Source organism: Pristis pectinata, chromosome 8, assembly GCF_009764475.1.
Source record: "Pristis pectinata isolate sPriPec2 chromosome 8, sPriPec2.1.pri, whole genome shotgun sequence".
In the NCBI taxonomy this organism is placed as follows: Eukaryota; Metazoa; Chordata; class Chondrichthyes; order Rhinopristiformes; family Pristidae; genus Pristis; species Pristis pectinata.
This window is the reverse complement of record NC_067412.1, coordinates 84,463,887-84,929,564: the sequence shown is the minus strand read 5'-3', so window position 1 is coordinate 84,929,564 and position 465,678 is coordinate 84,463,887. Positions and strand designations below refer to the sequence as shown.

The 465,678-nt window shown below is 40.1% G+C and overlaps 3 protein-coding genes across 8 annotated transcripts; 1 reads left to right on the top strand and 2 right to left on the bottom strand.

The window, feature by feature from the left end:
• Positions 1–26,304: 26,304 nt before the first annotated feature.
• LOC127573092 (neuronal migration protein doublecortin-like) lies at positions 26,305–273,919 on the bottom strand. 4 transcript variants are annotated; one of them, XM_052020949.1, is made up of 10 exons: positions 273,842–273,919; positions 255,503–255,594; positions 172,176–172,314; positions 168,051–168,461; positions 162,010–162,353; positions 61,313–61,415; positions 54,294–54,332; positions 49,770–49,880; positions 38,031–38,137; positions 26,305–33,800 (listed from the first exon to the last, which is right to left on the bottom strand). In XM_052020949.1, the coding sequence occupies exons 4-10, from the start codon at positions 168,421–168,423 to the stop codon at positions 33,744–33,746; spliced, it is 1,134 nt and encodes a 377-aa protein (XP_051876909.1). In that variant the 5' UTR covers positions 168,424–168,461; positions 172,176–172,314; positions 255,503–255,594; positions 273,842–273,919; the 3' UTR covers positions 26,305–33,743. The 4 variants fall into 4 exon arrangements, with proteins under 4 accessions (XP_051876909.1, XP_051876912.1, XP_051876911.1 ...); XM_052020952.1 differs by lacking the exon at positions 54,294–54,332; XM_052020951.1 differs by lacking the exons at positions 172,176–172,314; positions 255,503–255,594; positions 273,842–273,919 and adding an exon at positions 171,965–172,162.
• Positions 273,770–344,501, top strand: alg13 (ALG13 UDP-N-acetylglucosaminyltransferase subunit). Its single transcript, XM_052022324.1, has 28 exons — positions 273,770–274,147; positions 276,284–276,446; positions 278,896–279,034; positions 280,827–280,935; positions 288,034–288,207; positions 288,443–288,526; positions 289,246–289,296; positions 300,283–300,329; positions 304,862–304,934; positions 307,932–308,013; positions 308,982–309,141; positions 313,135–313,213; positions 320,456–320,564; positions 321,178–321,242; positions 322,092–322,192; positions 325,201–325,328; positions 325,825–326,059; positions 326,566–326,682; positions 329,110–329,263; positions 330,025–330,151; positions 332,330–332,365; positions 334,438–334,493; positions 335,531–335,608; positions 335,965–336,139; positions 341,061–341,156; positions 341,242–341,282; positions 341,883–342,060; positions 343,511–344,501. Exons 1-28 carry the CDS (start codon positions 273,926–273,928, stop codon positions 343,771–343,773), a joined length of 3,342 nt encoding a protein of 1,113 aa, XP_051878284.1. The 5' UTR covers positions 273,770–273,925; the 3' UTR covers positions 343,774–344,501.
• An 11,236-nt stretch (positions 344,502–355,737) lies between these two features.
• Positions 355,738–430,178, bottom strand: LOC127573181 (short transient receptor potential channel 5-like). 3 transcript variants are annotated; one of them, XM_052021163.1, is made up of 12 exons: positions 429,515–430,178; positions 414,004–414,121; positions 410,420–410,819; positions 394,892–395,413; positions 390,905–391,241; positions 388,269–388,408; positions 380,759–381,081; positions 371,945–372,140; positions 369,578–369,781; positions 367,247–367,288; positions 363,267–363,356; positions 355,738–356,921 (listed from the first exon to the last, which is right to left on the bottom strand). In XM_052021163.1, exons 3-12 carry the CDS (start codon positions 410,795–410,797, stop codon positions 356,175–356,177), a joined length of 2,979 nt encoding a protein of 992 aa, XP_051877123.1. In that variant the 5' UTR covers positions 410,798–410,819; positions 414,004–414,121; positions 429,515–430,178; the 3' UTR covers positions 355,738–356,174. The 3 variants fall into 3 exon arrangements, with proteins under 3 accessions (XP_051877123.1, XP_051877126.1, XP_051877124.1); XM_052021166.1 differs by lacking the exon at positions 414,004–414,121 and adding an exon at positions 411,106–411,193; XM_052021164.1 differs by lacking the exon at positions 414,004–414,121.
• Positions 430,179–465,678: the final 35,500 nt, after the last annotated feature.

The window sequence follows — 465,678 nt, the reverse complement described above, 5'->3', positions numbered from 1 at the left end:
CTACCATCTCTGAAAGCTGAATAGGGAGTTCTCAAAGTCATCAGTAATCCCCCCATTAGCTAGAATTATTTGGTTGAACCTTGTGTTTCATAAAGAAATCAAATATAAGCAAACTTAAAAATGCAACATATTTTATTTCCTTTCTTACTCCCTAGAAAATCTTCAGCAAAAATATTAATAATAAAATATTTCTTATTGTAGTTACATCCCATTGCTCTGGCAGATTATCTTCACCATGAATTAAAAATAAAATACAACAAGAAGGATAACTGGAAAGGAATAGTTTTTGCTAAATGCCCTTCCTTTTAACATTCTTTACTTCAGTGCAATCGTTTCACTTTACTCTGGAATTTCAATCATGAAGTCCTGAATGTTAACCATTAGTAGCACTGGAGGAAATTGGAAAGGTGATCTTAAAAGGGCACTGTTTTCTTGCTGAACAATTTCTTTTTTTGACATGTTTTCTTCTGAACATGGGTTCCAATCTTTTTGGAATGGCATCAAGACATTACCCATTGTTTTGAAGAGTAGACAGTTATTGTCATAAACAAACCAATGACTCAATTAGATCTCCATACATGAGAACAGATCAGGACAGGTAGATGGAAAGCACCTGTTGTGCAGACAGGTAAACATTTTCAGGACTCTGTCTGAGAAATAGTTGAGGAAATACCTTTTGATAATATCATCTAAGTAGAAGTGTGGATCTATCCATGGATATGTTCGTATCTGCAAATTAATATTTTACTTCTACCTAATAAAACTATTTTTAAAAATTCACAAACATATAGTCTCAAACAATGGGGAACCAAGTTGCTTTCAGGCTTTTACCAATGGTAGCAATCAATGCAACAGATTATTCCAAAAAAATCTTCTATTTATACTTCACCCTTCACATCCCTTTGAAAGCACTTTACATCCCATGAAGTACTTTTGCAAGTGTACTCATTACTGTATTGTAGGGAAAATGGCAGATGGATGAATTGGTGCCTCATTAGCTGTCTCCTCCCAGTGAGAAGAAATTCTCTTCTATAATGGCCACTAATACAACTAATCCCAAAAATTTATTACAAGGCAAAGCCTTTATACTACTGTTTAAGCAGTAATTTCCATCCCCAAAAAGTAACAAATATGTGTGAATTTGAATATGGGTTGGAATAACATAAATTCAGCTGAAATCATAAAGTATAAATGATGATTTTGTCCCTGAATACAAGAATAGTTTTCCAAACATTTTTGAACACTGTACTCCCTCCAAACATGATACAAATTGGACACACATGTTAAAGATGATTTTTAGTATAATTGCCAATAGTTACTACCTCAATTATTGCAGGCACATAACATACAAAAAAATTTTTTACAGTAACAATGGGGTAGGAAATCCCATCATAAAAATAGTTAGATCATATTTGGAACCTAATCTGAAAATTATACAAGATCATTCTTCACATCTGATAGGCGAGGCAGTCAGTCACTATTTATAGCAGACTTGTCTTCTTCCATTCTATCAATGGTTATTGCCCTTTCAATTATTCCTTACTCACTTATCTTTAATTGAAATTGAGGTTGTTAAATCCTACAGTAACTTTCTGTGCTAAAATCAAGTTTAATTACTCAAGTTGTTATTCAAAGTCATGTGACTCTTCTTTAGTCTTTCTTGCCTTATCAAGCTGTTAACTCCAACACCAGCATCACATAATCACATTTTGATTTATCTCATTTCTCGAACACTTTTTCATGATGGTCATTCCTTGATTATTGTCCAAGTTTGTCATTAAATAGGAAAGAAATAGGGTACTAAATAAAATATAGGATACTAAATTCAAATTCATTAAAGTGTCCAGCTTTCTACACTCAACCTTATCATCAAAAGACACATTAAAAACTCAACCTTTGTCAATAATCTCCCAATTACTGGAAACTTGCATAGGAGTAATCTTTTGCATTTAAATGCTATCAATCTGTGGCTTTATAAAAAGCCATGATCCATTATGTCTGCCAGGTGTTATGCATTAACCAATTGTACTGAGGTTTTTCCCTGACCTAAAGTTAACTGACATAATTATCAACTGGGTCATTTGCTGTTGTGGTTAAAATTAATCAAAGAACTTCAAATTAATCCATGGAAAGAGTTTGTTCACATTTATATATAAAGTGAAGCTATTAAAAATAACTACATATTGCTTGCTTGTCACTCAGATTCATTGAGATTTTGTGATTACACTGATATTTACCATTTTCCTTCCAGTATTGCACAAAACAATTAAGATTTCAAGTGAAGGAATTTATTATCTTAAATAACTTATGTTGCATTTACTTTCATTGAAAACAGTTCAAATCTTCCTCATGTTCCATTAAACTCAACCATTCAGGAGATTTGATGTGTGTTGCTGAAGTACAAACAAGGCACTGATCCAATATGAGATAAATGGATAAAAGATTTGGATGCACCTGACTTAGTACACTTATTACTTGACAAAGTTGGTGCTGTAGACATGGTCTATTTTTTCAACTAATTATGCTCACCAGTTTAGCACATCATTTTAGTTACATTTCCACTCTTCCTTTAAAGTTAGGTTTAGGGTTAAGACATGCCACTATTTAATAGCATTCTATATAAATTGGCTGGGATTTATGTGCTGAACTAATTCTCTCCATTGCTAAATAAGTAGCATAACCAGTATGGCATTGGAACTGAAGTGTGCTAATTTGGCTATAATGCAGTAAACATGTTCAACTAAATATAAATTAGTCAGGGTAAGCACAAAGCCTATCACTGAATGCAATGCTTCAACGGAGAATTTGCAAAAATTGGAAATAACATCCATTAGAATTATACTATTTAGAATCAGTGTCAAGAGATAATTGGAAGATGAATTAATAAACACATCATTGAATGAACTATTGAACTATAGAGCAGATTAAGTTCAATTCCTGATTCATATTGGCCTTAGGGTGGAGGTAGGGTTGGTAAAATTAGCATCAGCTTTCATGGGTTAAGATCTATGGAAAAATATCATTAAAGTATTTATTTATTTTTAAACTATTCATGTATTTATCTAATACTAGAGGTCATGCATTTAAGGTGAGAGGAGGTAAGTTCAAAGGAGGTATGTGAGGCAAGTTTTTTTTACACAGAGAGGGGTGGGTGCCTAGAGGTGGTAGTGGAGGCAAATATGACAGGAGCATTTAAGAGTCTTTTAAATAGGTACATGAATATACAGAGAATGGAGGGATATGGACCTTGTGTAGGCAGAAGGGACTAGTTTAGTTAGGTGTTTAATTACGAGTTTAATTAGCTTAGCACAACGTCATGGGCTGAAGGCCCTGTTCTATGTTCTTTTTTTTTGTTTCTAGTGACTTTTGAGTGATCTTTGCTGAGAAGACCATCAGGCAAGGACTGGATTTGTCCTGGCTAAGCAGGTTGTATTTTTTTAACCTCTTCTCACAGATCTAAACTTGCCCTTTACTGAAATTTGTACTCAATCATTGTTTGGCAGAGACCAACAGAAAGAAGTTAAGCATGGACCCCTTCCCAGGAAGACCCAACGTCAGTTTTTACTTGTGCATAGATATCAGCTATCTCAGATCAGAGATTGATCCAGAGTCTTTCAAAGTCATTATAACTCAATAATACAAGACGCTTTCATAAAGAGGGTCATACAGCATAGAAGCAGTCTATTCAACCCAGCATGTCCATGCTGACCACCCAGTGACCACTCAGTGTAACTGCACTGTGTAATGAATCGACCTGTACAATCGGTATGCAAGACAAGTTTTTCACTGTACCTTGGTACAAGTGACAATAATAAACCAATACCCATTCATATTAATCCCATTATATCATCAGGAAATGAATGGCTTTCCGCTGATAGGCCATGAATGTTGACGTTATATAGCCTATTAACCTCACAATAGTTAGAATCTCTAAAGTTTCTGATTAGTATTTGATTCTCATTGTTTGAGAAATGAGAAAACATTCCAGTTGCAGACAGGCACATGAACATGCAGGGAATGAAGGGATATGGATCATTTGCAGGCAGATAGGTTTAGTTTAATTTGGCATCATGGTTGGCACAGACATCAGGGGCCGAAGGGCCTGTTCCTGTGCTGTGTGTTCTATGTTCTAACTGGGATCTGCGGTTGGACACCTTGGGCAGGCCGAGGAACAGACTCAATAAGAAGACCCTCTGTTTTTGTCGGACCCACCTTATGACCACACCCCACCGCAGCAGGAGGCCAAAAATTGGCACTTATGGGACTGGAGTCCAGCCAAACACTGAAGAGCAGCTGCCTGCTGATTGTACTAATTCACTGATTCTTAATTCTAAGCTTGTTACAGGTTTTATCTTAAAAAGGATTATTGTGTTAACGGTTGGAGCTTGTGAGCTTTGTTCAGTCACACAGAGGATCCAAACTGAAGGTTTCACTGTTATGCAATTGTCTTGGCCACTGATGAATATTCACATTATAGCAGATGTTTCACTTTTACATGTAATCTTTCCAGCACATTTATGTATTGTTACATAATTCAGAGAAAGAAGTAATTTTTTATCAGATAAAACTGAAAAAATGGTGCCCAATTTTGCAAGATGCGCAGATGAATCTATGAAAGCAGCCAACCAAAGGTGAACATATTGTGCCTCTATTTTGCAGAGCATTTTTTAAGGAATAAAATTGCCACAGTTGCATACAGCAGACCTCAACCTGTGCTTAATTTTATCAGATAAGAATACTCTACACTGAAGCCTATGAGCCAGTAAATAAGAGTCATAGTGATGTACACACAAAGCAGGCCCTTCAGCCCACCAAATCCATGCCAACCATCAACCATCCATTTACACTAATCCTAAATTAATTCCATTTTATTCTCTCTGGATTCCCAGCAACTCCTCCCAGATTCAACCACTCACTTTCACACTAGAGGCAACTTACAGTGGCCAATTAACCATCCAACCCTCTCATCTTTGCAATGTGGGAGGAAACCTGAGCTCCCAGAAGAAACCCACATGGTCACAGGGAGAATGTACAAACTCCACTCACCACTTGCAGGCAGCACTCAAAGTTAGGATTGAACCCAGGTCTCTGGTGCTGTAAGGCAGGGGCTCCATTAGTTGTGCCACTTAAATCTTGCGCAGTCCAAGCACGTTCAATAATTCAGCAAATATTCACATTTTCTGAATATGTCTCAGTAGTCTTTTCCAAACTGTCATTGGCTTTTGAAGAGTAGGTACACAGTGTAGTCCATATTCATTGTTAAAGAAAAGACCAATACCATTGGCTCCACCTTGATAATTAATTGAACAAATTCAGAGCTGAATCAAGTAAAATCCTGAAATATTTTTCTGACATCCTTGCTTATGTCCCAAAAACAGAACCAATCACTGTTTCACTACTAATCAGAGTTGTTATTAATACCATTTTGAGATGCTGTGAGGTGGCAGATTTACATATGAAAGCTTGACAATAAAAGCTGAAGAAAATAGCTTAGTCAAAGTATTTGCTTCATTATAAATCATCATACACTAGTTTTATGCCACAAGGTCAAGTTGAGGACTTCTGTAATTGTATCAGTAACCTTCTGTTATCGCCCAGAGTGCTGATTATCTACTAGAAATTATCCTGGGGCATGAAGGAACACGGCATGTGTCCTTAAACCGAACAAATTAAAAACTGTAAAGGATATAAAAAAGGATGCTGACTCTGTTTCACAATATTAGCACAGAGCCATGATTAATCCCTCTTTCTCCATTTACTGCATGTAAAATAAAGCAGCTCAATGCTTGTATCTGGCTCTGCCTCCCTCAGAAATGTATGTCAGTCTATTTTGAAGCACATAAGGATAGATTCAAATGATTCAATATCCAGATTTTATATGGACAGGATTCAACAACCCCATTACACCCTGGTGCAATTAGTAATTGTGCAGGATAGAGAATTAATTACCATTAGGAACACTTCCAGTAAGTGAGTGCCCATGTTGCATCAGTTAACATTACCTTTGTCCTTGCTAAGTTGCTCAAATATATTGCCTATATTTTATCTCCAATTAATTTTCTGATGCATTTATTGATTAAATGGCAAAACTCTTTTAGAGGTCAGCATAGAAAGACATAAAGCTACATCTAGTGGCTCACGTATGAAAAGCAGGCTATGAGTTCTGCAAGGCTCAAAGTGGTTTGAAAGCCAAATAATATTTCAAATAAGCACAGACCTCTGAATATTATATCTCATTAAAGATGCATTCAACTAAATTGAGATTTATACCTAAATTATGTAGCTATTGTGGGTTGGTCTGTGTTTCATTGCCATCATACTGGGAAGTGCAAGGAGTTTATCTTTCTCATTAAGAATGAGAATGAATGAATTAAGAATGAACATATTGCATTCAACTATTGATATTGCTACATTCACTATTAATGTCAGTCATATCATCATGATGTTTATTGACAGAGGAAAGTGTGGGCACTTATTTATCTACTGTTGGTCTTAATCTCTTACGTGACCTTAAGAGGAATTTGCACAGTTCATCTCAAGCTCAAGCTGCTTAAAACAATATTGGTGTTTATTAAGTGGTCCTCAACTCTCAAGGAAGTTCAATTCTGTGCAAGTCTTCAATAATCCTCCCAGGTCTGCACACTTTGAACCCTTCCTCATTCTGGACCATATATGAAGGAGTTAGTCTTTTGATAGACAATGTTTTTGATGTCTAGGTTCAACCTCCTCTTACTCTTCCCTTCCCTGATTATTATTGTTGTGGTCACTAGAACAAAAGAAAGAGAAGCCAGTGTGGGTGTAAACCCCCTAATTCATGCTCCATTATTAAATTGGTTCATTCTCCAGCTGGAGTCCACATTATCATTGATAATTCCCATTCAACGCTATAAACAGTCACAAGGACATAAATAATAGTGCTTTAACATCACTGAACTAGTAATAACAGAGTAGAAATGTAATGACCCATAAGAGTTAGAGGGGAAGTAAGAGAAAAAGTTACAAAGAGCAGTTATACTGTGAAATTATTGACCACCAACTAATAATAAGTTCAACAAATTTTGATCAAAGAAAATGAGATAGCTGCTTAAAAGCAGCACATGAGAAGTGAGCAGAAGAGGGAGAACAAACTATATTGTCAGAGAGGAAATCCTGCCACAGATTTCATTGCACTAATTACATTACACTAATTACCTTCTGTGACTCTATGTTCTTCTGAAGTCCCTCTTAAAAAAGTAAAATATACTAGGAAATAAGCTTCTCCCTCTGCTGGCCAGCCTATTGTGTGATTACAATAGTTGTTTCCACACAGGCTCCTAACATTACTCCTCCTTTCTCAGAAGAGCAAAAATTATGACTTGAACTTAAGCAGCACTTTTAAAGGAAGAAAATTCCCTTCACTATTTTATTTTGCATTGCTAGGTTAAAGTTAACACTGAGCAGCTTAAGGCAATATTCAGACGAGTGACCAACAGCTTGGTCAAAGAGGTAATTCTTTAGAAGTGCCTCGAAGCAGTTAGAGAGGTAGAGATGCAAAAGGTTTAAGGAAGAACTGTTAAAGGAAGACTTCCCAATGGTGTGGAGAAGTACAAGCAGCCAGGATTGAAAGTGTGCAGAGACCTTGGAGATTTGTGGGGTTAGAGGAGGTTACAGAGGAAGGAAGAGGAATGTCCATAGAATGAGTTTCCTAATTTAACGCATTGTTGATTTCTTCTGTACTGTGTATTCATGCAAGTCAAAGTATTTAATTTGCTGTTCAATAAGTGGATGCTGCTATGACTGCAAAGTGTCATGATTCTCCTCAGGACTTATTGATGTAACTGAAAAACTAACATTGTCCTAGTAGCATCAGGTCAAGTCGAGGTTATTGTCATATACACAAATACAATGAGGTGCAGGTACAATGAAAAGCTTGCTTGCAGCAGCATCACAGACAAGAACACACAGAACATGAGTTATTCATAAATTATACATAAATTATACAAGTCAGTGAAGAAAAGATAGTGTGCAAAACAAGACATTAATGCAAAATAAGAGACAAGTCCATGGTGGTGCAAGAGGTGGTCCATAGTGTTCTACTCAGCACCCTGCTTCAATTGTATCTCATAATTTTTGCCTCAAACTCTGCTCAACATTGAAGGACCATGAAACATCCAACTCTGTCAAAAGTGATGCATGAGCACAAATTGTTCTTTTCATAAACAAAATATCAGAAATCTGTTTAATATAAAGAGACTAATATTTAAAACAAATGAAGTGTTAAAATGTTTCACTAAAGTGGCCAGGAACGTTACTTCTACCAAGCATAATCATTGTGTGTTAATTTTGGGTGGTGTTATTTCAGGGCTGTTTTAGTCAATAAGTAAGTGCAGTTAATAATATTGATTCAGTATATAAATTACTTTAATTTTATTACTTATGATTTAAAATTATTCATTTTAAAGCTTTAATTTGCATCGGGCTTGTGTTCCTGTGAAAGGCTTGTCTGTGAGGAGTTAGCAGATTCTGTTCAAACAAGCAGATTTACTAAAGTGAGCCAAGCATGTGATTTATACAAGGAAGATGAAAATGAAAGGATTCTTTACAAAACTATGCACTAACAGAATTATTTCACAAATCAGTGATCAAATGAAGTGGTCTTGACTGTACTGTAACTGACCAATAAATCCATCAGATGCTGTCACTGTCTGAATAATCAGTGTCAGAGGGCATGCTATCATTTTGTTCAGTTACCAAGAAACCAACCATCAAGCCTTTCAGAATATGCAAACGCTCAACAGAAGCCTTGGACCCGGAGTCGAGCAAAAAAAAAGTCAGATCATTACATCAACACTATGGATAGACGTGGAACATAATTAGCGCACAATTTACCATGGAAACAGCCTCAGTAATTAAAAAAGTGAAGTCTTAACAGAATTGCATGAATGCAGCAAGATAGTGTTGGTAGGTCTGAAGATAAAGGTTGCCATGGACAGATTGTGCGGCAGAAATAAAACTCTATTATCTACCGAGTACAAAATAACCTCTCGTTACAGCATTGCATGAATTCATATTTGCCATTTGAAATGTCCCACAATGACATCTCTCATTTTAACATTAGCCACATTTAATTCTTCATGTGGTTGCATAGACTTATAGACCAAGGTATTCTTTTTAGGATTATTTTCAACAGTGATGATCCTTTCAAACTAAAATAATGGGCTACTGGTAGGATTCAACAAATACTAAACAGAGAATTAAGGATTAGGTTTGGGGAGGCTAGTCAAATGTGGGAAATAAATCTGACAATTCTAATTGATCAAACAATATATGATGTAAATTACTTCTCAATGCAAGTCACTTTCCTTGGAACAAGAAGGAAACATTGGCTGACCTCCTACCACCCACCCAATGCCAGTAATCCTCACCCACCCTCTGAAACCAAAAGAACCATGGCCAGTCGTAGAACCTTATTTTGTAACCAGTTTGGTATGTTAACATTGTGGTGTCTAGGTCCACTATTTGCCAGGACTGCAGCCAATACCAGTACCACTGAGCTGCTCTCTCTCCATAGATAAGGGTCTGCTTTCAGGGTACAAAAGCACAATGGTTACATGAACTAGCAAACTAGAGGCTTGGACTGTGAGGAATTTGGCAACTTAAATGAAAACATGGAATAAAAATTAGAGGCAGCAATGATGACCATAAAACTGCCAGGTAGCCATAAAAACCCAGCTAGTTCATCTGCGTGCCTCAGCAAATGCAATATCTCCCCTTACCGAGATTGGCCTACATGTGACTCCAAATCCACAACAAAGTGGCTGACTCTTAATCGCTCTGTGAGATGACCATTCAGTTCAAGGGCAATTAGAAAAGGGCAAAAAATATTGGCCTTGTTAATGTCGTCAACTATGAATAAATATAATAAATTGATTTAGCAAGACTGAAGTCGAAGACAAGGGTCTACTTTTTCCACAGAACACAGTTCCATACCATGCAATGCAGTCTCCAAACAGCTTGATGCAGTCTATTGATAAAATTACGTTAGTTTCATTATTTTCTCAAAACCATTAACTCTACTTTTAAAATCCAACATCAAAACAAGTGCACAAAGGTTTAGAATTCTGATATATTTTTCTCTTGCAAATATATTTGACAACTATCTTGATGGTTTATTTTATTTCACATAATGCATGGACAGGTAACTTCCTACTCCAGGTTATTTCAATTTATCTTTTCAAAAGAATTCATGTGCTAGTGACATCTAAAAGAGAGTCGCTACTAAACCATTAAAATTTTGGTGGAAATGCAGTAGAAAACACAGCCCATTCCTGTAAAAACATTGAGATAGACTGAGCAACCCATCCCCTAGAAATACCACTACACCCCACTAGATGGCAGGAATGCTCCGCTCTTTGGGGATGACTCACAATTCCTTTGTTCTTTTTGGTACCAAGAAAAATCAAATATATGAAATGAGAAATAAATTCCAGGCCATTGAAGTGAAGGTTTTGTTTCCCTTAACCAATGCTGATTTTAATAAGTGCTGGATTTGATTATCTCTGTTCCATTAACCATTTCAAGCTTTTTGTCAATGAAATTGGTTTGTTTAAAATCGTAAAGAGATACAGCACAGAAACAGTCCCCTCGGCCCACCGAGACTGCACTGACCATCAAGCACCCACATCAGTCTCCAACCTGATGGCATGAATATTGAAATCTCAGACTTCCGATAATCACTCTCCCTCTGTCCCTTCTCCCCTATTAAAGAAAAATAATTTTTCTCTCTCCTCCTGATCCAGCTGGCCCCCAATACCCTATCTCTTTCCTCTCTCCCACCCTCCAACTGCCCATCACCCACAAACTCCTCCCACCGGTTCCCTTCCCTACCTCTCTCCCTTTATTCCATATTTCACCATCCTATCCAATCAGATTCCATCATCTTCAGCCCTTTGTCACTTCCACCTATCACCTCCCAGCTTCTGACATCATTTCCATCCTCATCTGCCCATGACCCTCCTCATCTGGATCCACCTATCACCCACGAGCTCTTGCTCCACCCCTTCACCCGCGCCCCCCCCCCTCTTTTTATACTGGCAATCTCCCCTCTTACCTTTCCAGTCCAGATGAAGGGTCTCGACCCAAAACATTGACCGTCCATTTCCTTCCATAGATGCTGTTTGACCCGTTGAGTTCCTCCAGTCTTTTGCGTGTTGTGACATATTGTTTTTTCCTGCCCATCCAATCACAACCCAACAAAACTGCGATCATTGGAGGTTCAGGGCAGATTTCAAAAAAAAGTCCACAGGCTTGGATAGAATCAGGCTGGACTGGCTCTTTAAAGCATTTGTGTTGGCTTCAGGCCAGGGTGGAGAAAAAAACTCTTAAGTTCTCAAATTCAGATTGGACATGGTCAGGTTCAGGTCCAGTACTAGGTTTCCACCCGAGCACATCACTAGCCCCATTAACAAAATACAACCTTCATGCTTTTGCAATCTACTGTGGTTTCACACATGCTGAATTTAAAAGATCAATGAACAGCTGAGGACTGATAATGAAAAAATCTGGGCTCCACCACACAGATTTATTTTCAGCAACATGTGGAGATTCTGAGACAAATTACAGTCATCTCTCTGCACCAGTTAGGGTGGCTGGTCTGTCACCACTGAATCAGAAACAGATTTATTATCACTGTCTTATGACATGAAATTTGTTGTTTTGCAGCAGCAGCACAGTGCAAGACATAAAATTACCGTAAATTACAAAATAAACAAATAATGTGTAAAAAAAAGGAATAATGAGTTCGTCTTTATGGGTTCATGGGCCATTCAGAAATCTGATGGCAGATGGGAAGAAGCTGTTTTTGTATCGTTGACCATTTCCAACTCCATTTCTAACATTACAACACATTCTATCTTGATGAAGCTCCCTTTCCATATTATGCAAACTCTTTATTGTCTATACTCTATACTCTTTATTCATACATGCAAAATTTCTCTTCTTGTGAAGCTATTACCAGTTCCTGAGTTTGTACTCCAGAGGTTCCCTTGCCTGTGGGTGAGTTTCGACAATGCTTGATGACTTACATTGGCTTACAGTTCAGCAGTGCTTCAATTCTGAAGTTTTCACCTTTGTTTTTGAATTCCTTCATAGCTTAGCTTCTCTCTATTTCTCTTCCAACCTTCCAGGATCTCTTCCCAACCTTCCAGGATCTCCTCCTACTGTGAGTTATCCATTGATTTGATTATGCCTATAGGTGTCCATGCCTCCAGTTGCCAAGGCCCTAAGCTCTGGAATTCCCTTTCAAAACCTTTCTGCATCTCTACCTCACTTTTCTTGGTTCAAGCATTCATGAAACCTCTGTGATTTGGCATTTGGTTCTCTAACTTAATAGTTCCTTATAAGAATCAGCATCAAGTTTTGCTTGATAATGCTCCTGTGAAGTTTCTTGCAACGTTTGCCATGTTATGGACACCGTATGGATACACGTTGTGTAGTTGATGGTGGTAACTCACTAGACTCAAGTGCTCCACCATTATCAAGCCCAGCTCTGAACTCACAAGCTGCACAATGATGAAGACTTTTTGTATGTCTATAGACTATCAGATACCACAATGGAACCTAATTACATTATCAGCTGATGTCCATGCTTGTACTTTACAATGGGGAGAGATCAGTGAATAATCAAGAACATTAGGAAGTCTTCCTATTTTCCAAAGAGGCCTTTGTCAATTGTAAAGCCCTACCATTGTTACCTGAAATCAACTATCTAATAGTAAGTGGGGATTAGACCTGGGACTCTTCTTTCAGGAGTGTATGAATTAACTTTGCTAGAAATAAGAACAGCGGGAGCTGGTCTTGGCCAACCAATGCTTGCCTTATGTTGGTCATTACCAGCACTGTGTCATTGTTGAGCAACATGAAGATATGACAGGTAGAAGGCATAAACAAGGAGTGGATAGAACATAGAACATAGGACATAGAACAGTACAGCACAGGAACAGGCCCTTTGGCCCACGATGTTGTGCTAAACTAATTAAACTCATAATTAAATGCCTAATTAAACTAATCCCTTCTGCCTACACAATGTCCACATCCCTCCATTCTCTGCACATTCATGTGCCTATCTATAAGAGCCTCTTAAACGCCTCTATCATATTTGCCTCCACTATCACCCCTGGCAGCACATTCCAGGCAACCACCACTCTCTGTGTAAACAAAAACTTGCCCCACACATCTCCTTTGAACTTACCCCCCTCACCTTAAATGCATGCCCTCTGGTATTAGGCATCTCGACCCTGGGAGAAAGATACTGGCTGTCTACTCGGTCTATGCCTCTCATAATCTTATAAACTTCTATAAGTGAAACTTCAAACATCATCAAAAATACATTCAGATGTGCATCTTTTAAGTGTTACAAAGGTTCCATATCATACATTTACTCCTCCTTCCCTTAATGGTCCCTTTCTCTCTTTGAACCAGCCTGGGCCGTAATCATTCTCCTGCCTCAGGGATATAGAACAAAGAGAGAGGAAAGGGAATAACCCACTGCTCATCACTTCCTGACAATGACCAGCTGAATCCAAGGGAAAGAAAAACATCCTCTTGTCAAAGAAAAGATTTATAATGATTTGCATTTATAAATACAGACACAAGAAGGCAGTTGTGAGTACAGTCCCCAATGAATGATCTGCAGCTGAATTGAAAAAGACTCACAAATGTTCATCTTCTAACACATCACAGCCATATCATTTAGCATCTTTAGTTAGACAAGGTTTATAATTAACATCCAACTGTGTGTAAAAGGATCAAGAAGGAATTGAGATTCTTCTCCTGAAAGATTAAAGCTGTAACTGTGGGTTTCGAATAAAAAAAACCTGCATATGTTGAAAATCTAACATAAAAATGGAGACTGTTAGAAATGCACAGCATCTGCTGGTAAATCTGTAGAGTGAAAAGACAGGTGACTGTTTCAGCTAGACATGCCTGATGAACAGCCCCCACCATTAGCCTGTCGTTTGTCACTTTCCAGCATTTTCATTTATCATCTGCTGTGACACATGTAAATAGAAACACTCTCTAAGCTATCAGAGCTAAATCAAGTGTTAGTAAAGGCAATAAGAAATGAAACCAAATTTCATAGACCTTGCCTTGCTTTTCACATATCATTGTTCACCTTTCACAAGGCTATTCAGCTTATCGTAAAAGCTTAATTCGGTAAGCATTGATCGATAAGACAAGTGTTTAAATATGGCATTTTATTTTGGTGTTTGATTTTAGTTAGACAAACATTGGTTACTAACTATTACAAAATCATACCTTTCACACTGAAACAGAGTTACAAGCAATGGGAAGAACATGATTTATTTATTCATGCAGTGTCTTATATAGTCACTTCATCAAAGACCTTCCTCCCTTCACAAGGTCAGAAGTGAGAATATTCACTGATGATTGCACATTCTGCTATAATGCCATCTACAAGTTGGCAGATGATACCACTGTAGTCGGCCGTGTCTCAAATAATGACGAGTCAAAGTACAGGAAGGAGATAGAGAGCTTAGTGTCATGGTGTCATGACAACAACCTTTCACTCAATGTCAGTAAAATAAAAGAGCTGGTCATTGACTTCAGGAAAGGGGCCGGCGCACATACACCTGTCTACATCAATGGTGCTGAGGTCGAGAGGGTTGAGAGCTTCAAGTTCCTAGGAGTGAACATCACCAGTAGCCTGTCCTGGTCCAACCACGTAGATGCCACGGCCAAGAAAGCTCACCAGCGCCTCTACTTCCTCAGGAGGCTAAAGAGATTTGGCATGTCCCCCTTGACACACACCAGCTTTTACCAGTGCACCATAGAAAGCACCCTATCCAGGTTCATCACGGCTTGGTACGACGATTGCTCTGCCTGTGACTGCAAGGAACTGCAGAGAGTTCTGGACACAGCTCAGCACATCACGGAAACCAGACTCCCCTCCATGGACTCTGTCTACAATTCTTGCTGCCTCAGTAAAGCAGTCAGCATAAACAAAGACCCCACCCCCCGGACATTCCCTCTTCTCCCCCCTCCCATCAGGCAGAAGTTACAAAAGCCTGAAAGCATATACCACCAAGCTCAAGGACAGCTTCTGCTGTTATAAGACTCTTGAACGGTTCCCTAGTACGATAAGATGGGCTCTTGACCTTACAATCTACCTTGTTATGACCTTGCACCTTATTGTTTACCTGCATTTTCTTTGTAGCTGTGACATGTTACTCGGCATTCGGTATTGTTTTACCTTGTACTACCTCAATGAATTGATCTGTATGAACGGTTTGCAAGACAAGTTTTTCACTGTACCTTGGTACAAGTGACAATAATAAACCAATACCAATTCCATTTCCAGCAGTGTTCAATTCCATTCACAACTCCTCAGAAGATTAAGCACTCCACTTCAGTGAGTGACTCAGCACCTAGAAGGCTTTCCACTATCCCCAAGGCTCAAGTCAGCAGCGCAAGTCTCCACTTGCCAACCCCAGCAACAGTCGAGAAGCTTGACCTATCCAGGATAAATCATCCTACTTAACTGGAACTCCATCTAGCACCTTCAACATTCATTTCCTCCACCAGTGGTACACAGTGGCAGAGATGTAACATCCACAAAATGCTCTCCATACATTCACCTGGGCTACTCCGAAAGCACCTCCCAAACTTGCAGACCGCACCACCAAGACAGGATTTCTGCAGGAACACAAAAAGCACTCGAAGAACTCAGCAGGTCATCTATCATCTATCGGAGGGAAATGGACAGTAAATACTTAGGGTTGAAACCCTTCAAATGGACTGAAAGGAACAGGGGAGATAGCCAGTATAAAAAGGTAGAGAGAAGGGGTGGATCAAGAGCATGGCAGGTGATAGGTGAATCCAGATGAGGGGTGGTGACAGCCAGATGAGGGAGGGGGGAGAGTGGGAATGATGTCAGAATCTGGAAGGTGATAGGTAGAAGTGACAAAGCTTGATGGAATCAGGTTCCAGTCCAACTCTGATCTGCAAATGTCTTGCTGTTTCATCAATGTCACTGGATCTGAGTCCTGGATCCCTATAGATAGTAAGAGATTCTAAAGGAAAGAGTTAACAGAGGGAAGATTGGTGCTCTGAAAGGGGGTCTAGGGAATTTATAATGGAAGACAAGAAGATGACAGGTAAATTAATGGTTGGTTTGCATCTGTCTCACTATAAAGAAGAGTGGGTTGTTAGGTTAATTGGTCTATAAGACCATTAGACATAGGAACAGAATTAGGCCATTCAGCCCATCGAATCTGCCCCGCCGTTCAATCACGGCTGATTTATTTTTCCCTCTCAACCCCATTCTCCTGCCTTCTCCCTGTAACCTTTGACACCATTACTATTTACACCTATAGGTCACTGTAAATTACCCCTGGAATCTGGAAAGGTGGGGGGAGTTGATGGGAATGGGTTCGGCTAGGATTAACGTAAAAATGGGCACCTGATAGTTGGCTTAGACTCAGTGGGCTGAAGAACCTGTTTCTGTGCCAAATCTCCCAATGGATTAATGACTCTTTACATCTCAAGATCCAACTCCGTGGAGCTATAGTTTTTCCCATTCTTTATTCACTCTCTACTCCAGCAATGCTATTTTAAATCTACAAAGCCCAATACCGTGCACATTATTTTGAAATTTACACTTGCTAATGAGGCAGACAGATTTTATGTTTATAAAGCACCTTATCATATCTTCAGGATGTCAAAGTGAAAGTAATTGCTAGCTGAAATGCAATAGCTGCTTTGTTAGAAAATGTGGAAACTAATTACACAGAATAAGGTCCCAATTGCCTTCTGAAATTCTCAGTAAATTATAAAGGTCTCAAACTTATCTGTTAACTTTGTTACCCTCTCAAAGATTTTCACTGCAATTATTACTGTGATTACTTTTTTCAAATGAAATCTGAATTGACTCATACAATATTGAACAGATTTGTGATTCTAATACTGGAAGTTTCACCATTATTAGGGCTGATTATAAAATAGATTAACAGGAATAAACTGGTGTAGAGGAAAAAAAGAATTTGCATTTGTGTTGGACCTTTCACATCCTCAATACATCCCAAAATACTTCCTGGCCAAAGATGTGATTCTGAAGTGAAGCTTTTGTTACAACATAGAAAACATTTCAACCAGTTTGTTATCAGCCAAGTTCGAAAAGCAGCATTCAGATAAATAACAATGTTAATTGTTCCAGTGAGATTGGTTGAGGAATAAACATTGGCCAGGATCCTAAAGATGTATCCATGTGAATATTTGTGCATTGTACCCACTTCTAAAATCCTTCCATTGAAATCAATGCAGTCAAATTTCTGAAGCAGCATGCAATATACAGTATATCCTTGTTAAACAAAAGCAATGGAGGATAAATATCTGCTGCTTTACTCTCAGGTCAAGCCATTCCCCCAGTTCAAGTTGGATGCAGAAAACAACTTGGTAAGTGTAACTAGTTAGCTGTACTAGTTCTGTAATTGACATTATAATCAGAAAACCTCATGGAAGCAATTATTTTAAACACAGGCTGTGCAGGGAGTATCTGGGCATCCATGAACTATAGGTTCAAGGATTATAATTACGTGTTCAGCTGCTTGCAAGGTGAAATGATTTATTAAAGTTGCTTGATTGTGAAGTTTATATTTCCTATTTCTGTTGAGCCCACATTCCTGGCATGAGGAAATGATATATTTATATATTTTTCCTTAGTAAGTTACACAATATCCGAACCATAAATTTCCCCAACTATGTCAGTCTGTAAGAGGATGGTATCAGTAGAGCATGCGGCTTAGTGTAGGGATGGGGGGTGGGGAAGCAGGATAGGGGCAGCCTGGGTTGGAGCAAGTGGAATGCTATTGAGAGTGTATCCTCTGAAGAAGCGTATTAGAAATATGCCTCACTATCTAAGCTCCTCTTTCTACTACAGTCATCACTGTAGGTAGCACAGTGGCACAGCAGGGAGTACTGTTGTGGCCTCACAGCTCCAGCACCCTGAGGGTGACTTTGACTTTGGACGTTGTCTGTGTGCTCTGGTTTCCTCCTGCATCCTAAAGAAGTGCTGGTACATTAATTAGATGAGATTTCTTTATCAGTCCCATATACATCGAAACACACAGTGAAATGCATCTTTTGCATAGAGTGTTCTGGGGGCAGCCCGCAAGTGTCACCACACTTCCAGCACCACCAACATAGCACGCTCACAACTTCCTAACCCGTACGTCTTTGGAATGTGGGAGGAAACTGGAGCACCCGGAGAAAGTGTGGATGGCAGGAGAATCAGGGAGGAGCTGATGGGCAGTCAAGAAAAAATAGGTTGCTGGCAAATAAATTGGGGGATGGAAATGATCTGAAAGCTAAGATAGACTTGGATGGCTTCCTTTTGTATTGTAAGGAAATATGAAACATGAAAACATTCAAATGGTTTCCTCTTGGTCACAGTGAGCTGAGAAAGTGCAAAAGTTAAGTTCCTTTACGCAGGAAAATGCGATTCTCACACAAAAAAATTAGGTACTTTTTTAAGTAATAAGGAAATCAAATTTAACTACAACTGTCTGGAAGAAAGATATGGAGAATTGTTGAAGATAACAACTGCTACTTGGGTGTCACCAAGGAATAGTAACAGAGAAGAATAAATTGAGAAGAGAAAATATTGGGCATCCACCTCTTACAAAGAAAATCCATATGTCTTTTATGGCATTATTAATGTAAAAACATGAAAATATATTTCTCCCCTTGGGAAAACACACGTGACAAATAATAGACTGAAGCTGAGGGCTGCCAAACGGACTTGGTTAATTCTCCTCAGTTTGAATAGGAGGGCCTGTTAATTTGTTTCCTCAGCAAGGTTTTCATTTTGTATTTTTTCATGTAACCCATTCAAGCAGAGTGTAAATATTACCTTGGTTCAGGCAATGACAATTCATTGTCTGAATATACAATCACAGAAAGACCAACATGGTTTGGGACAGGGAATTTAAAATATTTCGTACCTCATCTAGTTAATCTTTGAACAAGGATTTAGCAATGGTGTTATTCTTTTGAATTTTTTTAACAATTAATTACTACCTCTTCCTGTATGAAGTGATTTTCAGGAGCTGCAGAGCCATTGTTTGGTTGTGTTCCCTTGTGTGATGAGCTCATTGCTGAGGTCTGAGCCTGACAGACACAATTTTGCCTTTCTGAAGCATTATGGATTTTCAGGAGAAATAAATCTTCCAGATTCACTGGAAGGATAAGTGAGCTTTCATCATTGTCCTCTCTCAGCCCAATCACCCCCAGCATGAGGACCTACTTACTCTTAGTCAGTTATGTTGGGCTGGCCACCGTGTTAGTATGCCCCACACCAGGCTCCAGAAAGAGCTACTTTAAACTGAACTCCGTCATAGAAAGCGATCAATAGTCAGACAAAGAAAAAGATTCAAGAATGTTCTCAGAGCTTCTCTGAAGACATGCAACATCTCCATTGACTGCTGGGAAACTCTGACCCATCACCGCTCAAAGTGGAGGAGCATTTGAGATGGCAGAGACCCAATCTTGAGACCACACATCAGGAGAACACCGAAGCCCAGCACAAGCAGTGGAAGGAGGACACCATCTCACACACTACCGCCAGCTCGTCCCGTAACCAGCACTCACCCTGTAGGGTCATACAGTCATACAGCACAGAAACAGACCTTTCAGCCCATCAAGTCCATGCTGACCTTTTTGCCCACCTACACTAATCCCATGTGCCTGCATTAGGTCCGTATCCTTCTGTGCCTTGTCTATTTTAGTGCCTGTCTAAATGTGATTGTGTTTGACTCCACCATCACCTCCTCAGCCAGCAAGTTCCAGATATCAACCATTCTCTGTGTAAAATAACATCTACCCGCCAATCCCCTTTAAAAACTCCTTCCTCTCACTTTAAGCCTATGCATCTTGTTTTTGAAAGATTCTGACTCTCTACCCTATCGATGCCTCTAATAATTTTATATGCCTCTTATATACTCCTTATATATTTAATATATTCCTTATCTTCCTTTGTTCCAGGGAAAACAAACTCGGCCAATCCAACATGGGAAAATGTTGAAATGTCGCAAGAGTTTAGTTAGGCAACAGCTTTATATTAGAACTGATTGTTTATCTTGCAATATGGAGGATGATTCATCAAAGGTGTATCACAGAAAGTGACCACCAGGCAACTTATCACTTCCCATCCAGTAATTTTAACAGATGGAAAGTCACAGGCTGTGTACTTGCAATATACCCCTCAATGTCTAGGACAACATGTAGAATTAGTCCTACTGAGTTCAGTTTGGGACACAAACTTCCAGGAAGTATTTCAAAGGAATGGAAGAAGTGCAATTTAGATTCCCAAGCAGCAATGATGGACTGGAATTTGTAAAGGAGACAGCTGAAGTGATTAAGGGATAATCTGATTGGGATCTGTATGATTAAAGCAACAATCTACAATTAATTATGTTAAAATTAAGTTTCACTAACACTCTTTGAGGAAAGATAGGTGCCAGTCTTAACTAGTTTGGCCTATATGTAACTCCAGACCACAAAGCAATGTGGCTGAATCTTAATTGTCCTCTAAATGGCTTGGTAAGCCATTCAGTGTATCAAACACCACAGTGGAAAAGTCACTCCTGGATCAGTCAATTTTACAAAGTCCTCCTCCTGATTTCTGTCTAAATGGGGAGAGCCGTCCCATGGATTAATCAAGCCCCAATCTGACAGTCAATCTCACTAAGTCAAACCTCACGGATTCTGTATCAGACACCCCCAGCACAAACCCCGAGCATTTTCTGTCCTGTCCCATCAGCAGTGCAGATGCACCAGAGGTGGTGCGACAGTGGTAAACAGATGAAAGGTGTAGCCTTGGAACACGGACTCCAGACCTCATGATATCTCATGGCATTAAGCCAAACAATGGCAGGGAAATTTGCTGCTGATCACTACCTACTGTCCTGCCACAGCTGAACACAAGCACAGCAGGTGGCAAGGGTACGGAACTCTAGGTAGGAGACAGCAAGCTGACCAGGTCCTGAAGGATAAATCCATCAGACTAGTTGTATGGTGGGTAGTGAGTAAACCAACATAAGGATAAATTGACTTGACCTCATCCTCACCAATTTACCTGTTGCAGACATGCCTCTCCATGACAGTATTGGTGGGAGTGACCACCATGCCATCCTTGTGGAAAGTAAGTCCTATCATCACACTGAGAAGATCCTCCATAATATTATGTGGCATTCCCTTTGTGCTAAATGGGATAAACTCAGAACAGATCTGGCATTTAAAACTGGGCATCCATGAGCTGTTGTAACTCATTAGCAGCAGCATAAAAGTACATCACCACAACTGTAACCCCCTGACATTGTATCTGCTCTGCCAGTAACATGTTGCTGACTGATAGAGTTTATATTATGTACAAAACAGAATGGGCCATAAATGCGTTCTTTTAAAAAAAATACACACCATTATGCTTGATCAATTGCCCTCTGCACACTTGTTTTGCAAATCAATTTATGTGAAAAATTTGTAGCTAACTTATGCTACTTAGGCAAGAAGAGAAGATTGTGAATTATTGATTCTATTCTAAATCCACAGGGGAAGGGAAGATTTCCAGAACTTACTTTGTAATTCAGATTTATTGCTGATGGGTGTCATAAAGGTGGCATAAACTGTCGCCACTAATTTGAATCTGTGAAGTTGTAGCTTTGGTCTTTCAATATACCTTGGGGTTTATCTTAATGTGAAGATAAATCAGCTTGAGGTAGGGTGTTATATCCCTTAACTGTTTCATTCAAGCTTGCTCTCAACACTAATCGTGCTCTTTTGTAAGAGGCCACTATCATGAACAGGCCTCATGAAAAATTGAACATTAAAGATGCAGTGAATGGAACATAGTGCGCCTGAGGGTTAACAGTCTACCCTTTTACCATGGGGTTATAGTAGATGCACTCATTGCCCATTGTATCCTCACTGCCTCCTAAGGGAAAGAGACATCATGTTGCAAGACCATATCCATTTCAGCCTAGACTACAAATTGCTTTTTCCTGGAAAGAAATAAAAATATATTAAATCAATTCGTTGAAATATGGTACTCATATGTTATTTGAAAATATTTAATGTGTTTTTTACCCCTACATTTCAGGCAATCTGGTTCCATGAATTACCTACTTGTAGCAGTGACTAAGATATGTGGTTTTTAGTGAACCAAAGATGAATAATAATTTCAACACCTCAACCTCAAAGTTTTAAAAGAAAACCCAAAAAGGAAAAGTTGTTGGAAAAGCTATCATGGTCACTGGCACCGTCACCATCATAGCCGAGTAAATTGTGAAGTGAAAGCTCAAACAGCAGGTAAGGGAGTGTTTTAGAAAGGGAAAGGGATGTAGAGGCAGTGAGAGAAGGAATCCCAGACCACAGGATGTGGATACCTCATTAGACAGCTGCATAATGGAGGGGTGAAGCTGTGGCAATGAAGACGACACATGGAGAAGTATTGATTACAGGTATTGAAGTGGACAAGGCCATGAAAGGAATTGAACAATATGTACCAGTGCAAGAAACGTGCCAAAATAAACTGAGTGAAGAAGCGATATATGTGTGACAACCACACATAAACTATTTAATGCTCAGCTTTAAAAAGTTCCAACAATACTGATGTATATCCACAAATGAGGAAAATACCTGCACTGTTTACCACAACCTTCCATGGCATGTGGTGTCATTTTGCATACACATCCTCTTCAGAAAGCCTGCACCAAATGGTTCTGGGTCATGTTTTTAATTACAATCTTGTATGAAACTGTTGGACAGTTTTGGCTTGTTTCCCAAACTGCCATGCATAATCAGGATATGTCCAATCTACCCCTCATGGGTTTAATCCCATCCTTTCAACTTCAGACTAAGTGCTCCCTTAGTCCCAAAAATGATGAAACACAACTCCAGCATGTCCAATCATCCACAATATAGTGCACACTTTTCTGACAATGAAAGGTTCTGATTGTGGTGGATTAGCACTGCAGCAGGCAATTATAATATGGTTTTTGCCAGACTTAAATTTGAAACTTAACTTCTCAAAGGAGGATGCCATCTGACACATTTAGACTCATGCTTTGACCTGCGGCTTATCACTTCAGTCATTGAAAGCAATACTTGTAACCAAATGTGCAAATATTTTTCAGTATTAAACAGGGTACTATTAATAAAGTTTTCTGTCTAACAGTGCTTCAATGTTTGATTGGGAAATGCACAATCCCCACTTCAAATGAATGGCTTTAGCCTCTCCAACCAGCCCAGAGACATCCCAAAAGGACACATCCTTTAATAAAATCCTTTGTCAGCTTGAAATGCATCTCCTGTAAAATTAACCTCCAGATCTCAACCACCCACATTCTTTCCGCTGAGAGCCCTGGTTTGATGCCACCCATTTCCTCTGGGTTAGGACAACCCATATTACTTGCTTAATAGGGGAGATCACCATGAAATCCTAGTTTCTCCTGGTAAATATAAACCAAGGTAGCAGTGCTTTCTTTTAAATCAATTTGGCCACTTCCAAATTTTAATGATTAAATGTCTCCTAATTCTTTGTAGAGATATAATTTTGCCCAAAGTAGTGGCTTTCTTTCTCATCAAGGTAAAGATCGCTTGTACCCAAAAGGATTTCAGAACAATCATGGGTCTCCCATTCTTCATTGAGTTCAAGCTTTCTTTCTACCAAATGAATTGCCCTGATTTTGAAATTTTACCTTCTCCCTATGAATAGCTGAATTGTGGCTCTTTAGTTCCATGTCACAATCTGCAACAACTCTAGTTGCTCTTAAGGTTGACTCAACGTTTACAAAGAATATGCAGCGCATGGTTGAGGAAGTTTATGTGCTGTATGTTTGGACTGTATGCTTTGCATGTGCTGTGGATCTAATGCCACGTTTGCATGAAATGAACCTAGTCAACTATTATGTATATTTACATTGAGACATTTTCATTGGTCCGAGCTGAATTCAATTATAAAGTCCTAGAGTTAAAAAATGGAACCGACTGTATCAGCCTCTTCTTTGCTTCCATTCATGTCAACAAGTATTGATGTTCTTCCTCCCCAGTTGGTCTGTTGTTTGCTTTTATAATTGATTCTAAAATATCATGGTTGGTGACTCAGAAATGTTAAAGTTGATTGTGCTGCTCTTTCCCTTCTTCAGCTGAAGTACTAATTTTTTTATAATTTGTTACATATATTTTCTTCTTAATTACCAGTTGAGGATCTGTGATAGGCTGGGGGTCCACACTCACACATTAAGTGTGAGAGATGCATTGCTTGTTTTCACTCTATGGTAAATAAACCGGTAATAGTATGATGGATTTTACAGTACATGGAAACTCTCCTCAAAGATTCATGCACTGTTCTCACCATCTTCACCGAAATCTCACTATTGTATTCAACCCAGTCACTTTTTAACAGTTAACTGAGTCTTTTTTCCTGGGTTGCTAAAAGATCCATAATAACTTCCCAATTAACTAGCTGGAGCTTTTCTTCAACTCTACATATGAGTAACACAATGAGAGAGAGCAAGCTAGATTTACTGGAATGGGACACCATTGCCTACAAGTTGGATATGTTTAACATGATTGTACTGACTTGTGATGGCCTAGCCCTTGGAAAATTGAAAGGGTACTTACAGTCACAATTCACCTTTATACTAGTGTCAGCTTGTGGCATCATTCACTCAGGTGTTGTGACCAATCTCATTCCTATTAACGATGGTGCAAAAATATATAACCAACATAATTCATTCACTGTCAAACAGGAAGCAAATCCTGCACCATGTCACCGTAGGCAGTGGATCAGTTCTGTGTTATTTAGTCCCACTAGGTGTGTTCACAGCATAGATCATTGTTCTGATATGTGCCTGCGTTCTGACGCCACGGGGCCACTTAGTGAACAAGAATGGACGCAGAAACACCACCTCGTTGGGGTGGATGATTGGGCTGGGTGGCATTTGGCCGGCTATTGTGAAGGTGCTTCTCCCCCACCCACCACGTTTTCCCTTCTCTCTATGGCAGCCTTTTGTACAGTCACTGCAGTTGCCTGAGAGTTCACATGAAGCCACTGACTCACTTCTCAGTAGTCAGTGAGGGAATGGCATGCAGCTGCCACCTCTGCACAATGATGCCTCCAAGGTCCAGGCAGGCAATGTTGCTATGTCTTTGCAGGTCACCTGATCAGGCATTAGGCTAGATGCACCAAAAATGGTGAAATCCAATCTCTGCATACTAGAAAGATTACAGGAACTAGAGTTGTGTACCCTGGAATTTAGAATGTCAAGGATTAATTTGATCCAAGATTTTAAGAAGTTAGAGAGTGCTAATAGAGAGAGAATCTGCTACTTTTTAAAAATCATACAATATATATGGGGGAATCTTCTGAAGCACTTTATACTATTGTTAACTTATTTGTAAATAAATTACTTATGTGAAAATGGTGGCTTTTATGGTTATGGGAATGAAGCATGATTTGGTTAGCAATTTCACGTTAATTCTCAGTTTTAAAAGTGGATATATTTTCTCTTTAGCAGAGTGCATATAGAAGAAAATCTAAATATCACTCAACGTCAAACTGATTAATGTTTTTGGCTAACTTTTCCATTCATTTTTTCTAAAAGCACACTAAAAACCATAATTTTGTCACTTCTGAGTGATAGCACCATGTTGAGAGTGAACCAGAACTCTCACTGTACACCGAGATGTATACAACAAACTTTCATAAGGGGAATGTTTCTTTTAGGTAGTACATGAGATTCAATTAATTCACCTTCCCAGTCTCTGTTTTACTCTTTTTAGTGCTGTTTCCGTGGCAGATGCTTGGGTTTTAATACAATTGGTCAGTCATACTGAGTGGTAAATTACTTGGGCTGCAAACTAGCTTTGTCCACCTGAGCTTTCTATCCCTGTGTAGTGGGATATGGTTTCACATCAGCAAGCCTCCAACTGTTGACCTTCTGATCTCAATCTGTCAATGAGGGAAGAACAATGTATTTCCCTACCAGAAGAGTAGGAAGACTGCAATGGCAGTCAAAAGCTATGCACAGAGGAAGGTTATTCAATACATCTCAATCTGCCCAGAAAGACTCCAAAGTAACTTCTACCCCTTCTCACTTAGCCCTGTATGACTGCGTAAGAATGGTACAAACTTTGGGGACAGGCTACTCAGCTAATCAAATCATGATGGAGAAAACTGACAGCATTAAGTTTAAATATTGTACTTCAGTCCTATCTCTTTATAGATTGAATAAAACACAAACACGGCAATAAGATTTCCATCAAATGTATTTTTTTAAATTACACACATCTTGCAAATGTACATTTAAATGAATACAACTCCAAACTACAAGTGTTAGAAAAGGAGTCACAAAACAAATTTATCATTTCTCTTTTGTAGCAATCTGATAGAAATGGAATGATTTGACCTCATGTTTCTTAAAAAAAAAGCCATAAACCCATCCCCAGTGCTACTAAAGAATAAACTGCTTTCTTTAAAACTGAACAGCAATCTGGAGTGGTGAAATTTTCCACAGCTGTATCTGAACATTTAAAGCAGAGCCTTAAAAAAGGCAAATCCTCCAGCAGTTGCTACACTATCAACTTTTTAAATTCTACCTTTGAAGGATGAGTGGAATCAAATTCACATTAGAGGTCAATGTCAAACTTACCACAACAGAGAAACTGAAATCACTGCATAGTAACCTCAAAGCTGAATGGAAATGAATCCTCTACACCTCACCTAACAAGCAAACACTTCTATCATTAAATCTCTACTAGTGTGCACTTTTGTAAAACTACATTACAGAATTCCAACTACACCTATTCACTATTAGTTTAAAAAGTCAATAATAATAAACATTTTATGTACATTTAGAATTTCACAAAAAAGGCAGCAAAAAGGAGCAAACTGACTTTTCACCACAGAAAGCAGAAAACATGCAAGTTTCAAGCATGATAGCACTGATTTTATAGAAAAAAAACAAGCAAGCAAACTATTCAGAAATTAATGCTTTATAAAGGAACATCTTTCCCTTAGTTCCATTACATATTCAACTTGATGGCAGGCTTTATTTTTTCAAAACCAAATTTTGGTGCATTTGAACTTTTATATTATTTCTACAGATTGCATTGATGTTCTGGTTAATTTTCTGATAATGGATTTACAGAGAGATGTATTGCTGTGCTACGTACCACTGCTCACCAACAACTGACTGGATCCCAATATGAATGTGTCAGCAACTAGCAAAAGGAGCAGTGGAATAAGAATAACGTAGACATTATATTGAGGGTAGGTGGCACTTGGGAATGATTATATAGAGAAAGCCAGGTACTTGGGAGTGCTTCCAGAGAGTTGTTTGCATTAGGGAGTGACTATGAAGAGAATCGTGGTTAACTGGGACTAATTATATGGAAAACAGGAGGTTCTTGGAGACCTATTATGCAAAATGCTCTTCAAAGGATACAGAAAACATTGCTATTTGTATATCGAGTTGCAGTTCTTAAACTGTTTCTCGTCATTTCTTACGGCATCAAGTCACTCCATTCATTTTCTGACTAATTTAAAAGGATTAACCATTTTTAACACCACAGTATATTTGTTGAATGCCAGCAAGTTCCAGTTTAGAGCACAAGATTTTTAAACATGCTTTTAGATTTCCCGTTCATGGTGTATGCACCGGGAGTGGTATTGGAGTAAGGGTAAGTGAGATATTCTGTTAAAGGTGCACAGGGAGGAAATCTGATTCCTGCCTTCTGCTCTTGAAGGCACCAAATGGTCTGTGATGATAGCAAATGACCTCTTCAATTTTTTTTCTGGATTTGCCTTGCCAACTTCATCTTAAGTCAGCATTAAGATCAGGAATAAACCTTGACCATCTCAAAAATGTCCAAGGATCATAAATATTCTCTTTCCCAGGAGATTTTCAAATCTGTTGCATTTCTATTAACATTCTGTGATAGGTAAAGAGCCAAAGTGATTAGATTTTCCCAAGTATTAAAGGTGAACTTAGAAACTTCCAAGGAAAAAAAGTCACTTGGCCTATTGAATCCAATTATGTATGAGAATATTACAGATTTGTTCATAACATGCACTTTAAACAAAGGTCTGGGACATTACAGGAAGGAGCTATTTTATATACAACATATCACAAATGTCATAAATTTCCTAAATAAAAGCAGTAAATGCTGGGGATACTTAGCAGGTCAGGCAGCAGCTGTGGGGAGAAAAAATGTGTTGATGTTTAGGTCTAAGACCTTCATCAGAGCTGGAAAAATGAGAGAGCAAGGAAGTTTTAAATTGCAGCAAAAGGCAGTGGTGGAGAGGGAGTGTTTATAATAGATTGGAGACAGGTTGTCTGGGCAACACATTGCTTTTGGTGCTGTATGAGAGAGAGGAAATGAATGCTGCTTAATCATAGCTGATCTGTTTGGAGGACAGTAAATATAGGAAGATGAATAAGGGCAGGAGAGGGAAAAAATACATGACATTCAGCAACCGTGAGATGCTGAACACAGCAGTTGAAATAAAGGAGAAGAAATTGTACACATTGTGATGACTGTACTAATTGAGGTGAGGTTATGCTGGGAAGCATCTTCACTTCTAGCCTCCACTGCCTGCACTGGGTACTCTTAGGTGAGGTCCAACACAGTCAGAGGCAAAGAATGTCAATCCCATTGCCTGAGCAAGCTGCATTACAGCAAATCTCAGAGGTGAGTTTATAACCACACTAATGTGTATCTGGCTCAACAGCCAGCCTTCCACTCCTCTGATTACATTGGAAATTTTATATCAATTTCCACCAAATTGGGCTATGCTTTTGTGACGCAGAAATGGACCGAAAGCATCAAAATCATTTCACATAGAGGACATTTAAAAATAAAGCGCAGAGAGAAGATTTTCATCACATTAGCCTCGTTGCACTTAAACCTAGCTTCTAGGACTGAAGCACATTCTCATTGCGTACACCACAGTATTATATTTTAATTCACTTGGAGAGGATGTAAACATACCACAAGGAATGCCAGAATCAGCTTTTACCCTCTATTCTGATAAAGTAATTAGAGAGGACAGTGGAGTTGTTCAGCAATACATTTCTCTGGATGTCAAAATGCTCTAAATGTAATCCTGTAATCAGTATTAACCAAGTTCAGTGCTGATCCATTGCATGCTCTATGTCAGCATTCTAACCAATCTCCATCTTGCCAATTTATTTCAAATTGTGCCCAGGCCTCTGCTGATGACTTGTATCCTGAACTAACTTTGCTTCACCTTCCTGCTTCTTTACATTCATGTCAGTTGCCTCACACGGCAACAGCCAATTATGGGAACAGTGCCACTTATTCCTGCACGTCTCTTGTTGCATGGCGACGGAAACAGCCCATCTGTTTCCATGGGAATGACAACAGTCCCAGGTTGCACTGCCCATGATGTCCATGGCTCAAAGCAAAATGAATGCAGAACATAGCAGGCAACGCTTCAGTCTATTATAAAGGTTTCTTTTTATCTTTTGTAATTTGGTCTCTATTTGTAACATTTGGAGCGTTTACGCCAGTTTTTATTTTCAGCTGGCCTTTTACCAGATATGCAAATCAGAGGCTGGCTTTAGTCTCTGTGAGCCTTTGTCTAGTTTAAAAGGACACACACAAATCAACTGCCACTTTGGTTAAAATATTCAATGAAAAATAAAAGATACCACTGTAATACACTCACAGCCATAGGTAATGGTACTTTGTTAAATAAATACTGCTTATTAGCATTACTATCAACCTGAATTCTTTTCATTTATCAGCGGTTCACCTACGCTCTGTTCACAGGAGCAGTGCTGCAACATAAACAGTGAACTTGCCTCGAGGGACAGGCTGCACCTCACAAGGTCATTTCATTTTCTGAAGCCTAGACCTCATGAAGTAGTCTCACTCCCTTTCCCTGAAGGCACAGAACACGACCTCACAGCAAGGTCCCACTATCTGCCTCGAATGGCCAAGAGCCACCAGAGCAACTCATCATATCTATTATGAGCTACTTTCTTGTGGCTGGAACTCGATCAGCTATCCAGGCCAGTAACGCAGCTTACTTCTCAGAGAAGCCCCAGGAGTAGAGACTATTGAATAACAGCTTGTGCACGGGCTTTCATATGCTCAGTTATCTCAGCATGTTCCTGATCCACCCTGCAATGTAGGCAGGACAAATCCGGAACAGCCGTGGAGTGCCACAATATAAAGTCCAATGATGTTCTTCAAACACACAAGCTAATGTTCAGTTTAAAGTAAGCACTCAGGTCAACCTTACTTAATTAAAGGCTAGAGCCTTTTCTCCAATTGTTGTGAACGTTGAGCACTGATACTAATTCAACTATTAGTAGGCCAACTGGGTTTTCCCAAGCACCATTGTTATACCTTACAGTTTGCCTGTGCATGAGAGATATTATGCACACTGCTGCTTTAACTTGTAATCCTGCACTGTATTTGCTGTTAATGGAGTGACACTTAGCTTGTCTGAACCTGACTTGATCTGATGTGGCTTCAGTTCATGAACTGTATTGGTTATAATCCATATTCCCTATTCCCGCTCCAGATCTTATTCCCAACTATTCCCTGTGAGTACGTTTTTGTCCTGCTAGAAAAGTGGAATTATGTTAGCTCCTGCCCTCTTTCCTACTGACACTGTTGCTGCTCTGTGGAGAACAAAAGGAAGCAGGCTGGAAATGGTTTCTCTGCTGACTTTTCCTCCTCCTCTGTCACACTTCATCTTAAACTTTATATTTACTCAAAAGGTTGAGATTCAGGATCACGGAAACTAAAAATGGAAGCAATACAGCTAGAATCATTCGATAACATTCAGAATAAGGTGCAACGTCTAACAAAAGTTGGGCCAGAAGGGCCTATTACCACGCTGTAAATAAAATTTTAAAAAAAAATTCTGTGAAATTTGTTAATCTTTATTGTTAACCCTTTGAGGACTGCATATTATCCTGGGTATAACAAGGTGTGTGTGGGATACAATGGTTCTTTCCTCTGAGATCTCCAACCAATGTGGGGTATGAGGATCACGTAGGAAGTGAGCTGGAGTGAGGATTGTGTAGCATGGGTGGAAAGCAGTGAGGAGGGTGATGGAGTTGGGATCAGAAGATTGCCATGATGAGAGGGAGTGTTGTAGAGAAGATTGTGGGTGCTGCTCAGGATTGGACACCTAACAGATAATTGGGATCTTATAGATGATGAACAGGAGGTGGACTGATGGGGGGGGGGGGGGGGGGGGGGGGGGGTGTGGGGCGGCGTGTGGAGAGGAATGGGCGGTTGGAGGTGTGGGTGTGGTAGATAATAGATGTGGTCCAGGAAGATGAGAAGAAAATTGGGGAAGATGATTTTGGAAGGGGGGCATGGTGGGGTTTCTGAGGTATTTGGTAACAAGGAATGGTTGACGAGAGGGGTTTGGGTAATTATGAGGAGAGAAAATCGATGCCTCAGATTTTGGTAGTGGTCCAGGCACAGCAGAGCTTTTTAAAAAACTGAAGCAGGCCTCAATCCTCTGGTTGGTTCAGTGTTCTCAAGGGCATCAATTATACAATAGAACTTCATCATCAACAAGTGTTGTACTAAAACTTGGCATCACTGTGTGTGCCCTGCAACATCTAAAGGTTAGCATATCTCTCATTTGGAAGTTCCGGCAACAATTTGTCCCATAGTCTTCTAGTCTACTCTGAAAATAGCCCGCCAAGCCCAAAACCTTGGGCATCCTGGTACAGAAATTGTGCTGAGTGCCTTCCTATTCTTCTCAAAATTGCTGATCATTTTAGTGGAAACTTGTTTAATTCTTGGACATGGTTTGAAGTGTATTGAACTGGTATTAACTTTAATTAGATCAAGATCAAGAATGGCTGGCATTAGAAAATGGCCTCAAGATTACAAAAGAATCCAAGTAATCAAAGTACTTTGGAAGGCAAAGGTTACCATCACGTTCTGCAACTGTTCCTATGGACAAACATTTTCTTCAATACCCCTCCTTATTTCCCCATTTTTATGGCTATTGAACAATGGATGCTTTAAAATATAAGCTATCAATAAGTTTTGCACTATGGCACATTGTTTTTCTTTACCATGGACTTCAATTATGGTAATCTATCAGCAATGTACAAATTGCAATACATCAAGGTGTTGAAATTCGTCCATTGTTGTATGTGCTAAATTGAAAACCACTTCTCAGATTCAGGTCTGGAACTGAATTTTCAGAAGCAGAATTTATCACACACAACTTACTATAGGATGAATTTTCACCCTGAAGGCTTCTATCAACCAATCCCTTTCAAGTAATACTTTTCTTGGCTGATAGTTGGCAGGAGCTTGTGGCCTATAAATAAAGTTGCTAGCCACAATATTCAATCAAATGGAGCTCACAAAGCTGCTTAGCTGTTTCTAAAGGATATAACTTGCAATGTTGAAAAGGGATGGACTTCATGGTACTGAGAGCATCAGGGTATTACAGGGTCATTTCTTTCTTGAACATGGCCATAACAATGGAGGCAGCATCTTAAGAAATTCTGCAGGTATAGAACATTACAGAGAAAAACTGACCATGAATCTTTCAACAATTGCTTGTGGAATGTAAGAGGCCTCACTGTGCCCTGACATTTGAATTCCACATCAAGCAACATCAGCCTACAAGCTAAATGTCACACCAAATCAAGCAAAGCAGTAAATATCCCTTCTAAATCAAGAATGAAGATTAGTCCTACACATGGAAAACTTATTCCATGTTAATCCTAGTCCAGTAGCAAGTCAACATTCCCTTTTCCTAGTCAAATCTGTCTTCAAAGAAAAACCTTCATCACCATATTTTACAAGTATCCTATTAATGCTATTCAGTAAGTTTAGTTATAAACTGGTTTTAATAATTGCACAGTGAACACATTCACAAATTAAAAAAGCTTAAGAACACCATGTTCTTATTAGTAAATTGTAGATTTGCTGTCTTAATCTAATCCTAAATAGTTCTACCATTCAAAATGTCATAAAAAGCAAGAATCAGAATCATTTTGTTGCTAAAAAAAGTATTAAACAAACATGATCAAATTTAATTTTAGAAAATCAATATGCTCAGTCTTATTAAGTTGTTTTTTATTCTCAAATTCATTCCCATTTTCAGATCAATGTATTATGTTAAACTAATGAGTCTTAATGATTTTTTTGGGTTTTTTCTCTTTTCTTTTTTAAACAAATTGGATGTTAAAACATTTCTGCTCAGCAGAGTATTTTCTTGTACAAAGAAAAAACTGGCAGAGGTTTTCAATAACTAAAACAGATCTTTAAATGAAGCATATAATAATAGCACATTAATATCAAAGAGGAATGGAAAATCACGCAGCACAATGAAATTAAAAATCAGGGACCACAAGTTTCACAGAACGTGTGATGTACAAGAGACCTGCTTGTGTTATGAAATATTCTCACAGTGCTTTATATCTGATGTTTAGAAAAAGGCAGTGATATTCCAAGATACTAGGTTTCTCATGTGATGGACAAACTGTTTAAAAAAAAAAGGGCAACTTTTTGGCTTTTTTTAGGTTTTTTTTTATATTGGTGTCACTTGGCGATTTGTGAGCACCAACAGTAATACCTCTGCACTAGGCAGATTTCCTTTTCCAAGTCTCACTATCTCAGGTGGCGAATTCCAGACTTTGCTTGCTCGCTCATTCGCTCACTCTGGTGGCTTACATCGAGTCACCCAGTGAGTCCGAATCATCCAGGGAGAGTGGCAGATACAGGTCCTGCAGAAGACGAGAGAGGAAACTTCAGAAAGATTAAAACAGTTTATAATAGTTCCACTTTAAGTGATTTTCACTGTGCAATTGTGTGAAATTAGTAACAGCAAATTGGTATTTGCCTTCTGCACCTCTCTTCATTCTTGTTGCTGTTGGCTTCATTGCCTAAAATAGGCATCTGGAACTCACACATAAACAAAATTACAGGTCCAATGTCAGGACATGCTCTGGGAAATTCAACAGCACTGAGCAAAGATAAAACCAGAGCAACAAACAATCTGCTGGAGGAACTCAGCGGGTCGAGCAGCATCTGTGGGAGGAAAGGAATTGTTGACGTTTTGGGTCAAAACCCTGCATCAGGAGGGATGAACGAACCAGGGAATCATGGAGAGTCTGGTCACTGCGGAAGGCAGCAAGGGATGTGGAGGGGAAGATGTGACTGGTGGTGGGTTTGCATTGTTGAAGGTGGAAATGGCGAAGAATGATGTGCTGGACGCAGAGGCTGGTGGGGTGAAATGCAAGAACGAGGGGAACTCTATCCACGTTCCGACTGGGGGGAGGCGGGGTGAGATTCGAGGTAATCTGCTCCCCCTTCCTCTCTCCTTCTGATCTACCCAGGCCCCCTCACACACACATCCCTCTTTCCAAAATACACCTTCCACTCACTCCCTCCCCCAAGCCTCCTATCACCTGTTTCTTTCCTTTCCTCCCCACCTACACTCCATCTGCACACTCCGCCCAATGGGTCCCCTCCCCTAACTGTTCCTATCTGCCCACCATCCCTCCCTTATTTGGTTCCACTCTTCCCCTTCATTTCTACTCAGATTCCACAATCTTCAGCCCTTTTTTGTCTCCACTTATCACCTGTGACACAAGAGATTCTGCAGATGCTGGAATCTGGAGCAACACACACACAATGCTGGAGGAACTCAGCAGGTCAGGCAGCATCTATGGAGGGAAATAAACAGTCGACGTTTCGGGTCGAGAGCCTTCATCAGGACTTTACTTCCCTCCATAGATGCTGCCTGACCTGCTGAGTTCCTCCACTTATCACCTCCCAGCCTCTGTCGCTATCTCCACCCCTCTCTCCTCCACCTGACTCCATCTGCCAATCAACCCCGTCCTCACCTGGATCCACCTATCACTTGCCAGCTCTTGCCTCACTCCTTACCGTCTCCCCTCTGCTTCTCCAGTCCCATTGAAGGGTTCCGAGCTGAAACGTTGACTGTTTATTTCCCTCCAGCAGCTCATTTGTTGCATCAAATAAAATAAATTTGGTGTGTAAATCTTTGAAATCTCCAATCTAGCTGATTGTAGATGGTTATTTGCTGTGTTTATTCCAGGGTGAGTACAACAGAATGACTCATCATGTTCTAAATGAATGGAGTTGAGCGGCGTAGACCCACGTTTACTTTTGTTCTTAGAGTCATAGAGTGATACAGAAAGGAAACAGGCCCTTCAGCCCAACTCGTCCATGCTGACCATGGTGCCCAGCAAGCTAGTCCCATTTGCTCACGTTTGGCCCATATTCCAATAAAACTCTCCTATCCATGTACATCCAAATGTCTTTTAAATATTGCTATTGTACCTGCCTCAACCGCTTCTTCTGGCAGCTCATTCCATATACGCACCACCCTCTGCGTGAAGAAGTTGCCTCTCAGGTCCCTTTTAAATCTTTCCCCTCTCACCTTAAACCTATGCCCTCTAGTTCTTAGTTCCCCTTCCCTGGGACAAAGACTATGTGCACTCACCTCTTCTCTATCCGTCATGATTTGATACACCTCTGTAAGCTCAACCCTCAATCTCCTATGTTCCAAGAATTAAGTCCTGGCCTGTTCAACCTCTCCCGATAACTTAGGTCCTCAAGTCCTGGCAGCATCCCCGTAAATCTTCTCTGCACTCTTTCCAGTTTAATGATGTCTTTCCTATAACAGGGCAACCAAAACTGTAAATAGTACTCCAAGTACAGTCTCACCAATGACTTGTTCAACTGCAACATAACATCCCAACTCCCATACTCAATGCCCTGACTGATGAAGGCCAGCGTGCCAAATGCCTTCTTCACCACCCTGTCTACATGTGACACTGCTTTCAGCGAACTATGTACTTGTGCTCCTAGGTATCTCTGTTCCACAACACTCCCCAGGGCCTGACCATTAACTGTATAAGTCCTGGTTTGACTTCGCAAAATGCATCACTTTGCACTTATCTGAATTGAAAGCCATTTGCCAATCTTTGGCCCACTTCCCTAGCTGATCAAGATCCCCCTGTAATATTTGATAATCTTCCTCACTGTCTATGATACCACCTATTTCAGTATCATCCACAAACTTACAAACCATGTCTTGTACATTTACATCTAAATCATATATATAAATAATGAACAGCAAAGGTTCCAGCATCGACCCCTGTGGTACACCACTAGTCACAGGCCTCCAGTCTGGGAAACAACCTTCAACCATCACTCTCTGCTTCTTACCATAGAGCCAATTACAAATCCAATTAACTATTACTCTAGGGTACACAGCTCAACATTCATCTTTCTGATGTGTACGAGGTTCCAGTAAAGCCATAACAAATACGGAGAGCTCACTCAATATGGTTAATGAGACCCACCTCTACTGTTGGACCTTACTGATTGGGGTGTGCCTTGCATCTATAATAACTACTTCGGCTACAAAAGCAGGCATACATAAATCTCCACCCTAATGCGTGTACTTCAAAAAATCATTCATTGCTTGAAAACAGATTATGGAAATTCCGAGGATGCCGCACAGTGACATTTTCGTTCTTTTTCAAATGTAAACTAGTCAGAGCAAACCTTAATTACAGATAAATGCTCATTGCCCTTTACTAACCTGTAAATAGCTCAGGTAAACTAATCCTTCAAAACTGCTGAAAAATCATTCAGCAATTAGTTTCTTCATTTCAGTTCCAAATGGCATATATACTTATCTCACTAACTTGAAATTATTTAAACTTTTTTTTGCTTTAATTACTTCCTTATTTTCTCATTTCAGTACCTCTTCAGAGTTTTTTTCCGGAAATAGATTTCATGTTTCTATGATTAAAACATTTCATAATCTGTAGCTTTTCTCTTCAAAGAAATAATGTTTTCCACAAATTTTAACAAAAATATTATCATCCTCATGATGTGGGAGGACGTATGGATATGATCTCTTGAAATAGACACCCTGCTATGCTAATGGCTACATTTCTGCTGATGCGAATCCAACATTTGCGCATGGACTGGCTCAATAATTCATTCCAGAGACCACTCAGTGATAATCACCATTTCTACCTGTGTGAAGTCAGCTCCTTTCAAATTTTACGCTCTCAAAGTCAGCTCTGTAATATCAGTGGGATTTAAAATTATACTTAAAATTACAAATGCACGAGTCAAAGAGAAAGACTGTTGTAACATCTTTAAAATAATGATGTAATTCCAGATGAATTGACCATTTTGAAAGGATAAGAACATTATACAATGTAACATGTGATGTATTGTTCCATTGTTAAGACTGTGTGCAGTATGGTCTGTTCCCTTTGTACTACAAGATCTTGCTGCTGATATCCATTAGTTTCTTTCTTGTTACAAGCACACTGAGTATACAGCATAAATGTTACTCTATAGATTGGCAGAGAGTTAAAAATATTGACTTTTTCAAAGTCAGATAAATCATCAGGAAATTATCACCTTTGATTTTCCTTTGTAAAAACATGGCTTTCTTAGATTGCTTTAACCCTCTGACAATGTGATATTGTGGGTGAATGATTGCAGTTGATAATTCTGGCCTCTAAGTTTGTTTTCCAAAAGTCCCAATCCTTAATGAACTTAGAGGATTTGTAAATTTGTAGTTTTCATCAAAGACATCTTTGAAATAGTTCCTCCCTGCTCACTGCTGTACCTTCTGAGGACTGAGTACATTTAGTTCGATGTTCTGACATTGGGGTAACTTAATAAACTTACATTTATTGCGACAAGGATAAAATATTTTTAAAATGGTCACTGGGTGTTAAATGTCTCATTAAGTGCCTCTGTTAAAGACAATTTTGAGATAGAAGTTTGGTCAGTTCTTGTTGTGCTTATGACAGATTAACAGTGAAGGATGCCAAATATCTATTTCCCAAAAATCTACATATTTCAAAACTAAAATAAAAAAGATGCCTCACATTGAAGCAGCATTGTTTTGATGGCTCAAAATAGAGAAAATGAGTGAAATCTTGACGACTAACCTTGTGCTTGCGAAGGCATCCTGGACTGGTTGGTGTCGAAATAGGTGTGGAGACTGGAGACTTGTTCGACCTTGGGGTGGAGAGCTGACTGCTGGAAGTTCCATTAGCTGAAAGAACATACATCAAACAACTAGCAGAGTGCTAATAATGTGATCTTGGTAAAGTCATATAAACCCATTTCAGAATATTAAAGGCATTTCCCTTGGAACAGAAACCAAAGCCATCTCCTAATCATTGATGTCTTCTCGGACAGGATGATCACAGAGAGTGGTGGGTGCATGGGAATGCACTGCCAGGGGTGGTAGTGGAGGCAAATATGATAGAGATGTTTAAGAGGCTCTTAGACAGGCACACAAGAGACTAGTTTAGTTAGGTATTTAACAACTAGTTAAATTAGTTAGGCACAACATCGTGCTCCAAAGGGCCTGTTCCTGTGCTGCACAGTTCTATGTTCTATCTCTGTTGTGTTTTTCAAGAGAACAAGTGACTTACCAGGTGGAATTTGTCAGTAGAAATTGTTGATATGAAATAATAACACTTTTTCTCTCCACAGATGCTGCCTTTCCCACATTCCCTGTTTTTATTCCTAATTTCAGCACCTGCAACTATTTGCTTTCTCTCACATTTCTCACAAAGTAGAAGAAATCAGTTTGTCCCATCAAATCTATGCCACTCTCAGAGCATTCCCATTGGTCCCAATTCCCTTGATTTTCCTTGTAACTGATTCTCTCCCACATGCCCATCAGCTCTGCCTGTTCCCCTGCCACCCACCTATACCAGCGGTCATATATAGTAGCAAATTAATCTACTGACCATCACGTCCTTGGCATGCAGGAGAAAAGTTGAACAACTGGGGGGAGTCCCGGGAAAATTTGCAAATTCCACACACACACCACCAGAGGTCAGGGTTGAACTCAGGTCACTGGAGCTGGGCAGCATTTTGATTATCCTGGAATTATGGTCGCCTCATTATAAGAAGGATGTGGAAGCGTTGGAAAGTGTGTAGAGGAGATTTACCAGGATGCTGCCTGGCTTGGAGAGTATGGATTATGAGGAGAGACTAAGGGAGCTAGGGCTTTACTCTTTGGAGGAAAGGAGGATGAGGGGAGACATGACAGAGGTGTACAAAATATTAAGGTGAATAGATAGAGTAGACAGCCAGTGCCTCTTTCCCAGGGCACCAATGCTCAATACAGGAAAGCATGGCTTTAAAGTAATGGGTGGGAAGTTCAAGGGAGATATCAGAGGAAGGTTTTTTACCCAGAGAGTGGTTGGGGCATGGAATGCACTGCCTGGGGTGGTGGTGGTGGAGGCAGGTACATTGGTCAAATTCAAGAGATTGCTAGATAAGCATATGGACGAATTTAAAATAGAGGGATATGGGGAAGGTAGAGGTTAGATAGTCTTAGGCGAGGTTTAAAGGTCAGCACAACGTTGTGGGCTGAAGGACCTGTATTATGCTGTACTGTTCTATGATTCTATGATTTCCTACCTAATGTTTCTCTCCCCAAAATGCTTCTCTTCAAAAGAATGGGATGCTTAGGTACAAAACCTTCTGCTAATAGGCTGGAAAATAATGCTTGTATTCTCAACATATTATATGACAAGAGAAGCCTCTGAAATGGAAATCCATAAAGTGAGCTCAATTTTCAACATAATGTAAGTACCAAACATTACAGAATAACAAACATAATTACAAGCATTGCCTTAGACATACAAATAAACCTAAAATTTTTCCATAAATATATAAAGTCTCGTAACACAAACTTGGGACTTTAGTTTATGATATAAACCTAGCTGGACACATCAGAAGCCCATGATAATTTTACACCCATGTAATTCATTTTCAGGCTGCTCTTCTTTACTAAACTGTTTTACATCCTAATTTGGTGACATTTGACGAGGACAGCTGAAATCCCTTCCACGTTTTAGACAAACCCAGGACAGCACATGGAAATTGAGCGAAGTACGTAAAGTTCGGAATGCTACTGAAAATGCACCTCAGCATGAAAAAGAGCTTTCCAGAGAAGGGAGGAAATCAAAGCAAACAGACATTTGAGAAATACAGCAGCATTTCTGCAAACTAATCAAGTTCTGAAATTCTTCATTTCCTCCACTGTGCATTATTAACAGCATGATATTTCGTTTGAAACACCAACAAGTTACATTTATAATGTCCATTGTAAAAATTGAACAGAGTATAATTAAGTAGCACTTAATGAAAACCATCTTTTACTTGGCAAAACTATCAAAAGGTCATTGTACTCTGAAAGAAGAACAATGCTGGGGATGGAATTACATTCAGTGCATGGAGTTTATATATGATTGGAACTGAATTTTTAAATTAGTAACAGCTCCAGGATTGGCATCCATGGCAAAGCACGCAGTGTGTTCACACACCTACAATCGGGACAAAATCACCTCACAATCCAGGCTTGAAGGCCAACATTCAGCCCTCCAGGGGGCTCAGAAGAGGGGAATCAGGAAGAAAATGCACATTGCTGGAGGCTGGGATTAATTTGCCCCAGACCGCTGTGGAAATATTCCATATCTATTGGCACATAGGAACCTAGGTAAAATGGCTTTGGCCATTTCGTCCAAGTTTCTATCACATAGCTGTGCTTAACTCCCACAGTGATGTTCGTTAAATTGGCAACGTCAGACAGAGAGGCCACACGATGGTTGCAGTGAGTGTGGAAAAACCAAGTTTCAGGAGTAGTGAATCCCATACAAGCTGAAATTAAGACACTACATGGGGTCAATGAGGTGACACTTCACCCTGCGTTCACTCTCTACCTGATCAGAAAGTGCTTGATGCACCCATTGGCAGAAGCAATGGAAGAATTGTACAAATGACCAGTTCATCTACCTAATAAGCACCTTCCATTCAAATTACCCAAATGGTGCAATAATAGTGTTGCCCAGAGATTCATCTGCACACTTTTTTTTCTAGATAAAAATGTCACTGCATTTTTCCCTGAAGCTGTTTAAAATGCTCTGAAAAGATCGCAAAATTTGAGAAAGAGACAATAGGTATTATTGAAAAGCTCTGGTTGAATTTCTTGCAGCTGCCAGCACTCACAAACAGCAAAAAGTATGTCACCCAGCCCTTAAAGGTGCCAGTACACAACATCACCAGCACTATTCCATCCACTAGAGATGGATGTTTCCTTCACGTTAGCTATCCCAGTGATTCCTCAGTGCAGGAAGAGTGCTCCCAGGTTTATTGAGAGGGATCTTGACAAGCTGGTGGATCATATCACCTTAAGAGTTCTAGGAGGCCACAAAGATCCTCCAGGGTTGCAGTCAGCTGTTCCTTCTAAGAGATTGCCAGGGAGGTCTCTTTCGGAACATGAGTGTGTCTATGGGTGCATGCAGTCTGGGGAACCTTGCCAAGCAGGCAGATCCAGTTCTTGTCTGCTGCAGCAGGTTGGTGGACAAGTAGACGCAGTCTGGTTTTGTGAAGCAGAGAGCTCAAATGGCCTCCCTAACTGCATGGTAATCTGCAAACTGAGATGCTGTATACATCAGCGAATGCAGTCAAGAATGATCCCAAGGTTTGGAGGCAGAGAGTGCGAGTGGCTTTGAATTCCACTCTGACAGTAGTACAGGAGATGTATGAGCTGGTACTTGATGGTTTATGAGGTCACAGGTGCAAGTGAGGACATCCACGGAAGCATATCTTGTGTGGACCTTGCCCTCCAAGAAATGTGGACAAGACAGTGGCTCCCACTGAAGCCTGAGAGGAGGATAAGGCTTTGGGTTATGAGCCCATATATGTCGTTCTAACGTGGTCCCTGGGGGTGACTGGAGCTGTGAATTGTACATCCAGGACATCAATTCAGAGGAGTGTCAAGACCAGGCAAAAGGGTGTTGGAAAGCAGTTTTGATTTCTGCGAAGTGTTTGAGGATGGGGAGGGATCAGTGTTCAAGTAAGCAGAATAAGCTATAATAAGCTGTGAGAATGTAGCATGGAGTGTGGCAGTCCATGAATTCAGGCTTAGTATTCTGATGAAGGGTCCCTGACCTGAAACTTTAACTGTTTCTCTTTCCACAGATGGTGCCTGAGAGCTGACTGTTTCCAGCATTTTTTATTTCAAGTTTAGTGTGACTAGCAAGAACACAGGAAGCTTTAATGCAAACTACCTACCAATGCAAGGACTGAATGCAAAACAGGAATGAAAAGAGTATCAAGTGAGAGTGAAAAGCATGCTATTCTTTCCTACCTCACACCAAATCTGTTTGAAGAACTGCTATTGATACCATAATTAATTCCTTCAAATGTAACCGAATAAATAACTGGCTGAGTTCTTCCCGCATTTCTGTTTTTGTTTCAGATTCCAGTGTCTGCAGATTTGTTTGTTTTCACATACTATGTGCAGTAATCACAACAATATGTCATCAAGGCTTCCTTGGGCTCACCTTCCAAAAACATAAGCTAGAAAGGCAAGGGAAGAACTTGCATGGAACACCATCAAGTTCCCCTTCCAAGTCATATGATGTCCTAACTTGGGCATTTGTGCAGAGATTATAATCACTACCCACCAGTACAGCTTTACCATGTGGAATACACAGATACAAAGCAAAGACACTCTACGCTATCATAAGTCATGTAGGAAAGGACAATACCTGGTGACCTTTCTAGTGGTACCCCATGCCATTTATTTTATAAAATGACAGGCATAATTAAATACCTCATAGATCTCAACTGGTGGGACTTCAGAAATGAGATTTGCAATGAGTAACACTTTTATTCATTTTTCAGGCATAGTGGGTATGCATTTAAGGCCAGCATGTATTGCTGTTCCCAATTGCGCTTGAAGTGGTGATGTATCACCTTCCTGAACTACCAGTCCTTCTACTGAAGGTACAGATCCTCCCCGGCTTTCGAACGTCCAATTTACGGACACCTGTACATATGAATGAGCTCCCATAAATATTATTAAATTCAAACAAGGACCAGTCTTGAAAATATGAACCTGTTTACATGTAGCCTGCCCACAGTAATCAGACACCATTGTCTCTGAAAAACACAGGTTGCCAGTTTCATTGCAGGAGGCCACTTAAAAAGAGTTGCTTTGGAAATTGACAAGCAATTGCTTCGATTGTTTAATATAGTCTAGTTGCAAAAGTATCAATGTCACATCCAAAGGTACTTCAAGCCCATCAAAACCAGCAATTCAGTGTGGGACATCCTATAACTAGGCAAGGGAAGACAATAAATAAAGGTTCATGTTAATTGGCCTTCATCAACACCATTCATTGCAATACTTGGAAGAAGGGTTACCGAATCGAGTGATGTACATTTTCTGACTTATGGACAAAATCGACTTATGTACATGTGTAAAAATGGATCCCGCTCATAACCTGGGGACGGCCTATACTCCAAAAGTCCTGTTGGGGTGGGAGTTCTAGAATTTAGACTTAGCAACAATGAAGGAACAGCAATATATTTCCAAGTAAGGATGGTATGTGATTGGAGGGGAACAGGGAGGTTGTCAGGTGCCTGCTGTCCTTGACTTCCTTGGTGATAGATGTCATGGGTTTGGGAAGGACTGTCTGAGTAGTGCAGACAAGTTACTGCTGTTTATTTTGTAGATGGTACACACTGCAGCCACTGTGCACCTGTGATGGACGAAGTGAATATTTAGGGTGATGGATGGGGTGACAGTGAACTGGGCTGCTTTGTCCTAGATGATGTGGAGCTTCCTTCATCTTGATTTGCTTGCATAATAGAGGTACATACAGTATGTGTAGATCTTTGTTTCATCACTTTAGAGAGAGAGGAAGCATTTATGTTGAACGTTCTCTGAAGAGATTTAATAAATAGGGTCCATGATAAACTGACCCAGATTGAGCTACTTTTAGCTGACAATTCCATCTCAGACATCTGGACATACGTACCTTTCTGGACTTCTGCTCTGCTGCTGAATTCACCACTGGGTCCAGGAGAGGGGCTAGGTGCACTACTTCTACCCATAGCCAAGGGGAGCTAATATATACACCACAACCCCACTCATGTGACTGCACACACCAACCTTGTGGAAAAACATGTGGTTTACTTCTGTTACTTAATTTATTTTAATAGTTTTAATTATTTGCTAGCATTTACAGTGTTTAAATTTAAATTAATTAATTATTTCTTAGTTCTCATTTCTTTATTATATTAATCTACTTGAAGAGTCTTTAAATATCCTTGACAATCAGAGATAAGTAAAAGCGGTTCCAGATGCCTTAGAAGGAGAGAGCTGTCAATCATCAAAGTGCTCACTTGACAGGGCCTCAGAATCTGACATCTGAGGCCTGCTCAGAGTCAGGACCTGCTCCACGTTGTGGGACAGCTCCCACTTCCAGAGTCAGCTTGGTCAGCCATCCAGAACAGATGAGGATAGGCAGGCACTGTGAGAAGCAGGCCGAATCCAGAATGGTTCTGTCCACTAGATGGTACATTGATAGTGGGAGGATTCTGGCTGTTATATGTTCTTGTTGACTTAGAATTTGTGATCCGAAGCATCATGAGTCCCATTAGTTTGACTTGTTTCCTCAGTTTTTATCTCAAAGCTATTTGGTGCTTTAAATTGGCGAATATCATTCTAATTGGGTGTTAGCCCAGGCTAAAGTTCACTATAAAACCCACATACAGCTTCCTGTGGTTGTTTTTTAGATCTTACTAATACAGGACAGCTGCACTAAATGGCATGCCTTATAGTCTTTGCACAAATGATAACCATATTAGATGGTAAATTACTTCCAGGAGATTTATCACTCAGATTAGATAGTAATTTGAATTTTTTAAATGTGCAATGGCCTTGGATTAAAACTTCAACTGTGAAAATGTCAACTTGGATACTAAGTTCTAACCTGTACAATATCAACAGAAAAGTACTAGGCCATCCCTGGGTAATGAATGGGTTCAATTTTTACAGATGTCCATAAGTCAATTTTGTCTATGTTGGAAAATGCACGAAAAACACTCGATATGGTAACCATTCCTCCACAGTAATGAATGGCAACAAACATCACATAAGACTGATAAGAAAGAACAATTACTAAAAGTGGAGAGAGAGAAGAAACTAGTTCTGCTGTTTGTACTTTTCAATTTAATAATACGGAAGCTCGTTCATATGTAAAGGTTTCCATAAATTGAACATTCGTAACCCAGGGCCAGCCTGTAATTCTAACAATAACTTTGGAATCAGAATACGGTGCCAACTTCAGTTGATTTCTCTTGAAGAAAACAGAGGTGAAAAGGCCTTATTTATCTTGGTACTTTCAGATAATGACCTCTGTTTTGGCAAAAGTGTGCAAGATGCACGTTTCTGTGATAATATACCATGAACAAGGAACCATCTTGATTTTGTGTAGATTATAAAAATGTAATCAGTGTCTGTTTAAGATGAAAGAGTGCAGTGTACTGATCCAGCCAATTTTCTTGATCATAATCATTTATGGATTCCTAAACTATAGCCAGCTGAGTTTTTAAGACAGATGTTCTTCATGCCTATCAACATGCCTGCCTCTGAAAAAAAGAAAGTTATTTTCAAATAAAACATTCCAACCTGGAAAATTGACTGCAGTCAATTGAGTGCACTAAATAGGAGATATAGCGGGTTTGGGCTCACTGCTGATACCAGCGATGTACCTGGATAGAGGGCACATGAAGGAGAATGGGTTGCAGGGAAATAAGTGGAGGTATGAGGCTGATGGGATTGCTCTGAGAGCTGGCACAGACTCAATGGGATGAATGGCCTTCTTCTAGATTGTGAGAAAATGTGAGAATATGAGAAATATGAGACCCAGGGCCATTGGGGAGAGGTCAGATGGGGAAAGCAGGCCAGCAGCGAAGAAGGAAACAGATAAGTTGCCGAGATGGAGATGGTGGTTGTGTTGGGGTGTTGTCTTAATCAAGGTTGGGCAGAGAAAACAAGGACAGTGATCAGGTGAGTGACCACTGGCGATCACATTCTCCACTGAGGGATTGTTGGGTGGGGAGGATCAGAAGAATCACAAAGATGTTGGGTGGGGGTGATTCAATGTAAATTTGCCCCCCCCCCCCCAAACACCTGCTCCAAGTGGAGCCCTGTACAGGGAATGAAATCATTGTATGCACAACTAATGATTTGGTGTTGTGAGGGTGATTCATGTCAGGAAGTGCCTGGTTAAATTTCCAGGGTGATGTGAGACAACCTGGTAAAAAGGTTGCGTTGTGCTTCACTTGGGAAAAGTCAAATTTCAATCATATAACATTGAAACAAAGTAAGCAATTTGCAATTGAATTTCTAGCCATCCCTGTTCTTTGAGACAAAATGTAATTAAAAATCAGTTGTAAACCCCACTTTACAGTAAGAAGCTGTAGTAAGCCTGAAAATTGGAACAGACACAACTGAAGAACATCTGCTGGCATTGAACATTTCCTCTGCTAATGACTCTTGGGAACAGCTTCTGCTTCTGAGAGGAGACTGACAACCTCTTATCAGCTCTGAAATTGCTGCTGGTTCATGCATAAGGCAATTTCTTTGTCTTTGAATCTGTCAGTGTCAGAGCATAAAATTATAGTTCAGCGTCTGTCATTCACGAATCAGAATCATGGGCTTCTGAGGTCAAATCCAATTTAAAAATGGTTAGAGCCAGGACATCTCCTGCGGCCACATCCAGGTTTCCTCTGCAAAGCCTATGATTTGATTTAACAGGCGGTGCTGAGTGTTTATTCTCGGGCCAGCAGTTATGTTGCTGCAAAGGATCAAATGCTAACTGATTAGGAAATGCAATAACAGTGGAGGCTAAGCACACGTGTTATTTTAAACCTTTGGAAACCCTCAATCCTTAATTACACATTTCTATTGACTTTTAGTACCCAGATGTGCATTTATATTCAAGGAAAGTTGGACAAAAATTACCAATATTTAATTAAATCCATGAAGCTTGAAAATACTTCTGTGACTTTACTCCAGCAGTCTCCACCACACTCCATATGAAACTCATGGAATAACCTGACTGCCTCCATTATGAATCCACATTCCATTATAATTGTACTGTTCATTAGTTCGGTTGGGTCTCAGTCAACAGGGGAACAGCAGCCACCATCTGTTTGGCTTGTAAATGTTTATAGCTAATAATGCATGCTTTACAGTATAACCTGAAACCACTTTCTTGAAAAAGTCTTCAGAGTAAGAGGAAGTCCAAACCATACAATCAAATAAAAGTACAGTCCAGTTAGGGTTAGGATGATGTTCGCTGTGACATTAATGCAAATTGTTGAGGGGTAGATATTTTTTCCCCACTTCGATCCCTGGGAAGGTAAGTGTCAAGTAAGGAGCTGGGATACTGTTCCAACAAGGAGCTGAAGGCAGCAACCTTTAGGAATGTCTATGGTTAACTCTTGAGCGGCCAACATTGACCAAAAATTTACTCAGCATATTTTGAGAGACCATGGTGTCTTTTTTACAGCATCATTTTACAAAACAAGAAGAAAATTCCTTTCTGTTCACAAATAATATTAATCCAAGGACACAAATTAACTGTTTCCTCCAGAGTATGACTATCCGTGGAATTTCAGTACAATGGAGCCTTTTCAAGGTGAAGATATACTCTACTCTCTCCCATCAAGACAATTTTCTGTGAAATTGATGTTACGGGTTTAATTTGGCCAATTGGGTTAAGAAGATTGGACATAAGGAATAAACTGGGCATGGAAGGGATGATCACAGAGGGAGGGGTTTGCTTAAGATACTTATTTTGCAGGGTGGGAGCTATTTGTTGGCAGTAAAGTTAAGGTAACCAGGATGATGAAAAGGATGAAATTGAGCCATTAGACTGGACCCCAATTTATTAAAGTTTGTAATGAAATTTCTTATTTATTTAATGGTTTAATGGATGGGTTTGTGTGAGATGGAAGGAAAATGCTCATCAGGAGGCTTGACGACTGTGCATTCCACCCATTAGAAATGGGGCTTTATCATCAACATTGACAGTAGAACTTACTGGATGCCATCAGAACAGTTTCCACTGTGGGCCTTAAGCCCAGAGGACCATTCTTGTTTCAGAGACTTAAGCATATTGTCAAGTGTGACAGTTCATTGCTGAGAGAGCACAGCACTGTTGGGGTTATGCATTCTAGATGAGATATTAAAGTCCTGTCTGCTAACTCATTTGGATGTTAGAAACAAATCACTCATCACCATCCTCCTGACCTCAACCACAGATTATCTGTGATGAAGTATATTATTCTTCACAGGACCTTACTGTCTGCATATTATCTACTGTGTTTCATATTACAACAGTGACCACACATCAAGAAGTATTTCATTACTGAACAGTGCTACATCCTGAGGTCATGAAAGGCTACATTGCCTCAAAATTCAATTGTTCAATACTAATTTTCTCAGCACTATGTAATTGATGATAATTTTTTTCTGGAGTAAAGTGTGACCCATTTCTGGGTCATTTTATATCAATCAGAAAATTTGACTAGGCACCTTGTGTTCTGAATCATCCGTGACTCAACGCAATTCCTCTGTCCTTTTGGAAGACTGCAGGGGAACATGAGTCACTTTGTCCTGGGGCACCTATTCTTGGGTAGAACTGGGACCATGTGGTCTATCACTGCACTGATATACTGGGAGGCATGAAAGGTAAGATACTTCCCTACATTCCCACCACATTGCAATGGAACCCCCAATACCCCCTTGACCAAGCTCATCTCTGATCCCAAGATCTGAGCACCTCTCACCGCCCCCCCATACCATAAACTTAGTGTTTCTGATCTCTCACTTAACCCCACTGACCCTCCAAATTCCCTCAAACAATCCCCACCCCCATGAACCACAAGATCGAGAAGACAGGTCCCACCTTCTAACCCCAGACTTGAAAAGCCAGTTATTCCAGCTCCAACTTGCCATACCCACTCCCTCCAACCTGACCTCAGGAAAGGGGTAAACACTGCATTTTGGTTATTGGCTGTATGTGTGTAGCCCTGCCTGTGTAGCATTCTAGTGCACCTTTTGGAATGGATTGGACACAGAAACTTGCAAGTCTTTCAAGTACTTTTTTTCCTTTTCACTTACATTTTTTTTTGAACAAAGACTCCAAGCCAGGTAAGTCTGCCGATTGTACAGAAGAGTTAAACCCACACTGAAAACTGGATATTCTTAGTTTGATAGCACTTAAGTAGATTTTGCCAACACCAGGCAGATTACCGAGGCAAAAACAACTGTTAAATTTTCCCAGACTCCAGCCAACATGACAGAGAGTCCTCTTGTAATTGTTTTGGCCAGGTAGTTTTTTTAAATGGTCCTGGCATGTGTTTTTAGTCATTAAAACATACATTCTCTTTTAAAGACTGTAAGTTATTTAAATTTTTAAACCTATTGTCGATGGACACTCCAAAGCAGAGGAACTCAGCTCCATCTATAGAGAATTGAGGTGGTCAATTCTCCACCAATGTTATGCCCACTTCAGGGTGAAGCTTGTTTTTCACCCATACATTGCACAGCTTGTCTATAGAAGCCATGTTAAAACATACAAGTAACTATAGCATAGACTTTTCAATTACATATAATAATATTTACAAAGAATATCTTTTCCTGAATTATATTTGAATAATTATGACATTTTTCACACTGTAATTGGCCCCTGTGGTGGGAATTGTGATCCACAAATTTGAAATTAGAATAAAAAGTCAATTAGTAGTCAGTTTTTTTGTATGCTGTGGCCTTTGAAATACCAGCGAGTTCCACTTACCAGAGTCAGCAGGAGACTTACTACGACGTGAAGCTCCAGAGCTCTTGCCTGTAGACCTTTGTGTGGCATTAACTGGTTTACCACCGGGATTTGTCTTCACCACACGGCATTCTGGTTCAAAATAGAAAAGAATAACAGTTAGCAATAAATGGGCACAAATAATGATAAATGTACCGTGCCATTACAAATGACCATTTACAAATGACCATGACTTTCTGCCTAGCTCCTCACTTAATGGGGGGGTTATGTACTTTTGTATTACACCAATAATGAAAGCAATCCACTGGAAACAGGTCCATGTGGTGACCTTCCCATAGCTCACTATGAAGGTATCAGTGTTGAGACTTGACCACTGGGGCATTTATCAACTGGACATTTACAAAACTATAATTTGTTTTTGTATGCTAGAAATTTTGCAAAACATGATGTAGTCACAGGCAACTGTCAGAAGGCCATTTGATCAGCCTGAGTAGTAGCCAAGAACACAGAAATGGATGGGTGAATAATCTTCCAAGTCCACACCTTGCCATTGCCGTATGTTCCATGATCTGTAGTTCAGTAAGCAATTGTTAATTCTGAGTCCCTGCAAATGAAGGACTTATCCTGACTTCTGCGATTGGAAGAAAGGTTTAGAGGCTTAAGTTTTTACAGTCCGTGTTGGTGTATAGAAGTCCAAACAAGACTTCAAACAGTTCATAAGTACTATCTTCTGACATGAGGATTTTCAATCTAATTGTGTTGTTCCGTATTGCTTAATGGCCAACATATATCAGACAAAATAATTTGCTTAGTTGGGAAACTAAAGGAAAACTACTAATCCTCATAAAATAGCATGATACAAATATTTTGTTTCATATTTTTTAAACGTATTACTGAAAACTAGGAGCAAAACAACAACATTAGGATGAAAATACCTTTCACATTCGGATAATAAATGATTCTGGACATAATTAATCTTACTTTCAAAATTAACCTTTGTTTCTTATATTCAGCCAAGCAAACAACGATCATTTCTTCTACATTTATGTCCTAGTCAATCTGTTACTTTTCTAGTCTGAGGTGCCAGCCCACTTAGGTCATTGATACAATGCTATTCACTTTGCTTACCTTGCATTGGGCTGTCCCAGCAAGCTCAAAGAAGACCCTTTCGGTGACGATATTGAAGAGCAGCATGTTCAGCCCAACTGGTCCATGCTACCCTTTATGCTCTATTTGAGTTTCTGCCTGCCCCACTTCACCTAACCCTATCACCATCTGTATCAGTTCCTGTTTTCCTTAAAGGCTCTGCTGTTCTCCTCAACTGCTACATCAATCTTACCACCCTATGGTAAATATGTTTCTCCTAAATTTGCTATTAGAATTTCAGCAGCTACCTTACATGATCACTCTTAGATTTGGTCTCTCTCCAACTGGAAACACCCTCTCTACATCCCTTTTGTCATAATTGAATTCAAGCCTTGTTCTATCACTCCCTGGTGCATCAGGCAGTGAACTTAAGAGTGGGTTTGAAGTGAACAACATTACTTGAGGTGGTAAACAAATCAACAATAAGTGAATCATCGCTTAAGTGATTTTCTTCTATTCATTCCCAGGATGCTAACATCATCAACAATGTCAGCATTTATTGTCCATCCCTAACTGGCCCTGGTGTGATGAGGCAATTAAAGATCAACCACTTGCTGCAGGTCTGGGGTCCAGTTTATTCACTGACAGACATTAAAAAACCTATCTGGTTTTCACAACAATTCACTGGTTTCATGGTCAACTCACCATTACCGAGATTGGCTATTTTTTAAAACAACTTAATTTCTTAAGTGTAAATTCTTCCTTCCACTGCCATGGTGGGATTTGAACTTTTATCATGGACTGAGAGTCGAGAACTCTGGCTTCTCCTCCAGTAACTTAACTCTGTGCCACAGTACCCAACTGTATTCTTACAACCTGCTTTCTATTTCCTGGCTTGTATCATTCTATATCCATGTCCATTTTCTTCTCTAATCTTAATCACCTTTCCTCCATTCCTACAATTTCTTTATCGGACTTTCCCTGACACAATAGGCATCCATTTGGCAGACACTGCAATAAAATGCAGAGAAGTTCACATTTCACTGATGATTGCTTTATGCTGAAGGAAAGGGACAAGGTATCTAGATACATACATGAATAATGGCCATTTTGGTAAAGTATTAAGCAGCCACATGTAGTGGAGTTACAGTCCAACAAGGAGGAAACACCTTCACAAAATGAATATAGTTCCTTGTGTAGGCTATTCTGACAACACTTTCCAAACATGTGACTCTGACAAGAAGAATAGGGGAGGCAGGTGCATAGGAACACCACCTACTGCAGTTCCTCTCAAGCACCCTCATATGGGATTATTTAATTGTTTCTGTGTCTAAAACTAGGATGGCACAGTGGTGCAGCTGGTAGAGCCACTGCCTCACAGCACCAGAGACCCAGGTTCAATCCTGACCTCGGGTGCTGTATGTGTGGAATTTGCTCGTTGTACCTGGGTTTCCTCTGGAAGCCCTGGTTTCCTCCCAGATCCAAAAGACATGCGAGTTGGTGGGTTAATTAGCCACTGGAAAATAGCCATAATGTGTAAGTGAGAGGTAGAATCTCGGGACAATTGATAAGAATGTGGGGAAAAAAATGGAAATGATGTAGGATTACTGTAACTATGTAGTTGATGGTTGACATGGACTCAGTGGGCCTTAAGGCCCGTTTCCCTGATGCATCTCTCTGTGACTCTAATCCTAGAATTTCCTCCCAACCAGCACTGTGTGGGTATCTTCACAAGCACTGCAATGTTTCAAGAAGGCAGCTCATCACCACCTCTCAAAGGCAAATGGGGATGGTTAATAAATTCTGACACTTCCAACAATGCTCTTAACCAATAAATAAAGGAGCAATTGGATAGGTAAACAGAAAACTAAAGAAAATAGGTAAGATAATTTAATGAGCCTTTCTCTACTAAATGCATGCAATTATTGTTAATTGTTACCATCAAATATTAACTTTGATAATGCCTTACCTGTTAAAACTCCCCACAATCCATAATCCAAAGCACATTACATTTGAGAAAAGGTTGGCTCAGCTGCTTTTCATTAGATTAAACCAGAGCCTCTCTGTGAGGGCATTTTTCAAAGCAGTAAAATGGGCACTTCACTGAGGGACATATTAAAGTAAGGGTACTTTATGTGATTTCTCTATTAAAGGGGCAGCCAGAAACAATATATATAGCACCAGAATATGTACCACAATCAGAGGTTGCTATAACGAGGGGCTGCTGCATGCCTCAGTGTTCCTTACAAAATGGATTAGTACAGAGGAGCTGTAGTAACAGAGGAACTAAATGACTGCTAGACTGAAATAAAACTGTCTGACCTTGATATGAACTAGATTTTGTAACGGTGGAATATTACTGGCAAATCATCAGAAAGCAGCATTTTGAAGTATTTGGTCGCTGGTGCATGAAGCTCAGACAATCTGCTTGAGAGGTTATGCCTGAGGCTGATAAGATTAAACTGCATTGAAGTTTGGGTCTAATTATTTTATAGGTAAAAATTTATAAAGTAGCCATAGAATATATTGAATCCAAATGTCCCTTTCAGATTGATGACATGTTTCATGTCCAGAAGAAGGGAAGGTACATTCAAAGATCTGATGACTAAATTAGCTTTGAGTGCTCAACTATTGTGTTAATATTGCAGAAACATAACTGTTCCATACATAATAACATGCAATTTGTAATTTTGACTAATGTTTACCAGATTTTTCTGCTTTACTAGAAAGAGGTGTTATCAAATATTTAATCTTCAAGCTAAAAATTATTCATTCTTGTCTGCTTCTTAACACATTCCAAATATGGCACAGTAAGTCAGGCAATGCATTCTGAGTCCATAAGCCAAGTCAAGAAATAAGAGTCTGGGCATAATCTTACAGACCTAGTACCCTGGTCCAAGAGGCATGAGTTGTGTCTGGACTTGGCACATAATTAAACAAGACCTGAAGAGAAAGTGAAGTGTTGCATTTCCAATTTAAGATGTTAATACAAATAGAAAGGGAAAGCAAACAATAAAAGACAAGGAAGGGCAGCAGCCAAATTCAAATTTAGACCAGAAGTGACAGCAGCAATTGACAGATCGGCAGTTTGAAGAACCACTGATAAAAGAAACGTAAGTAATTGAATTTTAAAAGGGAGCTTGCTCAACAGTAACGCTACAAGATAAAATGCAACTGGGACTTTGAAAAGATATAGTAACAATTAATAAATGAGACTGGGCAGCAACTGAACATCGAGAGAAAGAATAAAACTCAAATTATCTAGTCCTTTGAAAATGTTCACTATAATGTCATTTCAGAAAGAAGTTGGAAACTGTACAGAAGGTTGTTGGCTAAATCACTGAAGTCAACTTTATTAGAATGGCTATCTTGTTACCAACTTTTCTTCACAAGTCCATCCCCAAATACTGCAAACATTTCTGCTGCTGAAAATCTGTCACCAGTGAATCCTTTACTTACCAACATCAAAACCTCCCAGCGTCCGACTTCTGTGCACCTCTTGGAGAGTACAAAAGTTTTAATCAGAGAGTTAACAGATCATAACACCTGGCAAACTCTGAGCCATTTCCTCAAGTTAGCTTTATTATTTTCTCCCGGGGATATTTCTGTTTCAACTATATTCTGATAATCTTGGTTTCAATCTTCTAACACCCCTTGAGTAAAATATTATTTTACCTCACATATTTACCACTTTTTTGAAACATTCTGTCACTTTTACCCCAGTTCATGCTAAAGACCTCTCCACACACAATTTTCTGAATAAAAATTTTTTACTAGGACTTTACAATCTTGAAACTTAATGACACATTCAGAGACATGGAAATCAGTTTATTAAATGGCATTATCCCTATAAAGTGAGCTTGTACAACCCTCAATTTCCAAAATAGAGATATCCAGATTCTGGTCACCTCACTATAGGAAGGATGTTGAGGCTTTAGAGAGGGTGCAGAGGTGGTTTACTGGGATGCTGCCTGGATTAGAGGGCATGTGCTATCAGAAGAGACTGGACAAACTTGGGCTCTTTTCTCTGGACTGGCGGAAGCTGAGGGGTGATCTGTTGGAGGTGTATAAAATTATGAGGGGCATAGATAGGGTGGATAAGCAATATCTTTTTTCCCATTATTGAGAGATCCAATACCAGAGGTCATGCATTTAAGGTGAGGGGAGTAGGTTCAGAACAGATGTGAGGGGTACTTTTTTTTACTGAGAAACTGGTGGATGCCTGGAATGCGTTGCCTGATAGGGTGGTGGAGGCAAGTTCATTGGGGGCTTTTAAGAGGGACTTGGATGAGCACATGAATGAGAGGAAAATAGAGGGATATGGGCTTTCTGTAGGTCAGAGGGAATAGCTACGTTGGCACAACATTGTGGGCCAAAGGGCCTGTTCTATGCTGTTCTGTTCTATATGCCTATGTCCTGAGCAACATGTAACTATTAGACAGAATTGTACTTTTAGTAATCACTAATGCAATTGAAAAGCAGCACACCAGAGTGTCTGGTCACTTAGGTGGTTGAGATTCTGCTACTTTTTCAATGACTGAAGTATTAAGTGCTCTTTGAGCAGATTTGAGAGCAGATCTTTGCATCTAATCAAGTCACTAAGCTAGAATTGACTTCAATTCCCTGGATTAATTTTTGGTGTAGAAATGGCTGAGCTGATTTTCTACACAGTTTAATTTTTATCTTTTAAAATCAGAAAACAAAAGTACACAGACAGACATTTAGAGAAAACATTCATCAGCATTAAAATGCTGGCTGGTCTAGAAATAAATGTTCAGTAATTAGTAGCCTTTAATTTGCAGCATGTTGGTCCATCAGTCTCTTCATCGGTCTGCTTCATCCATCCTAATTTCCTTTTGTACACATTGATGTTCTAAGTTAACAAGAATATTTTGGCCAAGTGCTGAGCCTATAAATCACTTCCCCCATGTAATCATTCATTGTGCTGTGTGCAGCAAAAAAATTAATATTTATGGTCATGTACTTAATCTACATTGGATGCAAGTGGGATTTGTAAACTAAATCCAACCTTGGAAAACTGGCCCATCAACTAAAGATGCTCCACTACTCAAAACAATTTATAACAAGTCCTTGGAAACTTTTGTCTGGCCTATGCTATGCTTTGCCTTAAGATAAGCACCAAATCCAATTAAGTAATTTCTAACTCCACTTAATTATCAAGTTCTCTTTTGATCTATATCCTAATACCATGAACATTGGGCACTGTGGGTGCAAATCAACATCACAGATGGCAATGATCATTATCTCTCCCCAAGGATTGTGGATAAATGCTGTCAGAATAGGCTTGTGCTTTCTGTGTAAAGTTGGGCTATGTTCTATTATCTTTAAATGATAAAACTAACGTTATGGACATGCATTCTATAATATTTGGCATTGCACTCTGCATCACCTTTCTGTATTCTTAACAAGAAAACCTGATGCAGTTATTCAATCTGCTTAAGTATGTGAGCTCAGACAATGTAATTAAATGGTGTGAAGGGTGAGTAATAGAAGAAGATTTTGTTTACCTACAATTTGTATCCACATTCCTAAACATCGCTAAATGATTGTATAAACAATACACCGTCATATCCTGGGAAAAGTGATTGTCTGATTGCTATTAGTCAGAAAGAATGTCTCTATTTGTTTAGATTCATTAAAATTCTGAAAATTAAATACTCTATTTCAAAGCAAGGTGTTTGAACAAACCAAGAATATGAACACATTGTAGAGATACTGTAAAACAAAGTAGTAAATTAACAATGTTAAACTACATCTACTTGCAAAATAAAGACAAAAAAAAGACTATTTTTAAAATACATTTTAAATCCAAACTTATAGCCTAACCACATTGTTCAGAAGTAGTGAGAAATTAATTAGAGGTTAATCAGAAACATGAAATGTAATAGCAATCATTTAAAAACTGCAGGAGATTCATGAAATGTTTGCCTGAAGATGTCATACAACAGAATCTCATATAGTTTTTTCACATGAAAGTCCTCGGCTGATTAGAATTGCCAAGCCAGAAGCTTAAAAACACTCTGCATCATATGTTGGAGTAAAGCGCCATGATTTGTGCTTTCAGTGATTTTGAAACCAGAGTCCAAAGAACACACTGAAATATTTGATTGAATAACATTTATTTAAGATGAGCTATTAATAGGCAACTGAAAAGTTAAAAGTGTTCATAAAAGTGAGGGAATTCTCCACTGGAGTTCCAAATTAAAGATAAAAATTGGAAAAATGAGCTGTTGTGGGTTGCAGGAAGAGGTAGATGGATGGAAGGCTCACTTGTTCTGGACATGGCCTCTGTTGTCCCTTTCCTTACTCATGGAACCCTGCTTGTGTGCACGGTGGAATGGCTTTCTTCCTAAATGAAACAGGAGGAGAAGGATTTCAGGGAGCAATGAGCTCTCGAGAAACGAAGATGTTAACTGTTAAAGAAAACAATAGGGTGTCAATGAACAAAACACATTCTGAAAACAAAATACGCTGGACCACATATGAACATGATGTGGAGAGAACATTGAGCAGGTGGGAAGATTTCAGCCTAGTCTTCTGAAAGACCTTGACTTCATTACCTGCTGATCAGAACCTACCTACCTTCCACTTAACCTGTGAAAAAAATGCAGCTGAGCTTGACCTGGCTTGACCCTCATAGTTGCCCTGCCCTCCATCAGCTGTACTAATCCGTTGAACCTGTACGGCTCCTAGGGTCTTGCTGGTGTTACTGTGTTGGATGTTCCATGAGGTTTAGAAGGCTATGACTGGTGACTTGGTCACAAGCAGTGGAAAGTAAGTCCTTGCCCATGGACCACCCTGATGGTCTTCTGAGAACTTATGCTGTCATAGGTTTCTTTTCATTGTTTCTCAGTGTCTCTGGTGATCAGAGGCATTGAGGAAAAGTGTAGATACATTAAACTTTAAAAATTATTCAGGATTTTTTAAAACAAGTAAATTAATTAAAACATTAATATTAATTAAATTTAAGGTTTAAGTTTTGTTAATGGGGCTACACCAGGCTTACCAGCTCTAAGCTAGTAATGGGTTGACAAGCCAATTTTGAAGAATACCAGGCCCCTCCATGTTAAGTCCAGGAAAAAAGCAAGAGGTCAGGATATACCTTCTGCATTACCACACTGCACTCCATAGGCACAGTATCCTAGACCACGATGATGTCCGCCATAAAACTAGTTGACTGTTGTTTATGGATCCGCCCACTCGCCATCAGTGGGATCTGGCCCACTGCATCATTGCCATTTGAGTTGCCTCCACTAATGCAGTAATACAATTCATGGAAGTCAAATGCCTGAATAGGTATAAGCTTGGGCAGCATGCATTAGCAGTTAAGTACTCTTAATAATGTGTACATTAAAGGAAGAGATGTCAATATGTATAAAAATAGCTCAGACAGTTTTCAATAAATAGTACAGATACTAAGAGCAAAAAGTAGTCAGATTTTGAATGAAACTTTACTAATGTAGTTTCACTGTTGAATGTGTTGCTGTAGTAGCTCATGTAGCTAAGTCAGCCTTATGTTGAAGTAAGATCTAAATAAATGAGGAATTTTCATAGGAAATCCTTGAAAATGACTTTAGTAAGCATCTTCCCCTTTGACTAGTGAAGAAGGTGTTGATACTTCTGAGGAAATGTAATAAGGCCACTTCTCCATCCAGCATTTGGCTTCAGTATCTTTGGCCTGTGTTTGTATTGGCACTTAAGTTTGAGCTTAATTAAGTTTTAGTTCTAAGCAGTGCTAAAAGGTAAATTGACCAAACTGTAGATGTGGAAACTCTTGGCCACCAAATTAGGACTAACACTGGGGAATTCCAGATATCTATCCTGACTATTTGGCTAATTATGGCCAACATTAGAAGACCAAAAACCACAACTCTTTCCTAAAATAACATCTGTGTTAATGTTTCAGGTGAATGGCAAATGAAGGAAATAAACCATGAATAACAGCCTTAAATCCTGCTTAGGATGTAAAATATCAAATGCATATGCCAAGAAAACCTGAAATGATAAAATTATAGTAAAACTAATGGACTATGCAGGATTTCATGGTAATCCAAGAAAGAAAATGGCAGCAAGGAGGAATGGGGAGAAGACAGAGCCAACTGACCTTGCTCAGAATTTCAAAGAACTGCAACCAAAGATTGACATTAAATCCACAGAAATTATCAATCACTTAAGAAATTATACTTACTGGATCGGATGTGGACTCGACGCTGAAAGACTCAGTGTTGAGGCAGGCATCCATTTTCCAGGCTTCAAGCAAGTTGGTCTGTATTACCTTGGTCATCAAAACGTTGACCAAATAATCAAACAAGGACTTGAGGCACTTTAACGTGTGAAGGCAGAAATGACTGCGGATATCAGTGAAAGCACAGTATTCCCATCAGGAGATATGACAGCATGAATTTTTAAGCTTCTGACTGGCTTATCCTAGTTACTTGATGAATTTTCATTGAAAGAAGGGATAAAGAGTCAAGTTTTCATTAATGATCATAGACAAAATGGTCTAGAAAGAGAAATAAAAAGCGGAAAATGTTGGAAATACTCATCAGGTCAGGCAGCATCTGTGGGAAGGAAAACTGACTTAACATTTCAAGTTCACGACCTTTCATCAATACCTAGAACCATTAAAGATCTAACATGTTTACAGCCCTAGAGAAAGGGGAGGGAGAGAGAGAACAACAGGATGTCAGTGATAGGTAGCAACTTTGAGAAACTGAGTGACACAAATGGTGCCAGCATAGGGTGTGTGGTGAAAGTTTAATCACTATTGTTGGGAGATGTAAATGGGGGATGAATGAGGATAAAAGAGACAGAAAAAATGTACAATAGTGCAAGCGTGAGATAAAAGATACTGACACACCAGTGTTTCTGAGATGTCTTCCTTCTCGCTCTTGCTTCCCTTCCACCAGAGTTGGTAGCACTCTCAATTGTGACCCTTCCATTTCCCACACCTCTGCTTTCACCCTCCTACCCATGAGAAGGTTAGGGTTCCCCTTGTCCTTGCCTTCCTCTCCACCAGCTTTCACATTCAGCAGATCATCCCCGGTAATTTCTGCCACCTTCAGCATGATGCCACACCAGACTCATCTTCCTCTCCCCTTCCCTTTTCTGCATGCTGAAGGGACCTTTTCCTCCATGACTCTTTGGTTCACTTTTCCCCCTCCTCAGGCGCCTGCTTCCCTTCTCACAGCACCTTCCCATAAAACTGCAACCTCTTCCCTTCCAACCATCCAACCACCAAATACTGCTTCCAGGCAAAGCAGTGATCCACCTGCATTCTTTCCAACTTGTGTACTGCATTTAATGCTCATGATGTGGCCTTGCCAACAATGGAGAAACCATGTGCTGATTGAGTGACTGCTTTACAGAATTCTTCCATCAGTCCACCAAGGATAACCCTGATTTTCCAATTACCTGTCACTTTAATTCTCCATCCCAATTCCTCCCTGACCTCTCTGAACTTGGTTTCCTATGGTGTTCCAACAAAAGCTCGAGAAATAACAGCATCTCATCCCCGGACCAGGCACCTCATCTCTCGTGTTCTGCTCCAGCACTCAACATCAGATTCAATAATTTCATACATGCAGCCTTTTGCTGTTGTGTCAGAACTGGCTACTTCTGGTGAAAGTTCATCAACTTATAATGTTAACTGAAAGTTTCTTTCTCCACAGATGCTGAGTATTTCCAGCATTCTCTTTTATTTCAGATTTCCAGCAATTATATTTCACAGTTTCAGCACAAGTTTTTTCTCTCTCCTTCATTCTCCATTGAACGTTTGCATCAGTCTCTCTTGCTCGACACAGATAAATCCCTTTGTTCTCTCCATCATTTGTCCTTCTCTGCAACAAAACGTGTTTGATTTCTAACTTGCCTTAGTTCTGACTAAACATTAGTTCTACCTAAAACATTAGCTCTGTTTCTCTCTCTTCAAGTGCTGCCTGACCCACTGAGGACTTTTAGCAATTTCTGTTTTATTTCTGATTTCCAGCAACAGCAGTTTTTTTGCTTTTTTGCACGAGAGAGAGAGAGAGAATTGCTTGGGGAGGGATACCATTCTCCAACTCACATTGTATGTGTTTAATTCATGACCATCTGATAAATAAGAGGATGTTTCCAACCAATTTAAAAGTCCTTTCAAAGTTAGAAAACATTTATTTTCTTACAAATTATGACATGGTTGAGAATGACACATCTACTGTCTGCTCTCCCTGAGTGTATGTCTTTGTACATGCAATGTCTTACAGCCAAAATACCCAACTAATGCAAGGCTTAATAAACTCTTCCATAGAATGTTGAAATCCAATACCTGTAGGAATTCATTTCATTTTTGGTTTTACCTGATGAAACATTTCACTTAAATGATCTGGTGGGGATGGTTCCAAACATAAAGTCTTGGGGCCAAAAGGATCAGTATTGGTTTGTAAATTACTCACAGTCTTAATCCTTATAGCGCTTACCATTTTCATCCAGTGAAAAGTCATCCTGGGCATATCGAAACTTTTCTGGACCGCAAGCAATGAACACATCATCATCACCAAAAAAGTCCTGCAGACATGACACCTGTAAAAAGCAAACAACGATCTATTAGTGTACTATCGCAGAAGAGCAAGGAGAGGAAATATCAATCATCCCATCGTCCTCAGTCCTTCCATAAAACTTGTCCAATATGCTCATGATGCAAGACCACATCATGAACATCAAGGTGCTACTAAAAAAAAGGCAGAACCAGATAGAATGAATTTCTAAATATTCACTCATCTCCATTATGTTTTGGATTATGAAGAAAAACAGACGTGACTTTCTCCTGCACTATACTATTAGCAGAGTTCTAGAAAGCACTAGAATCAGATTTATTATCACTGACATATGTCATGAAATTTGTTGTTTTGTGGCAGCAGTACAGTGCAAGACATAAAAATTATGATAAGTTATAAAAAATAAGTAAATAGTGCAAGAGAGGAATAATGAGGTAGTGTTCATGGGTTCATGGACAATTCAAAAATCTGATGGTGGAGGGGAAGAAGCTGTTCCTGAAACATTGAGTATGGGTCTTCAGGCTCCTGTACCTTCTCCCCAGTGGTAGTAACGAGAAGAGGGCATGTCCCAGATGGTAAGGATCCTTAATGATGTATGCCCTTCTTGAGGCACCGTCTCTTGAAGATGTCCTCAATAGTGGGGAGGGTTGTGCCCGTGATGGAGCTGGCTGAGTCTACAACCCTCTGCAGCGTCTTTCAATCCTGAGCATTGGAGCCTCCATACTAGACAGTGATGCAACCAGTCAGAATGCTCTCCACTGTACATCTACAGAAATTTGCAAGTCTTTGATGACATATCAAATCTCCTCAAACTCCTAATGAAGTAGAGCCACTGGCATGCCTTCTTCATGATTGCATTAAAGTGTTGGGTCCAATATAGATCCTCGGAGATGTTGACGCCCAGGAACTTGAAGCTGCTCACCCTTTCCACCACTGATCCCTCAATGAGGACTGGTGTGTATTCTCCCGACTTCCCTTTCCTGAAGTCCACAACTAATTCCTTGGTCTTGGTGGTGTTAAGTGTGAGGTTTATTGTTGCAACACCACTCAACCAGCCAATCTATCTCACTCCTGTGCACCTCGTCATCGCCATCTGAGATTCTGCCAACAACAGTGGGGTCATCGGTATATTTGTAGATGGTGTTTGAGCTGTGCCTAGCCACACAGTCATGAGTGTAGAGAGAGTAGAGCAGTGGGCTAAGCACATATCCTTGGGGTGCATCTGTGTTGACTGTCAGCAAGGAGGAGAGGTTACTACTGAGCCGCACTGACTGTGGTCTCCCAGTAAGGAAGGCGAGGATCTAGTTGCAGAGGGAGGTACAGAAACCCAGGTTTTGAAGCTTGTTGATTAGTATTGAGGGCATTAGGGGAAAAATGAGAATTGTGTTGAGCAAAGAAACAGGCTGTGGTCTCAATACAATCTGCCTTCCTGTCAATCAAATATTTCCATTTAATTGTTCCATTCAATGGAAAAAAAATTAGATGTGGCAGATCAACCATGATCATATTGAATGGTGGAGCAGGCTAGAGGGGCCAAGTAGCCTACTCCACTCCTACATCCTTACGTTCTTATATTCTTATAAAGATTGGATGCATGAATTTGGATAATTATTTCTCAACAGTGTTCAGCCTGTATGTCAGTAACAGAAACTAAAATAAGACTGATTGTATGCCATTATTTCATTGACTAAATCTGGAGGAATATAAAGAAATATAATCCAGACAAAACAAAAATGAACCACAAGTCACACTGACTGCAGAAAGCTACAGAGATCCTCAATATATGTAAATTAATTAAAAGTTGCCTGTCAAATTATACCCTAAACAAAAATCTACATTAATTTTATGCAAATAAGAAGAATGTGGCACAAAGATGGAGCCAAATTAATGCAATTAAATTCTGCAGTGCAGCACTACATAAATGAAAACCTTTAGCAGGGAGTTAATTTGCATTTCAAATTATCCAGCAGATGAGGTAACTGCAGGAGAATGAACTGGTGACTTTATTCACTACGAAAATCTCAGTATGTGCAACTGGAAACACAAAGGGACAAGTCATCATGGTATAAATGTGGTTGTACAAACACTTGTGGGTGCTGGAGTAAATGACACTACACGTCAAAATGTGGATCATGAATATTCAGCCCAATAAGTAGGACTCTCTATGCACACTACCCTCGTGGTAGCTGCGATGAGGATGAGATGACCGTCCACGTCCTTGTGGGCTGCGGATTTGCAAAGAAGGTCTGGAAAAGGATGTAAGGGCCTGCGTTGAGGTTCATTTCGTGCAGCAGCATAACGGAATACTCCCTGATTTGTGGGCTGTTCCCAGGGATGCAGACAAGACAAACATCATGCTGGAAGATCATCAACTCGGTAAAAGGTGCACTTTGGTCAACCCAAAACTTGTTCATCTTCCAGTGCAATGATGAGGCATTTGTACTTCAAAAATAAACTTTATTCATAAAAATGTGAGAGAACGCTGCTGACTGACACATTCCAGGCTACAGGATTACGTGCTGAGGGATGCACTGAAGCTTGGTGCAGCCAATGCAAAAGCTTTGTGGGCAAGGACTGCAGTATTGGATCCTTCTGCCACTAAACATTGAGGGGCTAAGCCATGGTAAAATCCTCTCAAAGCACTTTAAGTTTGTATCATCCAAAGGTGGCCACGAGTGGCATTGGTGTCTTGTGCATAGCATGTGTTAATACTACAAATGTATAGCCCTAATAATAAACAAATATATAGACTGAACAACACTGAATGTAGAAAAAGCCATGCACTATTTTTGTATTTCTTGTAAATACTTTCTATGAATAAAGTTTATTTCTGAAATACCAAAAAATGTGGATGATTTCCCAAGCAGACTTAACAGAATGCCCCATCACCAGGAGTCACCAATAAGTACCAAGACCTCTCTTGGCTGGTGATGAGAGGGGCCAGTCAGATCCTTCCCGTACAGTTGGCGTCTCACCCACAACACATGTTGCCCTCGAGGCAGCTGCGATGAGGATGAGATGATCGTTCACCTTTTTGTGGACTGTGAATTTGCGAGGATCTGAAAAAGGATGCAAGGGTCCTTGTCAAGGTTCATCCTGAGCAGCTGCATAACACAGGACTCACTGGCTATTCCCAGGGACACATACTGAGACAAATATCAAGTGCTGCTGGAAGATCATCAACTTCATGAAAGATGCACTCAGTCTATCCGAAATGTGTTGGTCTTCCAGTACAATGAGACACCCATAAGGTCATGCTGCCTTCTGGCATATTCCAGGCTGCAGGAGTATGCGATGCACTAAAGCTTGATGTAGCCAACGCAAAGGCCGTGTGCGATCTAATGTACTGCCACTACAAGACATTGAGGGGCTGGGTCCTGTGTAACATGAGTTATGTTACCAATTGAAATGGAGAAGTGAGCAAACATTTTCATTTGCAGAAATAGGAAGGGCTACAAAGAACACAGGAATGTCTGTGATAGGATGGAGAGCAAGGTTGTCTAAGTGACACAATCTCTTTCAGTGTCATTAAGAGAGGAAAATAAATGCTTGCTAATCATAGCTGATCTGTAAGAAGCATCGATGGAGGAAAATGAATCGATGGAGAAAATGGAGGGAGAGAAAATAAAACATGTGGGAGCCGAGAGATACAGAACACAGCAGTTGTTGGAAATCAGAAGAGAGTGCTGGAGGCAGATCAGGCAGCATCTGTGGAGAGCAAGAGAGAGAGCGAGAGTGAGAAGCTGTGTTGCAGGTTAATGATCTCACATCATAGATAGTGAAGAAGGATGTGAAAGGATACAGAGGTAATATAGACCAGTTGGAAATTTGGGTGGAGAGGTGGCTGATGGAACTTAATCCAGACAAGTGTGAGGTAATATATTTTGGGACTTCAAATACTAACAGGATCTATACAGTAAATGGCAGGGATCTCAGGAGCATTGATGTGCAGAGGGACCTTGGGATGCAAGTTCATAGCTCCCTGGTGGATAGAGTAGTGAAGAAGGCATTTGGCATGCTTGCCTTCGTTGGTCATGGCATTGAAGTACAAGAGTTGGAATGTCATGTTGCATCTGTACAAATCTTTGGTCGGGCCACACTTGGAGTATTGTGTACAGTTCTGGTCGCCACACTACAGGAAGGATGTGGTAGCACTGGAACAAGTGCAGGAGAGATTCACCAGGATGTTGGCAGGAATGAAAGACTTTACTGCTAAGAAGAGAATGGATACTAGACACTGAGGGGCTGGGTCACTGGAATGGAGGAGGCGGAGAGGTGATCTTATTGAGGTTTATAAAATTATGAGGTAGATAATCAGAGCTTTTATCCTAGGGTAGTTGCAGATTCTAAAACTAGAGAGCATAGGTTTAAGGTGAGAGGGGAGATCTGAGGGGTAAGTTTTTCCACAGAGAGGGTGGTGGGTATATGGAACGAGTTGCCAGAGGAAGTAGTAGAGGCAAGTACAATTTAAAAGGTACTTGGATAGAAAAGGAGTAGAGGATACAGGTCTAATGAAGGCAAATGGGATTAGTGTGGATAGGCATCATGGATGAGTTGGGCTGAAGGGCCCGTTTCTGTGCAGTACTGCTCTATGACTCTGAGAACTGATCAGTTCTGAACAAACAGGAGGGACTGGTTATCTGAATTTGTGAGATTCAATATTGAGTACAGAAGGCTACAACGTGCCTAGAAGACAAGACACTGTTCCTCAAGGACAGTCCCTGATTTCTACCCCACAGAAGCTGAATGTCATCTCTCAGAGGTTTTTGACTACTTTATTTGATATAATTCTCGAAATCAGTTCACTGTTGGTTTAGAATTTGATACAATGTTATACCTCTTAAATGAAGGCATTAAATTTGTTTTAAATCACAAATTATTACTGCATTCCTAACTAGTAATATAACAGAGTGCTGCACTTACTGTATCTCCCTAACACTTTATATGTTGGTTCTACAGAAACTCAATTTCCTGGGAATTTTCGTATGCAACGCAATTATTTCCAATGATAAATCAATCATGAGTCAAGAAATTCATTCTCAGTGAAGAGTGAGAGAAGCATTATATAGTAGTGAGGGAACATTTTATTTCACTGGCAAATTGGCTGCACTGCAACATTGATATGCATAATGTTGATAGAACCAAAGTCCAATTACCCTCTAAGTAATATGTGATAGCTGTTTCCCAAAACTTCACACAGCTCTGTCTAAGAAGGTGCCATTCAATTCTTAGGCCCTGTATCTTGGGTCATAATCCTGTCCAAATAGTCTCCAGCAAAACCTGCAGCAAATTCTAATACTAAAAGGTTAAATGGAAAGAGTTTACAGCCATACTTTGATATAGGCCCAAGTAATATGGTTCTTATTGTAATTCTGTGGATCCCAATGCACTATCCAGGTGGTTGCAGTGCATCCATCTTACTTGTCAAGGTGTTTTCAACAGCAGAACAGCTGTCAAATTGTGCTTCATCAAGTAACATTGATTAGAAAACACACATGCCAAATTTGTGCCACTGGAGAATAATCCAGCCATACAATGGTTTTCCAAAACTCTGCTGAAAATATGCTACAGTGGTGACAATGAGAAGAATATATCTTTTCTTCTAAAAGTAAGTTGCAAATTCATTCCATCAAAGTCCAATTGCAAGAAACATTTCCAATGTATTAACAATCTACATAATTGCTTCCTTTCCCTCATTCAAGGCAATGTTTATACAAAAAGAAACAGTTTGTACTCAGCGATGCAGAATATGAAAACACTAGGGATTTACAAGAGGACAATAAAGGTGAGAAAGAGAGACAGAACATTTAAAGAATGTTTCACTATACTCATAGGACTTTAAAAAGAGTTTGAGTCTTTTTTTTAAGCATAGGCAGGTGCTGATTGCACACAGCAACATCCTAACAAATGCAAATGCAATGAAGATGACAGGTTAACCTGCTTTAAAGAGGATTTTGGTGCAGTGCTGATTGTTGGCTGCAAGAACATCCTGCTGTTCCTCCACTGTGAATCTTAGGATCTTTTCTATCCACCTGAACTGACTGCAGCTTAATGGCTCCTTCCAAACCGTACCATCAACAGTGCAGCACACCTACTTGTGCCTGGAATGCACTGCCGGGGTGGTGGTAAAGGCTGATACAATAGGGACATTTAAAAAACTCTTGGAAAGGCACAAGGAAGTAAGCAAAATGGAGGGTTATGGGCTGTGTAGGAGGAAAGGGTTAGATTGATCAGGGAGTAGGTGTTTATGTAGGTCAGTGCAACATCGTGGGCCAAAGGGCCCATACTGTGCTGTAGAACCTGTGTACAGTAGAACCTGTGTTTACATTGAATAAGGATATTACATAGTACTTTACCAGAAAATGGATTACATTTGGAGTGTTCTTACTGCTGAAATATAAGCCTTATTCTATCATGACTTGGGTTAGCTGGAATTCACAATATTCTGTTCTACAAGAAAGACCACTGTCAACTAAGTCACACTAACACTGAAAAAAAAATTTCAACTTTTAAACTTTCATCAACATGCTATTAAACACAAGATTATCTCTATTTCCCTTTGAGACTTGCCAATTTTGTGGTACTACACTCCATGTTTCTTCTTGCATCTCATATATTTGGTCAACGTCCACCTAGTTGTGGAGTAGCAGCAGAAGTAGTATTCAGTATTTTCTTTCCTCTTTCTGATAGACATTGAAAGAGTGTTGGTAGATGTAGGGCTTCATCATTATTGAAATGGTGAACAGATTAAGTGCTAAAGCACCATTCATCTTCAAATAAGACATTGCCTATTTCTGTGGCAAAATATTGGTGAATAAAGTAAAAGATCTAAAAGATTGCAGATGCTGGAAACCTGAAATAAAAACAAAACTGCTAGAAACACTCAGCAGATCAGGCAGCATCTATGGAAAGGGAAACAGAATTAACATTTCAGGTCAAAGTCTAACAAAGTGCTTCTGTGAGTGGAAGTGTTTTGACTCACTTGCTTTCCGTCCTGGCCAACAGCACTTTAAAATACATCTATTGCACTTGACCATGACAGTGACTCAGAAACAAAAAGTAAATCTCAAAAGATTACGGAGACCATTCAAATGACTGTCCTTGGGCTCACCTTCACTCTTCTGCAGTACAAAACACATATGAATCAGACACTCGTTTCTGCTGGCAACAATGTAGTTGCCGATATGGGAATAGCAAAGCATCCATTAATGTATGCCCAATTACAAAGTGCTGTTTGCCAATTCAAAATCTACTGGGACCACAATTAGCAAACTGACCTTCAGTGAAAATGAAAATTACTTGACACATTAATGGAGATTTCAATCTTGGCTGCAATTACCTTTTCACTAAAACCTAACACAATTGAAAGTTCTTAGTTCTTAGCTTCCTCAAAGAACAATGAAATGCAAAAGCTATGTAAACATTTACCTAATTCAGTATCAGTAGTTTATGAACTAATATTTTAAGATTTTTAAAAGGACTTAATGTGTGATCTTCAAAAGGTACTTATGCCTAATAAATGAATTTCACTCTTATTTGGTGTACTAAATGGGCGCTTTGTTCAGCACCAATACCCAATCAGGGGGCCTCCAAAAGAAAATCACATTTTGCTTTAGAAATTTGTTAGGGTAGCTTTCACGCTGATTCCTGTTTTAACAAGGAATCCGTACAGTTGCTGATAGCAGCTGTCTTCTGAGCTTGCAGCTCTGTATCTTAGCCACTGTGATGCATGGGGAGGCTGTCAGAGCCTCAAAGACCTCTCTCCAGCACAGCCACAGTAAAGCAGCAAAGAATGTCGTGGGTTCTAAGAAAGCACAGGAGAGGAGGCACATATGACACTTGTGTATATGGCCACACCCACTCCACTCCTCACGCCACGTGACCGTCATCATCAAATGAATGCCATGTCATGAGTGGCCCCACATCACTGCAAGGCATGGACTTGTAGTTCAGCCAGAGATTGCAGCATATCTCTGCTGTGCATAATTTTGAAATTCTGTAATAAGCACTGTAATGAATAACATATCATGCAATGAATAAGTGCAGCAATGAAAAATCCTAGCTGACCTGCTGCAGGGTTCACTTCTTATTTAACTGTTAGTTTACAATGAAGGTTGTGGATTGCACATTATTTCTCCAATTTCTGTGAGTCAGGCAGGGATGAGTGCTGTGACATCATCACATGTGGAAAGCTAATAATTCCCAGAAGTGCCTCGTCCAATTCTCCATTTGTGGGACTCCCATCTAAAAACATGCTAAAATGGTTTTGTTTTTACGCACGATTTGCATGTGGAAATTGGGTTCTGTGTGCTCCATTTTCTAGAATATTACCTTCTAAAGTTACTCAACTTAGATCCCAAGTGTTGGTCTTTTGGGAGTTCAAATTCGCACCTCCTCAGCTGGGAAATTTAAATACATGTGTATTATTTTTTATTAGATTATTCAGTTATGGCCACTCAAGTTACGAAAATTCTCCCTTACAGAATTCACAGATCACTACCCAAAAATCTGAGGTATGGAATAAAATTTGTGTGAATCAACATAAAATTTATTTTCGTTCAACTCACGTTTCTTGATGCATGCGCCTTCATGTTACGGAAAATCACAATATGGCCCGTTTTCTAGGAAGGCAACCACCACCCCCCCCCCCCCCCCACAAATAAAGTGAGTTTGCCTACATTAGTAATGGTGACCATGAAATTACAAAAATTCAATTGGATCAAGGAAATCTGCCTTCTCAGCAGATCTGGAGCAACAGACACAAAATGCTGGAGGAACTCAGCAGGTCAGGCAGCATCCATGCAGGGAAATAAACAGTCAACGGCTCAGGCCGAGACCCTTCATGAGGACTTGAAAGAAAAAGGGCAGAAGCCAGAATAAAAGGGTAGGAGCAGTGAGGGAGAGAGATGAAAGGCGAGTCCAAGTGAGAGGAGGAAGGCAGATCTGGTCCGGTTGGGACCCCAGACCCATTGCAGTTTGGTTGACTCTTAACTGCCCTGCAAAATGGCCCAGCAAGACATAGTACAAGGGACAATTAGAGATGGGCAATAAAGGCCGGCCTAGCTAGCAATGCTCACATCATGCGAATGAATAAAGAAAACATCCCTTTCAATCAATATAGAACAGTGATGCAATGACATCACTTCAGCTGCATCTTTGTATCCTCTGTCTGTATCAGTCATCCATCTGTGATAAACATACAAAGGCACTGAAGGAACTCAGCAGGTCAGGCAGCATCTATGGGGGGAAATTGACAGTCAATGATTCGGGTCAAGACCCTTCATTTGGACTTCATCAGTCCAGATTTCCAGCATCTGTAGTTTCTTGTGTGTCCATCAGTGATATTAGCTCAGCTTGTTTGTGTTTTTTTAAATCTTTTTTTCTTCTTTATTTTCTTTGGGAGTGGAGGACATGCTCAGCCTGATCTGCTGGGCATATCTTCCTGCTCTGGATTTTGCAACTACTGCATTCTTTTGTCAATGTTCTCACTCTATAATGGCTCCCTTTCACTCATTGACCAGACACCTTGTTCTACAGTTTATCCCTACAGTCCCCTGAGTTTTAACCTGTCAGAGACCCCTCTTGTCCACCCTCACTGCAGCATAACAAGCTTCTTTTGTCTCCTTTCCAGTTCTGATGAAGGGTCTTCGAATTGAAATATTTACTGTTTCTGTTCTCACAGCTGTGGTCTACCTGCTGAGTATATAACATTTTTTCTTATCTTTGTGTCTTCTGACTGAGTTGTAATTTTTTTTGAACATCCTAATCAGTTTCAAAGTAAGAGTTTAATCATCAGGCCCTCTTCTAAAAGTAAACTGTTATTAAAATAAAAACTTCAGTGTATTTTTCATATTGGGTTCCTTTGAGAACAAGGAACAGCTTGCATTTATGTAGCACATTACATGGCTTCAGGGCATCCTATGTGTTTCACAGCCAGTGAAGCAGCTATTTCTGTTAACTTCGAAAGCTGCTTCAAACAGGAAAACATAATTACATCATGGGACTGAAATTCAAAGTAAAATTCTTACTTCAGAAATGAAGAGTATCAGATCTTACAGATTTTGACCTTTTAGTTAAATTAGGGAGTAAAAAATGCTTCTGGATCTCCAAATACTGCATCACCAGAAATGTGTACGTGAAGATTTCAGCTGTTCAGTATTTGTAATAAAATGATAATACTTAGCACACATCTACAGTTTCATCTAACTGGTATCTTTCTCTTTCAGAACTAAAATACATTCATTCCAGCTCTTTACCAAAGGGGTTGAGGACTGAAGCTAGAAAATTAATGTCTTTTGAAATGCTTTTCCATTATCTACAAAAGCCATAGGTTGTGCGTGTTCTACAATGAGAAATGCTGAAAGTCTAATGACTGACGTTTGTGCTGTGGATATGATCCCAAACCTTGTGTTCAAAGCATCTCCAACTATATCTCAATTTGGTTGTGGAGTCAAGCATTTCTGCTTAGTCAGGCACAACGGAAATCTTGGACATTATGTTTGCATAGAAGTTAATCAATATTCTGTAAACCCAGTTCAATCCTGTTCATTCCAGTTCAGTTTTGTTCACTGGATTAAACAAAGTTGTGACAGTAATGAAAAGCAGATGCTATAAAAATATCTGCCAATATTTTGATATCCAAATTTTGAATTGTGGTTAGAGAACAGCAGAAACAAGACAGTAAGTATAAACCAATCTGAATGCATAGCTCTTTCTTTCCTGTGAAAACCTTTATATCTGTCTTAAGCAGACATTAGCTGAAGCATTCAAGGAATTTTTAAACAAAATATGGATAGGTACATTAAATTTCCAATCTCTTTCAAACAGCACTGCTTGAAACTGGTACTTGGTCCTTATTAAATACTCTGTCGTGAAAAAGAATATGTTATTTATCAATAGAGAACTAACGACATTATCAACCCTTCAACCTTCAATAATCATTCCTGACCAGCCATTATGCTTTTGATTGCTTTAATCTATAATATATGTAGATATATATAGATATATATTTATATCTATATATATCTACATATATTATAGATTAAAGGAGTTTTAGGAGTTACACTGTTAGAGGTTGTAATTCCATCTAAAGGTTACTGACATTTAGAAACACTTCAGCTCTGGATCTAACTCCATTCATTATCCTACACCTCCTGCATCCACCCTGAGCATGGAAAAGGGAAACTGATTTTCTTGACCAGCTACCCCACAGCACTCCAGTTCCAGTCATTGGCTGTAATCACCAAACATCTGTTTCCCATTGTCTTTCTTTCTCTCTCTCTTCACCCCCCCACCCCACCATCACCACATATATACACACAAACACCATGAACTGCAGTTGGTCATTTATTCCTAAGATTATTCTGCTGTACTCAAAGTGAATTATAAATCCTTGTTTTAAATGTTTTTCTACAAGGCAGATCATGCACTGACCACTGGATCACTATCCATTTGCTCTTGGTTCTTCCAGAGTGGTCCTGGGTATAGTCTTTCCCTGAAAGCCTGGCTCCCCGCATATCTGTGCTGCCAGCTACACTTACAACATGGCTTTGACAGTGGACCAGGCTCTGTTCCCCAGTCTCACCAGCTGTCACTTAAATTGAATGTTCTTGAATTTCTCTGTCATCCAAGACTTCAAAAAGCCTGGTAAGTATTAAAAAACATGTAATATTAAAAAAATTAAATACACTCACATGCACTTAAAACAATTAAATACATTTAAACCAGCTGACAAATCAAATAAAAAAGTCTTCCAGCCGCTATTTCTTCCCATTGATTTCAATGGGGCCACTGCACTTACATGAGAGTTACCTATTTCAGGTTCAATAGGAAGATTCCCTGGCACACACACAGGCACATGCACTAACACACACACTTGTTTGGGTGGGAACTTCTGTGCGTCTTGAAAGTCAAGCCTACTAAATATTCTGTTTTTCTCTCTTTCTCATCATTCAGTCCGAGGGCACAACCTCAAAATAAAGGAACATATCTTTAAAACTGAGATGAGGAGGAATTTCTTCAGCCAGAGGGTGATGAATCTGTGGAATTCATTGCCACAGGGGACGGTGGAGGCCAAGTCATTGGGTGTATTTAAGGCAGAAATTGATAGGTTCTTGACTGGTAAATGGGTTCAGGGTTACAGGGAGAAGGCAGAAGAATGGGGTTGAAAAATTGGCCATGATTGATGGCACAGCAAGCTTGATGGGCATGAATGTGCCCATCAATGAATGGGCATTGATGTGCACAGCAAGCACATGAATGGCACAGCAAGCTTGATGGGCCGAATGGCCTAATTCTACTCCTATATTTTATGGTCTTATGATCAATCCCTTCAAAATCATCTCACATAGGCTCTGTTACCAGGGCATTAACACTTCTCATCTTAACGTTATCAGTCTAGAGAGGAAATTCTGGCTCACTGCTATCAGAAACATGACCCCCGACCTATATGTCATCCTTAACTCATGAATGCTTAGGCTGACAACAGTGTCCCACTCCATACATTTTAGAAAATTCAACGGTCACTCTTTAGGGACCAAGCAACTTACCCAGCATTCAGTAAGGCAAGCAGAATGCTGCAACCCCTTCTGGTAATGTTCATGACCCCAGTTAGGAAACTGTATACAACTACAGATATATGTGCAACAGTCTAACTCTGCCACAAGAATATGGTCAAGGAAACAACTAGGACCTGCTGCATTCACGCAACTCCTGGATTTTTCCAAGATACTTGGCTGTATTCATCTAAGGAATTATTCATTGTGCTCCCACATTGGAGGAACTGGGTGAACTGCCATAACAGCCTAATGAGCTTCTATGACAGCATGGAAATGCTTCACCTTTCAGTTGTGTACCAGTCATCTGTAGCAGAACAATCAGAGGAAAGAGTAGCACAACACCACTGTACATTAGTTCAGCAAACACATTCAGTCATACTGTTTAATACAACATATCAGGGTCATGAAAATCAAAAAATTGCAGATGGTGGAAATTTGAAATAAAAACTCATCAATCCATCAGTTCTGATGTAAAGTCTTCGACCTGAAATGTTAAATCTGTTTCTCTTTCCACACATGCTGCCTGACCTAATGAGTGTTCCCAGCACTTTTTAATGTAGTCATTTCAATGCATGGCCTACTGTAATGCAGGCACGGTAGTGTAGCGGTTAGTGTAACGCTTTACAGTGCCAGTGACCCGGGTTCAATTCTGGCTGCTGTCTGTAAGGAGTTTGTACATTCTCCCCACGTCTGTGTGGGTTTCCTCCAGATGCTCCGGTTTCCTCCCACATTCCAAAGACGTACGGGTTATGAAGTTGTGGGTGTGCTATATTGGCGCTGGAAGTGTGGCGACACTTGCGGACTGCCCCCAGAACACTCTACGCAAAAGATGCATTTCACTGTGTTTCGATTACATGTGACTAATAGAGAAATCTTATCTTATTTAAAATGTGGTTGTAAAACTTTGAAAGGTGCATTATTTTAGGTTTTAGAGTTCTTACAGAAATGAAATTTTCAATTCTTAACACTGCAAGTTTCCAACATATTTTACTGTATAAGCTGCATTGTACTGTAGAAATTTCTTTTTGCTAGAGACAGTTTAATCTTTATTGCATAGGGTTTAAAGGTAATCCAAACTTCAAGCTCCGCATGGTGAACGAGGCTGTGTTTCCAGCTCTGAAGACTTATGCACTCTGCTGGCACCTACAAAGCCTGCAAAGGCCCCAAAGGCAATTTGGCAGCAGCAGAAGAGGCCATCCATTTTACTTGGAAAGTGCCAGTCTGTACAAACAGGGTTGTAGGTTTTGTCTAGCTGGCATAGATCTTCTCCAGCAACTGGGAAATGACTACAGCCAAAAATAAAATGGAGAACTACAATTTGAATAGTACACAAGTACTAATGTGGATATGAGCAGCTGGTTGGTGAATTAGTGCTCGGTTTCAGAGGAATCCGCTCTGCGGTACAAACGGTACTCTCTACAGCCTGACCCTCTCAACCAAATGAAACAGTATTGTATTTAACAGTATTAAATATATTAACTCATCCCCTTTTACCTGCTGATTAAAGCAGAGTCTGTGATTGCAGATAGTTTGGCGGAAGAGGTTTAGGTTTGCTGTATAATGTAAATAAGAGCTTCGTTGACAGCCTCATTGTCAATATGCAAATGACCACCTCTGCAGCTTCCTTTTCACATTGCAACAAATGCAAATATTTCAAAACAATGATATTGCCAATGCATTTCACTTAAAAGTGAACTGCAGGATTCTTTAGACTTCCCAATCTTCAAAATGTCTTTGCTTACAATGAGTTCCCATTCACTGCACTTTCTTGAAGTGCAGATTATCTGAGGTGGCTTTTTACTTAGTTTATGTTTAGAGCACCACCAAAATGGGCAAGAATTGTTGAAACATTTGCTCTGCATTTCACAGTGAATTGATCCAGAATGGTGCCACATTGCAGTTTATCATCAGTTTGGAGCCTGCAGGGGAAATTCTAAAATATAAATTTTGCTGGAAATTTGTGTGCTCCCTAAATGATACACTGGATGCATGTGACATGGGGCACAAATGGACAGTTCAGTTGCTGACCACCCCACTAACACACCCCATAGATCTCAGTTGTGTTTGAGGTCCAAGGTCATAGGCAAAATTGATCAGGTGTTGCACTTTGTCAAGATAGGAAATATGCCACCTAGTAGTTCATTTGAAGGCTAATTTTAGGATGTCTAGCAGCCTTAGCCTCGACATGCATACCCCATGATCAGGAATTGGGGGAGGCGCATTGGTGCTCCTCACCAATGATCATGATGGGGATTGGGATACTGGTAGGGTTTTGGAAAATAGTGGCAAATTGGAGCAAGGGCATCGAGGGGTCAGGGTGGAGAAATATCAATATGTCTTAAAAGCTGTTACCCAGAAAGGAGTTGTTGTGGAAGGCAGACTGTGATGCCCACATTGTTTGACTGGGAAAACACTTGTAAAATGGTCTTCGTTGAGCAGAGCCAGCTTTTGCATCCTTGGCTGATTGCCCCAATGCAGCAATCGCAACACTAGATGAGCAAGGAAGCTTTCCCTGTAATACTAAGAGGTGATGATTCTAAAATCAAATATGGAAGCAATTCTTAAAGGGAATCAACTTGCCCTAAAATGGGTATCACAAAGAAACAGCAAAAATTTGGGAGCTATCCATCTTTAGCAGCAGGACCTCCAGTGCTGTAGCAGAAAAAGGATATGTGTTGCCCATATATCCTTTGTAAACTTTTCCATCAAGAGACAGATCTTCAAATTTTGCATATATCTGCATTCCATACAGCCCCAATGATATTTCCCAGTTGTGGAACCACATACGGTCAAAAGGAATTATTTCCCAACAGCTATTATGGTAAAAACGTGCACTATATTTCCAAGTAATCCTTGCCACAGAGGCAATTAAGTATTACAGTTGACTTAGAAACTAAATACCTCAATCAAACTAAAACTGATTGCAAGTGAAAAATCACATTAGCAGAACTAGGTCGCCTTCATTGCCAGTAAAAAAGATGTTATAAAATGCTAATTAATGAACCAATTGTAATGCCTGCTGACATTCATCCATCCTCTCCTCAGTAGTTAAAGGAGGGGTAAAAAAGGTCTGAGATACTCGTACAAGTTGAGTGCATAACCAATGCGGTCAATAAATTGTGGGTCACAACCACGCCAGAGATTAAAATCAGCAAGGAGACTGTGAGCAGAAAATCATTGGCTCTATTTCATTCTGCAGTGGTGAGTGGACCAACCTTGCTGATCACTCTCTCATTTCTCTCAATCACTTTAGCTTTTAATTTGCCCTGATGGGCTTACACCAAGAACTCCAAGATCTTATTATTAATGCTGCTAATGTAATGGGTTTTTCTCTTTTAAATCAAAGTGCATCTCATTTTGTTATACCACCAATCATGAAAATTGATACGATATTGATTTGGAAGGAGATGTCATTTTCAGAACCACTTTATCTCAGCTACTACAACGCCAGGGAAATGAGAACACCTCATTAGAAATACTCGCCCCACATGTGAATGTTAAGGTCCAAAGAGTCCCAGATATTGAGCCTTGGATCTATTTTCCAAATGAACAGTGCCATAGGAGGGGAATAAAAAAATGAAGTTGAAGACACTTCGGCTAGAATGACTGAGACAGCCACCCACATGTAGGTGATTGCAGGACTCATGATGCAGGACAAGTACAATTGCTGACTGGAAGTAATGGACTGTTTCTTAGCAGCAACCTAGAGGATTGGTGCCTGAATACAGGATCACAAGGCTAGGAGATATGGGGATCAGTCCTAATAATTCAGATAGATGGGAATTCTGCCATCAGCATTTAACTAAGGTCCAGGAGATAAAAAGCCTTTGGATTCTGTCATTAATATTCTTTATCAACATTGTGCAATTGTATAACATGGATACTAGAGAGTCTTACCCACTGTTTTACTCACCAAAATTAATGGAAATAAAACTCGGTGATTGATAACTGTCAGCGCCTTTATAGAATATCAATACCATCCTCACTTATAGGGATCTACCCCATTTCTAACACTAGGGTCCCAATTTTCCCAAAACTCCTCCCATCTCCATGATGGGGGCTTGGAGAAAATAGAACAAATAGGTAAAACTCATCTTAAAAGGTTTAAAAAGCTGTTAAAAGGAGTATTTCTCTATTGAGTATGGAAGGGAATGAGGGGCTGGGGCAATTGCTAACTATTCAAGTTAACCTTGCATTCAAAGAATTCCTGGCTTGATGTACACTAATGTATGTAAACAACTTCAATTTCATTCTTGCCTAATCTTCACTCACTGTTTTTCATGACTGAATGGAACCATTTTACCAATGACATTGAAGACACAAGGCTTTAAAAAAATCTGCAACACTCAGTTGAGCATTATCCTGAAACTGCCACGTGATTTACAAACCTCATTATGAAGCTGAAATTAAACGTGGGTTTGCATGAGTGCAACATTCCACACAATTAAATTTTTTATGACTTTGCTGCAACTCACAAGCCTAATTGTAAAATTAGATGTGTCTATTTGTCAGTTCCTGCATATCTTAACTGAATCTTGGTATTATCTAATTTCATTTGGGCTACGAGTCAGATCACACAACTGGAACTGCCTTGATAAATGAAATGAATGGCTTCCTCTTCCACACTAACCAATCTCCACATCATCAACTCTGTAGTGGATTAACAGACAGATATGCAGAATGCATTTGTACAAAGAAAAACATTTTCAATCAGTGCTAATTGTAAGGATTAGTATTTTAAACATAAAATATACTTGGCACAGATTTGGATTTAGCCTGTTTTCTAAAGATAAAATGAAAAGATAGACTGACAATCAGCAGGAGCCAAAATGACACACTGTATGGAGTCCTAGAGTCATACAACATGAAACCAAGCCTTTTGGCCCACCAAAACAATGCAAACCAAGCACTAATTCCATTTCATTGTCCCCAACACCCCCCCCATCACCCCGCCCGCAACCCACCCCCGGCTTCCAATACTACCATTCACCTACACGCAAGGGTCAATTGTCAATTAGCCTACCAAGGCACACATCTCTGGAATATGGAGGGAACCCACTGGGTGACAGGGAGAATGTGTTCTACTCGCTGTATTACTGTGCTGTGTTTTCGAAGGGCCTGTTTCTGTGCTGTATGACTCTACGACTTTAATACAGTATAGACTTAGAATTCTTTCCAAAAGTTAAAGATGGCAAGTGCTTAAAGTAGCAATGTGTTCAGTGAATTTTTCTTTCTCCTTTCAATTGTCAGTCTTAATCAAATTTGATTGGAAACGTCAAACATTTCCACACAAATTTGATTAAGGCTTTGTATCCAGTTTATACTTGCACTTTTGGGATATCTCCTGCTATCAGAAACTGCAAAATAGGCCACAAACGCAAATTCTCCCCTGCATCAAGCGTTCAAATGATGGAAATAGCTATCAAGTCAATGTATTCCATTAGAGAGGTGGAAAAAGACACCACACAGTGAAAGAAAGCAAATACATTTTTTCAAGAAATTAGAGCTATCTATAATAAATCAGCAACTGGCCAAATAACAGAAGCAATCATTGGGAACAGTGAACAAAAAATTAAATTTGTAAGAAGGGTTCAACAAGGCTTCAGAAGAGGCAGACAATGCCTAACTAATCTAGAAGAGACACTGGAATGCCCTGTGATATGCTCAAGTGCCCATCTAGAAACAGTCTGCCTGACAGCTTCAAGAGAAATTGACATTGTCCAAAAATATGACATACCTTTCTCTACGATTAATACTGTAATGTAATAAACTGACACACATTTTCCAGTGGCCAGAGAGAGTCAACAATCTCTCCTTGAACGTGGACAAAACAAAGGAGATGATTGTGGATTTTACAAAGGCCCAGGCTGACCACTCACCCCTGTGCATCAATGGTACCATTGTACAGACAGTCAGCTGCTATAAGTTCTTGGAAATACACATAGCAGACGACCTGTCCTGGTCAACCAACATCTCCTCCCTCGCCAAGAAGGCACAGCAGCGTCTCCACTTCCTATGGCGGCTGAAGAGAGCAAACCTGCCCTCCCCCACCCTCACCACATTCTATAGGGGTACCATTGAGAGTGTCCTGACCAGCTGCATCTCTGTCTGGTACGGTAACTGTAACACCTCAGACCGCAAGACTCTGCAGAGAATTGCAAGCACAGCTGGAAAGATCATTGGAGTACCTCCTCCCTCCATCCTGGACATCTACAACACACGATGCACCCGCAAGGCCTGCAGAATCATAGATGACCCCTCTCATCCTTCCCATGACTATTTGTCCCACTGCCGTCTGGCAAGCGGTACTGGAGCATCCGGGCCAGAACTACTAGAATGTACAACAGATTTTTCCCCCAGGCTGTCAGGCTCCTGAATACCCTGGGGGCAGTTTCAGACAAATGCCGCGTCAAAATTCCTGGTTTGCACAACAGCGCATAAGAACTTTGGCAGCTGCTGAACATGGTTATACACTTAGTGCAATACACTGAGCTCTGTATTTTCTTTGTCCACTTCGGGTTTGCACTAACCCTGGACTAATTTTGCATCCTGTATATACCATTTTTTGCACTATTTGTGCTTGCATAGTTTTTCTGTCTGCATTTATTGTATGTTCTCTGTTCTATGTATGTCCTCTGTTGGGAGAGTCTGGAGGAAACGACATTTCGTTCTCCCATGTGTTTTACAGCATATGGGTGAATGACAATAAAGTATAACTTGAATTTATTCAATCTCTTTCTCACATCCAACACCCCCATCTCTTGTTCACAAAGGACACTAATCCACCCAACCCTTCACCCGGTCACAGAATCACTTCTCCAAGGCTACCAGTTCATACTGGCACTATGTGTCCCTTCCTACTTATTAAATAACAGTTTATTCCCATCTGGCTAAATGTAGGTGTTGTGCTTCCTGCTGCTACCCTGTTCTCTACCCTCACCCCAAGGTCATGTTGCCTTCCTCTCTGTCCCACCATCTCACATTTTTTTTTCCTACCCCATTGCTAAGGATCATCCACATCCTCACCCCCTCCCACATGGTGCCCTTTTCTCCTCTTCCCCATTCAAAGTACCACAACAAGGTTCTTCTGCTTTATTCCTATTTTACTGCAAACACCTTTTTGTAGAATCATAGAAAATGTCAGCACTGATGAAGGCCATTTGGCTCACCACGTCCATGCCTGTTCAGAAAGAGCTCCCCAACACAATCCCACAATACAGCACTAGGTCCACATCCCCACAGGTACAGCTCTGCAGGTACACAGTCACTAGCCCTCTCGCCATCCAATCTCTCCCCTTTCATGCCACCCACCATCACACTTATTTTATCTTTCCTTCTCTTCCCATCCAATCTACATCAATTGCATTTCACCCCCACGGTCTCTACTTGAATCTGGAGACTAATGCATCAGATTAGGCTCCTCTCCTCCTCAAGGCATTCTTCCTGCACTGGTCAGGACTGCCACTTTTCTAAAGGAGTGGAAGTTTCTGCCTAAGGTATATAGGTGCAATTATATTGGCTATCAGCTTCAGGAACATACTGAGAGGTGAGTGCTCTCTGCCATGCCATGTTAGCCACAGATCTAAAGCTGGAGGAAGACATGGGGGCCGATTCCATCATGATTTGATTTTTAAAAAATGGAATCAATATTAAACTCCAGTTGGAATATACATGGACGCCTGGAAAACAAACTCAACACTAAACTTGGTAATTGTACATCAGTAAGCTATCTGAAATAATAAATGCAGATTGATAAACGAATCAGCTAAAATTGATAAGATATCTGTATTAGTCACATGTACATCAAAACACACAGTGAAATATATCTTTTGCATAGAGTGTTCTGGGGGCAGCCTGCATGAGTCACCACGCTTCCAGCGCCAACATAGCATGCCCACAACTTCCCAACCCGTACGTATTTGGAATGTGGGAGGAAACCAGAGCACCTGGAGGAAACCCATGCAGACACGGGGAGAATGTACAAAATCCTTACAGATAGTGGCCGGAATGGAACCCGGGTCAATGGCGCTGTAATAATGTTATGCTAACTGCTACACTACCATGAGAAGCAGTATCACAGCTCGGTACGGCAATTGCTCTGCCTGGGACCGCAAGAAACTGCAGAGAGTTGTGGACACAGCTTAGCACATAACGTAAACCAGCCTCCCCTCCATGGACTCTGTCTATACCTCACTGCGTCAGTGAAGCAGCCAGCATAATCAAAGACCCCAACCACCTGGGACATTCTCTCTTCTCCCCTCTCCCATCAGGCAGAAGATACAGGAGCCTGAGGGCACATACCACCAAGCTCAAGGATAGCTTCTATCCCGCTGTTACAAGACTATTGAACGGTTCCCTTACACGACAAGATGGACTCTTGACCTCACAATCTACCTTGTTATGACCTTGCACCTTATTGTCTATCTGCACTGCACTTTCTCTGTAGCTGTGACAATTTACTATGTACTCTGTTATTGTTTTTACCCTGTACTACCTCAATGCACTGTGTAATGAATTGATCTGTACGAGACAAGTTTTTCACTGTACCTCAGTACAAGTGACAATAATAAACCAATACCAGTTAAGAAAGTGATGTCAACCTAGGGAAATACTCTGAGTGGAGTTGCCCAGGAATTTGTATTGGATGTGACTATTCCACATAAAATACCAGATAGAGCAGGTGAATTTATAAGTTTGAAGAATAAAGGAGCAGGTTGATCTCAAACTCTGGTTTGCTCACGTCACCTAAAGCCCTTGTACAATGCTTTACTTCCACTGCTGTTCATTTACCAAGTTTAAAGAAACAGTGAAAGAATTCTCCTGTTCCAGGAAGAAAAAGAGAAAGATGAATAGGACTGTAGTCACCGACAAATGTTCAACTCAACTCAAACTGAGAACCATTATCAGCAAATGAAATGAGGTCATAGCGAATGCAATAACATCACTTACATAATCACTAGAAACTGTGCAAAATAGCTATTTTTACAAATTTTTTTAAAAATCACAAAATGCATGCTGTGCTGCTAATCACAGTGGCTGAACAGTGGAAGTTTCAGACAAGCAACATGACAGTTCCAAAATCTTTCCCCAGCAGGCGACTCCACAATTCGGCAGTCCCCAGCAGTGAAACTAAATGTCACTGCAAATCTCAACTGTCAGGTGAATAGCTGGAGCCTTTTGTGACCCATTACAAGAATCAGCTCAGCCCATTTGGGAACATTCTCATTTTGAAACCAGAAGATTGTAGCTCCAAGCCCAATCACAATTGCAAGGGAACATTTTAAAGCAGCACCAGTATCTCGTTATTCACTTGTTATTTGTGGTCTGCCGATTTACAGATTGTCTGCAATGTTTATCTATATAACAATGGTAATGTGTCAAGAGTACTCCAAATATTTGAAATTGTCTTGAGTCAGGATGAGGCACAAGATAAATGCAATTTCTTTTCTACATGACACGACTTTTAAATCCTCAACATTACCAAAAGCCTAAACATTGTGACTTTAGTCTACATCTTTCTATAGAGAAAGCACTAAGCCTGTTATTGCTCTACAGTCACTTGAAAGCAGGTCACAGACAGATCATCATGTTGAATGAATAATTGCATTTGCTGTATCTCTCATGGCACTGACTCATGAAATTCCAGGTCCTGGAGGGACAGATGCACTTGCTGGCTGGCTTTTTCACCTCAAGCAGCAGATAAACTAGTCATACATGAAGGTTAAACATGGCCTTTTAACTCTTTCAGGGACCCTTATCAAGGAATTTTTATCACTCTGGAGAGACAGGTGAAGGAAGCAAACCAGGCAGGAGGGAAAAGACCGGGTCTAGGGTGTAACCAAGTTCTAATGTACAGATTGTACACCATCTGCAAGGGGAGTAGAGGTCTGGTTGGGTATAAAGTTGTGGATTAATAGTTTTTTTTTCTGATCTCTCCAACACACACACAAAAAAAAACACACACACACACTGCCTGCCAGCATCTCTTTCTCTCACACACACACTGTCTGCCAGCAAGTTTCTCTCTCTCCCACACACAGTCTGCCAGCATCTTTCTCTCTCTCTTTCTCTCTCTCTCTCTCTCTCTCCCTCACACACAAACACACACACAGTCTTCCAGCATTTCTCTCTCTCTCTCCCCCACCAGCTTCCCCCACCCCCCAACCCACCCCACATCCACATTGTCTGTCAGCAATTCTGACTGGACCCAGTGCAGCAACACACAAAATGCTGGAGGAATTCAGTGGGTCGGGCAACATCTATGGAGGGAAATGGACAGTCGACGTTTCGGGCCGAGACCATTCAGCAGGTCTGGAAAGAAAGAGGGGAGATAGCCGGTATAAAAAGGTGCGGGGAAGGGGTGGAGCAAGAGCTCATGGGTGATAGGTGGATCCAGATGAGGGGGGTGATGGGCAGGTGGGGGAGGGAGGAGAGTGGGAATGAAGTGAGAAGCTAGGAGGTGATAGGTGGAAGTGACAAAGAGCTGAAGAAGATGTAATCTGTTGGGAGAGGATAGTAGCCCATGGGATAAAGGGAAGGAGGTGAGGAGGGAAATAGGAGGGAGGAATGTGTAGGTGATGGGCAGATCGAGAGGGCGGGGGAGGGGAAAAGAGATGGGGTGATGGGGCCGGAGGGATAAGGGAAAGATGGGAACAAAGATGAGCGGTTACCCTAAGTTAGAGAAATCGATGTTCACGCCGTCAGGTTGGAGACGACCGAGGCAGAATATGTGGTGCTGTTTCTTTAATCTGCATCGAGCCTCAATTTGGCCGTTGAGGAGGCCTTGGACAGACACGTTGGTGGGGGAATGGGAAGTTGCATATCGGAGTCAGGTAACCAGGACAAATGTCAGCTGGCAGTTTGGCAATGTTGTTAATTTTACTCAAACTATGTGGTCTAAATGCAACTACACTATTTTGATCCATGGATCCCGCCATTCTGGTTTCAGTTATTTTCCTGGAGATCTTCAGCATAGCTATGGTATAAGGGTGGTTTTACACCATTTTCTCCCCCGAGGAAATTTGCAAGTAATTAACTTATGCTGAAACCTTGCGACGTGCATATTTGCGCAATCATCTACAGACTGTCCAGGACACCACCAGTATTCATTCCAGTTTCTCCAGGCAAAGGGACAATTAATAGGAGTTTCCTGTGCTTAATTTCATAAACCGACATGGATTCACAGCTCAAAGTTACAAACCTCAATGTAAATGTGTCTTCAAGTTTCTTTGTTACTTTCTTTTCAATAAGAAAAAAATCTTAACTAAACCCCGCATAATACTTAATAAAGTGTGACCATTGTCACTGTATGAGAGATCTTTTCATCTCTTTCCACAGGTTGTTGGAAGGACAATGAAGCAATAATAACCTTCTATGGACATACTCCTGTTCCAGTGTAATAAATCAGGGGAGCAAGCAGAATTGCAGAGGCAAGAGGCTCCAAGATTGGGGAGCTGGGGGAAGATAGAAACACACTAGAACAACCACAGGCGTTACTGGGTTTGGACTTACTTTGTTCCACTTTTATGTCTTGTACAGCCACATAATCACCAAAGGTTATTTTGATGCAAGTTTATGAATTCGCAATCCAGGAATTTTAGGGTAACAAAATATGATTTTATTTTGTTGAAAAAGCCTATCTGGAATTACTGTCAGACAACAGCCCGGTAGATATAGCAGAAATTAAGCTAAAGTATCAATTTCACTTCTATAAACAAGCCACATTTGCAGGCACGTGGACAGGCACGGAAGTGTAGCGGTCAGCATAACGCTATTACAGCGCCAGCGACCCGGGTTCAATTCCAGCCGCTGTCTGTAAGGAGTTTGTACGTTCTCCCTGTGCCTGCGTGGGTTTCCTCCGGGTGCTCAGATTTCCTCTCATTGCAAAAGATGTATGAACTCAGTTCTGATGAAGGGTCTTTAACCTGAAACATTAACTCTGTTTCTCTTCCCACAGATGCGGCCTGACCTGCTGAGTATTCCCAGCATTTTCTGATTTTATTTTAGATTTCCAACATCTGCAGTCTTATTTTTTGATTTCCACATTTAATTGTGATACGACTGCTACAATTAACAGTTGGCAAGCTTTTGTCCTATTCAGTCCTGACTATTCATTGTTAACTATCACAAATCACATGCTGTTTCAGCATCCTACCATCTGGTTACTCTTCTATAATGTGTAATACTTGATCAAGCCAAGTAACAAGCACCTTTTAAATGCATATAAAGCAAACCACACTCAGGCAGTACATCTTCTTGCCCTTCAACTCCAAGCTCCTGTCAACCCTAGCTGTGGAATATTTTCACTTTCCAGGTGTTCCCAAGGAAAGTTCTTAAACAGTTATACTCCAGCTCAGGGACTAGAGCCTGCAGAAGCTCGGGACAGAAATAGCAGCCCTCTGTCAACCTGCTGTTGCACCTAATGATCTCATTAATATTTTGCACTTTTGCACAAGTGCATTTGATCAAAGCCATTCTAATGAAACAGGATCTCAAGTTCTGTTGCAAGCCAGACAAAAAACTGGCAGCTCCTATGATTAGATAAATGAATTCAAGCTTTCAAAACACAATCTACAATGCAAGTTTGTAATTTTGGCATTTAAGCAAATGTTTGGTTATCAAAATACAAAATGACTTTGGCATTTCAGCCAAATCGTTACTTTCTGTCATGTTTTTTTAGACACAAATAGCAATGTGTATTAGGTAGGCAGTTGAAGCAAGTCAAAAGGCAAAGAAATCTCTAACTTTATCCTTCAGCCAGAAGGACAAATTTTACACCAGCACATTGTTGCATGAAAAAGTTAGAGATTCCTCAATCAAGAGATGGTAAAGGTTTTAAGAGTCCAAGCAAGTTAGAAATAGAAATGGGTGCCTTTTGTGTAGTAGAGACATTCTATTTCCTGTTATCTGAAAGATAGAGTCAGTTATAGCAGGGCATCCAACATTAGTAGCTGACTGTGAGATAACCCAATTCTATTTCATGAGCTTGCCCATTTTGAACTTTGTGGGCCTAGAATTTTGGAAGGTGCGTCATATTAAAGCCACGAAAGCCCTTGAGTTTGTTGTTCCATTCAGGACTTACATTTACCCATCTTTAGACCATTGACTAACTAAATCTAGTAACCTTTAACTTGGAAATTTCAATTGACCCAGCAGCCTCTTTGAGAGATGAAAGTTTCAGATTTTCACTATTCTTTCTATGAAAATGGATTGGATTTTCTCTCCTAAATGGCTTGGTTTTGATTTTAAGTCTATGTCTCCTTGTTATGGGAATTATCCAATTAGAGGCAATAAGTTCTTTCCATCTACACTACTAAATCCACTGCACAACCATCAAAGTTTAAGAGAATAGATGCCAATTTTACACAACCTATTTTCATTCTGGTGATCCTCTGCTGTACCTACTTCAAAATCGGTTCATCGTTCTTGAGCACTGCAGCTCAAAACTGAATGGAATATGCCTGCCAAAAGTCTGACCAAAACCCTGCACAACCTTACCTTTTAATTTCAACATTTGAACATATAGTTTCCAGTTTTGTTATTGCATTCTTGACACTTTCAATGAAAATCATCATAATCATCTCAAAATGGCGATGGATTAGGGGGTCATTCACCTTGTTTTAATTTGCCCTTTTCATGTGATTTGACATTCTTTGATATTTTTCCAACTCAATGGATGAAGTTAGACAATACCAGCATCTGCTATTTGCATGTAATATCATGACAAGAGACGGAGCCAGACGTGCAGTGAAAAATAAAGAAATCTAACACCATATTTGCTTCATTGCTCAAAATCTTCTTTGGTTTCACTTACTACGACAAGAGATTATTATTGAACTTTACAGTGATGCTACAGTGTCAAACTTTATCTGAGTATCTTATGCTCAAGTAATAATATAGAATATCCAAGCTAAATAATTATTGCCCAAAGTGTTTACAAGTGAAGATATTCATAATTTCCCAATATCAGGGCTTAACTACAAAACAACAATTTTGATCGAAATTTTCTCCTCACTTCCCTGTCGTAAACATTTGCATGTATTACTTTAATGGACATCATAGGAGACGCCAGTTCAATCATCCTCCAATAATGTGCAGGCTACAGAAAGGGCAGCGACCTTCAGGGAAGATACTTTGACATGGGTTGGGGATAGCAGGGAACCGCCAAGATAATACTCATCATCCTGAGTAATTTCTCCACCCAAGTGTGGAACCATGACTGCTGCCCCATCAGAAATCAGTGAACTCAGAGACTCAAGGCTCAAGTTTAGATTGGGCAGTACATTTATCCAAAAGCCCAATCAAATGGATGTTGATTGAGAATTCTGATAATAAATTCCTGAGATTTTGCAACATAAAATATTTGTTGGAATAATGTAGCTGCTTTAAATCCAGACACTATACTTTACTATTGGTTCAAAGCATTAGCTTTTAAGGTTTTCGTATTTACAGCGCGGTAACAGGCCCTTCTGGCCCAACGAGTCCGCGGGGTTGGGATGCAGAGTGCATTGGAGAGCCCAGGAATATCAGGAATCTGAGATAGAGATCACTAACTAATATTCCCTGACCGGAATGAAATTACTGCAATGAATTTTATTTTTGCTTTGAACTTTAATGTTTTCAAGTCATCTGGAACAGCTATTAATGGCCATTGGCATTTATGATGGAAGAACTGTGATTGTGGAAACATTTTAATGAAGGCCTTATTTAAGTGGTTCAACAGTTAAATTACTGGACAGGTAATCCAGTAGCCTGGATTAACAATCTCGGAAATCAAATTCAAGTCCCACAGTGGCAGTTGTGGAATTTAAAATTCACATAAGTGATCTAAGAATTTAAGTATTAATAAGTTAGCAATGGCACAAGCTATCAGATTGCTGTGAAAACCTGACTGGTTCAGTAATATCCTTCAGGCGAAAAAAATGTGCCACCTTTATCCAGTCCGGTCTACATGTGCAACACCAGGCCCATCAATGAGCTGAACTCTAAAGTGCCCTCTGAAATGGCCTCACAAGCCCTGACTTCACGGGAAATTAGTGATACCCAATTAATGTGAAACCCTACCATATAAAATGAATATATTATAAAAATTAAATCACCAAGCCTTGCAAACACATTTGCATAGTCAACCCCTCATGACCCTTTATTTAATTATACCATTTCAGAATTGTGAATGCCATCAGACAAGTTTGCACATACAGATGTTTGCACACAGATTCCACGGACGACAGAGTACGATATCTGCCCCTGTTATTTCCTGCACTATGAATCGCAACAATCTTCAGTAAAACCATTTCTTGTCCTTGGAAAACCCTCCGCTTAATTTAACATGCCAGTTTGTGACTTTGGTATGAAACGACTGTTCAAAAGTCCCAGACGATGTTCAGGAAGACACAGATTGAAAATATGACAGATTCATGGCAGATGTAATTTAATAATGAGCACAGGAAAGTCATGCATTTTAGGTTAGTAGTGGCTCAGTGGTGTCTCCCTCATCTCTGAAGAAAGTTCCAGTCCCACTATAGATACTTGAGCATAAAATAGTAAGTTAACATTGCACAAGAGTACTGAGGAACTGCTGCATTATAGAAGGTGCTATCTTTTGAATGGGATGATAAACCAGGATCTCGTTTGTTCCTTCAAGTGGATATTATTAAAAAAAACAGCATCATTTTGCAGAAGAGCACCGGAATCAATGTTGGCGTACCAGCCAATATTTATACTTCATTCTACATTGCTAAAACAGATCTGATCATTTTTGCAATGTCCTTTGTAGGAGCTTGCTGTGCACAAAATAGTTGCCACGTTCTTTACTATAAGAGTAACAACATTTTAAAATACATTATTGGCTTTAAGACATGCATATATGTAGTGCCTTTCTCATCCCCTTTTAGGATATACCAAAAGGGATGAGAAAGGCACTACATATATGTGTGCTTTTTTTTGTTCCTTTGTAAGGAAAAATTGAAGAGACAATATAAATGAAATGATTTTAATAGAAAGATATGGGAATGCAGATTCACAAATCTTTGAAGAAGCACAACAAGTTAATGAGCCTGTTAAAGAAACAGACATTAACTTATAACTCCAGGTATTGATTATAGAAGTAAGGATTATAGAAGTAGGAAGAAAGTCACAGTAAACCTTCACAGAACACTGGTTAAGTTGCAGCTGCAATACCAGGTCCAGTTTTGTCCACTACACTTTAGAAAAGCCGTCACTGTTTCAATAAGGTCAAGATTTACCAGAATGATGCCCAGTGATAAAGGATATCAATTAAGTGTAGAGACTGCAGATGACAGCCTGCTGTTCCCGGAGCAGAGATTTAAAGAGGTAATACAGTTAATCGCAATCATGAAAAGGTTTCTATTGTATTCTCTGGACACAGATAATTGACAAAAAGGAGAGCTGAGAGAAATTACTTTTTGTTGCATTTTATCTTAACTGGAAGGAAATCCCTGAGTGTAGTGGAATCAGATTCAAAACTTTCCAAAGAGAAATGGAAATATTTCAATGTTATATTTTCAACTAAGGGGAAATTTACAGGGCTGAGTAACAGGAGCAGAAGGAGTTCAATGAAACTGGATTTGTTGCATCGATGTTTGAGAGCAACAGAGCAGTTGGTAAAACATATGGGATCCTGGGATTCATAAATTGAAATAGTGTAGAAAAGCAGGACAGTAAGAACACCGTAAGCATCACATGTATTACAAGTTTATGAATAATAATCCCATCTTTAAAGTTACTACCCTTTAAGGGTTGCTTATTGTGATTTATAGCTGACTGGTGTTGCAACAGGAAAAATCCAGAAGGAGGATGTTTGAAAGAAAATAATTGTAAGATGCATAAAACAGGATGCTGTAAGAACTTAGTGCGTCAAGCGGCATCTGTGGAGGCAAAAGGCGCAAGTCGACATTTTGGGTCAAGACACTGCATCAAGACTGAGAATAAAGAGAAAAGATTGCCAGTCTAAGCAGAACAGGGAGGGGGGGAGGTAGTGGGATAGAGGCTGGGAGGTGGTAGGTGGAACCGGATGGGGAGAGAATAACGGGAAGATGGAACCAAGTGGGGAGTTGGGGGGTGGGGGGGGGGGAGTGCGGGTCAGAGGCTGGTAGGTGATAGGCAGAGCCCGATGGGGAGCAAATGACGGGCAGGTGGGGGAGGGGATGGGAAAGGTGAACAAAAGGGAGAAGAAAACTAGTTGGCAGGTGAGAGTGTGCGGGAGGGGAACACTGGCGGTGTGGGTCACCTGAAATTGGAAAATTCAATTTTCATACCATTGGATTGGTAAGCTATCTAAATGGGATATAAGATGCAGTTGACTCTATAAACATTTTCATGAGTTACATGCCTTTGTAGATAGTTTAAAGTATCAATCATTTCCAGTATTTTAGAGACCCTGAGATGTGTTATCAGAAGTGCAAGACGATAAAATTCTGGAATTCAAAAGTTGTCCCTGAATACCATTCATTAGGCATGATCCCTCCCAGTTGAGATAACATGTCTGCACAGAGACAGCAAACAATGGGATTCAATTGAGAGATTACACCATGCGACAAATAAACCTGCCACTTGCTGCATATTCAGACAAGTAACCTGTATAAATAATGGAGGTGGAAAAATGAGTTTACACTGCTTACTCAACTGGCTTTGGCAGATAAAACAGAGCAGACAAAAATAACATTATTGTATCTTATTGGTCACAAAGGGAGAGAATTGTACCATGCCATTAAGCTATCAAACAAAACCCTGAAAAATGCATTAGATGCATTACAAACCCATTGCAATCCATCTAAAAATGAAACGATCAACTGTTAGCAGTTTTTCACATCAGATAATTCTTGTTAGGAGATAATTGCAATTTTGCAGATTTTAAGGACTCGTTCATCAGATATTGGATCACTTGTGGAATTCACGAGTCCAGCCTGAGGGAATGGCTATCATCCGAGACAGAGTTAAGTTTAGATGAATATGTGGATGTCTTTCACGGGACAAGAATACTAGGAAGTTATTATTATCCATTACGAGATGAGAGGAAGCAGCTAGTAGTTTACTTGGCACAGTCAGTCAGTGGCTCTCAAGGTGAAACTTTAAACCAGGTTGGAGAGACTAAAACAGGATAGTACACCTACTAGGTATACCTACTATTTGGGTCTTTAACTTGATGTGCATTGAGAAAAGGCAAGCTGAGAATCTTCCTGGATCCAAAAGACCTTAATGAATCACTACCCTATGAAGATGCTAGAAAATGCTTTGCTATGTCTGAATCTTTATAAAACATTGGTTAGGCCACTATTGGGGTATTGCATCCAATTCTAGTAACTTTGCTTTAGGAACAATGAGAAAGCCTTCAACAAGGTATAGAAAAGATTTAATAGAATGGTTCTAGGGATAATGAATTTCAACAACAAGATTGCAATGGAAAAAACTGTAGTTGTTCTCCTTGAAATTTGAGAGGAGATTTGAAAGAAATGTGTAAGTTCCTGAATTATTTAGATTGGGCAAGTATAAAGTAATTTTAATTAGCAGGCAGTTCAAAGACCAGGCACCCAGACTTAAAGATTTTGAACAAAAGATACAAAGGTGATACAAGGTAAAACTATTTTACACTCAGTAGTTATGCTTTGGAACTCACTGCCTACAGAGGTAATAGAAAGGGAGTCAAATAAGGCTTTTAAAAGGGAATTGAACAGAAACTTGAGGGAGAACAATGTGCACACCCATGAGGAAACAGCAGGGAAACGTGACTGACAGGATGGATCTTCTCGGAGGCAGCATTATCAATGAGACAAATGGCTTCTTTCTACGGTATAGCATTCATTCAACATTAACAACCAAAGTCAAATTTTCTGCCTTCATCTTTTAAATTCATAAATTTCACAGCATTTTTTGGAAGTAACAAAAGAACTGCAGAATCAGAATAAAAAAAAGTCCATTTTCACCTGTGATCCCTGGAAAATATGGGTACTGTAGGCAGATCTCTGCACTGCATGAAAATTAATACAATTATGTTTTGGGTCACCTTTGCCATTCCTGCCTGCCTCTTTTTCATCACTATTCATTAGAGAGAGGCAATCGATTACACAGTCTGCAGAGTACAAAGCTAATTTATAAAGGGTATCAATACAATTAATATAATGAGTGAGCTAATATATTTGCTAAAATTATATTACCTTAAGTATGACAAAAGAGAAATTAAAAGAAAACCTTGTACTTCTTCCCTACGAGGCTAGGTTTTCTCAGTTTTTCAAAGGGTGAATTTATTCTGTTGAGCATAATGACAGTGATTAAAGCTAGTGATATTATAATATCTTAGGCTGGTATATTTACCTAATGAAAAAAAAACTCAAAGAAATATTATATATAATCAACACCTGCAGATGAAGCTAAATTATTACCAGAAAATTATTGAAAATTAAGTGGATTGTCTACAACAATACTTCGCTTCCTGGTTTTGTATCCAACATGGATGTTTTGTCAATATAAGGACGTTATTTGAAATATGTTGTAGTCTTTATCAAACAAAGAAGGTCCACAGTGCAGAAGCCAATAATTCTGTTTTCAGTGACTGCAGTGTGGGAAATGGAGACATCAGCCCAGTGCAGTAGGGGACGAATCCCTGAGATGTCCTGTAGTAATGTTCAATGGTGTAACATGGTGCACACAGGCACAACTGTAATCAGAACAAGCATTTCTCAAAGTTGTACTTATTAGTAGACAGCACACAAAAGAAAAGCTTCATAAAACTGATTGTGGGAATAGCAAAACCTACAATTTATCAAGTGATGGTTAGTTCTACCCCAAATGATTTCCAGCTTCATTAAAGAAAATCGTTAACCCAATACCAACCCAGGCTATCCCTGACTTGAGGCACAAGAGACTATATATGCTAGAACTTGCTCTGGAGGAAACACACAAAGCACTAGAGGAACTCAGCAAGTCAGGCAGCATCTATGGAGGAAAATGGACAGTCAACATTTCAGGCCAAGACCCTTCATTTCGACTGAAAGAGGGGAGATAGCCAGTAATAAAATGGTGGAGGGAAGGGGTGGAGCAAGAGCTGGCAGGCGAAAGGTGGATCCAGGTGAGGGGGTTGATAGGTAGTTGAGGGAGGGGGGAGAGTGTGAATGATGTCAGAAGCTGGGAGGTGACAGGTGGAGGTGACAAATGGCTGAAGGTGATGGAATCTTATAGGAGAGGACGATGGAGCATGGAATAAAGGGAGGGAGGCGAGGATGGTAACTAGTGGGAGGAGTGTGTTGGGTGATGGGCAGATAGAGAGGGTGGGGGAGGGGAAAGGTGATAGAGGCCAAATGGATCAGGAGAGAAAAGAAAAAAGGGAAAACGAACAGAGGGGGAGTGGTTCACAGACTTAATACTGCCAATGGACTGAAGAAGATGAAAATTGGTCACTAACATCTCACAGTTTTGTGATAACCGACTCAACAATGACCCTTTTCAAAGCATTGACAAATAGGATACTTGACTTTGTCAGCTCCAAAGCACGTTGGGTAATGGCTTTTACATTCTAAAACAGTTACGATGACTGGTTTTGGGTAAACATGTTGGCTGAACATTTTTCAGCTGTGACTTCAAGTCTGGATAAACTTATGTACCAACCACAATCTCCAGACGTACATTCCAGTCCCATTTAGCGAAGGGAAGCCCAAAGCAGAAACATAACAGAGGACATCAACACTGAAGCTCTAAATGCAGTGTCTACTACAAGGTGAAAACTATGCACCATCTGTCATCACTTTTCATCATGAACTATTCCCTATCTACCGAATGAAAATTGAGAAGAGGAGCAGTTTTATCCTACTAAAACACTGAAATTATTCTTGCAATTAGTGAAGAAGCTGGCAGTTGAGAGATATGTCAGCAGTAACCTCCATTCCAAAATGCCCCATTGCCTAGCAGGTAATTGCATATCTTTGGTATGATATCAAAATCACACAGCAAAAGGAAAAAACATCAGCCACTGGGATTTACCACCTGACCACAGCAACCCTGGGGTTAGAACGAGAGAGCTCTACCACGTTCCTGCTCCGGATTATTACCTAACCACCCCCATTGGCAAATGCTTGTATTTAGAAACCAGATAAGGCTGAGATCAGGTTAGAACCATGGATCAATAATCTCTGAAAGATATTATAATGTGAAGAAGTCATTCAGGTCCTGGTAAGAGCTCATGGAACCAGAAAGAATTAAATAAATGAAAGAAAATGGGTAAAAACATAACAACATTACACAGAAACATGACCAGTCATCCTGCAAAGAAATAATTTTTTTATTTCAACCTTATTTAGCATCAGTTCTCAAACAATCCTCATCAGCATCAATCCAATTTAGTTCCGGGCAAATGAAAATTATTGATTGCAGCAAAAAAGTATAAATCTTTTATTTAAAAGATCTGCAGTAAGTACGTGATCTGAATTTTAAAATTAAATATCCGTCTTCCTGGCAGAAAACACTTTGAAGTTTATATTCGAGCGTGTTTCTCCTGACAAGCTGACAGTAAGCTTATTCATTCAGAAAAATGGATATCACAGCTTTCAGAGTTTAAGTAAACACTCACGGCTAGACAGAGGTTGAATATTGATAATTTTCATGTTCCTGTAATCAATTATTTGCAATCAGCTGCAAGTCTTCAAGCAGCAATGCCTTTATGCATAATACACAGGGAATGAGGGAGGGACTTCAGGACAAAGACGGTGCTTTGATTGAGTACTGCAACAGAAATTGGCGTAGTGCTGAGCACACAGCCAGAAGTGGGATTACGTCAAGAGAGAGAGAGAGTCTGTGTGTGTGTGTGTGTGTGTGTGTGTGTGTGTGTGTGTGTGTGTGTGTGTGTGTGTGTGTGTGTGTGTGTGTGTGTGTGGATGCAGTCTCCACATTCACAACATTAGTCAGTAATGAATGCACTATGAGGTCTCAACAAAGCATATGGTAAAACTCCAAAGTTTTTCCCCGAATAATGTGTTTCAGTATGTCCCTGCCCCCAGCCCTAACTCTAGCACATACAGCAGCATTTCCACACCAGCAGCTGCATCAAGGCCACAAAGACCGAATGCCTTTGTCAGTAATCTTTAGGAGGGCTCAACATTAAGCACTGGGACAGTTATCTGCTCCCAAATTCTGCTGACGAATCAGTCAGTCAAGTCCAATCCTGGCTTGAATGAATCAAGTTGTTTGTGCTGCATTTTCAGTGAAATGAAGAGGGGAGGCTTTTCTCAGATCGGCCTAGAGCCTGTGCTCCTGGCTGCTTCAAAATAACCGCAGAATTTTGGTACCATTCCTCAGAGATCCAAAGGATTGTTGCACTCTGTCCAAACCCCAGATTTATTGAAATTTTCATTTTGTTGCCCTGCACATTGTGATCAGCAAAAGTGTTTCAAATGTGATTGGGTGACTCCACAAAAAGAGTTATTTCTTAATTGACCTCATAGTGCTGGGGGGAGGGGGCGGTGGGGGCAGAAATTTAACCCTTGAAATGCTGTAAATCCATCACATATGAGCCTGTGACGAAGGGATGAACTTGCTATGCTTCATAGGACAAGTATCATCGAATTAAAATGGGTAACATTCGTGGTCAAACGCAAGTTGCTGAAAAATGCTCTTGGATGTGCTGTGGCTCCTAGACATGCAAAAGATAGTAGACAGCAGAGATACACGAGTTGAATTTTTGCTGAGATTTCTGCAATAAATCAGTATACAAAGCTGATAAATACAGCATTTCTAGTGCAAAAAATGTAATTTCAAAACAAACACCTATCCACTTTAGGAAAAATAAAGTGAATACTTGAATGCCCACAGCTGCTTTGAATGCCCGGAGAGGACAGTGCAGACTCTGGGGGAGCTACAGACCATCCTGGTCAGGAGCACAAAACCCGCAGCAATGGAATGGCTTCACATTTAGCACCTCCCCTGATATTCAATTCTATCAACAGCAATGTAACCAGGAGGGAAAGAGGAAACTGGCTGAAGAAATACCATGACATTAATCCTGCAAAGAAATAATATTTAGACAACCCTCCCCCACAATGCCATTATGAGGCATTATTTACCAAAGAGCTCTGAGCTATAAAAATTATCAGTGCTACCCCTCCTGTATCCAGGTCCAAAATCATCATATAAACGGAAAACCAAGCTGAGGTCCCTGGGGTGCATCATTAACTGCTATGAAAAGTGTAATACTACAGGGGTAAAGTTGTAGTTTTGGCGATGATACAAGACCATTTTACAGTTGCTGTGCCAATTGAATATACAAAGGGATGTGATAACATGTTTACATAAGAAGCAACCAGTAGTCCTATGCTGTCTTGTGGCATTCATAATTACCATCCTGGTACTCCTTGTCCTGCAAATCTTTTCTGGAACACCACAAAATTATGGAGATGTGCTGACCTTGCATTATCCAGTAGGGTCAGCCTACTTGCACATAAGCACACACTGCAGAGAACACTCTGCTGGCCCCGACCGCCAGGCTTTCAATCAAGAAACTGCCTCGGCTGAAAGCAATAAAGAAACCATTTTGAAAATGTTAGCAGCTAGCAGCTGTGGAAGAGGCAGAGTTTATTTGATGCCATAAAAATGATCGAAACCCACTATGTAACCATCCAGTTACAGCAATGAGAACAGCCAAAACTTGAATCTGGTCCATGAATCTGGAAGTAATTTCACTTCCATGCCCTCATTGCTCAATTCCAATCCTCATTCCCAAGAAATGTTACGTGCCAATGTTATGAATACATGCTACATTGAACATTTTTCTTTATTCGGCAGTTTTCTGCATCCCTCTTCTGACACCCCATTGGCTTTATGGAAGCCCATTTGCACCTGGATAGATTTCATAGTCTGACTGGTGATCATCATTACATTACACACAAAGGAACAGGCCAACTTTTAATGCAAAGAAAACCAATCACTGACCCCAACATGGCTGCTATATGCCTTTTAGGTCTGTTGTAACGCAAAGTTACCAATACCAATTAAAGATCATGAACTTATGAGAAAATTAGTTAACGACACTAAAGGGCAGAGCAGCATTAGGATCGGAAATTAATTATAAGTGGGAAAAAACTAGGGAAAGACAGACCTCTATTCAAAATTTGCTTTGATTTGATGGGGAATGTTATTTCAAAAAATTGCTGATAATATAAAGATAAATGACTGGGTTTGAAATAAGGGGAAAAAAATAAGAATATTTAGATCTGTTACACAGATGGAATAAGAAATGGGATTTGAGTTTTATGTTGATAATAGGAAAGCAATATAGAAAGAGAAATAACAAACACAATGAAATGAAAACGATGGTCACTGGCAAAAACAGTAAGGAAATAGTGACTGGATGAGACAAGTAATTATACAAAAAGTGCAAGTTAATAATCAAACTAATCAAAAATACTCAAAAAATTCAATTTTAGCTTAATTAAAATAGAGTGATCTTGCATCCGTCAGTGCTGGGACCAAATTTAAATTGGATCTCTGGGGCCCTTAAAGAAATGATTTACTGAAAAGTTTCAAAAAGCAACAACACAGTTAATGCTCAGAATGTTTTATGAGAGAAGATTGACAGAACTAAGCTTTCCATTCAAGGGATAGTGGGAGGATGTGAACCAGGGTCTTTGAAGTGTGGAAAGGTCAACGGAGCTGCTGTAGAGAAGGTCGTCAGCTTCAAGTTCCAGACATCCATACCACCAGACACCTCACCTGGTCCCTTCATACCGATGGGCTGATCAAGAAAGCACATCAGTGTATGTACTTTCTCAGATGTCTGAGAAGATTCGCCTTATCCATGAGGATTCTCTCAAACTTCTGCAGATGCATTATAGAAAGTATCCTGAGGGTTTGCATCTCAGTCTTTTATAGCGACTTCTCTGCTGTGGACCGGAAACTGCAGAGAGTGGTAATCACTGCCCAGTCCATCACATGCTTGTCACTTCCTTCCATCCTGTCAATCTTCACGGCGCGATGCATCAGAAAGGCTAATAGTATCGTCAAGGATGCCTGCCACCCTGGCCATTCCCTTTTCTCTCTTCCATCTTCTAGGAGAACATTCAGGGACTTGAAATCCCACAAAACCAGACTCAAGAACAGCTTCTTCCCCACTGTTATCAGACTTCTGAACCGATCACCTCTTTAATATCTCCTTCTCAGTAGTGCTGCCACATTCTTGGACTCTTAATTCTACCTCTCTCAGTTATTCTGTTATTGTCACTTTAGCATTTCTTTTTGCACTACTTCAGATTGCATTATTGTCTTTGAACCATTCTGTTGTATTGCCATCATCACTGTATTTATTGTTGTATTTATTATTCTCATCATGTATACTGTTTATTCTGTGAGCTTCACACAAGCAAGGAATTTCATTATACTCTGGTGCATATGACAAGAAACTAAACTTTAAAGGCCGTAAACTCAAAGACAAAAAAAAAATAAGCTAAAGACTTTCTTACAACGGTTTTATGCACATGGATAAATATGAAATGGATAAATATTCATTTGGGAATGGAATTAGATACAAAGTTATATATGGATTTCAGAGAGAGAAAGAGATGGAGGCAGAGACAGAAAAAGAGAGAGATTACCACACGTGTGGCCCCAGGGTTACTCAGGATGCTTGAGGTAGTTGAGTAGTTTGGTCAATTGTCTGTAGAGGAAATATAATATGAAGAGACTTGTAGATACTGAGATTATGCGAATATTCTACTTCATGGCCATTAGAAGCTGGAGTGTAAATTGTACACAGAACTTTTGTTTTGCAGTTCAATAGAACCACAGCAGTCTGTGATAGACTAGAGGAAGGATGCTGATAGGATTTTCTCACTTTTTCTTTATAACAAGCTAGATTTCGACTTCATGTAATATTTTTTCAATGATTTGCAGTACACAACACCTTCAGATGTATATAGAACATAATAAAAAGGCAACCAGGTACCATAAATTGCTAAGATCAAACACGGTTGCCCAGGCAACAAATACAAATCATTGTTAAGTCTCTAGGCTTTATTACACTTTGCCAAAAAGGTGTAGAAAGACTAATTCACAACTATCATCTTTCACACACCTAGTCTGTGATGAGAGAGTTTGTGTTTTAATCAAACTCCTCGAGTGCTACAATACATTGGTCTCCCTACAAACCATATGAGTGTTCGCATGGCTAAACACTTTGAATTATTGATAAGCTTACATCAGATAACTCTTTAATTTATCTCACTGCTCAATCCTCTGGTCAGATCTAATAAAAAGCAGTAAGCTGAGATTGAACAGTGTTAAAATCTAATGGTCCATGTATTGTTTTTTTCCCCTCCAGTAAAGAGCAGCATTCATCATTCTGTTTTGTATTGCTCAAATCACAACAGTGCATTCTTCTGATGAACACTTATTTGTTAAGAAAATATTAATAATTTATTTCTCTTAAATTAACAAAATCATTTGCCATTGTGCCCGATAACAACAAGGAGAATCTCCTAATGAAAATGTTTTCAGGGCTAAAAACCAGAAAGAAACAAATAAAGCTAACTGCTGATCAGTCAGTAATAATATTAGAGACAATCAAAAGTTGTATGGGTCACAATATAGCTAACTTAAGGCATTTTGCCTGATCTGACTTCTGTTACATTAAACCTGGTTATAATTTTCTCTTGACTGAAATTCTAATCAGTCCATTTCCAACTCATTCCATTGTACACATTAACTCATTGTATTGTGTGACTGTTACAACCCTTCCCATCTAGCACCACAGTTGAAAATGTACTGCCATCACCTCAGGAATGACCCTGGTTGATTTATTACTCTTGCTATTTCCAAGTCAAAAAAAAGCGTTTTAGGTACTTACACATTCCAAGTAATCTGAGAAATCATTTTTGTTTTAAATCACTCATATCTTTCTTCTTGCAGGAGTGTGATAATATATTCCCTGCCCATATTGTACTGTACTGTAATTTGCATTGTAAGAAATGCAACAATAAGAGGATTTATTTTAAACTATTACACAGTTTAAAGCTGATTATGGCACCTAATTAATTACATATTTTGTCATTTTCCCCACAATTATCTGCAAGCCCATGGGTTTTTTGCCGATTATCCATCTGGCCCCATTAGTGGTTCATAAATACTGGACAAATTTTTCACAGGTCTTTGATCCAGCCCAACTGCCCATCTCATACCACCCACTGTGTCTCCTCTGGCTGCATGCCAGCCTGGTTCTACCCCTGTCTTTATGACCAATTTCACACCTTCACGTCACCATCTGTCATTGGCACACGCTCACAACCTGGCCTTCTGCCGGTTTACTGCAGGCACACAGACGTGTTCCAAAACAAGGCAATTCACCAGCCTAGATTGACAAAATGCAGAACCAGTGCCCTGTTCTTCAAACAACAAAATTCTTTGGATAGATTTATCTAGGTTCTGAAAAACATTAATTTTAAAGGTGTTCTCTAGAGCACTTGCGGATCATAATAATTCTTTAAAGCATCCTACATCTTTCTAGCTCAAAGCTATTTATTGCACTGCTTCTTTTACCCTATGGTTCCTCCCAGTCCACAACCTCAACTAAGACCCAGAATAGCAGGAGAAAGTCTATATTACTGATCTGGTCTCAGAAACTGTCCTTTAAGTGTTGTTTTTTGCTCCATCATAAAATGGGTGCGTTCTAATGACATCTTCTGGCACCTCAAACAAACAGCCATTGAACAGGTTGGAGCCTGGCAACTGAATGGCTAATCACTCATAAGGTACAGTAGTGCTGAGCACAAAACGATTCACTACTGATATCTTTTTGAGTTGGAGTCATTGGATTAGTTCTCTTTCCATAACCCAAAGCGTTGTGGATCCCTGTACCATTTTAACCATCCACAGTAAATCAATTCACATAACCCACACCGAGGTTTTCTTGGTCAGAGTAGTGGCAGTGGCTTCAAGACATTTTCATCCCAGTTCTGACATGGAATAAAGTGAATGGGTGAGGCAGTTTCCCTTCACCCTAGTTGGAGTGAAGGAAGCCATCATAAGGAAAGAGACCAAAAAACTGAAAAAAAAACTTAAGTTGCTGCTTATTTGGAACTGTGCCACAATGTAAACTCAACCTCTTGACAATAAATCTAGATGTGCTGAAAAGTTCTGATGCTCTGAGAACCATCTCCTCTTTCCAGCTTTTGCTGTCTGTTCACCGGGCAAATCTAATATGTTAAAGCTACCATTAGGATCACAGTCAGGAGTTAAGGTTAGAGAGCTACATTGTTGAAACTACTGAAATAAAAAATTCTTGTCACTGAATCAATGGTATTAGAGAAATTTCTAGAAGTGAATAGATATTAATCCTCTTGAGGATGATGAGAACCACTTCAGTGATAACACTTTGAAAATAAAAAGAAAATTAATGTGATGGAATCCTCTTACTTGCAATAGACTGGAACAACCAGAGAGCACATAACAGGACTGATGGGACAATCACAGAGCTGAAAGAGGAATAAAGAGAACTTGACAACACCATATTCTTGTCAGAACATTGCCAAGAACAGAGACCCAGTATTGCCTGTGTGCGTGTGATGTTTCAGCAGATGGATACAAGAAATTATGATGCAGTTATCAATTATGTTTCAATGCATCAATTATAATCTGGGGGCCCTGCATTTTGATATGCATGGAAATATGGCTTGATAGTCCTCAGGTACTTCCTTCACAGAGGTTTATGAGGAAGCTGTAAATATCTCATTTCAAGTAAAGTTGCAAGTAATTATACAAAACTAATAATAGGAAGGTATTACAGGCCCATTAGACATATTTATGTATGTAAAACCCAGAATCTTCTGTTAATGCATTTTAACATTTTAAGATCACAACTACTTCAATTACTTTCCATGGGGAATAGACAACCACTTGTAGAGATGATGTAAGAATACTTCTAATATCAAAACAGTGATTGCCCTGGCTACAAAGTGCTTTGAAATGTGGACCAAAGTGTTGGTTGCTGCATCAGCTCATGTCACTGAAGAATGAGAGCCTAGAAACTGGATCAATTAGCAGTCTGTGCCAATGAAACAAAAATCAATTTAACCCAGAGCAGGTAGCACTAGCGATCATTTCCAGGTGAAATCATGAAACTGGTGTGGGCACTTGTGTTTCCTATTCACATTGTCACACCTGATGTTTATCCAGCATCAGATGTGTACCTAATGATGTTACCGTCAGTGCAATGCCATTTCTGCCCAAGCTGACATAAACTGAAGTTCAAGGTTGGAACCCATGACCTCCACAGAACAGTCTCGGTATAACCAGGAGCATACTGCACCCCTATACTGCTTTTCTCACTATTTATGGGGCATTGCTGACATCAGGAGACCTGGTTTTGTAGCTTCAAAAGTCATTCACACTGCTCCGCAGCTTCCAAATATCACAGTGAGTATTAAAATAGGATTGATTTCTCATTACACATGTACATCAGTGCCAACACTCCAATCCTGAATAGGCATACAGGGTTTGCAGCAATGGTGTGTTTTCCCCTTGGTTGCCCACTGACTTTACTTTTACCAGGATGCCTCAATGTCCTGTGTAAAGGGCAGTCACTCTCATCTCACCTCTGAAATTCAGCTCTTTGGTCCATGTTTGGATCAAGACTGTGATGAGGTCTGGCAAAGTACTCCTGGCAAAACCCAAGCTGGGATTTATTGGGCACATGTCACTTGAAAGCATTGTCAACAACAGCTTCCATCACTTTGCTGATAATTGTCAGAATACTAGATTTTAAGAAAAAGGGCAGAGATGTTTGGCCCAGTATAAAGCACATTATCCAGCTGGCAAGTTTTGGCAGCAGCATTGGTCCGAGTTGACTAAAATGAGTTGAACATACAAGGAGTTAGTCAGACTCTCAGAGGAACATTTGATCACAGATTGAAAGTTCCCAAATAAAATTGGCTGTTTGCTCCGTCTACCATTTATTTTTTATGTACATTGATTTTATGAAAACTTCATGTTTTCATGCTCAGTTAATTTTACATTCTGCTCTAACTCCATCTACAAGTTTGCAGGTGGCACCATCATAGAGGGCCGAATCTCAAATAACGATGAGTCAGAGTATAGTAAGGAGATAGAGAGCCTAGTGGCATGGCATCATGACAACAACCTTTCCCACAATGTCAGCAAAAGAGCTGGTCATTGACTTCAGGAAGGGGAGTGGTGCACACGCTCCTGCTTACATCAACAGTGCTGAGGTCGAGAGGTTTGAGAGCTTCAAGTTCCTAGGAGTAAACATCACCAATAGCCTGTCCTGGTCCAACCGCAAAGATGCCATGGCCAAAAAAGCACACATACTTCCTCAGGGGGCTAAAGAAATTTGGCATGTCCCTTTTGACCCTCACCAATTTTTATAGATGCACCACCTAAGCATCCTATTTAGATGTATCATGGCTTGGTATGACAATCTCTGCCTGAGACTGCAAGAAACTGCAGAAAGTTGTGGACACAGTTCAGCACATCATGGAAACCAGCCTCCCCCCATGAACTCTGTCTACACTTCTTGCTGCCTCAGTAAAAGCAGCCAACATAATCAAAGACCCCACCCCCGGACATTCTCTCTTCTCCCCCTTCCCATCAGGCAGAAGATACAAAAGCCTGAAACCACGTACCACCAAGCTGAAGGACAGCTTCTATCCCACTGTTATGACTATTAAACAGTCCCATAGTATGATAAGATGGACTCTTGACCTCACAATCTACCTCTTTATGGCCTTGCACCTTATTGTCTGTCTGCACTACACTTTCTCTGTAACTATAACACTTTATTCTGCATTCTGTTATTGCTTTTCCCTTGTACTAACTCAATGCACTGATGTGATGAAATCTGTATGGATGGCCCGCAAAACAAAATTTTTCACTGTACCTAGGTACATGTGACAATAATAACCCAATAAGCCAAATATAGCCAAAACAAAAATAACTTTCATTCTTGGTCACTTGAACTCAGGTTGGCAGAGTTAATGGACCATTCCAGTTTCTGAAACTTTGTTCAATTAAAGTCAATATAGTCAAGTTTCAGAAGCAGAGTACAACGAACAGCCAGTACTCTGTATCCTAGCTTCACTACAAGCAGCAAAGGGGAACTTTCTCTGCCATGTGGCATCTTTGATACTGAGAAAAAACATCATTATGCATTTCAGAGGAACATCACTGAAAATGGGCATAGCAAGTGAAATTAGAAAAGGCAAATAGTAAAGCTGGTGGATGGCAGGCTCTGAGCTGAACAGCTTATGGAAGCAAAAGCTCAGCTGGGGGTTGTACAGGGCACTTTTGTTGAGAACTGTCTGCTTCATACTGAGACTAAAGTGGACCAGGTTGTTAATGGTGAGGGTACAGAATATTGGTGCAGGTACTGTCTTGGTCTTCCCAACGTTAAATTGAAGGTGACAGTAGTGAACGCTGCAGTTTCTCTGGCTGGGAGTGAAGAGAATAGAATAGCACCAAGCTAAAGTAACACAGGTATACAAGTACACTTTTAGTCCAAACAGTAGAAGCCTGTGCAACTCTGCAATTTAGATATGATATTAATGCAAGTGTCATAAAATTTTAACATTTAAATTTCCTGCAAAAATCAGTAAGATCAGTGTTGATTTTGCAAATTACAGTAACATAACAGGGCAGCAGCTTCACTAAAAAAATAGCATTACCCACTGCAGCAAAAACTGCCTTACACTCCGGGTCCCAAACACTCGTCAAGAACATTTCAATGTGTCCTACCAAAATCAGCATCAAGTATTTTTAAATGCACCCCTACAAAATCACTTTATCAGGCACTTCAAATTATCTCCTTTTATGGTTCAACCAATGGAGCATTAGTTAGATATTCAGTTTAAGTCATGTCTAATTCAGGGTCCAAAATATTTTCACCATAATTATTTCTTTCCCCATGTTGAGAAAGCCAAAATGGATTGTGGAATGCAATCCCTAAACACACAGAAAATTCCTAAGTTTTGTTACAATATAATTCTGTTCATGAAATCTATTTTTTATTGCACCTTGTTCTTCTGAAAGTGTTTCAGTTTTTCCAAATTTGGTAAATAGCAGTATTGACCCAGGCATACATACTATACAATTCATATTGTGTGCCCTTTACACTCTACCTTATATATTATGCAACTTTACATCGTGCATTCTGGAGGCCTCAACCATCTTTATTTCTTCTGTTATGCACTACAGATGGCCTAAGCAACAAAGCATACATGATTACTGCAGCAAAGAGTGGAAAAATATGGGCAAAATTTGCTGTTGTTGCCACATTAGACCATTACTGATTTATTTGACACAGCTGCTGCTGTTTATTAGATTAAGCAATACTTAGTTAACAGAAATAAGTTCAGCAATTTTTGTCCACTATTAGCTTACTCTCTGCTTAATTTAGGAGCCCCCAGAAAATGGGCTAGAGGAGTGTAATTTTACCAAAAAGATTATGCTTGGAATACACAGCATCTATGGAGAGAGAAACAGAGTTAATGTTTCAGGTCAATGACCTTTCATCAGAGCTCTTCTGATGAAAGGTGATCAACATAAAATGTTAACTGTGTTCCTCTCTACAGATACCACCTGACCTGCTGAGTATCCCCAACATTTTCTCTTGTTATGTTAGGTTTCCAGCATCTGGTATTTGATGCTTTTCAAGTGAAATTTTGCCAAGTGTGTGTGGCAATGAAAAATAGCAAAGTGTAAAAGCCAACAGCATAAGATGAACAATGCCTCGTTGGTCGTGCTAATGCATGGACGTGTTTAAATAGGCGGTACTGTGTGCTGGTGAATCCTTCAAATTAAATCCCTGGATGTTAGGTCTGTAGTAACCTCTGAGGGGTGGGGAAAGTATACTGAACAATGGAGGCTAAGTAAGGCTGGGGGGAGTTGGTGACGAGTGGTGGGCAGTGGGAGGTAAAGAGACAAAAAGCCTTGGTATGCCACAAAGTGGGGAATAACTGGTGGGGCAATGCACTTGGAAGTCTTTCCAAATGGCCCTGCAGTGTCTGTAGAGGTAATGCTTTTGAACTCACATTGAGAAAATGTTTTGTTTTTAAAAAAGGAAAAAACATAAGATTTGCCCCACAGACATAACTATTGGCAAGTCCACATCCCATAGCTGGTGATTTCACTTCAGTCACACTTACTGAATACTTTTTAGAATATAATGTTACAACAGTGAGGTATGACTTCAATGATTCCTCCTCAACGTGCTAATTTATGTTCTAATAGTTGCATGTAACTGATTCTCCCACGTCTATGTTAAGTTCATAAGTCAAAGGATAAAATTCTTGCTGCTTACTCAGCTGCCTGGCTATCACATAAAAGATCTCAAATTACCATGTTAGTACAACATGTTTAGACTTCTATTGTACTTGCTTGTTATAAATCAATTGTGTAGTTAGGTTAGCATTTCCCCCATTTGACATCACAATCATTGTACTCCTCACTAATCCAAGCCATCACAGGAAACTATTGGATAATGATTCAGCAGGCCACTCAACGTCTTCCTTCCACACTGCACGCCATTCACATTAACGGAATTCCCTGAGGTTCCTTTAACGTGGTTTCAGCACAAAACCCCTCACCTGGAAGGCTGCAAAGCAGTGTATGTGAATGCAGATGTTTAAAATGAAGGAAGAACGTGCAGCCAGTCTCAAGTAACCTGGTCACATCCAGAGTGCCAATGTTTCATTGAGTCATACAGCACAGAAACAGGTTCTTTGGCCCATTCAGTTCATGCCAACTATCAAGCAGCCATTTACACTAATCTTGTTTTATACTCCTCACATTCACATCAAATCCACCCCCTTCCCCCTCACTCCCCCCCCCCCCCCAGATTCTACCACTCACCTACTAATCCACTGTAGCCCATAATCCTACCAACCCACACATCTTAGGCTTGTAGGAGGAAACCTGAGCAGGGTGGGGTGGGGGGTGTGGGGGGTGGAGAGGGGGGAGGTGTAAATGCCTGCAATCACAGGGACAACATGCAAACTCCGTACAGACAGCAACAGAGGGTCAGGAATGAACCTGGATCACTGTAGCTGCAAGGCAGCAGCTCTGCTAGCTACGCTACTGTGTATAATCGAGTAATAGTGCAGGCAACCCTGCATTATGGAAGGGTTGCGTTTCTAGAAAACTGTCTGTTTCATGATTTTTGGTAACATGAAACTTTATTTCCCATTGAATCTCGTGTTGTAAGTGGAGATGTGTTCCCACATGATGTTTTTCTCTCAACAGTAACGATGAGTTCCGCAGTGCTGGTTCATGGCGGGGGGCCACTTAAGAGATTGCCTTGTCTGTTTCCAAAACAAATCTCTTGAGTGGCCAGCAGCTATGTTTGGAGACACAAGTGATTGCAGACGCTTATCACCTTCCAGCCTTCAGTGTGAATGGAGCCATACACTTTTAACCACATATCAATATAAGTAAAGATACAACTCACAACAAATAACAGTGGTTGTTTCAGTTTACAACTTGCAATTAAACTTGCTGGCCTACCTCAGAAATCTTGAGGATAAATACTATGGAAAGCAGTTAAAAAAAAGCTGCAAGACAGCAAAATGAACCCAGAGCGCTAAAACAAATAACAACTATCTGTGCATGCATCAAGAGATGTGAGTTGAAAAAATAAAAATAGACAAAGTTTCTTTTGCATTTTATTTACTTAATACTTTTCCCCACATAAATACTGTGGGAGCGAATTTTATTCCGTATCTCAGATTTTTGGGTAGTGATCTGCGAATTCCATAAGGGTGAATTTCTGTAACCCGAACGGCCATAAAGCAGGGGTCACCTGTAGTAGATTTCAACTTCTCACCCAAGAGGGTGGTTGAAACCTGAAGGGGTGGTGGAGACAGGTTCTCTCACAACATTTAATAATTACTTACGATGAGCACCTGAAAGTCCATGGCATAGAAGGCCAAGTTCTAGAAAATGGGATTAGTATAGATCAGAACCAGATAGGCAGCAGAGACAAGGTAGATCAAAAGGCCTGTTTCCATGCTCTATAACTCTATAAATATTAATAATTTCACTATAACATCTGAACAGATTATCAGCTATGGTCCAGTGACATACCTCCTACTATAAAGTATTCTGGACATAAAAACTAAATACATCTCTCTACGGGCTGATCTATGAACAGGTTCAATGGACCAAGGGAGGGAAAGGACAGAAATAGTTTGTTAAGCAAAGCAGTACATAGATTTGCAAACCCAAAATGAAAACTAAGACTATCTTTATAATCATCTCTGATAAGTCACAGATAGTCACATGGCCATTTCCAGCAAAGGCTAACAAAACTTGTTACATTCATGAGTCACTGTGGACTTAACCCAAATTAATCTTAAGGATAAGCCATACACAGTTTCTCCCTGTTCCCTACGAAGGCACATCCAGATATACACAAGAATCTTTTGTCTGATAACAACCAGTTGTTTTCCTTAGCTGGCCACTTCCAGGTCCCCTGTGGTTATGGAACCATCATGTTCCGACCACAATGTTATTATCGTGGATAGAGAGGCTTAAGTCTTTATACATTTCCACCAAGATAAGATTCTGAATGCAGATCAACTGATGAAAGTAAAAGACCCACTGCATGGATGCTTTTGCTGCCAGCTTTGTTCCACATATAGGTCAGTATAATCAGAAACCAGTGGATTTCTTTCAGCATCCAATGTCAGCCATGTCACTCTGGTTCCACACATCACACCCAATCTTCAAACTTCCTTTTGCTCCCATCCATCCAGCCTACTTAATTTCATCAACATCAATCATGAGCCCATCACGTATCAAAATGGTTGCAAGAGAAAATGGTTACAAGGAGAGAAGATTCCAACCATTGCCTCCCCATAACTGAAGGCTGTGAAGAGGAACTGAACCATATGATATACATCCTTTTTATGGAAAATCATGGATTTAGCAAGAAATTGCGAAGAGTTGTGGACACAGCTCAACCCATCACGGAAACCAGCCTCTCTTCCATGGACTCTGTCTACACTTCTCACTGCCTCCATAAACCAGCCAACATAATCAAAGACCCCACCCACCCCAGACATTCTCTCTTCTCCTCCCTTCCATCAGGTAGAAGATACAAAAGCTTGAAAACGTGCACCACCAGGCTCAAGGACACCTTCTATCCCACTGCTGTGGAACTCTCGAACGGACCTCTTGTTCATTAAAGATGAACTCTTGACCTCACAATCTACCTTGTCAAGGCCCTTGCACCTTATAGTCTATCTATACTGCACTTTCTCTGTAACTGTAACCAAAACACTGTATGTTACATTCTGCTATAGCTTTTCCCTAGTACTACCTTGAAGTACTTATACTTTGAAACGATCTGTATGGATGGCTTTCAAAAGTTTTTCATTGTATCTTGGTACATGTGACAATAATAAGCAAATACCAATAGCAGTTTGAGCTTGATAGGCAGGACTGGATGTGAATGTCTCATTTTATTACCACTGAAGCAGACATCATATTTGTAGCAAATGTGTGCTTTCGCATCAGTGGAGCACACTATCTTGAGCCATGCTTTTGCAAAGGAATTCCATGGGAGTAGCATTTGGAGAAGAATTGTGCACCTTTGGAGGCTTTTGTGCATGTTAGGCACCTCAATCCATTTCTGCATCAGAACCAAAAGCAAAGTGACAAACTTCATAATAACCCCATTCAGTGAAAGGAACACTGTAACCTGGTCTGACACTCCAGTGTAATGCTGAGGGAATCCTACACCCGCAGAGGAGCTTTTTTTTGATGGGATGTTAAAGTCTTTCAGATGGACATAAAATATGCCACATCTCTGAAGAACAGCACAGGAATTATCGCTGGTGTCCTGGCCAAATTTACTTCTCTATCCATATTACCTCAGCAGAATATCTTGTCATTATCATTTTGCTAGTCAGGGGAGCTGGCTGCCACATTTGTCACTGCACTTCAATTGTCAGTAAAGTGCTTCGGAATGCCCTGAAGAAGGGACGAAAGGCACTACATAAATGTACATTCCTCTTTCTTGGATTTCTCGGTGAATTGGTTGTTAGATTTGAACAAAGTTGCTGAGTTTCCATGCAAAGCAACACTGTTTAACAAAACCGAAGAGTAAGCAGCAGGCAATGTGTCATTAATAAAGCCCAGGCATTGGAAACGTCCGCAGCAACAACACCACAAATGTGCTTCAATTAAAAGTTCAATAACAGTTCACACTTGGCAACCTGTTACAATCTTCAGTCCAGAAAACAAATGAGTGGGAACAATAGTGGATCCTGTCCACGTTCATTCAGCCAGGGAAGAGACCTGGAAGGTAGATTTTCCTCACATGTGGCACTTATCCTGGTGCCCTGCATGGGAGAATTTTTGCTTTTACTTTATTAAAAAGATTTTTCTCATTATCAGGAAGTCCAGAACATGATCTTAAAATTTGATTGTGCTGGAAAAAATGTCAGAAGGCCCTTCTCCATCTACGTAACAACAGTGATGTTTCATGTGGTCTTCTATAGGCAGTGAATTATAAAGTTACAGCACAGGGAGTCTATAAACACACAGTAAAAGTGTAAAAATGAAGAAAATCTCCACCTAACGAGGATCTGCAGTATTTCCTGTTCCTGGCCAGAACTTAGTGTGCCCAGAGTCAGTGGTTGTTTCCAGTTCAGGCCCCGATTAAACTTAAAACCCTTGTGAGAGCTATAGTCTTTACGCTCCATTTCAACTAAATACACTAACAGTTACAGTATAGTGCTCAGTGAAAGTGACCTTTCCTTCATGACTGTGGAAAATGTGCACAGCTAATGGAGCATCCATATCCCACAATGGCAGCTGTTGAGCCTTTTCCTGTTGCAGATTGCTCGTTTACATCTCCAGTCCAATTGGTCCCTCAGGGTGAAGAATGTTCTTTAGCCAGGCCTTTGATTGAGCTGCTGAAGCTCCAAGCCATGTGCAATACAAAACCATTCCTATATAAATGTTGTGTCTATTCTTGCTTAGGAAGGGAAACTAAAGGGTGAATCCAATTCCATCATTATTTCTTATGCTCTGATAGTTACTATTTCAAAGTCAGGAGTTTTAGGTGCCTCTTGATGGACATCAGCACAGCTTTGCAAACCAGTAGCAATTGAGTAGTGATGTCTGATTGATCATTTTCTGAATCAGCACGGGTCAGCAGTTTTGCAACAAATAAATAAAGCTCAGCCTCTTTCTTTGTCCAGGCGCATAGGGACTCTATCGTTCTTGAAGTTGAACATTTACACTAAAACAACGGCAGCAGAGTTAAATCCAGAATCAATCCACTGCAGAAAGAATAACGTAATCTCATACAGTCAATAAGTCAGAATTCAGAAAAGAAAGACTCTCCATCGTGTCTGTCAGCTGTGGTTTACATTACTTTACCTGCCAGCTTACACCTATTCAGTAATTCCTTCTCCTTGGCAGCCAACTAACAAAAAAGAAATTATTCCCACTTGAATGATGGGAAAGGTCCATGTTTCAAAGTTCCTATTACTGCAGTTTTGAACTTTGAAGATGATTCCATCATGACTGTGACAAACATGTTACAGAATGACTTTGTTCAGTATTTTCACAAACGTGATCAAAAATGCAGGCAAATTCTGGACATGAATCTGGATCTAAGGTTTGCTAGGCCAAATCACTAGTACCCTGCACCATCAATGCACTGGGAGAGATCCAGAACCACTGAATGTTACCACAAGATAATGCACTTTACACACATTAACTTAAAAAATGATGGGCTCTTCAACTGATCCTGTGGTATCTGGAGGACAGCTGATTCACTTAAGTTCCACTGAATTTGGTTCCTTCTGATTATAAAACTGAAGCCATACTAAATTCATTTCTCCTAGAAAACACAATAGCAGTGTGCAACAAATTCCAAAGCTGCACACTGTCCTCAACCACCCAACCCCCTGCCAACACCAGGGAGTTCTGATGACAGTCAATTCACTGGCATCCCCTGTGTTAGATCTGACAGGTGCCAACTATGCATGGCTGCTGAGTCTTACTGCCAGACAACATCAGTCCCTGAAGCAGTAAGTATTCTTGACAATGGCTAAACATGAGATGTGCAAGCAACCAATGACCCATGGAATAAGAAAGGAGGTATGTTAAAATTAAGCTGTATTTTTTTTCCATTACAAATTTAATTGGGCTGCAGCAGGCAACATGTTCAAACAAAATCACGTAACCCATCACAGCAAGATGACAGTAAGTGGTTACATCACATCAGAAATAAAATACAGACTAGTACAATGAGGCTGTTCAAGGAGATGGGAAACACCTTAGAACACATCATACTGCTATCCCGCAAGGGGCAGGGATGGCGCTAATGACTGCTGCTGCCCCCAGAAATCTCAAGTCATTGAACTTTCTTGTTGTCTACCAGAAAATTCTACAGCCAACTTTAACCACGATAATGGCGTTAGTCAAATTTTGAAGAGTAAAATGCTCATGCAATACCATCTCGTACAATTAACACGTGAATAAAGGTGAATTTCCAGCACACATACCTCCCTCCACCATGCTACACATGGCTTACTGTCTTCTGCTGTACCAATGGCCTTAAACATGGTGGGCATAAAGAAAACATATAGAAATCTCTCTGATTCTGCTTTTCAAGTTGCCACTAATGCAATCTTTGGCTCTCAGAACACCACATCCAGCTAAAACTTCACACGTGCCTTGAAAAGGCACCATTAAGTGTGAAAGGGAGAGAAGTTTGATTAGGTCTTTCAGGGTGGCCAGATGGAGGGGTAGATTGTGAGCCATAATGTGTCAAAAGTCTGAGATCACTCCACCCCCCCCCCCCCCCCCCCACTTCTTCCCACCAAGTCTGCTGCATTACTAATAGAGTCAGGAGGTAACTTGTAAAGAAAAATTGTTTGAGAAAACAATTACATCTCTGTGCCATTGCCACTGGAAAAAATTAGTCTAATAAATCACGTTTTCAGCACCATAAACAGCTCCTTACAGAGGGGTTTAAATACACTGGGTAGAAACATAGAAACCCGTGCTAAAAGGCACTATACAGGGACTAGTGCCAGGACTCTTCTGCATTTGCAAGGAAGGCCACACATGCACCTAAGCCTTGTGATTCTGGGCCCTTTGGACAGAACAACCACACATAATTTCAGTACCGCCTGAGAAGCCAAATTTACCTGCAGAATTTCCCAGGAGAGCTCACGGCTGTCATTCTCAATGGGAAGCACTGCAACAAATAATGGTTTGTATTTCGCTGGCCTTACACATGGAATGGTGAGACCAACATGGGAGTGACACCCCACTACTCGATTATTTTGCATGTTTTTGTTTAACTTATTCATTTTTCAAGCTGGTGCTGGCAAGGTGAGCACTTATTGCCATCCCAAATTGCCTTTGAGGAGGTCGTGGTGAGCTGCCACCTTGAATCACTGCAGCCCTTCTGCTGGGAGCACACTCACAATGATGTTGGGTAGGAGTTCCAGGATTTAAATCCAGCAACGACGAAGGAACTACAATGCATTTCCAAGGTAGGATGGTGTATAGCAAAGGTAGACACCTGGTCAAGGATCAAAGTGGTTCGGTATACCACCACCTTCCCCACTTTCAAACAATGTAGATGCCTTCAAATGCATAATGCAGACACATCTGATGCAACAGAGAAATATTTATTTATTGTTTCACGAACAGACATTCCAACACCAGCTTAGGAAAGGGATGTCCCTTAAAGTAGTACCCAAGCAGGTCTTCTTCCAACTGTTATGGCCGACCTTCCTGGTCAAAGCTCACACTGTTTCCCAATCATGTACATGCACTCAAATGCAACAGAAACACGGTCACATATGTGTCATGCATTCAATGTTGCCACTGCTACATATTCAGCACCCTCTACATGCAGGCTCATCATAAGCACAAAGTTGCACAACTAAATTTCTTTAATGCTCTATATCTACTCAGAAGTAATCATTATGTTTAGCAAGTGAATCCCACTGTAAAATCAATTGCATTGTTAGATAAATGTGTGCCAGATGATTGAATTTTTGGGCCACAGAGCCCAAAATAGGAATTCTGCAATCAGGAATCAGCACTTAACACACTCAATATAATGTTGACAGTTCTTTCCACTTGACCCAAAATACAAGTCTATAACGTTCCATTTCACTGAATGCATTTTCACACAGAAGCAGACAGGCTGAGATTTTACTTCTATCCCAAAAACATCTGTACACTTGCCCAAACCAAGTGTACAAACATTTCCTTTTAAGATTTGCACCTAAAGGTAACTTTTTACTTCGTACTATTAAAAGGTTGAGAGACTATTCTTGAACATTGCGTGAAAAATAGACTCTCTCTCGTCTTCTGTAATGATAGTTGGTCACTACTGTTCATTACCGGAGGTTAGGGAGACGTGGGATGGAGGCATGGAATGGCTTGTAATAGTTAAAATTGCAGCCAACTACACTGACAATCAACCAAACGTCTTATTTCAGTAAGGAAATATCAGCTAGGTAAGATAATTATTTAATAAGGTTATCAGCACCAACATGGTACCTAAGCCTTCAAAGTGGTTTGATGGAAGAAGTGAGAAAAATTGAATAAGAATTATAACAAGGATCCTTCAGCTGGCCAATAGATTTGCCCAATACTCAGTTGTTTATCTCAATTATGTAATACTGGCAGGTTACTGATCATATAAGATCCTGAGGCATCTTGTCACAATGGGTAAAGAAAGGATATTTCCTCTTGTGGGAGATTCTAGATCTAAAGAGCTCACCCATTAAGACAGAGATAAGACAAACTTTTTTTCCCTAACGGTTGTGTACCCTTGGAGCTCCCTTTCTCTCAGGGCAGTGGAAGCAAAGTCTATGAATATTTTTAAGGCATAGATCGATTTTTGATAAGCAAGGGGGTGAAAGGTTACCAGGGCAGGAGGGAAGGCAGCGTTGAGTGGCTTACTCTGATTCCTACTCCGAAATAGTATATTTATATGTAGATGTGGAATTGGTGCCCCAATGCTGAAGAACGTAGAGGGGCAACAGTAAAGTTTCATCCAACGGTGCTCTGTCCCTGGATAATGAAGGGCAAGAACAACTTTGGCTCTCTATCCCATGATCCATGCTAGGAATGGATGGAGACAGCGGATACAATGGACTACAATGTCTTCCTGGGTCAATAACCTGCTGATTCCATGGTGATCATCTGAAGCACCAGGTGACGACCATGGAACCAAGTAAGCTGGAAGGAAAGAAAATTAATGATAAAAAATGTAAACACAGTGTTCTCCACAAAACTGAAAACTTGACAGCAGTCTGTAAAGAGAAATTATACAAACATGTCAATAAAGCTTAAAAGGGAGCTGATGTGCTACAAATAAACCTAAAGCCCAAGGATACCTTTCTATCTTTTAGCGATACTCCCATATAATTCAACATGGCTTCTAGATGCTGATTTTCCAAGCACATGGACATCACTATTTTGTGAGTTTGTATGTGACCCTTAATGTCTCTTTCCTTGGCAAATTGGTCCTTCTTTTTCATTATGATTTTTTTTTATGTTGGCTGTGACTAAGCAGGCTCAACACACCTTCAGATTTTTGTCGAAGTGGTCATTATTTATCAATGCCTCCAAGCAAGAACTGTGACACCAACAATTGTGTTAATCAGTCCAACAGACCAAGAAGATAAAGCAGAAGATATTGGAAATACCCATCAGGTGCACAAGGTCATTAAATGGAAGTACATGTCAATTACATGTGGTGTAGAACTCAGGAAAGTCTCTGTGGGAAAGAATTACGATCTGGTCGCCAACATGTACAAATAGTCGTTGGTTACACTCACCTCCACACACTTGGTTTCACTGAAATCAAAGGAATGAAATGTCCGCAATGTGAGTGCGAGTGGCAGCCTGTACTCAAGCACGCATTTAGTCCTGGTAACCAAGAAATAACTTTCTCCCCTATGATCAGCCACGCATGGGGTTAATGCCCAAACAATTGGCTTGATCCTCTTCCTATAACATGATGACACTCCTTCCATTTCTTTTTCCTTTTTTTCCAAGCTCAGAGCATAGTCAACAGTGGGCCAAGTGCTGGTAAATGGGATTAGTATAATCAAGTATTTGATGGTCAGCAGAGGGCCTGTTTCTGTGCTGTACGATTCTATGACTGCCAGTGACTCATGGGTTACAGGGTACAGAGACAGCAAAGGGCATAATCATGAACCAATTTGCAAACCTGAATGAGAATATTAAAATTAAAGTATTGGGTTAACTAGGAGACAGTTTAGGATGATAAGCAAAAGGCTGGTAGCTAAAGCAGTTTAGGACATGGGCGGCAAAATTTAAGGTGACATCAATTACCACAGAGGATAATGAACAGCAATTTATAAATTTTACTACTTCGCTAACCTAAGCTCCTGATGGGCAGGGATCATTCTTTTAGCATTCTTCAAACAGATATTGCCTGACCTGTAGAAAAATTCCAGCAATTTTAATTTTATTTTGGATTTCCAGCAACTGCAGTTTTTTGATTTTCAACTATTTATACACTGAGTTACAGGGGCCCTTCTTCAAAAGCCTTAATGAATAATAAAACAAAATAACTGTGGGTTATCAGTCTGTTCATTACAAAAAATTAACAAAGCTTCCCATGCAAAAGCTGATGAAGAATGCCAAGCATGGATATTCACAAAGGTTGAAAATTGACTTAATAGAAGACAGTTTTATAAATAAAACAAAAATGAAAACTGCTTTGCTTTGCAAAATGAAACTGACCCTGTTTCATAAGCAAGTGTTCTGGCTTCTTGTCATTCATGCCATTTCTGAATGTTATGAAACCACAATGCTTTCACTAGATTTGCTGACAAAAACTTATGTGGTTTTGCATTGAGTAGTTGGAAGCTTGTCCAGCTTTCAGACAGAAACTATTGTGTAGATAGACTGAAAACTGGCAGATAGATTCTAACTGGGTTAAATGTACCTTAATACACAGGCAATAGAAAACATGTTTATGATTTGAAAGGGTCTCCACTGGCAAAGCATGATGGAGATGTGGGACTGTTTATTGTGCATTGAAAGCATCTGGTTAATGTGAAGTTATTTAAGTCAATTCAGTAGTGTGGCTGTAATTAAGGAGGATTGGATTATATCAAAACAGTTTTCATTGATACTATAAACCAATAAATACCGTCAGTTGTAAACTGTACTATGCAGTTAAAAGTTGCCTAAAAAGTTTAGCGATGGAACTTCAGGAGGCCCAAGGATATTTCTAGATTGTAAGAAATAACATATGAAGGAATGCTCAGTGAAAATCTTACTTTCACTGGAGAAAATGCCACAAAGAGGCTTGATATATCACTTTAACATAGTGATGGTACAGTTAAGATTTAAGTGAAAAAGTTAAGAAATTTGAAAAATGAGCCGTCAGCTGTAGGATACGGGTAAAAAAAACCATATGCCTTAAATAGACTTAGAAATTTGAAAAAGTTGTTGGGCTCTGTATTCATCTTACTCCATCAAAACAGGAAGGTACAACTTAAACCAACAAATACTACAAAAAAAAGACACCAGTCAGTTCCTTAATTGCAAAATACATAGCCAGAATATCAATCTACCTTGGCAGCTCATGCTTTTCAAACCTGTCCAATTTCACCTTGTGGGTGACTTCCATATTCCTGAGAATCACAGGCTTTCTGAATATTTTAGCAACAACATTTTACTATTACATTCCAATCTACATTTTGCATCAAAATATCTCTATTCAGTTGGCTTTGAAAATGCCAGAGATTGCACAGTATTGATCCATAGGCCAAAATCCTGACAAAGGAAGATTTATAATTTTACCACTGAGTCGTTTTTCAAATGATTTAGAAGTTTGCTGAAGACTATAAAAATGCACAATTCTAACAACATATGGTAATACTTCTTAGCTGGTTTTGGAATGGATCTTCTCTTCTTCGATAGGATGCCTGGAATTTTGTATAAAGCAAACATCTGGTTCTTTTAAAATAAAAGTAATTTGTCCAGAATTCCATCCCCAGTTGGTAGTGCTAAATGTGCTGTAATCTGGCTCCAAATTGTATTTCGAAGGCAAAGGGTAATGCACTGTTATTGCTATGTAGCACATTTAGCACTGTCATCCAGGGAAGAATTTCAAGATGATTTTATTTCAATCTGATTTTGAGATGCATTGGATTACTATCAACACTTTGGTCAATTTTCATCATTATTAAATTAAATCTTCAACAAGAGAAAACTACCCTTTAACATGCAATGGCATTGTCCTCATCAAGTCTCCCTGCATTAACATCACTGGAGGGGACTCCACTGACCAGAAACTCAACTGGACGAGCTTCCTAAAAAATCATAGCTACAAAAGTATGTCAGAGACTGGATATCCAGTGGCAAATCACACAGCTTCTAACATCCCCTAGGCCCTTTAACCCTCTATTAGATACAAGTCAGTGGCATAAAGGAATACTCTCCACTTGCCTGGAGGACTGTAGCTCCAATAATTCTCAAGGAACTGAAGACCATCCTGGACATAGCAACCTGCTCGATCGGTGCCGCATCAACCATCCTAAACATTCATTCCCTCCACCACCAGCACACAGTGCCTACAGTGTATGCCATATACAAAATGGACTGCCGTAACTCACCTCGGCTACTCTAAGAGTGCTTCACAAACTTGCAACCTCTATCACCAAGAAGGATAAGGTAGCAGGTGCATGGGAACACTGCCACATACAGGCTCCCCTACAAGCCACACACAATCCTGATTTGGAAACATATCTACCAGTTCTTCACTAACAATGGGTCTAAATGCTGAAACCTCCAACACAACAGCAGTGCGTAAGTACCTTCACGGGAGGGCCGGCAGTGGTTTGGCATGCCACCACCTTCTCAAGGGCAATTAGGTTTGGGCAATAAATGCTGGTCTTGCCAACAGGTCTTGTATCCTGGAAAATGAATAAATTTTACAAAATATAACAAGTCTGGACAGAGGAATGCTTCCAGCTGTTACTTTGTGCACTCCTACCCTGTGCGGTTTTAGTCTTTACAAAATGTGGCAGCCTTATGACAGTTCTGTATTCGTTCAATCAGTGTGGATGGTTGATATCAACTGGGAGTGGAGGGGCGTAGGTGGAGGGAAGGGGAAGATTATGGGCCGAAATATTGGCTGAAGGGGTTGGCTGGGAGGGAGTTGATAGCTCCTCACTCTGTTTCATGAAATACCCAAATTCTGACGATCAAGTCCCAAAATCAAACCTGACCAGGTTACCGTAGAAACAGTTACAACTGGGTGAGAAATTTGCTGATTACTGATTAGTCAATATTCTGTATTCAGACTGCCTTGATGTCAACTTACTGTATTCAGCTGCAGTGAATTCAGCTGGCTTGCTATCTGCATTTTCACAAAGGTCACCCAGTGTGCTTGTTAAGGATAAATTATTCCTTTTTTTAGTTGAAGTCCGACAAAAGGTGATGATTCATAATCTGTCTGAACTGCCTCACACTGTTTAATTGCTGCCCTGCAATCAAACATGTCCTTAATTACAGAAGGGTTGATTCCTGGTTTGAGGCAGCACATGTCAGCATGTATTTACAATGCTGGACCGTACCAGACAAGAAGCACAACTTATTCACCAAGTTTTGAGTTGGAGGCAGGTGAAGATAGCAAGAGGGAAATCAAACAGAACCAGAAAAAAAGCTCTTTGACAAATATGACTTTTTTTTTAAAAAATCAAATACTGGATTTCCTTTGAAATGAACAGAATCATCTTAAACTGCTACAAAAGCATTATATTTTTGTGAGAACAGGCCAGCACATTGTATTGTGCTGGCAGTACTGCAAACATCTACAATTACTCTTTTTACAACCTTTCTGGGGGCTTATGGTTGCCTAGCCAAGCTGAAGAGAAATGATTTAGACACAGTCCCTGAAGGCAATTCTAGTGTGAAGCCCTGCTCAGTGCCAGACTTTTAGTGTAATGGAATTAAGAAGATTTTGATTTCAAACACATTTTTATCTATTCTTAGGACTTTTTTTTAAATCAGCAGAAAAGATGGGGGAGAACTTTATTCAACATTACACACTCAGTCCTGTACTTTGATAGGTCACATTTCATCGACTTTCAAAAGGAACAGAATGAACCACTCAGCCCCATAAACCAGCTTTTTAATTAGATCAGGCCGATCTGTATCTTGTTGTTATTCTACCTTTTAGGACACTATTATCTCCAAAAACAACACTAATCTTAGTCTTGAATATTTCGACTGACCCAGTCTCTTGAGAAAGTAAAGTCTAGATTTTTATACCTTGTTGTGTTTCTTGATCCCACTACTGAACAGTCTACCTCTAATATTAAACTTGTATCTTCTTTTTCAGGGTTCCCCAGTGCAGAAGAAATTTTTTTGTACCAGCCTTGTTGAATCTCCTTATATCTTTTTATAGTTCACCAGATCATTCCTCGATCTTCTCCGATCAAGTGTGCTCGAGCCTAATATGTGCAGACCGTCCATAATATAATCCTTTAAATCCTGGTAGCATTCTAATGACCTTGCACTGTACCCCATAAAATGCAGTACACAAACCTGAATGTTCTATTCCAGATGGGATCTAAGAACCTGCGCAACATTTAGATTTAATCTCTGAGGTAAAGCCAGCCATTACCTGGTCTCTCATTTAACATCCATTTGGATACCTAAATGTCCTTATGCCTCCACACATTGGTTTTTCATCATTATAAAATATACCATTTACAATTTCTCAGGTCAAAAATGAGTAACTTCACATTTCCAACACTGGATTCGAAACTTTTAACCTATTCACTTAACCTTTAATATGTTCTCTTGTAACTGTTTCTCTCTGTCCACACTACTTACAGTGTTCCCTAACTAAAGTCATCTGCAAACCTTGGATAAAAAAAACCCTCTCTAATCTTTCATCCAAGTCATTAATATGCATGATGAAAAGCTGTGGCTTTTCCAAAGAGTTGAAAGGTATTCAGTCTCAAGAGAGAGATTTCAATCAAGCAGTAAATGAAACAGATGAACTCTTGTTGAGATCATGATGATTAAGTGTTCACTTAAATTAATACCGCAACCTATACTATGCTTACAGTGCAAGTGTAGACTAAAACCTCACTGTAGTAAAGTGAGATTCCTTGGAAAGGAAGGAGGGGGTGGCAGTGTGGAAGTTCCACTCTACTCCAAAATCTTCTGACTTTCCCATCAGACTTGTATGTTACAAGTGCGGAACTGGAGCAAGAACGAAACCATTTCGTATCAGAGCCAAACTTGTCCCTAACTTTGACATCTTCTGTCCAATCCTGTCAGGATGGCAGCAAACAGCGAAAATGAATTGGAACTGGTTTATTATTGTCACTTGTACCGAGGTACAGTGAAAAACTTGTCTTGCATACTGTTCATACAGATCAATTCATTACACAGTGCATTGAGGCAGTACGAGGTAAAACCACAGAATGCAGAGTAAAGTGTCACAACTACAGAGAAAGTGCAGTGCAGGCAGGCAATAAGGTGCAAGGTCATAATGAGATAGATTGTGAGATCAGAAGTCCATCTTGTCATACTAGGGAACCATTCAATAGTCATAACAGCAGGATAGAAGCTGTCCTTGAGCCTGGTGTTATGTGCTTTCAGGCTTTTGTATCTTCTGCCTGATGGGAGAGGGAAGAAGACAGAATGTCCTGGGTGGGTGGGGTCTTTGATTATGCTGGCTGCTTTAATGAGGGAGCGAGAAGTATAGACAGAATCCATGAGGGGAGGCTGGTTTCCATGATGTGCTGAGCTGTGTCCACAACTTTCTACAGTTTCTTGTGGTCATGGGCAGAGCAGTTGCCATACAAAGCCGTGATGCATCCAGATAGGATGCTTTCTATGGTGCATCGATAAAAATTGGTGAGGGTCAAAGAGGACATACCAAATTCCTTTAGCCTCCTGATGAAGTAGAGGCTGGTGAGCTTTCTTAGCCGTGTTTGACCAGGACAGGTTATTAGTGATGTTCACTCCTAGGAACTTGAAGCTCTCAACCCTCTCGACCTCAGCACCATTAATGTAGACAGGTGCATGTACACCGCCACCCTTCCTGAAGCCAAATGACCAGCTCTTTTGTTTTGCTGACACTAAGGGAAAGGTTGTTGTCATGATACCATGTCACTAGGCCTCTATCTCCGTCCTGTACTCCGACTCATCGTTATTTGAGATACGGCCCACTATGGTGGTATCATCTACAAACTTGTAGATGGGAGTTCGAGCAGAATCTGGCCATGCAGTCATGAGTGTACAGGGAGTAGAGTAGGGCGCTGAGGACGCAGCCTTGTGGGGCACCAGTGTTGAGAATAATCATGCCAGAGGTGTTGCTGCCTATCCTTACTCATCAAAATCTGGCGCTAGCTTTGAAAAACCAACAATTTGCTGATCATTGTTTATTTACTGAAAATTGTTTTTCTATTTAAAAATGTTACCTCTTTGCAAAAGAGAATACAGAAATGCTTGTGCAAGGGATGGGGACTATAAAGAAAAATTTCACGTTTAAGACCCTGCACTACTAGTGGAAATACAGTTGGCTGGGACATCCTGCAGCCAGACTGCTGTAGCACTGATGCCATTCCAAGCCCAGAGAGTGGCATCGGGGTGAATTGTTGGGGATTGGACAGGAACATATCATGAGGAATAACAGAGCAGGCTTGAATAGCCACATGATCAACTCCTATTCCTTTTGTTCTCATGTTCAGAAATATCGACAGTGTAAGCCAAATGACAAAATCCAAAGGTCACTGGATATAGGGAGAGGCAGGGTAGCCACACAGATGGGGTAAGATTCCAATCGGAGCCCCAAATTTTTAGCAAATGTGAGTGGTAAGGAGGTTCCCTCCCCTTCGTGTGGAGATTGGTGGAATGGATTTCATCTGCCAAACACTTTACCAGTTCAATCTTATTTGCAATGAAGTCTTTTTGCTCTAGTTCTTGCATAATTGGTGGGGAAGGTAGCAGGGGGACAGTGGAGATCATGAGTTTCCAAGTCACACTTAACTGCCATGTTTAATGGTCAACCCTTTCAGGCAGAAAACACTTTCAAATTTAATAATTCTAGCCTAAATTTAAAGCTGCCAATTTCTGAACAGCAATCAACTGCTGTTGGAAACTGACACTTCGAGGTACTCTGGGTTCCATCTGCTGTGAGCTAATCCTGCCATTAAAATATTTTAAAAAGACTTCATCACAAATAAGGTTGAACTGGTGAAGCATCTGGCAGAAGTGATCTGTTCCACCAAACTCTGCCGATAAATCTCAGAAATGAAAAGGAGGAGAATACATAACCAGTTAAAAATCGTCAAAAATCCAGAACTCAGAGTAAACCCTACTCCAACTGTGTGTGGCTGCCCTGCCCTGGTTTCAGTAACTTTTTGGGGTTTTGTCATTTGGTTTACACTACTGAAATCTCTGGACGTAAGTACCAAATAAATAATAGGAACAGGCGATGCAGCTATTCAAGCCATTCATCAAAATAACAGCTGATCTTTCACCTTAGCACCATTTTCCAGCACTGTCTCAAACCCTTTGATTCGCTTCATGACCAGGATGTTTGAAATGAACACAATGACTGAGTATCCACAGCAATGCAGACAAGAGAATTCAAAAGGTTCACTGCAGTTTGAGTGAAGAAATTTTTCCTCATCTTGGTCCTGAGCAACTTACCCCCTATTCTTAAACTGTGCCTCCTGATGTGAAGTTCATTAATCAGGGGACTCATCCTCCCCCACCTAGCCTATCAAGGCCTGGACAGACCGTTCAAAACTGGATCATAATAAAGAAGCTATTTAAGAAGAAGATCCATCAGTCAACTTCATTATGGCATTTAGTTAGTAGAAATACTGACAGCTATTATTCAAAATAGTCTGACTGGGGCCTTGAATTTGAAAGTACAAGCAGTTGTGGTCACAAGGTAGGAGAGAAAATCCATTATTAGTCTGAGAATTAAGAGTTGGGACTGTGGCAAAATCCATCCCTTCAGACCCGGCATGACATTGATTAATGTGAATGTGAGACGGTAGTATTGTGGATAATGAGACTGCAACCCTCACAGGCTCTGCACTCCATCAGCAACCTACTATGAAAACCACTTGAATCCAATGGACACCGCTTCCGCTTGTGGTTTTACCTTGAGGGAAAAAAGATTCAAAACAAACTTCTGATTGTTAATGATTTCTTCTGATATTTTAGGAAATGTTTAATGTTTTTTCTTTGTTCCATATTTTATATTTCCAAAGTCTAGTCAGTAAACTAATTAATCAAACAAAGCAGAAGTGTTTGAAAAACCAATATTTACAGCACATTCATGACTGATATTTTAAGCAGAAATTTTAACAATGTCCATTCTTTTTCTTTTCCATTTATCTCTCTCTCAAGGTGTATTAATGATAATAGACTTCCTGATAATCAGGAATGAGATGACAGCTCAATTTAATGGCAATAATTAAAACTTCCAATGACCTCCATTAGACTCAGTTCATGCATGCACAAGCATTTACAAGAATTATTTATTATTTTAATCAGCTCATGAGTTGAACTCAACACAAATTTGAAAGGACATTGTCACCAGCGTTTAGAGAGAGTTCAGACAGACAATAGACCGGGATAGTTTAGAAAGAAAATCTAAATCTCTACTACGTTGGCTGTAGGCATAAAATCACACTGCAATCTCCAATATAATTGCTGTAATGAGCACTTTTAAAGTGAATAGAAAAGAAAGCATGGTCAGGAATGCTGATAATCACAAAGGCAATAAAGTGAGTAATCAACCAGTATTTGGTAAAATCTTGAAAGCCTTATAATTGGTTTACCCAAAGTATCAGTGCTTTTAAATGGAGAACAATGGACACTTGGAAATAATTACAAAGCAGTAATTTAAATCATGGGATCAAGATGACAACATAAACCATAGAGCAAAGCTCAAACTGCTGATTAACCTGAGAAGATACAGTTAGATTACAGCCTTGAAATCACTTCCCAGCATGGATTCCCATCTTATGAGGGATATTAGCCCCTTTATCTGGCGTACATGTCCAAGGTATTCAAATGATCCTCACCCAACAACCTTTGGTATCTTCCTCATCTAATATCCAATACCATTTAAAGCAAAGAACTAATGATTGAGTCATGATGAATGATTGACTCAGGAATATCACTGAGGCTATACTGGGGAGAAATTTTCTTTGATCACCAGCAATAAACCCAGTTGAGAGTATTGGCAGCCAATTGCACTGAAGTTAGTGAAACATATCTCAGGATTCAGTGTTAACAACCAAAGACAAAGTTCTCCCTATATAATACAGTAATGCTTTAAAAATGAATATCTTACAGAGTGTGGTAAATTATCAGAGTGTGGTAAATTACATAAAAAGGCAGAGGGATATGATCAACTAGGAGCTATTGGTAAATGTCTAAAGGAAAATGTATTCACATACTAATAGCTCCAACAGCTAACAGCTGCTACTATTCTAAATATTACCCTCCATTAGAGATAATTTTAGAATCTAATTTTGCTTTATATCCGTCTGGCTACCAGGATGGGTCATGGTTTAGTTCCTATTTTCTGAGGGAATACCTCACCCTCTTGTCTCTCTGCCCTGACAGATTCCAATATGGGAGCTGATGTAAGCCACACCCCAGACTCCACACATGCCCCTCCAACCAATGACTAGTGGCAATGGTGAATGTTTAGATGCAGGTTGTCTGCCTTCAGCCTATGCCAGGAATATATGTGACACCGTACATTGATAGCTCCGTTTTAGTTGGACTGATAAAGTGGCATCAACTTCCAGCAATGCCATTTTATTGCAAGCACAATTCCTACAATGTAGCCACTGTTAATAAATTAGATTCAAAAGCAACCAAAAATGTGTGCATTTCTGTTACGCAGCTGGCCACTGATGCCACAAACCTCAATAATGCATGCGCTCCATCTAGTCCTGTCAATTTAAAACATTGATTAGATTTAACCTTGCTCAAAGGCAGCAGATTGAGGATTATCAAATCAACTTCCTCTTGGAGAGCAATGACCACACTGCTATTCAGACTTCAAATAGCATCCAATATTATTTGGCTGTATGTAGCTCCAAAGGAGAGGTAATCAGTAAGGAAATGAAGAATAATTTTCCATTAAAAAAGCACTGCAAAACCAAATAAAGGCATCATTATGCATCTTCGATCCGTTCTTTTTAGAGTAATAGTTCCTCTGCATAATAGCTTCCTTGCCATTCACAGCAGAGAGGTAGAATGCCAAACTCCTCTGACACACTTGTCAGCTACAATGCTTCTGCTTCTTAAGAGCCCTGCAAGTGTAGCCCCTGCTAATTTCCTCTGACTTCCCCTTCTTGTGATAGCATCTGGCCTCCATTCAATACTTCTGCAAACTGACATGGCTGAGAGAAAAGACACAACACAATTCCACGTGCCAGCTTGCATCCTACAGCATTATGTCCTGCTCACTAAAGTTCCAACATGCAATGCCAGTAGGGCCCTCATTTAAAATTTCTCAGCAGTACTAAATCAACTGTTGGCAACATCTGCCACTACCAAACAGACATCCGTAATACTAATACATTCAACTGGAAAGATCTAGAGTTAAAACTGGCATAAATCTGAGCTTGGTAGCCACCCTGTAGTTTGTTCCTGCAACACTCCAGCCTCTGACCCATGAAAAGACATTTTGCATATTGATTTACCACATAGGAAAAGGCCATTTCAGTCCAGTCCATCCATGCTGGCTCACAGAGCAATCCCATTTCCCACTAATTATCTTATTCTCCCCATATTCCCATCAACGTCCCAAGATTCTACCACTCACCTACACACTAAGGGCAATTTACAGTGTACAATTAACCTATCAACCCATATGTCTTCAGGATGTGGGAGAAAACCCAGAAAACCACAGAGAGGACAGGCACACAGCACTAGAGGTTAGGATTGAACCCAGGTCACTGGAACTGTGAGGCAGTAGCTCTGCTAGCTGCGGTATTGTGCCACCCTAAGATGATGAGTGAAACATGGAGAGGAGCAAAAGTCAGAGAGTCACTAAGTCAAGGTTTAGCTAGCAAAAAGGTAGCACTTCCTATAAAGCTCATTTCCTCAGCTGCTAGAGATTCCAGTGAACCACACCACCCGCCCCCCCCCCCCCCCCCCATCCAAGCTCCATGAATCAGAAGGGTTCTTCTACAATCAGTACAGGATGCGGCCGGAATAACGTCAGTGTAATGTTATCTAAACATTGGAAGTTCAAGCCACCAAAGCCCCATCTTCAAATTTACTGCTAAATTTAAACTCAACAGATCATAAATAAGCCCAGTGCACTTTTGAAGTTTCAAGTATTTGAATAGCTACGAATGAGGATTTTTTTTCTGAAATTTCAATTAAATGTTTTATAGTGAACTTCAGCTGTTTTAAAGGAAGTTTAACCAAATGATGACTCAAATCCCAAATGAGCCATCATTTAGTCAAGCTGTCATCATTGAGAGGAAAGACAAACACAGTATCCAGTGTAACTTCAAACAGAAAAGCTACTGATTTTTTTTTTGGCTATTTTGTTTCCACACACTTCGAGGGAGAGCTGCAAAGGAACCGTACATTGTTCGATCAGAAAATTGTTGAGAAAGAAGGTCATATAACCCAGGTCCGGTCACAAATCCCCCATCATTGAAGTCACTATGTGAAGAACCTCCAGAAATTTGCCTAAACGTGTTTTTTGCACTGATGTTCTCCCATGTCTCATTAAGGAGCATGACAGGGTAGATGTCGAGATGATTCTATTGCTGACAGAATCTCAAACAAGGGACATAATAGCAAGATTAGGGGATTGTCATTTAAAAGTGAGGTATGTAGGAACTTCTTCTCACAGATGGCAGTGAATCTCTGGAATTCTCTCACCCAGAGGCTAGATCAATGGGGCTCTTTAAAGAGGAAGCAGATACACTTTTGAAAGATTAGAGCTATGGAGCTACTGGTAAAGAGGGGATAAGCCAAGATCGTATTGAATAGCAGCACTGGCTTGAGGGGCTAAGTAACCTCCTCATGCTCCTATTATGTTTTTTATGTTCTTATCAGGGTTTAATTTCAAATTATCATCTGGACCTGCCTGCTTTGGGCAAATATTCTCTTCAGTGCCTCTTTCAAAATCTCAAAATAAATGGATAAAGCAATCAAACAATCCTTTTCCAGCAAATGTTACACATGGCAGCAACAATTAGTCACTTTCCAATATGGTGAAAATAAAACTGCTGATCATTGTGGGGGAGGGTCACAGGGCTGATGCCCATGTCCCTCTTTAGCTTTTAGTGCTGAACTACTTAGCAAATTCACTTAATAAACTGACAAACAACTGATCCCTGCAAAGGCAAACAAACATCCTTAAAATGCTGGAAATGCGCAAAAATATCAGGTAATTTTTCAGATGTAGAAAATTCAAATTAGTTCTGAGAAAAAAATTATGCCCAAAATGCTAATCTATCTTCTTTCCTTGCTGATGGACCTTTGTATATCAGTTTTAGTCTAATCCCTGGGATGAGAGGGTTGTCCCATCACCAGCAGCTAAACAAAATAGATCTATATTCAGAAGGATAAGCATCATATTCTTGAAACCTCTAAGATCTGTGGGGACATAACAGGGTAGGTGTTGAGGTGTTTCCACTCGTGCAAGAATCTCCAATGAGTGGATATAGTTATAAGATCAGAGTACAGTCATTTACAAGTAAGGTGCGTAGGAGTTTCTCGCAGAGGGTGATCAATTTCTGGAAATCTCTACCCCACTGGGTTATGGAGGCTAGATCTTTAAGGGTACTTAAAGAGAAATTTTTGAAATATCAGGGAATTGGGAACTATGGGCAGGAGAAGAAGAGATGAGGCCTGAGTCAGATCAGCCATGATCAGATTCACTTAAAAAACGAGACCCAATCACATTCCCAATACTTCCATAAGACATAGGAGCAGAATTAGGCCATTTGGCCCATCGAGTCTGCTCCACCATTCAATCATGGCCGATTTATTTTTCCCTCTCAACCCCATTCTCCTGCCTTCTCCCCATAACCTTTGATGCCCTTACTAATCAAGAACCTATCAACCTCCACTTTAAACATACCCAATGACTTGGACTCCACAGCCATCTGTGGCAATGAGTTCCACAGATTCACCACCCTCTGGTTAAAGAAATTCCTCCACATCTCTGTTCTAAAGGGATGTCCTTCTATTCTGAGGCTGTGCCCTCTGGTCCTCGACTCTCCCACTACTGAAAACATCCTCTCCATGTCCACTCTATCCAGGCCTTTCAATATTCGGTAGGTTTCAATGAGATCCCACCCGCGTGCCCCCCCCCCCCCCATCCTTCTAAACTCCAGCAAGTACAGGCCCAGAGCCATCAAATTCTGCTCATGTGTTAACCCTTTCATTCCCAGGACCATTCTTGTAAATCTCCTCTGGACCCTCTCCAAAGCCAGCACATCCTCTCTTAGATATGGAGCCTAAAACTGCTCACAACACTCCAAATGTAGTCTGTCCAATGCCTTATAAAGCCTCAGCATTACACCCTTGCTTTTATATTCTAGTCCTCTCAAAATGAATGCTAACATTGCATTTGCCTTCTTTACTATTGACTTAACCTGCAAGTTAGCCTTTAGAAAATCCTGCACTAGGACTCCCAAGTCCCTTTGCACCTCTGATTTCTGAATTCACTCCCCATTTAGAAAATGGTCTGTGCCTTTATTCCTTCTACCAGCGTGCATGACTGTACACTTCCCTACGCTGTATTCCATCTGCTACTTCTTTGCCCATTCTCCCAACCTGTCCAAGTCCTTCTGCAGACTCCCTGCTTCCTCAACACTACCTGCCCCCCCCCCCCACCTACCTTTATATAATCCGCAAACCTGGCCACAAAGCCATCAATTCTGTCATCCGGATCATTAGCATATAATGTGAAAAGTAGCAGACCCAACACCACCTGAGGCAGATCAGCCATGACCATATTAGACCATAAGACTATAAGACCATAAGACATAAGAACAGAATTAGGCGATTTGGCCCACTGAGTTTGCCCCACCATTCAATCATGGTTGATTTATTTTTCCCTATCAACCCCTGCCTTCTCCCTGTAACCTTTGATGCCTTGAGGAACACCACTAGTCACCGGCAGCCAACCTGAAAAGGCCCCCTTTATTCCCACTCTTTGCCTCTTGCCAGTCAGCCAATCTTCTATCCATGCTAGTACCTTCCCTGTAATACCACAGGCTCCTATCTTGTTCAGCAGCCTCATGTGCGGCACCTTGGCCTTCTGAAAATCCAAGTAAACAACATCCACTGACTCTCCTTTGTTTATCCTGCCTGTTACTTCCTCAAAGAATTCCAACAGATTTGTCAGTCAAGATTTCCCCTTAAGGAAGCCATGCTGACTTCAGCCTATTTTATCATGCGTTTCCAAGTACCCCAAAACCTCATCCTTAATAATGGACTCTAACATCTTACCAACCACTGAAGTCAGGCTAACTGGCTTATAATTTCCTGTCTTTTTAAGAAGGGAGGGAGGCAAGAGGGGAGTAACATTTGCAATTTTCTAGTCCTCCAAAACCATTCCTGAATCTTGTGATTCTTGAAAGATCACTATTAATGCCTCCACAATCTCTTCAGCTACCTCTTTCGGAACTCTGGGGTGCAGTCCATCCGGTCCAGGTGACTAATCTACCTACAGACCTTTCAGCCTCCCAACCACCTCCTCCTTAGTGATAACGACTACACTCACTTCTTCACCCTGACTCTCTCGAATTTCTGGCATGTTGCTGATGTCTTCCACAGTGAAGACTGATGCAAAATACTTATTCTGTTGGTTTTTAAAAGCTTCCCAATCCTCTAGCTTCCCACTAATATTTACAATATTGTATGCCCTCACTTTTGCTTTTATGCTGTCTTTGACCTCCCTCGTCAGCCACGGTTGCCTCATCCTCCCTTTAGAATGCTTCTTCTTCTTCGGGATGAACTGATCCTGTATCTTCTGAATCTTCAGAAACTCCTGCCATTGCTGTTCTATCATCATCCCTGCTGGGGTCCCCTTCCAAACAACTTTGGCCAGCTCGTCTCTCATGCCTCTGTGATTACCTTTACTCAACTGTAATACCGATACATCCGATTTTATTTTCTCCTTCTCAAACTACAGGGTGAATGCTATCATATTATGATCACTGCCTCCTAAGGGTTCCTTTACCTTAAGCTCCCCAATCAAATCTGGTTCATTGCACAACACCAAATCTAGAATTGCCTTTTCCCTCGTGGGCTCGACCACAAGCTGCTCTAAAAAGCCATCTCGTAGGCATTCTACAAATACCTTCTCTTGGGATCCAGTACCAACCTGATTTTCCCAATCTACCTGCATATTGAAATCCCCCATGACCACTGCAACATTGCCCTTTTTACATGCCTTTTCTATTTCCTGCTGTAATTTGTACCCCACATCCTGGCTGCTATTCGGAGCCCTGTATATACTGTAACTTCCATCACAGGGTCTTTTTACCCTTGCAGTTTCTTAACTCTACCCACAAGGATTCTCCATCTTCTGATCCTATGTCACTTCTTGCTAAGGATTTTATTTCATTTTTTTTTACCAATGCAGCCATCTCATCCCTTCTACCCACCTGCTTGTCTTTTCAATAGGATATGTATCCTTAGATGTTTAGTTCCCAGCTGTGATCTTCTTTCAACCACGACTTTGTGTTGCCCACGTCATACCTGCCAATTTCTAACTGCGCTATAAGCTCATCTACCTCATTTCATAAACTGGATGGCAGGGCAGGCTCGAGGGGCCAAATGGCCTGCTCCTGCTCACTTATGCATGTTCTGCTTTTATTATTGATACACTAAGCCCATTTCAAATCAACTCACAATCTGAAGATGTTTTAGAAAGAATTCTTTTTTTTGAATAATAGTGGCTGACTTGAAAAATACATCCATTTCTCTAAAATGATTTCTGCATTGGCACAAATATCGTATTAATAGTGGGAAAACGTGTTTCCAGATATTATTAAATGCTGCTGCAATGCATCATATTTCATGGCAGGGTAATCAATTTTGTTTTCAATATATGTAACAGGAGAAGCACTCTCCTCTTCATTCAGGGTCACAGGGGCAAGCGAGCAAATCCACACCGTCCTTGGGGACCATTTCACCAAAGTTTAGTGCTCTACAAGATTATGAAGCACAATTCTTGGCTTTATGCCATTTGGATTTTAAACATGTACATAAAATAAACATTAGGTAAGTATTGTAACTGATGGAAAGGGTTATTGGGCTCTCATGACAAACTCTGCTGGTCTGTATTTGAAACTACATGAAAAAAATGCCTAATTTTTGAAGGAATAATAAAGACAGGAAATGTTGGAGGAAAGATTATATACTCTTACTTCACTTCAATTTGGTTTGAAGTACATTGCATTATATGAAGCTGACAAAAATTCTGTGCCTTCATAGTCGTACACATGCCATATAATGCAATATCCCCACTGACTCTTGGGAATCTTAGCCCATGATCTCTATGAACCCTTATTGCCAAAAGTTGGTGTTCTGCAGCAGGGGCAGGTTGGTAAAGGTTGTTAAGTGTAAGGCCCATTCTCTTAAGGTGTTTTAGTGAACCTAAAGATGCCAAGGAGCTCTCCCTCCGAATGTACACAAGCACAAGTATCATCCTGTTTTCCAGCTGAGGCTGAATATTTCCCATTAGCCTTACAGATTTGTTCTAATCCAGCAGGAAGCCTGTTGGACATGAGGTGAAACTTTGCAGTGACAAAGACCGAAAGACACATCAGGTCAATGACGCAACCTTGCTTGACACAGATCTGTGGTTGGCTCTATAATGGATCCATTCGTTAGGATCATAGCTTACATCATGAAGCAGATGTAAAATGGAGAGGAATATGTGCAGGCTGCCAAATTTGGTGTGAATGTTCCATCAACAGTTGGAAAAGACTGAGTCAAAGATTCCACACTGTAATCCAGGGAGCAATGGGGGCAGGTGGTTGAGGAGGACCTTGACAATGACTTTATCTGCAGTAGAATGCGGGAATACATGTCTGTAGTTACCATAGTCAGACAAATTCAAGGATAGGAGGCAGGTGAGGGGTTTACCCTGATGGAGTCCCAGTCCAGCACAACATTATGAAAACTTCTCACCCCACAGCTGCTGAGTGCAACCAGCATATCCTGTTTTTGCTGTGAAAATGAAGTTGCACAAGTACAACTTATTCTAGTGTCCACATGAATTTCTGGAGTGACACAAAACAACTTGGAGGCTGAAGGGAGGGGGGGTGGCAGTAGAGGCTGGCACAGTGGTGGAACTAATAAAGCTGCTGCCTCACAGCTCCAGAAACCCAGGTTCAATCCTGACCTCAAGTGCTGTGGGGAGTTTGCATATTTTCCCTATCCTCCAACATCCCAAAGGCATGCAGGTTGGTAAGCTAATTGGACATTGTAAATTGCTCTTAATGTGTAGGTGAGTGGTAGGATCTGGAGGGAGCTGATGGAAGTGTGGGGAGAATAATGTAGGATTAGTATAAATAGGTGCCTGAAGGTTGGGGAGACGCAACGGACTAATGTGTTGTATGACTCTTTTACTCGAACTTGAAAGTGATCACTATTTCAATGTCCAGTGTCCATTTTCAAATTGCATAACTTGGAAATAAATAGCACTAGATGATCAAAGATCTCGGCTGACATTTATTATCACCGATAGCTGCATATGTGGAAACTTTGGTCAAGGGGACTGTCAAGTGAACAGGACAGCCTGTTAGTTTTGAATTTCTCTGACAAAATGCTAGCACAAGCATGATGGGCCAAATTACCTTGTTTTGCTCTGTAAACATTTATGATTCAATTGTCAATAGGACCTGCCTCAGCATAATAAAACATAAACGCTACGTAACTGAATTTGAAAAACTAATGTGATATTTAGCCCTATGCCCCTCCAACTCAAATCAGTACAATTCAAATTTAAATGAATTATCACCTATTTCAATCTGTCAGTATGAAGCATTATTCATTATTTCAGTCATGCAACTGGATTCAATTACTTTACATTTCAGCCGTAAAAACAAACAATCAGTCTTTACATTCCTCACCAATAACCTTGTTCAGGGCAACATGAGAAGTGGGTGGCAGAAGACAGGGTGCTGAAAAACATTTTTTACTTCACATAATTATTCCCCAGTGTGGCCAGGCTGCAAAGTGAATCTTCCCAACTTTTAATTAAAAATATATTTAATTATGTGGCTATACAGAGGGTGATGCCAGATACACACACACACTACTGACCTCCCTCAGTTTGAGAGCTTTGTTCTGCAGACGCTCTCCTAACAACAAGCTCTACCAGCAGGCAGGCTGCACTCAGTTCAAAAAAAAATCAGCGCAGGAGACTGAAGTGGAGATTGCAAGGAGGGGGTGATATTAACACAGTGAGCGAGACAGGAGAGAGGGAGGGGCAGCTGCCTTGTCTGCTTCAATCCTTCAGTGCATAAAAACATCCCTCTTGTGAGCAGACAGCTAGGCTAAGAATTACTGAGCACTCCCACTTGGAACCAAGCTCCCGGAGGTAGAAGCTGGGAAAACCTTCAAGAAACAATTGCAACGTTACATGAAACGATTTGTTTTAATTGTGCTTTTCCCCTCCTCCGCTCATGCTGCTTTTAACTGGCAAATTGCAACGCTCTTCTTCAATAAGGTGGCTTCCAACATCTTATGGGTGACATTCAGCGACAAAAGTCAATGTAGCTGATTGCATAAGCAAAGCCCAAGGACAGGAATCAGAATGACAAAGAACTGTAAGTGACTGGAGCCCAGGAAAGGCATCCTGTTAATGACTGGAATAAGTAATTATGATATATCGAGCACAGCTGTGCTTCAGAATATGGCAGCAGGTGTCAGATATTTAAATTTTACATCTCATTTCCATCCCCTCACCTAGTGACAAATGCAAAATCTGTAATAGGACATTTCCCGGTCTAACCAGGTCCCCTTCCTGGGTTTACTAGTCAGCTGTTTTCTATGTTGCAACAATGCACTCATCCAAATCTACCAGCTGCAGCTTTCAGATGGGAAAACTTAAAAGAAAATTGACAACTTTTCCTATCCCAGAATATCTTTGATCATTTCTCCACTGTCTTCTGTCACAAGGTTGCTTATGCTGTATACACTCCAACTTTTAGCCAGGAAGGTGATTCAACATTCTTTAACATTACAAAAGCTTTCAAACAAATTCCATGAACACTGGGTAAGGAAGTGTATTGTGTGATGTCCTTGTGAGTGAAGCTCAATCATTATTTTGAGCAGGGGCAGGGAGAGGTCACACTTCAACCACAATAAATAAGAAATGCAAGAGAGATAAGTTAAGATCAGCCTGAGTGTTATTGAGCAACCCATGTTAAACCATGCTTATGAATGAATGCATGGAGCAAGAAAGGAATGGGGCCAAGTCAGACACAACACACCAGTTACCCTCCCGCAGTGATGCCCAGGGCAAATCATGCTTTCGGGGGAGGTGGGGTGGCGGGGAAGGAGTGTCATTTTCCTCCTCTCCACCACCAGATCAAAGTGCCACCATCCTGCAATCTGTTGGCCTGGTTGAGATGACAAAGCTCAACAAGGGACAACACGGACAGGCACTGTAGTGTTGCGGTTAGCATAACATTATTACAGCGCCAGTGACCTGGGTTCAATTTCCGCCACTGTCTGTAAGGAGCTTGTACATTCTCCCCGTGACTGCATGGGTTTGTTCTGGTTTCCTCCCACATTCCAAAGGCGTACGGGTTAGGAAGTTGTGGGCATACTATGTTGGCGCCAGAAGCGGGCTGCCCCCAGAACACTCGACGCAAAATATGCATTTCACTGTGTTTCGATGTACATGCGACTAATAAAGATATCTTATGTGCAGCTAACTTATGCTATGTGTTTCAATGCACTAGCATTTGAAAATTCCACTCTATCCAATGCTAGACTATCAGCAGTTAGTGCTGCTGCTGCTCACCAATAACCAAAGTTTGATCCCAACCTCAGGTGCCCTCTGCGTGGAGTTAACACATTCTCCCTGTGACCATCGGCCGGGTGCTCTGGTTTCCTCCCACATCCCAAGGACATGCTGGTGAGTTAACTGTGTGCTATAAATTACCCCTAGTATAGCTGGGAGTGGGGTTGATGGGCATGAGAGTGAGAATAGATTACAAGGAAATAAAATGGGAATATTCTGAGACCTGACATGGACTTAATGGGCTGAATAACTTACTTCCATGTTGTAAGAAAATTTGAGAAATAAATGAGCGTGAATCTGAAAACACAGATTTGCTGAGCTTCAGAGACTGAAGTTGCATGCAAGCTAAAACCAGAGTAGGTAAACTGGACTACTGCGCTGAGGGAGACGTGCTGGGGTGATGTTAAATATCGAAGTTGTCTTTCCTCTCCAGGGAATACGCCATGGCACTAAGAGTTCATGCTGTTTCCCTGGTATATCTGTCAATATTTAACCCAGAACCAACAATGCAGTGTAGCGGTTAGCATAACGCTTTATAGCACTAGTGACCCAGGTTCAATTCCAGCTGCTGTCTGTCAGGAGTTTGTATGTTCTCCCCGTGTCTGCGTGGGTTTCCTCCGGGTGCTCCGGTTTCCTCCCACATTCCGAAGATGTACAGGTTAGGAAGTTGTGGGCATGTTACGTTGGCGCCGGAAGAGTGGCGACACTTGCGGGCTGACCCCAGAACACTCTACACAAAAGATGCACTTCACTGTGCGTTTCGATGTACATGGGACTAATAAATCTTATCAATACCAAGTCACTTTAATTCCCCATAGATACTGCCCGAGTGTTTCCTGCATTTTCCATTTTCATTTGGTGCAAATTTACTTGATAATTGGTATCAACTGCTTGTGGGAATTGGGTGCCCACAATCATCAGTGAACACCTACCCTTCAAAAATACATTATTAATGGCTCACTGCTCTAAAATATTCTACTTAAGTGTATAAAGAAGAAGGGAAAGATTCCTGGCCTCAGATCGAGAAATCTACACTAAATAATCATCAATTCAAAGAGATTGCATACATCAGAAACAAAAACAAAAAGCTGGAAGTATGAATCGTGTCAGGCACCAATCTGTTGAGGGAGAAAGAGTGGAATTTTTGAGCCAAGGATCCTTCATCAGAACTAGAAAAATGAGAGAACAAAGGGAATGTAGGGTACAGACCAAAGTTTCCAGGAAAGAAATACTTCAAAAATAAACAGTAGTTCGTGACAAAACAAAAAAAAGTTGAAACCAAGTTAAGCCACACACATAGAGAAAAAATAATCACTGAAATTGTTAATTCAACATTCCATCGCAAAGGCTGCAATGTACCAGAGAGAAGATGAGGGTTTGAGGGTTATGGGGAACTGAGACAGGAGTTGAGGCCAGCATAGATCAGCCATGATCGTATTGAATGGCAGGGCAGTCTTGAGGGGTCAGGTGGCCTACCCCTGCTTCTATTTGCTTGTGTTCTTATGTTCCTGAGAGGAGCTGATCCTCAAGGTTATGTTAGACATCACTGGTGCAATGTGAGAGGCCAAAGACAGAGAGATCAGAGTGGGGAAAGAGAAATAAAAGGACTGCAGATGCTAGAATCTAGATGAAAAACATGATGATGCTGGAGGAACAGAGTGGGAGTGGGTGGAGGTTTGAAATGACAGTGGCATCATTGGAACAATGTAGGGTACAATAGTTATGGACGTTCTATTTATCACCATTGTTCTAATGCCACTATCCTTGAGCCATTAAACAACATGGGTGCCTTTTCCAAACCACTCATAATATAAGCCATTCACATCTTTGGAAAAAAAGACAGCAGCTTCAATATCATATTAGGTGGCATAGTTGCCATGAGCACTTAACCCTGTTCTAGACTGAACTAAGATGTTTGAAGAACAATAATTTGACCCTTCTAACTTCTGTCAATGATTTAAACTTTTCTCCATCAGTTTGCAGTTTATCCACTTTAGAAGGAATCCTCTTTCATCTCCCTTTCAATCTGTAAAGTTTGTTCTTCAGTCATGCTGGTGTGCAGGTTGGTTTGCCAACACCAGGGAAGAGACTTTCTCTTCTCTGACTTGCACCCTTATGTTTTGGCAATATGGAATTTTCATCCTCAACAGCCTTCCGCCTCCCACCCTCCACTTTCAAGGACAAGAGCATTTAAATGTTTGACTCCACCAACAGAAAAGTTTGGGAGCATTTTTTTTTAAATACAGGGAATACCATACCAGAAACAGTGCAATAAGCATAACATTATTTATCAAATGAATATTGCAAAAAGGGCAAGTAGACAAGCAGTGTAATGTGTTTATGTGGAAAGCTGCTGCAGAGGTGATGGGCAAAAGGCCTCCTCCTGAATTTATATGCCCACTGAGCAATAAATGTCATTGGTCACTGGCACTATAACAGGTGTTAAGGCTACTGCAAACCAGATGCACTCACTTCACGACCACTAAAGTTGCTTAAAGATTACTGATGGCCATTAGTCAACTAATTCTGCCCGAAACTTGTTGGTCTTCCAGCACTGTGAGATATCCGTAGGGGAATGCTGCTGACTGGCACATTCCAGGCTGCAGGAATACCTGCTGAGGGACGCACTGAAGCTGGGTGCGGCCAACACAAAGGCTCAGTGGGGAAGGAGTACAGTTTAGGGTTCTTCTGCCACTGGAGAGGGAGGGGTGGGGGGGGGGGGGGTCAGGCAAGGAAACCCCTAAATATTGTAAATACGAGACTGGGTAGCCCCCAGGGAGCTACACGTGTGGCATCGGTGCTTTTTTTTTAATAATAGAGGTAACACTAATGAATGATGTATACAAGAATGTAAAGGCTTGCACAGTTTTATAATTGTATAGTTTGTCTTTTATTATGAATAAAGTTTATTTTGGAATTTAAGAAAACTAATAAACATGGAATTTAGTCAGTAGATCCCAGGGGGTCCTCCAGAAGAGCACAGTGAGTAGTGCATCAAACATTGAGTGAATGCACCATCACTGCTCTCCAAACCACAAGTGAGTAACATACTCTACATTACTGACCTCCACCAGCCAAGTGCAGACTACAGAAGTAGTAACTTACATTGAAGACATAAGAGACTCTAGATTCTGAAATCTGGAGAAAAATGTGCTGCTGGAGGAACTCAGCTGTCCTCCTGATGCTACCTGACACATTGAGTGCTTCCAGTGACTTATTTTTTAGTTCCATACATTACTGCAAATGAAAGGTGAATAAAGCAGAGCTCTGGATTTTGGAATGTGTGTTCTCTACTTTACCCCAATTACCATTTGCTCAAGTGTTCGCTCATCAATTGGAATGGACACCTGCTTTCAGCATAGTGGGAGCTCTTAATAGACAGACCTTCAATGTGCTAATCACCCTATTATTCAAGACAACCAAGTTCAATGATCTGCTTTAGTGAGAACCTGCTTGTTCCAGGTTGTTGCGTAGAAGTGATGCTTTGCCATCAGGAAGATTTCTCCACAGTATTCAGTGACAAGTCAATGCTCACTGCAGCACCTGCTCCCTTCCACCAAATGCTCTCACTTTTGGCATAATTCATCACACTTTAGAGAGATACAGCATGGGAACAGGCCCTTCAACCCAGAGTCCATGCTCACCATCAACCACCCATTTACACTAATCCTATTTTTATTCTCCCCACATTCTCACCAACTCCCTCCTGATGCTACTACTCACCTACAAATTAGCAGCAATTTACTGTGGTCAATTATGCTCCCAACTTGCACTCTTTGGGATCTGGAGGAAACCCACATGATCACAGAAAGAACTTGCATACTCTGCACAGACAGTACCCGAGGTCAGGATTGAACCCATGTCTCTGGAGCTATGAGGCAGTGACTCTACTAGCTGCACCACTGTACTGCCCATCTGATATTGGTCCTCAACGAAGGCCAGTGGAAAGACCTTCCTTTTCATCTTCCATGCAACAAAAGCCAGGCCACGTTAATATGATGCATAACTTTTTCCAAACAAGTTGTTTTTGTGTGTCTTGGATTGCTATGGAGGCTGCTCAGTTAAAGTGAAAGGTAGATTTCACATCACCACCACATGCTGTTTGAAAGGATGGATAGCACATGAATCCCAGGGGGACCAATATCCTGGCGGGGATGTTTGCTAAGGCTACTGGGGGGGGGGGGGTGCAGTTTAAACTAGAATTGTTGGGGGGGGGGGAAGAAAGGGTGGGATCTGAACTGGAGAGACTGGGGAAGAGGGAGGATAGGCAGATGATAGAGAAGGGACGTGCTCAGACTGGTTTGAGATGTGTCTATTTTAATGCAAGGAGTATTGTGAACAAGGTGGATGAGTTTAGAGCTTGGATAAATACTTGGAGCTACAACGTGGTGGCCATTACAGAGACTTGGATGGCTCAGGGATTGGAAGGGTTACTTCAAGTACCGGGTTTTAGATGTTTCCAAAAGGGCAGGGAGGGAGGTAAAAGAGGTGGAGGAGTGGCACTGTTGATCAGAGATAGTGTCAGGGCTGCAGAAAAGGTGGATGTCATGGAGGGACTGTCTACAGAGTCTCTGTGGGTGGAGGTTAGGAACAGGAAAGGGTCAATATCTTTACTGGGTGTTTTTTTTAATATATAGGCTGCCCAGTAGTAACAGGGATATTGAGGAGCAGATAGGGAAGCAGATCCTAGAAAGGTGTGAGAATTACAGTTGTTGTGATGGGAGATTTTAATCTCCTAAACATCGACTGGCATCTCCAGACAGTGAGGGGTTCAGATGGGGTGGAGTTTGTTAAGTGTGTTCAGGAAGGATTCTTGACACATGTAGATAGGCCTACAAGCGAAGAGGCTATGCTTGATTTGGTATTGGGAAATGAACCTGGTCAGATCTCTCAGTGGGAGAGCATTTTGGAGGTAGTGATCATAATGCTATCTCCTTTACAATAGTACTGGAGAGAGATAGGAACAGACAGACTAGAAAGGCATTTACTTGGAGTAAAGGGAATTATGAGGCTCTCAGGGAGGAAATTGGAAGCTTAAATTGGAAACAGAAAAGTACGGAAGAAATGTGGCAAATATTCAGGATATTTGTGTGGAGTTCTGCATTGGCATGTTCCAATGAGACATGAGAGTCACAAGAGGATACAGGGACCATGGTGTACAAAGGCTATAATAAATCTAGTCAAAAGGAAAAGAAAAACTTACAAAAGGTACAGAGAGCTAGTTAATGTTAGAGACCTGGAAGAGTATAAGGCTAACAGGAAGGAGCTTAAGCAGGAAATTAGGAGAGACAGGAGGGGACATGAGGCGGCCTTGGCAGGCAGGATTAAGGAAAACCCCAAGGCATTCTACAAGTATGTGAAGAACGAGAGGATAAGATGCGAGAGAATAGGACCTATCAAGTGCAGCAGTGGGAAAGTATGTATGGATCCGGAAGAAATAGCAGAGGTACTTAATGAATACTTTACATCAGTATTCACTACGGAAAAAGATCTGGGGGATTGTAGTGAGGACTTGCAGGAGGCTGAAAAACTTGAGCATGTAGATATTAGGAAAGAGGAGGTGCTGAAACTTTTAGAAAGCATCAAGTTGGATAAGTTGCCGGGACCAGATGAGATGTACCCCAGGCTGCTGTGGGAGGCGAGGGAAGAGATTGCGGAGCCTCTGACGATGATCTTTGCATCATTGATGGAGACAGGAGAGGTTCCAGAAGATTGGAGGGTTGCGGATGTTGTTCCCTTATTCAAGAAAGGGAGCAGAGATAGCCCAGGAAATTATAGACCAGTGAGTCTTACCTCAGTGGTTGGTAAGCTGATGGAGAAGATCCTGAGAGGCAGGATTTATGAACATTTGGAGAGGTATAATATGATTAGGAACAGTCAGCATGGCTTTGTCAAGGGCAGGTCCTGCCTTACGAGCCTGATTGAATTTATTATTTTTTTTAGGATGTGACTAAACACATCGATGAAGGGAGAGCAGTAGATGTAGTGTATATGGATTTCAGCAAGGCATTTGACAAGGTACCCCATGCAAAGCTTATTGAGAAAGTAAGGAGGCATGGGATCCAAGGGGACTTTGCAATGTGGATCCAGAACTGGCTGGCCCACAGAAGGCAAAAAGTGGTTGTTGAAGGGTCGTATTCTGCATGGAGGTCGGTGACCAGTGGTGTACCTCAGGGATCTGTTCTGGGACCCTTACTCTTTGTGATTTTTATGAACGACCTGGATGAGGAAGTGGAGGGATGGGTTAGTAAGTTTGCGGATGACATGAAGGTTGGGGGTGTTGTGGATAGTGTGGAGGGCTGTCAGAGGTTACAGCAGGACATAGATAGGATGCAAAGTTGGGCTGAGAAGTGGCAGATGCAGTTCAACTCGGATAAGTGTGAAGTGGTTCATTTTGGTAGGTCAAATATGATGGCAGAATATAGTATTAATGGTAGGACTCTTGGCAGTGTGGAGGATCAGAGAGATCTTGGGGGTCAGAGTCCATAGGATGCTCAAAGCAGCTGCACATGTTGACTCTGTGGTTAAGGCGGCATATTGTCCTTCACAATCGTGGAATTGAATTTAGGAGCCAAGAGGTATTGTTGTAGTCCCTGGTCAGACCCCACTTGGAGTACTGTGCTCAGTTCTGGTCACCTCACTACAGGAAGGATGTGGAAGCCATAGAAAGGATGCAAAGGAGATTTACAAGGATGCTGCCTGGATTGCAGAGCATGCCTTATGAAAGCAGGTTGAGGGAACTCGGCCTTTTCTCCTTGGAACAACGAAGGATGAGGGGGGACCTGACAGAGGTATGTAAGATGAGAGGCATTGATCAGGTGGATAGTCAGAGGCTTTTCCCCAGGGCTGAAATGGTGGCCACAAGAGGACATAGGTTTAAAGATGCTGGGGAGTAGGTATAGAGGAGATGTCAGGGGTAAGTTTTTTTTTACTCAGAGAGCGGTGAGTGCGTGGAATGGGCTGCCAGCAATGGTGGTGGAGGCGGATATGGTAGGGTCTTTTAAGAGACTGTTGGATAGGTACTTGGAGCTGAGAAAAAGAGGGCTATGGGTAAGCCTGAGTAATTTCTGGAGTAGGGACACGTTTGGCACAGCTTTGTGGGTCGAAGGGCCTGAATTGTGATGTAGGTTTTTCTGTTTCTTCTGTTTCATGGATCTTCCGCAGTCACTGCTGGGGGATATGGGGGGGGGGGGGGGGGGGGGGGGGGGGGGTGGATGGAAGGACTGGAGGGAAAAGTCTAGCACTACAATGGTGCACTGCTACCTGCTGTAAGTGATTAATGAGTCTGCTGCAGACTAATTTAGATTGCTACCAGGTTTATTGCCTTTGCAGCAAGAAAGTAAGAACACCTCACCAGGCCACATTCTATTTAACCAGAGACAGCAACATTGTCCCAAGTTCTACTCAATAGTATGGACTTAAAACACAAGTGGCACTTGCACTAGAATGTGTCTTTCAGAAGAGATGTTATACTAAGTTCTTGTCTGCTCCCTCAGGTGAACACAAAAAGATTCAATTTCACTATTCTGAAGAGCAAGAGAATTATCTAGAGATTCCAGCCAACATTTCTCTCTCATCTGTCACCAATGCAACACATTAGCTGCTCTTCATTACACTGCTATTTGTAGGATCCGGCAGTGTGGAAATTGGCTGCTGCACTTCCTCTGCTACAACTGTGGCTACATTTCATTAGCTTTTTGTAACACGCTGAGGTTGTGAAAAGTCTTAAAATCCAAGGCTTTTTTTAGTATTAGGGTGATCACTCATGAATCATGCAGCAGTATTGTAGGGTCATAAGCAAATTGTCTCAGTGAATTAGTTAACATTCACTGGGGTATTTACAAAAAAAGGTACACCTCAATACTGTCTCAGGAGAGAAAATGAAATCTACTGAAAAAATTAGACACTAGATATGACTGATTAGATGAGAAAAGACAGCGATTTAACCTCTGACTACCTTTTCCTTCAATGTTCAGCTGCCAATTGTGTGAAATATGTCTTTCATAAATGTACTCATTGGTCATACTGTGCACCCAGGAATGAGGTACTGATACAACTAAAGGAATCCCATATAATGAATGCCGCCATCTCCAGGTGATCTCAGTAGGATCCTTGCTCAAACACAAGCTACTTTGACAAAATCTTTGTCCTGGTCATTGTCAACAGGATCCACAATATGTGAATAGCAAAACAAATGAGCAGGCAAACATAATCCAGCAACAACACCAACATTGTTTATCTGCGAGGGAAACGCCAAGTCTCCTTTTAACTCACTTAAATCAGCTCGATGTGTGCTTCAATGAAAACCATCGGAGGAAAGGAGACAAAACATAGAAGTGCAGTAAACAGGAAGGAAGAGATTGATAGACTTTAAGAGGACACTCAGTGGCTGGTGAATGGGCAGACATGTGGTAAATGGAAGTTAACTTTGAGAAGTACAGTGATAACATTGGGGTGGGAAGAATTCAAAGGAATGATATGACAGGGACAATTATAAAAGGAATGCAGGAAAAAGCAGACCTATTCTACAGAACAAGAGTGGGAGAGTATAAAAGAGGTGGGTCTCGGGGCTTGCTTGTGAGTTTCACCTTACAGAAGTTATGTTGTTGACGGTGAAGAAGGTTATTGTAGATTACAGGGGGACCTTGATCAGTTAGGAAAGTGGGCCGAGGGGTGGCAAATAGATTTCAATACAGGTAAGTGTGAGGTGATGCATTTTGGAAAGTCAAACCACAGTAGGACTTATACTATGAATGGTAGGGCACTAGGGAGTGTAACAGAGTGCAGAGCACAAGGGAGTGTAACAGAACAGAGGTACCCAGGAGTACAAGTGCATAGTTCATTGAAAGTGGTGTCACAAGTAGACGGTGGTGAAAAAGGCATTTAGCACGCTGGCCTTCATTAGTCAGGGCACTGAGTACAGGAGTTGGGACATTATGTTGCAGTTGTATACGTCATTGGTGAGACTGCACTTGGAGTACTGTGTACAGTTTTGGTCACCCTGTTATAGGAAAGACATGGTTGAACTGGAAAGAGTGCAGAAAAGATTTACGAGCATGTTGCCAGGACTAGAGGGCCTGAGTTACAGGGAGAGGTTGGCCAGGCTAGGTCTTTATTCCTTGGTGTGTAGGAGAATGAGGGGTGATCTTATAGAGATTTATAAGATCATGAGGGGCATAAATAAGGTGGACGGTGGCAGTCTTTTCTCCAGGGTAGGAGAGTCCAAAACTAGGGGGTATAGATTTAGGTTGGGGTGGGGGGATGAAAAAAAGAGAAAAGATTTAGAAGGGACTTGAAGGGCAACTTTTCCCCACGCAGAGGGTGGTGAGTATATGGAACGAGCTGCCAGAGGAAATGGTTGAGGCAGGTACAACAGTATCATTTAAGAAGCATTTGGAGAGGTACGAGGGGTAGAGCTTAGAGGAATATGGGCCAAACGCAGGAAATTGAGACTAAATGGCTGGGCATCTTGGTCAGCATGGCCTTGTTGGGCCGAAGGGCCTGTATCCGTGCCGTATCGCTCTGTAACTGCAGTGCATTTTGTAGATGTCACAAACTGCAGCCAACATGTATGAAAATGATAGTGAAGGGAATTAATGTACAAGTTGGTGGATGGATACCAGTACAGCAGATTGCTTTGTCCTCACTGCATTCATCCAGGCAAATGGAGAGTATTCCATCTCACTACTGCCTGATAAACTGTGGAAAGGCTTTGAGTGTTAAAGTGACTCACTTGCCATAGGCTGCCCAGCCATTGACCTAATCCATTAGCCTTGGTATTTATGTGCCTTGTCTAGCTGAGTTTCTGTTCAATAGTGAGCCACAGGATGTTGATGGTGGGATTATCAGTAATGGAAAAGCACTGAAAGTTGAGAGTAGATGATTAGACTCCAGTCACCACATTAAGAAAGATGGAAAGGCCTTATACAGGCTGTAGAAAAAAAGTTTTATTAGAAATGGCCCCAGCAACCAGGGGCGTCAGTTACGTTGACAAATAGAGGAGTTGGGGGTTCCAAAGGAAAAATACTGCAGATGCTGCACATCTGAAACAAAAATAGAAAATGTTATAAATACACAGTGAGTTAGGAAACATCTGTGGAAAGAAAAACAAAGCTAATATTTCAGATGAATGATCTTCCATCAGATGGAGTTGTCTGCTTTGCAGCCGAGAAGCTTACTATGTGATCTGATAGAAATTTTTTGTGCCCATGACAAAATGAAACAAAAAGCGTAAAGAAAAATGTTCTACTGCCAGAGGGCTTTGCATTGGCGGATGCACATTTAGAAGGATTGGCAAAAGAATTTAAGGTAGCTTGTGGAGAAACTCAAAACGGCAAGTAATGCTGATCCGGAAAGAGTGGATGCAGAGTTAAAAACATAGACTACAAGAAACACTCAGCAGGTCTGGCAGCATCTGTAGAGAAGGAAACAGAGGTAATATTTCTGGTCAATGACCCTTGATTAGAATTGTGTTTGACCTGAAACAGTGACTGTGTTTCTCTCCACAGATGCTGCCAGATCTGCTGAACATTTCCAATACTGTTTTAGATTAAGATTTACAACATCTGGGGATTGTTGCTTCATACAATGCAGAATCAATCCTGGCTTTCAGAAAGTGTTGGATAAGAATGTACAGAGGAATTAGCTGACAGATTGGACAAATTAAATTAGTTGTACATCAAGCTGGTATGGGCTTAATGGACCAAATGGTCTATCCTATGCTGGTATGTTTCTAGTACCTAAAAATTCCAGTGCACCCGAGTCTGGAGGTTGCATGGAAGCTGAGAGTTCAGAAAGAAGTTTCAGGGGGAGGGGGTTAGTTGAAGGAGCACATAAATAAATAAATTTCAAAAGGGATTTACCCAACTTGGATTGCTCACACAGAGTAGGCTCCTGCTCTCAGGGAGGTCTCCTTCAACTCACGTGGATGGAAACCTCACAAGTGCTGTCAAAGTCTGCTTCTGTAAGTAGGTCTGTAAGTAGTCAAAACCACTCCATCACGAACAATAATCAGAGGTAGAATCTGGATGTGTATTGTAGGCTGCTAAACTCTAACCTCAGAGCATGACACAGCGGAATTACAGAGCACTCACCATCCAGACCATAATTCCACAATTGTGCATACACTTAATTCTCATTGTCCACTGCTTTGCTATCTATAGACCCATTTACTCGCAAGGTCAGCCCCAGAAGCCATCTCAATTTCCCCCCCCCCCCCCCCAAGTATATCCATGTTAAGGAACCAATAATTGTCTCTATAAATACTGTAATCAGTTTCAACACCACTTGTGTTAAGTGGCTCCTTCTGTAAGCTGTTGTAATATAGTGCAGTCTTGCTTACACAGCTGTACCTTGAGAGTTCAAAAACCAATCACTGCTTGAAAATATCAATACTTTCAAAATAATTAGTTTGCTAGTTAATATCATTTCCTTTTAGGGTGTTTAATAATCTACTATGTTTATTAATGTGTGTTAAAGCTTTTAGAACATTGTGAGACGTTTTTATGATTATTTGGGGGTGCATTAGATACAAAGAGGGGACCTTAATGGTATGCATTTTTTTTAATCTGTGGGAAGTCCAACCCACTAACTCTTGCAGTTAAATGATGACTCAGTGCATTCATTTTTTGGGTATGCTACTAAAACTGGTGTTCCTTAATAGACAATAGATTATGAGGGTCCACAAGCACAAAAATCAAGGACCTTAAGAGTGAAATAATGAGGTTTCATTCTCCAGAATCTTCTCATAATGTCAAGTTTTCATTGACTTTTCAGTATTTTCTTGCCTGTTGTCTATTAAATCCACACATTCAGGTTTATGGTCTAAATGCTGTTTATGTGCTACTTGGGGATTAACTGTAGGTCACAAAAAGCCTGGGGGAGAATTCACATTTCCTTATTACCCCCAGATTGCAGAGCAATATAGTATGTTAAAACCACTTACAAGGAGCAGCTACTTCTTGGCATGGCTACAAAAACCACTGCTATTCTGCACTACTTTGTAAAACATGGGATTTAAGAATATGGCTAAACAATCAAAATGCTTATTCACAATACAGAGAGAAAAGATGTGTTGTAAATGACACTCCACCCAAAAATCATTACTGCAGTTGCTGTGAGAATAATTACCATGTCAATCACGTAATGCATTTAGATACAAGCCATCAACCTAGGCTGACCTGAAGAAAGCAGCTAAGGTCAGGTTAAAGCACACTTTCAAGATCAAGAATTCACTCCAAATAGGCAGAAGTGCAACCTTATAACCTATAAGGCAATCTGTGATTAATAAATGCCTTTATGAGACAGATCTGCATAACAGAATTCAATGTCAAGATGTTGCTGTCAAAGTTGACATTTCCTACCTATCCCTAGGTGATATTGAGAAGATGGCAACAGGCTTGGTTCTTGAACTGCGCAGTCTGTGGGGATTCCCCCATGATGCTGTTACATAAGGAATTCCAAGATATTGGTCCAGAGACATGGAGCTGGCCAACTTGCAACCATGGTGAGCACAGAAGACATGAAGTTAGCAACTTACTGCAAACTATAGCAAAATAGAAATTGTAAAGCCAACCTTGTACTTTGTGTTTACTAAATATCAGACAGGATAGCCATCTGCACATCACTGGGAATGTCACTTAAACTAGCAAAATCTTGACTATTTAAGTTTTTTGCAGTATAAAATAGTAGATTGCAAAAATATAGCAACCAAAAAGAGAAAGAAACTACTATTTCTCAATATGTTTTGGATATAGAATATTGATAGTCACACACTTATCTCAAAAACAGAAATATACAGAATGTACCCACAGTGGAATGCCACCCCCAACCCCACTACTACTACCACCACCACCACACAACTCTTCCTCATTTAAAAAGCTCCATAAATCTACATCTTTGACCAATTTTTTTTGGACACTTGTCTTGATATAGCAGAGAATCTTAGAAGGTTTGGTTTTTGATAAAGCTCTTGTGAAGTGTCTTGGAACATATTACCAGGCTAAACAAATGCATTGTATTGTAATGCAAGGAGCAGTTGAAGAGATCTCAGAAACACATTGCTCCTAACAATGAAACATTGGAACAGGAGTGGTCATTCAGCTCTTCAAACCTGCCCTACCATTCAACTGGATGATGGTTAATCTGTGCAGCCTGTTTACCTGCCCTTGTTATAATTCCTTTGCCATCTAGAATCCACAATCTTTTCAGGGAGCAAGTTGCAGATTCCCATTATCAGAGGAATGGTTTAAATACATCTACCATATTAAATCCCCTGAACATTTTGAGTCTCTCGATTAGATTGTCTCTCAACCTTCCTAATTCACGGCAATTTTTCTCTCAATTAACTGCACTGAAACTGATTTTTAAAATATATCTTCCCCACCTTTTGTTTCTACATCTCAGAGTGTGGAGCAAAATGTACTAATGTTAGGATTTCCAATGTATTTTCAGCAAACTGAACTCACTGAAATGATCCCGTATTTCCCCCTGTAAATGGAAAGGGGGCATCTCTGGGGTAAACTTGCAATCCTAACTGTTGGTTTAGGAGTTAGTATCATCCTTTCTCTATTTTAAGTGGCAAGTAACATTCATGCCACAAAGGTACCAGACAAATACCATCTCCAACAACAGTGTTTAATGATTTATCCTTGACATTTAGTGGCATGACCATTGCCAAGTCCTCACGAATAATGCCATGGACAACAGCATTGATCAGGAACTCAATCAAAACCAGCTGCATAAATTGGGTGGCTACAAAGTCAGAGGCTGGCTATCCAGTGGCAAATGATTCACTTGACACCAAAAAGACTTTCCATTTACAAAGCACAACTCAGTAGTGTGATAGAATACTATACCCATGCCTAGTGAGTGCATCTCCAACAATCAAACAGCTCGACACCATCCAGGACAAAGCAGGCAGCTTGATTATTACTCTATGCACCACCAGAACTATTCATTCTCTGCACCATTGATATACAGCAGCTGCAGTTACAACCATCCACAAAATGCAAATGTTGCTGCTCACCTAGGCTATTCAGACAGCACCTTCCAGACCTGAGACCTTTGCCACGAGGGACAAGAGTTTCAGACACATGGGATCACAACTACCTGTTAATGGTACATTGAATTTTTTGCTGAATGTTTTTGAATGTTGTGAATGTCAGAGACATCCAATCAGTTTTGATAGCCTGGAGCATTGCTTAGCTAGTTATCAAACCATTTCTGTGATTGGGGCTGCACTAAATTATGCTAGTTAGGCACAAAAGGGCCCCAAATTGTGCCAAGCAACTCTCAGTGACTTACCTGTTCATCTGTGGAAGGCTGTGCTAAGTGACATGCTCCAGATAACAGTGCATGTGGCTGGCAGGCAACCATTCAGCTCAAGACATTCACCAGGTCTGGGCTGATATCTACTCCTTTACCCTAACTATGCAGAAAATTAGTGAAGGTGCATATACAGACACACAGACTGCATTAAGTGACTACTCTTTATTGGCATCTCTCATGTTAATTAGGTTTCTGGCTATGCTTTTACACACAGTGAATGACTCTTTAGATTTAAAGATATATGTGACTGTACCACAATCCTGAAAAGTAAGAAGGGGATGATGCCGAGGACTGAAGATGCTCGATTGCCACCAGCACCTTAAATAGACAAGATTTCCAGCACCGAAGTTCCTATCTTATGTTACGTGTTAAGAGATGACATATTGCATTGTTGAATTTAAATTGAGTAATACTTTCGAGGTCTACATAACTGAAACTGCCTGATAAAGATTATGCAATAGAATGAATTTGGAATTCCCAGAGGTATATTTTCTTGAAATAATCTCAAAGCCACACACTTACTACTGATTCCCTGTCACCCCTCTTTACTGACTTACACACAACCTGGCAGAAAGCACTGCGTGTACACACCCTGATTTCTTCCTTGCCTCCACTAGCGTGCTTTACATAAAAATGGCTACTGTAATAAGATAACAAGGTACAACCTAGCCACATCAAGGGGAATAATGCTGCCTCTCAGAATTCTCCATTCAGTAGTTCAAACTATTAGATGTGGCAGCAGAGACCTCAGTAATTACAGATCCCTCCCTTTAGTTTTTAGAAATTACTGGGCAGTTCAATAAAACATTCTTTTCTACAGCTTTATGTGGAAGAATGTATTGTACCATGGATAGATTGCCCAGCTCTAGTTGTGATCAAACCAAAAGGATTGCTTATAAATCTCCCTGACATCACACACAATCTGCTGAATAAAATGTTATGACGTTCAAACTCTTGACTAGAATTTTAATTATCCCTTTTGCCTGAGATGTACCACAAAACTGACTGAAATTTTCACTGCAACCAGATTAATTGCTACTTATCCAAGCTCCTGTTTGTTCTCATTCAAGCTGCAATTTTTCTGTTCATGGATTTCTGCAAGACACTAAATTGTACTTAAAATATTCCTTAATTCTGTGCCTAATGGAGATTTAAAAGTCATCTTTTAAAAATACGCAGTGGTGAACATTTCAAAGAAAATCAACGAGTAGAGGCATCATCAGATGCAAGAGTGCATTATGACACCAAGTATGGTCTTCATATCAATCACTGGTCAGTATTGGACTGATCACAATCACTTCAGCAGACAGAATTGTTTAATGTAACCACTGACTAAGGAGAGACAATAGCAAGGATCTTAGTATGTAATTCTCTCAAAAAATAAATGTGCCTGGAAGCTCTCTTTGGGAAACAAGATCAAACTGGAATATGATACCCCAGAACTTCTATTTATATAGCACCTTTAAAGTACCAAAATATCCCATGCAGGTCCAGTTATTAAAAAATTTCCATCAGTTCACATAAGAAAAACTGAGATGACAAAACATGAATATTTTATAGATTTAAAAAGGATAAAGGAATGGTAGAAAGGTGTAGGGAAGACATTCCAAAGCTTAGCACCATTGTAACTATTGGCATGGCCACCAGTGGTGCACAATTAAACTCACATGATCAAGAAGCCAGAACTAGGGGAGTACAGATACCCCAGACAATCAGAGGCTGTATGGGGTTACCATGTCACTCTGAAACTAAGGGTGAAAATTTTAAAATTGAGTTTTAGCTTAACCAGGAGACAATGTAGGTCAGCAAGCACAGGGTTAAGAGTGAACAGAACAGTTGAGGTTAGGAAATGAACAGCTGGCTTTGAATGACCTCAAGTTAACAAAGGGAAGCATACCAATTCTATGGTAGCAAAGACACTGATAAAGACTATAGTGGCAGGTGAGATGAGGAAGGGATAGAATCAGGTGGACAATGAACTTAAATTAGTGAGGCAACAACATGTTCCATGGCTGCTGTTGAAGTAGTGGTAGGGACTGTATTTGAATTTGCAGTGCCAGAGTTGTTCTTTTAAGTGTTGTTCTTTTGAGGGAGGGAGTAGTGATATATAGCAGATTTGAAGGAGAGGGAGTCAGTACTCAAGGCAGAACATTCCACATATCAATTACTAAGCAAGCCTGATAAGGCATTTGACTGGGGACAATGTCGAGAGTAGTGGAATTGGATCTCATAGACAAGACGAGATTGAGGAGGGCAAGAGGCAAATTAGGAAAAAGAGATGAGATGCAGCGCATGGTCTCAGGGGACCTCAGCCTTGACCTGGTGGTCTTGGGGAAAGGTAGGAAAGTGGGATGGTCATCAGAAGCAACGGCCAATCAGATAGCCTCAATCTGAGTGACAAATAAATCTATGAACTCATATTTGTCATTAAGGGAGAGGAGATGGGACTGGCTGAGCCTGATTATCTGACATTATTGTACCAAGTCCACTTTATTTGGATTTACAGGAGTGGAAATGTATTGAGGGGCCAGCCAGGATTTTAGTTTGGCCAGTGCATGGTCAGTAAGCTCAGGCATAAAGAATAGGCATAAAAGGTGGTTTTAAACAATCACTGAGGGGATAAGAAGAGATAAAACAGAGGAGAACAAAGGCATCACCATCATCTACCTAGGTTTGCTTCCCTTGGACATCCAGGATTGCTGTGCCTGGTTCCATTTCCTCAGCTTTCCTGTCTTTCATGTTTTACCTCACTATTTTTTTTGAAAGCATGTGTGTGCCCTTCCCAAGACCACTTAAATAAATGGTTTCATAAAGTGATCCCAGTTGGCAGAGAATAACCTGAAGGTATAAAACATGTTTATTCCACATATGGACATTACAGAATTTGTATTCATTGACTAGGTTCATGACTGTCATTTTTACCCTTATTCTATGAAATGTTGGGAATATATTTCCCTCCAAAGACTTAATTCACAAAAACAGAGGAACTGTCAGCACAGGCAGTTCCTACATTCATCTCTACTTATGCCTTCTGAAATGAGCAACTGGAAAGAAATGAATCCTATAATGTTGATTTATTGCTGAGGTGGACCAGAGAAGTTAACCAAGAGCTCGTTTTCGTCTTTGTGCAATGATGTATCAGAAGCACAGCAATAAATCTTTCTCCTATTAATCAACTGCTTATATATTTCATATTAATAATCATCATTTAAAAGAAATTAGGGGAGGACGATTGTAGGAATATTAGAGAATTAGGAGTATAAAACATCACTGGGGGATCTATCAGCTTTATTATCAGTAGCAATGTTCATAATTTTCTGTATCAAAGCAAAATAGAAAACTATCCACTTGTGACTTTTCACAGCTCATGTTACTTTAAAAGTACAGTATGCCCATTTTTCCTACCTGATATCAAAGTTGAAAGTATCATTGATAGCAGTGTGATAAAGTGAACAGGGACATCAAGTGATTTCACAAATCATGAGAATTCAACTTAACCCTGATGTGCAAAGAAACAAGATTCTGCACTTAAATACATCTTCCCATTACTTGTGACTGAGAGAAAGTTAAATAAAAGTCCTCAGCTATTCTTTCACCCAAAAATGGTTTCAAAGATTTTCATTAGGTGCAGCAGTCCATTATAAAATCCACTTGTTATTTCATAAACATTGGAGCCCTCTTATTATTCCTCATAGGGTTGATGTCTGTTGAAAAATGTTGGGGAGTTATTGAACTCCAGGATCTTTCAGTTATTGGTTTGGGATGGCATTGCTTGAGCAGTAAATGTCAGCCATGGTGCCATAGGAATTCCCTACTTTTTGTTTTGCAAATAGTGTCATTGGACCTCATGTGCAACTGAATGGACAGGCAAAGCTTCACCTTGCTTCCACATCCAAAAAGAGATGAAACTATCAACACTCTCAAACATCCTCTGAGGTGCTCAAGTCCTAAAGGGGACTTTCAAATCCCAATCTTTTCAGTCAGAGGTTTATCAACGAGTAAAACTGATGAAGGTTAGTTGGCCAAGGTACATGGTGATATCTAGTGACACAACATTCCAAATCTCTTTCATTGTATGTTCTGTGACTCTAATTCCATGAGATGAGCCAGTCACAGAGTAATGCTATGAACTTCCTACATTTTGTTTTTTTTATGGTTCTCCTGAGTGTATGTGATTTTAGGAAAGTGTCCTACATCACTGTCCATTTCACACAGTTACTCAATTATCTATTTAGAACAGAAATCCAAGTTCTTTAATGAAAATCAAAAATTATATTTCCCACCAAGAGGAATCACAAGGGGCTTATCAGTAGCATAAATCACTACGGATATATAGCTAAACTTGTCTCATTGTCATAAACCCAACAGTAATAGAAAGAAGAAGAACCGTCTCTCACTTTAAAGATTAGACTAAATGAGAAACTGGGTCCTCTCTTAAATGAGGGAGAAGGAAAATACTACAATATGTATTTGTATCCTCACTATGCATCATGGAACACTATTTTATAAGAATAGTTTTAGTTTATTACCACCCTCCATGCACCAAATGCAACATCATTTACCCTTCTGCTATCCAATAATATGAGAGAGGCCCCAGCAGAAACAGAATTTGCTCCACTTCATCACTATATGAGAAATGAATATGAAACAAAAAAAAAACAGGGGTGCAGCATTCCCATTGTGCCACCTAAACTTTGTTTATTCCCTTTAGCATGGCAACAGTCAAAGTAATAATACAGATTCTCCCCAGTTTACAAATACCTGATTTAGGTACAGCCTGTACATAGGAACGAGAATTTGGGAGACCATCGGTGTGGATTTGCCAGATGCTGCAGGCATCTTCTGCCACCTCCATTTGTGGCCACATTCCGACTTGTGAATTGTTCAGGTTACAAACAGTTGACAGGAATGCAACCTTGCCATAATCTGGGGATGACCTTTACCTACAACCTGAAACACAGATTACCAATTCTCATCGACCCCAGTCACAAACCGATATTAATGACTTTGTATTGTATTTACCATAAAATCTGGTGAATAACTAAGTTTTGCCTTATGTCCTCTAAATACATGAAATAACTCACACACAAGTACAGAACTAACTTGGCAGGGGTATAAGTGTGAATGGCTAACAGTGAGAAAGCATGCGAACTGTCCCATGCAGAGATCGCAAGTGGATTTGTACAACTTCTGCAATTCAAACCACTGAAAGGTACTCATGGAAACTGGTGAATATGAGTGACTTAAACAGCCCTGTTGTAAGGTATGTGAAAATTTCTGGAAGTGTTTACAGGGACCCCTCCCCCCACCAGCCCATTGCTAACAAGGACCTTTATATGCACAAGTATGCAAAAAAACTAATTAGCATCAAATTTAAATTATAAATGCAGCAGAAGATCATCAGTCCACATATTTTGGCATTGATCAGTATTCAAGTTCTATATACTTGCTTTAGGAATACCCATCATTCTTTAACAGTGTGTGTTTTTGTATACCAGAAGTAACTTATCTTATTTGTAAACACTATTCGTATGCATTACTCTGCTTTATATGCTAACATATTCTACATAAAACATTTATTGCATTTACCCAAATACATGGGATCCAGCAGCGTACAGAAATTCATGATCAGTTTTGTTGGGAATCCGGAATACCAATTCAAAATCTAGTGCTTAAAACTGGCCCTATTTGTTATGTGCAAATAGAGTGTAAATGAGATTTTCTAGGTCAAATTGAGTTAATGATTATTTCTAGGTGAAAACTGCACCCATTGGGGAACTGGAACAGGTACTTCCAAGTCCAATTCACCTCAGCAAGTCTAAGGTTATTGCTCCACCTAACGACATGAGTCGTCACAAGCCACGCATTTCCTTCTTGACTGGGATAAAATGGAGCTTTTTGTGTGTGTTCTGTTTCCTTCACTGATCATGGCAACACAATTGGAAGGACATCACACTGCTTTGTTGCATTTGTGCTTACTTAAAGGGAGCCTATGCTAACATCAAGAGACTTGTTTGGGCAGTTTCAGAACTCACCCCTAACTGCTCATACACCACCTAATTTCCAGAGAGTGTGCTTAAGCCAACAGGAGGCATCTTTACTGTAATGACTAGCCAGGCAGGATAGGTCAGGACCCTCAGGACAAGAGGCAAACATGTCTATCAGACAGAGGCCCACTCCAGAGTCTTCAGCGAATTCACATCTTACCTAGACCTCTCCGAAGAGCAACGCGTTTGCCGGCTCAGGTTTTCTAAGGGTCTCTGGACCGCAATATGCAACATATTGCTGAAGGATATCAGCTATGGTCTTGTGTCTGGACTGCTCTCTCCCTAGGGGAGGTCACCTTGACTCAACTTCCTCACCAAAGTTTCTTCATAACTGGCTGCTGCAAATCTTTGCCATGTCTCACCAGAGAACCAGAGAGGTCGCCCAGGCACTGAAGTTGCAGAGAGATTTCATCTACTTTGATTTCAGTGAGAAATAAATGACATCACAGGCACTGGGATTTACAAGCAATGAATCACAGAAATCATTGAAAATTTACAACACTGGTGGTCATTTGTTGTTGTTCAATAAAGTGCAACCCAGTCCAGTCATATTCCAGCACCAGATCTATCGCCCTGTGGTGAATGCCTCTTCACCTATAGACCCAAGTAGTTTTATTTTAAATTGCTTGCTTTCTACAAGTGCAGGTAGCCACTAACTGCACTCATGTATCCATCAGAACTCCCGATAATACCCCAGACTTCTTTAGTGAGAAAGTTTCCACTCCCTTAGTGTTCAGGTGGTTGTGGATCAATGCGAAGATTATCCTGATGGTGAACACTATCTTTCTGGGAAGCCCACTGGGAACTTTCATCGTCAGGGAGACTGACCTGTCAGACATTTTTCACAGCCAGTACTGACCCAAGCCGTGGGTCCTGGGGGACAAAAGAGCTACTCTTTACTTCCCCGACTCCTCAATACCTCCCCTCCCCCAAACCCAAGCAGCCTGAATTCTAGTGCTGATTCTGGCACTGACTGTTCTGCCCCAGTGACAAAGCTGCAGTGTGTTGCTACAGCAAGAACCAAACATGCTCCAGTATCATTGTGGAAGTGCCACTGGTCTTCTAAAAACGTGATGTATCGTCACTGCCTACATCAGTCCAGGGGTGCCTTCTCATACCTGCCAGTAGGTGCGGGGACTTCACCACTGCATGCTGTTCGCCACACAATTCAGCCAAATGAAGGCAGCAGCTGATGTCAGAAGAATGGCACCAGGCCCACCCAGAGCCTGAGAGACATGAGGACCAGGGTGAAGAAAAGTGGAAGTAGGAGAGGAAGGAGGATTGGGAAGGGGGAAGTCCCAACTAAACATCACCAGCCTCTGCTCTCAGTAAAACAGAGGAGGGTGGCATGGGCAATAAAGGGACACCTTGACAGTGAGAGGCTTTTCCTTAGGAGCATGCTAAGCTCTATACCCCAGTTCAGACAAAGTGATCATCTCAACCCTCAATGTTTAAGACCAATACCAGTTGTCAACTAAGAGAGCTCAGTTGGAAGATAATGACCTGTCACATCCTTCTTGGCAACACCACATGCACTGATCATAATACATCCATGAATGAATCCCCAATCTATTTACTGAAATGGCTTGAAACAACTATTTTCAGGGTGCAGAGCTTGTGAGGACATGAAATCTATCCCTGTATTGCTCAATTGAATGGATTCCTGTTATGTCCCAGGGGTTCTTCTTATGGTGACCTTAGCAGATGTCCCAGAGCACAGGACCACCCTCCCTGGAATTTACCTCAATGAGGAGAGTGGCAGGTCTCTTTCACTAAATCTAGGGGCTCCCTACCCAGCTTGTGTGGCCTCTATCTCCGCCATGTCAGCCATAATGTACACTGCTGATGTTTGGTTGTCAAGAAAAACTATCCTTAAGTACCGAGGCCCTTCTCAGACAGGAGAGCACCGAAGTGCTCTAAGAGGGTGTGGTCCCAGCAGGAATCATGCATGTCCTGTTCTAATGCATGCTTCTGAGTACAAACCACCATGGTGCTGTTTCTAACATATTTTTGGCCAATGTTACAGTTTTCTGCATTGATCTAACTATGTTAGCACCATACAGAGCACATGACAAAGAATGAAATCCAATATCTAAGCATTGGCACTTTGGATTATGGCAATTTGGACTGCAGCTCTTTGACCTTACACGCAATGGTGATGCTGCATTTCTGCCAAAGGATCCACAAACATCCCACGTACAAGTGAGAAATCAGGCATGATAAACAGTGACACCTACCACCTCCCCTAAACTCAAGCAGCCTGAATTCTGGTGCTGATTCTGGCACTGACTGCTCTTCCTCAAGAAGGAGACTTGATGGGCCGAACGGCCTACTTCTGCTCCCTTTTCTTGTGATCAATGACAAAGGGATCAATTGTACAAGACTTCCACAGGTGACCCCACCCCCTCCCCCCCCCCAGTTGTGACTCTATTGAATTCCTAAGTAGGTTGATTGAAATTAAGTGCAAAACACATGGCATAATCCCCCCCCAAGTATCAGTGCACCCTATTGTCTGCCTGCACTGCCCTCTCTGTAATTGTTACACTTTATTCTGCATTGTTATTGTTTTCCTTGTACTATCTCAATGCACTGATGTGGCGAAATGAACTGTATTGATGGCATGCAGAACAAAGTTTTTCACTGTACTTCAGTACATGTGACCATAATAAACCAATTAACCATACAATTCTGTGAAATAGAATAAGTTGCAGTAACAATGGTCTATTCTTTAACCATCATTTCATAGTAGGTATGGGTGTTACAAAATTTGTCTTCCAATGTTCATTTGTTTTCACAAAAATGTCACAATGTTCATACTCCAGCATCTCTGACAGATTTTACTCATTATCCAAAGACATGTTTCTAAGAAATGGCCAACATTAATGCTATAGGGCAAGTGCATGTGTTAATTCAGGACGTATCATTAAAACATGGAAGAGAAAATGACATACCTGCTTCCTTTTGATGAACTTCTCAGTTTCTTTGTTGCTCATAATCACACGATCATACTATTTCTCAGGAAATGGTACAGTGAGGTTAATTAACTATTTTTAATATTAGATGACAACTGTTGAGTGGACCACATGTGACAGATAAGACTTTGATTTCTCCATGATGCTGAACTCCCATTGCAGTCATGTTATTGTAAGAGATGTCTATTTCATGCAGGTGAAAGGAAATCACTGAAGATTCAAACTTGGGCCAAGTCTTCAAACTAGATTGTAAGGTCAGAACAGTTCCAGTCAAGACCAGAAAGCAGGCCCATGACTACTGTTGGGAAGTGACCCAGTATGAAAAATATGGAGAATGCTTACCTTCAAGGTGATGAGTGATTTTTGTACCAAACAGATTTTTGAACCAAACAGATGTCCACTTGCTATAGAGAGGCCTTGGTTATCAGTCAACAACAACATGAGATGATCCACTCCACTGTAAAACTCATGATCCTTCTTATTGCACTTGTTATCTTGAAACTGCCTCAAGTGCTGTCAATCCTCCCATGCATCCAAATATAAAGTCAAGGACAAAGCTGCACAGCCTCTAGAGTCATTCTATATCGGGAAATGTGGTAATGAGCAGTACATCTTTACTAAAGTCGGTTAGTAGTTTCACTTGATACTAAGATGGATCAACCTGGTTTTAAATGGATGTCTGCAGTTTAATTGCTACTCCAAATACGATCTCTAAATATATGTGAACAATAGTTGGAAGATTTGCAAAATGAATGAGTATGTGTAATAGTGTATCAGAGGAGACTGCATAGTCACCACCTTTCTCACATGTCTCCTAGTGGCTGGTAGCCTTGGAAATAACTGGAAAAAGGCACACCACAAGTGCATAACCCCGGGCAAAGTTTCAGAAATGAAAATAAGGGCTCATATCCTTTCCAAATAAAATCTGTCAAAATTAAAAAGCAAAACGAAGAACATGTGGCAAAATTAAGAAGTCATCAGAGATGGTCCTCACCTGTGATGTTATCTTCTCCATTGGAAGTCAATTTCTTTGTTGTTGTATCTGATCATTCCTGTGGGCAATCCTCGATAAACTCTTAAATACTAGATACCATGTGCAGTTATTGACCTGTCTCTTTCTCCCAATATTCTTGACCAGTTGTTTCACATTATATCAACACAATCTTCTTACAAAAAGTGGTGCACATTTTTACTATCTGTTCCTCTTTATACCTTTAAAAGGCTGAGGTATATTCATGCATTCAGATGATCTATCACTATTCCAAATTCTTCTGATCTTGTACTACTTTCAAGTGCATTACTATGTGTTCTTACACCTTGATGCTAATAATCATTATGATACTTCAAACATATGAAGCTCTAAACTCATTTTATTACCCAAGCACAACATTGGATAACTTTAATTATGACTTGTTGATGACTTGTAATAAAAGACATCAGTTTTAGTAAGGTCCTGATTTATATGACCAGTGTTACATGTTTTTTTTTCAAAAACATGAATTTGTCTTACAGGACATCGATAACATAGGAGTTACATTGGAAAATTGAGACCATCGGACATTTAAACAACACAGATTTCAATTAACAAACCTCTCCTCAGTTGTACAGGATGGCATGCACAAATTAAGGCTCACCTTGCAGATGATGAAACAGCAAGACTCACCTGTTTGCCATCCAAAGTGTATAACTTCTTCACTACCCCCGTCTCCAGCTTAATGGCCTCAGTGATGTCAGTAAGGACTTGCTCAAAGGAGTGTGCGGTTTTCTTGTTGAGCAGAACTCTCACAGCTTTACGCGGCTTGACTCCACTCCGTATAACAGTCACCAGCTTAGGACGGACAAAGTCCTTGGTTTCTTTGACCTCAGTCATGTGCTTGGCACTGGCCAGGGACTGGGGCACTTTCTGGGTACCAGAGGCTTTGACATTCACAGACCAATTGGGATTCACATTCTTAGTGTAATCCACCTTTTTAAAGATGTCATGTGATGAGCAAACATAGCTCTCCCCTAAACAGAAGAGAAAGAAAATGCAAAGTATAATTTGATACTGAAATAAACACAGAAACAAATGCTCTGACCTTTTTTGTATTGACGCTCATTTTAGTTATCTGATATGACCATTTTGGGTGTTAATTAAGGCTGAACAATCAATATAGCTGTATATAAATGACCACTGCAGTTGGCAATACATTGAATGAATTAGGTGAATTCTAAGAGGTCGAAAAGTGAAATTCACAATTGCCTTAAATATCAGTGATAGAAATAGTTTTGTAGTGGATATAGAGGATGGGACTTTCTTGCAGGAGCAACACAGATTCAGGACATTACGTGTAAATGATTATTGGCAGCAGGGAAGACTAGCAGGCAAGTAACTGGGAATACTTCAAATCCACAAGAGAAATAAGTACTAGTTGTTTGATTTGTAAATGTTAACAGAAATTGAAATTTCTTGATTAAACTTTCCACTATCAAATCACAAAATCAGGTCAACCCAAAGTAATGGGTTAACTTTGCTTTATATATAATGAAAAAGAATTTGGCATCCTTTGAGGAAGGAATCTACAACTAGTCAGAAGTTACTTATATTTATTTTGGAATACATTTAATCAGGATCCCTGGAACACATAGGAAGGAATGTGTGCCTCTCACTTCAATTTGCTGGGATATTTGCAATACTAGAGAAGCCCTCCACATAATCTAATCAGCATCTTGTACATGGGAATCAATGTAAACTCCAAGAGCTAGAAGTTTTCAAGCACACAGTAGGGCAGTATTTATTTTCAGGGTAGGAGAGATTAAAAAAAGCACAGTTTTAGGAATGGCCTCAGTGTGCACATCACTGTGTCAGATTCTTAATTACTTCTCATTTTGCTTTTGATTCCAGTTGAGACTTTGAATAAAAAGTCTTACATAAGTTTATATTTAAGAGCTAAACTGAAACTCCATGTGTGTCCATTTTCATTCAATTAATAACATTTGACTTAAGGTTCTCTCTTGCCTTTTGGGGGTGGTAACAGCAGAATAATATTACATTCCCAAAATACAGAAAAAAAAGCAGAATAATTTAATTCACAAATACAAGGCAATCCATGACTATTGGGCTAATTATTAGCAAAATGAGGTACTTTTTTTTAAATAACCAACAAATAAATGGTCACTTAGTTACAGTCTCTCAGCCCAAAGTTCACATATAACTCATTATTAGCCTTGACTGGCCATTAAGATGGTGAATATATAAAAAGGGAACATATTCTGGGGGTGTGACAGTGAACCAGTCTGGCAATGTATTCCATTGCCCCTGGGGCTATTTAATTTCTTCCTCTCTATTTTCATGCACCATCTTGGGGCTAGCCACCTAATTTCTCAGTCAAGGCCACGTCTGAGCCTATGTAGAGATTATCCAGTTTCTATTCGATTTTAAAAAGTATCACAGCCAAATCCCATTGTGTTCTTATCTAGGCCCATACCAAAACAATTTTCAATAATTAACAGCCAGCAAGAGTTTCAGCTTTTTCCTCACCCCTCTTCCTTGCCTGACTGGATCAAGGCCAGTTTAAGGATCCTTACCACCACCCCTGCTCAGATCAGTTGATATTGAAAACTGGATAGAATATGGAACTTCCCTAGTCAATGGACATATCTGCTGAGCCATCAAAGAGGTGGGGGAGACTGTTGTTATTTACTCCTGTTGAAAACCCTAATCACTGCAGTTTAGCAACACTATGACCACTTTGCACTAAAATGGACTGGCTTTTTCTTTTCTAATTGTGTTCTCTTTTTAAAATTGTGTACAACTTATGTTTAATTTATGTTTTTCTTGTGAATGCTGCTTATATGATGCCACTTACAGTATGATGCTATTTACCTGTGGTGCAAGTAAGTTTTTCCATTGCTCCTGTGCATATGACAATAAACTTGACTTTGGAAATCACCGTTAAAATGTAACCCTATCTGCACATTCAAGTTAATAGTCGAGCTGAAGAATCAGAGCCCTGCCTGATCTGTCCTCCCTCCCAGGCCACAGGCGGTAAGACCAACTATAATGGACCCACACTACCTCAGAGGCTGAGCACAGCTAATTCAATGTGGAGGGATCAAACTTGGGAATCACCTGCTATTTGCATTAACACACACCAGCTGGGGGTACTTGTCCAGTGAGAATTGGGAGTGAAAAACCAAAGCTATTTTAAATGTACCAACTCAAGTACTGCATTTCCTCATCTTAACTGATGCCTGACAGCAAATCATTCTAATGCCTGTATGAACTGTGCATCAATCTTGTTCAGCAAAACCAAAGTGATATAAAGAGACTCTGCCAGCAAGGGAAGTTCCCTAATGAAAAGGCAAGTCTTTTCAGGCAGTGAATCCAGGCACTTTACAGCTTCCAGTATTAAATGTTGAACAAAGCTTATAAAAATTAATCCTGTCTCCAAAGGAAATAAATTCATAATGAGATAACTAACAAAGTGAATTGCTGTCACATAAATAAGCAAATACCAAATGAAAGCCAAACAAATAAATGTAGAGTGTAGGCCAGATAGCTTTACACAGATGGCATTAAATGAATGCTCACAAAGCTATCAGCTCTATCCACATTGTGCTCTCAGTTTTGCTTTAAATTAGATAAACAGAAACAGATAGGAGAGGTTCACTAATTTCTCCTTGAAGTCACAATTTGGCTGTGCCCGCTTATTCATTATATTCAACCTTTCACATTATGAGAGTGATAGATTTGAGAGAGTTCATATCCAGTGTTCCCATATTAAAAGTGAACAAAGACCAAGAAATTAAATCACTTAACACTGTTTATTTCAGTGGCACATGATTCAAAATAAAACTTGGAAAGAGTGAAATATGATATGAACCATTCCTGACTCATTTCATATAGCTCCAGACATACAGTCAGAGACTTCCCAGCTTGAGCCTTGCCTGTGATTCTGACACGATTTTAGCATTAGACACGCATCAAATGACAATTTCCATGCCAGGAAAATCAGTCCACACACAGCCAAGAACTACCATTGCTGGACACTCCCAGGACAGTACTGTTTTCATTGCAGTGCTGGACTGCCACCCTGCTAAGTCCATCCCCTTCCCTTTTGTACCAACCCCATTGGCCCACCCACCAATCCTCCCCAGTCCATCAGATTCAGCCCAATCCTCAATGCCCCAACCTCTATTCCTCAGCTCCTTATATAATTGCCAACATGGTACAATCCACTCACCTTAGGCCCCTTATCTAAAAAGGCTTGACTTAATATAACCCCCAACTCACCTCTCCACTCTCAGCCCTGATGCAGGGTTTCGACCCAAAACATCAACAATTCCTTTCCTCCCACAGATGCACTGAGTTCCTCCAGCAGACTGTTTGTTGCTCCAGATTCCAGCATCTGCAAACTCTTGTGTCTCCATAACCCTCACCTTAACGAGCCCCTTACCTGATCTCTGACCCAAAGAAACTCACTACCTCCCACACCACTCCTCAGTCATGTCTCTGACCTCCAGCCCCCTCTCCTATCCCCAATCCCTGGACCCAGCCTAGTTCTTGGATCCATTTGAATGTCTGCCCTATCAACTTTTGATGGTACTAACTGTGCTACCATAGATGTAATAGAGAAATCAGGGTTCGATTCCAGAGAGGGAGACTGAGAAACTTCTACCACATAGGCTGTAGGGGAATAAATTGCCCATTCCCAAGTCAGGGAGGTAGTGACATAAAATAACAATATAGCACTCTTGAGGCCCTGTAATTGGAGTGAATACACTTTAAATCTTTTAATGAAGATCCATTGGAGGGCAGGTCTCGTGCTAGCAGATGGAGTAATTCAGGCCTCTGGTGCTACTGGAATCTGCAGATGTGGGTCCAAAGCCAAAAATTGCCGGAATAATGTAGTCAGTCTCTACCAGTTCACTACATCTTCAAGACTGCTGAGTGCCCATTAACTACCTAATTCAATATAGATTTCAACCTGCTAATTTGGGGATGATGTAGGATGAACTAATAACACAAACCAGATTAATGCCACTTACATTGTGCTGCTGAGAAATTCATATCCTGTTCATACTTTGGTTTCTTATCTGTGAGAAACTAGTGCACACACATGTCTAGGGCACATCAAAAAAAACTTTTCTAAAGACTTGGCAAAGAAGTGGTATTTGGGCTTCAGGCCAGCACTCCCTATATAGCAAGCCAAATATAATAAGACTTATGACATTACAGTATGTATAGGTCACACTGGATTCACTGTGCGTCTTTGCAGACTGAATTTTGATGGGCATGCCTTTGTTGTGAACTTCAATTATCAAATGTTATGTGAAACCCAAATTAACATGAAATGGCTCTTAATCATTAGGATAGTTTTAACATGTGAAATTATTAGTTATTAACACACCATTTGAATTGATGGATTGCAGTGAATACTAAGGTACTAGAAAGTATCTGTTCAGTCAGTATTGGTGTTTGCGTCTTCTACTGCTAATAATCAACCCACTTCTTCTCACTTTTAATATCATTCCTCAACTATGCACACAACCATGAAAGCACACAGTTAAACAAGCAATGTATTATTATATTGAGGGATTAAATCAGGAGCTCCAAGTGAAATGAGGCAGGAGGAAAGGCTTTGTTGCCCAAAGGCAAGTGCAGATTCAAAGAGATTCTGGACACACTAGGTTGACCCCAAAGAACTTTTGAAGATGGTTAGTTTCCAGTCTTTAATCACAACAAAAGGCTCATTTATGACAACTCCTCAGCAAGCTCCATTTGTCACAAATTGTTATGCTTGGGAAGTTTTTTGCTGTTTTACTATCAAATCCAGGGTATTAACTAACTAGTTTTATGAAGGAGGGCTATTAATATTTCTGCTAACTCTATTCCTTACAGTGAGGAATGTATTGGGCACGGCGGCATGTCGAAAGGAATTATATCACAGCTGCTGCTGGGTGTACAATGGCAGTTTAGTCACCCAAACAGTAAATGATGCAATGCTGGTGTCACTCCCTGCTGACAGCAAGATACTATTCCCATGTATCAGTCAAAAGGCAGCCAAGGAAACTATTCCTACTACTGCTGATCAACTCCACAATGATGGAAATAAGAAATGGTTGATGGGTTAATTCCAACAATGACTATTTAAATGCTTCCTAGAAGTATCAAGAACTGCTTTATAGAAATTTTACCACACCCAATTCCAACTCCATATTATTAAGGGATGAAAGGCAAGATAAAAATTGCCTTTCCTATGCCTAACTTCACAGAAGGGATCAATGGTTACACAACTCAATCTCTTGACTATTTTCCCCCCCATACCTGGTGATAATTCTGCTAAGGAGATTGGAACATTTGCAACTTAACATTTGCAAGGAAGGAACATCAACAAGACAAGGGCAGGGGTAGGGATGGTGAGAAGACCTGAGACAGAGACAAGTGAGAAGACCTGTCAAAATCCTGGATGATAAAGAAGCACTATAATTTTTTTTAATAAGTTAACCATCTATGAGGACCTTGCCTTCTAAATTCAAGCCAATGGATTTTGTTTAGTTAAATCAGGAAAACTTCAACAAAATCAGATCATAAGACCAAACCTCAATGCATGGGTTGCATTGTTACCATACTTAGTTATTCAGTAACCAAAAAGAGAACAAAACTGAAGGAAGCAAAGGAAAAGAAGATCTGGCCATAGACTACAGTCACCAGGTACTAACCTTCCTCCAGTTCATCAAGGCTGGTGATCTTCCCAAGTCCATCAATGGTAAAGATAATGCGAACTCCCTGAGGCAGGTTCACATTATCAGACAGGGTTCGGGTCAGATCTGCTAGCAGAGCATCAAAGGAACGGAAGCGGTCAGCAGATATTGCGTACACGATGCCCTTGAAGTACCGGTCCCCATTACGGTAGAAACGGACCTTCTTGGCTTTCTTCTCGGTGGTAAGGGCTTGCAAGGTTCGGGTGCGATAGAAACTGCAATGAGCACTATGTGTGGGGCTGGGCAAACCATTCATCCTTGAACCCTTTGAATAACGTGTCTTGTCCCTTTCATCAAAATGGCCAAAATCCAGCTCTTTGTCTTGGAACATGCTTCGGTTAATTCGTCAGAGTGGAAGATCAAACAGACCTGCAAAAGACATAGGCTTCAACATGAATCATAGTAAGAGCTCATGAAATCTGGAAAATACATGGCCTTTGGCTTCTAATTGCCCTACAGCCCTCATTCATAACACCAATTTAAGTGTCTGTTTTCCATCCACAAGGAACATCTGTTAAAGTTGGGGAGGGATCATTGGCCCCCAACTTTATTCATCCATGATATCCATCTATTTGATCTTTCCTGAGAATTGATGGACATTCATAAGTCTACTGTGTTCCCTGCATGCCGAAAATAATGATCATCTTACTTGAAAACCACAATAGGCTAGAATTAGAAATAGTAAGATTACACAGGGGCAATGGGTTGGTACTGAACTATATCACTAGCATACAGTAGAGGGAGCTTTACCTGCATTGAATCTAACAGTTCTATCGCTGATACTCAATTCCTAACTGTTGAAGCATTCCATTCTCCAGTACTAAATGGACAAAAACAAAATTCAGTAAACCAATTTAAGAACTTCTCTTCTGGTCATTCATCTACATTTTTTTTTGAAGTTTTATAATTCTAAATGAAACTTTTTTTTCTACCTTGTACAGTATCATCTTGTAATAGAAAAATACTAATTAACTCAACAGTTAATGGATTGTCTTGAGATAAATAGGAACATTCCCTTGTAAGTGTTTTTGCTATTATGATGAGAGTGCAGAAAGGAATGTGTTATAGGACTGAACCTTTGAGTGTGGTGACTCAATTTTCAAACTCCAGGGAACTGAAGCAATCCATAATCAATCTACAAGCAGACCACTGTATACCAATCACATTTCCACCAATGCTCTCCAGCCTAAAATTCCAGTACAATCCCTTCACATTTCTGGTTCACCAACATTAATAAATAATTAGTTTCAGAGTAGTCTTTAAGTACAAATACATTACCAATTAAAAAAAAGGTTGGAACCCTGAGCTTAGCCCTATCTGGAACTTTCCCGAAAGATTTTTCATTCGTCTTGACCCAAAATTGCCATTTCACAAAAATGAAACATTAGAATAATTCCAGTTCAGCAAGAAACAAACCTTCACTTATTATACAGCACCAGGGGAATTAGGTATATTTCATGGCACTATGTAAAGAAGGCAATACTTTTGAAGTCAAGGCACCATTGCCAGGTACACAAACCTGACAACCTATGAATTGTCCCATTTAAAGAGCTGATAAATATGGCCATTTAATCTGTTTTTGGTAATGATGGTTGAGAAGATAATACTGACCAGGTCACCTGGTGTATCTACTACCCACTAACCCCACTTCACCTAACATGAGGGTTAGATGAACACTTCATCCTAACTGCATCTTCTCCAACAGTACAGCACTCCCTCAATATTGGATTGAGTTTAATTCTGCTCATCCTAAAGTCAAAAGCAAGCAGTTATCTACAAAGTCTTAAGGGCACAAAGAAACTTGTTGAGTGAGGCCTGATGGCCAATATGCTAAATTTAACTACCATCTTTGCAACCCAAGGTAGTGGTATGGACCATGGACCTATTGTGAATTTTAATCCCTGCATTTAAATAAAATGTATAAAGTACAAAATACAATAAATTACCATTTATACAGTTGAGCAGGATACTTTTTTTCTTGCCCAAATGTATAAATGGTAATTAAATATTTTACTTCCATGTAGACATTAAAATTCATTTTTTCTCCCCACAGCTCATTCAAGGTGAGAGACATAATTACACAGTCCATATTGCAAACACCCAAGATTTTATAACTTGTATGCAATATCATGATGGAAATCTCCTTGGCTTCTTCTCAACATATTCTCAGGCCAAAAGCAGCATTGTTCCTTTAATCAAAAATTTACAGTCTAAAATTTACAGTACTGATTGCACTTAACATCTTTGGGACTTGTTATTGGGATTGAAGACCCTACCATCATAATTTAACATTATTCCCTTGCTTTGTTTTCCCCGTCCTAAGGACAGTTTGCTAATTGGATATCATTGGAACTGAACATCCTACTAACAACATTCTAGTATCTATTCTCTGTCATGGTGAATGGGCAGATAAGTTAATGAAATGGAAGAACAACCACAATCTTCCACTCAACAAACATGCACTCTCTAAATGGAGAACCAAGTGGGAATTCTAAGTGATATTACTCCCTCTCTAGATTGGAAATGTGGGCATTAATTCCCAATAAGACTGAGCTTTCTTGTTTAAAAAAAACATGGATGCAGATACTGGAAATCTGAATTCAGAATGTTGAAAATACTCAACAGTTCAAGCAGCATCTGTGGAGAAAGGAAGTTAATATATCAGCTTTTTGACTCATCAGAATGCAGAAAAATAAAATCAGTTTTAATAATCATCCTAATAATGAAACCATTATCATCCTTTCCCGCCAATAGTGCAATCAACAATGAATGATTCAGAAAGCTGCTAAATTGTGGTTAGAAGAAATAAATAACTATAGATCCAAAGCCAGACTTCTTTTTTGTATTGCAATGCAAGAATTCATGACCAATTCACTCATGGACAAAAGCTGCCACCACTGCAGGATAAGTGACTGATGAACCTCACCTTGTTCCAAGTGACCATTAAATCCCCAAGGACATCATTTAGTGCCATGGGTCCATCGAGATAACCCCCCGAGACTGCCAGTGTGGCAAATGGGAATGTTACGCTGCTGCACCGAGGTTGGAGCTGAGGTAGAACTGCTGTAGAAGCGTGGATGAGCTGACCTGTGCTGCGCCAAATCTGAGAGGCTGCACTGAGGAGGTACAGATCATCCCAAAATGACATCATCCCTTCGTTACAAAACAAAATTACTAAAACAAGTCGTATCTATTCCAGCTCCAACCGACCTTCAAAATTGACCTAACAGTAAAACACGATTTTTCTGGAAAAAAAAACGTTGGAACAGAAACGTTTACTCCCTGTGGTAAGCAGAAACCTCCAAGACAAACGGCAATTCTGACCCCGTGCCTTAAGGTAACAATGTCTGGGGAAGGGCTTCTCCTCGTAATGAACAGTGCATATGGTATAACGGGGTACAAATAAAATGCATAATTCATAAACTGCTGTGCATCGAAAAGGAGAATAAGCACACCACACGGAGGACTCATACTAAACACTTGTTAACAAAGGCGCGATAAATGAATCATTAAAAAGCCCTCTGAACAGTTACTATCAAAGGCATGTTAACAAAGGGATACATTGGTGTGATTTATCAAACATCGGATAGGTAAAGAAAAAATGCTACTTCCATTTAAAGAGGGGGGACTTCATGTATGATGGGATATAATTCTTCATACAATTATATAACATATAGAATGTTGCGGCATAGTTGAAGGGAAAGTACTATTGTTCGTAATTGCTAATCTGCAGAATGTATTCATAATGGTCTGAATGGGAAACGTATCTGCTAATCCTGCAAAATACTGTGGAATGAATATTTAGAAGGCGAGAAAATACCACACGTCTGAGAATGAGCACGGCATGTATAATAGAATTTGAAAATTCTTACCGTCTCCATATATCAGTTGCAGAGACACTGAAACAAATCACCTCCCAATTTTCTCAATTCACATCGCGTCTATATCTTACTGCAGAATGTCAAACCCGAGCTCGATAAAAGTGTTACAACAGCAGTGTATATACATCTATTTACACGGAGATAGATACAGATTGCGGATTTTCCCCACTCAGTCTTTTATTTAAGGAAAGAAGCAACTCACCAAACTGTGTATGGTAGGGTGTGGATGCAGAGAGAGAGACAATTCAAGTCTGCTTTTGTTGTCTGCGCTCGGGCTGGCCAGACCCTCCACGATGGAAATGTATGATTCCCTGGGTCCTAGCGCGAGTCTGGTTTGTCTTCTACTGAAACAACCCAATTAATCCCAAGAGATTCATGTTTCCCGTGTAAAAAACAACGCAGGCGTTCAATAAATGCAAATCAAAATATTTTACATAATATATAATATATATGCATAAAACAACAGTACACAAACAAATCCACAAGTTAATATAAAAATAGAAAATGCAGGGAATATTCTGTAGGTCAGGAAGCATCTATGGGAAAGGGAAACAGTTACCATTTCAGATCAATTAGCTTTCGTCAAGCCTCTTCTTTCTATGCCTAAACTGCTGAGTTATTTTCAGCCCTTTTTTATTTTTATTTTATATTTTCAGTATTTATAGTACTTTGCTTTTCGACAAGCTGGCATTTTGTGTGAAAACTTCTATCATAGTATTGTGTAATATAAACCAATTAAATCAAACAAGATACAGAAAACACAACCAGTAAACTCTGCTTTCAGAATAATTATAGTTCATTTAATTGAAAGATAACCCTGATGGGTTAGAATTCTTTTTGATTGAGTTATTCTTGATATTTTGGGAAAACAGGCTTCGTGACATTTCAAAGTGGTTTTTGAAGTGCAGTTACAGGGTCATAATTTCTAACATTTTACTTTATCAAGTAAAGGGATAATGTTCTTATTTTGAAACAGCACCTGCACCCACTCTACTGAATAATGCATCTCAGTAATCTTATGCTTATGACAAACTACCTGACCTAAAACATATGCAATGGTCAATAATATGTCTTGAAATGGCTACTGGTCCTTTATGTCTCACATGGGAAGTCGTTTTCCACCATAATTAAAGACAGTTATCCAGTACTGTTTAATCAAGTAATGGAAGCTAATTATCTTTTCTGTAGCCCCCACATCCTCCTCCAGCGGATCATTTGACGGGGGAGGGGGCAGGTGGAGGAAGCTGCGGCTTGTGCTTAGACAGTATTTATTTTGGGGGGGGTTAATTTCGTCAGAAGATTTGACTAATGAGAATGCTGTAATATTTCACATTTTCAGTTCTAGCCTGTATACATTTTCAGTCACTAAAACTTTCTTTTAATTTGTTGAGTTGTTGTTAAAAATAAATATGGACAAAGAAAAATAATTGGGCCTGTCTTACAACTGTTGAATGCCCACCAACTGCAGTTGACCTTTTGACCCCAAGAAATCTTGCCCGCCTTCAGCCGAGTACAGTAACTTTCACAGAGGAGGAGATGGACTTTGGGACCCTGGAGGAGTCCCATAGTCAGCAGAAATGAACCAAGCCGTCAGGACTCTGCAGCACAGCGATTAAATACTAATTGTAATGCAGGTGTGGCCACCATCTGAACCAGTTCCCACCACGTGTCAGGTTTTAATCTCTAATTTTAAACAGATTTACAATATCAGAATTAAATAAAATAAACATGCATTGTCTGATTTGTTAAGGGGAAGGGACTCTTTCCTCCCTGCTTAATATCTTACAAAGAAATCTCTAACTACAGCAAAGGCAGTGGAGATTTTTCTTTCTTAGTTTCAACCAATGAGGCCCTAAAGGGGTCACGTTTTATTCACACAGCGATCAATATCTATTTAACAAAAATCTGTTATTGGATAATGAAGTTATGAATGCTATTCTCTGTGTGTTTGCCTAACAATAAGAAAGATGGACCAACATTAACCTGTCTTTTAAAGTAATTTGTTGACGTTTTTGTTAGCTTTCTGAAGACAAGCCTCTGTCTGTAACATTTAAACATTTCTTCCAGCCTCTTATATCATAATATTTGATTATTTTTTCCATTTGCTCTTAATGTGAAAACTAGTGCCTCTATGTCAGGGTTTGGATCAAGAAATTCATTTCTGTGAAGCATTTTTTACAATCTGTAGGCAATGTCCCAAGTCACAGAATTACACACAACAGCCTGGGGTGTTGGAGTGGTCATTGGTCCAACCATCCATGACAAAAGGATCAAAAAGCAATCGCACAACAGGCTCTGAAGAGTAGACACTGGTTTAAATCAAACATACTAGGGTTAATAAATTTCATTATCTCTGCAAAGCTGAGAATATGAGCAGGAGCCAAGAAAGATTACATCTAACTATTGAGAGGATGTTCCTGCCAAAAGCTGGGTCATCAGTCTAGGCAGTAAAATTATATTTTTGCTTTGTGACAAATCCGGACCAATTAAGGGTGTTGTTACCCTGCTCCAAGATAAAGTGTTCAAAATACTTAAAATGTGAAAGAGGAACATTCACTTTAAATTCCTCAGGGAATGACTGGGCCTTTAGACCCAAAGTTGTACCTGATGCAAACTAATTGGTTCTCAAAATAACTGTACAATATAAGCATGTTCAAAACAAGGCTTCCTAAACTGTTTAACATTCAGATAGAAAATGTGGTAAGAATTTAAACTCTTAAACTGATGGTTCAGTGTGAGATTCTTTGGAACAATAATAAAGAAGTATGCATGAAGTGGAACTGATGTGCTGGGATGAAGTCTTTTAAGTGCCTTTGCAGAAAGTGCACTGTATCATCTGGAAATGGGTGTCTGAAAGGCTAGGACTGTGGAATATCTAAGAACTAGATCCAGAGCATGACATTCATAACTGCCTAATGGGAAATTGTGGTCACTTCAAATAAGGACCCATTACATCACCTTATTTCCTACATTACTTCGAAAGAGACATTCTACTATATTGTGATATTAACAGGCAACAAAAGTCCCCCATAATGTGTTTATGTGTAACTCTTAATGTGTTTATATAAAATTCTTATCTCAATGAATGTATTTATTTATTTAAAATAAAGAAGCTCTAACATCCTTTTACAAAAATACATAGCATGTTTTGTGTAGTAAAGTTTTCCAATGTACTTCTCAGAAACATTATCGAACTATATTTGACCCCGAGACACACAGAAAGACATTCAGGCAGCTCAGTATCAGAATCAGATTTATTATCACTGACTTATAGGGCATGATATTTGTTGTTCTGTGCAAAGACATAAAATTACTATAAATTACAAAAATAAATAAGTAGTGCAAAAAAAAGAATAACAAGGTAGTGTTCATGGGTTCATGGACCATTCAGAAATATGATGGTGGAGGGGAAGAAGCTGTTCCTGAATTGTTAAGTGTGGGTCTTCAGGCTCCTGTACCTCCTCCCTGATGGTAGTAATGCAAAGAGGCCATGTCCCAGATGGTGAGGGTCCTTAGTGATGGATGCCGTCTGCTTGAGGCACCGCATCTTGAAGATGTCCTCGATGGTGAGGAGGGTTGTGCCCATGATGGAGCTGGCTGAGTCTACAATACTCTGCAGCCTCTTGTGATCCTGTGCATTGAAGCCTCCATACCAGGCTGCAATGCAACCAGTAAGAATGCTCTCCACTGTACATCTGGAGAAATTTGCAAGAGCCTTTGTTGAAGCTGCTCAGCCACACAGTCATGAGTGTGGAGAGAGTAGAGCAGTGGGCTAAGCACATATCCTTGAGGTGCACCTGTGTTAATAGTCAGCGAGGAGGAGATATTACCCATCCGCACTGACTGTGGTCTCCCGATAAGGTAGTTGAGGACCCAGTTGCAGAGGGAGGTACAGAAGCCCAGGTTTTGAAGTTTAGTTATTAGTACCAAAGAGATAATGGTGTTGAAAACCGAGCTGTAATTGACAAACAGCAGCCTGACATGTGTTTTGCAGTTGTCTAGGTGCTCAATGCAGAGTGGAGAGCCAGTGAGATTGCATCAGCTGACCAAAAGCTTGATCAAGGACGTAAAGTTTAAGGAACATCTTAAACCAGAGGCAGAGCTGGAAAGACAGAGAGGTTTAGGGAAGTCCAGAGCTTAAGGCCCCAGAACCTGAAAGCATGGCCACCAATGGTGATGTGATTAAAACTGGAGCTGAGCAAGAGGCCAGGAATGGAAGAGTGTCAATTATGTGGAAGGTTGGAAGAAGATAAAATAGCAGGGGGTAGATGCCAGTGAGGAATTCAAAAATAGTGAGAAATTATTGCTTACTTGGGAGCCAATGTAGGTCAGTGAATGCAGATTCAGTGGGTGTATTGGACTTCATACAACATGGAAACAGGCCGTTCCACCCATAGCTCCAGACTAACCATCAAGCAGTTGGTTTACGCTAATCCTACCTTAATCCTACTTTATTCTCCAACCAGATTTTACCGCTCACCTACACACTAGGGGCAATTTAGAGAGGTCAATTAACCTAACAATCCACATTGGGATGTGGGAGGAAACTGGAGCACCCAAAGGAGACCCATGTGGTCATGGAGAATATGCAAACTCCACAAGACAGCACCAATGGTCAGGACTCAGTGTGAGTCACTGGAGCCATTGGGCAGCAACTGTACTAACTGTTGCACTGAGCTACCCTGACAATATGAATTAGGACACAGCAAGGTTTTCAACAACCTTAAGAGAGAACAGAAGATGACAATTTAGCCAAAAATGGATTTAAAGTCATTTCTAGAGATAACTGAAGTTTCATCAATTAAGGCAGGGATGGATTGAGGTGATGTTACAGAGGTGGAAGTAATTAGATATAGTCCATTCCAATAGTGAGTATGGGGTGCCGTAAGCTGCCAGCTACACCTTAGTGGTAGCGCTCACACTACTGATTCTGAAGGCTGTGCATTCATCAAATTCCAGAGACTTAAGCCTCAAATTTAGGCTAACTTCCCAGAATAGAACTGAAAGGGTGCATCATTGTCTGAGGTGGATCTTTCGGATGAGACATTGAACCAAGGCCACATACATTCTCCCAAATGGATGTTAAAGTTCCTATGTACTATTTCAAAGAAGAGCATGGATGTTCTCCCCAAGTTCCAAATGAGATTTATTGCTCAACCAATTTTTAAAACCATGTTATTATAACACTGCTGCTTTTCCCAAAGTGCAGCAATGTTACAGCTCAGAAGCAATTCATTGGCTGTAAAGTGCTTTAGGATGTCTTCAAGTCAGGAGGGATCTTATATCAATGCAAGTCTTCTTTTGTTTCATTAGTAAGTATTGCCAATTATGAATTAATAAGTAAATATTAGTCAGTTTCCCTTGACCTTACACACAGAGAATCAAACCCAAGAGTAATCTTAAAACAGAACAGGGTTGGAGGGCAGGAATAATCGGACATTCTGTATTTTTATGTAATGTTTTCTGTTTCTATTAACTGAATGGTAAAACATATCCAATTTGAAAAACAAAGATTTGTTTGAAGTACAAGAACTATTCTGCAATGTAGGTAAAGCAGCCAAGAGACGTAAACTGTCCAGCTGAGCATTACTAATGGCAGGCTGCCTTAATTAGTCTATCAATAGTTTGCATTGGCAGTTTCCATTATAAATGTTCTTGTGTGTTCCCTCAACAGTTAGTGCACAATTTGCCCTATTGTGGACCCTACATGATCTCCAAAGGAAGTGATTGTTATGAATGGAGACACATTATAAATACACTTTGACTCCAAAATAACCAAGATTTTACAACCCCTCAATTCCAGTCATGTACTGTAATGCCTAACACATACAACTCCCTCTGTAGTTATCTCCTCAACTAAATTGATCCTAACCAAATATTTTAAGGTATTTTAATCTTTCTATATTTGTTCTTTATTTCTCTACTGATGCATTATGAAGATTTGACATTTTGGGGCTGTTTATTAACAAGGAACAATGGAGCAAAGAATCAATGGTGATCAGCATATTTTTCAATTTCGGATGCTAACTGACAATCAACCAATTCAAAGATGCATTATCAGCTGAATACAACATGAAATCAGATATTTATATGTTAACTAATATTTCATATAATAAATTGATTAGAAAGATTGCACTTAGTGAGAAGATGGAGTCACCTTGATTGGTTGAATGAACTTTTCTCGTATTCTGCTTTCTTGTATCCTTGGCTAGGTGTAAAGGGAAAGGTTATGTTCAAAAATAGGCAATTTGCAACAAAAACAAGCAGCTTCCTGATGAAGGAATGCATTCAATTTATATCAATTGGCAGATGGAAATCATATTTCCAGGGGTTATTTGTACATTAAGGTATGTGATATTGTAAATTAACTGAGAAAAAGAAAAGGCTCCATTGTACACAGTGTAAAACTGCTGGTTCTGACCTTCTGATTACATGTTCTGATGGGTTTTACATGCATCCATGTCAAATGAAGGTCACAGTCCTTTTCAAACAGCTTATCTATGAGCATTAAATCAAAAGAAACGGACAGTTTCCTAGAACAGAATACTTACAGAAAAAAATCACGTCAATCAATGAGTTGGAGATAGAGAAAATGACTCACAGCAAGCAGTCAATTGCACATTGTGTAAATATCTGTTAACTGTTCTGGACAGTGCTACCTTAAGGTTGTTGAGTCATAGAGTCACAGAGACATAGAGTTGTACAGCATTGAACAGGCTCTTGGGCCCACTACTTCTATGCCGACCATCATACCGAGCTATGTTAATTCCACTTGCCTGCATTAACTGGTCTATAGTTTGCTGTTTCTTCTTCTTCCTCCCTTTTTAGGCAATGAGATTCCATTTGCAACAACATTACAATCCAAGGGAAAGTGGAAAGTTGAATCCAAAGTTGACTCAGTGACAGGAAGCAAGGAGTTTACAATTATTTTTGTGACTGAAGGGATGATTCCAGTTTGGTTCCATGGGTCTGTGTACTCAGATCATTGTTGTCTGTAGTATAAGGTAATAATGTAGACTTAAGTAGGGGACAAGATAAAGAAAGTAGCAGATAATACAAAAGTTGGTTATGTGGTTGATGGTGAGGAGGAAAGTTTTAAACCTCAGGAGGAAGCTGATGGACTGATCAACAAGCAATCTGCTGGAGAAACTCAGCGGGTTGAGAAGTATTTGCAGGAGAAAGAAATTGTCCACAGTTTGGGTCGAAATCCAGCATCATGATTGGTCAGTTGGGCAGAAGAGTTGCAAACAGAATGTATCTAGAGAAGTGTGAGGTAATGCACTTGAAGAGGTGGAACAAGGCAAGGGAATGCACTATAAATGGAAGGATATTGAGAGTTACCTTGCGGTGTTTGTCCTCAGACTCTAAGAGCAGATCAATAAGGTGGTTAAAAGCCTTTTTAAGCCAAGGCATAGAATATAAGAACAAGAAAGTTATGCTAGAACTGTATCCATCATTTGTTAGACAACAGCTTGAGTATGGCCTAGGATTCTGGTCAGTACATTGCAGGAAAGGTGTGCTTGCATTAGAGATGGTGCAAAGGAAATTTAAGAAGATATTACCAGAAATGGAAAATTTTACTTTGTGTAAAAATTGAATAAGCTGGGGTTATTTTCTTTTGGAACAGAGGAGAATGAGGGAAGATTTAGTTTTCATCCAAAGGTTGATAGAGCTCTGGAGTACACTGCCTAAAAGGGAGATAGAGCAACTTAAAAAGTGCCTGGATATTTATTTGAAGATCCATGACCTTCAGGGCTGAAGACCTAGTGCTGAATGGTAAGTTTAGGTTGGGTAGTTCTTTACTTAAATGGTTCATACAATGGGCTGCATGGCCTCCTTCTGTGTTGTAAATTTTCTATGATTCTATGAATAAATTTACATTAAAGTTTACCAGAATGCTAAACTGTAAATCAGGTTGCAACCAGACAGAAACAGCTTATATTGTTTGGCTCCTGCCTGGCTGAAACCTATAAATGTCTGTTTAGGAAATGTAGTGTCTGCGGGTTTCTTTTCTGTGGCCGCAAGCATAAGCAAATAGAGCTAGAGTTATCATCAGACCATCCTTCATTGAAGGCAGTAGCAGTAACTTTGCTGTCTCTATGTGCTGAAATGTATTAAGGGTCATATCATGTGATACCAACAAGTGGTTACCTATGTACACTGCAGTGGACAACTTTTTTTAACCTAGTCATTCATAGCATGTAGACATCATCAGAAATGCCTAATTGCTCCTGAAACAAATTAGCTTGCTAGGCCATTTCAGAGAACTACTAGGAATCCACCACATTCAGAGATCTGAACTCACTTTTAGTTAAACCAGGTAAGGATGACAGATTTACATCTCAGAAGGACTATAATGATGCAGTTGGGTTTTCACAATCATCTAGTAACTTCGTGACCACCATTACTGAGACAAGTGTTATATTTTAAATTAATTTATTTGTTATTTGAGCTCTTTCTTTTGATCAATAATCCTGACCTCAGAATTTTAGTCCAATAACATAACCATAATTCTACTGTGCCTCTGGACAGGCTGGTACAAAAATTAGCAATGCATATGTTTAGAGAGTGAGGACAGGAGAATCCTTTCTCTCTTACTTCAAGGTCAAGAGGGTTAACAACATGTTCAGGAGAAACAACTGAGCCTCTACATCTCTTTGCAAAGCAAGCTTGATATAAAAACAGAAAGTGTCAGAAATACTCAGCAGGTCAGTTGGCACTTGAGGAGAGACAAACAGAGTTAACATTCAGGTCAATGACCTTTCATCAGTGGTCACGATGAAAAGTCATTGGCGTGAAATGTTGACTCCGTTACTTTCTCCACCGATGCTGTCTGACCTGTTGAGAGTTTGTGCCAGGTTCTGTTTTTGTTTCACATTTCCAGCGTCTGTAGTTTTTACTTCAAGATTGAAACATAATTAGATTTGTAAGTTCCATATTGGGTTGAACAGAAGTGTTATGACAGAAGTATTCCCGTAAGCATCACTTTGTTTTGGAGACACAAGAGATACTGAAGATCCTGGAACCTGGAGCAATACACACAAAATGCTGGAGGAACTCAGCAAGTCAGGCAGCATCTATGGAAGGAAATAAACAGTCGATGTTTCAGGTCGAGACCCTTCATCAGTCCTGAAACGTCGACTGTTCATTTCCCTCCATAAATGCTGCCTGACCTGCTAAGTTCATCCAGCATTTTGTGTGTATAACTTTGTTTTGGAATCAGTTTGAATCTCGAATCCAGATTTATGCTGCCAAATTAATATTTCACAAAACTTAAGCAATTGTGCACTTGTAAAACTTTTATGATACTTTTAGGACCTTAGGACCAAGTCCCCAGTATAGTTAGTGAAGGAAGTAACAAGATTGGAACAACACACTAAGGATGTGATGGTACAGACAGCTCAACATGCAGAAGTGAACAAGGCAGGAGCTAGGATGTGACTGGGACTGAAGTCATCTGCCAGCCAATGACAATGTAAGTAGAAAGTATGAGAATCTTGAGTTAGGTAAAGAAAATGTCAGGAACATCCTCTGATATCTAGTTTTCACTTTTTCTACAATGCATACCATTCTGTTCAATTTGTTAATTACTCACACTAGCCTTCTCACTTATTCCAAAGGCCGGTCACTGCACTCTAAAGCATGGCCAAGATTTTCAAACCTACCCTTCAAAACATTGATACATTCCTATGATACTACTGTGTTAAATTTTAATAAAGGAAGTGAAAAATAACAGTGTAGTGCTTCATAGAAACACTTCAAAGTGTTTTATATAATAAATAACATTGACAACAGCCCAATGGTACACACCTTGGAGAAAATGTTATTGCTATTAGTAACAGAAAGTAATATGTCTTAAATGCAAATCTCATGCAAATACTAGGAAATAACTTCCAGGAAGGCCTTTGATCCCCATAACAAACTCTGATCCCACATCACCAAATCCATCCCTCATCCTGACAACCATCTGAATCAGAACCGGACTGTTTGTAATGTCGGTTGTCACATTCAACCACAAACTGAGTTTCAGACCTCATTTCCATGGGATCTCTAACTCTGCACATCTCCACCTCCATACCTCCTGAGCTCACCTGCTGCTGTAACCTTTTCATATTCTGTTCAGATGGTAAGAACATACTTTTCTCAAAATCTAATGTAATGCAAATTATTTGTGGTGACATAATGAGAAAACGTAAAACCATGTACACTTTTTTTTGCTAGAGCATTGCATGATCTAGTGTATTCAATTAAACCTCTTTATATCACCATTTGAGCAGAGCAGAGCAGAGCAGAGCCAGAGTTCGTTGAATTCTGACTGCGGTTTGACAATATGTCAGCCAAATTACCCAGGGCAATTTAAGTGGTAAATTTCACATCAGCATTGATTTGGACTATTCCAGATGAATCAACATTTAAGAAGTATCCATATGAGCACTTGAATTGCCAAGACATGGAAAGCTACAGATCGAATGCTGGTAAATAGGATTAGTTTGGATGGGTACTTAATGGTTGGTATTGGCATGGTGGGCCAGAAGGCCTATTTCTGTGCTCCATAACTCTAATGTAGGTTATTGGTAGTGAAAAGAAACAGAAGAAACTCAAAATTTATCAGACAAGACACTACAAAAATTTCCAAAATCCAAAACTGAAATTTAACAATAATCTCCAAAAATAATAGAACATAGAACATTATAGCAGAGTGCAGGCCCTTCAGCCCACGATGTCGTGCCAACATTTTATCCTGCTCTAATAGGCTCAGTTAATCCTTACATTCTATTTAAGGAACTCATTATAAATTGCAAGGCAGCTTCCTCTATATGAAGGTGTTCCACCAATTCCATTCAGTTTTATACTTATGCATTCTAGTACTCTTCCAAGAAATGTGCCAAATGTCCAGTTTTTCACCGTACTTAGAATTATATAAAGTTACTCTGCAGAACAGAAACACTCATTCAGCCCAACTAGTTTATGCTGACACATATGTTCCATATGAGCCTGTTCCCATCTCCCTATTCTTTCAGCTCTAAATGGCTAATAAATGGAGGTTAAATTGGTTATCTCACTTACTGTAATGTTTAGTTTTCAAAATCAAATATAAATCAACCAAAGTGAGAATGTTCACTTTTAAAAATGAGCTTCCTGCATTTTCAAAGATTATTCAAGGCCAGAAGTTCAAAGGGAAAAAATGGGTTAAAATCTCGCCTTTGCAGAATACTTATTGAATAGGGACATTAAGCACAAAACTAGGGGACTGTGTTCTGAGCTGCATGAACCACACAGCTGAGAAGAATCATTGAAAGTTTACAACACGGGAGACCATTCAAACCATTGTGTCTATATCAGTTCAAAATGATCTACCCAAGCTAATCCCACCATCTGACTGGTTGCATCACCGCTTGGTATGGAGGCTCCAATGCACAGGATCAAAAGAGGCTGCAGAGGGTTTTAAACTGAACCAGCTCCATCACGGGCACAACCCTCCCCACCATCAAGAACATCTTCAAGAGGCGGTGCCTCAAGAATGTGGCATCCATCATTAAGGACCCCCACTATCCTGGACATGCTCTCTTCATGTTATTACCATCAGGAAGGAGGTACAGGAGCTTGAAGACCCACACTCAACATTTTAGGAATGGCTTCTTCACCTCTGCCATCAGATTTCTGAACGGACCATGAACCCATAAACACTACCTCGTTATTCCTCTTTTTCACTATTTATTTATTTTTGTAACTTATCGTAATTTCTATGTCTTTCACTGTATTGCTGCCGCATAACAATAAATTTCACGACATATGTCAATGATAATAAACCTGATTCTGAAAAACTATCGACTGTACACCACATATTGTCTAGCCAGGACTTGCAAGGCTATGAAAACCTCCTCACTTCAAAACAAATCCGAAACAGAAGCAAGTATTTCACTAATCGAAGTTTTTCTGTGCACATACCATGTACTGGTGTGCTATGAATTGTCAAATCCCCAAAAGACATTAACTAAACAACAGGATATAGACAAGGTGTAGAGTTGTGGCAGATTGAGTTTTATCCGGATACGTGTGAAGTTTTGCACTATGGAAGAACGAACTTTAAGGCAGAATACAAGGTTAATGGCAGGCTCTTAGCAGTATGGAGGAACAAAGGGACTTTGGGATTCAAGTCTATAAATCCCTCAAAGTTGCCGTGCAAGTTGATGGGGTGGTTAAGAAGGCGTATGGTGTGCTGGCCTTCATTAGTCAAGAGCTGTAAGGTAATGCTGCAGCTCTATAAAACTCTGGTTAGACCACACTTGGAGTATTGTGTTCAGTTCTGGTCACCTCATTATAAGAAGGATGTAGAAGCTTTAGAGAGGGTGCAGAGGACACTCACCAGGATAGTGCCTGGATTAGAGAACATGTCTTATGAGGAAAGGTTGAGCGAGCTAGGGCTTTTCCCTTTGGAGCGACGCAGGATGAGAGGTGACTTGATAGAGGTATATAAGATTATGAGAGGCACAGATAGAGTGGATAGCCAGCACCTTTTCCCCAGGGTGCCAATGGCCAATACCAGAGGATATCAGTTTAAGGTCAGAGGAGGAAAGTTTAGGGGAGATGTCAGAGGTAGGGTTTTTTACACAGAGAGTGGTGTGTGCCTGGAATGCACTGCCAGAGGTGGTGATAGAGGCTGATACAATAGAGACATTTAAAAGGCTCTTAGATAGGCACATGGAAGTAAATAAAATGGAGGGTTATCGGCTGTGTGGGGTTAGATTGATCAGAAAGTAGGTGTTTATATAGGTCGGCACAAGGGACCATACTGTGCTGTACTGTTCTATGTTCTATCCCATATGTCTTTTTAAACAATATTATTTACCCTTCCTGTTACCTTTAAGAATCTCTAGACATACACATCAAGTGTTTCTGATCCTCCACACTTCCCAATATCCTGCCATTGATCACATGGTCCCTTGCTTTGTTGCACATCTACAATGGCACTATATTCAATTTCTCTGCATTAAATTCCATTTGCCACTTTCTGCTCAACTGACTAGACTATTTATAACCTTAAATTGAAAGCTTTCCTCTTCACCGCCAACCATTTAACCAAGGTTATCATCTGCATTATTTGCAAACCTCTTAATCATATGTCTTGTACATTTAAGTCTAAATCGTTAAAATAAATATAAAAGCAAGAAACTGAGTACAGAGCCTTGCGGAAACCTACTGATAACAGCCTTCCAGTTCCAAAAAAACATTAGTTTTTACGTTCTGCTCCCTGCCCACTGTGTCAGCCTTGGATCTAATATGCCATACTCCCTTGGATCCCATGTACCTTTATTTGACCAGACTGGGATTTTGGAATCATGTCAATAGAGGCTAGCCAGATTTGTATACCAGAGGTGTAGCTGTTGATTTGAATCATGACAGTGTACTGATAAGCAAAAAACCACCACAAAATTTTCTCTTGTGTAATTAAAGATGTGATATGACTTATAAGGATACAAATTACTCATGATCTGTGAAAGGAGGAGCTTGTTGTGGCTTTGGGTTTTGTTACTTCCTGGCTTGTTATGCACTTTTACAAAATTAGTTTCCTGGAATATTAAAATAATCCAGTCCTGTAATGAATATGTTTCTAACTCAGCTCCTTCCTGCTGTTGATTTCAATAACAATTTTATCCAGTTCTTTTTTGTACCTTCGTTTATTACACAGTAATGGGACTCTCCATTGTTCATTTAGAAGTTCTGCTGAGTCTGTTGCCATCTGCTGACTTAATTGCAAAATTGCAGTGGGGCAAACTTACATTATGCATTTTACCTCTGCACGTCAAAGATGTCTCCTTTACATTTTAATCATATTCTGGTGCATAGGTTCATATCCCAGTAGATTGACATCAGAAACAGGCAAAATCCCAGACACCATGTTTCAAAACTGTTGCAATATAGTATTTAACTCAGCATGTTTTATTCTTGCAAAAACTAATTGTAAGATCTAAATGCCCTTTGAAACCAACATGTGCTCTGTAAATGGTTTTCTGATTTTCCAATAATTGATGGTCTTCTCACACTCAGTTTCAGATTAAACCAGAGGTATGCAAATACTGTTGTGTCCTTGTCTGTTTGGAGTAATGATCAAAGAGAATACAAGGGATCTTTATTTACAGCTGGCAAGTCATTTTGGATTCTTTCTGGGGTGGGGGGGAACAACTCTGGTGGGAAACTTGTTTTGAGTAATTAAAAGACAAAAGAGTACAAACACGAGACATTAGTCAGCACTGCAGTAATTATTCACTATGAGTAGTGGATTTGTAGTCATCTGCAGTTAATCTCCCTCCTTGATACATCTTCGCCTTGAGCCAGCAGCCTTCATTCTCAGGGGTTCAGTTGTTGACACCATTTGGTGTCTAGTAGTTCTGCTCCTTTTCCCACAATGGGCAGTTCAACAAATGAGTGTGACCCAGGGACACAGAGAACAGTACATACTCAGAGGCATATTCTTATTGATTTCTCATTCCCCTGATCCCCAGGAATGCTAAGTGACTCTACGATTTTAACTACAAAAGGAGGGCATTTTCAGAAGGGGAGGCGGTTTAATTAACTGGCTCTTGCATTAATTGAATGGCCTCCTTCTGTACTAAGCGTTGAGCTGCAACGCTGCCCAGGCAGCTCCTGCACTCGGCGCCGCTGCTTCCCCCTCCGCGGACACTCCGGCAAAGTAACAATTGACGGGTGATGTCACCGCAATCTCGGAACGGCAGTGGCAGCGGCGGCGGCTGCCTGTTGCCCGGCTGCCTTTATGACGTCATCCCCGCGGTCTGCGCGCGCCATTTAAAGTGACAGCAGCGGACCTAAGAGGATGAGGTCATCGGCATTCAGTGGTTCGCCAGCCGAAGCACTTAAAGGGGCAGGGAGCAGTGGGCAGGCGGCCGCTGATGGTGAAGATGTCTTCGGGGCAGTGGGTGTATCCGCACCCACAAGCTTTACCGCAACTGTGCATTTGTAACAGCTTGCATGAGGAACGCGTTTATTGTTTTTAAGGCTGTTCATGGCTCATCCATCAACCTTGAATGTAATGCAGGATGATGACCGTTTTATTCCAGAAGGGGCTGTTCGCCCACAGATAATCATCCTGTGCTATTTTCTATTTGATACATAAACGATTCTGTATTCCTTCTCTACATATTAGTTTGCAACAACAACAACAACAACAACAAAATGAACCAGATATTATGACTCTTCTTCCAGTGAACGAAGAATGCTGGAAAAAAGCCAGGGGCACGGGAGGCAGGCTGCTGCAATGCTCACAGTTTCAATAAGACAGTTCTGCCCCACTGTGGCCGCTTTTCAATAGTATCTCAGTACTATTTATGTAACAATCTCACCAAGGGTTTTGCTTTGTCGTCTTTGTCATGCATTTATGTACTACATATGGCAAAGAATATTTACATAAAATATTTATCAGATTTTCTCTGAGAGAAAAAAATCACAGGAATGTCACCAAGAAAGATTTGCAGCTTATATGACAGTTCCCACTCTCCCCATTATACATCTTATAACACAATAAACACAAAATTCAACCCAGAAAAAAATTCTCATTGTCTAATTATTCCATCGATTTTCTTTTGCTAAACTGCCCCTCCACTCCACAATAAAATATATTTAAAATGCATTCATTTTTTAAGGGTTTTTCCTTGGTTTTTTTCCATCTAACAGCTTCAGTTTTTGGTAATGGGAGTAGATTTTTTTAATATAAAATATTTCATTTTTTTCCTTTAACTATTATATGTGATTATTAATTTACAGTATTGTGATTTTAAGTATGATTTAACACAACGTATTTAGTAGTATTCTTACTCTCTTTTGATGCATGTACTCTATTTTTTTCATGGATTTAATAAAAATATTGTAAAGAAAAAATGCATTCATTCAATGGATATGGGATCACTGGGTTAGCATTAATGCCTTTGGTTTGCTTGAACTGTGTGGCTTGAGGACAGTTAATAGCCAAACACATATTGGCCAAAACCAGTAAAGGCAGTCGATTTCCTTCTCACAGTGAACTAGTTGGGTTTCACAAGAATCTGGTTTCTTAGCCACCATTACAGATCCCAATGTTTTAATGTCAGAATTTATATAAGTAACTGAGTGTAAATGTCCCAGCTGGTGCATTTTAAACCAAGGGTCCAGGTTATCAATCCAAGTCACAGAATTCCTGGTCCAATAATTTAACCACTATGCCATTACAGTCTCTCAGAGGGCTTCTGGACCATCAGGGACCGACTGCTTGCATATTTTATCACTTGGTCCAGCCTCTGCTGAGACCCAACATTTTGATCATTCAAACTAGCCTACAAATCCTGTGGCTCATCTTTGCTGAGAATTCATGTTTCCAAGATTGCAGTTTTACTATAACTGGCAAGACAAAAAAAAAGAATCAGAAAACTCTCTGGCAATCCCACATTCATCACAATGGAGACCCTCTCACAGACCACAGCTGTTGTGGGCCTCCCAGTGTGTCACTCTATCCTGACAGACTTTTACCACTTCTGTCAATAGAGTTAGGTCAGAAACAGACTCAAAAACATTATAAAATAGGCTTTAGCTCCTTCTGCTAAATCAGTGACTGGGCAGTGCAGCTGCAGTATAGAGTCTGAGTTTTACAGGGGAACATGGCCTCTTTATCAGGATCAATGGACTAGCTGAGCTCCAAAGCACTGATAGTCTAAAGTACTTTAAATGAGCAGATAGACAGCAAATCAGCAGACCTTGTGTTGGCAAAAGCAAATTACTGTTGAAACTAAATAACCTGAATAAAAATAATGAGTTCCAATGAAAGGCCACAGACCTGAGAAATGTTTCTCTCTCCACAGATACAATCCAACCTGCTGGATATTTGCAGCAGTTTTTTTCTTATCACATGTTGGTAACTGCATCCATCTTCTTTTGTTTCCTTGTCTCGATACCATCTCCCCACCCTTAATCATTGTGCATTTTCTTCCCTGGGGGAATCGGAGAGGAATTCACCACAGCTATTTTTTCCTTTGTGACCCTTTTTTCTCTCCTTTTCCATTTTCCTGGTAGACTTCATGGCTGCTGAGATGGATGGAGATAATGGCAGCAGCATATCTTTCATGAAGCTCCAGCCATTATGTAGGGCAATTTTGATTGGCCAGTTGGTCTTTCTCATCCTGTCAGTCTCATTTTTGTACGTTCCTCTTGCTCTCACCAAACTCATCTTCTGCAATAGAACTGTCTCCTCCAGCTTCAATCAACTCTCACCACATATATCATCCATCTACCTCTCTTCTGCTCCAGCTCTCAACCAATATTAGCTAACATTCCACCCCACTCTCAAACAGCTCAACCTGAACCCTGGTGTCCTTTCCGACAACTGTTGCTCTACAAGGACTTTGAATGCTCATAGCTTTTGTGTTTGCTGCATCCTAGTTAAATGCCTTCAAAGTGGTTTTTCCCCTGCCCACAGTCCCAAGGCTGGGCTAGTCATAACAACCCATTTTTGTCCCTTTCACTATTGGCTGTTGGCCATCCTGGATCTGCCCATGGTTTTCAAAGATTTTACTCACTCAGTCTTCATCCACGGTCTCTTCCGGTGCCCAACATCTGAGGCACTGCTGTAGTTTAGCTGTAATGGGATCTGTAAATATTTTCTTTTTCTTCAGTCTGGGCTTCACCTCCTAAAAATATTACTTTACTATGTGACAAGCGTCTGCTGTAAAGCCATCTATGAGCAAGAATCTCCTCCAATTTAACACCAGCAAGAATGAAATCTTCCTGTTCGACTTAGACCAAAGTTCATCACCCCAGTCCAGGACCTCTCCCCCTTTCAGCACTACTCACCCAGGCTGAGTTGTCACATCTCACTTTTCCACTTTGCTCAGATCTAAATTTCAAACTTTGCATCCAAACCTGTTAACCAGCCTTTCTCGGACCCCAGTACCAATCTGAGGCAGCTGACTGGAAACCTTCCACACACCTTCAGTATCTCCTGGTCCCACTCCACCCAATCCAAGCCCAGGATCTGACAGAATGAAGATCTGCTTTCAGTTATGACTCTTCCAGTTGGGCAGTCTTTTAAGGTCAAAGGAAACTTGCTTCCACTTCAGTGATGTGGGTTCGGAGGTGGCTGCAGGGTCCCAGCTTCATTTGGAGGAGTGGAAGATGTCTGTACATGATTCACATCATTCCCTTTAATGCAGGGTGGCAGATACACATTGAGATCTAGGTTCAGTGACAAGGAGGTCCAAGACAAGTGGAGACTGGGCTCCACTGCAGTGACTTAGCACAAACAAGTATTGGGCATGATCATCCACACAAGTTCTGGCCACATGTACACCTATTCTGTTCACACACACACACACACACACACACACACACACACACACACACACACACACACACACACACACACACACACACACACACACACACACACACACACACAAACACACACACACACACACGTGAAGATGGACATGCAACATCCATGCTTTTACCCTCAGTCTATTTCCCTATTCCTCAGCCTCCCACGTCCTCCCCCCACCCCCCTCCCCCCACTCACATCAGAGCTCCTCAAGTTCTTGAGAGGCCATCTGCAACAACACTGGTGAGTAGCTGGTAAGTAAAGGTAAAGTTTACTGTTATTGTTATAACTTGAAAGTAGACCACAGCTAGGTAAGAAAAAAATAGTTCAGATGGAGGGCAACGTGATGGCTGCAGCTGCATGATGTGGGAGCTAGTGGACCCTGCTGTGGTGCACGGTGACCACATCTGCAGTAAGTGCTTGAGGCTGGAGGAACTTTGGCTCAGAATTGATGAGCTGGACTCGCAGCTTCAAACACTGCGGAGCATCAGGGAGGGAGAGAGTTATGTAGATGCTGTGCGTCAGGAGGCAGTTATCCCCCTCCCCCCCCTCCTCAGAGCAGGTACTTCTAGGGTCCAGGAGGCAGAAAGATGGGTGACTGTCAGGGGAGAGAAAGAGAAAGGGAACAGGCAGACAGAGCAGAGGACCCCGGAGGCTGTTCCCCTCAAAAACAGGTATTCTGCTTTGGATGCTGCTGAGGGGGATGACCTACAGGGATCAAGCGGCAGTAGCCAGGTCTCTGGCACTGGGACTGGTCCTGCTGCTCAGAAGGGAAGGGAGGAGAAGAGGAGGGCAATAGTGATAGGGGACTCGATAGTCAGGGGAACAGACAGGAGGTTCTGTGGACATGAGGGAGAATCCCAGATGGTATGTTGCCTCTCAGGTGCCAGGGTCCAGGATGTCTCTGATCAGGTGCACAGCACTCTTGTGCAGGAGGGAAAGCAGCCAGAAGTTGTGGTACATATTGGTACAAACAACATAGGTAGAAAGAGGGATGAGGTCCCGAAAATTGAGTTCAGAGAGCTAGGTAGAAGGCTGAAGAACAGGACCTCAAGGGTAGCAATCTCAGTATTGCTGCCAGTGCCACATGATAGTGAAGGTAAGAACAGGAGGAGATGGCAGGTGAATGCGCGGCTGAGAAGTTGGTGCAGGGGGCAAGGTTTTAGATTTTTGGATCATTGGGATCTCTTCTGGGGAAGGTGGGACCTGTACAGATTGGATGGTTTACACCTGAACTCGGGGACAAATATCCTTGCAGGCAGGTTTGCTAGTGTGGTTCAGGAGGGTTTAAACAAGTTTGCAAGGGGGATGGGAACTGGAGGGATAGGTCAGTGGAAGAAGTGCATGGAGTAAAGCCATATCTAACATATAGAGAGGCTTTGAGGAAGGAGAAGCAGAGCACAGGGTATAAAAGTAGTAAGGTGGATGGGCTAAAGTGCATTTACTTAAATGCAAGAAGCGTCAGGAATAAGGGTGATGAACTGAGAGCTTGGATAAATACATGGAATTATGATATTGTTGCTCTTGCAGAGACTTGGCTGTCACCAGGGCAGGAATAGATACTGAATATTCCCGGACTTCAGTGTTTTAAAACTGATGGGGGGGGGGGGGGAGAAGGGGAGGAGGGGCGGTGTTACTGGTCAGGGATACTATTACAGCTGCAGAAAGGGTGGATAATGTAGCAGGATCCTCCCTAGAGTCAGTATGGGTGGAAGTTAGGAATAAGAAAGGAACAGTTACTCTCCTGGGAGTATTCTATATGCCCCCTGGTAGCAGCAGGGATACTGAGGAGCAGATCGGGAGGCAGATTTTGGAAAGGTGCAAAAAATAACAGGGTTGTTATCATGGGATACTTCAACTTCCCAAATATTGATTGGTACCTGCTTAGTACCAAAGGTTTAGACGGGGCAAAGTTGTTAAGTGTGTCCAGGATGGATTCCTGTCACAGTATGTTGACAGGCCGACTAGAGGGAATGCCATATTAGATCTAGTATTAGGTAATGAACCGGGTCAGGTGACAGTGGGTGAGCATTTGGGGGACAGTGACCACAGCTCCCTAACCTTTAGCATTGTCATAGATAAGGATAGGAGCAAAGAGGACAGGAAAACATTTAATTGGGGAAGGGCAAATTATGAGGCTATAAGGCTAGAACTTGCAAGTGTGAATTGGGATGACATTTTTGAAGGGAAAGGTACTATGGAGATGTGGTCATTGTTCAGGGATCTCTTTCAGGATGTTAGGGATAAATTTTCCCGGTGAGGCAGAGAAAGAATGGCAGGGTGAAGGAACCATGGTTGACAAGAGAGGTGGAACATCTAGTTAGAAGGAAGAAGGCAGCATACATAAGGTTTAGGCAGCAAGGATCAGATAGGCCTCTTGAGGAATATAGGGTAGCAAGGAAGGAACTTAAGAAGGCACTGAGGAGAGCAAGAAGGGGATATGAAAAGGCCTTGGTGAGTAGGATTAAGGAAAACCCCAAGGCATTTTTCACTTATGTGAAGAGCAGAAGGTAGGACCGATTAGGGATAAAGGTGGGAAGATGTGCCTGGAAGCTGTGGAAATGGGTGAGGTCCTCAATGAATATTTCTCTTCAGTATTCACCAAGGAGAGGGGTCTTGATGACGTTGAGGACAGTGTTGGTAAGGTTAATCTTCTAGAATATGTTGATATCAAGAGAGAGGATGTGTTGGAGTTGTTAGAAAATATTAGGACAGATAAGTCCCCGGGGCCTGACAGAATATTCCCCAGGCTGCTCCACGAGGTGAGGGAGGAGATTGCTGAGGCTTTGGCTAGGATCTTTGAGTCCTCGTTGTCCACGGGAATGGTACTGGAGGATTGGAGGGTGGCAAATGTTGTCTCCTTATTCAAAAAAGGTAGTAGGAATAGTCCAGGGAATTACAGGCCAGTGAGCCTTATGTCTGTGGTGGGCAAGCTGTTGGAAAGGACTCTTAGAGATAAAATCTATGGGCATCTGGAGAATCATGGGCTGATCAGGGACAGCCAGCATGGCTTTGTGAGGGGCAGATCATGACTCACAAGCCTGATAGGGTTCTTTGAGGAGGTGACCAGACAGATTGATGAGGGTAGTGCAGTAGGTGTGGTCTACATGGATTTTAGTAAGGCATTTGACAAGGTTCCACATGGTAGGCTTCTTCAGAAGGTCAGAGGGCATGGGACCCAGGGAAGCTTGACCGTGTGGATTCAGAATTGGCTTGCCTGTAGAAAGCAAAGGGTTGTGGTGGAGGGAGTGCATTCAGATTGGAGGGCTGTGACTAGCGGTGTCCCACAAGGATCAGTTCTGGGACCTCTACTTTTCATGATTTTTATTAATGACTTGGATGAGGTGGTAGAAGGGTGGGTTGGCAAGTTTGCAGACAACACAAAGGTTGGTGGGGTTGTGGATAGTGTAGAGGATTGTCAAAGATTGCAGAGGGACATTGATAGGATGCAGAGCTGGGCTGACAAGTGGCAGATGGAGTTCAATCCGGAGAAGTGAGGTGGTACACTTTGGAAGGATAAACTCCAAGGCAGAGTACAAAGTTAATGACAGGGTTCTTGGTAGCGTGGAGGAGCCGAGGGATCCAGGGTTCCATATCCACAGATCCCTGAAAGTTGCCTCACAGGTAGATGGGGTAGTTAAGAAAGCTTATGGGGTGTTAGCTTTCATGGTCGAGGGATCGAGTTTAAGAGCTGTGAGGTAATGATGCAGCTCTGTAAAACTCTGGTTAGACCACACTTAGAGTACTGTGTCCACTTCTGGTTGCCTCATTTTAGGAAGGATGTGGAAACACTGGAAAGGGTGCAGAGGAGATTTACCAGGATGCTGCCGGGTTTGGAAAGTATAGATTATGAGGAGAGCCTAAGGGAGCTAGGGCTTTACTCTTTGGAGAGAAGGAGGATGAGAGGAGACATGAAAGAGGTGTACAAAATATTGAGGAATAGATAGAGTGGACAGCCAGTGCCTCTTTCCCAGGGTACCAATGCTCAATACAAGAGGGCATGGCTTTAAAGTAATGGGTGGGAAGTTCAAGGGAGATATCAGAGGAAGATTTTTTTTACCCAGAGAGTGGTTGGGGCACTCAATGGTAGGGGTTAGATAGTCTTAGGTGAGGTTTAAAACACAAAGTCCTGAATATAACTAAAAGGGAAAGTGAAGAGGAATATTTCTGATTAGAAGTAACACATACTGTAGGATTGGAGGGAAGAAATATCCTATTGAGATACATGTTTTACTAAATACAAATATAGAACTGAAAGCACTGGAAATACACAGTATTTGAAAACAGAAAAGACAAGTTAATGTTTTCATTGGTGACCATTCACCAGATTGAAGGCCAGAAGATAAAACATCCATGATCTGTATCTGACTGAATTATGCCTGATGTCAGATGATGTAGTAGAGGATGTAAAAAGCCTCAGCTGTGGCTTCTGCTGTAGTTAAATAGCCTGCTGCTAATACTCAAGCTCATATCAGAATAAGATCACTTCAGTGAGGTCCCACAGGGCTTTCACTATCACAGAAGTGATTTGTTCAGACTTGCACACATCTCTTCAGATTTGAAGAAATCGTCCATTAAATCCTACAGTTGTGTAGGTTCATCCTGTGAAACATATGTGGTCCTGTAAAATTTAACTCTCGCACTGATTTCAGCTTACACATTCATACTTACCATGAAAGGTTGCCTTCAAGTAAAGAAAGTATGGCAAAGCCAGGCAGAATGATGATAATTCTGTTTATAATAGTTTGCAATTATTGATGCTTAACAGTTTCCAACTATTCTTTAAATCATAAGGCTTCCAAGGGTGAGAGTTTTTATTCAAAACTTGAGTAGTGAAGTTATTGTGTTTTAGTAATGAAATAGTGGAAGCAATAATTCAGTGTAATCATAACTGTTTGCTTTATGTTGACTTAATGTGGTTGACACCCACCAGCAGCTGGGCCACTTCAGTCTGTCAATCATTTGTATCACGATTTTCCATTGGTCCTGAACTAAGTTATTAGGTATGCGCTAATAAGTCATGGGTAGGCAGCTGACAGCAGTGGATGCTCCCAGAATATTAAGAGTGACAATCCGTCTGATCTCACTGCATGCGGTCACCTTCTGTCAGCTGAACTATAGTGTATGACGGTATCAAAAGTCACAGAGGGATATGCATTCAATTCATTCACATGCATGGCTGCAGAAGGCATTCATCAATGGTCTGATTTCTTCAGTCAAAGCCTACAATCAATGCAGTCTTCCCATTCAATCAAGAGACATAATTACTGGGTCCAGGGAACAGCTGCTTATTGAAGATCAGAGAGCAAGGCCAGGCCTGATTTAGTGCAGGTCAAGTGCTGAAGTCAGGGGACATAAGATTGCAATGCACTGACCCAACAGACATCTGATGACCTCAGGATGGGCCTTACACTTGTTCCATCCAGTAAGAATCATACATTCTGTGATGGACAAATCTTTCAACACACAGTCTGAGTCAAAAGGTTAAAATCCATGTTACCAATTGAAGCAGAGCTTCTGTTCTTGCAGAACTGAACAATTTTCAGGCTTGGCAGTTCTGCAGTTGTTGATTTACTTAGCAGCTCAATATAATGTTGGAAACTCCTGGCTAATGACTTTGGAAAGTCTCAGCTCTACTTTCTATAGGGTGCTTTCGGTTGATGATTGATTTTGAGTAAGAGCCTAAGAAAGAAGAACTAGGACCAGGAATAGGTCACGTGCCTGTTTGAGCATACTTCACCTTTTGACAAGTTCTTGTCTGATCTCCTTCCTGAGCACTTTCCCATCTAATCCACTTGATTTCCCAGGATTTCAAGAATCAGTTAACCCCCATTTGCCATTTTGGGACACAAATGATCTGAGGGTGCAACAGCTTGTGAGTACTTGCTTTTCAAATAGTTGCCATGGTACATCTTTGAATGCAGATTACCATCCCTGTGACACCTACTACCTTCCTCAGGATACATTAATGATTTTGTTCCCTTGCAAAGTTGTCCTCTCATTCTGTTAGTATACCCTTGGTGACTGTGATTTGGGAACTCCTGCTATATTTCAACCTTTTATGATTCGCTTGGGTGAATTCTGAGTGGCTGTTTCTAAATCCTGGAACTCCCCACCCAGCAACATTATGTTGTACTTTCACCAGAAGGACTCCCGTGGTTCAAGAAAACAGCTCATCGCCACCTTCTCGAGGGCATTTAGGGATAGGAAATGAATACCTGCCTTGCCAATGATGCCCATATTCCCAAAGGGCAGATCAGCGGTTTTAACACAGAATCACAACTCTTCCCATTTACTGGAAACCTTAAAAGACCAAAATTCAGCAGCTATATAATACTCTGGCATTATTCATTCACCCTCAATTATCCATCCATCAGTTTTCTTGCACACAAGATTATATCAATAAGAGTTTTTGTATAATTCCAAAAATGGGCTTCTACAGATTATGGCTTTACATGGGAACTTCATGCAAAATAATTTAGTCACACTCATTTGTTAATGGATGGTAACAAGGATTGTCAGTGAGGGTAAATTACCTGATGCAGTCTACAAAAATTTTAGCAAGGTATTTAACAAGTCCCACATGATAAAGTGATCAAGAAAGATTCAAGGGAAGGTGACAAGTTGTATTAAAACTGACTTAGAAGGACAAGGCAATGGATAATGTTTGTAAGGAATTTTAGTGACTGCAGTCTGTATGCATTAGAGTTCCTCATGGCTTGGTCTCTTTTGCTTTTTGTAGAATGGATAAGTGATTTGGACTCAAATGTAGGAGCCACAATGAAGGAGTATGCTGATGATGCCAAAATTGTCAATACGGTTGACAGTGAGGAAGATATGAAGACTAGAGCAACACACACAAACCTTTAAGGGTCTCGGCCTGAAACATCGACTCTTCATTTCCCTCCATAGATAGTGCCTGACCCGTTGAGTTCCTCCAGTATTTTGAGTGTGTTGCTCCAGATTCCAGTGTCTGCAGTCTCTCTTGTGTCTCCAAGATATGAAGACTAGTTAGGTGGAAATAGAATTCAGACCAGTGATGTGAAATAATGCGTTTGGAGAGAGCAAACAAGGCAAGGAAAGACTCAGTAATTGAGCCTTAAGAAGTGTAAAAGATCAGAGGGATCTTGAAGTGAATGTCTACAAATCCCTGAGAGCAGTAAGACAGGCAAGTAACATTTTATTGGCCAGGGCATATAAGAGCCATGTTAGAACTATATAAACTATTAGTTAGGCTACAGGCAGGCTGCTGCACAATTTTGGTCAGCACACTACAAGAAGGGTCTGATGGCAGTAGGGTGCAGGAAAGTTTTACAATGTTGTTGACAAAGCTGGAGAATTATAAATGATAAAGAGAGACCAGCTAGACTTGGATTATTTTCTATGGAACAAGGAGACTGCAGGGAGTGTGTATAATTCTGAAAACCTAGACAGGGTAAGCAGGAAGGACCGATTTCCTTCAGCACTCATATCATTAACTATGGGGCATGGATAATTGGTAGGAAGATTAGAGCAGATGTGAGAAAAGATTATTTCATTCAGTACATGATGTTGGTCTGGAACTCACTGCCTGAAAAGGTTGTGGAGGCAGGAAGCCTCAGCACATTTAGAAAGTATCTGGAGGAACTCATAGGTCCATAGACCAGGAGCTGGGAAATGGGAGGAACCTAAGGGCCACTTTTGGAGAAGATATGTCAAGTAGCCTCCTTCTGTGCTGCAGATTTCTATTATTTCTGTGACTTTTTTTTAACTTGCAAAATTCTGGCAAAGTATGCGGTGCAAATGGGATTTCTGTTCAGTTAGCTGTTGATTTTTCTTTCTGATGGTTAAGCTTTTCTAGGCTGAATGATTTTGCTTGTTGGCATGTTATCTTATTCCTGTTACATTCTTCTTTTTAAGCAGTTTCCCTGGATCGAGCATGACCTGGTTCCACTCCAGTTTAGTGTTAATGGGTTCTGAGACCAATGGGGGAATCACTGACTCTTCCACTGAGGGGCAGGGGGGGTGAATAGTTTGTGAGGTGGGCTGCTCTTTGCACCATATACACAGGGCTTCTGTGTGTTCTCAATACCATCCATCTTCGAGTTGTCAATGGGCAGAGATTATTCCTGTTACATTGAACCTGTAGTGACACCGCCTCCCTGTTGGTGACACTATTGTACCAGAGACACATAATGTGAAAAAAAATTCTTTGTTATTGCATGACTTTGCAAAATTACATATTAAAATACTTAATTTCCTTATTAAACTTTTATGCAGAATGTCTACAAATCTTAAAGAATTTACATTTTTGAAACAGAAAGCTCCTTTTCCATACAGTTCCCTTGATATAATAAGCTGAGCTGATAGAAAGTAATTATGTCTCTGCACAGTCGGTCCTTCCCCATCAGTACATTTATCTCTTACTGCTGTAGGCACAACATGGCTGACGAGAATGACATTCAAACATTGGAATTAACCTGTAATACCACTAGATTTTCAGCCAGATTACTGTCATATTCAGGTTTGTGGGAAATGTGTTCATATTAATTGCTACAAAAACCTGCATGTTAATAATGGAAGGTACCAGCAGTACATACACACTCTAATTATACCAGCCTTCACTGGTACCAAGACCAGGTATGATAGTATCACGATTAAATTATTGGACTAGTATCTAGAGCCCTGGACTATTGATCTGCAGTTATGAGTTCAAATCCTAAACAACAGCTAGGGAAATTAAATTCAAGTATTAAGTAAATCCGGAATTAAAAGCTGGTGCAAATAATGGTGACCACGGAACTATCCGGTTGTTGTCAAAACCCATCTGGTTCGCTGCCTACCAGGGAAATTGTTCTTATCTGGTCTGAGATATGGAATCCCACTCTCTGAAATGGCCTAATTAAAAACAGTTCAGGGACTGATAAGTTCTGTGATAATCATTCATGTTCATATCCCATGGACAAATGAAAAAGGATCAGAAAATTAGGCCTGGACTTTACTCATAAACTGCAACACTGAAACTCCAACAGAAGATTGGTTCCTTTCGTTATGGGCTATAAACAAAGGACGATCCTGTTTCTGGGAAAGGGACAAGCACATTCCTCTGGTAATGTATGAAGTCCTAGCTGCCTTTGATTCTTTCAACCTCCTGATTTGCAGATGCAATTTTTACAGAAAGGAAGAGGTAACAAGTAATTGATAATTGGCTTATTATTGTCACGTGTACTGAGATACAGTGGAAAAACTTTGTCTCCATACAGATCATTTCAAAACATAAATACATCAAGGTAGTGCAGGGGAAAAGCAATAACAGAATGCAGAATATAGTGTGACAGTTACAGTTACAGAGAAAGTGCAGTGTAGGTAGACAGTAAGGTGCAAGAGCCATGAATAGGTACATGGAGTTTGAGCAGAATCTGGTCATACAGTCATGAGTGTTTCGGGAGTAAAGTAGAGGGCTGAGGACACAGCCTTGCGGGCACCATTGTTGAGGATAATCGTGGTGGAGGTAGTGATGGTTTATCCTTACTGATTGTGGTCTGTTGGTCAGGAAGTCAAGGATCCAGTTGCAAAGCAAGGTGCTGAGCCTTTGGTCTAGGAGCTTGAAGATAAGTTTGTTTGGAATTATGGTATCAAAGGCAGAGCTGTAGTCAATAAATAGGAGTCTACTGCAGGTGCCTTTGTTATCCAGACGCTCCAGGGATGAGTGTAGGGCCAGGGAGATGGCATCTGCCATGGACCTGTTTCGGTGTCTCATCTGGTTTATAAACAACTTCCCCTTTCCCTCCCTGCGACTTAAATCATGCTTGTTTTCTCATATTCCCAATTCTGATGAAAGGGCATTGATCTGAAACAACTTGGTTTCTCTCTCCACAGGTGCTGCCTGACCTGCTGAGTATCCCTAGAATTTTCTGTTTTTATTACTGCATCATAATATAGGAGCTATAGGAATATCACCCTGCCCCCACCCCCCACCCCACATCCCCCTGCCGCCACCCCGCCTTTCCTCCCTGGTGCAACTCGCCTGTCATCTTTCACCCCTCCTCAGTTCCTCAGTCCACCAATCACCTTCTCTTTATACTGGCCATCTCCCCTCTTCACTCTCAGTCCTGATGCAGGTTTTCAACCCAAAACATCAACAATTCCTTCCCCCCCCCCCCCCCCCACAGATACTGCTCTATTGAGTTCCAGTAACAGATTGTTTGTTGCTACAGAAATATCACCCTTTGTATTAATGACTACACATTTTAAATACTAATGTGAGGTTTTCCAATGTTCCCTTTATGCTGCTCTCCTACTCCTGTTGTATGAGATATGAGGAAGCAAAAATGAGAAGAAGGGAAGCAGAGTGAAATTAGTCAAATAGTGGAAGCAGACAAACATATCTTATCACTCCTGATAACATTAGATTTCCTCCTCATTTATCCACAGACTGTTTCAACTGATTCAACATCATATTGGCAGAGATTCAATCTTAAGTGACAAATAATCTTCTCTTTCTCTTGCAGCAGAACTGTAAATGAATTGTGGGGAAATGCTGCGGTTATCTCCAGTTTTCCTTTCTGAAAAATTCATTTAAAAGGATTCAATGAGATCATTATGTAATATGATCTGTCCTTTGGGTAACTAGTTCTGTCATCCCGTATGCATTTCCCTTTTGCGGGGAAATTTAAATCAATAGAAAGGTCTACCCTTGCGAGATTCAAGGAGGCCGGTCTTTCCAGTCTTTCTGCAGAAGTGTGTCTATGGTCTGAGTAAGGAAAGTCCCAATGTCTTGCCATTTATAAATTGGGGCATTGGCAGTCAATGAGTAGACATATTATCCAGTGACACCACGGGCAGTGTAGCAGACCCAATTAATGGAAGATGGTTCACACAAAAGGTCAACACCCAAATTCACCAGAACAAAAATATACACTAATCACAGACGTGTGGAAACTGATGAGTTAAAGCGCCTTTCCAATTCATACTTTGGATGAAATTCTACTTAGGTTAATCGGATGAAAGTCTCCTCTTGCAGCAATTTAACAATTTTAATATCCTCTTGTTCCTGATTAATAAGTAATGTTTATGTATATAGGATTGTCAATTTGGATATGTCTCTGAGGTGCCTTGGGATATTTTTCTACATCAAAGACACTACATGAATGCAAATTATTTTTGTTTGTTAAAGATGACAAGGATGATGTGAAAATTGCCATTTTAGTTTGAGTCTGTGGGGATTACCTTTCCTCTGATTGTATGGGAAGATGTTTTTTAGGAGCAGTTCTTCATCGTATAGCAATTCCCATTGTAACTTTTCCCATAAAATGTCAAACTAAAAGATTTATAATCTCCCATAAGACTTAGAATTCCCTTCTTGGGTTATATATTTAATTAAGGGAAAAGAAATCAACAAAATCATTTCACTTAACAATGTTCTTTTCAGAATTTTTTTTTATTGATTGAGGCAGCCACAGTCCATAGAAACACAGCAGAAAAAGCAGGAGCAGAACTTTTGGCCCTTTGAGTGTACTCCTCTATTCAATATGATTGTGGCTCATTCTCAGTCTCAATAACGTGTTTCCACACTCTCCCCACACCTCTTCATACTTTTCATGTCTAGCAATCCACCTAGCTCCTTTTTAAATATATTCAGAGACTTTGCCTTTACATCCTTCTATGGTAGAAAATTCCATGTGTTCACCACTGAGCGAAGAAATTTCACCTCATGTCAATCCGACGTTTCTCACTTAAGTCCTGGGAATGATTCCTGATTCTAGAACCCACAGAGATAAGGAAACATCCTCCCTGCATCCTGCCTGTCACGGCCTGACAGAATTTTATCCATCTGCCCATCATCTTTCACCCCTCTTTGGTCTACCTATCACCTACTAGCTGGCCTCTGTCTCACCACTCCCTCTCTCCTCTTTATACTGGCTATCTTCCCTCTCCACTCTCAGTCCTGATGCAAGAACTTGACCTGAATGTCAACAATTTCTTTCCTCTCACAAATGCTGCTTGACCTGCTGAGTTTCTCCAACAGATTGCTTGTTGCCCAGATTCCAGCATCTGCAGTCTCTTGTGCCTCAGAATTTAATATGTTTCAATGAGACCTCCTCTCATTGTACTAAACTCTAGTGAACATAGGCCTAGTCGACACAATTTCTTCTCTTACCATGGTCCAAGCATCCTATGAGTCAGTCTGACAAATTTTTGATGAACATTATGATAAGTCTTAAATAAGGAGAGAAAAACAGCATACATTACTTCAGGAATAATCTCACTAAGGCACTGTATAATTTTAGTGAGGTACCATTGCTTCCTGTACTCTAAACCTCTTGCAGAGCAGGCCAATGTGCCATTTACCTTCTTAACTGCTTGCTACACCTGTTTGCTTTCAATGACTGTCTTACAAGGACACTCAGATCCCTTTGTACATCAGTATTTTCCAGTCTGTCAGCAGTTAAATAATATTCCATCTTCCTGTTTTTCCTACTAAGGTGGATAACTTCATATTTATCCATGTTATACTGCATTTACCATGTACTTGTCCACTCAACTCACCTAAACCAGTTTGAAGACTTTTTGCATCTTCTCAAAGCTCACAATTCCACCCAGCTGAGCCACTGGCAAACTTCGAACTGTTACATATGGTTCTCTCATCCAAATTATTGTGAATACCTGGGACACAAGTACTGATTCCTGCAGTACCCTACAAGTCACCGCCTGTCACTCCAAAAAAAACATTTATTTCTACTCTGTTTCCTGTTTGTTAACCAATTTTCAATCCATGCCGGTATATTTCTTCTAATCCCATGCACTTTAATTCCGCACATGGATGTCTTTTGCAGACCTTATCATGGGCTTTCTGAAAATCCAGACAGACCACATCCACTGGTCTTCCTTATCTATTCTACCCATTACTTCCAAAGAACTCCAGTGGGTTTAAAACACAATTTGCCTTTCATAAATCCATGTTAAATTTGTCTAATTCTACAGATATTTTCTGAGCATTCTGTTATATCTTCCAACATTTTCCCTACGACTGGTATCAGGCAAACCAATCTGTAGTTTCCTGTTTCTCTCTCCTTCCTCTTTAAAACAATGGGATTATACAGACATATCTATCCACAGCCTCCTCTCCCGTTGAGGCCAGACGCAGGTTGGAGGAACAATGCCTCATATTCCGCCTTGGTAGTCTCCAACCTGACAGCCTCAATATCGATTTCTCTAACTTCTGGTAACCCCTCCCCTCTTCCCCCCACCCCATTTTTCCCCCTCCCCCCTTTGTTTTCCCTAATTCCTGTGGGCCCCACACCCCTTCTCTTTCCCCACCCCCATCCTCATGACCTACCCAGCTATTCCCCACCTCCTTCCCTTTATTCCATGCTCTACTGTCCTCTCCTACCGGATTTCCCCTTCTTCAGCCCTTTTCCTCTTCTACCTATCACCTCTCAGCTTCTTACATCACTCCCTTTCATACCCCCTCCCCCACTCACCTACCTTCCCCCCTCACCTGGACTCCCCTGTCACCTGCCAGCTCATGTTCCTCCCCCTTCCCCAACCTTCTTATTCTGGCTTCTGCCCTCTTCTTCTCCAGTCCTGATGAAGGTCTTGACCCAAAACGTCGATTGTTTATTTCTCTCCATAGATGCTGCCTGACCTGCAGAGTTCCTCTAGCATTTTGTGTGTATTGATTATATTTGGCACTCTCTAGTCTGCAGGAACTATTTCATAATCTGTAGAAGTTTGGAAGATGAGAACCAATGCATCCATTATTTGCATGGCTACCTCTTTTGATACTCTGGTTTGCAGAGTATCAGGTCCTGGAGATTTATTGGCTTTCGGTCCCACTGATTTCACCAGCACTATATTTTTTCCCCTAATACTAATTTCTTTTAATTCCTCTTCTTTATTAGACTCTTTGTTCCCCATGATTTCTGGAAAGCTATTTGTATCCTCTTCCATAAAGGCAGAAGTAAAATATTCATTTAATTGCTCTCTCATTTCCTTTTTCTCCCCATTTTCATTTCTTCTATTCCTGACTGTAAGGGATTTCACTAATCTTTTTCCTTTTACCGTCTATTTTAATGATCTTCGCGAGTTTATTCCCATAATCTATTTTTATTCTCTTGATCAACCACTTGGTCAATTTTTGCTGAATTCTAAACCACTTCCAATCCTCAGGCCTACTTTTTCTGGGAACTTTATACAGCTCCTCCATGGATCTAATGCTATACTTATTTTGTTCACCATGGTTGGGTAGCTTTTTTCTTTAACATTCGTGTCAGAAAGGAATGTATAACTATTAAACTTCCTGCATTCGTTGCTTATGTATTAACCATATATTAAGCTTTCCTATTGAAAGAATTCATCTTTATTTGCATCTTGTAACTATCCACCCAAATAATGTCAATCATTATCTGCAAAAAATGTTGGAAATATTGGCAAAACACTTTGCAGTAGCAACAGATTTACTTAGATCATATCTGTCCATAACAAAGTCAAGAGTGTTTGGACTACCTTCCCTTCACTTTTTCCTGGTGGAGTTATCCAACTGGGATGTTGACCACACTGGGATTCACTATCCTGAGAACATAATAAGGCAAGTGAATGCTATAAGGAGACTAAGGTAAGCCAGTTTCCATACATCATAACCTGAACTATTGAACAAATCCAGATGGTCACTAGATTTCTTATTGGGCAGTAGTAAAATACCAGGAGACACAAGTGACTGCAGATGCTGGAATCAGGACCACAAAAAAGCTGGAAGAACTTACTGGGTCGAGCAGCATCTATGAAGGCAGAGGGATGGTCAATGTTTTTAGGGTTGAGACCCTGCATTAGGACTGAGAGCGTAGATGGGAGACAGCAGTATATAGAAGTGAGGGGGGGGGGGGGTGAGACTCCTGCCTGTTCTTGTTCTTTTAGAACATAGAACAACACAGCACAGGAACTGGCCCTTTGGCCCACAATGTTGTGCCGAACTAATTAAATAAGTAATCAAATGCCCAACTAAACTAATCCTTTCTGCCTACACAATGCCCCTATTCTTCCATTTCCCTCACATTCATGTGCCTAGCTAAGGGCTTCTTGAATACCCCTATCGTATTTGCCTCCACCACCAGCCCAGGCAGAACAGTCCAGGCACCCACCACTGTCTCTGTAAAAAAACTTGACCCACACATCTCCTTTGAATTTAACCCCTCTCACCTTAAATGCATACCCCCTGGTATTAGACATTTCAACCCTGGGAAAGATACTGACTGTCTACTCTATTTATGCCTCTCATAATCTTATAAACCTCTATCAGGTCTCCCCTCAGCCTCCGCTGTTCCAAGGAAAACAACCCAAGTTTGTCCAACCTCTCCTGATAGCACTGCCCTCTCATCCAGGCAACGTCCTGGTAAACCTCTTCTGCGCCGTCTCCAAAGCCTCAACATCCTTCCTCTCATGGGGCAACCAGAACTGAATGCAATACTCCAGATGTGGCCTAACCAGAGTTTTATAAAGCCAACTAGAGTTTTCTTATGTTTCCACCTGTCTCCTACCAGCCTCTGCCTTAATTAGTGAGATCAAGCATCAGGCATTGACCTGCCTGTCCTCGGTCTTCTCCACTGCCACGTTAAGGCCAAATGCAAACTAAAACAACACCACCTCATATTCCACTTGGGTAGCCTATAACCCAATGGCATGAACATTGAATTCTCCAATTTCAGGTAACCCACTGCCCCTCTGATCCTTTCCCACTCCCACCACTCCATTCAGGGTCTCTCTCCCTTCCATCCCTTCCCTCCTCATTACCTGGACTCATCATCCGGTTCCATCTAGCTGGGTTTCTTCTCCCTTGACTCACCTTTCCTATCCCCTCCCCCACCAGGTTCCACCTGCCCATCATCCCTCCCTCAACAGGTCCCACCTATCACAAGCTTCTGTCTCTAACCATGCTCCTCTCCCTCCCTCACCTGGCTCCATCTGCCAATTTTTTTTTCTTTTTTATGCTTCCACCTATCACCTAACAGCCTCTGTCTCAATATTCCCCCTCCCCCACTCCAATCTGCCCGTCATCCACCCCCTCCCCCAACCCCCTCATCTGGTTCTACCTATTGCCTGCCAGCTTGTGTCTCACCCCTCCCTCTCACTTCTATATGCTGGCTATCTCCCCTCTATGCTCTCAGTTCTACCATAGAACCATAGAACCATACAGCACAAAACAGGCCCTTCGGCCCACCATGTAGTGCCGTCCATCAAACCACCCTCACACTATCTAACCCTTTCCTCCCGCATATCCCTCTATCTCACATTCCTCCATGTGCCTATCCAACAAACTCTTGAACCTGTCCAATGTATCTGCCTCCACCACCACCCCAGGCAGTGCATTCCATGCACCAACCACTCTCTGGGTGAAAAACCTCCCCCTGACATCTCCCCTGAACCTCCCACCCATAACCTTAAAGCCATGCCCTCTCGTCTTGAGCATTGGTGCCCCGGGAAGGAGGCGCTGGCTGTCTACTCTATCTATTCCTCTCAATATTTTATATACCTCTATCATGTCTCCTCTCATCCTCCTCCTTTCCAGTGAATAAAGCCCTAGCACCTTAAGCCTGTGCTCATATTCCATATGCTCTAATCCAGGCAGCATCCTGGTAAATCTCCTCTGCACCCTCTCCAACGTCTCCACATCCTTCCTATAATGCGGCGACCAAAACTGAACACAGTACTCTAAGTGTGGTCTAACTGGAGTTTTGTAAAGATCTCAACCTGAAATGTTGACCATCCCTTCGCCTCCACAGATGCTACTTGATCCGCTGAGTTCTTCCAGCAGTTTGTTTGTTGCTTGCAGTAAAATAACAGGCCTTAACACTGGTAACGTTGATAGTGCTGCATCTTTTTATGTACAGTGGTTTAACAAAGGCTTGTGCAAAGCAGATATCAAGAAAATGAAACTGAGATTTTGTTAAAAAGAAATTATAAAAATTATTCTATTATTGTAATGTCTTCAGCAATAAGTACTTGCACAGTTTGGCTGTAGAATATTTGTCCTTTCATTTTTCTCTGTGTTCACAACATATTCAGGTCTGGCCTTGGGAAATGAGACAGTCAAAAAAATGAAGCATTTCTTAATAAATTTCATTAAAACACATTGACAAAATGACGGAGCTATAACATTATCAATAGCTTAAGCTTCAGAACCTAATATTTTTAAAAATACTGCACAAAATGAAATCAGAGGAAAGTATCTGCCCTTGGGGCAGACTTTGATTTTGTTAATAGGGGGGAATAGCCATTTAAAGCAATTGTCCTTTTCCTTTGACATTCCACTGCCTCAATATCTGTGAGTCCACACATCACAAAGGAATCTGCATCAGCAATCCCAGCAATCACTCAGGGTTATTTTTATGTTCAGCTTTGCATTCTGCTCTCTTTTTCCATTGATTTGTACAATCAATTTTCTTTAAACTCCATTTGTTGCTGATGCCTTAATGGTGGTTTTCAGACAGGGAGGAGTCTACCAACTACAGAGTAGCACAATCCCTCCAAATACCATTAAGAATGGCATTGTTGTGGAATCTGTTCCATTTTCAATGAGGCCAGAGCCTGCAACATAGAACAGAGGATACTATATCGCCCCTTGAGCCTCCAGGCCAGTGGACATTTAGGGAGTCAGGGCTGGGTTTTCCAGAGTTTGGGGCCAATAATGATTGGGGGGGGGGGGGCGCGGTAATCCGCAAGTTGGGGCAGAGCTGACTGGGGAACTGGAGCTGGAGCTGAGGATTCTTTAATTTAGCTATTAAGAACCACATAAATGACACAGAAGACATTAGACCATTGTAGAATTGTTATGGGACTTGATGTATTCAACAGCAATAAATTGTCAAGAGGAGCAAGAAGATGTTCAAAACTTAAATGCTACTCAAACAATAATTACGATTTTGTAAGAATGCATCTGCTGTAAATCTAGATTGCTATATTTATCAGAACAAGACTTAAATGAAGGAAAAGACACATTACACACAGACAATGATCTAGGAGCTCAGGCAAATATGAAATGCAGACTAGTGGAACAACAATTGAAAGACAACATCCACTCCATGGGAAATAAGTTCACTTAACGTGTGTCTGATTTGGAAATTGAGTCAGATATGCAAATGTAACATACATCAGAAAGTGCATAGTTGAATTCCCAGAGTGACACAAAATATCTAGGAAATAATTGTATTCATATGTTGGATAAAATCTTTATTTAACTGCAAAGTGATGAAAGAAACAAAGCCACATGATTGAATATCCAGGGGTTTGACTTCCTTTCCAGGTCAAACACAGTCGGCAGGGATGACTGGTACCCAGGTTGATGGACTTTCACATATGCAACACACTTCCTCTGCTGCCTTGTCAGCTGCAAACTGAGGGAGTGGAGTCACCTTTGTTTCATGAAAATGGCTGCCTTGCATAAGGCACATCCAAGACAATGTTCAGTCAATGCACTGGACATCATGAGGAAGCCTACAATCTCTGTAAACATTCACCCTCCTCCTGCTCTTTTGTCTCTGGAAAGCAGAAATAAGATGAGGTCCTGTGTGCAGACAACCTTAGTGAGCTCCTCAATGCAACAATACACGACACACTGTTAAATATTATAATGTGTATCTTTAACAGCAGCCTGGAAAGAGCCTCATGCATAACATAATAATGATGAAGATCACTCTGACAACATTTGGTAACAGGCAATGCTGTCCTTGCCCTGCTTTGAAGTTACATTGTGGCTAAGGCAGTTAGCAAATTTCTGAGTTGGGCTCTTCAATGGAGTGATAACACCTCAAGCATTAGTCCTCACTAAAGCTGAGGTAAGGGAATTATCTCCTTCATCCCTTGTCAGTGACATCCTACTGACAGCTTCCTTTCTTTGTGGCTTTTCTACATTCTCTTGGTCATGCTCAGTTTCAAGAGAAAGGTCTACCAGACTACTTTTGTCTCAAAGTAACTCATCATCAACACAAAGTTTAAATGTGTTTACCAGCAGCCGGACTACTCATGTCAACTTTCATACTTCAGGCAAGCATGAAATACAATCAACTGGACCAGCTGTTGGGAGACATAATCCAACAATAAATAGTTAAGGAGGTCATCACCTCTTTAAAAAAAGTGGTGCTGGCTCCTTCATGTTATGTTCAGTTGTGCCAGTATGAGACATAGACCAGAGTATGGCAACCACTCAGAAGCCCGGTGGGACTTTTTAAAATGTACACTTCTAACTTGAAAGTCACGGTATTGCAAATTGTCTAGACATTGGTGTATAATGGCTCCCCAATTGTTATCATCTGCTTCTATTTGGCTTTTAAGTTCTATTAACAAAGGAACAGTAGACACTGGCCCATTATAGAATTGTATCGTACTGATATATTCCACCTCAACAAAATGTCATGACTCATGAGGAGTAAGAAGATGCTCAAAGTTTAAATGCTACCCAAACAATAATTACCATTTCGTAACAAATGCACCTCTTCCAAATGGCTACATTTAATGAAAGGTATTTAACTGAACTCTGCCCACACTCACATGTTAAGTGTTTCAATTAAGCTACCTGTTATTTAACATTAAAAAATGTCATATCTGGTGTACTTTCGTGCTGAACCACATTGGTATTTTACATTCTGCATCCTTAGCTATCCCTATATATTCCCCATAACGTGATTCCCTCTTGTTAAAATATCCTAAAACCTAACAATTCTTCATCAGGTGTTTAGTTTCTCAGGACTTCATTTGCCATTTAGGTAATTGCTTAAGGAAGAAAAATATTGAAAGAAAGCAGTGTGGGATAAAACTGAACAGCTGTTGTGAAAAAACAGCAATAAAACTTTGAGGATTTATATCTTGAAGCATTACTCAATTGTAATAGGGATGTATTGGTATTGGTATTGGTTTATTTTTGTCACTTGTACCAAGGTACAGTGAAAAACTTGTCTTGCATATCGATTGTACAGATCAATTCATTACACAGTGCAGATACATTGAGTTAGTACAGAGTGCATTGAGGTAGTACAGAGTAAAAACAATAACAGGATACAGAGTAAAGCATCACAGCTACAGAGAAGTGCATTGTGGGTAGACAATAAGGTGCAAGGTCAAAAAAGGTAGATTGTGGTGTGAAGAGTCCATCTCATCACATAAGGGAACCATTCAATAGTCTTATCACAGCGGGATAGATGCTGTCCTTGAGCCTGGTGGTATGTGCCCTCAGGCTCCTGTATCTTCTGCCTGATGAGAGATGAGAGAAGAGAGAATGGCCCGGGTGGGTATGATCTTCGACTATGCTGGGTGCTTCACCAAGGCAGTGAGAGGTATAGACAGAGTCCAAGGAAGGGAGGCTGGTTTCCATGATGCACTGGGCTGCATCCATAACTCTCTGCAGTTTCTTGCGGTTCTGGGCAGAGCAGTTGCCATACCAAGCCGTGATGCATCCAGATAGGATGCTTTCTATGGTGTATCGATAAAAATTGGTGAGTGTCAAAGTAGTCATACCAAATTTCTTTAGCCTCCTGAGGAAGTAGAGGCACTGGTGAACTTTCTTGGCCGTTACATCTACGTGGTTCGACCAGGACAGGCTATTGGTGATGTTCACTCCTAGGAACTTGAAGCTCTCAACCCTCTCGACCTCAGAACTATTAACATAGACAGGTGCATGTACACCACCCCCTTTCCTGAAGTCAATGACCAGCTCTTTTGTTCTGCTGACATTGAGGGAAAGATTGTTGTCATCACACCATGTCACTAAGCTCTCTATCTCCTTCCTATACTGACTCATCATTATTTGAGATACAGCCTACCACAGTGGTATCATCTGCAAATCTGTAGATGGAGTTAGAGCAGAATTTGGCCAAGCAGTCAAGAGTATATAGGGAGTAGAGTAGAGTTCTGAAGACGCAGCCTTGTGGGGCACCAGTATTGAGAATAATCATGTTGGAGATGTTTCTGCCTACCCTCACTGATTGCAGTCTGTTGGTCAGAAAGTTAAGGATCCAGTTACAGAGGGAGGTGTTGAGTCCCAGGTCTCGGAGTTTGGTGATGAGTTTGTTTGGAATTATAGTATTGAAGGCAGAGCTGTAGTCAATAAACAATAGTCTAACGTATGTGTCTTTACTGTCCAGATGCTCCAGAGCTGAGTGTAGGGCCAGGGAGATGGCATCCACTGTAGACCTGTTACAGCAGTAGGCGAAATGCAGTGGGTCGAGATTGTCTGGGAGGCTGGAGTTGACGCGAGCCATGACCAGCGTCTCAAAGCACTTCATGGTGGTGGATGTCAGAGCCACTGGTTGGTAGTCATTAAGGCATGTTACCTTGTTTTTCTTTGGTACCAGGATGATAGAGGTCTTGATAAAACAGGTGGGAACCTGAGATTGAAGCAGGGAGAGGTTAAATATGTCTGCAAGTACCCCTGCCAGCTGATCAGCACAAGATTTGAGCACTCAGCCAGGGACACCATTTAGGCCAGATGCTTTCCTCGTGTTCACTCTCCGGAATACTGATCTCACATCCTCAATGGTGACCACTGGTTCAGTTGCATTGGAGGCTGTCAAGGTGGGTGGTGACAATCGACTTCCTTTCTGTTCAAAACGCTCATGGAATGCATTAAGCTCATCAGGAAGGGATGTGTTGTTGTTAACTATGCAGCCTGACTTTGTTTTGTAGCCCGTTATAGCATGTAAGCCCTGCCACAACTGATGCCTGGTCTGAGACTCTACTTTGAACTGGTATTGTCTCTTAGCTTTCTGGAGGTCATATCTCAATTTCTTGTAAAGGTCAGGATCACCAGGTTTGTGTGCAGCAGTCCTCAACTTCAGTAGGGAGTGGATCTCCCGGTTCATCCACGGTTTCCGGTTTGGGAACACCCGTATTGTCCTCTTTGGTACACAGTCCTCCACACACTTGCTGATAAAGTCTGTGACAGTGGTGGCATACTCATCTAGGCTGGCAGCTGAGTCTTTGAACATGGACCAGTCCACTGACTCAAAGCAGTCACGTAGAAGCTCATCTGTTTCCTCAGACTAGCACTGCACAACCCTCTGTACTGGATCCTCCCGTTTCAGTTTCTGTTTGTGGTCTGATTTACTAAAGTGAGGGTGAGGGGTGGCTCGGAAGGCATCTTTGATGGTTGTATAGCAGTGGTCAAGGGTGTTAGGGCCCCTGATGGGACAGGAGATGTGCTGGCAGTACTTTGGTAACACACTCTTGAGGTTGGCCTGGTTGAAGTCACCAGCAATAATGAAGAGGACCTCAGGGTATTCTGTCTCAAGGTTGTTGACCACGGAGTACAGCTCATTGAGTATAGGCTTCATGTTTGTATGGGGTGGGATGTAGACTGCCATCAGGATAGCTGAAGTGAACTCCAGTGGCAGGTAGTATGGGCAACACTTCACCGTTAGATATTCCAGGCTGGGTGAGCAGGAGCTCACCAGGACCGTCACATCCAAGCACCACAAGTTATTGATTAGGAAGCAGAACCCTCCGCCTCTAACTTTGCCCAAGGACGCTGTACGGTCCATGGAACATGGGTAACAATGGAACTCCCAAGAACATTGATGTGTCGTTGGTACAATTTCACCTCATTGTTAGAGTCATGTTTTTGTGTATTGAACCGATTTAAACTGGGAATACTTGACAACCATTTCAAAACTCTACAGAGATCATATTTTTCGCTATTCCATGCTAATATAAAGGTGATTGTCAGGTGTGCTAATTTCAATAACTGCATTTGTGGAAAGCTGTGAATTATATCTGAAGTGAACAATAATGGAGTGGATTTTATTTTGATTAAAGATTACTTGCATAACTGTTGAAATTATCATTGAGTCTGTTTTCTAAAAATAAGGTTCAGCTATGATAGTTATAAGTTCCTGTTATAGAATTGTATCTATTTTTTAAAATTACCTTTTCAAGGGTACTTTATTTTAACTGGATGACAATTGGGCTATGCAGTTTAAATTAAAAATCTGTAGCTCTGATTCAAATCAGTTTTGAATATTTGCAAAATGCATGTTTCTACAAGTCCAAGACCTGCTATTGCAATTCTCTCCTCCTGTTCTCCCAAAGATTTTGACAAGCAAAAAGCAGTCAGAAAGTGTAAATTGGGTTGAGAGAAAAATCATTCAATCAATCTGTGACTGAAATGAGAAAAGGGGAACATTTTACTGAAGCAAAATGCTGCTGAAAATCTTAAATAAAATGAGGGAATGCTGGAAATACTCCATAGATCAGGAAGCTTCCACAGAGAGAGAAGTAGAGCTAATGTTTCAGGTTGATGACTTTTCATTAGGGACAAATTTGCTTATTTTCCACAGTTACAAGTTGCAGAAGTTATTTGCTTTACAACTTGCATCTTTTCATAAGTTTACATGAATATTTTGGAGCCTTCAAGCCACCTCCCCTTTTAGCCTTTTGTGTAAGAATGTTTAAGGTTTATTTCAATGCAAAATAATTTTTTTTTCAGTTCTGTTCAATCATTTGGAAAGACAACAGGAAAATCACAAAAACAGATAAAAAATGTGCCACTTTTCATCTTTAATTCAAGATTACTTTGCCCCCTCCAGTTCCCACAGTTTTCTTCCTCCTTTGCTTATCTTCTTAAGGAGCTGAGACCCACTGGGATATGACTCTAAAAGTTCTCCACCCAAGTTGTGTTCATCATATTTAAGCTTCAGCTTACAGCAAATTGCATTAAGAGTGAGAATATCTTTCAAATAGCTTCAAAGGATTCATAAGGTATGGTTAAAAGAAGAATCATGGCAGCACAGGGAGTAGGTAAGGTGAGTAGTAGAGAGCCAAGGTTTTCAACCTTCTATGTTAGTGGATCCTTAAAAATGTTCAGGTGCTGAACCTTGATGGAAATCCATTGTCTGTACAGCGAACATTAGTGGATGATTCAACCCCACTTGCCATTGGAGGCAGTCAATGTACTAAACATACCGCAGTATCAAATTATACTCACATCTCTACCCCACCCCTGGTTCCTCTCCACTTCCACCTCTTCACTTCCCCCTTTCTCCCCTTCTTCCTTTCCCATTCACCCTCCTCTATCCTTCTCCCTTCCACCTGCCCTGAGACCCCCAATCCCTCCTTATTCACCCACTTTCTTCACAATCTCCTTTTGTTCTCTTTTCTACCTCTTCCCTTCTCTCGCCCACTCTCCCCTTCTCATTCTCTCCTATCCTCCCCTCCCCTCCTCTCTCATTCACCCTTCCCTCATTCTATTCCCATCCCCTTCTCGCTCTCCTCTAGATCTCCCTCTTTCTCTCTTTCCTTTCTCCTTCACTCCTCCATTACTCCCCCCTTGTCTCTCACTCCCTCCCCCTCATATTCTGCATCTTTCACCCTCTCCCCACCTCTCTCCTCAGCTTTCTCTTTCCCTCGCCTCTCTCACCATCCCTCTCTCTTTCCACTCCTTTTCTCTCTTTTCCTCTCTCCTATCCTCCTCCTCTCTCTCTTTTCCTCTCTCCTATCCTCCTCCTCTCTCTCTTTTCCTCTCTCCTATCCTCCTCCTCTCTCTCTTTTCCTCTCTCCTATCCTTCTCCTCTCTCTCTTTTCCTCTCTCCTATCCTTCTCCTCTCTCTCTTTTCCTCTCTCTCTTTCTCACACACACACATGAACACACACATATGCACACACATCCACATACACACACACAAAGGTGCAAATTCTCCCTCCATACCTCTACCCATCTCCCAAATTTTTCTAAGACACCTTCTGCCCAGTAGACCCCCTCAAATCTGAGCGTGCATTACCTGCTTTTCTGGAATTGGCAGGGCCAGTAAGAGATATTTCACATTGCTGCCTTCACCTTAGTCAGTATAGGGAGTGAGGGTGGATGAAGAGTCCGAGGCAGCATTTGATGGCTGTGAGTTGGTGTGAAATCTGAGGAAATGGGAGAGAATCTGACATCTGAGCCAACAACATGGTGGACTCCTAAGGTTCTGTGGACTGCAGCTTTAAATCCACTGGGTCTGGAGGATTTAAAGGGAAGCTAGGTCGATACCTGAAGGGAAATGGAGCAGAAGGATTTGCTAATAGCATTAGCATGGTAAAAAAGATTTTCATGGAGCATTAACATCCATCCAATTGTGCTGAATGACCTGCTTCTGTGAAGTCAGTTCTGTGTATTCCAGATGTAGAAAAGTGCTCTTCCAAATATGGGGTGAGGCCCATTGTCACTGTGCAGTAGAAAGGCCCTACTCTGTATTTAACTAATGATCTCTCTAACCTCCATGCACTGATGCTGATCTTAAGTGCCAGTTCCCCAGAGTCCATGAAAAATATTCTTTTAAAGTTGAAAATGGCAACAAGCACTCAGACACAGCCCTGGTGTTCACAAAAGTCTTGAGATATTAAACCAAGCCTCCCGCATTGTTGAGATTTCCTGGGTGTGTGCCCGCTCGACAGCTGGTCGGTAGTTACAATGGCTTTGAATTTTCTCACAACAGATGTGTCATAAACTATCCCTACATGACCGATTGGAGACTGACTGTGGTTGAAGGTGCATTTTGTCCAGCCTCCTGATGTGACAAATTCATTTGATGGATATTCCTTCTCCTGATTTCCCCAAATTTTTTGACAATAATCTCTGAGGACTATTTTGTCTTTAATATTCAGCCTGACATTTTACATCCCTCTTGCATTCTTAACAATCTGGCAACAATACTTTTTTCCTCTTATATACTTAGTTCACTTTATTCTACAGCCTCCATAATAGAAGTTTTTCAGAGGAAAAATACTCCTACATTTTCAATAAGTGAAATCAGGTTTCAGAATGCAACAAGAAGTGTGAGCCAGGGTGAGGGCAGTTTAGTACACTGGATGTAATGGAGCTCAGTCTTTGTTGCCATTTTAATTATGAGTAAAAGATGCTGAACATTTACATGTGACCAATTGAGTAATGATCTATCAGCTTTCAAGCTGTCCAAATTAATTATTTTTTACTTTTACTGGCAAGGCAGACCCATGAGATTGCTGCTTAATCTTCTCAGGACAGCAAGCTTTAGCAATGCAAAAGCTGCTTTTTGTTCACTACAGAGACTACCATTTTGTGTGGTGTTTGCAGAATGGTTTCACTTAAACACATTGGATTAGAGACACAGTTTGAAGCTACACAAAACTGCACTTAGCATCTGAATAACACGTTTTTATGGCTAATTTTTCTGGTTTTAATTTGGGTGCATTTGTGTTTTGGGAAATTTAATCCACATTTTCATTTTATACATGTACTCTTTTGTAGGCAAGCTAAATTTGTTACAGATGCTTCACATTACTTGAGTATCAATCACATATAAGTTAAATCTCATTCAAGGCATTATCACCCTTCCTTGCATTCACTGCAGGGATATTTTCATGGCTTGAGTTCTGAGCAGTATTCTATGGGATAAGGTAGTAACTGGTCTAGCAATCCACAGGATTTGGCTTGTTAATGCAGATGAGTTATACAGCAGGAAATGGAGAACATTTGGGTTTCCCTGCATCTTTTGCCCAGATGGGTTCCCCATCTAAAAGCCAGACTGATTGAGAAGTTTTTCTACATCGGAGCAGCTTGTAGACTAGGTGGGTGTGATCACCGATCTTTGGGGGTGGGAGGGGACTGACCCAGGGGAGATAGTGTGGCTTATCCTTGATTTTGGGGAAGGTGGTCCCATTTCCTCGGAAATGATCATTGAACCTTGAGGTGGGATAGTGAGATAAAGATTCAATCAGTAGCCTGGGAAATTTTGTTGGATTGTTGGCAAGGATTCCAAATCCTGATCCAAAGGACTTGTATATGGGTGAAATCTGATTGGGGGTGCCTTGGAGGATACGTGAAGCACTCCATTTTGGCAGGTTCACTAAGCAATGAAATGACTACATTTACCTTGTTACTGAAGATGCCTTTACCTCACTTGAGCTATCTGGTTTCCCCAAGCCAAGGGAAACCCTGCCTTGTGAAACCTCTTGCGATGGTTTGGATTACAACCTTTTGTCCTGCACCCATAAAATCCAGAAGCCAGCAGGTTGGAGCGGGCAAAGTTTGCCTGATTTGACCACTCCCCACCCTTCCACCATTTTCATAAACCTGTTCCCTCATAGTCACCCACTGGACAATTTCTCCCTTTTATTTCAAGTTCCATACGAATGAGCAAAGAACAAGGAAAGCTGTAAAAAAAAATCAGTTTTACCAATGGCTTTCAAAGGATGATCTGCACTCCCACTGGGGCTGGTGTACAATTTGTTTCAAAATATATTTTATTCATTAATGATTCTGGGTTATGTAATATAGATCATTTTCATAATGTCACGTTACTTCCATTATTTATGGTTAATATGGCATCAGTTATCATTTATGTACAACCTGAAAGCTAATAGATAATGGGGTTTTAACACAATTAGTTTTCAATAGCAGGAGGCCTTAAACTATGGCTGCACTCAGCTTCGTTGTGTCCTTTTGGCACACAGTCCTGGAGTATTCCTGTTTGCAGCACACCAAGTGTAGAACTCCTTGGTCTGGAATACCAGTGAGTTTTGGCCATATCAGGAGGCTTGCATTGATGTTTTTCTGGTTGATATTTGTCTCTTAACACCCATACCTTTGTATCCCTTATAAAACATAGAACATAGAACACTACAGCACAGTACAGGCCCTTCGGCCCACAATGTTGTGCCGACATTTTATCCTGCTCTAAGATCTATCTAACCCTTTCCTCCCACATAGCCCCCTATTTTTCTATCATTCATGTGTCTATCTAAGAGTCTCTTAGTTGTCCCTAATGTATCTGCCCCCGCGACCTCTGCCGGGAGTGCATTCCATGCACCCACCACTCTCTGTGTAAAAAACTTACCCCTGACATCCCCCTTATACCTTCTTCCAATCACCTTAAAATTAATTCCCCTCATGTTAGCCATTGTCGCCCTGGGAAAAAGTCTCTGACTGTCCACTCGATCTATGCCTCTTAGCATCTTCTACACCTCTATCAAGTCACCTCTCATCCCCCTTCTTTGTGGGACCTTCCCAGACCTTTCTGGCAAAGATGCATTCTGGAGGGAGTTGGGAACAGTCATATCCCTAGTGTAGCTGTTCTGGACAAATCATGAGGTGTGGCCAGTATTCCAACTATAGATGAAAGATATGACAGTGAGGGCCTCTGTCACCACTGAGCAAGCAAGGTCTCAGTGCTAGTTTGAAAGGTTTGGTGATGAGGCATACTGCTAAAAGACTTTGACAGTTTGCTTGGATAACCACCCCACAGGGTCCACCATCTCCTTTTCCTGCGACACTCTGATGACATTTCATGTAGGCCACTGCATATTTGATTTATGAGCTGTTGTTCTAGATAAGGAGTTCCGAGAGGACATATGAAGCAGAATGATTCAACTGAAAGGAACATTCTGAGGCAATGTGGCCCATTCTTTTCAACACTGGGGATGGAGAGAATAGTGTTTTATATATAATGTTTGCATACCAAGGATATATGCATTACTTGAGGCAGCCACACACAAAGGGTAGCCATCAAAATGTGGAGACAACATAGTTACATGTTTCTCTCCCTTTTTCTGGAGGTTTAAACTCTGAGGTTTTGTGAACCTGAGCCATTTTTAAGCTTTGAATAAAGTGAAAACGGTCTTGGGTGATTTCTACAGAGCAGTATCGTCACTCCTCATACACCTGTGTCCTTCCTGATGGAGTCAATAAAAGGCTTAACACAACATACAAACAAGACAGAGAAGAGAGGGTAGTCATGGCTAATTCCTGATTTGCTTTCTGTTTCCCACCCAATGATTAGTACTTCCTTGTCTGTGAAAGGGAGTCATTCCAATTACAGAACTCTTCACCAAACTCAATTTTGGAGAACATATTCATTACATATGAGTGCAATATTCTGTTTAAGGCTTTTCCTTATGCAAGCTGACTAGCAAGTGTTCCACCTCTGTCCTGTACATAAATGATTATATTCCTGAGCATCACAAAACTGTCAAGGATCTTCCTTTCAGATACATCATAGGTCTTGTCTGTGTGAATCACTAGGCCCACGACTGACCTGATTGGTGATGACTTTGGGCAGAACCTTGCAATTCACATTAAGCAATGAGATGGATCACCAATTTTGTGATTTCCTGCCTCTCTCCCTCCCTTCTGTTTGCAGATGAGGGTGATAATGCCCTTCCTCAGGGATTCTGACATGCTTCCAGCTAAAATCCTCACTTCGTTCACTTCTAGCAGGACTGCACCAATTCAGTCACACAGAGCCAAATACAACTTGACTGACAAGCCGTCACCTCCAGAATCTCACTTGCCTCAAAGGAAAGGACTGACCTTGTCAGCTTGTCCAGGAACAATGATGGGTTCAGAATCCCCCACTTGCTGTCATCTAAAACCTCCGAGTTAGACAGGAAGTTCGGGAAGGCATTCTGTGCCTTTTTGTCATATTGCATTGTGTATAAGGATTTGCAGTTCCTACTTTGTCAGCCTGCGAGGATGTTACAGATCCATCCTCTTCCTTAAGGCTGCCAATCACAAAGTACTATCTGTAAACCTTTTGAAGAATGTTTTTAATTAATTTGTATCAGTCATGTGTGTTTATTAATGAATTTATTACTTTTTTAATTCATATTTTTAAAGTATCTAATTCAACTATTTTTAAATGTCTTTATTATCAGAGATGTTAAGAAACAGTTGGAAAAATCTGTCAAAGGCATCAGGGCGGATGAGGGGCAGGGCATCAGAATTTGAGTCCAGTCGTCACTTACTCCCACTTGGTGGGAGCAGAATTATAGTCCGGAAATATGAAGCTTGATGAGCTTCATGAATGAAAAAAATATATCGAGTAAAATGAAGTATTGCTTTAAAAAATGATTGTTGATTTTACATTTAGAAATTCACCCAGCCAGCACACAACAGCCAGACACTACAAAATCAGACAGATGGTGACACATCCATTTTCCATCTGTGAGAAGATGCAGGTTCAGTGCCCCAGTGGGAGCTCACAGTCATAAGATGGTGACTGTCACAGAACTCACAGCAACTGAATCAGTCTTGGTTTTAACTGAGACATTCTTTCTCTCAAGGAGGCACGGAAACACCACTGTAGGGGAAAATGGGTTAAAAAAAATCATCTGTGAAGCTAGAGATGAGCAAGTAACACTTGGGGGTTCTTCAAACCTCCCAAACCCCTTCACATCTTGCTGGACTGGGTGACCTAGCAGCCAAACAAGTTTTCTTTAGCCGAATGCAGGAAATTCCTAAGAATTTTGCCACCGGGTAAGCAATGATTGTATGCAAATAATTCACTCACCTGAGCAACAGATCCACAAACAAGATGGAGGAATCTCACAAAGGTGGCAATCTGCACTAAACAGAAGCCTCCTTTTGTTTAGCATCTTAATTTTGTAAAAACTGAGTGATCATGTTCAGGACTAATGACATTATTCATTTTACATGCTGGTCAATAACGAGGCCGTGTGCACAGCTTAAAGTGAAGGGTTCTATTCATCGATTGATGCAGAAGAGGATATGGGGCTCAGCATTTCCCAGCATGACTTGCAGCTTCCTGCATCATTGAAGAAGACTGCCAAAGGCTTATACCAGTCTCTTTGACCCTTCAGATGTAAAAATAATTTCAAAATCATTCAACTCAAAATGATGCACATTTTATTAAAGTGACATTTAGAGTCATAAGCTGTAGAGAGATACAGCACAGAAACTGGCCCTTCAGCCCAATAGGTCCACACTGACCATTAAGCACCCATGTTTACACTAATCCTGTCTTAACCTATTTTATTCGCGTCCCTGCCCCCAACATTCCCATCAACTCCCTACCTAGGTTCTACCACTCCTCTACACACTAGGGGCAATTTACAGTTGCCGGTTAACTACCATCTGCACAATTTGGGGATGTGGGAAGAAATGGGAGCATGTAGTCACAGGAAGAACGTGCAAACTACACACAGACTGCACTGGAGGTAAGGACTGAACCTGGGTCTCTACTCGCTGTGCCACTGTGCCATTATGTGTTCAAAGATTTTGTAAAAATGGTGTGAACTGGAGCAATTATATAGAAAACAGATCTTTGAAATGTGGTTAAACAAATAATTTGAAGATAGTTGGACGGACAACCTGATGGATAGGCTGGGTTGGAACATCTGCTGAAATGACCAAAGATGAATTTTGAGGAATAAATTGAAGTGACATTTTCAGTTTTCACTTGGTCAGGTTTGTACCTTAAGAAATCAAAAATAAACCTTATTCATAATAAGAATATATACAAAAGAAGAAACAGTGCAAAACTTTTATCTTCATGTAGTGTTAACATTATTTTTTTGGAACCACAGCACGATTACCACTTATGTGGCCCCCTGGGGTGATAGACCCTTTCGCTGTTTGAGGGGCTTCGCCACCCACCTCTGCCCCTCCATGTGCGGTAGCGGAAGCAGCCTAGGCTGTGGTCCTTCCCCACAGAACCTTTGCATTGGCTTCACCAAGCTTCAGTGCATCCCTCAGCAGGTACTCCTGCAGCCTGGAATGTGTCAGTCGGCAGCATTCCCTTACGGACATCTCGCTGTGATGGGAAGACCAACAAGTTTTGGGCAGACCGAGGGGCTTCTTTTATTGAGTCGATGACCTTCCAGCAGCACTTAATGCCTGCCTTGGTGTGTGTCCCTGGGAACAGCTCATAGATTAGAGAGCCCTCTGTTATGCAGCTGCTGGGGATGAACTGATCCATGACCCTTGCATCCTTCTCCACACTGTCTTAGCAAATCCACAGCTTGCAAAGAGGTTGGTGACTGTCTCTTTCCCATCGCAGCCGTCCTGAGGGCAGCATGTGTTGGGATGATGTGTTGAGTGTACATAAAGGATCTGACTGTGAGGGCCCCTCTCACCGCCGGCCAAGCGAGGTCTTGTTGGTGAATTTTGGCAATGAGGCATTCTGCCAGATGATGTGGTTGTTGAGGTGATGCCATAGTCTTCTAACGACCATGTTTGCCACTAATAGTTTATTTACTTCATGCTCCTCTTCCTTGCACATTAACATAGGAACATAAAAAAGGCATTGAAATATTCCACAGCATGGGAGATCCAGCACCAGCTGAGAGACATGCTTTCTGAGCGGGAATGCAGGAGGTTAGAAGCTGCGTTTCCAGAGTAGATGGCAGTTTTAATGAATTGGATATGCCTAATAAATGCAAATTTAATCGTGGAAGCCACACAGGAAGCAATCTATATGCGGTGTAATAGGAAAGATAGGGCTTTGTATGATTTCTCTATTGACAGGCAACTGCAGTTACCCTAAATGTCAGAACACATAATATAAACAAGGCTTCATTTCCATTTGGTACTCTTAAGTAAAGGGTCAATTTTCTGTCAGTACTGCACTTTGGAAGAATGTAGCATTGTCTTAATGAATCAACTGGCTTAAAAAAGGGAAAGTCGATGGTAAATCATTTGTCATGCTAATAAGCAGAGTTGTATTCAATGACACGATGGGCTGCTCAACCATACTCTTTTTCATGCATAGTTAAGAATATCTAATTTTAGTTAAAACCATGAGACAGTAAGTAAAAACAATAAAGTAAATTGTTGCAATGTATATTGAATACTGAGCTACTTCCAGTAACAACATTAGCTGAGGTAGCCAGTGTTGTATAGTCTTAAGAGACTCAGTTGCTAGCACTCTTGCCTGAGTCATAAGGTTGTGGGTTCAAGACTAAGTCCAGAGACTTGTGCACAAGAAATCTAGGCTTTCGGTCCAATGCAGTGCTGAGGGAGTGCTGTACTGCCAGAAGTGCTGTATTTTGGACAAAATTTAAATCAAAATTTCACCTAGCTTCTTGGGTAGTTGTAAAAAAATCCCATGATATTATTTCAAATGAGAGCAAGGGAATTATACCCAGAGTCAGGTCGAAATTTATCGCTCTCACATTACTAATACAGATTATGGAGTCCTCTGTCTGCAAACCAGCTGCCAGAGAATCAACATTAAAGCAGAATCTACATTCCAACAACATTTCAATGGCCAATAAGCTTTGGGATATCTTAAAAAAAATGTGAAGGTCACTATATAAGAATAAGGCTTTATTTCATATTGGAAGTGTTCAGGTTCCTTCATTCCTGCACAAGAGCGGAACCAAGGATCTAGAGAGAGGGAATCACAGAAGGAAATCGATATCAGTAAAATTATGAGAGGCATAAATATAGCCAGTGTCTATAGTAGGGGCATCTAAAATGAGAGGGCATAGGCTTAAGGTGAGAGGGAGGAGAAGAGTGGTTGGTATCTGGAATGAGCTGGAGGTGCTGGTGGAGACAGGAACAGTAACAACATTTAAGAGCAATCTTTATAGGTACTTGAATCAGCAGGGCATAGAGGGATATGGAATTATCACAGGCAAGTGGAATTAGTATAGGTTGGCACAATGGTTGGTATAGACACGGTTTCTATGCTGTACAACTCTATGACTCTATGAAGTACATATTGATAAAGGAAATTACCTTGACTCAAAGAAAACATGAGGAGGATACAAAGGGATAGAGATAAGTTAAGTAAGTGGGCAAAAAGTGCAATGGGAAAATAGTGAACTGTCCATTTGAGCAGCGAATATAAAGTACATGCTATCTAAACAGTGGGAGACTTCAGACCACTGAGAAGTGGAGGGATCTGGGTGTCCAAGTGTATGGTTCACAAAAGGCTAGTGTGCAGGAACAGTAAGTAAATGGGAAAGCAAACAGAATCTGTTTGTTTATTGTGAGAGGAATTGAATACAGAAGTTATGCTTCAGTTATGCAGAACATTAGTAAGATGGACATCTGGAGTACCATGTACAGTATTGGTCTCCTTATTTAAGGATGTTAATGCATTGGAAGCAGTTCAAGGAAGGTCTACTGGACCAGAACCTGGAATGGGTGGGTTGGCTTATGAGGAAAGGTTAGACAGGCTGGACTTACAGCTGCTGAAGTACAGAGGAATGAGAGGTGTCTTGATCGAAACATATAAAATCCTGAGAGGTGGATATGAAGAGAATGTTTCCTCTTGTGGGAGAATCTGGAACTAAGGACTGCTGTTTAAAAATATGGGGTCACTTATTAAGACAAAGATGAACAGAATTTTTTTTTCTCTCAGAGGGTTGTCAGTCTTTGGAACTCTCTTTCTCAAAGGGTGGTAGCATAATCTTTGAATATTTGAAGGGTCAAAACCCTTCATCAGCCTGGAACATTGATTATTCATTTCCCTCCATAGATGCTGCCTGACCTGCTGAGTTCCTCCAGCATCTTGTGTGTATTGCTCCAGATTTCCAGCATCCGCAGTCTTTCTTGTGTCTCCACCCAGATCATTTTGAAGGATCAAGCAGCTTAAGGGACTGACTGGTCCAGTCCTGCTTCTAATACATATGTAGTAACAAACAAGAAACAACTGGTAGTGGACGTTGGTTGATCATTCAAGACACCATGAATAGCAGCAGAAGCTCTGCAATACCTCCAATTAGCATTAAGTATTCCAAGACGTCCAGATGCTACTGGGGTTGCAAAGAAGAAAAAGCCACAAATAGCTTTGAGAAAATGTGCGTGAAATGTGAGGAACAGGCACCAACGTTAAATAAAAGCAAATTACTTCAGATGCTGGAAACCTGAAACAAAAATAGAAATGGCTAGAAATACACAACAGTCAGAGAGCATCTGCGGAGTGAGCAACAGACTTAATAAGATATTTATTTTATTAGTTACATGTACATTGATACACACAGTGAAATATGTCTTTTTGCGTTACTTGAAAATGTTCTGGGGGCAACCTGCAAGTGTCGCCACTCTTCTGGTGCCAACATAGCATGCCCACAGCTCCTAACCTGTACGTCTTTGGAACCAGAGCACCTGGAGGAAACCCGTGCAGACGTGGGGAGAATGTACAAACTCCTTACAGACAGCGGCGGGAATTGAAGCCGGTCGCTGGCACAGTAATAGCGTTACAATAACCGCTACACTACCGTGCTGAAGTATATCAGGTCAACCGTGTATCGTCAATTACCTCGGTAAGCATTTCCCTCTGCTTCTCCCTCTACCTGCTGAATAGTTCCAACATTTTCTGTTTTAGTAGTGTTGGCTAACCTACTGTGTGTTTCATGTTTTTGTTTCAAGTTTTCAACCTCTGCAATATTTTGTTTAATAATTCTAAAAGGAACAGCCTTGAGAATATAAGAAATAAAAGCAGGATTGGCCAAAAGTTCTCTCAGACCTGGTCAGTCATTCAATAAGTTCATGAGATAGCCTCTACTTCAAACCCACTTTCCCATCTAATCTTCATGTCTCTCAATTCCATAAATGTGTAAAAAAACTATCAGTCCCAGCATTGAATAAACTGAGTATCCATAGCCAACTGGGTAGCCTCTACTTCAAACCCACTTTCCCATCTAATCTTCATGTCTCTCAATTCCATAAATGTGTAAAAAAACTATCAGTCCCAGCATTGAATAAACTGAGTATCCATAGCCAACTGGGTGAAGAATTACTAAGATCAACAATTCTCTGGGTAAAGAAAGTTCTCCTCTTCTCTGTCCTAAGTGGCTGACTCCTTTGACTGAGATAATGCCCCTCAGGTCGAGACTCCCCAGCATGAAGAAATATTCAGCATCCACCCTGTCAATCCTGCTCAGAAGCTTGGACGCTTCAGTGAGATTGCTTGTAGGTCTTCTAAATGCCTATGAGCATAAACCAATCTCTTCATTACAAGAATAAACAATCTTGTGAGTCAACTCTCGACTGCCTTGAAGGCAAGTCTGTGCTTATTTTTTAAAATATTGGGCTTAATTGCTTTTTTTTTCCTGTTTTAAAACACTTGTTTTTCAATTTGCAAGCATTTACAAATCAAGCACAGTTCCAGTGAATCTCTACTTCATTACATACATGTAGTAAACAGTTAAAATCTGACCCACACTCCCAGAATACCAACCTCTCAAAAATGCTTAATTCAGAAGCAAAATCCTGCAGATGCTGCAAATCAGAAATAAACAAACTCCTTCATGTTAAATGCTGCCTGACCTGCTGCATTTTGCATTACACATGGCATGATTATTCTTTTGATGGTTTGACAGCTGATCAGTTCAATCTGCTGTTCTTTGGCTGGTATTGCAAAATGACTCAGAAGGCTCACTGACTCATTGTAGACCCCCAAGCTGATCAATTCACCAAATGTTCCACCCCTCCATTTATCTAACCTCAGATTCACATCTTTCTTTATCTCATAATTTATTATTTAATCCTTGTCCATTTATCTTTACCTTTTTGGAATCTGTTTGTTGGCTTCAGTTGACTGCCCTTTCAAGTTACCAGACATCCTTTGACCCCCTGTTGCCAACTACATTCACAAATGCTCACCTAACATGTCAGCATTTCCATTCTTGGCCTCTTTCCCATCAATCTCTGAGTCAAATTATCTTGCTACAAGAGTCAAGCTGTTGTACATAGTCTTGCAGGAGCAATGCCAAAAAGAAGCTGCAGCCTTACTTGCGCGGTTAAGGTGAGTGTGCTGAAATTTCAGACAGATACAGCTCTGAAGGACAACTATCCTCTAACAGAGCAGCAAAGCTTCTCTTAAAGCAGTTCCACAGGGTTGAGGTTGACATGTTTCCACTCCATTCTAGCTGAGTCCTTTGCCACGGGTGTAGCTTGTAAGGGTTGGTGGGTGGGTCACTTGGGTTCTTGCATGCTCCCTCTGTTGCTCTAGCCTGGCTTCTACATGCTCTCATCAGAGAGACTCGAAGTGCTTGGCACCTTCCCCAGATGCTACTCCACCACTATGAGTGATCTTGGCCCAGGGATTCCCATGTTCCCATGAGTTGATGTTATATTTTTTGAAGATTTTGAGATAGTCCATGAAGCATTTTCACTGTCCTCTAGAAAAGGCCTGCCATGAAGGAGCAAAGTAGAATGCATGCTTCAGGGGTCTGGTATCAGCAATGCAGACCATGTTTCCTGCCCATCAAAGCATGGGTTCCCTATTCTGATACCACACAGATAGCCAATTTTGCATCGGAAAACAGAAATCTTGTCACTATAGGACTGGGGTCAACATGACTCCACTTTCCTCCCTCTCCCTCCTCTCCTTGGGAGTATATAGTTAGATTTTTAAGATATCAAGGGACATGGGCAAAAGGAAGGAATATAGGCTTGTGTGACATATTAGCCATGGAGTGATTGAATGGTAAGATAGGTTAATGGATCTTGCTCTGCTCCTTTTCCTTATATTTATGATATCTTTGTTTGAACTCAACTTCAAGTATTTGAAAAAGTTTTACCTTTTCATTGAGGTTCAGAACCAGACTCTTAATTTAGTGTTTTGATGATACTGATACATCCTGAGTCTACCTTGAAATAAAGATATTTATACATCCTGAGTCTACCTTGAAATAAAGATATTTATTTAACATAGTTAAAGTAGCATTCTCTCATTCCCAGGAATCGTCCAGCTGTTAGAGCTTGTCTACAACAGAGACAGTTTTGTCTTTGCTTTGAAATACTCAGATGCACTGCAAGTTTCCGTATGTAATTAGAGTTGTGCTTGTGCTCTCGATATTTGTGGCCAGTGGCCAGCCTTTGCTAATGGTTACTTGTGTATGTGCTGGAGAATGGTGGCATTATGATCAGTCTTTTACATCTTTGGAGAATAGGAAGCCCCTTTATGGCACCCGAAAACATCTGTCCACACATAATTGTCTATTTATTCTGTCTTCTGTATCAGTCCAGGCTTCAAAAGCTTATCTTTGTTCAGCTGTGCTGTTAAAGTGGTAATAACTCAACTTCTAAATATTTGTGGAAAAATCAATACTCTGCCTCATACATTTTTCCACATTTTAAAGAGTGTAAAATGTTATTCCCAATGTGATGAAAATACTGTGCAGACTCAGTCTCACACCAATGTTAGGACAACACTGTGAAAGCAAAACCAGTGAGCATTCAAACAATCACTTCACGTGATCTGTTGCATGCACCGTGTGACTCAAAAATTGAAATGATAATTATACCTTCCCATTAAGAATGAAGCTGAATTATGCCATCCAAACTTCCACTAAATTACATTGGTTAAAGAGGGCTGTTCAGCAACTCGTTAGACCATTGACGTGGCGTGTCAAAGAATGATGGGACAGTTTCATGTCTGCAGTTCCTCACGATGTGAGCTGCCAGTCTCAACAGTTACATACCAGCAACAATAGAAACACAAAGAGCCACGTATAAGTGTTAGAATCTATTTATTAATAACTACTTGTAATAATAAAAGAAATTAAAATGTTAGATGTTAAACATTGACCCCAAAAAAATATAAACTCGAAGTGCGTGTGTGGCAAATTCGCAAACCCCAAGTCTAGGAATAGTTCTCAAAGTTCAGTTCAGCAAGTCATAAGGTAGAACTGTGAGCAAAGACTTCTGAAAACCACAGTAGATTGTAGAGAGAATGTAGAGAGAATGCAGAGAGAATTTACGAAATCCACAAGTTCCACGATGGAACCCATACGACACCTCAATCACCGATGATCTCCATTGGTTTGTTCCGAGGTATCTGCCACACCGAGGGCATTCGATACGTGGCCACCCACAGATATACCTGCTTTCCAGTACAGGTTAACAACAAAGTGGACTCCACGTATTGCTCCAAAAATCCATACATGGATTGTATAGTGACAGTCACAGCTATTGTTCTTCATCCATAGATACAGAGACCGGCAGTCAGTGTCACTCTCCCTCTCTCTCCGTCTCTCTGTCTCTCTATGCAACAGCCAGTATGCTCCAGATATAGTCTTGCAGTCCTTGGATAACACCACACACACACACTACTACACTACTGTCCAGGTGCCTTAAAAGGACACTCACCAAGTAGCAACCTGGCTCGTAACACAACTGAATTGAGTGAAAGATGGCAAACTACCATTTAGTACTCTTATCCATGACTGTTCTTGTACCATTTATAATATGCATGTACAAAGGAGATCCAATGTACAGCAGATCACAGATTTTCTCCTGAATCTGTCAGTTGAAATACCAGAGAGATAGTTATCACCTCTACAAATATCCATAGGATGATGTATAATTATAAAAGTTTTTAATAGATTAAGTCATATATACATTCCCAAAGACAGAAATTCAGAGAACAGTGCCAAAATGCCCATTAGTGTGATAGCAAGTGCTAATTATGGCACAATATTAATAATAAAATATGATTAAAATGTTCTACTTTGCAAGGACCATTCTGTTCAGAGAATAGATTTATTTGAATTGTATTTTTAATTTCTTTTACACCAGGAATGTGGCAATGAGAAACAAGGAAATAAATCAGTAAGCTTCTCCCTCAGTGAGTTGTATTGCTTTTTCATGGTTGCTTAGGAATTCTGTCAGTAAACAAGTAACACAGGCTGTGACAGCAATGAATAGCAATAAGGGGACAGTCACTAGTTAGTGCCACACACTGTTGCATTTTCATCTTGTGACATGTCTTCTAAAGGTTGAAAATGTGCAAAAATACAAACAACACAGTTAACGGATTGCAAGTTGTATGGACCAGGGAAGTCCCATATCTGATTCCTGGCTAATGCTCCATTAGATGTCTTAGAACCAGCCTCAGAATTTCCCAAATGAAAGAAGTATTTCAAAAAAATCAACAAACCTTCATGCTTCCAATTTCTTTTTGGTTATCACTGCCAGGAAGTGGCAATCAAGATTGCACTTTCATTGCAGAAACTACAAACAAACTAACTACAGCAGGTACTTCAAGACACTGGAGAGATACCACTAAAGCTGTCTCTGAAAAAATCCTCCAACTCTCCTGGAGCTTTGAGCGAAACAATGGCAGAATCTTCTCCCTGGCCAACATCCTCTGCACTAAGTGAAAATCAATAAACTGTAGTCTCTGGAAATCTGAAGCAAAATCATTCTTGCTGGATCTGTGGGAAGAGAAACAGTGTCAACATTTCAGGTCAGAGACCTTTCCTCAGAACTGGTTTCCGACCTCAAACATTGACTCTGTTTCCCTTCCCACAGTTGCGGCCTGACCTGCTGAGTATTTCCAGTATTTTGTTTTTTGTCCTCAGCGCTAAGGTCTCAATAACACTTAGTCAGCTCCATTGATCACACCTCGCTGTTCAAAACAGACACTCTGTTCTGAACTCTGTTGTGGGAGAAGGGACTAGGTGGACAGTGGAAAAGATTCACAGATGTGCTCAAAACCAGCTCCAAAAAAGCAACATTCCACATGGGAATCACTGGCCCATGAGTACTTAATGTAGAGAAGGAACATTTGGAATGGCATTGGGAACATTGTGTCGATGAGTCAAGAAGCCCAGTGTAAACCATAGAAGGAGTATACCACCTCACAAATCACCCACCTGCCCCTCCTACTGGGCATCTACCACCTCAAGGCCCTATACAATTGTAATTAGATTTCTTCTGTGCTCAGATCAACTCATAATCAAGACTAATGTATTATTTATCAATTATTACTTGCTTCACCTGCATGTTGGCCATCAGTAACTTGTGCATAAGCACACCTACGTCCCATTGAACATCAATACTACCCAATCACTCACCTTTTAACAAAAATTTTGCTTTTCTGTAACGTGCACCAAGGCTGATGACCTTATACTTTTCCGCCTTAAATTCCATCTGTCCATATCCCCATTGAAGCCTGTCTATACCTCATCCATACTCACAATCCCATGTAATTTAGTTTCATCAAAAACCTGGAGTTATGACATTCAGTCCCTTCAGCCAAATTGTTGACATAGACCATGATAAGGCAGGCCCAAGTACTGATCTCTGTGGTACTCCATAACCCAAGGATGATCCATTTACTCCATGCTTTCTGTCCAATAACATGTCAATATTTTACCTTCAATTCCATGTGCTGAGCATGGGACCCCACTGAATACTTTATCCACTGATTCCCCCTTATTCTACTCATCAAAGAACTCCAGCAGATTAGTCCAATACAAGTTTCTTTTCATAAACTATTGTAGCATCTGCTTAGTTCTAATATACTTCTCAAGGTGATCTGTCATTGCATGTTTCATTATAGACTGCAGCATTTTCCCCACCACTGACGTTATATTAAATGGCCAGTGGTTCGCAGTTTCCTCTCTCTTTTTATCTTAAATAATGAACTCACATTCACTACCCTCCAATCCACAGGAAGAATTACAGAAACTATAAAACTTTAAAAGATAATGACCAGTATATCCACTATCCTTAAAATCACCTATTTCAAAATTATGGGATGTAGATCATCAGGTCCTTGGGATTTATTAGCTTTCAAGCTCATCAGCTTCTTTAGAATCATGCTTGTTGTGTGCAGTTTTAGACACCACACCATAGGAAGGACGCAATTGCTCTGGAGAGGGCCCTGAGGAGATTCACCATGATGTTGCGAGGAATGGAATGTTTCAGATATAAGGAAAGACAGGATAGACTAGTCTTTCCTTGTCTCAAAGGACATTGCTTTCCTTTGAGCAGAGGAGGATAAGGGAGGACCTGATAGAGGTGTGCAAAATTATGAGAGGCACAAATAGGGCAGATTGTAAGAAACTTTTCCCTATGGCAGAGATGTCCAAGACCAGAGGGCATGGGTTTAAGGTGAGGAGAAAGAGGTTTAGAAGGGATCGGAGGTACAATTTGTTTTCACCCAGAGGGTGGTCCAATCTGGAATGGATTGACTGAGAAGGTGGTGGAGGCAGGTCTCTCAAACAAATTGATATGAATTGCCAAGGCATGGAAGGCTATCAGATTTACCGAGTAAATGGGGTTAGTATAGGTGGGATTTGATGGTCAGCATAGACATGGTGGGATGAAGGCACTGATTCTGTGACTATGACCCTATGAAATTATGACTATTTTCTGGTTAATACTTAGATCCTTGAGTTTCTCCTTCTCACCAGACCCTTGATTCTCTAATTTATCTGGCAGATTATATATGTCTTCAGTGAAGACAAACACAAAGCAATTGTTTAATTCTTCTGCTATTTCCCCTTCTGCCTCATTATAAATTATCCTTCTCTTTGCTTGTAACTTATGCGTTCATCTCCAGAGAGAGGCTTGAACCCGTAACTTTGAGTTACACTGAGCTAAATTGGCAGTTAATTCACAAATCCATTTTCTGAGGAATTTTATTTGATTATTTGAATAAATTGCAAGTAATGTGTGCTTGGTCCATTTGTATGTTAACATTTTCAATCTTTTTTTCCACGTCTATCCAATCAGCATTTAAATGACTGTTTCTTAATAGCAAATTGAATATCAAGTGAAGAACATTAAAATTTCTGTAAGAAAATATTCTTTTTTTTCTTAGGCCACACAGACATTTGGTAAGGATGTTTTCCTTATATTTGTAAAAGCCAATTCAAACAAAAATGGTAAAAGAAAATAAAGAACAGCTTTCCTTTTTAGTTGCTGAATTTATTGAAGAGAAAGAAATGTGATAATTTATGGATCATTTTATTATTGCATTTTATTAATTTGTGGGAAATATATTTTCTCTAATCACAAATATGCTTATAAAATGGTGAACACGATAATCTCAGTATGAGCTGAATCTGTTCATTGAACAACATTGATCAGCAGAATTGAATGCACAGAATACCTGCAGAAAATAGGATTCAGCATTCTCCAACACTTTTGGACTGTGAATGCACTGTCTAATTTGGCAATAAAGTTCATGGCCATGGAAGAATGCCAAGCTTAGTACAAGTCTGTATTAAGTGAATTACCTTCAGCCAGGGCATCAGTAAAAATAACACAACTGTACTCAGGATCCATGATATAGTAAGTGGACGGGGCGGAATAATTTTCCAGATGGCCATTCTTCATTTCAACCCACTGGAGTGGAAACTCGGCAAAGGTGGAATTAGAGATGGCTCTGATGGCCCAGCAACACTCGTTACCTAGGTGTCTGCATGAAGAATTCATAGCTTAATGGAATTAAATGGCTGATGGAATTTGTATATACTCAATAGATTTGGATTTCAATACTTGAGCAATGCAGAAAAAGGGGGGAAACCCATCAAACTCTCAGCTAGATCCAAGTTGCTACATTGGCATAAATGGTAAAACCATTGGTTTGTGACCACTATATTTCAAAATACAGTAGAAGCAAGAGGAGCAGGAGGAGGAAGGCAAGTAGCAGGGGGATGTCCCTCCTTTGCATCTCCAGCCTCATCTCCCAGCTGAGCGAAGGAGGGAAGCATTGTTGGCGCAGGATATAAGGGATTTCTTGACAGGGAGACACTTTCCCTTGTGGAGCATGTAAGAGTAAAGTCCTCAATTCAAACCAAGAGAAACTTCCCATAATCCAACCATTACCGTTAACATCATGCACCAATAACCAAGCAGGGAAGATCAGATGACATGAAATCCCTCACACCCTACTTTGCAGATCCATCTGAACTGAATGCAGCACATGAATAAATAAATCCCTGCTCCAAATGCTTGAGTAGCTTGCTAGAACACCTATTTTCTGATGCATGGCACCTCACTTAAAGAACTCAGATCCCTGCATAAAATACACTCTCTTGTTAGGACCTCCAGTGTTATCAGTGGTGTACGAATCGCTCTAGCACGTGCTGTGTGGACATGCAATTTCCTCCTGCATTACTCCATTATGCAGGGATACTCCTTGGGGAGACTACTGTGGTCATCTCCTGTCAACCTGGAATTGGAGCTGGAATTGGTTTATTATTATCACTTGTATCGTTCATACAGATCAATTCATTACACAGTGCATTGAGGTAACACAGTGCATCAAGGTAAAACAATACAGATAAGGTGCAAGGTCATAACGGGGTAGATTGTGAGGTCGCGAGTCCATCTAATTGTACTAGGCAACCATTTAGTAGTCTTATAGCAGTGAGATAGAAGCTGTCCTTGAGCCTGGTGGTAACCTCTTCTTATGGTGGGCCTGGCAGGTCTTATGACCCAGCACCATCCCAAACCCCACCCCCTAGTGCACAAACGTTCCTTGAATTTCATGGATCAGGCCGTTCATGTCCATCTGAGTGAATGTGGGAGCTGTCTCCCTCACCTCTCCATACTGCGACTCCTCCTTGGCAGCCATAATATGTTGCTGTTGCATAGAAACCATGGAGAATATGCCTTTCTCTGAACGCTGTGCAGTGAAGTATAGAGAGATGTGCTAATTGGGTGTGGGCCCATCAAGAGTCATAGGGACCTGCTTTAGAACTTCCTTCTTTGTGTAATCTGCCCTAACATCATTTCCACACTGCATCTTTGCAGGGGACCAGTGTTGCCATCAAAATACAACAGTGCTTTAGATCACCAAAAATAGGCAATGGTGTCAAACAATTGGGCTGCTAAAAGTGTTTCGAAATGTCAAGAGCAAAAGCATCTGAGAGGTGTATAAATTAGGTAAGGGAATGGAATAGCAAATGCAGACTTTTACATTCAATAACATTAAGCAGTAACAGAAAGGCATTGATTTTTACTCATAAAAGGTAAGCAAAGATGATATGAGGAAATACTGTTTCGTAAACAATGAACTGGTTAAGGCAAACACTCCTCAACAAACAGTAAATGGGCATCCCACTATTGCTCTGCGTGAATGAATGGAGTTGAGCCTTAACCATAATTGTCTTGTGAAATCCATCTCTGTGGCCAAACCTTTGGTCAGGGACCCGGGTTACACGTGGATTTCAGTATGATAATACTCGTCTTAAGTACCTTGGGATATTTCATTATATTAAAGTAATTATATAAGTTGTAAACTGTAAAAAATTAGGTTAAGACTACAAGTGCTTAGTGGTTAACTAATTGGTTTACTATCCCAAGGCATGAATCATTGATTTGAAGACATTAGTCTGATTCCTGCCACAGTAACTGGGGAATTTAAATTCAAGTATTTAAATAAAATTAGAAAAGAAAAGCTTAAATCAGTAATGGTGTTTACTTGAATATCATAAAAATCTACCTAGTTCATTAATACTAATCTGCCTCAAATGGGCTACATGCAACTTTTGGCATATCCACGTGGTTAACCCTTAACTAGCCTCGAATGGTTTGGCAAAATATTCTGTTCGGGAGGGGGCAGAGGGTGTGGCGGAGGCAATTGAGACAGACAGTATATGCTGCATTGTGACACTTATATGCCACGAACAAACAAAAATAAGAGTATTAATTGGGATTATCCTTAAATTTAAATTCAGTTGTTTAATCTTGGACAGGGGAATAAATTTCTTGCAATCAGATACAAGGGCTTGACTGGGAAACTTAACGTGATACTGATTCACCGACACAAAAAGGCCCCCAATATGATGATAGGGAGGAATAGGTTGCAGGTACAGAAAGTAATTAGAAAAGCTAACAGAGTGTTACTGTTTGAAGTGAAGGGAAGTGATTACAAAATTAGGGAGGTTGTGCTTCAGTTAAATAGGGCATTGGTAAGACCTTCTCTGCAGTACTGCAACCATATTTATCCCCTTTTCAATGAATGTTAATGAAGTGGAGCAGTTCAGAGAAGGTTAACTAGATCAATACCTGGAATGGGTGGGATATTTAATGAGGAAACATGGGACAGTCTAGGCTTGTATTCACTGGAGTTTAGAGGAGTAAGAGGTGACATGATTGGAGCATATAGGATCCTAAGGGATCTTGAAAAGGCGGATGTGGAGAGGTGAAAGAACTTAGAACTAAGGATCATTGTTTAAAAGTAAGGGTTCACCCATTTAACATGGAGATGAGGTGAATTTTTTTTCTGATGATCATGAGTTTTTGGTAATCTGTTCCTCAACAGTGGCAGAAGCAGAAACTTTGAATATTTTTAAGACAGAGGTAGATAAATTCTTGACAAACTAGGGGATGAAATGTTTCCACAGGAACACTGGAATGTAAAATTGTAGTTTCAGCCAGGTCAGCTTTGATTTCATTAAATGGTGCAATAGACTCAAGAGGCCAGGGTTTTTCCCAGGGTTGGGGAATCAAGAACTAGAGGGCATTTGTTTAAGGGGAGATGGGAGAGATTTAACAGGTACCTGAGGGGCAACCTTTTTGCCTAGAGGGCTGTCAGTATGTGGAATGAGCTGCCAGAAGAAGTGATTGAGGCAGGTATATCAACAACATTTAAAAGGTTCTTGGACAGGTACATGGATAGGAAAGATTTGGAGGAATATGGGCCAAATGGGGGCAAATGGCAATAGCTTAGATGGGGATCTTGGTCAGCATCAACCAGTTGGGCCAAAGGGCCCATTTCCGTGCTGAATCACTCTCTGACCCTATGCCTAAGGCCTCCTCCTGGTGTAATTTGTATGTACTATGTACTGGGGAAGTTAAAATGTTTGATTAATGTAAAGATAAATCAATTGTGCACATTTAACAATAAAAAATTGAACCAAATTTCTTTTCAGTGGTGATCTGAGTGCACTTACCGCTGACCCACACACTGTTCATGATTATTCATTGTATTGCTTCCCCACTGAGAGCCTTTCCCAACAGGATTGCCGATATATTTTAAAAGGTCAGGGAATTGTTGTTACTGGCATTGCTGCTGTTTCTCCTCACTTCTTCACCCTCCTGTCTGTCCCCATCTGCTTTTCACAACAGTAGCAATGACAGGTTTTGAAAGAATGCCAGGTTGGGCATGCCTTAACTAGCCAAGGTTCTCCAGGTGGGACGTTATGGCTGGAGTTTTCTGTGGGTGGGGCTTGTTCTGCCTTGGCATTCTTCTGTTACCCAGAAATTATTTCAGAGGTCAGTGCCAGCCGAGAGAGCTGGGCACAGACCCTGGATTATGTGGTCTGTGCCTGGTACTTTGTCACTGCATGTGCCTCGGGGGCAAGTACTGTCCTGGAGCCATTCAGCCTTGCACTAGACCCAGACTCAAGCTTTGCGGTTTGAGAAAATTATACGGGAAAAGAGGGCATCCCATACTGATTTGATATGGAGCAGCCAACTTTCCGTTTATAGAATATAGAACATAGAAGAGTACAGTACAGGAGCAGGCCACAATGTCTGTGCCAAACACGATGCCAAATTGAACTAAATACAGAAATTTAAATATACGTTTAAGTATAAGTTTAAATACAGAACATCTTGTGCAATATAGAGCTGTTGTTGTTCCTACTCCCAAAGCCATCCCAAAGTCTCAGATGTAAGTCCCAGTTGTCATCAGGTGAAGGGGCCCACCCGCAAATTTAGTTACTCCGGATGCTGGCAATAAGAATGTGGGATATTTTTTCCTGCACAGCTCCAAGGCAAAGTCTCCACCTCTGGGCCAGGCAGATCGTGTCGTGTTGAGTTATTTGAAAATAACATTGCAGGTAACACACACAAAATGCTGGAGGAACTCAGTAGGTCAGGCAGCACCTAGGGAGGGAAATAAACAGTCAATGTTTCAGGTCCTGATGAAGGGTCTCGACCCAAAACGTTGACTGTTTATTTCCCTCCAATAGATGCTGCCTGACCAGCTGAGTTCCTCCAGCATTTTGTGTGTCTTGCTCCAGATTCCAGCATCTGCAGAATCTCTTGTATCTAACATTGCAGGTAGGTATTTTACAATTAACTATTAACTCCCTGGTTGAGGAATGGAAAATTGGTATGTGTTCTTGCTGTAATTGCTTTACTGAGATGCCTGATAGAAATGAGCCTGTGGGGAGTGTGATTTCAGGATGGCATCAGGTTTGTTTGTGATGCCCCTCATGGTTAGGAAGCCTCTACCAGTCACTGCGTTAGCTTAGAGATACAAGAATCTTCAGATGCTGGAATCTGGAGCAACAAACAATCTGCTGGATGAACTCAGTGAATCAAGCAGCATCTGTGGGAGGAAAGGAATTGTCAATGTTTTGGCATCAGGAGTCCTGATGCAGGGCTTTGACACAAAATGTCATCAATTCTTTTCTTCCCACAGATGCTGCTTGACACGTGGAGTTCCTCCAGCAGATTGTTTGTTGCTTCTGTCATGGTTTACACCAAACTGAAATCAGTTAGGAAGAAGCAAATGAACACAGGAGCCACATCTTGATGGAGCAGCACCACTTTCAGGGGAGGGAACAGACAAAACTATACAAAAGAGATGAAAACAAAACCTGCTTGATGCAAGTATCTGTTTTTCCCATTGAAATTAGCAGAAGGATTAAAATGCACTGATCAGCAATTGATTTTAACTCCCCAGAATTGAAAGAACAAAATTGTTTTATTTTATCTTCCTTCTCTTAACCTTACTCTGGTATAACCTTCAAAAATAATGCTAATTGGAAAACAACAATCAATTTTCTGTATAAAGATTTGTACATGAAATGTTAACAACCACAATGCGGACACTTGGCACTCTTTTGAACTAATGAGAAATAGAAATGATTCAATCTAGTCTGTGAAAACATCAATTGAAAGATAAATTAATCTGTCTTTATTTGAATATGACATAATTTTTCCCTTCAGCTCTGATGCTGCTGACTAGGCAAACAAAATTTAACTCACTGACAAGCTCCCTTACTGCTAAAGGGCTGCAGAGAGAGGGAGACAATTGGGAGAGAGACTATTATTTGCAAGGAGCTGTGACATGAGAGATGAGTTCAAAGGGATTTTAGCCTATGAGACAATTTGTCAGCTTCAGAGATGGTACTGGTGATTCGCCTCATAAAATCTGCCAGAGGCATTGCAATCTGGCTGTCAAATAGGTAATGTGATTATCAACAGTGATCCTCTAGTGGGAAGCATCTGTTTAAGTAAATGAGACTAATATGAAATGTTGTCCTCTCATAGTCATTTGCTCTCTTGCGCTCTCACGTCTGCATTTAAGTGCTCAGTGGGAGAGTAGTTTTGCTACAGCATTGTGAAGCCACCTTTCCTTGACATACTTTGAAAACATATTTCAAGCTTCAGCATGGTATCAACAGAAACTTGGACAAAACGTGAGTGACTGTCTGCAAAGCTCAATGCTTAGGAGAGTCTCAGCTTTACTCCAAGGAAGCTAGATCCCCGGGTTGCTTCAGCATGCAAAACCTGTGAGTTAATTTCATTTCGTTAAACTTTGACTATGACCGAGTCTTACTTCAGGCAACTTGGAAATTTCACCACTGGGATGTTCCACCAGCCAACTGTGGCTACAGTTATAGAGGACTCAGTCGGTAATCCGTCAAATGTTTACACCTATGTGGCGATATTTTTCAGTCTCCTGGTCCTTTTGCTTGCCATTATGGTCATTATGTTGTACAGATTAAAGCATGTCATCGTTCCTGTCTCTTCACCCGTGGATAGTGTCGGCAAGGCAGACGTTTTCACCAGCGTGGAAGTCGGTAGTTTTTAGACTTCGGCTCAGAAAATGTCAGCAGACTTCCTTTGCTGGGTATGCTTTGCAAAAAAAAATGAATGGAGGTCTCTTTTGGGACTCAATTCTGAAACTGTGCTGCCAGTCAACATTCTGATCCACATTCGATCATTATAGTCGGTTACAGATGGATAGTAATTAAGCAAATGAAACTGCGAAATGCCACAAACATCAGCTTAAGTCGATAACATTACCAGATCCACAGATTCAACATTGAATGCATTAACAAGACAATAATATATTAATATCATTCATTAAGTTGATATATACTTATTTATGAAACTATTCGTGAAGAAAACTTCTGACCTTAAATGAAGGAAATTATGATAAATAATTATATATTTTGATTCTATTTAACATTACTTTAAGCCAGATTTATCAGAATTTAACACATACTTAAGATAAAAATAAAGATGCTTAGACAGAAACTGTGTGGGACTTTATCCAGTGTTGTAAAGAGATGTGTGAAGGTTCTTGTTCTTTAGGAGTCTTGGAAAATTCTCTTCAAAATGCTTCTTGAAAATGTGTCATTGGCAACATAAAGTCAGACGATAGACAAAAAGGCTGACACACAGCAAATTATTATCTTATTAATGTGAGTAAGGTTTCACATCTTCCCAAAACAACTATATATTTGCCCATGTTTTTATATGCAACTGTCTCTAAAAGTCTGAAGATTTATAAACTATTAATGAAATAAATTCAATTGGAAATTTATAGTTTGATGTAAATACCAACGTATTCACTTCTTTTGTCACACCATTTAAAATCCAAATCTGACCAAAATTTCTCTCATCTGTAATTTATCTTATAGAAGTAAAAGTTCTTTCTTTAAAAAAACTGTAATATTAATGCACACATGGCATCAGCCGGTATGCACTTTGCAAAAGTAGGTTTCTTCAGTGGGTTTGCAACCAGTCTTCTACAAGACAAAGATGCCATGAGACACCCCAAGCTACTCCCCTCATGTACAGGTACAAAGTTGTTTGGATAGATCTGTGGTTTGGCAGCTCAGCATTTTTATTAATTATGGAATAAAAAGAGATCATAGTAATTTAATATTTTTTGTATAATTTGAAGAGCAGTGAAATTTATTTGTTATGATTAGGCAGATATTTTTAAACAATCAGTTGATTTTACTCCTACTTTATTATCCAGTGAGTCCTGCTGGGAAGATGCAAATATGGACAAACAAGAATATAAATAGGCTCAAATGTGATGCTTTCCACAGTCAAATAGCCCACCAACACTCATTATCAATAAATGCCACTTGAGTCAGGTACCCATCTCTAGAACATATTTGGCAAAGCACAACATTTTTCTGCTTTCATAAAGGAAATTAATTAAAAGGCTAAATACAACCAGGTACTTTTTGCAAATTCAGAGGATGCCAATTGCTTCTGGATGCTCTGTGCTTCTGACAGGTTTATGAATGGAGGAACCTAGACTTGTGATTGAGTATCAAATGGAATTCGCTATATGCTTTATTGTCACTTGCTTAAAATTCCTTTTTACACATGTGGACCTCAAACAGTGCTGGTCAGTCTTGCTGAAGCAAAATACATGCAAAAACTTCTTAAGGGAAAATCAAAGGAGAGTTCATTCAGTGGCCCTGTGCCATTGAGTTCAATACCTGGAACCGCTTACAGGTAAGTCTCCTTCTAGATTTTAAAACCCCTTGAACCAAGCATCCTTTTCTCTCCGCCTACATTATCCTGCCCCACTTGCAGCTGCTCTCTTTCAGATCATTCACCATAGGACTTTGGCCCCATCACCCTGATCCACTTCCAAATCAGCTAATCATGAACATGGATGACTCCCATCTTGGGGTGATCACCCTCTCAAGACCAACCCAGCTCGAGATCCTGATTGCCTCAACCTTCCCCATCCCCTGACAATCAAATCACCACTCCCACTACTCCACTGGCCCTCCCTTCCCTCAGGCCTCTCTTTGCCTCCATCTCCCCCACACTATGGGCCTGGCAGCTAAGCCATTCCTAGGAGTCTCTTTACTAGATCAGTAATGGTGTTGTCAGCACAGGAAGGGTCTTTATGTGCAGAAAGGATGGCAAAGCTGATTTTACTGCATATGTTCAGGCACCTAAAAATTTGTGTTAAACTACTATGCATGCTGGCTTAAGCCAAATGAAGCAAAACCCTATGTGGTTCTGTATCTTTGGGAAGGCAATGAAGAAAAGTACCAGGGCTGGGGGAGGGGAAGAGGGTTTAAAGAGGGAATTCTAATCATATTCCACACACGATCAGAAGCTTCATTTATAAGCATCTGCTCTTTGCACAGTATTAATAAGTCTTTTTTTCATTAGTCTATAACAGAGAACAATCTCTGGACCTATTGACACTGCTGCTCAGGAAAAGGCTGTGCCGGGAATCTCAAGAAAGAATAAATGTCAAATGGAGGTTATAAAAAATATGGAGAAGATCTTTTTCTAAGTGGTCCAGAATTCATCGGGCTGACAAATTCATACATTACAGAGAAATGTGAGCTGAATCTCAATAAGGAGGTTCAATGCTGTCACTAACTCTTTCACTACCGATAAAGGGAGAAACCATCACTGTGGTGATGCTAATATCACATTTTTTTTGTACCAGGGAGTGGAGTTGCCAGCTTCCTTTCAAAAAGATTTTATTTGAGTAGTTGTAGACACTAGCATTTAAAAAAAACAACCACTATACTTTATTGCCTGTAAAGATTACATTTTAATTCAACAACAATGCAAAGGAATTCTTGGCAATCAGCTTTGTAGATCATAGAACATGGAACAGTACAGCAGCAGGCCCTTCAGCCCAAACGTTGTGCCAAAATAATTAAACTAGTAATTAAATGCCTAATGAAACTAATCCCTTTTGCCAACACAATGTCCATATCTCTCCATTCTCTGTACATTCATGTCCCTATCTAAGAGCCTCTTAAATGCCTCTATCGTATTTGCCTCTACTACCTCCCCTGGCAGCGCGTTCCAGAAACGCACCATCCTCTGTGTAAAATAATTGCTCCCTGCACCTCCTTTGAACTTACTGTCCTCGCCTTAAATGCATGCCCTCTAGTATTAGACATTTTGACCCTGGGAAAAAGATACTAGCTGTTTATTCTGTCTATGCCTCTCATAATCTTATAAACTTCTGTCAGGTCTCCCCTTAGCCTCCAGTGCTCTAAAGAAAATAACCCAAGTTTGTCCAGCCTCTCCTTATATTACATGCCCTCTAATCTGGGCAGCATCCTGGTAAACCTCTTCTGCACCCTCTCCAAAGCCTCCACCACCTTCCTATAATTGGCGACCAGAATTGAATGCAATATTCTAGATGCGGTCTAACCAGAGTTTTATAAAGCTGCAGCATAACTTCCTGACTCTTGAACTCAATGCCTCAACTAATAAAGGCAAGCATGCCATATGCCTTCTTTATCACCCTATCATCCTGTGCAGCCATGCTTCTTTGACCGGTATTTTACTGCAATTATTACAATAAGTTGTTCAGCGTTCCCATTGGTGACAGGCAACTTTTGGTGGGGTGGACATCTCCAGTGTTAACAGCCATCCAGCCAACAATAAGTTGTTCAGCGTTCCCATTGGTGACAGGCAACTTTTGGTGGGGTGGACATCTCCAGTGTTAACAGCCATCCAGCAACATGCAGTTGGATTTTAATAGTGAACAGTGCTGCACTCACTGGCTTTCAGATGAGCGGATATGGGCCCTGAGACACTTTAAACACAAGAGCAATAGATGTTTGAAGACTTCTGACGGACTTTCAAGCCATTTATTTCATTCTTTCTCACAGATGATTAAATATCACAAGGTTTGGACCTTTATATTAATCAGTGCAAGTGAAGGAAGGCCTATTCCTTTAACCTCACCACAAAAGATGCAGTGTTGCTTTAACTGGGCCCGTTCATGACCTGCTGGAAATTCTGCACTTGGTGAGTATCCCAGTGAACCAAACAGTTCTAAAAGGCTTGGGCATTGTAATGCCATAGACCTGTTGTCCAGAGTAAGGAGTGGAGGGTAGTTTGAAAATCATTTCACCACTCACTGCCACTACATTGCCAGCCGGCTGAGCAAGTCATACTCAACATGAACAATTATAATCTCTTCAATTCAGTCAGTGTCAATGGAGTCAGTGGCTACCCTCTGTACACCTCACTGTTACCTTTGGTGTGCCTGGGATCTACTCTCAGCCTTCTCTTTCACATCTTCTCACTGTCCCTCAACAACATCATCCAAAACACAGCCTGCACATGTACACTGACAGCACTCACCTCTACCTCACCACAATCCCCTTTTCACTCCTCCACACTGTCTAAATTGTCGGACTGCTTACCAACATGAACAGAAATTTCCTTTGACTAAATGTTGGGAGAACCATTGTTTTTGTCCCCGTCACAAATTCTGTTCCCTAGCTGCTGACTCCACCCCTCTCTCTGGTACTTGGTTGAAACTGAACAAAACTGCTGCAACCATAGATACAATATTTATCACCCCAAGGTGACCAAAGCTCATTGATCAAAGTCATCACTAAGACCGCTACCACACCACTGAACATTGGCCCTGCTGCTGCTCACTTGCTGTTGAAACACTCCCCCATGCCTTTGTTAACTCTAAATCTGACTAACCAAATCTTTTTCATCTTCCCAATTTCCATCCTATCCAATTTAACCCATTCCCAAACCCTGCTGGCTGTATCCTGACTTGCACCAAGATCTATTTATGGACTCACCCCTCCCTATCTGTGTGAGCTCCTCCGGGCATATTATTCCATGACACATATGCATACCATGTCTGTAGCGAGTGCTGGCTGCCTGAGGAACTTCAGCTCTGGGTCGATGAGCTGGAGTCTGAGCTTCGAACACTGCAACGCATCAGGGAGGAGAACACGGGACTTCAGGAAGCAGTCACATCCCTTAAATTAATGACCCCTAAATTGCTGAATGGTCAGGGACAAAATGGTGTGACTGCAGAAGAGACAGGTAGAGGGATCCAGAGGATAGTTCCAGTGGAGCTTCTGCCCTTACTCTTGTCCAACAGGTAGAATGTTCTTGCTCCCTGTGCAAACGAGGGTGGCGACTGCACAGAGGATGTGCAAACAGTCCATAGCTCCATGACAAGGGAGCCATTCAAGTGGGGAGAGGAAAGAGAAATGTTGCCGTCATAGGGGGTTGCTTAGGTAGGGGAATGGACACTGCTTTCTGCAGCAAAGACAAGGAGTCTCACAGGCTATATTTTCTGCCTGGTGCTAGGGTTAAAGACATCTCTTCTGGACTGGAGAAGAACTTGGAATGGATGGGTGGGGGGTTGCGGTGTGGACTAGGAACCAGTGGCCATGGTGACAGTAATGACATAGCTAGGATGAGGAAGGAGGTTCTGATGAAGGATCCTGAGGCAAAATTAAAAAGCAGAACCAGAAGGGTTACATTCTCCGGATTATAACCTGAGTCACATGCAAACTGGCAAATGGTAAATAGGATTTGAGAGGTAAATGCAGGGTTCAAAGCTTGATGTGGAAGAAATGGGTTCTGATTCATGGGACATTGACACCAGTAATGGGGAAGGAGAGAGCTGTTCCAGACAGATGGGCTCCACCTGAGTCATGCTGAGATCAGTGCCCTGGTGAATTGAATAACTAGGGTTGTAGAGAGAGCTTTAAACTAACGAGGGGAGGAGGAGACCCCTCTAAATCAAAAAGATATGAAAGAGCAGTGACAAAGGATAGTGAGGGGGGAAATGATAGTTATTGTGCCATAGGCCAGAGCAGAAAAAGTTAACAAAAATATGCAAAACAGAGCAGAGTTGTAAATAACTGCAAAAAAATTAAACCTTGATGGTTTTATTTGAATGAACATAGCAAAATAGATGAGTTAAGAGCACAGCAAGCAACAAACGAGTGTGATGGCTATTACAGAAATGTGGTTGCAGGGTGATCAGGAGTGGGTGCTCAGTACTCCAAATTATACACTGGTCCAAAAGATCAGACCAAAGGGAAAAGGAGGTGGGGTGCATTCTTGATCAAGGAAGGTACAAGAGCAGTCCTGACTCGTGATATCAAGTGTTAGAGATTGTTCTGGAGTTATGAAATTACATTGATAGCAGATATTAATTAAAATGAGAACCAGTCTTCAACAAAGACCTATTCACAATTTAACTTCCACTGGTACTTTAAACCCATTGACTCCAATGTCGGGTGTGGGACATTCTGATTCTGTACCATTATAACTGCACGGGGAAGACAATAGATGAATGTTCATGTTAATTGGCCCTCATTGAATGATGAGATTAGGGAAGGCATTAAATTAATACAATCTCCTGTATTATCACATGGTTAAAGACATATCCTGCCACGTCATACACAGTTCAGGACATGTCTGTTTTGTCTCTAATATTCTGGCTGTTTGTATATTCAAGGAGCTATCCCTCAACAATGTAACAAAAGTAGTATACTTTGGGTGTCTGGTGTTTTGTGCTCAGAAACCCTCAGATCAGCCACCAGTATTTGAATATTCAAAGAGGCTTCGCTGGCTGGATGTGGCCCCACTGTAAATGTGTAAGTCTGTAAAATTACCTGTCTACACTCAAAATGTTAAAATTGAGTAACTATAGCCATTGAAACAGTTGTTAAGCATTTATTGTTGTCTTTGTGTTTAAAAAGAATAAGGCATCACTGTGCTGTTGAGTGTGGGGAGTGGAGAAATGGATTCTCCAAAAGGCCTGTTTATGATGAATAAAGACCTTTTATATCTCTCAGCTACCAGTCTCCATGTGGCTCAGTCACAGTCACAACATTGGAAGGAACACACAGGTGGGAGCAGTCTACAGACCCCCAAAATGTGACCTCTTAATAGATCAGAGCATAAATGAGGAAATTTGAAGGGAAATTCAATTATCATGAGGGATTTTAATCCACATGTTGATTGGATGAACTAAACTGGCAAGGGTATTGAAGAATTTATGAAATGTATCAGGGACTGCTTTTTAGATCAGTACATTGTGGAGCTTACCTTGGAACGGGCTAGTTTAGATTTGGTCCTATGTATTGAGGAATGATTAATAAGGGTTCTCATGGATAAAGATCCCTGAGGAGGTAGTGACCACAATATTACAGAATTCCAAATGCAGTTTGAAGATGAACACCATCGGTCCATAACCAGTGTCTTCAATTTAAATAAGGGCTATTATAATGGTATGAGGGAGGTTTGTTGCAATTGTGCAGGGTGTTAGTGAGTCCTCACCTGAAATACTGTGTACAGTTTTGGTCTCTGAACCTAAGAAGACATATAGTAACATTGGAGACAGTACAAAGGGGGTTCACCAGGCTAATTCCTGGGATGAGAGGGTTATTTTTTTTTTTATTTACAGCATGGTAACAGGACCTTCCGGCCCAACAAGTCCGCGCCGCCCATTTTAAACCCAAACTAACCTACCCGTACGTCTTTGCAATGTAGGAGGAAACCAGAGCACCCGGAGGAAACCCACGCAGACACAGGAGAACGTACAAACTCCTCGCAGACAGCGACGGGAATCGAAACCCAATCGCTGGTGCTGTAATAGCGTCGCGCTAACCACTACGCTACTATCTTACCAAGAGAAACTAAATAGTTTGGGCCTGTATTCCTTGGAGCGTAGAAGAATGAGGGGTGACCTTATTCAAACATATAAGATCCTAAGGGGGCTTGACAGCGTAGATGTTGGAAGGTTTTCACTAGTGGGAGAGTCTTGAACAAAGGCGTGGTGAATCTGGAATTCACAGAGGGTGGTGAATCTGGAATTCCCTACACTGGCGGGTGGTGGAAGCTGGATCAATAGAGGTGGATAAATATTTGATAGATCGAAGAATAGAAGTGTATGGAGAAATGGCACAGAAGAGAAGCTGAGGCCAGCACAGACCAGCCATGATTATATTAAATGGTGGGGCAGGTTTGAAGGACCTGACAGCCTGCTCCCACTCGTGTTTTTTTCTTCTGTTCATAACTCTAGTTCTGGCCTCTTGATCTTCCCTGGTTTTAGACTCAGTACTATTGATGGCCATGTCTTCAGCAGCCCAGACCCCAAACTCTGTAACTCCTTTCCTAAGTTCAAAACCATGACGCAGGTTTCTGTTTGATTCAAATATTCGGGGTGTAATATTGCACTTTCATTCGTTGAGTATGGGCCTTACTTTAAAGGCAGTGGTTCCTGCTCATATAACAGACAGAAATACCTGGTGAAACCTTGGATTAGTTTTTCCTCCATCATAAAACAGACTATCGCACTTTTGATACTATTATGGCTGAGACAAGCTAATTTTCCAAAAGGCCTCAGATCAAACCTGGAGCCTTTATTGTCTACTATACGTTGTCACCTCAGTTTTTCAACTTGAGTGAAGACCACAGTCCAATTAGCTAACTGTCATATGCACAAGTACATGTATGTACAGGTGCAATGAAAGATTTATTTGCAGCAGCATCATAGGCACATAGCACCATATAAACAGCATTCACAAGAAAAACATAAACATAAATTATACACAATTTTTACAAGAAAACACAATTAGAACAAACAAAAACACGAAGACCATTTTAGAGCAAAGTGATCAAAGTGGTCATAGCGCTGCTGAACTGTAGGGATTAGAGTTGTGTCGGCTGGCCCAAGAACAGAATGGTTGAAGAGAAGTAGCTGTCCTTGAACCTGGTGGTGTGGGACTTCAGGCTTCTGTACCTCCTGCGAGAAGATGGCATGGTCCGGATTGTGGGGATCTTTGATGATGAATGTTTCCTTCTTGAGGTAGTGCCTCTTGTAGATACTACCGATGGTGGGGAGGGATGTGCCTGTGATGTATTGGGCTGAATCCACTATTGTCTGCAGCTTCTTACATTCCTGTGCATTCAAATTGCTGTACCAAACCATGATACAACCAGTCAGGATACTTTACATTAGGATAACCGTACATCTGTAGAGGTTTATTAGAGTGTTTGGTGACAAGCTGAACCTCCTTAACCTCCTAAGAAAGTAAAGACACTAGTGTGCTTTCCACGTGATTGCATCTACGTGCGGGCCCAGGACAGGTCATCCGATATGTTAATGCCCAGGAATTTAAAGCTGCTGACTCTCTCCACCGCCAATCCCCCAATGTAGACTGGCACATGTTCACCCTCCTTCCTCTTCCTGAAGTCAACAATCAGCTCTTTAGTTTTACTGATGTTGAGCAAGAGATTGTTGTTGAGGCACCACTCAACCTGGTGTTCTATCTCGCTTCTGTATGCTGACTCATTACCACCTGTGATTCACCCAACAACAGTGGTGTTGTCAGCAAATTTATATATGGCATTGGAGCTGCGCTTAGCCACACAGTCATGTGAGTATAGAGAGCAGAGCAGGGGGCTAATCATGTAGCCTTGAGGTGCACCTGTGTTGATGATCAATGAGGAGGAGATGTTGTTACTGATCCTCACTGACTGGGGTCAGCCAATGAGCAAATCGAGTATCCAGTTGCAGAGGGAGGTACAGAGGCCCAGGTCTTGAAGTTTGATGATGAGTTTGGATGGGATGATTGTGTTGAACACCGAGCTGTAGTCAATGAATAGCAGCCTGACATACGAGTTCCTTTTGTCCAGATGGTCCAGAGCAGAGTGAGGAGCCAGAGAAATTGCATCTGTTGTGGCGATAGGCAAACTGATGTAGATCCAGGTCATCTCTGAGGCAGGAGTTGATTTGCACCATAACCAACCTTTCGAAGCACTTCATTACGGTTGATGTAAGCGTTACCGGATGGTAATCATTGAGGCAGGTCACCACGCTTTTCTTGGACACTGTTACAATAGGTGCCTTTTTAAAGCAGGTGGGAACTTCAGACCACAGGAGCAAGAGACTGAATATGTCCATAAATACTCCAGCCACTTTGCACAGATCTTTAATACTTGGCCAGGTACACTGTCTGGACCAGACGCCTTTCATGGATTCACCCTCTTGAAGGATGTTCACACGTTGGCCTCAGAGACTGAGACAACAGGGTCTTCCGGTGATGTGGGGGCTTGTGTGGGTGTGTCATAGTTCTCCCTATCAAACCATGGATAAAAAGCATTGAGTTCATTCAGGAGTGATTAGTCATTGCCACTTATGCTACCTGATCTCATCTTGTAGGAAGTTATATTGTGCAAGCCCGGCCACAGCTGTTGAGTGTCCATCTGTGATTCCAGTTTCATCCGAAGTTGCCAGGTTAGAGGAGTAATAGTTAATTCAAGGAGTAGCTTGAGTTTTAAAAGCTTATAGATTGTGGGAGGAACTGAAAACTGAAGGAGATAAAGAATGTGCGGTGTCAGGAGAGAAAGAGTTAGCAATGAATCATTATGTCAATACAGTGAGAATGCAGAAAGAAGGAAGAGTATGCGGCTCTCATATTAAAAGGGAGAAGGTCAGCAGGGCAGACATTCTTTCTATAAAGTCTGTTTCTATAGATCTGCTGCTTTCTATAAAACAGAAAATAGCATACCAGAAAGAAAGATGTCAGCAGGGACAAGATTTCCCTTGCCATCTTGCCCAGAGGTGGAGCAGGATTAGTGTCGGATAAATACAAGAGGCTTTTGATTTGCATTTTGTTTCCAATCATATGACGGCTTAGCTGACTTGATGCCTGCTCGTGAAACAGTGCTGAGTGAACAGTTATTGATTTCAACACAACTTCAGTTAATCACTAACTTAATCTTATGGTGGATTTCAACCTTCTGGTGAAATTGGAATGAAATTTGACAAAAAAGGACAATTGTGTGTAAGTCTGGCTGTGTTATCAAGAAATGATGAAAGCAAATCTGAAATCCTTAAGGTTTATATTAAAGCCATTTGCAGCAATTATGAGCCATGTCTGCAGTCAGCTGAGTTGCATAACTTTGAGCCAACAGTGGAGAGGAAGACAAAAGCAAGCCAACAGCCTCTGAAAAATCAAAAATCAGCCCTTAATATAGAAATATCCGACATAGTGACCATAAAGTGCTGCAGGAAACATGGTGATCATATATCAACATTCCATTCCTGGTGTAACAATAGATTGTAACAATTTGTAAAATTATAAAATCATGAGGGGCATAGATAGGGTCAATGCAGTCTTTCTCCCAGGGTTGGGGAATCAAGAACTAGAGGGCACGGGTTTATGGTGAGAGGGGAGAGATTTAATAGGAGGATGGTCAGTATATGGAATGAGCTGCCAGAGGAAGTACATTAAGGGGCAGGTAGATTAACAATACCTAAAAGGCATTCGGTACATGGATAGGAACGGTTTATAGGGATATGGGCCAAATGTGGGCAAATGGGACTAGCTTAGATTGGAACCTTCATCAGCATGGGCCAGTTGGGCCAAAGGGTCTGTTTCCGTGCTGTGTGACTCCATGATTCTTAGGGATCCTACCCCATCTTCCTGCAACTGTATACTATTTTGGAGCTGTATTTGTTTACTGTATTTGCTATATCCGATTGTCAAATCGCTTTAATATTGTTTACCTGCTTGTCACTATTAATCCAAGGCATTCCTTCCATGGAATATATAGAGGGATTCATCTTCCTTTTATCCTTTCAGTTCATGCTCACATTCCCCCTCACCCAACACAGGTCACACTGGCATTCTCCTCCCTTTCACTTCTCAATGCAAACTGAGGCGATTTTTCCTTCTTCTCTCAGTTCAGGGTGAAACTTGTGTTCCTTTTGCCCTGTGCAAGCCATAACATTTATCCTTCTCATCAGCATCACTCTACATGATGTGACTTCTGCTGATGCTATTATGGAGAACTGAACATGATCATGATTGGGTGAGAACTCTACCCAGTCCAAACATCCAGTGCTGTTTAGTTGATGCTGCAGCAACAGGGGAGAATCCTATCAATGTCAATGAGGCAACCAGCCAAGAGCAGCACTGATTTTCATCCACAAGCATTGCTCTGTGTATGCTGTCTTCATCACGCACAGAAATCCATCAAAGGCCTTGCTGTCTGGGTCACAGAAACTGCCACCCTGTATTATTGTTAAGCTTAAGATATTAAAACATTAACAATGGTGAAACACCATATTTGAATTACATTTCAACTGTAATTCCAAAATGTTATGCTCACTTAACAGTTATAAAATGTGAAAGTGCTCTGACCAACATTTGAACTAAAAATAAATGAAAAAAAAACTTAGGATGTTGAATATCTCAAATAAAAACAGAAAATGCTGGTCAACAGGTCAGGCAATGTCTGTAAAAAGAGAAACAGAGTTAACATTTCAGATCCAAGTTTCCCAGTTCTGACGAAGGGTCCTGGGCCTGAAATGTTAATGCTGTTTTTCTTTCCTTCTGCTGAGTGTTTCCAATATTTTCATATTTATTTAAGTTAGAATTGATCCAGGCACAGTCATCCGTAACACGGATCAGGTTGCCCACACAGTATTAATGCAGGTAGTTACAATATTGGAAGGTTGTCGAGATATTCTCCTCCCCCTACTACTTCACCAATTTTCATTCATCTCAAGCCCTACCACCAACAACATTATCACCTTCGTCTTCTCACACATGGCCGTGTTACTCTATTCTGTGTCCTCTTCTGGGATCTCAACAATATCATTCACCCCAGGAAGATTCCTACTTGCTCCCATACTGGGCAAATGGCTGAATTCACTTTTGTATTTCTTGAGCTCAACAATACATCTACCATATCCATAAGCTGCCAGCATCACTTCTCTACCTAGAGAACCAAGTCCACTGGCTCACTGTCCTACTAAATCCTTCAACACCGATATCCCAAACTCAACACCAATACAGTGCTTGTGGGTCCTTTCATGTTGCTATTTATTTAGGCAAAGAGTTGAGATGAAACAATCAATAGACTTTCCTTTATTGAAGGCAAAAATCTTATGACAACATTTGGTCCAATAATGTATCAAAAGTCATACCATGTGGTGCACTTGGTTCTTAAAAGCACAATGGCACTTATATTCACTGCAAACGTAGAAAGGAATGGTTCTGGGACTGAGCCTGGGGTGGGGGAGGGTGGGTGCAGGGAAAAGGGGTGTGGATTGGTGAGAAGGGAAGGCAGCAATGAAGTCAGGGCAAGGAATGGTTGCCAGGGATCATGGAGCTGTGATTAGCTAGGAGTGAGTGTCGGTTTATCAGGGAGTAATAATCATCAGTTGGAGAACTATTGGTGATCAGGGACGTGTCTTTGCCTAGGGGGTATATCAAATGTTGGATTAGGAACGGTCATCAGAAGACACGTGGGAATAGAGGTCTAAGTTGAGAGACTGGTGGACGAGGATGGGGTTTGTATGAGGGTGATGAGCTTGGTGCCCCACCCCAAGGCTATCATGGTGAAGGCGAGGTCAGGGATGGTAAGTGAGAACCAGATCAATAAATTATTAAAGGAAGGTTCCCGGGGTGTGTGGGACCAGCCAGGGAGGTCTATACATGCAGACCATGCAATTCACATAAAGTCTCCAAATTTCATATATATTTTCTTCATCACTGAAATTAGATTGCATGGAGTAAAAAAATGTGTTGCTATGCAATACATATTTCCAGTCGTCCATTATCTCCTAAAGTAAAAGAGCAATTGTTTGAAGCAACAAGATTCTAACTATCTAAACCCAAAACCTGAACAGCAACAATGATATTGTTCAATTCTCTTCATGCAGAAAAACAATTTGTCCTTGGAATTCCATCAGGTGACAATGCTTTGCCCATGGGACATAGTGCAGGAATTGGCAGAAATCTCAGAAAGTTGGTTTGTCACCATTTACATCACTGATCTGGGAGTTATCCCATTTTTCTGATCAAGTGACAGGACATCATCAGTAACCCCTGGAATTTTACTATCTCCATTTGTTGCCTATCCCTCTAAATTACCTTGGGTGAGTTTGAGAAAGATAATTGTTTTGTTGGGAGTACTTTGAATGATGGTATAGATCGTATACACCTTTCCACCCTCGCCTTTCACTCACTTTTCCACAACTAAATATTTATAGTGCTTACGTACTTAGCAACCGCCACTTCTGCAAAGAAACCGAGCCAATTATGAAAGTGAGGGAGGGAGCATTAACAGATCCTGCATGTTAATGGTACACTGACATCTCATTATTTTATTTATTTCTCCATCTCACTCAAGAGAGCTATAAACAGACATAACACAGGCCCCCAGAGGACAGTAAGCTGGTTTCTGACTCCTGTACATACTATCTTATTTCTGTACCCAATTAAGTAGCACCTTCCAATTTACATCAGTTTAAATTTGAGTCACCATTAAGACACAATTTTATACCATTCCTCAAGTCCGTGATTCCCTGAAGGTACCAGAATACAAATAAGCATTGTGTCTGTTAACACTGAAGTGGTTGCATTGGATTTAACAGGGTACAGTATACATCTCCTCAAGGAACCCCCTTTTTATAGTGAATTGGGTTTAAAAATACTAAAATGATAACTTACCAGAAGGCTGATCCTTGAAATAAAAGAGGTTCATTTTCACTCTGATGAGAATTATTCGTGCGATTCTCAATGACTTTTTCCTTGCCCTATTCTAATGAAAGAAGCTTTGGGGCAAGAGTCCAACTGACTCTCTGGATATTGCACTTAAAACATTGAACATAGAACAGTATAGCACAGGAACAGGTTTTTTGGCCAACAAAGTTGTGCCAAAATAATTAAACTTGTATTTAAATGCTTAACTAAACTAATCCCTCTGCCTACATAGTGTCTCTATCCCTCCATTCTCTGCACATTCATGTGCCTATCTAAGAGCCCCTTAAACACCTCTATCATATTTGCCTCCACCACCAGCCCTGGCAGCGCATTCCAGGCACCCACCACTCTCTGTGTAAAAAAATTGCCCCGCACATCTCCTTTAAACTTACCCCCTCTCACCATAAATGAATACCTTCTAGTATTAGACATTTCAACCCTGGTAAAAGGATGTCAGTTGTCTACTCTATCTATGCACCTTATAAACTTCTATCAGGTCTCCCCTCAGCCTCTACTGCTCCAAAGAAAACAACCCAAGTTTGTGCAACCCTTCCTCATAGCACATGCCCTATAATCCAGGCAGCATCCTGGTAAACCTCTTCTGCACCCTCTCCAAAACCTCCACATCCTTCCTGTAATGGGGCAACAAGAATTGAATTCAATATTCCAGATGCAGCCTTACCAGAGTTTTATAAAGCTACAACATAGCTTCCTGAATCTTGAACTCAATGTCTTGACTTATAAAGGCAAACATGCCACATGCCTTCTTTACCACCCTATCAACCTGAACAGCCACTTTCAGGGAGTTATGGACTTGGGCCCCAATATCCCTCTGTACACCAACACTGTTAAGGGTCTTGCCATTGATAGTGTACTGTCCCTTTATATTTGATCTCCCAAAGTGCAAGTAGAGAGAGAGAGACAAAGAGTTGCAAAGTTCAAGAGTAGGAGTGGAACCAAGATATACCTTACATGCCAGCAGGATGAGCAACCTATTTGCAGTGGCCATCAAATGATGACTATGTGCACTGGTAGACTTTTTTTTTGTAGACTGCAAATGAAAACTAACAGTTCTAACTTAAATCATTCTTCAGCACCCTCTGCTGGTCAAGCATATGACTTCAGATTATTTTCATTTGTAAATGTTTTTCAAAATCATGAAAACACATTTTTCAGAAAGGATGTCAGATGTTGTGTTCACCTCTGTCAATATATTTGAGATAAACATTATTCACTGGTCTCTCTTTATTCAACTAAAATAAACCTAGTTCAGGTTGTAATTGAATTGAAGTTAGTCATTGCAAATATACTTCTGTCCCTATTACACATCCAAGACACTCTGATGCACTTTCAAGTTATTTTCTATCCAAACAAATCAATAGTTGAATAGTCATCTATTCACCACTGATGCTGCACAGATATATGGATTTCTCAGGAAATCTTACCTGACATGGATTAAGGAAGGCTGGGATCTACACGAGAGATAACTCAGGGTTAGTGAAATCAATGTTCCATTTTGAAAGTACAGTTTCAGTAACTGGAAATGGAAATAAAGCAGAAACAAAAGTAAGTGATGAATTAACCAGTGATAATTAATACTAAAATTATTATTTCAATCCACACCTCTGATACTGCTCGGCCTTCAGTCATGCAATATTGTAGAGTTTATCCTCATAATAAGGTTATAAAAATACATAAAGGGTAAAGAATTAACAGTTTAGTTAATAACCAGTAATTGTTATTTTAAATGTCATCATTTTAAAAATTTATCTGAGAAAATAATAATCCACATACATTGGATCACATGGACCACATATCTTAAGGTAAAACAAATATAGTTTGCTAAACAGTAGTTATGACTTTGTGAATTGCTAAAAACTCATGGAATAAATTTTTTTAAATTTTCAGGATATTTCTGAGTATGGTCGGTGCATAAATACCTGATATCTTCATCAGATCACTGATTTGCCCTAATTATAGAGGAGAAGGCGGCAACACAATGCAGCTGCCAAAGGAATGTTGTCAACAACTTTGTGGCTTCCACGTTAAACTACACACGTGCAAAATCCTGAAATTGCTGTCAATTTCATGGTGTTGTCATTATAGCCTCAAGATTCAGGCTATATGTTTTTGTTTCATTTTAAATAGCAGCTAAGCATCTTGAATTCTAGCCAAGATTTCACCACTGCCCCATACAATACTGGCCTTGTTCCATTTTTAGGTTTTCTTGTGGTACAAGCCAGAGCCATTGGCAGAGCCTAGGAAAGTAAAAGATTTCCCTCCCCATCACAGGTTTGTTTAATTTGTGAGGGAGAAGGACAAAAAAGAGAAAATAATTAAAATGGTGCAAATAATAGTTAACAATCAATTCTCTAACACTTGTGGGCTGAAAAATATCTACAAACTATTCTGTAAAAGAAAACCAGTATTGAAAGCTTCTGAGGCAAGTAATTTGACCTGATACATTAACTTTAATTCATTCACCATACATGATACCTGATCAACAGTGTACTTCCAATATTTTTTATTGTATTTACTTGAAGTATTATGCTATTTCTGCTTTAATTCAATTGCTATGATTGAATAACCACAAAATCTCATACTGTGAAACTAGTTGATATTGCTGGGATCTTGCTTTTTGCATGCAGCTTGCTTTTTATAGCCACTTTGTTAGCATTAATGAATTCAACAGAAGGCTTGAATAGTCATTAGGTGACGGTGCATGAGCTCTAAGTGAAGCCTTTCAGTGTGAAAATAATTAGCTGACATTTGAATAGGCGAAATACACAAGCAATCCTCTGCTCTTGCATGCATTTATTTTTTTTAAATCTGTATTTTCAGCAGAGAATTGAAAAATATTAAAATGGGCAGTCATTGAGCTGTATGCTTAATTAGAGAATCCAGGCATCTTTTAAAAATTATAATGAAAATAATTTAAATTCAAATTGTGTTTTCTTGTAACTGCTTAGTTTTCTTTATCCAAGGAACAATGTTAGTAGATAATGAAGATAAGGTTAGTCAAGCCATAAGTGATAGCTTTGTAAATGGAGCTGGTGAATCAATTAAAGTTAAAATATGTATAGCACAAATATTAATGTTTGAAAATTTCTGTCATTCTACTCTCAACGTTATTCCTTGTGGTTTCATTCAGCAAATGGAATTGTTTCATACAGGTGATCAGAGTCTTCACAGAATCAAACTGTTTGGAACCTCAGTGTCATATTCAATCATGAGCTGAGCTTCCCTGGTGCATACTATGATACTCAATCTGAGCTATACAGTTGGGATTGTATTTTATACCCAGAACCTTAAAATGCAGAATTTGTTGTAAAGACTGGAACAAAGGAAAATAATCAGGAATTAACCAAGATGGAACATCTTACTGCCTGATTTCCTGAATAATTTTATCCTTCAAAACTCAGTTGCTTTCAAGAGATGTTAGTTGCTAGGGACTGGAATGGATTGGTATCCTTTAACGGGTGAAAGGGTAGGACTACCAAAATACTTCCAGTAAGAAACAGTCAGCATAAATACACCAGCTGGTACTGACTGAAATGTCTACAGTCTAAGTCTTCGCCCTAGGAGTAATGAATTGAGTGCTCGACTGAAGGCAAACTTGTAATGTAGATAGGATTAGACTGATAACTGCCATATCTCATTTCACTAACAACCATCAGCAAATGGAGACCTTTGCCCAGTTCATTCAACTAAGCTGTGACTTGTAGATATGATAATAGCAACAATAGAATAGTGCAACAACATAATGCAGTTAGTTAATCTCATTTCTGTTATACTTTATAAAATACAATGAAGGCAAACCTTTAAAGGCAAACCTTGCTTTAGAACTACGGCATCTGCATAAGCTCTTAATTGCAATTTACATGACAAATGTTAAACTGATGGTTAAAATTTCTGGCTGCTATGATTTCAAAAAAACTCTTTAAAAACTGAATATTTCACTGGATTCTCAAGGACATTGATTAAGAGAGATGGATGGAGAATAGTTTGAGATGATTCCTCCTGATTCCTACTAAATCAGCTTTTGTGATAGTAGGCACATTGTTTCTGAAGCCATCAGCACATCTCATAAAGGCATGATAACAGGTTAGCTCTAAAATAAAGTGCTCTGTCATGCCATACTTCTAATTACCCAGCTGAATGGGAGTAAGGTTGACAAGTTTGTGTGATGACAAGACTTTATAAACAGTTCCTCAGTTCAAACAATATGTTTTACCAGGATACACAAGAGACTGCAGATGCTAGGATCTGCAGCAAAAAACTGCTGTGGAGGCAGAGGGATAGTCGACAGTTTGGGTCAAGCCTGGCATCAGGACTCCTGACCCACTGAGTTCCTCCAGCAGTTTGATTTTTTGCAATATATTTCAATATTCATATTGTCATGATTGCAAAGGGATGCAATCTTTCAGAGCCATCTTAAAGATGCTTAATTCTCTTCCCCCACTAAGCTACCAAGTTGGGAGATGGGGAAGAGGTATGTAAAATGAGGCTCTTTTGGTTGTCTGCTGCAGAGGTACTTTAATGGAAGCTTTCAGTAATCAACAAAATTCATTAAAATTTCTAAAATGATGGTCAAGGACAAGGTATCTGAAATATTACCTCTCCATTGGAGCAGTTTGATGGACGATGTGGTGGGTCACCACACTTGTAATGGTAACCAAATTAGAAATAATTTGAGGTGGGACAAAATTTGGAACAATGAGGCTTTTAAGTTGAATATCAAAGACACAGCTGTCACTTTCCTTGATTTCCTGGGTAATATTCCCAGGGCATAGTTTACCCACTGGATGTTGAGTAATGGGGCAATTTTCCCAGCTGTTTTAGTGTCATAGAGTAATACAGCACGGCAACAGGCCCTTCAGCCCAACTGGTTCATGCTGACAAAGATGCCCATTTAAGCTGGTTCCATTTTCCCGTGTTTGGTCCATGTCCCTCTAAACCTTTCCTATCCATGTATCAGTCCAAATGTATTTCCAATGTTGGTATTGTACCTGCCTCAACCACTTCCTCTGATAGCTTGTTCCATATATGCACCACCCTCTGCAGCTCAGAGTCCATCTCTTGAGAAAGCTTTTTCTGTCACAATCATTAGTTGCACATTGTTATTTTAATGAAAAAAAAGGATACGCAAAACATTTGTAAAAATCTGTTCTACTGCTGATTTATAGCTCAATGATCCTGTGCCAACCATCAAGTACACAATTATACTAATCCCATGTTGTTCTCCCCACATTCTCATCAACTCTATCCAAATTCTCTAACTCACCTGCACACAATGGGAAATTTACAGTGCTTAATTAATCTACCAACCAGTATGTCCTAAGTTTAACTGTTTAATCACCTTATTTACGTATATTCAGCAGATGGGGGTACATTTGCACCTCAGTGATTGACTTTCCCTTGTTTTTTTCCAGAACACTATTAATTAGATTTCCAGACTCAGATCTGCTTCAAGCCATGTGCTTGATGAATGATACTGTGTGTACTCTGTACAAAGAGTGTTGTGTAACTGTAAGTGATGTGGAAAAAATACAAAATAGTATACTTGCTTCTGTACTACCTTCCTCAGTCATACAATTACATAATATTTACAATAATGTAATACAGATACATATGCAAATGGCAAGAATATCTGAACCAGGTCACAAGGTGGATAGGAATGTTATAGTGGTTAACTCATTCATACAAGAATATATATTACAGTGTGAGTGAACATCATTAAATCAACGGCGTCACCATTAAGATGTTTAGACTAACAGAAATGACTGATCCTGAGCTGGTACACAACAACGGAGATCTGCTAGCAATGGATGAAAAGAGATACATATTAAAACTTCTATAATCCAAAATCTGATGTTTAGGAAAGCCTAAAGGTTTGGCATCTGGCTCACCTGATTCTGTTTCCCACTCTCTTTAAATTCTCCGGGGCCCTACCCCACACTCTCATAAAACTCACCGGGGCCCCGTTCCCATGCTCTCTTTAAACTCACTGGGGCTTGATGCCATATTCCTTTTAAAGCCACTGGGGCCCAGTTTCCCATGCTCTTTTAAGCTTACCACAGCCCCATTCCCTTCCTCTCTTTAAATTCACAGTCCCACTTGTTCCCACAGTCCTTTTAAACTCACGTGATTTTGTTTCTTGCACTCCCTTTAAACTTAGCAGACTTACTGGAAAACTTATTATATTACCGTGTCACATCTACAAAAGCCAAACTAAAAGTGTGTTGGAGTATCAATAGAGTAAAAACCAATAGTCTGGAAAATCTGCCAGTCTGGCACCACGGATTTTACTGTAATTACTTATTCGTCTCTTGCTATCAGACTTAAGTGTCCACCCTCTTCAAGTGTTACCCAAGACCCATCTGTCATCTTTACTCTTTGCATTTCAAAGAATATTAACAAGTTACATCGAAGTTGTTGCAATTAACCCATAAAAATCGGAATACAAATAACAGGAATACTAACAAGAACAAACAAACACAATTCTGCAAAGTTTACTCATAAAATATGCAATTCAATAGCTCAAGTCAATTCTTGAAAATAAAGGTGCCCTAGGAAATATTGGCCACAAATTAGGTTACAAACATATTAAAAATAAAATGTACTTTTCACAATTACTTCATACTTCACGTGAGCAGGTACAGTAGTGTAGCGGTTAGTGTAACGCTATTACAGTGCCAGTGACTCGGGTTCAATTCCCGCCGCTGTCTGTAAGGAGTTTGTACGTTCTCCCCATGTCTGCATGGGTTTCCTCCAGGTGCCCTGGTTTCCTCCCACATTCCAAAGACTTATGGATTAGGAAGTTGTGGGCATGCTGTGTTAGCACTGGAAGCGTGGTGACACTTGCAGGCTGCCCCCAGAACACTCTATGCAAAAGGTGCATTTCACTGTGTGTTTCAATGTACATGTGACCAATAAAGATATATCATCATCATTAATCATATCATCATCAAATGGTAAAGTTTGATATGTATTTGAACAGCTTCACTTACACTTTTAAACAAATTTCTTGGTCTTTTTCTAAATCCTGGTCTTGGAACTGATACTTTGATGTTCAATCACTTTGCTAATTTTAGAAATGGCGTGATTTCAGCACTTAAGCTTCTCACGTACACCAATAGATTCTGTCCATTCCGCGGCAGACCAATTCACAACTGCGAAATGTTCCTTTCTGAGTTTTTCCACAATTAGTCGACAGTTGAATTTTGGTGTCATATCTCATTTGTTTGTAAAGCATAATTTCCTCTATGCATGAGATATAATAATGTGATATCAACTAATATCAGAAGACTTCATGTCAAGAGGTTTTTTATAATTCATCATATACTAGGCCATGTAAATATCTATCATGTTTGAGGAAAAAGTAAGAAGCAAGAGCAGCTACTGGAATGCAAGAACCCTCTGACAACAGATAAGACTGGTATCTCAATGTCTGCATGCATTTAACCAATTTTCCCAGGCACAAAGCTTGTGGTCTTTTTTTTCCGGTCTATAAAGCATTGAACTCATGAAAGATCTGACTCAGTGCTTGGCTGACCTCAATGTGTGTGGCCTTAAAGGGATACATACCTATACTTTAGCAGCAGAACAAAGCTACATTGTTCCACAAGAGTAATGCAATTAGTTAGTCCCTTCTACGCATCTACTGTCTGTTATTCTTTCCTGTTATGCTTCAGGTATCATACTCAAATTTCTGATACAAGCATCAAAGAAACGAACCAAGGAAGACAAATTACTGATCACATTATTATCATTAATGCTAGTTTGGCAGGGCAGAAGTTGGCCATGTCACATCTGTCCAGGGTCTGTGGACCAGTGCTGCCAAGTTCACATACAATAAACTGAACTGGGATGCAGTCACTTTAATTTTTGCAGGCCATAAGCAGGGAAGGTTTGGGCTTGGTATATTTAGAGGTCAGAGAGGCAGGACTAAAAGACAATCAACAACCACTTTTTCATCTTATGAGATATTTTAAATGGCAAGGGGGTGGGGATGCAAAGCTTCTGGCAGACTAATAGTGATGCTATAGTGGCTGGAAGCCATTTTGTGAACGAGTTGCTTATTTTGAATGGCAATGTTGCTTAAGTTTTCTCGCACAACTTAGTTACACCATTTGGAGGACGGCAATCATGACATGCTGAGTAGATGCCAGTGTTCTACTGGAACTGCAGAACTTGGGACATGGCTATTTTTGGAGCAAGGGCTTCAGTGGTATGCTTTTTGGGTCTGTGGCATTTCCTGTTTTGAATATACTTAGTTGTTTCTCTATGTCACATTTCACATGTTCTCTTCTTAATAGTCAATGTTATTGTTGGCAGGTCCAAAAATGTCCATATTTTTCTTCCTCATGGTACTTTTCCTTCCATTTGTTGTCACCATAAATGGGGCTTATAAAATAAAATCCCATTTACAATAAATTCACACTATTTATCTTTCTGGATAAATCAACAGTAACTTAAGATTCTAAGCCTGTGTCTCAAACCCAAAAGATAATTTTTACCCAGCCAGCCTGGTGGAAAACTGAGATCACTTCAGTCAGCCTACTGTTACGGACTCAGTGAAAGTCCCTTTAAGATAGAGAGTGTGTGTGTATGTGTGTGTGGGGCGTGCTTACGTCAATAGAAGATAAAGGACGTAATGATGTTGAAGAAGTAAGAAGAAGAGGAAGGAGAGAGAGAGAGAAGGGAGAGAGACACCAGCCTGCTTGTTTTCTCTATCGATGGATGAGAAACAATAACTGTGTTTGCCACTGAAATCCATGTATGGAAGTTGGAAGTAATCCGGTGGAGTTCACTTTGTTGCTGACCTGTAGAAGGAAACAGGTATTTGTATGTGGACGACCACAGTTCGGATGCTTTTCGGGGTGAGGAAGTCACTACCGAGTAAACACTGAAGTGTCGTTTGGGTTCCATCGTGGAACATTTGGATTTTGTATGTACTCTCTCTATGTTTTTCTACATCTACATCTTATCTTCAGACAACGGTGGTTGTTGAAGAAGCCCTTGCTCATGTTTCACCTTATGGCTTGCAGAACTGAACTTTAAGAACCATTCAGGAACTGGGAGTTTTGGACTTTGTCACACACACACACGACGAGTTTAGTTTTGGGGTTAACGTTTGAGGTTTAACATTTTTGAATTCTAACATACTAACATTTTTACTTTTATTTTACGTATTATCATAAGTAGTGATTAATAAAATAGCTTTTAACACTAAATCATGCACAGTGTGTTTCTTTTGTTGCTGGTTTGTGACAAAATTGGGGGCTCGTCCGGGATAGTTCCCAAGGTTAACGAGTGTCGTCTGGGATTGTACCCCAGATTGACGAGATTTGTTCGAGATTCAATCCAAAGATTTTTGAGGGAGGTCTGATAAATTCTTTTTAATTGGCTTGTGTGTGTGGAAACCAGCAGCAATGGATATTAAGGCATTTTTGGAGTCACCAACCCAAAAGGGATTGGAGGTGGCGAAAAAGGATGATTTGATAAAGATTGCTACAAGGCTAAACCTTACAGAAGTAAAGCAGTCTATGAGAAAGGCAGATATTCAGAGACTGATAGCTGGCCATTATGTGGAAAAGAAGGTGTTTGAGAAGGAAGTGTTAAAACAGTTTCCTGGCAGTGAAATAGCAATTTCTGAGGCACAGGTGCAGCTGGCAAAGATAGAGGCTGAACGAGAGCAAAATAAATTAGAAGCTGAACGAGAACAAAAGAAACACACTGTGCATGATTTAGTGTTAAAAGCTATTTTATTAATCACTACTTATGATAATACGTAAAATAAAAGTAAAAATGTTAGTATGTTAGAATTCAAAAATGTTAAACCTCAAACGTTAACCCCAAAACTAAACTCGTCGTGTGTGTGTGTGACAAAGTCCAAAACTCCCAGTTCCTGAATGGTTCTTAAAGTTCAGTTCTGCAAGCCATAAGGTGAAACATGAGCAAGGGCTTCTTCAACAACCACCGTTGTCTGAAGATAAGATGTAGATGTAGAAAAACATAGAGAGAGTACATACAAAATCCAAATGTTCCACGATGGAACCCAAACGACACTTCAGTGTTTACTCGGTAGTGACTTCCTCACCCCGAAAAGCATCCGAACTGTGGTCGTCCACATACAAATACCTGTTTCCTTCTACAGGTCAGCAACAAAGTGAACTCCACCGGATTACTTCCAACTTCCATACATGGATTTCAGTGGCAAACACAGTTATTGTTTCTCATCCATCGATAGAGAAAACAAGCAGGCTGGTGTCTCTCTCCCTTCTCTCTCTCTCTCCTTCCTCTTCTTCTTACTTCTTCAACATCATTACGTCCTTTATCTTCTATTGACGTAAGCACGCCCCACACACACATACACACACACTCTCTATCTTAAAGGGACTTTCACTGAGTCCGTAACACTACCACCCCTTTCACTCTTTCCCTGCACCTTTAAGCTTGTTTATCTGCAACTTTTCTCAACTCTAATGAAAGGACATCAATTTGAAACTTTAATTCTGTTCTTTTTATTCATTTGCACTTTGTGGGTGCTGCTAACAAAACCAGAATTTATTGCCTATTGCCAATTTCCTTTGAAATTGGTGAGCCACGTTTCTGAACCACTGCAGTCCTTCTGGTGAAGCTACTTATAAAGGATCATTGGATAGGAGTCCCAAGACTTAAACCTGGCAAAGATGAAGGAATGGCATACATTTTCCATTCAGGATGCTCCATAACTTGGAGGGAAATCTGAATGTGGTGGTATCCCCATGAGTCTGCTGTGTTTGTCTTTTTTGTGGGAGAGGCTGTCAGAAAAGCTTAGAGTGTGACTGCAGTGCATTTTGTAAGCAGCATACACTGGAGCCACATGATGGAGGAAATTAATGTTTAGGGTAGTGAATGGGGTTCCAAACAAATAGCCGGGTCTGCCCTGGATGGCTTTAATATTTTTGCTTGTAATTGTAGCTACGCTCATCCAAGCAATGTTATGTGGCATTCTGGGCAGCACACTGCAGGGGAGTTGTGAGACTTTGAAGAGGGTTCAAGATGTTTACAGGGAAGAGGGACTTTGGTTTTGTAGATTGACTGTGATGGTGTTGTTCTCCTTGGAACAAAGAGGTTATGAGGAGTTCTTATAGAGGCATTGAAAGTAATGAAGGGCATAGACAGAGTATATAGAGAAAAACTTCCCATTGGCAAAAACAAAGATATATAAGGATGAGTGGGAAAGGAACCAAAAGTGACATGAAATAAAATTACCCAGAGTGGTTAGGGTCTGGAATGCACACTCCAGGCTAGGAGGGGAGACAGATTCAGCTGTAGTGTTCAGTGGGGAGTTGGATGTATATCTGAAAGACTTTGCAGCACTACAGGGAGAGGGCAGGGGAGCGAGACCAGCTGGATTGCTCTATCATGGAGCCAGCATGGGCTTAATGAGCTGAGTGGTTGCTTTCCTTGCGATAACCATTCTGTGATTTTGAGAGTATTTCATTATGCACCTGACTTGCACCTCGCCTGTCAAGTAGAAGATTGTGGCTCAATCCATAACCTGATGGTAACCAGGCAAAATGGCATGGGTCAAGACTGAGTAGGTCCTGCTTGGCATCACTATGAACAAAACCAAACTGATGTACATTAATTTAAATTATTACCCAAATCTCTGCTAGGATTCAATTCCTCTGAGATTGGCAATGACTAACCAAATGTTATGCAGATATCCCAGCCATCTGAGGTTAATATTGAATTATTGGATACTAAAACAGATGTCAATAAGTATGTGTTTTGGCTATTTTTGACTGTGTGAATGAGTGGTTGCATCTATTAAATTCTTTAGATAGTATTTTTTTCTACTTGCATCATGAATCAGAGGGCCATCTAGCAGCTGAACACATCACGGTATAGAGCAAAATAAGCAGATGCTTGCAAATTCTTTATTGATTTAATCAGCTTAATTTGGAAGGATAATTCTACTCATTATAGAAAAGAAGCAAAATGATCATTCATGGACAATTTATTGCAAAACTGAATTGCAAACATCTGGTACTAAGTGAAACTAAATGTTGTTCAATGCCACATCCCTGTTTATTAAGTTCTCTTTCACTTTTAATTCCAGAAATAAAGACCAGCAATGTGCTCCTTTTTCACTGGTAAAATAATAGTCCATTGCAGCAGGCATCATTATCAACCCATCTTTTCCCTGTGGATAGAATTTATAATAGCCCACTAGAACCATAGTTATAAAATTTCCTGAATAAAGCAAATCTGTAGTGAAGCAGAAATTATAGTGGGGAATTGCATTGTGTGTCTTAATATTTTAGAATCCAAAGCTAATGGGCCTGAATGGTGTCCTCTGGTCACTATTATCCCTGGTTGCCAACCAAGTATGTTATATTGCAAAGTAAGTTTCTGGTCTATTTGCTGAATTGTGCTATCAAAAACTCACAACAAAATTCCTATTAAGATAAACACCAGTGAAAATCACTAAAAAAACAACCCAGCTCTGCAAGTTGATTTGGTACAAATGAATGTCTTCAGGGTAATCTGAAACACTTCCCTTTTTGTAGAACATAGAATAATACAGGACAGGAACAGACCCTTCAGCCCACAATGTTGTACCAAACCAATTAAGCTAATGTCACCTGATCTCTTCTGCCTGCACATGGTACATATCCCTCCATTCTCTGCATATTCATGTGTCTATCTAAGAGCCTCTTAAACGCTTCTATCGTATCTGCCTCCACCACCATCCCTGGCAGAGCAGTCCAGGCACCCACTACTCTCTGTGTAAAAAAACTTGCTGTGCACATCTCCTTTGATTTTTCCCCTCTCACCTTAAATGCATGCCCTCTAGTATTTTTTATATTTTGTTTGCAATTCCTTTCTCGTTAATCCAATATTTCTTCCTCCACCTATTGCAATATAGATTCCATAAACGCCAGCTGCTTTTTGTATCTTTCATGTACAATGATAGATAATGGAAGCCAGTCAGCAATAGTGGCATTAAGCCCAATGTTAACTTTATATTAGGAGGAACACTGAATGAATCCCTTACCCCCCACCCCATTTCCGCTCCTCCCCTCCCTGACAACTTCACGGGTTCTGAATCAATTTAATATTTTATTAATAATGCCATGGGTGAGATCAAATAATTCAACATAAACCTGGCACCATTCACATCTGTATGGGTTGTTTTACAGGCAACAACATTAGCACCTGATTTTCAAGCAAATGATTTTACCTTACTGCTTCCTTCATTACAGTGTGTTAGTTTCTCAAGAAATGTTTTTAAACATTAACGCTCTAACCTCTTGTGATAGGGTTGAAACACAGCAAGATACCAAGCCGCTTTTTCTTTACTGGTGTCATGGTTGCTTCATTTAATGACAGGATCTCAATGAAAGTTAGTTGCAATTATATGGTGTGTGATCCAAAAATACATGTGTGCATTTTGGATTACTATAGAGTGTTTAAAACTGGACTGATGCTGAAAATCAAGAGACCCAACTGTTAGAACTACCTTTCAGTAGAGTATTCACCATGCTACAGTGAGGAATATAATGACTTAATCTGCTGTTTGTGAAGATGTATGTTTAAGTGCAGATTGTTTATCTAGACAGAACATCAATCCATTCTCCCATGATGTCTAAAAGTCAACTGTCACATTTTGGTATTTTTTCAACCAACTTTCCAAACTAAAGACTTGGAAAGAAAGAGTTAATTTATGGCTGTGTCTTAAACAAAAATATTCAAAATATTTTCTAAATTAGAGAAGTAATTAAAATGCTAATGTTGTATTTTTTGAAATTACTTCCCTAAAGGCTAGAAACAGTAAACAATTTATGTGCTTTTCTTAATCCTGGAAATCTGCGGTGGGTTGTAAGGCATTTAAACCTTCCATCGTCCTGGAAAGAGCTGGTGATTTAACACGAGTGTTTAAAGGGATGTGGGTCAAACGCAGACAAATGGGACTAACTTAGATGGGCATCTTGGTCGGCATGGATGAAATGGGCCAAAGGGCCTGTTTCCATACGCTATGACTCTATGGCATTTAGCATCCACAGGTTCCTATGTATTGCTGTTTAGCAAGGCAAATAACAAGGATAGACCTTCTATCCAGACATCCTCTTGTGACAAACAGCACCCAACAGCAGTGGTTGATACAACAATGTATCAAAGATTATTGGACATTACTCCCATTAGTACCTCAACACATTTTTAATTCACTGTCTTTAAGATATTGCATCACAGAAACCAGCCTCCACTCCATGGACTCTTGTCTATACCTCTCGCTGCCTTGGTGAAGCAGCCAGCCTAATCAAAGACCCAACCCACCCGGGTCATTCTCTCTTCTCTCCTCTCCCATCAGGCAGAAGATACAGGACCCTGAGGGGACGTACCACCAGGCTCAAGGACAGCTTCTATCCCACTGTGATAAGACTATTGATGGACTCTTGACCTTATACGATGGACTCTTGACCTCACAATCTACCTTGTTATGACCTTGCACCTTATTGTCTACCTTCAATGCACTTCCCTGTAGCTGTGACACTTTACTCTGTATTCTGTTATTGTTTTTACCTGTACTACATCAATGCACTCTGTGCTAACTCAATGTATCTGCACTATGTAATGAATTGATCTGTACGAACGGTATGCAAGACAAGTTTTTCACTGTACCTCAGTACAAGTGACAATAATAAACTAATACCAATATTACACAGGCAGCATAATAAATTTCCCAGTAAACCAGGTGAACTTAAAGTGAGTGTGGGAAACAGGACCTTCGTGGGTTTAAAGCATCCATGAGAAACATGGTCCCTGGTGAGTTTAAAGGGAGCACAGGAAACAGAGCCCCAGTGTGTTTAAAGGGAGCATGGGCAACAGGGCCCTGGTGAGTTCTAAGAGAGCATGGAGGAAAAGGCCCTGGTGAGTTTGAAGGGAGCATTAAAAACAAAATCCAGTGAGCCAAATGCCAAACCATTGGGATTTCTAAACAGTCGGATACTGGATTATTGGAGTTTTTCTGTCTGCCCAAAGGGTCACAAACCCAATAGTGACTATTTCTAACCTCAACGTTTCTTAACGCTTCCCATCTTCTAACCTTCATGCACACTTTCTGTTCCCCATGGCCACTGGACCTTTCCATTGCTCTGTAGACCCTTTCAAAGGAAGGGTGTCTCCACTTCTGCATGCTAAAGCAAAATACAGAAAATGCTCGAAGTACTCAGCAGGTCAGGCTGCGTCTGTGGGAAGAGAAACAGAGTTAATGTTTCAGGTCGGAGACTTTGTCAGAACTGAAAAGGAGACAAAAGAAGCTTGTTAAACTGCAGAGATGGGGGGAGGGGATGTCTCTGATTGGGTAAAACCACAGTGACCATGGGGATAAGTTGTAAATAAGATTATCTGGTCAATCAGTGATCAGAACTCCTTAACTCACCTCAGAAACAGTGTCCTAAACCTTCATCAGAATGACCAAACCTGCGTGGAATCCTCAGGCTCCTTAAGTCACCTCTGCAAAGCAACACTATCCTCCCTCTAGACACCCAGTTTTGTCTGAGTCTGGTTCGGGTCACTTAGCAGCTCCATGACCATCAAGTCTCATGGACAATGCACCCTTTTCTGAAACCTGCACAGTATCTTTCACCAAAGCAGCACCATCCAACTTTGTTGACATAGCACTGTTACAACACCTTGTATTGAGCATCTCATCTTCTACCTTCTGAGTGGATTCTGGCCATGGTACAGCCAACCTCCTAACACTGATGAGCCAGCTTTTCCATATCATCTAATCAAATCAGAGTCCAAACTGCTCACTACTATGGATTGTGAATATGTCCATCACCCAGAAAAAGCAAGGTCTCTGTCTCCACTATCCCATATACTCAAACTGCTCATCAGTGACTGTTCATTACACCAGATGTCGCACCATGATCTGCCTTTCTGGCTCTCATGCAGCTACGTTCCTTAACCTATCATGGTCTCTGCACTTTCACCTGAGACACCTTGTTGTAGCTGTCTGTGCGCACTCTAGACTTCTTGGCCCTGTGAGATCACCTAACCAGTGGTTTTCTTAGGTGACGCTGGTGCACAGCACAGCCTCGGTGGCTTCAGGATCTCATCACCACCCAGCGAGGCGGTTCTATGAAACAGTCCCTCAAGTCGAGTCTAATCGATGTCCATATTGTAGCCACAACCACAGTAAGTAACTGGACTCATCTGTCTCCACTGGCAACCCAACAGTCTAATCCCCCAGAGCCTGGGAGAATCCTTCCTGCACAGAGACCCAACACCAGTTTATTGCCTCAATGAAAAGTAATGGACATATTTTCAGTACACATCTTACCCTGTGACTGCAGTGGTATCAATGCGCGTTTTAGTCATCTTTTTTCAATATCAATTGATAAAAGACAACAAAAATATTTCTCACAATGCCTTCCTCATTAATGCCCCCAGTCTGCCTCTTCACCCGAGGATTCTACCGCATGGACATTGCCCAACATTATCAATTTACACCTTTGTACCCTTGCACCAAGGTTAATGGGAACTATCATCTACAGCAGCAGCAGCTTGAGGCACTTGTACACCTGTTCAATATTCCCTATCCAGTGTAAATTAAAATATCTAGGAATCTTGAATGGGCATTCTGAGATCAAGTGGCTTCTATGAAAGACAAAGCAAACACTCCCTCTTTTTCCACCCACATGCCTCACTGCTTTCCCATCTTTCGTAGTCAGGTGTCCTTCTGTTTCCCTGCTGACAGTGGTCATGATATCTACTTGACCTGGGAGTGAAGAACAGAATGTCACCAATGCCTCTTGGGGGGGGTGTGGGTGGGGGGTTTGCTCCATTCCCTGCATCTTAGAGTAATGTCCCATGTGAAAGTATTTCACAGTCTTCAATGCCCTTTCCATACTTGTGGCTATTCTGCACATTTCCTTAAGTCTCAGATCCAGCATATCAAGTTTTGCTTGAAGTATCTCACTGAGTGCCCACATATCAAATGATTCTGCAGCTCCCAATCTAAAAAACCTCTGACAGTGTCTTTAACCTGTCAGTATACTTTCCCACCATCTTATATGGTCCCTGGTTGCACATACCAAACGTGGAACTTGCGAAAATCTCTGAAGGTTTGGATTCAAACATACCATTAAAATTCTTACAAGATTCACATAAGAGACTTTGTGCTTGTTATTAATGAACTCAATAACACTTCCTGTTTTTGGTCCCAACAGTCACCTTTCTCTTTACCTGTAGGGCCAGCTTGCTCTCTGTCCTCCCCAGAATCTTGATGGTATCATTTGCTCTCTAGGAACTCTCCGATTGTTCAATATACACATCATTTGGCTGCAACCACATAAACTTATCCAGCTCATTGACATATCTGCCATCATTATTGTTCTAATTAGAGAATCATGTTCTCTTTTCCTTCACACTTGATTGCTTCCTCAGCAGCAATATCTCATCACCAAAGCAGTCTCTGTAAATTCTTCCATTCTGCTGTTTGGTAATGATAAGTAAGTAGAATCGAGTTTCTAAGCAAATACACGTGGTACACTGCATTCTTAAAAGGTATATACAAACCCAATATACTATAAAGCACTATCAGTCAGCTTTTGAAACAGAAAGGCATGAAGCCTTCGACAGACTTAGAAAACTATGATGCAAGATGACAGTGAAACATTACTTTGTTCAAGCAAGGCTCAACAGGGCAGAGAAGTGAATCTCATTTTACCCTCAAAAGGCCTGGTGTACCCATTAAGGTACAGGTAAAAGTATGCTGTACTGTTCGTACTTTAGAGAAAGAGCATAGTTACATCCTTAGGATTGTCATTCCGAGTCACTTTGCAGAGTGAGCCAACTCCAGCAACAGAAGATGCATGGAATTTGTTTATGGGAGTAGCTAGTACTACTAAATTCGAGAGAGCAGATCCTAAATTTACATCACTGACCTGAGATTATTCTTTTTTGGAACATGAAACCTGGGAATATGGTGGGGTGTGGTGAAATCCAGATGAATCCAAGTAGACATATCTAATGTTGTAAAATTGGAACCATGTTGAGTTTCCATGTGAGGGCACACCATTGTTTAATGACCAGCCCGTTCATTGATGAGATCAGATGGGGTAGCAAGGATTCATCCTACTCAGTTCAAGTAACCCTGTCAACCATTGCCTTAATGGCCATTTTGTCCCAATTACAACCAAAATATGCCTGCTGGACACAGGTAAGAGGAAGTAATTTCATAGTCTTCAAACAATTACTGTGCCTGGGTTGAGTTCTCTGTAACTTAGTTTGGATATTCCAACATGCTAGCTGCTAAAACAACCTAAAGTAACACCTAGCCCTAAAAAAAAACTTCCTATTCACTCTCTTCTGGGATAGAATTTTGTCTGGATTAATTTCTAGTTCCTAATAAATATCAGGAACTCACTGCTTAGATATCAGATGCAATTCTATCCCCTACCATATCCATCTACTTATCTCTATTCATTTGATAAAGTATGTTCTCAATAGAAGTGTATTATTTTCCAAACAATTACAGCCAATTATCATCAAACCATCATTGTGGAATTAAAATAACACTGCTCATCATTTAATGAATAAATGTATCTTACAATGCTGATAAAGCCAAACAGACTATGGCCTCTCTTAGGTCATCTCTCAGCCAGAGGTCTTTTAGCACAATCAAGACAGAAAATGCTGGGAATACTCAGCAGGTCAAGCCACATCTGCAGGAATAGAAACAGAGTTAATGTTTCGGGTTGAAGAGTCTTTGACCTGAAACATTAGCTCTGTTTCTCTTCCCACAGATGCAACTTAACTTGATGAGTATTTCCAGTATTTTGTGTTTTTATTCCAGAGTTCCAGCATCTGTAGTTTTTTTTTGATTTTTACATATTTTAGCAGGCTCAGGATATAAAAGTATTAGACAAGGGAAGGGCTCCAACTATTCAGGAAACACCTGTAGAATGCCAGCTGTAGTGGGGATCAACTGTACTGATAAGCAAAAAACTCTAATTAAAAGTCAGTTATCTAGAAAGCTAACTTTACTTCTCTCTAAAGATGCTCAACATTTTAGGAACAGCTGCTTCCCCTCCGCCATCGGATTTCTGAACGGCCCATGAACCCATGAACACTACCTCGTTATTCCTCTTTTGCACTATTTATACATTTTTTGGTAACTTATAGTGATTTTTATGTCTTGCATAGTACTGCTGCCTAAAAACAACAAATTTCAGGACATATATATGTCAGTGACAATAAACCTGATTCTGCCAGATCTGCTGAGTATCTCCAGCATTTAGATATTTATTTATTAGTCACATGCACATTGAAACACACAGTGAAATGTATTTTTTTACGTTACTAAGAATGTGCTGGGGCCAGCCTGCAAGTGCACCTAACCTGTACATCTTTGGAATGTGGGAGGAAACTGGAGCACCCGGAGGAAACCCACACAGACACAGAGAGAACATAAAAACTCCTTACAGACAGCGGCGAAAATGAACCCGGGTCAATGGCGCTGTAATAGCGTTACCCTAACCGCTACACTACCGTGCCGCCCACACTACTGTGCTAATATTGCTGCGGCAAAAACCCAGGAGAGGATCAGTGCCTCTGCATTTTGTCTCCAAGCAGCAGGCGGTTAGGGTGGTTGAAAACTAAAAGAAAAATGAGAAGAGGAAAAAATTAGTATTTCTTTGATGGAACATGATATTTAATTATAAATAAATTATTTAATGTCGGTTGCTAATTGCCTCGAGAAGGTGCTGGCAATGAGCTACCTTGAAATGCTGCAGTCCCTGTGGTGGGGATTACTTGAGGTCCATTTTTTTTAAGGAGACATTAGAAACCAGTTTGCGCTGCAAATGCGCCACGCCTTTCCCAAACTCCGAACCATCTCCGCGCTGCTGCTCGGCCACCCGCTCCGCTTTCGATCAGCCACCGGTTCAGCTGTCGGTCGGCCATCCGTGGGTTGGTCGCGGCCTGCGGCCCGGCACTCCCGAGACATGGAGTCCGTGTTCGTGACGGTGGGAACCACGAGCTTCGACCACCTCATCGAGGAAGTTTCCTCTGAAAAGGCCATTCAGGTGAGTTGCCTCAGCGGATGAAGCCCAAACTGAACCCGATGAAAAGGAAGGAGGGGGAAACACTTGACACACCCAATCAGCGCCTACGTTGGCACGATGAAACTGATTGTCAAGCGCTTATCCAATCATTAGTTGAGATGGTAGAATGACATTTTCTTTATCCAATCATCAGCTGAGAGTCTGATGTCTCCACCAATTAGGACTATGGGAGGGTGGGATCAACGCAGCCCTAGCAGTGATGGATTGGCGGGCATCATTAAAAAGGCGAGACAGTGGAGAGGCAATGGCTCATATTTAGGGAACAAGTGCAGGAACTGCAAAAGATAGGCAAATCTTTCTGGAGTAAAGACATACAATGGAAAAAGGGATCAAAGTATGGTTTACAAGGAAAGTTAAGGATATTATTGGATCCAAATGGGAGTCTTATAAAATTACTGAAAAAGTCAGCAATGCCTGAGGATTGGGAGCAGTTTAGATTTCAGCCACGGGCTTGATTAAGAGAGGAAAAATAGTTTGAGAGTAAACTTGCAAGGATCATACATGTAGATTGCAAAAGCTTCTACAAGTGTGTAAAAAGATAACAGGACTAGCGAAGATTAAATGTAGTTCCCTTAAAGTCAGAAATGGGAAAATTGACGATGGGGAGCAAAGATAAATGACTTATGATTTAGTGCTTCCACCAAATTATCCGTCAACGGCTGGAACAGCAATTCTCCAAACAGCCTGGTGTCTCCCCATGATCTGTATCCCTAACAAGGGAGAGTCCAACCACTTTTTCTTGGCATTCAATGACCATCCTCACATTCTGCACCATCAACACTTTGGACAAAATAACAATTGGTCCAGACACATAGATATGATTAAAAGAGCAGGTGGGAGGCTTTGTATCTTACAAGGAGTGATACTCCTATAACTTTAAAACATTACAAGGCATACATCTCTAGAATGTGATGAAATGCTCTTACTTGCCTAGATCTTTCCAACTGCAACATCTCAAGAAACCCATCACCAACCAGGACAAAGGAACTTGCTTTGTTGGCACCAAACTCCACCCTAAACATTCACTGCCTCCACACCAAACCCATGATGTCTCCCCAGAACAACAATGTGTTTGTGATCACCGCCAATACAAGTTCCCTTCCGAGTCATACAATCACTTGATTTGGAAAGTATATTGCTGTTCCTTTATTGTCACTGAATCATAATCCTGGAAACTCCAGCCCTACCTAGCAGCACTGTGGGGGTATTTTCACCCAAAGGATTGTGGTTTAGGAGGAGAACTCAACAATTGAGATGGACATTAAATGCTAGTTTTGACAAGTAATGCCCATGTCCTGTAAATCAATATTTTTAAAAATTGGCTACAGATGGGCAGTCACTGGACAAGGTACTTCATTTTATGTGATGTTTTCAGATGTTTTTAAAGGATGTAATACTTAAGGTTTACTTCAGTCTTTTCAAACGTTCCGATCAAAGAATGAAAAACTGAACCTTGTAGAAATCCGTCATTAATACTTGCCCAGAGTGATGAATGTCCTCTACAGCTGCAGAATGTTATCTGCTGATCAATGAACTGTACACTTATCTGTAAAAATATTTCCACATTCCCGCCTTCTTCATTTCTGTTTCACCCTTTCCATGGTTATTTAAAAGCCTTGCTGAAATCCAAGTATAACATCCATATCGAGCTCCTTTGTCACAATTGGATGAAAAGAGCTCATCCTCTTCTTTAATCCATATAAGCTAACTTTTATTTTTATTCAGAAGCTGCATGATCTTTACTAAATTTGTCCGTAACATTCCTTATAATGGATGGTCAACTCACTGGTTTCCCTTACCCAAATTATTTTTAATACCCTTTTTTAGAAATGGGAGTAATGTGCTCTACAGCTCCCTTTCTTATATACGGTGATTTGAGGAGGTTTCATGCTAGAGTTCCAGCAATTTTGTCATCAGTTCTTTGAGGATTGTCGAATGCTTCTTATCTGGTACTTGAATCATTTACTTTAAAGTTCCACATATTTACTACTGAATTAACCTAACATTTTCCCATATTTGCAACTGTGGTTGTTGCATATTCCTACCCTGTTCAGATTTGTTAGCAGCCTTCCTTTATTTATTATTATTTATCCTTAGATTCTTCAAGAACTGGGCTACAGGAAGCTGATTCTTCAGATTGGCCGTGGATCTGTTGAGCCAAAGCCTTCTGTTGGAACAAATTTTACTGTTGAATTTTATAGGTTCAAGGACACCATAGCAGATGACATTCGGAATGCTACACTTGTTATTAGTCATGCTGGTGAGTTTTAAGCTGCACTTTAAGAGACGAAACATAAAGTAATCTAGCTGTTAAGTGTTTGCTCAATAAAGTACAACAGTGTATGTTACTTTGGTGGGCATTCTTCATTGAATTTTTCTTACTCTTGCCTAATATGCATAGATAACTTTCAGTGAGAATTTCTTGATCGTCAACAGGACTCTTGGCAAATTTTCCTTTCCCTAGCTCTGTAACACTGAGGTTAGTTGCAGTATTGTGAACTCTGGCAGCATAGTCGTTAAGAATGAACCTCACCTGTATTTTGTGTATCTCACCAGATAAGTTCTTTTGTAATATTGCAATTTAACTGTCATTAAGTATTGATTAAAATATAAGGATATTTATTTCTTACTGTTACTCAGTCTTGTGATAATTACATAAAAACTACTGCACAAAAAAAGGTCATTTGATCTAACCAGCATAAATGCCATTTTAAACTTAGAAACAAATCTCTTTGGATTCTAGTATGACCCTGCCCATACTTTCCTCTTCCAAACTTGCCCCTATGTCAGTTCTCCCTAAAATATGGATTGTCTTGCTTTATTTGTGTTAATTTTCATTTGAACATTTTCACTACTGTGTGAGAAAATTCTTCATTTAATTTGTTAATGGTCATTTTATTTTTACTTCTCCTTACTCTAGACTGCCCACATGTGAAAATAATTTCTGCTCATTCACTCCATTGGACCCAGATATAACTTAAATATCTATATTTTGTGTCATATATCCTGTAATAAGAACAAAGGGTTAGGAGTAGGCCATATAGTTCCTCAGAACCTGTTCTGCAATTCTAAAATATCATGGGTAACCTGTGACCAGTAGTTACCAAGGTCTGATTTGTCTCACTTCTTGATGACGGTCATGATCTCTGCTATCCTCCAATATATCTGCTTCATCTGAGGTATCGACAATGAAGTTGTGGATTTGTGACTGAAGATCACTTCTACCAATTTGTAGAATTTCAAGGATACCACCTGCTCCCGAAACCTTGTTTTTCTTTAGTTTGGATGTGGCCTTTTTGACTTGTTGTTGGTCAGGAGTGGTGGTGAGACTGGACCTAATAGACTATGGTAGGATGGAGTCAAGGGTGCTCATATTAAGGAAAGAATTGCAGTTGAAAAGGTCTTCAAAATGTTCCTTCCAGCAGGCTTTCGCAGCCTCTATCTTTGATAAGTAAACCACCATCCTATCTCTCAGTGAGGTGGTGCCTTTTTTGGGCTGAGGTTAGCTTTGAAGAAATGTTGAAGAAATTGCACATGATATGGCTGTCAGTGAGTTGCTGAGCCTCCTGCACTCCATCCATGCATCATTTGTTCTATTGGTCACAATTTTTCTGCTGAACCTCTGTCTTCAGGTACCTCTAGAATATTTATATTTCCTCGAGGAGAGGTGGAATTTCCAATCACATATTTGCTTAGTTTGCTCCTTGATCTCCTGGTTATAGAAACCAAAGTTGCCAGTTACGGTGGAATTCAGAGCAATCTATTAGTTGTGGACACTCTGCAGACAGCCTATTGGCTGTGAGTCGAGAATTTGTCTGTGTGGTGCTCTCTGTGAGGAGCTGCCTTTGTTGTGCCCTTGAGACCTTTGACATTGATTTTCCAACTGTGGCAACTGGAGTCATCTCCCTGCGGTCTGCCACAGGGTAAGTCATCACCAGAGTCTTTCTCCAGTTGCTGAAAAGTTGCACCCCAAACCGCAGTGTGGAATCCATCCATCTCGAGGCATAGTGGACATGATCTTCATCATGCAACAACTCCAAGAGAAATACAGGGAGCAGCAAAAAGCTTCTTTTTGCTTCTTTTGCTTCAGGCCAACATCCCCAGAGTTGAGGCCATAGTTGCACTCATTCAGCTGCATTGGGCAGGCCACAATACTCGCCAGCACCATGAGAGCTAATCCACATACATGCCTTTTCTCCTGATCTTTGACATATTTATTTAATCAAAGCACTCTTAATCTCAGTTTTAAAAATTGTTTGTGCTGTCTACTAAGACCACTTGTAAGGAGTTGCATGACCTCACTAAGTAAATAATATTGCAGTGGTCAGTGGCATCATATGAAATTTCTTTTTATATATTGTCCCAGAGTTTTGTGTGTGAAGGAGCAAAAGCAAAGCTGTTTAAAAGTCTCCATCTCTCTTTATTAGTTACTTTATTTATTGTTAAATAAAACTTAGTTTCTCTTTTGTAACAAATTCAAACTACACCTATAATTAGAGGAATTTATATGTCACTGTTGTCATAAAGCCAAGTGTTCATTAGTGAATATATTTATGATCTGATCTGTCACCTCAATGATGTTATCACTAGTTATACAGTAAGTTTTAATATAATACTTCTAGCAGATGTTTCATTACCATCCTCAAAATACAGTAGAGTGTATTTGGATTTTTTTTGTACCATAATTTTTCCTTGTGCAACATATGCAGGTGCCGGAAGTTGCCTTGAAATCCTTGAAGCAGGAAAGCCCCTCATAGTTGTTATTAATGAGAAATTGATGAACAATCACCAGTTGGAACTGGCCAAACAGCTGCACTGTGATGGACATCTTCTGTATTGTTCTTGCAGGTAGAGTCAATCCTGTATAAAACCAAAGGAGTTGAACAGCTAACGTGTGCAGATCTGGCTTGTAGAAATGCTGTCCTTTTAAAATGTGCACCATTCTTTTCACATTCAAGGCACACCCTTTATGGCCCAGGGCTGCTCTAAGTTTATGTAGTGAAATCTTACCATGAAGTAAGACCTAGAGTCAATACATCAATGTTATTGTTCTCTACACTGTCTGAGAGACCACACAGGGGGTTGGTATAATTGGACAGTTTCTTCATGTCAAGCAGTTGCACATGTAGAAGGTGTCCTGATAAATAGTGGAAGTCTCTGGAACAAGCTTTGTCTTCTATGGTAATACTTCTAAAATTTTAATCACTTGTGTATGCATTAATTAACTTAGTTTTCTTGTTTTAAGTGATATCTTTTTAAAACAGGTCCCTGAGGCAGTTGTTTTTAACCATGTCCACCAGGGGGCCCGGAATTTATTTTGGATAGCTGATAGTGAGATAGCTCATAGGAATAGAAACACTGCAATAACTTTTCCGTGCCTCACTGAGTGACCTGGAAACAATAGCAAGGGTTTCTTTTCCTAACTGCTATTGTGTGACTCTTGTTGGCTTTGTATTGGTAAAGTGTATGAGAAATTATAGAAATGTAAACTTACCAGAGGTTTTATTGGTCTCCTTATCTCAATTTCCCAACATTTCAACCTGATGGAGAAAAAAAACTTCTATTTAATCTGCCAGTTCATTTATAAAAGGATTTCTAAAAATAGCTTCTATTCCCCTTTTTTCCTTGCTGCTGTTGGACTTGGAAAGAGAAATTCAGTCAAGAAGTTTGACCCATCAGTATCCGATATTTTTTGCTGGAAAATGCAGATTTTGACAATTGGAAAAATTCAGATCAGCACTCAGTGATCAAATAGTCCAATCACATTCATTGATTTGGTTAATATGAAAAATGATCCCATGGACAAAATAGCAGAATAGCGTGAAAAGGGAAAATAAAGCTGAGCAGAGCGACAGCCACTCCATTTTAAATGAAAACTAAACAGTGGATGAGGATGGACAGTGTACTTTCAGTGTACTTGATCCTTGTTGGTTTTGTTTCAGAATTATATTGTTTTCTCATAATAGACATGGATTAGTTTCTCCATCATTGTCAAATTAATGCCTACTGTTGAAAAGTTCGCGAAGGAGTCAGATATCCATTGCAATGTAATATGGGTTTTTAAAGCATTTTACATTTTTAAAAAATTAATCAGCTATTATGTAATGCGGTGGTGCTATGCCAGTCGAAGTGACCCCAAGGATAAACTGTCCAAATGGCTAGGAAAAGGGGCCATCCAGTGCAAAACATCAATTCTGGGCTCATAACAAACCATGTTCCTCTAACTAGTTATATTATTCCTTCTACCTATCAATCCTCCGTCCATGCTCATACCACCGTAGTGATTACCTCTGGACCTTTTTGAGAGGTTATTTGGCATATAAATTAATAACGGAAATGAATTACTGTGATGTGTTCCTAGCAAATCTCATTCAGCAATAAGGTTAATTACAAGAAATTTTTGATTAATGCCTTGTCAATTTATATTTGCCTTTAAAACTGCACTTGGTTTCTGAAAATGTGTTTGCTAGGTCTGTTACTTTGTAAGCAAAGCATTACTTCAGCTCTGCCAAAAGGTGCCGGAATGTCTTGGCCCCTTAGGAAGTAGAAATTGTTACTTGCAATGACACTTTAGGAAGTAGAAATTGTTACATCACGTTTCTTGTCATTATTATTAACTTTGTTTTTGCTTTATTTTCAGCACACTTTGTAAAACTTTACAGAAATTGGACTGCACATCCCTGAAACCATTTCCTTCAGGGCACCCAGAAAGATTTGCAGCATTTATGGATAATGTTTTAGGATTCCAATGACCTAATTAGTTTTTTTAGAGAACAGTGGACTTTTTTTTTGTATCTCTGCAATACCAACCTTCATGTGGTAACACTGGAGTATTCAACACACCCTGTTGAAATATAATTTCTGCCAAGGTATTTTTAATGTAATTATAAACAGAACTAGGGAAGAAATTTGTTGTTCTGTATAAATCATACAGTATTAATTTGTAGTTGGTCTGTGCAATAAATGTGTTTTCTCACATTGCTATTTTCCAAGTTATGTTTCATCATTTCATTTCATATTTACTTGTGTAACTGTTAATTAGAAAATATGTAAGCATTTTTGCTAATGTAAAAGTTTGGTTTAAATACAAAGGTCAGCTTACTAAATTAAACGGCACGGTAGCGTAGTGCCAGTGATCGGGGTTCGATTCCTGTCGCTGTCTGTAAGGAGTTTGTACGTTCTCCCGTGTCTGCGTGGGTTTCCTCCGGGTGCTCCGGTTTCGTCCCACATTGCAAAGACGTATGGGTAGGTTAATTTGGGTTTAAAATGGGCGGTGCGGATTCGTTGGGCTGGAAGGGCCTGTTAACACGCTGTAAATAAAATTTAAAAAAAATTAATTTAAAAAAATGTTTTTCAACTGTTTTTTCTCTTCTGAAACCATTCATTCTGGCTGGAAGTACAGTTTAATAGATATCAACAATGCTCAGATATCCCCACTTGCGTGAGTCTGAACTGAGAGTCATTAGGCTATTCAACTCCGAGCTGCAGTTAAACCTGATCCAAATGGTCACATTGATGTATGATATTACCGTCAGTAACGAACCTGCCAGATATTTATTTCTTCACTAGGCTCCTAATGCCAAGTCAAAAATACAGTCAATTGACAAATATTAGGCTTGGCATTCAAGTCAGGACTAAGTGGTATAGGTTATATTATTCTCAAGATGGAGTACAGAAGTACTGTACTTAAATCATAGGATTAGTATTCAGGGACCGAGATCATTATGAAGATGATTTCAATTCCTACTAAGACAGCAAAAGAATTTAAATTCAATCATTAGATAAATATGCTATGAAAGAAGACGGGTAACCAAAAAGCTACTTGATTGTTGTAAACACCCATCTGCTCACAAATGCTCGACAGGGAAGGAACTCTGCAACCCTTACCTAATTACAGCCTACACATGACTTCAAGTACATAATGTGGTTGACTATTTAACTTTCCCCTCAGTTCAGGGAATGTACAATAAATCCTACCAATATTCACATCCTGTTAAAAAATATAGAGAGGATTTAGAAAAAATGACCCCCTTGAGATTGTTCACATTTCATGTTGTCCATACAGTATTAGCTGGTCAATGTTTTTCCTGGATTTTTTTTGTCTTTCTGTATGCAGGTATATTTGCCATAGATGTGTAAAAAGTGTGTTATGTATGGACAAGATGTGTTACATATATGGTCTTCATCTTCACTACTGCAAGAAGTCAACAAATCACATTCAGAAAAAATAATGATAAACTTTATAATGAGCTAATTGATAATGCAAGACTGCAATAAGCTCCAAAATTGCAACACTGAAGTTGTGCACTCCATAGCCTTAAAACACTATTATTTTGCTATTCTCTACCTGTTAGCCTCTTAATCTTGGAGGCACTCCTCTATTCCATCCCCTCAGTCAATGGAAGCAATCTCTTTTCATGCACTCTCTCCAAACTTTTAATCTTTTTAAACTATATGAAATCTACTTTGCTCTACTGAAAATGGCTCCACTTCAAGCCTTATAGTATTTCTCTGTACAAGGCAGCATCCTCGTAAATCTGCTTGGGCTCTCAATATTTTCAGTACTCTTCCTGTTCTTTGATGATCAGAATTGAAACCTTATAATAGTTTTACGTTGCTATTATGATTTTTATAAAAGTGTAGAGTGCAGCAGTTTCAAAACAATTTATGTTACTTCAGAGCTTAAGATATTTCATGACAAATGTCTGTTAAGGAGTCTGATTAGTGGGTCGCTCTCTGTGGTGGCTAAGTTCAATAAATCTTGAATTAAAATTGTGTGGATTCAGCCAGTACAGTTCTAATGACTCATTTTGAATTTCAGATTTAAATTGAATTTACAAACAGATGCAAGTGGCCATAATTTTATCTCAGTGTGCCCTCTTCCATCCAATTTCTCTTCGATCTCCTCCTCAGCTTCTGTAAACTATACCAACATTGAGTGTAGATGCCACTTCTTGGCTCTAGACTTAATGCTAACATCAATTTATGGTTAGGACTGAAAAAAATGGAAGCCCTCAATCTCAGAAGGAATGCTGAAGGAGATCGGGTATGAATATGAACAACAATGGCAGGCAAAAATTTTGGAAACAGAGATTTTATCAAAGAACCAATGGGTAGTACATGCTGCAACAATGCTCAAAAAACAATAAAGATATGATCCAGGAAAGTGTAGAACATTTGACTCCCTCCCTGACCTAACTAAGTCTTTTAATCTGGAATTCAAAATTACTCATCAGTAGTATGTTTGACTGAATCCACATAACTTTCTCCATTTTATTGTTTATTTCAAAATTTATTTATGATAATTGACAGTTAAATTATGGGCGAGTTGCTGAAAACTATTTGGAGCATGGGCTAAGGAGAGATTTAATCGAGGTGTATAAAATCATAAGATGCTTAGAAAGGATCCTTTTAGCATTTATCAAAATGATTATGAAAATTTACAGAAGAACCAGAGAAAAGTTGAGGAATTTTTTCCCATTTTAGTAGGTGTTGGGTGCTTCAAGCTCTGCCTGAAATCATTCTTGCACAAGCACGTAACAAACAGTAACCCACAAGGCCACAGACCAAGAACTGGACATTGGAATTAAACACAATCACGTTTTTTTCTTGCCAGTATAGGCTGGATGGACTGAATAAGATTCTTCCGTGCTGTAAATTTCTATGGCATTGGTGAAAAATGAGAAAGTCATGGGCAAAACAGGCATAATCACCTAGATTCCCAAAGTGTTAAATATTTTGAGGAAATCAGAGTGTGAAGATCCAGGATGTCAAACTATGCATTTACCTGTGGCAGCAATTGGTTTAGCCTACTAAATGTTACAGTGCACAAAGCCAAGGTGCCAAATACAGGAGGATTTTCTTGCGATCTTCCTCCACTAAAGAAGAAGGGCTGAGGACAGATCGTGAAGGTTGGAGAAAGGAATGTGCAGTGGCTACAACAGGGGAGTAAATTGTAATTCAAGTTTGGGGCATCGGCAGATAAACACTTCCATACATATTGGAAGTATGGGCAGGTGGTCTATTGAGGATATTGAGGCCTGGAGGGTGGGTGGTGGGAGGGGAGCAATGGACATTGATAGAGGGTTGAGAAGGGTGGATGGGTTGGAAGAGATCTTCAAAGAGAAAAATTAAAAAGAGTTCTATCAGGAGGAATATAGGTACCTCACAATCCCCAGCAAAGGCTCGGATAAAATCAGGCCCTGTAATTAGTGCTAAAGGATTAAAACCTGCCTTGCTGTCAAACATGTGGTGTACATTGGCAGAACTGTGCATGCCTAGCAGTTTCTGTGGGTTAGCACATCATGTGCACAGAAGTACAACCAATAATCTCGGCTCAAAGTTTTCTGCTCCAACTTGAAAGTGGACCTGCAGCAGAAAAGTTCGGCTTGGTATAGCTAGAAATGGTGGATTTCTGTATGAATTTTGATAAAGAATCACAGTTTTGAAAAAAGTGTTTCGTAATATTTAAAGGGATTTATCTGAATGTATATACAAACATTTAGAGTTAAGTGTTCCTTTTTTGACCTGCTGTACCTCCTTACCTGGCACTATAGTAAACGCAGAGCTGTGAAGTGGCCAACTTTTAAGTGGTATCCAAATGCAAAAGTGCTTCAAAATAAGCCTAACCCTTTCATGATGTTTACAAAGTAGAGACATGGAAGCTGCTGAGAGTTTTCTTGCACCTAGGTGTTTGATTATATTGTCTCTTGGTTTTATCAATAAAGGAATCAACAGCAAACCTCCCTTGAGCTGGAAGGTAAATCTTGCCTGCACCTTCCCTAATGGTTAATGGACAAATTGCAAAACAACAATGGGACATTGATTTTTTGCTAGGGTAGTAGAGGTGTCTGGAACAGGCTTAGCAATATCAACACATAGTTTATTAGCTTCTCAGCATCCATTGTGTAGGCTCACATTGATAGTTACAGTCTAGAGATGTGGTAAACACACAAACAAGAGTTCTTACACCTACACAAAGCAGCCAGTACACGTAAATGAGGAGCAAATTATAGAGGGATGTCAAGTTTAAGCAATCATTGCAAGTTTTGATATATTTGTAGCTATACAAAAATGACATGCATCTTAAAGATCCTAAATTGCCCTTCCAGACTTCATAGGGTATAGTCATTGAGGGGGAAGAGATAATATTCTGCAGTCTTAGTATTTTATTTCAGCATCTATTTTGGTTCTGAAATTGGAATCATAAGGTCTATGTTACATCATCTTCAGTTGTGTTGGTGCATCTGTATAGTTACAGGATCAGTGAAAGATGTGTAATGAACCCATGTGTCAATCAATTACTCCAGTCAAAAACAAAAGCAGCGTAAATATCTTCTAACTTGTGAAATGGTGGTGGAGTTATGGGGATAAACATAGACAGAGAAGAATAGATATCCCGTGATTAAAACTGATTCTTGTGTTGTTTGGGGAACAGAAATGTCATTGGTGACAAGAAAGCAGCCAAGTTTGAACAAAAGACATTTTGATGTTGTGGAAATTTATCAGACTGTTGGATTCGGGGAGACATATTTCAGATATTCATTCATATAATTAAATAAGTGCAGTGAATCTGTAATGAGGCATGTTGTCCCCAAATGTTACATGTGGAAATGTGAGAGAAATCTTCAGTTGATGTGTCCCTTGTTACCTTGTCTGAAAGTAGTATTAATAATTTGCCCTTGAAGCAGGTAATTTGTCTCTTTGACAGCAGAGATAGGAGGAGTTGCTTCAGTGGGCAATAACTTAGTTCGTTAAAAAATTAAAACAAAAAGTAAAAATTCTTGAAACTTAGTCCTTATTTGACCAACAGAAATTCTTCTAAAGAAGATTTTATTATTTCAGTGTTAGACATATTACATTTCAATGGTATGTCTGCGTCATATATAGAAGAGCATAGGAACAGTCCTTCAGTCCACGACGTCTGCACTGAACACAATACTAAATTAAACTAATCCCTTCTACCTGCAAATGATCCATATCCCTCCATATTCACATACCTATCTAATAGTCTCTTAAATACCAGTTTCAGATACCCTTTGAACTAAAGTTATCTATTAGGCTGTTACTTTGAGACTCTTGTATATTTAAACTTTTTAAATTTTGGAAGGCTAAGCAACTGCTTTTAGTTTGCTCTAGGTAGTAGTAGGATGCAGGTCCACACCAATGACTCCAACACAAAGTGCCCTATCATTCCTAAAGTTCAATATACATTCAAAGAAGCAAACAGATCAAAAACAAGTTATCACCACTCACATTTGCTTCTGCAGCTAATTATTCTTTCCTTAAAATAATGACTGCAATTACGTCCAAGTAACCTTATGTTTGACCTGCTTAATTTGTGCCTTGTGATGGTTGTGATGTTAAATAATTTATATAATTAAGTCTCATTGAAAGAATCAAGTCTGATATTCAATCTTTTGATAGAGTCTTGAAGCTATTTTGCTGAGTACCCTTAATAAATTAACCTTTCATTATGATGCTTTAACAAACATTAATTAATGATGTTAATAGTGGTGACCCAGATAATATTAGATATCAGATTTGTATATATATTTGGGAAGTTTGCCTGGCAGTCATAACATGTTTCTTTTAAAATAAAATGTGTTTTTCAGGGCTAGGTAAGGTTATCTGAAAGGTATGTCTGTTGCATTGGATATTTTGAAATGAAAATAAGAGGAAAGAAAAGCTAATTCCTTTCAAATATGGCTTACAACAGGCAGTAATGTCCAGCAGTAGTCAATCCCTTCTCACTGAATTAACAACTCTGTAATGTATGCCTGATTCTTACAAAGCGTACAATAGTCAGCCTTTTAGTGATATCAGCATTCATAATATTTTCCCTTTCATTCTTTCTGTTACTATTGGGTTTCTTAAAACACCGTTCTGCGCCTTTGACTGCGGGGTTTTTCATCAGCTCTCATGCAATATTGCTCATTGGTCAATTACAAGGAAGCAAAAAACTGAAGACTTTCCCTTAAAGCCTAATTGAATTAGACTGGAGGGTGAGTTGAGATTTACTTAGTTCAATTATTACTTCAAAATACCTATGGTAATTACCTATTAAATTCTCCAGCTGTTGTCTCAGTAAGTCCATGGAAGTTTTAGTTGGGTTGGTTTATGCTACAATATCCTCTGTGGCTCCATTTCCCCTCCCCCCCCCCCCCCCATCAAAAAAATTGATTTTCCTCTTTAGTAAGTAGATATTTTGAGAACGTGCTGAATAATTTTAACACCATAGTTCATATCAGCAGTACAAGAACTTGGTCTTTTGGAAAAACCTTTTGAGAAAAATGAAGACAGTTTGCCTATTATTTTACTTCTGAAATATTAAAGGGATGATGTCTTCATTTGGGGAAAAAAAGAGTTGGTGTTTGGAGAGCTACATTCCATACCATCAAGTGCATGTGGCCTGATAATCCATTTTGTCATAATAATTGCCATTCAATGCTGTTAATGTTTCTTTTAATTAATTCACATCTTAATGAGCTACCAGATTATCAGTCACTTACCATTAAAATACATTTGATATATGCGTTAACGTGTAGCTATATCGAAGGAAAATGAAGAGGGAAAGTGCGATCAACAGTTTGTAAGAGGAATGTGTTGGCCAACTTGCTGCAACCTGGAGTAGCGTTGGTGGTCAGCTAGCAATAGCTTGTCGTGGGGGTGGGGGGCTATTAGTAATCAGGAGGATGTGATGCACCTGGCGTCGCTCGGGAAGGTCGTCGGAGGAAACGTCTAAATCTCTCAACCAGAGCTGGGGGAGGGAAACACAACATCCCCAATATCCCTTAAAAGGGTGTATGTTGTTTAAATGTAATGCACGATTTTTAACTTTTTAAAAGAAGAATCTTCTTGTTCTATGGCGGGGTGGAGAAATGCAGAAGGGGGTTAGAAAGTATTTTGGACAGAAGTGTCTGAGTGAAGTGACCATGGACGAGTATTTGGGCACCCAGGGTCTCTACAGAAAGCTCACCGCTAAGGATGGCTCCTGCCTCTTCAGGGCGGTCTCCGAGCAGGTAACCCTACAGCCAAAGTTTCTAGGTTCTTAATTTAACTTCAGCAGGAGTAGCAGCAAAATAAAAACAGAAAATAGTACGGTGCTGTTTCTACACTTATGCTTTGGAGATATTCTTTGACTTACTATTAAAACGCTAATTTTGAAAATATTTATATTGTTGTGTTACATGGAAGGCCAGACATTAACTTTGTTTTCTTTAATAATAAACTAAAAGGTGTTCATTTACTTGGCAGCTATTTCTGACACAGATACATCACTTGGAGATTAGAAAAACCTGTGTTACCTATATGAGAGTGAACCACTGCAAATTTGAAGCAGTAAGTACTATGTTGAAGTTCCAGAGGCTCACTTTTGTAAATACTATAGAAAGTGTGAGTCAATGTCCAGAAGGGTAACCAAATTGATGTACTACTTTAAATGCCTACTCTGAGCAAAGAATATTTTGCTTTTTTAAAATAAGCTCATGATACTCCCAAAGGGGCAATTTGGTAATATGACAACATTTATGACTGGTTACCTTGAAATAAGTTGTACAAATTCCACAGCTGATGATGAATCTGCTTCATTGGGCTGTTGTGGAGGATGGTTTGTAGAGAAGGACCATCAAATAGTCAGCATGTGCAATATTAGTTGGACCAGGCAGCAGATCTTTCAGACTGTTGTCTTGGCTGCTGAAAATTTGTGTGAAGGACAAGGAGATCGAAGCTTAGCCTGTTGGCTACTTTTCATCCTTCTGTAATCAGTTATTTCTGTGGTTGCTTAGTGTAATATAAATGTACTTGAATGTGTGGCTCTGCGTATCCAGCCAGTGTGCACAGTTGGCTGTTGGAACAGTTAGCCTAAGTCACTAAAATGATAAATTTCTCCACAAACTGGTCCACTTCCCAACAGCAAAATTGTGATTAAACTAACTGAAAAATTTTATGCAGGAAACTTCTTTGTAATCTTTAAATATGTTGAATTTAAAGAGGTAATTAATAGAGTTTGTGAAATTGACTTTCCCAATATGGCAGAACTTCTAACTTTCTTTTCTCAGTTTATTGATGGCTCCTTTGACAAGCACTTGGAACGTTTGGCTGATCCTAAGGTATGTACTTGTACTTCAATTGTTACCTCTGTGCCACACTTCAAATGCCTTGATGTCATGGGCAGTTGTTCTTTGGAATGCTATTCATGTATGCTTGTTCCAATTCTGCAGTGAGGTGCAGTTGACTGCTTGTTGATATACTTGAAGTAGATTAGGCTATAGACTGAAACAAAAGGAAATTGAGTTGTACTTAGTATATCTGTTTGAAGATGATGACCAAAGCTCCATGTCTTCTGTACTGGTGCTGGATTCTCCACTTAAAAAGGGCATGTTTATGTGCCTCTTAATTTCACTCTCACCAACTTCTATTTATGACTGTGGCTGAGTGCGGAGATTTTATTTGATTTATTAATTATCCAGTTAGCGTGCCTTAGCCACTATTCAATTATAATTTCAGATCAGAAGATTATATCCTGATATGTGTAATGCTGATCCTAGCATGTTCTTAATTCTTATTTGAACCAGAGTTAACTTGTTGCTTCATGCTATTACAGATTGTGGTAAATTCTGGATCGGGGAGTCTTGTGGATGCCTGCTTTTGAGCTAGATTTTTTATTTTATTCCATTAGGTTAAGGTAGTACTACAAAAAACAATTTTTAACAATTTTTAATTCCTTGGCTCCCATTGTCTCGTCTTCACCATGGACATCTATTCCCCACTAGAAAAGCCTTGGGGCTCTTTCTTTCTAGAACGTAGATCTAACCAGTTCCCCTCTACCAACACTCTCCTCCACTCCTCCATTCCGTGCTCTTCACTGGCAGAACTTGAGCTTAACCTGAACAACTTGTCTTTTCCTCCCACATCCTATAAATCAAAGGTGTAGCCATGGGTACTTGCGTAGGCCCTAGCCAATGAAAAGGTAGGTATTGCTATGTATCTCTGTTCCAAACCTACTCTGATACCACTCTGAAACTTTTTCTGCTGCATTAACGATTGTATTGGTGCTCCCTCCTGCACCTGTGCAGATCTCATCAATTTTATCAACTTCTCTGCTAACTTCCACCCTGTTCTCATTCAAATGGACCACTTCTGACATCTGTCTCCATTTCAGTAGACAACTATCCACTGACATTTACTACAAACACACTGGCTCCCACAGCTACATAGACTACACCGCCTCCCACCCGTCACTCATAAAGACACCATTACTTTCTCTCATTTTTATAAGTGTTAAGATTTCTTTATTAGTCACATGTATATTGAAACACACAGTGAAATGCATCCTTTGTGTAGAGTGCTCTGGGGGCAGCCTGCAAGTGTTGCCATGCTTCTGGCGCCAGCACAGCATGCCCACAACTTCCTAATCCGTGCGTCTTTGGAATGTGGGAGGAAACTGGAGCACCTGGAGGAAACCCACGCAGACATGAGGAGAATGTACAAACTCCTTACAGACAGTGGCTGGAATTGAACCCGGGTCTCTGACATTGTAGCAGTGTTACGCTGACCGCTACACTACTGTGCCAACCCCTCTTTTTCTACTGTCTGCTCTTAAAATGAGGACTTCCATTCCAGGAAATATCTTTCTTTTTTGGGAAACTGGGCATCACCCCCACCCACCCACTGTGGTTGATGGAGCCCTCACCCACATGTCCATTTCTTGCCCTTCTACTCTCACCCTGCCTCCACCAGACAGAATGGGGATCCAGTTCCCTTGGTCCTTGCCTTTCACCTCAACAGCACGTCTTTCTCTTGCATTTTTCACAAGCTACAACATGATCCCACCACCAGTCAAATCCTTCCCTCCCCTCTGCTTTCCACAGGGACCATTCTGTCTGTGACTCCCTCCCCCGCAACCATAGGAAGTGTATCACCTGTCCCTGCACTACCTCCCTCCAGGGACCTAAACAGCCCTTCCAGGTGAGGCAGAGATTCACATGCATCTCCTCCATCCTCCTCCTCCAAACATTCCGTGCTCTCAATGTGGCTGCCTCATCAGTGAGACCAAGCCCAGACTAGGTGACCATTTGAGCATCTGTGTTCAGTCTGCCATGGCCATCCAGAGCTCCTGGTTGTTAGCTATTTTAATTCCCCTCCCTATTCCCACACTGACCTATCTGTTCTCTGCCTCCTCCACTGCCAGGGTGAGGCCAAACTCGGACTTGAGGAACAGCACCTCATATTCTGCCTGGGTAGTCTACAACCCAATGGTATGAACATTGAATTCTCCAATTTCAGGTAACCTACTTCTCCCTTTTCCCCTCCTGATCTATCCAGGTCCTCCTCCAACCCCCTCCCCTTCCGCAGCCTGCTATCACCCAGCTTCTTCCCCCGCTCCCACCTACTGCATCTGCCCATAACCCACATGTTCCTCTCACTGGGTCCCCTTCTCCCCCACTGTTCCCATCTGCCCACCCATCTCACTTAGTTCCACGCTCCACCTTCCTTTCCTATCAGATTCCATCGTCTGTAGCCCTTTGTTGCCTCGCCTCCCACCCTGGTCACTATTTCCACTCTTCCCTCTTCCATCTGCCTATAACCCCACTTGCCAGGATCCACCTATTGCTTGCCAGCTTTCCTCACCCCTCCTCCTCCTCACCTCTTTATCCTGGCCATCTCTCTTTTACTCTCAGTTCAGATGAAAGGTCTTAACCGGAAACACTGTCCACTTCCCTCCACAGGTGCAGCTTGACCTGCTGAGTTCCTCCAACAGTTTGTTTTGGTATTGTTTATTATTGTCACTTGTACTGAGGTACTGTGGAAAAACTTGTTTTGCATACTGTTTGTACAGATCAATTCATTACAGAGTGCGTTGAGGTAGTACAGGGTTAAAAACAATAACAGAATACAGAGTAAAGTTTTTTTGCTCCAGATTCCAGCATCTCCAGTCCCTTGTTTCTATTGTAGATAATTTACTGAGTGTCAAGGTCTCCATCATGACTATGCAATGATCACTACCTGAGGTAGCATCAGTTCATGTAAAATACATGAATAGATTGGATGGATTGGTGAGGAGGAGGTCATGAAGATTCTCTTGTTTTGGTGTTCTCTCCTGTACGTAGTCTGGCAGTTACATACAGCCTAAATAGTGGTGGTGATAATAGAACCATTCTTGATGTACAGAATGAAATGCCTCTGTAGAATCATAAAATCATACAGCATGAAAATGGGCCATTTGGCCCAACTTGATCATGCTGGCCAGTGGTCATCCATCTGTATTAATCTGCTTGCTTAACATTTGGTCCATAGCTCTCTATGCCTAAGTAATTCAAGTGTTCATTTAGACACTTAAATACTGTAAGTAACCCAACTTCAAACACACTCAGTGTATTCCAGGTTCATCATTCTCTGGGTGAAAGTCTCCCCATATCCTCAATTTCTTCCCCTTACCCTAAACCTATATCCTCTAGTTTTATCTACCTCAAAGTTTCCTGCAGTCTACCCTGTCTATAGCTCTCATAATTTTATATACCTCAATCATGTCCCCTCTTAACATTCTCTCCAGGGAGAACAGACCATCTCTCTTCAAACTGAACTGTTCTATACCAGGCAATATCCTGGTGAATCTCTTCAGGGCCATTTCAAGTGTTATCACATCCTTCTTATAATTTGGTGACCAGAACTGCATGCAGAACTCCAGCTTGGGTCTGACCAAGGTTTTTATAAAGTTGGAGCATAACCTCTACTTCTGTATTCAATGCCTTGAATAATGGACAGTATCCTATGTGGCTTTATAACCACCTTATCTACCTGTTTTGCCACCTTCAGGGATCTATGAACTTGTACTCCAAGGTCTCCCTGTATCTCAGTACTCTGAGACCTTAACATTCATGGTGTCCTAGTCTCATTATTGCTCCCAAAATCCATACCTCACATTTGTGTGGATTGAACTCCAATCTGCCTTTTAGCCCATTTCACCAACACATCTATCTCTGACTATCTAAGACTACCTCCCACACGATCAACAGTTCCAATTAGCATCTGTGAACTCACTGATCTCTTCTTCCACATCCAAATCATTTTTGTATATTCCAGACAGAAGGCTTTTCCATCATGTATCAGGCACTCTCTAGGCTAGGGAGCACACCCCTGAACAATCTGTGAAATCACGGCCATTTCTATCTGATAAGATTTTCAGCAGTTAGTGGGAATATTGATAGAACAGCACAGTACAGGCTCTTCAGCCCAAGATGTTGTGCCGACCTATATAAACAACTACTCCCTGATCAATCTAACTCTTCCCTCCTACAAAGCCCATAAACCTCCATTTTACCTACTTCCATGTGCCTATCTAAGAGTCTTCTAAATGTCCCTACTTCCATGTGCCTATCTAAGAGCTTTCTAAATGTCCCTATTGTATCAGCCTTTACCACCACCCTGGCAGCAGGATTTCACCACAATCTGTAACCTGTGGCTGGATGTAATCGACATTCAATGTTACTATTACTCTAGGAAGTGTCAGAGCATATTCAGATCCTGGCACTGTTAAAATTGAGGTGCCAACTATCTAGGACTGCATACATATGAAATAATAGAAGTTGTGTTATGCACATAGCTAAGTAATCCCAAATCTAGTAGTTTGCATCAGAGCACCTGTGCCCTGTCATATCCATTCATGGTGGTGGGCAGTTAAATTCTAATAGGAGGCTCTGTGAGCATCCTCTTATTAATGTTGGTGAGGCCTTTCACAGTGCAAAAGACAAAGTTGAAAGGTTTGTATTTTCAGCCAGAAGTAGATGTGCATGTCATTCTCCTGCTGAGGTGCATGATATCACAAGCTAGTCTACAGTCAGTTTGATTCACTCCCTATGACATCAAAAATGGCTGAATGCAATAGATACTGCAAAGCCTAGAGAGGCCAACAACGTCCCAGCTGTGGTGCCAAAGATGTGCTCCAGAGCTAGCGTGCCTCTAATCAGATTGTTTCAGTACAGTTACAACATTGTCTTCGATGATGCTTGAGGAAGGTTGCTCTGTTATATCCTGTCTGTCCTTTTTTTAAAAAAAAGCAAAAGGTGAAAGTTGTGGTCACCAATGCTTTAAAGTGGCATTTAATTACCAATAACCTCTCAATGATACTTATTGGTTTCTGTGAGCCTCTTAGCCTCAAGTGAACTAAAGAACTGAATTCCAGAGGTGATGGTGATGTGGCATCAAGGACTCCTAGTGCAGTTAAGATCAATATGAATCAATAGGGAAAATCTCCACTGGCTGAAGTCCCAGCTTGCTCAAAGGAAGGTGGTTGTATTTGTGGAAGGACAATCGTCATAGCCCCAAGATGTTGAAACGATTTCTCTGAGCAGTGCCTAGGCACCACCTTTTCAAGCAGATTAAGTGACTTCTTAATCACAAGGTCAGAAGTGGGAATGTTCATTGTATTGAGCCTAGTTTCCATACCTCAAAGGAGTCTGCCCAATTGACAAGTCCAGTGTAGTGTTCTGTCTTGGGCAATATCATTAACACCATATGCAAGATAGTGACCATCTCCAACAGGAGTCCACCTCTCTATTTTTGATATTCAGTAAAATTGATATCAACAGAATGCTGGAAGTCGTCAAACTAAATCTAACTGAACCAGAAATATAAACTATAGTAGCTGCAAGAACAAGTCAGATTGGGTAGGCAGTTATTGCAGTATACATGAAGCCCCTTTACCATCTACAAAGCACAATTTGGGTGAGTGATGGAATACACCCTTGCCTTGATATAAACAGCTTCAAAAGTGCAAACCTTCTCATCTTTGGAGTGGTAGAAGCTGCTTTCTTCAGATATTCCATTTGCTCCACTATAGGAGTGATTACAATATGGTCCATTGCCACAACAGCAACTTGCTATGACTTCTTGACAGCACATCCCAGAGCCGCCACCACCCAAAGAAATAAAGGCAGTATTATCTGGGGATACTTTAACTTGCAGTTTCCTCTCATTTGGTGATATGTTTGTTCCTTTAGGTCAAATTCTTTAAAACTTAATCCCACTGAAAATAACTTCATGATAACAATACCAGTTCAAGAAGGCCCCTCCACTTTCTCCAGGGCAGGTGGATGGGTAATGCTGCCCTTGCAAGTGAGACCTAAATCCCATAAATGGAGAAAGGGGGAAAACAAAATCATGTGCATCTATTCACACTGCTGCTTCAGGCATGTGATGCTTTATGACTACTGACTTTCATGCTTGTTCTGTTCCACATGATTTATTTTCCTGTGGGGGAATTGCAGCCCAATTTTTGTTTTGAATGTTTGGCTGACGAATTGATATTTGAATGTTAAATATGAATCCATAATAGCAGGAATTTTGTAGATATTTAACTTGGTGGATGTACTTATTGTTCAGTTGAAGTATCTATACTGGTGGCATATTTCTGTGCCACCAAATGTTTGCTGGTCAGCTGCTGAGCCAAACATCTTTTCTATCTTTGGTTATGTGTTTCCTTTTTGAAAACTTTTTGTTTTGTATCCCAGTAATTTGTGTTCTTAATTAAATTTATCTAACTCAAGTTTGAGATTTGTGATGTGGGCCAATTTGCTAGAGGTTATGCTGAGATCTTACTGACTGTGTAGGTAGAACATTAATTTTGTGGCAGTTATATTACTGTGGCAAAGCTATTTGCATTTCTTTAAAGTAACCGGAAAAGTTGGTGCAGTGCAGCTTCGAAGTATTCTCTTGTGGATTTCGTGGCCCAGTCAACATTGGAATGACTTTCAGCTATGGCTCAATTAATACTGTAATTTTCCCCTCTAGTCAGGAGGTTTTGGGTTTGTTTTGTTTGAGAGGTTTGTGCACTGACCTTTTGTGGTATAAAGGGAGTGTTGACCAAGAAATGGTATCTTCTTGGGTAAAAAGTTACACTGTGGTATGTCTGCTTGATTGCTTTTACATCTATTCCTCGAAGAGCAAAAAAGGTGCTCTGATTTATTTATTCTTATGTTGTGGTTTGTGCAAGTTGACTCTTTTCTGTATTACACTGGTGACCTCTATCCTAGAGGACTTCATTGATTGTGAAGCTGTGTTCTGACATTGCCTTTTGATGTCTCTACACAAGTGAGAGTTTTTGTCCTGTCCTTGACCATTAGCTCTGCATCCTCTTATTCCATTCTCTCTCCTCTCCTGTTATCCCCTTATGCCCCTCCCCCAACCTTCCAATCAGCTGATTATAATGCTTCAAACCCATTTTACCATGGAAATTCAGATAGGATGTTATCCATATTCACTGCTCTGGTGAAGGGGTTGAGCCCTTAAACTGTACCAATCTTTATGATCGTATTGCTTCCAGGTTGAGGTTGGATAGGGACATTCAAGGTTATGTGCCAGTGTTTCAGTGTAACCTTGTGTCAAATAGCAACTAGAGACCTGGGATCTATCCAACTCTTTCAGCTCTGCTGGACTGATTTTCTAAAACCACCATTTACTTTCCATCACACCACCACCCCACAATTGGTCAGTTCTGTTTTATCTCAACTGTAACTAGATGCTTATTCAAGTCTTGCCTATAGATTTCATATTTCCAGTGATCTGTCCTGTACTATATCCAAAAGTCTAATGCTTCTATCATCTTACACTCCTTTGTACTGTACTTGCTGAGCTAAGTTGGTTCTGTTCTCCAAGGCTAATTATTTTTGTAAACTCCCTTCTCTGTCACCTGTGACTTGATCCCCTTGTCTCCTCTTTCCACCACCCTTGCTTCCATTTGTTCCTCTTGTATGTAATCTTTTTTGCAATGCTCTTCTGCTTTCCTGTCATTGATACTTAATCTGTTTAGGCTTCACAATGTGGTTGCTACTCAAACCCCTCTGGCTTATGAGATGCAGATCATACTGCCAGGGCAAGTGTTTGGTCACCCTCCAAATCTTGTACTCAAAAGCACATTTTGATCTGATTATACCTGTGAAGCACTTGAGGGTTTTAAGTTTTCAGGTTGTATATAATTAAAACTGCTCAGTGGTACATCTCCAAGTGGATATGTTGCTGTTCATGTCCTTGATGATCAAAGGACCCTAAGATGATTAACCTTGATTTGCTGTATATCCTGGTGTGATGGCTTCCACTGGTGCATTATGCAGAGTTTAGAAGCAGTGATGTGATCAAATGGCCTGCTTGATCCCAGAGGGTTTTGAACTTTGTGTTGCACACGTGGTGAATATTTCATCACAATCTAGACACTTGCATTGTAGATGGTGAAAGAAAATAAGCAAATGTTTTGTCTCTGCCTTGTTCTTTAAAGCCACAGGTCCTGATGTTGGTTACTTTTGCTAGAGATTATATATGGTGACGAATATTAAAACTGTCAGTGAACAATCCCACTCTAATTGTAATGATGGTGAGTATTTGAGGAATACTCGGGTATAAAATTAAAACCCAAATGAGCCAGAGGACTTTTTTTGAAGCTGACTTGATAATACCGGGATATCATCAAGTTCTGGATGGTGGCTGGACTCTATCATGCATGTCACTTCTACCCAGAGGCATCCTGCTAATGTTGAAACAAATGCTGGGCATACTAAGCAGGTTAATTTGGATCTGTGGAGGTTGAAACAGTTCTGATGAAAGTCATCAAACTGAAATTTTTACTGTTCCTTTCTCCACATATGCAGTCTGACATGCTGAGTATTCCTGAGCATTTGTATGCTTTTATTTAAGATTTCATCAGTTTTATTTTGCTTTTCAATTTCTGTAATTCTAAGCGAGTTATCTTTTTATTTGATCTTTTAACAGGTACAATTTGCTGAGCTGCTTTCTGTACTTTAGCTAATCTTTTTCTACTTTGATCATTGAAGTTGTGAGCAGAGAACTTTATTACAATGCTTGTGACAACTTCAGCTTTCCAAATATTCTTTCGTGCAAAACAATCCTTCTGAGCGCAGTATTTGCTTGTAAGTTACAAACTCACTTCCATTGTCTGAGATCTTTTTCTGCATTGCAGTAACTAAATCCCACTATCTCCTGTGGTTTTTAAGTGTTGTGGAAACTATCAAAACAGTGCAGTTATTTTCATTTTTCAATCTGATTATTTATCCTGATTTCTCTGCCCCTTGCCCACCCATCTTCACTTATTGCCATGGTGCCTACACCTAGGCCTCCCTCACCTTGGTAGTGATTGGGAGCCATTCCCTTTAGATAATGGGCCACTCTGAATTGTCACACAACTTGCTCCCAACAAACTTGGTAAATTGGTTTGTTGTTGTCACAAGTACTGAGGTACGGTGAAAGTCTTTGTTTTGCATACCATCATACAGATCATTTCATCAGTGTGTTGAGATATTACAAGGGGAAAAACAATAACAGAATGCAGATGGTGTAACAGTTACAGAGAAGGTGCAGTGCAGGCAGACAAGGTGCAAGGCCATAGTGAAGTAGATTGAGGTCAAGAGCCCATCTTATCGTACAAGGGGACTGTTTAATAGTCTTATAACTTTAATATGCTGTTGGGAACGCTTCCCATTATTATACTTCTTAAAAAGAGCCAACTGAGGAAGTAACTCTTCCTTACCCAACCAAAACTTGCTGAGCTCTGGCTAGGTAACCAGGCTCTACTGAGGGCTGGTGTGAAGAACCACCTTCCAATGGTCAAGTGGTTTTCTGGCCTAGAGGGAAGAACAGAGTAGATGTGGCCAAGCTGTTTCACTTGGGTGAGGCCAGGACCAGAGGGCACAATCTTAGAATTAGAGGGTACAGGTTTAAAACAGATGAGGAGAAATCTCTTTAGCCAGAGGGTAGTGAATTATGGAATTCTTTGCCACGTACAGTAGTGGAGGCCCGATCTCTGGGGGTGTTTGAGGGGGAGATAGTTATCTAATTAGTCAAGGTATCAAGGGATATGGGGATAAGGCCAGAAATTGGGCTAGAAAGGAATAGTTTTTTCCTTTAGCTCATGGAGCAGACTTTCCCCACTTCTCATTTTCTTTCTTTTTCCCTTTCTTTTCCTTGGAGCAGACTTGAAGGGCCGAATGGCCTACTTCTGCTCCCTTGTGATCTTGTGAAATTAATTTAACTGAATACTAATTGATTATGTGCTTAATCCAGTGTGCAAAGAAGGCTGTAAAACTTTAATGTGCTTTAGATGATTATGTGGTGCTTTTTTGCATGTGGACCTTAAGGTTTTTCCTAACTATTGTAACAGGTCCTTGATTAGTAAGGGCATCAAAGGTTACAGGGAGAAGGCAGGAGAATGGGGTTAAGAGGGAAAAATAAATCACCCATGATTGAATGGTAGAGCAGACTTGACAAGTCGAATGGCTTAATTCCACTCCTGTCTTAAGCTCTTACAACATCCATCTGATTTTGGTTAACTGCACATTGTGGTCCTGTAGTTAACTATTCAGTAAGTTGGTTTGCCCATACACTTTGTGCATGGAGGACAATTTTCAGGGCAGTGGAAACTCATGGGCCAGATTGTTATGGAGACTTTTGTGCAAGAGCACCATGGGTGGAGATTGCAAGGCATGTGCAATGACACGAAAGGATGTGTCACTCAAAATTCTACAGTGACTTTGTAGATGTACCATGCGCATTGAATCTGCTCTTAACTGAAAGGTTAAGGCTGCCTATAGTGTTAAAGGACCTGATCTTCCTAGAGCCAGGGGGTCTAAGGCCTTCACTTAAAGGCTGCAGAAAGATGCATATGTCTTTAATTCTCCCCCCCCCCCCCCCCCCCCCCCCCCCCATTGGAAGATCTTCCTACCAACCACACTTCTTCTGCTTGTTAATAACCTGGGGACACAATCCCAGTAGCCCAAACTTATTTCTTATTCGTTTTCCACGCCACCTCCCATGGCCCACTCCACAATATTGCCTCAATAGACAGTGATAAGGGGTCATACTAGAAATTCTGTGGTAAACAAATCCCCGTGAGAGAGAGTTATTCCATCTTGCTCAGTGGGAGAGAGATGCAATAGTAACCAAGATTTTTTTGCATAGTTCAGCAAAATGTAGCTTTATATTGTAATAAACTTCAAAGGTAGTGTTGAATCCCAAGCAATATATTCTTGCAAATATTTACAGTATAAACTGGGGATTTAGCTTGCATTCAAATTTTATGCACTGTTTTGCAGGAATGGGCAGGTGTCTTGGAGATGAATGCTCTCTCTCTGATGTACAAGTAAGTATAGTGTAAATTGTGAAGGAAGTCATGAGTACAAGTTACAAAAATGTAAAAAAATAGTAGTTAAGCATTTTTTTGCATAAAAGATGACCACTGATTGGAACAAGTCTAAGATGCTGAAAGGTGGAATTTTCTGGTTAAATGTAATCTGTCTCTATATATAGTTGGCTATTTACTGATAGTAGATTCCTAGGTGCTTGTGACTTGTCATGCTTCACTGGATATTCAAGAATTTTATCCTGACCTTTTGCTGAGGTTACAGCTGAACATCCATTAACTTGATGGCTATTAATCCTTCAAATGCCATTTTAATAAAATCCTGTTGTATTATTGGATATTTGTTTATTATATTGTAAGCTTATTTCTATTTGGTGACAATATAAGCTAGTCGTTTGAAGATCACAGCTGGGAGCTAAACATCCAAGGATACATCCTCTTAAAAAGACAGGCAGGTGGGCAGAGGTGGTGGTATGGCTGTGTAGGTTAAAAAATGAAATCAAATCCTTAAGAAGTGATGTATGATCAGAAGATATAGAATCCTTGTGGGTAGAGTTAAGAAACTGCAAGGGTAAAAAGACCCTGATGGGAATTGTATACAGGCCTCCAAATAATAGCCAGGATGTGGGGTACAAATTACAGCAGGAAATAGAAAAGGCATGTAAAAAGGGCAACATTACAGTGGTCATGGGGGATTTCAGTATGCAGGTGGATTGGGAAAATTAGGTTGGTACTAGATCCCAAAAGAAGGAATTTGTAGAGTGCCTATGAGATCTCTTTTTAGAGCAGCTTGTGGTCAAGACCACGAAGGAAAAGGCAATTCTGGGTTTGGTGTTGTGCAATGAACCAGATTTGATTGGGAAGCTTAAAGGAATTCTTAGGAGGCAGCGATCATAATGTTATAGAATTCACCCTGAAATTTGAGATGGAGAAGCTAAAATCAGATGTATCAGTATTATAGTTGAGTAAAGGTAACTACAGAGGCAGGAGAGAGGAGCTGGCCAAAGTTTACTGGAAGGACACCCTAACAGGGATGATGGTAGAGCAGCAATGGCAGGAGTTTCTGGGAGTAATTTGGAAGACACAGGATCAATTCATTCTAAAGAAGAAGCAACATTCTAAAGGGAGGATGAGTCAACCGTGGCTGACAAGGGAAGTCAAAGACAGCATAAAAGCAAAAGAGAGGGCATACAATATTGTGAAAATTAGTAGGAAGCTGGATGACTGAGAAACTTTTTTTTAAAAAAAAACAATAGAAGGCAACTAAACAGCAATAAGGGGAGAAAAGATGAAATATGAAGGTACGCTAGCTAATAATATAAGAATACCAAAAGATTTTTCAGATATATAAAGAGTAATAGAGAAGCAAGAATGAACATCAGACCACTGGAAAATGATGCTGGAGAGGTGGTAATGGGAAACAAAGAAATGGTGGACGAACTAAGCACTTTGCATCAGTCTTCACTGTGGAAGACATCAGCAACATGCCAAAAATTCAAGAGTCAAGGGGCAGAAGTGAGTGTAGTCGCTATTACTAAGGCGAAGGTGCTTGGGGGAAACAAAGGTCTGAAGGTGGACTGGATGGACTATACTTCAGGATTCTGAAAGATAGCTGAAGAGATTGTGGAGCATTGGTAGTAATCTTTCTAGAATCACTCGGGAATGGTTCCGGAGCACTGGAAAATCGCAAATGTCACTCTCCTCTTTAAGAAGGGAGGAAGGCAAACGACAGGAAATTATAGGCCAGTTAGCCAGATTTCAGTGGTTGGTAAGATGTTAGAATCCATTAAGGATGAGATTTCAGCATACTTAGAAGCATGTGATTAAATAGGCCAAAGTCAGCATGGTTTCCTTAAGGGGAGATCCTGACAAACCTGGAGTTCTTTGCGGAGGTAACAGGCAGGATAGACAAAGATGTTTACTTGGATTTCCAGTAAGCCTTTGACAAGGTACCACATGAGGCTGCTAAACAAGATAGGAGCCCATGGTATTACAGGAAAGGTACTAGTGTGGGGAGAAGATAGGCTGACTGGCAGAAGGCAGAGTGGGAATAAAGGAGGCCTTTTCTGGTTGGCTGCTGGTGACTAGTGGTGTTCCAAAGGGGTTGATGTTGGGTCAGCTACTTTTCACATTATATGTTAATGATATGGGTGACTGAATTGATGGCTTTGTGGCCAAGTTTGTGGATGATAGATGGAGGGGCAGGTAGTGTTGAGGCAGTAAGGAGTTTGCAGAAGGACTTGGACAGGTTGGGAGAATGGGCAAAGAAGTAGCAGATGGAATACAGTGTAGGGAAGTGTATGGTCATGCATTTTGCTAGAAGGAATAAAGGCATAGACACTTTAAACAGGGAGTAAATTGAGAAATCGGAGGTGCAAAGGGACTTGGGAATCCTAGTGCAGGATTTCTAAAGGTTAACTTGCAGGTTGAGTTGGTAGTAAGGAAGGCAAATGCAATGTTAGCATTCATTTCAAGAGGAATAGAATATAAAAGCAAAAATGTAATGCTGAGGCTTTATAAGGCATTGGTCAGATAACATTTGGAGTATTGTAAACAGTTTTGGGCCCATATCTAAGGAAGAATTTGCAGGCATTGGAGAGGGTCCAGAGGAGGTCTACAAGAATGATCATGGGAATGAAAGGGTTAATGTATGAGGAGCATTTGATGGCTCTGTCTGTACTTGCTGGAATTTAGGTTTTCGGAGGGGGGGGGGTGGGGGCAGGGGCAGGGCGGTGCGGTTGTCTTCATTGAAACCTACCAAATATTGAAAGACCTGGATAGAGTGGACGTGGAGAGGATGTTTCCAGTAGTGGGAGAGTTTAGGACTAGAGGGCACAGCCTAAATAGAAGGATGTCACTTTAGAACAGATGAGAATTTTCTTTTGCCAGAGGGTGGTGAATTTGTGGAATTCATTGCCATAGATGGCTGTGGAGGCTAAGTCATTGGGTATATTTAAAGCAGAGGTTGATGGGTTCTTCATTAGTAAGGGTAAAGATGGAGCATATTCTGACTGGAGGTCAATGACCAGTGGTGTTCACAGGGATCTGTTCTGGGACCCCCATTCTTTGTGATTTTTATAAATGACTTGGATGAAGATGTGGAAGGGTGGGTTAATATGTTTGCAGATGACACGAAGGTTGGTGGTGTGGATAGTGTAGAAGGTTGCTGTAGGTTACAACAGGGCATTGATAGGATGCAGAGCTGGGCTGAAGTGGCAGATGGAGTTCAACGAAAAGTGCGAAGTGATAACACTTTGGAAGATCGAATTTGGAAGGCAGAATACAAGGTTAATTGCAGGACTCTTAGCAGTGTGGAGGAACGGTGATCTTGGGGTCCATGTCCATAGATCTCTCAAGGTTGCCACGCAGGTCAATAGGGTTGCTAAGAGGGTGTATGGTGTGTTGGCCTTCATTAGTTGGGGTATTGAGTTCAAGAGCCGCGAGGTGCTGTTAACAGCTCTGTAGAACTCTGGTTAGACCACACGTGGAGTATTGTGTTCAGTTCTGGTTGCCTCATTATAGGAAGGATGTGGAAGCTTTAGAGAGGGTGCAGAGGAGATTTACCAGGATGCTGCCTGGATTGGAGAGCATGTCTTATGAGGATAGGTTGAGTGAGCTAGGGCTTTTCTCTTTGGAGAGGAGGATGGTGAGAGGTGACTTGATAGAGGTGTACAAGATGATCAAAGGCATAGATCGGGTGGACAGTCAGACCCTTTTTCCCAGGGTGAAAATGGCTAACACAGGGACATAATTTTAAGGTGATTAGAGGAAGTTACAGAGGGGGATGTCAGAGGCAATTTTTTTTTTTACACAGTGGTAGGTGTGTGGAGCATACTGCTGGCAGAGGTGGTGGAGGCAGATAAATTAGGGACATTTGAGAGACTCTAAGATAAGCACATAAATGATAGCCCTCAATTCTTCTATGTGGGAGGGAAGGGCTAGATAGGTCTTAGAGCAGGATAAAATGTCAGCACAACATTGGGCCGAAGGGGCTGTGTTGTAATGTTCTTTAAGGCAGGAGAATGGAATTAAGGGGAAAAATATATTAGCCATGATCAAATGGCAGAAAAGAGTCTGGCTGAATGGCCTAATTCTGCTCCTATGTCTTATAGTCTAACTGGTCTGTATTTAATACTGCTTGTATCTCTTTGTGTCTCGTTTTCCCTTCTTGTGCATATCTTCCTCTCCTTTAAATGGTTCTATACTAATTCAACTACTCTACTGGTTAGTTCCACTATTGTGCTATTTTATTCGGGGCAGATTCTAGTTTGCTTACATAAGTGAGAGAACTTTCTCCACACATCCTATTCAATGTGGTCAAAAACTCTGCCTGGTCTCTCCCATTTGATCTCAAGGCAGTGAGTGGCAATGAAAGTTGAGGGGAGAGGTTTTAAGTAGTTCAGCAAGAAAAAGTTTATAATTGTATTGACTAGATTGTGATAGCAAAATGCTTGATGTAATGTTTCTGGATGGAAAAAAAACTGAATTATTTTAAAATCCTTATCAATTTATTTTTTCCTCCAACTATCAAGATGTGATTTCCTCATTTACCGGTATCCTGGAAAACCTCCCACACAAAGCACAAATAATGGATTTGAAAAGAAGGCAAGGAAAACCCTATTTGTCTCTTATGTTGGGATGAATCATAAGATATTTGCACTATAGAACTGATCAAGGTAAACAGCAGCAAATTAAAACCAGGAAGCTGGTGAAGGAAAAATAGGAATTGGAGAGGGTAATTAGGTAACTGCTAGTCAGAAGTTGTGAAAGGGTACTGATCAGAGATAGTTGGTCACATGGTTGGTAGTACTAATCAATGGAATAGTTCTCAAAAGTTTATTGGAATTTATTGCTGATGTGTATTTAACCCAGCAAAGGTGTATTAAAGCTTTTTAAATAACCCTACCCATGTATTTGCTTGCACAGTTCAAGCTTTGTTCTGGCTCATTACTGATGGCTAGCTACTGGGATTCTTTTAGTTATCTGGGTAATGTCTTCACATTACAAGACTTTCTGACTCAAGTCCACCAATTATTTAATTGAGGAAAAATGGATTGAATGTACTCCAGTTTCTTTGAGTAAACTTGGAAGTCATGAATAATAGAAGTGTTATATTGCTCCTTAGGTTGTCTGTTTTCTTGAATTATCAAAACAAACTGGGAAACTTTCTTTCAGACCTTGTATTCACATGCTATTTTGTAAAATTTACACACACCAGCTTATTTTAATTTAACTTTGAATGTAGTTTCTACGTAAAGTCTAATGCTTTCTGCTTTGCTGTACCATTCTCAGTTATCACCTACCCACATTAACTGGACACCAGGAGAATTCAGTACTAGCACACTTGAGGCTCAACTTCACTTCCTCACCCTTCCCACCCCACTTGGTGTGCAGCCATACTCTAACCTCCACAAATTTCATCCACCTCCCATATGTTATCCAAACTGGGGGGGTTTTTCTTAATCTATGATTGCCATGTTACACATCTGTTATGGATCATGTCAAATAGTAAAGCTAGGAGATTTTTTCCTCCCAATTTGCAATGACCTTCTCATCTGACTGGCAAAAAATGCAGAGTTCATTTATTTAAACTTTAGTAGAAAAAGCAAACCTATCTGATGGCAAAATACTACAGATGTGGGGGATCATGAAATAAAAATGGAATATGCTAGAGATACTCAACAGATCTGTGGAGATAAACTTTTTGGGTTGGGATTGTACTGTTGTCATTTAACAAGTTCTTTAAAATGCAACTTTTAGGTTAAACTTTGAATAGTTTACAGCATGATGAAAATAAGAAACTTTCAATTTAATGTCAATGAATATCACTGCAATTCAGTGTGTGGCGATGGGTTGATAACAGCTTGAGTGTAGTATTATTTCCTTGCCCAATATCTAAATGTGTATATTCAATTGCAAGGCTCTAATATCGATTTAAAAACGTATGTTTCTCTAGTATTGGCCTAAACTGATGTAGGATATGTTTACTTTGAGATGCCTTTTTAAGAATCTTGTGAGAAACCTTGGCCTTCTAATAGCCACTGACATTGCTGTTTTTATACATTACTGGCCAGGATATAATTTTGAATTCCTTTTGGTGTTTGAACACAAAAACTTAAGGCATGAAATTGCATGGACTGTCATGGTGTCTAAAGGCACTTGACACTTCACAAATAATTGAATGACTTTCAATTTGTCCCCATCCAAAAATGATAACTGCAGTAATGTATGGATAAATTTTCCTGAATGTTAATCTGTACTTCTGAGAGTGTACATTTGCCAGTCTGCATGTGAGTTCTGGACTTGCTGCAATAGCACATCAATGTTGTCTTGTGTGTTCTGTCAGATGTAAAGAATCCAGAGCACAAGTGATCACAGACTAAAACGTGGAGATGAAACTGTTCTAGCAACAGCCTAAATGCTTTGGGGAGGGGAAAAAAAAGGTTGTACTTGAATAAGCACAGTTGGTTCTTGAAAGCTTGTGGCTGGAGGATGTAGGGCATTGGGAACTGCGGGCAAAAGTCTGTTTTAATGAATGGCTGAGCAGAAACGCCGGCAGCCAGGGAATAGGGTGATAGTGAAGAAACAAAAGTAAAAGGAGGAAGACTCGCAGCAGCAGAAGTGAGACTTTAGGAAGGTTGGACCATGCTGCAGTAACCAAGGAATTGCAGCCCTGGAAAAATAGAAAAGGTTGTAAAAACTCCCTCAAAACAGTTCAAGATAATTGATAATCAGAGGAACAGTTTTTAAAAAGCTGATTTTCTGGGTCTGAGAATATTGGGTTAGTGGTGTGGGAGAAATGTGCAGTATAACCAGAGTGCAGTGGAGAGGACTGAAAACTATTAGGTCCCAGAGTGCTAAAAGCACTACAACCTCTTTAGGCAGTTGATTGTTCATTTCTCTTTACAGTAAAACATCAATAATCCAATGCCCACTTGTTTAAAAATTCTGGTTGACATCTGGTTTACCAGGACTTTTAATTAATAAACTGAAGCTATAAAATGGAGACGAATGAAGAGTCTCAACCCAAAATGTTGACTGAGCATTTCCCTGTACGGATGCTACCTGACCTACTGAGTTCCTCCAGCTCATTTTTTGCTGAAGCTGGAAAATGCTGTTTCTGAAAAGTAGCTTTCAAGAGCCAACGCTGTATAACACCTTTAATTGTGTAGCACCTTTCTGTTTATTAAAAAAAGTGAAATAAAAGTGAGTTGAGGTACTAACAGAAGTAATTTCTAATAGTCCAGAAAATCTGCCAGTCCAACACCACCAAAGTTCTGAAGATGTCAGATTATCAGTTATCTTCTCTGCTGGATTTCCTGTACTCACAAATTGGCTGCTGCATTTTCTCCATCACAGCTACTGAAGTGACTACATTTCAGAAGTATTTAATTGGCAGTAAGACACTTTGATGGCCTGAGGTTGTGAATAGTGTCACAAAATTGCAAGTGTTTTTGTCTATTTTGTAGTGGGCGAGGGGTGGTGGTTGGAGGTGTGGGGTGGAGGGCAAGAGGTAAACATTAGACAAAAAGTCTGCTTAACAAAATCCTTCACTTCAATTTTTAACATAAGTGAAATAATGCTCTCTTTTTTAAAACAAAGATCTTGCTCTGCTGTTCCAACAATGGCCATTATGACAGTGTCTTTACAAAGCAGTTTCAAGGGCTTGCAGCTGTGTGTCAAGGTAGGCTTGATGCATTAGAGAATTCTTGTTTGTGTTGACTGCTTAGTTGTTACAATTTATGTTTTTATAAATGTCATTTCTAATTCAGTTTAATTTGGACTTTTTGCTGCCTGAAGTAATGCATTAAAGCAAAAGTTACTTAGACCATTCTAGTGGCATTTGTCTGTCTGACATCTTAACACTAAATTTTATACTGCTGATTTTACTAATGTCAATGTACAGTTCTCCAAGAGTAGCATAATGTTTTATGGTAAAGGGTGCAAAACTGATTCTTGGACCACAACTTGAATGATTGGCAGGTGGTGTGATAAAAGGCAACATTCCTTCGGCAATAGTGTCTAAAATGGACAAGTGGTATAATCTGGCTCTTAAATTTTCCTTGATTTTTGTGATGTCTAATGACCATTGATGTTTTTTCACTGTAAGCTTAAGTATTCTTTATCTGCAACTAAATCTGTACAGCAATGGTAGCTGTGACGTTCTTGAGCACGTACTATAGCATCTTTCATGTTTAAAGCTTTATTAAAGTCCACAATCAGCGGTTGTTTTCATTATCTTATGCAGTGGTTTGTTTTATTATTGAAAGAATACTGCCATAACCATGTCAAAATTTGATTTTACTTTTTTAACAGCATTTTCTAGCTTCAGTCTGTTAAAAGTAATTTTCAGATGTGTTGCTTTTTAATATGTAGCAGAGGTCTTCAATAGATGAATATTATGCATTACAATTAGCAGAATATAGTGTTCATGTAGAACCCATGAAATTACCATAATCTCAGCCTTTATCAAAGTCATGATGTAACTTGAAAACTTGGAAAGATTTTGGTGGAGAAATAAGAAGCAGAGATCGGACAGAATAAATTCAGTATTTCAGCCCACTCCTTGGTTTTGGTAAAAGGGGTCACCTCTGGACTGTCCTATTTGGAGAAAAGAACCAAGTATATAATGTGAAATGGATTTTATTTCAGCGGTTGTATATGAAATGCTATACAGAGATGTCTTTGGAGTGGATGAAGAAGAACTACGAGCAGCAGTGGAACTGTTCCGCAGTCATGGCAAGAAAACCAGGAAGGGGAGTACATCTCAAAGCAATGATGATGCTGACCATCTTTCTGAAAAGACTGTGCGGTATGTGAGTTTAGTTATGCCATAAGTTTTGGGGGTCTAAATTTTGAGGGAGGAAGTTGGTGCCCTGATTTACTGTTCACTTTATCAAGATGGAATCGTAAACACCTAAAACTTATTACTTTTCAGTAAATCTCAAAACTGTTTCTTTTGTGCTCAGCAGTACTATCTAGATCTTTTGAGTGTTGACAGTCTTAGTTTCATATTGGTTATTTCTTTGTATCCCAGCAGCACTCCCTAAAATTTAGTGGTGGTGAGTGGTACTTTTGAGTGATCATTTTGTAATGTCTTGACTAATAGGAATGATTGCCAACAAGAAAGTCTGCATTCTTGTTTTTAGAGCCCTTTGCAACTCAGACAATGCACAAGGAATTGTCTGAATTCTCAAGATACCTAAAATTTCACTTTGGTTGAAATTGGTGCATTTCTGAAGGTTTGTGTGTAATTAGAAAAGTCTTTAAAATTGAAAGGTCAAATGCTGTTTCAAGAAGGGTTTTAAGTAGATGCACAATGTTAGAAATACCTGGATCAGGAAGCATTCTATGAAGAAGGAAATACATTCTGAGAGTCTTGCTCTTCATTTCCTCATATGAATATTACAAGTAATCAAAAACACAAACTGCATATGCTAGAAATCAGAAATAGAGAATGCTGGAAACAGCAGGTCAAACAGCATCTGTAAAGAGAAATAATTAACATTTTGAGTGAGTGACCTTTTGTCTGACACATTCTGTTTAAGTATTTCCTAAATCTTCATTTTTTTAGATTTCAAATGTAGTTTTGGATTTTTGGTATACTTCTGTTGCAAAGAAGTGAGTTTGAATATTCTTGTGACATTTTTCTAGGCATAAACAGGCTCTGGTTTTGACTTGACCTGATTTTTTTTGGAATGAATTGTTTCAAATTATCTTGATGTGCACCTTAAGGAAGCAATCAGTTGTAACTATTGGTGGTTAGAATTAAGAGTGAGAGAATTTGGAAAACTGGATGTTGCCTATAGGGTAAACAGGTGGTGGTTGAATGTCATGGACTCACTGGGCCATGGGGCCTGTTTTCGTGCTCTATCCCTCTGATTCTATAACTAAATTTCACTTTAACAATATGTGCAGCATCTCAGTTCTTCACACTTTTTGAGAATAGTCACTAATCCTAGCAGTGATGGGAAATATTAACAGGCATATGATTAAATTCTAGCTACTAAGGTACTAGTTATTGGTAAGGTGCAAGATAAATTTTAAAGGGACTGTTGGATCAAAACTATTGGGTAATTCTACAAACAGAAGAGTGTCAGAAACTAATTTTGCTGATAAGAACTAAAATGTATTGAATTTTACCAAATGAACTTCGTTGAAGAGGTGAGGGAGATCATAAAATACCATGTAAAGAATAACATAGATTCAGGGAAAAGAGAGATTGAGCATAGTGGTGATCACGTACATGAAAAGGATGGGGAAAGAGACTTGCATTTCAGGATTGATGCACCAATTGATGAAGCTATTTAAAATAAGATGGCTTTTTATAGTCCAAGAAATGTGGGTAAGATTACAAGCTAAAATGACCAAAACTATATTGGTCTACAATAATGCAAGAAGGTAACATATCTGATATTCTAGGGAATCTAAATGAATTGCAGTCTGGAACTTAATGGTATATTAGCAAGAATAATCACTAATAAAGATTGACAAATCTTCGGCAGATCTCGATCTTTCCCTGTTAGATTTTCAAGGAGGTAAGTGCGTCAGCTGCTTTAATCAAACCACACTTGCTCAGAGATTGCATTCAGATTAGAAAAAGTATCTTATTTAATGAGCTGAGAAAGAGAAATAAGAAAACTGTAGACTTGTTTGGTTAATGTCTTTTGGGGATTTGGCACTTCATAGCACACCACTACATTGTATGTGCACAAAAAATTTGATCAGTGAGATATTTGTTTCTGTTTGGGGCTCATTTTGAAGTTAAGTTTTCTAAAGCCTTGCATGTCCTGGCTAGACAATATATGGAGTACAGTTGATAGTTTTTCAGAATTGGGTTCATTGTCACATGTCATGAAATTTGTTTTGTGGCAGCAGTACAGTGCCAGACATTAAAATTATTATAAGTTACAAAAATGAATAGTGCAAAAGAGGAATAATGAGGTAGTGTTCATAAACTCTTCAGAAATCTGATGGCAGAGGTGAAGAAGCTGTTCCTGAAATTGTGTGGGTCTTCAGGCTCCTGTACCACCACCCCGATGGTAGCAATGCAAAGAGGGCATATCCCAGATGGTGGGGATCCTTAATGATGGATGCTGCCATCTTGAGGCACCACCTCTTGAAGATGTCCTTGTTAGTGGGGAGAGTTGTGCTCATGATGGAGCTGGCTGAGTCTACAACCCTCTGCAGCTTCTTTTGATCCTGCACATTGGAGCATCCATACCAAGCAGTGATGCAACCAGTCAGACTGCTCTCCACTATAAATCTGTAGAGTCTTTGGTGACATACCAAATCTCCTCAAACTCCTAATGAAGTAGAGTCGATGGCATTTCTTTATGATTGCATCGATGTGTTGGGCCCAAGATAGGTCTTCAGATGTTGCCACCCAGGAACTTAAAGCTGCTCAACCTCTCCACTGCTAACCCCTCAATAAGGACTGGTGTGTTCTCCCAAATTCCCCTTCCTGAAGTCCACAATCAATTCCTTGGTCTTGCTGATCTATCTCACTCCTGTACGCTGCCTCATCGCCATCTGAGATCCTGCCAACAACAGCAGTGTCATCAGCAAAATTGTAGATGGCTTTGCATAGGCTTTGGCATAATGTTATCTGGGCATGAAGGGTTAAATTAGAAGCTATCATTAGTTGGCCATATATTCCCTGAATTATAGAATGGTTTGATTTAAAGCTCTAATTGTCAAGTTCCCAGAAGGAATGCTTTATTTCTGCTTGTGTTGAGTTGGACAAGTGAGTGTAACCTTAAAATCAGTGCGAGGTTATTCACGAAAGAAGTTGGGTAGCATTTCAATCCCACAGTGTGTTAGCAGCATGGCCACTAAAAACAGTACATGTTAGTCCAACTAAAACTAATGCTGAGTGATTTTCTTTTTGTTGTTGAGCTATTCATGAATGAGAGGAAAGAGATGGAGTTGGGATGCATTTCTGGTGAGGATCTTCATGAGTAAAGGAGCAAGTTAAGGTGAATGTTACATTCTGCTCTTGTGAAGCACGGGATCGTAAATTGGGTTATTAAAATATTAATAGGAAAATTATATCAGTTGGCATTTCATAACTGCTAATGACTTATGTTGGAAGCTTTTTGACTGGATTATTAAGAATAAATCAAAGTACCTGATTCTTGAAAAATACTCTTTAATGGAGGAAAACACTACCTACAGTTGAAGTCGTGCAGTGTGGAAACAGGCCCTTCATCCCACTCTCAGTCATCAATTACCTGTCTATACTAATGCCACTCTCTAACCTATGTCTCTGGCTGATTATTCCCAAAAGTACCAACTAAAATGTTAGATTGCAAAGGAATTGAGCTATGTCCAGCTAATTGACCCACTAATGTGTGGTAGTGTAGCATAAACATTTGTCACCAATACAGTGTATTTGTGTTATTACAGAAAAGTTTTGTTGACTGGAAACTAATATGACTATGTTGCTCTGTTTAATTTTTTAATAACAAGTTGTTTTTTCAATATGGAGTATGTTTTTAGAATGAATTTTTGTATTAAATTTGATATTGTATATTTTCATTTATTACATTGAAATTAGTTTTAAAAAATTTAACACATTTGCAACAGTAATGGGAATATTTAGTGAAGAAAAATGATAAATTGTACTTGGGACTAGTGCATTTGAACTAAAGATGAATTATTTGAGGAGGACATCCAAATTAAATCACTATCAGAGGGTCTCATCCAGGATGGCTTATTTTTTTTTTAAAAATCTACTTCATAAATAGTTGAGGTGACAAATATTTTGGTCTGTTTTCAATAAGAGAACTTTTTTCTTGTCCAGAAAAAATGATAAAGAAAATTGTGACCGAGAGAGCTCACCAGAAGAGAAAACAGCAAAGCATGCAGCCGAAGAGAAAAAGGTATCAATGTTTCATTGAAATTTGGCATGGAACTTTAATTGAATCAAAATTTTTTTGAGGATGTAAAGCTATAAAGTACAACTCCAAGTTCATAATTGTTGGCAATTGCTATATACACTGGCATGCCTGCTCTGGAATGTGAAGGATATCTTGTGATGTACAGGGTGCAATCACTGTTAAGTAGGCTGATTCAATAGCTTACTTGCACTGAGGTCCCACAAGCAAACCAGCTGGTAATTATCTCTCAATTTTTAGTGGCTGGGATAAAAGTTGGCTGTTGCAATGGAAAACTCTTGATTCCTTAATGCCTTTGGGCCATTTAGATCCAATTGAAGAGGCAGAATGTCTTTGGTACTGTTTTCATATAAAGCACCACAGAACTCTGATACTGCACGAACCACTCCCCACATCTAGAATGGGGCTATATTCCTCAACCTGACACTGGAAAGAGCTGCCATTAAGACGAGGCCTAACTCTTCAATCATAAAATGATTGAGGAGTTAGGCCATCACATGAAGAAATGTAATCCTCACCAAACTATTTGGAACCAGGAAAAATCAATGTTTGGAAGCATGGAAAGACTGAAGAGAAATGATCCATCAGACACATTGCTATTCATATGGAATCCTGTATAGTAATCACCAACATTTCTGCTAACTTGATGCCCAAACAGAGGAAATTTAAAGAAAAACATTGGAGGGATTACTTTGAAACAGTCCTTGATGTGTTTCAGATGGTCACTGTTGGGCATGATGCATAACTAGATGTGTCTGTATGAAATGTCCCAAGAAACATACATTTCAAATAATGACAGATGGTGATTTGCGACAATAAGAAAACTAACTGAGCTCATTCCCAGTTCTATTTCAAAATTCATTCTGGCTTACTTGAGTTACCAAATGCATAGCATACTCCTGTATGGGCTGGACATAAATCCTCAAGTGGGATTGCTCCATTTAACCCATTCAACAGTCAAGATAACTTTGATTTTGTGAAATACTTTGTATTATCTTGTTCAAAGTTTCTCATTCTAATCTTTCTTTTTCAATCTTTTTATTAGTTTTCAAATTAATACAGATTGATATAAAGCATCAATATTTATACATGTAATACAAAGATCAGGATAACAATCATAGCATATAATCATAAAGAATAAAATATTAAAATCTGTAGATCCAATGATCTCTTAGTAAATGGATATAATATAAAAGAAAGGAAAGAAAAAGATTTATTATATAAATTTAAAAACCCAAATCAATAAAAAAAATTATAAACAATATAAACTAAACAAAAAAACTTTAAAAGAAAAGCAAACAACAAAAAAAAAACTGGGCTAAAATTTCTCAGTAGAAACGGAGCAATATTATGTCGTCAAGTCCGTTCCTCCAAGTTGAAAGGGGATCTACATCATGTGAAAATATTGAATAAATGGACTCCAAATATCTTCAAATTTAAGCAAAGGATCAACAGTACCACTCCTAATTTTTCCCAAGTTTAAACATGATATAGTTTGAGAAAACCATTGAAAAGTAGTAGGGGGTATTGGATCCTTCCAGTTAAACAAAATGGATCGTTGGCCATTAATGTAACAAAAGCAATCATACGGTTAGCGGAAGGAGATAAATGGCCAGACTCTATCCTTGGTAATCCAAAAATTGCAGTGATAGGGTGAGGTTGTAAATCAATCTTCAATACGTTTGAAATAATGTTAAAAATGTCTTTCCAATATTTTTCCAGAAGAGGACAGGACCAAAACGTGTCAAAGAAGCCACATTCGATTTACATCTATCACATATAGGATTTATATGGTTATAAAAACGAGCTAACTTATCTTTGGACATATGGGTCCTGTGGACTACCTTAAACTGTATCAATGAGTGTCTGGCACACATTGAAGATGTATTGACTAAATGAAGAATTTTCTTCAAGTCTCTCTAGGTATAGATGTCTGGAGTTCACTTTCCCATTCATTCTTAATTTTGTCTGATGATTCTAGACATATTTTCATAATTAAATCATAAATTATCGCTATCAAGCCCTTCTGATAAGGATTAAGACCTAAAAATTTTTCCGTAGTTTCAATTTTGTAAGGTGTCGGAAAAGAGGGTATAGTAGTTTTTAAGAAATTTCTAATCTGCAAATATCAAAAAAAGTGTGATCTAGGCAAATTATATTTATTAGACAATTGTTCAAAAGATGAAAAACTGTTATCAATGTATAGATCCTGAAAACATACTATTCCCTTCCTTTTCCATATGGAAAAAGCTGAGTCAGCTCTGGATGGATAAAAGAAAAAATTAGACTGAATGGGACTTGACAAACTAAATTTATTCAATCCAAAAAATTTACAAAATTGAAACCATATTCGTATTATATGTTTAACAATTGGGTTAGTCATATGTTTACTTAACTTGGTAAGTGCAAAAGGGAGAGAAGCACCTAAAATAGAAACTAATGAAAAGTCAGGAACTGATTTGGTGCTCAAGGCATACCCATTTGGGGCATTGAATTACATCAGAATCTTCTATCCAAAAAATTAAATACCTAATATTAATTGCCCAATAATATAATCTAAAGTTAGGCAAGGCCAAACCACCATCCTTTTAATTTTTGTAAATATTTCTTTCTTAACCTTGGGTTTTTATTCTGCCAAATATATGAAAGAATTTTAGAATCAATAGTGTCAAAAAAAGATTTCGGGACAAAAGTTGGAATCGCTTGAAATAAATATAAAAATTTTGGTAAAATATTCATCTTAATTGCATTAATTCGGCCTACCAATGATAAAGACAGTGGAGACCACTTAGTAAATAATTGTTTAACATAGTCAATTAAAGGCAATAGATTAGATTTAAATAAGTCCTTATGTTTCTTGGTAATTTTAACACCTAAGTACATAAAATAGTCAGTTACCAATCTAAAAGGTAATTGGCTATAAATTGGGGTTTGCATATTCAATGGAAAAAGTTCGCTCTTATTAAGATTTAATCTATAGCCAGAAAAAACACTAAACTGATCTAGTAGTGATAGTACTGCAGGGATAGATGTATCCGGATTAGAAATATAAAGTAACAGGTCATCGGCGTAGAGAGATATCTTATGAATCATCTGTCAGCAAGTAATGCCACATACATTTGAAGAGTCCCGAAGTGCAATAGCCAAGGGTTCTAAAGCAATATCAAATAATAAAGGGCTTAACGGGCAACCTTGTCTAGTACCTCAAAAGCCTAAACAAAGGAGATCTTTGATTAGTAAGTATTGAAGCCATAGATGTATAATAAATTTTAATTGCAGATATAAATTTAGGGCTAAAATTAAATTTTTGAAGGGTAGTGAATAGATATTCCCATTTGACTGTGTCAAATGCCTTTTCAGCGTCTAGTGAAACAACATATTCTGGAATTTGGGATGAAGGAGTATATATAATCATTAATCTCCTGATATTAAAATGTAAATAACGATTCTGAATAAATCCTGTCTGGTCTTCAGAGATAATTTGTGGGAGAACCTTTTCCAGTCTAAAGGCCAATATTTTTGAATCTACATTTAATAAAGAAATCGGTCTATAAGACGCACAATGAGTGGGATCTTTATCCTTTTTAAGAATTAAAGAAATAGTTGCTTCATAGAAAGATTATGGTAGTTTACCCACTGATAGGGCATCTTTAAAAATTTTGGCTAACCAGGGAACAAGAATATCAGAAAAGGATTTTAAAAATTCAGCTGTATATCAGTCAGGGCCGGGTGCTTTACCCGAGTTCATTGAAAATATTACTTTCTTTATTTCTTCCTCCAAAATGGGAGCATCTAATGTAGAACGTTCATTTAAAGATAGTTGGGGAATCTTCAGATCTCTTAAAAATTCATACATTGATGTAGGATCCTCAGGGGATTCTGCTTGGTATAAAGAAGAATAAAATTCTTGAAAGGATTTGTTGATTTGAACAGGACCTGTCGTACAAGTACCATCTGGTTTACAAATCTTATTAATCTGACGTTTAGTTAAAGTAGCTTTCAATTGGTTGGCCAATAATTTACCGGATTTGTCACCATGTATATAAAATTGACTTTTGTTTTTAAGTAGTAGATTTTCAGTTGAAGATGTTAATAATAAACTATGTTGTAATTGGAGTTCTGTTCTCTTTTTAAAAAGCTCCAGATTCAGAGTATCAGAATATTTTTTATTGATTTTAATCTTGTCAACCAATATACGTATTTCATTATTAGTTTTTTTTCAAGCCAGTGGAATATGAAATAATTTGACCACAGATATGTGCTTTAAAAGTATCCCATATTATCCCACTGGAAATTTCTTCAGTAAAATTAGTTAAAGAAAAATGAAATCTGTTCTTTGATAAATTGGATGAAATCTGAGTCTTGAAATAGAGAAGGATTAAGTCGCCATTGTCTGACATCGAAGGATACATCTGGTAATTTAATTGATAAAATCAATGGTGCATGATCAGAAATGGCAATTGCATCATTCTTACAGTCCATAGTAAGTGGAGCTAATCTAGCATCAATAAAAAAAATCAATCCTCGAGTAGTTATGGTAAACATGAGAAAAGAATGAAAATTCTTTATCATATGGATGTAGAAATCTCCGAGCATCTAAAATTCCAGATTCAACTAAAAAGGAATTGATAAAGACAGCAGATTTGTTTGGAAGTGCAGGATTTGATATAGATCTATCCATGGAAGGGTTTAGACAACAGTTAAAATCTCCACCCATAATCAAAGTGTATTCATTTAAATTAGGAAAAAATGCAAATAGATGTTTTAAAAAAAATTCAGGGTGATCTATATTGGGTGCATAAACATTAACCATAACAACCTTTTTATTATGAAGCAGACCAGTGATTAATAAAAATATACCATTTGGGTCTGATATTGTCTCATGATGAACAAACGAAATTGAGGAGTCTATATAAAAATAGAAGCTCCTTTCACCTTTGCTTGTGAATTCAAATGGAACTGTTGACCCCTCCAAAATCTTAAAACATTGATTATCTTTCTTCCTGATGTGAGTCTCCTGAACGAAAATAATCTGAGCATTTAGTCTATGAAAAACTTTAAAAATCTTCTTACATTTATGTGGCTTATTTAAGCCATTAACATTCCATGAAATAAAATTAATAGTCTTATCCATTTTAACAGATTTTTAAAAATGGAAATATTAAGATTAACCCTTTACATACCAAGTCTTACCAACAGAAAGAAGTTTAAAAAAAAAATATTCAGAGGAAACGGATGTGACGACAATTTAGAAAAATTTGTAGTTTAGCCCAGAAGAGAAAAAACGTAAAAACAACCCCACCCCCTCCCCCGACAGCCTGAAAACTGGCCAATAGGCAGCCAGTACGCTACCCTCTAATTGAACTAACCCCTGTTCTATTGGTGGCAATAGTCCAAATTGAAAAAATATATAAACCACCCATGTTTTGTCTTAAAATGAACAACATAATACAAACAGAGATAACGAACTCACAACATCGTTGTAAGATTGAAACAGAGCCAAAGGGCGTTAACAGCTGACAGTTTAAAAAAACATTGTTTAATAACTATTTCGAAAAGAAAGCAAACGATCAGTTATTTTGTTAAATTCTTAATTGTTATTAAAACAAGACATTAAAAATATTAAAAGAAAAGAGGTTTAAATCTAAAAATTAATTGGGTAATAAAACAAGTAGGTAGTAAATCAAAGGAAAAACACTGTCTCTTCCACAATTTCTTAGCTTCTAAAATTAAAAGCTAATTCAAAAGAAAATTCTCGGCTTCTTGAATAGATTTAAACCATCTACGAGATTTATCAGGTAGTGTAATTTGCAGCCTTGCTGGGAAAAATAATGCAGGATGATAATTGCTTGAATAAAGACGAGCCATAATTGGTTTGTAGGTCAGCCTTTCTTTCATAACTTCTGGGGTGTAATCTTCAACTATTTGAAACTTCCGTTGTTTAAATTGAATCATTCCACGTCTACGAGCAGTACGAATCAGGAGCTCCTTGACGCTGACAAAATGGAATCTCAGTATTACTGGCCAAGGTTTTTGATCCGGAGCAGGTTTAGATCTTAATGCTCTGTGAGCCCTATCCAAAATGGGCTGACGAGGGAACATTTCGGAACCAAAAACATCGACCAAAAGATTAGAGAAGGATTCCATAGGGTTACCAGTCTCGGTATTTTCTGGAAAATTGATGATCCTTAAATTTTTCCTCCTGCTGCGTCCTTCCAGGTCAATGATCCTCTGTTGCTTTTCCAGGTTTTCTGATTCTAACCTTTAGCATTGCATATTACAGGACCCATTCATTAAATACCTTGTAGCTTGCATAATGTTTATTGGATATTTTATCATTGCTGTTCTTACCCTCTAATTGTTTACACTTGCTCCTGTGCAGCAGTTTTTTAAATATCTGCTCCATATACTGTCTCCAAGCAATTACAATGAAACTGTTTTATAAATCAATTTTATCTTCTGTGACAGATTACTTTTGGTTTATTTTCCACTGTGTAGTATGAATACAGCTGCCCTTCAAAAGCTAAAATCCAACTTCATTGTGATATTTCTGCCACTTGCAGTCACTTTTTTCTCCAAAAGGAATTTGATCCAACCATATTCTGAAATATCCATTTCCCAACTGCTTTATGGATAACTTTGTAAACTGGGTACAGCTTATTAGAGCTAAATCTGCCATTGTATGCTTTGATATTGGCTCTTGTTTTGTGGGAAATTAAACGTTTCACTGCAACAGAATAGCCATCTGTTTTACCCTCAAAGTTATGCTTGCTTTGAGTAAAGGACTTCTGGGAGACTATTTAAAAGTGGAATGCGAGGCAATGAGTATTTAACTTGTAATAGACCAACAAGTATTTTTAAACTATATAATGTGAAAGGTCATTGAATATTTGGTTTTGATTTTGACTTTAGCATTACACCTATGTTTACCTTTTACTGTTTGTGTTTCTATCAGGTTGGTTAAAATATTTTGCTAAAATGTTTCTCTTGTGTAAACAAGGTGATCTATGCTGTAAGGCCACCAATGCCATGGTAAAAATCATTTTACTTTGAAATTTCAGCTTGTGAATTGTTTCAGGTTTGGCTTTGTGTGTGTGTGTGTGTGTGTGTGTGTATATATATAGCAATGACCAGAATTGAAAATGTTGAATTGTTGTGGTTCGTGTGATAAGATTTTATTCCTGGAATTCACTTTTCTGATTCATTCAGTTAACTTGTGTATTTCAGACTGTGGATGGCCCATCAAAGATGCCGTTTCCCTTTAAGGTGTTGAAGGCACTGGATTCAGAAATTTATCGCAATGTGGAATTTGATGTTTGGCTCGACAGCAGAAAAGGTAGCCATAACTAGTGGTCTAATTTTCTCCGCTTTGGAGAGGGTAGATAGGATGTATGAATTTAACTGAAGACTCTTTTTTGAAATTCAGCACAGCATTTTGAAAGGGAAAGTTGGAAAAGATTTGTTCACAAGGATAGCTAATTTAGTTCTGAAGGGTAGTGAAGACTAGTCAACCTAATTTTGACTTTGAAGTTAAAAACAATGCTGGAAAGAGAAGATCAGGAAGCACCCTGCAGGAAAAATGACATGAACACTTCAGATTGATGACCTTTTCCTCAGAGTATATCCAGCACTTTCTATTTTTAATTCAGATTTGCAGTAGAGACTTTTCACATTTGACTTTGGGTGGCAAACAAGAGTGTGCATACAGTGGTATTTGGACCAAAAATCTTGGTCTAACCATTTTGATTTTGTGGTAAATCTGCCTTAGTCACTCCCTCTCCCACTGCTACATGTTGACCATTTTCTATTTATCTTGATTCTGATCTGAAACTCTACTACCATAAATGAATATTCTTCCGTAATGGGTACAGCCTTAAAGCCAAAGGATCAAGATAGATCTCGTGTTAAGTGATTTTTGTTTCCAAAGCTGAGGGTTTTTCTTATTACAGAGCAGCAGAAGGTGGACTATATGGTGGTTTCTGGAAGGCAGTACTGCTTGGGGGATAAATGTCAGGTGAGTTGCATTGAGGAAAATCAATGTGCTAATTTAATGCATTTTAATTAAATGAGGACTTAGAAAGCAATGCCTAAATTTTTTTTGTCGGGAAGGGAAGCTTCATTCCTGGCCACCTATTTTGGTGACTGGTTGCCCAGAGTTTGTTAGGCAGTGAATAACAACTGGTCAATGTTGAAGGGTATTTATCAAAGAAAGAACTGACACTTCATAGAATACTTTCAGATCCCTCCAGGTATTCACTTCCTTCACTCAAGGAAGTTTTGAACTATTGGCAGGCAAACAGAGCAACCATTTTATAGATGGAACAGTTCTAAATGATGTCAGTTGAGGAAGAGGACTAGATAATTGGTGTGGAAAGTTGGAGATGAACAGATTGTTTAAGTCATTGACTTAAATATTTTAAACACTTGGTCTTGAAATACGGGTTTGAAAACCCAACTAACTGATGTGGTGGAGTGCTTCCATGCAGAGTACTTAATTGCTCCACTCACTTCTCCCTTGATAGAAATTGGGCGTGCTCTGGAGTTGGGCAAAAACATATTTCATCATCATCTAAAATGTATAGCGTCATTAGTTAGGAAGATCAACAGGGAATAGTGATAGGGAAATAATTTTTGGAGCCAAGTTTAGCAATTGCCATCAAAGTTTTAAGAACTCAAATTTTTTTGACTTAAATGCACTTGGCTTTTAAATTTGGTTATTTCATTATTGTTTCCATATTTTCTGATTTTAAAAAGTTCAGCAACTTAGCTGTAATATTTTGGAACTAATTCTGAAATAAATGGGCATGTTTATAATTTTATAATCAGGACCTGCTGATTGAAAAATGTGTGAATGTGTCTACAGGTGAAACTTGAGCAAGGAGGGAAATACTACAATGCTCATATACAAGAAGCAGGACAAGATGGCAACTCGGTGACTGTCTTCATAGAAGAACTAGCTGAAAAGTTAGTTTTGCACAAGTTTTATTCAATACAAAAATCTTGCATGTGAATTGCAGATATTGGGCTGGTAAAACATTGAGGCAGTTGCAGTGTCACCATGTTATGTAATTGTTACCAGAGTTGAAGCTGACTGCTCATGGGGGTGGGGTGGGTTGGATTGGGGTGGAGGGGAACACAATGGTATAAAGGGTCAAACACTTGATTATAGTGAGCACCATCTTCTGATCCTGGGAGCATTAAATATAATTAGTTATCTAAATTGTAATTCTACTCATAAATCTTGATTCTGTACTGTAAAATTAGATCAACTAAATTAATTGTTCAATGGGTCCAACCCTATGGGATTTAGACAATACTAATGGCCTGGAGAGGGCGAGAATCTGAAGGATGATTTCTTTTTAAATTTTCGGTCTTCAGACTGTTTTTGGGATTATAATACTATGGCAGAAAGGTAGGTAATGGTTTTCCAAAATGGTTTGTATAAAATAATGGATAATCTCTTCTAAAATGGCAACAATATTGAGTAGTTTCATTTCTTATTTTGATCCCGTCCCATCTCCTCTGGTAGATATATCATCAATGCTAACGAGAAAGATTGCTCATAATTGAAGTAGTTCACTATTGTTCCTGTACCCGCCCCATCATTTGTCCTTTACTCAATCTTAGAATGATAAAAATGGATGTTGCCAGACTAAGTTGGAAAGAAGTATTTCAGTTTAAATTTCTCTCCTGAGCAATCTCCAAGCTTATCACTGACTGCTCTTGTACACCATCTAGTGTACATCATTGTGAATTGTTAACTATCATTGTCCAAAAAGGAATAGAACATAAACAGTACAGCACAGGGACAGGCCCTTTGGCCCACAATGTTGCACCGAACTAATTAAACTAGTAATGAAATGCCTAACTAAACTTTGCCCTTCTGCCTTTGATGTCCATATTCCTCCCTTCTCTGCATATTCATGTGCCTATCTAAAAGCCTCTTAAACGCCTTTATTGTATTTGCCTCCACTACCACCTCTGGCAGTGCATTCTGGGCACCCACCACTCTGTATGTAATAAAACTTCCCCCTCACGTCTCCTTTGAACTTGCCCCTCTAACTTATATGCATGCCCTCTAGTATTGGGTATTTTGACCCTGGGAAAAAGATACTGGCTGTCTACTCTATCTTTGCCTCTCATGATCTTATAAACATCTATCAGGTCTCCCCTCGGCCTCCACTGCCCCAGAGAAAACAACCCAAGTTTTCCGATCTCTCCTCGTAGCACCTGCCCTCTAATCTAGGCAGCATCCTGGTAAACCTCTTCTGCACCCTCTTCAAAGCCCCTCTTTCCTATAATGGGGGAAGCAGAATAGCTGCAACTGCTACAGTTTTTGTGATTGCTCTGCTATTGTTTTGCATTGAATGGGTTGGGCAATGTTAGCTTTGTACCTGTTTCTGGGTTCTTTTGAAGTAGCCAGATGTGCATAATTTTGAATTTTTCACACTGCTAGTTGGATATTATGGTGAAGTTTTTAAATAAGTTTGAATTATGTTTTATTCATTTTAAAAACAGGACAAAAGGAATAAGTTGACCTATTGTGAATTTTCAATAATCAATATCTATAAAGAGGAAAGAACACTGGGTATATTCCTTGGGGAAAACTCCATCTTGGAAGATGGTTTGGAAAGTAAATGAACAATGACAAAAACATTGTATCCATATTATTATATCAGTAAGAGCTCATTTGGAATATTGTGATTAGTTGAGCTTTCCTCATTTTGAGATCAACTGGATAGAGAGAATTGGCAGGGGTCTCGCCCACACTTAAGGTCTGGTTAGTATTTGAGGTGATAGTGGGTTGGAATTGGCAGTTAAGTATCCAAATGAAAGAAGCGATGAATGACAACTCGGGGATAATGTTCCCGGGATGATTGTGATGAATTAACACTGATTCTTTGCAATCCTTCAAGGATATTTTTGGAATCTCTGGCAATTTCGGTGAGGAAATTATTATGGAGACCATTAGTAGATCCAGAGCACATCTCAGAGTTAAAGTTTTGGTAGCTCTTGCATTGTGACATTTTGGGAATAATGTGGGTTTTAATTTTGGGAAAAATAAGTATAATCAGAAAGAAGAGAGAGCCCCCTATTCTCATCCTGAATATAGAAATACAAGCCCATACAGAACTTAAAAATTGGTTAGAAATGGTTATATATCTCACAATGTCATTGCAGCTCAAATAAAAAGTAACTGCAAACTACCCAACAATTATCAACTTTGTAAATATCTATGGATTTGGTGTTTGAATTCCCTGTAATTACTTTAGTCAGTGAATTGCTAAATTGCGCAGTGTAAGGTGGTTTCACGTTGAACCTTGGCTCATACTGCACCAATATCTTAAAATGTCATTTGTTGAAATTTAATCTTGAGGTTTTGGACCAAGGGGGCAATAATCTGTTTGAATTCTCCATCTAATTGTTTTCCGGTTTCCTGTGATGCAAGTGAATGAGTGAGAGTAGAGTAAGATTGCTTTCAAGATAATTTGTGATGTTCTGCAGTGAAGGCGCTTGTGTGAGTCAGGTCCTTGGACAAAGCAATGAAAGGTGAATGCTGAGCATGAAAGCCGGTTTCCACAGCAGAATAGTGAATGAATAAATGTTTTTAAAAAAATGATCTCTGGTCTATGATTATCTTTGCTTTTTCTTCCTACAGTACTAGCTTGTGAAAATCAACAGGATCCACCATTTTTATTTAGACGACTTTGGTGGGGGGCAGGGGTGGGGAGAGGGGCAGAAACTAAATGATTTAAAACGAAGGTGTAATTAAAGATGTATGGGACATAATTGTCCAGACTCTTCTTTCTCTCAGTAAAAAGCTATTAATGAAATATTACAAGGTGAATAATGCAGAAATGGCATAACATGGTTCAAAGGTCTCTAAAGAAAAACTCATGCAGAGCTTGTTAGACATTTGCATCGAGGTCCATCTTGATGTTCTTGTGAAAAGTAATTTTAATTATTCCCAGGCACACTGTTCCTTTGACAAACCTGAAGCCTGTGACTCAAGTAACACCAGTTCCTGCCTGGAATATTATTTCAAACAGAAAAGGTGGAACCTACCAGAAGATACCCAGTGGCTATATTTCGGAGTTGGGTTAGTAATGAGTTGAGTACATTAAATATCAAACTGGCTGTGGTTCAAGCTATCATGAGCAGGAACCATAGTTCCTGAATGAAGTACTAGATTTTTGTCATAAAGATCAAATTTCTTGTAGAGAATATGAAAATGTAAACATTTATGGAAATAGCATCTCTTTCGCCACTGTTTTAAATGCTAGTCTAGCCCCAGCTAGTACTTTCTCATTCTGCTAATTTCAATTCACCGATCATTGATGTGCAATAGTCTGATTGCTTTGCATTGTAGAATCTGATACAAATTGGTATGTTTTCCTGAATTCAAATGTTACTGTTTCATTCTTAGTCCCTAGAGTGGAAGCAGCTTTTGATCCTGTGTAATGAAATCAAATTACTAACCAGATATTTTAGGGAATTATACTAGGTTAACTCTTCTGAGGTGCACACTTTTAATAGTAGAAGTATTTGCTGTGTTTGAACAGTTCTGTTCTTGACTCCAATCTTTTTCATTCCAGACCTTGATCCAAAATCACGCAGGCGGTTCATTAAGAAGATGCGTGGGAAACAGGTTTTTATGGCATTTGCTTATGGGCGAGGCCAATCTGTGCTTCCTCCTCGAATGCAACATAACCTTCCTTCTGGAAGACCTTCACCACTTCCTTCACCCCAAAATGGCAATTTTTCTCCTTATGATCAGTACAGAGTCCCTCCACCACCTCCAAGAAATGGAAGAAACAGCTATACTCCAAGGTTTGTAAAATAATGAACATTTTTCACTGGGGCTTTAAGCTTTTTAAGAAGATATCACTGGAGGCTGTAAAACTGTGAACATGTATATGTTGGATGTTTACAATGTATTATGTTAGCTGCTCCACGCATGGATATAGTAGCTCATCACAGATTGAATTAATAATTAAGGATTTTTGAATATTCAGGAATTTTGCCTGACAACTCCATTAAAGCTTGGTACGAGAGCAATTGATCCACGTGCCACTTGGATGGTGGAATAACTTGTCACTTCATCTTTAAAAATAGACTCCCATGTATACAATGGCATGAATATATTTGTTTGCAATTGCTTTTGGGGGAGAGTATTAGAATGGGAAGGAGAATATGGTTGCAATTTTTGTAATAACATGCTTGTGTTTATCAAAAGCTGGGTACTTGGAGTAAATTCAGTTTTAAGCAATTTAAGAAAATACTCATGGGTTGGGGAAAAAAAAAGAAATATGGTTGTATCTGATCTTTCTTCCCAGGAATCAGGCTAATCGATATATGAGTCAACATGGCTTTGATCCTGATTATATCTACGGCTTTTCTGGCCAGGGAAAGAGATGTTATCAGCAATATGATAATTTCACCTATAGATCACGGTAATGGCTTTCAAGCTCCTTTATAATACAATCTGACAATCGTTTTAAACTTCAGATCCTAGCTTGCAAATGCATTTTTGTGAGCCTGCTGCAAGTGAGCATTCTTCTATAGCGATACAGATGTCATGAAACATGATGGATAAAGGATTTCAGTGCATACTTAGATCATTTTTTGAATTTATTTCCTTTACAAAAGTGGCAGGGGCTCAGATATTTCTGCCAACTTGATTTAATCTCTGTGGTGGGAAAGCCTATGCAACCATTAATCTTAGACAGCATTCTAATAGTTATTTGAAGCAAAATGGGTTAATTCAGAAAGCCAGCATGAATTTGAGGACTTTTTGTTTTGAGGTAATGGTTGGAGTTAATGTGGATTTCCAGAAGGTTTTTGAAGATGCTACATAATGGTCTTCTCAGCAAATGAGAGAGATGGCATTAAAGGGGCACTGATAGCATAGATATCAAGTTGTCTAAGTAATAGACAAGGCAGTCCTGGTGAATGGTTCCTTTTCAGACTGAAGGAAGGTGAATAGTGGTGCTGCTTGAGGATCAATGTTGGGGTCATTGCTTTACTTTTTGACCTGGATTTTGGAGGCCAGCCAACATTTCTAAAATAATGGGTGGTACAAAGCTTGATAGTATTGTTTGCTGCAAAGACCCTAGTAGTACATTGCAGCAAGTTATAAACAGATTGGTAGAAAGGGCAGATGTGCAAGAGATGAAGATTAAATGTAGAGAAATGCAAGCAGGTACATATGGCAGTATAGAATAAAAAAAATTGCAGATGCTGGAACATTAACTTTGTGTCTCTTTCTTGAGTAAGGGTATGGCGGTATGTTTCCAAGTCAGTGCAATGTGCAGCTTGTGATGTTCCCATGCCCTGACACTGTCACAGTGGTGGGTGGCATACCAAACTGGCTGCTGTCTTAATGTTCCAACAAGAATTTGACATTCAAGCATGTGGAGAGTATTTCATCATATTTCTGTATAAGTGGTAAAAATAGTCTGGGGAAACAGGTAGTAAGTCATTTATTTCAAAATATCTGATCTCAACCTGCTTGTTGTTCCAGTATTTGAGGCTAGTCCAACCAAGTTTCTTTTGAAAGGATGCTCTACAGAATATTGACACTGAATGTTTTCCAGATATGAATTAAATGGATTTGCCTTTGAATATCAAGGGAAAATGGTTAGATTCTCTTGGGGATGGTCATTGTCTTTCGGTTCTTCTCATTTATCATTCTAGGCTTGCATATTGTTCAAGCTTTGCAGTAGGTACTGACCATTTCATTGTCTGAGGAGCTGCAAATGAAGCTGAATCCTTTTCAGTCATCAGTAAACATCCTTGCTTCTGATCAGTGAAACAACTGAAGATAGCTTGGCTTTCTCACTAGACTGAGGGAACCAAATAGCAATGTGGTGAGCCAAAGACAATTGGCCTACCACAGCCATCTTCCGTGATGCTGAGTGCAACTTCAGCCAGTGGCAATTCTTCCCTGTGGTTTGCATCATTCGTGGGGAGAGGTATGAAAAGATTGCACAATCCTTGATGCAAGATCGGAGATAAAATGTATTGATGCTTCTAAACAATTAGTTTTAAAGCAGTTTTGGTAAAAGTAAAAGATTACACGCCATTGCTCTTTGCTAAGGAAGTGTGCTAATGACATGGAGAGGGTGTTTTGGGGGTGAGGAACTACTTTTGTGTAAATCTCATTATCATTCTTGGAAGTTTCTATTCTTGCGCTACTTTTTGATATTTCTTTCAAACTTTTTTCTAAATGTACTTATCAAAATATTCCCCAGGCTGGGCTTGATGTTCTGCTAAATGGAATAATTAAAGTGGTGGATGGCTTTAAGTATATGGTGAAGGGCAAGCTCGTCCTGCTTATGAATAATGTCTGCAGAGTAAAATAATGGTCAGGAGGAAATAGAAATTTAAGTGGTTAAAAATTGTTTGTAGAATAGACTTGCGTTAAACTTCCATGGTGACATTAGGGAAGAAGGGGGAAGCTGAAGGCATTATCTACATAAAGCACTTCTAACAAAATTGTTGAATTACTATAGCAGAAATGGATGTGCTTGCCAGAAGAACTTATTGTGCCAAATGGCCTGTTTATCCTATGTAATACTTTGTAATATAGTGGTCAGTCATGAATTAGAACAAGAGAATCTAGTTAAAATGTTTTTTTAAAAAGAGTAAGCCCGAAGATTAAAGGATGACGATATTAGAATTGTGAAGTGAGAAAGACAGCTTTCCAGAAAGGCGGTGTGGATGCTCAATCATTGTGTATATTCAAGATGGTTTATAAGATCCTGAAGGAATTGAGGTTGGTCATAATCTTATTGCATGGGAGCCAGACTTCAGATTTGAGTTGTCTACTTTAGCTGCTTTAATTGAACTTTGTGGATTAATTTACTATGTTCAACAAGCTTTTACAACAGAAGTCGCAGACCCATTCAATATGTCAACAAGGATTGCCAGTTTGGCTATATACCAGAGAATGAGGAGCCGAGAACAATTGAAGAAACTGTTGCTTTCTATGAAATTGAGGAAGGAAATGAGCCAGCTTTTCCTACTGTACCTGTGAGTGAATAACTATGGCACTTAACTACAAACTGTTTTTGTCAGGATAAGTTGAGATCTGTTAGACTTCTATTCACATTTCAAGTACAACTCCTTAATGCAGTGTGTGAAAATACTTTAATTCATATTTGGGATCACTGTGTCACTGGCAAAGCCAACATTTATTGCTATTCCCTAATGGCTTTTGAAAAGGTGGTAATGAGCCACTGAGCTGCTGCAGTCCTTCTGGTGAAGGCATTTGCACTGTGCAATTGGGCAGAGGGTTCCAGGATTTGGAATTGATGAAGAAGGACCAGAGATGATGTGCGAGTTGTACAGAAACTTGCTGGTGGTGTTCCAATGCACCTGCTGTCCTTCATCTTGGTGGTGGAGCTTGTGGATTTGACAAGTGCTGTCAGAGTAGCCATGGCGAGTAACTGCAGAGCATCTTCCACATGTTGTACTCTGTATCTACTGCATGCCAGTGATAAAGGGAATGATTGTTCCCTTCAACAACAACAAAACTCTACTTCAAAGCAGTGGAGTGTGATCAAAGGTAGACTTTTCTCAGACAAACTGGAAGGTTCCTTAACTCTTGAGAAACTGGTTGTATTAATATTGTGCATATATATTTTTCCAGTTCTCTAATGCAGTATTTTATAGTGGGTGTTGATTTCTGCTTACATCATTATGGATTTTATCTAATTTTATTTTCAAAATTCATTTGCATTCAAAGAAGTGTATCCAAAACACAATCACTAAATTAATACTTCTTTATTTAGAGCCAGTCTGCTTCCTCTCCAGTTATGCAAGCTCCAGCTGGGTACTGGGTAACAAGAGGAAGCCCAGTGTCCGTTGGCAAGCAGATCACTTCTTCCTCTGAAGATGCTGATGAACCGGGTGATGGGGGTGAGTTGAAAATGAGGTATTAAAGTTTTTAAATCTAATTAGACCCAATTTACTTACCAAATGCTTACGTCTGGGTTCCTTTTGTCTAGTTTGTTCTCTTCATACTGTTGTTTAGGTGGTGCAGAAATAGAATTTGCAGTAAATTGGTTTATTATTGTCATGTGTACTGAGGTATAGTGGAAGAACTGTTTTGCATGTCATCCATACAGATCATTTCATTGCATCAGTACATTGAGGTAGTGCAAGGGAAAAATAATAGAATGTAGAATGAAGTGTTAAAATTAGAGTACAGTCCAGGTAGGCAATAAGATGCAAGGCCATAATGAGGTAGATTGTGAGGCCAAGAGTCTATCTTATTGTACTGGCGACCATTCAATAGTCTTGTACAGCAGGATAGAAGCTGTCCTTGAGCCTGGTGGTGCGTGCTTTCAGGCTTTTGTATCTTCTGCCTGATGGGAGGGGGAGAAGAGAGAACGTACGGGGTGGCTGGGGTCTTTGATTACACTGGCTGCTTTACCAAGGCAGCAAGAAGTCCATGGAGGGGAGGCTGGCTTCTGTGATGATCTAAGCTGTGTCCACAACTCCCTGCAGTTTTTTTTGCAATCTTGGGCAGATCTGTTGCAATACTAAGCCACGATGCATCTGAATAGGATGCTTTCTGTGGTGCATCAATTAAAAAATTGGTGCAGGTCAAAAGGGAAATGCCAAATTTCTTTAGCCTCTGTGCCAGCAAACATGGCAGGATTTTTCTTTGAACTATCAATGGTTAAAATGTGTTTGTATGCATCATGGAGGATAGCTAGGTATGAAAATAGTAATTCTGGGTCTGGGCACTCAAAACAAGATGACTTCTCCAGCAATGAGGTGATTTCATTTCAGCTGGGTAAATCTTCAAGGCAGTCTTAAAGTGGTGCTAGGAAGATCCTAGAAGTTTGGCTAAATCATAAAATCTCCTAAGCAGTAATAATATTATATGCCCTCCCTGTTATATATTTTAATTTCCCTTTATAGAATTCTTAATGTTGCCTCTGCTTTAACCACCAGCATTCCATAATCCTTGTAACCTTCAAGTACCTGGCTGCTGTAAATCATTTGGAAAATGTTATCCATGCCTTCTAATTCTAAGTTAGTCACTGGAGTCTTTTAATTTATTCTGATGACAACTGTCCACAACTCTTGTCTTTAATGTTTCTTTTTCCTCTTATCAAACATTGCTGGAGGACTTCTCCCCTTCTGTTGGCTGAACATTAATTCTACACAAGTTCAAACCTGTACACAACACTGATCTTTCTGAAGTTTATACAGATTTCACTTTTAAACCTTGTGTTTTATATTCTATGTCTATTGGCTTTAAACAGTCTTGTATGTTCCTGTTCAAGTTGCCCCTTGTGTCAGGGGTATACTAAGCATATAGCAAGTGATAAATCAAGCTTGAAGGTGAGAAGTGGGTTAGTTATCTTCAGCAACACAGTGCTAGAGCAACTCAGCAGGTCAGGCCACATCTATAGAGGGAAATACAGTCAACGTTTCGGGTCGAGACTCTTCATCTGGACTGGGTGGGGTGTGGGAATAACAAGCATAAGAAGATAGAGGAAAGGGGTGGAGCAAGAGCTGGCAGGTGGGGGGGGGGTGATAGGCAGATGAGAGGGAATAATCTCAAGCTGAGAGGTGGCAGTGACAAGCCTGAAGATGGAATCTGATAGAGGAAGATGGAGCATGGAATAAAGAGGGAGGTGGGGAGCAGAACCAGTGGGAGGAGTGTGTGGGTGAGGGGTAGATGGAGAGGGTGGGGGGAGGGGAAGAGGGTGATTGGGGGGGGCCAGTTGGATTAGGAGGAGAGAAGAAAAAGGATAGGTAGAATGTTACTGGAAGTTTGAGAATTCTGTGTTCGTGCTGCCAATTTGCTTTCCTGTCATATTTCTTTCAGAAGCATTTGGTTTTAATAAAACAGTACTATTTTTGAAGCAATCTAATTTCTATTTATAAATGGATCTGCTTAATTTTATAATTGCAGATAGCTGTACCAAATGATATGAGTAAAGAACTAGTTTGCTAATCATCAAAACGTCAACAGATCCTTTTTGTGACAGCTGCTTGATTTTTTTTTCCTTTTTTATTTGTTACATAAATAAGTTTCCTCCTCCAGAAAATTTAACTAACATTATATTCTGTTCTCAGGAGAATATCATGAAGATTTTCTTTATGCAACGACAGGTTGGTATGGCACACTTGAAGGTTACAGCATTTGTTGGGAACCTACAATTTCAATATTTTTCCAAAGTTTTAACAGTAAATCAATTAATAGTCTCTGTTACAAGGTCATAAACAAAATTTATAAAGTTAAACCAAATTTAAGTTGTCTTTCTCTCTCCTAAATGTAGCAAAAGCAGGTTCACATTGTGCATCCCTGAATGCTTTCTGTCATTGACAGTTGTGATGTTCTTATAATTCCACTAAATTAAAAAAAAATGATGGATACTGTTAAAAATAATATTCACCTTCCTCATCTAGCAATTAACAAAACCATTCTAGCACAGGAACAGGCCCTGTGCCCATCACATCTGCTCTGATTTTTTGAGAGGCATTTAGATGAGCTTTTCTCATCTAACCTAGTAATTGAAATCCCTAGAATCATACTAAAATCTTAGTACTTTCACTCCTTTCCTAAGATGTGGTGTCAGAAGTGGATGCAATACTCTGGCCCAGCCACTGTTCTATATAATGGCCCTGCTCTTCTACTCAGATTCAGAATCGCACCAGCTTGCCCTGTGCTGTTAGAATCTGATTTTTTGATGCAGACACCTCACACAAGGACATCTGCTTGGAAGACACCAAATGCAATAATTTCAGCAGTACCTTGCACAAGCTAAAATCAGCCTGCACTACTACATCCCTGCGCCTCTTCACCAGATTTTTGTAAAATTTGTGCTGTTTCATGATCATGGTTACTAAAACTAGTCTTCATTCCAAACTTCATTACCTGAATTTAAATCCTCCACCCCCCCCCCCCCCCCCCCACTATTACTGTGGTGTGATTCAGTAGTCAAGGTGCCTGAATACTAGCACAGTAACTTACCCATTATGTTGCTGAACTCTCAGATTTACTCAGATTGTGAATCATTGGTATTCTGTACCCAAGGGGGCTGTGGGTACTCAATCATTAAGTATGTTTAAGGTTGAAGTAGAGTTTTGAGATCTAGGTTATCAGAAGAGTAGTTAAAGGACTTCAGTCAAACGCAGAACAAATTTAAAAGATGGTGTAGACTAGGAAAACTACAATTTCTTCTGTTTTAAATGATTAAGGAAAGCAGTGTTAAAATCATTTTGGATCCTAAAGCTATTTGTTTTAGGCCTAACCTGCTTATTGCTTTGTATTGTGTGCCATAGTCCCTTTTTTAAAGCTCATCAATATTGAAGCCCTTAGTTGACTTCATGGTAGGTGTCGATATATCTGATGGTAAGAAGTCAACTTGCAAAATTCTGTTCAGTGAAGTCACTTTCTGGAGTTCTAATTTAACTAAATTGTGATGCATGATGAGTACAAATTCTTTTGTTCATTAAGTAGTTTGTAGCAATTCAAACTGTCTTCATTCTAGTAGCTAGATTTGCTATGATGCATATAGCAAGGTAGGAAACTGATTCTAAATTCCTGAGAAGAGAGATGCAAGATATCTTCAGTCACATGTACATCAAAACACAGTGAAATGTATCTTTTTGCATAGAATGTTCTGGGGGCAGCCCGCAAGTGTCGCCACACTTCCAGTGCCAACATAACATGCCCACAACTTCCTAACCCATACGTCTTTGGAATGTAGGAGGAAACCTGAGCACCCAGAGGAAACCCATGCAGACATGAGAATGCACAAACTCCTTACAGTAGCAGGAATTGAATCTGGGTCACTGACACTAAAGTGTCACCTTAGATTTTTCCTTTAAAAGTAACATTTTCACCTTTTCAACATTATCTCTACTAGATGGAAAAACAAATCTCATTTGTCTCTCATCAGTTGTCCACTTTAAAATTTTGTTATTGGGTTGTTTTGAGACAAAAATGATTTAAAATTAATTAACTTGTAGATTTCTTTAAACTTGATGTATCCCAAACATGAGGGTTTGTTTAGTGTCAATTGCATAATTTTGTTCAACTTAACATTTTTCTATTTAGATCAAAATATCCTGTTATATTTAATATTGTTGGGTATTCAGTATTTCAATTAAATATCAGCAACTGTATGGGAGTAATTAATTCTGTGCCTTTATTAGTTTCCAGAAACTTTTTTTTGCAGATTCTGGATACTCTGATCCAACAATATATAGTGCAGTGGAGTCTACAGCTAACCTGGTAAGTGTGCTTCACTTAGGGATGCATTTGAATGTCTTTTCTATATTTCTGAACATAGAGCCAAGTTTATAACGAAGCTAAACGAAATGACCAGCTTGTTTCCAATTCTGCATCCAAACCTCTGGCTTTTATGTAGTTTTAGTTTCAGGAATGGTGCATGAGTGTAAAATAGAATTGTAGAAGATTTCTGGCCATGTCAACAAGTAATGGACATTAGGTAATCCCACTTCCCAGTTCTAGGTCTGTTGACCTTTTGATCATGGCTTTACAGGTGCTTTATCGGAATTTTTAAAATGTGGTTCGACTTCTGCCTCCATCCATTTTCAGGCAGTGACTTCCAGACCCCCACCACTTGTTGAATTGATCTTTTTTCCATGTCTCCTCTAAGTGCTCAACCAATTAATTTAAATCTATGACCATATAATAGGGAACTTAAAATTGCTCATTTATTTTCAGTGAATATATCATTAAAACAGTATTACTGTTTGGCGGGAGCAATAAAAATCTCTTTAATGGGCAGTGTTGTGTGCCTTCAGAAACAATAGAAAGCTGATAAGAAGTCACCATTTTAAGATGTCGTTATGCTTAATGGTTATGTAATTGCCAAATGAATTTGTTTAGATAATTGAGGTACATTTTGATGAGAACAAGGAAGCAATGTTATGATTAGATAAAAGCCTAAAGGGATCAGGGTACCAAAGTAAAAGATCTAGGGATGCAGACATACAATCATTAAGTTATTGTGTAGGTTCTAAATACCATTTTTAAAAAAAAAGCACTGGTGTTTGTTGCTAGATGGACAGAATTGAAAAGCAGAATTTGTGCTAATGTGCAGAACCATGGTTTAACTGTACTGTTCAAGGTTCCAGCTTCTATATTAAGTACATGTTTTAGTGAAAGTTTTTTAACCTGTTTGGGAATAAGGGGAGGCATAAACTGCAATGTACAGAAGTTTTTTATTTTTTGCACTGGAATTTCTTAGCCTAAGGTTTTTATTCCAGAGCCAAAGAGAAAAAAATGATTTGTTTGTCTTGTAGTCTATTCAGGAGGGATGCTCTGCTGCAGAGTCACCCCAGGAGGGCCAAGCTGGCACACATTTCAGTTACTCACAGCAGGTATGCAGTTCCACAACAAAACCAGGGAATGGTTGTATGACAGCCAAAATAATATAGACCTACTTGTTCTTTTGTGTTCAGAGGAAAAATTGGGTTTATTTTGAATGGGAGTGGTTAGAATGTGGGTTCTATGTAGTATGCTTACTGGCTTAAACTAACAACATTACTTTTTGTAATGTTTCACTGTTTCCCACAATGTATTGTTATTTTGGTGCTAACTAACGTTTTGAGCAATGGTTATGGCTTTGGGATTCTCCTATAAATGGGCATTAGAAAATTTGGCTTTAATCTTTGTATTCAAGATTGAACAAAATATTTTCTATCAAATGTGCAAATTTGTAACTTAATATTTCCAGATGATGGGAAATTCAACAGTGATATCAACATCTACTTGTGCCAATGCAGCCTCTGGTGTAGCTTTCTCCTCCAACACATTAGAAGCAAGTCAAACCACAGTGACCTACACAACAGTGCCGCACCAGACGCTTGCACCGCCTGTTCTTGTGGCTTCTCATCCTGTTGGTAGGCCAGGTATGGAATACAAACAAGCTGGACATAGTTTTTTTCTAATTTTTGATGGTTTTAAAATGTATTTTGTTTTGTATTTCTTGTGCAGTGCAAAGATATCAAAATACTTTGTATTTCAGTAATTGTCAATTATATATTTCTGCTGCACCTTGTCAAAATCTAGCAACCACATGGTCCATAATAATGAAATTCCATTTATTTGGCTGTTGAGATAAACATGGAGGTTTTATAGTTAAAAGTAGGATAGAATCATAGGCCAAAAATATACCAACAGCATTTATTTTAGTTGTAGAGAAGAGAATGCAGCAGAGAAATTAAGGCAAGGCAGATCAGATTTAGAGAAGTATGTCTAGTACAGTCACCGCTGTATATACCCTTGCTGTTTAGCCTGGGTACACTTGTTCACATTTAGCAAATGGGTCTCAACTTCAAATCAAGCTGTGTAATTGGAGTGGCTGTTTCAAGCATTTCGAGTAGTTGTTCACCTGTAATTTAAAGTGCAATTATCATTGCCCTAACCCCCTCCTCCTTATGTGGATCCACACCAGTAACCAATTGAAATGCTGTTATTCCGATAAATAGTAAGGGATTCTTGAAGGACTTGAAATGCAGTTTGCTGCAGATTCTGGGTAAGCTTCAATCCATCCCCAGTATTCCAACAGCCTCTAAAATGGCTCAAAGATTTAATCTGCCAAGTTGCCAACTTCTATTTTGCTGAATCTTGGCAAAAGCCTCCCTTGTTGCTACAGCAAATTGTTTTGCAGAAAACTTAAAGTATGTTTGTCAGTGATAATTACTGACTGTGCTTTAGGGCTATTAGCAAGCCTGAATGGACTTAACATGAACTGCATGCAATGGCCAAATTCTGTTTGTACAAACATGATAGCTGTAAATATTGGCAACAGTAATATGAACTGCAGGTACAGTTTCAAAATACAGCAGCAATGAAATTGGAAGATGTGCACTAAACTTGAGCAGATTTTATTCAGACAGAAATAAAAAGTAAGCCATTCAGACCTCATCTAGTTCTGCAGTTTGGGAAGATCTACTTCACAACTCCATTTATTTGCCTTTGCTTCTCATGCCATGATACTGTTAACCAATAAACCAATCTATCCATCTGATTTGAAAGCTCCAGCTGCACTCATTTCCAATGTATGCGGGGTACGTGTTTGCTGTCTAATTGTATGATCTATTAGTCTTCTGAAATCAATTATAAATTATTTTGATGTACTGCAGTGCTGTTCATATGTAGGATTTTTGAATTATATCAAAGAAATCAATTTATATTAAAAGAATGCATTTTTCAGTTGTGTAGCTTCTCACATTGTAGTAACAATGGCTTTGGGATAGGAAAAGAGAGCCAGCTATTTAATGGCTCTTGCTCTACCTTAAAACTCCAATAGATGGTACTCTTCTATTAGTTCTTACAGAAACTTGGTATTGGTTTATTACTGTCACTTGTACTGAGGTACAGTGGAAAAACTTGCCTTGCATACCAATCATATAGGTCAAATCATTACACAGTGCAGTTACATTTAGTTAGTAGAGAGTCCATTGATGTAGTAGAGGGTAAAAACAATAACAGTACGGAGTAAAGTGTCACAGCTACAGAGAGTGCAGTGCAATAAGGTGCAAGGTCACAAGGTAGATCGTGAGGTCATAGTCCATCTCGTATACGGGAACCATTCAATAGTTCTATCACGGGGGTAGAAGCTGTCCTTAAGCCTGGTGGTACGTGTCCTTAGGCTCAGCAGCCAAAGCTCCAGGTTTCCAACTTTGACATAAGATTTTTGTGGATTTTTGCATTATTTTCATATCCAAGCTATTTGTTTAAAGCAATACAAATTGCCAAATGTTGGAATTGAGTGTAGGAGAGAAGTTGCCTGACATTATTAGACTCTAAACCAACAATGTTCATTGTAAAATCTGGGCAATCTTTGCAGGACAGGTAGCATCTGTGGAAAGAGAAAGTTAACTTTGCAGGTATGGGAGCCTTCAATTCTAAATACTCCAAAGATGCTGTCTGACCTGAGTTTTTCCAGCTTTTTGTTTTTAATTTTGTATTTCCAGCATTTTATTTTCATACTATTTGCTGCTTTCTTTGTTGGATTTGATTATACTCATTGTATACTTCAAACTGTATAAATGGCATAACACAAGGAAAGAGAAAGCATGTTGATTTTTATTTTGCATTTTTTTTTATCTGTGCTCTTGTGTTCTTGACAGGAAGTGTTCAGCGCAGTTGTAGAAGGATTCTATGAATCAATCTATAAAGTAGTTAATAAAAATGATGGAAGTACTCAACAGGTTGGGTGGCATCCATGGGAGGTGAAAAATGGTTAATGTTTCCGATTGAGTGAATGGTAGGGTGCACGGAATGTTGATGAGCAGTGACCTCTGGGCTAAAGTCCATAGCTCCCTGAAAGTAGCAAGACGGGTAAATAAGATGTATGACATGCTTGCCTCCATAGATTGGGGCATAGAATATAAAGTTTGAGACATTGTTATGACTTTACAAAACAGTTTACACTGCATTTGCAGTACTGTGCACAGTTCTGGTTGCTATGCTATAGGAAGGGTGTAGTTACACTGGAGAGAATAGAGGAGATTCACCAGGTGGTTGACTGGACTGGAGGTTATGGGGAGAGATTGGATAAAACTGGATTAGTTTCCCCTGGAGCAAAGGAATGACCTGATAAAGGTGTAGATAATTATAAAAGGCAATAACAATTATTATAAGGTAGATAGTCAGGACTTTTTTAACCATATTCTAGAGTCGTACAGCACGGAAACAGGCCCTTTGGCCCAACTGTCCATGCCAACTAAGATCCCTATCTAAGCTAGTCTCATTTGCCTGTGTTTGGCCCATATCCCTCTAAACACTTCCTATCCATGTACCTGTCCAAGTACCTTTTTAAATGTTGTTAATGTACCTGTCTCAACCACTCCTGGCAGCTCATTCCATTTACTGACAATTCTGGGTGAAAAAGCTGCCCCCCAGGTTTCTATTAAATCTCTCTGCTCTTACCTTAAATCTATGCCCTTCAGTTCTTGAATCGCCAACCCTGAGAAAAAAGGGTGAATGCACAATCTATGCCCCTCAATTTTGTACACCTCATAAGATCACCCCCTCATTCTCCTACACGCCCATGGGGGAAAAGTCCCAACCTGCTCAACCTCTCTCCATAACTCATCCCTCGAGTCCCAGCAACATCCTCATAAATTTCCTCTGCACTCTTTCCAGCTTAATGGCATCTTTCCTATAGCAGGGTGACCAAAACAGAACAAGTATTCCAAATGCAGCCTCACCAAATTCTTTCACAACTGCAACATACCATCCTAACTTTTATACTCAATGCACTGACTGAAGGCCGGCGTACCAAAAGCTGCTTTCATCACCCTGTTAACCTGTGTGACTTTCAGGGAATCATGTACTTGTACCCCTAGGTCCCTCTGTTGTACAAAACTCCCCAGGGCCCTACCATCCACTGAAAGCCCTACCCTCATTTGTCTTTCCAAAGTGCAGCACCTCGCACTTAATCTGAATTATGTTCCATTTGCCATTCCTCTGCCTATTTACCCAGCTGAGCAAGATCCCTCTAAATCCTGATAACTATCTTCACCTGTCAATGATACTACCAATTTTAGTGTCATCTACAAACTTACTAACCATGCCTTATACATTCTCATCCAAATCATTGATGACAAATAGCAATGGGCCCAGCACTGAGCCCTGGGGAACACCATTAGTCATGGGCCTCCAGTCTGACAGACCTTCCACTATCACCCTCTGCTTCCTACTATCAAGCCAATTCTGTATCCAATTAGCTAGCTGTCCCTGGATCCCATGTTATCTAACTTTCCACAGCAGCCTTCCTTATTAAGGCCTTACTGAAGTTGTATAGACCACTGCTACCACCCTGCCCTCATCGACCACTTTGGCTACTTCAAAAAAAAACTCAAATTTGTGAGACATGATGATCTCCACACAAAGCTGTGCTGACTATCCCTAATCAATCTGTTTTTCCAAATGCTTGTCCATCTTATCCCTCAGAATCCCCTCTAGTAACCTGCCTACCACAAATGTTAGGCTTACTGGTCTTAAAGTTCCCAGGTTTTTCTTTGCAGCCCTCCTCAAATAAAGGCACAACATTAGTCACCCTTCTGTTTTCCAGCACTTCACCCATCACTAATGATGCAACTATCTCAGCCAGGGCTCTTGCCATTTCATCTCGAGCTTCCCATGGTGTTAGAGGTATCAAAAACCCCTATAAGGGCATAGGTTTAAGGTGAGAGGTGATTTGAAGGGAAAGGTTTTTACGGAGTAGTTGATACCTGGAACTTGCAGCCAGAGGAGGCGGTGGAGTTGGATATGATCATTACATTTAAGAGATTTGTGTAGACGCGTACATGGGCAAGGTATAGAAGGATACAGCCCTACTGTTGGTAAATGAGATTAGCTGAAGGGTCTGTTACTGCTATACAACTCGGACCTTTCTGTACAATTCCCATGTATAAAGCATTGGTAACAAAAGAACAAAGGATTTGTGAAGGTGAGGCTTAATGGTTGGCACAGACATGGGTCGAAGAGACAGTTATCCTGTATGATGCTGTGATTCCAATGTAAAAGCAGTATTCGGCCATACAGCTCCTCAAGCCTGTGTTGCTGTTCAGTGAGGTGATGGCTGATCTTTCTTTTCCTTGAACTCCACTTTCCTAACAATCATTCATTCTCCTGCAGTCTAGAGACATCCATTGTTTGTGGAGTTGTAACTTGCATTGTTTTCTATTTGGGGAGTGAACTTTTGTAGATCCAATGGTTGCTGTGGTTTTCATTCTAATGCTTATGTGCTGAAAGAATGTGATGCACGCATGTGATGCACAGAATCCCCAATGTGTTTTGTTTTTCTGTTCCAATTAGGTCCTTTCCTGCCTGTTAATGAAATGGGTGAAACTGTGAGTTCTTCCACACCACCACCATATTCCTGTGATCCCAATGGCAATGATCTTCCTCAAGGTGAGACCCTATTACTCTCAATGCACCTAAAGTCCCACAAAATAATCAAGTATTATAGTAACAAATTTGTTTCTTTTTTTTTTAGACAGAAAAGTGGTTCAGTATTACTTCAACCTTGGCTTGCAGGTGAGTTTAACTGGAATTAAAGGATTACAGCTGTGTGGCTCTGCATATGTCAGAATGCACTGCCTTTTCTGACATCGAGAACCTTTTAAGTACTTTTGACTTAAATAGTGCACAGCTTTTCATTTGGGGATTCACTTTCCTAAAGTTCTTTCCACAGTCTCTTTGATTAAAATTAATGCAGCTTGTTTTAAAGTTCATCTTAAAGGAATGATAATGAATTTGTGATGTCTTCTTATCTTTGGGGGAAATCAGTGGTAGGCACTTCATTGTTGCTTGTTACAATGTGTGTTTCAATTGTTTCTAACAAAAAAAATTATAACACAGCACTGGAGGAACTCAGCAGATCAGGCAGCATCTGTGGTGGGAAATGGACAGTCAACATTTCAGGTCAAGACACTTCATCTTCACCATCCCAGAAGAAGCGTCTCAACCCAAAATATCAGCTGTCTATTTCCCTCCATAGATGCTGCCTGACCTGAGTTCCTCCAGCATCTTGAGTGTTGTTCCACAGTCCAGCATCTGCAGTCTCTTATGTCTACAAAGTTTAAAATTTATAGTTTGCTTATTTTTGATCACTAAGTAGATTCCTTTTGTTTCTAGTGTTACCACCAAAACTCCTGGCAGCCAATGGTGTATATGCCACAACATCAACCGGTGGATATTTATCCAGTATTCCCTGCAACCACCCAGTTTGTTGAACAGTCAACCATGCCACAACTGTACAGTGATGTTGGGAGAAATGATGACCATTCAGCTTCCTCTGACACCATGTCCAATGGCAAGTTACTTTGTTTTCATAGGATTTTTTTGAAATCCCATTTCTGAAATTTCAGTGTTGAAAGGAAATTGTTCAAAGCTCAATTACTGCATGATTTTTGGTGTGAATCAAATGATCTTGTCAGGAAATATAGGATAAAGCTTGCTTTATTCTTCCCCAATGTGTTGCCTCCTCTAAATGTGACTGCACTACTTTAACATTTTGTCCACTTCTTATTGACCATTTTGAGAGATCATTCTTTAATTATGGACAGTGCTGCCCTTGTGATTTTTTTCCTGTGGATTATCTTCCAGCTTCGTCTGCAAACTATTAATTGTCTTCAGGAGGTAGAGATGTACAGCACAGAGGCCCTTTAATGCACCAATGTCCATGCATTTTATCCTGTACGCAGCTGTACCACCCCTTCTTCCTGCCCCCCCACCACCCCACACACAGTACAAGTATGCACACATATATAATCATTATATACCACAGGTGTTTAAATTAAAAGATCCTGTTCTGAGCAGAGTCATTGCTATTGTATTCTATAGCAATCACAAATCAAATTGCCTCCAATTTTTAAGTATTTGCATTTACCTAAAGGCTAAAAATGTAAGCAAATTTCTAATTTGTAAAATTTTGGGACTCGTCAATTACACGGAAGTTCATGGTGCTAAACTGAAGACTGGATTTCTTTGCAAGTGTAGCCAGTAATTTAGCTGAGGCAGTAAAATCCAATAATCAATGGTGTCTGAATTGTGCCACAGGATTTAAAACTTAATGAAATTCATTATTAATCAGCATGCTACTTATTTCAAACTTTTAGTTAATGACCAATTTAGATTTATGGTTTCTGACAGATTACATTGTTCAGATTGGATTTGGGTTTAGAGGTTCTGTGGATCATAAGCTAACTAGAGGAATTTTGAAGATTTCAGTATTAAGTCATTAATTGAAATCATTTTGGTATCTACAAATTTGTCAGTTTCATTAATCCTCTGGCAAGTCATCTGCTCTGACAATTAAATGTTCCTGTATTATGAAAATAAATGCAAATGATTCTGATATTAAAAGGTGCCAGATGTACCTCATACTGCATTTAATTATAACTAAATGCAATTGTGTGTAACATATGGATCATTAATGCTTGGTTAGAAATGTATAATTAGACTTTTTTCAAACCATACCATAAGGTTAATGGTGTTGTGTAGTCTGGATAGTTTAAAATCTTACTGAAACTGATATGATCTCGTGTTGCCATAAAACTGACACACTCTAAGAGTTCCTCTAACTTTGAGACATATTGTCATTTTCCATGATGGGATAGAGTTCTTGTGTTCCAGCTGAGTGCATTAAGGTAGGTGGCTGTTAACCTGTAAGCTTCTACATTAAAACATTTTAGAAGTTTTCTTGAGGGAAATGGGTAGCTGTGATTTTTTTTTTGTACTAATGGGCTGCTGTTACTTTGCAGGTTATACCACTGCAGAGTCTCAACCAGCTCCTCATTCAACAGTATATTATCCAGTGCTGACAGACCAGTACATTCCGCCACCTATATCTACTTATGATCCTTGCATCCCTGTAACAAATACACTTCACTATGTTGGCCCTTGGTATCCAGCAAATCAAATGTGTCCCAATTCGAGGCTGCAGAGCACAACATGCCCAGGACCCCCACCTCTGCTAAATTATGTTGCACCTGCCAATCAGCCAACACATTATGTATCTCACTAAATGTATGGAAAGTGGCTTGAGGTTCAACAGTCCCATCTAAATATATTGTTGACTTCATTCCTTCTCCCGTGGTGTATCAGCTCCTTTAATTGCCAGAACTCTTGTTTCAATTTTTTTGACTGACCCCATTCAGGATAAAATCTGTCTGCACTTGTCTAAAGTGTTTGCATCACTAATCTATTCTTTAAATGGGTATCTTTCACTTCAATTCTGTTTTTCCTCTTTTGGCTAAAAGTCCCAATTAGATTTGCAGACAAAAAAAAATGCACATGTAGCAAGTAAGTAGATGTAAAACTTTCTACAAGTTTCCCCTTCTCTCTTTCCACTCCTACTCTTTAAGGGAGAATTGTTCACGTGGTTTTGTCACTGCACTGCACAATGTCAACAGAGAAGTTCAACTTTGAATGAGAAGGCTGATTCTGGATCCTGTTGGGAAAAACTCTTGCACAATGTAATACTTTTTAAAGGAATATTGTTCCCACTTGACACAATATAATTTTCATCTTGTATTCCTGTTTAAATTAACACATGTCTGTATCACCTTCTACCTCATGTTTGAAGTTTGCATTGTCCTCGATTTGTAAAAGCCTGTGTATCTTTTTATCGGGTGTCCAGTTCAGTTCAAAATGTTGACTTTCTCTTAGTTTGTTGGGCCACAGAAGAATGTTTGGCACTTTTTTGTTCAAGACTGTTGATGTCAGCTGCTGTTTTCTGGAGTACAGTTGTAAAGGGACTGGTGTTGTGGGTTCTTAAAATGTTGAAGTAATAAAACTCAAGCACTGCAACCAGTTTGTGTCCATATGCTGCTTTTGAGTGTAACTTAGTGAAAACTTGATAATGTTGCATGCCCCAGAAATTTGAATTGATAAACCTGAAATGGAACTGCAGGAAGGAAGGGAAAGATAAATTAGATGGCAATCACTTGAAGCTTTGGTTATTATGGAATAATGCAATACTATGCAACTGAAGGAGGCTGTTTGGCTCATTGATTCTCTTTGAGACTCTCATTCCCCTTTGTTCATTTTTTCAGTCTTGATTATTCATCTAATTCCCTTTTGAAAGCTACTTATGAATCAGTTTCTAGCACCTTTATTAGGCATGTGTTGTGTTCCTTATCTGAGCCACTCTGAATTCCTTTTTATCATTACACCTCTGGGTCTTTTGCCAATCATTTTGAAAACCAGAGGGCATCTGATCCAATCATTTGTGGTTTCCAACATTTTCTTTTAATTACTCCGACTAAACCCTTTATGATATAAAACACTTCCATCATTACTCTTGGTCCTTGTGTTCTCCTGAGTAAACAGCTTCTCAACACCCTTGAGTAATGAGATGTCCAGCTATTTGACTGGGGAAGGAATATGGCACAGGAGACCTCTTCTAAATGTTAATTGATCAGAATAAACTTCAATCTATAAATCAGTATTTATTTTGACATTGGAAGAATGTTTCTTTGACATTCTACACTCTTCTGCTCACATTTCATCCTGATATTCTGCAATGCTCTGAACATGAACCTCCAGTTCCAACTTAATAAATGCTATTCTTTCAGATTAATTTCTATGGGCATTGCTAACAAGGCCAGCCTTTTCACTCATTCAAGAGAAGAGGATGCTGCTTGCAATGATGGCATTTAGTTCGGGTGCGAATGGTACAATAAGGAGGCACTTAGGAGTTCCATGATATTGATGGGTCTGGATCTGACCACACAAGATGGGAGATTTCCTTCCCTGGATGACATTAGGAAACATGGAATTTGCTGCCATAAGAGAATCAACAAAAGAAATAAGCCCACTTGTCCTAATCAATCCACCTGTGGCACATATGTCTGTTCATAACATTATTGATTGGAATGGTTGCTGTACACTTTGTGGAGTCAGTCCCATTGTCACATTGAAGATTCTATTGCATGGTGTAGCACTTCCACTGTACTAAATTGGATAGATTATGAACAGATCTGACAGCTCAAAACTGGGAATCCCTTAGGTGCTTCTGAGCCATCAGCAGCAACATAGTTGTATTCTGCTCCAGTATGTAACCTTTGCCACTTGGCATAACCTTCACTAGTATTGCCACCTGGAGCCAGAATCCACTTCCATGAGATTAGAAGAGCATGCCAGGAACAGTGCACAAGTGCATAAAAATAAGCTGCCAAATATAGCAAGTGATGTTCTACAGCCAAGGGTTCCACACCTAGTGAATTAGACCAAAAGGCCACAGTTTGGCTACATTGCTTGTCACCCAGCACCATTCATAGTGGGAGAATCCTCATTAACTGCTGGCTATAGAAAATGGGAGCAAAGGATGTGCCTAGAAATTGGAGTTCATTTTGTTGTGCTCAAATGGATGCTATGTAGAGAGCTGGTTGCCAGTTGAGTGAACTGTAAAAACATGAAAATTCCAGAGTGGGAATATGATTTTCACCTTGAATTGTGCAGTAAACACACCTGCACTTCACAATGGCAACCACCTTGGAGAATGCAGTTTATTGCACGAACCAGTGGAAAGTGGGACAGTTTCTAAAGAAAAGACTCCATGGTGGCCACAGTACAGCAAGAGTTAAGGCAGCTGTCAGGGTGAGGGAAAATTAGGGATTGTGATGTATGTGGGGAAGAGTTGACAAAGTACTCTCTTGTGATAATGAAGCCCTGTCTACACGATGGTCCTAGGCCACTGTGAGCTACAGGTTAATTAAGGGGCCATTGATTGCAGCATAACGTAAAGAAGTGTACAATATAGAGATGCTGCGATCATTGTTGTTGATGCTTATGGACAAAAGTGGAGCACAGGAAACTGAATCTGGAGCGGGCTCTGGGCAAGCTGTCAGTATCCTTGTAGGAAATGTTAAATCGATGCTGGTGCTGAGAGGGTTGCCCCTTGTTTTATTGTGGATAATAAAAGTAGACCATACTTTTAATGGCCAAATTCTGTCAGTAAATGGCAGATGTGCATTAACGTGCAGAGTTGAATTGTGCTTGGGTCAACTTCCGATGGTCACTGATAGACCCAGAAATGGTCACTGGCATGATCTAAATTGTGTAAAGTGTTTTGTTTTTATTTGCAAAGTGCACATATGGGCCTGGCTTTTAGGCAAAGGTTGCCAAACAGAAATGACAGCTGGATGACCCATCTACCTCCATCACTACAGATGCTGGTATTCAGCAAATTTCATTCATCTCTCATGATATCAAGAACAGATAATACTGGAGATACTCAGCCATTAAAGATGTATCTGTGGAGAGAGGAACAATGTTTTGGGTCAGTAACCATCAGAACTGGAAGAGTGAGAAAACAATTGAAAGGGGAAGGGCAGGAGAGCAAAGGAAACATCTATGATAGTGTGGAGACAAAGCTTGTCTAGATGACAACATTGATTCTGGTGGCATCTATGAGAAGGAAATGAATGCTGGTTAATGGCAGCTGATTGGTTGGGTTGGGGGGGGTGGGTGGTGGTTGTAAACACTGAGATGAATGGAGTAGAGATTTAACAAAAACTTGCTGGAACTGTGAAATGCATAACACAGGTATTGCTGAAAACCCAAAGGTGGTTAGTACAATGCATCAGTTGGGAAGTATCCAAAGTTATCTGTAGAAGTGGGTTAAATTGTCAGTGTTAGTGATAAGTCTGTAATAGTTAAAAAAAAACCTTAATTTACTTTCACCCCTGGGGAAATCCAAAATAATAGATAATTCTGGAAAAATCAGCAGTTTGGATAGAATCTGTGGAGACGGAGAAAACCACATAGGTTGATAACGTGTCTGGATCTGGCCAATTCTAACACGAACAGGAAAGGCTTGTTATCTAAAATTGTATTCAGTATCAAGTCCCAAGGGCTGCAATGTGCTCAGAAGGTAGGCAAGGTGCTGTTCCTGGAGCTTATGTTGGAACATCATAAGAGGCTTAAGACATATCAGAGTGAGATGGAAAATTAAAGTGATAGGTGACTGGAAGCTCAGGGTCACCCTCGTGGTTAAATGGTGGTGTTCTGCAAAGTAATCACCCAGTCTGCATTTGGTTTCTCCAAAGTAAAGTGGATCATGTCATGAGGACTGAATGCAGTACACTAAATTGAAAGAACTACTGTTACTTCAACTGGAAAGTCTGCTTGAATTCCTAGATGATGGGATGTGACAAGGTAAAATGGTAAGTGTTGCATCTTCTGCAGTTGCATGGGAAGGAGAATGGTTGTTTGAGATGGAAACCTTCAGAATACTGAAAGGGGAAGGGAAGAAAAGATGTATCAGCTCATTGCATCTCATTGAAAATGGAAAAAAATTATGAAGAATGGTCTGTAGAATGTGGAGGCTGGTGGGTGGAAGGTGAGGGCAAGGGGAGCTCAATCTTTTGTTTGGAAGGGGAGGTTTGAGAGCAGACATGTAAAACAAAATAGAAGAATCATATTTGGAAGCCCAGAAACTAGGGAGAGCAGAAGCCACTGGAAAGGAAGACATCTTGATGACTAGTGTGGAAAGTCTCATTATCAGAACACATATTGGAGAAACTGGGAGAATAGAAAAGAGTAACAGAGAGTGGTGGTATAGTGCCCAATCTTGACTTCGGGTGCTGTCTACATGGAATTTGTATGTTCTCCCTGTGTTCGTATGGGTTTCCTCTGGGTGCTCTGGATTCCTCCCACATTTCCAAAGATGTGCAGGTTGGTAGGTCAATTGCACACTGTAAATTGCCCCTAGTGTGTAGGTAAGAGATGGAATATGGGAAGAATTGAAAAAAAGGGATTGACGTAGAATGGGTGGTTGATGGTTGGCACAGACTTGGTAGGCCGAAGGGTCTTTTTCCATGCTGTATCTTTCTATGACTCTAAGACCCTGAATGAAGTAGAGTGGAAGGAGATGTAGTCAAGACAGCTGTGAGAGTCTGAACATATAATGGATGATAAATTTATTTTAGGTTTCAAGCGTCTGCAGCTTTTTTTGATTTTTGGCTTATAATAGGTCATGATCACTAATCTATTTAACTGTAAAGTAGAAATTCACATGCACACCTTCCAATTTAGTGTATTGCATTCTGTGTTTACAATGTGGTCTACTCTGCACTGTGCAATCTAAACACACATTGGGCAACCAAATTGCTGGACACATTCATACAAAAAGGTGATTGTGAGCTTCCATTTGTCTTGACATTTTAATTCTCTATCCCACTCTGACCTCTGTCTTTTGCCTCCTATACGTTCTCCCCGTGTCTGTGTGGGTTTCCTCCCACACTCCAAAGACATACAGGTTAGGAAGTTGTGGGCATGCTATGTTGGCGCCGGAAACATGGCGATGCTTGCGGGCTGCCCCCAGAACACTCTATGCAAAAGACGTATTTCACTGTTTCGATGTACATTTGACTAATAAATAAAGGTATTTTACTATTCCAGTGAAGCCCAATATAAGTTCAAGCGCAGCTCATCTACCTAGGCATGATTCTGCCCTCATTGCTTAATACAGAATGGAACAATTTCAGATAACCAGCATTTTTTGTCGTGTGAAGTGAACAGTTCTGATGCAGTGTCATCCACCAGTAGCTCCCCCTCCAGATGCCAGCTAATCTACTTAGTCTTTTGAACATTCACTTTTACTTCAGATTTCCAGTAAGTACTGTGTTTTGCATCTCACAGTTACATTGTATTTTTCTCTCTCTAACTACCTCATCCACCTTCCTCGACGTGCTCTCGCAGGTAGGTCTGGTAGGGCAGCAATCATTTTCCTCTTTCACATGACATTGTGTCACTTGGACAGCCTTGGTCTCCACCCTATCATGGACATTCCCTTTGTTCCTTTCACCAAACCCCTCCCTGCAAGTTAATATGTTTTCTCATTTTTTCCAGTCCTGTTGAAGGGTCATTGAGCTAAACCATTAATTCTGTTTCTCTCTCCACAGATGCTGCCTGACCTGCAGAGGACCCCCATTTTTCTGTCTTTATTTCTGGTTTCTGATATATTCAGTTTTTGCTTTTCAATTGATATAAAGAAGTAGCTAATTACACTGGACATGGCAAAGGAGGTTGTGCCTCAGGAGTCGGTACCAAAGGGCAAGGATGGGGTGCAGAAGATGTGATATTGGAGGTGTGGAGGGCAGAAGAGATCAGGTCCACTCTTTTTCACACATGGCCCAGTGGCTTCTAACATTCATCCCTCCCTAAGTCAGCAGAGTAGTCGACATTTTCACTGTACTCAGGGAGCTGGTCCAGACAGTACTTAACCATAACAGTGTTGGCAGTGGGTTTGTGGGAGCTCTGGCTACAAATGTCTCTCAGACAACCTTGCACTTAACCAATCATAGGATTTAGGCTCAGTGTGTGATTGAACTGCAGAACTGGCAGTTCAGTGTACAGACTCCCTGCTGCACTGCAAATATGCTCCCAGTTCCATTACTCACATATACTTTAGTCTATTGCAAACTATATATAAAATTTCACGGTAGTCTGTTCACCTTAGAGACCAGATAATAAGTGTCAGAAATTGGGACTGATGATAGGAATTTGATCCATTGATGGAACAAAGGCCATAATATCAGATGTCAGATGATGATTGCTCTGTGTTCAGTTCCATCTGGAACTCATCAGACAATAAAACAGTCCGGGACCATATGCATTAAGACAATATTATTCAGAGTTGGGTTCATAAATGGCAAGTAACAAGAACTCCAGGCAAGACATCTCTGGCAAAAGAGTCTAATCATCTCCCCTACCATACGAAATCATCAATGTTGATGTTCTGAGGGTCACTAGTCATCAAAACTTGTGTGCTAGTTATGTGAACAAATCAGAGGATGGTTATTTCATGGTTGTTTACCAGTTTCCCCCATCTGCCACGCACAAGTCAGGAGTGTCATTGAATAATCTCCACATAATTTTATTTGGCTCAATTTAGCCATTTTGCTCTACAGTCCTAATTATTTCCCAGAAATGAGTCATCTCAGGCAGTCTTCTCCTCTTAATCATGTAACACTGAGCATTACATCCTGTGAATAGTCAGCTACCATTTTCTGAAGATGTGTGGGTGCATCACAAAGAGAAGAAACAATTTAAGAAAAAGTTTCATGTGATAACAGATGACTCCATGGCAGTTGTCAACCTATCAAATTTGAGCAATCACAGTTGATATAACTACCTGCGATGGTTCAAAAGGTCAGGGAAAACTTGAAGACGGGAGAAGTGTTGTGTATAACTTGGTAACCAGCTTATTTATATAACTGATATTGGGGTTGCTGAACAAATTTCTTTCTGGCAAAATGTTGTTTGAGTCAAGAATACTTTTCTTCAAAGTTGCTGGGGAGATAGAAAAATGCTATTGCCCCAAAAAATGCATCAAGACCTTTTTTGTAGAAGTGAAATTTTGACATTATAAAATGACAAAATAATATATGCATGTACATATTATGCATAAGGACTGTTTTCATCCTTGTATTTTCCTTCACTTTAATTTGAATTTCATTTGTATTGGATCTTCAGGAAAGCATTGATATGATTTATCCACGTTGCAACTTACTTATGAGGCCCAGACTGATGTCACATGACCAAATTACTAACTGCCCATACCAGTCAAAATGCAAACGGTCACTAGAAATATTTTTTGTGTGTATGCCTTTGCAAACTTTATAAGTTCTGATGGGGGTTAGGATTGAGAAGGGCCAGTAATTGCTTGTAAAGGTCATTCATTATTAATTAATCTGTCGATTCTCAAAATTGTTTAACATTAAGATTTCACGGGGCAATCCAGCAGCTACTTCTCCGCATCACACCCTCTTCCATGAAAGTTCCTGCCTGGAAATTCCATGAATGAGGATGTGAGCTTGATATATATATGAACCCACATGTTACCATTGCCAGTGTTCATTATCATGGCACATGAGAAGAACACCACTAATGGGCCACGGAAGTCCACACAACCATTAGTTGGTCTTCTAAAGTGGACAATAAAATAAAACAAATAGTTGGAAATGTAAAGTGCCACTGTGCTTGAGCAATGTAGTTTCTATATTCAATCCCTGTGTGTATCTCATCGCACCAGCAGGACAGACCTATCAAAGTTGGTAACACAGTAAAGTACAGACATAAGGGAATGCCTCTTGGAATCCTCAACATAAACTCCAGATCGCCTGAAGTCTTACAGCACCAGGTCAAACACGAGGAGGGAAACCCCCTCGTGATTACCCCTTTCTGTCCTCTCTCAGCTGATGAATCAGTGCGCTTCCATGTTGAACAACACTTGGAGGAAGCGGTGCAAGTAAAATTGGAGGACCTCAATGTCCATCATCAGGATGATTTGGTGGCACCAATGCTGCCCGTGCTCTCTGAATCCTAAAGTAGAAGCTGCCAGACTGGGTCTACAGCAGGTAGTCAGGAACCAACACAAGGGATAAACCTACTTGACTTCATCCCGGCCAATCTGCCTGTGGCTGATGCGTCTGTCCATGATAGCAGTAACCACCATTCAATCCTAAAGATGGGATAGACGATGCCAGAACTGGAGCTCAAAACTGGGCATCTATGATGTGCTGTTGAAAATCAGCAGCAGCAGAAATGTACACCACCACAACCCGTAACTTCATGGCCCAACACATTCCACATTACATCTTTACTATCAGCCCAGGGGATCAATCCTGGTTCACAGAGGGCATGTTAGGAGCCACACCAGGCATACATAAAAATAACAAGATACCAACCCGGTTTAGCTGCAACACAGGGCTGAACAGCATGCAATAGATGGAGCTAAGTGATCTCATAACCAACAAATCAGATTGAAACTTTGCAGACCCACCATATCTAATTATGAATGGTGGTGGAAATTAAACAGCTAATAGGAGGAAGAGCTTTAAGAATAATATGTCACAGTTGATGAAACTATGGCAATAGGTGCCATTAGAAACAATTAGTTATAATTGGGAAATAAAAGAAATAAACTTTGGTAAATATAGTTTATGGGCTATGAATATTGAGCAATGTGTATGTGCAGCAGACTCAAATGTGCAGAAGAAAATGCTGGGGCTGAAACTTGTTCACATATGCTTGATTTTGGTCAGGATTCTCAACGGTGACATTGGAAACTCTAGCAGCATTTTCTTGGAAATAGAGGATATTCTATTTGTTTCTGATTTGGTCTGCATCATTTTCCCCCTTGGACATGATCTTCCCAGTGTCACAGTGTTCAGCTCCTGCTGTCTTTATTCCTTTGAGACCACTGCTGCATCAGATGAAAATTGCCATGGAGACTCTATGTTCTGAGGTTTGTAAACATGCAGCCGTACTAATTGCTGGTGGCCGTAATATCCTAATACCAAACGTGACATAAATAATAGGGAATATGTGACCCAAATAATCTCTCTTGCTATTATTTCATCCCACCTATTATTTTCCAGAAAATGGTCTTCTGTGCAGAACTCCAGCTGCTACAACAACATAAATAGAAATGTGCTCTGCTCCTCAATCAAACCTTCATTGGAACAAAAGGTTACAATGGGCAACTGTAGTAACCATTCACATGTTTGTGTAGCAGCTTTCTCTGATGAGAAAGTTTGAAGCATTAAACAAGATGGTTTATATTTTGATTAAAAACAACAGCTTCAAAATGACAGATATAGTTATTAATGTGAAAATCAGCCGGAACTCGTGGCGAGGAAGAGATAAGTGGCAAATCAACTCAAGTTGTTGGCACATTTACAGTAAGCTGCTCTATAGATAGTCCTGTGTAAGCAGCATTTCTCCTTTAACCTCCCTGTGATTTTCGTGGTTGCTGCATTTGTACACTCATTGCACATTCACACTAATCGTTGAATAACACGGTACGGTAGTGTAGCGGTTAGTGTAACGCTTTACAGCGCCAGCGACCTGGGTTCAAATCCGGCCACTGTCTGTAAGGAGTTTGTACGTTCTCCCCGTGTCTGCGTGGGTTTCCGGTTTCCTCCCACATTCCAAACACGTACAGGTTAGGAAGTTGCGGGCATGCTATGTTGGCGCCAGAAGTGTGGCGACACTTGCGGGCTGCCCCCAGAACACGACACAAAAGATGTATTTCACTGTGTGTTTTGATGTACATGTGACTAATAAAGATATCTTAATACAGCACAGAGAAAACTTGGCCCACAGAATCCATGCTGGACCTTTTGAAGAGAAATCATTTAGTCCCACATCCCAAAGTTTTTCCTAAATATCTGAAAAATTATCACCTTGAAGTATTTAGCTAATTACAATCACTGAATCTGTATTCATGTGATAAATGCCAAATCCTAAACCCAGGTGCATAAATATCTTCGCATCATCTCAGGTTTTAGGGCCAACCATTTTAAATACATCCAGCTGTTAATAACCTTTTAATCTTTGGAATTAGAAATTCATCCTTTGTTGTTTGAGCTAAAGACACAGTATAATAATGTATGCCAGTTGGTCTCTGTTTATGAAGTAAGAGGACTTAAATTATATCAAATCTCCTCTAAATAGAGCACAAGTTTCTATCATCTTTCCATCTTTGTTCTGACTAGGCCATTAATGATTAAAATAATCATTAATGATTATCTGTTCCGCTCCATCTTTTCAACTTTACCCACAAAACTGCAATCTCTAATTCTTGGAACCATTTTTATAAATTCCTTCTGTATCCTTCCCAGAATTCTGCATCCCCTCCACCTCACTCCCTCCCTGTCAGCAGGTCTCTCTGTTCTCCTGCCCCCTTGTCTTTCTGCCGACATGTAGTACCCCACACAATTTACTTCATTGATTTTTTGTGGCATATACAGGCAAAATTAGCATTATTTTTGCTCCCTAATTTTTCATGAAATGAGAAAGTTAAGAGTCAACCATACTAGTGGAAGAAACAAGATGCTAGAGGAACTCAACAGGTCAGGCAGCATCTGCTGAGGGAAATGGACAGTTGATGTTTTGGGTCGAGACCCTTCATCTGGACTGAAAGATAGAGGGGAGACCCAAAGTATTGGCTGTCCATTTCCCTCAGCAGATGCTGTTTGACCCATTGAGTTCCTCTAGCATCTTGTTTATTCCACTAGTATGGTTGACCCTTAACTTTCTCATTTCATGAGAAATTAGGGGTGAAGGGAAGAGGTGGAGCAAGTGATAGGTGGATCCAGGTGAGGAGGGGTGATAGGCAGACGGAGGAGGGAAGAGCGGAGATAGTGACAATGGCTGGGAGGTGAGAGGTGGAGGGACAAAGGGCTGCAGCTGAGGGAATCTGATGGAAGGTGGAGCATGGAATCAAGTAAGGTGGGGGGAGGGCAACCAATGGGAGGAGTGCGTAGTTCAAGACTCTTTCTTCTGGTAAAGGTGTATGGGTCTCCCATTATTATACCCGATGGACAAAGATTGCTGTAGCAAACCAACAAATAACACCCACCATTAATTGAACTTGCTCTTGCTGTTTAATGGTGGTAATATTTCACCCTGTAAGTTACTGCAGGCGGACATATGGAATCTCAATGAATAGGGCAAGCGACTACAGGTCACCCCCAGGTTACATAACCCAAACAGTTCGCAGGTCGGAAAAGTGACCACGAACTGAGTTCTCAGGTGGCAGAAGATGCCTGCTGCACTGCAACAGCCAGCAAATCCATACCGCTGGTCTCCCAAATGTTCGTTTATATGTATGGGCTGTACTTAAGTCGGCCGTTCATAAGCTGGGAAGGACCTGTATGTGTCTTGTTAATTAGTCAACAAGTACCCTGATAAAAGTAAAGGAAGGATTGATATGGAGGATGAACCCGAGCTAAATCAGGTGCAGAAAGTAGAGAGGAAGACATTGTAAGTTTAGGGAGAAAGAACATGAAGGCAGTGCAAATTAGAATGGGTCAAATCAGTGTCAAATTAGTTGCGGAAAGAGAAGGAAGGAAAGACCTTTCCTCACTTAATCCACAGAAAAAGTACACAGTGTATTTTTATCTTTCTAGCAATTCTTAAAAACTGAAGAAATCAGACACCAGTCTGTGATAATTAGGTTTTGGTATAAGAGAGGTTTACTGGCTGTAGTTCACACACCAATAAAAAGTGTATTTAGACTTGAAATGACAACTTCCGTTGGCAAGTTTACTTGGTATCTATTGTGCAAGTACAGGAACTTCATGCCACTCAATGCATTTGAATGGAGAGTCAGACGTGAGATGCCATTTTTGCAAAGCTAACTGCAGAAAAACTCATCTTCAAAATCAACTTTTCATTTTCTGCCTGTGCTTAAAATAGCTGTGGCATTTGTGCATAAGTAACAGCGATTGCTATGAGGTTCAATATTATTTGGACCATTCTTCTGGTAATTTACAGAACGCAGGGTTTCTCTTCTGAAAACACCCTTTACAGCCTCATGTTCCAGATATTTGATAGTTTTAAAAATAATTCCTTATGGACATGACCCATATCCCCTTGTGGTAAAGTACTATCTAGATGTTGTCTTGTGTATTATAATTGAGTTGTTACATAATCTTCTTGATGGCTGTTCCATCTGGTCATTAGCAAGTCACAGGCTTCTCCCCAGGAGTCATAGACATCACTTGATGAGTCAATGAGTTTGTTGTTGGAGGCACTAATATTGGAAGAACAATGAAATGAGTCCTTGTGGTTAGTTGAATAATGGCTATCAATTCTGTTTATTCTATTGACTTCATTAAGACCAACAGCATTAAGACTACTCTCACTCTTTGCTTTATTGTTAGGGCTGGCAATTTGGGAATACTTGAAGTCCTGCCACATATTGTGTGCCTGAAGTAGTCCGTCAGAAATGCTGGAGACAGGCTCTGGAGTTGATTCTGAGAGTTGACCATTCATCTTGCTAAACAGGAGACCAAGCCTTTTAAAAGAATCCTTCTTGGAGTTAGGGTACCTCTGGAATCGATTGCCATTTTGGATCGATGAAGATTGCTTGCTCAATCTATTATTCTTCGACTTCTCTTCGAGGTCAATTCCAGAAACTGATTTTATTAGAGCAGAGACACTGAAAGAGTTCATTTTCAGCTTCTTCTTGTCATTACTTTCTCCGGCCAAACTGAATGACACTATTTTATTTATCTTTTCTTCTGCACTATCTTCATCCAAGTCTCCTATTTGCATCCCGTCACTGCTGGTCGAATATGTCCTTCGAGATGATTTTCTGTTTCCCAGCAGGTCAAGAACCTCATAGCGAAAACTGGAGATGTCTTGTTTCAGTTCCTACAGTGATAATAAAAAAATACTATATTTCATGTGCATTGGACAGGTTAAATTCAGACTTAAACTATCCTATCTTGCAAAACATTACAGAATGCTTTGGTTCTCCTAACTTGATAAATGACTTGATAGATTCAGTACCCCCCCTCAACCCCAAAAAAGTTACCATATCACATAAGGCAGGAAGGACCTAATTTTGATATTAGTTGGATTGTAATGAAATTCTTGTTAAAAGAAGATATTTATGAGTATCATATTATTAGCTTCAGCAGAAATTCAGATGGCAACATTTACTGATGGCTGTAACAAGTTTCTATGTTCATTGGTGCAAAGTAAACTTCTCTAATAGTCAAACTCCCAGGATTGGTGTCAATATAGACACTCTAATCTATTCCTCATATTCGCTTCCATGCTTACTGTTTGGGGTATAAATACCAGCATTTCTTTCCCTAAGTCTTTGCTAATATGACAGGGAAGTTACCTCTCCCTGGGACTAAACACCTCCCTCTACAACTGGATCCTTGACTTTCTGACCAACAGACCGTAATCGGTATGGATAGGAGCAACACCTCCAGCACAATTATTCTCAAACTGGTGCCCCACAAGGCTGCGTCCTCATCCCCCTACTCTACTCCCTATACACTCATGACTGTGTGGCCAAATTCTGCTCTAATTCCATCTACAAGTTTGCAGATGATACCACTGCAGTGGGCCGTATCTCAAATAATGATGAGTCTGAGTACAGAAAGGAGATAGTTCAGTGACATGGTGTCATGACAACAACCTTTCCCTCAATGTCAGCAAAATAAAGGAGATGGTCATTGGCTTTAGGAAGGAGGGCAGTGCACATGCACCTGTCTACATCAATGGTGCTGAGGTCGAGAGGGTTGACAGCTTCAAGTTCCTAGGAGTGAACATCACCAATAGCCTGTCCTGGTCCAACCTTGTAGATGCCACGGCCAAGAAAGCTCACCAGTGTCTCTACTTCCTCAGGAGGCTAAGGAAATTTGGCATGTCCCCTTTGACACTCACCAACTTTTATTGATGCACCTTAGAAAGCATCCTATCTGGATGCATCTTGGCTTGGTACGGGAACTGCTCTGCCCAGGACCGCAGGAAACTGCAGAGAGTTGTGGACACAGCCCAGTGCGTCACGGAAACCAGCCTCCCCTCCATGGCCAATGTCTATGCCTCTCGCTGCCTTGGTGAAGCAGCCGGCATAATCAAAGACCCCACCCACTTGGGACATTCTCTCTTCTCCCCTCAACGATAAGGCAGAAGATACAGGAGCCTGCGGGCACATACCACCGGGCTCAAGGATGGCTTTTATCCTGCTGTTATAAAGACTTGAACGGTTCCTTTATATGATGACATGGACTCTTGACCTCATAATCTACCTCTTTATGACCTTGTACCTTATCGTCTACATGCACTGCACTTCCCTGTAGCTGTGACACTTTACTCTGAATTCCGTTATTGTTTTTACCCTGTAATACCTCAATGCACTGTGTAATGAATTGACCTGTATGAACAGTATGCAAGACTAGTTTTTCACTGTACCTCAGTACAAGTGACAATAATAAACCAATACCCTTGTCAGCAGCAATCCCTAAGCCAGTGGGGCTTTGGATAGAGCCATACTGTCAGTTGGATCTCCGCAAAAGTGCCAGGAAACAATTGTAGGCCCTCATGATTGTGTGTTAGCAACTTTTTAGAGAGTTATGAGTTAATAATCAAAGTAACTTGAACAAGTCATGGAACAACAAGCTTTCTTACAGAGGAGTAGTGTCCCTATTAGTAAGAGCAGATGAATTATTCCATTCCATACCACTCCACACCCGTGACTATTTTCCACAGGTGATGTCATACACAATAAAATCCAGGACTGGAATAACAATCTTAATGCTCAGTGTAATAACCATGAAGAGGGAACAATTAATCATAATGTAGCATGTATGTTAATTACAGCTGAGAAAAATAAGTTTATTGGAGAAGGTCTGAGAACAGGCAAAGTATCCACGCCAACACATTTTCCCAAGTCAGAAATGCAAGAGAGACTGCAGATGCTAGAAATCTAGAGCAACATACAGCATAGAACATTACAGCACAGTACAGGCCCTTCGGCCCACAATGTTGTGCCGACATTTTATTCTGCTCTAATATCTATCTTACCCTTCCCTCCCACATAGCCCTTTATTTTCCTATCATTCATGTGGCTATCTAAGAGTGTCTTAAATGTCCCTAATGTATCTGGCCCCACCACCTGTGCCAGCAGTGCGTTCCACACACCCACCACTCTCTGTGTAAAAAACTTACCCCTGACATCCCCCTTATATCTTCCTCCAATCACCTTAAAATTATGTCCCCTCGTGTTAGCCTTGTCACCCTGGGAAAAATTCTCCAACTGTCCACTCGATCTATGCCTCTTATCATCTTGTACACCTTTGTCAAGTCACCTCTCATCCTCCTTCTCTCCAAAAAGAAAAGCCCTAGCTCACTCAACCTATCCTCCTAAGACATGCTCTCCAATCCAGGCAGCATCCTGGTAAATCTCCTCTGCACGCTTTCTAAAGCTTCCACATCCTTCCTATAATGAGGCGACGAGAACTGAACACAATATTCCAAGTGCCTCGCGGCTCTTGAACTCAATACCTCGACTAATGAAGGCCAACACACTACACACCTTCTTAACAACCCTGTTGGTCTGCATGGCAACCTTGAGGGATCTATGGACATGGACTCCAAGATCGCTCTGTTCCTCCACACTGTAAGAGTTCTGCCATTATCCTTGTATTCCGCCTTCAAATTCGATCTTCCAAACTGTCTCACTTCGCACTTTTCTGGGTTGAACTCCATCTGCCATTTCTCGTCCCAGCTCTGCATCCTATCAATGTCCCGTTGTAATCTACAGCAACCTTCTACACTATCCACAACACCACTAACCTTTGTGTCATCAGCAAACTTACTGACCCACCCTTCCACATCCTTATTCAAATCATTTATAAAAATCACAAAGAGCAGGGATCCCAGAATAGATCCCTGCGGAACACCACCGGTCACCGACCTCCAGGCAGAATATGCTCCATCTACCACCACCCTCTGTCTTCTATGGGCGAGCCAATTCTGAATCCATGTAGCCAAGCTTCCCTGGATCCCATGCCTCCTGACTTTCTGAATGAGCCTTCCATGAGAAACCTCATCAAACACCTTACTAAAATCCATGTACACCACATCCACTGCTCAACCTTCATCAATGTGCTTTGTCACATCCTCAAAGAATTCAATCAGGCTCGTGAGGCACAACCTGCCCCTCACAAAGCCATGCTCAGAATCTTCTCCAATAATTTGCCCACCACTGAAGTAAGACTCACTGGTCTGTAATTCCCAGGGTTATCCCTACTCCCTTTCTTAAGCAAAGGAACAACATTTGCCACCCTCCAATCATCTGGCACTACTCCTGTGGCCAGTAAGGATGCAAAGATCATCGCCAAAGGCACAGCAATCTCTTCCCTCCAATAACCTCGGATATATCCCGTCCGGCCCTGGTGACTGATCTATCCTAATGTTTTTCAAAAGTTCCAGCGCATCCACTTTCCTCACGTCGACATGCCCTAGCATATCAGCCTGTTGTACACTATCCTCACAAATGTCAAGGTCTCTCACTGGTGAATACTGAAGCAAAGTATTCATTAGGGACCTCTCCTACCTCTTCCAACTTCAGGCACGTTTCCTCTTTTATCCCTGATCAGTCCTACCCTCACTCTAGTCATCCTCCTATTCTTCACATATGTGTAGAATGCTGTGGGGTTTTCCTTAATCCTACTCGCCAAGGCCTTCTCATGCCCCCTTCTAGCTCTCCTAAGTCCATTCTTAAGCTCCCTCCTGGCTACCTTGTAACTCTCCAGAGCCCTGCGTGAACCATACTTTCTAAACCTTAGGTGAGCTTCTTTCTTCCTCTTGACAAGATATTCTGCGTCTCTTGTCAACCACGGTTCCTTCACTCTACCATCCTTACCCTGCCACAATGGGCCAAACCTATCCAGAACCCCATGCAAGTATTCCTTAGACAACCTCCACAATTCTGCTGTGCACTTCCCCAAGAACATCTGTTCCCAATTTACGCTCCCAAGTTCCTGCCTAATAGCATCATAATTCCCCCTCCCCCAATTAAATACTTTCCCCTATCGTCTGTTCCTATCCCTCTCCAAGGCTATGGTAAAGGTCAAGGAGTTATGATCACTGTCATGGCCTCTTCTCTAGTTGGCCTGTCCACATACTGTGTCAGGAATCCTTCCTGGACACACCTAACAAACTCTGCTCCATCTATCCCCTTATCACTAAGGAGGTGCCAATCAATATTAGGGAAGTTGAAATCACCCATGACAACAACCCTGTTATTTTTGCACCTCTCCAAAATCTGCCTCCCGATCTGCTTCTCTGCTGCTATTGGAGGGTCTGTAGAATACTCCCAATAGCATGATCGCTCCCTTCCTGTTTCTGACTTCCACCCACACTGACTCAGTAGATGATCCCTCCAGGACGTACTCCCTTTCTACAGCTGTGACACTGTCCCTGATCAGCAAAGCCACTCCCCCAACTCTTTTACCTCTGTCCCTGTCCTTTTTGAAACATCTAAACTCCGGAATATCCAGCAGCCATTCCTGCCCTTGTGATAGCCAAGTCTCTGTAATGGCCACCACGACATAGTTCCATGTACTTACCCATGCTCTAAGTTCATTACCCTTGTTCCTGATACTTCTTGCATTAGACACACTTCAGCCCATTCAACTGACCGCAATGTTGCCCTTTTAAATGCCTATCCTTCCTCACAGTCTTTCTACACTCTGCATCTACTTGTACACTAAATGCACCAACCTCTGACCTATCACTCGATGTTTCAGGCCAAGACCCTTCATCAGGACTGATGACTAGTCCTTATGAAGGGTCTCGGCCCAAAATGTCGGCTGTTCATTTCCCTCCATTGATACTGCCTGACCTGCTGAGGTCCTCCAGCATTTTATGTTTGTTGCTCCACATTTTCCCAAGTGTTTGCTAATGTAGTGGGAATGTTACTTCACAGCACACTCCCTGTGCTAAAACAGGGACTTTTGAATATCAATATTCTGCCAAAGTCCCATGAAAGGACTGTAGCTTCTCACCACTGGGTACTGGCAAACGTTCTGAGAGTCAAGAGTTAATAATAAAACCAAACTGAATATGTCATGAAACAACAAGCTTTCTTGTTTTCTCTGAAATCTACCATTGAAGTTGATCATAAGGATGTATATAAGAAGGATTCGTTTCTAGTATTAGTTGCAGAGATAAACAAGAGAATGCCACAGTTTCAATTAGTACTGAATGAACTGATCACCTGGGCTGCATTAATAAACTGTGTCATCTTACTTGAAACATGTTGTCATGAACCATAGACAGAAAGAGGTTGACTGAATATTTGATCTGTATGGCTCAGTATAAATCAAAGAGCTGCATCAATTACTAGGATTAATTATAGGGAGTGTTACCCAGGAATTATGGTGAGTGATGATATCTCACTAATATTATTAGTGATGCAAAATCTGGGGCACTGTTTGCTTCAAGCAGGAATCGTTCTGTAACATCCTTGCCCTTGCAATGCCACAGAATCTGTCCATTTGCATTGTAGACTGGACTCCACAGCAAAGGCATCAATATTCCTGCTAACAAACCATCCTACAGCTGGAATAACTCTAAACAAGCAGCAAAGAGAAAATAGCAAAAGGTAATGCAACAGCCATCGCAGTCCAACAAGTTGTTCTGAGTGTCAATTCTCCAGAGCAATTTGCTGGCATTGATGGTAGTTGTAATGAAATATGGCTATTATGGATAATTCCAACTGGAAGCAAAGCAGTCCATGATTCTGTGGACTGCCTTGTTTGAGCCAAGTACTGTTGATCAGTGGTGTTGGCATAGAGTGAATAGGTCAAGTTGCAGGAGAAAAGATATATTTTCACATGAACCAAATTGCTTTGTATAATGTTTTGGGTTCTTTTAGTCAAATTCTCTATACGCCTGAACAATCAGAACAAAATGTAAATCCAGTTTAATTGGGCCACCATGTATTTTGCACATGTTGCACTACAAGCAAAGATACAGTCCTTGCCAATTGAGTTTAATAACTAATACAAAAGTTTCTATCGCAAGGCTTTGTAAAATCAATGCTATGACATCTTTTCAATGGATTAACATGCTTCATTTCACTGCCTTCGCGGATGCTGATTGTCCTGCTGAGTGATTTCAGCACTTTTCTGCTCTTGATGCATAAAGATTAATACCCGAATGTAAGACCCATGAAGCAAGTTTTATGTTTACCTTAAAATTCTCTTCTGTAAGTCCTTCATCAGTTTTGGCACTTCTGATCATAGCTGCAACATACCTTTTCACTAAATTTTTAATAACCTCCTGTCAGATGAAAAAGAACAATGCAATAATTTTTTGCACATTATTTCAGTTTGGTTTCAAGCCATTAGTTGCATTGTTAACATGATTAACCAAAACTGAATTTTCTATTAAAAGGCACACCATGATAATAAGAAATTTCATGCAAGTTATTGACAATGTTTAATATAGCTTTATAAGATGAAAATCTCATCACTTGCAACTGTTTCACTGGGATTAAAAATAATGCATTGTCCTTTTGGCTTTGCATAAAAGGATGATCCCCATTACTTTTATATGAAGGATGCTTGATATTCAATATCATATTTATACTCATTTATAGTTGTTATTTTTTGCTTCAATGTATGGATACTTTTTCATTGTTGTCTTGTTTGAATTGATGGGAATTAGAATAAAATGGAAGAGATTGGAGAAATCTAATGTAAAACGTACAATTTAATTAGATATGTATTTCTTATTTTAAAGCCAATAGAAGGGAATTTTAAAAATGAGGTAAAATGTGTACATTGTACCTTTAATGATACCAGCCAAGGATACACTTCTAGCCAATTGACTTCAATAACAAAGAAAAAAACAGTTCTGGTAAAGTTCTATGAAAACAGTGCAATGACATCCCATCAATGGGTAACATGCTTCAATTGGATTACCCAGTTCCAGTTTTGCCAAAATGTCAAATGTAGTGAAGTGTTTCATAAGAAATGTCAACATATTAAACAAAATAACAAGGTTAGCAAATAAATATCAAGCAAGAGATTGTGGCCTATTTACCATACTGTGCTAACAGGATTAGAATTGGCTACATCTCCATAAATGAATGTTAAACTACAGGTAAAACTATGATGATGCAGTTTGAGCACTGATGAAGTGATGCTTGAGGTATTTGTCAGTAAGTGATATGGAAAGGGTTAATCCAAAATATTGCTCCATGTTTTGCCAAGAGAGTACAAGTGACACAGATTCAAACTAGAAACAAATGAAGGCAATGCAAGAATTGATCAACTTTTAATTTACAAAAAGGTGAAAAGTCTGGATTCCTTTGAGAAACAATTACATTGAACATTAGGACACAGTAGAGACTTTTTAGATGAACAATTTGGTTACGCCACACTTGGAGTAGTGTGAATAATTCCAGGCTTCACGTTATGTAAGAGATGTAAAGACACTGAAGGTGCAAAGGAGAAATGTTGAAATTATACCAGGCTAGATATATTAACAAATATTGAACAGAGAAAGGGAAGATTGAGGTGAGACCTGATAATCTTATTATGAAAGAGGAAACGCCACTAGCGGCCCAAAACATTACAATCACTAATATGGCCAATAAGAATGTTTTTTTACCAAGAATGTGATGTACAATAGCAGTTGTAGTGTGGTAGGGAAACTAGAAGGAAAAAGGAATAGAAGGACATGTTGATGGGGTGAGATTGAAGAGGGTGCATATGGAGCAACTGGTTTGTGTCTGCATTGTTGGTCTTATAATAGTGTGAACCAAATATCCAAATCATATTTCTTATTTTTTAGTGAAGTACATCCAGAGATGCCACCTTCTGAGTACAATGCCTTTCTAACACTAGGGTTGTAGTGCAATCTCCTGCTGATTACTCTCACCTCATCCTAGATGTGGCCATGATTATTTTTTTTAATTTTACATTTTCCCACTTAGACTTCATCTTAATAAACCTAGATTTGCATTTAAAACTTTCAAATTTATAGTTTTGGAGAACATTTATCCTGGCATCAATCTCCTGGCTCAACATAAAACATTCTTAGGTGAGATACTCCCTGGTCCAGCATCAAAGTAACTATTTCTCTGCATTTTTCAAAAGAAAAGTATCCCTCCATCTATCCCCTCTACACTAAGGAGGTGCTAATTGATATTAGGGAAGTTGAAATCACCCATGACAACAACACTGTTATTTTTGCACATCTCCAAAATCTGCCTGCCGATCTGCTCCTCAGTGTCTCTGCTGCTATTGGGGAGTCTGTAGTATACTCCCTTTTAACAATAAAATGTAGTGTGACAATTATACCTCCAACATTAGCCAACATTGTGGCTAATCTGAATGAGCTTGATAATTGAGTGCCAATGTGTACAGGTTTGAGAATATGGTAGTCACTGCCATGTGTTCACTTCAATTAGGATCCTTCAAGCCAGAGTGGGAGGGACTCTCATCTTGGTTGACCCTTTGACCCCAAGGTCTAAGGTGAAAGGATATTTGCAACAAAAAAATTATTTTGGCCATAGAGGAGATACAGTATAAATTCATCAGAGATGATGTCAGACTAAAATAAAAACTATATTATGTAGACAGCTTGCATAAACTTAGTTTCTTTTTCCTTGAGTGTGAAATGTTGGGAGGTGATTGAATCATCCCTTTAAAGCGATAAAGGGAACGGAAAGGATCAATTCCTAATATCAGCAGATATAGTGCAAATGCCTGCAGGGAATCCAGAATTACTTCTAGTGGTTAGGCCATTGAAGAGAGAAATCAGGAAGTAATTTATTCATTTCAAGTTACCGGAAATCTGGAAACTTTGTCTTGAAAGTCATTGTGGGTCAGTCAGTTGAAACTTCCAAGCCATTTTTGTTAATTAATATGTTGAAAATCTTTTTGATAGTGGAAGGCATGGAGAAATAAAGTAAAATTCCAGATTGGCAAAGATTCAATTTAAGGTTGGAAGGGCCTGGAGCCTCATCCTGTTCCTATAATCCCAAATTCTGAGATCCATTGCCCTGTGAAGTGTAAGGTTCAAAAGCTGAAGGAGCCAACCAGGAGTAAGAGAAGGATTTTTTTTCTCTTCTGTTGCTTCTGGCTCTTTTGCCTTTCACCTGTGTCTTTGGTATTTCAACATTTCAGCTGCTGAAGGTAACTCTCAGTATTTTTCCCAACCATTCATAAGATAAATACCTCTATCAAATCTCCCATTAATCTCTGCACTCCAGCTGTGTGTATTGGAGGTATTTTGTAAACATTTAGTGAAACACCTCAGCATCCTTTCCTAGCCCTTAACATACTTTCTAAATTGTGGTGTCCAGATTTGGCAGCAATGCTCCACTTATAGTCAAATCAGTATTTTAAAGATTTAGAATACTTATTTTTAAAGTGCTAGTTTACTTTTAACAATATTTAAACTGAATAATGCACCAATAGAAGGAACATATTCTCTAGCTGGATAAGAGAAACGTTGGCAATTGCTACCTAATTTTCCCTTTAGTATTTTTTGCCACTATCATTTATATCACAAGTCCCAAAGAGTTCCTAAAAACTGGAAAACAGCAGATGCACAATAGCCCTCCAAGAATGAGGTAGATGTTTCATTCACATAATACTTCTAAAGACTGAGGCTCATTGTCAATCATTTCAGAAACACTCACCAACAATAATGATAGAAGCATCACATCTTTTTCTTTCCAATTTATTAGTAAGAATGCTTGGGGTTCACCAGTGAAAGCAATACAGATGCATTATTTATAGTATGGAAATATACCCTGGATTCCACATAAGCAGAATATATTTTTAGCTGAAAGTAACATGACCACTGGTAACTTCGTGAATTGTTCCTGACTATTTGACATTGCTCAATGAGTTACAACAGGTTTTGATGTGCTGAGCGTTAAGTGTAGTTTGACGATGTGAACAAATAGCATGTGCAAAAATGTACCTGGAACACAGCAGCAGCAAGGAGAGAAAGTGTCGACATACATTGACTGTAATGATGTCCGTACAAAGATGAGAAAGAATAAAGACCAACAGAGAGAAGGATCAGAAGTGAGTGGTTAAAAATACTATGCATAGAATGGCTTTGTCAACAGATTTTAGTTCTTAGTGGGGATTGCAATTATGTGAGTTGATTTTATGTGATTTGTCTGTAATACTGACTGGTCAGCAAACCTGGTAGTGTTGGTTTTGGATCAAGTCATCTGCATGACGTTCCTGAAAGAAGAAAGCAGATTTTAGAATGTCAATCAACAAAAAAATACAACGGTGCACACACCAACAGGGAGTGTGCACTTGCTTTATTAGCAGTAAAACTAATATTCAATAATAAATAGATTGCATTTAATAGCATTTCACAACCTCCACAGATGACAATAAAATTCTTGTCATCATATAATAATTAGAAATGTCCCAAGATAGAACAGGAAACTGCTAAGGAATTTGTGCCTCATTTTGCAGAGAAAGGGCAATTCTTCTGCTTTTTTATCTCCGTTTACTCTAACTCTTCAAGAAGTGGGTTGTGAGCAGTCAATGAAAGTTAGATTGAAGAATATAATTTCAATTTGCGCAGCAAAGAGACATTTCCTTCTTCAGACACCCCACCCCATTTCCATAGTCCCCTGGTTTAGCTAATTAAATCAATGGAGCAATTAACATTGTATCAGTATCCTAAATCAGTTAAAATAGATCACATTTCCATAAGTTAATGGAGGTTTCTGGCCTCATCATTGCCGGGTCTGAATCCTGAAACTTCTATTGAACAGCACTGTGGGAGCACTTTCATAAGGAGGACTGCAGTGTTTCAAGAAGGTGGCTCACCACTACCTTCCCATGGCCAAGTGATAGGGACATCATTGACAAGGGCCTTGTCAATGATGTCCATATCTGTAAATGAATTAAAAGCAAGATTCAGGCAAACCCAGGTTACCCAGTGAATGATACTGGAATAAATTATGCCAGGTCTTGATTTTAATTCCACCATTGCCCTGCATCTGTCAAGGAGAGGGAGTCAAAATCTCTTGCAGTGAAAAGGCATAAAATTTGGGTTGAACAGTCAAATAAGGTGCATATTTGGTTAATTTTATTTCTAAAACTTTTAGTTGTAATTTTAATTGATTGGAATTATTATTTTGTTCTTAATCTGGCCAATGCAACATCGGCAGCTTTCCTGTGAGTAATCGTCAAACAAAATAGTGATCAATATATTTTATAATTTAATAAGATCAGTGATTCATCAGCGTACAAGAAAACACTCTGAATTTCACAGTAAATGGAACTCAGTGGTGTTATGTGTATTTATGCCAGCAAAGAATTGGCAAGAATGATACCTATTCTCTCTCAGCCTCTATTCTGTATCCAGCAGGCCAGAGATGACAAAATGAAGAAAGTCCGCCCAACGGGGCTATTAGTGGTAGGTGTCACCGCCAGATTAATATCAAAACAAATACAATCTGGAGGTGTTGGTGTTGCGTTGGTGTGTTGGGCTAACATCAGCTACTGGAGGGGTTGGTGTGGAATCATATTAAACGTGAAGTTCATCCTTGCGTGATATTCACATAACTGGATTTTGTAATAGGTTGTCACCAGCTGGAAAGCAGCAGGACGGACCCTGTTGCAATATTGTCTCATTAAATAGCTCAGGGGACCAGTTGTTATCCACAATCTCCATCCAGGCTGAGCTCAGTTGACTCAGCAGAGATGAGGATTGAACTTGGAGCCACTTTCTTTGTACGGTTTGCAACCAAAACAGCAGTGCAACTCGTCAGTGAGCCATCCAACAACCCTTGGGTTTTCCCTTAAGTTTCTGGTGAGTACGTCACAGTACTTCACATGATAGGTACTCAGCAGAGTGGGGAATAAAAACACATGCAGAATTCTCCATTGTAATTGTTCTCAGGCTGCAGTTGGGATGCTATCTGGATACTTCTGCAGCCTCCACTGTCTGGAAAAAAAAATGCAAGAATTACAAGAGTTCAGCAAACACTACATCTTTGAGAAGTTAAGCGATAGTCTTTTGGTGATTGAGGCTCTGTTATGGAGCAAGAAGTCAGAAAGCATATCTTCCTGTTTTTTTCTCATGGAACTTGGAAGTTGTTACATCCCCCATGAATGTTTACTAATATTTTACCCCTGGAGTTATGCTTTAACACCAGATTGTATAAACAACCTCTATAAAAGTCTCCCTATATACTGAATCAGAAAGCATGGCACCAGAAAGGGCTTTTTGACTTACCAGGTCCTTACACAGCATATCTACCCAATAACTGTGGATTCTAGCCTAATTGTCTAATCTCCCATGAAATTGAGTGACCACAGGTAAATGGAATCAAGTTTAACCGACTTAATTAGATTTGGTTTCTTAAACCAACTGTGAGATTAAAAACCGACTTTAGTTCTTGAATGCTGATGTGGCAGATGTGATGCATAACACCAAAAATGAAGGGGGAAAAGTTAATAGTTAAGAGAGAATTTGATAGAAAATGTAAAAAAGATGTGACTTCATACTGTAAATTCTTTGAGATTCTCATGCTTTTGCTCAGTCTTTGAATCTCTTCTTGGACAGATCTGACTGTGCAGCCATTTACAGAGGTACCAGATGGACTTTGGGCTGGGGATGATGTTGAAAGGCGGTGGAAGAGTTGCACCTTCATCAAAGTAACTCATCCAAAGCTTTGTCCTGGCGAATTTCCATTCAATGTCAGCATGGTCCTGGAAATGGATCAAAGACACAGGTAGTGAGGAACGATCTGGTCATCATTTGTAACTGCAAATCCTTGCGCTGTGTGGTGACCATACTGGTTGTGTCCATGATTCATGGTGATTGCTGTCCTTCTGTTGGTATCTATAATTCCTGTTTCGGTCTCTTAATCTGTGTGACTGTATCTCCAGTCTGAGGCTCCAGGTGACTGTAGTCTAATTGTCTGTAATTCCCTGTGACTCTTGTCCCTCAGTCTGTGATTCCCTGTGACTCTCTGCCTGCGATTCCCCGTAACAACTGTCCCTCTGGTATCTGTGATTCTGCGTGACTGAATTATGTTGTTCAACATTATATGTCCTCTGCCCAGTTTTGTGTCTCAGAATTATACTTCAGTATGCAGATTTTGCATTCTGCAATCAAATACAAAGCTACATTTCTAGATCAGATGAAAATTAAGATGCCAAGGCCATTATTTTAGTGACCAGGTTATTCTTTATTTAAATGTCACAAAAAGCTACAGTGTAAGGAGGTAGTGTGAGCTAAAGAGTGCTCGACTGTCAATTGCCAGAAATAAGTTTTAGTGATTCTCATGCTTAGTGATTACTCCTCTTGCCCAAATGCCCAACTTCCCATTTTCCTTTGAAATGTTATTGACCATTAAGGGGAATCTGACAAGTAGTGTGCTCTGTAACTTTGTAAGTGCTGAATTGAAGCTGAAACTTTGAAAATATGCATACAGAACTGGACATTTCCCATATTATTTGTCTGCCCACAAGAGCCCTGTTTCTTTTGCTTTCTCTCTCATCATCGATTAGCTGAATGCAATTGTAAATATGAAAAAGCAGCAGGCATGCAGATAGCTGTCTGCAGGATTCAAAGCTACCATTGTTGTATGCGATTAGTTTCACATTACAAATGGATTCCACTGTAAGATGTGAACTGGGTAATTTGTTTTAGTAGAAAGCAAGAGTGAATTGTATTTTAAATGTGTAAAATGAGGCAATGGCATCTTCAGGTACCAACCATTATCTGTGCAGCATGAGATTACAACCATGATACTGAACATGTTAAATTAGAACTTTGATATTTTGGTTGCACATCACTATTCTTTCTCTTATTTTTCTTACAGTTTAGAGTCTATAGTATTTTATGGATGGAATTTGAGTGGACTTTAATTAGTTCATCTTCTGTCAGATCTTTCCACTTCTTCCCGTTTCTCAGACCGTTCATCATGTCCTCTTAAAAAAAATTGCTTTCATATTCACCTGGTTTCAAAGATATTGGACTCCTCCAGTACCTCATTAACTTATGAAGTATCAGAGAGTGCCTGTGTGTTAGCAGACTGTCCAGGACATTACAGTGAGGCTGACCATGTCTTGACCTTGCATTTGCACATGCACTTGCTGTAAGGGTGGTCAATGGGAATGGAATCTCTGGTTAACTTTCCCTGTTGTTAACAGAAACCTGCTAACAGAAATTTTTGGCCGAGATCAATTGATTCAACAAACTGTGGTTTGCATTTTCCATCCCATGATTCAGCAACATTTTCTTTTAACCTATTTGATTCCCCATGACATTTGGCTTAGCCCTGCAATATACATTGACCTTTCCTAATTTATGTACTTAAAACTTAATTATTTTAGTTATTTTTTCAAATGGGCTTCCTTTCACTACCATTTTCAACTGAGGGGTAGACAGTGAATCTGTTTCTATCAACACCGGCAAAACTATTTTAGCACCAGGTACCACATTGAGTTTCACAACTTGTCTTAGCGTTTTCATCATTTTACTATGTGGCCTTCACTGTGCACATCTCCTTCAAATGTCTCAGCAAACTGGGAAGTCGTAATGAACGACTAATTACAAAATAGCACAAACCACTTTTTCAAAAAGAACATGAAAATCTCCAGGCCAACACTTACCCTTAACCAGTACCACTGAAACAGGGTAACTGCTCATGCACCTCATTGATATTGCGAGATCTTGCTGTGTAAAAATTAACATTTTTTTTGCATTCGTCCGCAATACTGACCACATTTCCAAAGTAATTTAGTGTGGTAAGGATGCAAAAAGTGTTATAAAAATTATTTTTTTTCCTCTTGCACATTTTAACATCAATCAGCTGTACACCCAATCTATTTAAAGTATATAAAGAAACATTGGAATTAACTTACTGCAATGAGCTGATAAGAGTTATTCATCATGGCAATCAGCATGTTGAGTAGGACAACCAAGGAGATGATATTGTACGTTCCAAACATGGTGGCTCCCACGAACTCTGTGAACTCATGCCTAGCTTTTACATTGGTGACGTATAAATTCAGCAGACCAAACACCGACCAAAACAGGGACTGCAGTGTTTCAAATAATCTGTAAAAGAAGAGATATTTAACATTGTCATAAATTCGAACAGTATCAAGACATATGGCAGCAAGAGCTGACAATGTGAATCAACACTGAACTGCAGGTAACAAACAACAGGCTGGGAAGACTCCAGTTTAAAAATCACTGCTGTTTGTCAAAATAAGAAAGATTTCACATATTCATTAACTCTTTATGCTAGAGAAATGTATAATGTTAAGGTATGTTGCTTGGTTATGTTATGAAAAATCTTCTTCTGCGTCTGACCTATGCTTGATATTGACTCTTGGTACAAAAATGATGGTGTTTAATCTCTGGAACAAATATTGTTCATCTCCAAGTGAGGCAAAAGCATCTACTGTAAATTAATAGTATAAGATTTTTAAAAGTACAATTTCAAAGCACAAGCAGATTAAAAACGAATGAGATATGTATTTAAAATTAGTAATGTATTGACATTATTGCTCATAAGGTTGTGATCTGTAAACTATCTGGGAAATCAGATCATTCATGGGAACACTTCTCAACTTCCTTTGACAGTGTCAATTAAGATGGTTGTCACATTGTGAGCAAAAGAATGTTACAAGACTGGACTATGCATTGTGATATATTACTGATGGCATGTGTATGATAGCTCCTTGGACAGCTCCTGGATTTCAAGGCAGCTGAGTATCCTATTTAGTGTTTTCTTTTGGTCTACCATAGAAAAAAAAGTTTATATACTAGTTAAACAAACAATAATAAAATGATTAAAACCTTCAACCTATTTGCTTTAATGTGATTTAGTGTTGGTGTAAGTGTGGGCAGGTCGGGACACACCTTCCCACCCCTTGTGAACAACTTCTCATCCATAAGATTTCATTATTGAGTTTGCAAATTCTTTCCCAAGATATCTTTACAATAGCACTTCAGTGCTAAAGTGATATTTCTCCTCCTTCCAGATTAAAGACTATGGATTGAAACTGTTGGCAATTTGTATAAAGAAATCATGAGTGGAACCTAAAAGAAAAGCAGAAAGTGCTAGAAATACTCAGCAGGTCAGGCAGCATCTGCGGAGAAAGAAACAGGGTTAATACTTCAGGCCAATGATTTTTCCAATCGGAACAGATACTGCCTAACAGGATGAGTCTTTACAGCAATATTTTTACTTAAGATTTACAGCTTCCCCAGTTTCTTACTTTATGATTACTGAAATGTAACCCTGCCAAGTCCCAGCAATTAAAGGTGTCAGATTCCCAATATTGAAAAAAAATTAACAGTGAATTAAATACCCAGTTCTCATTCATGAATTCCAATGCAGATTAGGAAAATGGATCACAATGTTCTATTCAGAATGAATCTAAGCAACCTATCTTTACAACAACACATCAGTGCTGAATTGATATTTCTCCTCCTTCTAGATTAAAGACTATGGATTGAAACTGTTTCCCACTGTGCATCAGGTCATGTAACACTAACCCCAACTTTAACATGGGCTTCACTAGCAGTAAGAAGCAAAAACCAAACTGCTGGAGGAACTCAGCGGGTCAGGCAGCGTCTATGGAGGTAGAGGGATAGTCAACATTTTGAGTAGAGACCCTGCATTATTTCCGCCCTCACCACCAAATCTGGTTCCACCCATCACCTACCAGCCTCTGTCTCACCCCTCCCTCTTACTTCTTATACTGGCTATTTTCCCTTTTCACTCTCAGTCCTGATGCAGGGTCTCAATCCGAAGAGTCGACTTTTATCCCTCTGCCTCTATAGATGCTGTCAGACCCACTGAGTTCCTCCAGCAGTTTGGTTTTTGCTCCAGATTCCAGCATCTGCAGTATTTGTGTCTCCAATCTGACAAAGAAGGTCATTTGGCTTATCCTTGAAATCTGAGAGAGATGTCAGGGGCCACTTTGTCCTGCAACAGGGAAGAAAGTGTGTTAGTGTATGTCACATAATCCATTTGGCTGGTACACCTGCCTTGGTTGCATAGTTGGCAGTGGATGCAAGCCATGAGATATGCAGCAATGGTTAGTTCATGAGTGGGCTTGATAGTGTATGAATGAGTAGTACTAGAATTGTGGTAGGACACTGATGGTATTGAGTGTATTCAACATGGACTGAGCTGCCACCTCCTGCTGCTACTCCTTAACTGCCCACAGTTGCTGAGGCAAGGTTGTCCCCCTGTGAAACATAAAACAGACCACCACGATTCTCGACTCCCGCTCTGCAGAGTACTGCATGGTTTCACTAGGACTGTGCAGGCAGTGGAAGGGTTTCGGAATTCCAGCAGTCTGCTCCATCACATTTCATGTAGCAGCATGGTTTTCATTGAGTTGATGCTGTGTCCATGAACCATGTTGGCAGTGGAAATCCCTTGTTGCTGAGCAACCACCCTTTGGTTCACCCTAGAGGCTGACATGCAGCTAGCACAGCCGACAGCCACAGAAGGGAGGTGTCTTGAGCACTGCCTGCAGAAAGGGCATTAACAGAAGACTTCCTGCTATTCATCACACAGCAGCTAGACCTTGAAGAACTGGGCAAGTGTTCACCTTTTGCATCCTTACCAACAGTCATCAGCACTCTGCACCCTGAAACCCTTGCAAAGGTACACACTCTTTCTGTCCAGAGAGGGAAATGCAATTGCTTCTCTTTGAGTATGAAAAGTTGCTGAAACGCTCTACATAATAGATTGAAAACCCCTCTCGGTCACAAAGTTTGCCAGCATCTTGGAGCGAGCATAAATATGCACCAATGATATCATTCAAGTGCCCACTTCTGAGGGTGGACAGTGGTTGCAGGAGGGGGTAGAATTCAGTAAGGACTCCCTGCATGAAACTGACTGCTCTTCAATCACTGAGTTTCAGGACAGAAAATCAGTCCCTAAACAACCTAGGTGAGATATCTTCTTTCCCCTCCTCCTCTTCTTCTCTCTTCCTGTGTCTTCTCCTGTTCCGGTTATCCTCTGCTCACCCCCATTCTCACACACTGCAAGAAGAATGCTTCCATATCTGAGAGCAAACTGGTTTGTGCAGAAATCACTAAAATTTTCTTCAGTGCATCATGTCACTAATGGAATAAATCAATCATCAACTAACCCATCGGTAGCTGATGAGTCTTTTAAATAATGCTGGTATGGTGTCTTCCTGTTGTTTAACACATGTTCAGCTGTATGAGAGTGTCAGCTGGAGCACTGATCTACAAAATGCCAATGTTGGCTTCCTACCACGTTGACTGGCATCATGAGCTTCATCCCCTGTGTGCGCTAACAACGTCACCCATATGGCTCCTGGCACACCCAAAATTATTTGCTTCATAAGCAGCATTTTGGAGAAGTAAGAGCATGTATAGCCTTCAAATCACTTGCAAATAATTAAAAACATTAAACCAACAAATAATATATGAAAAATGTACCTTACCTTTCTCTCCTACAAGTCTACAATCCCTATGAATTGGCTTGGAGATCTTGTGCCAGGATTAACCTACCACAGGACCTGGGGGCAGATTCCACAGCATAAATCTCAGCAATCTCCTGCTACACCCTTTCACTCCATTGCTGAAGTGCAACTGGGAAATGGAACAGGGCTCCATCAATAAGTGTGGCACTTACACATGTGTGCCGGAGTTGTGCAATTTACCAGCACCTTCACTGACAGGATTATAGGCAAAACCCAACAAAAAATTGGCTCGATGTTCTCCTGGTGGGACAATTGCATTCACATCCATCAAAATGCATTTCTTTTAACATATTAAGTTTCCAGGATCTGGGCATTGCTGGCAGGGCCAACATTTATTGCCCATCTCTAATTGGCTTGAGAAGATGGTGGTGTGTCACCTTACTGAACCTTGCTTGAGCAGAAACAAATTGAGAGTTAACTCAAAAGGGGAAAATTCTGCAACAAATTAGGATGGAACTCTCCATAAAAGATTAATTTGAATCCTGTTCATGGATAAGAGTTGTAGAAATGTCAGTGAAGAAGAAATACAGCCAATTAGTTTAATTATTTTATTTTTGCTTGGAGAGTATAAAAACCGCACTTCTGCTTGATTCCTCTGCATTTGGAAATAAACCTAGATTGCTTATTATTTGTAGAAATTATAATTCATATTATCTCTGTTTAGAATCTTTCACCCCTTGAATTACAGGAAAAAGTATGTGACATATTTAAGATCTTTGTTATTGCTGCCAGTAGGTTAATGTTTGATGAGAAAGTGCCTATTTTCTCTGCGCCTTTTTGCTTGTTTGTTGCAATGCAGCCAATTTAATAGGATCACTTCAGTGGCAAATGAAGGTTCTTTCTCCTCACAGTTCATTAACTTGTCAACTGGGAAAGGCTTATGTGGTTGCTTTTTGCTGCAGATTCTACACGTTTCTATTTACCCTGCATCCTCTAATACAGCCACATATTACAAGTTCCACAGGATCAATATTTGCAATATTATAAAGATTAATTGAATGATAATTCAATATCAGGGACCTCACTAGTGGCTCAGTGAATAGCTGAGCCATGAAATAAACTTGAGCATAATCCTTTCTGGGAGTAAGTTACAAGGTCCCAACCAAAGTGTCAGTGAATGCTAATATTGGTGCCAATGTTCCTGGGGTTGTGACAGGGAAAGAAACTCCTGCAGTTCCCACTCCAGATTACTACATTGACCATTCCATGGATATTACACAAGGTTGGCACTGGCTGTGGTGTAAGGATTCAATGGTTAAAAAGCCTCGTAGTATGAAGAGTGAAATTCTGGAATTAGAAGTATTAGCTGACAATGTTGGAATTGTACCTTTGCCAGAGTCAAAAGGTTGGAAGCCTGCATAGAATTCCGTGTAGCTTTGATGCTTTTTACCCAGCTTCCATTTTCTCTTTGATAAAGAGAACTGTCTTTTACAGGATAAACTCTCCAAAAAAAATCACCACTAACAGAAGAGCAGCAAAAACTAATTATACTCATGTTGTTTGAAAAGCAATAACATTTTCAGTAAGTTGGACAGTCGAGAAAAATCCAAGCTAGCAGTCAGGTAAAATAAATCGAAAATGTGCTCCCAAGAAGATTATTGTCCTGCAGAAACATTTTTAAAAAGTTGACTTATTTTGCATCTCATTCATCCACTTTGATTCAACCAACTTAGCCCTGCTGGGTTTGGTTATTAATTATTAATCACTGTATAATTCTGTTAAGAAAATAAAACAATTGCAATGCACCACTGAAGTCGGCACAGATGAATCCTAGTAAACAGGCAGAATCTTTTTTAAAAACAAAACATAAAAAAGTTTGTAAATTGCAATAAAACATTGCAAATCTGTGTCCAATACTTAAACCAGTTACATTTCCTGTTAACGTTACAATTGTGCTCTCTGTGAAATTTGGCTAAGGGTTGATGGATCATAATTATATTTCTTACAGCTTTCAATATATCCTGATACTACTACTCCATACATTTGGGTATGCAAAAACAGAAAGAAAACCTTCCCTTTCCAGTTACACACTGCCAACATATGATTAGTTGCTCAGCTGGCTCACTGCCTGTTAATCATTCACTTCAGATTGCAATTGTTTTGCTTAAATAAAGCTGGAGTTGTTATCTTTCCATAGTGATGGTTGGGAGCTGACAAAATGCATCTCATAACAACATTATTGCAGGAGAGACACCTAGACAGTCTCACTAAAAGGGAGGCAATCGGATTTAGGAAATCAATTTATACACTCACAATAAAATGGAATCTAAAATATAATGTTAATATTTGAGAGTATGTTCTTCTTTAATTGGATGAAGGTCTAGATTTTCACTGTGGTCTTTGATATGGCATTAGACAGGCATTACCTGATTTGGACCTGGCCAAACATTATTGCGTGCAAAACCCGGCTAATTTAGGAGAGACAGCTTTATTTACGTTATGTTAATCTTGTTCTGGGACCTGGCCAGAGTGGGACAGTGAATCTATTAAAAGCTCTTAAAAGAAACCTTAAAAGCGGTGTTGAATAAATGAAAAAGAATGCAGACATTTAGAAAGGCTGCAGTCCAATTCAGTGTATAGTTCAGACTTTGCAATAGTTAGCTGGTTAACGAAAATGACTGTCAAAATATAAACAGCAGGAAACCTAGCTGGGCTGCTGGAATCTGCCCTGCAAAGAAGCATATACTTTCCGCCTGTTGTAAGTAATGGGAAAATCTATTCTAATGCATTTTTCACTTATTAGCTGGTATGACAATTTAATATTTTAAAGGTAAATTTAATATTTACAAACCTTAGCCAAGTGTATGAAAATAAAGTATAAACAGATCTCTGTGGAATTTTGTAATCCATTATTTATAGTAAAGGATCTTCTGGCAAGGAGTTACTGTAATCTAATAAAATGTTATATGAACTTCACAGTGATGGGTCAAGATCCAAAATCATGGCCTGAATTTTAAACAAAGTCATCTGTAGAAATTTGGAGAAAAAAGGTTGGTTAAAGTATATTGGGAATTACATTAAAAGTTTAAACAATAGATAATGAGGAACATTAGGAATTAATTCATAATTATCAATGAATATAAAACCCTCCTGTCAAAGTAATAACACTGTGGTTAACTGTAAAAATTAAGAAAAATAATAGGATTAAAAAATAAGCTTACAATATTGCTGAAACAAAAGTAAACTTGAGGATTGGGACAGTATTATAAATCAACAAGAAATATAGAATTAGACTGTAAGAGCATTTACAAATGAAAAAGATAAGAGATTAGTGAAAGTAAACATCGGACCCTAAGAGGCAGAGCATCTTAGATGAAATGAATATGGCAGTGACAATAACCATTTTTTTTAAATCCATCTTCAGGAGACACAAATAACCTAGTGGTGAGTGCTGGAAAAATCAGTGAATGGGCCAAGCTATTTGCAATCTATTTAAATTACATGGATGAAGGACACAGGTATAGTAGATCCAAAGGTAGATGGGAAAGTGAGCTGTGAATGGATGAAAGTGCCTGAGCAAGGAGGTGACAGACAAAATATAATTTGGGGATATGTGAAATCACATACTTTGATAAAAAGAATGGAAAAGCAGAATAATTTCTTAAAACTGGATGAGTTGTGTATGCTTATGTTCAAAGGGATTTGGATGTCCTCGTGTACAACTCACAGAAAGTTAATGTGCAAAAACAGCGTGCAGCAGGGAAGGCGGTTACATGTAAATGCAGAGGGGTGGAGTGTAAGAGGAAGGAATTCCTGGTGAAGTTACATTGGGCTTTAATGGGTTAATACCTGGAGTACTGTGTAAAGTTTGAATCCCCTTATCTAGAGAAGGATGTTCTTTCCCAATAGGAGATGAAAAGCAGGTTTACTAACTTTATTTATATTTTGTGGGGGAGGTGGGAGCAGTCCTCTATTATGAGCAGTTAAGTGGAATAGATAGAAAAATGAGAGATGTTTTCATTGAACTCAGAGTCATAGAGCAATACAGTATGGATACAGGCCCTTCGGCCCAACCAGTCCATGCCGACCATTGTTTGGAATTCTTGAAAGGCTCAAGAGGTTGTTGAGAAGTTACTTCTGCTGGTTGAAGAGTCTCAAACTATGGCCCATGCCCTCAGGATAAGCAGCTGCCATTTAAAGTGTGTTTTGTCTTCGGAATTCCCTACCATTAAAACTGTGGATAATTTAAGCCCAAAATTGACTGACTTTTAGCATAAGGAAATCAAAGGTTATATGGAAAGGACAAGAGAGTGTTTGTGGTAATGATTTTATTGAATGGCAGAGCAGTTTGAGGAGCTGTGTAGCCCACCATTTCCTATTCCTTATGTTTGTATAACTACCTGTTGAAGTCTTGGTCACTGGATACAAAACAGTGGGAGAAATTTTCCTGGATGCAAATCCACTGTGGAAAGTAATGAGGAAGAAACATACATTTTATATTGTTTCAACAAAGGGGGAAAAAGGAAAGGCTTGGAGATACTTTCTCTCAATCTCTGAGTCTCTTCACTATGGGAGGAAGAATATTAAACAAATATTCTATAATATAGTAAAACTCCAATAATCCAGCCCCTTTAGGACTTTAGTGGTGATGGGCTGGCAGATTTTCTGGATTATTAGTTATTACTCCTACTATTAACCCAGCATACTTCTATTTCACATTGTTAAAATTTAATGTAGTAGTATAATAATCCAAAGCATTTAAAGGGAGTGTGAGAAACTGCACCTGGTGAGCCAAATGCCAAACAATTGGGACTTCAGAACAATCAGATCGTAGATTATCAGAATTTTACTGCTGTTAAAAGTAAAAGATTTTGTGAAGGAAAGAACAATGTTATCGTAATGTAAGCAGGTTTTGCAAACTAATCAGTAAACAATAATATCTTTTGGTGTCAATAAGCTTAGTAACTTTTATTTACCCGGTATCATTCCAGCTATAGATTGTTTCTGCTAATTTGCTATGGTACAGGAATAAGTGACATGTTATTTTATTTAGGAATGAGTAAAACCATGGCAGACATTAGAAACCATCTCAAGGCCAAAATTAATTGTGACCTATGCTGCAGAAAACTTCAAAAGCAAAAGTCAAGGAAAGTAAAAAGATACAATGGAAAACTTTGACTACTTTGTAAATTTTTAGCAGTGATTTGCTAGCAATGCTTATTTTACTTGCTATAAATATTTAATAAGTGGACTTACGTTGAAAATGCATTGTTCTGCTTCTCGCACCGTATTCCTTTGCAATTATTGGGCTCCTCGGAAGCGCTGGTCTCATAGTAAAAGTACAGCTGATTCAGTCCATTTGCAAAAGCAAGCAGCACCAGGCAATAAATGAAGAGGAACTTGAGAATATCAAGAAGCATGCGACCCAGTGAAATCTGCAGTGGTCCCAGGTGAGAGTTTGCAGTGAAAAGTGAGATTAAACGAAGGGAGCTGAAGATATTGGCTATAGCAAAGAGAGCTTCCGCAATCAGCGTTGGGTGCCACATCTCCCACTCTTCTCGAGGGCGTGAGCCATTGTACTTTAAAACAAATCAACAAGTTAGGTATGGATAATCTAATTAACTGGCTAAACTTACTGCATTTAATAAGCAATAGGTTGCTGCTGATTCTCATCCTTGGAGCAGGCCCCACGAGCTCTGGATGAAGTGCAGCCAGTTCACACATTTTTCCCACCTCACAGCCTGAGAGCAGAGGAGAAATTTATCTTTCACTTCTATTCACTTCAATAGAACTGAATGTGCGGAGATGACTACAACAGATGGGTGATACTCTTGCACATGTATAGTGCTAGTGTCCAGCAATGAATTCCTTCTCAAAGACATTGCATTCCATTTAAGTTTATTATTAGCTGTTATCCACAGAGGAAAATAACGTATACATCACCCATCAACTAAACTGCCTCAGGGCTAACGTGATTGGGTCTGAAATGGACTTTGCCCTGGTTTTACAGAATTCCACCAGGGAACATGAGCCTCCATTTCATATAGTGTATTTGTGTTCAAGCTGTTCTCCTCATCAAGGTTCCCATTCCTGCCACCAACTAGGAGGATGGTATTCTCTGGTGCATGTACCAACCTCAATCTACTCCCACCATTTTACCAACAGAAAAGGCCTTTATAAATAAATAATAAAATTTCACACCAACATCAGCTGTGTTTCTACAAACAACTTGTTATATAGCAGGTCAATAGAGAGCCGATAAATCACATGAATTGACAACTAAAGCGTTATCAATGCCATGCAATAAGATGAAGGGCTCTTCCCCTGAAGCTATCAGCTGCTTCAGCAGCCAGCAAACTTCAAAATCAAGAATGCTAACCTTATGCAAATATACAAAATGGCTGTAAAAAGATTATCTTAGCAAAAACCCTGAATTACTCCTTCACAAAACGAAAAGAATCACTGTTGTGTTGCTATTGAAACAAAAACCTGCACATGTCTCAAGAGCAAATTGGTAAAACTTATCCATAAGAAAAAGTGGGAAAGATTTCTCCTTGGTCTCATGCACCAAACCCACAATAAAACAGCAGTAACACATTGCAAAATTCTGTTCCATTGAAGTCAATAGAATTTAATTTTAGAAGCACAGTACAACAACTGGTCCATATGTTGATCGCACTTGGTCACAGTGAAAAGTTTATTCCTCTATTCTGGAGCATTGTGTTATTTTTTGTTTCAGCATTTTTATCTATATATTGATTATTAAGGCAGTGCAGAAGAACTTAGGGTCCCCCTCCCTCTGACTTCAATCTCCTTGCCTGTTGGGAAGTACACGTTTATCCTGCCTGGGTGCTGGCATTACTGAGATTAATGCCCTATATGTTAAGAATTTACATTCAATATCACGTTGTACTGTTGCTGATTTCTGCAATCCTGCACCAGCCTTTTAATTTTCAATTACAAACATAATTTGCCAACACTTCAGATGGTTTTAGACATTTAAATAGCCCCTGTTGAGTGGTAATTCCACAATGTTGCACTAATGTTTGCTTAGCAATAATCATAGCTTACTCAATACTGTTGGCAATGAACACACAAATATTCAGTGCCTTATTAAAATATTAACCTATTTAAAGTTTCTTGAAATAATAGTTTATGGATGTAGCAAGTAACTTCTGGGCTTGTACACACACACCATAGAAGTATATTTGTGTGTTTGTCAATGACTGTGCCTGTTAAAAGCAAATAGAATATTAATAAGTGCACCGAGATGCGGCTCCTCAAGGAACGGATTGAGAGTCTGGAGCTGCAGCTCGATGACCTTCGGTTGGTTAGGGAGAGCGAGCAGGAAATAGATAGGAGTTATAAAGAGTTTGCAGACAGCACCTCTGTGGCGGTCCCCCTCAAAAACCGATATCTCATTTTAGATTCGGTTGGAGAGGATGACCTGATAGAGGAAGACCTCAGCAACCGGGACCTTGGCACTGTGCCTGGTACTGTGGTCCAGCGGAGGAAGCGAAATGCAGTGGTTATTGGGGATTCTATAGTAAGAGGTACGGATAGCAGATTCTGCGATAGCGACAACGAGTCTCGGATGGTGTGTTGCCTCCCTGGTGCCAGGGTACGGGATATCACGGACCGGGTCCAGAATATTCTGAGGGGAGAGGGTGAGCAGCCAGAAGTCTTGGTACATGTAGGTACCAATGACATAGGTAGAAAAAGAGAAGAGGTCCTGAAGGAGGAATACAAGGCATTGGGGAGAAGGTTGAGAAGTAGGACCTCAAGGGTAGTAATCTCAGAATTACTACCTGTGCCACGTGTCAATGATAGGAAGAATAGAAAGCTCTGGCAGATGAATGCGTGGCTGAGTGACTGGTGCAGGGGGCAGGGCTTCAGATTTTTGGATAATTGGGACCTTTTTGGGGGGGAGGCATGACCTATTCGCTAAGGATGGGTTGCACCTAAACTCCAGAGGTTCCAATATCTTGGCGGGAATGTTTGATTTAGTTGTAGGGGAGGGTTTAAACTGATCTGGCAGGGGGATGGAAACCAGGATGTTAGGTTACAAGATGCTAAGGTAAAGAAGGGAGTTTATAGAAACAAGTCCAATGAGGATGGCAAGAAGGACAGGCAGGTGAGAAGTCAGGATAATTTGCTGAATAATAGAAGTACGACAAGTCAGTATGTTAGGATACAGAATGTTAGGATAGGGGATGAGGTATATAGGAACATGTCTAAGGTAGTATGTAGTGAAGATATTTCAGTGGAAAGCCAGGATAATCTGCTGAACAATAGAAGTACAACAAAATTAATAGCAGATACCGGACTAAACGTACTATATTTAAATGCACGTAGCATTGGGAATAAAGTAGATGACCTAGTGGCACAACTACAGGTTAATAGATACGACATTGTGGCATTCACCGAGTCATGGCTTTATGATGGATGTGATTGGGAACTGAATGTCCAGGGGTACACAGTGTATAGGAAGGATAGGCGGGTAGGCAGAGGGGGAGGTGTGGCCATGATGGTTAGTAGTGATATAAAATCAATAGAAAGGAAGGATATTGGGTCAGAAGAGGTGGAATCCTTGTGGGTGGAGCTAAGGAATAGCAAGGGTAAAAGGACAATAGTAGCAGTCATATATAGGCCCCCTAATAGCAGTCAGCAAGTGGACGATAAGTTGCAGTTTGAGATAGAAAAAGCATGCCAGAGTGACAATGTGAAGATAATTATGGGGGATTTTAACATGAAGGTGGACTGGGAAATCCAGAATGGCAGTAGTACTCAGGAGAGGGAGTTTGTGGAATGTCTAAGGGACGTTTTTCTAGAGCAACTTGTTGAAGAGCCCACCAGGGGATCGGCTGTTTTGGATTGGGTGCTGTGTAATGAACCGGAGGTGATTAGGGAACTAAGGGTAAAGGAACCACTGGGAACCAGTGATCACAATATGATTGAGTTCAGTTTCAAGTTTGAGAAGGGGAAACTGATAACTGGTGTATCGATATTTCAGTGGAACAAAGGAAATTACAATGGTATGAGAGAGGAGTTGGCCCTAATTGATTGGAAGAGTAAGCTGGCTGGAGGGACGGCAGAGGAGAAATGGAAGGAATTTCTACAGGAAATGAGGAAATTGCAGGATAGATATATTCCAAGAAAAAAGATGGTTTTTAATGGAAAAAAGGCACAAATGTGGATAACGAGAGAGGTGAAGGCTAAAATAAAAGCAAAAGGGGCGGCGTACAAAGAAGCAAAAATTAGTGGGAAAACAGAAGACTGGGAAGCTTTTAAAAACCTGCAGAGAGAAACTAAGAAGGTCATTAGGAAAGAAAAGATGAATTATGAAAGGAAGTTGGCGGATAACATTCGAAAGGATACTAAGAGTTTTTTTAAATACATAAGGTGTAAAAAAGAGACACGGGTTGATATAGGACCAATTGATAATGGTGCAGGAGCTATTATAATGGACGATAGAGAGATGGCAGAGGAATTGAATGAATATTTTGCATCGGTCTTCACTGTGGAAGACATCAACAATGTGCCGGTTAGTCAGGAGTCTCACGAAATGGAACTGAGTTCAGTTAAGATTACTAGGGAGAAGGTGCTAGGAAAACTAAATGGACTAAAGACTGATAAGTCTCCCGGACCGGATGAGGTGCATCCCCGGGTTCTGAAGGAGGTGGCTTTAGAGATAGCGGAGGCATTGGCGATAATTTTCCAGAAATCGATAGATTCCGGCGTGGTTCCGGAGGACTGGAGGGTCGCAAATGTAGTTCCATTGTATAAGAAAGGTGGGAGGCAGCATAAAGGAAATTACAGACCTATTAGTCTGATGTCAGTGGTGGGAAAGTTATTGGAATCTATCCTCAAAGACGGGGTTACAGAATACTTAGAGGCGCAGGGCAAGATAGGTCCTAGCCAACATGGTTTTGTGAAGGGAATATCCTGCCTGACCAACCTATTGGAGTTTTTTGACGAAATCACAAGTAAGGTGGATAAGGGAGAGGCGGTAGATGTTGTGTACTTAGACTTTCAAAAGGCCTTTGATAAGGTGCCTCACAAGAGACTGATTAATAAGATGAGAGGTCATGGAATTACGGGTAGGATAACAGAATGGGTGGAGCATTGGCTGGTTGACAGGAAGCAAAGAGTGGAAATAAAAGGATCTCGTTCTGGTTGGTTACCGGTTACTAGTGGTGTGCCGCAGGGGTTGGTGTTGGGACCGCTCCTTTTTACCTTGTACATTAACGATTTGGATGATGGAATAAATGGTTTTGTGGCTAAGTTTGCGGATGACACCAAGATAGGGGGAGGAGTAAGGAGTATTGAAGAGATAGGAAGGTTGCAGAGGGACCTAGACAGTTTAGGAGAATGGGCAAGGAAATGGCAGATGAGATTCAATGTAGGGAAATGTGCAGTTGTACACTTTGGAAGCAGAAATAAGTGGGCAGATTATTATCTAGGAGGAGAGAAAATCCAAAGCATGAAAGTACAAAGGGACTTGGGAGTACTCGTGCAGGATACCTTAAAGGTTAACCACCAGGTCGGATCGGTGGTAAAGAAAGTGAATGCTATGTTGGCATTCATTTCGAGAGGTATAGTGTATAAAAGTAAGGAAGTGTTGATGAGGCTCTACGGGGCACTAGTGAGGCCTCATTTGGAATATTGTGCGCAGTTTTGGGCCCCACATCTTAGGAAGGGTGTGTTGACGTTGGAGAGGGTTCAGAGGAGATTTACGAGGATGATTCCAGGAATGAAAGGGTTTACGTATGAGGAGCGTTTGTCGGCTCTTGGACTGTACTCACTGGAGTACAGAAGAATGAGAGGGGACCTCATAGCGACATTTAAAATATTGATAGGAAAGGACAGAGTAAATGTGGCTAGGCTGTTTCCCTTGGTGGGTGAGTCCAGGACCAGAGGGCACAATCTTAGAATTAGAGGGTACAGTTTCAAAGCAGAGATGAGGAAAAATTTCTTTAGCCAGAGGGTGGTGAATTTGTGGAACTCCTTGCCACATCCAGCAGTGGAGGTCAGATCAGTGGGGGCGTTCAAGGAGGAGATAGATAGATATCTAAATAGTCAGGATATCAAGGGATATGGGGATAACGCCAGAAATTGGGATTAGAATAGTTTTTTTTTCTTCTTCTTCCCCCATTCCCCATTTCTCATTTCTATTTCCCTTTCCTTGGAGCAGACTCGATGGGCCGAATGGCCTGCTTCTGCTCCCTTGTCTTGTGATCTTGTGATATCTTATATTTTGGTCTCAGTATTAAAATTTAAGTTCACTGAATTATTTTGCTGGAAAGATTTGATGGTTTAAGAAAAGAGAATCTTAGTTCCTTTTGTTGAATTCATTCACAATTTAGTGTAATAAAATTGTTAACTGATCTGTTTGAAGTTTGTCTGACACTGCTTGAACGTGAATGCATTGCCTTCATTCCCCCATCTGATCTGGTGAAAAAGCTTCTACTCAGCAATATATCCTGCTGATTGTATGGATCAGCAGAATGCACACATTTTTACTTGGCTTTTACAGTTTTATACCCTACCGGAGCAAAACCTGCACACGTAAGTCCTCTGGTAACTGTGTAAGCTATTATATGAAAATCTAGGTCTAATTAGGGGTATCACACTGGGACCCCAGTGTTTTTCATTTTTGACTCGAGGAATCTTCTTCCTGCAATTTCCTGACACTAATCTTAGATGGAGCAAGCTGGAAAGGCTTGAGATAAAGCGGAACCTGGAGGTACATTCTCCCAGACTATCCCAATAGCAGAGCTCAAGCAAGCTAACTGATGCATTGGCCACTGCAACTCAGAGAAGAATGGATAAGAAGGAAAAACAAAATCTATGCATGTAAAGAATTTTTCATTGAAAACGTTTCAATGTTCCTAAACAAAACTAATTTTAAAAGTATATCAATTAGAAATAACTTGAATGGAGTACCCATCCTATTGGTGACAAAGATAAAATCTGTGGGTGACTCAACAGTGATCTGTCCTCCTGTATTTCCTAATGTGTGGCTCAAGATACAGAGAAATCTACTCTCTCTATCTGGGATTGGTGTATCGTAAAGATTGGTTTTACAAGGGGGATAAAGCAAAATGATAAAAGTGGTAAAAGAGCAATCTGACTAGAAAACTACTTGATGTAACCATTGGGAATGTGATGGATATTTTCCATCCCTACAATTCCACCCCTACCCACCACCTCCTTGTTCAGACATAACTGGAACTGTGTAAAACAAGGATGTCACTAAAAACCTTGCCCACTGTATTAAAATATCCAACAATATGTGAAAAAGAAAACCCTTTTAGAACCTGGGTTTGCCTTTCTCAAATTGATCCAATATAATCTGCACCCATGGAATTTTCCCAGTTATTTCAGTTTCCTGAAGGAGGTGAGTGACAATAGGTAATGTTTCCAAGTTAGATTAGCTTTAGCCTGCTTACAGCTACAGAAACTGAACCCAAACAACCATGGACTCGACCCAGTTCTGATCAACCATTCTCCTGTATGCAAGGACAATCATTCCCTGGGGTACCTCCATTCATCCCTCAAATGGGTGTATTTTAAAGGAAAATTTACATGGGATGGTTTACCATTTTGGCTCAGCACACAGTTAAACCAACATGTTCAAACACTTTCTGGGTGATACACTGAATTCGTAAATTGCTTTCATGGCAATCACTCCCAAAGCTGTACCCTGCTATCATTATTATTGCTTACTGGAATTCTGATGTTGAAGTGTATGCTGATTACCCACCTTCACATAGGCAACAATCTTCAGTGAGATGGTGGCCAGATACAAGGAGTTCATAGCAAAGTCCATCAGGTTCCACCAGTCATGCACATATTCATTAAAACCACCATCCCACATTTCCTTGATTTCAGCCCATATAAAACCTAGAAGAAAAATTATTTGTTTTATTTATCTACATTTCTGAAATTCTTTATTTGATCTGGTTTTCTATGTTGTTTTTATTTTTAGCAAATGTCATCAGTATGGTTAGTATTTTAAAAATGTTCTCAGCTTTTCTTTTCTCTCCACTATTTTTAAATGTTTTCTGATGCATTGTTGTTGAAGAGATTTTTATTATTTTCAGGCTTTCTCACAGGGCATTCACATATATAATATAGTAATGCATTTCAAAGATAAGTGTGACAATAATGGGATTGGTACTATTCAAAAGGAGCACGAGAGAACATAGAACAGTACAGCACAGAAACAGGCCCTTCTGCCCACAATGTCTGTGCTGAACATGATGCTGAATTAAGTTAATCCCTCCTGCCTGCAAATGACCCCTATCCCTTTGTTCCCTGCATATTCCTGTGCCACTCTAAAAGCCTCTTAATTGCCACTATATATCTGCTTGCACCACCCATTCTTGGCAGTGCGTTCCAGGCACTTTCCGCTCTCTGTGTAAAAGACTTGCCCCACATATCTCCGTTAAACTTTCCCCTCTCACCCGAAATGCATGTCCTCTGATACTTGACATTTTGACCCTGGAAAAAAGATTCTGACTGTCTACCCTATCTATGTCTCTCATCATTTTATAAACTTCTGTCAGGTCTCTCCTCAGCCTCTGATGCTTCAGAGAAAACAACCCAAGTTTGTCCAACCTCTCCTTACAGTTAATACCTTCTAATCCAGGCAGCATCCTGGTAAACCTCTTCTTCCTCCCAGAAGCTGGCAACTGGGACATGTCCCTGCTCATCATCTACGGCCTCATCTCCCAAATGTCCAGAGGAGGTAAGCATCATCAGCATGGGATATAATGGACTCTTTGGAAGAGATCCTTCCCCAAAGGACCCTACTAAATCATGATTTCCGATGCAAGCCAAGTGACCTTTTCCACACTCCAATCACTACCACCAAAGCTGAGCACTAATGGTCAGGCAGGACAGCCCAGAAGATGTAAAAATAATCCCCATATCCTGCTTTCAGGATTTACCTGCATTAACTATATCCTGCAAAGGAATGAAGCTCTGAATCAATTCCTGTAATGGTTTGCTACAGCACCTCTCTATTTCTTCATGGCACCTTGTGTAGAGAGCTCAGACCCCTTCAAAAAATACATTTTCCTGTGCGGACCCCCACCTGCAGATGTAAACAGATCACCCTGATACAGTGCATGGAGAATTGATATTTCTTTCACTGTCACTCAGTTGAGTGGGAATTCTCATCCCCTGAGGAGACTACCATAGCCACCTCCTGCTATGCTCTTCTTTCTGCTGGGCCTGATGGGCTTCCTGGCCCATATAGTGCACAGATATCCGTCTTGGCATCAATCTCATTGACCAAGTTTTCCATGTCTCTTTGTGTGACTGTCCTCCTCCCTGACAGTCCTTGCCTCCTCTGTGGCAAGGACTGTGAGGGAGCAGGAGGACAGTCAGACAAAGAGACATGTGTGTCTGTCCTCCTCCTCTGTGGCAGCCATGATGTGTGTTGCTGCTGTCTGCCTGTCATTGGGAGTGTGACCTTAAAGGCTAATACCCTTTCCTGATTGTAGTGTAGCAGGGTGTCATAGAGTCATAGAAAAATACAGCACGGATACAGGCCCTTCAGCCCAACCAGTCCATGCTGACCACGGTGCCCACCCAACTAGTCCCAATGTCCTGTGTTTGGCCCATATCCCTCCTAGCCCTGCCCCTCCATGTACCTACCCAAGTGCTTCTTGAATGATACAGTTGTATCTGCCTCAACCACTTCCTCTGGCAGCTCATTCCATATACTCACCACCCTATGCATGAAAAAGTTACCTCTCAGGTCCCTTTTAAACCTTTCCTCTCTCACCCTAAACCTATGCCCTCAAGTTTTGGACTCCCCTACTCTGGGGAAAAGACTCTTACCGTCCACCTTATCTATGCCTATCATAATTTTAAACATTTCTATAAGGTCGCCCCTCATCCTCCTACGTTCCAAGGAATAAAGACCTAGCCTGGCCGACCTCTCTCTGCAACTCAGGCCCTCTAGTCCTGGCAACATCCTTGTAAATCTTCTCTGCACTCTTTCCAGTTTAACCACATTTTTTTCTATAATAGGATGACCAAAACTGTACACAGTACTCCAAGTGCGGCCTCACCAACGACTTCTACAACTGCAACATAATGTCCCAACTCCTATACTCAATGCCCTGACTGATGAGAGATGGGAACTGTGCTGAGTTTAGTGAAGTCCCATCCAAGCTCCTGCCATTTTAGCATTTGTTTCTGGGTGTAAACCATCCTAAAGCAGTTTCACACTGGATTGTGGCCAATTTCATGATTATTTTATCCGGTCACCAGATCTGGTTTCACTAATAACGGCTGTAATCCAGTTTCCAGGCATCTCACCTTGTGGTATGAGATAATGTACACTGGGTGCTCAATAAGGAGGTGAGTGTATGAGGAGAGATTTACCTAAAACCCATGGTAATATCATCCACTCGACAATGGTTGGTGGTGGCCCCTGCATGTGAAGGTCCGTCTTGACGATGTGCTGAGACGCCAACAGCAGCAGGAAAAGGAAGGTCAGGTAGGATCCAGTGTGGCAAATAAACTTGATAAAAGGGTTCTTAATGAACAGCCCCAGCCGGCTCTTTGGCGCCACCAGGTACACCACGGAGAGTATCGGAAACAGGAACCCAATAGTAATGCAGGTTAGGAGCTTCACTGCCCAGTGTCGACGACGCCAGCCAGGGAACCCATCATACCACAGCGTAGCCAGGAGCTGCTGGCAGTTAGGCTGGGCAACAAACTGTGAAGAAAATAGAAAATGATGAAAGTCCATTTAATCCACACTGAGGTTGAAGGGTACCATAGTTCAAAGTATGTTTCTCTTTTTTCCCTCTGTATTTTAGAGCACTTGCAGGGCAGGCACGGTAGTGTAGCGGTTAGCATAATGCTATTATAGCGCCAGTGACCTGGGTTCAATCCCCGCCGTTGTCTGTAAGGAGTTTGTACATTCTCCCTGTGTCTGCGTGGGTTTTCTCTGGGTGCTCCGGTTTCCTCCCACATTCCAAAGACGTACGGGTTAGGAAGTTGAGGGCATGCTATGTTGGCACTGGAAGTGTGCTTATCTTAGCTTAAGAGTGATTGTGCATGTGTAAAAGTAGCTAGAATGTACTGGTTCCCCATGCCACTCAGCTAAGTGATTTGGTAAATTGTGAAATCACTGGCAGAAATACTGGCTGTATTACCAGAAGTCATACTGTTTCAATGATGCAACGCACTGCAGTTTGGTGTCTTTACCCCCTTCTGATGACTGATCCATAAGTAGTGCCAATGTGGTTTATACTAACAACTAGACTATGCCAGAGGAACACATCCTGGATAGTGCACAATTTAATGCAATAACTAAACCCAACCTGGTAAACAAGGAGTCTGTGTTCTTAATTTAACTCTAAGGTGTACATAGCTTCAATTTGGATGTGCCATGCTGATAAAGTATATAGACATCCACCACTTTATATGTGAAGTGAGCGATTTTATAGCTTTGTGCAGGTCTTGGCATCAAAATCCATGTTTTTGTTACCTCCAACAGCTTACACTAAAACACCACCAGACTGCAACAATATTAAGCCTTTTCTGGAATCTCTAGAAGATCATCATATGCTTCTTTAAATATGATGACCAGAATTAGATGCAGTACTCCATTTGTGGCTTCATCTATTTTTTTTAATATATAGTAGTTCAACAAAACTTCTCTGCATTTGAACTCTATGTCTACTCATAAAGGTTAGCATTCTATTTCTTTTATTCTCAGTCCCTTAAAATATCCTGCCATTTTCAGCAATAATATGCATGCATACCGAGTCCCCCGTTTTTCCACACATCCTTTAAGTGTGCCACTTAATCTACGCTCTCTGTCCTGATTCTTTCTGCCAAAACATAGCACTTCACACTTCTCTGCATTAAGTTTCTTCTGCCTGTTTTGCTACTGGATCCATGTCTTTTTACAATCCATTATTGTACTTTATCACAGTTACAAGCTTTGTGTAATCTGCATATTTGGAAATTTCACCCTGCACATCCATGTCTGAGTAATTAATATACATAAGAAGGCAGTGGCCCCATCATTGACCCCAGCACTGACCCCTGGGGAACACAACTGGATACTTTTCTCCAGTGTGAAAACTACCAGTTACCACTACTCTCTGCTTCCCATCTTTGAACCGACTTTCTATCCATTGGCCCTTTAATTCCATGCACCTCATTTTTGCTGGCATATCTTTTGATTGGAACTGCATCAAATACCTTCTGAAAATCATGTAAACAGCAGTTACTGTGTTCCCTCCATCAATCTTCTCTCTTAACATTAAATCTGGTTAGTCAAACAAGATTTACCTTCAACAAATCCCTGCCATCCTGGGGTGAAATTAATTTAAATTTCTTACAGAGTGTCATATTGCCAAGATTGCCCATTTAATCTACCTGGGTTGATTGTGCTGACCACTTTCTTAACAGGACGCTGAACGATACCATTCCTGCTTACTTTAATCTCTAGTGCTGGCTCTTCTTAACAACTCAGTTTTTCTGTGATTATTGTTTCCCCACAACCAAGGTTAAACTGACCGGCTGTAGTTGTTTGGTATGTCCTTATGTCTCTTTTGAACATGGGCATTACATTTGCCATTGTCCACCCCTTCTGGTAACTCTCCTGTATCTAGGGGAATTGCAAAATTCCAGTATGCTCTTCTGCAAACTACATCCCCACTTGTATGTATCCCACTTTAAGCATAGCTAGCCTTTCCATTTCCTCCTCATCATCAATTTTCACCCGATTATTATATTGAAATGAATAATTCACCTGACATACAATATACAACCTTTTCTATTACATCCCCCCAATCTGGTTCCACCTATCACCTACCAGCTTCTGTCTCGCACCTACCTCTCATTTCTACATACTGGCTATCCTCCCTCTATACGCTCAATCCTGATGCAGGTTCTTGACCCAAAACATCAAGCATTAGGCTCCACAGATGCTGCTTGACCCACTGAGTTTTTCCAGTTTTTTTATTTTTGACCAGATTCCAGCATCATCAAGTTTCTTGTGTCTCCAACTTTCCAATATTTTTCTTTTGTTTCATCAACTTCTCCAACTCTTTTTTGTCAAGCAGGGAGCTCTGACTTTGGTTGCCTTTCACCTGAAACATCTTTTTAGTCGTTACACATGGTTCCATAACATTTTTGCCCATGAATACTTAGAATCATTGAGAGTCATAGACTAATACAGCATGAAAACAGGCCCTTCGGCCCAACTCATCCATACCGACCAAGATACCCGTCACACTTCATCCCATTTTACCTGCGTTTGGCAAGTATCCATCTAAACCTTTCCTATCCACGTACCTGTCCAAATGTCTTTGAAATGTTGTTATTGTACCTGCCTCAACCACTTGCTCTTGCACATTCCCTTGGCTGCAAGAAATCAAAGGAGTGTCCGTGCTGCTCAGCCAAGGCTGATGTTGGGCTTCAGTTAAATGCAGCCAGTGATCTTCATCCAGACCACCAAGCAGCTGCAGACTCCCAGGAGAGGAAACCTGAGGGGAGATTTCCCAAGGAGGGGGCCAGCGTGTTCGCAGGACTGGAAGAATCACACCTTCCCAACACAATAAAAAAAATAATCATTTGCGGGCAGTTTTCTAAGGGAGCATCAGCCTTGCCAATCAACACTTAGAAATAGGCAGAGATTTCAAGACGGTAATTGACAATGGAGTTACAACCATATGGTACTTTGATTTGTATCTCTCTGCAGCTTTATACCCATATGAGCCTACTTCCCACATACAAACCTATCTGGAAACAGACATGGCCAATGTTTCCATTCCCTTTCTTGTATTCAATTGCTAACAGCCTTGTTTTCAGGCAAGGCACAGATCTTCAGCATTGCCTTTTGACTTTAGAATGGAGTCTGAATCACTTGCAACACACACACACACACACACACACACACACACACACACAAACACAAAGGCACATACACACACACTCACTAACTCACATATGTACACACTCCCTCTCATACACACACACACACACACACACACACACACATTTATACTCACAAACACACACATACACAAACACACACACTCATACACATTCTCTCACACACACACACTCATACACACACACATATGCACACACATTTATACTCTTAAACACACACTCACACACAGACATACACTCACACAAACACACACACACACACAAACACACACACACACATGTACACACTCATATATATACACACACACACACATGTACACAGTCATACACATTCACACTCTCACACACACCAAGCCCACAGGATAACATTTGCCCCTTGGCTGTAGCTAGCTAGCTATACCAGAGGTTACTTGTAACAATAGTTGTTTTTTTCAGTTCATGTCCCAGTCCTACCTCTTTTTGATGGTACTTAATAGCCACCTTGAGCTTGGCTAGATCATGGCATTTCTGTGGGTCTAGCTCATCACTCTGGTCATCTCTGTGGTTCAAAATAATCTCCAGCTCTCTGGAACTTCGAGCCTGATCCAGAAGGTCCTTGGCAAAGAGCTTGCACTGCTGTGAGAGCTCCTCATATTCAGCCTTGAACTCATTCTCAACTTTGCTGAGTTCCTTCAGCTCCCAACCCAACTGAAAGGCCGTGAGGATCGGGTCTTCACTTGACAAGGCTATCAATGAAGGGCTGGCGAGAGCACGGTAGATATTCAGACGTGACCTTGAGTGACGGAGGCTGTCCACTTCTGAGCTAGAAACACACTCCACGCAGTTGCACCTCACTTGGTGGGGCCGAGGGATGGAGACTCCCCCATGCACCAACAGTTTTATTATTTCATAATTATTGGTATGCGCAGCAAGCATAATGGGTGTAATGTCTGGAGTGAATTCTGAGAACTGAGCATCCATCAGTAAAGGAGGAACCTGCCAAGAACAAAAAAAATTAATAAATAACTAACTTTGAATATCAAAGCAATAAACGCCCAACTTGAAGTGCTATAGGCAGAAAGGAATTGATTTGGAGTTTTGAGACACTTGAATGTGGGCCATGCAGGTCAGTCAACAATTCTGGTTCTGAAGTGGTCCCTGTGATTTAGGAACTAGGGGTTGTAAGCCCACAGTGGTCCAGATTTTTGTTGGGGCCCAGAGGATAATTCCTCTGTCTCCAAGGCGCATAACTAATAACTGAACATTTTCGAGCTTCTCTCCCTTTCAATTGCCCAGTTTCTACCTAAAATACCAACCAGGGTCCAAATTACATCATAAAGTACCAATTTTTATATTAAGAGAGGCCTATCATATAAAATAGGTGGGTAGTTTACACATCTGGAGACAGCTCTAAGAAACTGCAGAGAGTTGTGAACATAGCTCAACACATCATGAAAACCAGCCTGATGAAAAACACTATGATGCTGGAGGAACTCAGCAGGCCTGGCCTGCTGAGTTCCTCCAGCATCATAGTGTTTTTCATCTAGATTCCAGCATCTGCAGTCCTTTGTTTCTCTATGAAAACCAGCCTTCTCCCCATGGGCTCTGTCTATATTTGCTGCCTTGGTAGCATCTCTGTCGCTATCTCTACTCATTGTCTCACTGCCTCAACATAATCAAAGACCCTGCCCACCCGGTACATTGGCTCTTCTCCCTCCTCCCATTGGGCAGAAGATACAAAAGCCTGAAAGCATGTACCACCATGCTCAAGGGCAGCTTCTAACCGCCTGTTATAAAACAATTGAACGGACCACTTGTACGATAAGATGGACTTTTGACTTCACAATCTACCTCATCGTGGGCCTGCACCAGGTCTGCCTGCGCTATACTTTCTCTGTAATTACAACACCATATTCTGCATTTTGTTCTTGCTTTTCCCTTGTACTACTTCAATATACTGATGTGATGAAATGATCTGTATGGATGGCATGCAAAACAAAGTTTTTCACTGTACCTTGGTGATAATAAACCAATAAACCCATTTAAAATGGAGCCAGCTCTATTACCAGGATCAGACTACAGACTCATTTTGAAACTTTTACTGTCCCTTTAATGATGCCACTGAAAATCAATGTCAATGAGACAAAGGCTTGCTTTTTGTCAATATGTTCTGTACCCAAACAGAAACAATATTCACTGAAATAAATCATTCTTAATATAATGACAAATTAAATCCTTATTTCATATAAAGATAATCATTTTGTTTATGCCATGTTTGTATTAATAATTATCTTAAAACTGATTAAAAATAGCCTGACTAAAAATGATTAAAAATGATTAAAAATTGTCAACAGTATTTCATTGGGGAGGGGTTAGAAATGTGTTCTCAGTTCCGTTAGCTCAATGAGTGATGCAGTATCAAATAGAGTCCTAGAGCAATACAGCACGGATACAGGCCCTTTGGCCCAACGAGTCCATGCTGACCACGATACCAACCCAGCTAGTCCCAATTTCCTGCATTTGGCCGATATCCCGCTAAGCTCCACCCCTGCATGTACCTATCCAAGTGCTTCTTAAATGAAACTATTGTACCTCCTTCAACTACATCCTCTGGTAGCTCATTCTATATACTCAGATCCCTTTAAAATCTTTCTCCTCTCAACCTAAACCTATGCCCCCTCGTTTTTGACTCCAGTACCCTGGAGAAAAGACTGTTACCATCCACCTTATCTATGCCTCTCATAATTTTAAACATTTCTATAAGGTTGCCCCTCATTCTCCTATATTCCAAGAGAAAAAAGACCTAGCCTGGTCAACCTCTCCCTATAACTCAGGCCCTCTTGTCTGGCAACATCCTTGTAAATCTTCTCTGCACTCTTTCCAGTTTCACCACGTTTTTCTTATAACAGGGTGAAGGCCAACACACCATACGCCTTCTTAGCAACCCTATCGACCTGCACGGCAACCTTGAGGGATCTATGGACATGGACCCCAAGATCCCTCTGTTCCTCCACACTGCTAAGAGTCCTGCCATTAACCTTGTACTCTGCCTTCAAATTTGATCTCCCGAAGTGTATCACTTTACACTTATCCGGGTTGAACTCCATCTGCCACTTCTCAGCCCAGGTCCGCATTCTATCAATATCCTGTTGTAATCTACAGCAACTTTCTACACTATCTTTACCCACCCTTCCACATTCTCATCCAAGTCATTTATAAAAATCATAAAGAGCAGGGGTCCCAGAACAGATCCCTGCGGAACACCACTGGTCACTGACCTCCAGGCAGAATATGTTCCATCTATCACCACCCACTGTCTTCAATGGGCAAGCCAATTCTGAATCCATGCAGCCAAGTTTCCCTGGTTCCCATGCCTCCTGACTTTCGCCTTACTAAAATCCAAGTACACCACATCCACTGCTCTACCTTCCTCAATGTGCTTTATCACATCCTCAAAGAATTCAGTCAGGCTAATGAGGCATGACCTCCCTTCACAAAGCTATGCTGACTGTCCCTAAATCAGCTTATGCTTCTCCAAATAACTGCAACATAATGTCCCAACTCCTATACTCAGTACCCTGACTGATGAAGGCCAACATGCTAAATGCCTTTTACACCCCCCGTCTACCTGTGACGCTGCTTTCAACAAACTATGCACTTGTACTTCTAGGTCCCTCTGTTCCATTACACTCCCTAGTGCCCGACCATCCATAGTATAAGTCCTACGCTGGTTTGACTTTCTAAAATGCATCACCTCACACTTATCTATATTGCCACTCCTCAGCCCACTTCCCTAATTGATCAATATCCCCCTGTAATCTACAATAACCTTCTTCACTATCAACAACACCTCCTAACTTACTGATCAAGCCTTGTGCATTCGCATCCAAATCATTTATATAAATAATGAATAACAAGGGTCCCAATACCCACCCCTGCATCACACCACTAGTCACCAGCCTCTATTCCAAAAAAACAACCTTCGACCACCACTCTCTGCTTCCTACCTCCGAGCCAATTTTGAATCCACCCAAGTAACTCTCCCTGGATTCCATGGGCCCTAACCTTCCAAACCAGCCTACCATGCAGGATCTCATCAAGGGCCTTGCTAAAGTCCAAATAGACGACATCCACTGTCCTACCCTCATCTACCTTATTGGTTACCTCCACAAAAAACTTTAAAAGGTTCGTCAGGCATGACTTTCCACGCACAAAGCCATGCTGACTCCTACTGATCTGACTCTGTCCAAATACTGGTAGATCCTGTCCCTCAGAATTCCCTCCACTAACTTCCCCACCACTGATATCAGGCTGACTGGCCTATAGTTCCCTGGTTTGTCCTTGCTATCTTTCTTGAACAACGGAACAACATTAGCCACCTTCCAGTCTTTGGGAACTTCACCAGTGGCTAATGACGAAGCAAATATCTCTGCAAGGGCCTCCACAATTTCTTCTCTAGCCTCCCACAAAGTCCGATGATGCACTCAGTCAGGCCCTGGGGATTTATCCACTTTAATACGCTGTAAGGCTGCAAATACCTCCTCCCTGGTAATACGAATTTCCTCCAAAACATCTCCACTTGTTTCCCTTATCTCTTGAGCAACCTTGATTTTCTCCTCAGTAAACACATTTACATGTCACACATCTTTGTCCTCATTAAACACAAGTACATATTACACGTTTAGCACAGAGAAATGAGGACAAATTTCCACCTGTAAATATCCTTCTCAAGTCGTAATCTCGAGCATTTGCCCTGATCCAGTAATTACACACAATTCTCCTGCTGTTAGACTTCAGAGGGGGAGTTCACTGGATTTATTGGAAGAATGGTTCACTATCACCCACTCAAGGGCAATAGGGATGGGCAATAAATTCTGGTATTGCAGGTGACACCCAGATTCCAAAAAATAAATAGATAAAAAGAAGCATGGAGTACTGTGTGCAGTTTTAGACAATGTTCTATGAAAAGAGCATTGGAGAACATTCAGGAGACTTAAAACTCGTTATAACTAGCAGAAGCTTGAGCATTGAAGTTTTCCAGAACAGAGAAGGCACAGAGGAGAGCCAATAATTTTTTTTTTAATTATTAAGGAATGTGATAGGATAAACATGCAGATGCTCTTTCCATTTATACGAGTGTACAACAACACAGTCATGGACAAAACAAATAAAAAATGAGTGACAATTTGGAAGTCAGCCACACAGTGCAACTGAAGAAAAAGTTGATATATTTAAGGGGAGGCTTGAAGCAAGCACGTGGACGAAGAGAATTTTCTTTTGCAGTCCCTTAGGATCGAGACTGACTTGCTTCCACTCAGTGATGTGGCATCTGAGATGGATGGATGGGACCTGCAAATTCTGCCACTGTGGGCCAGTAGATGGCTGGCAGTCCATGTGGGTTGGGTGGCTTGGAAGGTGGTGTTACGGACTCAGTGAATGTCCCTTTTAGATAGAGTGTGTGTGTGTGTGTGTGTGTGTGTGTGTGTGTGTGTGTGTGTGTGTGTGTGTGTGTGTGTGTGTGTGTGTGTGTGTGTGTGGCGTGCTTACGTCAATAGAAGATAAAGGACATAATGACGTTGTTGAAGAAGTCAGAAGGGAGAAAGAGAGAGAAAAGGGAGAGGGACACTAGCCTGTTAGTTTCTCTATCGATGGATGAGAAACAATAACTGTGTCTGCCACAGAAATCCATGTATGGAAATTGGAAATAATCCAGTGGAGTTCCCTTTGTTGCTGACCTGTAGAAGGAAACAGGTATTTATGCAGACGACCACGATTCGGATGCTTTTCGGGGTGAGGAAGTCACTACTGAGTAAACACTGAAGTGTCATTTGGGTTCCATCGTGGAACATTTGGATTTCATATTTACTCTCCCTATGTTTCTCTACGTCTACGTCTTATCTTCAGACGACGGTGGTTGTTGAAGAAGCCCTTGCTCACGTTTCACCTTATGGCTTGTGGAACTGAACTTTAAGAACCATTCCTGAACTTGGAGTTTGGGACTTTGTCACACACACACGAAGAGTTTAGTTTTGGGGTTAACGTTCAAGGTTTAACATTTTTGAATTCTAACGTACTGACATTTTTACTTCTATTTTTCGTATTATCATAAGTAGTGATTAATAAAATAGTTTCTAACACTGAATCATGCTCGGTGTGTTTCTTTTGTTGCTGGTTCGTGACAGTGGTGTGTTGCTTCTACTGCTTGTGATACAAGAAGCTGACTTTCCAGGGCTGTTTTATTTTTTTGAGAATGAGAGTGCTCTTAGCTCATACCCTGCCCTCCCCTATGCTAGTTGAGTACTGGTAGAAGCCAGTTTAATGATGAATCTTTCTCATCTAAACAATTGCCATCTGAAATTCTGAATGAGTTGGAATTCTTCAAGGAGTCACATAACAGGCTGTCAACCATTGGGGATTGTCCTAGAGTCTCCAAACATTGAAGGTTAACTTTGGAATCAGCAGACAAAGAAATCATTGGACTATGAAATGAAATTGGCCCTCTGGTTATTAACATTTCAGAGATATTAATAGACAAAACTATTGAGGCAATAGATTTTTTTTCTACTAACAGTCAAGTTTGATCCAATAAAGTAAGAATCTTTTCCTTTCAAACCAATGAGGGAAGGCAAGGTGCCTGATGGATGGACCACTGACATGAGTGTGGGGAGGGGCAGTTTGAGGCAGGAGATCGTGTCATGAAACCTAGAAGATTACACCCAATCAGAGTTAGCTACTCTAGTTATATAACAAAGCACATGGGATCGTCTACAAGGGATCTTGAACAGTGGATCATGAGGGACTCCACATAACAAATCACATCTGGCAGAATTTGGGTTTTTTTCTCAATAATTTCAGCTGATGAAATCAATGTTTATTTTTCAGCATTTATTTTGATTTTTTATGAATTTTTGGGTTTGCACAGAATAATGGCAGCAATTTATCAAGATTTATGGCATTAAGAGCTTTATAAAATCATTGTCAAAATATAAATAATGAATATGCATAAATCCATAACACATCTTAATTGCTTTAAATCATTTTCTTCATTTAGCAGTTGCAGTACAGTTGTAAGAAAAAGATTTGTCTGATAGTAGATTTGGATTATTAATGATGGAAATATTCTTCATTGATCTGTGAGTGTGGGGTGATATCAACATTTCTTGATGCCTACTGATAAAAATCACCTCCTGCCAAGTCTAGACATATGCTATCAATGGGGAAATTGATGATAAGCTCTCTGAAGAGCTTGAAGGAAGCACTGCAGATAAATCAACAAGAAAATGGAACTGCGAACAATAGTTGTCACTATAGCAATTCACAAGATTTTGCTACATTTTTCTTTTTACTAACATGGAGAATTTTACAATGGGAAGATATTCACACACATTTTCAATATTGATTTGAATGTAGCTTTATTCTAGCAGCAGGTTGCAAGGACCATATGCCATATTCCTAACTAATCCTCTTCATGGCTGGACTAAACCACCCCTTACATATGTTCAGGGAAATGCAACCAAATCCATCTTCTCAGGGGGAGAAAAAACAGCTAAAATTTGTTCCCCATTGCAAAAAAAAAATTACATAAGGCAACAGGGTGAAGTTAGCAAATTATCATTTTACCTCTGGGTACTAAAACTTAACTCAGGTTTATATGACGAAAGTCTTAGGTAATATTGGCTTCTTGAACCGACTTGAAAAACCTTGACACTAACTCGGACTACATATTTTTTCCCTCTCTTTCAATCTTGCACTGGTGTCATTATGCTTTTTGTTGTGCACATGTATGTTATGTATAATTTATGTTAACTTAAGTTTATGTCAGCTCTTATGCTTGTCATCTTCTTGCAATGTACTATGCTGCTGCTGCAAATAACTAATTTTCATGTGTATGTATGCCTATTACAACAATAAACTTGAACTTGATGGAACATGGTACCTGTGCCGTCAGGACCATGGAAACAGTGTTAGTGTAAATCAGCTGGCCAATATTGGGTACCAGTGGTGTGAACATGGGTGTTGCTCTGAACATTACTTAATTTGGGCTATGGAGTGAATTTTATAGAATTTTTCTGCAAGTAATTAATGAATTGATTAAAATTCCTGATAGATTTGATTGTATTTGATCTGTAGAAGGAATGAAGATAAAAATCCATGTCTTTTTCTCAATCCATAACTTCTTATACTCAATTAGTTCATGCACTTCCTGAGCACAATTTGTTTGATGTTAATTTGAGTTAACAATGCTAACAACCCTTTCCTTGGTAAGTCCACTATAAATTAACCAACATTGTTACAGAAGTTAATTAGTAGCAAATTAATTAGATTATAACATCTACATGCAGATGGGGAGGGGGGGGGGGAGATGCATTTCATTGATTTTTCTCCTCTGCATGAAAACTGTGAGAATACACTGCTGTCTCTCAGGAGAAAATGTTTCGGATCGACACTCTTTCTGCAATACTGATTGCAATATACAATATCCCTTGTATATATTCTTTTTATTGCTCATTAGTGATGCATCATTTGTTGGCACTGCTGTTGCCACTCCTATGGAATAGTCCTATTCACTGCCTTGCATTCATATGGAAGATGATTTGTTTGAATAATGAACAATAAATGTTGGAAATCTGGAAAATGTAGGTCAATAAATGGCTCCCCTGTGTAGTCCAAGTTGTTTACTCAACATCCACTAGGGTCATTTTGTCTTGGAATAATTGAGAATTTGGTGATACATCAGAGATATGGAACTCCCCACTATAGGAGGTTGTGTATTATAGAGACAAAATGAATAGTTGATGTTAATGCTTTAGTTTAATGGGTCTTGATAATATTAAATCATATAAGATAGGACTACAGCCTTGAAATGACTTCCATGTGCTAATTCATTTTGCATAATACAATTTCATTGGTGGTCAAGACATCGAGAGGGCTCACGAAAGACTTGAATGAAGGGTTTGGATGTATGATAAAACCTACACTGTGAAATAATTGCCACATAGGTTTAGCATGAAATAAAACTATAAACCAGAAATAATTTGGATGATATTAGTGAATGTACATTTAAATTGCTCATACTAAATTGGAGGGGTGGGAGTTCCACTAGTTGTTGTGTCCAAATATATGTTGCCAAAGAGTTCCTCCCTTTTCCAACAAAATTATAAACACATTCTGACAGCTTTCACTGTGAATAACAAACAGACGAAATCTTCACAAATGCATTTATAACTTTGCTCCACAGAATGAGGATTTGTAATTATTATTCCTCTGTAATATGCAAAGATTATAATGAATAATGTAAATAAATTTGAGACTCTGAATGGTAATTTTATATTGAACCAATTTTTGCCTTTACATGTATTTGATTTTTTAAAAGTTCTAATCACTGGATTTGAGGTCCAGAGAGGATGTGTGCAAATCCCACTGCAACAGTCTAAGAAATTGAATTTAATTAAAAAAATTGGAAAGGTTAGCTGGTGAAAAAATTATTACAGAAGACAGTTGTCAAAATCCATCTGTTTTGTTAACATCTTTCAAAAAAAGAAACTTATCATCCTAATACAAATATATGACTCCAGCATGGTTGAATATTAACTGTCTTCAAAAGTGGCCTTAAAAAAACCTTCCAGTTGCATCAAGCCAGTACACAGAATTGCAGCAGTTCAAGAAGGCAGCTCACCAACACCTCCTCATGGCAACAAGGATAGAAAATAAATACAGACCTGCTCAATGACACTAATGATCTGTGAATAAATTTTAAATATAATTAAGCAAGTGAATTTTCTTGGTAGGTTCTTTCTCCTAAAACTTTCTTGGTTAGAATATGTGCAGCAAATATAAGATTACTTTTAAAAGAACAGTTATGATTTCATTGCAATTAGCAAGTTGGGGAATGTTTTCAGAAAGAATTTTGTTATGGTTTAACTCTGTTGCCAACTCATGTCACTTATGACCTAATAGATTTTGATTCACAGTGAAGGAAAATGCCCACAGTTTGAACATGACATTGGGGCAAAAAAGGAGCATTTCATACAGTCCTGGAATCCAAGGATTTAATGTAATTTTGTCTCAGGCAACATTCACAATGGTCTCTGGCAATTCCAAATATTGTGTTAAAACCTTCTTGAAGTCTAGCTATGCATTTGTTGCCACAGTAGCTTCCTGCACCCCCACCCCCACCCGTCTGGGTCCCAACTAAGAACTGTTGCCAGTTGTCTGGCTAGATAGAAGCCAACTATAATCTGCCAATGGATGTCAAATGGGATAGACAGCTTGCTGGTATTATGCAGTTCAGACCAAAATTTTGAATAAGCCTCAAGTCTCTGGATTTTGCTGGAAAATAGCACCATACAGGAATTTTGCACTTTACAAATCTGAGCATTTAAATGCAAATTCTATTTGGTTATCTGAATGGGTGCCATACACGATGAAAAAGAAAATCAACAAACAGTGATTTTAGCATAACAGTACTTGGCTTGAGATTCATTGCAAATTCTCTTCCTTAGCTTTATTGCACCTTACTTATGAGATTTGAACTTTCGAATATAGGTTTCTCTCCAAGTCTGCAGCTTCATGGAACCATCTCACTAATTGTCTACTATCTTTGCTAACTTGAAAAAGTACACAACAAATATTATACTAAAGATGAACAGTTTGTGTGCGCAAGCTTCAAGTAAAGCTGATCTTACTAACAATCGATTAAGGATTTTATGTTGACAGAATTAGTTGTGCTACCTTGTGGGATCCTATCAAGTCCAGTAAGTCAGCTAAAATCCTATAGCTACGTTTACCAGTTTATTTTTGAAGGGGGGTGGGTTCAATACACTACTAAATGAATTACTCAGTACAAAAAAGATTTCAGTATTCACAGAATCTCATGTAAATTACTTCCTTTGTTGACATTTTAGAAGAGCAGACATCAAGAAAAATCTCAAATGTAATCTTCCATTTCCTTCGCAGTTTTCAAAATCCCACTTCTCACTCAATAACATGTCCTGTTTAATGTCTCCACTGACATCAATCACCTGTGAAGATATCACTCCTACGTTTTTTTGTATTGGAGATGAGAGTCGAGAATTGATGAGATTTGATTACATTAAAGCCCGCTCTTTCTGTTGCAAACTTTGGCAGTCTGAATGTATGTCATCCAACTCACATCTGCCCTGGCACTCAACTCCCATGACAATCATTACAGGGAAACATACTGTTGCTTTAAATTCTTTCAGTGCATCTACCTCAGTTTATTTCAAGGCTATTTTTATTTCTTCATGTTTTTGTCTATATTCTGTCAGTCCTTACACTATTGCAATATCAAAGGATTATTTTTGGCCTCTGCAATGTTTTTTTCTAGGGCTCTCCAGGTTCCTCTGATCAATCTTTTGATGTGTTTTTTTTATTTGTTCACTGCACTCGAAGGATTCAATGTCATTTTGCCGCAAGTGATATTCAGATGTCTCTGGCAGCTGCTTAAACAGCCATTACACTAACCTGTATTTGCTGACTAGGGGCCGAATGTCTGTTTAAAAACCCTCTTGGAATCTGGCTGTGCTTCTGTTACTACATCTGTTCTCCTCCCCCTCTGCCTGGGACCTACCTGAAAGCTATTGCCAGCTGCCCAGATAGGTATGAAGCCAACTGCAATCTGCCTCTGGATGTTTAACTGGGATTGACAGCTTGCTGGCATTATGCAATTGAAGCCAAAAGCTCAATATTGAATAAGCTCTGGATTTTGAGCTGATTGGACTCAAAATAATCTTCTACCCCATCAATATCTGGATCAGAAGCGGCAAGGAGATCCATTTTCTGTCAGTGAGACTCCTCTCTTCAAGAAGACCAGGAATCCTGGATTGGGGATACACTACTTTGCACTGATTTGGAGTACCTAAACAACAGCAAAACATATATCAGACTGTTGTTTATTGATTACAGCTCGGTGTTCAACATCATCATCCCCTTCAGTGTTAACCACAAAACTTCAAAACCTGGGTCTCTGTACCTCCCTCTACAACTGGATCCTCGACTTCCTTACTGGGAAACCACAGTCAGTGCAGATCGGCAATAACATCTCCTCCTCGCTGACAGTCAACACAGGTGCACTTTAAGGATGAGCGCTTAGCCCACTGCTCTACTCTCTCTGCACTCATGACTGTGTGGCTAAGCACAGCTCAAGCACAATCTATTAATTCACAGATGACACCACTGTTGTTGGTAAAATCTCAGATGACGACAAGGAGGCCTACGGGAGCGAGATAGTTTGGCTAGTTGAATGGTGTTGCAACAAAAACCTTGCCCTCAACTTCAGGAAGACCAAGGAATTGATTGTGGACTTCAGGAACACACACCAGTCCTCATTGAGGGGTCAGTGGTGGAAAGGGCGAGGAGTTTCGTTCCTGGGCATCAACATCTCAGGGGATCTACCCTGGGCCCAACACATTGATGCAAACATAAAGAAGGCACGCAATGGCTCTACTTTGTTAGGAGTTTGAGGAGATTTGGTATGTCATCAAAGACTCTTACAAATTTTTATAGATGTACAGTGGAGAACATTCTGACTGGTTGCATCACAGCTTGGTATGGAGGGTTCAATGCACAGGATTGCAAGAAGCTGCAGAGGGTTGTAGACTCAGCCAGCTCCATCACAGGCACAACCCTCCCCACCATCGAGGACATCTTCAAAAGGCGGTGCATCAAGAAGGCGGCATCCATCACTAAGGACCCTCACCATCTAGGACATGCCCTCTTCTCATTACTACCATCGGGGAGGAGGTACATGACCCTGAAGACCCACACTCAACATTTTAGGAACAGCTTCTTCCCCTCCGCCATCAGATTTCTGAACGGTCCATGAACACTACTTTGTTATTCCATTTTTTGCACTATTTATTTATTTTGTAATTTATAGTAATCTTTATGTTCAATTGCACTGTACTGATGCTGCAAAACAACAAATTTCATGGCATATAAGTGAGTGATAATAAACCTGATTCTCATTCTAAATATATTGAAAATATCAGTGCTGATCTATGTGTCCACTGACCTTGAGTTTATGACAAATGTAAGGAAAATGAAAGGCTGTGGACTAATAATTTCTCAGCATTATTTTTGCAAGTGCCATCTCCCACCAGGAGTTACCAATTGAGTAATTAGCACTCCTTCCAAAATCCTGTTTCTGACTAATACTACCTTTTCGAACTGGAATTCATTTGTCTACAGTTAGCAATATTTACCTCTTTTGCCCAGAGACAGCTCTCTTCTGGACAGATTCTGCTCAAGTCAACTCAACTCCATAACTTGGTGTTATGCCAAGAAGATGGTATCAAGCAGGAAATTTGCATTATCTCTGAGTATCTGAGCATTTAAAATGAAAATTCAGTTGTTTCTCTGAACTGGTGCCATGCATGTTGAAAAACAAATCAAGAAGCTGTGATTTCTGCGTACCAGTTCTAGGCTTAAGATCTTTCACAAATGCTCTTCCTTAGCTTTAGTGTGCCTCACTAGTGCCATTAGAACCTTTAAAGGCAAGTTTCTCTCCAATATTACACCTTCATGGAATCATGTCACTTGCAGTTCTCCCCTGCCTTTGTGGAGTTAAAGTAGTGCAGAAATAATATTTGTGTAAAGGTGAACAGGTTTTATGTGTAACCTCAAGTAAAGCTGATGATATTAATCATAAAAAAATTCCTACAACCTAAGGATTTTGTGTTGACAAAATTAGCTATGTTGTGTTAACTGGGAATCCTGTGATCTATTACAGCCATCTAGTAAGTTAAAATCCTATATCTACATCTGCTAGGGTCATTGAATGAAAAAGCAATATTGCACCAATTTTGCAACTCCAAAAAATAGAATCTAATCAGTTTCTCTCCTCTGATGACATTTTAGAAATAAGAGCATACCATAAGAAAAATATCAAATGTGTGCATTGGTTCCTTGAGATTCCAGACTCCTGGTTCACACTCAATAATATTTCCTGTTCATTGCTTCCAGTGAAGTTAATCATTCATGAATGTTTCGGTCCTACAGATTTTTTTCTCTTGCAGAGGAGAATGCAGAATTGTTTAAATTGATCATGACTCACAATAAAGCTTTTTATTACGGTTGCAGACTTTGGGAGTGTGTATGTAAGTCACCCTGCTCACATCTACCTTGACACCAGATCCCACTCTGCCCCCAAGTATGGTCCTCGCAAAGAAGCATTCTCTTCCATTAAAGCTCTGTCAGTGTAACCACAACAACTAACTCATTTTATTTCAAATCTATTTTTATCTTTATAGGTTCTTGCCTCTACTCTGTCTAGCCTTATACCAATTCAGCTTCAAAGGATTATTTTTGGATCTGATTACTTTTCTGGTGCTCTTCAGGCTTTTCTGCTCACCAGCCGTCCCCAGTTACAACTAAAATGAAGAGGTAGTTAATAGTTAACCGTAACTTTACTGCATGATTTTGTCATTGCTCTAGTGAAGTCTTTCCCCAGAGATCAATCAGAAAAGAATTTTATCCATATTGTTGCACATTTAGCTTATTTTTTAATTGATTAAGGTCATAATTAATAGTCTGAGTGTAATGTTTACTGTCCGGCTGAGGATTTCTGGCAATGAATTTGGAACCCACCATCCCCAATTTCCATAAATGGAAACAAAAAGCACCAATTTTGGGATGCATTTTTGGGTATTTCTGGTGGTCAGTTAAAACAAATGAGGGCCTTACAGTGATTTTTGGATCCCTCTCCTAGACTGGATGGATCAGGCTCAGGAATCTTCAGCACACTCCGGCTAGGAAACAGCTGCCAATGGGGAAGCATGGGAATTTATTTTCCAGATGTGTCTTGGCTCTTTAGCCTCTTCTCCTCTCGGATCCACCCAGGAGCACAATCCCTATGCAAAGAGTCATCTTCCACACTCCCCTTCCTCACCTGTACCCCAGGAGCCTAGGACTATTGTAAGCAGTCCAAACGTAATCCCTTTGAAATGGACAAGCTGTTTCATGAGATATGTCAGGCTCTGGCAGCAGGACTAAATTATTGAGGTCCAGTTTATGGCGGATTCTGGACTTCCTGGTTCAAGCACATGTCATCTGTGTGCTGTTGGTAATGTACCAGAAGAATAGGCCATTCCCAATTTTTTGCCCAGTGGGCTTTTTAAAGCTTACATTTGCAGTAGATTCCCCTTCCAGTCCCCACACAAATCACTATTCATGCACTGCGTTCTGGAAATAAGGTGGTCAAGGCAACTCTTCCTTCTTCCTTATCTGTGGCTTCATCTCTACCATAGTAGACAGAGCCTTTGACTGCATCAAATCTATTTCCTGCACCTCTGCTGGTACCCCTTCTCCTCCTGGACAGAACAACAAGCATTCTCCTGGTCTTTTTCTTCCACTCCAGCAGCTTCCACATTCAACGGATTGTGCTTTGCAATTTCCACCATTCTAGCATTTTCCATTTTCTGTTTTTATATCACATGGGCTCAGTTTTTCTCATCCTACTCATGCAAGTCTAGACTGCCAGGCAGGTCCCATTACCATACCATTAACAACACATTACACAGACCAAGAATCTTAATGCGCTGATAACTTGTTGCCATTAGCCATTTTGTCTCATCCTAATGCAGACATTCCCTTTGTTTCATCCTTCCCCCACCTTCTCTCCTACTGAAATCTAAAGCATCGCTCTCTTTCTGAGCTCTGACTAAGGATCACAGTCTCGAAATATTGACTGTTTCCCTTTCCACAGATGCTGCCTGACCTGTTGTGTTTTTCCAGCACTTTCTTATTTTGTTTGGTCAAGGAACCTGCTTCCCCAGTTGCCTTGTTTCTGACGGACATCCTTCGTGAGAAGGTGGCTGGCATGAGACACAATGGAAAATCCCACCGTGAGGAAGAATTGCAGCATGAACTTGAGTCCCATCATCAAGTACAGACCCTGATGTCCAATCTGTAACCTTACGGTCCCCTTCTGTGTAGGATCAAACATTTAAACGCACTGACACAAATATGAAGTAAATTAATTACCTGCTTTTCTCCACTTGGCTTTCTGTAATGCAGCAGAAGCTCGACAGCTCCAACAACCTCTTTCCGTATTGCATAAAGCAAGGCGTCACCCACGTACACACTGAAACTCAGGAGCAGTTCCATGATCTCCAAGTTTTCATTCTCAATGGCGATGAGGAGTGCACTGCGTCCCAGAGGATCTGTGCAATTGATGTTGATGTTAAAGTAGATCTCGGCCTCTTCCAGAGCCTGCTTCACACTGGCATAATCACCCTTTTCCACTGCATTCAGGTAAGCCTTTTCCTCCAGCGACAGCTCATTCTCTGCACGCACTATCTGCAATGGGATCCGGTCTATGTATGGAGAATAGTTGGCTTTTTTGTAGTACAGCTGGGCCATTGTTCATTGCGCCACATGGACCCTGTTTTAAAATGAAAGAGAGAAAATTCTGGAAGCTTAGCTTAGCTCTTAGATCAGAACTAATTCAAAATTGACTCGTTGCGCACTGTAAAGCATCTTTTATTAAAAGAGCTGAATTTGCTGATTTGCTTTGGAGGAGTGGTTGTTCTGTTGGATGAGGGTGGGGGTGGGGGTGAATGAGCTGCACTTATGTCAATATCATGACTGGGACATCATGAGGGGAAAAAAACTGGAAATAAGCAGGAAAAATGGGGAGAAACACTTGGCAGCTAAGAACCGACCCACACCTGGTTCACGATCTTTGATGAGATATTTATTGAATTGTTGTCTTTTCAAATACCATCTCGAAATCCCTCCATTGCAGTGTTTTTCCCTCTAGAAAGGGATCAGAAATATTTTCCATTAACTTCAATTAAATATCGGGAGAGGAGTCTAATGGATGGCTAATATTCTTCTGTCATTTGTCACTAGCAATCATTGACAAGTTTCTTTGCCCCTCTCATTCAGTGTACTTCCTGCCCTTTATAAAATTTTCCCTTTTCACCCTTGCATATTGTCCACTTTAAACTCTGCTCTGTAACTTCATTTGTTTTCTGCCCACAGAGTTCAGTAGAAACATTAGCTGTTGTTAGGAAAAGGTGTGGTACAAACTGAGTCACTAAAGCCAATTACTTTGGCATAAAGTTTATCTTTGTATGATTTGCCAGTGTTAAAGTTGGCCATTGGTTTTCCCTGCACTACATTTTGGAAGTAGATCCTAACTAAAAGGCTGGACTTACAATGTCTGATGTCATGAACTGTGACTACTGTTCATACTTTTTTGAGTCATATTGGCTCGTTCCAATCATTTTCTTTGCACTGTTTACAAAGACAGTGAAGAAGATTCTCATCCTGTTCTTACACGTGATTTCCCAGGGGGTGGGGTAGACAGAAGAATGTTTATTACAATCAGGAGAAAGTTGGAAAGTAAATGAAGTGATTTCATCTATTTGATTGTTGACGGAGTTCTTTTTCTGCTCTTGTACCATTGCAACAAAAGTTCCCCAAGGATCCCATCCTCAGTTCCTCCTATACAGGCTGTACCTGGGTCACAAACACCCGACTTATAGACACCCCTACATGCAAACGAGTCCCCCATAGTAATACTAAATTCAGAAGTTTGTTGTTTGTACATGTTTGTTCCTACGAACAGCAGATCTAGATTCTTCTCTCTCTCTCTCCCTCTCTCTCTCTCTCTCTCAGCTTTCAGGAATTCTTCTTTCTTATCAGTCTTATGTGCTTTTGATGCCATTCATTACAATTCTGTAGAGGTATGGTTACCATATCAAGTGATCTTTGTGTATTTTCTGACTTACACACAAAATCGACTTATGGACTTCTGTTAAGACAGAGCTTGTTACCCAGGCACAGACTGTACACAACCTCTTGGTGAGAGCCTCCTCTGACTTTGGGTCGGTTTCTACAAGCACAGCTTTACCCAACCAGGATTCTCCACTGCCTCTATCTCTGGTCTTTGATGTGCCACTTGGATGAGTAAATAAGGTTGTTAAAAATACTAACAGCATGCTTTTGTTATCAGCCAAGGCATAGAATATAGTGCAGGGAAGTATTGCTAGAATTGCACAAAATACTAGTTAGGCCAGAGAATGTTGCACACAATTGTGGTCCCCACCTTACAAGAAAGAAGCGTTGGAAAGAGAGCAGATGTGACCTATGAAGAAGTTGCCAGTACAGGAAAACTTTGCTATGAGAAGAGCTGGGATAGGTGGGGTTTGATTTGAAACAGAGGAGGTTGAGTGAAGACTTAATTGACGGATATAAATTATGAAGAGTCAAAGCCCAGGGAAATAGATTTGAAGTGATTTCAGGCATGGGAAATTATTCTCGTAAGTCCTTTGAAGTTTACAGAGGATATAGGAGAGATCTTAAGAAAGCACTTAGCAGGACAAAAGAGGGGACATAAAATGACCAACAGAACTAAAGAAAATTCCCAGACCTTTTATAAACAGACTAGAAGCAAGAGGGTAACTAGGAAAGAAAAGGACGTCACAGGGACCCAAAGGGAAGTCTTTGTATGGAGCCAGCAGATATGTGTGCTGTCCTGAATGAATACTTCACATCAGTATTCACTGGGGAGGATGGACAGTTAGTGTAGGTGCACTCTAACTCTCTATCCTCCTGGACCAACAGCCTGGACCATTGGTTCAGAGAGATAACTTTGATTCCCTACACAGTAGATTAATTTAAAAGAAGCAAAATAAATCTGTAATGATAACACTAGTGTCAGGAATGGTGAGCATGAAGTTTCCAGACCATGGAAGCCCATCTGGTTCACTAATTTCCTTCAAGGGGAGGAAATCTGCTGCTTTTACTTGCTCTGGTTTACGTATGACTCCAAACCTGGTTATCTATACAGAGACAAGTAGGATAGACAATAAATTCAAGCATCGCCAGTAATGTCCATTCCCCGTGCATGAACAATAGACTGATTCATGAAGTGCATTAAATTATTAAAAACAGATTGTGGAGTCAACAGAGGAAGGTAGACATAGTCCGATGTGTTCTCAAATGTGCAGTTGGATTGAGCTGAGAGCACTAAAAGTATCACCCACACCAAAGTTTAGTGGCATTGAAAAGGCAGCTGTTAACTCCAGAGCTGGGGCATATTTTCATCACAAGATTAGACCACTTAGGGCTGAGATAAGAAGCACTTTCTTTAAATTGTGGATTGAAAGTCTTTGGATTTGTCTTCCTTTGAGTGTTTTTGTTCACCACTCATTGAGTATGGTCAGGGGTGAGACAGACAGGTTTGTTAGACACAAGAGATTCAAAGAATATGGGGACTGCATAGCAAAGTGGACTAGAGGCATAGGATCAGCCAATACTTATTTAATGGCACAGCAGTACACAGGGGAGATGTAGCTGACTCCTCCTATTCTTATGGATGACAAAGTTATTGCTTTTTTTTAAAAACGTGAACTTAAGGTACAGGGAGAATAAAATCTCATATCATAGACTATGTTCTGTGAGCAGCATCAGACATCTCTGGCTCCCCTTCAGTTTATCACAGTGGTGGAATTTTACTTTTCATTTACAATTTCATCTCATACTATGCATTCATCAACATGAACCTTCCCAAAGAATGCTGTCAGAAATGTGTAAGCATTCTGTCCCATTACACTTACCCTGAAGCAGCCTGCAAGGACCTGATTCCGAATGCTTTCCAATCGTTTTAAGCCAAGGTTGATTTGACAGTGAAGTGAAATTAACAGAGAAAGTCACAAGCATTTGTGGGATATCCAACTGCAACATGAAAAAAGATGACTCTACTTAACCCAGATGAATATGGAACAGATGGTTCTGTTATCACTGCTTATTTATATAAATGATAGAACAGCAACATGAACCAAGATTCAACACAAAAAGGAGGCCAATCAGCCCAAAGTGTCTGTGGTGGTTGATAGGAGTTACCCAATTAAATCTGGCCTTCTTGCACTTGATTCACTGCCCAGTCAGCTATGGGTCTTCCAAGTCCAGAGCCAGGTGCTGGAGTGTGGTAAGCATTTCAGTGTTTACCACACTTTCAGGCTGAGTTCCACTCCCTTACCACTCGCTCAACGAAAATATTTTTCTTTATCTCCCATCTAATACCAATTACTTTAAATCTTTGCCCCTGGTTTTTGAGCCTTCTGCTGAGTGAAATAGGTAAGTGTAATGGGACTGAATGCTAAGATATTCCTGACAGTATTCTTTGGGGAGGCTCATGTTCAAGAAGGTGTAGCATGAGAGAAAACGGAAAATGAAAAGTAAAATTCCACTGCACTGTGATAAGCTGAAGTGGTGTTGTCTCACAGAATTATAAGCCACATTATGACATTTTATTGCTACTGTTTATTCCAGGTTCGTCATAGTTATATGCACCTCAATTAATTCTCTCCTCAGTCTCCAGTTCCCAGTCTACCCAATCTTTCATAATAGCTAACATTTTCTAGTCCTGGCAACATTCTCATAAATCTCCTCTGCACTCACTAAGTCCAATCATATTTTTCCTGTGATGTGGTAACCAGTACTGCACACAATGCTCAAGCTCTGGCTTAACAAGCAATGAATGCAATTCTAGCATAACACCTTGTTCTGCTAATAATTGCCTCTTTAACAACCTGATCTACCCATCTTGCTACCTTAAGGTTCAGTGGACATTCACTCCAAGTCCCTTTGTTCCTCCACTATTTTCATTATCTCCCATTAATTGTATATTCTCTTGCCTCACTGTAGCTCCCCAAATGCACTCCCTCACATTTTGCAAACATTTGCCGCTCTTCCGTCCAACTGACCAGTCCATCCGTACACTCCTAAAGTCAAAAGTCCTCCCTGGCAATCACACAATCAATTTTTGGACCATCTGTGAACTTCTTCATGCCCCCTACATTTAAGTTTAAATGAAAGTGGAGATATCATTAACTTACAATACACTTCATATTTACAATTATTAAATAATATTGGGTAATGATAGAACCATAGAACAATATAGCACAATACAGGCCCTTCGGCCCACCATGATGGTCAGATGCACTTGGAAATGGTTTACTAATTTCATCTGAAGAGTAAAGTGACTTAACAGCTAAATGGCACAAATTTATCCATGCCATTCTTTATTAGAGTGGTAGAGTCTTACAGCACAGAGTCCCCCGAGTCCATGCTGACCATCAAGCACTTATTTACACTAATCCTACATGAATCTTATTTTATTCTCCCCACGTTCCCATCAACTCCCCCCACCCTCCCGAAGACTCTACCACTCACCTACACACTATGGGTAATTTACAGTGGCCAATTAACCTACCAACCCACACATCTTCGCAATGTGGGAGGAAACCCACGTGGTCACAGGCAGAGTGTGCAAACTCTACACATATAGCACCAGAGGTCAGGACTGAACCCAGGTCGTTGGAGCTGTGAGGCAGCGGCTCTACTGGCTGCGCCACTGTGCCACCTATTATATGCGTATGTAGATGTACTGACTATTTAAAAAAATCAGTAGCAGAGGTGAACTGTAAACACCTTAGCAACAGGCATTAAACAATTTATGACTCAAAGCCATGTGTTACTGTATTATATGATTCATACTACATTGCTTTAATTTTATCTAATAAATTATAATGGGATAAAAGGAGGCCATTTCGCCTTTCGAGGCCACTCTAGCTGCCAGAAGAAGCAATCCCATTCCCCCTCTCCTATATGTCCGCAACTTATTTTCTCTCACACACACGCCAATCAATTCTCCTTTGTTTCTTTTTGCCATTACCCAAAACCAAGGAACACCTTACTGTGGTCAATTAACCTACCAGCACGTCTTTGGAATGTGGGCGAAACTGGTGGACACCCACACGAAGAGAATATGCAAGCTCTGCAGAGACGGCAATTGAGGTTAGAATCGAACTTGGGTCTCTGCAGCTGTGAGGCAGCAACACTAACTGCTGCACCACCATATAGTCCTGGCCAATTTATTAGTTTAGATCAAACCTGAATTTGCCTTACATTTATATAATGCGCTCAGTATAATGTATTCTTTCTTTGCTAAAGGAATGATCAGCAGGCTGTAATAATATTAAGCAAGTTCTTTTCTTTTCATCCATTCATGGCAGGGCTGAATTCAACGTTCATCCCTCCAGGTAGTTACATTCCCACATGCCTGCTCTTGTCCCTCCAGATGGTAGAAGCCACAAGTTTGGGAGATGCTGCTGAAGAAGTCTTAGCAAGTTGGCAGATGGTAAACATTGCAGCCATGAAGCATTGTTGGTGCAGGGAGTGAACGTTCAGGATGATGGATTGGATGCCATTCAAATGGGCTGCTTTGTCTTGGATTGTGCCAAGCTTTTAGGGTGTTGTTCGAACAGAACTCCTCCAGACAGGTGGAAGGTATTTCATCTGACATGCCTTCTGATTGTGGAAAGGATTTGGATAGTCAGGAGATGAACACCCAGCACCTGATCTGCTCTTCTAGCCATGTCTCAGTTAAGCTTCTGGTCAGTGGTGGAGGATTCAATAATACTAATTCAATTGAATGCCCAGTGAAGGTGATTAGGCTTATTTTGTGGGAGCTGGTAATTGCCTAGTGCTTCTTACTTGCCACTGAATGTTACTTCCTATATATCAGCCCTTGACTGAATATTAATCAGGTCTTGTTCCATGGACTGGTTCTTCAACTGAGGAATGTGAATGCTACTGAACACCATGGAATAATCAGCAAACATCTCCTTCTGTCCTAATACTGAAAGAAAGATCACTGATGAACCAATTCAACATAGTGGCATCAAAGAATCTTGTATTCATATTCTGGAGCAAAGAAGATTGGACTTTAATAATCACAGGCATCTTACTTGGTACGAGACATGAATCCCACCTATGTGGACAATTTTCCCTGATCCCCACTAGCTTCAATTTTGAATTGGTTCATTATTGTCACTTGTACTGAGGTACAGTGAAAAACTTGTCTTGCGTACCGTTCATACAGATCAATTCATTGCACAGTGCATTGAGGCAGTACAAGATAAAACAATACAGAATGCAGAATAAAGTGTCACAGCTACAGAGAAAGTGCAGTGCAGGTAGGCAATAAGGTGCAAGGTCATAATGAGGTAAATTGGGAGGTCAAGAGTCCATCTTATCGTACCAGAGAACCGTTCAATAGTCTTATAACAGCAAGATAGAAGCTGTCCTTGAGCCTGATGCTAGGTGCTTTCAGGCTTTTGTATCTTCTGCCTGATGGGAGGGGAGAGAAGAGGGGATATCCAGGGTGGGTGGGGTCTTTGATTATGCTGGTTGCTTTACCAAGGCAGCAAGAAGCGGCGAGAAGGACAATTTTGTCAGAATTCCTTCATCAAATACTTGATTAAACAGTGTTGTTTTGTCAAGATAATGATTAATCAAGCCTTGGCTCTTGAATTCAGCTTATTTGTCTATTTGAACCAACTCTGTAATGAGAACAGTGGCCCTTGGTCCTGGTAGAACCAAACTGAGCCTGAGCGAGGACATTAATAGTAAGTAATTGTACACCAAGTATGTAATCTTGCGTAGTAGCATCAATAGGTTGCTACTTCATTTTTAGGTATATCTGGTACTGCTCTGGTCATGATTTTATAATTCAATGAACCAGGGTTGATCTCCAGAATTAATAATGGTAGAATGATGGTTCTGACGTTCCATGAGGATATAGATTATGACAGAATGCAATCCTATTGCTAAGGCCAACTACATTAGATGTCCAGTTTTGACCTGCTAGATCCATCCTGAATCTATCCCATTTAGTAGTGGGTCATGGTGCTACAGAACACAATGAGAGCTGTCCTTATTGTGGAAACTGTGTCCACAGAAGAACTCTGGTCAATCCTACCAATGCTGCTTTAAGCAGATGCATTTTCAACAGGTAGATTGACAAGGGTCAAGTAAGTTTATCCCTTGTGTTGACTTTCTCACCAAATGATACAGACCCAATGTGCAACTAATCGTCTTCAGGATGCTCAACTCTTAGTTATCGACATTTGAAATCCTGTCCCCTTGCTACCAAATGGTATTCACCTTGCAGGTGTCCTGAGTCTTTAGCTGAAGGAAGACTGTAGAAAGCACTTTGAAGACAATTTTCTCAGAATGCCTGGGATTCATAATGAAATTGGACTTGACTGTCCATAACTTTTGTTCTTTTAGATTCAGTTTCCAAAGTAATTAATATTGTGTCCACATATAAACTGAATTTTAATTTTGTTGTCTTAAAAAAATTGTTCAGTGCATTGTGGAGAGCAAGCTTTGATTAAAAGTGGAATGTGAATTTCTCTTTCTTGACTATTCTAATGTATAGTGATTTGTTAAAGTTTTGTCATTTGTTATTTTCAAACATTGTTCTAATAAGAAATTGTGCTAAGTTCTCTAAACTGACTCCTTTAGTGTAAAAGGTAGATAGGATCTTGTGGTGTCCCAAGGAAGGAGGTGAACGCCTATTGAGTGGTACATGTTTGATCCCAATTAATCTCACAGGGCCAACCATAATTAAAATTTTATTGACAGGAGGTCTGGCACCTAATACATTTGTTTCAGGGAGCCAGATATTTGTAATGGGATATTGCAGATTTCTGTATCAACTTAAATCAGCTGTAATTTGTCATTTGAAATGCAAGATTGTTCTTCAAGCAAACATTTAAAAGGAAGTTTTAATTATTTATTTGCAGATTTGTAACCAAGCACTGGCAAGACAAAGCACCCAGACATCCTGACAGATGGAAGCATGCAACAGTATTTCTATTACACCAATAGAAAAGAGGAAAGGCAAACTGCAGTTCATAGCTCCTGACATACTGCAGTGCAAAGGATCAATGTGCTTCGTACCTTCATAATGCACTGACACCAATGGGAGAAATTTGCAAATATGTATAAAGCAGCCAAGGCTGATCTACTTGTAGAATCATAGAGTCATAATGTCATAGAGCATGAAAACAGGCCCTTTGGCCCAACTCATCCATGCCTCCTTTGCACTATTCTATTTACTTATTTTTTGCAACTTACAGTAATTTTTATGTCTTGCACTGTACTGCTGCCGCAAAACAACAAATTTCACGACGTATGTCAGTGATAATAAACCTGATTCTGATGCCCACTGTGCTGAGCTAGGCCCATCTGTCCACATTTGGCCCATAGCCTTCTAAACCTCCCTATCCATGTACTTATCGAGATGGCTTTTAAATGTCGATAATGTGCCCACCTCGACCACTATATCTGGCAGGTCATTCCAAATACGCACCACCCTTTGTGTGAAGAAGCTCCCCTGATGTCCCTTTTTAATTCTCTCGCCCCTGATCTTAAACCTATGCCCTCTTGTTTTTAACCCCTCCTTCCTGGGAAAAGAATATGTGCTTTCACCCTGTCCATGTCCCTCATGATCTTATATACCTCTATGAGGTCACCCTTCAATCTCCTACATTTCAGGGAATAAACTCCTAGTCTATGCAACCTCTCCTCGTAACTCAGGCCCCCAAGTCCAGGCAACATCCTGGTAAATCTTCTCTGCAGTCTCTCTACTTTAATAACATCTTTCCTGTAACAGGGTGACCAAAACTGTACACAATACTCCAAGTGCAGCCCCATCAACACCTTATAATATAACATGCAACATAACTTCCCAACTCCCTTACTCAGTGCTCTGACTGATGAAGGCCAGCATGCCAAACACTTTCTTCACCACCCTGTCTACCTGTGATCCCACTTTATAATAACTTGTACTTTATAATAACTAGGTGGGCAAACCATTGTCATAAGATAGAGCAAAAAACAAAATGCTTGAGGAACTCAGCTGATAAGGCAGCATCTGTAGAGGGAAATGGACAATCAATGTTTCAGGTCGAGACCCTTCACCTGGACTGAAAGAGTAGAGGGAAGATAGTCAGTATAAAGAGGTGAGGGAAAGAGAACCAGCTGTCATCCTTTCCTGACTTGCGTAGTCTTGAGTTTCTGGTACTGTCTTTATAAATCTTCTATGCACTCTTTTCATTACCTCCATGTCCTTTTTATAATATTGGGATCAGATGATAGGCAGTACTCCATGCATGATCTAACATGATTCAACATAAGTTCAGAATAAGTTTCCTACTTTTCACTTCTATCCCTGTAGAAATAAATTCTAGTGCCTGGTTTGCTTTATTGATGGCCTTACTGAGAGGACATTGTCTCAGGAGAAAGGGATACAAACGTTGGACTTGGATGAGGAGTCTAATGCTTTTATAGTCCCACATGTTGACTAAAGCCTCTCATAAAGCACTTATGTTCCTTTGCACACTCATTATGAACTCCACATGGAAATAGCATATCAGTTTATCCATGAGATTCTTACAACATTGACAATTTAAAATATCAATAAATTTATACAACAAATTCTTCCAATAAAATCCACTAGTTTGATATAGTTCATATTCTTGTGTCCAGGACATACTTTGTCATGAATGATTGCGTTCACTTTATCTGATTCTAACATTTCCAACACCTCAAAGCTACTCATACTGTAAACTGTCAGGAGCAGACCAGAACTGTAGAAAAAATATTTCCCCCTGAGCACCACTGAAGAGCCCTTTTATATAAATCCTTGTGAATAATAGAATGAATCAACAACACTGTGAAGGTTAACACTTCCTCTGATCTAAAAACTAGTTCTGGTTTTCTCAACCATAAATGGAATATTCAGGAAACATTCACAGCTCAGGCAGCATCTGTGGAAAGAGAAACAGAGCTAATGCTTTAGGTCAAAGACCCTTCGTCACAACTCAATATCCACACCAGAAGTGGAGGGCGGGTTGTTAAGTTTGCAGATGACATGAAGGTTGGTGGTGTAGTAGATAGTGCAGAAGGTTGTCGTAGATTGCAACAGGATATTGACAAAATGCAGAGCTGAGCAGAGAAGTGGCAGATGGAGTTCAATCCGGAGAAGTGTGAAGTGATACACTTTGGAAAATCGAACTTGAAGGCAGAGTACATGGATAATGGCAGGATTCTTAACAGTGTGGAGAAACAGAGAGATATTGGGGTCCAAGTACATAGATCCTTCAAAGATGCTGCGCCAGTTGATAGGGCGGTTAAGAAGGCATATGGTGTGCTGGCCTTCATTAGCCAGGGGACTGAGTTCAAGAGCTGAGAGGTAATGTTGCAGCTCTATAAAACTCTGGTTAGACCACACTTGGAACATTGTGTTCAGTTCTGGTCGCCACATTATAGGAAGGATGTGGAAGCTTTGGAGAGGGTGCAGAGGAGATTTACAAGGATGCTGCCTGGATTGGAGAGCATGACTTATGAGAAGAGGTTGAGCGAGTTAAGGCTTTTCTCTTTGGAGCAACAGGGGATGAGAGGCAACTTGATAGAGGTATATAAGATTATGAGAGGCATAGAGAGAAAGGACAGCCAGCATCTTTTCCTCAGGGCAGTAATGGCCAATACTAGAGGTCACCCGTTTTAGGTGTGTGGTGGAAAGTTCAGGGGAGATGTCAGAGGTAGGTTTTTTACACAGAGAGTGGTGAGTGCCTGGAATGCACTGTGACGAAAGAAAAATAAAGGGTTCTGGGAGGTGAATTAGAGAGGGGGATAGATTGAATGTGGATAAGGTTTATATAGATCAGCACAACATCGTGGGCCAAAAGGCCTGTACTGTGCTGTACTGTTCTATCTTCTATGTTTTATTAACACTGTTTCTCTTTCCACAGATGCTGCCTGAGCCGCTGACCATTTTCTGGTTTTGTTTCAGAATTCCAGCATCTGCAGATTTTGATTACTATTTTTTCTCATGCTCTTTCTTACCCATGCACTCATTGTAAGTCAGTAAGTGCAGAAACACAACCCCATTCCCAACTATACATTGTTATCAAAACACCATTTGGAAGGGAGAATCTTCCTATGTTTTGGTTTTTCTATAGTTTCTCCAAGAAACAACTACATACCCCATTGCAACCCATCACTGCTCAGCACCCTACATCTCCAGATACACACACTCACTGGGTTCAGGTCATGGATTTATAGGTGCCTGATAATATATGTGTAATTTACTTTTTGATTGACTAACATAGCAATACCTGAGTTGCAGGATGCAAGAAGGGCATCATGGGATGAAGGCAGAGGAAGACAAGGAATCTGCTACCCATGTAATATTTTGTAGCAAAATTGTTATTCATCGAGGAAGGATATGAAAATACTAGCCATAATGACTGAAACACCAATCATCTGATATGTGTGCAGGCAGCAACTTGGTTGAGTTTGCAGTTGATCTATATCTTAACTTGGAAGGAAATGCACTCATAAATTCTGATGTCCATTACTGGAAAAATCTTATATTATGGATTAAATATGGATGGTTTGATTGTGGGAATTAGCCTTGTCCCAGAGTCTTGCGGAAGCACTTGGTCACTGTACCATTGTTGTGACAAGGCCTACACATACAGTGAACTGCCAGCAGTCCAATTCATCTGTGAATAAACCTTGTTGCAGGATTCATTTTATTTCATGCCATTTTCATCATGAAATACCATCTTTGGATACCAATTGAAACTCAATTATTAATATAATTTTTGGTCAACTAGTCCAGGACTCTGTATGTTGCATACTGGCCCATTATTGCTTGAGATGAAAGGATAGCTTTCATGTGCACTTTTCTTTCAGCCGGTTCTGCTCAACATCTGCAAATATTTTAATTGTAATTGGATTCCAATCGATTCTGCAGACAAAACTCAACCAAATTGCTGCCTGCATGCATATCAGACGGTTGGTCTATCAGTCGTTATATGATCTGCTTCCAAAAGTGAGAAGAAAACAGAACTAAAAATTGAAAAAAAAACAAAGGAATTAACATATAAAATAACATCAAGATACTTAGATTCTGGGGAGAAAAGGAAATATATTTATTAAACAATGTGCTCCCTTAAGAATTCCTTCAAATAAGCTTCTCCTTTATAGACACTTTCGATGGTTCAGCAAACAGACGATTTCACAACGAAAATGACAGGAAATTGCAAGCAGTCTGGTTTACATGCATTAACATCTTATTTGAATATTACACAAAAGCTCTTTCACACAAATGCAAGGGTAATCAATCAGATGTTAACCCCAAGTGGAAAATTGTATGTTAGGGCATTGCAATGGTCTTTACACCAATAAAACTTATCCTACCATCTCAAAAAAATAAACATGTATATATGCATACATTGTAATTGTTCCTCTTCAAATATATCTTCCGGAAGTTACAAATATGGGTCTAAGATTTGAAGCCAGAAATATAAACCATGAATCTGAATTCACATTGCATCCTGTTGTGTATGTAGTCAAAAGTTAAGAAGTGTTTTTTGTGAGAAGGTTACCATTTATCGGAGAGGTATCGTCTCCAGTTTATTCATTGACCCTTTCACGCTACCATTATGATGATCATCTATTTGAATCATTTATTAACCATAGTCTATTTGACTAAAATATTATGAGGATATATGCAGTGAATATTCTGATTATTTTAGCCAATTGCAGGATCCACACATGGAACAGCTACTTGATTCATGAGTTAATCCATGAGTACAGTGGAAGAAACAAGGAGAAAGGTGATGTTAAAAGTTAAAAAAGTTATGGGAAAGATAGTGATATTCTCCTGGTCAGAAGGTATTTGGGTGAAATATGTTTATTGCATTTCCAAATGATCCTTGTTAACTTCAACCAGTCCTAAAGTACTTCACAGCCAATGAAATACTTTTGAAGCATAGTCACATTGAAAAGTAGAGAAACATAGCAGATGATCTGCATTTAGCAATGATCTTACAAATATCAATGTGAAAAAATAACTTGTTAATCAGATGCTTTGGTGATGCAAGTTCAGGACTAATATTGAGTGGGAACAACAGATGTCTCAGATGAAACAAGGGACCATTGTCATGCCCTTGTGGAATCCAAGAAGCACCTGCTCCAACCTGTAAAAAGACTGCAGGTGCAATGCTCAGAGACCGGAGAACCTGAACATCATTTAAAAAATTCCACCCAAAGCATTCCATTGTCTATGATACTGCTTTAGGTACCAGTGCCCACTTTCCAATAATCCAGAGACTGAACCAAGCACCAATTCGTAAAGCTGAAAAAAATGTTTACACTTCAGAAAGCAACACTTCCTGATCATATACTTCTAGCACTTCTAAAATTGGGGGTGGGGGGTGGGGGGTGGCAGTCAATTACTTCTCTGGCTGCTGTGAAGAAAGCTATACTCCAATGTCTGAACAGTGCAAAGATAATAGTTTGATACATTGAGGGGCCAGAGCCAACTGTGACAAGCACAAAGGAATATCTCTGTTCAATGTGATCAGCCAGGTGCTTGAAAGGGTCCTGCTGAAGGAGTCTGCTCAGTGAGACAATGTGGAATTGAAGCTGGATATTTCACGGAATCACATATCTTTGGTTCTTGCAATAAGAAAACAACGAACAATGGACAACTTCCAATGTAGCAGGTGTGATCTACAAAAGGCCATTGGCACCATTACCAGGAATGCATCTCCAAGATCCTGTTGAAACATGGCAGTCCACAAAATGTGCTTCCTCTGATCAAGGACTTCAATGAGAGAATGAAGGCAACCAAGTATCAGAATGAAACATCATCCGAGTTCACTTTTGATCCTGGCTTAAAGTAAGCTTTGTCTTTGCAATTACTGGCTTTGGCATTTTCTATTCAATTCTTCTCATATACGTTATTCAAAACTATGAATCTAGTAATAAATTGAATCAGCTGATGAACAGGTGATCATGTTTGACATAGTAGACAATTCATCGGATACTAACATCTCACACCCAAAATTTATGTCAGTAATGATGTTCTAGATTACATAGAAACATAGAAAACCTACAGCACAATTCAGGCCCTTCGGCCCACAAAGTTGTGCCGAACATGTCCCTACCTTAGAAATTACTAGGCTTACCCATGGCCCTCTATTTTTCTAAGCTCCGTGTACCTATCCAAAAGTCTCTTAAATGACCCTATTGTATTCGCCTCCACTGCTGTTGCTGGCAGCCCATTCCATGCACTCACCATTCTCTGAGTAAAAAACTTACCGCTGACATCTCCTCCGTACCTACTCCCCAGCACCTTAATCCTGTGTCCTCTTGTGGCAACCATTTCAGCCCTGGGATTGCGTGATAAAGCTCAACTCTTGCCATGTCATTCAGATTTGATGCAGAAAGTGAAAAAGCTTCTGTTACCTTTGACCAAATTCCCTTGTGTCTGCAACAAGCTGCTAACCCTGAACATAAACGTGCCTGTATATTAGGCTTGTGTCCTTAGCCTTTGACCAGAAACATTGTTTTTCTAGTTGCAAACATCATCACCACTCAAATTCCTTGTGAATAAATCAGACTATTGTTGTAGTCAAAGGATAATCCAGTCCAACAGGTTATTATTTTCTACTGTTCACAGAATTTTTTTTAGTATATAATGTGGAGCTCTGATAAAAGGTTGTTCATTCCGCATGGCACTTCTCCATTATAAGGCTTCCAGAAAGTAGTAGGTTTCAGGGAAACCTAATCTGCTGAAAAAGCCCATCTTTTACTATGAATACAAATAAGTATTGGAAGAAAGTCTTACTTGTAATAGGCCATAAGAGACCTAGGAGGAAATAACTGCAAATCCTAAAGCTGTTGTGTATTTGTGACATTTTGGGAAGACACAATGTTTCTTCCAGTTATCTGAAGTAACTTCATCAGAAGATCACTTTACCATCTTTCTTTGGGAGTTCCACGGAAATCATCACAGCAGATCGGCTTGGATTATTAGTACCCACAGCTTTACTTTTTACCATCTGACTATCTTCTACCCAGCTTCATGTTATATCAGCTAAGGTGAAGTTCTGTTTCTCTCTTTGTTATGACTTTCATTTCCCTCTTGTGTTCCATTAAGAGTTAGTGACCTTTTTTGCCATTTTCCATAATGTGCTGCTTTTATAATGAACATGCTTTTACTAAAAATGTATGAACTGAGTGACTAATGCTTCTCATTAATTGCTTTGGGGAATTGTTATTCCTTCCCCTCTCAATTGTTAGTCCCTAATCCTACAGTCACTCCCCTTGTTGCTTCCTGAGAATTCCAGAAATAATTTCAGAACCTCATCCAACATACCAAGGGTGAATTTCAGCTAAGGAAAGCGCTGTCCTTGTTTTGTCATCTTTTAGCTTGTGCTGGAGGATAATCTTCCAATAGCACTTCAGTTATCAATACCTCTAGTGAAAAAGCTGTAATCAATTCCCCATAGTAATATTACTACCAATTTAGAGTGAATGTGGATCTGATTCTGCCACATTTCCTCTCCTTTGCTACATGATATTCTGTATTTTTTTAAAGTGGTTCTGCAAGTAAGAATCAGACAGTAAGAAAAATCTTTTTACACTGAAATATTCTTGTACTTCTCAACTGGCATTTTATTAACTTCACAAGGTATATTCAACTGACTGTTTTTAATTTTGTTCTTCCAGACAACAATTTACCAGCTTTTCCATTACTTCACGTAGCTACTTAAATGAACTCAGTGCTCAGAAGTCAACAGACCTTCCTTGGAAACTAATCGTTGATTTCAATATCGAGAATTGCCTCCTGACTTGTGCCCCGAGATTGCCCCGCATGTGCTTGAACCTTGTTTTTCAATCCTATCAGAAAACAATGATTCACCGTTACCTTTTTCTTTCTATCTGCAAAGTCTCTGAGATGCCTGTCTAAAGCTGGAAAATTACCGAAGAACACCCTTCATCTAAAATTATCCTTAGCATTGGCAAATCAGCCCATGTTTACCATATTCATTCCCTCTGGGACCCGTGTGTAACAACGGCTGAAGGATCGTGCTGAACTCTTTTAGTGTGGTCTTTCCGGACTTTTGGAGAATTTAAAATGAATCGATTTGTCAACATAACACGGCAGTCGTGTTTACTGGCACCGCTTAGCCATGGTGAGTGATCGACTAACTCCCCTAAGTCTCATAAGTTTTATCCCATTTGCTAAGCACACATACCTCCTATTCTTGTCGCCAATAAACAGCACCAATCCTCCACACCAAACTTCATTTGCCACTGCGCAGTCCAAGTGTATATCCCGTTGAGCCATCTTTGCTAACAGTTTGAAAAGGTGATTTCAAGTCAACAGGTTCGAGTGTGAAGTGGGGTGGGAACGGGCACCCAGTAAACACTTCTGGGAAGATTTGTCTTTCCCTTCAACGTCGTGGTCTAGCACCTCACCATTTTTCTGGCTTTTAAATTCCCTTTAGACAATTACTAAAGTACGCCCATTGAACTTAGTCTGCGATGGGAGTGTTCGCCCTTTCCAAACTATCAGGCAATTTTCGGAGGTGCGTTTTTGGGGTGAAGTTCGTCAGGATTTTCCCCTTGTAAGTTTGGTGGAATGATCGTGGGAAGAAGCTTTGGGAACTCCCACGGCTCTTCCTTCCCTTCGAACTTCATCCCCTAACTTGTTAGATGGATTTCCTCCAATGGGGTTTCAAAGATGAAGTTGATTGAGCAAGATCTGTGTCTTCTAAAGTCTTTCCTTAACTAACATCCTTTATCATACAGGAAACGCAAGAGACTGCAGATGCTAGAATCCGGAGCAAAAAAAAAACTGCTGGAGGAGAGTCAGGCTGCATCTGTGAAGGGAAACGCCGACTGTCCATTTTCCTCCACAGAAGCTGCCTGACTCCTTGAATTCCTCTAGCAGTTTGGGTTTTTCTTTGCTTCTTTGTCATACATTTCCCATTGTGCTTGGTTTGTTTGAATGATGGGGTTTGCATATCTGAGGCTGCCCTGTGGAATATGGGAACCATTACTTGCAAGCTGCCTTTCCATTAGAAACTCCCCAGTGTTGCGCTCAGTGTGACAGGTAGGGTTTCACGAGCCTCCATCTCCTCGGCCTTTGAGACCCCTTGGAGAATAGTTCACCATCCATCATGTGGTACACACTTACCCTCAAACCTTCAGCCGCGTGGAAAAACTTTGCTTCATCCAAATAACAAATTCTGCGTATTTGATTACGCGGGTTAAGTATTTGAGTTAAAATAAAAATCTTGATCAAATAATTGATGATTAAATCTATCGCAAGCCCAGCTTTCCCATTCTGTGTGATTTACTGCAGCGTCGGGGAACATAATCAGAAAGACCAGAGCCCTCGGCTACAGCGGCAGCTGCACATGTTTACTTGAGTAATTGCCTGAGAGTAAATTGGAATTTTCAGAAATATAATAATAGCCCTTGCGTGTGTCGTCAAAGGTTAAGCAAATATGCAGGATATTTTCTTTTACATCAGCTTTCGTTAGTTTTCTCGCGGCACCTCTTGTTAAAGGGAACCAGCGACCTGCCCTTTTCATGGGGATTGGCCACACTTACAGAAATGGCTGGACCCAAGTACCCTAGCTATTTTGTCATTCCGTTCAAAAGTTCATAGATTACTGAGAGGTTGGACAGTGCCACAGTAGCTCCCGGGTGGGAAAGGGGAAAATTGCATTTTATCCATCACTGACAGTCAAACACAGGGAACAATTTCACAAGTGCTGTGGGGTGTGCATTTTCTTCCAGTGAGATTACTTAGGGGAAAAAAAACATCCCATCGTTCCACAACCCACAAACCTACAGTGGTCAGAAATCAATAAGGCTTCACGCGACCGGAATCCATAAATTAATTCAGATTCAGGTTCAAACCCGTGCACCGCCTACAATCAGCTAAAGTGCAATATTCTCCCCACTAGGATTAAACGACAGAGTACCGAGCTGAGTGTTTTCGCTTGTCTGGGCTGACTCGCAAAAATATTCTGTGGGTCGAACATAAGTTCTCCGCAACTGCATGGGAAATAACATTGCCAACCATTTCTCAGTCTGGTAACTGCGCTGAGGTCCATCTGGCCGGAGGTCTCACTCCCCATTTCAACACCACCGGTCCCGTCTGGTACTGGAGATACCTATGCAGCGTTATCCTGGTCCATTTTGATGTTTCCATTAATGTGACATTTTACAACCCAGTCCAATTATATGTGTACAAACTAAAACATCGCAAATAACCCGCAATTGCTTCGCATCCCATTGTATCAATTCAGACCTCAAACATTTGAAATAATTTATTTTGTATTTTAGTACGTTATCCCACAGAAGCTCACCGGGGCGAGATAAAATATTTCTATTTACCTGTATGCTGAGTTCCTCCTTATTTTTCCCCCGCAAATCGATGCTGTGTAGTTTTCTTTTGATTTTAAACGCAGCAATTGTACTAACGTTATCATCCTGCAAGACTTCGCAACACACACTATCTACAACGCCGATGATGGTAGGATTCCAAATCGCTTCAAAATCGCATCTTCTAATGGGGATTTTGAATATGAACTTTTCCAGCGTTGAGATTCATCACAATACACATTCATTTTTTTAAATCTATGTGGAGCAATTTCATCCGACAGTAAAAGTGCAGGGGGGGGGGGGGGTTACCGTTCTTCCCTCGCTCTCTCTCAGATCCTCCTTAGGAACCTGGTCGCGTATTTCCCCATCGAAATAGCAGCGCTACAAGCCGGATTTCACCACGAAGCCCTGAACGAAGCCCAGCATGGTGCGTCCATCTAAACCCGGCTACAATCTTTGGCCGAGAAAGATCTCCGATAGGTCAGTGACGGAGGAGCTGCACTCCCTAATGTGCCCGAGCCGTTAGTCTATCACCCTTCAATAGGAGCACGTACACTTAGCATGTCTGACACCTTGTGCAGGCAAGAGAAGCTCAGGCTGTTGCTGAACACACGGAAACATTGACAGGTGAGTCACGAGGCTCTTTTTCTGAGTGTTCTTTGCGTTGCTGCCTGTTTACTTGCCCTATCTCCCCTTCCTTCTTGCCCATCTTTGTCCTTTCACGGATGGTTGTAGACAGTCCATAGGCGGTGGCAGACCATGCTGCGGGTTATACTGCTCAAGTGATGTCGTAGGGCACTTACACAGTGCAGCCTAGGAGGATAGAATGTGTTAGGTGTCCCTCATCACAAGAAGCAACGTTAAGCACGTGCTGCAGACCAATTTTTGATCAATGTGGTGCAGGACACAGTCCTGAGGTTGGGGGACGCTTGGATTGGAACTCCACACTCTGAAGAAAGAACTTGGATTTACTTTGCACACTCAAAGATGTCAAGACATTCAAAAGCACCCTATAGGCAAAGTATAGTCAATGTTGAGTACGATATGGAGCAGCCAATTGTACACAGCTGGTTTCCACAAATAGCAATGAAATAATACCCAGAGTGTCTGTTTCTAGGTGATAATTCTGGGATAACAGCTGGTCAGAACAAAGAGAGAGCTCTTCCACTAATCTTCAATTAATGCCTTGGGATTGTTTATGTGCTTGGGTGTCTTGACTTAATTTCTCATCGAAATAGTGGCATCTCTGCCAATACAGTCAAGCCCAGCCAAGGTTAAGCTTCTGAAGTGTGGCTTGAGCACATGGCTTTCTGCTTGACAGGCGAGAATGCTCCCCACTAACCCAAAGAGCAAAATAACCAGCCCACTAAAAATAATTTCAGCACCTTCATGTACACCTGCTGGCAAATGGAATGAAATAATGTGAGTCTAGGTTAAAAGTCAAGAAGTGGATGTAAATGGTTAATGGATATGCATAAAGGTGTTTATCACACATGCGTTCTTTCCAAATTCAGAAATGGGTCATTCAGCTTCCATATTAGTGCTACGTAACTGTGAAGTCAACATAGGTGGTGAGGATATTGCTGCCAATGCAGAGTTACAGACCAGAAATAAATAATGGAGGCAAAGAATGGTTTCATTTCATGAGAAGCTTTGAGTATTATTGAACCTTTAGACAAACCTTTTCTCTGTGCAGAACTTTCCTTTAAAAGATTCAATACATTGAATAGAATGTATGATGAAACAAATTGTACCTCTGTAAATAAGACTAAAAAAATCCAGATAAAGACAGACAGTTCTCTGGGCCACATTCAGAGCAGGCACCAATATTTTGATGAATCTGGTGTGCAATTTCAATGTTGAATGCTTCAGTGACATCAGCATTCCTTGTGCTGCGTGATGGCCCATGCTGTAATTCATCATTCTTCAGCATAAAATAATCCTATATTAAAAGGAGATCACAACAATTTGGAAGAAGATTTGGAAAAAGTGTAAGAATGCCTTAACCATTTATGTGTGGCAATCCAAGAAGGCAGCTCACTGCACCTTCTCAGGGCAACTAGGGATGTATAACTAATGCAACCATCACCCCTCATCCCACTTCACTAGATTCCAAGCAATTAATTTAAAAAATCAAGATAAATCAAAAATCATTTGAATGCTTCAAACTAAAGTTGTTTCATCAAACCATACCTGGCATACAATGTATGGTTTGGTCTCCTCACTTAAGGAAGGATAGACTTGTTTTCGAAAGAAGTTTAACATGGTTGATTCCTGAAATTAGAGGCTGTCCTATGAGGACAGATTGAATAGAATGAACGCAAATTCTCCGGGGTCTAGAGGTATAAGAGGTGATCTTGTTGAGCAGGTCTGGAGAGTCTAGAATGAGAGGTCATAATCCCAGAGTAAGGCAGAGTCATTTGAGACTAAGATGTAAAGACATTTCTTCACTATGGAGTTTACTACCCCAGAGAGCTTACTGACAATATTCAGGACTGAGACTGATAGATTTTTTGGATGACAGCAGAATCAAGGATGTGCAGAAAGGGTGAAAGGCTGATGCAGTTCAGACGTAATCTTGAATGGAAGAGTCAGTCTGAGGGCTGTGTGGTCTAATCCTGCTTTAATGTTCATGTATCTCCACTGGGGAAAAGAGAGTATCGGTTAAAGTTACACATTTGCTGTAAGGTAATTATTTTTCCTCTGTCAGGTGGAAAGATGCTTACCTTCTCCTTTGAAGTATAACCTGTGGCTCATTTTGTGTATATTATCTGGCTCAAATTTTAATTTTCTGTTTCCTCACCAAATATCCTAGGCTCTTGAATATTTTGTATGGGGTGGGGAAGATGTCCTTGTTGTACTAGTTATCAAAGAACTCTAAAGAATTACCTTTCAGAGGAAACCCTCCACTTGTAAAATATAGGTCAATACCACTCATGGTGTGATACTGAGAGTAATTTACTGGATGTCAGGTTTAATTCCCAGTCTGTGCTGTGTTATCTGACTTTTGCTGGCATGGTATGCAGGATGCCACATTTGGCTGCACCATTATAGACCAGGGAGCGAGTAGATCAATATTCCCAAATGTGTAACAGCTCACTATTTGTTACAACTGTTTTCTCACCCCATCACCACCTACTCCTCATTTGAATAGACCACCATTGCTTACTGTCAATAATGGTTGGTCAGTCAAAGTGTGAGAAAATTCCCACAAAACAGTCTCCAAGTGTGTGTTACATTTTAGGAGGGAAAAAGAGAAATACAGCAAAATTAGATCATTCTGCTTATCTTGACTCTATCAACACATGAAAGAAAGAAAGATTTGTATTTAAGTAGCATTTTTTGAATTATCCTAGAGTGCTTTACAGACTTTGAACATTACTGTTGTAATCATTGTTGTAGGAAATGTGGCAGCCATTTTGCACACAGCAAGCTCCTAAAACAGCAACATGATATTATGCGGGTAATAATTTCAGGTGATATTGGTTGAGGGATAAAAATTGATCAGAATACCAATGGTAACTCCCCTGCTCTTCTTTTGATTGGTGCCATGGGACCGCTTATGTCCAAAGGATAGAGCAGAGGGGTGGCCCCAGTTTAACATCCCATCTGAAAGACAACAGTTTCAAAAGTGCAGTGTTTGTCCTGTACTGAGATGGAGTATCAGCCTAGATTTTTATGCACACTTCTCCAGTGTGGGACAAACTCCTAACCTTCTGATATAAATATGAGACAGCTATTCACAGCCAGAGGTGACACCATAGAGTGAAACTTAATGGTCATATTTAAACCTTGCCTATTCCAACTTCATTGTGGCTGAGGATATGATCTCTCTGCTCTGGTAACTGTTACCCAGTTGTGTCTAACAAGCTCAACTTCATTAGTAGTGAGCAGATGAAATGAAAAAAAAACAAATGATTGCAATTAGAAGAGAGCTTGGGGATCAGCTTAGTATCTTGTAAGTTCCAAACTAGTTACATCACCTAAACTACCTCTCCTCAAATGGTTCTTTTCTATCATCTAGCACTATAAGCTTTCAGTAACAATTGTAAAATTAATTAAGCTAAACTAAATGTAAGATTTCATTAGAAGAAGAATCTGCATGTACATGGTATAGTATTCAGTAATAATTGAGCCAGAACATTTTATTGCAGCATGTTACATTGAATGTTTTTAACATTACTTTTCAGCTTCAATGATAGTGCCTTGAACAATATTTTATTGTTTAACAAGTTCCTACTATCAGCCATACCCAGCACCATTCAGGATTTTTTTTGATAAAACTGGGACAGTTTTAACTTTCCTCAATTCTGATGTAAAATTACTGACTTAAAACATTAATTCTGTTTCTTTCTCCACTGTTGCTGCCTGACCTGCTGGATATTTCCGGTAATTTCTGTTTTTATTTTGTTTCCAGTATTTACAATATTTTGTATTTAGAAAATTTATTGAAAAATAGGACTGCTTCTTTTTCAAAATTTTGTTCATCAAAGTGAATCAGGACTGGAATGCTTCTCATTTCAAGCTGCCAGTATTAGCAATAATTATCGGCAATTCAACTTTTGATCAGGTTAAATTCAGAGTATACAGAACTTAACATCAGAGCTTTCACCTCAGAGAAATAACTCTCAGTGATCATTTTTCGTTTCCTAATCCTGAAATTCTTGAGCTATCTGAGTGAGATTGTCAAATTAAGGCCAATTAACACCATTTTTTTGTTGTTGTAGTGACTGCTAAGGACATCATTTCAACTTTGCAATGGGAGATTGCAGGATATAAATAAGAAATATTTTACATTTTGAATCTGAAAACAAATGTGGGATTGAGTTGATTATTAGGAAACTTGAGGTATTAAAATGTTTGTGTCTAAAATCTTGCGTGCATGCTAAATGAATTTTGAAACTAACAGCACACTGGCAAAATGTTTAGTCAAATATTTGCTCAGAGATAGAGAAACTGGTTAAAACAGTTGAATGATCCTAAATCCTCCTTCAGCATCTCTCAATGGCTAGTTCATGGCATAATCTGCAAACCTTAACACCTCATGTAAAGGTCTTACTCGACAGAAGCAGAAAATGCATTGCAAAAATAACTATTATATCAAGTGTAACTCAGAAAGCATGTTCTCCCCCAGATTTTACACTAATGATTGATAGCATTAACTGTTTCCTCTGGTGCATTAGCAATTTTGTTTTTAAGAGGGTTTCAGGTCATTACTTCCTGCATTGTTATTAGACAGCAATTTGCAGGCTTCACTTAAAGCCATAACTAGAGAAAACATGTTAAAGTCAAATGAGTTACAAGTAAGAGAAAGATCCCACATGAATGACTTGCAGTTCCTTGTTGTTTCTTTGCAAATCAATAGAAATGTTACTATTATGTAGCATTTTTGTGTGTGTGCTAGAATTTTGGGTTTCTGATCAAATACTTTGTTTGTTGGTAGTGCACTCCCAGATTTCTGTTCCAGGTTCTTGATGCCCATGAGACACATATGTATAGACCCCATTGAGCATGTGCAATATGGTCAAAGGGCCGCTTTGATAACAGCATGGGCAAAATTATGCTGCACGTGTGAGGACCATGAGCAACGTGAGCCTTGTACATTAAAGTTTGCTTTGGCATTGCTGAAAGGGGACCCAACCTTACCTGAGCAACTACCAGGAAGTCAAAGGGCTGGTGTTGTATGGGGAAAGCGCTGTGAAAAGTAAAGTGGTTTTAAAAGATGGAAGATTGAACCAGTAAGTTGCAGACGTAACAGCCCTTCCAGAATAGTGAAAGGGGAGGGAGAGGAAGATGTAGTGATGCAATTCTAGCGGAGGATGGTCCATTGAATGTGGATGCTGGTAGGGTGGAAGGTGAGAACAAGGGGATCCCGATCATTGAACTGGCTGGGAGGATAAGGGTAAGAGGAGAAGTGCAGGAAACAGAGGAGATGTGGTTGGGAGCCTTGTCAACATATTTAATATTTATAGATATCACTGTCATCTTGTTTTCAGTCAAATGGGAGATTATTTATCATTCTTTAGTGCTCAGAAGAAAATCATGAAGGCATGGAAACAGGAAACAATTGTTGCTGCAGTATAAACTATCACTGGCCACCACCATATGTGGAGCAGTTTGTTCCTGATTATTTTAAGGATAATGTTTCCCTGATTGTTACTTACGGTATTGACGATTCTCCTTTTTGGAAAAGCTCTTTGGAAGAGTAAATGGGTCTTTCAAGGATTCAAACCATTAGTATTCAAACAAACCAATTGAAGGTTACTACAAACTTACAACATACATTATATAGAACTAATTTAAAAAGAAGATCTGAATTTCCACAGCTTGAAATAATTCTCTGAGTGTCTTTTATATAGATTTCCAAGATCCAATTAGCTACTCATTGCTTCAATGTCAAGAGGTCAACTTTAAGTTGGTATATGAATAGATTGTCTTCCTTAGGCAAAATCTTAACTCTGCTATCATAACACTGGCAACAAAAAAACGTATTTAATATAAAATGTTAGATTGTAATTGTATTCTAATAGTTATACTTGTGATTCAGGCTGTCAAAATCATGAAACTGTTGTGTCATTTATAATTAGTAAAAATCACACTGATTGTGAGAGTTCCAAGGAACAGTCACTGATCTGAAATGTTAACTGTTTCGGTCTCCACAGATGTTGCCTAAGCTGTTGAGTACTTACAGCAATTTCTGTTTTTATTTCCCATTGTGAGCTAGCTTAAAAGTGACATCCATCAAAACCAGCCACATATTTGAAATAGGATTGTTCAAATGTCCTGCCAATGAATGGGATTTGTAGCTCCTAGATTAATTGTCACAGTGTCTGTGAGAATCTATCATTGTGACAAATGTAGTTTGAATCCAATGGATACTACAAGTGTGCAATTGACTGAATTTGTTGCTGTCAGAAAGGATAAAAAGATTTAAATCGTATTTTGACAGAAACTAAGGTCAGTTGCTCAAAACTGTCTGAAATTAGGTGATGACTGATCTGAAGTAGATGCTTTTCATGATGTGTATATATTGCTCTGTTGTTTCATGATATTGTGCGGCCGCAGTGGAGTATCCACTCTCCAGACTCTAGCTACTTATCTTCTCAATTAACTGTCAATAGTTTTTGGACAAAACATTACTTTAATGTAGAAGCACTAGTGCCAATCTTACCTTTTCTGATGTATATCAAGGTCATAGTGTAGGGAGTTGTAAGTTCAGTTTGTCCTTAGTACATTTTGTGGGAGTTTTTACCAATGTATGTTAAAAAATTACTTCACCTTTTACTGCAAGGTTAGAGTTTAGGGCTCTAGTTATCTATCAAATCCAGTTATTTGTCTGCCTTAGTAATCTACCTAGGTGTTATTATTAATGGGGAATAGAGCTTCCACTGGCCTCTGTTAATAATATTCCTTCACTCTTTCTATCTCTTCCACACTCATTGTCTCTCCAATTATCTCCTTATTTGTACCAGTTTTGTATCTCGTTACTTCTTCCACACATCTTATTAACATTCCTTTAAATCTGCTTCCATCCCCACCCCGTTCATATGTTTTTCTCTTTCTTCTTTGGGCTCTGAACCATTTTTCTTCTGGCACTGTATTCTCTACTTTCCTGTTCTCTCCCTAGGCTCTGTCTTGAGACTATGCCTTCTTGATTTTGATTGTGTCCGCCTCTAGGTCCACTGTCACTTTAATCGTGGTTTCTGCTGCCTCTGCTTTCAGCTCTGGGCTCAATCTTCCCTCTTTTCCCATCATCATTTCAGTTTTTGTTTAATTCTGCAGTTATGCTTCTCACTCTCCAGTCACAAATTTAGTATTTATATTTTCTGCAGACATAGCATTAACAAGAGGGTAAATATACAACAATTCTTCACTAGGTAGTCTCTGCACAATTAATTCATATTCTGTTGGGAGAATTGAAAAGGAAGAATAAACTGATAAAAACTTCCACTCGTAGCAAGAATGTAACAAAAATCATCCAAGTTGGCTCTTGCATGCACCTTGACAATGAAAAGTCATTGACCATTGACGACATAATATTGCTCTGTTTCTACTGAGGAATTTTAGCCCGTTTTTTTTTTCTTTTTTTTGTTGTTTGTTTTTTTTTGAAATTTTTTTTTGTTTAGTTTATATTGTTTACAATTTTTCTTATTGATTTGTTTTTTTTTAATTTATATAATAAATCTTTTTCTTTCCTTTCTTTTATATTATATTCATTTACTAAGAGATCGTTGGATCTACAGATTTTTTTAATATTTTATTGTCCTTTATGATTATCTATGCTACGATTGTTACCCTGATCTCTTTGTATTGCATGTATAAATATTGATGCTATATATCAATCTGTATTAATTTGAAAATTAATAAAAAGATTGAAAAAGAAAGAAAAGTCATTGACCATGATGAAAAACTGAGAGTGGGTGAATTAAACAATAGGAAGTAGATTATGGTGAACATGGCTTTTGAAAACCTGTAAATTCCATCTGAACGGAAAGGTCATAGATCACTGTTGGAGATCAAAAAGTGAGCAAAATAGCCACTGAGCCAATCAGATGTGAACTGAAAGATCAAATTGTGCAGGTTATAGAAGATTGCAGAAACCAAAGATTAAACGGATTCCTCTTATATACTGTCTGCTATTAACTGCTGGATTTCATGGCATTGCTCATAGCACAAAGGATACAATGGCATTTTATTAGGACAGAAGCCTCACATCATTCAACACATAGTGTATAACCCTACTGCTCAGGCGACAAGATCAAATTCTGTATCTATATACATTCAGGGAACAATTAGTCAAATATTGTTTGTTTAGATTCATTGTTAATTCTTAATAAACTGATTGGTTGAATGGTGTCGTAAAAACAACCTCACACTCACCATCAGCAAGACCAAGAACCTAATTGTGGACTTCAGGAAGGGGGAACCGGGAGACCACACACCAGTCCTCATTGAGGGGTCAGAGGTGGAAAGGGTGAGCAGCTTCAAGTTCCTGGGTGTCAACATCTCAGACAATCTATCCTGGGCCCAACACATTGATGCAATCACGAAGAAGGCACACCAGTGGCTCTACTTTGTTAGGAATTTGAGGAGATTTAGTATGTCACCAAAGACTCTTACAACTTTCCATAGTTGTACAGTGAAGAAGCATTCTAATTGGTTGCATCACAGCCTGGTATGGAGCCTCTAATGCACAGGATTGCAAGAAGCTGCAGAGGGTTGTAGACTCAGCCAGTTCCATCATGGCACAACCCTTCCCACAACCGAGGGCATCTTCAAGAGGCAGTGCCTCAAAAAGGTGGCATCCATCATTAAGGACTGCCTCCATCCAGGACATGCCCTCTTCTTGTTACTACCATCAGGGAGGAGGTACAGGAGCATGAAGACCCACACTCAACGATTCAGGACAGCTTTTTCCCCTCTGCCATCAGATTTCTGAATGGTCCATGAACTCATTATTCCCTCTTTTTGCACTACTTATTTATTTTGTAATTTATAGTATTTCTATGTCTTCGCACTGGACTGGTGCAACAAAACAACAAATTTCATGTCATATATTGGTGATAATAAACCCTATTCTGATCCTAATCCTTTCTCTCACAGGTCAACAGAATCATAAAATTATGACTCAGTTTATTGTATGGAATTGTCACATTTAGAACTAATAGCATAGAAAAATAAAAACTGCAGATGCTGAAAATCTGAAATGAAAACAGAAAATGCTGGAAATATTCAGACGGTCAGGCAGCATCTGCAGAAAGGGAGGCAGAGTCAAAATTTTGGGTCAATAATCTTTCATCAGAATTGAGAAAACTTAGTATCAAACATATTTTAATTTGCAGAGAAGGGAGAAAGGTGGACAGAGTGATGGGAATATCTGTGATAGGTGGAGACCAAGAGGAACTGAATGATAGAAGTTGCAATGGTTCTGGTTGAGAGAAGATGGTGAAGGTTTGTTAATTGTAGATCATCTACCTAGAGTAGGTGTTAACGTTAAACCAGATATAACAGAGACTGGGAAACTGCAAGAATGAATGGAGACCATAACAGTTTAGAATTAATCACATCTTCAAACTACAAGATAGTCTGAGAGTTTGAAGGTGTGATTTGTGATATATGATTGATTCCAAACAATATATCCATCTACATAGATTAGAATTACATAAATAGGAAATTGGTTAAGCCTTTGAAGAATATAAGGGCAACGTAACAAGATTTCAACAGAGAGCCCGACTTGGAGAGTTACCACTAGCATAGGGGGTGGGGTGGTCACTTCTGTAATGTGTTTTCTTTGATTTCATCACTCTTCAGAAGTCTTACTTTATTAAAGCATTGTCTGATCTCAGCCAGAGCAAACTAGAGGTATTACTGTTGGTTTTAGTATCACTGGGGATGTGAGGAAAAATCAGTCAGATTTCCTGCACTTGATCACTATTCCTGCTGAATTGTTTGAGGATGTGCCCAGACGGGGATGACATTCATCCCTGGGCTCAGCTGTGATGCCTTCCAGATAGATTAGCTTGGCAATGGACAGCCTGTAACTATTCCCCTCTATCCCACCACCCAATTGCCACTATAAATTAGCTGTCTTCCTGGGAAGAGGGGCTTGAAAATGTTACAATTATTTAATTTTAAAATAAATGTTTAGTTGAATCAAGGTTATTCTGAGCAAAAACAAAACCATGGTCTTGTTTTGTTGAATGATATGTTTCCCAAGGCTTTCTTGTTGATTGACAATTGTAAACTGGCACTTTAATGTTGCATTTGGTCTTTGAGGAAGAATCCTTCTGAGGCTTCAATGTGTTGCAGTGACATGGTAACCGAAACAAAAACTACCTACCTCTCATGATTTGCTCAAAGATGTGACTTTCTTCCTGATATGAATGCTGATACAGCTGGGAGTTCTGCAAATTATTTTGAAAACGTTTCTCATAAGAATAAAGTAATGGCAAAGAGATTTTAAAACAAAACAACATTTTTATATAGAATGAAAGACTGGGCATATTAAATGCACAAAGTAAAAATATAAAATCCTCAATGTACAGTGTCAATTAGCATCTGAGAAAGAAAAAGTATGATAACTCATTTTGTGAACCTACTTTGTGTCTTGCTGAGAATCTTGAAACTACACGTACACATAATCTGCCACAATCTTTGTCAGCAATAGCCAATGAACAGACACAGATGCCCAGGGCAATTGTCCTCCGATCAACACACTCACACACAGGCTGGAAGTGATGTCATCCTGAGAAACTAAACCAATATTTTTTAACAGTATTTCTTCAAGTTTTCTCTAGATTCATCAAATGCCTAAAACAAAAGCATTTGATCCTAGTATTTTGTATGCAAAGTTTATGGAGGTAAAAGAGAAAAGTACTCCCAAATCCTTAAAATGAAGAGGGGACAGCTTGCTTCAGCTACTTTGATGCACAGGTTGCTTGTGGGAAATTCAGCAAACAACTGTATATTCAATGAACTGTAACCAGATATGGCCAAGGGCTTTGATTCAGGCTGAGATCTTCTCAAAAAGACTTCACTGAAAGTATCAACAGATACCAAGAACAATCCAGTAGATATGTTTTAATCACATTATTTTGAATGGGTATTTTTTTAACATTGTAATTTTGTTTAAGCTCCTGGCCTGATCTATAGAAATTTCAGTTACTGAGGAAAATTGGCAGTCCAAAAAATCTTCAGATGAAGTGTATCAGTTCTGTTCCACATGGTGGTTGGAGCACAGAACTGTGTGCAGAACAAGCCACACTTTACCAGCAATTACACAGGGAACAGGATCTTGTGATTGAACAACATGATAAAGGGCTTGGTGCAGTAAGTTAAAAAAACCTACTATAGGATCACCTGCAGCTACCAGAGTCTATTACTAATTTAACAGGGTGTGGGCAGAATATATGTAAGTTGTTTAACACAATGAATTCCTGACTATGCATTTGTAATACATTTTGCTAATGAAAATTAATCATGTTGTATTTGTAAAATATGCCCAATGTGTTTGCAAAAATGGCTTAAAGTGCTTTCTGAGCATTTTTATCCATTTTGAAAATGCTCTGATTGCCATAATTATAATATCTAATGCCCAATAAGAGGGCTTAAATGAAATTGAAATAAAAATGCATACTTTACATCTGGAACAGCGAAATGTTTCAGCTAGGAGAGTCACTTTTACGTCAGAGCAGAAAATAGTGGTTCAAAATCATTGCCTGTGCATGGGACGTTCTTCCACACAGACTGCAGGACATGTGCAGTGATGTCAAATGGTACACAACACTCATTTGATGTTACATGCAAAATACTGCTTCTCAAATGAGGTACATGTCAGAGACCAAAGTGGGTCTCCAGAACCAGACCTTACCTGGTCTGGCATTTGAGAGTCCAAGGCATCCCACTTCCTTCAGGTAGATAGATGTGGTCTTTAATTTTCGACTATTATAGTTCACAGATCACCTGTCCCTTCAACCCCCTCCCCAACCATCACTTCAAGCATTCCCAATGTTTGCCAGCCTTGCCCACCTTCACCTCATGATCACCTGTCTGATCCTCCCCAGATTTATCTTCCTGACACCCACTGCCATTACCACTGTGACCACCCTCAATCATCTATTCTTTCAACCTTATGCAATCCGCTAACTCACTCCGTCTTCCCCCACCCTCCTGATGCATGCATAATGGCAGAGATCATAAAGGCTCTACTTTACCACCCCTGAAGCCATGGTCTTTGTGTGCGGTAGAACATTTGAGATTCTTCAGTTGGCTGTCCCCATTTTACAACACATTTGTCCATTAAATTGCCTTTTATATACCTAAATAATCTCATTAATGATTTACTTCAAGGCCTCACTCTGCATCAAAAGCCTGAGCTTTACCCGTTCTCTTCCCCTCCCCTGTCCTCAAGACCTTTCCATCATCCACACCTTCCTCCCTCCCCAGCTCCTTCTCTTTATTCCATGGTCTACTGTCCTCTCCTATCAGATTCCATCTTCTTCAGCTCTTTGCCTCTTCCACTTATCACCTCCCAGCTTCTCACATCATTCCCACTTAGCCCTCACCCCCACCTACCTACCTTCCTCCTCTTACCTGGATTCACCTATCACCTGCCAGCTAGTGCTCCTCTCCCTCCCCCCACCCTTTTATTCTGACTTCTGCTCTCTTTCTATCCAGTCCTGACGAAGGGTCTCAGCCCAAAATGTCGACTGTTCATTTCCCTCCATAGATGCTGTGCCTGACCTGCTGTTCCTCCAGCATTTTGTATGTGTTGTCCTTAGTTTTAACTGATTGAGTTTATCTCATGACACACAGAGAGATGTTTTAGCTTCATCTGTAACATTCCAGCAAAAGCACTTCACTGAATTCAGTCAGTGAATCAGAATGACTTGAAAGGGAGAAAGAAATGCCCCTTCATCCTGTAAATTTATTTATTTTTATCAAAAGGTTTAAAGAAAGTAGAAATTGAATTTTCAAAGCTTTATTTCATATAAGTTTGGCACTAATAATAAACCTTGTGGGTGATTTTTGGCTTTGTGTGATTGTGTAAAACAGCAGTTGAAAAGCAGCAGCCCATTTTACAGCGCACCTGATTAATTTATTTCAATTAAAGTTGATAGTAATAAAACTTGTGACACCTATAAAGACAGCTTGAAGATTTCCTGTCACCTATAACACTATTGCACAAAATCTGAACAATCTTCTCTGAGTTCTATTTTTACGTCAGTAGGAAAAAGCAGTTGATAATTTTGCTGCAATTGTTCGAAATAGAGCTGGACAGCTCAAGACATTTGGGAGGAGAAAATTGCCTTTGCACATCAGGGCTAAACAAATGCAAGGTCATCAGCCATCACTTATACTCACTGCACATCCAACAGAATTTAAAACTCATTCATATTATTTCATTCCCAGGGCCATCTTCCAACTCTCTACTTACCTTTTGATTGTCTTTGTTGTGATTTTCAGGACCACTACAATACTCTTTGATCTGACCGTTTCTCCCCATTGATCCCAGATGTCAGGCTCTCAGAGCCCCCTACCAATGTCCTCAGGCTATGATGCATCCACCCCAGTACTGTCAGAGCTAAGGTTGTTTCCAAGTGATTTGCAATCCCAACATTGCTTTCAACATTGATAAGTTGATTGTTTTTACAACTTGACATAACACTCTAGTTTTTAACCAAATCTCTGATACCCTGTGAATACTTCCATAAAAGGTCTATACATTAGCTTACCAGGCAGACAGAGGAAAAGATTCATGCATGTTCTCAAAACATCCATGAAAAAATGCAATATCCTCATCAACTGAGAATCCCTAGCCCTTTACTGCTCAAAATGGAGAAGGAGTATACATTAGTTATCTTCTGTAGCCTTGCTTACAGAATTTGGAGATTATATTGTTTAATAATCTTCTTTTACTCTAAGGTGGTCTCACCTGGGGGATTGCCTCCACTCCAGTTCTGTGTATTCTGAGATGGCTGATGAGGCCAATGTGAGAACTGCAAACCCTACCATCGCTGAGGCAGGAGGTGCTTCATTATAGTCTGTTAGGTGGTGCACTCCTTCCAGTTTAAGCTGTTTATGCTTCTGATACATGGATGGCCCATCCTGAATGCTCCTTCCCAGGAACTGATGGGGCATTGCTTTTTTCTCAATAAGTTTTGGGAACATCTTTGAATCCTTCCCTCCGTCTTTCTGATAATCTCTTCCCATGACAGAACTCAGAATAAGGTGTCAATCCAGGGAGTTGGGCTGTAAATGATATGACCTGCCCATTGGAATTGACTGTGTGTAATTAGGGCCTCAATGCTGGGGATGTTAGTCTGAGAGAGGACGTCGATATTTGTTTGCTTAAGATGTCTATGGATTTGGAGTATTATGTGGAGATAATGATGGCGGTATCTCTCTGGTCCCCTTCTGTCGGTAGTCCAAGTCTCTGAAGCATATTATAAGTCATATTGTTTTATAACACTAGGGGTGCAATCAATAAGATGTGACGAGGAAAATATTGCATTGAGGAAGTACATGCTTTTCCAATATGATTTACAATATGATTGGTACGTGAGAGAAAATAATTTACAGGGTTATGAATGGGGATTGAATCTGATGGGAATGCTGTGAGAGTTGGCATAGATTCAATTGAACAAATGGCCTGCTTCCACGTCATTTGAAATATATGAAATAATATTATAAATGTGAACAGAATTGATATGAATATATGACATTGCATTTGCTGATCTTTCTAATCAGGGTTTGCTATGTTTAATAAGGTTTCTTTAAGGTTTCCTTTTAGGACAACATAAAGCTTTTTTATTAAGATATTCACTATGTTTTTTGTTCAGTATTGTCTATTAGAAGATTTTATTATGTAAATCTTTTCAATTTAATTGTACAATAGTAAACTGAATCAAATGTTAAACTTCACTTGAAACTGTTATATCCCAACATATGGTTTCCATGTAACTCCTGTTTGTGAAGGTAATTGCATTGAGTCAAGAAAATACATGCTTTTTCAAAGCATTGTAGCCTAGAAATTGGATTAGAAAAGAAAATGCAGCTGTTTAATGCATACATCATACCTGAAAGGCATCTTACACATGTCTTCAGTGTTTACATCCATTTCTTCCTGAAGATTTGCCCATTGGGAAATTGAACTGGGTACTTCCTGTCATTCATTCCCCCCACTACGAATGCACAGTGACTGCAATGTGTACTGTCTACAAAACGTAGTGCGATTATCCAGCTAACTCTGCCAAAAGCATCCTCCACACCTGAAATTTCTACCACAAGGAAGGACAAGAGCTTCATGTGCGTAGGAGCATCATCACCTTCAGACACCCTCCCAAATCACGCACCTTCCAGAGTTGTAAATATATCATCAATCCTTCATTGTTACTGGGTCAAAATTCTGGAAGTTACTATCTAACAGTACTGTGGGCATACTTTTACTGGCCTTTCCAGAAGATAGCTCAACACCACCTTCTCATGAGTGACTTGGGATGGGTAATAAATGCTGGCTTTGCCAGCAACAGGCGCATCTGGAAAATTAATTTTAAAAAATTCCTGAAGCCTATCATCTCTCCATCGGGTTTTGCATCCATCATGTTATTTTTAATGTGCATGATGCAATTTTTTGGCTTACCAACAGAAACTGAATGAAAAAGTCACAACCTGCTACCTTCATTCTCAACTCAAAGTAAAACAAAGAGTATATCACTCTAAGCCCGGATCCATCGTAAATTGAAGGATCCAACTTGGAACACTATTTTTACTTCCACTGATTCCCTGTCACTGATTTACAGGTGCTGGCCTTCTGCAGACAAGCAGCACTGACAAAGATAACAGCATCTGTGCACTGGATGCTGCAATCAGTGGCCCCACTGATCACAATGGATTAGTCCAATGGTGCACAGAGCCCAATCACAGCAGAGGCCTGATCCGGCTGCTCCATTGCTGGGTGAGCGGGAATTACCCAACACCTAGAAGTCAAAGTAAACTGGCACAGGTTGGTACAGTGTACTGGTAAGAAAGTGGCTGACACAGTCAGGGTTAATTTGATAGCAACTGTACTGGTAAAAAAAATTAAATTATTTTCACCCCTGCCAACATTACACTGTTTAATTCTTCCACCATCCAGATATCCCCCTTTCCTCAATCTCCCTGTCCACGTGATGTTCTCTTCTCCCCAATTTCCCCCTTTCCTCTCTGTTCCCCCTCTCCTTCCCTGGAAGTTGCTACCTAACATCACTGTGGGTGCACCTTCACTGGCTGTTCAGAAAATGGCTTACCACCACCTTCTTTAATGACATTGTCTCACTTGCCACTGGGAACTGCACTAATGAGATGGCAGCTGTATATGTTTCCCATTGTCTAACAGGCATTTCTCACCAAATAATCTATGAACATTGAATACATAGACAGGGTTGTAGGGCTTATTTCTGTAAAATGGGCAGTGATGATATTCTTTGGTCACATGTTGTTAAATGAGTGTGACCCGAATGAAATGGAAAGTCATGGTTGGTAATTTGTACTAAAGTCACATACACAGTTGTGGCTGCACTTCAACCCCTCTGAAATTCAATTCCCTCAAAGGCAATGAAACATAATTTTGGAAGCAGAATTGCCCATTTATTCAGACTGCCTTATAAGGCAGATACTTCCTGAACAGATTATGTACAATTAAATCTTTATGCAGTAGAAAACTCCCATTCTACTGAAAAAGTTCTCCCACACGCAGCCTTTGTTTACCAGTCATATGAGCAACATACAAATTAGGAGCATGAGTAGACTACTCAGCTCTTCTAGTTAGCTCCACAACTTAATAAGACCAAGGCTGATTTGACTGTGACTATGTTCCCATCTACCCCTGTAACTTTCTACTCAATTTTTCTCTTGCCTCTCTGTTCTTCCATTACAAAAAGTACTGCAGTTACTTGCCCAAGCTACTGTGTCAACACTTTCAAACTCATGACTTCTATCACCAAGAAGAACAAACACAGCAGGTGCATGGGAACACCACCACTTGCAGGTTCCCTCCAAGTCACACACCAGCCTGAATTAGAAATACAACATCAATCCTTCTTTGTTGCCAGATCTTAAATCCTGGAACTCCCTCCCCAACAGCACTGTGTGAGATACTTCACCGAGATTGTAGCAGTTCAAGAAGGCAATTCACCGTCATTTTCTCAAGGACATAATAAATGTTGATCTTACCAACAGTACCCAGATTCTAAAAATGAACATTAAAAGAACTATTTGCTTGTCAAGAATCTGTCTCCCTTAAAAAAGATTCAGAGGCTCAGCTTCTGCCACCCCGGAGGAAGAGAGTTCCAAAGCCTCACAACTGTCTGACAGAAGCAAATTTCACTTACTTTTAAACAGTGACCCCTAGTTTTATATTCTCCCATTAGCAGAAGCATCTATTTCACATCCTGTCAAGACTACTCATGGTGCAGCAGATGGAGCAACTCTGTGGCAGCCTGTCTTGTGATGTAGAGGTAACCAAGTCACCTCCCCGGTGATCTATGTACATGGATGGATGTGAAGGGTAATGACAAGTCCATGCACAAAGCTTCAAGAGCATGTCCTGCCCCCTTGAGAACTCTTCCTTATCAAATTTATCCATAGCATTCATAACCTTTAGAGGAGTGCACATCTTCAGCTCTTTATAAGGTTCAATATCAAAACCTGCAGGATGGAAGAAAAAGAGAGAAAACTATTGGAAGCAGAAGAAAAGATTAGTGTAAATGAAAGGCAACACAGTAAAGCTCACTAATGGATGGAGAAAAACGATGGCTAACAAAGATTTCTGACATTGCAGTGTGAAAAGGAGCTCAAAAGAGAATCACAAAGTAAGACGACTATAATAGCAGGAGGCCATTTGACCTATCAATCTCCTGTGGCTCTTTTCCAGAGCAATGTGTTCAGTCCTGTCCCCAAGTTTCTATAGCTGTAGCCCTGTCAATTGTTTCTCCCTCAAGTATCTATTCAAATTGTTTTTAAAAATAATGATTGAATCTGTTTCCTCCACTATTTCAGATGGAGAATTCTACTTCATGATTACTGATAGAATCATGGAACAATACAGCATGGATACAGGGCCTTTAACCCAACCAGTCCATGCCAACTGCAGTGCCCATCCAGCTAGTCCCAATTTCCTGCATTTGGCCCATATTCCTCTAAGCCCCGCCCTTCCATGTACCTATCCAAGTGCTTCTTAAACGATACTATTGTACCTGCCTCGACCACTTCCTCTGGCAGCTCATTCCATGTACTCACCACCCTCTACATGAAAAAGTTGCCCCTCAAGTCCTACTCACTGCAGGAAGAGGGTTTTGTTCTCACACTACCCCCGGTTCCTTTGCTACTCACTTTAAATCTGTGTTCTCTTCTCCATTCCATTATTGGGAACTGTTTCCCTTTGTCTAGACCTTTCTGTTAAATCACCCCTCTGTCTTCACTGCCCAGGGGAGAACAATTTCATCTCCATCTAACTAAAGTCATTCATCTCACAATCATTCTCCTAGATCTTTTCTGCACCCTCTCTATGGTCTTTCTATTGTATTGTGACCTGAATTGGATGTAGTATTTCAGAACTAATGGGAAACTGTTCAGTTGATCAGTCTTCCAGAGAATTAACCCGCAGAAAGCATCTGGCCAGGATGGTGTCCTTGACTGTGTCCTTAGATCCTGTGCAGATCAGCTGGCAGGAGTGTTTGCAGACATTTTTAACCTCTCCCAGCTTCAATCTGAGGTTCCCACTTGCTTTAAGAAGACCATTAACATACTGAAGAAAAGCAAGGTAACATGCCTTAATAACTACTGCCCAGTGGTTCTGACATCCACCATCATGAAGTGCTTCAAGATGCTGGTCATGGCACACATCAACTCCAGCCTCTCAGACAACCTCAACCCACTGCAATATGCCTGTCACCGAAACAGGTCTATAGCATTGTTGATGAGGCCTATATGGGACCCAAAGATTCTTGCACAGATGGGGCAGGGGGTTCCACACACTGGCCCTACACTCATCTCTGGAGCATCTGGACAGTAAAGACACCTACATTAGACTATTGTTTATTGACTACAGCTCTGCCTTCAATACAATAATCCCAAGCAAACTCATCACCAAACTCCAAGACCTGGGACCCAACAACTCCCTTTGCAACTGGATCCTTGACTTCCTGACCAACAGATCGCAATCAATAAGGATAGGCAGTAACACCTCTGCCAGGATTATTCTCAACACTGGTGCCCCACAAGGCTGTGTTCTCAGCCCCTTCTCTACTCCCTGTACACTCATGACTGCGTGGCCAGATTCTGCTCTATCTCCTCAACAAATCTGCTGATGATACCACCGTAGTGGGGCGTATGTCAAATAACAATGAGGTGGAGTACAGGAAGGAGATAGAGAGCTTAGTAACATGGTATCATGAGAACAACCTTTCCCTCAAAGTCAGCAAAACAAAAGAGCTGGTGATTGACTTCAGGAAGGGGAGTGATACACATGCTCCTGTCTACATCAACGGTGCAGAGGTCGAGAAGTTTGAGAGCTTCAAGTTCGTAGGAGTGAACATCACCAATAGCCTGTTCTGGTCCAACCACATAGACACCATGGCCAAGAAAGCTCACCAGCGCCTCTACATCCCCAGGAGGCTAAAGAAACTTGGCATGTCCCTGTCGACCCTCACCAATTTTTATTGATGCACGATAGAAAGCATCCTATCCGGATGCATCAAGGCTTGGTATGGCAACTGCTCTGCCCATGATTGCAAGAAACTGCAGAGAGTTGTGGACACAGCTCAGCACATTATGGAAACCAGCCTCCCCTCCATGGACTCTTGTCTATACTTCTCGCTGCCTCAGTAAAGCAGCCAGCATAATCAAAGACCCCACCCACCTCGGACATTCTCTCTTCTCCCCTCTCCCATTGGGCAGAATATACAAAAGCTTGAAAGCACATACCACCAAGCTCAAGGACAGCTTCTATCTCACTGTTATAAGACTATTGAATGGTTCCCTAGTATGATAACATGAACTCTTGACCTCACAATCTACCTTGTATTATCTTGCACCTTATTGTCTACCAGCTCTGCACTTTCTCTGTAGCTGTTACACCTTATTCTGTGCTCTGTTATTGTTAACCTTGTACTACCTTGATGCACTGTGTAATGAATTGATCTGTATGAATGGTATGCAACACAAGTTTTTCACTGTACCACTCCTGTGGGATGCTTGTTGGAGGTGAGGTACACCAAGTAGTGAGAAAGATTGAAAGTTGTTTCAGACAATGACGAAGCCTTCCACTTTCTAGATACCACCTGGAAAGATACCACAGACACAGTCTCTGGAAAATACTCCATATTCACTGGAAAGAGAAACAAAACAACATCAGCAACCTCTCTGAGGTCAACATTGCTTGCATGCCCAAAACTAGACTCCCAAAACAGACACTCTATTCCAAACTCTGTCAAGAGAAGAGATTGCCAGGTGGACAGAGGAAAAGATTCAAGACTGCACTCAAAACCTTTGTGAAGAAATGTGGTGCCGATACTTTGGAATCCCTGGTTCCAATGTATCAGCTGTTCAAAGTGGAGAAGAAGCATTTAGGTGTTAAGGAGAACCTTGATCCATGCATTACATGGCAGAAGGAGCACACAACCTCGCACAATACCCACCCACCCGGTTCATCAGGCGCCCCCTGCCCCATCTGTGCAAGAATCTTTGGGTCCCATATAGGCCTCATCAACAATCTTAGAACCAACAGAAGTGGAAGCAAGTCATCCATGATCCCAATGGATTGCATAAAAAGGATGGATAACTATAGTAAAATAATTAAAAATCCCTTAGAGTGAATAATAAGCAAAATCATAGTAATATTGAGTCATACAGATCCTTTGGCCCACTCTGCCATTCTAACCATCAAGTACCCATCTATTCTGTTGCCATTTACCAGCACCTGGTCCAGAGCTTTCCACACCTTGGTGATCCAAGTGCTTATCTAAATACCTTTTAAATGTGGTGAGAATACCTGCCCCTATCACCCACTCGGGAATGTGATCCAGATTCCAACCACCTTCCAGGTGGAAAAATTCATCCTTTGAACCCCCTCCAGATCTCTTACCCCTTACCTTAAACCTGTGCTCTCTTGTTTTTGACTTGTTTTTACCCCTTACCTTAAACCTATGCCCTCTTGTTTTGCTATGGAGGGAAGTTTCCTAACATCATCAAGCCAGTTCTAAACCAATTTGCCAACTTGCCTTGGACCCCAGGTGTTCTAACTATCTGGATCGGTTTTCCACATAGGACCTTATTGAAGTCCATATATGCCATATCAACCCAATTGCCCTCATCAATACATTTTGCTCTTTTTTAAAAAAATTAATCAAATTGATTAAACAGTATGTCACCCTGGGAGAACCATCCCTGACCCTGACCTTCCAAGTGTAGATTAGTCCTGTCCTTCAGAATTTTTTCCAACATCTTCCCTACTACTGACATTGGAATCATAGGCTTGTAGCTACTTGGCTTCTTGAATAAAGGTATCATATTTGCTGTCCTCCAATAATCTAAAACTTCACCTGCGGCCAGCAAACACATACAAATGTTGTCAGGGCCCCTGCAATCTCCTCCATTGCCTTTCATAGCTGTTTGGGATACTGTTTGGAATTTCACTATCCCACTGCCTGAATTTTCCATCTTCAATGTTCATTTCCTTTGTGAATATAGCTGATAAGTATTCAGTTAAGACTACACTTGCATCCTCTGGCTCCATACACAGATTGGCATTTTGGATGCTAAGGGTCCCTGCTCTCTGGTTACTCTCTTGCCCTTAATATACATAATATGCTTTCAGATTTTCTTTAATCTTGACTGCCAGGAACATTTTGATGCCGTCTCTTTGCCTTGTTAAAGAAATTATTTAAGAAATAATAAAAGACATAAAAGATACAAAAATATTCAAGTAAACTCAAATAATTTGAAATAATTCAATTCAAAATAATTTAAAATAACTCAAATAATTTAAAAAGGAGCAGCACGGTGGTGTAGCAGTTAGCATAACGCTATTACAACGTCAGCGACCTGGGTTCACTTCCAGCTGCTGTCTGTAAGGAGTTTGTACATTCTCCCTGTGTCTGTGTGGGTTTCCTCCGGGTGCTCCGGTTTCCTCCCACATTCCAAAGATGTACAAGTTAGGAAGTTGCGGGCATGCTATGTTGACGCCGGAAGTGTGGCGACACTTGCGGGCTGCCCCCGGAACACTCTACACAAAAGATGTATTTCACTCTGTGTTTCGATGTACATGTGACTAATAAAAATATCTTATATTATAGAACACTTGCAGTAATTTCACACAGTCATTCACATCTATTGAAATGAATGGAGGGGAATTTTCTTGTTCAAGTGTCAAGGCTGGGGAATTGCTGCAGCCATTGGACTGCCCCACGGAAGTCAAAGTCAGAGTGCAATTAGGAAATGCTGGAAAATATTTATCAAGAAGTTTGAAATTTTGCATGTATGCATGTTTGTATGGAAATCCTGAACTTCATAATCCTTCCATGCAAAATACAGCCCAAAGATCTGAGCTTAATTAAAGAGAAGAGTTCAGGTCTATGCACATTGATCAGACATGCTTTGTTTGCCTGGAATCCAGATGTTACTGCACACTGAATGTACAGAGCAAAGGATACTCAGCCTATTATCCTCTTGCCCTAATACTGATGGATAGCTCATTTGTATTCATGATGACTTTTATTCATATCAGTAAATTTAGGGAAAATCCAACCTTTACATATCCAAAATTTACATTACAGTCTAAGCTGATGTTGGCACTAACAGTAATTTTCTTGTAACTGTGTCAACCCAACCAAGAATACAAATTTTATTCTATTATTGCTCTTCAGCATCCAGCCTTATACATTAAATGACCTTTATTGTTTTACTCTTGGCTTTTTGTGAGTTTACATTCATACCAAAAGCCATTGTGTATTCTGATAAGAAATACATAGAAAAGCACAGATGAATATGTCTTTAGCTATTATTATTGTAGGTTACAGGTTGAAGTAAATTGTTTCTTCTTGATCCATGAGTCCTTTCTGCACAACTTTATGGGAAATAGCTAGCAAGAACAACAATTTCACTTAGCCTAGAGTTGTTAACTTAATCCAAGAGGACTTTTTTGTAGGTGGGACCCCTTGTTCCCTGCTGAACTATGCCAGTGTTTTGTATGTAATGGTTTTATGCTTTGCATGAGTGACTCCCAGAATGTTTTCAGTGAATGTTTATCAGCATAATAAATATGTTGAAACATCACATATTGCCAAACCTGAACAAAACAGTGCAGAGTTTAAGATTGGCAGAGCTTAAACTAGCAATCCATAATTAAAATACTTCACAAATTGAGTAACTAAATATTCAAGGATCATTGCTCCATGGATTATTTTCAGGCCATTTTCCTTGATGTATGTATTTCATTTGTTGCATTCATACTTAATATAATCTTGAAAATTAACATTTATATTACACACAGTGCAGTCAGAATATCGAAGAATGAGATAATTTTTTCAGGAAGTATTTTCACACCATAAAAGAAAATTGGATTTTTTTTCTGATTGTAGAGAAATGAAAATCTTCTGCACCATTGTGAGGAAAGCAAAAATCTTCCAACATGTTAAAAGGATAATTTCTTGTATGGATTTATAGATGAAAGAAAGGTACAAAATATGTTAGGTAAGAGTGTTGTATGAGTGACTCAATATGCAGCATATGTTCAGCATTTATGTAAAGGAGCAACTGGCAATTCCTCAACATGCCTCCAATTGCTTGCCACCAATTAATTACTTTGAAGTACTTTCTGTTATCCAGGTAAAGTATGAAAGGTACATAAAATTATAGATATATATTACCTGCAACATTTAGGTCATCCATCATTTATTGTTTAAATTTAACCATGTTGAAATATTGTTTGATGAAGCAATTGAGACAGATGTTTAATTTGAACTGATGCCTGGAAACGATCACAATGACCTCTGGGATTGCTTTGTGATCTATTTGATAATGTCCAGACTGACACAATAGATATCAACTTAGACTCCTTTCCACTAATGATTCAAGATCTATGCACTGCACTAAAACAGATGCTGGTAAAATAAATTATTTTATGATGTCCAGACACAAGGAAGCCATTATTTTATGACGCCTTCTTCTTGCACTTGATCACGTGACCAGTTGGAGCAATTGAGCTGCTCTCCCTGAATTGATTCAAATATTCACCAACAAGCTTTTCTGGAAGTAGATTTGATTCCTACCCAAATTCTCTCCTATGTGTCCAATTGTATGTCCCATTCACTGATTTTAAAGCTGCTATTGTATTTGTTTTTCTTACTGGCACGCAGGCAGGAAGATAAATGTTAGCAAACAGTGTGGTATCATGACATCTACATGCAGTGTCAATGTAATTGCATATGTTTCTATGGTAACCCAGAGATACACACAGACTGAGATGACAGCAAGGGGCATTTGATATACATTCATTTTAAGCATTTCTGGAGACAAGGAAAATATTATGGTCGAAGCTGAAATGACCAGCCAGAATAAAACCAATCACTAAGCTTCTGGTTCTCCTTGCTTAAGTTAGGTACAGGGGCAAAATTCCTTCCTCTGAATCCATTTTCTGATGATATTCTCCTGACCACAGTTTCATTAATCCCAAAGATTAGAAAGTAGCACAGGTACTTTCACCTCCACTGAGAATTTGGTTTCAAACAATTACATTTGGTTTAATACCCAAAGAAAAGCAAAAGATGCAGAGAATAATCACCAAGAATGTATAATGTGCTATATGAGAATGTTACATGCATTCCTGTGTCAGGTCTTGTTCACTCTCTGACATATTGGAGGATAACAAATTATTTGAATGAGCAAACAAGAAACTTTATTTATAAAATAACTTACATTCTGCAAAACAGCATTTCTTTACTCTGTGCCTACCACCACACAAGCAGGCAGCTTCTCTCCTGAGACAGACAAGGATTCAAACATTATTCCTGTGGATCTTATGCAGCCCCTCAGTATCAAGGATGACTTGTTTCCCTCTGCTTCAAAGGAAAAAAAGCTGCCTGTGCATGAATTATTTAAGTATGGGATGGCCATTGCACATCAGTTATCACACCATCTTGACAGAGTGTGGACCAAGTTAACTGGAGACCAAGCTCTCCTGCACAGACATAACACACACATGAATGTGGGCACACACACACCACCCCTGCACAGACATAACACACACATGAATGTGGGCACACACACACCACTCCTGCACAGACATAACACACACATGAATGTGGGCACGCACACACCACTCCTGCACAGACATAACACACACATGAATGTGGGCACACACACACCACTCCTGCACAGACATAACACACACATGAATGTGGGCACACACCCACACCTCTCCTGCACAGACATAACACACACACACACACACACACACACACACACAAGTTCTCACTGATCTACCTATGGCATCTGTCCATGAGAACATTGATAAAAGTGAGCACTGCACAAGCTTTATGGAGACAAGGTCCTGTTCTCATACCAATGACATTCTCCATCAAGTTGTGTGGCACCACAGTTATGTTAAATGGGAAAGACTCGGAACAGATTTGGGTGCTCAAAAGTGGGCATCCGTGAGGTGCTGTGGTCCATCAGCAGCAGCAAAACTGTGCACCTCATGGTCCAGAATATCCTTCCCTCTACTATTACTTTCAACACAGAGGATCAACCCTGGTCCAATGAGGATAGCAGAAGGGTATGTTTGAAGCAGTAACAGGAATTTTTGAAGCTGATAGTAAAGCTGCAAGACAGGACTACACATGTGCTGAACAGGAGAAACAGCATACATTAGACAGAGCTAAGTGATCATCCAACCAACAAGTCAGATGGAAGCTCTGCAATCCTATCACATCTAGTCAGGAATGGTGGTGGACAATTAAACAGCCAATGGAGGAGGAGACTCCAATGATATAGCCATCCTCAAGGATAGCATGGCCCAGCATGCTAAAGACAAGGCTGAAGCATTTTCAATAATGTGCAGTCAGAACTGGCGAAGAGATAATTCTTAGCTTATTCATGAGTTCCTCACCATCACTGAAGTTAGTTTCCAGCCAATTTGATTCTCTCCTGTGGTATCAAAAAATGGCAAAGAGCACAGAATACAGCAAAGGCTGTGGGACCAGACAACATCCCAACTGTAGTGCTGAATACTTGTGCTCCAGAACCAGCTGAGCTTCAAAAAGTTGTTCCTATGCAGTGGCAACAATGGTGTCACCTGACAATATGAAAATTTCCAAATTCTAACTTTTAATCTCACAGTGTGGTCCAGTTGAGAGTGCGATCTCCTTCTGCATCAATACAAACACAAAGTGAGCTATTAATCACGTGGTGCAATTCATAAAGTGGTACCAATATTGCATAAACTGTAAATGTCTTCCAACAGATGACGTGCAGAGTGCTAATGAGCATTTGGTTGGGCACATAGATTTGCAAGCTTGAGTACTGCCTGAAGCTTGGGGTCTCAAGCACTGCTGAACCAGAGTTATTCTTCTTCATGTGCTGTGAAGTGCATAAAGGAAAAAGGAACTGTTTGTGACTCAGGCCAGATCTCGGGTGTTGGGTTGGAGGGAGAGGGCTGACTGTCAGGAATCTGATCTGCACCAGGTAGGAGAGGAGTCTGGTCAGTCTGACAACTGAGATGGATGACAGAAGATTGGCACCTTGGGGATTAGGGACTCAAGTCTCATGGATTGAGATCAGAGCATGGGGAGGATCAGGACCATGTAGGGGGATCAACCGTTAGAATTAAGTAATAAGACAAACGTTAGTGGGGTCTTGCCTGGCACAGTGCCATTGAAACCCAACCATGCTGTGGGTGATGAACAGTGGTCTAACTCCAGTAATCCAGAGGGCAAATATAAAGGGAATAAATTCACTCCATCCATGTCAAATTCAAAACTCGTCAGACTTCAAATATGTTAACTAATAATATTGAGAGTTATTCTGCTCATTGAGTTACCTATCAACTCATGTTGGATAAAATTGAATTTTAAGAATGAACAAAATGACCCAAAAGTTGCTATTTCATTTAGCTCCATAAAAAGTTCATTTTTGGTTTGTGGTGTTAAGTTAAACAGTGTAATACAATTGGATTTCTAAACCAATAACTCACAGATCAGAATGTGAAATACTTAACGCAGCTTTACTGTGTTCTGGATGGTGGCAAAACACCTGGGGAGTCTGTGGTCCCCTGTGGTGCTTCACCAAATTACAGAACATAGATTCAAGCTTAAGATTTCCACAGTCTCTAATACTAAAATAACCAGAAGAGACAACAAACCTGAAGCCGGACAATTCATCACATGGTGGATGAGGAGTAAGAATAACAGTTCTTGGTAGGTCATTCTCAGACCTGCCAACAACTAAATCAGGAGGTGTACAGACAGAAGCAAAGAGACAGGTTACCTGCCATCTTTCTCAGACAGGAATAAGATGTACTTCAGACAGATGAAGAAAATGAAACTGTTTCATTAAAGGATAGAGCAAATAGTTAACTGTAAAAATTACAAAGGATATTTTAGAAATGTTTCCCAATCCATGCAACTGCTGAATTGGGCCATCGTCACTGTAAAAATCTAACAAATATAATAATTTTTAAATCCATGATAATTTTGTACGAGAACTGAGCTGCCAAGGAGATCTGCTGTTTCATTATTTCATTCTACACTTTGACAATGTCGATTTATTGAAATTTCAATGGCACATTGCCATTTATTAATACAGTTATTCACTACCAGGAACACTCCTTATATGAGTAAGATTTGGAAGAGGACTGTGGACAGATAGTAAAGCTGGAGATGTGGTTGGCTGATTGCCCAGGTTTCATTTGCTGGTAAATCTTGTCAGTGTTTTTGCAACTCTGAAGTGTGCTGTGATTTCTTGTTTCAATACTCTCCAAGGATTAAAAGCTAAATAATGGTCTGTGGTTATTAATGTAGTTCACCCTATTTAATGGATTTCAATGTCTACTGTGGAGTCAAAAGACGCAAGTTATTGGCTTCCAGCTTGCTTTCCTCTCCAACGTGTATGTTCTGCCAGATAGTTTAGTGCACAGCTACATTTTTTGTAATTGCTGTTGGCTTGCTCCATTTTCATCTGTAAATTTGCAGAGAAGATTCTGCAATGGCTTCTCCTCTCATTCCAATATAATCACCTTTGCTGTTCCCAAGTGATCTATCATTGGCCCTCTCCTGTTTTGCATCTCCATGGAATCTCCATTGTCTCTAACTTGACAGACTGCTTGTCCAACATCCAGTACTGGATGAGCAAACTTTGCTTCCATCTAAATATCAGGAAAAACAAAACAACTGCCTTCACTCCCTTGGACAAACTTTATTATCTTGTTACCGATTCCTCTTTTGACTGCCATCTGATACCAGTCATGTCAGAGCCCTGAGTCATTCACCTGGTGTAAGAAAGAATCCATCCCCTTCACCTAGTAAGGGATGAACTGGCAGTAGGCAGTGAGTAAATACTTCTGTGTCTGAGCCCACCCAGACATATATTTCATTTGTTCTGACAGATCTCCTCCACACACGTTTCCAGTTGCACGTGAACACGAATAATCATGCAGCAGCAGATGGTCTCCCATCACCTTCGAGCTCCTTACCACTGCATCAAGACCTGGCGATGTTACAAGGACATAAGTAGATATAGAAGCAGGAGTAGGCCATACAGCTCCTCTAGCCTGCTCCGCCATTCAATATGATCATGGCTGATTTTTTTATTCCGATTTCACTTTCCTGTACTCTCTCCACATCCCTTAACTCCCATAATATTTAAAAATCTATTGTTCTGACTCTTGAATATACTGAGTGACGAAGCCTTCACATCCTCTAGAGTAGAGAATTCCAAATATTCACTGTTCTCTGACTGAAGAAATTTCTTCTTATCTCTTAAATGGCTGACACTTTATTTTGGGGCTGTGATCATGGTTATAGTAATCAGAGCCAGGGGAGACAACAACTTTGTATTTACCCTGTAAAGCCCCACAAGAATTTTATGTGTTTCAGTAAAGTCACCTCTCATTCTTCTAAATTCAAGAGAATAATCTGTCCTCCACACACAAATCTACCATCTCAGAAATCAATCTGGTGAATCTTTGCTACACTGCCTCTATTGCCTTTCTTTTGGTAAGGAGAGGCAATACTCCAATGAAGTCTCATCAGGACCTGATGTAATTGGAGCAAGGCATGTCTACTTGTGAGCTCTAATTTTTCAGTGATTCATGAATTAGGATGGCAAGATCACACTGAAAACCAACATCCTTCAATCTCTCATACTCCACCTTTCTACTTTTTCTATTGAAATGGATGACCTCATATTTTCCACATTATATTTCACCTGTTATACCCTTGTCCATTCACTTAACTATCCATACTCCCATGAAGTCTCTCTTCATCCTCTTTACTGCCATCAGCTTTGTATCATGATAAATTTGGATATATTGCACTCAATTCCTCATTCAGATTGTGAAAAGCTGGATCCATATGGCATCCCAACTCAAAAGTGATTCAATTCATCCTTCTCTCTGCTTTCTATCCATTCATTATTTCTCAGTCTGTAGCACTCTACTACCCGCATACTGTGTGCTCTAACCTTGTTTAATAATCTCTTATCTGGCACCTTATCAATGGCCTTCTGCAAGTCAAAAGCACCTTGTCAACAGCTTCCTCATATCCATTCTGCCAGTTAAAACTTTAAAAGTTCATAACAGATTTGTCAAACATGATTTCCCTTTCATATATCCATGTTGACTCTGGCCATTCCTATTGTTATTTTCTAGATGCCCAGTACCATGCCCTTAGCAATAAATTCCAGTATTTTCCCTGCTACAATACTCTATAATTTCCTATTTTTTCCCTGCCTCCTTTGTCAAATACTGAAATTATTTTGCAACCTTTTAATTTGTGGGAACTGTTCTAGAATCTTTGGAAGTTTGGAAGGTAACAACCAGTGAATCCTTTATCTCCATAGCCACCTACTTGAAAATCCAAGGATATAGGTCATTAGGCCCAGGAATATTTTGTCTTTCAGTCCCATTAATTTCTCCAATACCATTTTTTTACTACCACTAATTTCTTTGAGCTTCCATTCCTTGTCGTCATGTCCTTCTCTGCTACCTCCAGAACCAGAAAGATCATGTGGTAGTGTGTGTGCAGCAGCTACACCATGTTAATAGAAGTTATACACAAGTAACTTCTTCATATGAAATTCAGGACAGCCCCAACAATGACAGGTGTGAATGTTGTCCAAACCACACTGAACTGCAGTGAAAGAAAGTCATCCTCAACCCCAAGGGGCTACCTCAGAGAAAGAAGAAGGATACTGAATGAAACTCAGCACTGAACCCATATATGTGCATCACTAAGACAAACTATTGACACCTCTATAACGTTGTCCAGTCTACCCTTATCCTGGCTTATCTACTGCTGTGGTGTCTGTGATTGTTCAGTTTGTGGCATTTTCACCTCTGAATCAGAAGATTCTGGGTTCAAAACCACAGACTGAGCACAAAAATCTAGTCTGACATTTCAATGCAGTACTGATGGAGTGCTGAACTATTGAATGTGGCATTGTTGAATGACATACAAATCTGAGGCAGCTTTGCTTTTTTAATTGGCTTTAAAAGTATCCCAGGAAGAGTATAGGAATTATTCCTGATTTTGGCCAATATCTATTCCTCAGCTTCCTCCAGTAAAAGTTGGTTATTCGGTCATTACCTGGATTTGTATTAGAAGGGTTCAGACAAAATCAACAGGACTAATTAACTTACAGTAGATGTGAACAATGAGGAAAGATTGGATCAATTTACACTGTAGTTTAAATAGAAGCTACTTTAAAAAGGACCATTAAAATGCACTATATTAAATGGATTGAAAACACAGTTGGTCATTATAACATAGCTGTTTGCTCTGATTAAATGAACATTTCTACATGACAACAGTGCATGGGTATGTACAGGAATTTAAATTTATCCACTGATGGTAGGGTAGACCAACACAAAAATATTATTTGGGTAGTGTCTTTAACATTGCTTCTGCAACCTGTAACCACTGCCTCATCCCACCACACACCCTTGTAACAGAATACTTCAGTAATACTGCCCTGCTGGCAAATTGTGTCAGGACATCCTCAGTTTGTGAAAATTGCTGTTATAAGTGCAAGTCTTTTCAATGTCTCTACAACTAGTTATATACAATATTGGTTCTGAAGGCATGCGATGAAATGATTCAAGGAAATGATCCAAGCCTCCTTGAACAAATGTAATATCCCCACTGACTCTTGGGAATCTCTGGCACATGACAGCTGAAAGTAGAAGAACCATGTTTAGAATGGCATTGAGAACCTGGAAGCCATGCATGGAAAGCTCTGTGTAGACAGTAGAAGGAGTGCATCTCCTCACAGGCTAACCACCCTCCCAACCTGTCAGACATCTTCTGCCTCATCAGTGAAAAAGTTTCCACGCAGGCCTCATCAGCCATCTCATGATCCACAAAATGGGAGGGAAAGCATAATCCTTGATCCTGAAGGATTGCCTTACAAGAAATAAAGATCAAAGAACATAAGTGGAAATGAGTAAAGTCTAAAGTTATGACAGCATCAAAAAGATTGTAATGCAAAGTGTAATGAGTATTTGGAATAATTTACCAGGCAAACTCATAGTGATAAAGCATCATGGTTATTCAAAATAGTATTAACTATCATGATGAGAGGGTTGGCAGTGGAAGTTCAACTCAAGCCCTTCTAGTTTGCTCCTGTAAAACAATTAACCAGCAGAGAGAAGAAGAAATTTCTTCACCCAGATGGCAGTGGATCTTGGGATTCTCCACCTAGAGGGGCTGTGGGATTCAGTCACTGAGGATATTCAAAGCAGAAATCAATGGACATCAAAGGAATCAATGGATAGAGTGTGAGTGAAGGAATGTATTGCTGAGTGAAAAGATCAGCCATGATGTTATTGAACAGTTGGGCAGGTACCAGGAGCCAAATAGCTAAATCCTGCTTCTATTTCCAGTGTGTATATAAGTAAAAACCAAAGAGATGTTGTGGCAGCTCAATCTGCACACAACAGGTTTCCACAAACAACAATCAACATCCAGATAATCTATTTTGGCATTGATTGAAGGAAGAATCACAGCCATGTGCAAAGGTAATTTTATATCTATGCACAGGCAGATAGAATCCCAGTTTAGTATCCAGTATTTCATCAGTAGTGTTAGTTTAGCTTGTTTTTAAGTCTCTTGATTGGGCCTTGAATGTACAATGTTCTGACACACAGTCACTTAGCTAAACTGGCACTCTATTACATCAGAGATTGTGAGTGCAGCAGACAGCATTACAGTAAGACTATGTTACAGCATCAGTGTTTTGATGTAGAAACATTAGCTATGAGGCCCAAAATTTCTCAATTTGCTCAAAGTGCTATAGATGCCATGAATCTGAAACAAAAACTGATATCATTGGAAAGACTCTGTGAGTCAGACAGTATTAGTAAAGGACAAAAAACTGTTGACATTTCAGTCATTTCTCTTCATGGGAACTGGAAGCCATTAAAGCCGGGCAGCTGTTAACAAGAAGCAGAACAGAGGAGGCAAAGGGATTGCAAAATATAAATTGTAAAGGAAAACGAATGAGCTCTAACATGATTAAATGGGTAATGATAAATCCAAGTAAATCTCTCCTCAAATAAGGAAATCAGAAAGCAGCATGATGAGAGAAATGTAAAAAATCTTAATTATTTCCATAACCTAGGAAGTATATTAAACACAGCAATATAAGTACAAAAAAAATAAGATCAGAATTTATAATTTAAGAATAACTATTTATAGAGACATTGAAAAGAAGTAAGCAATGGGATCCCTTGAAACTGCTCAGCCATTCAGTAAGATCGTGGCTGGTCTAATCTTGCTTCCCAACTCCACTTTCTTACCTGTTCTCCATAACCCTTGACTCCAATACAGACTAAAGTTCTGCCTGCTTCAGCCTTTGGGGCAGAGAAGTCCAGAGACTCATAACACCCTAAGAGAAGAAATTCCTTCTCCATTTTAACTGGGCAACCCCTTATTCTGAGACAATGTCCCCTAGTCCTAAATTCACTTCCAGGAAAACATTGGCCCAGCATCTACCTTGACAAACTCCCTCAGAACCTTATGTTTCAATAAAATTACCTCTCATTCTTCTAAAATATAAATTGTTCAACCTTTCCTGATTGGATAACTCCTTCATGCCTGGAAATAACCTGGCAAATCTCCATTCCAAATATATCTTTCCTCAAATATGGAAGTCAAAACTATTGACAATACTCCAAAAGTAGTCTCACCACATCCTGAATAGATTCCTAAGCTCTGGACAATTCAGTCTTCTTGAATTCAAAACAAAAATCCTGTAAAAATGGGAGCACACAAGCTTCTTAAAAGATTTAATTGACTGAGCTGCTTCCTGAGAAATGATTGGTTGGCCATTTGATGAACTGCTTTCCTTGAAACAGAGTGATTGAACTGGGTTTCAAATCTGAGACTTTATAAACTTTTCTCTTCTGTTATTCCCAACTCATTATTCCCGGGGAGGGTTAAAAAATCACCCAACCTCCTCTCCATCAATTGTAAACTGAAGGGTACATTTTCACTCAGAGAGTGGTGAGTACCTGGTTTGCACTGCCAGAGAGAGTGGTGGAACCAGAGTCACTGACAGCATTTAAGAAGTGTCTGGATGAGCACTTAAATCACCTCGGCATAGAAGACTACGGGCTATGTGCTGGAAGGTGGGATTCATACGGATGGGTTCCCTGGTCAGCATGAATGTGGTGGGCTGAATGGCCTTTTTCCATGCTGCATGACTCTATGACTTTCTAAATCATGTTATCCTCAGTTTGAGTATTAGCCTTCAGGATTTACTGACATGGCTATTAGGGGACAAAAGCTCGCACATTCACATTTCATTGGTAACGTGAGCTAAATTCAACCAATAATACTCAGTGTCATATACAGCAAGCATAAATCGGTGAAGTGTAAAAATCAAAATATGTAATCCATCCATATCTCCGGTCCATAAGACAACATGCACTTTGATGTCCAGCTTTCTCTGAATCCATCCTGTCAACTTCCTCAAACATGACTATATTGCCAATGAAGGTTAATGGCTGTCAAGGGAGTTACACCAGAATAATACCTTTAATAGCTAGTTTCCTTCATTGTGAACCAATGAAAAATGTATGTCCATAGAACCATAGAACCATAGAACAATATGGCACAATACAGGCCCTTCGGCCCACCATGTTGTGCTGCCCTTCAAACCACACCTAAGACTATCTAACCCCTTCCTCCCACATATCCCTCTAACTTAAATTCCTCCATATGCTTATCTAACAATCTCTTGAACTTGTCCATTGTATCAGCCTCCACACCACCCCAGGCAGCGCATTCCATGCACCAACCACTCTCTAGGTGAAAAACCTCCCTCTGACATCACCCTTGAACTTCCCACCCAATACCTTAAATCCATGTCCTCTTGTTTTGAGCATTGGTGTTCTGGGAAAGAGGCGCTGGCTGTCCACTCTATCTATTCCTCTCAATATATTGTATACCTCTATCATGTCTCCCCTCATCCTCCTTCTCTCCAATGAGAACAGCCCTAGCTGCTTTAGTCTCTCCTCATAATCCATACTCTCTAATCCAGGCAGCATCCTGGTAAACCTCCTCTGCACCCTTTCCAATGCCTCCACATCCTTCCTGTAATGAGGCGACCAGAACTGGACACAGTACTCTAAGTGTGGCCTAACCAGAGTTTTGTAAAGCTGCATCATCACTTCGTGGCTCTTAAACTCGATCCCCCGATTTATGAAAGCTAACATCCCATAAGCTTTCTTAACTACCCTATCCACCTGCGAGGCAACTTTCAGTGATCTGTGGATATGAACCCCCAGATCCCTCTGCTCCTCTACACTGCCCAGAATCCTGCCATTTACCTTGTACTCCGCCTTGGAGTTAGTCCTTCCAAAGTGTACTACCTCACACTTCTCTGGATTGAACTCCATCTGCCACTTGTCAGCCCAGCTCTGCATCCTATCAATATCCCTCTGCAAGCTTCTACAGCCCTCCACACTATCCACAACACCACCGACCTTTGTGTCATCTGCAAACTTGCTAACCCAGCCTTCCACCCCCTCATCTAAGTCACAAAATGTAGAGGTCCCAGAACCGATCCCTGCGGGACACCACTAGTCACAGCCCTCCAATCCGAATGCACTCCCTCCACCACAACCCTCTGCTTTCTACAGGCAAGCCAATTTTGAATCCACACAACCAAGCTTCCCCGAATCCCTTGGCCTCTGACCTTCTGAAGAAGCCTACCATGCGGAACCTTGTCAAACGCCTTACTAAAATCCATGTAGACCACATCCACTGCACTACCCTCATCAATCTTCCTGGTCACCTCCTCAAAGAACCCAATCAGGCTTGTGAGGCAAGATCTTCCCTTCACAAAGCCATGCTGCCTGTTCCTAATCAGTCCATGTTTCTCCAAATGCATAGATCCTATCTCTTAGAATCCTTTCCAACAGC

Excerpts from the sequence above, each read along its gene's own strand:
- alg13 (XM_052022324.1), top strand. The coding sequence starts at position 273,926 with ATGCGCCACGCCTTTCCCAAACTCCGAACCATCTCCGCGCTGCTGCTC. Across the intron at positions 279,035-280,826 it reads CTTCTGTATTGTTCTTGCAG|CACACTTTGTAAAACTTTAC; the intron begins GTAGAGTCAATC and ends CTTTATTTTCAG. Across the intron at positions 335,609-335,964 it reads ATTTCAGTTACTCACAGCAG|ATGATGGGAAATTCAACAGT; the intron begins GTATGCAGTTCC and ends TAATATTTCCAG.
- LOC127573092 (XM_052020949.1), bottom strand. The coding sequence starts at position 168,423 with ATGTTCCAAGACAAAGAGCTGGATTTTGGCCATTTTGATGAAAGGGAC. Across the intron at positions 61,416-162,009 it reads ACACTTTGGATGGCAAACAG|GTGTCATGTCTGCAGGACTT; the intron begins GTGAGTCTTGCT and ends TGCTTTTTACAG. Across the intron at positions 38,138-49,769 it reads TAAGTCTCCTGCTGACTCTG|CTAATGGAACTTCCAGCAGT; the intron begins GTAAGTGGAACT and ends ATGTTCTTTCAG.
- LOC127573181 (XM_052021163.1), bottom strand. The coding sequence starts at position 410,797 with ATGGCCCAGCTGTACTACAAAAAAGCCAACTATTCTCCATACATAGAC. Across the intron at positions 372,141-380,758 it reads CAGAACAATGCATTTTCAAC|ATTATTTGAAACACTGCAGT; the intron begins GTAAGTCCACTT and ends CTTCTTTTACAG. Across the intron at positions 367,289-369,577 it reads AGAATCTCAAAGAATTTACA|GAACGTCATGCAGATGACTT; the intron begins GTATGAAGTCAC and ends TTCTTCTTTCAG.